The sequence below is a fragment of the Mustelus asterias genome, chromosome 5, assembly GCF_964213995.1.
Source record: "Mustelus asterias chromosome 5, sMusAst1.hap1.1, whole genome shotgun sequence".
Taxonomy (NCBI): domain Eukaryota; kingdom Metazoa; phylum Chordata; class Chondrichthyes; order Carcharhiniformes; family Triakidae; genus Mustelus; species Mustelus asterias.
This window is the reverse complement of record NC_135805.1, coordinates 85,556,362-86,115,346: the sequence shown is the minus strand read 5'-3', so window position 1 is coordinate 86,115,346 and position 558,985 is coordinate 85,556,362. Positions and strand designations below refer to the sequence as shown.

The following is a 558,985-nucleotide window of genomic DNA, read 5'->3' as shown; positions in this document are numbered from 1 at the left end:
CTCAACTAAATTTGATGAAGTTTTAAAATTACTGAATTCATATTTTAATCTGAGAAGCAATAACATTTTGGAGAGTGAAATGTGTCCAGTGGCCAGGAGAACTGGTTAACACTTAAATTAACTATAAAGGTAGTTTGAAAGCTGTGACTATGGTAACCTGAAGTCAGAACTTCTAAGGGACAGAATTGTTGTTAGAGTGGCTGATGATGTCCTTTCAGATATACTTCAGGTCCAGGCAGATCTGACTCCAGAAAAGGCCATTCAAATGGTCAAGACATTTGAAGTCTGCTAATAGCACCAATACATTTTATGTGATAAAAGCAAACCATGGTACAGAGGAACCCCAACTTCCCAGCTAGTAAAGTAGCAAAGGTACAGGGAGATTCCAGGACAAGGAAAACAAAAACAAGGAATACCCAAACTGACCATACAAGGGTGGGAGATCATGTCAGTCCCGAAAAGCCAAACAACCCCCATAAGTGAGATCAATTTCCAGACATTTCAGTAAACAGCCCCCTCGCCAACTCCAAATTGGACACGGGAGTCAGTGTTACAGCCCTCTTGAACAAGGCACCATGGCTGAGAGGTCTCTGGAAGTCATCCATAACCAGTCTTTTTCTGAGCCTGTGTTGCCCTTAATCTTCTTAAAATGGTTGAAGAAATCAAAACAACCTCTGTTGTCAATCACACAGAACTGCAAATTCCCAAGAGGCTTACTGGTAAGGGTGTTCTCAACAGGGACTTCAGCTCTGAATTGTCATCACATAAGGCCAGCTTGTCAAATGTCTTTGCAGGCGGCTGAAACTCCTCTTTGGTCAGATTGACCAGACAGTCCAAAAGTTACTACAGTTCCTCGGGTGGAAGAAAAATGAGGATAACTAGCAACGTAGAAACATTGAAAATAGGAAGTGGAGTAAGCCATTCAGTCCATCAAGTCTGCTCTGCCATTTAGTATGATTATGGCAGATCCTCTATCTCAGCACCATATTCTCTCCCCACGCCTCTTGATGCCTTCAGTGTCTAGAAATCTATCCATTTCCTTCTTATCATGGGAAGGGGACAAGTAGTGTTAAAAAGACCAGCCTTAAGGCTTTGTGCCTTAACCCGGGGAGCATTTGCAATAAAGTGGATGAATTAATCAGGCAAATAGATATAAATAGGAATGACATAGATGGGATTATGAGACATGGCTGCAGGATGACCAGGAATGGGAACTGAATATCCAGGTGGTATTCAGTTTTTAGGGACAGCCAAAAAGGAATAGGTGGTGGAGTTGCACTATTGGTTAAAGAGGAACTTACTCTCGTGAGGAAAGATATTGAGTGGAATTTTACTGGCTTGCCCCACCCAGCAATGGGTGGAGCGAGCTGGTAAAATCTTGCGAGAGCCGAGAAATCAGGATCAAGCCTGCGATCTTACGAAAACCGGATTTCTGGCGAGGTAAGTCTCTTGCTGGAAATGAGCGAGATCTGAATAAATTATTTAAATTTATTATAATCCTTATTACCATGCGTTAAGTGAGGCTGGAGCTGAATTGTGCGGGCTCACTTGCCTTTATGGCCTCGCCAGGAGGGGTTCTCTCTGGTGAGGAAAACACCTGCTCCTCATGAATGGGGAACAGTTGTGTTGGCCTTGCCAGTGGAACTGGAGACCATTGAGGCCCCCCAGGAAGGCCAGGGACAATGGGGGGTGCCAGCCTATGGATGGGGCCTATAGGGCGAGGCCTGAAGGGATAGCCCGATCGGGGGAGGAAGAGGCCGGTGCACACTCTGCCTGTGATTGGATTGGGAAGGGAGGGAGGTCAGCCATCTGCCGCTCTGCAGGCAATGGCATCGGGGAGGGAGGGGGGCCCACTGCTGCTCTGCAGCCCGATTGATAGGGGAGGGGGCACGATCGGTCTGGGTGGTGGGGGGCAGTGGGCGGCCCCGCGATTGAGGGTGGGAGGGAGTTTGTTCAGGCTGCCTACAACCTGAACCTAACAGATCTCTCTCTCTCTGTCTATCAGATTGCTGCTGTTGGAATTGTGCATATGCAGAATCAGAGGTCTGTGCATGCGCGATAGCTCCCTCTGTAGGCCGACTGGCGAATTAAGCCCAGCCCACTGCCTACAGCAGCTAGAAATGGTCTAACCCATATTTTCAATGTTTAAATCCGTAAGATTTGGAGTAAAAACTCACCCGAAAAACAAATCAGGAACTCCCATTTCCATGCTAGTTGGACACTTAGAATCATTCTCATAAAATTCCACCCCTGGGTGCGATTTTCCCACCTGCTAAGCTGGTCAAGTAGTGTAGCAGGGTGGGAAATGTAAGCAGGTGGCCAAAACCAGAATCGCGCTGGCATCCGGCTGGCTGCAATCTTTCCAGGGTTCTTATTGACATTATTAGCCTTGCACCAGGGAATGGCTCAAGGCTGATTTTAATATTCATGACTTAATTTAAATCTGTTTAGCGAGCTCTGGACGGTATTGTCCGAGCTCAGGTTTCCGACCTCGCCGATGGAGGTCCACACTAGTGAGGATCGCAGCTGGCTCCCAGCAACGGGGATGAGGCATGCTGGCCTCACTGGTGGGACCGGAGGCCATTGAGGCCCACTGGGAGGTCAGGGGCATGGGGATAGTACGCCTTGGGCAGTGCCAGCTTGGCAATGCCAGCCTGGCATCCTGGCACTGCCTACCTGGCACATTGGCTGTGCCAACTGGACACCAGGCAATGCTAAGGGGTGGGGCCTGAAGGGGCAGGGTCTCATGGGGATGGGCCCAGATGGGGCAGAACCAGGCAGGGAAGAGGTCATAGGGGTGGGGAGGGAAGGGGGGGAACTCTGCATTCGAGAGCGGGGGGGTGGGGGCTGGTGGTGGGACTGGAAATCAGGAGACTGGCAATGTCCCATTGGGAGTCAGGGTTGGTGATCAGGAGGCTGGTGATTGGGGGATGTCAACCCATCTCCCAGTAGATTGAGATGCCCAATGCCCCCTCTGAGCACTCTGCTGGCAATCTCTCCAGCGGGATTAGCCCCTCCACCCCCTTCACTGGCATGATTCACCTGACGGCCAGAGTGCTGTAATTTATCAAAACTCAGCTCACCCAAAAAAACAGGCAAGAAAACCTCCCATTTTCCCACCCACTGGACTCCATTATTTTGGGAAAATCACCCCCCATTCTCTGAGCCTCTTCTTGTGTAACAATGATGTGGAATCTATATGGGTAGAGCTGAGGAACACTAAGGGGCAAAAAACATTAGTAGGGGTTGTATAAGGACCCCAAACTGTAGTGGTGGTGTTGGAAGTTAAACAGGAAATTACAGATAAATATGATAAAGGAACACCTATAATTATGGGTGACCCTAATCTGCAAATAGACTGGTTAAATCAAATTAGTAGCCATAACTCCTGGAGTGTATACGGGATGGTTTTCTGGACCAACAAATTGAGGAACCAACTAGATAACAGGCCATCCAAGACTGGATGTTGTGCAATGAAAAAAATAATTCGCAATCTAGTTATGTGAGGCCTCTTGGGAAGAGTAACCATAATATGATAGAATTTTTTATCAAGACGGAGAGTGATGTAGTTGATTCTGAGACAAAGGTCCTGAATCTAAGTAAAGGAGACTATGATGGTATGAAGCACGAGTTGGCTATGATGGATTGGAAACGTTACTTAACGGGATGACGGTGGACAGGCAATGACTAACATTCAAAGAGCACGAGGGGGAACTGTAGCAATTGTTTATTCCTGTCTGGTGCAAAAGTAAAATGAGAAAGCTGGCCAAATCATGACTTACAAGGGAAAATCGAGATAGTATTAGATCCAAGGAAGAGGCATACAAATTGACCAGAAATAACAAGAGATCCGAAGATGGGGAGCAGTTTAGAATTTAGCAATATGTGAAGAGAAAAAGATTGGTGAATACAAATATATGTCTCTTATAGTCAAAAACAGGGGAATTTATAATGGAGAACAAAGAAAAGGCTGACCAACTAAATACATACTTCTGTTCTGTCTTCACAAAGGAGGACAAATATACCAGCAATGTTGGGGAACATGTGGTTTAGTGAGAGGGAGGAAATGATGGAAATCAATATTAGTACAGAAATGGTGTTGAGGAAATTGATGCGATTGAAGGCTGAGTAATCTACATCCCAGGGTACTTAAGGAAGTGACCCTAGGAATAGTGGAAGCATTGGTGGTCATCTTCCAAGATTCCATAGGCCCTGGAACAGTTCCTACAGATTGGAGGGTAGTTAATATAACGCCACTATTTAAAAAGGGAGGTAAAGAGAAAACAGGGAATTATGGACCAGTCAGCCTGATATCAGTAGTGGGGAAAATGCCAGAAAGATTTTATAGCAGAGCACTTGGAAAACAGTGGCAAGATTCAATGGAGTTTGCATGGATTTAAGGCAAATCTACTTGAATTTTTCGAGGATGTAATTAGTAGAGTTGATGTGGGGAACCAGTGGATGTAATTTATTTGGACTTTCAGAAGGCTTTCAACAAAGTCCCACATAAGAGATCAGCCTGTAAAATTAAAGTGTATAGGATTGGAGAAGCATATTGAGATGGATAGAAAACTGTTTGACAGGAAGCAAAGAATAAGCAGGTCTTTTTCTGAATGGCAGGCAGTGATTAGTGGGGTAATGTGAGGATTGGTGCTAGGACTCCAGCTATTCACAATGTATATTAATGATTTGGATGAGGGAAGTCTACGCAATATCTCCAAATTTACAGATAACACAAAGCTAGGTAGATAGGAATTGAATGCACTTTCTCCCTTTTAAAGTTGGCAACACAAGTCTGTTCATAATTTACAAGTCCTTGTCTCAACAATCTTTGCTACCTTATCTGAGCCTCTTCTTGTCTAACAATGACCCTTTGAAGACAAGGTGCCACTAGCATATTCCAAGTTAATTTTCCATTTGACTTATACATGGTTAAATGAAGATAGTTTGATTTTATCAAATGCTTAACAGGCTTTGTTGGTGTTGTATGTGTATATCAATGGAAAATTAATGAGCACACCTTTTCTATCATGATTATCTTTTTCATAGGCACCATTGTGCACAAGTGTTGTTACCTTAACCAGTTTACATTACCGTTCATTTATCCACTTTAAGTTTAATCTCAGACCATTGTTCAACATTCCAAGCACAATTTATTTTCTTTTTATTAAAGGGAAATTTCCATTTCCTTTGTTTTCCTTCTGTAGGAAGGAAGACATTCTTATCGGTGGAACTTAAAATTCAATCACAGAACATTTAACTATGGTAAGTAATCTACCATCTCATTGCATTCTGAAATGGATCACACAAATTAAAATTGACAGGTACTTTTGTAAGAAAACCATTCGCAGATAAAGATTAGCTCAGTTGTTGAACTTATTTTGTATTTCTACTGCTTTGGGGAAAAATCTGCTCCAATCAAAAATCATTCATAACTTATATGAACTTCCTGGGCAATCTTTAACAAGGGACTTCAATCATACCTACAAAGCTGCCACCTCAAGATATGGGGATATATAATCTCCATAGCTTTGCTACTTAAAGTAAATCTCTGGATCTAATGCCTTGATCAAATACAGCTCTATAGGCTGTTTTCAGTCCTTCTAAAGTTACATCCATCCATTACTATGTAATAATCTTATTATGTATTTTTTCTTCTTCTTTTGATGTGTTTTCCCATCTGTTTAGGTTGCTACTTAGAATGCAAACTTATGTTTAACACTCAGTATTAGGACAAACAAATGAACATCGATTTTATGATGTTACCTATATTTTTCCCCAAACACTTAATCTAAAGTAAGTTTTAAAGTTTATTTATTAGTCACAAGTAGGCTTACATTAACACTGCAATGAAGTTACTGTGAAAATCCCCTAGACGCCTCACTCCGGCACCTGTTCAGGTACACTGAGGGAGAAATTATCCTGGCCAATGGACCTAACCAGCATATTTTTGGACTACGGGAGGAAACCAGAGCACCCAGAGGAAACCCACGCAGACACGGGGGGAATGTCCAAACTCCACACAAAAAATTACCCAAGCTGGGAATCGAACCTGGGTCCCTGGCACTGTGAGGCAGCAGTGCTAACCACTGTGCCACCGTGCCGCCTATTCTAAGTAAAGCGCCTCTAATGCATGAAAATAGATTTCTCTACTTGCCGCACCAGCTATTTTTAGAGGCCCTAGATGTGATGGTTGGTCTGCAAAATAAAGAGCAGCTTTGTTCTGTGGACTTGCACGCACACGGGAATGAGTTGAGGCTGTTTCACATCGGCCCCGAAATGAAAGCAGTGGAAAAAAAACAGTTGTTCCCAAAGCTCAAACTCTGTAAGGACATAGATAAGGACAGTAAAACAGCACCTCGAAACTACTATGCAGCACAAGGTAACATGCTTGTCTATTGAGGGTACAGGTTACAAATTTCCAATAGGGTTGCAAATTTAAAATGGACTATAAAGTGTTTTAAGCGTACAAATAAAGCTCATTAATTGGGGCAGGGAGGAGATCTCATTAATTAGAGAATACTGCAATTCCTCTGTATTTAAAAGGCAAATAGACCTCCCACCTTTAAATTCAGATCAGAACTGGCATGAAAGAAACAAAACCTTTGCCATGCACAGCAACAATGAAGTTTAGCCTATGAGTGCTATAATCATCCTCAATTGAGGAAGGAGATGAACAAAAGCTTTGGGGAAATCTGATTACCACCTACTTCAGTTAAAGAACTCTACAGTGACAGGATGAATAACGTCATATCCTGGTCTTGCTGAAAGCAGGTCACACATGGGGATCAAAATAACCTGCATCCATCAAAAGCATTTCACAGACTTCTTAATTACAATTATAGAATATGACAAATCATTAGCTGTAGCTAAACCTGTCTTTCATTCCAGAAACTTTTATCATAGTGTAAACTCATTATGTGTAATATCTAATTATTGATGTTAGAAATAGAGGAGACACAAACAAAGATGGTGACACAATTTTTCTTTCTTTTGCATTTTGTATAAATAGGATCTGTGCCTGTTGTGTACATTTTGTGGTCGCCTCTCACTGGGGGAGTTTTATGCTGTTTGATATTTATAAGGAGGCCATAGACACATGCAAGAAAAACTAATTTTACTCTTCTCCCATGTATTTGTGTTTGTGGTGATGTCCACTACACTCCCCTTCCGACAGCTGTAACACTGGATTCAAGCCCACACAACCAAACTTCCTCAAGGAATTTGAGGTGTTTTGTGCATCTTCAGATTGTTCATAGATAATGATGGAAGGATCATGATAGGAAAGAATGAAATGAGGAATCAGCACAGAGGCCTCTCTATTTTCCAGTGGGACTCAGGAAAAAATGCAGCCAGTGCTGCATGATATCAGTCACAAGCAGCTTACCTGAGTCCGGATTAACCATTGTATTCCTTAGGCTGTTCAGGCTGGGTGTATCCTCAAGAGTGCTAGAAATAGAGTAACATGCATGGGGAAGGATACCAGAGGTCCACAGAATGATAGTCAAAGAGTGGAAATTCTTTGGGCCCTTTTCTGCTGATGTATGTGCATCTGAGCAGAACTACCATCCATCCTTGCCCAAGAATAAACACTCCACCTCAAATGGGACAGGGTTATTTTCATAGCAGGGATAAACTGTTGGTAGCTGTAAGGACACATTGAAAATGGCCACCTCAAGGTCACGAAGGAGAAGCAAAATCTTCCAACGGCCCAAATGGAGCCAAAGAATAAAGTTTACAAACACATTGGTTCCTGTTAGATCTATTCCAACTAGCAGAAGAAATCCCCACTGGGATCAGTCACTTTACTCTCATAATGGTTTGGGACTTTCATGTAGCCTCCAAAAGACTTCATCAGGTTTCAAGTGACATTGGTGCTCCCCAACTGACATTGAATTCCATTAAAGCCTTTCAGGCATGTAAATGGAGACGTTGTTGAGAAACCCTCAGAAATTTCCCCAAAATATCGCTTGAAATGAAAAGCTGAGGGTAGGGCAGAGTGGATGGTAGCAGCTTGGGATCTACAAACAAATCAAAAATATCACTTAATGGTGGCCTTTTTCTTCAAGCAGCTGGGTTTCGAAGTTGAGGAAGTTGTGTTGCATTTGTAATGAGCCTTGGGCAGACCACCACACGACAGCTTTGAGCATCTTACCTCAGGTAGGACCTATGGGTCACACATTCACTAGAATGATGTTGGGGTTTAGAGGATTGAATTGTGCGACAGATCGCATAAGCTTGTAATCCCTTCTAATCAAGGTATTAAAAATGTTAAAAGGCCTTGACAGGGTCGATAGAGAGAAACTACTTCCTCTGATTTTTAAAAATTCTTTGATGGGGTTGGGCATCACTGGCCAGGCCAGCATTTGTTGCCCATCCCTAATTGTCCTTGAACTGAATGGCTTGCTAGGCCATTTCAGAGGGCAGCAAAGAGTCAACTGTATTGCTGTGGATCTGGAGTCACGTGGGCCAGAGCAGGTAAGGATTGCAGATTTTCTTCCCTAAAGGGGTATCAGTGAAGCAGATAAGCTTTTAAGACAATCAATAATAGTTTCATAGTCATTACCGAGACTAACTTTCAATTCCAGAATTTATTCATTGAATTGAAATTACACCAGTTGCCCGGTGGGATTTGAACTTGTGTCCCCAGAGCATTATTCTAGGGCTGTGGTCTGGTGACATTGCTATCACATCACCATCTCCTCTAATCAAGGATCGGGATGATATTAAAATAAAATCCAAGCCATTTAGGAGGGAATTCAGGAAACACAAATAGGAAACTGGAATTCCCTCCCCCAAAATACTGTGAACACTTGGAGTTTTCAAGACCGAGATTTTTGCTAGTTATGGATATCAAGAGATATGGAACTCAGGCAGTGAAATGGAATTGAGGTGATGATCAGCCATGAATATTTGAACAATGGACAGGCCTATCCATGTTCCTATGAATTTTTCTTACGTGCTGCTCCTCTCAAAGTAAAGGGACATGGGATGAAATTGGTCAACACCAATAGTGCACAATTGACTGATAGCAAATTTGTAGTCAGTGGAAAGGATAGTCGGGCATGGTGTAAAACAAACTGCAGATTCATTACCTTGTACCATTGGCATTGACAATAAGGACATAAGAAAGGATGGGACAACAAAAGTGTTGTTCAACCTTTGGAGCTTATACCCACAAGCACATCATCATTTACACCAGCATGAGTGGAGGGAACTGATGCTAGCTACATCAGCTAGATAGATACATCTAAAATTCTGTGAACAAACAACATCACATCAATGCTATTGTGGTAGCATCAATGCAACGTAAAAGTTAGGTTTCATTACCAACCGAGGAGGCCTGAGAAGCTGAAAGTGGAACCAATGAAGCAGAGCTAACAGGCTGGGAATATCAGCACTGTGTTAAATATTCTAACAGGTCATGCGACAAAAAGTTATAGAACATAGAACATAGAACAGCACAGCACAGAACAGGCCCTTCGGCCCACGATGTTGTGCCGAGCTTTATCTGAAACCAAGATCAAGCTATCCCACTCCCTATCATCCTGGTGTGCTCCATGTGCCTATCCAATAACCGCTTAAATGTTTCTAAAGTGTCTGACTCCACTATCACTGCAGGCAGTCCATTCCACACCCCAACCACTCTCTGCGTAAAGAACCTACCTCTGATATCCTTCCTATATCTCCCACCACGAACCTGATAGTTATGCCCCCTTGTAATAGCTCCATCCACCCGAGGAAATAGTCTTTGAACGTTCACTCTATCTATCCCCTTCATCATTTTATAAACCTCTATTAAGTCTCCCCTCAGCCTCCTCCGCTCTAGAGAGAACAGCCCTAGCTCCCTCAACCTTTCCTCATAAGGCCTACCCTCCAAACCAGGCAGCATCCTGGTAAATCTCCTCTGCACTCTTTCCAGCGCTTCCACATCCTTCTTATAGTGAGGTGACCAGAACTGCACACAATATTCCAAATGTGGTCTCACCAAGGTCCTGTACAGTTGCAGCATAACCCCACGGCTCTTAAACTCAAACCCCCTGTTAATAAAAGCTAACACACTATAGGCCTTCTTCACAGCTCTATCCACTTGAGTGGCAACTTTTAGAGATCTGTGGATATGGACCCCAAGATCTCTCTGTTCCTCCACAGTCTTCAGAACCCTACCTTTGACCCTGTAATCCACATTTAAATTAGTCCTACCAAAATGAATCACCTCACATTTATCAGGGTTAAACTCCATTTGCCATTTTTCAGCCCAGCTTTGCATCCTATCTATGTCTCTTTGCAGCCTACAACAGCCTTCCACCTCATCCACTACTCCACCAATCTTGGTGTCATCAGCAAATTTACTGATCCACCCTTCAGCCCCCTCCTCTAAGTCATTAATAAAAATCACAAAGAGCAGAGGACCAAGCACTGATCCCTGCGGCACTCCGCTAGCAACCTGCCTCCAATCCGAAAATTTTCCATCCACCACCACCCTCTGTCTTCGATCAGACAGCCAGTTACCTATCCAATCAGCCAACTTTCCCTCTATCCCACACCTCCTCACTTTCATCATAAGCCGACCATGGGGGACCTTATCAAACGCCTTACTAAAATCCATGTATATGACATCAACTGCCCTACCTTCATCAACACACTTAGTTACCTCCTCAAAAAATTCTATCAAATTTGTGAGGCACGACTTGCCCTTCACGAATCCGTGCTGACTATCCCGGATTAATCCACATCTTTCTAAATGGTCGTAAATCCCATCTCTAAGGACCTTTTCCATCAATTTACCAACCACCGAAGTAAGACTAACCGGTCTATAATTACCAGGGTCATTTCTATTCCCTTTCTTAAACAGAGGAACAACATTCGCCATTCTCCAGTCCTCTGGCACCATCCCTGTGGACAGCGAGGACCCAAAGATCAAAGCCAAAGGCTCGGCAATCTCATCCCTTGCCTCCCAAAGAATCCTAGGATACATTTCATCAGGCCCAGGGGACTTATCGACCTTCAGTTTATTCAAAACTGCCAGGACATCCTCCCTCCGAACATCTATTTCCTCCAGCCTATTAGCCTGTAACACCTTCCCTTCCTCAAAAACATGGCCCCTCTCCTTGGTGAACACTGAAGAAAAGTATTCATTCATCACCTCGCCTATCTCTACTGACTCCATACACAAGTTCCCACTACTGTCCTTGACCGGCCCTAACCTCACCCTGGTCATTCTTTTATTCCTCACATAAGAGTAAAAAGCCTTGGGGTTTTCCTTGATCCGACCCGCCAAGGACTTCTCGTGTCCCCTCCTAGCTCTCCTAAGCCCCTTTTTCAGCTCATTCCTTGCTAACTTGTAACCCTCAATCGAGCCATCTGAACCTTGTTTCCTCATCCCTACATAAGCTTCCCTCTTCCTTTTCACAAGACATTCCACCTCTTTCGTGAACCATGGTTCCCTCACTCGGCCATTTCCTCCCTGCCTGACAGGGACATACCTATCAAGGACACCCAGTATTTGTTCCTTGAAAAAGTTCCACTTTTCATTAGTTCCTTTCTCTGACAGTTTCTGTTCCCAACTTATGCCCCCTAATTCTTGCCTAATCGCATCATAATTACCTCTCCCCCAATTGTAAACCTTGCCCTGCCGTACGGCCCTATCCCTCTCCATTGCAATAACAAAAGACACCGAATTGTGGTCACTATCTCCAACGTGCTCTCCCACAACCAAATCTAACACTGATGATGATGATTATGATTCCCTCCAACTTCATTTCATAGTACCATGTTAAATAAAATCTCAAAGATATTTGATGGAGTGCACTTTGTATAACTAGCATATAATTTAACACAAACTCGTCTCCCATTTCATTCATATAGGTTACCAAGTAATATTAATAGTCCCGGATATAGGTTAAGAGCAAATCTTATCTCAGGTGGTTATAAGAGGGATCCTGTTAGTGCATACAGAAAACTATGCTCAGATGGTGGTTGGCTCACAGACAAGGCTATAACATTTTAGTTCCAATTCTACAACCTTCACTTGCTGTAAGTGTGACTTCCATGGCAGGATAACAGGGTTGCAGAACCATTTCTATCAGCTTTTCTAAAATTTGTTTTGGTCTCAGATGAAATGCAAAAATCTTTTCATTTGATTCATTTGGGCTAGTATAGGCAGCATGGCAAAAAGGTAACTTGTCCTTTGCTTTGGATACAGAGAGAGGATTTGGCAAGATTGATAGGCCATTCAGCCCATCAAGTATGCTGCAGCATTCAATATGATCATGGCTGATCATTCAGTTCAATGCTTCCCCCCCTACACACACACACATACGATTTCCATATCCCTTTACATCATTGGCATTTAGAAATCTGTCAACCTCTACATTAAACATACTCAATGACTAAACTTGCACAACCCTTTGGAGTAGAGAATTCCAAAGGTTCTGAACAGAAGAAAAATTCTCCTCAACTTGATCCTAAGAGCCTTCCCTTATTTTGAAATTGTGTTCCCTGGTTCTAGACTACCCACCCGGGGGAAACATCTTACCTGCATCTACCCTGTCTATCTCTTTAAATGTTTTGTAGGGTACAATGAGGTCACCCTTTGAAAGTCAAAAATATTATTACTGCCTTTACTTTACCAAAAACAATTCAAACTCTGATTTTCTTATTTTCAATTTATATCCATTGCGATTAGATTAAGCAATATATAATTATAACCCAAGAAAAAAGTGTGTTTTTTCAAAAATCTGATTGAAATGGAGCTCCCTCTTGTGGAAAGCAAGCAATTGACAGTGTTATGATATAATTGGGACCAATGATCAGGACTGGGGGTTGATATTTGTTGGGGATTAACCTTCTCAAATTCTCCCAGCTTCTGAGATTTGTACTAATGTTTTGAGATTGAATCCTGCAATTCCAGCCATTTATACTTAGATCCATTGCTTTTAGTGATTGGATAAGAGACTTATCTTAAATTAAAGTTCATGGAATTCAAGGAAAATTATTGACCTAATTAGGGGTTTGGTTTTGTGGCATGAGAGAACGGATGTGGTTAATGCGTGTGTACCTAATGTGGAAGCAAGTGGCTGGTGGTCACCAATAAGAATCTGTGCTGGGGCCTCAACTAATCACTGTATTTATCAATGAAGTTGATAAAGCAACAGAGAACCATATATCCAAGTTTATTAATGACATGAAGGTCAATGGGCATAGTATATAGTGTGGATGGTAGCAAAATTACAAAGAGACATTGATAGATTAAATGAGTGGGCAATCCGGAGCAGACAGATTTTAAACAAGAACCAAGGAGGCTGGAACAGCTGAGCAGGTCTGGCAGCATCTGTAAGGAGATAAAACAGAGTTAACATTTTGAGTTCTTATGACTCTTCATCAGAACTAAAGGATGGATTTCAATTCAGGTTAAGTGTGAGAATATTTAGTTTGGATCAGTACAGGATAGACCTGTGTATTATATTAAATGGTGAGAAGCTTAGAACATGGAGATCCAGAGAAGTTTGGGATTCCAGGTACACAGTGTAATACTAATGTACGAACAAATCAAAAAAAAAGAAATTTGTTTTTATAATTAGAAGGGAGGATGTTTGTCTGTAGACATACAAGGTCCTGGTTTATTCGCAACTGGAGTATTCTTTTTAAAATAATTTTGAACACTTAGAAAGAAGGTACTGGCCTTGGAAAGGAGGGCTGCACAGATTGAACAGAATGTTATCAATCCCCTCTGGTGTTCTAGAGTTTCAGGACACCATCTTCCAGATTGCAGCAGAGTTATCCATGCATCCTCATTATTCCTTCAGATAATGTTGTTATGTAGGGAAGACTAAAAATAAGACCTCATCAGTCAGGGAGGATATTTTGCATTGATTGAAATGACGAGATTATTTTGATCTGATAACAATTGGACATTATCTGAATGGACAGCTTTTTGATGCAGACTATGAAGTTGGCGTGAGGGGCCTGCATGGCTATAGAGCTACCATCTAAAATGCTCTGTTCTCTGAGGAACCCCTCCGCTGAGAAAGTGATGAACATACAATTGCAGAATCCCTACAGAACAGAAGGAGGCCATTCGGCCCATCGAGTCTGTACCAACCAAAATCCCCCCCCCAAGCCCTATTCCCATAACCCCACACATTTACCCTGATAATCCCTCTGACACTAGGGTCAATTTAGCATGGTTAATCCACCTAACTCACATATCTTTGGAATGTGGGAGGAAACCGGAGCACCTGGAGGAAACCCACGCAGACATGGGGAGAAAAAGCAAACTCCACACAGACTGTGGCCTGTGGCCAGAATTGAACCTGGGACCCTGGTGCTGTGAGGTAGCAATGCTAACCACTGTGCCATTGTGCCCGCCCACAGTGCCCCCACCAAATGTCTGATTTAATATACACCAGTGGTAATTACTTGGAAGGGTTCAATACAAATAGTGAATTTCACACTCAAAGTAAAAATTTGTCTCTGGTTCAGGTTTCAAGAAATTCCCTCTCCGAGCTTATCTTGTTCTTGAGACCCAGTTCCTGTTCTTTCGATCCTACTTCCACTATTTTTTTCTTTTGGTCCCCTTGTTAGCCAATATTAAAATTTGTTTTCTCTCTTTTAAATCTTCCATCATTGCCCTTCTCCTAAAAAAATCCCCTTGACCTCATCACCATCCTTGCAAACTATCACTTCATTTCCAACCTCCCTTTCTTCTTAATGTTCATGTTGTCACCTCCCAAATCAGTTCTTATCTTTCCCAGAGCTCTGTGTTTGAACGCAGGTGGCACGGTGGCACAGTGGTTAGCACTGCTGCCTCACAGTGCCAAAGATGCGGGTTCGATTCCCGGCTTGGGTCACTGTCTGTGTCTGTGTAGGTATCCTTGGGGTGCTCCGGTTTCTTCCCACAGTCCAAAGATGTGTAGGTTAGGTGGATTGGCCATGCTAAAATTCCCCTTAGTGTCAGGGGAACTAGCTAGGGTAAATGCGTGGGTTATGGGAATAGGGCCTGGGTGGGATTGTGGTCAGTGCAGACTCAATGGGCCGAATGGTCTTCTTCTGCACTGTAAGATTCTATGATTCTAATCTCTCCAAGCAGTATTGAAACAGCTCTTATTAAAGTCACATATGACATCCTATGTAACTAAGACACCATATGGGGACTCCATAGTTAAAGGGACGGATAGGAGATTCTGCGGGAACGAGAGAGACTCGCGGTTGGTGTGTTGCCTCCCAGGAGCCAGAGTCCACGATGTCTCGGATCGTGTTTTCGAAATCCTTAAGGGGGAGGGGGACCAGCCCCAAGTTGTGGTTCACATAGGCACTCAAGACATAGGTAGGAAAAGGGATGGGGATGTAAGGCAGAAATTCAGGGAGTTAGGGTGGAAGCTTAGGGTTAGAACAAACAAAGTTGTTATCTCTGGTTTGTTACCCATGCCACGTGATAGTGAGGAGAGGAATAGGGAGAGAGAGCAGTTGAACACGTGGTTACAGGGATGGTGCAGGAGGGAGGGTTTCAGATACCTGGACAATTGGGGCTCTTTCTGGGGTAGGTGGGACCTCTACAAACAGGATGGTCTGCACTTGAACCAGAGGGGTACCAATATCTTGGGGGGGAAATTTGCTAATGCTCTTCGGGAGGGTTTAAACTAATTCAGCAGGGGAGTGGGTACCTGAATTGTAGCTCCGGTGTACAGGAGGTTGAGAGTAGTGAGGTCATGGATGAGGTTTCAGAGTCGCAGGAGTGTACTGGCAGGCAGGCGGTTTGAAGTGTGTATACTTCAATGCCAGAAGCATCCAGAATAAGGTGGGTGAGCTTGCAGCATGGGTTGGTACCTGGGATTTCGATGTTGTGGCCATTTCGGAGACATGGATAGAGCAGGGACAGGAATGGTTGTTGCAGGTTCCGGGGTTTAGATGTTTCAGTAAGTGCAGGGGAGGTGGGAAAAGAGGGGGAGGTGTGGCATTGTTAGTCAAGGACAGTATTACGGTGGCAGAAAGGACATTCGATGAGGACTCGTCTACGAAGGTAGTTTGGGCTGAGGTTAGAAACAGGAAAGGAGAGGTCACCCTGTTGGGAGTTTTTTATAGACCTCTGAAAAGTTCCAGAGATGTAGAGGAAAAGATTGCAAAGATGATTCTGGATAGGAGCGAAAGTAACAGGGTACTTGTACTGGGGGACTTTAACTTTACAAATATTGACTGGAAAAGCTATAGTTCGAGTACTTTAGAGGGGTCGGTTTTTGTCCAATGTGTGCAGGAAGGCTTCCTGACGCAGTATGTAGATAGACCAACAAGAGGCAAGGCCACATTGGATTTGGTACTGGGTAATGAACCAGGCCAGGTGTTAGATTTGAAGGTAAGTGAGCACTTTGGTGACAGTGACCACAATTCGATTACATTTACTTTAGCAATGGAAAAGGATAGGTATATACCAAAGGGCAAGAGTTATAGCTGGGGGAAAGGAAATTATGATGCGATTAGGCGAGATTTAGCTGGCATAGATCGGGGAAGGAAACTGCAGGGGATGGGCACAATTGTAATGTGTTCAAGGAACTTGTTCGAGGAACAGCTACTACGCGTCCTTGATAAATATGTACCTGTTAGGCATGGAGGAAGCAGACATGTGAGGGAACCGTGGTTTACTAAGGAGGTTGAACCTCTTGTGAAGGGGAAGAAGGAGACTTATGTTAAGATGAGACGTGAAGGCTCAGTTAGGGCACTTGAGAGTCACAAGTTAGCCAGGAAGGACTTAAAGAAAGAGTTAAGAAGAGCCAGGAGGGACATGAGAAGTCTTTGGCAGGTAGGATCAAGGAAAACCCTAAAGGTTTCTATAGGTATGTCAGGAGTAAAAGAATGACTAGGGTAAGATTAGGGCCAGTCAAGGACAGTAGTGGGAAGTTGTGCGTGAAGTTTGAAGAGATAGGAGAGGCACTAAATGAATATTTTTCGTTGGTATTCACACTGGAGAGGGACAGTGTTGTCGAGGGGAGTACTGAGATGCAGGCTGTTGGACTGGATGGGATTGATGTTCATAAGGAGGAGGTGTTAGCAATTCTGGAAAAGGTAAAAATAGATAAGTCCCCTGGGCCGGATGGGATTTATCCTAGGATTCTCTGGGAGGCTAGGGAGGAGATTGCAGAGCCTTTGGCTTTGATCTTTGTGTCGTCATTGTCTACAGGAACAGTGCCAGAAGACTGGAGGATAGCAAATGTTGTCCCCTTGTTCAAGAAGGGCAGTAGGGACAACCCTGGTAATTATAGACCGGTGAGCCTTACTTCTGTTGTGGGCAAAGTATTGGAAAGGATTATAAGAGATAGGATTTATAATCACCTGGAAAGGAATAATTTCATTAGGGATAGTCAGCACGGTTTTGTGAAGGGTAGGTCGTGCCTCACAAACCTTATTGAGTTCTTTGAGAAGGTGACCAAAGAGGTGGATGAGGGTAAAGCGGTTGATGTGGTGTATATGGATTTCAGCAAAGCGTTTGATATGGTTCCCCATGGTAAGCTTTTGCAGAAAATACGGACACATGGGATTGAGGGTGATTTAGTGGTTTGGATCAGGAATTGGCTAGCTGTAAGAAAACAAAGGGTGGTGGTTGATGGGAAATATTCATCCTGGAGTTCAGTTACTAGTGGTGTACCGCAAGGATCTGTTTTGGAGCCATTGCTGTTTGTCATTTTTATTAATGACCTGGATGAGGGCGTGGAAGGATGGATTAGTAAATTTGCGGATGGTGGAGTTGTAGACAGTGCGGAGGGAAGTGGCAGGTTACAGAGGGACATTGATAAGCTGCAGAGCCGGGCTGAGAGGTGGCAAATGGAGTTTAATGCGGAAAAGTGTGAGGTGATTCACTTTGGAAGGAGTAACAGGAATACAGAGTACTGGGCTAATGGTAAGATACTTGGTAGTGTGGATGAACAGAGGGATCTGGGTGTCCATGTGCATGGATCCCTGAAAGTTGGCACCCAGGTTGATAGGGTTGTTAAGAAGGCGTACGGTGTGTTAGCTTTTATTGGTAGAGGGATTGAGTTTCGGAGCCAGGAGGTCATGCTGCAACTGTACAAAACTCTGGTGTGGCCGCATTTGGAGTATTGCGTACAGTTCTGGTCGACGTATTATAGGAAAGATGTGGAAGTGTTGGAAAGGGTGCAGAGGAGATTTACCAGGATGTTGCCTGGTATGGTGGGAAAATCGTATGAGGAAAGGCTGAGGGGCTTGAGGTTGTTTTCGTTAGAGAGAAGAAGGTTAAGAGGTGACTTAATAGAGGCATACAAGATGATCAGAGGATTAGATAGGGTGGATAGTGAGAGCCTTTTTCCTCGGATGGTGTTGGCTAGCACGAGGGGACATAGCTTTAAATTGAGGGGTGAGAGATATAGGACAGATGTTAGAGGTAGGTTCTTTACTCAGAGAGTAGTAAGGGCGTGGAATGCCCTGCCTGCAGCAGTAGTGGACTTGTCAACATTAAGAGCATTCAAATGGTTATTGGATAAACATATGGATGATATTGGAATAGTGTAGATTAGAGGGGCTTTAGATTGGTTCCACTGGTCGGCGCAACATCGAGGGCCGAAGGGCCTGTACTGCGCTGTAATGTTCTATGTTCTATGTGACCAAGTTAAATGTCCCTCCTTGTCCTTCTCTACCAGTCTACAGTCATTGACACGATTGACCACAGCAGCATCCAGCTGAGGGGGGACTGTTCTCACTTGGTTCCATTCTTATCTATCAAAGAAATGGGTGCAATAGTTTCTCTTCCTGCTCCCACACTGTTATCTTTGTTGACCCCAAGGTCGATCCTTGGCCCCCTGCTATTTCTCATCTACATTCTGCTCCTCAGTAACATCACCCAAACGCACAGCATTAGTTTCCACATGTAAACTGCCGACACCCAGCCCTACCTCACCACCACCTCCACTGTTGCTAAATTGTCAGATTGCTTCTGAGACATCCAGTACTGGATGAGCAGAAATATCCTCCAATTAAATATTGAAAAGACTGAAGACGTTGTTTTTGGTCCATGCTCCAAACTCTGTTCCCCAGCCACTGACTCCAGCCTTCTCCCTGGCAGCAGTCTAAAGCCTAAACCAGTCTGTTCTTAATCTTTTCAATCTTGGTATCACACGTGAAATTGAGATGAGCTTTGTAACTCACATTCATGCCATCACCAAGACTGCCTTTTTCCAGCTTCTAAACGATGACTTATCCCCTACCTCAGCTCATCAGTTGCTGAACCCCTCATTCATGCTTTTATTACCTCTAGACTTGACTATTTCAACTCAGTCCTGGCTCGTCCCCCACATTCGACCCTCTCTAAACCTGAGCTTATTCAAAACATGCTGCCTGTGTCTTAAGACCATAAGATATAGGAGCAGAATTAGGCCCATCGAGTCTGCTCCCCATTCATTCATGGCTGATAAGTTTCTCAAAGCCATTCTCCCACCTTTTCCCATGTAACCCTTGATCCTATCAAAAACCTATCTATCTCTCTCTTAATTCACAGTGAATCCCATTTCCCTATCACCCCTGTGCTCACGTACCTATATTGTCTCCAGTCAAGCAACGTCTTGATGTAAAAATTCTCAACTTTGTTTTCAAGTCTCTCTATGGCCTTGCCCTCCCTATCTTTGTAATTAACTCCAGTCCCACAATCCTCCACAACATTATTATTGTTATCACACTAATTACCATCCCCTCCTACGTGTTGATTCCATTAATGGCACAGAAGAGAAAGTCACTGTTTCTCCTTTCAGTCAGAGGCTGATTTGTGATAAGTGAGATTTAATTTTAATAGGAATTCTTTTGATTTGATTTATTATTGTCACATGTATTAGTATACAGTGAAAAGTATTGTTTTCTTGCACACTATACAGAAAAAGCACATCGTTCATAGAGAAGGAAAGGAGAGAGTGCAGGATGCAGTGTTGCAGTCACAGCTAGGGTGCAGAGAAAGATCAACTTAATATAAGAATCTGATGGCGGCAGGGAAGAGCTGTTTTTGAGTCGGTTGGTACGTAACCTCAGACTTTTCTTGATATGAAATAGAATTATGGACTATATACTGTATATCTGTATTGTCTAGTATGGAAACTAAATTGGATACCCCTAAGAATGAATGTGGGGAATGTGATGCCCGATTAACCCAAGCCGACTGTCATGCAGGCAGCATGCTAACTTTGCACTGCCTGCTCATTTGAATGATTGCTGCATGCAGCAACCTCTAACTACACTACATTAGCAGGGGACATGCAAATCCTAAAGAAAGGGGAGGTGCAATGCGGCTGGAGGCAGAGCTGCCAGTGGAAGAAGTGAATCTGATTTGGGAAACAGTGAAGAATAGCACATAGGCAGTGAGAGTAAGACTCACGGTTTGCAAACACTGCACTGAGACCTTGGTGGAAGAGGTAGGAAGCAGGAGTGATGTTCTTGTATCCACAGAGGGAGAAACACATGCTCAAAAGACAGTGGGAGCAGATAGCCACAGGGATGCCACTGCCCAAAGGATCTCACAGCAGTCCAGAAATCTCTCCTCCAACAGATCACTAGCATTGCTGAGGTGCCCTCCCAGGGCACGACAGAGGCTCCAAGGAGCACAAACTTGCTGTCCTCTCTCAGGGTGACTGCATTTGTGTTCCCCACCTTGCCACTCTTCAAGTACCCTTGCTGCTCCCTGTAAGCCAGAAGATTGTTGTCATCCAGGCTGAGGTGATGCAGTCTGAAGTAGAACCCCGAGTCTCAAAGTTGCTTGAATTTGTCCTGCAAGATCATCCCAGTCTCCTCCATTGTAAACCAGTAATCTTCTGCCAGCAGTCACTAGGGTAGCACTGCACTGGAGCACTGGGACAGACAGAAAACAAACAGAAGGCAGACACCAAGGAAATGCATTGGGGTGATCTGTTTATCTATGTTTTCTAGATGACGTGATTTCATTTCTAAACTTGGAATGTTTATTTTGGACAGGCTTTTATTTTTGCATTGTGGCTAAAATGACGATATGATAGTCTCTGAGGAGGGAAGGCAAGGTGTGGGAGTGTTAGTGAATAGAGATTGGGGCTGTGTTTACTGATATTTCACTCAAGGTAGGTTTTCACATGAGCCTGGGCAGAAAAGGGCTGTCTAGGTTGCTGCTTCACTCCCTCTTCCTCCAGTCTTCTTCCCCCTTCTCCCTTTCTCACTTCTATCTATCAGATTGTCGTGTTCTGCATGGCCTCTGTTCATTCTTGCTGCATTAAAGCGAAAGACCTATTCGTGCACCCATTCCTGACAGCAAGTGACTTTAGTAGAGGCCATTTAAAGTCCTACACTGCCTGCCATACTACTCCCTCGAGACTTTTGCAACTTGAAAGAACACAGGAAAATGTCAAACACTTTCCCAATCGCAGCAAGGACCAGAAAAACAAACAGTAACTAATCTGTAATTAGTTTTTGATTTCTTTTATTCCACTGTTCTTTTTGCTGCTTAATGTGCAAGGTTAACAGAGAGCGTTGGCTAGAGTCTTGTGCTGCAAAATGGCAACACTAGTGTCACAACCTGCCTGCTCTGCGTATGTCCAGTGCATGCATTAACACCATCACCAATATGGCATCATGGATGATTTGCATCCGCTATGTACACAAGCACATGGGGGTAGCATTTTAGTCCCCAAATGCACATGTAGCTGGCTAACAACGGGCACTACCAAGCACAATTTCATGCCCTATATATTTTGTAATTCACTCAGGGCAATGATATTACATTGTGGAAGTAAATTTTAGCACCAAGTACAATTTCACAGCTGACGGAGCAAATGTAAGTGGAATGGATGCATTTGCAACCAAAATATAACTTTTTCAGAGTTTTCATTAGACTGTTACCTTCCTATTTTAATGACACATGTATGCCGTAATTTACAATGTGACTCGTATCGATCATGTAGCTTAGATGAACTGAATGCTTTTGAAAGAAACAGGATAAAAGTAAATAATAGAAATCGATGATTCATAAAATATTAGCTCAGTGCCCCTGTGCTTGCAAATGGCACCAGGGACATATTGTTGCTTAAATTAGCAATCTCTATCAGCAACACTTTACTTAGCAGAGTTTGTTGTAAGTTTTATACTTGTTAAAAGCTTATAATTAACATTGTATTCCAAGAGAACCCACTAATCATTTCATTTTTGAATTTCTTTGTTGTCCTGCTGCTCCTCAACAAAATGCTGCACAAATACGGGTTGGCCGTAAGATGTTGCATCACAAAACGATTTCTTTTTGTGTACATTTTATGTACACCAGGCATTACAGGGACACATTTCTATCTGAGTATAATTTAAAGATTTTGTTATCAAAAGTGTTGTAGGTGTTCGGGAGAAATTTGGTGCAGTGTGTGTAATAAAATTGGACATGAGCAGTTTGCTAGACCTCACTTACATGTAGCTCAGAGTTGCCGTGGTTTAAGCACCTTCCAATTATTTTTTTTCACCTTTTAAGTGTAAATTTGTTCTCACTTTTGGAATTATTTTTAATTTCCCTAATGTTTTTCTTGTGTTCCTCTTCTCCTGTCCATCGCACATTTTTCTGTTATCTACTGTTTTGCTTTCTGCATTGTTGCTGTTACAGCAGTTTTAAAAAATGCTAACACATATATTCCCTTGAACAGCATGGAATCAGAAAAAGTGAACATAGATTATGTACATGCACATACACAGTATATATGAACTTATAAAATGTAGATATTTGCTTTCAATGATGTATATTCAATGATCCAATATACAATTCTTAAGATAGGTTTTCAATAATGCATTCAAAACACTCAGAATGATTAATGGTGACTGATTTTATCTTGAACAGTTGAATGGCAGGGATTACCTCATTTGGTTTACAAAAGAATTATTGAATTCATATGGAAATCTAACATCTGTTTGTAAACTCGTGAACTCATTCTAATGCTCAGTTTATGTTGCAGTTCTGCTGCTGGTGGTAGCCATGACTTCAGTGACAGGAAGGCTGCTTCCGGAGGAGCGGAGAGCTATTTCAAGGGCTACTTGTTCTCAGTTATTCCAGATACAGCAGTGCTGCTGGTGATGCATATACAGGTGGCCCAAAAGCGCAGGCTCCTAGGACTCCATTAGTGCAAGGATCTAAGGAGCCCATGCTCAAATACCCCAGCCGAATAGGAGGCCATCAGGGACCCTCCGAACAGTCTCTCGTCTATCAATTTAAATTTAAATTAATTCCCAGAGTTAGTGACTGGAATGAGAAGGTGTGAGCGGCAACTGCCCCCCCCCCACTCCCTCCCAACCACTCAACCCCCATCGACACCCACACTCTCAGAAACTACAGAGAAGGAAGCAGAGATTTATGTCCTAGAGTGTAACGATAGGCTGTATCTGATACCCATGTTTTCTTAATGCAGCCTTATATAGGTCATCACGTTTTCTTGCCACTGGCAAGCTAAATGTTCAACATTTGGCATGGTTGGGCATATTCCCAACAGGAAGTGAGATCTGGCAGTCTGAAAGAAGTCATCATTTGCAACTTTTGAACACTCACCCAAGGATAAGATTTTACATATAGAGTTGTTTCCCTCACTGGTTTTACATCAATGTATACTTACATCATATCAGAACAACATACAATACATTGGCTCCCCAAAATTACACTGTTAAACTTGGTTCCCTTATATCAATGGTAGAATCGTAAGTAATTGGGCAGATTCCACAGCACCAGGAGCCTTGCATTTTTTTTGTTTATATATCCAATTCAATCCAATCAAAATCCAATTCAAAGTCGCAACAAGTGAGATATTCCAGATCCAAGCTGACAGGACAGGCTCACCACTTCCTGTCTTGGACTTGATCTACATGATCCAAGCTGATTGGAGCAGGCATTGCACCTCCGCCAAGGTTTGATCTCATTTGCATCAAAAGGCCTAGATGCCGCTTTAAAAAGTTGCTTTTTAATGAAGCCTCAGTGTAACCTCATGATTTCAACCAAGTGCAGGACAGCAAAACTACACTTGATCTTAGCCAAAGGCCGAGGAGTCTTACATATTATATAACTGCAATAAAGGCAATTTGCGTCTACCTTGAATTATAGTACATTTCATAGTTTACATTTGTTTAGTCATCAGCACTTTTATGTCTACCTAAGTGAATATATTGCATATTATGCTTTCACAAATAATAACATTTCTGTTGTCACAGGCCAACATTCTATTACTGGGAATAGAGGGATACAAAAGAATGGTCTAGTGGGCACATGAGCGGCGCAGGCTTGGAGGGCCGAAGGGCCTGTTCCTGTGCTGTATTGTTCTTTGTTCTTCGTTCTTATTACATATATTGATCCAGAACAATGGTACACATCACAGATATCATGTATTGCAATTTATATTGCTCCAATACACTAATACATTACAGAATAATTTGCATATATTACATCATAATACTAGTATATTGCTCTATAATGGTTTAGCTTTCCTCATATCAGGATATTACAATATATATTACGTTACAAGTTTCAATGCAATCCCCTCTCATTCTTCTAAATTCCAGTGAATACAGGCCCAGTCAACCCAATCTCTCCTCATCCAACAATCCTGCCATCCCAGGGATCAGTCTGGTGAACCTTTGCTGCAACCGCTCTATGACAAGCATATCTTTTCTCAGATAAGGAGAGCAAAGCTGCACACAATACTCCAGGTATGGTTGCACCAAGCCCCCGTGCAGCTGCAGTAAAGACATTGTTAGTACTGTCCTCTTGCAATGAAGGCCAACATGCCAATTGCCTTCCTAACTGCTTGCTGTACCTGCGTGCTTTCTTTCAGTGGCTGCTGTACTAGGACAAGCAGGTCCCTCTGTTTGTCAACATTTCCTAATCTATCAACATTTAAATAATACTCTGCCATTGTGTTTCTCATCCAACATTATCATCCATTTATCCACGTTATATTGCATTTGCTGTGTATTTGTCCACTCAGTCAACTTGTCTATATCACCTTGACGCCACATGATGTGGATATCCCCGCAAGTGCTGTTAGATCACAGAATCACAGAATTGTCACAGCGCAGAAGGAGGCCATTTGACCCATCAGGTCTGCATCAGCTCTCCAAATAACATCATGACTTAGTGCCATTCCCCTGCCTTTTCCCCGTAACCATGCACATTGTTTCTATTCAAATGATTATCCTGAAGGCTTCGATTGAACCTGCCCCCACCACACTTCCAGGCAGTGCATTCCACTACTGAACCACTCATTGCGTGATAAAGTTTTTTTCACATCACATTTGCTTATTTGCAAATCGCTTTAAAACTGTGCCCTCTCATTTTGAATCTTTAATGAGAGGGAATGGATTTTCCCAGCACTCTCATGATTTTGAACATCTCTATCAAATTTTCTCTTAACCTCCCTTTCTCCAAGGAAAACAGTCCCAACCTTCCAATCTATCCTTATAACTGAAGTTTCTCATCCCTGGAACCATTCTCATAAACCTCTTCTGCACTCTCTCCAATGCATTCACATCCTTCCTATAGTGAGGCATCCAGAACTGTACACAATACTCCAGCTGAAATTTAAGTAGTGACTTTGATAAGTTCAGCATAACCTCCTTGCTCGTGTACTCTATTCCCCTATTAATAATGCCCAGAATACTCTACGCTTTATTAACTACTCCCTCCACCTGTCTTGTCAACTTCAATGATCTATGCACATATACACAGAGGCCCCTCTGCCCTCACACCCTTTTAAGAATTTTACCCCTTATTTTATGTTTTCTCTTGCTACCAACATGCCTCACCTCACACGTCTCTACACTGAACTTTATCCACCACCTATCTGCCCACTCTGCCAACTTGTCTATGCCCTGTTGAAGTTCTACACTTCATAATTTACAATTCTTCCAGTCTTGTGCCATCCGCAAACTTTGAAATTGTCCCCTGCACATTGAGATGTAGATTATTATTGGGAAAAGCAAGGGTCCCAATAGCGACCCCTGGGAAAATCACTACCAACCTTCCTCCAGCCCGAAAAATATCCATCGACCATTAATCTCAGCTTCCTATTATTCAGCCAATTTTGTATCCACGTTTCTACTGTCCCTCTTATTCCACGATAAGAAGTCCAGATAGGTAGGAAGGATTTCAATGCAGCAATGATAAAGAAAGAGTGTATTCTTTTCAAGCCAGCGACATATTCATGTAAATTAAGTTTATCATATAATAAAATTAATATTTAAACAGCAAGATTGAGATAAAAATGATTAATTGTGCCTGTAAGATGACATTTATAGTGCTAGAAATATCTCTATGTTTTCCATTGGAGGCCTGCACCATTCAAATCTGGATCCTTGGGGTTGATCTGACCATCGTGTCCAATCAGCCAATGGGTGGGGCGAGCTGGTAAGATCACGCAAGGGCTGAGAAATCAGGTTCACGCCTGATTTATCGCCTCTCATTATCTTAGCAACACTGGATATCCAGTGAGGTCAGCCTCACGCCCATTTCCAACGTGAGGCTCAATAAACTATTTAAATCACATTTACATATATTTATCATGTGATTAGCGAGCCTGGGTCTCAATACTTCGGGCTCCCTGGCCTCTGCGGCCTCGCTGGGAGAGGTTCTCTGGCAAGAATCACAGCTGGTCCCCAACAACGGGGGCCAGTCGTGATGGCCCTGCCAGTAGAACCGAAGGCTATTGGGGCCCCCATGGAAGGTTGGGGGAAAGGGGAATGCCCCTTGGGAAGTGCCAACCTGGAACTGCCCACCAACCCCCAGGGCAGTGCCAAGGGGATGGGGGCTTAAGGGAGGTGGGGCCTAATGGGGGCAGGGCCAGACTGGGGCGGTCCGATCGTTGGTGGTGGGGTGTGGGGAGGGGACTGTCTGCACACTCTGCAGATCTGCAATTGGTGGTGGGAGGGAGGGGGCTGGCTGTCACTCTGCAGATCAGTGGGCGGGAGGGTGGGGTGATCAGTCCGGGCAGGGGGGAAGGGGTCGCGGGCATCAATCAGTCCAGGTGGGAGGGAGTTGCGATACGCTGCAGGTCCCCTGTGGTGGCGGGGTGAGAGGCCTGCTTTAGGCGTGGAGGCTGGCTGAGAGCAGCACAGGCTGAATGACAGTTCTCTCTGTTCTCAGATTAGAGGGACCTTTGCATGCGCAATTGCGCCCTCTGCTGCTCTCAGCCAGCATTTGGGTGATTTAAGCCCTGCCCACTTCCCCTACAGGCGAGAAACAGTTTTGGCTGTTTCTTCATGCACTGAGTGCGTAAAATCGCAGATTTAGACTGGGCCAAAAAATGGATCAGAAACTCTCCCATTTTCACGCTCGTCGTGGACTTTGAATTTTTTTCATAAGGTCTCCCCCCCCCCCCACTCCCCCTTGAATTTATTCAGAGTCCCAGGTTTATGACTAGACAGTTGAACGGCAGCTCCCAGCAGTTAAACAGAAGGTGAGTTATGAGAGGTAATTTTCCAACTTCAAGCTTCTGGTGAGGAACTTTGGCCACTGGAAGTACATATCAGAAACTCAGGCAATTGTGACATTCTGACTAATGCTTTCTATTGCCAAATCAATAGAACTCAAGTCTAAAACCATTCTATCAGAGCAGTTTGGGTTCTGGTTTGGCCGTAGCTTGAATGCACCATTCCATACTGATCACTGAGGCACAGGGATAATGTCTGAGCCTTGTAGAGAATGGCCATTGGACTCATTCCTAACATCACTGATGAAAGACTGAGCTTAGTGAAGTTTAGTGAAGCATAAATTCTTCAGCTCTGAATAGAGGCAAATTAAATGGAGATCTGTCGAGATACAGAAGATATCAAGAGATTAACAAAGTTAACCTCAGCAGTATCTCAACTTAGTCTATGACTTACAGTACAAGAAAAAAACCAGAGATGATTAATACCCAGGATGTTCTTCTGAGAAAGGCTGTGGAAGCAAACATTCTTGAACCATCAAGGGCCAGTTAATTGCTGAAAAGGAAGAATTGTAGATTTCCCTGGATGGCCAAATCTGCATTTATTTCAGAAGTAATTTTGATCTGTGCCTACAATTCAGAGTTTTGTATAATTGATAGCAAGGCTGGACATTCACAAAACTTGCAGATTTTAAATTCTGTCCTTTCCCGTGCATGACAAATCATTAAGCACTGAGGATTAAAGTCATTATTTTAGGAACAATGACCACTTTTCTATCTTTGAAATGAAATGTGATGTACACCATATACCAGTTGATCTCTCACTGACAGAAGTCAGCAAACACAATAAGTGAGTCAAACACAGATGCAACTTGAGAGAAAACCGTAAGTGGGGAAGGACGCAGGCAGGAACAATTAGTGTGGGGTTTCTATATTGTGACGTATACTTAATTCTTCTACCATTTGAATTGGAAAACTGAAGGATTCAGGTAAATGGCGGCAAGGTTTACATGAACCCGTACCATTATTCAAGTTTAGAGGGAGATTCTCAATAAAGGTCCTCAATTTTAAACATGTTTGTTTAAGCAAAATATTTGTATTGACAATTGTGGGAATATTTATCAAAGAAAAAATATCCAAATTGGTTTAGTTTTAGTTTCAGGTAATAGCCGAATTTGTGTCAATGTCGACTCCTGATTTTTGTCCAAAAAATAATTCATTTTTCGTCTATCTCGTGTATAAAACGACCTTTGGCTTTTAGCCAAATATCCAAATCTATTGTACTCATCACTCGCTTGCCGCTGAAACTCACCTTGGTGTAAACTTACTCATTGATAGAATTTAGCACACCACTGAAGGCGGCTGTTCAACTCTTCGGGCGGAATCTTGCGACCTCCTAGCACCCATTCTGCGGTGGGAAAATGTTGTAAAATCAGGTGTGATGCGACCAGCAGCAATGATGCCCGTTTTTTGCTCCCATTCCCATTTTAACAAGAAAAAAACATCAACGCAATCAGGACGCTGCCCAAATTGGGCAAAACGTCAGTTTCCATTTTTTTGCATTCAGCACAATTTAATTAGTGAGTTTCACTCCCAATCGTCTCAGCTTACCTCCCTTAACCACCTCATTCGCTGCAGCTGGATTGGGCAGGAAAACACTTCAAGCATAAAACTTGGATTCAGGCATTGGATCAGCGAGGGTGAGCATGGAGGGAGTCTCTGCTTTCAAACTGCCCCATTGCTGCTCAAGGGGAGTTGTTTCGTGGTAGCCATGTTGTGTTTCAGGTCCGGGGTGCCTGCGAGTGTGTGTGTGTGTGTGTGTGTGTGTGTGTGGGGGGGGGGGGGGGGGGGGGGTGGGGGGGAGCTGTTGCTCACAGGGTCTGACTTCGGACTCTCAGCATGGACCCGGGTCTGAGCGCTGACTCTGGGTCCTAGTGCTGGCAGCAGCAAGCACTGTTGCTGGTGGGGGATGAGCTGGAAACCCTCTGAAGTGACAGTTCTGCAGCCTCAGAACTTGTCAAGCAGCACTATCTGTGGCCACGACTGCATGGGTTCTGGGTGTGTGATTATGAGTAGGGGGGACAATGTTGTCATTCTGGGGGACTGTGGGGGATATGGGGAGTGTGTGTTGCTGGGAGTCTGTGGGAGGGGGATGTGGGGAGTATGTGCTGCTGGGGGTCTATGGGGCATATGTGAGGAGTGTTTATTGCTAGGGCACTTGGGAGGGAATATGAGGAGTGTGTGTTACTGGGGGCTGTGAGGGAGTGTACGGGGAGTGTATGTTGCTGGAGGTCTGTGGGGGGTATAGGGAGTGTGTGTACTGTGTTGCCGCATTGGGTTCCACCGCCCCTGCCCTCCACCATGCAGTCCTGCAATCTCCTGCAACATTGTCACACCAGAGTGGTAGCCTGGGTACACTGTGTTAGCGAATTTCTGTGGCAGGCAGGTGCCATTGTGATGATGCCCTGGTGCAAACTAATGTGACTCCTACCTGAGCTCTGCATGCACGCTGGCACCTGGGCCCACATCTAGGCGAGGGTAAGGGAGTACTAAACACCCATGCAGGGCCCTGACAGGTGAGATAGGAGGGGGAGAGGAAATCTCTCTGGGTTCTGGGGATGCCATCCTAGATGCTGTAAGTCGCTGCCAATGCATGCCACCCACTGTAGCCAGTGAAATATTTGAGTGCCTTGATTTTCACAGTGACAGTGCGCTGAGGGGCCTCCCCCACTGACATCAACGTGCAGGGTCCCTCCGGAAACCGTTGGGGTGAGTACATTCCTGCTGGAGGCTAATCAGAGACAAATTAATCACAGGTGTGGGGTGAAATAACATTTACTGATGCCAATAAAAGTGCTTTCAAAATAAATGATGTATAAAAGCATGTGCATGTGAGACATTAAAGTGTCTAAATATTCTATCTAACTAGTGTTGTTCTTCCGTGCCATCTAAGTGCCACTATAATTTCTTAACTTTACGTGGCCAACCACTATGTCTCGGCGTCTCTCAAGGATGTACATCGGAGGTGGAGGTGGCCAGCTGCCTACTGCACTCTGTGGTCTGTGATGCCTTTGGCGATCGTCCTCTGGAAGGCCTGGACCTTGAGGGCCCTGGCCAGCTTCCAGGTATCTGGGATGTTCCCATGACACCATCTTCATCTCGCTGCCCTGAGATGCCCTGGTGTCAGGGAGGGGGGAGTCAGAAGGTGTAGCCACAGCCACAGTCTCCTGGCTGGAAGGCCTCGAGCCCTTTCTCCCCCTTTGGGGTGCCTGTGGGCCCCTGGGTCACTCCATGGGGCGGCGGTGCTTCTGCAGTGAGCTCCAGAAGCTCCGACGTCACCTGGCCCTGCCAGTCCTGGAGGACCACCTACTTTCTTGCCATGGTGGCTGAGCCCTCTGCGATGACTCTCTGAGTTGGGGGGCCACCTGCCAATGGCTGTAGCAAGTGCCCTCTAAGTCTGGGCCATGCTCTGCAACTCCTCAGCCATGACCCTCTGTAACTGGGCCATGTTCTCAAAGGCTGCTGCCACAGCCCACTGTATCTTGGCACCGTCCCGCTAGGTCTCCTGCAAGCTCTGCAGCCTCTCAGCCATGACCCTCAGTGAATGGGCCACGTTCTCAGGGGCTGCAGCCATGTCTCAGTGCTGTCCCACTGGGTCTCCTGCAAGCTCTCGAGCCTCTCAGCCATTGGCCGCAGAATCTCAAGAAGCCTGTTGAGTCCCTCAGCTGTGGCCTGCTGTGACTCAGCCATCGCTTGGAGCCTGCCACTCATAATGAGAATTCCCTGTCCCAGGTTTTCCACCACGGATGCCACCCTTGCAGTGTTGGCCTGGGAAGCACAGAAGGCAGGCAATAGCTGGTCCACCTAAAAGCTTTGGGACTCCTCCCAACAGCCTCACAGTTGGTCCAGTGTGGCCGTCAGCCCCTCCTGCATTCCCTGGCTCTGTTGCTGCATCTCCAGCAGCTGAGGGAGAAGTGATCTCAGAGGCCCAGCATGTAGTCTGGGGCCAGCTGAGTCCTCGCCTCCGGCAGGCCCCCGCATGCCAGAGGCCTCGGACATTCCCTCCTCCACCCAATGTACATCAGCAGCTGTGTCGTGTGCGCCAGAGAGTGACCCAGATGCCTCGCCACTAACTTGATTAGGTGTATTGGCCATGCTAAATTCTCTCTTGGTATATCTGACCAGGTGCCGGAGTGTGGTGACCAGGGGATTTTCACAGTAACTTTATTGCAGTGTGAATGTAAGCCTACTGGTGATGAATAAATAAACTTTAACTTTAACTTTTAAGATTGGACATTTAAACTCGCCCGAAAAACAGATCAGGAACTCTCCTGTTTTCAGGCTCTAAAAAAAATCTTTGGGACTCCTCCGAGTCAAATTCCGCCCCTTGTGTCTGTGCATGTCAACACATAGGGCCCAATTGTACCATCAAGTTGAGCCCATTTTCGGGTGTGAAAACTTGATAAAGCCGGGCGTGAGGCGAGTAGCGCGATCTGCGCCCGCCTCTGCGCCGGTTCCCCCTTTACCAAGACCCGAAAATGGATGCAATCAGGACCATTGAATTAATGGGCTGCACGCCCAACTTTATCAGCATTTCGCCCTTTACCACCGCGTTCGCCAATCAGGAATCGGCGTGAAACAGACATGCTTCATAAAAGTCCGATTCGGGCGCTCCATCAGTGAGGGTTAGTGAGGAGGTAAATGCATAGCATCTGACGGCTCTCTGCTGCTCACGAGTGTCCTTTCGTTGCGGCCATTTTCTTTCTCAGGTTGGTGAGGGCTCTGCAAGTGTGTGGGGTGGGGGGGGGGCGGTGGGGGGGTTGTTGCTCTGCAGGGTCTCCGATGTCCGACTTGTAGCATGGACCCAGGTCTCAGCACTGACCTCGGGTCTTGTGGTACTGCTGGGTCCCAGAGCACTCAGCTCACTCCCAGCTGAAGGATGTGCACAAAGCCCTTGCAGATTGCACTGCTGCAGCCTCTCAACTTTATTAGGAGCTGTGATTGTGGGGAGCATGTGGCTGGGGGAATTGTGAGGGGGCTGTGATTGTGGGGAGCATGTGGCTGGGGGAATTGTGAGGGGGCTGTGATTGTGGGGAGCATGTGGCTGGGGGAATTGGGGAGCTGTGATTGTGGGGAGCATGTGGCTGGGGGAATTGGAGGGGCTGTGATTGTGGGGAGCATGTGGCTGGGGGAATTGGGGAGCTGTGATTGTGGGGAGCATGTGGCTGGGGGAATTGGGGGGGGCTGTGATTGTGGGGAGCATGTGGCTGGGGGAATTGGGGGGTATGTGACTGTTGATGTGTTAGGGGCAAGCAGCGTTCCTTAACCTCTACATGTGTTCCTCTCCATCTCCTTCCCCCCCCACACCTTCAGAGTGATGAGATGGCTTTTGCGATGCAACCGATTGATCTTGCTGTCCTTTTGGTTGCTGCTGGAGCTGAGGAGGAGGAGCTGGAGGAAGAATTTCGAGCACAGGAAGCCCAGGCCTTAACACTTGCAGGAGTAGAGGGACAGGCCACCAGAGGTAGGAGGTGGCTACCATTCACCCGGGCGTAGAGGGGGGGGGGGGGGAGTGCACCCATTCTTGGTGGCTGTCATATTGACGGCCGCTCTCCACTTTTATGCGACTGGCTCCTTCTAGACCCCCAGCGAAGATGTCTGTGGCATCTCCCAATCAGCCGTGCACACCTGTGTCAAGCAGGTCACAGAAGCCCTGTATGCCCGGGATGGGCAGTACATCAAATTTAACCTGGACCAGGCCTATCAGGAAGCCCGGGCTGCAGGGTTCGCAGCCATTGCGGGGATGCCTAACGTCCATGGGACCATCGACTGCACCCACATCGCTCGCAAGGCCCCCCCTGCAGAATCCACGGAGATTCATCAGCAGAAAGAGGTTCCACTCCCTAAAGGTTCAACTGATGTGCGACCATAACATGAACATTATGCATGTCTGCACAAGACACCCAGGCAGTGTGCATAACAGTTGCATTGTCAGGAGCTCGGACATCCCAGAGGCATTTAAGGAGGAGCCCAGGCTGCGGGCGTGGCTTGTGGGTGATATGGGTCACCAGCTCCGGACATGGCTGATGACGCCTGTGCGGAGGCCTGTGTCTGAGGCAGAGACCCGTTATAATGAGGCCCATGTAGCCACCCGCGCGATAGTGGAGAGGTGCACTGGGCTCCTCAAAATGTGATTCCGGTGCCTGGACTGCTCTGACGGGTCCCTACAATACAGCCCAGTGATCTCCTCCCGCATTGTCGTCGTGAGCCGTGCCTTGCACAACCTGGCTCTGCAGAGAGCTGATCTATTGGAGGAGGAGGAGGAGGACGTGGAGGCTGACCAGCCGGCCATCACTAGGGAGGATGACCAGCAGGAGGAGGAGGAAGAGGAGGAGGAGGAAGAAGAGGAAGAGCACGCCAAGGAACACCACCCAGGCGCTGGAGCGCTGGCAGCTCAAATGAGGCATGCGAGGGTGGTAAGGGAGGCCCTGATCACTAGGCGGTTCTGTCGCTAGGGGTTTGTGTCTATGGGTTCCATCCCCCCTCCCCCCCAAAGTGCTTTCTATCTCCTGCAACATTGTCACACCAGAGTGGTGGGCCTGCGTACTCTGTGTTAGCGAGTTTTTTGGCAGGCAGGAGGGTGATGATGACTCGCTAAACTCCATTATGATGATGCTCTGGTGCAAACTAGTCTGGCTCCTATCTGAGCTCCACTTGCACGCTGGCAGCTGGACCCACAGCTGTGTAGTGGATAAGGGATCCAAAACCCCCATACAGGGTCCTGGGGTGGGTGGGGTGGGGGATGGAAGGGAATCGCTTGTGGGGTCTGGGGAACCAATGGCTACCTTTTCTCAGTGACATCGTTCCGGTGATCATCAATGGAATAGGATTCCTATTCGGAAGAAATTAATCACAGGTGGGTGGTGCAAAAACATTTAATTGCAATAAAGGTGTTTAAATAAGACGTTCTAACATAAAAAACTTGTGAACAGAAAACGTTAAAGTGCTTAAAGATCTATCTAACTCGTGCAGCCCTTCACCCGTGCCATCTCAGTGCAACTACATCTTCCTAGCCTTACATGGCCTACCACTACGTCTCAGTGACTCCCCAGAGTGTACGTCGGAGATGGAGGAGGGCCAGCTGCCTACCTCACCCCGTTGCCTTTTGATGCATGTGGCGGGCGTCCTCTGGAGGCCTTGGACCTTGAAGGTTCTGGCCTGCTTCCAGGTGTCTGGGATGTTTCCATGACACCCTCTTCACCCCACAGCCCTTGAGATGCCCCGGCGTCAGGAAGGGGGCAGCCAGGAGGTGCAGTCACAGCCACAGTCTCCTGGCTGGAAGGCCCCGGCATGGCCTCAAGCCCTTCCTCCTCCCTTGGGATTCCTGTGGGCCCCTGGGTCACTCCATGGGATGGCGGTGCTTCTGCAGTGAGCTCTAGAATCTCTGGCGTCACCTGGCACTGCCAGTCTTGGAGGACCACCAGCGTGCTACAGATGGTGGTCGAGCCCTCTGCGATGGCCACTTGAGTCAGGGGCCACCTGTCAATGGCCACAGCAAGTGCCCTCTGAGACTGGGCCACACCCTGCAACCCCTCAGCTGTGGCCCACTGAGACTGGGCCATCTTCTCAAGGGTTGCTGCTGTAGCCCGCTGTGTCTCAGCGCTGTCCCGCTGGGTCTCCTGCAAGCTCTCGAGCCTCTCAGCCATGGGCCGCAGAACCTTGAGAATCCTGTTCAGTCCCTCTGCTGTGGCCCGCTGTGACTCAGCCGTGGCCCTCTGGGACTCAGCTGTGGCCTGCTGTGACTCGCCATCACTTGGAGCCTGCCACTCATAGTGAGGATCTCCTGTCCCAGGCTTTCCATTGCAATCGTCACCCTTGCAGTGTTGGCCTGGGAACCTCACATGACAGGCAATAGCTGATCTGCCTGAAAGCTTTGGGATCCTCCCAACAGCCTCGCAGTTGGTCCAGTGTGGCCGTCAGCCCTTCCTGCATTCCCTGGCTCTGTTGCTGCATCTCCAGCAGCAGAGGGAGAAGTGATCTCAGAGGCCCAGCATGCAGCCTGGGGCCAGCTGAGTCCTTACCTCCTGCAAGCTTCTGCAGAGGCCTCGGACATTCCCTTCTCCACCCGATGTACATTATCAGATGTGTTGTGCTCACCAGAGTGACCCAGAAGCCTCAACACTAACTGGGCCCACCAACATGTCAGTATCTGGGATGGTGAGTTGTGCGGTGAAAGCTGACGCCAAAACGGTGCCATCCTTGGAGGTCCCTTCAGCCGTATCCTCCGAGGACACATCCGAGCTGTCCTGAACAGGATAGGCGGAAGCTGCAGCAGGGGCCTATAGTCCAGAAGGCCCCGGGGCATCTGGCTCTGTCCCTGCAACACAGGACACAAGGTTAAGTGCAAGGGAGGGAGAAGAATCCAGGTTGCCAAACACGTGATTCACATTTCTCCATCGAGCATAGAACAAAGCACCAAGAAAATTACGTCACAGGAACAGGCCCTTCAGCCCTCCACGCTTGTAACGACCAGGCTGCCCATCTGATTTGTAACCCACTACACCTCTATTATACCTCTATTCCCATATACCTCTATTCCCATCCCATTCACATAGCTGTAAAGATGCCCATTAAAGGTCACTATTATATCTGCATCCGCAAGCTCCCCCGGCAATGAGTTTCACTACCCTCTCTGTGCAAATAAACATGCCTCGTACATCTCCTTTAAATCTTGCCCCTCGCACCCGAAACTCGTGCCTCGAGAAGTTGCCTCAAAGTGAGTGGAGAATTGACAGGTGCTCACGTCGTGACGGCAGCCCGACCATGCTGTCGCTGACAACCCGCATCTCCCCTTCTCTTGAGAGCTCGCTCTCCAGTGCCTGCTCCTCAAAAGGGGTGAGGACTCGGAGGCCTTCGCCCTCTCACAGGTGTCATGGTCGGTCTTCTCTTGTGGAGACAGAAGGAGCCATGAAAGAAATGATGGTGTGACTCCTGCAGCGTATCAGGTGATGGCCCTTAGAGGGGAAGCGCAGCGGGGTTCTTGGGCGGGGAAAGGAAGGAGGTGCTTGAGGGTCAGGGGCTGGAAGCATGCAGAGTGCTGGGGATGGAAGGATCTCGGGGAGCTTTGGGGGAAGATGCAAGATGGGGTTTAGCACTCATCCTTGCTGCCAGATGAGGTCATTGACTTTTTTCTGGCATTGCTTCCCGGTTTGGGGGGCCATTGCCCTGGCACTGACCAAGGCAGCGACTGCCTCCCAGGCTGCATTGCCATCAGCCCCCCTGGATCTGCGTCCTTGGGGGGGAAGAGGGAGTCCCGCCTCACCTCTGCTGCAACCAGCAGCCTCCTGAAGTTGCCATCAGAAAATCGGGGGGCCAATCGTGCGCACATTCTGTGCAGAATGCCTGCCTGCCTGTCCATTGTTGGGGTTTTTATGGAGCTGCCCCTCATTAGGGCAGATCAGCTGCAGGCAGTTTGGCAGAGCATTCCAGCAAGTTCCATCAGTTTACTTGTTAGCATTGAGTGGAAGACAAGTGAGCATTTGCAGGTGTGCTGATGGGGGGGGGGGGTGCGTGGATGAGTGTCTCAATGATTGGGGACAGGGGAGAGAGGGGGAGGTATTACACAGCCATTGGAGTCCGGAGGAGATGGGGGCCTTGTGCGGGAGCATTACGTTAAAAAAGTCTTCTCATCTGGGTCATGGTCAGACCATACTTTTCTGCTGATGATGTTGCTGAAGTAAGATCACAAAACTGTGATATTGCAATGATTTCTAACCAACCTTTTGGGTGTCTCTCTCTAAATGCGCCCGTCAAGGATAGTATGATGAAAAAGTGGAATGACTGGATGATTGGAGGAGAGAAGACATATAACAAGGGAAGTAGCATACAAGCTCGGACATTAGCAAACCTGTGTGAATGAGTTGTAGAGGCATGAGATGAAATCAGAATGGACTCATTCAGAAATGTGGGATATCCAATAGCTTGTGGGATATGCAATGAGTTTGATGGCACAGAAGATGATTATTTGTGGAATGATATGGCCAATGACAATGTGATTGCTGCTGAAGATAATCTTGATGTTCCATATGATAAGGCCATTGAAGAAGCAGATTGGAGTATGTTATTTGGTTCTGGATATGAGGAGAGGGTGATGTTTAGGGATTTTAAGGCACATTCAGCATTGTCTACTGCTAAGTAGTATTATTCTCTGCACTGTGATAAAGAATTTACTGAAATTGGAGGTTGTTAATTATTTACAAATAAAATTTCAATTAAAAAAAAACACCTTTTGCACTTTTTTTAGGAGCAGGGTTGGCAAAAACAGTCTCCAACCTGGCGATAGTGAGAGAATGGGAGAGGGTGGATTCAACCCCTCAAGACTATTAGTCAAGTAAAAGTTGACCCCTGCTTTTTGGTTAAATATTTACTAGGGATTTGAATTTTACATGAGTACATATGGTATTTCTCGATCTTCATCACAAGAACCTCCTCAATGAGTGGACAGGAAAAGTAAGAAGCTACTCTCCCAATCTACATGGATAGGCTTATTTATTTACGAGGGAAATAAATGTAAGTTATTTATCTCTTACAGGAAGATAAGTACTGTTTAAATATTTATTTTCTAGGACAGGGTTAAAAAAAAGTTTGTTCTTCTCTCTGAGGGGGGATTACTTACAAACGCCTTTTGATTTTTTTTCAATGGACCTTGTCCATTCTATTGTACAAGGCAAACATAGTGAATATGCTCTACTGTGATTTTCAGAAGGTATTTGTTCTTATTCCACATGTGAAGCTAATAAGGATGATTAGTAAAATGGGAATAATATGAAACAAATTGATGAGAATTATTTTAGCAATAGAAATGAAGATGAGTAAAAGCAAGTTCTGACCAGGTGATAGTGATAAGCAGTGAAGTTCATAGGGTCAGGTACCCAGTTCCTTTTGTTCATATAACCTGTAAATGATACGAAGCAGTTTGTTTCCTATATTGTAACATTTATTAATAATGGGTTTTTATTGGATCCAAAATGAGGTCATAGAATCCCTGCAGTGCAGAAGGAAGCCCTTCAGCCCATCGAGTCTGCACAGACCACAATCCCACCCAGGCCCTATTCCTGTAACCCCACATATTTACCCTGCTAATCTCCCTGATTCTAGGGTCAATTTCACATGGCTAATCAACCTAACCCATACATCTTTGGACTGTGGGAGCAAACCGGAGCACCCGGAGGAAACCCACGCAGACACAGGGAGAATGTGCAAACTCCACACAGACAGTGACCCAAGGCCAGAATCAAACCCGGGTCCCTGACGCTGTGAGGCAGCAGTGCTAACCACTGTGCCACTCTTGTGCCAAAGATCCAGCTTAGACTAAACCATGCCTTAGACTATGTGCTTAACTTGTCTCCCATTTCCTTGCCACATGATAATAGGAATAACAAAAAAAGTTTATATTTCAAAAAATACTTCTGAATTTCAGCTTGGCTCAGTTGAGTCAGCAGGTTGTGGATTTAAGACCTGGGCCAGAATTCTCCGACCTTGCCCATGGCTGGGATTCTTCGGTCATGCTGCAGTAACTGGAGATTTGGTTGAGCGCCAAAGTTTCCATTCTCGCTGGCAGCGGTAGCGGGCCAAGCGAGATCGGAGAATTCTGGCCCTGCTTCAGGATCTCAGCACGTAACCGTCAACATTTAGAAGAGTATTTCATTGTTGGAGGTGCCATCATTTTAAATGAGATGTTGTATCAAGGCCACTGCTGTCTGTTCAGATTCATGTAAAAGATCCAATGGCACAATTTGAAGAACAGCAGGTAGTTCACCCCAGTGTCTTGGCTAAATTTCTACCTGAAGACAGACCTTAAAAGTGATTAACTAGTCATCAGTCTCAACTGTTGCTTGTGGGACCTTGCCTTATGCTAAATTGGCTGCCAGTTTGTCTACATAGCAGCAGTGACTACACTTCAAAGGTCATTCATCGGCTATGAAGCCAGTCTAATTCTCAATTTGAAGCACATTAGTTACCCATAGAGGCTCAAAGAAGTGGGTCTGCATACTTGAGAAAAGCGTTAACTTAGGGACGATTTGATCAGCCTTTATTAAATAATGAAGGAATTAGATGTGTCCTTGCAGACCAATTACTTTAACTGAATAGGTTATGGAGGAGCAAGGTCATGCTTACAAGTTATACAAGCACAGAACTGGGATTGATTTTAGGCATATCTTTTCCCAGAGTATAGTGGGATTGGAAACAATTTGCTGATTCATGCAGGGAGTGTTGATTCTGTATTCAATAATGAAAGAGAGCTGAACTTATTCCTGGTTGGATGGAGATCACCATTACAAGAGGTAGGTGATACAAATGAAAGGCAAGGGGATCCCATGAACTCATCTTTAATACATAACTGAATAACTGAAACTTTAATACATTTTTCAGATGTTTTCCTATATTTGGTCTGGTTTTTTGGTCCTCCCATGAGATTACAGAGCTCAGGATGAGTCGGCAGTCTGTATTATGGCTCCTCAACCATCATAACACTAAGGGACGGAGTGAATGGACCAATAGATCTTATTTTGTCCATTGCTTTTGTCTGTTCATATACAAGGGGTTTGGAGTGTCCTGAAGATATGAAAAATGTTGTTAAGTTGCTACTTTTCTGAAATGTTTGCAGCAAAAGTAAAACTTTAAAAACTTTTAGCTGTATTCAATTTCAAGAAACATGAGTTTAACATAAACTTATTACACAAAAATATATACAAGATTATTTAAATATAAATTTGAATCAACTCCCTAATCTGCATTCACCATCTTCTGTCCATAACTAGACAGTTATTTTGATATGCATCAGTTTATATTTGAACATATGTTTTCATGATGTGGATGTTGATGGCAAACCTACATTTATTGTCCAACCTTTGTTGTCTTGAGTTCAAGGATGAACTCATGGGCTCCTTGACCTTCTTCAGTCCTTGTGGTGATGGTACTGTCATAGGGGTATTAGGTAAGGAATTCCAGGATTTTGATACAGTGGCAATGAAAAATGGTGGTGTATATCCACAGCATGATGATGTGTGACATGGGGAGAACAAGAAATGATGTTCTCTTAACGTTACTGTTCTGTCCTTAATGTTAAGGATTGCAGAATGAGCGATGTTGCTGACGTAAACTTGGTAAGTTGCTGTAGTGCATCCTGTAGATATACTTGCAGCCATAATGCACCAATGGTGGAGAAGGGTCTAATGAATGCAATGGCAGAACACTGATCAAACACATCTTTTTGTTCTGAATGATGCTGCTTTTTCAGTGTCATTGCGGCTCTACACATCCAGGCAGCTGATGAGTATTTCATTTCTTGTTGTGAATGATAATAATGGTTGAGGAATTAATAGGAGAGCAACTTGTGACAGAATGTTCCATGCCTTCCCAACTCTTGTAGCTACGGTGTTAATATGATAGGCCCAATGGAAACTTTTACTCAATGGTAATTTACAGAATGTTACTGGTGACAGTAATGTTAAAGCTGTTAAGGATCAAAGGGAACTAGTTGTGTCTTCTTATGTCTTTTGGGTTCCATAAATTAGAAATAAATACCCTTTAGACTCAAAAATGCTAGCGTTTCATTGAGTGTATTTCTTGCATCTCCATGTGGCTGATAGACTGATAGATTATTGCGTGGCACATGACTCCAGTACAACACTGAATGTGGTATCCCATGATATATATTCATATAACACCTAGTTCCTAGCTCATACAGATAATATAACAATATGGTAGACCTTTTCTTTTTGGAGATGGCCATTGACTGGCATTGCATGATTGCTGCTCGCAAATTGTTAGCTAAAGTCTCCAAACCCTGCTGTATTTTTCTATTATATTTATTTGTGTCCTTAACAACTAAAAATTCCTGTTCAGAGTTCAAATGGCACCGGCTGGTAAGTAGACTTGTCCTTGTCTGTTTAATTCCTGTGTTATTTTATGTGCCGAGTTGCTGGAATTGTGGGATGGAAATGGTGTAAAACCCTTGAATAAAGCACCTGGAACCTAAGTGAAAAACTCTGTATCTTTACCAATCTAATTGAAGGATTATGAAATGCACAATGCCAGGTTTGAATAAGGAAAGTTAGGTTTTGTGCTGCTATTTTAATCCTGTCATTTTAATCTTCACCTTTCAACCACTTGCGCTTCTACTGGTCTTCTGCCATCTGTGTGCATTGTGTCCTGTAATAGTGAGATTTGGACAGCAGGGCAAATTTTCAGCTGATCACAACAATACCAATCTTAATGATATTGTCAGTCTGTTACGTCTCTGTCCGCTGTAAGTTTAATGGAGACAAGATATTTTCATGCTTCACTCGAGAGCTAAAGTATTGATATGTGGAAATGTATTTCTGTTTTTGTTTAGCATTGTGATACCTGACACTCAGACCTCTCCAGCGAGGAACTATCATACATGAGCCAATTAAAGGCTGATTGTATCATCGCGTAATTTTAAAACTATGAGCAATTTAGTAAAACATAATCTGATGGGTGAAGATGATTATGGATACAGATTCATAAATGTATTGATTTCCTGGTATTGATAAATGATGTGCCCAAATCTGGACCTGAGTCCTTTGTCCAATTGCCATCTTTTACCTATTACCTGATTGCTAGAAAATAGAATGCTAAAGCAAGTTTCAAAGAATTAATCTTTAAAACTATACTGCGCTTTTGCAGTTTATTGTTGTCAGTTTGATCAGAACAGCTTCTTCACACCAGGTTGTTCACATTATACATGAGTCATTTCTTGACTCAAGGTTGTTCATGTCCTTAAAATGCAGTGAATTAAAGTGAGGAGCTTGAAATGGATAAAACTGTAAAAGACAAATATTTTGCCTTTTCATCACCCAGACTTTTATTCGAGTGCTATATGACTTGTTGGCAATACCCAGTGACATTTCACAGTAACATAGAATATCCTTTGTACGTATGTTTTCCCAGAACAGATAGGCTATATTATGACTATATCTCATTATTCTGTGATTGTATTGAAACAGCATAAACAAAACAAGACAATGTATATTTGATTAAATAGAATTATTGATTTAAGTTTAAATTTTGAAAATATTTTAAATGTTGAGCTTCCATCCTTGCTTGAGAATACTTAAGAGATATTGAATCATTGGTATCATTCTGTGTCCTACAATAAAGTGAACAACTTGCCTTAATGAGCTATCATGAGCAAACAATGACAAACTTTCAAAAGGTTTTAAGAAAAATAAAAATACCAACATGGAATTCAATGCATGCTATGCTATTCTGGTGCTAACATTTATCAAAGAAAACTAACAAACTTAAGAAATCTATGTTATTAAAGTACACAATTCCAACTCATCTCGCTATCTCACGGATAAACCCCAAATTGTACAACAAGTTGGTTCCAAGGTTCTATCCCCAGTCTGTGTTGAATTGGCTCTTCTCAACTTGTGGTGTGGTAAAGGGTCATATGATTGGCATCAGTCTCCTTGCATTAGAGTGTGGAAAATCAGCTAGTGTTCTCATTCCTGATTTCTATCGTAGGTTCTTATTGGGAGCATGCAGATAAAGTTCAAGATCAGACTCAATGTTGACAGTGCCTGTAGTCAAGCCTCACACATAAAGAATGGTCAATTGTTTGAAATATTGAAGGGCAATCATTATGCATGAAAGCACAGACGACTGAGAGAATCAATACTGCAGCAGAGTTTGTAATGAGATGGAACTAAAGATGGAAAGGATTTACAAATGTCCCTTTGCTCTATAGATACTTGCCCCTCCAATTCTCAATCCTACTGTGTCTTGTAGACTGGGCATGCTGCATCAGGACCTTGCCCATATGACAGCTATTCAAGTGTGAGTAGAGACAATGAGTGTTGGAAAATCTTTGACGGTGGGAGACGTTACAGATGTCAAATCCTATCCTCACTCTATACCCACATATGTATGTTTTCCAGGATAATTCACTTTGATAGCAATCAGTATTGGTAATCAGTGAACCCTACTGATTTTTTCCTTTCTAGCCCAGGGGTACTGATGCCAATTGTAGCTTTCCCATTCGATAATTCTGTTAATGTAGCACCGTGAACAATCCTAGAACCTACCAAGACAAATGCTCATTTTGATTTGAATTTAACAATCTCTCCTACCAAGTTTATGTTATGTGTGTAGGGCTGGTAGAAAGATTCACAATTGTTTAGGTATCTTTACTAAATAAAAGATTAAAATATAACCTGAGTAAATCAAGTGTAATATTTGTCTGCTTCTTTTGGAAAGTTGGCTTGCAGTGCTTAAGTACAGAGTATAGCTGTAGGTCAGCTGAGTGAAGGTGCCCCACATAACCAGCGCATGTGATATTCTGGTGGTTATGATGCTGTTATTTTATTCACAAATGACTGCAGAAATGATCAAGTAACAAAACTGGATGATTTGCGTAACACTCTTAAATTATTCATTCAGAAACTAAATATAAATCAATATAACAAAAACATTTTAATAAATAATACGATTATTTGAATGAAGGCTTTAATGCACAAAGATTAGACTTCTAATGGGTAGCTGTCTTTGGGTGAAATGTAGCAGTGCAGTCACATGAACAAATGGACTAAGCATTAGAAGCATAGATAACGGGAGAAATATTATCTTTGGATCAAGATTATCTCTTTAGGCATTATGTTTGGAGCAGGAATTATATATAAGGGAATAACTGATAAGAGATTTGTCATTTTTTAATTAAAGAGTGTACAATTTCTTTTTGACAAAATAGAGTGATTTTTATCAGGATCATACTTTAATCAAGAGAGTGCTGTAGTTTTCAGATACATTATTGAAACAGTGAACAGTTTTTAATTGTAAGCATAAGAGCTTAACTGTCATATTTATGGTTGTGCATAATTCTAACTCTAACGTTGGAACTTTTTTTTACATAGTAGAAACTGCAGATGCAGATCATCTACCGGTGATGATTATTTGTTTTTAAAAATTGCCATGTGTATAAATCCCACAAGTGACCTCTGCCATAAAATAATTTACATTTAGGAACAGCATTTTAGCAGAGGCCTCAGGGATTTAGCTCTTTTTCCGAACTCCCAGATCAGTGCAAAATCTGTTCAGAGAAAGTAACGGATAATGCAATTTTCTTCAAACACACAAAGCATGTTTAATTCATATAGGCACACAAGCAAATACTAATGAAGTAGAAAAGGATGATGCATAAATAGAGAAAGACAAATATGCATAGATTTAAAACACAGTACATAAACATAAAGACACTAATACTAGAAATCTGAAATAAAGTGCTAGAAATGTTCATCAGCGTGAACAACATCTGAAAGAGAAAGACAGTTCATTGTTTCCAGTGGGACCTTTTCATTAGAAGTGTGAGCCTATCTTTTGTTTTCAGATGTGTCAAACTGGCTGTATTTCTAGGATTTTCTCATTTTATTTTTAAAATGAAAATGAAGAAGAAAACAGAAATGAATGAAAGGAGGGCAAAGAGATAGCATGATGCATGATGAAAAATATGGTGCAAAACATGGAGCTATGAAAAACAGGTTTCCATTTAAGACTTTTTTTGTGATAGAATATGCTTGAAATTACATTATTTCAAATCTTCACATTCTACTTACATATTTATAATTCTATTTTTAATGTGAAGTGCAAAATAATTAAAGCACTGGCTAAATCATTATGTTGCCACTGTTATACCGTATTTTGCTTTACTAATCTAAATTAAATTAATTGCACAACTAAAATGACTCCACTGCCCATTTTTTATCAACTTTACCAAAAATGAAGCACACTCAAATATGTAAGTACTCAAAAAAGAACTATTAGTTTGCATGTTTTATAGGAGCAATCCTGTGAAGTTAAATATTTGCAGTAAAGGTGAAAGGATTGGGAATAATATTTTTAATGAAACTAACTTCCTGACTACGGCAATGGAATATTATAAACTTTTAAATTCTGAAGATTTTTGAAACAGTTCATTGCTTAGCTAACAGTGAAATACCAAGCCAACATTACCAATTGTAACCTATATTAAAAGTCAAAGCCTATTATGAAACTTTAAAGCTTATTTGGTATAGTACAGAAATGTATTTACTGTTCTGATGAGTTCCTGGAGAGCCAACAGCTTATCTTATTTTGCTATATTGTAGAAATTGCATTCAAACAATGAGGATAATTTTATGGCTCATTGGATAGTCGAGGTGAGTGTCGGTGGGGGGGAGGGGCGGGGGGGAGGGGTTGTGGTGGAGCCATAAAATGCAATGAGTTGTTCAAAAGCCCAATGACCTTGCCAGGACCAGAAAATCCTGTTGTCAGTGGGAGAGGCTGGAAAATTGTGCCCAATATATGCATAGTTTACTTAACTGCTGACATTTAGGCATCATTTGAATTTATTCACGAGATAAGCCATGGTTCACTTGGTACCACTGTTGCCTTTAAGTCAGAATGTTTTGAGATTTGAGTCCAGCTCCAGGACTGAGCACAAAAGCAAGGATGACACTCTAGTGCAGTACTGAGGGAATGTGGCACTGTCCAAGGTGCTGTATTTTGAATATACTCACCTGATGAAGGGGCTGCACTCCAAAAGCTCATGCTACCAAATAAACCTGTTGGACTTTAACCTGCTGTTGTGAGACTTCTTATGACTGTATTTTGAATGAGATATTAAGCCAATGTCCTGTCAGCAATATCAGTTGGACGTAAAACATCCATGGCATTACTCTGAAGAAGAGCAGGGGTGTTATGTCCTGGCCAATATTTATCTCTCAAGCAACATCACAAACATACATTATCTGATCATTATCATATTACTTTTTGTGAGAGCTTGCTGTGTGCAAATTGGTTGCTGTGTTTCCGATATTACAACAGTGACTGCACCTCAAAATTACTTTATTGGTTGTAAAGCGCTTTGCAACATTCGGCGCTTACAAAAAGCATTATATAAAAGCGAGTCTTCTTTCCTTCCTTTTTGTTCAGATACGTTTCATTTTACTATTTTGGGTTATTTAATTGCAAGTCATCTAAATGCAACTTTCAGTTTTTCAATTCAGGACTAAACACAACTCAGGCTGGCTTAACAAACATGACTGAGCCAATGAATTCAGACTGTAAAGGGCACAGCAAAAACCTAGAATTATGGAATTAACTTTCTATGTGCCTGAGCATTGGAAATGGCAGCTAAATCTATTGCATATTTCATGAAACTGTGCAATTGTTTTTGTGATTTGTTAAGGTAACAGTATTCAATATTTTTTCTGTTACTGTTGAAAAACATAAACAAGTATTGAAAAGACTTGAGCATATTAGAGCAAGTGATTTAAAGGTGTGGTTCCAGTGCAAAATAAGTACAGTATTCTAAAATGTTTTAGAGTCCATTAGAAACTGCTTCTCTACAAACATAAAGCTTCATGAAACGTAATGGTGGAAATCTCATCATATCCAGTACTCTGTTATAATTAGATTTCAAGTTTGTGATTGTTAGTTGATTGTATTTTTCCCAATCCCTGGTGATTCCAGATATTGGTTGAGGATAATATAAAGTGCTTAAATCTACAGATAAATTAAAGCCATTGCAGGGGTTAATATTCTAACGTCACTGCCAATAGTCTCCTAGTGAGGTGGATATTTTAGTAAAAATAATTCCAAGTGAAGTCAAAAGATGGAGGATTTATTGACAACTAGATCACACCATAATTTAGCAAAATTGAAGAACATTCTATATATTACTAAAGGAACCAGTTCTAGTTTGAATAATTCAGTTCATACATTTTATTTGGAAAGCTTATGCAGTGAATTACTTTGCATATGTTATATGTTTCTGTTGGATTTATTTGAAATAACTTTGACTTATTGTTACAAAATGTTGCCATTTTTGAAGCTTTGACCAGAAGGCATGTATGCATCTATTTAGCAAATTGTTCCCTGGACTGAAAATAAACGACTTTTTTTTAACGAAACTACTAACTCAGGATAAAAATGATGTTTGCTTCCAGCTATGTTACCACAAATAGTGGCATTTTAAAAAAAAATATTTATCTACTAGTTTAGGGTCTATTTCTAGAATTTGCCTTTTCAGGAAAGCTAATAAACTGCTCTCATTGAAATGCCAACCAAATCTTGTGGTTCAACATGGCCAAATTGATAGTTCTTGTTGGAATTTAAAGTGTGGTAACATTTTGTTAACAGGCAGAAAGAAGTAAGCCCCTTGATGCACTTTAACTCTTATCTTTAAATGGTTTTAATAGGGGCAAGCACTAAATGTTATGATTTAGATTTTATACCAGAGAGGGTACATGCTTTTGAACCTTGAGCTGATAATGATGTGGCTTGAAAAAATCCATGTATATGCCAATGAGATCATGTGCGTATTTGTGTCCACAGTTTAATATAAGGATGCTTACAAACTTCACTGCTTCGTATATTGATCACAATGTGGCACAAATTAGTTGCAGGACTAAACTGGAAATATTTGAAATGACCAAAGACCGCCCGTTGCGGTGCCCAGGACTAATATAGGCAGCTTCTTAACAAACCAGCGAGAATGACTTATCCAAGCGATATGTTAACATTGAACGTCACTGTGCCTATGATTTGGTGCAATGGAATGTCTTCAGAGTTTGGATTTCAATGTTGTCCCACTGGCCAAACACTGAACAAAGTTGATCTGTACTTCCGATGATTTATGTAAGGAATTTAAATCTATTTTCAACGAGTTCACATTTTAGGATGAATTAATTGAGCTTGCAATGAAAACAACTTTACATTTAACTACAATGCAAATAGTTTTGCCGTTTTTGAGAACGTTGTCAATATCGAAAATCTAGAGGGTCAATTTGAAGATGCGGGCACCACATTACCTGACACCATTTGAGGGAAAGTCAAACTGTTTGGCAGACTTTACAACTGTTACTCTGAATTATTCCGTCGAGGGTTTTTTTTTAAATTTCCTAAATTTACAATGATTTCATATATAATTTTTAAAATTCAGTAGTCTGAGATTGTTGGTCAAATTTCAAACGTGTTATCGGTGCTTCATTTCCCAGTTGCATAAAAACTGCTTTTAGATGTAGCTACAAGAGATTGGCGTTAAATGAATGGAACCGTCCAAGAACAAGAGAGCGCTACATGTTATGACATTAAACTGATAGAAAAATAACAGGATTTGTTATCTTACGACGCGGGGGAACGATTTTGAGGGGTCCATCCCATCCAGTATTTCAGGGGTTATGTCCGATCGCATTTACGGCGAAACACGATTTATCAGAAATTGTCTTCCCAAAAATGAAATGCCTTTCGCTGTAAAATTATTTTAGGGATGATGCAGATGATAGGCTTTTTTGTCCTTTAATCGTATTATTTCTATGCAACGGGTGCGTTAATGAAAGATAAAGCTAAATCTCGCCGGATGATGAGGCTGATCGAGATCAAACTAATGAGGGCACTGGAATTTAAAAACCTGTAGTTTGATCAGTACTTGCAATGCAGTGTAACGATTGGAATACGGGAACTGCTTAAGTATTCAACCAACGAATTTATAAAATTCAGACAACATATTATACTTAAAGAACAAGACTTTCCTAAATTGTGATCTATGAATGGAACACATATTCTTCGCGGCGGGACGGTCTAAAGCTGTATATCTGAGCGGTGAATGGTATACACGAAGGCAGCACTTTAGATATGCTTAACCCCAGTGACTGCACCTGTCTACTGTCACATAAACTCTTAGAATTCAACATCATTGTAACAATTCATATTGTAAATGTGGACTGAGAGATTCTCCTGTCAGACTGATCTCAGCAGGATGGCGGGTTTCATTTCCTGGTTTACAAAAAAAAAATTGTAGAGATGTATTTACCAACATTGGAGGTGGTTTTGGTCGTTTGTGTTCAGAGTCGCTAAACAATCCCCAAATGTTTCAAGGTTGGTGAAGTGAGCCCTGTAAACGCAAGAGAACCTCAGAACATACTTGTTATTAAAAAAGCTTTTAAAAGATGCCGCGGATTTTTCTCTCCTTAAAATCGTCTTGCAATGAAGCCGCATCTTTGGCTGAACTGAATCGGGAATGTTTATCTGATATTAAATCTGCAACATGCAGCAGGGGAGGTGTTTGTTTTAAAATGGCCCTCTGTAAAATACTAATCAAAATTGGAACCCTCCTTTCTTTGATCCTGATAGGGGCAATAAAAGCAAAAAAAAACCCCAAAAAGATACAATTATTATCGGACGTTTAATCTCCATTCAGTCAGAACGATATTGAAATTACTGTTTTGCAACATAGTTTAAAACTACGATATCACGCTGGAGTCCCTGCGAATAATCAGCACCTTCTGACATGTCAGCAAAAATATAAGCTAATGTGCCTCACAATAACCATCACAAAATATATAATTGTGAGGCCATCAACGCCCAGGTATGCCCCCATACGAGAAGAGGATTATTAAAATGTCTGTGTTGGTGAACTCTATCTTCTGCAGATAACATAATCATGCCCATCACATGATTTTTAGTGAATTATTTATTGACCCACCAAACTTGTTATTGTTCCTTCAGTCTTGCGCTGATTCATCTGCGGCAGGTGAAGATGGAGGTCCCGGGGCGTGGAGGCTGGGAGGGAGGGAGGGGGAAGAGACTTCTGGATGGTTTTTTTTTTGCATAAAAAATGTTTCATCGCAATCTTCTAAAAACAACAAAGATTAGAAATTTGCGCAGCGAGATTCGGTTCGAGGCGAGGCTGGATGGACACTGCACACAATCTCTCTACGTGGTTCTGATAGCTGGTCGGGTGGACAACACTTAGTTACAAATCGTGTCATTTATTTTTTTAAAAAAAACGTATTCCCATCTCCGCTTAGATCACACAAAAAAAACTCAAATCTTGTAGCCCAAACCACCTCAGTTGTACATTGGGAACTCGATGCTGAATATGTTTTAATCAGATGCTCTCTCTCTCTCTCTCCTGTGAACTCCCACCCATACAACAGGCATTTACAGGAGATTTCATATTTCCCAAATACCGTTTCCTTTCCTCCGTGAGTGTCACTTCGTGGCAAGATAACGGGGTCCATTATCTCGGAGTTTGCTGGCTATTTCGCACAGGGAATAAAATTAGATTTAGTGGGCAGCACACGTCTCAATGAAATGTAACTGACAAGCATAAAGCGCTCACAAAAGAGGCAATTACCTTAGTCAACGGCACAGGGTTAGAGCATGAATGAATTTATTTGTAAGACAGTAACAATTTCCAATTCAAATGGCGCCAGCATCTTAAATAGCAACAGCAGCTCGTCCGTCAACTTGGTGTTCCCTTACACAAAAAGGATATTGTGAGAGGGGAGAAAAGGTACGGTCCCCCCCCCCCCCCCCGCACCACCACCCCAACCCCCTACTTCTATCCTCACCCCCCCCCCCCTCCTCAAAGCAGATGTATTGAGAGCTCCTGCCCGCGAAGCAGGTGCATTATGTTTCCTATACGAGGGGAGGGGGGAGGGCTATGAATAAGCTCCGCGGGGCTAACACATCCAACTAAGAACAGGGCATGCAGATTCCTTTCTGAGCTAAGAATTGCAGCGTGTCTGCATTCTCCCCAGGATTGTTTGTGCTGCAGGCTCCTCTGGACGCTAAGCGGCCCCTCTCTTGGCATTCACCGCGTGCCTTAATTGTATAACATTAAATCAAGGTCCGCTGTGAACACGGAGAGCTGGGGGCCCATCTCCATCTATAGCGAGGGGGAAATACCGAACAGGTAAAGGGGGAAGGGGAAAAAAAAGCATTGCAATGTCTTCATTTCTCTGGGTTACCTCCTGTGCGATCTCCGCCACAACATGTCTGCCTTTGGACCATCAAGAATACACACACAATACGCTCTGATCAATGGCGGTGCCTAAAGGGGGGGAAAGAGAGTCTGGCAGAAAGAATCCACGATTAATGGAGAAAACTGGCTGTTCAGTCCTTGGCCACTCCGCACGGTGAGCCGATGCCAGAGGGAAAGGGCCAAGTTACCGTGCTGGATTTGCGCAGTCTGCCCCGGCTCCCAAACGGCCCATTGCTCCTCATAGCTTTGTGTCAACTCCTGCACACGCTCAATGTTAATGACCCAAATAAAGCTCTTTCTCACTCTCTCTCTCTCTCAACCCCCTCCCACCACCCCACTCACACACACACAATAATGCGCACATCAAACTTACTGCTTTTCATGTGGCCGGGGCCCTGCGAATCGCACTTTTCACTTTTATAGGGGTTGGGGAGAGGTCACAAAGCACTTCCACATCCAGCGAGTTCCCCCAACATACAAAGCTTTTGTGCACTAAGTATCCAAAGCCGCGAGCATCAGGGATATAAGCAGATGACTGCAGAGCAATCTATCGGGGGGGAGAGACACACACACACACACACATACAGTCCAGCAATACCACCCACAAGCGTCAATGCAATTCCTCCTACACAAAAAAAACAGGCGAGCGGCGGCTTTTAACCAGAGAACACAATCAAAGCAGCAACATAAAGAGGGAGAGAGAAAGCCCCACAAACACACGATGGTCTAGAGATGCAGCAGAGAGCTGGCGTTGTCTGTATCAGCAATGCAGGGCAGCTCTGGAAGAAAGGGATGCGAGCCTCCTCAATTTATCATTAGCCGCTCTAATCGTGGTTAGTGTCCTAGCCCATCCAGTCATTCTGTATGCACTTGATCCACTTTCTTTAAGGATTATTCAGCAAACTTCCCATCTGCTGATTCGGGTTCAACACAAGCCGATTACATGATGGGACCCACACGTCATCTGCCCCATGTGCCCTCGGCTCTCAGAGATGTATTGGGGGATGTCCTTGAATTAAAGAGATCTAATACGAGGACATCACTAACCACCCTTAGATAGAGAGAGAGAAAAAAAAACGCATTGCCCATAGTGCGAGAGAAAAATGATTTTCTAAAGCTCTTATTAAGCAAACATTTAACCAAATAGAGTGAAGCATTACCAGCGTGCTCTGCGCAGGCGTGCATTTTAGATATTTATTACCAGATGATAAAACTGATGGATCCGATGATTTCTTTTTCTTCTCACTTAGGTGGATTGTCCCAACGTCGCAGATTTATTCGGGTGTGATGGCTGTGATTTACTAGTATGCATTATACTGTTACATTATAGCCAGTCATTGTCCAGCCCGGTGCTACTGGGGCTGAAATACAAACAGTTTATACCAAACATACACCCTCTTCACTGGCTCTTTTTTAAAAAAAAACTTAGATTAAAAACACGGATTTATTTTTTTCAAGACGGTGGTTTAGTCGGTACAGACATCACGTTAAAAAAATGAAGGGATGTTTCTGTAAGGTTTGCTTCTTATAAACATCCTCCCAGCCTGTGAACAGGCACAATGGAGTGAAGTTTATCATATTGATTTTGAACTTGTCCATTCTAACCTGTGCCTATGTTTTTGACGCGGCCAGTAATGCCTGTCACATCGAGAATTGGTGTCAAAGGGAGGGTAGGACCAGGAGCAATTCAATGATTAACAAATGTAACTGTAAATTTCACTGGATTGTATAAAGGGAACCGTCTCACTGACTGATCTTGTCCTGAGTCACCTCAGTTACTGCTCAGTCTTGTTTCGGGAACTGCAAAGGAAAAGCTTGGCCAGATTTGCTCCAGCATTCTGCATTGAAGTGGAACATCTGGAATGCCCCGGGACCGAGGGAAAGAAGAATGCCCATCGTTTTATGCCGTGCAAACACATCTCCCTGCCATTTACCACCCAGTGAAAGAAAGGGAGCAAACTGAATCGCCATCTTCTTCGATGTTGCAGTATTTTCTGCACCTGAACCAGGAGGGCAGAGATTTGTCAGCTGGACCAGGTTGGAGGTTGGGATGCCTCCACTCTGTCACATCACGCGGGCCAGGCAGTGAGCTGATTTGGAGAACACTTCTTGGGTGATTTATACCGTCCCCGAAAACCAATCTTTTTTGTGGTGGGGGGTGGTGGTGTTCAGGTACAAACAGCTCGGGGATAAGGGCTAGCAATCGCCCTCTGATATTGTACGAGCAGAACACGTCCCTGCTCTAACCTCTGCCCCATGTGCAAGGAGACAGTCAGAGCCCCTCACACCCAGCTTTCATTAGCACATTGAGAAATTACATTTCAAAACTCTTCAAATCGGATTCATCAGAAGCTCTCGGTTCCATATGGCTCCCGCATCTGTGCCGACCTCCTCCTTTACAATCAGACACTCTCTCCTTGCCCTTTTTCTTTCTCTCTCTCCCCCACCCTCCCTCGAGTTAATCTGGGAGAATCCATTAGGTAAACAGGGACCGTTCTGTGGTCCTTGTCGCGCCCTCTCAGCTCTTTGTTGATTCTTGCTTTAGGTCCCTACACTTTCGTTTTTAAAGATTTTTTTTGTGCGTGTATGAGGGTTTTACATTGTCTGACATGTCAGCCCGAGGTCAGGGAAGGTTTTCTGTGACCGACACAGTTCTTTGAGGGAATAATGAATGTCGTCTGCCTTACGCGTGGCTTCTATAAACACATTTGACATACGTTGGGCACCAGATGGCTTGCTTTCTGGATTTAAAGCTGTATCATCTCTTTGTGATGACCTACATGTCCACTGCTCTTTAATAACTTAGTTAAAGTAGCTTAGTAAATTCCACAAAATGCCCTTTCTTATCTCTTTAGTTTTGAAGTTATTTCTGTGGATCTTTTTCGGTTCACAATCCACTCCCCAGAAGTGTGGTGGAAAGTACATATTAGTGGTCGATGCTGGGTGCAGTAATGTTGCTCCTTCCATGCTCTGTTCGTAGCTCGGGCTGTTACCTCGGCTGGTACCAAACACTTATCACCCAGTACAGTTCTGATGAAGGCCCCACTCCGAACATTAACCCATCTTTCTCGTTCTGGCCTGCCTGCAAATGGATTTCAAACAGCCTTGGGGTTGATTTCGCTTCTCCGACATTTGCAGGATTCCCTTTTCTCTCTGAACCCACTATAGAGGTCTGCGTCCCTCTCAATAAACCGTTCAATGGAGGCAAGTGTCTTTACAAAGACGGATGCAGCTGCCATATCTGAAAAGACAAAAGCACGCAGAGTCAATATAAATAGGATGTGTAGATTTAACATGTACTCCATGTTAAATCTATTGCCAGTCTTGAAACTCGGAATTTAAACGTATGACATGTGAAATCTTGTAGCGGGCACTTCCAGGCTTTAAACAAAAATCCGCAAACGTTTAATAACAATTGCAGAGTAAACAGAATGCACAAACAGGGTAAATGCATCATGAGGGAGCCAACATCAACGGGACACAAGCTCTTGCCACACTGTTCATTTCTATACATAAATACATATTGGCTAGAATATCTTCACTTTACAAATAGCGAACGCAATTCCAGCAGAGTTCAAAAACCTGGTCACAACAGAACTCTATTTTTTTATTTGTTGAGATAAGACATTGAGCAATTAGGAGCCTTTCATTCTATAGTGAGTGCTGTGTCTGTTCAGGAGTCCGGAAGCAACTGCTAGGTCATTACTGTCATCAAACATTACACTGTCAGTCATATGTGGCTTGGAAGCTGGAAGTTCCTGTAACTAATAAATAGGTTCGTTTTCAATATCAAAGACTAAAAATCCTACATTGGAAGCGTGTTCAAACGGTTTCAAAAATGTGAGCTAAGACAAAAAAAACTTCAATGAAAATATCATATCTTTGAAAATTCGTTCCAAAATACCTTTACCATTAATGAAAATCAAAGCCGCCTCAAACTGTGGCCCTTAAACTCCCTCCCTAAAGGAACCGTGGATGTACCTACACCATATGGACCGCAGCGGTTTAATAAGGTGGCGTATCACCGAACTCCTGAAGGGCAACTAGGGATAGGCAATAAATGCTGGCTTTGCCAGCGGTGCCAATTAACAAATATATATATATCTATAAAATGATGACCTCACGGGGCTAACAGTGTCAATATGGTAACAGTTAAACTTCATCGCACTGTTAGCAACATTGTTCAGTGTTACCACCCACTCCGATCGCACAACATTTCAAATAAGTTATGTTTTCAAGTTTTTTTTGCGATGTAGTTTCCTTTGATGTTAAACATTTCTGCTCAAACAAATGCCGTTCAGAGGGGACTTTTAACAGTTTTCAATCTTTCAGATGTTTGTCAAAAGATCTTTTTACTGTATTGTAAATTCTGTCTCCATCTTTTAATTCTTTAGGGAGTACCTGTCAGCTGTCACCAGGACGCCTGGTGTTTTCCCTTTGGGAATAACGAAGGCAAAATGGGAGGAATGGAGACTGGGGAAATACCATAACGATTTTCTTCTCAAGGGCAATTAGGGATGGGCAATAAATATTGGCCTAGCCAGCAACTCCATAGATGAATTAAAAAATATATATTTAAAAACGAGAGAAGTTTGCTCAGATTGGTTAAGTTTTCCTTAGGAAAAGATAATTTCAAGAGTAATGGAACTCACATTAAGATCTAATTTAATTTGAGATTTAAAAACTACAGTTTTGTCCTGTGTCTCTCAAATAGCTACCCCCCATCCCGTTGCCATACCATAATAATGCTAATTAAATTATAATGCAGTAAGATCTTCATGGCGGCAAATCAAGCATCAACATTTCTAATCAAGTAACATTAACAAAAATAGCTAGTTATTGCATTTGTAATGGCTAAGGTATTAAAAGGGAGATTTGGTGCTGGGGAATGTATCAGGAGCATTACCACTTCAGGCACTTATTACTGCAGCACCTGTTCCAACTGAGCCATAAGCAAGGTAACTTCCCAGGGGTTTGGAGGGTATTGCTTAAAATAAAAGGTATATTCGACCTTTAGTGACATATCCAGACGAGATTTAATGTCCTTGCACTTGATTCAACTGAATGGATGGCCTTTGGCGCCTGCTTTTTTTTAACTAATCAGAGCTGAAAATTTAATGAAGTGGATCCCAGCTCAGGTATGGGAATCAGATTCTTGAATGCTAGACCGTTAAGATGAGACATGTGGAATGAATGATGTAAAAAGAGGAACATAAATAAGAGAAGGGGTAAAGTAGAAATAGGAGATCGGGACATGAAGGAAGATGAGGAGAATTGAGGCAAACACTATGATAAACAGAGCAGAAGTAATGGTTATAAAAGCCTTTATTTTAAATTGCACTTTTCCAAGTGCATGAGAATTATTTTAACTTAAACTGACAGGATCAGATCAGTCACCCATTATATACTCTGTCCAATTGGGTTCCCATTCATTTTGATGTTAGGTCAGGTGGGGTGTAAAACAGTCGGCTGATGTGAGCTGATTGAGCCAGAGAATTAGATTAAAATTAACCTTAATGTGTCCATAAAATAATGTTAGTAGAACAGTAATAAAAATACTCTTGACACTTGAGTAACAGAGATTATTACTGGCATTTTTTTTTCCAACTCTAAATTCCTTGTAGTGAAATCTATTTGAGAACGCTGGCCAGTCCAAGGAGTACACAATTCCCTGGATGCTGCTGATGGTTAAATTACACGAGGACTGCATTTTTGCTGCCATCTGTGGCATCCAAACTTTGATAATTAACAGGAATTTCCAGCTTCCAAGCAATATATTCATGACAATTTAATGGTTGATGGCCTTTAGATTTAGTCATGCAGGCATTTTCTTTTAGGGGACCAACTCATTTAAAAAATAATGTAACACAACTAAAATGTTGTTATCTTATATATTTCTCCTTCTTCCTCCAGCCTCAATGCATCCATTCAAAATTAGCCACGCAAGGGAGTTCCCAATGTTTGCTATTTTCAGTGAAATTGTAAATACAACAAAAATATTTTTAAAATTCCTACAGGAAACCTTCATGGAATCATAGAATCCCTACAGTGCAGAAGGAGGCCATTCAGCCCATTGAGTTTGCACCGATAGCAATCCCACCCAGGCCCATCCCCACTACCCCACATATTTACCCCGCCAATCCGTCCAATCTATGCATTCCTGGACACTAAGGGGCAATTTAGCATGGCCAATCAACTTAACCCACACATCTTTGGATTGTGGGAGGAAACCAGAGCACTCAGACGAAACCCACGCAGACACAGGGAGAACATGCAAACTCCACACAGACAGTGACCCAAGTTAGGAATTGAACCCAGGTCCCTGGAGCTGGAAGGCAGCAGTGCTAGCCACTGTGCCACCGTTCCGCCGCAAATGTGTTTAATGTGTTTTATGTGTTCAATTTGAATGAGAAAGTTTGTCTTTTTTTTTGCCTGAGCGTAGTCTTGTAATATTCAACAGATCAATTTTATATCAATCTGGTTTTGTTTATTCCTTGTAACCTAACATCTAATATAGTGGAATGTATGTGCTCTCATATTCCATACTTGAAGTGTGCCATATTGTAAAAATGATCTATAAATGTCCAACGTTTGCAGCTGAAGCAGGAGTTAGTACTTTTGTAGATGAAAATAAGGCCTCTCGTGACTGTTTCAGAAACCTTCCTGAAATTGAGCCAACTGTATCCAAGATAATCTTGCCTCCATTTGACCTAACCCACACACCTTAAAGTGACTGCAGGAGATCAGCACCAGGAAGGTTAAGATTTAAGAAAAGTATTTGCCTGAATGTGGAGCTGAGCCAAAAGGTCCTGCTCTTCCCAGATCTACCACAGTCCCAAAGACCATTGTCAGCCCTTGTTCAGCCCCTTACCATCACCTTCCTCTTCTGGATCACTTTAACTCTCTGTCAATCACCTCCTCCCTTTCCAAGGCTCCCTTCTTTTTGATTGCCTCTCTCTTTCCTGATTGCCACACTCTCAGTTAACCCACGTCTACTCTAATCCATATGGTATTTCCTAATGGCGACTGCCAGTCATGCAGGTGCCCTAAGTTTATATTTACTTTGCTGGCAAACTCTCATGTTATAGAATCTTATCATAGAATCTACAGTGCAGAAAGAGGCCTTTTGGCCCATTGAGCCTGCACCGACAACAATCCCACCCAGGTCCTGTCCTTTCCACGTAACCCCACATATTTACCCTCCTAATCCCCTTGTCTTTAAGGGGCAATTTATCATGGCCAATCAACCTAACGTGCACACCTTTGGAGTTGTTTGATCTTAGGATGGTTCCAGCACAGAAGGAGGCCATTCAACCCATCTTGTCCAAGAACTGCACAACATTATGCCTCCCAGCCCTTTCCACTATTGCCCTACAACAGTTCAGTCTGAGACTACATGAACAGAATGTCCAAACAGGGGGCAGTTAGATGGGCTGAATATCTGTGATCTAAGGGGAAAGGTTTAACGAGACCAAATGGAAGGAAAGGAGATGGAGTGGAATAGTGTCTGAATTGTGAACAGTGGTCTGCATGTTCTGTTCATAATCCATATGTCAACTTATTTTAAGGTTAAAAAATTATCAATTGTGAAGTATAAATGTTCAAAATGCACTACTTTACCCTGAAGAGTGCTGGCATGAAGGTACATCTGAAAAAAGAGGGCACAATTCTAAAATTGCTAAATGCTGCACTGACAATGTTTAATAAAACCCTTTCCCTCACTAAACCTATTTGGTTGAAAGTACTTAACTTTGTTCACAGTGTTATACGTTGAATGACTGAGGTTTTCAAATAGTTGCTTGGTAGGACAGAACCTGAGTAATGCTGAAAAAAGGAATGTCATCGAAGCTTTTCATCTTGTACTCATCAGGACAATCACCAATGTTAGGGAAAACAACTTTATACTGTCTGAGAAGAGAGTGCTGATTGGTTTGGAAGTGGACTCTGATGGAGAATGCACCAGTTGTTGGTGATTTACAGTTCACTGCCAAGCATTGTTTGAAATTTAAACCAGGCAGTTTGACTGGTCAAGGCATTGCCCTGTGGAATGAACCAGCAAATGGCTATCACTTACTTTGATTAGCTGAAATAGGTGCAATATGTGTACGTGTTCTTTCTGTCTGCAAAGAACAGGGTCCTGTGTATTAATATCTGTAGCTTCCAGTACATGCAAATGCACCACACTGTGAGCCTGACTGACCATCCTAAATTGCTTAACTCTTAGCACATGTGGTCCAATCACGGATTCACATCTAATGTTGGACACTGTATTTTGCATTTTGCAAGCATGAGTTGGGTATGGTCTGTATTTTGCCCATTGTGAACAGCAGAAGGGGTATGCTGTTTGATGTGATCTGTCAGTCTTTCTGGTGTATGGCCTACGTACCTAGCATAACACTGGAACTGAAATTTATATACCACATTATTCATTAGTGTGATACGCAGAATGTTTTTGGGCTGAGCTCGGAGCAATCAGCCAATCAGTTCTTGACCCAATTTGTGAATCAATGCTTGACCCAATCAGGTAATCAGCACTCAACCTGCCGGGTTAATCAGTGATCGAGCTGATTGGTCAATCAGTATCTAGCCCATCGAGCTATCAATGCTGGGCTCAATCGGTCAATCAGTGCTCGGCCTGTCTGGTCAACCACTGCATGGTCAGTTTGGTCAATCAGTGCTCGATGTGATTGTTAAATCAGTGCTCATCCCAATTAGACAATCAATATTCAACCCAATTAATCAACCATTACTCGGCCCAATTAGTGATTTAGTGCTTGGTCCAATCAGTCAGTCAGTACTTGGCCCAATTATTTCATCAGTTGTCACCCCAATTAGTTAATCTTTGCTTGCCCCAATTAGTTTTACATTGTTCTGCCCAATTAGTCTATCAGTATTTGGCCCAATTATTCAATAAGTGCTACACCCAATTGGTCTGTCACTGTTCAGCCATCTAAGTCAATCAGAGCCCAGTGAATTAGTCAATCAGTCTCTGCCCAATTAAAAAAGTAGAAGTCTATTTATTAGTGTCACAAATAGGCTTACATTAGCACTGCAATGAAGTTACTGGGGAAACCCTCTCGTTGCCGCACTCTGGCGCCTATTCGGGTACACTGAGGGAGAATTTAGCATGGCCAATACACCTAACCAGCATGTCATTCAGACTGTGGGAGGAAACTGGAGCACCCGGAGGAAACCCACGCAGACATAGGTAGAACATTCAGATTCCACATAGACAGTCACCCAAGCCAGGAATTGAACCCAGGTCCCTGGCACTGTGAGGTAGCAGTGCTAACCGCTGTGCCACCTTGCTGCCCCAATCAGTATCAGCCCATTCAGTCAATCAGTATCAGCCCAATCAGTTAATCAGTATCATCCCAATCAGTCAATCAGTATCATCCCAATCAGTCAATCAGTATCATCCCAATCAGTCAATCAGTATCAGCCCAATCAGTCAATCAGTATCATCCTAATCAGTCAATCAGTATCATCCCAATCAGTCAATCAGTATCATCCCAATCAGTCAATCAGTATCATCCCAATCAGTCAATCAGTATCATCCCAATCAGTCAAACAGTATCAGCCCAATCAGTCAATCAGTATCATCCCAATCAGTCAATCAGTATCATCCCAATCAGTCAATCAGTATCATCCCAATCAGTCAAACAGTATCAGCCCAATCAGTCAATCAGTATCATCCTAAACAGTCAATCAGTATCATCCCAATCAGTCAATCAGTATCATCCCAATCAGTCAATCAGTATCATCCCAATCAGTCAAACAGTATCAGCCCAATCAGTCAATCAGTATCATCCTAATCAGTCAATCAGTATCATCCTAATCAGTCAATCAGTATCAGCCCAATCAGTCAATCAGTATCATCCCAATCAGTCAATCAGTATCATCCTAATCAGTCAATCAGTATCATCCTAATCAGTCAATCAGTATCATCCCAATCAGTCAATCAGTATCAGCCCAATCAGTTAGTCAGTATCATCCCAATCAGTCAATCAGTATCATCCCAATCAGTCAATCAGTATCAGCTCAATCAGTCAATCAGTATCATCCTAATCAGTCAATCAGTATCATCCCAATCAGTCAATCAGTATCATCCCAATCAGTCAATCAGTATCATCCCAATCAGTCAATCAGTATCATCCCAATCAGTCAAACAGTATCAGCCCAATCAGTCAATCAGTATCATCCTAATCAGTCAATCAGTATCATCCCAATCAGTCAATCAGTATCATCCCAATCAGGCAATCAGTATCATCCCAATCAGTCAATCAGTATCATCCCAATCAGTCAAACAGTATCAGCCCAATCAGTCAATCAGTATCATCCTAATCAGTCAATCAGTATCATCCTAATCAGTCAATCAGTATCAGCCCAATCAGTCAATCAGTATCATCCCAATCAGTCAATCAGTATCATCCTAATCAGTCAATCAGTATCATCCTAATCAGTCAATCAGTATCAGCCCAATCAGTCAATCAGTATCATCCTAATCAGTCAATCAGTATCAGCCCAATCAGTCAATCAGTATCAGCCCAATCAGTCAATCAGTATCAGCCCAATCTGTCAATCAGTATCAGCCCAATCAGTCAATCAGTATCAGCCCAATCAGTCAATCAGTATCAGCCCAATCAGTCAATCAGTATCAGCCCAATCAGTCAATCAGTATCAGCCCAATCAGTATCAGCCCAATCAGTCAATCAGTATCATCCTAATCAGTCAATCAGTATCATCCCAATCAGTCAATCAGTATCATCCCAATCTGTCAATCAGTATCAGCCCAATCAGTCAATCAGTATCAGCCCAATCAGTCAATCAGTATCATCCTAATCAGTCAATCAGTATCATCCCAATCTGTCAATCAGTATCAGCCTAATCAGTCAATCAGTATAATCCTAATCAGTCAATCAGTATCATCCCAATCAGTCAATCAGTATCATCCCAATCTGTCAATCAGTATCAGCCCAATCAGTCAATCAGTATCAGCCCAATCAGTCAATCAGTATCAGCCCAATCAGTCAATCAGTATCATCCTAATCAGTCAATCAGTATCATCCCAATCAGTCAATCAGTATCAGCCCAATCAGTCAATCAGTATCAGCCCAATCAGTCAATCAGTATCAGCCCAATCAGTCAATCAGTATCAGCCCAATCAGTCAATCAGTATCAGCCCAATCAGTCAATCAGTATCAGCCCAATCAGTCAATCAGTATCAGCCAAATCAGTCAATCAGTATCAGCCCAATCAGTATCAGCCCAATCAGTCAATCAGTATCATCCCAGTCAGTATCAGCCCAATCAGTATCACCCTAATCAGTCAATCAGTATCTGCCCAATCAGTCAATCAGTATCGGCCCAGTTGGTCACTCTGTGCTCAGTCTGGTTAGTCACTCAGTGCTCAGTCCCGTTACTCACTCAGTGCTCAGCCTGGTTAGTCACTCAATGCTCAGTCTGGTTAGTCACTCAATGCTCAGTCTGGTTAGTCACTCAGTGCTCAGTCCGGTTCGTCACTCAGTGCTCAGTCCGATTAGTCACTCTGTGCTCAGTCCGATTAGTGACTCTGTGCTCAGTCTGGTTAGTCACTCTGTGCTCAGTCCGATTAGTGACTCTGTGCTCAGTCTGGTTAGTCACTCTGTGCTCAGTCCGGTTAGTCACTCTGTGCTCAATCCGATTAGTCACTCTGTGCTCAGTCTGGTTAGTCACTCTGTGCTCAATCCGATTAGTCACTCTGTGCTCAATCCGATTAGTCACTCAGTGCTCAGTCCGGTTAGTCACTCTGTGCTCAGTCTGGTTAATCACTCTGTGCTCAGTCCGATTAGTCACTCAGTGCTCAGTCTGGTTAGTCACTCTGTGCTCAGTCCGATTAGTCACTCAGTGCTCAGTCTGGTTAGTCACTCTGTGCTCAGTCCGATTAGTCACTCTGTGCTCAGTCTGGTTAGTCACTCTGTGCTCAATCCGATTACTCACTCTGTGCTCAGTCCGGTTAGTCACTCTGTGCTCAATCCGATTAGTCACTCTGTGCTCAGTCTGGTTAGTCACTCTGTGCTCAGTCTGGTTAGTCACTCTGTGCTCAATCCGATTAGTCACTCTGTGCTCAGTCCGATTAGTCACTCTGTGCTCAGTCCGATTAGTCACTCTGTGCTCAATCCGATTAGTCACTCTGTGCTCAGTCCGATTAGTCACTCTGTGCTCAGTCCGATTAGTCACTCTGTGCTCAGTCCGATTAGTCACTCAGTGCTCAGTCCGATTAGTCACTCAGTGCTCAGTCCGATTAGTCACTCTGTGCTCAGTCCGATTAGTCACTCTGTGCTCAGTCCGATTAGTCACTCAGTGCTCAGTCCGATTAGTCACTCAGTGCTCAGTCTGGTTACTCACTCTGTGCTCAGTCCGGTTAGTCACTCTGTGCTCAATCCGATTAGTCACTCTGTGCTCAGTCTGGTTAGTCACTCTGTGCTCAGTCTGGTTAGTCACTCTGTGCTCAGTCCGATTAGTCACTCTGTGCTCAGTCCGGTTAGTCACTCTGTGCTCAGTCCGATTAGTCACTCTGTGCTCAGTCTGGTTAGTCACTCTGTGCTCAGTCTGGTTAGTCACTCTGTGCTCAGTCTGGTTAGTCACTCTGTGCTCAGTCTGGTTAGTCACTCTGTGCTCAGTCTGGTTAGTCACTCAGTGCTCAGTCTGGTTACTCACTCTGTGCTCAGTCTGGTTAGTCACTCTGTGCTCAGTCTGGTTAGTCACTCTGTGCTCAGTCTGGTTACTCACTCTGTGCTCAGTCCGGTTAGTCACTCTGTGCTCAATCCGATTAGTCACTCTGTGCTCAATCCGATTAGTCACTCTGTGCTCAGTCCGGTTAGTCACTCTGTGCTCAGTCCGATTAGTCACTCTGTGCTCAGTCTGGTTAGTCACTCTGTGCTCAGTCTGGTTAGTCACTCAGTGCTCAGTCTGGTTAGTCACTCAGTGCTCAGTCTGGTTAGTCACTCTGTGCTCAGTCCGATTAGTCACTCTGTGCTCAGTCCGATTAGTCACTCTGGGCTCAGTCCGGTTAGTCACTCTGTGCTCAGTCCGATTAGTCACTCTGGGCTCAGTCCGATTAGTCACTCAGTGCTCAGTCTGGTTAGTCACTCTGTGCTCAGTCCGGTTAGTCACTCTGTGCTCAGTCTGGTTAGTCACTCTGTGCTCAGTCCGATTAGTCACTCTGTGCTCAGTCCGGTTAGTCACTCTGTGCTCAGTCCGATTAGTCACTCTGTGCTCAGTCTGGTTAGTCACTCAGTGCTCAGTCCGATTAGTCACTCTGTGCTCAGTCTGGTTAGTCACTCTGTGCTCAGTCCGATTAGTCACTCTGTGCTCAGTCCGATTAGTCACTCTGTGCTCAGTCTGGTTACTCACTCAGTGCTCAGTCTGGTTACTCACTCTGTGCTCAGTCCGATTAGTCACTCTGTGCTCAGTCTGGTTAGTCACTCTGTGCTCAGTCTGGTTAGTCACTCTGTGCTCAGTCTGGTTAGTCACTCAGTGCTCAGTCCGATTAGTCACTCTGTGCTCAGTCTGGTTACTCACTCTGTGCTCAGTCCGATTAGTCACTCTGTGCTCAGTCTGGTTAGTCACTCTGTGCTCAGTCCGATTAGTCACTCTGTGCTCAGTCTGGTTAGTCACTCTGTGCTCAGTCTGGTTAGTCACTCTGTGCTCAGTCTGGTTAGTCACTCAGTGCTCAGTCCGATTAGTCACTCTGTGCTCAGTCTGGTTACTCACTCTGTGCTCAGTCCGATTAGTCACTCTGTGCTCAGTCTGGTTAGTCACTCTGTGCTCAGTCCGATTAGTCACTCTGTGCTCAATCCGATTAGTCACTCTGTGCTCAATCCGATTAGTCACTCTGTGCTCAGTCTGGTTAGTCACTCTGTGCTCAGTCTGGTTAGTCACTCTGTGCTCAGTCCGATTAGTGACTCTGTGCTCAGTCCGATTAGTCACTCAGTGCTCAGTCTGGTTACTCACTCTGTGCTCAGTCCGGTTAGTCACTCAGTGCTCAGTCTGGTTAGTCACTCTGTGCTCAGTCTGGTTAGTCACTCTGTGCTCAGTCTGGTTAGTCACTCTGTGCTCAGTCTGGTTACTCACTCTGTGCTCAGTCCGATTAGTCACTCAGTGCTCAGTCCGATTAGTCACTCAGTGCTCAGTCCGATTAGTCACTCTGTGCTCAGTCTGGTTAGTCACTCTGTGCTCAGTCCGATTAGTCACTCAGTGCTCAGTCTGGTTAGTCACTCTGTGCTCAGTCCGATTAGTCACTCAGTGCTCAGTCTGGTTAGTCACTCAGTGCTCAGTCTGGTTAGTCACTCTGTGCTCAGTCCGATTAGTCACTCAGTGCTCAGTCTGGTTAGTCACTCTGTGCTCAGTCTGGTTAGTCACTCTGTGCTCAGTCTGGTTAGTCACTCTGTGCTCAGTCTGGTTAGTCACTCTGTGCTCAGTCCGATTAGTCACTCTGTGCTCAGTCCGATTAGTCACTCAGTGCTCAGTCTGGTTAGTCACTCTGTGCTCAGTCTGGTTAGTCACTCTGTGCTCAGTCCGATTAGTCACTCTGTGCTCAGTCTGGTTAGTCACTCTGTGCTCAGTCCGGTTAGTCACTCTGTGCTCAGTCCGATTAGTCACTCTGTGCTCAGTCTGGTTAGTCACTCTGTGCTCAGTCCGGTTAGTCACTCTGTGCTCAGTCCGATTAGTCACTCTGTGCTCAGTCCGATTAGTCACTCTGGGCTCAGTCCGATTAGTCACTCTGTGCTCAGTCTGGTTAGTCACTCTGTGCTCAGTCTGGTTAGTCACTCTGTGCTCAATCCGATTAGTCACTCTGTGCTCAGTCCGATTAGTCACTCTGTGCTCAGTCCGATTAGTCACTCTGTGCTCAGTCTGGTTAGTCACTCTGGGCTCAGTCCGATTAGTCACTCAGTGCTCAGTCTGGTTAGTCACTCTGTGCTCAGTCTGGTTAGTCACTCTGTGCTCAGTCTGGTTAGTCACTCTGTGCTCAGTCTGGTTAGTCACTCAGTGCTCAGTCTGGTTAGTCACTCTGTGCTCAGTCCGATTAGTCACTCTGTGCTCAGTCCGATTAGTCACTCTGTGCTCAGTCTGGTTAGTCACTCTGTGCTCAATCCGATTAGTCACTCTGTGCTCAGTCCGATTAGTCACTCTGTGCTCAGTCCGATTAGTCACTCAGTGCTCAGTCTGGTTAGTCACTCTGTGCTCAGTCTGGTTAGTCACTCTGTGCTCAGTCCGATTAGTCACTCTGTGCTCAGTCCGATTAGTCACTCTGTGCTCAGTCCGATTAGTCACTCTGTGCTCAGTCCGATTAGTCACTCTGGGCTCAGTCCGATTAGTCACTCTGTGCTCAGTCTGGTTAGTCACTCTGTGCTCAGTCTGGTTAGTCACTCTGTGCTCAATCCGATTAGTCACTCTGTGCTCAGTCCGATTAGTCACTCTGTGCTCAGTCCGATTAGTCACTCTGTGCTCAGTCCGATTAGTCACTCTGTGCTCAGTCCGATTAGTCACTCTGTGCTCAGTCTGGTTAGTCACTCTGTGCTCAGTCTGGTTAGTCACTCAGTGCTCAGTCTGGTTAGTCACTCTGTGCTCAGTCTGGTTAGTCACTCTGTGCTCAGTCTGGTTAGTCACTCTGTGCTCAGTCTGGTTAGTCACTCTGTGCTCAGTCCGATTAGTCACTCTGTGCTCAGTCCGATTAGTCACTCTGTGCTCAGTCCGATTAGTCACTCTGTGCTCAGTCCGATTAGTCACTCTGTGCTCAGTCTGGTTAGTCACTCTGTGCTCAGTCTGGTTAGTCACTCAGTGCTCAGTCTGGTTAGTCACTCTGTGCTCAGTCTGGTTAGTCACTCTGTGCTCAGTCTGGTTAGTCACTCAGTGCTCAGTCTGGTTAGTCACTCTGTGCTCAGTCCGATTAGTCACTCTGTGCTCAGTCCGATTAGTCACTCTGTGCTCAGTCCGATTAGTCACTCTGTGCTCAGTCCGATTAGTCACTCTGTGCTCAGTCTGGTTAGTCACTCTGTGCTCAGTCTGGTTAGTCACTCTGTGCTCAGTCCGGTTAGTCACTCTGTGCTCAGTCCGGTTAGTCACTCTGTGCTCAGTCCGATTAGTCACTCTGTGCTCAGTCTGGTTAGTCACTCTGTGCTCAGTCCGGTTAGTCACTCAGTGCTCAGTCCGATTAGTCACTCTGTGCTCAGTCCGGTTAGTCACTCTGTGCTCAGTCCGGTTAGTCACTCTGTGCTCAGTCCGATTAGTCACTCTGTGCTCAGTCTGGTTAGTCACTCTGTGCTCAGTCTGGTTAGTCACTCTGTGCTCAGTCCGATTAGTCACTCTGTGCTCAGTCCGGTTAGTCACTCTGTGCTCAGTCCGATTAGTCACTCTGTGCTCAGTCTGGTTAGTCACTCTGTGCTCAGTCCGGTTAGTCACTCAGTGCTCAGTCCGATTAGTCACTCTGTGCTCAGTCCGGTTAGTCACTCTGTGCTCAGTCCGGTTAGTCACTCTGTGCTCAGTCCGATTAGTCACTCTGTGCTCAGTCCGGTTAGTCACTCTGTGCTCAGTCCGATTAGTCACTCAGTGCTCAGTCTGGTTAGTCACTCTGTGCTCAGTCTGGTTAGTCACTCTGTGCTCAGTCTGGTTAGTCACTCTGTGCTCAGTCCGATTAGTCACTCTGTGCTCAGTCCGATTAGTCACTCTGTGCTCAGTCTGGTTAGTCACTCTGTGCTCAGTCCGGTTAGTCACTCAGTGCTCAGTCCGATTAGTCACTCTGTGCTCAGTCCGATTAGTCACTCAGTGCTCAGTCTGGTTAGTCACTCAGTGCTCAGTCCGATTAGTCACTCTGTGCTCAGTCCGGTTAGTCACTCAGTGCTCAGTCTGGTTAGTCACTCTGTGCTCAGTCCGGTTAGTCACTCAGTGCTCAGTCTGGTTAGTCACTCTGTGCTCAGTCCGGTTAGTCACTCAGTGCTCAGTCCGATTAGTCACTCAGTGCTCAGTCTGGTTAGTCACTCTGTGCTCAGTCTGGTTAGTCACTCAGTGCTCAGTCCGATTAGTCACTCAGTGCTCAGTCCGGTTAGTCACTCTGTGCTCAGTCTGGTTAGTCACTCTGTGCTCAGTCTGGTTAGTCACTCTGTGCTCAGTCTGGTTAGTCACTCTGTGCTCAGTCTGGTTAGTCACTCTGTGCTCAGTCTGGTTAGTCACTCTGTGCTCAGTCTGGTTAGTCACTCTGTGCTCAGTCTGGTTAGTCACTCTGTGCTCAGTCTGGTTAGTCACTCTGTGCTCAGTCCGGTTAGTCACTCAGTGCTCAGTCTGGTTAGTCACTCTGTGCTCAGTCCGATTAGTCACTCAGTGCTCAGTCTGGTTAGTCACTCTGTGCTCAGTCCGGTTAGTCACTCAGTGCTCAGTCCGATTAGTCACTCAGTGCTCAGTCTGGTTAGTCACTCTGTGCTCAGTCCGGTTAGTCACTCTGTGCTCAGTCCGATTAGTCACTCAGTGCTCAATCCGATTAGTCACTCTGTGCTCAGTCTGGTTAGTCACTCTGTGCTCAGTCTGGTTAGTCACTCTGTGCTCAGTCTGGTTAGTCACTCAGTGCTCAGTCTGGTTAGTCACTCAGTGCTCAGTCTGGTTACTCACTCAGTGCTCAGTCCGGTTAGTCACTCAGTGCTCAGTCTGGTTAGTCACTCTGTGCTCAGTCTGGTTAGTCACTCAGTGCTCAGTCTGGTTAGTCACTCAGTGCTCAGTCTGGTTAGTCACTCAGTGCTCAGTCTGGTTAGTCACTCAGTGCTCAGTCCGATTAGTCACTCAGTGCTCAGTCTGGTTAGTCACTCAGTGCTCAGTCCGATTAGTCACTCAGTGCTCAGTCTGGTTAGTCACTCTGTGCTCAGTCCGGTTAGTCACTCAGTGCTCAGTCCGGTTAGTCACTCAGTGCTCAGTCTGGTTAGTCACTCAGTGCTCAGTCCGATTAGTCACTCTGTGCTCAGTCTGGTTAGTCACTCTGTGCTCAGTCCGGTTAGTCACTCTGTGCTCAGTCCGGTTAGTCACTCTGTGCTCAGTCTGGTTAGTCACTCTGTGCTCAGTCCGGTTAGTCACTCTGTGCTCAGTCCGATTAGTCACTCTGTGCTCAGTCCGGTTAGTCACTCTGTGCTCAGTCCGGTTAGTCACTCTGTGCTCAGTCCGGTTAGTCACTCTGTGCTCAGTCTGGTTAGTCACTCTGTGCTCAGTCCGGTTAGTCACTCTGTGCTCAGTCCGATTAGTCACTCAGTGCTCAGCCTGGTTGGTCACTCAGTGCTCAGTCTGGTTAGTCACTCTGTGCTCAGTCCGATTAGTCACTCAGTGCTCAGTCCGATTAGTCACTCAGTGCTCAGTCTGGTTAGTCACTCTGTGCTCAGTCCGGTTAGTCACTCTGTGCTCAGTCCGATTAGTCACTCTGTGCTCAGTCTGGTTAGTCACTCTGTGCTCAGTCCGGTTAGTCACTCTGTGCTCAGTCCGATTAGTCACTCTGTGCTCAGTCTGGTTAGTCACTCTGTGCTCAGTCCGGTTAGTCACTCTGTGCTCAGTCCGATTAGTCACTCTGTGCTCAGTCTGGTTAGTCACTCTGTGCTCAGTCCGATTAGTCACTCTGTGCTCAGTCTGGTTAGTCACTCTGTGCTCAGTCCGATTAGTCACTCAGTGCTCAGTCCGATTAGTCACTCTGTGCTCAGTCCGGTTAGTCACTCTGTGCTCAGTCCGATTAGTCACTCTGTGCTCAGTCTGGTTAGTCACTCTGTGCTCAGTCCGATTAGTCACTCTGTGCTCAGTCTGGTTAGTCACTCAGTGCTCAGTCTGGTTAGTCACTCTGTGCTCAGTCCGATTAGTCACTCAGTGCTCAGTCTGGTTAGTCACTCAGTGCTCAGTCTGGTTACTCACTCAGTGCTCAGTCCGATTAGTCACTCAGTGCTCAGTCTGGTTAGTCACTCAGTGCTCAGCCTGGTTAGTCACTCTGTGCTCAGTCCGATTAGTCACTCTGTGCTCAGTCTGGTTACTCACTCTGTGCTCAGTCTGGTTAGTCACTCTGTGCTCAGTCCGATTAGTCACTCTGTGCTCAGTCCGGTTAGTCACTCTGTGCTCAGTCTGGTTAGTCACTCAGTGCTCAGTCTGGTTAGTCACTCAGTGCTCAGTCCGATTAGTCACTCAGTGCTCAGTCTGGTTAGTCACTCAGTGCTCAGTCCGATTAGTCACTCAGTGCTCAGTCTGGTTAGTCACTCTGTGCTCAGTCCGGTTAGTCACTCTGTGCTCAGTCCGATTAGTCACTCTGTGCTCAGTCTGGTTAGTCACTCTGTGCTCAGTCCGATTAGTCACTCTGTGCTCAGTCTGGTTACTCACTCTGTGCTCAGTCTGGTTAGTCACTCTGTGCTCAGTCCGATTAGTCACTCTGTGCTCAGTCTGGTTAGTCACTCAGTGCTCAGTCTGGTTAGTCACTCAGTGCTCAGTCTGGTTAGTCACTCTGTGCTCAGTCCGATTAGTCACTCTGTGCTCAGTCTGGTTAGTCACTCAGTGCTCAGTCTGGTTAGTCACTCAGTGCTCAGTCCGATTAGTCACTCTGTGCTCAGTCCGATTAGTCACTCTGTGCTCAGTCTGGTTAGTCACTCTGTGCTCAGTCCGATTAGTCACTCAGTGCTCAGTCTGGTTAGTCACTCAGTGCTCAGTCCGATTAGTCACTCAGTGCTCAGTCTGGTTAGTCACTCTGTGCTCAGTCTGGTTAGTCACTCAGTGCTCAGCCTGGTTAGTCACTCTGTGCTCAGTCCGATTAGTCACTCTGTGCTCAGTCTGGTTACTCACTCTGTGCTCAGTCTGGTTAGTCACTCTGTGCTCAGTCCGATTAGTCACTCTGTGCTCAGTCCGGTTAGTCACTCTGTGCTCAGTCTGGTTAGTCACTCAGTGCTCAGTCTGGTTAGTCACTCTGTGCTCAGTCCGATTAGTCACTCAGTGCTCAGTCTGGTTAGTCACTCAGTGCTCAGTCCGATTAGTCACTCAGTGCTCAGTCTGGTTAGTCACTCTGTGCTCAGTCTGGTTAGTCACTCAGTGCTCAGCCTGGTTAGTCACTCTGTGCTCAGTCCGATTAGTCACTCAGTGCTCAGTCCGGTTAGTCACTCAGTGCTCAGTCTGGTTAGTCACTCTGTGCTCAGTCCGATTAGTCACTCTGTGCTCAGTCCGATTAGTCACTCTGTGCTCAGTCTGGTTAGTCACTCAGTGCTCAGTCTGGTTAGTCACTCAGTGCTCAGTCTGGTTAGTCACTCTGTGCTCAGTCCGATTAGTCACTCAGTGCTCAGTCTGGTTAGTCACTCAGTGCTCAGTCTGGTTAGTCACTCTGTGCTCAGTCCGGTTAGTCACTCAGTGCTCAGTCTGGTTAGTCACTCTGTGCTCAGTCCGATTAGTCACTCTGTGCTCAGTCCGGTTAGTCACTCTGTGCTCAGTCCGGTTAGTCACTCTGTGCTCAGTCTGGTTAGTCACTCTGTGCTCAGTCCGGTTAGTCACTCAGTGCTCAGTCCGATTAGTCACTCTGTGCTCAATCCGATTAGTCACTCTGTGCTCAGTCTGGTTAGTCACTCAGTGCTCAGTCCGGTTAGTCACTCTGTGCTCAGTCTGGTTAGTCACTCAGTGCTCAGTCTGGTTAGTCACTCAGTGCTCAGTCCGATTAGTCACTCTGTGCTCAGTCTGGTTAGTCACTCTGTGCTCAGTCCGATTAGTCACTCTGTGCTCAGTCTGGTTAGTCACTCTGTGCTCAGTCCGATTAGTCACTCTGTGCTCAGTCCGATTAGTCACTCAGTGCTCAGTCCGGTTAGTCACTCAGTGCTCAGTCCGATTAGTCACTCAGTGCTCAGTCCGATTAGTCACTCAGTGCTCAGTCCGATTAGTCACTCAGTGCTCAGTCTGGTTAGTCACTCAGTGCTCAGTCTGGTTAGTCACTCAGTGCTCAGTCTGGTTAGTCACTCAGTGCTCAGTCCGATTAGTCACTCAGTGCTCAGTCCGATTAGTCACTCAGTGCTCAGTCTGGTTAGTCACTCTGTGCTCAGTCCGGTTAGTCACTCAGTGCTCAGTCCGATTAGTCACTCAGTGCTCAGTCCGGTTAGTCACTCAGTGCTCAATCCGGTTAGTCACTCTGTGCTCAGTCCGGTTAGTCACTCAGTGCTCAGTCCGATTAGTCACTCAGTGCTCAGTCTGGTTAGTCACTCAGTGCTCAGTCCGATTAGTCACTCTGTGCTCAGTCTGGTTAGTCACTCAGTGCTCAGTCCGGTTAGTCACTCAGTGCTCAATCCGGTTAGTCACTCAGTGCTCAGTCCGGTTAGTCACTCTGTGCTCAGTCTGGTTAGTCACTCTGTGCTCAGTCCGATTAGTCACTCAGTGCTCAGTCTGGTTACTCACTCAGTGCTCAGTCCGATTAGTCACTCAGTGCTCAGTCCGATTAGTCACTCAGTGCTCAGTCTGGTTAGTCACTCAGTGCTCAGTCTGGTTAGTCACTCAGTGCTCAGTCTGGTTAGTCACTCAGTGCTCAGTCTGGTTAGTCACTCTGTGCTCAGTCTGGTTAGTCACTCAGTGCTCAGTCTGGTTAGTCACTCAGTGCTCAGTCTGGTTAGTCACTCTGTGCTCAGTCTGGTTACTCACTCAGTGCTCAGTCCGATTAGTCACTCAGTGCTCAGTCTGGTTAGTCACTCAGTGCTCAGTCCGATTAGTCACTCAGTGCTCAGTCCGATTAGTCACTCAGTGCTCAGTCCGATTAGTCACTCAGTGCTCAGTCTGGTTAGTCACTCAGTGCTCAGTCCGATTAGTCACTCAGTGCTCAGTCCGGTTAGTCACTCTGTGCTCAGTCCGATTAGTCACTCAGTGCTCAGTCCGATTAGTCACTCAGTGCTCAGTCCGGTTAGTCACTCTGTGCTCAGTCTGGTTAGTCACTCAGTGCTCAGTCTGGTTACTCACTCAGTGCTCAGTCCGATTAGTCACTCTGTGCTCAGTCCGATTAGTCACTCAGTGCTCAGTCTGGTTAGTCACTCTGTGCTCAGTCTGGTTAGTCACTCTGTGCTCAGTCTGGTTAGTCACTCAGTGCTCAGTCTGGTTACTCACTCAGTGCTCAGTCCGATTAGTCACTCAGTGCTCAGTCCGATTAGTCACTCAGTGCTCAGTCTGGTTAGTCACTCTGTGCTCAGTCTGGTTAGTCACTCAGTGCTCAGTCTGGTTAGTCACTCTGTGCTCAGTCTGGTTACTCACTCAGTGCTCAGTCCGATTAGTCACTCAGTGCTCAGTCTGGTTAGTCACTCTGTGCTCAGTCTGGTTAGTCACTCAGTGCTCAGTCCGATTAGTCACTCAGTGCTCAGTCCGATTAGTCACTCAGTGCTCAGTCTGGTTAGTCACTCTGTGCTCAGTCCGATTAGTCACTCTGTGCTCAGTCTGGTTACTCACTCAGTGCTCAGTCCGATTAGTCACTCTGTGCTCAGTCCGATTAGTCACTCAGTGCTCAGCCTGGTTAGTCACTCAATGCTCAGTCCGATTAGTCACTCTGTGCTCAGTCCGATTAGTCACTCAGTGCTCAGTCCGATTAGTCACTCTGTGCTCAGTCTGGTTAGTCACTCAGTGCTCAGTCTGGTTACTCACTCAGTGCTCAGTCCGATTAGTCACTCTGTGCTCAGTCCGATTAGTCACTCAGTGCTCAGTCTGGTTAGTCACTCTGTGCTCAGTCCGATTAGTCACTCTGTGCTCAGTCTGGTTAGTCACTCTGTGCTCAGTCCGATTAGTCACTCTGTGCTCAGTCCGATTAGTCACTCAGTGCTCAGTCTGGTTAGTCACTCAGTGCTCAGTCTGGTTAGTCACTCAGTGCTCAGTCTGGTTACTCACTCAGTGCTCAGTCCGATTAGTCACTCAGTGCTCAGCCTGGTTAGTCACTCAATGCTCAGTCCGATTAGTCACTCAGTGCTCAGTCCGATTAGTCACTCAGTGCTCAGTCTGGTTAGTCACTCAGTGCTCAGTCTGGTTACTCACTCAGTGCTCAGCCTGGTTAGTCACTCAGTGCTCAGTCTGGTTAGTCACTCTGTGCTCAGTCTGGTTAGTCACTCAGTGCTCAGTCTGGTTACTCACTCAGTGCTCAGCCTGGTTAGTCACTCAGTGCTCAGTCTGGTTACTCACTCAGTGCTCAGTCTGGTTAGTCACTCAGTGCTCAGTCCGATTAGTCACTCTGTGCTCAGTCTGGTTAGTCACTCTGTGCTCAGTCTGGTTAGTCACTCAGTGCTCAGTCCGGTTAGTCACTCAGTGCTCAGTCCGGTTAGTCACTCTGTGCTCAGTCTGGTTAGTCACTCAGTGCTCAGTCTGGTTAGTCACTCTGTGCTCAGTCTGGTTAGTCACTCAGTGCTCAGTCCGGTTAGTCACTCAGTGCTCAGTCCGGTTAGTCACTCTGTGCTCAGTCTGGTTAGTCACTCAGTGCTCAGTCTGGTTAGTCACTCTGTGCTCAGTCTGGTTACTCACTCAGTGCTCAGTCCGATTAGTCACTCAGTGCTCAGCCTGGTTAGTCACTCAATGCTCAGTCCGATTAGTCACTCAGTGCTCAGTCCGATTAGTCACTCAGTGCTCAGTCTGGTTAGTCACTCAGTGCTCAGTCTGGTTACTCACTCAGTGCTCAGCCTGGTTAGTCACTCAGTGCTCAGTCTGGTTACTCACTCAGTGCTCAGCCTGGTTAGTCACTCTGTGCTCAGTCCGATTAGTCACTCTGTGCTCAGTCTGGTTAGCCACTCTGTGCTCAGTCTGGTTAGTCACTCTGTGCTCAGTCTGGTTAGTCACTCTGTGCTCAATCCGATTAGTCACTCTGTGCTCAGTCCGATTAGTCACTCTGTGCTCAGTCCGATTAGTCACTCTGTGCTCAGTCCGATTAGTCACTCAGTGCTCAGTCCGGTTAGTCACTCTGTGCTCAGTCTGGTTAGTCACTCTGTGCTCAGTCTGGTTAGTCACTCAGTGCTCAGTCTGGTTACTCACTCAGTGCTCAGTCTGGTTACTCACTCAGTGCTCAGTCTGGTTAGTCACTCTGTGCTCAGTCCGATTAGTCACTCTGTGCTCAGTCCGATTAGTCACTCAGTGCTCAGTCCGGTTAGTCACTCTGTGCTCAGTCTGGTTAGTCACTCTGTGCTCAGTCTGGTTAGTCACTCTGTGCTCAGTCCGGTTAGTCACTCTGTGCTCAGTCTGGTTAGTCACTCAGTGTTCAGTCCGATTAGTCACTCTGTGCTCAGTCCGATTAGTCACTCAGTGCTCAGTCCGGTTAGTCACTCTGTGCTCAGTCTGGTTAGTCACTCAGTGCTCAGTCTGGTTACTCACTCAGTGCTCAGTCTGGTTACTCACTCAGTGCTCAGTCTGGTTACTCACTCAGTGCTCAGTCCGATTAGTCACTCTGTGCTCAGTCTGGTTAGTCACTCAGTGCTCAGTCCGATTAGTCACTCAGTGCTCAGTCTGGTTAGTCACTCTGTGCTCAGTCTGGTTAGTCACTCAGTGCTCAGTCCGGTTAGTCACTCAGTGCTCAGTCCGATTAGTCACTCAGTGCTCAGCCTGGTTAGTCACTCAATGCTCAGTCCGATTAGTCACTCTGTGCTCAGTCTGGTTAGTCACTCTGTGCTCAGTCCGATTAGTCACTCAGTGCTCAGTCCGGTTAGTCACTCAGTGCTCAGTCCGATTAGTCACTCAGTGCTCAGTCTGGTTAGTCACTCAGTGCTCAGCCTGGTTAGTCACTTAGTGCTCAGTCTGGTTAGTCACTCAGTGCTCAGTCTGGTTAGTCACTCTGTGCTCAGTCTGGTTAGTCACTCAGTGCTCAGTCTGGTTAGTCACTCAGTGCTCAGTCTGGTTGGTCACTCTGTGCTCAGTCTGGTTAGTCACTCAGTGCTCAGTCTGGTTAGTCACTCAGTGCTCAGTCTGGTTAGTCACTCAGTGCTCAGTCCGGTTAGTCACTCAGTGCTCAGTCTGGTTAGTCACTCAGTGCTCAGTCTGGTTACTCACTCAGTGCTCAGTCTGGTTACTCACTCAGTGCTCAGCCTGGTTAGTCACTCTGTGCTCAGTCTGGTTAGTCACTCAGTGCTCAGTCTGGTTAGTCACTCAGTGCTCAGCCTGGTTAGTCACTCAGTGCTCAGTCTGGTTAGTCACTCAGTGCTCAGTCTGGTTACTCACTCAGTGCTCAGTCTGGTTAGTCACTCAGTGCTCAGCCTGGTTAGTCACTCAGTGTTCAGCTTGATCAGTCAATCAGTGCTCGTGCTGAGCAGTCACTGAGTAATTCACCCAATTGGTCAATCAGCATCATCCCAATTAGTCAATTAATGCACAGTCCAATTAGTGCTCCGCCCCTACGCAAACGGAAAATGCTGGAAAATCTCAGCAGGTCTAACAGCGTCTGTGGAGAGAGAACAGAGCTAACGTTTCAAGTCTAGATGACCCTTCTCTCCACAGATGTTGTCAGACCTTCTGAGATTTTCCACTATTTTCTGTTTTTGTTTCAGCATCCGCAGTATTTTCCTTTTATCTTAGCGCTCCTCCCCGTTTGGTCAACCAGAGCCCAACTCAATTAGTCAATCATTGCTCAGCAAGATCCAAAGTGTCAAAATTGACCCACTGACTTCAGAATTGTCGGAAAATTGGATATTATTTTAATTAACTAGTGATACATTCAGATCTTGCCAATTTGATCTTTTATCTATTTTATCTTCTTCAGTTCCACTGTCACTTTTGCCTTTTAAAATCCAAGCATCTTCTCTCATCACCCATTTAATCTCCTGAGGGAAATTTGACAAAAGTAGTCCCTGATTCCCAAAGGTTATTATGCAAATCTAGAATGTTCATTTATCGCCACAATTCAACCTTAGCCTGTTGTCCCCCAGATAAATATTCCCCAGCCCTAACAGCACAAGAACCATTGTGTTCCGTGGAGTGTTGGATTATCTACGCCTATCCCTATAAACACCTATTCCTTTCCTAACCAGATATTATTGAGTTTCTTCCTTAAGTATTTAATCATCACAGCTTTACCAATGCAGAGGATGAATTCTGTAAACAAATTCCCAGTGTACATCACACTAAAAACTAAGCATGTTTTTTATTGTTGCAAGGAATTGCGATCAGAAGAAACCATGACCATTTCTTCCCATTAAAAAAATCAAACCGTACAGCAGATCATTCAAAAATGTTAAGACCTTCACTGCAGAAATCAAATTATCAAACTGCAATTTAAAAAAATGCATATTCATTATCTTAAGCTTCCAGAAATTTTATTTTTGAATTGTCTTGTATTAACTAGAAAGAAGTGCTTAACATACATGTTTTTAGATTGCATCTTTGTTTTAAATACAACTCCTAATTAGAAAGAAGGACTTTCATTTATATAGTGCCGTTCGCAATCATCAGAATTCCCAAAGTACTTTACAGCCAATGAAGTCTGTAAATTGGATAAGTAATTGATTTGGATTAAGAACAGGATAATGATACGCATAACTGATCACAATAGATTGTGCCTATTTAAGAAAAAGTTCAATTAGAGTGGATTATTTCATCTGGTGAGCCTTATTTTTTGTTTTACAAGTGAACATAGCAGACCTTGCAATTAAATAAATGTGAAAAAAAGGTCAGGATTTTTCCCAGTGAGGGGGAAATAGAAATCAGGATTGTCTCCGTGTTGCGACCCCGCACCCAGAGAGAAACAGTCACTCACTGGAATTTCATGAAGGTGTCCCTTAATTGGCATGGAAAGAGATTAAATAGTTAAGTGGTCAGCAATTGCTGTTTAAAAAATCCATCCGGAAAACCAGATTCCCAATGCAGCATCTGAACAGAGGGCATCTCAGCTTGCTCCAAGAAGAAAAAAAATCAATTCGGAAGAATCGCAACTGAAGAATCAACTTTAAGGACCAGCAAAGGCCAGAATTCAACACTTCTGTGATTCTAAAGCGTAGTACTAATATGGAGAAGTCTGCAGTTAGTCGATCCAAGGAGACATCGTTTAAAATGTTTTCAACGCTGAGAGCAAGTGCCATTTCAGCAGCAGTTCGCCAAAACTGGCAAGTGTGGGTAAACCCATTCTCTTCAAATAAACAACGGCGCCATCTTGAATTTCAGCAGTTTCTTAAACCTAAACATCAACATTAAATTTTTTTAACCATGGATGAAAATTTCACTCTTCCAGGTCAATTTGAACATATCTAAGCCCAGATCAAGCACATAATTGGGGACTTTTTAAGAGAAAAAAAAATCACATGATTACTTTAGGTCTGGATAAAAAGACAGAAGTTCAACAAGTTAGCACACTGCTTTATTTGGCAAACATGATAGCGGATGGTGCCAGCCTGGCCCCCTGGCACTGCCCAAGGGCAAATTAGCAATGCCCAAGGGCACCATGGCACTGCTCACCAGACATTAGGCAGTGCCGGGGGGGGGGGGGGGGTTGGGGCCAGAGGGGGCAGGGCCTATTGGGATGGGGCCTATGGGTGGGAGATCGGTGGGGGGGGGTGGGGTCCAGCTGCCACTTTGCAGTCAAAAGCAGTGGCAGGGGGAGGGGAGGGGTTGATTGGGGCTGGCCATTGGAGTGGGAGGTGGGGGAGGCATGGTTTGGTCCTGCTGGGGGGGGGGGAGGCGGGGAGATTGGGACTGCCAGGTGGGGGGGTGTCAAAGAGATTGGGGCTGGTGGTGGGGGGGGTGTTGATGAGATTGGGGCTGGCGGGGTGTTGGCATCGTGGGGACATCAGGGAGGCCAGCAATCAGAGGATGGGGGGCAGGATCGGTGGGACAGCGATACGGGGATGGCCAGTGATCGAGCTGGCCAGCACACGGGAGGCTGGCAATGCGGGGCGACTGTGCATGTGCCTTCTCTCTCCCACCCCCACCAATCTCCCGCTCATAGTCCCCGCCCCCACTAGGCTCCTACTCCTTCAGCAATCCTCACTCCTTCCCTTCCTCCTTCATCCTCCCTCACTATCTCTTCCTCCCACCCCCAGACATCTTCACTCCTGCGAACTCTCCTCCCAAATCCTTCTTTCCTCGTGACACCTATCTCTACCCTTACTCCTTCACCCCTCCAAACTCTCTCTCTCACTCCTTGCTTTATCGGACACCTTCTCCCCAACAACTGCACCCTTCCTCCCTGATCCCCCTCCTCCCCCTGGACACTTTCAATCCTCTGAACTCCCAGCCCTCCCTACCATCCCACCACCCCCCCCCTCCACCAACATATTTTTCATTCGCCCCACTCCCAGCTTCACCCTCCCAACATCTTCACCCTCCCAACTTCACCTGCTGACATCTTCATCCCCTTCCTTATTTCCTCTCCCACCTAACCTTCTCCCCCCCACTCTTTGCCGCATCCCTACCAGCCCATGGCAAAGACCCAAAAGTTCTGAAGCAATTTTGACATCAGCAAAGCTGAAGCTGTTGCTTGGACACCTCCCACCGTCCAAGAGGCGCCATGGATATGAGTGTCCACCTATCATTCCAGGCAATGTCTTCCCAGTATCCTCTACTCTTCTCTCTGGACGGCCGTGATGTGAGCATGGTCCTAAAAGTAAGTCCTGACTTTTACCCACCACAATGATCCAGTTTTTTCTGGTCTGGCATGTCTTCCTGCTGACATAGCAGAGAATCAGGACTGGGGGAAGAATCCGGTCAGCGTTCATCTACATCCCATTTAGTGGGATGCAAATTAGTTTCATACCAGCCCCCAGTGGGGTTCCCAATCTGCCATGGCGGACATCAGCAGAAGGTTCCATGGGAAATTCACACTGACTTGAAACCGATTCACATGCTGAATTCTCCCATCCCCTCCACCGCCTATTGAACCTGCTGGTGGAGGCATGGGAGAATCCCACAGGGACACTCCAGGCCAAGGGAAGCAATACCCTAACTGACCAGTAGAGTGACCATGCCAACACTATGGAGCCAATTGCCCCCACAGACAAAATCAATGTCCTGCAATTTCAGCTCAATGCATTCAGTGTAACTGGATTGGACACTTTTGCAAACTGTGCAAAGCCAAAATGTCTAAGTACACAGAAGACCCAAAGATGATTCATGAGGTCGACACAGCATGTCAAGAAGTAGCCATGCTCTTTGGGTGAGGTCAATGATCCTGGATTTTCGCATTGGAATGCAGACATTTTACTTAACAGCCATTTCACAAATGTTAAATTGGGTATGGCTGCCAGTGCTACAGTCTTATCAGACAAAGAGCCATGACTGAGAGACCCTTGGCTTCAAACACGGACACACCACTCAATGGGCCCGGAGGAATCTGACTTCTGGTCATAGGCATGATTCTGGCACCACCAAGGTTTGGCAGCAAACGAATCCTCAAACTGATGTGTGTCATCCATAACCAAGTCTTTTTCTCTCTTGAGCAGAGATGTCTGTGTAGCCCTGAATCTACTCAACATGCAAAAGATGGCACGGTGATACAGTGGTTAGCACCACTCCCTCACAGCTCCAGAGACCTGGATTCGATTCCCAGCTTGGGTCACTGTCTGTGCGGAGTTTGCACATTCTCCCCATTCTGCGTGGGTTTCCTCCGGGTGCTCCGGTTTCCTCCCACAGTCCAAAGATGTGTGGGTTAGGTGCATTGGCCATGCTATATTGTCCCTTAGTATCCCGAGAGATTAGTGGGGTACATATGTGGGGTTATGGGGATAGGACCCAGGTGGGATTGTTGTCAGTGCAGACTTGATGGGCTGAATGGCCTCCTTCTGCACTGTAGGATTTCTATGGTTCTAAGATAACCACTCTCATAAATTATAGAAAACTGTAAGTTCCTCACTAGGACTTCAGTTCTGAACTGTCTTCTCTCTTTGCAGATCAGGTTTATCCATGTTTATTACAGGTGCCCTCATTGGTCAGACCAGCCAACCACTCAGATGGTTACCATGCTGCTTCCAGTGGAAGATATATAAGAGTGCAACCTAAATATCAGAAGGGCCTCAACCTCTGGCTCCAATGATTATTGATGAGGTCAACACTGCAGGCACAGAGCAAACACTGCAATTCCCAGCTACAGACAATACTAAAATCAAGGAGTAGCCATCTGTTGCCAACAGCACACCACATAACCAAACACAGCTGCGTCCTCATAGCAGCAATGGTCATCTTCCAACACAGAGGACAACATGTTGATCCACACGATAAAGAGGAAAAAGGAAAAGATGCTATGGGGAGAGCATAGCATTCACCCACCCCAGAAAAAACTGGATAAATCAGTGGCTTATGGGGGAGGTGATGGCCTAATGGTATTATCATTAGACTATTAATGCAGAAACTCAGCTAATGGTCTGGGAACCTAGTTTCAAATCTCACCATGGCAGGTGGTGGAATTTGAATTCAATAAAAAATAAATCTGGAATTAAGAATCTACTGATGACCATGAAACCATTGTCGATTGTCAGTAAAACCCTTCTGGTTCATTAATGTCCTTTACGGAAAGAAATCTGCCATCCTTACCTGGTCTGGCCTACATGTGACTCCAGAGCCACAGCAATGTGGTTGACTCTCAACTGCCCTCCAAGGGCAAATAGGGACGGGCAATAAATGCTGGCCAGCCAGCGATGCTAATGTCCCATGAATGAATTTTCAAAAAGCTGCTTATCACCACAATTGCCGAATCGGCAAAAAGTGGTTCAATACCAAGGATTTGAAAATGACGATAACAAGATACCCTAGATACCAGAGCAACTTCCAACAGAGTTTACCAGCAGCGACAGAGCCTACCACTCCTCTGACAGGAGCGCAAACAAGATATTTAAGGGTTATAAGGCTTATCCTGAACCTATGAACTCAGAGAACTGGAATTTTCCAGTTCTTTTTTTAAGAGTGTTGGCTCAGACGGGAAAAGTGGTGTGTAGGCAGTTGGCTGTGCTGTTGGGCTTTTCCCACCAAAATTTTGAACACTTTGTGTTGAAGGCGGATCGCACACTGTCACGCTGGGAGCCTATTCAGCCGAGAGTGTTGGCCTTCCAAAGGATGCCCAGATCTAACAGAACTAAAAATAAAAACATAGATTCCCTGACAGACATGGAGAGTGCCCCAATACCCCCCCTCCCCCCCATAGAACAGGGAAACCCCCACCCCCCTCAGAGCCAGGGAGCCCCCACCCCAACTTAAAGATACAGGACTTCCCTCACGGACACAGGATTCACCACCCATGAACCTCCTAGTGCCAGGGGGCAGTGCCTGGGTACTGCTGAGCATGTCCTTCTCCCCTCTAGGGGCTGTACTTACCTGTGTGCCCCTGGTGGGCTGTTTTGCTAGGTCCACATTGGTCCAGATCTGTTGTCAACCTTGCCAATGTGATGTCACGTCAGCAAGGGGGGAGGAGAGGTTGAGAAAGAATGTGGGGGGTTGTTAGAGCGGGGAAGCCCGCTAATGTATTTAAATGTGGTTTCTGACCTTCCTGGACATGAATTGTGTTACGTCAATGGTGGGATGTGGGGATGATCACATTATAAGATCTTGATGGCGCGAATCTCGTTTTTCAGCTCTTGTGAGATTTTGTGCTCCCATCACCTTTTACTCCCGCGGCAAATGGGGAAGCAAAATCCTGACCAGAGACTTGAGGAGGGAAGATTGGGTTGTAACGATCATCTAAATATGTGGAGTAAACTAGAATAACTTGAAATATATTGGGTAAAGACATTGCTGGGGAGATGCAGTACAAGGATCTGGCACTTATAGGGTTAACATTGGAGTGAGTATAGTACCGCTCACACAGTGATGTGGGGGAGCATATGATCCACACTCAAAGTCAGTCTAGTGATGGACAGAGCCGTGTGCACAAGCAAGCAGGGAAACAGCTCCTAGCTTGAACATTTTATTTTTTATTTGTCAATATTTCTTGTAGCTAATAGATACAGAGTTAACCTTCTCAAGACTATGAAATCTTAATTAAGATCTATTGAATGGTATCTAATCCCCCCACAACAGCTCTTTAGACCTAGCTGAAACGTTGGTACCCTTGCATGCTGCCAGGTGCCTGCATCCAGGTACTGGTGTGGGGATCTGGAGGAAGATTGGAAATTCCCAGAGGCCTCCTTTACTTGGCCTTAATATAGGCCCTAAACAAGCCAAATCAGATACTCGCCACATGGGGGCATAAAATCTGGGACGTTGGTCACCCTTTTGAAACGAGCAAGATGGGTAAAGCCTATATTTTCAGGCCATGTTCACCTTCATTTCCATCCCTGGTGGGGCCCATAGGTAATGAAAATCCTGCAGAGGTGGCATTAAGAACCTGACAGCCATAAAGGACAATTTGCTGGATTATGCTTCAAATAGCTCTGTGCCCAAAAAAAGTGGGTGCGAATCCTGCCCTAATTTTACATCTGAATCCAGTTCCAGTTTAATTTCGGTCAGGTTTTTCAAGAGGTTGCACCTGATTGTACCTGAAGAGGGTGCACCAGGGTAAACTGCACATAAATGAGAGCCAGAGAATGCAGCATTTCCCATTCTAGTGCCAGCTTCAACTCAGGGACAAACTGTTCCCAAAAACTTTGATGTGGAACTGCAGCTTCCAGACTAAGCAGTCATCGAGATGAATTTGTCTTAAGCGGACACACTGCTCTTATCACAGAAGGTTTTTATTTTTGATTTGATGAGTAAAACATAGGTTATCAGTTTCAGAAGTAGTTGGTAGGATGCTGTAATTCTTTTCCCTTAATTGATGGATGCTGTGTTTGATACAACCTCCTCCTTTTTTGACAAGACAGCTTATTTGAAGACAAATGAAGCATCCGCTGCAAGCCCACTTCCCCCTTGACGCTGAGAAAGATAATGACGTGCTCCATCAAGTGCTTCACATCCTCCTTCCTCCATTTTCCAAACAATAGCACCATCCAACATTGCAAAGAGAATTGCCACACTCAACCTTAATTTCTCTTGTTCCCAATCAGTTTTTACACTCATGCTGTCTCCCTACTTATCTCACCGAAAAATACACAAGTACAACAGTGTTCAAGCTTCAACAATGATTTCCTAAAAACACAGTAGGAGGTGTGTCTAATATTTATTGCTGTGGGGCTTCACCCTATCAGACTTTTCCCATGGTTGTGTTGTGGGTGAATGCCTACCTACCTACCTACCTACCTACCTACCTATCTACCTATGATTGCTCCCACTAAGTGAATCTCCACTGAGAGGAGACTGGAGGGGAAGCTCCAGAACATGATGCTGGTATGGAGATGGAACACAAATGCCACATGGTCATTCTACAAGTGTGAACCTTCCACACATGTGGTGGCAGTTCACATTGGTCCAGACCTGTTGTAAATCTCACCAATGTGACATCACGTCAGCAATGGGCGGGTGGGGGGGAGGTTAAGAGGGAATGTGGGGGGATGATACAGCGGAGAAGCCCGTTAATGTATTGAAATGAGTTTCCTGGCCTTCCTGGGTGCGAACTGTGTTACGTCAATGGTCTATTTTCTGGCTCTTGTTACCCTAAGTGTACAACCGGGGCTGCCACGTCCGTTTTAACCTAACTTGGACTCTCTATGTCATTTTACTCTGATCTGTGAACACACAGACCAACGGCTTCAGTGACATAATGGAAGCCCGTTCCCATTTCATGCCTCATTTGTACAAGCTCATGTCCAGTGATGTGATTATAATGAAGCCCACGGCCTAGATGGCAGCTGTTTTAGCTGTCACTGGGGCCTCCCTGGGGGCTGGGGGTGGGTGACTGCATTGCGGATGGCCTGAGAGTTGCCACTCTATCCAAGAATATCTGCAGAAACAGGGGTGTGTGCGGTGAAAACTGAGAAAGCTACTGCTTATAATTTTCAAGCAGACTTTAATGTAAACAGCCAGTGTTGTCCGAAGATCAGCTATGTACTTTCTAAGATAAAAGGTAAACAGAAATAGCTGTAATTTGCATATTGCTCCACGGCCTGTTAATCTATGCATGAAGTATAATGCAAATCATGATTACCTTTCATGTTTGAAACTCAGCCTTGTGCAGCTCTTCAGCATCGTTTTAATGTACAAGCTGCATGGCATCTTTAAAACTATAATATCAACAGTAAATCCTGGTACAATCTTTTCCTAACACATGATTAGGATGTCACTTTTGACATGCTGTGGTGTCTTCGTGTTATTGTTTTTTCCCCCCATTATTCTGTGTTCTGGTTTCCATCTGAAGATAGATTTTGTGTATTTGTGACTTGGAACTGAACTTCTTAGGTCAGCAGCACTCCTAAGGGATCATGTCTAGAGACCCACGCACAGACCACTGGACTGAAATTCCCAACTTGTGTTCTGGCACTCTACTTGGGAGAATAGATTTGTAAAATCTGCCCCTCCTAGGTAGACATAGATGATGCCAGCTGCTCTACCTGGCATTACTCACATGTACTCTGGGCTATAGCATGCTTGTGTGGCTTAGCATGGCTCCAATCTGACGTGGGAGAGCATAAAACATTGGGGCTGGAGGTTGGAATGAGAGCTAGAAATAAAGAGTGTTTGATAATGTTCGAGATGCGGCAAATTGCTTTGAGAGAGAAAAATAAATCTTCGATTCGATTTCCAACCAGAAGAAAAATTGCTTGTTCAATTCGAAAATTAGGATGTGTCTTTAAAACACAGAAATTTGTACTGATGATTGAGAGAAAGACTAACTATTCACAAAGTGGACTACAAACCTCCTGTTTGTGAACACTTCCCTTTCAGTCTTCAGTCAAAAGGAGTCAGTAAATGCTGGATTCTGGGACTTGGAGTGCATCAAAATGACTGGCATTGTGATAATGGTGGACGTAAGGAAATGTTCAGCCATGTGGCATAGAGTGGGTACATTCTGCAAGGCTGCTTCTTGGTTCAGTTTTTCCATTCAGCAGAAGGCCAAGGTACACAATGAAGGTGGGCAATGTAGCAGAATGTAAGGCAAGGCTCCAGTGAGTGGTAGTGTCCTGTGCAAAGTTAGGTCTTGAAGGCATTTATAATTATATGGCATTTTTGCACTTTTTGTTTTTTGAATGTATTTCAGCTTTCTCCATGGCTATATATCCATTTCAATCATAATTTAAGAAAGCAGCCGAAACTAATTTGAAAGATTGATACATTGTAAGGATGTACAATTTACGTTTGGAGAGAACTGAATGATTGAACTGACTGGTTTGGTGCAGGATTCTCCTTTCCCTTTGATAGCTTTTTAGACGTTTATAATTAAGCAACCGAATATATCGAACTCAAAGTGCGGCAACAGGTGACTACTGGTGTGTAGGCCTTTCTGTAATTCGCTATGCTATTTCAAATCCTAGTGTGCAGCGAGTGTTCTGGAGTAGCCGGTGATCCAATAATGTTAGGTGGCATGAATATTAATGCTGCTCTTTCAGCAGATAGATTTATTTGTGAGTGGATGAAGTTGGAAGGATGTTGGATGTTAATGCAGGGGAGCAGGGATTGTTCAGCTTTGGCTGCAGGAATCTTTTGGGCACTCTGTGTTTCTTCACCATTCTCTTCATTATCAATGTTTTCTCCCCAACAATGCTAAAAGTCTTCCTTCAATGATGGTTGCTTATGTTCTCCCATTGCACAGCACAGTCATGCAGCATACAACAAACCAATATGGAACAGTATTTCTGGGATGTATTGCAGGACAGCACCAAAACTATCCAGATATCTCAATCACTGCTTGAGGATGTTGATGGTCTGCTCAACGAGGGCCCCAGTTTTCCCATGGATCTGATTGTAGTACAGTTCTGCAACTGAGTTTGGGTTCCTGAGAGGAGGCAAGTGTTCATGTCATGTGGAGCCTGCAGAACAGTGTGTGTATAATCAATGACACTTCCAGATCTGGTGGAGTCCTGTGAACTGTGCATGTGCACTCGGCAGGTCTGGAAGAGTGCACAAAACCCATTCCTGGCTGTGGTTGGCCTTAGAGTGCATGTTCACACTGGCTAACTGGCCAATTAACCAGCATCCACCGTGAAATGCACTCTGTGAAAGGCACAGCAGTGCCAGGAAGGGTGGGAGAAGGGCAGGCGCCAAGAAAAGGGAGAGTATGAGCTGGCATTTCCAATATATTCCCACAGGAGGAAGCCGCTGGGGAGCTGCTGATCCATGAAAGTAAATAGCAATGTTCAAAATATGCCACAAATGTCCAGGCAGCACAATCAAGCACAGACCTCAGTCCCCAGGCACATTTGTTAATTTTATTTCAGCCCTGACAGTTCATCTCGCCTTGAGTCGAGGCTGCAGCTAAAACCTAAAAGCCATCTGGTCAATCGGCCCACCCGCCAACCAGAAAAGAAGACGGGCCATGTAAAATTGCATTCAATTATCCCCTTAATGGGATAATTTGCCTGCTTGGTTTTCAGTCCTCCGACTCTCATTTTCCCCCTCCATATGAAATATTGCCCAAGTGTGCAATGATGGCTTCTTCTGCAATTTCATGCACTTCTGGGTCAGGTGCCACACCCAATCAACATAAAATTCTGGCCTGTGGGTCCATGGGGAAGTGATGAATGTGTTTGCTGCATTTATCAGCCACCTATTTAATGCAAGCATAAATTGTAAATGGACTAAGATTGCCAACATGCCCTTGGCAGGCACCAGACACAACCAAGTTCAGAGCTGCAGTGACCTTGACTGCAACAAGCTAGTTGTGGCCGGATGCAACACAACTCAGTTGTTATCTTCTTAGAGAAGTACAGCCTCCTTATGCGCTGCCCCTCAGAGAAATGCAGCTGTGGAAAGCTCTGGGTCTGCGAGGGTACAGATTCCTACAAATCTGCTTCCTGTTCCTACAGCTGTAGCTTGATCTGTTTGCCTCTTTCTGTTTCTCCTCCATTTCCCCCTCCTGGGTTTTCTAGAAGGACCCCATAAAAGAATCGACTACAAGGATCTGGTTCAAACCTCTGCACAGAATGGCTGAGCAAATTTATTTCAGCAATCACCAATCTAATTTTAAAATGTTTTTTCTGTGGGGAGGTGCAAATTTTCTGATAGTGTTTAATTTTGCTTGTGGTTTTTAACCTAAGCTATATTGCCTGATAGAATGTTATGTATTTCCATTTTCCAAACTAACAGAGCACAGGCTTCTGTGGATTCCAGTGGCATATTTCAGTGACAAAGGTTTTCCTTTTGACCCCTGGACAAGGCTACAAAGAAACTCAATGTTATGCACATAAGGGTGCACCTCAGTTCTTAGAGAGCAATAGCTTCTTAACGTTGGTAAAATCCTAAAACAAGACGATATAAAAATAAGGGATGATGGCATGGCAGATTTTCCAATTAATGTTTCACTTTGGTCTTCACAATAGAGGAAGAAAATACAATACCAGAGTTATTGGGACACATCAGTGAAAGAGACTAACCTACCGAGATGAAATTGAAAAGAAAAATTGTAACTATAAATGAGATTGAAGCCAAACAATTCTACAGGTCTGAATAATTTCATAGGTGACAAAATTGGGGATGCATTGGTTACAATCTTTCAAATTTTGTTTGGTTTGGAAACAGTATTGAAGGATTGGAGAACAACATATTCAGAAGAGGAAGCAAGGACAAGCTAACTAACCACAGGCCACTGCATTTGACATCAGTGGTGGTAAAATTGCTAGAATCCATCATTAGTGACAGAATACATAAACACTTGGAATGATATCACCAGATTAAGTAGAGTCAGCATGGTTTTGTGAAAGGTAAGACATGTCTAATTAACCTAAAAGAGTTCTTTGATAAAGCAATTGAAAAGGTTAGACCGCATCTGGAGTACTGCGCACAGTTTTGGTCCCCTTACTTGAGGAAGGATGTAAAATGCATTAGAGGCAGTTCAGAGAAGGTTCCGTAGGACTTAGAACATAGAACAGTACAGCACAGAACAGGCCCTTCGGCCCATGATGTTGTGCCGAGCTTTATCTGAAACCAAGATCAAGCTATCCCATTCCCTATCATCCTGGTGTGCTCCATGTGCCTATCCAATAACCGCTTAAATGTTCCTAAAGTGTCTGACTCCACTATCACTGCAGGCAGTCCATTCCACACCCCAACCACTCTCTGCGTAAAGACTTGTCTTATGAAGAGAGATTGAGCAGATTAGGCTTATACTCACTGGAGTTTAGAAGAATGACAGGAGATCTAATTGGGGTATATAAAATGTTAAAGGGGATTAACAGGGTAGACGGAGAGCGGATGTTCCCCTTGTTGGACTTTCTAGAACAAGAGGCCACAGTTTCAGGCTGAGGGGGTGACAGATTTAAAACAGAAATGAGGAGGAATAAATTCACTCAAAGGGTTGTGAATCTGTGGAATTCTCTATCCAGAGTGCAGTGGACGTCGGAACACTAAACAAATTTAAGGAGGAGTTGGATAGGTTTTTAATTAGTAGCAGGATGAAGGGTTCCATAGGACTTGTCTTATGAAGAGAGATTGAGCAGATTAGGCTTATACTCACTGGAGTTATTGTAACTATAAATGAGATTGAAGCCAAACAATTCTACAGGTCTGAATAATTTCATAGGGTTCTGGAGAGCAGGCAGGAAGGTGGAGATGAGGCCAAGATGAGTTCAACCATGATTTTATTGAATGCCGGAATAGGGTCGAGGGGCTGAATTGCCTACTCCCTCTCCTAGTTCTTATGTTTCTATTTTCTTATGTAGAGGAAGATCAATGGTTTTGTAGAAACACATTTTCATAAGGCATTTGATGCAGGCCACTGGAATTGGAGATAGTTTCATGGTGTTGTTTGGAAAGGCCAGGAATTAGGATAAAATGGGCACTCTCATATAGAATTATAGGAAGTCAGAATTCCCTGGGGTCAGTGCAGGGACCCCAGCTTTCAATGATAAACTAGTTATTTAGATATGGGGGAAAAAAAGGACATATCCAAGTTTGCAGATTATACTAAATAGAGGGTATAGTTAATTGCCAAAGAAAGAGCAGAACATTACAAAGATTAAATGGATGGGAGGAACAATGACAGATGTAGATTAACATAACAAGTTGTATCACTGTATTCTTAGGATATAAAAATGGTCGATGGGAACATTGTTCAAATGGCGAAGGGTTTTAGGCGTTCAGCTATGTAAGTTATTCAAAGTTAGTATAGAATGTGTTAAAATAATGTTATTTGAGATTATAAGAACATAAGGAGCAGGAGTAGGCCATCTGGCCCCTCGAGCCTGCTCCGCCATTCAATAAGATCATGGCTGATCTTTTCGTGGACTCAGCTCCACTTACCCCCCGCCCCCCCCCCCCCCCCCCGCTCACCATAACCCTTAATTCCTTCACTGTTCAAAAATCTATCTATCTTTGCCTCAAAAATATTCAATGAGGTAGCCTCAACTGCAGCGCTGGGCAGGGAATTCCATAGATTCACGATCCTTTGGGTGAAGAAGTTCCTCCTCAACTCAGTCCTAAATCTGTTTCCGCTTATTTTGAGGCCATGCCCCCCAGTTCTAGTTTGGCTCCCTAGTTCTAGTTGCACCCACCAGTGGAAACAACCTCCCTGCTTCTATCTTATCTATTCCCTTCATAATTTTATATGTTTCTATAAGATCCCCCCTCATTCTTCTAAATTCCAATGAGTATAACCCAAGTCTACTCAGTCTCTCCTCATAAGCCAACCCACTCAAGTCCAGAATCAAACTAGTGAATCCCCTAAACTGAGCATGATGAGAGCTTTAGAATATAAACGTTCTTATTTTGAATAAGGTTGTCAATTTTGGCCTCATACTTTAGGAAGGATACACCATTGTGGAAGGAAGTACTGGAAAATTTCCCTGGACATAAAGCAGAGTTACAGTGAGATAAGCTTGGATAATATTCCTAGATGTTCGGAATCAATGAATGAACTTGATAGGATAGATGGAAGTTTATTGTTCCATCTAGTAAAAATTTAGTTAAAAGATATGCAATCCTAGAAATCAAGATTAAATATTTAGAGGTGATTTCAAGAAAACCTCTTCAAATGAAAGGTATGGGAATGGGAAACAGTTCCCTGAAGGTGTGAGATGCAAAGTTAATTAAAGTGTTTAAAACCTATAAATACATTAGATTTGAAAATGAGAGCATTAAAAGATATGGAAAAAGACAGGGAATTAGGATTAAAGTATGAAGCCATATGGCTAACAAAGATGCCAGAGAAAGCTTGATGAGCCAACATTGTCTACCTCTGATCCTGTGTTATTCTGAAGACAAGAACACTGGAATAAAATAAGAAAAAGTCACTGATTGTAAAGGAGGGACTGAAGGTTTTTTCTAGATAGTAGGGCTATGGTCAGATGGATCTTCTCATGCATATCTGCTTTGTCCTCTTGTGGTTGAATGATCTCACACATGTAAGATTCCCTACAGTGTGTTCTTAATCTTAGAGGCAAGGAACATGAAGTAGAAACCAGATCTTCAACCACAGAAAGTGACAATCAGATGCTCTATAAACCTGAGACATTCTTTCACACCTTACAATATCCAATTACAGAGCAGTATTATTAGGAAACTTCCACTCTCTTGAAGAAAATAAGTGAAAAAGGTTAATTTAAAGGAAAGGAAACAACATTAAAAACAGGCTGTCTGCTTTAGAAATCAATCTGCTTAAGAAGTCCTATAGGAGCAGGGGTAGGCATTGTTGATACGATATGCTAGAACACTGCCATGTCACCACAAGGATCTGGGTTCAAACCAACATACACAGATGGTCTGAATGTCTGTTAAGGTTTCCAAGCAAAATTAGTTCAGCATCTCTCAATTTAATTTCTTGTAGATACAGATTGACAAAACTGTAACTAACTAGCAATACAATCAAATCTCAAATGAATAGAAAGCAAAAATAGAATGATCTCCTGGTCACCTGAGGGGCTGCTTTACAGTGGGTTGTTTGGGGTTGTGTGACACAAACTAGTTATATCTGACCTATGCCATATCTCCTGGATACCTGAATCTGTTGTGGATACATACAGAATGGGGGAAGTGTTCCATTTTGTCTCAACTCACCTTTGCTTAGCAAACATTTGCCACAAAATCTGATTTATTTTATGTTTAAGTTTTAATGTGTTATATGCCAGACATTTGGCCAAACTTCTGACTGCCATTATCTATTTTTCAGCTTGCTGCTATTTGGCAGAAAGTCAAAACATGTTTACTGTAACAGCTGTAAAGGACATTGTGTGGAATAAGACTGTGGACAACTTTGGACACAGGGAAATGTACAATCTGGCTGAAAAATGTTCACTTCAAAAGTATTTTTTAGCTATCCATATTCAGAATACAATGGGTTTACAAAGAAAATAAATTTATGAAGAAAACACCTAAGTTCCAAATTGCACTGCTCAGTGCATTGTACTGCCAATTGTGCTGAAAATACAGCTTCTTTTTGAACAAATAAATATAGATAACAGCCTGTTAGCTTAAATCTGGCACTCAAACTCACTTCCCATGGCTGGGATTAATCAATTCTCAGTTGGATCGCTAGATGGAGTGCCATATGAACGATGAAATGTACACCTGCCCTCCCCAATTGTGTATAGTTTCTAAACATGACAATAAAAAGTGCATTTGATGTATAATCATAACTAGTCCATTTCTTATTTAATTCAACACATACCAGTGAACACATTTTTATGCTTGCAGGATGATTTAATGCTTTCATATTGCTAGATTCCCACTGTAAAAGATAACTATTATTTGTCACACTAGAAGCATATGCAAGGGACGTCCAAAGCAGAACAAATCATTTGTAACTTATCAAATCATGTTATAATTATTGGCTACTATAAAACATCATGAATTATGTAATGAACCTTATTACATGTAGGTTTACCACTGGCTGTTTATTCCTTGCAATAAAAATGCACAGGACTTTGTAAAGGTATAATCACTCTCAACATCTACTAATCGGAAATGTCTTACGAAGTCCAACAAAATATCAATAGGAAAAGAATCTGGAACATAAAATCACATTTAATTTTAACATGCAGTATAAATAGAACAAAGAACAATACAGCACAGGAACAGGCCCTTCGGCCCACCAAGCCTGTGCTGATTTTTATTCCTCTGTTTGCCTCCTGCTCATTTGTCTATCAAGATATCGGATCTGAAACAATGACGAGACAGAGTACAGGAAAGAGATAGAGAATCTGGTGAACAGGTGTGACGACAATAATCCCATCCTCAATGTCAATAAAATGAAGGAGATAGTCATCGACTTTAGAAAGCGTAGTGGAGGGCATGCCCCTGTCTACATCCATAGGGACCAAGTAGAAATGGTCGACAGCTTCAAGTTTTTAGGTGTCTAGATCTCCAACATCCTTTCCTAGTCCCTCTTTGTGGACGCTATAGTTAAGAAAGCCCACTAATGCTTCTACTTTCTCAGGAGAATAAGGAAACTTGGCATGTCAGCTACATCTCTCACCAACTTCTACAGATGCACCATAGAAAACATTCTTTCTGGTTGTATCACAGCTTGGTATGGCTCCTGCTCAGTCCAAGACTGCAACAAACTACAAAGGGTCGTGAACGAAGCCCAGTTCATCACTTAAACCAGCATCCCATCCATTGACTCTGTCTACACTTCCCACTGCCTCGGAAAAGCAACCAGCATGATCAAGTTTAAAGTTTTTAAAGTTTATTTATTAGTGTCACAGGTAGGCTAACATTCACACTGCAATTAAGTTACTGTGAAAATCCCCTATCGCCATACTCTGCCACCTGTTCGGGTACAATGAGAGAGAATTTAGCACGGCCAATGCACCTGACCAACACATCTTTCAGACTGTGGGAGGAAACTGGAGTACCTGGAGGAAACCCATGCAGATATTCTCTCTTCCACCTTCTTCTGTCGAGTAAAGGATACAAAAGTCTGAGGTCACGTACCAACTGACTCAACACCAGCTTCTTCCCTGCTGCCATTAGACTTTTGAATGGATCTACCTTGCATTAAGTTGATCTTTCTCTACACCCTAGCTATAACTGTAGCACTACATTTTGCAGTCTCTCCTTTCCCCATGTACAGTATGCTTTGTCTATACAGTGCACAAAAAACAATACTTTTCACTGTATACTAATACATGTGACAATAATAAATCAAATCAAATCAGTACAGCACAGGAACAGGCCCTCTGCCCCACCAAGTCTGTGCCGACACAAATCCCTCTCTAATCTAATATTTTCTTGCCTCTACATGGTTCATATCCCTCTATTCCCTGCCTATTCATGTATCTATCCAGATGCCTCTTGGATGTCCTTATAGCATCTGCTTCCACCACCTCCTCCAGCAGCGTGTTCCAGGCCTTCACCACACCCTGTGTGAAAAACTTGCCCCTTTTAAATTCCCCCCCTCACTCTCAATCTATGCCCCCGAGTAATTGACCCTTTGACCCTGGGAAAAAGACTCTGATTATCCACTCTATCAAGCTTGTCATAATCTTGTAAACCTCTATCAGGTCCTCCCTCATCCTCCGACGTTTCAATGAAAACAATCCAAGTTTGTTCAATCTTTCTTCTTAGTTCATATCCTCCAAACCAGACAACATCCTGGTTAATCTTTTCTTCATCCTTTCCAATGCATCAACATCCTTCCGGTTGTGTGATGACCAGAATTGTACACAATACTCCAAATGCAGCCTAACCAAAGTCTTATACAGCTGCAACATGATTTTCCAATTCCTACACTCAATGTCCCAACCGATGAAGGCCAGCATACCATACGCCTTCTTGACCGCCTTGTTCACCTGAGTTCCTTCAGGGAACTGTGGATCTGCACAGCTAGATCCCTCTATATGCTAATGTTTCTGAGGGCTCTATCATTTACTGTGTATTTTCCTTCTGCAGTAGACCTTCCAAATCACATCAGAACTAACTGTCCGGATGCTATTTCCTCTGTTCTTCCTTCATGTGGTAAACTTTCTCTCCTCATTCCTCTTGACCTGTATGGTAGAGCCCTTAGAATGTGGGACACAATCAATCCTAGGGTTAAGTAAGGCGTGAATGAGGGTTTCAGCAACAGATAAGCTGAAGCAGGAATAATGTTGGAAGACATTACACAGCTGGAAATAACCAGTCTAACTGTTGGGGTGAATATGAGGTCAGAGTTCATCTTGGGTGAAGTATGACACCAAGATTTTGAATGGACTTGTTTAATCTCAGATTGTTGCCAGCGAGAGGTAGCTAGGGAAATGGATTTTGGCGTGGGGATAGAAGGCAATGGTTTTGACCTTTAATTGGAGGAAATTTCTGCTAATCCAGTACTGGATGTCAGATAAAGGGTTTAATAAATTAGCAACAGTAGAGGGGTCAGGGAAGGTGGTGGTGAGGTAGGGCTGTGTGTTGTTAGCGTCCATGTGAAAACGAATGCTGTACTTTTGGATAATGTCACCAAGGGTCGGCATGTAGATGAGAAATACAATGGGGCCAAGGATAGATCCTTGTGGGAGACCACAGGTAAGGGTACGGGAGCAGGAAGGGAAGCCACCTCAAGTGATTGTCTGGCTACGATTAGAAAGATAAGAATGGAATGAGGTAAGAGCAATTGCACCCAGGCGGACAACAGTGGAGAGGCATTGGAGGAAGGTGGTGTGGTACCATGTCACAGGTTGCAGACAGGCCAAGAGGAATAAGGAGAGAAAGTTTATCACATGAAGGAAGAACAGAGGAAATAGCATCTAGACTGTTGATTCTACTGCACAGTAATTCTATGGGAAGGGTTCCCTTCTTCTCTAACAATGACCATTTTCTTTGCATGGCAAAGTTTTCAGACTTTCCTCAATGAAGGGTCACAATTATACCAGCTCTCTCTCTCTCCCACATACATCAGACACACACAGACCCACAGACACACACTCACCTGTCTCTCTCTCTCTCTTTTTCACAGACACCCATCCCTCCCACCCATCTCTCTCCCTCACACACACACAGCCATCCACCTCTTTCACACACATCCGTCTCTCTCTTTCTCAGAGACACCTACCCCTCTCCCTCACATACACCCACACACCTCTTGCACACACAAACTCACCCATCTCTCTCTCTCACACACACACACTCACTCCCTCTCTCACACACACACACACAGCTGTCTTTCTCTCACACATAGACACTCACCTCCCTCTCTCTCACACACACACACACTAACCCGTCCCTCTCTCACACACACATTAACCCGCCTCTCTCACACATACACCCACCCATCTTTCTCACACATACACTAACCCGCCTCTCTCTCTCGCTCTCTCTCTCATTCTCACTCACACATACACTCACCCTCCCCTCTCTGACACTCACACACACACCTCTCACTCACACACACACACCTCTCTTACACACACACACTCACCCTCCCCTCTCTCACACACACACGCCCTCCTCTTTCTCTCACACATACACTCGCCTCTCTCACACACACTCTCATACACACACACCTCATTCAGACACACTCACCCTCTCCTCTCTCTCTCACACACACACTCACATACCCTCCCCTCTCTCACGCACTCTCTCCTCTCTCGCACACCCTCCCCTCTCTCACACACACATTCACTCATCTCTCTCACACAAGTGCCTCTCCAAGGCCTAACCCCACACTACTCTCTCTCTGAGGGCCAAAAACCAACCCCCGACCCCCACTCCCACCCTCGTTCTCTCAAACAGACTTCTCTGTGATCTCTCACTACTTCTGACTGCTTCTTTTTTCCACCGGCTCCATTCTCCGGATTAATCCTCGCTGTTGGCCATGGGCTTTTCAGCGCAGCAACAGCAAGATGCAATAAATCAAATGGACCAGAGATAAGCATCTTTGAGCCCTGGATGCTGACAGGCTCCTATCAACATCCAGAGTTCCAAGACCTTGGTCTGATTGGTTTATTTGATTGCTGCAGTTATTTTTGAAATTGGTGAGTTGCTTCTTTCAAACTGACGTTCTCCGCTGACATGGCGGCCGCCAGTTCCGTGGACCCCCTGGTGACCCTTTATGGACCCCCAAGGGTCCCCAGACCCCTGTTTAGGAACTCCTACTCTACCATGTAACCACTGTGATTGTGTCCATTAATTGGGGCCAGTTGCAGAACATTTACTTGATTTATGTAGGTTTGTACCAAGGAGCCATGTTTCAATTCCTGTGCCTCACTCACAGAAAATATAACTGCTGATAGGTGAAAGGCTTTTGTATTCAGAAAATGTCTTGTAGATAGAAACAGGCAAATGGAAGTGTTTGATGTAAATTGAGATATAGAATGGCTATGTTTTAGGCCATTGGCAAATTTGATCATTGGGCATCTGGATTAAAGTAAATAGCATTCTTGATTGGGTAAACTGATTACTTTTAGTGGCGCATTGACCCTTACTGATTTGTCAATCAAAACATTTGCCTATGAAGGATATTTTAGTCCCAAGGTGGAATTTTGGTACATATTTTGGGGATGAAAGTTACATTGGACAGCATAAAAAAACCTATGGAAAATCAGCAGCCCAATTCTCTTTTGACTATTTTGTGTTACAGCCTAAGACAGGTGTCATCCGTCATTGTTTCTGAAGCTAATGAGGTTGCAGTTGAACAATGGAAAGTTCAATTGGGCAGGGTGTATACATATCAGATGGCTGATTTACTACCGTCCACTTTATGCTGCTGGTTGAAGCTGAATTTTAGCCCCAATATTCCAGCTTTTAAATATTTAACTTCCGTTTTGAGCAGGGTACGGCAAAACTAATTTAAACTAAGAGACACAGTGAAATAAACAAAAAGCCAACCATATTTATTTTAAATTGCTGTTGGCTCAGTATATATTAAAATAACTTCTGCATTTACTGAACAGTTGTCAATGCATTTCCAAGTAATTCATTTTGTGATGTGCTGTAAGCTGTGTCTGAGGGATGGGAGAAGGCACCACATAAACATAACTCTTTCTCTTATACTTGCATTTCCATCTTGATGACAATGACACAAGATTTCCAGGTAGAAGGATTGGCACTCAGTGCCACTATCACTTCCCTCTATGTCCATTGAATGAACTATGTGATACGTTTCCTGCCACCAACACACTGCACTCAAGTCTTTCCTCTGCTTATTTCATCAAGAAAGTCTTCCTGCTGGGATTCAGCAAATTCATGGCATTTCCTTCTCTGCCTCCGGGCATGCCTCTGTTTTGCTGTTTCTGCCAAGTTTCCTTGTTAGTTATTGGAGTGCTTTATAAGAAGATACAATCAATTGAGTGAGGCAAGCATTGCCCCTTACCTGTTACTCCCCTGAGTCATCCTGCAGTCTTTAGTCAGAATGGGCTTTTTAAAGTCTCCACTCCAATTACCCTAACTGACCACATTGGGCGATTCAGATTTTATGCCAATTCCTCCTCCAATTGATTGGCAGTGAGAAAGCCGAGGGTAACCTAGTGTAAATACCTCTCTAACTAATGGCAGGCGCAGTTCATTTTCCATTGGGAAATAAAATGTTGCAACTCATCATGCGGAAATTCTAGGCTAGCAAGAATAAATGAAAGGAACGCCAAATTGGGCAATAGCATCTTCTTTGGGAGGTCACGACCAAATGACAGCATTAAAAATAAATTGAAAGTTGAATTTGATCGCTAAATATCCATGGAGATTTAACTGATGTTACAAAGTTGTGTTATATGCATTAGTGCCATACACTAACTAACACAACACTTCACATTATAGTTCAAAAGGAACAAAAAATGGTAAAAACTGTGGGCAGATATTTTTAATGACAATTTGCATAAGCATTTTTGAGAGAGACAAAATAAATTGTTTTGCAATAAAGTATTGCATGTTCAGAAAACCCATTCAATTAAATCAATTATTCCATTTACCATGGTCATTTCCAGTTTTAAACTACATAATTCCTAGGGAAAAGAGCCCTGTATTTGGAACTGCATAGCTTTTATTTTGTAATAAAACAGCATAAGATCATAAGCAAACTTGAGCACTATTTTTGTAGTTTGTTCTCCAGTTTCCTATTAACATTTTAATTAGCTGCTATTAAGCTTTAATATTTTTAACAACTCTTCTTACTGGATTAATTTCTATGTGCTTTTTGGCAATAAAACAATTTGTTATTAATTGTCTCAGCCTGTCCACCATTCTTCTAATTTGATTAAATAATTATAAAAAGAAAGACTGAGAAATCAAAGGAGATAATTACCACCTACTGAAAAAGCTCAGATATAAACAAAACCCATAGATTTCAACTGTACATGGAGCTACATTGTCATTCAGTATGACCTTGTGTTTAGAGACACTTTATTCCCACCTGGCTAACTTAAAAAAATAATTACAAAATAGATAATATTGCTGAAAAAAGAGACATGCTGTCAAAGCTTTTCATCTTGGACTCATCAGGACATTTGCAAGAATGCCAAATTTCAAAGGGGAAAACAATTTATAATGCATGAGAAAAGAGGTGCTGATTGGTTGGCAGGTTGACCCTGATTGGTCAAGATGTTGCCATTGTAAATGCACCTGGGAGATATTGTCCACATGCTTTTGTGTATTTTATAAAGGTTCATATTGCTTTGCTAGCAGAGGATAGGTTCCTGCATTTGAATATACGTAGCTCCTAGCAAGCATAATTGAACTACATTGTGAACTCAACTGACAATTGTAAATTGGTTGGAATCACATCTGACATTAGGCATTATGTTTTGCAAGCTTGAATTGGTTGTGTACAGTCAGTACTCTGCCCATTGCAAACAACTAAAGGGAAATGTTGTTTGATATGATCCACACTGCCAATAATTTATAGACATACAAGCCATACAAGCCCATATTGGAACAATAGCTCCTGGTGCACCTGCCATAGTAACGTCTCGATCACTTTCCAACCAATCAGCACCCATTTTCTCATGCTGCATAAATTTTGTTCCTTTAAAAATTTGGTATTCTTGCAGCTGAGCTGATGAGTGCAAGATGAAAAGCTTTGACCTTTTTTTTAGCAATACAACAAGTTCCAAGTTTTTTTTTTCAGTTTATTTATTAGTGTCACAAGTAGGCTTACATTAACAATGCAATGAAGTTATTGTGAAAATCCCCTAGTCGCCACACTCCAGCACCTCTTCAGGTACACTGAGGGAGAATTTAGCATGGCCAATGCAACTAACCAACATGACATATGGACTTTGGGAGGAAACCAGAGTCTCTGAAGGAAACCCATGCAGACACGGGGAGAACATGCAGACTCCACACAGACAGTGACCCACGCCAGAATCGAACCTGCATCCCTGACGTTGTGAGACAGCAGTGCTAACCACTGTGCCACTTGCCTACTATCAAGCAATTATACAAAAGACAATGCTTTACTTTATCTTTAACAATAAAATAATTTGAAACTTTATAAGTAATATAACTGAATTAAAAATTGTGATCACACATTCTGAATCAAATTATAAAAGCAAATTACTGCAGATGCTGGAATCTGAAACTAAAAGAGGAAATGCTGGAAAATCTCAGCGGTCTGGCAGCATCTGTGAAGAGAGAAAAGAGCTGACGTTTCGAGTCCAGATGACACTTGTCAAAGCAGTAATAGTAAAATTTGACAAAGGTCACCTGGACTCGAAACGTCAGCTCTTTTCTCTCTTCACAGATGCTGCCAGACCTGCAGAGATTTTCCAGCGTTTTCTCTTCTGAATCAAATTATCTTTGGGACACCAATCAAAAAAACCAAAAAGCAGAATTCGGCAAATGTTGGAAATCTGAAATTAAATCAGAAAATGCTGAAAATACTCAGCAAATCTGGCAACATCTATGGAAAGAAACAGAGTTAGCATTTCAGGTTAATGATCTTTCATCAGAACTGGGAAAAAATAGAAATATAATAGGTTTAGAGCAAGGGCTGGGTGGGACAAAGACAAAAGGTGATTTGTGATAGAGTGAAAATCAGGAAAGATTAAATGAAAGAAGAGTTCTTCCAGGGCCGAAGGGAATGGTGACTAGACAAGAAAAAGTAACAAAACAAAAGATATCCCTAGAGCATGTTTCTGCTGCTGATTGCAAGCAAGTTGACATTTCTGTCCTTGGCCTACTGCACAATTCCAGTGAAGTTCAATTCAAGCTTGAGGAACACTACTTTGTCTTTCAGTTCGGCACTTTGCAGCCTCCCAGACTCAACACTTGTGTTTGACAATTTCAGACCACAATCTGCCTCATTTACTTATTTTTCTTTGTATGCTTTGGTTTTTGCTCGCTGTCAGTTGCATCTCAACATCCTGGAATTATTATTGACCAGAAACTGAACTGAACCAGCCATATAAATACTGTGGTTGCTCAAGCAGAAGAGGCTAGGAATCCTGCAGTGAGAAATTGCCTCCTGACTCCCCATAGCCTGTTCATCATTTACAAGGTACAAGTCAGGAGTGTGATGGAATACTTTCCGTTTGCTTGGAATAGTGTAGCTCCAACAACACTGAAGAAGCTCAAAGCCATCCAGGACAAAGCATCCTGCTTGGTTGCTACCCCTTCGACAAACATTTGATCCCTCCACAACTGTGTAGTGGCAGCAGTGTGTACCACCTACCAGATGCACTGCAGGAACTTATCAAAGTTCCTTAGGCAGACCTTCCAAACCCGCAACCACTTACATCTAGAAGGAAAAGGGCAGCAGACATATGGGAACACCATCACCTGGAAGTTCCTCTCCAAGTCACTCACCTCCTGACTTGGAAATATATAACATGTCATTGATGAAGACGAACATCTCGCCAAGGCCATCCCCACACCCCCACTTCTTGCCTTCAAACAACCGCACAACCTCAAACAGACCATTGTCCGCAGCAAACTACCCAGCCTTCAGGAGAACAGTGACCAAGACACCACACAACCCTGCCACAGCAACCTCTGCAAGACGTGCCGGATCATCGACACAGATGCCATCATCTCACGTGAGAACACCATCCACCAGGTACACGGTACATACTCTTGCAACTCGGCCAACGTTGTCTACCTGATACGCTGCAAGAAAGGATGTCCCGAGGCATGGTACATTGGGGAAACTATGCAGACGCTGCGACAACGGATGAATGAACACCGCTCGACAATCACCAGGCAAGACTGTTCTCTTCCTGTTGGGGAGCACTTCAGCGGTCACGGGCATTCGGCCTCTGATATTCGGGTAAGCGTTCTCCAAGGCGGCCTTCGCGACACACGACAGCGCAGAGTCGCGGAGCAGAAACTGATAGCCAGGTTCCGCACACACAAGGACGGCCTCAACCGGGATATTGGGTTTATGTCACACTATTTCACATAAATATTTCTGCTTTTTTCCTCCTGAGTCTTTATCATGCGATCCTAGAATCAGAATTTATGTCACACTATTTGTAACTCCCACAGTTGCGTGGACCTGCAGAGTTTCACTGGCTGTCTTGTCTGGAGACAATACACATCTTTTTAGCCTGTCTTGATGCTCTCTCCACTCCCATTGTTTTGTTTCTTAAAGACTGGATTAGTTGTAAGTATTCGCATTCCAACCATTATTCATGTAAATTGAGTCTGTGTCTTATAAGTTCTGTTTGTGAACAGAATTCCCACTCACCTGAAGAAGGGGCTCAGAGCCTCGAAAGCTTGTGTGGCTTTTGCTACCAAATAAACCTGTTGGACTTTAACCTGGTGTTGTTAAACTTCTTACTATTGGAAATATATTGCCATTCCTTCACTGTCGTTGGGTCAAAATTCTGGAACTCCCTTCCTAACAGTGCTGTGGGTGTACCTACACTACATGAACTGCAGCAGTTTAGGAAGGTAGCTCACCACCAATTTCTCAAGGGCAATTAGGGATGGCCTAGTCAGCAATGCCCATATCTTGTAAATGAATGAGAAAAAATGCCTGCTCGAGGCAAATCTTTTGTTTCTTTGTATTTTTCTTCCTGATAAATCGCCATGCTCTTTGGCTCTGGAAAACATCTGACCTGAAACATTGGCTGGATTTTCCCATACCAGCTACGACGGGAATCATTGTGGGCGGGATGGAAAATTTGATGGACTAACCAGAGGTTTCAGGCTGAAATTCCGGTCCTGCAGTTGGCAGGACTGGAAAATCCCAGCAACTAACTCTGTTTCTTTCCACAGATTACGCTATAACCTGCTGAATATTTCTACTTTTTTTTTGTTTTTATCTTTGGGACACTGTTGACATCAAAGGCAGTAAAGAGCAATTGCAAGTTTTGGTGCTTCCTGCCTTCAAAGCCAAATGTTCACAATGTAAGTTTTGACAACTTCAAGATAGATTGTGCAAAGGTACAACATAAATGAGCCTTTGATAATCCAGCAATTATTAAAGAGGTATATTGTTATATTATTCATAAAGAAATAGGAACAAATTGTTAGGCAAATGTGCCTCCAGGTGGGGAAATGTACTGCTGCATTGCAGTACTGAGCAACAATCTATCAGTCCACCACCCACCTTGAGAACTGCAAGAAATACACTCAATGAAGCTCCAGTAATTTGAGTCTAAAAGTGTGATTATTTCAAACTTATGGCAACCAGAAGACATAACATGATGGCACTGGATATCTGTGAATAACACACACACATTTTAAATGGATTTAAATTTGAAGAAAAATCAAACCAAATTAGTATCAGAGAGAGGGAGAAGGACAAAATGGCTGTGGTGGCAGCGATGAATGCACAGTTATAGCCATTAACAAATTGGGAAACTGATGAGGCATTTTAGAAGTTTGAAGGGAAATGCAGACGGACATTCAATAACTTTTGAAAAGTTTCCCCATGTTGTGGAACTAATAGTTGTGTGATTAATGAATAAGCATGCTCAGTGAAGTCCTGCTGATTAAACCTGCTCTCTGAATCTTTCGGTATAATACAAGTGCAATACTGTCTCAAAATAAATTCAAAGTTTCTTTTTTTTGATGTTCCAGAAATATTGTTAATTGTCAGTCTGTAACTTCATTGCACTGTTAATGTAAGCCTTACTTGTGGCTAATAAATAAACTTTAACTTAACAGAAAATGAAAATATAACAGGTTGTGATCCATTTCTTTAATGCTGCAAATATTGATCTTCTGACATGCTGGCAATGCTGTGATTAATTGATTCTATTGGTTTGAAATGCTTTGCTTCTCGAAGAGAACAGATTATAAGAAAATGATATCAAACATTACTGTGGTGCTTGAGATTATAGATCCTGAGACAGCCAGGGTAGCATCTTCTTTAATTACAATGAAGAAGTACAACAAGAGCACTTAAAGCAGTTTCACCAGAAAGATCTGTGCTCACCTTTTACACAAATCGGAATAGAATCTTTCGAGAAGTGTGACATTTAATTTTCAAAATGCTTGAAGAGTTCTTCAAAATGTCATCTTGAAAACACCAGGTCCCTTTTCTAACTCAGAGGGTGCAATCTTACGAAAAAAATTTGAAGTGCCGAACGAGCAAGGAAACTGGAGAAATCGCACAGTATTTTTTGGCGATCTGTGAGTCGCAATCTTATGGCCCTAATGGGAGGAGAGGGGGGATCGGAGCTTGATCTTGCTGGGGAAGCCGGCTGCTGAGCTCTAGGGGAGCCAGTGCGCAGGCGCCCCGATCTCCCAGTGTATGGGGAGATCTCCTGCCTACCACCCCACCCGCCCCACTGACATCGGGCTCTCCCACCGCCGATTACCCATTTGCAGAGTTCCCCCCTTCATCTGCCAATTTCCGTGTCTGCAGAGCCACCTCCCCCCCGCCAATTGCCCCTCCTCTGTCTGCATAGCTCCTGCCTTCCCCCTGCCAATTGCCCCACCCTCAAAGTTCTGCCCCCCCCCCCATTGATTGCCCCCATCTGCAGAGTTGCCTCCCTCCCACTCTTATCACCACCCCTACGGAGTTTCCTCCTTCCCTAATTGCCACCCTGGCAGAGTGCATAGTTCCCTCGCTCCCACACCTGTGGAGCTCCCCTTCCCCCCCTCCCCCATCATAGCTCCATCCCCACTCTGGTTCCGCCCCCACTCAGGCCCCTGGCACAGTTACGATGCCTGGTGGGCAGTGCCAGGGTGCTAGTGGGCAATGCCAGGGTGTCAGGTGGGCACTGCCAGGCCCTGCACCTGACCACCCGGGGCTTCAATGGCCTCCAATCCCCCCCGGCGAGGTCATCATGTCTGGTTTCCTGCCGGTGGAGGCCATCTGTGATTCTCATCGGTGAGAACCTTGCTGGTGAGCAGGTAAGGGTAAGTGAGCCGGGACGATAGCATCCGGAACTTGCTAATAACATATAAATTACATCATTAATATTTAAATCGGCTTTGCGCCCTTTCTAGCAAAACAGGGTCGGTATGATCGGGGGAACGCAAGAAACCGGGCGCATTTCTCATTTTTCACCTCTCACCCGTAGGTACCACCTCACCAAAAGTCAGATGGGCCCAGGTCTTAAGATCGCACCCAGAGTATTTATTCAGCTTCATAATCAGATGAACTCTTCAACGATAGTCTGTATTAAAACAGAAGTTAACTCCTTAAGGTAAGAAAAATGAGGATGGAGTAATTAAACATTGTAATTAAACATTCAATTACTAGGGGGCATAGGTTTAAGGTGCCAGGGGCAAGTTTTAAAAGAGATGTACAAGGCAGATTTTTTACACAGAGTGGTGGGTGCCTGGAACTTGTTGCCGGGGGAGGTAGTGGAAGCAGATACGATAGTGACTTTTAAGGGGCGTCTTGACAAGTACATGAATGAGATGGGAATAGAGGGATATGGTCCCCGGAAGCGTAGGGGGTTTTAGTTAAGTCAGGTAGCATGGTCGGTGCAGGCTTGGAGGGCTAAAGGGCCTGTTCCTGTGCTGTAATTTTCTTTGTTCTTTGAAGTATATTTTTATTTTGCTGCAGAATGTAAGACTTTCTTACAGATCATTGGTACAGGTTCTAGTTGGAAAATGGACATGGTGTGCGCTGGAAGTTCCAGTGTATGAGTTGGGAAAGGGTGTGGTGTAATTTTCACTTTGGGGAACAGGGTAAAATGGGATTCAGCTGCTGTTTCGGTGGTAGGTGGCAGCCTTCTGCCTGATCAGATGATGGTTTGTACCATAATGGCTAATTCTGTGTTGAACATTGCCTGGTGTGGTTCAGGAGCCCCACACTGGCATGGCAATCTCTGCTGCGTTAGCTGCAGAAGAAGACAGTGTGCTAAGAAGGTGCTTGATTCACTTCTGTTTTCTCTGGGTCCTCTTCTCAGTAAGAAGTCTCATAACACCAGGTTAAAGTCCAACAGGTTTATTTGGCAGCACAAGCTTTTGGAGTGTCGCTCCTTCTTCAGGCGAGTGAAGAGTTGTGTTCACAAACAGGGCGTACATAGACAGAGACTCAATTTATCTTGCAAATTGAGTCTGTGTCTATGTATGCCCTGTTTGTGAACACAACTCTTCACTCACCTGAAGAAGGAGTGACACTCCGAAAGCTTGTGCTACCAAATAAACCTGTTAGACTTTAACCTGGTGTCGTGAGACTTCTTACTGTGCTTACCCCAGTCCAACGCCGGCATCTCCACATCATGGCCCTCTTCTCAGCCAGCTGAGCTTCTTTCAGTTCACCCTTCCAATGCTCTTTCCCGACAGTCAGCCTCAGCTATTAATGGACTTCAGTGGAATCAATGATGATCAGAAGAGACATATAAACAGTGTCTGAACTGATATTGTCCATTTTACACTCTGCTAAAGTCAAAATTTCCCTCCCCCCGATGCCCAAATCCTTTTCCTTACCATGAGCATGAAGTCAGAAAATCGCCACTCTGTTGCCTTGAGAGAAAATTTGCATTTTTCTCCCGAAAGCTCCTCGGGATTCATTCAGCTCCAAGTTTTACTTTATTCCTGGCTTTAATTCTTTGCAGTTTATTAAAGTTTTTCAATTCTATTTTATATCTTACTTGGAAGATTCATCATTCCATCGACTTGACCTATTATTGAATTATTTGTTCTGTCTTTGACAAACCAATTTTTTAAAAAATACAATGCCTAAAAATAATAGATTGACATAAATGGACTACACTTTTTAAAGCAATGGAAGAACTCTGATAACTTACATGAAAATGGACAGAGAAGATTATTGTCTGATCCAATTATATAAACCTGAAATGAATCACATGGTAACATGGAATTTAAGAGGATAAAATACATAATTTACCAAATCCCTCTTTCATATCTTTAAATATTGGGGTCAGCAAAGTGAATTAATAAAATATGAGATACCTCTCAGAATGACTCTCTCCTGGCCTTGGTTTAATTAAAATGTAATGAGGATTACGAAAGGCTAAAAAAGCTGCTGCTTGGAAGTTTTCAGGGGGTGGGGGTAGGGCCGGTGGGGGAGAATCGCGTCGCTGTTTAATGTTCCAAAGCCATGGAATGTGATTGCATCCTTCTGACTGTCATTCCTGTTCCACACAGAGCAATGTTCTGATCCTGAATACCACTACCCTCCGTCTCGATTCTTACCAATGCCACTCACATAGCTGATCACAGCTACCACGACCCTCTCCACTCCAATCCCATTTAGCATTGTTTTTCTCCCAGTCCCTCTTAATGATTCATCTGAGGGCTGCAACTGTGGCCCAAGTTTTCTTCAGTGGCTGGGTGCCTGAATGATGACAATTATCTGGCAGAACTCACCAGCTCAATAACAATGAGGTCTCAGGCCCATTTTATGTTCACCTTGAGCCTATCCATTCAGGTGCAGGGGTCAGGTTCTATGCCACTGTGCACAATTATTGGGCACACTCGAATTTCTAAACCAAGTCATATATGCTACTTACCAGGCGAAATCTGGTAAAAATATGCCAGGAAGCCACGCCAACCCACCAAGTTTCACGGCATCACTGCAATTAACCATGGAACTGGTGGGTTGGAGTGGCTTCCTGACACATTTTTATCAAATTTCACCTCCCTCCACCCAAACTCTGAATAACCTCACACTTCTCCACGTTATACTTCACCTCGGACCTTGCCTATATCTTTTGCAGCCTCTTTGTGTCTTTTACACAGCTTACATTCCCACCTATCTTGGATACATAGCTCTTGGTGTCTTGTCATTAATCTAGATACTAAATAGCCAAGCCCCAGCACCGATCTTTGTAGCACTCCATTTGTTCCAGTCAACTGGAAAATGCTACATTTATTCCTATTTTGTGCTTCCTGTCTGTCAACCAATTCTCCAGGCATGCTAATATATAACCTCCAACTCCATGAACCCTTGTCTTGGATATTAACCTTTAATGTGACACCTTACCGAATGCCTTTTGGAAATCTGACTATATAACATTTGCTGGCTCCCCTTTATCTATCCCACTAGTTACATCTTAAAAAATAAAATTATCAAACTCGATTTCCCCATGTTGACTCTGTCTGATTATACTATGCTGTTCTTAGTGCATTATTAAGACTTCCTCAATAATAATTTGCAGCTTTGTGTGACTATCTTGTATTGTGAGGCCCTTTGTTCTTCCTACAATGTGGAAACATTCTATCTGTATCTACTCTTTCAAAATTTCTCATAATGTTAAAGATCTTCCATTTGGGCAGCCTCTTAGAATTCTCTTTTCAGGAGAAAAGAGCGGTCTATTCATCCTTTCTTGATAGGCATACCTCTGCATTTCTGTAAATCTTTTCACTCCCTCTCAAGTGCCTCTATGTCCTTATTATAACATGGTGACCAGAATTATATACATTACTCCAATTTGGTCTAATCAAACTTCAATGAAAGTTTAGAATAGCTTCTTTGCTTTTCAATTATTTCTGTCTAGAAACAAAGTCCACTAGTTTGTTTGCTTCTTAATGGCCTGGCTAACCGATTTTGGTGATTTCTGTATATTTGAAGTTTTAGATCCCTTTGCTCCTCTATCCCATTTAAGATTTTTGAAGAAATATGCAACCTCCTTGTAGTACTTCATACTGATCTATGTTGAAATTAATTTTCCAACTATATGCCCATTCTGTAAGTTTTTACTGTCTTCTTGTAATTTGTTACAGTGCCCCTCTATTATCACCCCCAATTTGGAATAAATTTTAACTTTAGAAATTACGTTTGATTCCAAATCTAAGTTATTAATATAAATTATGAACAGCCCTGGTCTTAGCGCTTATCCTTGTGGAACATTACTACCCCTCTGCCTCTCTTAACAACTCCCCCTTACTTCGGCTTTCTGTCTTGAAGTGAGCTGGCCATCCATTCTGCTACTTGTCCCTTGACCCTGCATTTTCTGACTTTATTCATCAGTCCATTTTGCAGTACCTTATCAAAGGCATTTTGGAAATTTGGATAAATTCCATATTATCCTTGTCTACCCCTTCAAAACATTCAATGAGGTTGGTGAAGCATGATTTTCCCTTTAAAATCCACGCTGACTATCCCATTGGTTTCTTGATGTGGGCCATGATTTTCTGGACCCATTCACCGCAGGTGCAAATCCCATTACAACAGCTAACTTGCGCGAAAGTATCGTAAAGGGATTTGCACCGGGGAGATCTCAGAATGAGGTCGTCCCTGTGCCCCCGTCAGTGATGTAATCAGGTTCATGCCCAGAAATGAATTTAAATAGGTTTGAATTTGCCTAAATAGCATATCGCTGTAACTCCCTGGGATGCTGGATTTTCCCCCGCACCGGCATGTTGTCATACCAGTGGGAATCACTATTGGTTATGGTGGGAGGTGCCAATGGTGAGGCAGGGAGGGGAATAGTGGTGGGGGGTAGGCCTGGTATGCCTGAATTGCGGGGAGAGTTTTTAAAAATTCATACATAGGACATGGACGTCGCTGGCTGACCAGCATTTATTGCCATCCCGAGTTGCCCTTGAACTGAGTGGCTTGCTGGGCCATTTCAGAGGTCAGTTGAGAGTCAACTACATTACTGTGGCTCTGGAATCACAGGTAGACCAGACCATGTAAGGGTGGCAGATTTCCTTCCCTAAAGGACATTAGTGAACCAGATGGGTTTTTCCAACAATCGACAATGGTTTCATGGTCATCAGTAGATTATTAATTCCACATGAGGGCTATGCCTGCATTGCGGGTGGAGGGTGTTATACCTGCATTGCTGGGGAAGTATCCAATGCATTCCGGGGGCGGGGGGAGCGGTGGCTTTGATGCCCCGATGCCAACAATGATGGGAGGAGTCTTTAACTTTATTTCAAAGGGTATCATGATCTATGTGAAGTCAGGTTTGCTGGTGTCTTTAGGCCCCGCCCCCTGAAGAATGACGCCACCCCCCACATTTTTTTTGGCAAAGTGTCAGACGATCTGGCGAGAATACTTGGCTGTTTCTCTGGAGAGAAAAACACCAGTTTTCTGTGGGAATCTGACACTTTGCCATTTTCTTCTGGAAAATTATGCCTGTGAATTCTAAGTTGCTTTTGTGTTTTCTTGGTTGAGGCAGAAAGAATGTTACAAATTACTCTTAGCTACCAAGAAATATAATTTAATCACATACAAGAATATAGTTCATATGAAACCTACACTGAGCCTAAAGTTAAATAACGGGATCTATATAGTTCTTTCATTCTATTGTGATAAAGGAGGAATGTTCCCTCCCTTTAAAAACACTGTTGATTCAAATAATAGGGAAGGTTAGTGTTACCTGTTCCAGTTTAATCACTTGCTGCTTGCACTTATTTTTAATAGGTCCAAATGTTAAAATAATTTGAAATGATTGAACCAAAAATTAATAAAGATAAGATGTATTATTTAAAGAATATTGGAATTACCATAGAGTTATGTCTTGTTTACTTCTTTATCTCTCACCCTTTTCTCTAACAATTTACTTCACTCCCCTTTGCTGAATGTGTTGATTCTTTGCTGAGATAGGTTCCACAGGTGCTCAGTGCGGGCCTTGGCTGAGAGTCAGTAAGCCAGTGAACCACAGGGGAATGCAGTGATTCACTGAATCAAATGTAAAAATCCTGGGCTGAAATGCAATCTTATTTCCCTGAAATTCCAATCAGGCTCTTGACAGAGCCTTGATAGATCAACCAGGGAGCACTAAAAATAAAGAGTGAAAATCCAGTTCTTTGGTATTGTGCTCAGTGTTTTAAATTAAGATCCACAAATGGATCTTCTACCTGCTTTCCGACATGAAAGAGTTGATAAGTTTCATCAGGAATCTTGCCCTTTGAGCTCTTCTTGGTCCTCAATGGAAATCATGCCAGAGGTGATATATGATGCTGCTGTGGCCTCTAAATGGATGCAAAGCTGAACCTTTCCCAGGGAATGATGATCACACCTGGAAAGAACATATTTCTTCCTGATCCGATCAGGCCTCACCTTCACAATCAGACCAACATGGTGTCAGTCTGACATTCCACCGGTTTTCAAAATGGCCACCTTTGATATCTCCCTGCAAGCATGATATGCCCATTTTGAGCATTGTGAGACCTTGTCACTGAGATCTCGGGTGAGGCCTATAGCCTAGGGCTAGGGTCAGTAGAACTTTCCCACATTACAGCATGAAAACAAACAGCTCCACAGTGTTTGTCTTTAGTCTCAGTTCAAGGATAGTACGCTCATCTCTGGGGATGAGTTCTGGGTTTAATCTAGGCAGACACTACAGTGTGGTACTGAAGGAGAGCTGTACTGTTGGAGGTGTCACCTTCTCGATGTAATGTTAATCAAAGGGCTATATTTGCCCTCTCAGGCAAATATAAAAGATCACATGGGACTTTTCATCCTTTATTTATTCTTCAACCAACCTCAGTAAAATAGATAAGGTGGCCATCTATCTCATCCTGTTTGTGAGAGCTTGCCCTGTGCAAATTGGCTGCTGTGTTTTCCAGCATTCCAACAGTGACTACGATTTAAAATTATTTAATGAAGAACTTTGGCTTGTCCTGAGGTTGTGAGAGGCACTATAAAAGTACAAGTCCTTTGCTTTCATTACTTTTCAACCATTGCATGTGTTGATTGCACTTTGGGTGAATAAATCCTCCTAGATGGTTCAGAATAGCGGCAGCTTTTGTCTCTATAACCATCACTAGCATGACAGACCAAATGGTCTCTTTCTGCGCTGTAAACATTCGATGATTCTATGTCCCTTATCATTTGAAGAAATAAGTTCAGTTCCATACTTAGTATTGTTTTCTCCAGGTTAAATTCAGTGAGTTCGCCTTTAAAATTTAATGCTTTAAGTCCTAAACACATTTTTGCTGTTTTTCTCTGATCTCTATCCAATACCTATGGTTAAAACTCATACACAGACTATGGAGGGTACAATGCTGTTTTGCCGCCACTGGCAAATGTGGACCTTTTTCATCCATTGGGAAAATATTGATCCTTGGAAAATAATCAAGTACAACAAGCCACAGACTGTATACTGTGGATTGGGTTGCAGTAGAGATTGCTCCTAAGTTAAATGACATGCCCTCTGCAGACGAGAGCTAAGACTCAACGCTACAAACCCCTTGTTAGACAACTTGCCAATATAAGTGCAGCATTTATTTACTGCAGGCATAATTTTCAGAAGTACGAAATAATTCCTATCATTTTTGTTACTTGCACAGACATGTGTGTTACATTTTATTCATTGTAGTCCATCTCCTGTCAGCTGACAGAGAAGTACCTTTGGTGGATACTACACAAAGCTCCAGGCTGAGGGGAGTATGCCAAAATATTTAATACAGAAATGGTCAGAACCAATAAAATGTGCATGCATTGTGATTTTTGGTTGACTATCTGCAAAATCAAGTCAACAAAATAGCTGACCAGATTGAAGCATTTTATTGCACATCATGTTAGATTTATCTTTATCAGCAGATCTGCCAGGTTTCTGCCTTCAGGTATCTTCCGTAGACTACAGCAAGTTGTATTTTAATAGCAAGACAGATGCTTCTGACCCTCAGCACTCCTGAACCCCAAAGCTTTTGTTCTTACAATAATAATGTAAAATTTTGTTTAAATCAGACTGAGCCTCAGAATTTTGATTCATATTGTGTCTAAGAATCAATAGTACAATTCCAAATTAATAAATCTGGACTATAGCTTCAATTATTATGAGAGTTTTACTTCCATTAGTCTTGTTTTAATGGTTCTTGGTGTTAGATGTGACACAATCTGTTATTGGGCAATGAGAGGCTTTATTATGCATCATTGCTGCATGTTCAATTGTAGCTGGGAGCTAGACAGAGTTCTGCTCTTGAGAATATTGCTGGACAGCCGTTCTAACAAATGCACAAAGGCTAGCCAGCAAATCAAAAGGAGTTAATAGATGAGAGAGTTGCCCTGACACATCAATTAGGTAATTCAACTAATTGATCTCTTACCATATTGTTTCTCCCAGACAAAATAACAGTAAAAATTGATCCCTGTAACCGTCCCTCTGGCCAGAATTTTATGGAGGCAACAGGGGTCTTGATCGCCAGCAAGAGCCTTTTCTTTGCCCCTTTGGGGAAGGTGTAGTACTAAGTGGGCCTTCCCCTTCTCAAGGCCAGGTCACTTGATTAGTGACTGAATGCCTTTAAGCGAAGGGCCCCCTCTGGGGGTATGCAGGTAATCTTGCATGGGTTTGCTTGCTCTGCACTCTGCATGGTCAGTCCCCCATCTGCAGCTTGTTTAATTCCAGCAGCAGCAGGATGAGACCCTTAAGTGGCCTTCCACATAGATTTAATTGGAAAGAAGGTGAGAAGGTATTGGGGTTCCCATCTACCAGCCTCCCACCCTATTAAATGCCCACCCCCCTCAATGGAACTTGCCACAGAAGATTCCAGCCTTTATTTCTCTGTCATTCTTCAATTATTTTTCACGACCTCATCTTGCTTTGGGGGCCAGGTTTGGTGGGAGTGGGAAGGCTGTGAAAATGGCACAGAAACGCATCAGGTGGCACGCCTGACATTGCAAGCCACATGTCATTCTGCCAACAGCGTGAAAGATGACAGATGAGCCACCCACGTGGAGCCCAACTGAGCCACTTGAATGGCTAATTAAGGTTCCCTTCCTGTCTCTTTGGCATTTTGCCAATGAGGGACCTGCTGCCATATGAGGAGACTATCCAAACCTGGTGACCGCCCAGTGGACTTGGGAAGGTGGGGGCTCTTTTTCGGGCACTCTTTGACACACAGCATGGTCCCCAGGTAGCAATGGCTGCCACTGTGGCTCCCCCAGGGTCAGGTTGCCAGCCTAGCTACCCCTAACCTCACTTACCCTTTTTTGAAGGCCGGTGATGTGCCCTCATCCTGCAGCTGCAGCCTTAGCACAGGCTACCAATAGCGCTGGTGCAGTTGAGGCTGCTGAGTTGCTGACCCTCTGATTGGGCCAGCTGCTCTTGGGGTGGGCTGGCATCCTTATCAAAGATGGTAGCCCCAGTGGCAGCCAATTATTTGGATGCCACCAGCAAAATTTGGCCACAGGTCCCACTGTTCGCCAAATCAAATTTCTGCTGCCTCAGAAAAATTCCAACCATAACGGAAAAGATTTTGGGGTGAAATTTATTTTGGATGGTGACAGAAAACGGATAATATTGAATCGCAGCTCATTTTACACTGCCTGATTTTACTTGCCAAGATCTTCTTGTATAGAGAGGCTCCCATACTCTCCTATACAGAGAGAGGCTTCCCTCCCGGACTCTCCTGTACACTGGGAGCCTGTCCTCTCAGACCTTACTGTACAGTGACGGGTTCCCCTCCCAGAGCCCAGCAGAATTTTAATTGTGCTGCCAATTCGCTTTTATCACAGACTCGACTTGGCAAATGTTATTGAAGGAAATGTAGAGGGGGGGGGGGGGATGCTTGGCAAAGAGTAGGAATATTTTGATATCTTTGGTTTGTTATGCTGTGCTTTTCTTTGTTGAGGTCTTTTTCTTTTTTTTAATGATTTGGATTTGTCATGAGTGCATTGATTTTAAAGTGTGTAAATGATATTAAATTGTAGGAGGGGCATGACAAACTGAGGAGGAAAGGAAGAAATTAAATGAAGATTGCAATGTAGAGCATTACTTGGCTCTTCTATTTGTATTGGGGTGAGCCAAGAAATACCAGAGTTTTGCCGGATATAAATTTTGTTGAAATTTTAGTGCAGACTGAAGAAGAATTTGCGCCAAGTGGCAGTAAAATGAAAATTATGGCATTAGGAGAGAATAATGTAACCTGGAGTGTTCTTACTTCCAGCAGTCCTTTAGAATACTCACCACTGTTTATTGGACACAAGCTGTAAGGTTACTTGGTAAAAGGGACTGTACTAAACTGTAGTTGCTTCTGGAGACTTTTGACTAGATTTGGGATCTCACTGCAGATATTGGGAGGGAAAATGTCTCTGTTATACTCAGAAAGCCTTCCCCTACATTCTGCACTACTCTCGGAAAAAGCTCCAGTTCATTAATGGAAATTAATAAGCGAGGAGCTGAAGGCAACACAATGGGCTTCCCAATCTCACTTTATATAAAATATATATGCTGGATGAGGAGAATTAACAGGAAACCATAAAGGAAACCAGATTAATCAGGTAGTGCCAAAGGAGAACCAGCTCATTTCGGCGTGACTAATCCTGTAGGAATTCTGGCCTCCGAATACTCTCCAAGACTTTTTCAAGAACCTCAGTCTTAAGTAGTTGTGCTACTCAGTCCTAAAACTTTGGACCTCTCTTGTTTTGCTGCAGCTAGATGTGCAATCAGTGGCCACAGCCCATAGCTGTGGCAGACAGAACCACAGCTCTTAATTTCTAAACCGCAGGCTCAATTCAGGGAGATAAGGGCACTTTTAACAGAATATTAAATCTGGTGTGCATTCCACTATAACATAATTAACCAGTGTCCTCTTTGCCAGGCTATCCCACTTAATACAATTGAACAATGCACCTCCACAGATGATGAAGAGGGCCATTAGATTATTCAGGATTTCTGGATTCCCAGGATTAAGGAGGCTATTGCCTGCACGCACATGACAGAGTGTCATCAAAAATAGATCCCCCATATTCATATGAACAATAATGGCTTTCATTCCTTAAATGTACAGCTCATTCGCAACAACAGGTACAGATTCCTGCATTTGAATTCACAAATTTCTGGAAACTACAAGTGCTTTTATATTTTGTCAATCCAGCATCCCAATTCTGCTTTAATAGCAGAACTAAAGAGCAAGACAGCTGTCAGATGATTTGGGATACCCATTACTGCCATGCCTCATGACAACCCTTAATATGCTTAAAGGAAGGTTCCAGTGTCTGGATAGGTCCGGGCCTCCCTTGCACATCATGTGCTTCACAACTTTGCAATCAAAGAGAGGAATAATGGTAGGAATGCTGGAAATGCTCGGCAGGTCTGGCAGCACCTGTAAGTATTTGATGGCTTCTTCCCTGCTCAAATGCAGCAGCAGGAATCCCTGGAACACAATGTCAAGGATCACTATGGAATATCAGCAGAATTTTAATAACTAGATCATTGAGATTGACAACGGGGCAAAGGAGAAAATGGGTTATCTCAAACAGAATAGTTATAACATTAGTTATATATGTTCATGTGCCACAACTTTCCTTGTCCCGCCGCATTTGAGAGCACATTTGAGAGCACATTTCCACTCCATCTGACGAAGGAGCAGTGCTCCGAAAGCTAATGGTATTTGCTACCAAATAAACCTGTTGGACTTTAACCTGGTGTTGTGAGACTTCTTACCGCCGCATTTGACCAGGGAAGAAACCATCAAATGCAGTAACATGTTCACTTCAGCCCCATAGAAATTAGAAACCCCCTTTTCCTCTCTTAGGCAGCGGCCATTTTACTCCCCCCCTCTATGAGCCTTTGGAGCAACTGCAAGCGGTCCTTTCAAAAGAGAGGATGTGCCATTGGTTCTCCTTTAATCGAATTCGCTGTCCTCGCAGTGGGAATCTCGTTCTTATTGGACATGCATTATTGAAATTACCTGACCCCAGGATTTCTGATGAAGTTTGTTTTGTACAATTTTGGGAGGACTTTTTTCTACCCTGCAGACATCTGCTGCCACATTGAGGACCCAGGGTTTCTCCATCACGGATAATAGATAAGATCCTAAAGAGGCAATTGACATTCATTGAGAAATACTGAATATAAAAGCAAAGATGTTAGGTTTCTTATAGACATCGGTTGCAGTACGAGATGCAGCTCTGGGGACTCCATTATAGGATGGAAAGAATATATTAATGCACTAGAATGATACCAAGAATGAAAGGTTATAGATATGCAGAAGTGTTGACAAACTGACAAGTAAAGGCTGTAGAGATTTTCAATTTATAAAAGGGTTTGGGAGAGTATATTTCCAGACTAGTCAATTGGCAAGCGGGGGATGTAGACTCACAAGAATGAAGGGGGAAACTAAAAATGTCTGTGGGATATTAGAACATAAATGCTTTTCTACAAGTGATATAAACTTTAGCGTCTTTTAGAAGGGGACCGAATAACTATTTGAAAATGGATAAATGACAAGAGATGTAGGATTAAAGTAGATGTTTCCTGCTGTAAAACCAGCACTGGTACTGTGAATGCTCTCCTGTGTGGGAATTTCCCGAAGATTTGAATCCCACCACTTATCCCCAACAATTTCTCTCTCTTGCTTTCTGTAAAATTGGCCTTTACTGAGTTCACCTTCAAGATTGCAGACACCTTCACCGATTAACTGAAATGTAATCTTTTACTTTTTTAGAAGCCAGGGTTTACGGCAAAATGGCAGCTATCGTGTCTTGGTTGGAGGAAGAAAACAGGCCTGAGCAGAGAAGCTGAGTGGATGGATCATTTGAGAAGAGCTGCAATATGCACTAGTGCGAGGCAGGCTGGACCCTGTGCTGGACGGGAGTGGCTGCTCAGGCTGGACCTACTGCCTGGTCTGAGAGGAAGTGTGGATCTGGGCCTCATTGATTGGGAAACACCTGTATTGCAGGTAAGTGGCCTCTTTGTGGCGGTTGTGATTCAGAGCATTTTGGTTGAACAGCATTTTCATGTGTGATACCAATACAAAATACACAGAGACGGAAACTGAAACTGAGGACAAGGACTGATGGGACTGGAACAAGATGTGACCTGATGCCCGGATGCGGGGGGGGAGGCCTGTCACCCAGAGCTGGGAGGAGGTAAGAAATGAAGCTGAGGCTGAGAGGGAGAGCGGGGTGGAACTGTTCTGATGCTGATATCTTTGTATTTAAAGAACAATGGAAATAAACTGAGGAAAGAGATAAATTTGACATGAAAACAAGGATGCTCACCCTATAACCATCTGATTCCATTTACTTTCTTTTTTGTCAGTTGAATTGTGTATTGAATTAATCATTCAGGGGAGTGGCAGTGTTAAGCAGCCACAGACTCACAACATTGCAGAGGCACATCAGGTGATTTCAAAGGTCTGACTTTGGTGTTTGTAAAAACAAAGCAGAGAAGTGGCAGGATCAGCAATTAGGAAATCTCTTGATGTGCTGGTGCTGATGCTTAGCAAGCTTAGGTGTCTACCCTAAACTGATACTTTCAGGGCTCCAGCAGCTTCACCACTTAGTTGCTGAAAGCTGAAGGCTAATGTTGGAATGCCGAGGAGGTCAGTGCAAAGCCAGCAAGAAAAATGCGATGCATGTGGGCAGTGTAACTGACCTGAGCAGGGTTTATAAATCAGGAGCGAGGGAGCCAATCAGTCTGGGCTTCAGGGAAGAAGGAAATTGCAGTGTCTACACCTTTCAAGGTAGAAGAGAAGGAATAGGTAGTCCAAAAGAATACAGTTATAATCTCGATAGCTGGTTCTATTGCATTACAACTCTTCAACACAGAAAATAGGAAAAGCTTGGATGAAGGGGGATGCTAAATAGTTTAGGTGGTTAGTACAACTGCTTCACAGTGCCAGGAACCAGGGTTTGATTCCGACCTTGGGTGACTGCCTGTGTGGAGTTTGAACATTCTCGCCATTTCCGCATGGGTTTCCTCCGGGTGCTCTGGTAGATGTGTTAGGTGGATTAGCTATGGTAAATGCGCGGGGTTATGGGGTTACGGCGGGCCTGAGTGAGATGCTCTTCCAGAGAGTTGATTCAGACTCAATTGGTTGAATGGCCTTGTTCTGCACTTTGGGATCCGATTATATTCTTTGGTAAAGGAGGGGATGAAGTGGACAGCTACAGAGATTTAGGGAGGAATTTCAGAGTGCACGATCAAAATGGCTAAAGAACAGTTGCAAATCCTGGGGCCCAGGGAATGGGAATAGTACAAAAGGCTGGTCAGAGGACTAAGAGCTTGGGGAGTGGGGTTATTAAGATGGAGGTTTTACAGAATTAAGGATGAACAAAGGGACTTAAACACAAGGATGGGAATTTTAAATTTTTGGAGTTGAGGACCATGAACCAATAGCGATCAGCAAAGACAGGGTGATGAATGAGCTGGATTTGGTGCAAAGTTATTCAGCTAAATTTTGGATGAGCTGAAGTTCTGTGGGAGGGAAGGATGGCAGGCTGGCCAGTTGGTGTAATTGAATTAGAGATGGCAAACTCATGGATGAGGATTTCAGCAGCAGATAATGAAGAGGAAGGCAGGTGATATTATAAGCTTTACGAACAGTCATGTTTAGCCCCAAATGTCCAGAAGAGGGGTCAATTTGATGGAGTTTGTGATGGGAATCAAAGTCAATGGCTTCAGTATTACCAAAGTTTAGTTAGAGGAGATTGCAATACATTTTCAGGCAAGCACTCTGAGGTAGTGCAGGGATTGAGTGGATAGTAGTGAGGTAAAGCATGTAAGTCTGCACTCCATGCAAAATTTATAATATATTACTAGCAGATCTCCTGTGGCAATGGTCACGGTAAATCTGAGGGCGCACTGTTTTATGCTATGAAATTTGCAGTAATGATCAGGATCATTAATTTATGATGAGTAAACAGTTGAATTGCATTTTTATTACAGAGTACTGTAGGAATGTTTTTGTTTTTGCTTTTACATACATTTGCATGAACATTATAAGCCTTCATAAAATTTACATTTGTTTAACTATGTGGTTAATTTTATCTTTTTTTTAAAGTTCATGTATACATGGAAAAAAGGTGGAAATGATTTTCTAGTTAGGTGAACAGGTAGGTTGCAAAAATTTAAGGTAGCAATTCTGGAATGGAATAATGATAGTGAAGGCTGAATAGGTTGGTATTTTAGGAAAGATTGTCCTGTAGGAATGTTGTGTCAGGTACAACCATAGAATCCATACAGTGCAGAAGGCGGCTATTCAGCCTATTGAGTCTGTACCAACTCTCCGAATGAACATCTTGCCCTGCCCCCCTATCCCCGTAACATCATGCATTTACCATGGCTAATCCACCTAACCTACACATCTTTGGATATTAAGGGGTAATTTAGCATGGTTAATCCACCTAGCCTCCACATTTTTGGACTGTAGGAGGAAACTGGAGCAACGACGCATGGGGAGAATGTACAGACTCCACACAGTCAACCAAGACTGGAATTGAACCTGGGTCCTTGGCGCTGTGAGGCAGCAGTGCTAACCACTGTGCCACCCTGGGAGAATTGAGATTGAGATTATGGGCATTGGGAAGAGACTATCAAAGTCTCATAACAGCTGGAAGAAATGGCAATACAGGTGAATGGGGAATTGGGCTACAGAAACACTTGAAGCGTGACATGACAATGTGGAGGATTGGTGGTTAACATATGGGCTAATTTTGTGGTTGTTTCACATCCAGTTCAAATAAAATGTCTAGGGATAGAGTACCATTTAAGTATTAGCAGGTAGTCTTTGAAATACTGGGACTCTAGCCCAACATGGGGCCTTGACTGTGGCTCTTTGGAAATACCTGGTTTCATTTAAGTCCAACATATGATATGATTGTTTGTTAATGCAGCTTGTAAATATTATACATTCATTCATTTTGACTACGATTGTGTTCCAATAAATGAGGACGGAGGAATTATTCTCCAGGGATGGACTTGGCAGGGTTTAATACGGTTTTGAGCGAGGTGGGTGTGGCAGTTGTGCAACGGGAGGGGAGTGGTCGGAAAATGGTACTAGAGTTCAATTAGTCAGGATTGGCAAATAGCAAAGTGGAGGTGAGTTGGCATTTCTGTTGCATTAAGAAGTTTCGGAGTTCTTTTTACCTTAAGGCTGGCACAGTGGTTAGCACTCACAACGCCAGGGACCCGGGTTCAATTCCAGCCTTGGGTGACTGTGTGGAGTTTGCACATTCTCCCCATATCGGCGTGGGTTTCCTCCAGGTGCTCCGGTTTCTTCCCACAATCCAAAGATGTGTAGGTTAGGTTGATTGGCCATGTTAAATTTTCCCTTAGTGTCAGGGGGATTAGCAGGGTAAATAGGTGGGGATAGGGCCTGGGTGGGATTGTTGCCTCCCAGAGGAGCTCAGGCCTTTCACCTGGAGCAGGACCAGTCTCCTACTTGGGAGTCCATCTTTGCCTGGCTGAGGAATCCTGGCTGGCGAACTGGCAGGAGTTGGAGACCAAAGTCACTGCGTGTCTGTGTCGCTGTACAGGACTGCTCCGAGTGCTGCCTTAGTTCTCATCATAAACCAGCTGATTGCCTCCAGGCTGGTCACTTTGAACCCTCCCCCTGACTTTGTCACATTCAGAGAACCTCGTCCAGTTTTCCTGGGACGACAGACTGCATTGGGTCCCTGTTAGGGAGGACGATCAGGCACTGGTGTGCCTTCGCACCCAACTGGTGATCTTCTGCCTACAGGGATACCTTTATGTCGAGCCTTCTCCACGATGTATTTCTACCATTAGGTGCACGGCCTGAACTATGAGGTGCAGCTCCTGTACATAAATCTGGAGGGTCTTCAGAACTCCTTGCAGACGTTGACCGTCTTTTACCAGGACCTTCTCAAAGTCTGGAACACGGTCGCCTCGCACCGCAGTTCTCTCCCCATCTGGAGTAGCGGTTATCATTCAAGAGCCGCTGCTCAGGAATCCGCTCCTCCGCCCATATAACTTCCGGTGGCTGGCGGAGAGGAGGGCCGTGGATGCCAGGGTCACTAGGATCGGGGACATGCTGAGTGGCGGAGGAGAGGGCTGGATGACACCTCATGAGCTCGCTGAGCGGGCAGGGGTGGGCATCCTATGTGTGGCCAATGCCATCCAAGACCTTAGAACAGTCGTGCTCAGACCCAAGGGCACACGTGGTCTCGAGGAGGCGCAGCTGTGCGGTGGGATCCTGCCCGAGCGTATCCCTTCTCGGACAGAATTTTACATTGGCCCCAAGCCTAGAGCCTCCCCTTCCAGGGTCAGCTGCCCCACAGCTTGAAACGCCCTCTGTGCCCTTTGTCACTGCACGGGGGCATTTCCTGCACTGCTTCCTCGCCCACTGTCTGGATAGACCTTGACGAGCCCTGTTGCCACCTGGCGGTGGAGGTCCCTCTACAGAGGAATCCTCTCCCACTATCTTGGTGACCTCAGGTGGAGGGTGGTGCATACAGCAGTTCCGTACAATAAAAAATTAAATTGGTTCATGGACTCTCAAGCGACCTGTCCTTTTTGCAACCTTGTGAAGTCCGTGGATCACGTCTATGTTCAATGTTATAGGCTGCAGCCCCTTTTTAGTTTCCTTAAAAACGTTTTGTTGATGTTTTGTTTGTACTTCAGTCCCATTCTCCTGATCTACAGACACCCAATGTGGAGGGGGGCAGGGAAGGAGGAGGACCTCCTCTTGAACCTGCTCCTGGTAAAGCTTGCCATAAACAGGTCCAAGGGGGACATCTGACCCAACTGTCTGTCCCTCTACTGTGGCTACATTTGCGGCTGGGTGTCCCTGGAGAGGGAACATGCGGTGTCCGAGGGCACCGTTAATGCCTTCTGTGCCCATTGGGCACTGCAGGGACTGGGGTGCATTATTGATCTCTTTAATCACATTTTGATTTGATGTTTTAAGTTTCCTTTCCACTTGTCTTTTGCTTCGGGTGGTTCCCTTCCTTTTGGGAGCTGCCCATTTTAATTTGTCCCCTTGTTAATTTGATTTAATTTATTTGGTTGGCCAAAAACATTTGGTGGCATTTTTGTTGGGACAAGTTTGATGGGCTGAATGGCCTCCTTTTGCACTGTCGGGATTCTATTCTAAAAAAAAACTCTTTTGTTAATAAACAAAACATACTTTCTGGAAAAAAAATACAATATATAAAATTAATCTTATGCAGCTACATGGCAGGAAGGGCAAAGCGTGACATGTGTAAAGATTACGCAAGGCCTCACTCTGGGCAGGGCTGTGTTGAACTTTCTCACATGATATTCTTGCCGGAGATGAGAATCTGGCAGCGGTTCCTACTCGACAGAGTAGGACTTGTAATGGCTTTCCGAGTTCAAATGCTATCGAAGGAGCAAGCCTGTCCCGGGAGGACCGAGGCTGTGAAAGTTTCAGGTACTCTATCTAACTTGATTAGATTGCACGAGTCCCAAGTGTGTTCTTTTAAAAGAAAAAAAACGAGAGAGACACTATACAGCCCTGCTCCGGGCCTGAGCGGAGAAAGGCAGAACGGCGACAATGTGTGAGTAGAAGTAGTCGGTGCAGAGGAGGAGCTCCCTCCCCAGTCCTGCAGCCTGTGTGTGTGTGTCTGTGCTGGGCTATAGGAGCACCAGCTGCTGCCGGCCCGCTTTTGGAACGTCTCCCGGAGCTCGCGCTCTCTCTTTCCGCAGGAGGTTCCAACCCAACCCACTCGTGCGCAGCCGCCGAGCATGAAGCTTCCGCAGCTGGATGTTGCTGCTGCTGTATGGGAGGGGGTGGCCTCCAGCTCCCAACGTGACCCACTGCATCCCTCCCTCACCCACACCATTCATCACCATTTCACTGAGGAGCACGATCAGTTATGTCATCCAATTCGATCTTTTAGGTGGAAAAACATGTTTGGATTTTGTTTTGTCTGATTGCTAAATCCCATACCATTTAAATATATATATATATATATATATAATCTATTTTGGGTAGGAGACTGCACGGTTTTTTAAAAAAGAGAATTCAATTAAAATGTTGCGAGACGTATTAAAGGTATCCATAAAATTCAAGGAGCATATTTGATTTTTCCCTCTTTCTTGTAGCTTGCATTTTCCAGTTACACCTTTTGCCCCCAAATACTTTAGACTTTTGTGCGGCCTCAGAGCTGCCTACTTGCCCTTAGACAATGCAATGCCCCCTCTGTATGCATCATTTTATTGGGTTGGGAATAGTGCTAACGTTTTCAATATGTTTTGTATTTATATTTATATTCAAAATTTACTATGATAACAGTAGTAGAATTGAAAAGGATAGCAATATCATGATTTTGTTTCCGTAAACCTTCTCACTAGTTTGTTGTCCTTCCCTGATTCTGTGCTACTTTGCCCTGTTGACCATGAATCAGACCCAAACAGACATGTATGTCCATTCACGAAGTCTTTCCTATTGCATTAAGAACAATGCATATGTAAGTTTTCTACAGGAATTCGGTTAACGCAACAGCTCTTCTGGCGATTCATACAAGTCTTCTCCAAAAACATTGTGCCTTTTGTAAAGTTTTTCTTTCCATTATAAACATGTTTTCTCATTTTTGTTGTGGATCACATTGAAAGGCACAATGGACTTGAAATTTGAATTTCTCTGAGCTGAATTGTTCCCAGCTGGTTGCTAATCAGTACTATTCACTGGTTTCTATCTTTATCCTTAAACTATTGGATAGTATCTGTTCAGTTTTAATTTGCGATCTATACAATAATGTGGAGATACTGTCAAATCACTTTTTTGATAACGTTTCCTCTTGCATCTTGAATGATAAAAGTATGTTTGGAGCTTACCCAATATGTACTTTATAACTTATTCAGGCCTGCTTTACAATGTGCAATTAATTCCTCGTATTTACATTTCATTCTCTTTTTCAAAAACTAACTATCTTTGGCGTAATACTATAATCCATTTCTCCACTTAGATTTTTAATGTTAACACTTCAGAACCTTTAGCACAAAAATGACCAAAAAAACTTTGATGCAGTACTGAGGTTGTGCTGCATTATCAGTGGCACCATCTTTCAGGTGAGACATTAAACCAAAGGCCTATTGGCTCTCTTAGGCAAACATAAAATATCCCAAGGCAGTATTTTGAAAAAGGGCAGGGGAATTACACTCAGTGTCCTGGCCAATGTTTATCCCCTAATCAAAGACACAAAAACAGATTATCTGGTTGATTTGATCTAGGTTGATAGGGTTGTTAAGAAGGCGTACGGTGTGTTAGCTTTTATTGGTAGAGGGATTGAGTTTTGGAGCCAGGAGGTCATGTTGCAGCTGTACAAAACTCTGGTGCGGCCGCACTTGGAGTATTGCGTACAGTTCTGGTTGCCGCATTATAGGAAGGATGTGGAAGCATTGGAAAGGGTGCAGAGGAGATTTACTAGGATGTCGCCTGGTATGGTGGGAAGGTCTTATGAGGAAAGGCTGAGGGACTTGGGGTTGTTTTCGTTAGAGAGAAGAAGGTTAAGAGGTGAATTAATAGAGGCATACAAGATGATCAGAGGATTAGATAGGGTGGATAGTGAGAGCCTTTTTCCTCGGATGGTGATGGCTAGCACGAGGGGACATAGCTTTAAATTGAGGGGTGATAGATATAGGACAGATGTCAGAGGTAGGTTCTTAGAGAGTAGTAAGGGCGTGGAATGCCCTGCTTGCAGCAGCAGTGGACCCGCCAACATTAAGGGCATTTAAATGGTCATTGGATAAACATATGGATGATATTGGAATAGTGTAGATTAGAGGGGCAACATCGAGGGCCGAAGGGCCTGTACTGCGCTGTAATGTTCTATGTTCTATGTTCTATTATTGACACATGTATTGGGATACAGTGAAAAGTATTGTTTCTTCACACTCTGCAGACAAAACATACTGTTCATAGAGTACATAGGGGAGAAGGAAAGGAGAGAGTCTTAGGTAGGTGTGAAGAAAGATCAGCATAATATAAGGTAGGTCCATTCAAAAGTCTGACGGCAGTAGCGAAGAAACTGTTCTTAAGTCGTTCTGCTACATGACCTCAGACTTTTGTATCTTTTTCCCGAAGGAAGAAAGTGGAAGAGACTATGTCCAGGGTGTGTGAGGTCCTTGATTATGCTGGCTGCTTTTCCGAGGCAACAGAAAGGATAGACAGAGTCAATGGATGGGAAGCTTGTTTGTATTGAGGTATAGTGAAAAGTATTGTTTCTTGTGCACGATACAGACAAAACATATTGTTCATAGAGTACATCGGGGAGAAGGAGAGGGTGCAGAATGTAATATTACAGTCATAGCTAGGGTGTGGAGAAAGATCAGCTTAATATAAGGCAGGTCCATTCAGAAGTCTGACGGCAGCTGTCAATGGATATGATATTGCTGTTTGTGGAAGCTGGCTGTTTGCGAATTGGTTGTCACATTTCTTGTATTACAATAGTGGCTACATGTCAAAGATACTTCACTGACTGTAAAGCTCAATGGATCATTCTGAGGTTGTGAAAGTTGCTATATAAACACAAGCTTTTCATTAACAGTGCCAGGATTTATTTCTACTTTAGTAGAATACTTATAGGAAATACATATTTAAAGTAGGCTTCTAATAACCACTGGCAGAGGGCAGGCGTATTTGGGTTTTCTGTTGGTTAAAAATCATAAATTGTTGAATCGAAAGAAGTATTCAAATTAACAATGCTAATCGATTTCTCAGGCATATGGTGCATTTGTCATAATTTAAAGTGTTGCATATGCCAAGTTGTTGTCACATTTGCATTTGATTGGTTTAATCAGCAATGATGAAGATGCTGAAACAAGTACAATGCTAACAGTTGGGAACTGTCAATCCACATAAAACCAATCAACACCACCATAACAAAAAGAAGCAACCAATTGCCTCAACCATTTTTGTCCCCTTGCCGCCTCGGCTCGGGGACTGCACAGCTTTTTAAAGGGAATATAATTAAAAGAACTTGACCCTACAAAAACAGTTACTGGGTATTTTGGATAGAAATACCTTTCTATCAACATCACCAGATCAAAATGGTGTTATTCATTAAGAGTGACTAAGGAAGAGGCTGTGGTGTTGTGGGCAGACATTTTGGTGTGATGAAGTGGGAGAGCGGTGTACATCTCCGGTGCAAAAACTTAGGAAGGTTTTAAAGAGATTTTCCCAGAAATGGTGAAATAGGTGTCAATGGATTCCCACAAAATACTGTGTTTCATCACTTCTGGTAGAACCTACAACATATGTAATTGATATATACTTCAAAAACCTAGTCAGTACTACAGCCACAGAGAAAACCAAGAGATGCGAATTTTTAAACTAAAAAGAATGGGGAGAATTTTGAACTAAAAAGCATAAGCAGTGTGATGAACGGTTTACACCTCAATTAGGTAAACTCTATCTTGCTGCACTGAGCAATGGTCTGGTACTGAATGGGATCTCTGGGTGTATGTGTATCATTAACAAATGATTGGTTTGGGTCTAAAGGCAATGCAGTGCTGCAGTGTTTTTAGAATGAATTCTGTTACTCTTTACATTTAAACTATGAAGATTTGTTTATTAATACTTGACTTCAAAACAATTTTTTCCTCCTCTTCTTGGTTCTCTGTGCTTTGCGCCATTGCTCATACACAAGAGGATGAAACGTTCATCACCCCTCCTCTTTCCACCTCCCCCAAACTCCTTTTTCAATGGTGTTCTGCGACTACTGGGAAAATATTTAATAATAATGTGGTGTTTCTTTGAATGGTCTAGCCGAGATCCAGAAACTGACATGAGAATTTTCAAACCTGGGTCTGGAATATTTTCCTCTATTTTGTCCTCATGAGTATTTAAGTTAATGGGGAAAAGGTAGCTCCAGTTGAAGAGCTGGAACTAGCATGGGTGCTCTGGACTAAGTGGCTATCTTCTATGCTGTAATTTCTATAATACCAGTGGATGCTTGTATTTGTCCCATTGCTATTCCTGTCATGTTTCCAATCAGTGAGGGCACGTTGTTCGTTGGTAGTCCACTGCTGGAGGGAAAAAGTAATTTAATAAATAGTTGATGTGGTAACTCTTGTGTGATCTTCAGATCCTTTGCTGGTATTGGCTTTCTCCTTTCGCTGTTATTAAGCCATCAGTATTACACTCAGCATATGGCCAATATTGTAGAAAAAATAGTCCATTTAATTTTTAATATAAAGATTATTTTTAATGTACCCAGATTCAGCGTCAAATTTTTATAGCTTGGCTCTTGCAGCTCAGGATGCCACCTGTACCGTTTGACTGCATTTGAGCTTTAGAAAGGTTAATCACCATTTTGTCATACTAATTGATCTCCCATGGTATTTCAGAGAATATGGTCACCCCTATCTTTCTTTGCTAGAGTTTCTGCTTCTCTTTGTGTTGTGTTTTCCTGCTGTCTTTCTGTTTCTATCTCTTTCTCTATCACTTCTTCTGCTTCTGGTTTAACTTTATCATAATTTGTTTCACTTTTTCTTCCAGGTGGGAGGTAATAGTGGAGATAGAAACCATTAGCGACTGTAGGCTTCATTTGGGATGTGAGTTACTGGGGAGATGTGTCCCTCAAAGGCTTCCACCCACCCCCGCCTCCTCCTCCATCATTTGCATTTCTTTCCACTCTCCTGGTCACATGCATCCATCCTCTTGTTCCTAACAGGTATTTGCCTTCCCACAAATTTTGAAAACAAGTCAAATTCTTTCAGGGAAACAGCTAGGAAGCAAAAGGAAAGATCAGCAGGCATTTGGTCACTTGCTCTCTCTTATCCACTATCTATAATGTTTTCTATCATGCATTTTGCTATCATTCAACTCAGCCCTAAACCTGCCATTTCCATGGCAATTGTTACCCATAAGATTAGGTAGCAAGAAATAGCTTGCCTTAGAATTTACAATTGTCTTCATATTTTTTTGGGTAGCTTTGTTAATATTATCTGGAATATTTCAGTGTTGAAAGTGCATTTACCAAAATAGTTTTACATTAAAGTTTGAATGATCCTCTGCGGCAGGAATAATGAATGTATAATGTACTTTCTTGTGGCAGTATTTAGCTGAATATATTTTGGTCTCCAATAATGAATATGCAATGGGCTGTCTGTTCTCTGGAAGGGGTGGCATGATATTAAATTTTAAAACTATTTCTTGAAAATTGTAATGTTATCAGATTTAATGTATTTTATTCACTTTAATTGTGAATGTTTTGAAATAATTCTTGTCCCTATTTGACCCCAATTAACTCATGGAAATTGCAGCCAATTATTACAAGTTGATATGTCAACTTTTGAATGTGAAGATGACGTTTCATGCAAAATCTGTCAAGTATAGTGGGTGCAAAAAGAAATGTCAGTGAAGAATTTGCTGCAATTTTACCTTGAACTAAAATAACGTTGCAAATAAGGAGAGGTTTGTGGTATAGGAAGAATGGAACAATAAGAATTTCAAAGTAAGTTGCCCTACTTTGAAGGAAAATACCTTTAATTTCCTTAAATATTTTTTTATATAGCTATTGAAAAAGATTACCTGAACTATTATCCATTCACTAAAATAATTGCTGAATAGAATGTTAACAGGTTGACAAGTCTTGGGCGGGTGTGAGGTGCGGGGGGGTGGGTGGTGGGGAGAGGGTGGTTTGCGGGGGAGGTGGTAGGAGGAAGGAGCCTGCAGTGTTGGAGGTTCATCGTTTATTTTCTCGCATTTAACACTACAACTACAAATGTGAGTGGCTTGTATACTATTGGATGGACTTTACTGGAGGTACAGTGGAAGTTGTGTGCGTAACCAGAGTTTCCACCACCCAACCACCAAAAATATGTTTGCGGTGCAGGAGCTGCTCCAAGGAAATTCCTGGTCATTATCTTCTAACTATTGACAACTTATCCAGTTTCTCCTTCGTATTGTTATTGAAGGTGGAACCTGCTATAGAGTAACTCTTCGTCAGTATGACAGGTCAAGAGTCTCTTACAAGTTGTCACACCGCCAGTATAATGTAGATTTTTTATTTAGGGATATTTGAATGATCGGTTGCCTCTTGTAGTGGTCTTGTAATACTTCCAGTTGGTGGGGATTATATTCCCAATGAACCAAAAGCTAGAGTCTTCTGGTTTTCTGCCCCATGCCAAGTGGTCCTGGATTGCTAGTACTCACTGCAACTTTATTTCTCTCTTAGCCACTCTGGAAGAGGATGTTATCACCAAATTACACTCAAGCTGGACTCAGTTCAAATCAAGTAACTAGATTAATTGATTGTAATTTAAATAACATGTGCATAGGAACAGGAGTAGCCTCTTGCGCCTGCTCCACCATTTAATTAAATCGTGTTTGTACTATGCCATAACTCCATTTGCCCATCTTTTCCCCCGAATCTTTGATGCCCTGGCCTAGCAAATATTTATTGATCTTAGTCTTGAAACTATCAGTTGATCCAGCATCCACATCCTTGAATTCCAGATCTTTGCAACCCTTTGTATGAAAACAGCTTCCTGATTTCACTCATAGTGAATAGCCTTAAATAAAACTGGTAAAAGGCATGAAATTCTCTTGGGATTCTCATGCTTGCCTGCCATGACTCTGGCAAGCAATTGATGAGACCTCCAGGGAAATATTGTAAACGGTCATTTATGTTGTTTCAGTGGAGGAAGTCACTATTCTCTCCTCTTGACAGCATCAAATAGTGAGTGTGTCTTTTTACCAACACTCATGTTTGGTTCAGTTTTACTTAATAGCACCCTGACACCAACCTTTCATGTTTGAGTCTTCCTCTATTTGTTAGGCTTACTTTTCTCATTAATCTTTAAACTTTTTGAATTGTAGCTTAATGCTTTCATTTTTGACATTCCAAAATCTGCATCTCCACACAATGTTCGCATGAGCCAAGCTATGTTTTCCTGATTTCATTAATGCCTTCCTATATGAAAGCTGAAGACAAAAGCCCATCTTGAATCTTAGTATTAATTTCATGCTGAATACAATAAATTTGTAGGCATACAGAAAACTAGTCACCCCAGTGATAGTTGCACTGTACTGATGCTAGAAGCTAAAGGTATGTTTTCATTTGTACATGCAAAATAATGTGGTTATGATGTTTGCTAAGGAAAGCCACATTACGTGAATAATACCAACAATGCATTTAAATGATACTTTTAACACTCAAATATCCCAAAGAGCATACCTACTGTTACTAACACACATGCAAGAAACTTGCGCTGTTTGTCCAATTGTAGCTTTAATGATTTTGTTACGTTCTTCGTAGAGATTGATAACTGGAAGTTCAAATCTCTTTAACTGTTATTAGCTGAAAGAATGATTTGGATAAGATTTCCTGTTTTAACACTTTAACTGCAACAAATTGCTGAAAAACCGCTATTGGCTGAACACTTTTTTCACAGATTTTCACCGTAACTTCATTACAGTGTGAATGTAAGCTTACTTGTGACACAATTAAACTTAAAAACTATTTTCTTTTTGTAAGCAACTTGTACTTCCCCTTTTTTTCTTCTCACCCATTGCCTGAAATTTGCAAACCTTTCGCAAAAAATCTACAGTTGCGACAGCTTCCAGTGGGTTCTAATTGGTATTGCCATTTCACTGAGTAATAACTGAGTAACCGTCTCCTGGTGCTATCCTCAGCTTTTGGACAGTTTCTTGAATCCACCATTGGTGCTGCTGGAGCTTGCCAGAGTGCTGCTGCAGCACCTTCAATTTCAAGCAGACTTGTAAACTCAATGTGGCTTGCCAAACCTGGATGTTCAAATGACTGATATTTGTCCATCAGCAGCAAATCAGAGAGAAACCAGCCTGTGACTGAACTGCAGTAAAGAATGGGAAGGTTAGTATTGAAGATAAGGTTTCGGGCCCCAGGTGAGGTAGCCGGAGCGGCTGTGTCTCTACCGCACACTCCGGCAGTGCATTCCAGGTCCAAACCACTTGCTTTATAAAGAGATTTTTCCTCCAATTGTCTCTAGTTAATCTTAAAGTTCTTGACCTTCTGCCAGTGGGAACAATTTCTTTCCATTCACTCTCTCTGGACCCCTTACAATTTTGAACATATCTTAACAAATCTCCTTTCAACCTTCTGTTCTCCAAGGAGAACAGCCCCAGCTTCGTCAGTCTATCCACGTAATTGAAGTCTCTCATCCTCAGAATCATTTTCCTGTATCTTTCCTAAAACCTTCACATCCTTCCTGTTAAAACTGTGTTTTACGAAGGTTGATAACTTGCTTTTGTACTCTGCGTCCTATGTATAAAACGTAGGATTAAGTATAATTTATTAACCCAATAGCTCAGCCTGCCCTGCCACCTTAAATGATTTACTCAGCTGTATGCCCAAGTTAGTCTCCATAAATAAGGACATCTATGATGGAGCAACATTGGAATCCTTTGAAATCCATAGTTGAGTCAAACAGAGTTGTATTCTGGCACCAACACTGTTTTGGCATGTTCTTCTCTTTGCTGCATATGCCTACAGGTCATTTACAGAGGATGTCTACTTTTATACCAGAACTTGATGCAAAACTGTTTAGCTTTGCTCACCTGAGATCTAAGATAAAGCTATGTCAAGTTCTCATCAGAGAGATGCTGTACACTGATAATGTGATACTAACATTCCAGGCTGAGGATCACCTTTAATGGCTAATGGACAGACCCTCCCGTACCTGTGAGGAGTTTGGTTTGACCATCAGCATCAGGAACACAAATGTCATGGTTCAAGATGTTCACATACAACCATTTATCAGCATTGACAATGTGATGCTAGAAGTTGTTGATAGCTTCACATATCTAGGTTTCACAATCACCAGCAATCTCTCACTTGATGCTGAAATCAACACACACATCATGTCCAAGCTGTGTAACAGAGTGTGGAACATCAGTGACCTGACTGAGAACACCAAACTGTGAGTTCACCAAGCCTGCATCCTCTGCACACTTCCCTACAGTGGTGAGATCTGGACAACTTGTGCTAAGCAGGAGAACAGGCTGAATAGTTTCCACCTTTGCTGTCTCAGAATGCTGTAAACATTCAGCAGGTCATCACCAAAAAACAGACGAGTTAACATTTCAGTTGCAGACACTTCATGAGCAGTGGAATAAATTGCAAGAATCATAGAATCCCTACAGTGCAGGAGGAGGGCATTTGGCACATTAAGCACAGCATTTAAAAACAAAAGCAGACACTAATTTATTGCTGCTTGCCTTTTAGAGTATGGTTCTTTAATCAAAAGAAAACACCTGAATAATTTAGCCTTGGTATCTCGTGGCAGGACAAGGTCATCAAATAAGAGGTCCTGTAGTGTATAAATCGCATCAGCATATACCCATTGCTGAACCAATGAAGTCTGTGCTGGCTCAGCCATGTTTATCAGATGGATAAAGGCTGAATGCCAAAGTCCTGTATGTTAAACTAGCCACTGGGTGCCCATACCTCATCTACAAAGATAACTGCAAGTGAGACATGAAGATAGTGGTCATTCCTCGTAGTGATTGGGAGACAGTCACTGACAGCTATGACCTCTGGAGGTTGACTGTTGGAAGGGACATTGGAGGCGGCAAGCAGAAACTTAAAAACCCCAGCTGGCTGAGAAGAAGACCCAAAGAAAAGAGGCCAGTGAATGGTGCACCTTTTCAGCCCACAGTCTTCCTCTGCAACAAGTGTGGCAGAGACTGCCATGTTGGAGTGAAGCTCCTGAACCACACGAGATGATGTTTGACCACAGAATTGACCACCACGACACAAACCATTGTATCAATGGTTTGCCACCACTATTGCATTTGTATAGTGCCTGTCCCATTCTCGGGACATACCAAAGTGTCTGACAGCCAATCACAAAGTATGGTTTCTGTTGATATCTCGGCAAACACTCAGGCCACATTGTGCATAGCAAGATCCCACAAACAGATGACTGATCAGTTATTATGTTTTTGATAGTATTGCTTGTTGACTAGGACACAGGCCTTTTGGCTAAGATCAAGTGTAGTGTCGACATGCTGTACTTGGTTGAAGTCATTAGGTTACATTTTAGCTTCATTTGAAGCAATTTTTAAAAGCGGCATCTCGGCCTTTTGGCTAAGATGCAAATGAGATCAAGCCTTGGAGGAGGTGCAATGCCTACTCCAATCAGCTTGGATCATGTAGACCAAGCCCAAGACAGGAGGTGAGAGCCCTGTCTTAGCTTGGATCGGGAATGTCTCACTTGTTGAGACTCTAAATTGGACTTGATTTGATTGAAGTGGGTTGGAAAAAAAAAGAACATTCTACTGTTTAAATTGTGATATTGTATCAACTTTTTTTTAAAAAAAAGCTTCATTTGAAAGATGGCACCTGCAGTGATGCATCTTCTGAGTATTGCAACATAATGTCCATCTAGATTATGTACTATAACTCTGGAGTGAATGCTAGAAATTTGAAAATGAAATTCACAAAATCCAGTAAACATTGAGCAGATCATCATCCTCTGTGGAAATAATAAAAGAGTTAACATTTCAGTTGCAGACACTTCATGAGAAGTGGAACAAATTGCAAGAGCACAGCATTTAAAAATAAACCCCCCTCCCCACACACATACACACACACTAATTTATTGCTACTTGCCTTTTAGAGTAAAGTCCTTCAATCAAAAGAAAACACCTGAATAATTTACACAGTTGTCCTCATGACTGCTCTCCAATCACCTTTCCCACCCCACCTGGCCCTCAACTTAACTTTTTTTATTCGAACATTTTTCATGCTGCTCTCTGTTAATTTCCCCAAGTGTTGATGCTCCTTCAGTCAGCACAACGAGCTCCATGGGACAGGCTCTATTTCTCCCCGAGGACTGCACAATTCCACTCTGTGACGAATAGCGTTTGAGGAATTGGGGAATCTGGTGTCATATTGGGAAACTTGGCAACGAGTCTTACACTTGCACTTCTGTACAGGAATTAGAGAGTTTGCAGGTACAGGACAAAGAGAGGGAAAGTGGGTAATTTGCTCTGCTCATTTCCCGGGACATACTTTAAGTGCAAAGAAGAGGGAAAAAGATGGAATGTTGTAATGTTTGTCCTCTTTGTCTGTACCCTTTCATGGAATTATAATTATATGGTAATGGGTCTGATGGACATCATGACCCTTCACGCCTCCTTTTCCCTGTCTTTATGTTTTTCGATGGAGCTGGGGTGGAAAATTAGCTGTGTTTAATTTTTAAAAGAATATTTTTATTAGAAGTTTTCCAACCACCACAAAACGCAACAAATCTACAAAATCTAATATAGTACAGAATGACCATCCTTCCACACACGCATACAGAAATGACCAATGAATATTCATACAAATGATTCCAATTATCAATCATTGCAATCATAGTTGGCGTCTGCTCTTGTATGGATAAAGAGGGAATACAAAGAGTGGGGGATCTCGGGATAACAGGACAACAGGATACAATCATAAGCACATGGCTCCATGGTGCACACCCTCCTTTAAAGGATAACGGAGACAGAACTATTCAATATGCACGATACCTTATGGCAGTGGTTCCCAAACTTTTTTCACTGGGCCGCACTTTTGGAATAAAAATTTGCTCGCGCCACACCGAATTTTTTATTGATGATAAATACATTCAAAAACAAAAAAAATACAACTCCTAGCAGTGCTTGATTCCTAACATAGAACACAACTACTTTATAATATGATCATGGGACATCGGCCTCAGCATCACTTGATGCTCTTGCTCTCACTTTGGAAAAATATCTATCCATGTGTCAATGTATCTTTGATTGTCCTTGAATCTTCCCGCCACACTTGCCATCCTCTCTCGCCGCACCAGTGTGGTGCGCCGCACCCTTTGGGAACCACTGTCTTATGGGGTAATATACAGCCAACCAGGGCCTAACTCAACATCCTAGGACTTCCAATCAATGAAAAGATAACCCAGAAAAAGGGGAGTCTGCAGTGAAACCGCCATCGATACAGGATGTAGTATGTCAGGGCCTGCAACCAACAGGACATGAGATTTCCAGGGGGACCAAATCTCAGAGCAATCCAGAAGCCCCCAAAAGGGAATGTCTTGGGGAGGACAACCTACTCCCTCATCCCACATACCCTCCACCTGACTCGGATAAACACAGCAACTACTGCCCTAACCCGCTCAACGACACTGTAAAATAAGGGCCAACAAGCCAAGAATGGGGAGGCGATGGCCTATTGGTACTATCGCTAGAATTAATCCAGAAACTCAGCTAATGTTCTGGGGACACGAGTTCGAATCCCGCCATGGCAGATGATGGAATTTGAATTCAGGAAAAAAAATCTGGAATTAAGAATCTACTGATGACCATTGTCAATTGTCGGAAAAACTCATCTGGTTTACTAATGTCCTTTAGGGAAGGAAATCTGTCGTCCTTACCTGGTCTGGCCTACATATGACTCCAGAGTCACAGCAATGTGGTTGACTCTCAACTGCTGTCGGGCAACTAGGGATGGCAATAAATGCTGGCCAGCCAGCGACGCTCATGACCCACGAATGAATGAATAAATAAATAAAATACTCACATCAGTCCTTTGCATTGATTGCCCTTTCTCTAAGTACCCCAAAAGCACCATTTAGGCCCCGCTAACAAGAAGATTCAACCCATTCCGCTCCCCCCCCCCCCCCCCCATCAAAGAGTCCCAACAACTGGATAATATGCCCCACCATTCCTTCCATGAGTCAAGCAATCAAACTATCACTACCTGCGTAGCCAAATCAAAATGTATCAACCTAACAAGGATGGATATGCAAGGATAAATGAGCTATGCCCGGGAATGTACCAGAATATAATTTCCCCCACTCCAACAACACCAGACACCAACAACAAAAAAAGGACCCAGTTTTTTCCAGGATACATGTTCTATCTGTACTTTCTCAGGAAACAAATGAAGGTTCCCTAATCCCAAAACAACAAGAATACAAAAGAAGAATGCAATCCCTATAGTTCTAATGGGGGATTCTTTTTTTCACCTACAACGAGGACTTAATAGGCCATACGAACCATCTCTGTGGCAAACCACCCATCTGCCACCCTGCTGCGGTGCTACTCATCTAAGAGATAAAGTGAAGGCTACAAAAAGCTGTACTACCTCAGTGTAAATGCAAAGATTACCGTACTGATTCCAAACACACAATGTGGGAAATAAGCTTATTTTGTATGGATCTGCAGAAATGCAGATGTTGTATTTCTGTGGATAGGTAATTGTTAAACAGTTTGAGGTTCATCCATCTGTAAAGCACAATAGAAGTCATGAAGTTGGCCCCAGTTTAATTTCTGATCTGTGTTGTGTCTGTGGTGTAAAGAAAGCTTGCCTATTCTGCTAGTTGCATGCTGGCATCAATTTAGATTCATGTCATTGTAACCTGGCAGTGGACTTGTGTGCCCAATCCTATCTTTCTATACCTTTTTTTGGTATGATACCTATAGCCTATGGCAGCCAATGGGTTTCATCAGCTAACTGCTGTCCCCGAAGGGGAGATCGGTAAAATGGGGAAATGTTTCTTTCCTTCTGGAGTGCTATTCATGCAGTTTTAAATTAAAATAATTTTTGTCCGGAAATAAGGGGAATGTGAGCAAGCATAAGGGGATGCTGTTCCATGTGCCTCTGATCTTCTGACTAACTGGTACAACTGGTCAGAAATTCAGAAATCCACCCCCAGCATCTCCTCACACCCCGCCAGTAAAAAAAAACTTTATGTATAACTGAGTCATTGGATTGATAACCATGCTCAAGTTTGAAGTATCTCCTTTTGGCAAAGCAAGTGTCTGACTAATCAGTAATCAGCATGCTGCAAAGGGCTCTGCAGTACTGCTGATTGCACCATCGGTTGGGGGAAGGGAGGGAGACAGCATTGATCATTGTTCATCTGAATTCGCTTAAATACGTAAGGGGGAAGCACAGGATACTGTAACTATTAACCTCTTCATGCCTATTTCTGGGCTTGATTTTTTTACTTTGCACAGCGATTATATTGTTTTTAATTCCTGCAACGTATAAATTTTAGCACAGTAGGTCCCATGGTAGTGAATGGAAGGGGATAAGTCAGTGTTTCAGAGCACACTATTCATCGAAGTACCTGTGCAGATAATTTTTTTGCTTTTCAACTGCAGCATTAGAATCACCATCAGGATTTAGTGACACCTGTTCCCTTTTGACACGGATTATCAGAATGCGTAGCTATCCATTTTTTAAAGAAAGAAAACATCAGGAAATAATTATTTCAAAGCCATAAATTCGACGGGAGGTGCCATTTTTCATGGTTCGCATCTTCTGTGACTTGTACTTGGTCGTTTTCTTGTTGCTATGTGATTGACACGATGATAGAAAAGGGGGTATGTTGTGCACCTCGTTAAATATTCTATGTTCAGGAAACTTGATACACGTCAGCTGTTATGTGTAGTAAAATCTGCATGAAGGACTGTCTACGTCATCGCACAGAGAACTGTACTAAAGGCTTGAATCAGTCCCTAGAGTCCTTCAATGCTGCTTAGCATTCAGTTCACATTGTGCTTTGTGCAGTGGCATGAAACGCAACAGAACAAAGATATACCCACAGGATTGCGGTAGGCTGATTACAGCAACTGTTCTCCAGGGTTTGCCTTGGCAACAGAAAGGTTGCTGGGATACAGCGCTATTTGAGGAGTAGGATAGATACCCAGCAGGATTACTCCTTGTCAGTGGGAATGCTTTAGGTCTAGATTACAGATAACTTCACTTTCATGTGGCGTTAAACATTCAAAGGCTTGGGTTTTCTGGGAATTTATAATCATATTGCTTCCAGGATCAAGCAGGAGTACTACCAGATTTCTTTTATCTCAGACAGAGTATCAGTCAAGTAATTATCTTCGTTGGAGGGATGCGACCTGTTATGAGCCTGTCTTTTTGCCGCAGTGCGCCTGGCTTATTACAATGAGTCTCCAAGTGGTGGTTGCACAGAAACACTGATTCCTGTAGAATTGCTTTTTTATTTGGGACGCAGATTAGCAAAGAATATTTACACTTGAGAACTATAGTGATACAAATACTGTTATATGTACATTCATTACAACAGTAGTGTGGTGCATAATCACAATCTGATTTCAATCACAGGTTGAGAAATGTGAACTTGAATATTTGTCTGGTTATTAATGATTAAAAGACTGTTAAATTAGGCTGTAACAATATAAGCTAATCGAATGTGCCTATTTCCCCATACGTACAAAAGAGAAACAAAATTCAGGGCTGTAGGGAAATGTTGAAGTTCCAGTCACTTAATGTAAAATGCATAAGATGTATATTTCTATGTGCGTTGCAATCTTTTAAAATAGGACCTTCATTTGAGCAGAATGCAAATAAATAAAATCAGGAATATTGTCCTTTGTATATGTCTTCATATTTATATGATTTGTATTTTTCTTTAAAAACTCATTGTCTGTATTTAAGTCATCTATACCACACGCTTACCCTTGACTAAAAGGGAACATATATTGGGTGATCTAGGTCACGGCCATTTCCAGTACTTCTCTTCATCTGGTTTATGATGGATGTAGTACCAGTGGACCAATGTGACTCAACCTGTGATCTTTTTGTTTTCCTTTCCTTATCTAAGCCGAGACATCTCACCTCTTTTTGGCGTTAATGCAAATAACTAACCGTGTGTTGAATCATTGGCTCCTTCCACTGTTAGTAAGGCACCTAATTAAACCAGCAGTATGTCAAGCCACCTTGCTGCACTTTCAAATGCATTTTCAACAAAAGCAAAACAAAGTTACTTTATAATTTAAAAAAACAGAACTCTGTGTACATTTTGACCAGTTTCTCCAAGTATCTTGGTCTTTAATTTCACTGGCTTGGATCTTTCGGCCCTGGCGCGGTGGGTCCCGGATGTGGCGAGCCAGCCAAAAGTTCATTGACTTCTGCAGGGCTGGAAGATCAGCTGGCTTACAGCACCAGAAAAACCCAGCCCCCTGTTTTCTAACTACAGGTAGGATTTTAAAAGCTTGATATTTTTCTTTTTATTATAAATGATTATTTCAGGTAATAATGTACACCGTAGGAAATATGGTTTAAAATATACATTTTGTTTTCCGTGATTTCTTGCCAGCCACAGTACACTGTTCATCCACCTGCTATTAGACAAAAATAGAAAATAAATGTAAGAACAGAAGTAGGTCATTTAGTGCCTTGAGTCTCTTCCCATGATTGGTGAGATCATAGCTAGTCAAGACCCACCTCTCCACATCTGCCTTTGCCCCATTTTCCTTCGTATCTTTGGCTAACAAAAAAATCTATCAATCTCAACTTTAACAATAATAATTGACTGAACATAAATTGCTATTTGCAAAATAAAGTTCAAAACTTCTAACATCCTTTGTGTGAAGTGTAAAACTCTGCCCAAAGTCACTGTTTTGTGGATGAAGATTTAGATTACACACAAAGTGAACCATGTTCAATTTGAGGCACTTAAATTATTTTTGCTTTAGCAATATATAAATTTGATACTTTCCGGTGTCAATATCAAACATTAAAAACTTTGAATGAATAACCTTTGACTGAGGGGGAAGGTTGGTGCACTCGGGCTGTTCATATGGTTAATACAGATGCCGCGCGTATCAACCCAAAGCATAGTTGTAAAATCTTCACCATGTTTTGGGCAATGGTCCAGCAAGGATAAATAAAGTTACCTGGAAAAAAATACCTAACAGAAGAGGTGCCACAAAGCAACTTCCTGGATACAGCTCTGATGAGGAGAAGCAAGCATGGGCGGAATGGTGACACATTGATTAGCACTGCTGCCTCTCAGCGCCAGGGACCTGGGTTCGATTCCCACTCGGGTCACTATCTGTGTGGAGTCTTCACATTCTCCCTGTGTCTGCGTTTATTTATTAGTCACAAGTAAGGCTTACATTAACACTGCAATGAAGTTACTGTGAAATTCCCCTAGTCACCACAGTCTGGCGCCTGTTCAGGTCAATGCACCTAACGTGCATATCTTTCAGAATGTGGGAGGAAACCGGAGCACCCAGAGGAAACCCACGTAGACACGGGGAGAACGTTCAAACCCCACACAGACAGTGACCCAAGCCAGGAATCGAACCCGGGTCTCTGGCGCTGTGAAGCAGCAGTGCTAACCACTGTGCTACCGTGTTTCCTCCAGGTGCTCCGGTTTCCTCCCACAGTCCGAAAGACGTGCTGGTTAGGTGCATTGGACATGCTAAATTCTCCCTCAGTGTACCCAAATAGGTGCCGGAGTATGACGACTTGGGGATTTCACAGTGGCTTCATTGCAGTGTTAATGTAAGCCTACTTGTGACACTAATAAATAAACTTTAAACAGATTGGGCCATGAAAGCTTATACTGTAAGATGGGATTGAGTTTATCACGTTAACTTTGTCCATGCAATAGAATGTTAAAAAAGGACTGCGCTTCAACATGATTTTTGTTGAATGTCCATTTCTAAAATAGACATAACCTTGAAGAACAAGGTTGTCCATTAACTGTGGCACTGCAAAGGTGAAGAGTGATTTGGGAGATCAGAGTCTAGTTTATTTTTGGGAGACTGCCTCAGTGGCACCTACACATCTCTTGATAGGTGTACTGTGGAATGAAATGTGGGGGACATGTGTTGAGTGGTGATCAAATTCATTATTTTGTTTACATGCATACATTAAAGGTTTTAAGTTTTTGCCTATGCCTGATTATCAAGGTCATAACCAAAGGATTGTGGGATTAAAATAAATTGTGTAATATTTATAATTTGAGACAAGATACGCGATAAATGTACCATGATTGGGGGCGGGGGAATAGGTGATGTTGGGATTTATGGTTTTGATGAGTGGGGTTTAGCTTGTGTGAACTTGTTGATCGAGATTGATTGCTGTGATGAGCTCTCAGCCAATGTAGAAAGGGAACTGGATGGAACTTGGTATTTTTATCAATTCTTAAATTCCACACCTTAATCTAATGATTGTCATGCATGTGCCAGCAGGTCCAAAGCCACCAACATTTCAAAAGGTATTCCACAGGATGTGAATCCCAATAATGAGATTAGCAGTTGTAGACAGACCAAAAAAAGAAACAGAAAGTGCTGGAAAATCTCTGCAGTTTTGACAGCATTTGTGGAGAGAGAATAGTGCTAATGTTTCGAATCTGGAAGACCCTTCGTCAGAGCTGCCTGAGTAATCCTGGGGAGATTTGAAACATGAGGGGTGGAACTTCATTTGGAATCCACTTGGGATATGTCGGAGATGGAGACAGTTGCTGAGGAAGGAAATATGGTTGTGAAAGCGAGTTTTGGTAAACATCTTGTCAAACACCAGGAGGGAAAGGGAAAGCAATGAAGGTGGATAGGCTGAAAGAGACAAATGGAAAACCTGTCAGAGAGAAGAGCAATACTACTTCAGGTTAGGCATTACTGGAAGAGTGAGTTAAACATTAAGATAAAAGCAAATTACTGCTGATATTGGAATCTAAAATGGAAAATGCTGGAAAATCTCAACAGGTCGAGTGGCATCTGTGGAGAGAGAACAGAGCTAACGTTTTGAGTCTGCATGACCCTTCATCAGAGCTGTGACATTTTTGCTACATCCTTGGTCCAGGGTGGGATGAAATGTCTGGGCTGAAATAAAATTTTAAAAGTTGGTTGTATCTAAGGTAAGTGCTTGAATGGGCTGCCTAGAGACTGTTGCATTTTTCCATTGAGATTTATTTTGTACAGGCCTACAGGGGAGGTCCCATAGGGTTGGAGAATAGCCAATGTTGCTCCCTTGTCAAAGAAGGGTAGCAAGAATAGTCCAGGTAATTACAGGCCTTACGTCAGTGGTAGGGAAATTATTGGAGAGGATTCTTTGAGACAGGATGTACTCCCACTTGGAAATGAGTGGCCGTATTAGCGAGAGGCAACATGGTTTTGTGAAGGGGAGGTCGTGTCTCACTAACTTGATTGAGTTTTTCGAAGAAATGACAAAGATGATTGATGAGGGTAGGGCAGTGGATGTTGTCTACATGGACTTCAGTAAGGACTTTGACAAGGTTCCCTCATGGCAGACTGGTGCAGAAGGTGAAGTCGCATGGTATCAGAGGTGAGCTGGCAAGGTGGATACAGAACTGGCTCGGTCATAGAAGACAGAGGGTAGCAGTGGGAGGGTGTGTTTCTGAATGGAGGGCTAAGACAAGTGGCATTCCTCGGGGATCAGTGCTGGGACCTTTGCTGTTTGTAATATATATATAAATGATTTGGAGCAAAATGTAACTGGTTTGATTAGTAGGTTTGCGGACAACACAGCGGTTGGTGGATTTGTAGAAAGCACTGAGGGTCATCAGAGGAAGAAGTCTCACAATGCCAGGTTAAAGTCCAACAGGTTTATTTGGTAGCAAAAGCCACTAGCTTTCGGAGCGCTGCTCCTTCGTCGGGTAAGAAAGCTCCGAAAGCTAGTGGCTTTTGCTACCAATTAAACCTGTTGGACTTTAACCTGGTGTTGTGAGACTTCTTACTGTGTTTACCCCAGTCCAACGCTGGCATCTCCACATCATGATCACCAGAGGATACAGCAGGACATAGATTGGTTGGAGACTTGGACGGAGAGATGGCAGATTAAGTTTAATCCGGACAAATGTGAGGTAATGCATTTTGGAAGATCTCAATACAGAGAGGAAATATTCAGTAAATGGCACAACCCTTAAGAGTATTGATAGGCAGAGGGATCTGGATGTACAGGTATACAGGTTACTGAAGGTAGCAACGCAGGTGGAGAAGGAGTCAAGAAGGCATATGGCATGCTTGCCTTCATCGGCCAGGGCATTGAGTTTAAAAATTGGTAAGTCACGTTGCAGCTTTATAGAACCTTAGTTAGGCTGCACTTGGAATATAGTGTTCAATTCTGGTCGCCACACTACCAGAAGGATGTGGAAGCTTTGGAGAGGGTACAGAAAAGATTTACCAGGATGGTGCCTGGTATGGAGGCCACTAGCTATGAGGAGAGGTTGGAGAAACTTGGTTTGTTCTCACTGGAATGACAGAGGTTGAGGGACGACCTGATAGAAGTCTACAAGATTATGAGGGGCATAGACAGAGTGGATAGTCAGAAGCTTTTTCCCAGGGTGGAAAAGTCAATGTACTAGGGGACATAAGTTTAAGGTGCGAGGGGCAAGGTTTAAAGGAGATGTACGAGGCAAATCCTTTACACAGAGGGTGGTGGGTGCCTGGTGGGGAGGTAGTGGAAGCAGGGATACAATGGTGACTTTTAAAGGGCGTCTTGACAAATACATGAATAGGATGGGAATGGAGGGATTTGGTCTCCGGAAGGGTAGGGGGTTTTAGTTCAGTCGGGCAGCATGGTCGGTGCAGGCTTGGAGGGCCGAAGGTCCTGTTCCTGTGCTATAATTTTCTTTGTTCTTTGTCTGCAGCTTCCTGAGACAGCTCCTCAGCGGCTGTCCCTTCGAGGGAGCTCTTTAGACGTGCCACTTCGCACCCTCCCTTTTCTTGGCCCCTACCCTCCTCCTGCCCACCCCAACAGTGTTTAGCCTTTACCAGCACGTGTTTCACACTGGCTGCCCATTAACTGGCCAACCAGGGTGAAATCATGTTTCAAAGCCCAATGGGTGAACAATTGTGCTATGGATGTCATGCTGATCAAAGTCCTCCTTTAAATTCTGATGATGGCTGCGGGAGTGGGGCAGTTGTGTGTGGATAGATTCACTAATCTCTCTCATCAATGGGACTATTGAAAAATCCACTCATTCTGTCTGCCTCTAGGTCTCTGGAACTGATGTCAGCAGATGAATTTCTCTTGAAGGCACTGCAAAGCCTCATAAAGGTTATTAGGGTAAGGTAACTAATCTCTTTTGGGAACAGTTATCTTCCGCAAGAGACCTGCTTGCTCCATTAGCAGCAACAGCAGCAGGTGTAAAGTAGGAGATTTTCATCAAGTCTTCTAGAGCTTCCTGTTCTGCACCATTGGAGCAGCGTGATGCACCTCCAATGTTCTGGCCGGTGAGCAGCACTGAAGCCCAAACATTCAAATATCCTTCTCTCTGTAATTTGGACAATGGAAGAGTTCCACTCTATTACATGTGCACCCAAAAAGATACAAGGAAGAGTGAAAAGAACTCTAGGTTCAGAAGAAACAACTCTTATGCTTCATTCAATTATGCTCTTGCCTAACCTGTTGACCAAAGTCTGCAAAGCTGGCATTCCTGTGGGTGGAAGTTATTCTAAGCCTTAGCTTGCATTATCAGGTTGTGTCCAGGGTCCAAGCATGTGATTCAAACAGGAACAAGGATTTCTCCAGGTCTTCTTACCAGCATTTGACCCTCGATCAGAATCACCAAAAGCAGATTGACCTGTCATTTATCTCATTGTTATTTGCGGGATTTTGCTAGTACTGATTAGCTTGTGCATTTACCTCCATAATAGCCTGTACCTTGAAAAAAGAAATGAATTGTGTAAGTGAAAGAGATTTGACATCTTTGAAATTATTAGGTGTTTATCTGGAACCAAAGGGCAGGTTCTTTTGCTTGAGGATTGCGTGCGAATGATTAATCTAAATAAAGCTAAAATGTCAAGGCAAGTCATGTAAAAATGTTTTAATTGCAGCTCTTTTTGGATAATTTTCTCTTGCTTGTGCACTGTCTTCCTTGAGTCAAAACACAATTAATAGTAGGTGGATTTATATTTACTTCTTAAATTTGGGAGCCTACTTTATTCCAGATTTTTCTTCTTTCCAAATTAAAAATATATAAGAAACTTAAATCATTGTTTTCACATACCCCCAAATGTTATTTGATTTTTGATTATTTAAATATGAGTTTAATTAGGACATGTTATTACATTTTCCAGTTATAGGAAAGGCATGAAATTTGTAGTAAACTGTCAAATCTTGTTTTATTCTCAAATTTTCTGTTTATTTTTGTCATTTTATTCATTCACGGGATGAATACCATGGCGGCGAGACCAGGTATTTATTATCTTATCCTAATTTCCCTTGAGAAGGCGGTAGTCGAGCAACCTTCTTGAACCATTGGTAGTCCATGCAGCGAAAGTGTACCCACAGTGCTGTTAGGTAAGATTTTGAACCAACAATTGTGTGTTCTGGTAAAGGATGGTGTGTGATTTGAGGGAGCAGAGAGCTTTCAAATAGTACTTTCCTATGCGTCTGCTGCCTTTGTTCTTCTAGATGGTAGAGGTCACAGGTTTGGGAGGTGCTGTCAAAGAATCTTTGGTAAATTGCTGCAGTTAATCTTTAGATGGTATATTCTGTACTCAGTGCACTGGTGATTGGGGAAGTTAGGGTTTAAGGTAGTAAATTGAGTGCCAACCAAGCAATCAAAGGTGGTATTGAGCTTTTTGATGTTATTGGCGCTGCACTTATTCAGCAAAGTGGAGGGTGTTCCATCACACTCTTGACTTGTGCCTTTTAGTGATGGACAGGCTTTGAGGAGTCAGGAGGTAAGTTATTCGCCGCACGATTCCCAGTCTCTAAACCACCCTTGTAGCCACAGTATTTATATGGGTGATCCAGTTTTCAGTTAATGGTGACCCCCATCCAAAATGTTGAGAGCGGGGCATTCAGTGATGGTAATGTCATTGAATATCAAGGGTGATGGTTAGATTCTCACTCATTGGCTGGCACTTGTATGGCATGAGTACAACCTGTCGTTTATCAGCCAAAACCTAAATGTTGTCTAAGCTCTGCTGAATGCAGGTATGGAATAGTTCATTATCTAAGGCATTTTAAATTAAAATAAACACTGTGTAATCATCAGGGAACTTCTCCACTTCTGATCTTAAGATGGAGGAAAGGCCATTGATGAAGCAGTTGAAGATGACTGGGCCTAGGACACTACCCTGAGGAAATCCTATTGAGTTGATTGGTCTTACTCCATCAACATCATTTGTTCTAGTTTTGACTCAAACCAGTGGAGAGTTTTCCCCTGATTCCCATTGGCTTCAACTTTGCTCGGGCTCCTTGATGCCATACTTGGTCAAATGCTGCCTTGTTGTCAAGGACAGTCACCTCATTTCTCAAATTTAGCTCTTTTGTTAATGTTTGGACCAAGGTTGTAATGAGGTCAGGAGCTGAGTGACTCTGGTGGAAACCAAACTGAGCATCAGTGAACAGGTTGTTGCTGAGTAAGCGTCAGAATAGTACTGTTGATGACACCTTCTGCCATTTTACTGATGATTGAGTGTAGACTGATGGATGGTAATTAGCTGAATTGGATTTGTACCACTTTTTGTGGACTGGACAATTTTCCACCTTCTCGGGTAGATGCTGGTGTTATAGCTGTACTGGAACAGATGAAATGGGGTGCAGTGTGTTCTGGAAAATAGATCTTTAGCTCTGCAGTTAGCATTTTGTCAGGATCCATAGGCTTCGCTATTCCCAGTATGCTCAGTCATGTTTTGCTATCACGTGGAGTGAATCAAATTAGCTGAAGACTTGCATCTGTGACTCTCAGGAGGAGGTCGAGATGGATCATCTACAATGCTTGGCACTTTTGACTGAAAATTATTTTGAATGCTTCAGTGTCTTGTCGTTTGCACTCGCATGGTCTCTGCCATCAATGAGTATAGGAATGTTCATAGAACATCCTCCTCCCATTAGTTGCTTCATTGTTTAATTGTTCATAATTCAATGCGGCAAGACTCCAGAGCTTTGATCTGATCTGGTTGGTTTAGGATTGTTTAGCTTTGTTAAAGATTGCTGTTTCTGCAGTTTAGCATTGTAGTATTGTGTTGCGATTTCACCAGGTTGACACCTCATTTGCAGGTATTCCTGGAGCTGCTGCTAGTAAGCTTATCTACACTCCTCATTGAACCACTGTTGGCTTGAGGGTTATGATAAAGTGAGGGATGTGCCCAGCCATAAGGTTACAGATTGGTAGAATACAATTCTGTTAAAGCCAATGGGCCACAATGTTCCGTTTTGAGCTCTTAGATCTGTTGTGAATCAATGTCCTTCAGCACAGTAATAGTGTCACATTGCATGATGGAGGATATTTTTAGTGTGAAGACAGGACTTAATTTGTGCGGTGGTCACTCCTACCAAAACTGTCATGGACAGATGCATCCATGAGGGGTCGGTTGGTGAGGTTGAGCCCAAGCTGGGTTTCCCTTGTGTTGATTGTCCCACTACTTGTCGCAAGCCCAATCTGGCAAACATATTCTTCAGGACTTGACTGACCATGATGCTACTGAGCCATTTTGGTGATGACCATTATAGTTCCCCCACCCACGATACATTATTCTGTGCTCATGTTACCTTCATGCTTCTTCCAAATGGTGCTCAAGATAGAGGAGTACTGATTCATTAGCTGATGGTGGGCATAGGTGGCAATCAACAGGCGGTTTCCTTGCCGATGTTTGACCTGATGCCATGAAACTTCTTGGAATCCAAAGTCAATATTGAGTACCTCCAGGGCTACTCCTTCCAAACTGTGTACCACCGTGTCACCACCTCTGGTGGGTCTGCCCTCCTTTGGGCCAGGGATGGTAATAGAGGAGACTGGGCGTTGGCTGATGATACTGAAAAGATCATTTTCATTCCTCTTTAGATATAGAAATTGTTCCGGGGGACTAGGGGATAAGTGAGTTTAATACCCTGCAACAGAGGTCAGAATATATATTTGTTGAGTGCTCATTGTGAGATTTTTCTGAAGGTTACCTTTTGATGTTTGGGGGCTGTTTCTTGATTTTCGGCAGCCCCTTTTTCATTCTCACTCGCTTCTTTATTAGACGATGCAGTCATGTAGTAACATTGCTGTCTGTATTTGTATCGATATATTTAAATGGTTTTACTCTTTTGATTAGATATCACAAATACTGACGATTAAATACACATTTCTCTATCTTTTAACTTGAAATCTATAAATGAAATGCTTCTGTAAGTTATTCTAAATAAATCTCCCATACTCCATTTCCAAAATGAAAATCTAACCATTTGGCACAAAGTAATTTATTGGGAATGCGTCGCACATGTACAGCCCTTTTTAAAAATTGATTGCAAGCAATTAGTGCACTCCAGCATTCTTTGGCTTTGTCCTGCTAACTTAAAAAGTTTCTTCTCCCTTAATAGTCCTTCTGTTTAAGATGAAATGCCGATGAACAAGTCAAGATACTGACTTCCAAAAGTCCAACAATGCAACAAGGGGAATACACACAAATTAATTCTGCAGCACCAAGTTGACCATCAGATAGCAAATGGTTTAATTCCCATAGTTCACATTACAGTGATTATTTTCCCAGCTAATGCACCTCCTCGCGTGATCATCCACCCTTCAAAGTGACATAGGTTGGATGGACCAAAGAAACATTAATTGTTGTTCTTTGAACCCATATTAAAAATTAAAGGACTGATGTTTTATTCTCAAGTAGAATTGGTAAAGGGAAATCAATATTCAATGAAATTAAAAACAAAAGTAACTAAAATAGACATAGCTCCAGAAGATCGTAAAGTTAACACTTGTCTGTAAATATGAAAATCTGCATTTTTAAAAATACTTTGTAAAATGTTATTCTTTTATATACTCCATGTAGGTTTCAGCCTAACTGTGCATATTCACCGGTGACAGAAGATTCATTGAAGCTTCGCTTTCCTCTCCTCCTCTCACACACACACATATTGTAATCAGCCGCTCTCCCACCACCATCCATATACATGTCCCTTCCTCCACTCACTCAGAAGCCAAGACATAGGGTCCACTGTGGTTCTCCACTTCCAGCAAGGCCAAAACCTTTGTCTGCACCCCTGATTGGCATTTGCTTTGCTCAAGCCTGTGAGGTATAGTGATGATTCCTCTGGGCCTACTCTGGCTTTGTGACTGGCAAAGACTCCCTCCTCTTTATTCATTTTCTGTTTGTGTTTCTCCTAGAGGATGTCCAGCCATCGGTGATTGCAAAGACTTGTGCATGACAGCATTGGGATCAGCCTGAGTAGCTCCTCCAATCACAGGTTCCCTCCCTTCCACCCTTGCAGCGCCTCTGATGATAGCTTTTGAGAAATAGGAGGGAGGGAGGAGCTGGAGCAGCCAGCATGGGAAGGACAGAACATGTGGTTGGAGGAGCAGGTCCTCACAGATTCTGTGTCTCCCACATACAAGAGTTGCCCCCAGGTATTTTCAACTCTAGTAAGCAGGTAGCTATAGACCAGTCAGTTTAACCAGTTTAGATGCCAAGTCTTGTACAATTAGAGATCAAACTATTGATCCTGTAGAAATGAATGGGATAATCAGGGATGGTCTGTATAATTTGTTCAAAAGCATGCTATTTATCAAATGTGAATATTTTGTAGAAGTATCTATGGATGAAGAGCATGCAGCAGGTGGAGTGTACGTGGATTTTCATGAGGCATTCAAAAGGCTGTGGCACAGGAGAGCTGTAAAATTCAAGAAATTTGATATGACAGAAAATGCAAATAGAAATTTGGTTAACAGATAGGAAACAAAAAATAAGGTGGTGCTCGTAGATGTTGCTTGGTTTGGACAACAGTTGGAACGAGAGGTTAGAGTTGGATCCACTTGTTTTCTCTCTTGTATACTTATATATTTTGATCTTCAACTGAAAGATTAACTCTTTCTTTCTGCACAGATGCTGCCAGACCTGCTGAGTATTTCCAACATTCTGTTTTTATTAAAATAAAAACACATGTTAGCTTTAGCTGGCATATTGTGTTCAATTCTGGACGCTACATTTTAGGAAGGATGTAAAGACTTTGGATAGAGCTTCAGAGAGATGCTCTGTCCATCCAGGATTGAGGGCTTCCGTTATGAGGAGAAAATTAGGTTGTACTTAGAGCAGAGAGAGGTAGTCAAAATTCTTGATGGTTTAACTCAGGAAAACTCTTCAAGTGGCTGAATGGTCTGTGACAAGAGAGAAAGGCAAAACAAAAACAGAAGATGCTGGAGAGAGAATAGAGCCAGTATTTCAAGTCTGGATGATCCTTCGTCAGGGCTGAGTCATTCCAGACTTGAAACATTGGCTCTGCTCTCTCTCCAAAGATGCTGTCAGAAATGCTGAGTTTCTCCAGCATTTTCTGTTTTCGTAACCAGAGAGCACAGATTTAAGGTGATGGGCAAAAGAACTGGAAGCAATTGAGAATTGTAGAGTGATTACAGCACAGAAGGAGCCCATTCGTCTTGTGTCTGTGCTGGCTTTCTGTGCCACTTCCCTGCCTTTTCCCCATAGCCTTACAGAGCTCCAGGGAGTTGTCCTAATTGGGTAACTCTTTCAAAGGTGTAGGAGCAGGGGTGATAGGCCAAAAGGCCTGCTTCTGTGAGCAATTATTATATGGTTCTAGTTTTGAGTATGTTGTGCTGTTTTGGGCATTTGTTTATAGAGAGAACATCAAAGCCAATGTATAGCATAGTTTCATCAGAAAGAAAGAATGGATAATTATGAAGAAAGACTGAAGATACTTACTGGTCGTGCTTCCAGAACCAAAAAAACGGAAAATGATTTAGAACCATGGAATGTATACCAAAGAGAAAGGTCATTCAGCAATTGTATTTGTTTTGGCTCTAATCCCACTGCGTGAACAGAGAAAGATGATTTCCTCTGGTCGAGAATGGAGCGGGATTCATTAATTTAAATTTTTTCATGAGGCGAAAGAGGCGAGAGGTTAGGAGAATTTTCCTATGCAGAGAGCTGTAATGGCAGGCAATACTTTCCCAGAGAGACTAGTAAGGCAGGGCCTGTTGCATCTGGTAAGGGAAGCTTGATAAAACTTAGAAGGAGATGATGATACAGGGCTATGAACTGAAAGTAGGGCAGTGGAATTCATTTTGATTGCTCCAACAAAGAGATGGCAGGGACATGAAGACCTCTTTCTGTACTGTATGTCCCATGATTGGGAATGTGATTTGAAGATTATAATCAAAAGTATAGATGGATGATCCATTGAGAATAAAACTTAGCTTTTGACGTAGCATGATACAGTCTGGAGCAAATTAGCCTCTAAATATTTATCCTATTCCCTTTTGAATGTTACTATTGAATCTGCTTGTTTGAACAGGATGGGATAGATAGTGAGTGATCAACGTTTTGCAGCCCTGGTGAAGTTGAATTTTATCCTAATTACTTTAAGAAACTCTAACACAGGGATCTTAGAAACGGCATCTGTGGAAAACAGCAGACCCCGTGGGCAGCACAATGGTTAGCACTGCTGCTTCACAGCGCCAAGGACCCAGGTTCAATTCCAGCCTTGGGTGACTGTGTGGAGTTTGCACATTCTCCCCGTGTCTGCGTGGCTTTCCTTGAGGTACTCGGGTTTCCTCCCACACTCCAAAGATGTGCAGGTTAGATTGATTGACTATGCAAAATTGCCCCTTAGTGTGTTAGGAGGATTAGCGGGGTAAATACGTGTGGTTATGGGGCTAGGGCATGGATGGGATTGTTGTGTGTGCAGGCTTGATGGGCCAAATGGCCTCCTTCTGCACTTTAGCGATTCTATTCTAAATATTGAAGGTTGTAAGAGTTGGCAGGTAATTTAAAGTTTGCCTATTTGTCTTTGATGTGCGGAGGGGGTCAGAAATATCTGTCAGGAAACAAAGTATGTGAGTATAATCCCGACAGGACATCTTAGAACAAATGGAGTTGATGGCTTGGATTAGGTTTCCTTTGTTCACTATTTCTTTTTGGAAAATTGTCTTCAGTGAAAAATTCTGGAATCAATCTAGATTCTTTGAAAGAGAAAATGTCGTTTAATTCAGAGTTACTCCAATTTCTGGATTTGAACACACTACAATGTAAAAGCCCGTATTTAACACTTTTAGGCAAACAGAGTTGAGGCAAAATGTTTTCTTTTCTGATTTTGGTTTGACTTGCTTTCGAAAGAACATGATTTTAGGAACTGCCGCAAACCCTTAATTGTTCATTGCGCCATGAAATGACATTTAAACCAAACGGGGTGGGGAAACTTCATTTGTATCTTCAAGTAATTTGAACTGACACCCTTGTATGAAGTTGTAGTTTGGCTGCAGGTTCTCTGCATTTGTTGGTACAGTGGCTGCCCACTATAGTGTACAGGCTGCTGTTTTGAGCTGCTCCTGCAGTTTGTACACTGGTGCCAACTGCCTCTAATAAATGCCAGCAGCAAAAAAAATTATAAAAGGCAATTTAGGACCAAATTTCCTGCTTAATTGGGTGTGGATTTGACAGGCATGCGTAAATTTTGTTTTAAACTGCTTAACAGGTACTGGTTTTACAGGTGAGAAGTATGTATCTTTATTTCTAAAGTAACAGGGTCGCTAAATAATTAATTCACCAGAATATTGATGACCTTTTATGGCTTGTTGGGAGATGCATAATGAAGCAAGCTGACGTTAAAACCAGCTGTAATTATACTGTAGGTAGGTCCTGATATGCGGATAATTACCATTCTGTGTGCAAGGAGTTCAGGAAGATGCATGGGCTCTTTTATGAAATAAACATGAGAGGTTTGCCACTCTGAAATTACCCAGGATTCTTTGAGGATAGAGACAGGAGCGGGTATTAAGGAGTCTGCCCACTGGTTGGCCACCAAAGTCCTCCAAGCTGCAGGTGGTGCTTGTGTCACGTGTGGACAGATCCAGTGAGATAGGGGGAGAGAAAGAGAGATAGGAGTGAGTTATTTGCACTGAGTGATCTCTAGTGCGTCTGAACTCTTTTTTTTCTTTAATAAACTTTTAGTGGCATGTTCTTGCACAGCAGATCGGTATGAAAAATAATTGAAGCGTGTGAGGAAGTTGGCAGCTGCAGAGTTGAATCCTGCCAGAATCCGGTGGCAGCTCGGTTGATCTTGTTTATTTCCGAAACGATCCAGGAAGGTACCTTTTGGGAGCTGGATTAGACAGACTGGCACTGGCTGGAGCGATGCCAGAGATGCTTGGGAAGGGTGCCATGCTGAGAGAGTGCAAAGAAAAGCAGGCAATACTTGGCACAGCTGAATTGAAACGGCCTCCTTTGTTTGCTTGCTGTTTTGTATTTCTCCTCCTCCACTCCCCCCACCCCCCCACCCCCACCTCCACAACCCCTCGCGAAGGAGTGAAATGCCATGGGGCAAAATTACAGCTACAGGACTTAAATTTTGAACTTTTGTTTTCACAGGCTCGGGGAATGAATGGTTAGCCTGACCACTTAATTCTGACATTACCGTCCGTTTTTAGCTGTTTAATGTAGGAGAATGTGCGATCTTTTGATATACTGATTGATTAGTTTTTATTATTGGCTGCATTGCTTTCATGGAGGCAGGTCAGACAGCTTGGATGGATTTCAGAGCGGCTGCATGGAAAGATGGCGAAGGATTATAACAGTCAGGGTAAAGAAGGAATTTCTTCTGTTTGGAATGGCATCTGAGCTCAGATATGTACTAGCAACAATTGAAGCGACAATGCCCAACAGTCGTGAACATTTATCCACATCAAAAATTCTACATTGCGTTTTGATTTTCCTTTGTCAAGGAACGCGGATAGTTGTGGAATCGACAATGTGCTCAGTATTTTCTCCATAGGAATTTGACTTCATTTGCTTAAGAAAAGCTTGTGACAGTGTTTTTAAAAACACGTTTTTATCGCATTGGGGCTGTGATTACTAGGTTGGAGATGTGGCTTCCCTTTTCATCGGAGCTTTAAAAAAAATCTTATAGGCCTGTACTCAAATTTATAAATGATAATAAAAGTGCTTTCCTTCAGTCTTTATTATTCTCATCCCCTCACCATTTTCAAGCATTATTTGCACTTTGCTACAGGTGATCTTGATTTGAGGCTGGTCAAAAACCACTTTCTGACCTTGAATTTAATGAAGTAAATGGCTGGGGGATAAAAGGGACTCAGCACCTTTCAATTGAAATCTATAATAAATTTAACAAAATCTTTTGAAATTTGAAGATGATTCTTGACTGTGTGGAAAGGCTTTGTAAATAGCAGTCATCTGGATCTTTATATCACGTGCGGTGAATTCTGGAAATGTTAAGATTTTATTGAGAGCTAACCCTTTCTAAATTTGATCATTTTCAAAATTAGTCCTTCGTCTGTGCAGATTGGTAGCTTCTCAGAGCACTGTTGATTGGTGTAGTTGAATGTTTTAACTGGCTACAGAAGCCAATGGCTTTGGAAGTATTTCAGAATGACCATTTATGATGTGATTTAAGTGGTTCATCTTTGAAAGTTGCCTCAGTTTCGCCTGCTTGCCATGTGTCCCGTTTTGTAAACTTATGTCAACAAGGTGATGTCATAGAAATGTTGATGTGATCACTGAGCATCAGTTTCTGCTTTTGAGAGTAAGATAAACAGGAGCAAATACTGGCAGCTTGATAAAAGGGGTCAGGTGGGACTTAGCCTCCACTTCATGATCCTTTCTGTAAAACTTTTTTTAAATACGTAGTCTTTTGGCACTGAAATGAATGTGGAATTATAATGCTTTATTAATCTAAGTGAAAATAATTTAACACGATCTTGGGGCCTTGCAGCGTAGAAGTTATAGTTCCATTGCCATGTCTAATTTAACAGATCATTGAGTGGATGGTCCTTGAATACTAATTCTTTCCTTCAGTTTGATGCGGTTCTGGTGGCAAAGTGCATGCATAGCTTTTAAATCTGATGATTTACTTTGACTTAACACCATGACAAGTTAAACACTATTTGTGGTGATTGGGGCAAAGTATTATGGGATTTGAGTTGCCATGTTGTAGAGGTGATATAATGAATGGTCTTTTATATTGCAGAAGAACATTCAGGCATCTCTATAGGTATTCTTACTAATCTGAAATTTCTTCATTAATCAAATGCTCTTTGGAAAAGAAATTCAAAATAGTTGTATTTCAGTGGCCTGAATTTCTCTTCCATTAAATACACCAGCGCATGTAGAATTGAGAATTTTTCATTTGATGCACCTGCTACTTACAGATAATTAGTAGCTCCTGTTTTATGTGCCATGATGGATATTAGCATTATGAAAGGCATCCCTTTTTTGTGCTGTATGAATAGTGTATTAGGCATTGTTAAAAATGTTCAGCAGATAAATGTTCGGTGCAGGACAAGTACTGTCTGAGTTTCTGTTTGCAGTTTCCCTCACTATTCGTAGTTCCATTATTTGGTTGCTGACAGCCCGATTGAAGATGGCACAGTTCACAGAATCACAGAATTGTTGCAGTGCAGAAGGAGGCCATTTGGCCCATCGTGCCTGTACCAGTTCTCTAACGAGCATCATGACTTAAAGTGTCATCTCCAAAATGTTGAAGATCCACCACAAGCAATGGCTTCTGCAGATACTTCAGCAGTCATTACTGTCCCAATGGCAGTGTGAACATTATTGTTGAAAGCAGAGGTTAGGATTCCCTGACCATAAAGCATTCTGTGTTTCCTCACTAAAATGATCCATTTTCATGTGTACCGAAAACTTCCAACTGTGATGCGCATCATTATTGATCTTCATCCAGCTCCCAACCAGTGTCCAAACTGCAAATTAATTTGCAGAAATTACGGGTGGCATGGTGGCCCAGTGGTTAGTATGGCTGCCTTACAGTGCCAGGGACCCGAGTTCAATTCTGGCCTCAGGTCACTGTCTGTGTGGAGTTTGCACTTTCTCCCTGTATCTGTGTGGGTTTCCTCTGGGTGCTCCGGTTTCCTCCCACACTCCAAAGATGTGTGGGTTAGGTTGATTGGCTATGCAAAATTGTCCCTTAATATCAGGGGGACTAGCAGAATAAATACACGGGGATATGGCCTGGGTATAGTTTTTTTGTTATAGTTTTTATTTATTGGTGTCACAAGTAGGCTTAGATTGACACTGCAATGAAGTCACTGTGAAAATCCCCTCGAAGCCACACTCCGGCACCTGTTCGAGTGCACTGAGGGTGAATTTAGCAAGGCCAGTACATCTAACCAGCACATCTTTGTTGTCGGTGCAGGCCCGATGGGCCGAATGGCCTCCTTCTGCACTGTTGGGATTCTATGGTTATTGCCATTTTGACCGATTGTATAACAATTTGCATGCTAGCTATGTTATTACTGGGATAGTAATCCAGAGGCATTGACTGATGATTCAAACAGGAGTTCAAATTCCACCACGGCAGCCGGGAATTTAAATTCAGCTAATCAAACAAAACATGGAATAAAAAGCTAGTATCATTAATAGTGACTGTGAAACACCTGTAAAACCCATTTGTTTCACTGATGTTCTTTGGAAAAGGAAATTTGCCATCCTTAACCAGTCTGGCCTAAATGTGATTCCAGCCCCATAGCAATGTGGTAGATTCTTAACTGTCTTCTTGAGATGTCCTAGCATGATCCTCAATTGTATTCATCAAGGTGGTTTGCCTACACTTTCTCGAAGACCAATGGGATGGGCAAAAGATGCTGTCCTTGTTGGCGATGCCCATGTCCCATGAATGAATAAAAACTTTATTATGACATGACTTCATATAATCTGGGGCCTTTCTGGTCATTAGAAGAGAAAATCAGTGAACCAATAAAGTGGTTTTATGCTCACCCAGATGCTGCTTCCCCGTCACTTATCACATCATAGTGAAAATATAGTTAGGAATTTTGTCAACTACTGCATTTATATTGCAGAGCTATTTCCAGAGAGTGCAATAATTGTAATTGTAAATAGGAGCAGGACTAAAGTGCAGTAATTGTAATTGTAAATAGGAGCAGGACTAAATGGTGACATGGTGGTACAGTGGTTAGCACTGCTGCCTTAGAGCGACAAGGACCTGGATTCGATTCCATCCTTGGGAGGATGGAGTTGGCACATTTTCCATGTGTTTGCGTAGTTTTCCTCTGGGTGCTCCAGTTTCCTCCCACAGTCCAAAGATGTGCAGGTTAGATAGATTGGTCATGCTCAATTGTCCCTTGCTGTCCCAGGATGTGTAGGTTAAGGGCATTAGTGGGGTTAAAGGATAGGGCCTGGTCAGATGCTCTGTTGGAGAGTTGGTGCAGACTCGATGGGCTGAATGGCCTCCTTCTGCCCTGTAGGGATTCTATGATTTAGCCCCTTGAGTCTGCTCTGACATTCAGTACAATCATGGTTCAATCTCCCTGCCTGTTCCCAGAGAGATCAAAAATCTACCAATCTCAGTCATGAATATATTCATTGATGGAGCATCCTTCTGGGGTGGACAATCCAAAGATTCACAACATTCTGAGTGAAGAAATTTCTCCTAATCTCAGTCTTAAATGATTGACCCCGTATCCTAAGACTCTGTTTCCATGTTCTGGATTCCCAGTAAGAAGCCTCACAACACCAGGTTTATTTTGTAGCACAAGCTTTCGGAGTGTTGCTCCTTCTTAAGGCTCCTTCTTCTTCCTCACCTGAAGAAGGAGCGACACTCCGAAAGCTTGTGCTACCAAATAAACCTGTTGGACTTTAACCTGGAGTTGTGAGACTTCTTACTGTGCTTACCCCAGTCCAACGCCGGCATCGCCACATCCTAGATTCCCCAGCCAGGGGAAGCAACATCTCCATTCCCCCCATTTTGAGCTGAATGAGGTGGTGACTTGAGAATGGCACAATAACATCAACTTTAACTATGTAGCACCTTTATTGTAAAAAATAATCTCAGAATTTGTGAGGAAAATGGATCCTGAACCAAACAAGGAAATTTTAGGGAGGGTGACTAAAAGCTTAGTCAAAGAGGTGGAAATGCAGAAATGTTTTGAGGGGACTTCAGCTTGAGTTCTGCTACTTCCTCCAGAACTAATTCCTTGTCTGTAGTTATCTCTGGCAATTGCTCCACAGTGTTTTCTGGTGCACTCACATTCAGTTGTAAATTAACTGCAGAATATTTATTTAGTATCTCTGCCATACAATTACCCTTGAGCAGCCTCATCCAATTTTAGCTATTTTAAAATTATTTTATAGCTTTTTAAAAAAAAAACTCCTGTTCTCTGTTCCACTGCTCCCACATAATCAATTTTATTACCCCCTCATTTGGGGTGGGGCTGGGAAAGTATCACCTGTTTGGATAGGCTAGTTCACAAATCCGCTCCCTGAAAGAAGACCTTTTTTATCTCCAAGTTCTCCATATCCATGTAAAACCAAGTCCCTAATCATATTCCTCATTTCTAAGGAGTAATGGCAGATCATAACTCAGGACTTCCTTTAGAAACATTCTGCAGCTTTCCTGCAATGTGTAGGCAAAAACTGAACGCAATACCACATAATGTGACTTCTCAAAGGCCAGACACTTTACCATCATCAACTTGCACATTAGAGCTTCTGGATGTCTTAATGCCATTGTGGATTGGCCAAACTGTGTGTCCCAGAGTGTATTTCAGATAACTTGTGTATAATAAAAGTGGAATCTTGTTTTGTCAAAATGCAAAGGCAGGGTAAAAGTGTTTAGACAGCTGAATGAGTTTAATAGGGAGGGTTATGTCAATAATTATTCTGGGAATGAACAAAACTTTTTCTCAAATTTGTTTGTCAGCGGTATATGTGAATGTAACTGTGTGTATGAAAGTAAAATTTAATTGAAACTGGTGCCTGGTTTCTCAGCAGGGGTGGGATATGGAATGCGACCAGAATCTAATTATTAACTTCCACAGGAGCAGTGAATCTAGGCCAGGCATTGCTAATGGAAGATAGTTATTTTTTTTAAAAGGAATGTTTTTTGCCAAGTTACTTATATCTGCTGGTAAATTTGATGTTTTCAGAATTAGCAGGGAAATATATTGATACCGGCAGTCCAATGACACAGTAGAATATTTCAGGACCAGGGTGTTTTATTAAAGCAATATCTGGTCATTCAGCTTAATGTACTATTTTTATCCATAGCTGACTTTGGTAAGATTACTGTAAGTATTGTGCCTCTTTTGTTAGATTTTTTAAAAAAATTGAAGGATCGAGTTTCTTAGCCATATCTAACTTGGATTTTAAATAATGTGCAGTTTTTAAGACTTCTCTATTATTTTCAGGGAGGATACATTGGGAATAGGATCGGATTGGAGTATTTGGGGAAGTTGTGGTGGCAAGAGAAGCAACCCTTAGTGTGTAGTGGACAGGTGTTCGGAAACATACTTTCTCTGTGGATGCCCACAGGTATTTTTGACTTGGTTGATGTGACCACACAATTGTACTTGTCCTGCCTTTTGATTGGCTAATAAAGCAGCCTATTGAGGAGCACTCCATTCCAAAGTGTGAGGTTAACAAGATCACGGATTAGAATTTCCACGGTCATCTCCAGCAAGAGCTTCAGTAGAAGATTGGTGGAAGTCTAAAGGAAGTGACACTAATGGCTATTTATGCAGTTTCTCCAGGGTTTCTGTCAGTCTTTGTGCTGAAATTACAGTTGACGATTGGCTGGTTAAGCTGGACGCTTTTGATCAATTTATTTTAATGCATGGGGGAAAAAGTATTCTGCCCGGTGAAGTAGAGAGGCTAAGCAATATGGAAATGTCGCACCATTAATTTTAGTAAGAAGAAACCAAGTTGTGGGAGCAAGAACTATAGTGCAGGAAGCTACAAAAAGTTGAGAAGAGTGGGAGACAGAACAGACCAAATCTAGAAGATGAAGCTAAGTTTGAGTTTAAAAAGCCAATAAATTGTTGGAGAATTATTTAATGAGGAAGCTACATAGTTCCACAATTTCCAGGCCTTGAGAGAGGTTGAGTTCAAGTTGGAGTCATATTAAGTAAGCATTCAGGAATGTGTGTGCAAGATGGTATGTTTAGGACTTAGGAAGGACAAGAGGTAATGTTTCCAGAGAAGCTATGACCTTTATTATATTAAGACAGAGAAGAGGAAAACTGTAGTATACTGAAGAATTTTGGAAGTTAGATATGAATAAAGGAACGCATATGAGATTACTCTTTTTTGTTTTCAATCCAGGAGATGAGTATTGATGTCCTACATGGACTTGGGCCGGAATTTTACCGGGGCGGGCGAGGCTCGCAAAACGGAAATCTCCGTTCTACCTCGGGCGGGATTTTATGATCTTGCCCAAGCGAGGTCGTAAAATCCTTGGATTTTTGAGAAAGTTAGCTGTTTATGAGGGGAAAAAAAATGTTGACAATGGAATAAATGTGGTTTCCTAGTTGCAATCCGAAGCGATAGCAACCTGGAGTCTCTAACTGGATGTGAGGCAGACCAGAGGGTTATGTGTTTTCAATGTGATGAGCACTGATCCCATCATAATTTACACAGTCAGCCTCATTTGGTTGGGCTCCAAATATCAGAAGCAACCGTTGATTGGGATTGTCAATTTTGGAGTGACTACTGGAACACAAGAAATAGAAGCATGAGTAGTCCATCAGGTCCTTCGAGCCTGCCCCGCCATTCAATACAATCGTGGCTGATCTAGTAAATGACCGGAAGATTTCAAGTCCTTCAGCAGCTTCGAGGGGCAGATGGCATCAGTATTACTTTATGCTGAAACAAAGGTCTGAGATTACAGAATGGTTGCTGGGTCTGCAGAAGAGTAGGTGATGGAATTGTGAAATTGCTGTAATGTGAAGTTAGTTAAAAAGAAGCAATATTTTTTGATATGGAGTGTTGCAGGACCCCAACGAGTGCCACCTAGAGGTAATTGACAGGCTGGTGAGCACCAACTTCACAAATCATTGCAGGAAAAATGTTAAATGATCCGACCAGGTCAATCGTGGTAATGGACGCCACCAGTACCAAGAATGCATGGTACTCAGCTCACTTTACATCACATTTTGTTATGGTACTTTTATTGGTTTTGTTAATTCTAGTTAGACTATCTTGCAACACACCAACTAATCAAACAAGGCATCAAAAGCATGGTTTTGATGTGTCGGTGTGTTCAACAAGTACATCAAGGCTTGATTGGACCTCCTAAGACAGTGCTCAGTTTATGTCCTGGGATACTGTATCAGTGCTTTGAGCCATGGTGGCAGAAGAGCGCTTTGACTTCCAGGAACGATGCTGAGACAAAGGATCAAAAACAGAAAACACTGTAAAATCTCAGCAGGTCTGACAGCATCTTTGGAGAGAGAACAGAGCAACGTTTCGAGTCAGAAGATGTTGATTTGACAGGCTGCCTTAGAATTAGTCTTCTGGCCACACGTAAAGAAAACAATAATTTACTTGAATTATATTGTACTTCAGGTAGAAAACAATCTGTATACTGTTAGAATGTATTCCTTTCCTGTTGAGGTAGTTGGTAACATCGGCACATGAATGTAATCAGTGTCTCTTTGGATCTGATGGGCTCTTGCTATTTTGCAAATTTACAGTGCCCTGACACACTGGTACCAATTGCCTTGATGAAAGAAGTTGCAATTGCCGCTCTTGCAAATAATGCATTCATAATTTACCTAAAACATTGTTGCTGTTTGACAAATGCTAATAATGTTCCCGGTAACTCCGAAATGAGCTCAAAGCATAAAAGTTTAAGGTTCTTGTGACCTTAGCACTCACCTGGGAAGGAGGTTGGCATTAATAAACCATGTTAAATGTTAATTGTATGTTAATTGTGTTTTAATTGTATGCAGGTGGTGGGCATTAACTGAAGATTCATTTGCACCCTTAAAAATAGACAGCCTGAAACGGTGGTTGTTGGGTTAGAAGTACATGCTTGTAATGTGTAACTATAAGTAAATGCTTATAATAGTGTGTGAAGATTGGCTCCAGTTCTGCCCTTCACCAACTGGCTTTATGGAATTCAACACTATAACAGGGTAAGGATGGAAGCTAAGAAAAAACTGTCCAGACAGAAAACTACAATTCCAGTATCCATTGTGGAAAATGGCAGAAAGCAAGTGTAACCTGTTTGCGTGGTAGGTCATGTTTGACCAATCTATTAGAGTTTTTCGAGGAGGTTACCAGGAAAGTGGATGAAGGGAAGGCGGTGGATGTTGTCTACCTGGATTTCAGCAAGGCCTTTGACAAGGTCCCTCATGGGAGGTTAGTTAGGAAGGTTCAGTCGCTAGGTATACATGGGGAGGTAGTAAATTGGGTTAGACACTGGCTCAATGGAAGAAGCCAGAGAGTGGTTATGGAGGATTGCTTCTCTGAGTGGAGGCCTGTGACTAGTGGTGTGCCGCAGGGATCGGAGTTGGGTCCATTGTTGTTTGTCATCTATGTCAATGATCTGGATGATAATGTGATAAATTGGATCAGCAAGTTTGCTGATGATACAAAGATTGGAGGTGTGGTGGACAGTGTGAAAGGTTTTCAAAGCTTGCAGAGGGATTTGGACCAACTAGAAAAATGGGCTGAAAAATGGCAAATGGAATTTAACGCAGACAAGTGTGAGATATTGCACATTGGAAGGACAAACCAAAGTAGAACGTACAGGGTAAATGGTAGGACTCTGAAGAGTGCAGTTGAACAGAGGGATCTGGGAATACAGGTACAGAATTCCCTAAACGTGACGTCACAGGTGGATAGGGTCATAAAGAGTGCCTTTGGTACATTGGCCTTTATAAATCGGAGTATCGAGTATAAAAGTTGGAGTGTTATGGTAAGGTTATATAAGGCATTGGTGAGGCCAAATTTGGAGTATTGTGTACAGTTTTGGTCACCTAGTTACAGGAAGGATGTAAATAAGGTTGAAAGAGTGCAGAGAAGGTTCACAAGGATGTTGCCGGGACTTGAGAAGCTGAGTTACAGAGAGAGATTGAATAGGTTGGGACTTTATTCCCTGGAGCGTAGAAGATTGAGGGGAGATTTGATAGAGGTGTATCAGATTTTGATGGGTATAGAGAGAGTGAATGCAAGCAGGCTTTTTCCGCTGAGGCTAGGGGAGAAAAAAACCAGAGGGCATGAATTAAGGGTGAAAGGAGAAAAGTTTAAAGGGAATATTAGCGGGGGCTTCTTCGCGCAGAGAGTGGTGGGAGTGTGGAATGAGCTGCCAGATAAAGTGGTAAATGCTTTTAACATTTAAGAAAAACTTGGACGGGTTCATGGATGAGAGGGGTGTGGAGGGATATGGTCCAAGTGCAGGTCAGTGGGACTAGGCAAAAAATGGTTCGGCACAGATAAGAAGAGCCAAAAGGCCTGTTTCTGAGCTGTAATTTTCTATGGTTCTATGTCTGATTCTGTTCTGATATTCTCAGAGTCTGAACCATCTGAATAGTGTAGAATGAAGTAGTTTAGTGGATATTGGTTACATGCCTACCAAAGGATATGGCTTTGGTGTTGTCGCTTCCTACTTCTGATTCTACTTAGTGTTTTGTGAGCTGAATCTTGAGTCAATTGGACAGTGATGAATGTTTGGATCTATTCATTATCAATAGATGAAATTTACAAGAAAGATGATATGTGAATTGCTTAAAAGGCATGATCAGCTTTCGATAGGTTTTGGAAATAGATGGTTATTTCATAGAATGGAACCAATGGACCTAACAGACATTATAAAAAATTGACAGTATTTAATTTGGGGATCCCTGTATCAGTGCTAGCATTTAAATTGCTGGATTGTGCTAAGGTGTCTCGTATGACTAGGGCGACATGGTGGCACAGTGGTTAGCACTGCTGCCTCACAGCTCCAGGGACTGAGATCCAATTCTTTGGGTGACTGTCTGTGTGGAGTTTGCACGTTTTCCTCGTGTTTGCATGGGTTTCCTCCGGATGCTCCAGTTTCCTCCCACAGCCCAAAGATGTGCAGGTTCGGTGAATTGGCCATGCTAAATTGCCCCCTTGTGTCTCAAGATGTCTAGGTTAGATGGATTAGCAGTGGGAAATGTGTGAGCTTACGGGGATAGGGCGGGGGAGGGAGCCTGGCTAAGTTACTCTGTCAAAGTGTCGGTGCAGACTCGATGGGTCGAATGGCCTCTTCTGTACAGTAGGGACTCTATGAATGGGCTATTGGTCTAATTGTTCAAATTGGTTGATTCCAGGAAAAGCTGTTAGATTACGTCAGGTGACTTGAAAAATATTTGTGGGAAAATGATCATTTCCATCAGCCTTTGTGTCACCATTTGGCTCACAAGGATAGAGGACTGTCAGATTTTGAAATGATTTGATTTTGATTCATTATTGTCACATGTATTAGGATACAATGAAAAGTATTGTTTCTTGTGCGCTATACAGACAAAGCATAGACAGGGGCATGTCCTGCACTACGCTTCCTGTAGTTGATGACTATTTCCTTCATTTTGCTGATATTGAGGTCAGAATATTTGCCATGGGTGTTGGTACAATGGAATGATTAATACAGGCAGAATGAGGATGAAAGCACTTTTAGCAGATCTGATTATTACAGCAGAAGACAGAATTGGTACAGGACTAAAGGGTGAATGATTCCTCAGGATGCCCAAGGAACAGTCAACAGGTGCTTCAGGTGTGATGCAAAGTAACATTGTGTGGTGAACTGTCCAAAGTGGAGAAGAAGGGTCCTCAAAATGACATATTGGTGAAGAGGAATCTGAGGATGAAAATAATGATGAATCTGAACAAATGATTGGGGGGTCTCTGTTTTTGTCCTGTGATGTACATGTTAATTGTGGACTCTTTCAGTTGTGCTATGCTAGCTGCTGCTTACAATTCCAAACTTGACATGGAGCACGATAAGGCAATTATTTTTGGAAAATAAGTGAATCTGCAGTTTTCCCAGTCGGGCCATTATTGTATCCCCTTAACAAAAGCTGATATTTCTCAAGAGTATTAGACAAGTTTTAATGATGTCTGGCGATGAGAATTGGAGAGAAAAAAAATTGTCTGGAGGTTACACAGGCAATTTGCTCACCCTATATGTCCAAGGTTAAAACATGCTGGTGTGGTTGGTGAAGAGAGTCTAATAGAAGAAATTAGTGAGATGTGTGAAACCTGGAATAAGTATTCTCGGATACTGCCACATCCTAATGTAAGCCTTCCATTTACCGCAATAGTTGCCATAGGACTAAAGATATGGGACAAAGGCAATATCTTCATTCCGCATTTTGTAGACCCTGGTGATAATAATACTTGAGGAATGGCTAGAGACCAGACTAACACCATCAACAAAGTTTCTGACTGATAATTGAAGTGAATTTGCCAGTGACTAGTTCTGAAATGTGTGTGAAAACATAAAAATCATAATCATGAATATCACACCTGAAAGTTTCTTCAGCAATAAACTCTGAGAAAAGAATCATGTGGTGATTGATGAAATGCTGCATAAAATTTTAGCTGATCAACCATACTGCGTGTTGACAACCGCCCTGGCATGGGTGGTTCATGCACAAAATTCACTCCAGATGGTTGGAGGATATAGTCCCTATCAATTGCTCTATGGGCAAAATCCCAAATTGCCATCTGTGCTATGCATTAATCCTCCTGCTCTAAAAGGTACTATAATTCTATTTCTTTTTCCTATGCATTTGAATGCTTTACATACAGGAGATGGGCTTTCATCCAGGCTCAGGTCTGGAAGAAAATTGGGAGAGCACGGAGGCATCGTATAAGATCATCTGAAACAGAATTTAATTCAGCAGATCTGATGTATTACACAAGAGAGAATCAGGGACTGGAAAGATCCTGGTTAGGATAATAGGTTGTGACGGTAAGAGAGTACTTATCAAACGTGGCAATCAAATGGTTGAGATTCATTCCATGTGATTGATCAGAGTTAAAATCTCAGACTCTGAACAGTCCATAGTAGTAAATGAGTCACTCCTGTGTCAGCCTTCCATCTCATGAACCAATGGTTTGCGCCATGGTGGCCACCTTTTGTATTAAGCAAGGCTTGGTGTGGCTCAGGAGCCTCGCTTCAGCATAGCAATCTCAGTCACACTTGCTGCAGAGGAAGACAGTGGGCTGAGAAGGTCCACGACTCGCTGGCCTCTGTTTCCTCTGGCTCTCTTCTCGGTCAGCTGGGCCATTTGTTTCTGCTCGCCTCTTCCAAACAGTCAGTCTCCAGAGGTCATGTTCATCAGTGACTGTCTCCCATCTTCATAACTCACTTGCAGGTGTCTTTGTAGCAGAGGTATGGACCCAGGAGGTGTCCAGTTCACTGCAGAGACTGCCTTTGGATATACTGCTGTAATCTACCTTCTGAATGTATCCGAGTCAGTGCAGATGTCCTTTGGATTAATGATGTCTGGATGCTGATGGAATTAGCTTGCTCTAGGTAGTCTTGAATTAGTGACTGTTGGGGCACGCTGTACCCCAAATGCTCATGTGTTTGGTGATGAAAGTCCTAAGGAGGAGTCTGGATATGCATGAGTTTAGATTTTAAGCAGAACTCAAAAATCCTATTTACAGTCTGTACTTCCCATCCTGGTTAACCATAGTAGGTCCTCATAGATGAATTATGTGATAGCCGTGTGGCCATCTCCTTGGGGATATGCATCCCTGATGAAGTGCTCCTGGCTTTGTACTGCTCATCCTCTCAACTCCATGAGGGTACAACAAATTCCCAAAGGAATGGCCTTGCTGTCAGGTGGAAACTGTTTCCAGTCAGAGACAATTCCCATGAAAGGTATGTGGTGGGGAAAATAAAAGGGGAAAAAAAAATAACGGTAAAGTGCAAAATAGGTACAAAACTTGGACCGAGAAATGACAATACCAAATCCAGAAAGGCTAAAACACATCCCCCTGCTGAGCTGAGCTAGACTTTGTGGTCAGTGGTGAAGGGAGAGGAATGGCCTTCCCTGGTTCCTTTGCTGCGATGGATTCTAGCTCTTTTTCCTGCAGCAGGGCCCATCGTTGGGACAAACAGTGAGGGCTCCCGGTGTGGCACATTGCCAACCAAGCCTCGCTTCTTGAATTCAGTCTTCACCTTGATGGCAAGTGAACTTTTTAAATTATAATTTGAAATATTTTACAACAGTTTAGGACATTTAAAAAATAATCTTATAAATCTTTGAATACTTTAAACATTTTTATAATTTTAAAAAGTTTAGTAGCTTTTAAACCCTGAGACAGAGGGAGAAAGGGAGGAACACTGAGGGAGGGAGACAGATATAGAGAGAAAAGGGCTGAGGAAAGTTCTGTGACAATTCTCTGTGGCCCTTGGCTCTGCCAAAAATTCTCATCTGTTGGGGTCTGCAATGTCACCTGGCTACCCTTCACCCTCCACGCCTGGTTCCCCTTCCCCTTGACTCCTCTTCTCCACTGTTCAAGTACAATAGACCAGAAAATGCACAGGACTTTGTGTCCTCCTTCATGGACATCATTTATTTCTACTTTATTTATTTCAACTTTAATGAGGCTTACATATTCCATGATTGAGTCTTCAAAGTCTCTTAGCTGTTGGAAACTGCACAACTGCTGCTTATTCACGGCAAATGGAACGATATTGGTAATATACTCTACGCAGAACATAAAGACTCGAAGAACTAATAATTCTTATGGCCACAAGGATCCAAGGGGACTCGTTTCTTTCTTGTGCCTCTGTTATTGTTGGATTAGCACTACTTCCATGGCTGTTACCTGCATTGTCCCCATAAGTTACATTACGGTAGAGTTAGGTAGTATGGCCATCTCTCTCAATGTGTGCTAGACCACATGAGACCAACCAACAGCACAAGTACCCAAGGCAAGGTCTGAGGGAAGACCCTGAATGCACAAACAACTGTCATCACTGAATCAGTCAATTTTATGTGGTTTTAATACCAATTAATTGGATTGAGTTCAAAGGTAGATGGTCAGCTTAGTGGCAAGTTTCTTTTCCAACAGGCTCCACTTCCGGCATAGCTAAGAATAGCCTGATGGAGAATCTCCACTATAATTCTGCCATGTTGGCCATCAGGGACTATTTGAGCTGCGGCAGATGCAATGTCAGCTGCTGTAACAATTTATGCTGTACAGTTTTTTTTATTGGCCTAGTTTCTAATGTTCTATATCCATTCCGTGGTTAACATGGTTGATAAATTTTATTTCAAATCAACCAAGTTTAGAAGTTTTATCAAATGGATCTGATCCTTTTTCTGGGTAGCTTGTGGTTAGATGGTGACGTGTATTAATAGTGCTTGAAACAGAATTTCCAATTAATTTTAACATCATATTTTTTTTGCTAATGCCCCTGTGAATCGCCTTGAGAAGTTTTATTACATTAATGGTGTTGTAAAAATACCAAGTTGTTGTTGATTGTAGAGGGATAGGAACTGGAAATCACAAATACTCAACTGCTATGTAGTTTCCAGTGAGGCTAGTAGTTCTAATAATATTGCATTGTCTGAATTTAGAATGCACTATTATATTGTATGGCATTGATCTGAATAGTTTAGTAACGCGTTACTGTTCAGAAATGAGGACCAATGCATTATGGTGTTGCTATTGGACAATTTGTGCCCTTCTCAGACAGATCAATGCCATTGTTGTATTTCCTAATATCCTGCTTTCTGTTTTAAGTTGACATGTTTTTTTTGCTGTGTAGTGGAGTTGGGATTTGGCAGGTGACCTTCTGTCTTCCATATTAATCTTGGTATAAGGTCACTTTTTCTCTAATAGAACCAGGTGCCAACAGTAGCAGCCATCCATTTACTGCCTTATCTTAGTGTAATCCTTGTCTCCCTTCCATGACCAAGTAATTTGGAAAGAGGACCAAAGGAAAAGGCTAGTGCATTTCAATAAAAGGGATTTTTTTCAGAGGCATCCTGTGTTAATTTAACTAAGAATAGGATCATTAGCATATTGCTACATTTAATGCAGTATTTTGCTCCTCCCACACAGTGCTCTGTATAAATGACAATTTAGCACAGGGAGAGGACAAAATGAAGCAAATCATGTGCATTGCAGCAAAATGTGAATTGCAAAATGCATCCTTTCCCCCACATGTAAAGTTTGTTATCCCTAATGTGGATGGATGGCCCATATCTTCCTGATTGAAGAATGTGTAGTTTATCATGGTCACTGGTCATCTGAGAAAACTTCTCTCTTAACAGAACAATAAACCTTGGATTTAAATTTAAATTTATAATCTAATTGATGATTCAGATGATTTTTTAAACCTGTTTTTAGAAAGATCACAAAAGATGATAAGATTACTCGCAATTGTTCATGTTGTTTTATGATTTAAAAAGAAGACACAACCTTATACTCATCAATAGGCTTTTAACTATTGGGAAAATCTAGTAAGAATTTTTACGATATTTGCAGAACAGTCCAGGATGTTTTCATGTATGCCACCTGGTTAATGGTTGAGTTTTTAAATTGAAAAAGTCTGAATTATGATGTCCAGGGATGGGTTTCTGCAGTGTAATATACTTTTCATCTTTGGTTTTGCTTCTTTATCCTGTCTAAAAGGGATAGAGAAGATTTGACCCACTGTATTTCAGCCTATGCATGTTGATGAAGCTCTGTGTAAACGAGCTTCCTCAACTAGGACAGATGGAATTAATTTATACTTTACCATGATGAGATTTTAATGAACACCATTCGCGTCGGTGGGGGTGGAGAAACTCTCAACGCTAACCTAGAAGTAAGCAATTTGGAGACATGTGATTGTGTCTTTAATATTTAAAATACGTACAAACCATAAATAAAAGATGTCTGAGTGTAAGTACATATATAAATTCTTGATGTGACTATACCATTACTTTGAACACAGACATCTATTTTTTAATAAACAGGGGCCTCAGAGGAAATCTAAGCTCTGGTGAGAAATCCAAACATATATTGACTACATTTTCATTAGAAATTAAAAAGAAACTCAGCCATGATTATATCACAGTTGGCTTTTTAGTTGTGAAAACTCGCAGTAGCATCTTGTGCCCTACTCAACTAAAATAAAGTAATTGAATTTTCCAAATTCTGCAGCTTCCATTGTTATCATTCCTTTTCCTTGTGTTCTTCAAGACTTGGCATTAAGTTTTCAGAGAACATTTTATTTTTTTGTTCAAATTCTCAAGCATTGTTGCCAGCCTTTTACAAAAATAGTGAGAGGTGTTTTAAAAAAAAATCTAGCATTACATTTGCCTGACCTTAAGAAGATCAATGCATGTAGTGTTGCTGGGGTGTTTCCATAATAACAGCATGCGAACAATCACCCCTCCCCCACTACATCTCCTCTTATTGGTTAACTTAAATCTGCAGCATCCTGATGTGAATGATTTTCTTTGATCTAATGCAGACGCTACAGCAATAATTTAAAACCATATTCTGGCCTGATTATTTTTAATCTTCAGTTTTAAAAATCTTCAAATTAAAATTTCTCCTAAATCACTCCTGTAGTTGCAGTTGGAAAGCTCAAGTGTATATAAATTATATATTGAATGTATAACAGTAGATCTGTGTATTCTTGAAGAACCCTTAAAAAAAAGCCCTTTGCATTGGCTGTGTCGTGTTGCTCCTTTTGAATTGCTGACATTTACTGTACAACTGCCATGGTCACTGCCAGTTTCTGCCTTGCAAGACTGGCACTGACTGTTGTTGGCACAAGTCAGATTATCCATCATGGTAATGACAATAGAATAGGTTGACATATTTGAATTAAATTGTTTTTCAGCAGGTTCTGCCTTGCAGCATTATGATGGTACTTTACTTGTGCCAATTGGTTCATTGTGCTGTCACTTGTGGATAAGGTATTGAAAATAATAATGCTATTTTGGGGCTATATGGAGTGATTAATGTTTGGTTTCTCTGTTACAAATGAGGTCAACAATCTGTCCCATCATTCCTAATTCGACAACTGCTCCTGTGTTGTGTAAAATCAAGGCAATGAAATCTCTCCAGAGTAATATTGTCAGGCTTAGGACAAAATCAAACTACATACAAATGCTGGAAATCAGGAATAACTCTATCCTGTTTAGCTTCAACCAGAAACTTGTAAATTTCACCCAGTTCTATTCCCTTTGGTAGTCAGTTACTCGTGCAGAACATAACAATGTCCTGTAGAATTCTCAATGCATTTCAAGCTAGTGCATCATCAAAGTGATTTGAAAATCCTTGTACCTCCTTACAAACTCCTTGATACCTTCTTTAATTCTACTTCTGCCAGATATTTTAGCCCTACATCCCAGTAGGAACTCTCTTCTTATTTTGCATTTTCTTTCCTCACAACCCCTCTGCCAGATTGCTACATTTTGACTGGGGCAGCCTTTACCCCCACACCTTACCTAAATAATCCTGGAGCTCACTTTATAAACCCTTTAGCCTTACTGCTATCTCTTCATGCATCTGTATCTGTGCTTTATATACTGATGTATAATGTGTAATTAATTATATTATCACTTCCATACCATTGCCACACTTTGAATCTTAATATACTGCATTTTATTTACCTTCCATATAAGGATTGACAGAATATGTTTCGGTCTAGTCTGTATAAATGGGTTAAAAATCTTTTATCAGTAAAACAAATTTGGAAGAGTATTGCTATAGCTCCCAGTTGACAATCATAGAATGGTTGGAGTGCAGAAGGAGGGCATTCGGGTCATGTCTGTGTGGCTCTCTGCAAAGCAGCCAGCTCATCCTACTTCCCAGCCAATTTTCTGTACTTTTGCATTTATTTTCTTCAGGTGCCTTTCCACTTCCCGAATACCACGGTTGAATCCATCACAGGAATACAACCTAACCACGTAACCAAAGCCCCTCATTATCGTATAATCTCCTCTGCATCCTTTCTAATGCCTTTGCATCCTTTTCTAAAGTTTAGTGCCTAGATTTGGACACAAAATCCAACTGAGGCTGAGCAAGTATCTTGATAAAGAATTCCCATAATTTCCTTGCTTTTACACTCTATGCCCAGTATCCCATATGCACATATATCCCTAGGTTCCTGCACCCCCTTTAAAATTGCAATTTATATTGCCTCATTTCACTCCTCCCTGTCAGAATGTCCCAATTCACACTTCTCTGCATTAAATTTAATCAGTTCTCATGGGGTAACCTAGAACTAAGGGATGCAGTTTAAAGATAAGTGGTCTTGCATTTAAAATGGAGATGACTTGTTTCTTCTTGCGGGTCCTTGGGCTTTGCCGTTCTCTTCCATAGAGAGCAGTGGAGGTTGGGCCAATGAAGGCTGAACGAAACAGATCTTTGATTCACAAGGAAATTGAGGGTCATGAGGGGTCAGGCAGGAAAATGGAGTTAAGGCCACATTCCAATCAGTTGTGATCTTATTGAATGGTGGAGCAGGCTTAGTGGACCAAATTGCCTACTCTTGCTTCTGTTTCTTAAGGTCTGGCATGTCAGCCCATCCCATTGACCTTTCTACGTCTTCTTGAAGTCTTTTCATTTTGTGTCATGTTCAAAATTTGAAATTGGGCCCTGTACACACAAGTCTTAGTCATTAATACCAAAAAAAATCAAACATCTTGGTGTTGACCCTTAGGGAATTCTGTATTTCATCGTCCAGTCCAAAAAAGCAAATGTTCATCACTATTCTCTGTTTCCTGTCACTTGGTGTCCATGTTGCCACTGTCCCTTTTATTCCATAAGCTTCAACTTTGCTGGCAACATTACTGTGTGGCACTTTATCAAATGTTTTGGAAATCCATGTATACTGCATTATCTTTATTAACCCTCTCCGTTGCCTCATCAAAATACTCAATCAAACTACTTAATTTACCCATGCTGCTCATCCTTAATTAATCCATACTTATATGAGCAACTGTCCCTGATTATTGTGTTTAAAAGCTTTCTCGCCACCCAAGTTAAACTGGTTTTGGCCTGCAGTTGTTGTGTTTATCCTTTTTTTTAACATGCTTTTTGGTGTGTAGCATATTCAATGTTCCAGTTCTCATACGCCAGCCATGTATCTATGGCCTGTGCCCCTATCCTCCAATTCATTCTTTCTGGTCATGATGAACTTATCAATTTTGAAGTACAGACAGCCTTTCGAATTATCAAATTTTAACCCATTCAGTGTCTTGACTGCCTCCTCTTTCATCACGACTTGGGCAAGATCTTCTCAGTAAAGATGGATGCAAAAAGCTCATTTAGTATATGAACCATACCCTCTGCCTCCTTTAGGTCTGTAATCAGACCCACAAATTCTGCTTATTTATAGACCAAGAGAAGACTTTTGCATCCCTGTTGTGTCATCTGCCAGTCACTTCTCATGCTCGCTCTCTTTGTCTCTCTCATTTTCATCTTCACTTCCTCTCTGATCCTTCTATACTCAACCTGATTTTCATTTGTATTATCAGCTTGACATTTATCATATGCCCTTATTTTTTTGGTTCATCTTACTAGCTCTCTCTTTCATCATCTAGGGAACTCTGGCTTTGGCTGTCCTACTTTTCCCCCCTCATGGGAATGTATCCTGATTGTATATGAACCATCTCCTTTTCAAAATGCAGCTCATTGTTCTGCCATTGATTTGCCTTCTAATTTTTGATGCTGATTTACTTGGGACAGATCCATTCTCATCTCATTGAAATTAACTATCAAATTGAGGCTCGGGTTTCGTGGAGTTGTGGAGACGCCACGGCGAGTGCAAAATGGTGGCCGGATCCTGGATTAGGTCCGATCCCTGCATCCGACGGAAACCATTTTTGCCTAGTGGCAGTGTGGGGGAATGGGAACAGGATATGCTTCCTGACTCTAGGCTGGTCAGAAAGGTGTGTCCTTGGACATCTCTTCCTCCTGATGCCCAGGGATGAGACACCCTGGGGAATGATAGGTGGTGGCAGGCAAGCGCCACTGGGACCTGTGTGAGACACAAAAGAAGGTCGTTATAATTGGCCCTTGAAATTCTGAAAGCATGCTGAAATACACATTGGCAATTGTGGTGCCCTTATCATGCATTGCAGTCTTCACACTCGCTCTTGGACCCAACATACCCTTCTGTCTAGTGCACACAGGATCACCTCCACCATTAACAACCTGTTCCAAAGTGCCACTAACACCAGCTTTGGCGCCTGCTACGGGTGATCCTCAGTCTCTGACAATGAGCTGCGATGACACCCTCGCTACCTTCAGTGGCTGTCTCCTTAACGTTTAGAATCGCCCATAGTCTCAGGGACTCACCCCATTTGGGGCCATTTCTCACACATTGTGGGCACTTTTGTCCTGCAAGTATAACATGAGTGATGTGAGCTCATTATATATGCTGCCAGGGACAAAGCTCTTGAAAATGGCAGTACTTCAGTGACTATTCACATTTCAACCCTTAACTGCGTGAACATGGACCTGCATGAGCCTTGGAGAGAGAACCATCCATGGTATCAGAGGTATGTGCTATGTCTGACAGCATAGGTGCAGTAATCAGATGTAACCCATCACAGGGTACTCCTGTTTCTGTCAAATAATTCACCATACCTGAGCACAGCAGATTGTGGAGCCTCTTCTGGCATTAGATCCAAAGTCTTGCATGGTTCCCTGCTTCCCTCATGGTCAAATCAATCTCTTGCCATGCCTGCTTGATAATAGTAGGCTGGTAACTCTCTGAGCCTCCACTACCAGGATCTAGAGGTCCTGGCCACTAAAGCAGTGTGCTATCCCTCCTTCATTGCCAACTTAAAATACCTCATTTTATGATATTCTTACGTTCTGGCATGACAATGAAAAAAACATATAGGCATGTAATCCTTCCAGCGTCAATATGTGCCACACATAACGTATGTCTGCATACATGCAGATAGTTCTGCAATGCCTGATGTTGGGATGGATGGGTGTTGTGGATGGAAGAACTACATGAATACAGGGTGATCGGGCATTTGTTCCTGTCATGCCAAGGTGGCATGTTGTTTCTCCCGATTGAGCATAAACTACCCGGGTATTACTGAAAAAAGAGACATGCTCTCAAAGCTTTTCATATTGTACCCTTCAGGACCAACTCATGAAAGCCACTTTTCAAAGGATGCAACAATTTATATTGCATAAGTAAAGGGTGCTGATAAGTGAATTCTGGTTGCAATGGAGAATGCATTAGGAAATGATTATCCCCTCCCTGGGCTTTAATTCAAAGAAAGCACAATGCCTGGACATGTGCCTTTTGCCTGCACAGGATAGGTATGGATATATGTCGCAGTATAAGTGTATGGGAGTCGCATTGCAGGCCTGCCTGATAATCTTAAATTGGTTGTTAGTGTAATTTCTGGACACGCCAGGATTGGTCAGTAAGTGCTGCCCAATTGCGGAATCGCATCTAATGTTAGACATTATGTTCTGAGTGTTGCAAGCCCGGGTTGGTTAAGTACGGTCAATACTTTGTTTCTTGTGAACAGTCAAAGGTACATTTAGTTTGATATCCACCAGCCATTGGGATGTACAGCCCATGCACCTGGCATCGCAACAGCATTGAAATTCCTATGCCACGTTACTTATCTGTGTGGTAGGAAGAATATCTTTTTGGCTTGATCCTGTTAGTGGAAAATGTCACAGTAATGGAAAACCTATTTCTGATATATAGGCGATATGTTTGCTATATTTGAATCTGCAGCTGAATGTAAGAATTCCCTGACAGGTTAATGCTTTCCATTCAGCACTCAAATTCACTTTTGAAATGGAGTCATGAAATCTCTTTCCTTGACGTGATATTTGAGAAATTGCTAATGTGTACCACAAGCCGACCTTCAGTGGTCAGTGTACACGTTGCAATTCCGACAGCTCCTTGCACTATAAGAGAGCCTTTTTGGCAATTTTGTAATTAGGGCCTGAGCCATTTGCTCACTGCACAATAGAGTGTATTGGGTTTATCCAGCGCGATAATGGCTAACCTTATCAGATCATTGCACACTGCGTATTGCGCATACCCACGACCGGGCCCAAGGCCATCACTATTGGACCTGAACATTGCCTCCATTACCTTGAAGGGTAAGGTATCTCAAATTTGAGCACGGCTGTAATAACACATGTAGCATTTTTCATTAACTGCCCAATACGTAGGCCGTGCATCCCAACTACCAGCAAATTGCATCAAGCAGCAAGTTTCTTTGGCTTGTGTACTGACCATATTCCTCCAGCCCATGCTTGTAGAACTCAGAACATAATATCGGATGTGATTCCACAATTGGGCAACACTAACTGAACAATCTCCAAATGCTAAGAATTAAGATTATCCGTCAGGTTCACAATGTAGCTCACTTGCGCTTGCCAGAAGTCACAGATTCATATATACCGACGTATCCTCTGCAGGTATTGTGCCTTTCTTGAGTTCAACTAAAGTGTAGGGATAATAGTTTGCTGGTGGCTACACTTTGACCAGTTAGAGTCAACCTGCCAACTAATCCATATCCTTTTGCTGCGCAGTTCAAATTGTTGCTCCCTTTGAAATTTGGCATTCTTACAACCTGAAGAGTGCAAGATTAAAAGCTTCAATCAGCATGTCTGTTTTTTCAGCAATACTCGAGTTCTGCACCAACGCGCAACAAACTACCCTGCTGGCCTGTTCCCTTTGCATCACACTTGTCTGCCATAACTGTGATGGTCATGGGCAGGGTTCAAAGTGGTGGGAGAATTCTTCCCCGCAAGCCCCTTGAAAATCCCTGAAACATTCAGTCACTGGGGTGACCAGTGACAGAAAAGTCACCCTCTTACATGGGAGAGGCAGAATCTGTGAGGAGCTCCTCATTCTGTCTGTTCAAAGACGGAATCTGTGTTTGGAGGGGCAGCAAGGACATGAGACCCAGAAGTGAATTTTATTTCCCAAACAATTGCTGAAAACCAGCTTCTCAAAAATTTTCCAGGGAGAAGCCCAGCGTACTGAGGGAGGATCAGAAATGGGCCCATCCACCATTGCAGTAATTCTATCTCCGACAGTAGCTGCCAACCCTTTCACAGATCTTGTGGGTGGCTTTGAAAGGAGCTTTGTGGGTTAGTAGTTTTACATTTTGCACATTCGGTGCTGGACTGGCGATGTTTACAGTAAGTGATTGATTGCACCAGCTTTGCAAAGTGACCCAACCATCACCAGCCTTGTGCGTCTACAGCAATACCAGTGCAACTCTGACTTTCCAGTTAGTGTGGCTAGCATCATCAATCTTGAGCCACTTTTAAAATAAATCCTCATTATTTTACAGGTGCCTGTTTAATGGGAAAAAATGCACAGGAAAAAACAACACAGGAAGTTGATCGCTTTATTTTAATTACATTCGAATCATGCAACGTTTTGATACCTTGGATCAAGTTTTGTAATGGTAGATTTTGGGGTGGCACAGTGGTTAGCACTGCTGCCTCACAACGCCAAGGACCTGGGTTTGATTCCGGCCTCGGGTTACTGTCTGTGTGGAGTTTGCACATTCTCTCCGTGTCTGCATGGGTTTCCTCCCAGTGCTAGGAAACTAAGTTTTTAGATAAGAGAACAGAAAGCCTCAGAATCTTAAGTGGCATTTAGATTTGAGTAAATGAAATCCAACACAAAATTTAGATGTATATGGTGCCTTTAACATAATGAAACATTTCAAGGCATTTCACAGGAACTTTAAAACAGAGTTTGATCAAATGATGAGCAGCTTGGTGAAAACGGTAGTTTTTAATGAGTTGTAAAGAAGGAAAGTCAAGTAAAAAGGCAGAGATGTAGGGAGGATAATCCAGAATTTAGAAGCTTACTTAATTTTTCAGCAATGTGCCTTAAACCTAACCTCAGATGACCTCTTCCCAAACTAGTTTGAATGTTCTACTTCTCACATCATCCATCCTTCAAGGACCCACAAATTTGCTGTGAAACTGTGGGAAAGCTTGTGCTGCAGGCTTGCACCAGTCGGGGTATTACTTGACGGTTCAAATTTCTTTCACAAATGGTCCTTAGAATCAGCAGTGAGAGGAGACGGCCATGCCATTCGTTTTGGCTATCATTGTTGAGAAATGGCCCCGAGAAGACGGTGGTGGAACTTCTGCTTGAATCACTGCAGTTCTCGTCTCGCAAGCGTTGCCGCAATGCTATTAGATGGAGAGTTCTAGGATTCAAGCCATCATTGGTGAAGGAAAGCAATATATGTCTGAATCAGTATGGAGGGCAATTGACATTATATTGCTGCGTTTGTCCTCCTTCGTGGTAGAAGTTGCATAACATGGAGCTGCTGTTGAAGTAAGATTGGTAAGTTGCTGCACTGCATCCTGTAGGTAGTATTTGACTGTAATTCTGTTATGTTAGTGGTGTGTATCAAGGTCAGTGGCAGCAGCATCAATCGGGTGAATTGCTTTGGTCTGAATAATGTTTCTATTTGTTGTGGTTTTCAACCATCCAAGTGGGTGGAAAGTATTCTGGCACATTGCTAACTGGAGCCTTGGAGGGGCTTAAAAAGGCCAGTAGGTAAGCTACTCATTGCAGAGTATTCGATTCCCCTGTTTTTGTGGGTCAAACTTCTGGTGGCCCCCAGGGTGTTTTTTATTAAATTCAGTCACAGGATGTCGCTATTGCTGGTTAACCCAGGATTTTATTACTTATCCATAATTGCCCTTGAGAAGGTGATGGTGAACTGTAGCAGTCCACGTGGTTGAGGTCCACTGATTTAGTGCTGTCCATAAAGTATTACAGGTTTTTGATCTTGTGGCAGTGAAGGAACAATGATATTTCCAAATTAGGATGCTGTGTGGCTTGGAGGGGAGCTTTGGGGCTTTGATGTCCCCAATCCTTACTGTTTGCTCAATTGAACATCAGAGGAAGGTGGTTGGGTCTTTTTGATGTTGGATGTGATGACTGTCCGTCACCTGTATGACATGAATGTTGGCTACCCAAGCCTGAATGTTGCCAAATCCTGCATGAGCTGTTTTATTGTTAGAGGAGTTGTGACTTGAGTCATGGTGTAGAATTGTGAACAAATGGCCCAACTCCTGACCTTGCATCAGAAGGAAAGTAATTGAAGAAATGATTCCAGATTGTTTGGTCAAGGGTACAATGCTGAAGAACATTTTTTATAATTTCATGGGATGTGTCAATGCTGGCAAGGCCAGTGTCTTGCTCATCTCAAATTGACCTTGAGAAAATGATGAGGAGCCACCTTCTTGACCTGCTACAGTCTGTCTGGTGCAGGTACACCCACAATGCTGCTCAGAAGGAAATTACAGGATATTGATTCCATGACTGTGAAGGAATGGTGATATAATTCCAAGTCAGAATGGTGTGTGGTTTGGAGGGAATCTTGCCAATTGTGATATTCCTAAGTATCATCTTCCCCCCTCCCTTTTTAGGTGGTAGACGTTGCAGATTTGGAAGCTACTGTCAATGGAGCCTTGGTGAGTTGCTGCGGCTATACCCTTGTATATGTATACACTGCTGCCACTCTGCATTGGGGAATGTTTAAGGTGGTGGATTTGGTGCTGATCAAGCAGGCTGTTTTGTCCTGGATGGTGTGGAGCTGAATGCTGTCACACTCATCCAGACAAGTGGAGTATTTCATCACACTTCTGACTTGTGCTTTGTAGGTGATGGGCAGGTTATGGGAGTCAGGAGGTGAGTAACTGGCCACAGGATTCCTAAGCTCTGATATCCTCTTATAGCCAAAATATTTATATGACGAATCCAATTCCGTTTCTGGTCAATGGTAACCCCAGGATGTTGACAGTGGGGGATTCTGTGATGGTAATGCCATTGAATTTCAAGGGTCAATGGTTAGATTCTCTTTTTTGGAGGTGGTCATTTCCTGCCATTTGTGTGGTGACGCAAAGGTTACATGCACTTATCAGCCCAAGCTGATACATTTTCCAGGTCTTGCTACATATGGAAATAGACTGCTTTAGTTTCTGTGGAGTCACGAATGGTGATCAATGTTGTGCAGTCATCAGCAAATGTCCCCAATTCTGACCTTTTGATGGAGAGATTGTCATTGATGAAGAAGGTTGGGCCTAAGACACTACCCTGAGGAACTCCGGCAGTGATGTCCTGGGATTGGGATGATTGGCCTCCAACAACCACAACTCCAACAGTGAAGTCGCTCGGAGGTATTGGTGATTGACCTCTAATGACCATGACCATCTTTCCTGGTTTCTTGGCCACTATCTGATTTCATTTGACCCCCACTAATGTCCAGTTTGCTGAGGCTCTTTTGTGCCATACTCCATTCAACGTGGTCTTAAAGTTCAGGACCGTTCCTTTCATCTAACACACGGCTCTTATGCCATTATTCAGTGTTGTATAAGGCTTTTTTGTTGTTGGTAGAAGAGAAAATATCTCCTGTTGAAATGCAGGTTGCCTTGAAGTGATGCCTGATCCTTTTCAACCTACAGTTGAACAAGCATTCTTTCTTCATTTGGCCATAAAGCAGGCATTGAGCATCATGTCACAGGGTTCATAGCAGTTATCCTGGCAAAACAGTTTCAGCGATTTCAAGTTTCTGAATCCCTTTTTTTTTTCTGGAGAAACCGTTCTCGAAAAGTTAAATAGCCTGTATTGAATTAATTATCATTTGGTCTTGCATTTGTGCATCTTTGTGTCTATCGGATGTGTTCCTGCTACAATTGATCAGCTTTGTAAAAATATCAAAAATGTGTGTGCCCAGTGTATTTTCAGGGGGTGAAATTCATGCTAATATTTACTCAGTCATGTAGTTGGCCTTTCTATTATAGCATATGGCTTTAAGAAGCGCAGGGGTTGTAAGCTGCAGCTGGCTCATAGTTCTGATTTGGGCAGTCTGGGAATTGGCACATCTGAATGTGCAATTCTGTTAACTCTACAGGCTGATCGCTTGTAACAAGATGTATGTAAACCTGCAATCATTGAATCATTGTTGGTTTCTTTGGGAATTGGGGGTGGGGTAGGAATGGGGTGATGGTTTTCATTGAGTGGAGTGTCGATCTGAGGGAGTCTTCCCTCTCCCGAGGATAAATGACTGTCAAAATGGTGTCAACAGTCAAATTATAGGTGCTGATGGAGCTTTGAATAAATTATTGCTGATACACCATTATTAACTGTGGAGAAATGAATGCTGATGCTTCAGCACACTGTAACAGCTGTCTACCTATTACAAAATGGAGGAGTTTTACAGTGTAAATTTTTTTTTAGATTTGTTTGAATCAAATTTTCTGAACACAATGCTAGATTGTCAATGCACGCGCCACAATATGTATCCTTTGGAACTCACAGTTCAGGATGGTGACTTGCATTAGACCTGAATTAAAATTTGATTAATACGGTGAACGAATCAAGTAGAATTTCTAGAGCTGTAATTGGGAGGCTTCGTTAGTTGGAAGAAACTTAAAACAGGAAGGATGGGTCTGCATTTGAACAGATGGGGAGGTAAGCTGCTTGAGCAAAACATTAAAAACAGTAATGGGAATGAATTAAGCTATATTTGGAGGGGGTAGTGATTCCAATGTGGATGAGCAAAGATATTGTACTCGGGTAATCGTGGATGATTTCCGTAATGGAGGTAAAACGGAGAGACCAGAAGGAAGGGATGAAAGTAGAAATAATTTCATGGGGATAATTGCTGATTGCTTTTAAATGTAAAACGTTAAGTAGACTACTATGCTTGATGCTGTATTAGATTTAGCATTTAGCACACTGCCTGAAGTCAGTTGTAACCTTAAAGTGGGTGAAAGCTTGGCTTCTAATGATCACTGTTGGATTTGGAATCATATTAATTTTAGTCTAACCCTTTAATACGTAGGCAGGAGACTTCAAAGGAGGATTAAGTGGAAAGCAAAATCAGAAAATGGGAGAGAATTTTGTTTTTTTAAAAAAAAAAATGACATATGCTTTATTGTTGTTGAATTCTCCAGGGGTCAGTGTTAGGATCCTTGCTTTTCCAGATATATATATAAATGACCTGGACCTTGGTATACAGGGCACAGTTTCAAAGTGTGCAGGTGATACGAAACTTGGAAGCATTGTGATGTGTGAGGAGACTAGTGTAGAACCTCAAAGGGGCATGATAGAATAGCGGATAGGTGGCAGACGAAGTTCAATATGGAAAAATGTGAAGTAGGTAGGAAGAATGTGGAGAGAAAATATCAAATGAGGTATAATTCTAAAATTGGTGCAGGAGCAGAGGGGGCTAAACCGAGGGACCTAAATATATATGTGGGTAGGAGAGTGCTTCAATTCCAGTTGATGTTATAACTGGATGAGAAGATCCCAGAATAGAACCCAGGGCTCAAAAGACTGTATAAAACGTGGAGGAACAGATTCACAGGCCTGCGTTAACAACAAGAAAATCGATATATTAAACATGAAAAGTTTGATTATTATACAATACTTCCTTTACCCCTTGCCTTAACACCGGTTTTAAGGTTAACATGGATTACAAAGTACATCTTGGGCTACTGGCCTCATTAACTCAATCCCTTTAAGCACCAAGATTGGCTGTGATCAAATACCCATACTCCACTCTGCATCCGAGTCAGTGTGGGGGATTTCTTCTCCGAATCGACCCAGATGATTGTCACATGAGGGTTTTCAAACTCCACTCTCATTAACGCATTTTAAAATCTTCTCTCATAAAATTAATAATAATGCTTTCCCTTGCCTAAGCCATTTGCATTCCAAAATCCAGGCCAGGTTTTCTAAAAGACACTTTAAAGCTTCCACTCTATTTTTAACACCGGAATTTGCACTGACCACTTTTAGGATTTCATTGTCTTTTACTGCTTTCCAAACTGCTCACAATTTCTTTAACTCTCTATTCCCAGACTGTATTAAAATGACGTCAGACGCTTCATTTACCCCCAAAGCCTGTTGTCCCACTTTAAATCTAGTTACAGCAAATGTCCTTTGAACTCAGAACACTTTTTGTGTACTCTTAAATTCTTCCAAACAATACCTTGGTCTCTGTTCTCTTAACTTCAGTCATTTCAAGAAATATTTTCTGTCCTAATTCCCTGGTTATCTGGATTGTATTTTGTTCCTTAGGAAGCCTGCATATTTGCAACTCAAGATCTATCATGGAATCCCTACAGTGCAAAAGGAGGCAATTTAGCCCATTGTGTGTGGACCGATTCTCTGACAGAGCATCTTACCTAGGCTCACCCCCTGTCCTATCCCAGTAACCCCACATATTTATCCTGCTAATCCCCTTAACCTACAACTCCTTTGTCCTGTTCAGCTTCTCCTGGCAGAGTTGAGAGCTGTGCTGTCTCCAACCGCTCTGGCTTCCATTTAAAACTAAGAACAAAGGAAAAACCTTCCCTCTGGAAAGTGGCCCCTTGTTGCTAAGCAATGACTTACTTCTATTTACTCTTCTTGCCATAACCCTCTCTAAGCACAATAGAATCACAGTTGGAATTGAGACCAATCCCCATACATAGATTTGAATCTAACTATAGGTTTTGCCCATTAAATTAAACCCACTTAAAACTATACCTCATTTCTAATGTTTGCCAATACAAATATAAATCCCTTAAAACGATCTTTGTTTTCATAACAAGAGAGGGAGATCTTTTTGGGCATGAATTTGGATAGGAACTTGGTATCTGTGGGAACCGAGAGCAGATATGCCTTCCATAATTAGCATAGGGGTCTCTTCAATTGTAGGGGTTTGGAGTTGGTCAGTGTTTTGAAAGGGCCCAGTATCATTTGATATTTCCTTGCTCGAGAGGCAGCTAAATATCACTTGTTCTGTCTGCCACTGATTTCATGTTCTTTGCCACCAATGGGAATTTTCCCAACACTTGTGTAGGAGATCTGAGGGATGGGGTGTGGTTTGGAGGTGGTTGGGGGAAGAAAAATGGTCAAGCTAACTCCCCTACGTGTGTGTTCCTGCCTCCTTTGTACTTTTATTGGAGATGGCTTCAGAGTGGTGATAGCAACCTGTCTAGGCACGGAGGGAAACCAATTACGTTAATTGAGGAAGTTGTGATCTTCCCAAAGGTGCAACTGTTGTGTTATTATAATAGAATACCTTGGACTTATTTACAGTGCAAGACACCAGGCACCAATCACTCAAGGGATTTGGTAAATATGCTAACGGTTCATTTATTAAGACTAAACAGATGAAAACAGTTAATACGTGGGTATAAAACCTGAAGACACAGTAAATGTGTGTGCTCTGCTCAAAGCAAAAGTAAAATAAATCCTGAATCACATGACATATTTTCTCTTCTAGTCCAAAGATGTACAGGTTAGGTGGATTGGCCGAGGTAAAAATTGCCCCTTAATATTGCAATATTTGTAGGTTAAATGAATTAGCCATGGTAAATGTGTGGGGTTATTGGGATAGGGTCGGGGAGAAGGTCTGGGTAAAATACTCTTGTCAGAGAGAGTCGGTGCAGACTTGATGAGCCAAATGGCCTCGTACTCCACTGTCGGGATCCTATGATGGTCATGCTGATATCCCTCAAAGATATCTTACTACAGCAATCTGCCCTGCCAGCTGCAATAACTTGTACATATAAGTGTTCCTGCACTCCTTTTATGATTTGAACCCTTTATTTTATTGCTTTTCCTTGTTCTTGCTACCAAAATGTATTGCTTCAAAATTCAACATGTGCACTTATTCCACCAGTCTGTTTATGTCCTCTTGAAGTCTATCGCTCTTCTCCTCACAGTTCACAATACTATCAAATTTTGTATCATTTTCAAATTGTGCAGGAAATTTCAAAGTCATTCATGTATATCAAGAAATGCATTGGTCCCCATACCAACCCCTCTGGAATCCCACCACCTTCCATACTCCTGTTAAGAAGTCCATGACCTTTCCCTCTAATTCAATGGGTCTAAGTTTTGCTGGCAAGCTTATTCTGAGACATTTTGTCAAATGCCTTTTAGAAGTCTACAAACATCATTCAAATCCTATGAGCCTTATCAACCCCCTCGGTTACATCATCAAAAAACTCAATAAAACCAGATAAACACAAATTGCCTTTAACAAATCCATGCTGTCTTTCCCTGATTAATTTGCACTTGTCCAAATGACTGCTAATTTGTCCTGGATTATCATCCCATCACCATCGTTAAACTGACTAGGCTATAGTTGCTGGGTTTTTTTAAATCATTGCACCCTTTTTTGGACAAAGGTGTAACATTTGCAATTCTCCTGTTCTTCGACACCACTCATGAATATGAGGCAGGTTGGATTCATAGCCAGTCCTGGTGTAATCTCCATCTTTTATTATCCTGGGATACATCTCTGACAGTCCTGTGATTTAACAACTTTTAAGAACAGCCAGCTTTTCTAATACTTCCTCTCTATCAATTTTTAGCTCACCTGGTATGTCAACTCCCTTTCTTTTACTATGTCTTGGACAGTATTGTACATTGGTGTCAATAACATACTATACAGTCGTAGCAAGACTTCCCTACTTTGTACACTATACCCCTTGTGATAAAGGCTAGCATTCCACTTCCTGATTACCTGCTTGCTTTAGCTACTTTATTTTTCCTTTTTTATACACATTTTTACTTTCTTAACTTTATCGCTAGTTTTTCTCCCTTTTTATTACCTTTGCTAATTTCAAAATTTTTTCAAATCTTCTGCCCTACCACTAATCTTTGCAGCATTGTACATCTTTTTCCTTCAATTTGATACCTTCATTAGCCATGGATGGTGTAATCTTCTCCTAGAATCCTTCTTCCTCAGTGGAATATATCTTTGTTGAGAATTATGAACTAACTCCTCAAATGTCTGCCACTACTTCTCTAATGTGTTACCTTTTTAAACCTATTTTTCTTATTCCTCTTTCGCCAATTCTGTCTCCCAACCATTTTAATTGCCTTTATTTAAATTTATGACTCTAGTTTCAGATTCTCATTTCTCATCCTCAAACTGTACATTCTTCATAATATGACCACTTGTTTCCAATTTGGCTCCAGGATGTATTCTTAGAAACTGTCCTGAATACGCTCTGAGCTTATCCTTCAAGCTTCCTTTGCCAATTTGATTTGTCCTGTTGTATGAAGAAAAAAATCCCCTGTGATTATTACAAGACCTTTCAAGTAAACTCTCATTTTGTCTTGATTTATACTTCTTCCTGCAGTGTAGCTACTGATCAGGGTGCCTACAAATTCCCTCCCACTCCCAGTGATGTTTGCTATTTCTTATCTCCACCCAAACTGATTCTACACCCTGATCCTCTGAGCCGAAATCATTTCTCACTTATGTACTGATCTTATCATTACCCATCCCTTTTTCCTTTCTTCTTGCCCTTCTGAAATGCCAAATATTTGGCCTTGATCACTTTGCAAACAAGTCTCAAATGACTAACATATTCATTTCTATCTATCTGTGCTATGAATTTAAACCCCTTCTTCCTGCTCTATCTCTCCAGCCCCCCTCAGTCATTTGCTCTATCCTTGCTGACATGTGGCACTGGGGGTAATCTGGAGATTGAACACTTTTGAGGTGCTACTCTCTCATTTTTTTCCTAGCTCTCCAAAATGTTACCTGCAAGACGTCCTCCCTCTCTTTATCTTTTTTATTGGTTCTGATATAGAACATGATCTCTGGCTATTAATCCTCTCCTCATTGTGATCTGTAGCAACTCAGTGATATAATTGACCTGGACACCAGGGAGGCAAGATACTGACCTGGAATCACCTCTAAGCCCACAGAAATGCTTGTTTCCTTCTTCAACTATAGAATCCCCTTTCATGAAGGCTTTTTTAGGTCTTTCTCCCCCACCCCAATACAACTGAGCTAGCAGTGGTGCAATAGATTTGGCTCTGGCTGGACTCCATAGAGTTATCCCACATAGAACAGGATGTGCATTGAATGGCACTGAAGTGCTCTTCCGTGACTTTAGTTATTAGACTATTTACTCAAATTGTGAGAAATAAAAGTTAAAGTTTAAAAAGCTTTAAAATCCAATTTAATCAATCAAGCTCCTTCTTTTAGTTCCTTACTTCAATAATTATCTTACATACTGTGCGGAATTCCCTCTGGTTCTGCTACCCCCTCCCCTTCATACTGACTTCAGTCTCCTAGGAGCTCATGCTCCCTCTGGGCTCTGGTCACTCTGCTGTTCTTCCCCGAACCCCTTGTCTTTGGCTCTTCAATTTGATGAAATTATCAATATATTTCTACAACTGAGTTTTCAAAACTGCTCTAGCTTCGCGAGAGAAGAGATAAAACTGCTGTTGTATTCATCAACCAACCAATTGCCCACTGCTGTCCTGTGATGTTGCCCATTGAATATTGTTCTTTTTGTTCTCTACTGTTTTGGCCTTCTCTCACCTTGTCTCGCCTCTGCTCTCCCTCTTGGTTATAGATTCCCCACCTCTCGTCTCTGCTCCTGTTCATGATGTTGGTTTGAGGCCTTGGCTTGCCTCTTCTTTATAAACACCCTCCCCTCCCTTGACTTCTGGTGCCGTTCTGCTGGCCTCTGCTGCTAGCCTGGAGCCTCGGGTTGTCCCTTCTTTCTAGGCTTGCATCTGCTGCTGCCAGACATTGGCAAGGAGAAGCTGAAGAGAGAATGCATACTTCGTTACAAAATCTTTCATGGCTTGGGCTAGCAAATATGATTTTAAAGTTGTAATAAGCAAAACAATTTTACTCCCACTGAAATAATTCCAGTTTAAATAACGATATAGCTGTTCAGTGCTTTTTCCCTCCTTGGTAATGTTCAAATATGAATTGTTTTCAAATATTTTTGTACCTACCATTCAGTGTAAAAACTACCCTCAGTAAAAATATTTATTGATGTTAGAAAGAATCCTGACAAACATGTTGAGTATGTCCCTTATTTAGGCTTTTGTTATTTTCAATCATTTTGTTGCTTTCTCTTGTCGGAGGGCAATCCAATGAAATGGTTATGGGCTAATGGCTTTTATTCATTAGAAGCTTAGAGTAATGACTCCCCTGCCATGTTGTAAATTTGATTTACAATTGTAAGGAGTCTCGTTATTTTCAGATCCTGCCTAGCTGAGCAGTTTTATCGTGGAAGTCTTGTACAGAGTTGTACCGTTGATGACTGTAAGGTATTCAGTTGAGATATCGAACCCGGTGACAACACAACATAAGCAAAAGGTGTAGCATTTCTAAACTCTTCCTAAACTGGAACATTCATTGTAAAATGAACTCAGAATACTATTAATCAATTTGTTTCAGCTTGCCTTTGAATAAATACTCCACAAAATATGATAAAAGTTGCATGTTGTGAAATACAATAATTGGCGACCACTAGTTAGCTAAGAAACAACAACGGGTTTATTATTTCTAACTGTATACAGAGCACTATAATCAATATCCCCATTCTCAGCTCGAGGATCAATCTGACTGCAAAAGCCCGCCTTCTGCCCCGAGGTCCCCACATCATTCCCCATTGAGCGATCGAGTCACATGCCTTTCCGATGCACACCTCTTTAAAGGGGCTAGCTACTACATCCCTCCTCCTTAAGTCCCTTATTACACAGTACATTGGCTTATACAATTTTCAAAACATTAGCAATCATGAACATTCTTAACACCGTTTATCCAGATAACAGTGGGTCTCTATTAGTCAAGTACTTAATTTGCTGTGTTGTCATGGGTAAAGAGTCCAGAAAGTTTTTAAAGCCATTACAATCTCTTGAGGTGTTAGAGGGCTGGCGTGCTTTCTGGTAACGGAAGGCGACTTAAGATGTCTGCATTGGCTGTGAGAGCCCCTGGCCGATGTTTGAAGATATATTCGTAGGCTGATGAGTACCGTGTCTATCGTTATATTCTAGCAGATGCAATTGGTGGAATCACTTTGTCTTCATTAAAGCCCTAAAAGTGTCTTGTGATCTGTGATGACAAAATGTTTTCTGTATATGTATGGATGAAACTCCTTAATGCTGTAGATAACAACTAAGCCTTTTTCTATCTGGGAGTATCCTCTTTCTGTGTCTGGTAGGGTTCTTGGTATATATCCAATGGGTGCCTCAGACCTGCCATCTATTGCCCAATCCCATATGGCGATGCATCTTCTTAGACAGGTTGAGATGCATTAATAAGCATGTTGACTGAAGTGCCTGCTTAGCTTTGTTGAAAGCCTCTTCTTGTGGTGTCTTCCAACACCATCTCTGGCACTTCTTTAACAGAGTAAGAGTTTTAACAACACCAGGTTATTTGGTAGCAAATGTCATTAGCTTTCGGAGCGCTCCTCCTCCGCCGGGCTGCTGATTGGGTGTGGTCTACCTTGTCTGTTATGAACAGTGGAAGCGACATGCTATTTGATATGATTGCCAGTCTTCGGAACATATGGCCTACATACCTGGCATTGAAATTTGTATTCCACATTACTCATTTGAGCGATAGGCAGAACATCTTATTCTATAAATGCCAAATACCGCTTGTGTTGCTACTGCATAGAGGCAGATTGAATCCACTAGCTTCACCTGTTGCTCAACAAAATGGTGTTGGCCATTCACTGCTTCAATCCTCAGCCTTAGTCAAATTGCCTAGTTTAAATTTTCAAACTACGCATGGCAGTTAACTATCAGTCACTAACTGGTGCATTCTCCATGGCAACACCTTTACAAATCAGTCAACTTTCCAACCAATTGACATTCTATTCTCCATACAGTAGGAAGTTGTTGTTGTTGTTCCCCTGACATTTATATTCTTGGTAAGAAGTTTAACAACACCAGGTTAAAGTCCAACAGGTTTATTTGGTAGCAAAAGCCACACAAGCTTTCGGACCTGGTGTTGTTAAACTTCTTACTGTGTTTACCCCAGTCCAACGCCGGCATCTCCACATCATTTATATTCTTGACATTGTCCTGATGAGTGCAAGACGAAAAGTTTTGACAAGATGTCTATTTTCTGCAATACTCTAAAATTCTCTTTATGAAAGGAATATTACCCTTTATAATAGTAAAGCATCAATCTTGACAAAAGTTAGAAATACATTAGGTAATTTTTTAGTTGCTTAAAAAATAAAATTTTCTTTTTTACTCTTGGAATATAATTCCCCTTTTGTCCCAAAAAATGTTGTTGTTGTTTTTCTAATTTGATTCTAGTTTCTCTTGTACCAAAAAAATGCTGCAGGAAAGGTTTTCTCGATTATTGTACTTGTGCAAGTATATTTTACTCACTTTAAATGTGTAGTTTTTGAAAATTAAATATTTAATTAAATAATAATTATTAAAATTTAAATAAAGGAAGTAATTGACAACTAATTACTATGGCAATTAATGGGATGTTTTAATGTTGAAGTAAGGTGCCAAATAACCATGAAAAGTTAAAAGGGAATGTATTGTCGACCGTCTAGCACATTATCCATTAATCCTTGGGATCTGTGTTTGAAAACCACCCACACTAAGCCTGAGTCTCTTTCTGCTGGCCCTAGTGCCATTTTTAGGTTTATGTTGCCTGGATCTGTGGGCAACAAACAGACAACCAGGAGCCGCAGAAAAACTGAAGTCAGGGCGGGAAATTCTCCACTGTTTGGAGTCATACCTGACACAAAGGAAAATTATTGTGGTGGTTGGAGGTTAATCACCTCAGTCTTGGGACATCGCTGCCTGAGTTCCTCAGGATAGTGTACCCAGCCCTATAATCTTCAGCTGCTTTATCAGTGATTTTTCCCTCCGTCATAAAGTCAGAAGTGGGGATTGTTGTGTATTCAGCTACTCCACAGACTGACATCAGGGGAATATGGGTATTTATTCGCAGGTCTCATTTGCTCCACTCTCCAACTCCTACTACCTTCCCAGAGTGGTTCCCAGCAGATCTCCAGACACCCAGGGTCACATGACCCATTCCCTTAAAAGGGCTATGCCCCCAACATACATAACAGGGATGTTTGCATAAGATTCCACAATGCTCAGCACCATCCCATGTCCATATGCAGCAAGACCTGGATAACTTTCAGGCTTGGGCTGGTAAGAGACAAGTAACACTCATGCCACACAAGTGCTAGGCAATTACCATCTCCAACAAGGGAGAATCTAACCATCTCCCCATGTAATTCAATGGCATTACCATCGCTGAGTCCTCCACTATCAACAACATCCTGGTGGTTGACCAGAAACTAAACTGGACTAGCCATATGAATACTATGGCTATGGCTACAAAAGCAGGTCAGAAGCTGGGAATTCTGCGGCGAGCAGCTTGCCTCCTGACTCCCCAAAGCCTGTCCACCATCTACAAGGCACAAGTCAGGAGGGTGATAGAATACTCTACACTTGTTTGGGCTGCACTCATCCAGGCAACACTCAGGAATCTCAACACCACCCAGGGCAAAGTGGTCCATTTGGTTAGCACCTCATTCACTATCTTAAACATTCACTCCCTCCCCCCACGAACACACAAGTGGTAGCAGTGTGTACTATCTACAAGATGCACTGTAGCAACTATCACCGAGAAGAAAGAGAGCAGCAGACACATGGGAATGCCAGCATCTGCAAGTTCCCTTCCAAGCCACATAACATCTTGATTTAGAAGTATATCGCCGTTCCTTCACTGTCACTAAGTTAAAATCCTGGAACTCTGCAGTACAGAAGGAGCTGAGTGTCCTGGTACATGAATCACAAAAGGTTGGTATGTAGGTACAACCAAGTGATTAGGAAGGCAGGTGGAATGTTGACCTTTATTACAAGAGGAATCAAGTATAAGCGTCGGGAAGTATTGTTAGCTTTATGGGGTCTTAGTTCGATTGCATCTGGAGTACTGTGCCCTCCTCACTTAAGGATATAATTCCATAGAAGCAGTTCAGAGAAGGTGTACTTGAATGATTACTAGGATGTAAGGATTATCTTATGAGGAAAGATTGCACAGGTTGGACTTGCACCCATTGGAGTTTAGAAGAATGAGTGGTGACCTGACTGAAACATGGGATTCTGATGGGACTTGACAGGGGGGATGCTGGGAGAATGTTTTCCATTTATGGGGGAGTCTAAACAGAGTGCACAATTTCAAAATAAGGGGTCTCCCATTTAAGGATAAGGAGTAATTTCTTCTCTGAGCGAGCAGTGGTGGCCAGTTATTGAATATGTTTAAAGCTGAATTTGATTCGATTTTTGATTGACAAGGGAGTCCAGGATTATTGGGGACAGGCGGGAAAATGGAGTTAAGGCCATAGTCAAATCAGCCATGATCTTATCGAATGACACAGCAGGCTCGAGGGGTCAAATTGCCTCCTCTGTTCTTAGTTCTTGCAGTTTTTTCTTTCCACTGTCTTAAGAAATAGTGTCAATTTCATTTGAATTTCTCAATCCTGTGAACATGCATCGTTTATGACCTTTACCCTTTGTAAGAAGCACCTCCACTTGCATTAGCTCAGATGAGGTTGTTGGTGAACTTGTCGTGGCTCTCAAAGACTTCCAAAATTGAAATCTGGGAGGATCTTTGTTGAGGAAAGGAAATACATGTGGGTATTTGGCCAAATTCTCATTCCTTTCATTTCCGGAATGGTAACGTATGGTTTGTTAAAGGAGTCGATTTTAAAGGAACTGACGTAACCAAATTGGAAACCTCATTATATGGTTATACATTTTGTGGTTCCCAGAAGTTCAAAATAATCACACTTTTGGCTACAGCTGCTGGAGCTACTATCAAATGTAATTCTCAGATTTCCCATGTACAATGATACAGTGTCGCCTGGTACACGGGCTGCATTGGAATAATGTGACATTCTGGATATGTAGGTATATGTATACATGCGCATAACAATATACTTTCTAACTTTTCAAACAATATAACAATTACATTTTAATTTCTCATATTAAAACATCAGTCATTCAACAAGGCTATCTTGGCGCTTGCAGTTTAATCTGTTATTTCACATTTTATGTCAAATCAAAGGTGCAGAAACAGAATAGCACACTGAGTTAATGATGGTAGTACTCCGTTATTGTGAGTGGTGCGATTAAAGAAATGAACATTTGTCACACTGAAAAACTGGTCTGTAAAGGATGTATGTAAAGAAATGGAAAGTTGAAGGCCCAGCACAGAGATGTACGCAGTTCCATTTTGGTACTGAGCTTGGATTTGGATATAAGCTGAATCACCTGATGTCAGCTTTTCCTTCCAAATCTCTCAACTAACCTCCTGCTGTCCATCTGTTGGAAGCATTGCTATGAATGATAACAGTCATGGACTTGATGGAATGAAGTGATAACTTGGCAGTCTGCTGAACAGAAATCTGGTTTCACTGTGCAATCATGGATGGAATGATACTTTAAAATATGGAATTCTAGCAAAAAATAACATTGTGATATTTGTGGTGGAAAATGCACTGTCACTACATATGAGTGAAGGCAAAGTGCCCAGGAAATGGCTACAAATCTGCACTTTACACATTGCCTCAAACATTTGTGTAACCTGTTAATGTATAGTGCCTATCGTGAGTTGGACATGCCATTCTCTGTTTAATCTCCATGATATTGTGCTGCAAGCCCTCTTGGAAGTCATCTTTGATTCATAGGATAGAATTATAGAATCCCTACGTGCAGAAGGAGGCCATTCGGCCCATTGAGCCTGCACCAATGACAATCCCACCAGGCCCTATCGCCGTAACACCATGTATTTACCCTGCTAGTCCCCCTGACACTAAGGGGCAATTTAGCTTGGCCAATCTTGAGGAAACCCATGCAGACTGGGGAGAATGTGCAAACTCCACACAGTGACCCGAGGCTGGAATTGAACCCGGGTCTCTGGTGCTGTGAGGCAGCGGTGCTAACCACTGTGTCACCGTGCCACCCACCGGTAAACCGGACAATAAATTAAACAGTTTGAAAGATTTTGGAAGGCCTGAAGTGCAAGTTAGAATAGGTGGTGATGCCAAATTAAGTACAGGAAGAGAAATCGGGAGGAAAGAGATTTTGAGAGAAGGAACAGATGGGGAAAAAGTTACAGTAAAATTATTTTAACAGGTGTGCACTGGGAATGAGTAATAATGCCTGTCAACATTACTCCAGAGAGACAAGACAAGGTGTTGCTCTGACTTCTTGAGGGGAGAGGGGAAGCAGCTGAATAGTCGCAGGGCATCATCACTGTAAAACCAGCACAACTGAAAACTAAGCTGACACCACAACCTTCACACTGGGCTTTTTAAAAGAAAAAAATTGAGCCGTCAGTTTCACTGACCGTTGCTCCGAGCGCTAACTGCTGCTCTCGACCTTTGGGCAGCTTTGAGAGTTTCCGGCTGGCTTCTAAACATCAGGACCAAACAGAGCATCACCACCACCTAACTGAAAATCAACCCCAACACTGGGGTCTCTGAAATCTTCCATTTGACTCTTCATTTCAGACTTTCAGGCCAGCTTTTTAAAGCAAAAATTGAGCTGTCGGAAATGCCAGTTGGTACAGTGCTGGATAACACAAACTTTACTCCAGGTGCTGGATCTCTGAAATGTAAAAATTTACTGGGGATACGTCAGGCAGCATTTACGGGGATAGAAATGGATTTAATGGCCGAGATTCTTTGGTCTTGTATGCCCCCACCACCACTGCCAGCGAGAGTGGAGAATTTGGCACAAATCTCCATTCACAGCAGCGGGACCAGAGAGTCCCAGCCACGAGGTTGGAAAATTCTGGCCAATGTTTCAGGTTGATAACCTTCGGTCTCTGCTGGCTTAATATTAACTTTTTTTTACTTTGGAGGGAAACATATTAAAAGAACTTCCAACAGCAATTAAACATGAAGGAATATTACTCCACACTCACAATGCTTAATTTTTAGTGCTAGCAAGTTTGACTGTAATTACTTGGGGAAATAGGCCATTCGGCCCAAACAGTCCATGTTGGAAAGGTCCTGACTGGGAACTAAATCCAGATCACGGCAGTGAAACTGTCAAATAAAAGCCACTGGACCACACATGAAAGGAGGGCATGCACTCCTTCAAGCCAGAATTGAACCAGTGACCTAATTAACACATTGCTTTGTTGTTAAAAGGGTACATCAACATGGAGATGGCTTGAATTAACCATCTCCGGTGAATTCACTCTGTATCTATGGTGCAAGAACAGGAATTCACGCCATTCAATAACGGTGAGTCAGACAGTGAGATGTGATTTTCAGAAAGCTAAATGACAGAGCAGTGCATCTCTGATAACAACTTGATGATTTCCACATTTAATTGCGCCTTTGCCCTTGCTTGAAGTTACTGTTGTATTTGCGCATAAGTAACAGTGGATGCCATTGATCTCACTGTTACTTTTACAGCAGTTTTTGATCCACACTAATTCTGGCCAGACTATATCCTGAAGTTGAGATGGGGTGGGGTGAGATTGGTTAACCCAGAGCACTTTGTTGGCCAATATTGTTAACTGGTTGGCTTTTAAATAATGATAGGAGCAATCATTGATTCTTTATCGCTATAAACACCCAATAAAACTAATTCCTGATGAAGAATCAGTACCTTTGATAGCACTGGTGTTGGGCTGCACAGTTATGGGAGACAATTCTTTTGGATAAATATAATGTAAGATGATCACACAGAGGCAATATATGCAGTTAGTTTCAAAGGCAGCTGTTTTGCTGCTATCATCCTGCCAGATTTTGGAATTACCTTCCTAACTCCTGCACCTTTCCACCTCTTCAAAGACTCTCCTTAAACCCACCTCCTTAACTAAGCTTGTGGTTACCCCATCTGGCCTTTTGTTTTGTCTAGGCATCAATTTTTGATTATGTCTCCATGAAATACTGGATACATGTTTCTATGTTAAAGGCATTTTATAAATGCAAAGTGGTTTTGTGGAATCATTGCCCAGTTCAGGTTAATCATCATGCCAGGACCATTCTTTTCCGCAGCTTTTAGGGGAAGGTTCTGTACATTTCTAAAGTTGAATGTTATTATATGCAAATCAACTAGTTTGTGAAAAACTCTAAATGATCATTTGACTGCACTTATTACATGGAATCTACAGTGAGTTCCTTTGGGACCAGTTTGGGCTGGTAGCGGAGTGAGGGGTGGCTTTGAGTTCAGGAAGTGGTCTCGCAAACCACTTTGTCCTTGTTGTCAGCTTATCTACCTGTTATGGCTGCATTTATCTGAGTGAGTCGGGAATATTCCATCAGTACTCGAGCTTTGCAGATGATAAAAAGTCTGACTGCCCCATTCGGCAGCAATAGTGGACAATACAGGAATAATGCCTGCCAGTTTGGTGTCTGCCTGTAGAGAGCTAAGCTTTTATTGAGGTCAGATGATGTAACTATGATACTCAACCCCATGTTTGCTTCTGTCCATCTTTAAGCTATTAGTTCCTGTACCTACCCGACAAACATGGCAATAGGAAAACATAAAAGGTTTGTTATCCTGGGAAAGGTACATTTTAAAGAATAATTCAGAACAATGGACTCAAACATGAAAGAGGCAATGGTATACTTGAGCAGAGAGGTGGGAGCTGTGTTTGGGGAGTGGCCATGTAAGATTTCCTGGAGTGAGCTCTGTGCTGGGACAGAACTGTGTGTGAGGAAAGTGCGAAGTTTAACAACACCAGGTTAAAGTCCAACAGGTTTATTTGGTTGCAAAAGCCACAAGCTTTCGGAGCCTTAAGCCCCTTCCTCACCTGAAGAAGGGGCTTAAGGCTCCGAAAGCTTGTGGCTTTTGCTACCAAATAAACCTGTTGGACTTTAACCTGGTGTTGTTAAACTTCTTACTGTGTTTACCCCAGTCCAACGCCGGCATCTCCACATTGTGAGGAAAATGACCAGCCTTCAGCCAACCCAGAAAGGTGTCTGTTTTTCCAGAAAACAGGGTTTTGTTTTAAAGCTTTTGAATTTCAATTGCAGAGTGGCAGAGAGAGAGAAGACCTGGGGCATACCTCCTCTCAGTAATAGTGGGGTTGCCTTGTGGTAAAATTTACTGGGATTTGTTTTATAGATGAAGTGTCTGTAAGGTTTGTTGCCTAAAGAGGTGTTGTGAGTCTAACTAAGTAGGAAGTTGTTATTTCAGGGTTTGGGGGTGGGGGTGGAGAATGTTCTATAAGATTAATATTAACCGTGTAAACAAAATCATGTGCTAATTTTTCCCATCTTGCCTGCCCACGGGAACCGTAGATGGCAGAACACAGACCATGATCCATTAACCTCAGGCGGGATTTTGCAGTTTCAGGGCAAGTGCGGCTGGAAAATCCCACCCCTTGTGTTTACGTTTTATTTTCTTTTGTTCGTGTTTTTAATATTTTAACACCTCCAAGTGTTAGTGGAGTTTGTGGCTCCTGATGTCAGCGCATGTACCTTCTTGTGATGAAATACAAAAAGAAGTGCGCTGTGATAGCTTGCCTAGTTTCCCCTTTGGGATTTGGTTTGCACGGCACTCATCACCTGCCAGATCATAGCCCAGTTTTATAATAAAAGGGGAGGCCATTGATGAAACAGTTGAATATGGTTGGACTGAAAAGTCTATCCTGAGGAATTCCAGTATAGTGTGTCTTGGACTGCACTGATTGGCCTCCGAAACCATGGTCCCCTGTCTGTGTATCTATCACGAAAACATTTCCCCTTCTCTGCCTTGGATCGCAGTATTGCTCGGTCCCTTTGTGCTCTGCATGTGAAATTTGAGTCAGCCAGGTTAGTGTGTTGTTTGTTTTAATTGTGATTTACTGCAACTACTCGCCCCAATTTGACATAACAAGTTAAAAACCTTTTTTTATTAAATGTTGTATACCATTTCCTTGCCAAGAGTGTGAATCGGTCACTGTCCTCAGTGGTCATGTAATAAGCAGTATGGACAAAGACCTAGGAGCGAAAAACTATGAGGGTGCATAAAAGCAACATAGTTTGAATGCTGTCTCCCGTACCCCCTCCCTCTCCTCTCCTACCCCACTCAAAACTTTTCCTCTGGGATTGCTGTATTTTATCACAAGGTGTATCAGCTGAATTCTAGAAGTCAGCGTTGTTTCCCTCTGGCAAAATTCCTTGGCACTGATGGAAAAATGGCAATTTGGGAACTTGTAGGATTTTTTTTCAGTTCTGCTATTAGTGAGGTGGAAATGTTTGTACAGTACTTTGTGCAGCTGGTGGGTGAATGTGGCCTTCAGGTAATTCAACCCATCAGAATGTGGGTTTTGAAGCATTTTTGAGCACACTTCCTGCAGAATTGTAGCTGTTGTGCTTTTTGTTTTATTGAATTGTTAATATTTGTGACCAGGAATTAGTTAGTAAAGCCTTCAAAACCATGGAGACAATTTGCTATTCCTGATTTTTTTTTTTAACCATGACATTGCAGCCTTGCAAAATGTAAGACTGTATAAGCTACCTTCTACCAGTCCCTGACTCGATTATAACTCGAAATGAAGTAATTTTTGTGTTTTATCTGCCTGTGTCAGCACATAATAAATCAAATCTAGATACAAAGAGCGCATGTTGGAGATGATGGGCTGTAGATGGTCTTGCGTCGCTGTGTGATTATGGTAGTACATATGACCCACTGTCTTGTAATTATTCTAATCTGCTTGGCAGCTCAGACCTTGCATTTTTCGCTTACGCTCTTGAAACATGGTTGTAGACAGATTAGAGTAATCTACCTAGAACATGCTGTATTAAGCTGCAAGATGGTGTAAAGGTTATGGGCATTCTTGTGTTTTCTATTTAAAAAAATGAATCCAGAACAATTAATTACTGTACCAGTGTGAAGAAATAAGTCGAATACCAGGGCTTGTGCTTCCTAACATTTTTCTAACAAGCCCATCAATTTTCAGTAAAGTAGCAATTTCCCGCAATTTGGAAGATATTTGCCTTTTGCAGTTGCTATGATCATGAAATTAGTGCATGGTAATCAACTTTTAGGCATTTTTAATAAAAAGATTTCAATGTCGGATGTGTATGCTTGGAATAAACAGCTTGTACAATTCAACATAAATGTTTCGGTTTGCTGCCTCAGCAATTATCAAGTATATTTAGTTCTTTATATATTATAAAGTGGTCATTATAATTTATCGAATTACACAATATTACATATAAGGAGAAATACTAATACACAGCTGCAGGGCCCCATTTTCAGACCTTTCTGACTGTCAGGCTATGTCCTGCACTGATTCTGATGTAGCTTTTACTTGTGTGTATTCAGTCCGCTTTGATGACGGTTCCATAAGACACGTGAAGATCCCTGGGAAGAAATGGAGTGTGGAATATGTACATTTTCAAAGCAGTTCAAGCTTTCTGTTGAGTTGTTCTCTTTGCCAAAGGCAAATTTGGCAAGTCTCTTATTTAGCAATTACAGAAAAAACCCACCTGCTTTTTGTGTTCACAGAATTGTTACAGCACAGAAGGAAGCCATTTGGCCCACCATGTCTGCACCGGCTCTCTGAACATTATGACTCAGTGCCATTCCCCTGCCTTTTCCCCAAACCCCTGCGCAATTTTTCTATTCAAGTAATCATCTAATGTCCTCTTAAATGCCTCAATTCAAACTACCTCCACCACACTTCCAGGTAGTGCATTCCATTCTTAAACCGCTCAATATGTGAAAAAGTTTCACATTTCACTTTAAATCTGCGCTGTCTCATTTTCGCTCCTTTTACAAGTGGGAACAGTTTCTCCCTATCTACTCTGTCCAGCCACCACGCCCACCACCCCCCCCCCCCCCAATAATTTTCAACACCTTTATCAAATCTCCTCTTAGCCTTAGAACGATCCCAACCTCCCCAATCTATCCTCATAACTGAAGTGTCTCATCTCTGGAACTATTCTTATAAACATCTTCTACACTCTCTCCAGTGCGTTCACATTCTTCCTATTGTGTGGTGCACAGAACTGTACACAATATTCCAGTTGAGGTCTAACTAGCCTCTTATATAGGTTCAGCATAACCTCCTTGCTCTTATATTCTATGCCCCTATTAATAAAGCCGCTCTTAATACAGCCCAGAGTAATTTATGTTTTATTAGCTGCTCTCTCCACCTGTCCTGTCATCTTCATTATATATTCATGTATACACCCAAGTCCCTCTGCTCTTGCACCCCTTTAAGAATTGTATCCCTTACTTTATATTGTCTCTTCATATTCTTCCTATCGAAATGCATCACCTCACACTTTTCTGCATTAAGCTTCGTCTACATCCTATCTGCCCAGTCCACCAACTTGTCTGTGTCCTTTTGAAGTTCTACACTGTCCTCCTCACAATTTGCAATGCTTCCAAATATTGTGTCATCCACAAACTTTGAAATTGCCCCTACATATCAAGATCTAGATCATTAATATATCTCTATTCTCCATTGGATCTTTATAATACATTTCATAAAGAAAGAAAAATCAAGTTTGTTGATTCCTCGTGTATTGGATGCATCAGCATTCACTGAGATACACACATCCTTAAGCAAATCAAAACAGTCAAGCTGCGATTTCAGGTTAAAGCCTTCCCATATCCAAACCATCCAATTGCTCCATACATCAAACCATTGCAATGTTTACTGACACTAATAAACTGTGTGACCCCTGGAACTTTAGGAAGTGCAGTGGTGTGGTGACATTGAGTAGCTTTGTCCTGCAGCCATTGAAAAGGAGATGGCTGCACTCGCTTGTGTAATAAACACACTGGAGGTATATGTGAGCTGATGACTGTGAAAGCCAGATTAATTAATAGAGCCACTTCATCAAGCTGTTTTTCTCTTTCCTCTTCTTGTCACTCCTGTGCCTGAGCAGGTAGATGTTCTTGGGAGCCTGAAAGCGGAAGGGGAAAGTTGAAGTGAGGAAGTCGGAAGCAAGTTGTCCCTGGTTATATAATGGGCAGCTTGCCCATCATTCCAAAGAGCAGGATGAAGGTGAGCTGGGAGCTTAGAAGAGGCAGAAGCCAGGAACATATCATCATCATCACCATTGTTGGAGCTTTTTGAGGAAATAACAGAAAGGGTCAATTGAAAGTAATGGTGTTGATGTGGTGCACATGGACTTTCAGAAGACATTTGATACAGTAGCACACAACAGACTTGTGGGAAGTGTTATAGCTCATGGAATTAAAGGGACAGTAGCAACATGATACAAAATTAGCTGATCGGAAGCAGTGGGTAATGGTCAATGGATATTTTTCGAGCTGGAGGAAGGTTTGTAGCGGTGTTCCCCAGGGGTTGGTACTGGGACCCTGGCTTTTCCTGATGTGTATTGATGATCTAGGTCTCTGTATGCAGGAAACAATTCCAAAGTTTACAGATGACACAAAGCTTGGAAGTATTTTAAACTGAGGAGGACAGTGTAGAACTTCAAAAGGACATAGACAAGTTGATGAAGTGGGAAAATAGGTGGCAGATGAAGCTCAATGCAGAGAAGTGTGAGGTGGTGCATTTTGGTAGGAAGAACCTGGAGAGGCAATATAAAATAGCGGCTGTAGGAGCAGAGAGAACTGAGTGTGTATGTGCGTAGAGCATTGAAGGTGGTAGGTCAGGTGGAGAGAGCAGTTAATAAAAAATATAGTATTCTGGGCTTTATTAATAAGTGTTTAGAGTACAAAAGCAAGGAGGATATGCTGAATTTATACAAGGCACCATTTAGACCTCGGCTGGAATAATGTGTACAGGTCTGGGCACCACACTATAGGAAGGATGTGAATGCATTGGAGGAGTGCAGAACACTTATTAATGCTGCCAGGCTCTATCATTCTTCTCACTTCCTCCATAGCTATGGCAGGTACATCATCCAAGCACAGTGTTAGACAGCCACTGACACTCCGTCTGCTCTCCTATAGATCGTTCTAAGAAAGCTGGCTGCAACAGAGCTCATGTTATCTGGCATCAGAGAACAATTACATAATTGTTATGGCAAACAAGTAAACCATTTGGCCTATCATTTCTGCACCAGCACTCCAATAGTGAGCTTGAGTCCTGAGTGCCAGCAGGGAGGGGGGTTGCTGGTTGAGTGATGGGGGTGTGGCGTAGTGAGCACTATGCTATGTTGATGGTGTGGAGGGTTGAAGATGCCTTGTGAAGATGCAGTGCTGCCCTTGACCACCTATGTGAAATTGGTGACCTTATGGAATTGCTGTGTGATCTCCCTGTGGTACCATGGTGTAGTCGCTCACAAAATTGTCTTACAATATACGTCATAGTCGGGGGTGGGGAATAAATCCCTGGATTAATCCAGATTCCATCAAGATGTTTATTTGCCACTGTGTTAGTATATACATCCTCTCCTGCTTTGAAATTAACCTATAGGCACAATTCTAAATGTGTTAAACGAAGCAAAATGAGATTCTATGCTGCTGCATGCTAAGAAGGAAGCTCTGCTACAACTCCACTCATTTTTGGGAAAGATGTTAAGGTCCTCGAGATGGGTGCAGAGGCAATTTCCCAAAATGATTACAGGCACTGTGGAGGGAATTTAGTTACAAGTTTAATTTGGGAAGGCTGGGGTTGTTCTCCTTGAAGTAAAGGAGATTGAGGGGGAAATTTGATAGAAGTATCCAATCAAGATTATGACTGGATTAGATCAGGTAGACTAGGAAAGGCTCTTCCCATTAGCTGATGGTACAAAGACTAGGGCAGATATATTTAAGATGTGGGCAAGAGATGTAGGAGAAAGATGAGAAGGACTTTTATTTTTGAAGTGAGTGGTGATGATCTGGTACTTGCTGCCCACCAGGATGGTGGAAGCAGAAATAATCAATGGTTTCAAAAGGAAATTGGATGGGCACTTGGAGGAAATAAGCTGACAGGGCTACAGAAAATGGGTGGGAGAGTGGAACTGAACAGATTGCTCCTTGGGGAGCTAACATGGACTCAATGGGCTGAACATCCTCCTTCTTCACTATAAATCACAAATATATAGTTAACTTTCATGGGGAAGATCATAGAAATCATAGAAACCCTACAGTGCAGAAGGAGGCCATTCGGCCCATCGAGTCTGCACCGACCACAATCCCACCCAGGCCCTACCCGCTAATCCCTTTTTTTTTTTTACCCGCTAATTTACCCGCTAATCCCTCTAACCTACGCATCCCAGGACTCTAAGGGGCAATTTTTAACCTGGCCAATCAATCTAACCCGCACATCTTTGGACTGTGGGAGGAAACCGGAGCACCCGGAGGAAACCCACGCAGACACGAGGAGAATGCGCAAACTCCACACAGACAGTGACCCGAGCCGGGAATCGAACCCGGGACCCTGGAGCTGTGAAGCAGCAGTGCTAACCACTGTGTTACCGTACCGTGCCGCAACAGATCTTGACTGTTCGCTGTTCTTGCAAAAGGTTTGTGGACACTTGTTAATTTTAGATAGATACTTTGAACTGTTTGCGAAGTGCCAAATCATTTTCAAACTTTTTGATTTTTTTACTGAGGCTTCAGCATTGATTTCACAGCACAGCGCTTCTTGGGTCATCTGCTGCTTTTCTGATCTGACTTCTCTTGTCCAATCATGTAAAACAACAATTGGAAGGGAGACCATTGCCTGAAGTGGGAAGTTTGAGTCGGGAAATTTCCTAACTTAACAAACCCGACTAATTTTAAAGGTTAGACCCAGTTTCTGATCTGGAGAGGCAGGATAGAGTCGGGCATGCTGACCCGGGAAGCAGATCCTAGGCAGCTGCGAGTGCCAAGACTGGCTGGTTAAAGGCCTGCTTTGGTTCTCTGGGACTTTACCCCAGTTGTTTTAGAAGCTGTTAGGCTCTTTCGCCCTCATCCCTCAATGCCACTTATTTCCTCCACCACGTACCACCAATGTCTGCATGCCATCTTCATGGGATGGTAAGTGGGGATGCAAGAATGGGGATGAGGGGGTGAAGGCTGGAGAGCCCAGGTCCCAGAGAATTAAAGTGGGCCTTCTAACCAACCCATCTCAGCACATGCCCACTCCTTGGATCTGCTCATACCAACTCATGCTCTCTACTTGTCCTATTCCTTCTCATGCTTTTGCATACCACCTCCATATCTACTCATGGGCAGATCTCATGATAATGAAAAAAATAAATTTCCAGCCATCTAATACAGCTTTCACTTATACACACTTGAAAGTAAAAATAACTGATGAAACCCATTCAACCCTTTTTAAACCACCTCAAGTGGTTAATTCTTATACAAAGAAACCTATATACAGACTTCACATCCAAGGCAACTAATCCTTTAATTGCCTCTTTAGACAGCCAATCAAATTGTGAACTCAGACCCCCATGTTGTGATAATTGTAGCTTTTGAAACACAGCCAGGCATAGATAATGACAGCCCTTGGGAATTGTCCACAAAGACATCAATTGAAACTGCATGGACAGATGAAAGTTTTTAAAAACCTACACTAGATGGCCTGTCAATGAAAGCAGCTCAGTAGAATTTATTTTTAACACTCTCACTGAAGGCTTAAACCCTTTTTTTAATGTTTAAGAGGTGGGGTTTAAAATAAACTTCAGATCGTGATACTTAACAGACCATATTCACCTTGTAAGAGAGTTTATGTCTACTGCATAAAGTCATGACACCTACGCTGTGAATTAATGCCCTTGGACCAGCCAAAATGCTGTCTGTTTGAACTAAGCACTAACTTCAAGTGGCCCTGCTGAGTTCAGATTTCTCTCCTGTGTGAATGACACCTCACCTCTTCCCTGCTGACAAAAATTAGATCTGTTGGAAATGGGGGCAGAATTTCTGCATCAGGGTCCTTGCTGCCATTTTTAAAGAGTTGTAAAATCTTTGCAACTCTGCGAAAATCCAGCCCCGACAGAAGGTAAAAAAAAGATGAGGTTCTGCCATTTTATATTTTATTTAAATTATATTAATTGCTTTTAGGACCCAGATTTTTCTGCAATGCCTTATGCCAACATACAGATGTGTATATTGTCATCCGCAGTCTGGCACAGGGCACTCGATTTAGTGGGTAACAGCCATGACCATTCTTGAAAATTCCAGATTTTTCCTTTGCTTTAAAGAGGCATTGTTTGCATATTAATGAGATTTCCTCAAACACGCTTCCTAAATTCTTTACTGCAATCTTCCTACGTTTACTGGAGGAGAACATCTTGTATTATTCGAGAAGCAGAATCCAGACCTTATTAATGGAATGCAGAATGGAACGTTGTGGTTCACCTTATGAAGACCTGAAGTCAGAATGCGAGGGGGAGGGGAAATGATAATTCAGATAGGTGACGATGCCTCTCAAATCAGATTAATGTACTACTAGTGGCATTTTCAAGCAGTTTCCAGCCATTGAATAACTTGAATGGTTCATAAATTGTGCATATGATACTCTGGAAATGTCGTCACTCACAACAAATTGTAGACAGAACAGATAGACTTGAATAGCTGACACCATACACCAAGCTAAAATAATCTCTTCAATAAAGCGTATTGTTTTGGTCATAAACATTAATTTTGCACTTGAAAATAAAATATTATAGTTAAATATTTTTCCACTGGCGCAAATAATATCTGAGTAATATGTCTTTAACTGTGACAAAATGGTAAAGCACAAAGAAAATGCTGCTCGCATAACTGAGACATGAAAACTCATTACCTGTCCCTCTGTCTTTCTGTTCCCTTTTAGACCGCAAACCATTTTTAGCTTTGTCAACATACAAGAATATGCCGCCATTATAATTGCCAATTCTGCATTGATATTAGTTAGTGTCAATGCACTAGTCTGGTACAAATATTTCATCTCCAAGGAGCTTGGTGATCGATAAGTGTTACTGCGACTATGAGCTGTTCACAAAATGATTTTCTGATTCGCGCAATCAAAGCAGATGACCGATACAAAGTCATTAATTTTATGGAATGAATAGCGAAAACAAAAATGTATTTATTTGGAGAAAGCTCTGCTAAGGGGCTGGAAGAAACTGGAAAAGTGAAAAGGCAGGGGATTTTTTTGCATACAAATTGTAGTGGCAGACAAACACGATGCTACATATTTCATATTGTTGCAGTAAAAATATGAACTGTAATGCTGGTCAAGATGAAAGGCAGATTGAACCGAAACAAGAGGGGAGGCAACCCCTTGACCCAGAAGACTGATGGTGCACACAGGAAACCAGGTTGAAGGAGACGACGTTTTGGAACAGAAGGCAAGAGAGGCCCGAATGTATTAGCCCGAGCTGAGCATTAGGGCTGATCATCTATCACTGTCAGATGGGAGAGGCAGCAGAGCGTTCCTGCTCATCTGCTCCCTGGCTGCCTGACTGAGGTGCAGGCAGCCTGCAGGCACAAAATTTGCATACATTTAGGGTGGAGGGGGAAAGGAAAAGAAAGATATCACAGATTGCAGACTGCTTAATGCTCCGAGCTCTAGACACCTTCACAAGTAATGTCAGCTGCTGCTGTATGGCTTGGAAAACAGGAAACATTAATCCTTTTGAGTGCTGTGTCTCTTTACACCTTTACTGGATATGGATATGATGATGCATTCTGTTGAGCAATATCATAAAACTGCAATATAGATGTCGTCCTCCTTAACTACCTGTCAAATGGATCATCATCTGAGCTGGGAGTTACAGCGGGTTTCTGATGGAGATTCACCTCCCATCCTACCTCCAATGCCCTTGCAAGCAGAGATGCTATGCATTGGTGATGTCGGCAGCTACCAGTCTGTTGCAGCTTGCGAAGCTGTTGATTCTAAAAAGAGACTGAGATTTCAAATGCGGCTATTGCCAGCTGTTAGGTCATTTGGACTTTACTATACAAACCCTCTGGAGTTGAAATTAATGGTGTGTGGAGCCTTGTCAGCTGTAACACACATGATGACCTTGCCAGTATACCTCAGCAATGTTAGAGGCAGTGCGAATCACTGCTGCTCGACATAATATCACCCCGGCCTTCTGGACCTTATCTGGTTTTGTGCAAATCAGAACAGAAATTTATAAGCAGTGGAATAATAGGCATCTAGGATTTTGGATGACCATGAAAACAATGGGCATTTGATCCCTGAGATTGGTTTCTGACTAAAATTACTCGTGGATACTTTATTTGACTATTCACTGTATTAGTTTTGCACTTATGATTTTTATTACTCTTCTGGTCAGTTTTCTGGTTGGGACTGACTGATCCTTTGAAATGCTGACAGGCATTGTGGCCTTTAGCCTATGTTTTCCTCAATTGTCGGACAAGAAGATGAACCATTCGCTGTCATTTCAGCACTGCTTCTCCCTTGGGGCGGCACGATGGCACAGTGGTTAGCGCTGCTGCCTCACAGTTGCCAGGGACCCGGGTTCAATTGGGTGGCTGTCTGTGTGGAGTGGCTGTCTGTGTGGCTGTCTGTGTGGAGTTTGCACATTCTACTCCTGTCTACGTGGGTTTCCTCTGGGTGCTCTGGTTTTTTCCCACACGCCAAAATGTGTGGGTGAGGTTGTTTGGCTGTGGTAAGTTGGTATCAGGGTCATTAGCAGGGTAACTACATGGGATGGGGCCTGGGTGGGATTGGTGTTGGTGCAGGCTTGATGGGCTGAATGGCCTCCTTCTGCACTGTAGGGATTCTATGATTCTGTTATTCTCCTTGCTACTGTTTGGGCTTATTAAATAGATTTTTTTCTCCTTCAACAGTTCTGCATTTCCTGTGAATGTGACCTTTTCCCTCCTGTACAAAACCTACACCATTGGGCCTGCAGTTGCATGTTCTGCAGTTGCAGCAATTCCCTTACTGAAAACCCCACTGTCTGACTGCCACATTTTCACACGGTGAAATATCAAATACTAAACCAACCAAAGCTTTTGGAGCTTTTTTGTTGCATTGATTTAACTTTGTGGAACATAATGAAGAACTATAAAAAAGCTTGGGTAACATTAGTACAGTACATTGGCAGATTGGCCATCACCCAATTGTCATAATGGTGAAAATCAGACAGCAACTTTCGGCATATACGCACGTGCAGTTAAACACACAAATCGGGAAGTTGTTGTCCGAGTTGCTCTGTTCCTCCAGAGGCTTTGCTGGAGCACCTCGCTGATACAACCAACATACAAACACATTGGTGGTCAGACATCTGAACTGGATGAACTGAATTTTTTCCATCTAAATACTGGTAAGATCTAAGTCCCTGTCACAAGCTCTGCCCCCTAGCCACTGAATCCTTCTGTCTTCATGGCAACTGTCTGAAGCTGAAACAATCTGTGCCATATTTGACCTGAGATGAGCTTCTGGCCACTCATTTGCACCAACACCAAGACTACTTGTTCCCATCTACATAACGTTGCCTGTCTCATCACTTGCCTCAGCTGATCTACAGCTTACGCTCTGAGCCATGCCTTTGTTACCTCGAGACATGAAGATTCCACTGTACTCCCGGCTCATCGCCCACGTTTTACCATCTGTAAATTTGAGGTAATTCAAAACTTGTGTCCTAAGTTGCATCCATCACCAACGTATTTTTAAATTAATTTTGTGGCATCCACAGATTATGGAAAGATGCACTTATTCGTATTCGTATGGTGCGCTCACGATCTACTTGATCAATACCCATTGATCAATACCTCAATTTTAAAATTCTCATCCTTGTTGTCAAATCCCTCTCTGGCCCAGTCTCTCCCTATCTTTGTAAAACTCTTCTTACCCCACAACTCTCCGAGATATCTATTCTTGTCTAATTGTGGCTCCATGCATATCCACGATTTTAATTGCTCCAAAATTGATGGCTGTGCCTTAAGCTGTCTAAGCCCTAAGCTCTGGAGTTCCCTCCCTCAACCTTTAAATATGCTCCTTTAAAACCTATTGTTTTGATCAAGCATTTGATCATCTGTCCTAATATCTCCCTATGTAGCACGTGTGGTGCCTTTAAATGCTTTATCATGTTAAAGGTGCAATATAAATGCAAATTGTTGTTGGAAAAGCGTGAGGTTGCTGTGCCTACCTGCTAAACATGTCAGAAAAAGTTGGGGCTGATCCATTCCAATGTAAGCAAATTTTAATTACATGTTGGGTCTTAATTACAACCAAATCACCACTTTGGCCCTCGAAATTAACTTTTCTATATTTTTACTTTTTTATTCTTTCACATGATGTGGGCGTTACTGGCAAGGCCAGCATTTGTTCAGCTGCCTTCTCAAACCACTGCAGTCCATGTGGTGTAAGTGCACCATGGTGCTATAACGGAAGGAGAGCTAGGATTTTAACTGAGGGAATGTGAAGGATCAGAGCCTCATGCCTTCAGATTTTAATTATTGTTAGAGATTTTTAAAAGTTAATTTTTAAGAACATTTTCTTCAATCGCTCTTTCTCTCCTAATCTCCTCTTTCCTTATTTCATTTTCTCTAACGGCTTTGCCACTGAATTAAATATTCTAACTGATTCGTCCGGGTTTGGACTGTGTACCTCAGTAAGGATTCTTCAATTTCATTTAAGCTGATACAGTTGCTTGCACTGTTTAAACAGATCCTAAATCCCCTCGGGCACCTGCACTGTTCCACATTTCCGGTAAACTGAAGTTCCAGTGCAAAAACCTTCAGGAATTCTGTGGGCAAATGTAATGAAGGACTAGAAATGTTCATTCATCAGCGACTGAACCTACTGGTGAAGAAAGGAAGATGTAAATGGTTTTTATGCGCAATATCTCTTGATATAATTCTGTAAACAAAGCCTCCATTTTCTTTGCTGCCTGCAGAATGTCTTACCAATCTTTTTAAATTGTTTCTTTATTCAACATTAACATATATTTAATAAAAACCAGTATTGATAGGAAACACAGATCAAATGTGTACCATGCTTGCCTCCATAATGGTAAAGCACTTCAGAACATTGTACATAAAATCTCATCTGATTACTACTGATAACTGGCATCTCGGTGTATCACATGTTAGTTTACAGTTTCCATTTTTATCCTGAAATTTGAATTGGATCACATTTAAGTCTCCTGGAAGGGAGTTGTTATCACCATAGCATTATTCAAACTCCAGACAGCTACATTGATCAGAGAAGGTGTCATTGAAATAGTTATCAAACACTGAAATTGTGAGGAAACCCTTTGAGCATTGGGAACAAACCACCTTTAATCTCTTTGTGGAAGTTGAGGCAATTAGTTAAAGATGCCCCTTTTTAGCTAATGGACCAAATGGACATTTTAAAAACAGCAACAAAACATTTATATAGCATCTTTTAACATAATGGAACACCTCAATATATTTCCAAGATGCATTCTAAAACAAACTGCAACACCAAGCCACATAAGCCACACAAAGAGCTATTGGATCAGATAACCAAAAGCCTCGTTGAAGAGGTAGCTTTTAAGAAGTGTCTTAGAGGAGGAAAGTGAGGAACAAAAGAGGTACAGGGAGAGAATTCCAGAGCTTGGGTCCCAAGACAACAGAAGGCACAAACAGCAATGGAAGAATAATTGTAATTGGGAATACGCAAGAGGCCAGAATTAGAGGAATACAGACATCGCAGAGGGTTATGGGGTTGGATGAAGTGACAGAAATTGAGAGGAACAAAGCCATGGATGGATTTGAAAACAAGGACACTAATGTTAAAATCAAGACATTACTTGACTGGGAGCCAATATAGGATGGCAAGCATAGGGGAGATTGGGGAACAAGCCTTGCTGCGAGTTAATTCACGGGTAACAGAATGCAAGTTTATGGAGCGTAAAATGTGGGAGACCAGCCAGGAATGTGTTGGACTTGTTGAGTCTAGAGGCATTGAAGGAAAGGTTGAGGGTTTTAGCAGCAGATAAGTAGAGATGATTGAAGTTAAGTGATGTTAGAGAGGTGGAAATGGACATGGTGATGGCATGAATGAGTTTGGATGCTCATCTCGGGATCAGATATGATGCAAAGGTTGTGAACAGATTGGCTTATTCTCAGACTGTTGCCAGGGAGAGTGATGGACTCGGTGACAAGGGAACAGAGTTTGAGTGTGTTACAATTCCCCTGGAGACCATTAACCTTTATTTGAACACCCAGTTATCAAATGAAAAATTATGCCACAGGTTTTTAAATAAAAATGAATTTTACAATATAAAAACAAAGCTGATACTACTTTACACTGTCTTGGGTCATTATATATTCTTTACTTCAAAAAAATAATTAAAACACAATGACAGATTCACAAATACCCTAAACTCAACCTTCCCTTTTCCACTATGACTTGGCCCCCAGAAAGTCTTTGGTTACTTATCAGGTTCTTGAAGGTTACCCACTTTGTGTGGAACACATTGCAAACCTTTCCATAGCTGCTTTGTGAAGTCTGGAGACTTTTCAATTTCTGTGCATAGATTTTCTGATTATTTGTATTAATTTTTATTACCATACTGAAGCTCTAGTGTACTCATGTATTCACCGGACATGATATCACAGGTTCCTAACATGGGGAACCGGCAGCAGTGTAAGAGAACACACACCTGTACATAAAGCTCCATTGTTTTAAAACCTTGATTCTCCCTAGTGTCATTTTCTAATAGGCAACAAGAAACATTTTTGGTTTCTATTTGCTCTAGTCTCCTGGTCCACAGCTACCTTACTGCTCCGGTCAGATTTCTCTATCTGATACCAAGATGATCTGCTTGTTTTCACTGAAGTTACTGTAGGCTTCTTCCTTCAGCTCCAAGCTAGGCAAATCTTCCAGCCTCCTTTTTTCCCCCATGAATATCTTCTCCAAACAGAGCTCCAGCTCCCATCTGCATTCTGTCTTCTGAACAATAAAGTTAGTGTTTGCTCTGCTTAAGTTGCAGGCATAGCTAGCATTAATATATTTTGTTCCCTAGGACCTCTATCCCCAAATTGAACTGCTGACTACCTGCTTCTATGAGTAAACAAATAGAAAAACTCAAAACACAAAAGAGTACTTGCACGGCAACATGGCATACCACGGATGTTCCAGCTGAAATGTAATTCTTCTTACCTTCAAAACAACCCCTTTGATTTTATGATCATTATGACTAATTGATATCTTTAATGGATATAATTCCACCAAGAAATTCTGTTATTTATAAAGAATCTTTTTTTTCTGGGTTAAATAATTTAAATCCTTTATGAGGGTAACTGTAGATCTCCTGCCTCTATCAGAATCTCCAAAGATGCATCATCCCTTGTTTTGAGTTTTCACTCTCCAAATTCTGACCGCATTAAATAAACACTTTGAACCATATTTCCCAAGTCTGTTTGAATTGCACTTATTGCACGAGGGGTCATAGGTTCAAGGTGAAGGGGGGGAGGTTTAACACAGATATCAGAAGGACATATTTTACAGAGGGTGGTGGGGGCCTGGAATGCGCTGCCAGGCAAGGTGGTGGAGGCGGACACACTGGGAGCGTTTAAGACTTATCTAGATAGCCACATGAACGGAGTGGAAATGGAGGGATACAAAAGAATGGTCTAGTTTGGACCAGGGAGTGGCACGGGCTTGGAGGGCCGAAGGGCCTGTTCCTAAACTGTATTGTTCTTTGTTCTTTGTTCTTATTTAATCGTTGTTTATTTGTTTCTCAACCAGATGTTTCTATTTATCTTGTACTTAGCTTTTAAGTTGGGGATTAAGTTATATTCCTTCAGCTAAAAGTTATACCTCTAAAACACATGACTTATGGAATCTGATATTCACAACAATAGGGACTGAAAACAATAGCTTGAGCCTTCCAAATTAGGAAATTTCTTCTCGTCCAGTACGAGATGTCGGATAAACAGTCTGATAATTCAGCAATAGTGGAGGAGTTGAAAGAGGTGATGGTGAGGGAGAGCTGGGGGGTCATCAGTGCACATGTGAAAGCTAACATCCTGATGATATTGCTGAAGGGTCAGCATGTAGATGAAATAGGAGGGAGCCAAAGGAGAGATCATTCAGGAACACCAGAAGTCACACTTCTAAAGACACACTCCCACCCTAATGGTTGGTTCCCTCTCCCTCTCTCAATGGGTGCTTTTGTGACTGAAAAGCTTATCCCTACACATTTACCCGCTAATCCCTCGAACGTACTCATCTCAGGACACTAAGGGGCAATTTTTAGCATGGCCAATCAACCTAACCCGCACATCTTTGGACTGTGGGAGGAAACCGGAGCACCCGGAGTAAACCCACGCAGACATGAGGAGAATGTGCAAACTCCACACAGACAGTGACCCAAGCCGGGAATCGAACCCAGGTCCCTGGAGCTGTGAAGCAGCAGTGCTAACCACTGTGCTACCATGCCGGATATATGCAGGAAGTCTCAATGGCCTGTTCAGGATGGCAGAAAAGTGGCAAATGGAGTTCAACCTGGAGAAATGTGAGATGCTGCATTTGGGTCAGTTGAACAAGGCAAGGCAATACACAGAAAATGACATGATTTTGAGAAGTGCAGAGAAAATGAGGGATCTGGGAATGAGTGTCCACAAGGCATATGGAATCCTTTCTTTTTTAACCAAGTCATAAGGGCAGGGAGGTTATGCTGGAACTATATAGGACATCAGGCCACAAGTACTGTGTGCAGTTCTGGTCACCTCATTACAGGAAGGATGTAATTACAGTAGAGAGGGTACAGAGGAGACTTACAGGGATATTGCTAGAACTGGAAAATTGCAGCTGTGGGAAAAGGCTGGGGTTGTTCTCCGTGGAACAGAGGGGTCTAAGAGGAGATTTGATTGAGATGTCCAAAGTTGTGGGGGGCCTAGATAGAGTAGATGGGTAGGGCTTACTTACTCTAGCAGGAAGGTCAGTAACTTGGGGCATCCACTTAAAGTGACTGGTAGATGGATTAGAGGAAATAATTTTTCACTAAGAGGGTTCTAGGGGTCTGGAACTCTGCCTGAAAAGATAGTCGAGGCAGAAACCCTCAGCTCATTTAAGAGGTGTCTGGATATGCATCTGAAATCCCATAAACTGCAGGGCTATGGACCAAATGCTGGAAAGTGGGATTAGGCTGGGTGGCTTGTTTCTTCAACTAGTGCAGGCATGATGGGCCAATTGGCCTCTGTGCCGTACAGTTTCTATGATCACAGTGGTCTTTCCTGATCCAATATTCTGAGCGTCCTTTGATAAATTTACATGCCGGTCCATCTAGCTGCAGTGACATGGATGTGTCGCTCAACCTTGTAAACCAAAGTCATAGTCAGCATTTGTCCTATTTATTTTCAGTCTGCAGGACCTCTGGATAGAGTTGTTAGTTGAAACAAGGATGAAAGACACACTGGAGCATCATGAACATGATGCTAGTTTGATTGTATAATGAGGATCTTTCAGGTCTTGTATACCCAATTAATGGGTTCATGAGGCATGAATGGATTGGATATCAAGATCATTGGCTGATCAAAATATCTCACCTGTATACTTCAGACCCCATGGCTCTAACATCGCATAAACCATAGGGTGTGAAAACATCTCCTTGATATGATTCATGGTCTTCCACACAAGAAATGATCATTCAAAAGGTAGACAATTTGAGAAACAAGGTGACGGCTGTCCTAAATTAGATGACACGTACATGCTTGCTCACTACGGTGTCGCAGGCAAAAATGATCAAAATCCCTTTCAGAAAGTAGTTAAATTGTTACACAGCTTGGTGTAGCTTCAAATTAAATGGAAAAAACACATTTCCAAACTACAGGAAATTTTATATTCTGCAAAGGACAGACCCTAAATTCCTCTTGCGCATTAAGTGAGGCATGGTATATCTGGCCATTCACAGAGCAATAACTCCCTTTTGCCTGAACCTTAACTTTGAGGAACACACATTATTGTATCCATGTGACTGTGTTCCATTTTCCTCATTAGCCAGTCTTTTGGCATTTTTGAATGACTGCCACTTTGTGCTCAGCAGTTGGCAGTTTTAGCATCAGTTTTATGGCTGTTGGGAATTGAAGGGAGACTGTCCAAATCCATTTCCAACCCTGTTTTGGAGTTGCTTTTTCATTTACTACGCCAGCAGATCTCCAGATCTTCGAGGGGGTATTAACCATGTAACCAGAAATGTTTAAGGTATGAGGTGAAATAAGTTTTGATGCTTAAAGGAAGTGATCTTGACTTAGATGTGGGAACAATATTAAAATTTACTGATGGTATCAAATTGGATACCATATGAATGTATAGAAAATTGTGACAAGGATGTGCAGGGGCAAATGGAAAGGCCCATGTGACATGCAGATGAAAGATGCAGACTGATGTAGAAAATGCGGATTAATTTTGGAAGTATGGAAAGGAATTACAACTTTAATTGTGAGATTTTAAATGGAGTATAAGGGTAGAATGACCTCATGTCAGGGGGAAAAAAATCATTGGTGCAAAAATCATTAAATATAGATCCTGACGATAGAATTGAACATGTACAAGAGCAATATGTATGGTTTCAGATGCTCTTAAAGGGAGGATATTAACGCAATGGAGAAGGTAGAAGGTCGATTCACTTGGATATTACCAGCTGTGAAGAATTGCCTGTCTGACATTTTTTTCACTGGAAGAAAGTGAATGTTACCTGATGACTTGAGAGGTCTCCAAGACTCTGAAAGATTTGAATCAGGTGAATATTGATGAATTATTTCCTTGGGTAATTGAGACAATAAGTGCACCAAATTTAGAATGATCACAAAAAATTATTTCCGCAGTATTAACTGCTGGCTTCAATTTGATGTCATCTGTCAATTTTGCCATTTTAATTCCAAATGCAGAGTCCAAATTATTTATATGAATGGGAGCAACAGTGATTCTAGCATTGATCCCTGTGGAACAGCACTTTCCACCAGTCTGAGTAAATATCTTTAACTCCCACTTTCTGTTTTATAGCCAGTTTGCTATCCATTCTACTAGTTGTCTCCTGACTCCACATACCTGAGCGGGTAAGTTCCCTCTATCCATCAACCCCCGATCTTGCTCCAGGAAGTTGAAATCGAGTCCAGTTTTGATGAACCAAATAGCCTGTTTCTGTGTTGCAACATTCCATAATTTCACATCTGGCACAGAGGGAGAGAAGAAGAATTTCATCCAGTCATTTGGAGCTGGATCGAATGCAGGTCCCAGTCTGCCAAGCCACTGCATCTCAGTTCCAGTTCAATGTTGCTATTTAAAATTTAGTAGCACAGCGTTGTGTTTAATTACATAAAACAAATGAATTCCCTTTGTACAGAAAAGAGCATTATTGAAAGAATTGGAACTGTGGCATCATCTCCTCCTGACATTTTTGTAGGTAATACAAGTTGCATCAATTTTAGGAAGCAGAAGGAATTGCTTGGCTGTTGTTGTTTGGGTGCATCACTTGACTAAATCGATTTGTATCACAAATTCAGAACAGTACGCTTTATCTTTAGCTAATTGGTATAGTAACTGATATGATCACAATCTCATTCAGTCCTGAGACTCTAATCTGAACAAGTTTTCACTAATTATTTTCAACACCCTCAGGCATTTATTCATGTAGTATTTCTTTGTATTTAATCTCAAACCATAATCTCTAATATTCTGGAATGAGCTTGGTGGTAACACAACTTGTTCAGTGAGGAGTTGTTATGCACCTATCAATATAACTTGAGATGCCGCTGTACTGTCCTGATTGTTTTCTTAAGAAGAAAGCATTTACTTGGATTTTCTGCACAGATTGCTTACTGTCAGTTGTGTCCTTTGTTCTTTTCATGAGTCGCTGCATCCACGATTGAACGAAACGGAATTGAAAGATCTTTTCATTTTAACCTTCAGTGCTCTGCACTGGCTCATTACTATGGCCCACTGCTAGTTGGATTTGCATTGTTTTTAGACAGTAAGTGATTTGATTATCCTGTTGGATGTGGCTTATGTTTTCAGAAGTTAGCAGTCACTTTGTGCAGTGGAAAATGCACTCTTTAAAAAAAGCTAGAGGCACAAACAGTATCATTATCTAATTGTTTTGTCCTGGTAAGCATTTTATATGTGTGGCTATTAATTAGTTGCAATAATTATTGTGAAATAATTCTCCGATACAAGAAGAGTTTTACAATCAAGCTCCCAGCTTGACAGCCATTTATCTATAAGTGGTTTACCACATTATTATATATATATATATATATATATATATATATATATATATATATATATATATATTTATATTTTAAAAAATATAGTAGCAATCAGAGAATTTTAAATTCTTCTTTGACCTACTTTTCCCGAGGAGAGGAAATGTGATGTCAAGTTCACTCCTGGATATAGATAAAAAATTATTGCATGCTGATGATACTTCTGACTCCAAATAAGTAACAAACAGAATAATGATCAAAAATGTAAATTTTTAATTTGAAGAAGATATCCTTTTTAAAGTAAAATAATCAGCTTGTTTTGGGGGAAAAAATATTTTTAGTAAATTCTGAACATATTTTTTTAATTGTCCTTTATAAATGGTAAACTGATTAGAAATCAAGCATGGAGTCTTGATAGTACCATGTCCGTTTAGCTTTGGGACCTGGATTTAAGTCCAGCAAAGCTTAAATGGAAGTGTCTGTTTTCTGCCGTCTGCAGATCTGATTTTTATATTGATAAGTTCCAGAGTGAGTCATTCATTTTATTACTATTGTCATCACCAGTTTTTAGATTGACTCCTAGGCCATGTTTCATTTGTTGGTGGTTGGTATTTTATGTCCAGAAATAAATCTTGACATTTAATAAACTGATCCATGAGTACTTTCATGGGAATGAAGGCCGTCATTTTAACAGGCAGAGAATTGGAGGCCAAACAACGAACAGACCTGCCTCATTTGTACAGGGCACCTGTCATTATATTCCAGAGGGGGATTCGCAAGCTTTGTGAAAAAGGTTAATGTTCTGGATGACTCTAAACTTCTATCTAGATTGGCAAAAGAGACTGCTGGGGGAAAAAATAGTGGAAAATAGAGATTGAAATGAGAGCAGAGACAAAATCTAAAAGAAGGTGGTTGGAAACATACTGCACTTGTAATAATGCCCAAAATTACCAATGAAGCTGAAGATATAAAATATCTATGTTATCTTTATATCTATATTTATTAATCTTAGTTTATGATGATGTAACTGCCCCAGTGTAGGGATCTTCAAGGGGGACTACTGCACATTCAACTTGAAGTAATGCATGTGATGCCAAAAGTGGACAAAGGGAAAAATTTGGTCTTTTGGTAAATTCTGGAGATTGGATTCTGGACTAAAAGCTACTTATTTTGTGGTAATAGAATTATACTTTACCAGACAGATTTCCATCAAGAAGAATGTCTTCCATGGCCTGATCGCGTACTTGAGATATGCTTGCTTTCTCTACCTTCTAATCAACTGCTTTTAGCAGCGTTTTATGAGAGTTTCCTTCTTGCTCTCTACATACCTCCAACTGCTCTAGCTTCCAGTTAATTAAGAACAAAGGAAACCCTCTGTCCCTCTCTCTTGGAAAGGCCTCCTGTTGCTAAGTAACACCATTTTGGTTTATTTATTTTTCACACTGTAACCCCCTCTCAGCACAATCGAAACACAGTTGGAATTTAACCAACCTCCATACATACAAATCTCTTTGTCCAGCATGAATCTAACTATAGGTCTCTTCCAGACACCGAAACATTAAATTAAACCTACCTAAAACTACCTTATTTCTAATGTTTTACCAATACAAATAAAAACCCCTTAAAACTACTTTTGTTTTCCTAACAAATATAAGGAGGTTGCAAAGGTATGTAGATAGGTCAAGTGATTGGACAAAGATCTGGCAACTGGAGTATATATAATGTGTATAAATGTGATTGGCCATTTTGGCAGGAAAAATAAAAAAGAAGCATATTATCTAAATGGTGGGAAATTGCAGACTTCTGAGGTGCAGAGACAGCTCTGGCTGTCCGAGTGCTTGAATTACAAAAGGCTAGTATGCAGGTACAGCAAATAATTAGGAAAGCTAATAAAAGGTTATTGTTTATTGTGAGGGGAATTGAAAATAAAAATTGGGAGGTTGTGCTTCCGTTGTACAGGGTACTGGTGAGACCTCATTTGGAGTATTGTGCATAGTATTGGTGTCCATATTTAATGGAAGATGTAAATGCATTAGAAGCAGTATAGAGAAGATTTACCTGACTAGTACCAGGAATGGATGGGTTATCAAATGAGGAAAGGCTGGGCAGGTTAAGCTTGAATCCGCTGGAGTTTAGAAGAGAGGCAACTTGATTGAAACCTTTAAGATCCTGAGGGGTCTTGACAGGGTGGATGTGGAAAGAATGTTTCCTCTTGTCGGAGAATCTAGAATTGGGGGATGTCATTGTTTACAAATAAGGGGTCACCCATTTCAGACCGAGATGAGGAGAATTTTTTCTCTTGAGGGTCTGGAAACCGAATCTTTGAATTTTTTAAGGCAAGACTAGGTAGATTCTTGATAGGTAAGGGGTTGAAAGCTTCTCGGAGGTGGGTGGGAATTTGGCGTTGAGGTTTCAACCAGATCAGTCACGATCTCTTTTTTTAATATATATTCTTATTGAAGATTTTCCCCATTTTACAAACAATGCAACAAGCCCTCAAGGATTGGTACGGTACAGCATAATCAGTTTTCCACAAATGCATATGGAAAAAGACCAGAGAGCACCTGATGCAGTTGGTTTGGATTATTCATTACAAATGGCGCCTTCAGAGATACAAACAATAAAAGGATGAGACCCCCCTCAGGACCCCCTAAAATATTCCACATCCACCCCCAGGCCTTCCACTCCATCAATACGTCAAATACTACCCCTCTTCCCCCAGAACTACCTCTCCACCTCCACTGGACCCCTGATTGCCCTCCCCACATTCCATCCAATTCCACAACTACCTTCACTGACTACAACCCCCCCCCGCCCCCACCACTGACTATTCCCGAGTTGACCACCCAATTCTCTCCCCGCCCCCCCCCACAGCTTACCTTTTTCCCTACTTCTCAAAGCGATTGGGCCTTTAAACTTACCTGCTTTATGGCAGCTAGTGCCATAAAGGAGGGAGTGTGCCGTCTTTGCCCTCGGCTCTCGTGCATTCATTGCACTGCACTCTTCTCATTTAGAAACATAGAAACATAGAAAACTACAGCACAAAACAGGCCCTTCGGCCCCACAAGTTGTGCCGAACATATCCCTACCTTCTAGACCTACCTATAACCCTCCATCCTATTAAGCTCCATGTACTCATCCAGCAGTCTCTTAAAAGACCCTATTGAGTTTGCCTCCACCACCACTGACGGCAGCCGATTCCACTCGCCCACCACCCTCTGTGTGAAAAACTTCCGCCTAACATTTCCCCTGTACCTACCCCCCAGCACCTTAAACCTGTGTCTTCTCGTAGCAGCCATTTCCACCCTGGGAAAAAGCCTCTGAGAGTCCACCCGATCTATGCCTCTCAACATCTTGTACACCTCTATTAGGTCTCCTTTCATCCTACGTCTCTCCAAGGAGAAAAGACCGAGCTCCCTCAGCCTATCCTCATAAGGCATGCCACTCAATCCAGGCAACATCCTTGTAAATCTCCTCTGCACCCTTTCAATCTTTTCCACATCCTTCCTGTAATGAGGCAACCAGAACTGAGCACAGTACTCCAAGTGGGGTCTGACGAGGGTCTTATGTAGCTGCATCATTATTCCCGGACGCCTAAACTCAATCCCTCGATTGATAAAGGCCAGCACACCATACGCCTTCTTAACCACCTCCTCCACCTGCGGGGCCAATTTTAGAGTCCTATGGACCTGGACCCCAAGGTCCTTCTGATCCTCTACCGTACTAAGAGTCTTTCCCTTTATATTGTACTCCTTCATCCCATTTGACCTGCCAAAATGGACCACTACGCATTTATCTGGGTTGAAGTCCATCTGCCACTTCTCTGCCCAGTCTTGCATCCTATCTATGTCCCTCTGTAACTTCTGTCATCCCTCCAGACTATCCGCAACCCCACCAACCTTCGTGTCGTCGGCAAATTTACCTACCCATCCCTCCACTTCCTCATCCAGATGATTTATGAAAATGACAAACAGCAAGGGTCCCAGAACAGATCCCTGGGGTACACCACTGGTGACCGACCTCCAATTAGAAAAAGACCCATCTATACACACTCTCTGCCTCCTTTGGGCAAACACAGTAAGAAGTTTAACAACACCAGGTTAAAGTCCAACCTGGTGTTGTTAAACTTCTTACTGTGTTTACCCCCGTCCAACGCCGGCATCTCCACATCCTTTGGGCAAGCCAGTTCTTGGCCTGAGTTGGAAGGTAAGGCGAGAAAGGTGTGACTACATTTCAGGATAAATAATTAAGAGCAGAGTAGCAATTCCACTCTGCCATTCCATGAAAGGTTTGGACCATAGTTATTTTAGGATCACATGAATTGTTAAATAACTGGTGAGGCCTTTTTTAATGGTTGGAAATGATTATTCCTCTACCTTTTGCTATTTATGTTTGGTACTGTGACATAAGTGCACTTCCCTATCCAAATACTTCTGGTCCAGTGTTGTAATTGGTCACAATCTGTTTGACCTGAGTTTTTGTATCAATTTACTGCAGCCCCCCATGAAGTTTGTGCATTAATACTTCAGTCTGACATTAGACATCCAGCTGAGCATTAGAATACAGACAATAGCTCCCATAAAGGATTAATTTTACTGTTCTCACAATAGTTTTCCACATGTATTGTCTTCCTTAGCATGTGCAAGTAGGACTTCAAAGATTAACTGATTTAATTCTCCTTAACATTTTTGTGTGATGGGCAATCAAATGAAGAAAGCTACTTCCTGACCAGGTTTTCCAGGATGAATCATTGTGTAAACATACTGGAGCAGCAGCTTGTGAAAGGTTATTGACAGACATTTCAGAATTCAGAAGGCATATTTCAAAGAAAATGAAGAGCTCTAACTAAAACTGGGATACTGTACTCTGCAGTGGCTAGGTTCAGCTCTTCATTTGTGTCTTTATGTAAACATGAGGAAATACTGGAGGGACTGACATCCCTAAAGGATGGATAAATCACCAGGGTTGGATGGATTGTATCCCAGGGAGGAAATAACGGAGGTTCATTTTCCAGTCCTCACTAGATACAGGCGAGGCCCCAGAGGATTGAAGGTTTGCGATCATTGAACTATTATTTTTTTTAAATGTGAGAGAGCGGTCAGTCTAACTTCAGTCTAACTTCATTGGTGGGCAAATTATTAGAATTAATTCTGAGAGACAGGATAAACTGTCACTTAGAAAGAACAGATTAATCAGGGATATCTGGGATCGTCAGCATGGTTTTGTTAGGGGAGGATCATGTCTTACTAATTTAATTGCATTTTTTGAGGAAGCAACAAGAAGGATTGAGGGTGGTGCAGTGAATGTTGTGTTCTTAGCTTTTAGTAAGGCCTTTTGACAAGGTCCCACTTGGCAGACTGGTCAGAAAAGTAAAAGCCCATGGAGTACATGGGAAGGTGATGAGTTGGATTTAAAATTGGCTCAGTGACAGGAAACAAAGGGTATGTTTTGCGAACAGAAAATGGTTTCTGGTGGTGTTTCACAGGGCTCAATATTGGAAACATTTCCGTTTGTGATATGTGTTAATGATTATGGTTTTAAATATGGGTGGCATGATTGGGGAAGTTGCAGATGACACAAAAATTGGCCATGCAGTTGATAGTGAAGAGGATAGCTGTTTGCCTCCAGTGACTTGGTTGAGTGGGTGGGAAAATGGAAGATGCAATTCAATCGAGGTGAGTGTGAGATAATGCATTTATAGACAATAAATGGGAGGATATTGAGGTGGTTGAGGAAGTGAGAGACCTTGGCGTGCATGTCACAGGTCCTTGAATGCTAGGTTTTGAGAGTCAGCCACATTGCTGTAGCTCTGGAGTCTCATATCAGCCAGACCAGGTAAGGACATTAGTGAACTAGATGGGTTTTTCTGACAATTGACAATGGTTTCACAGTCATTGAATTATTGAATTCAAATTCCACCATCTGCCTGCCGGGATTTGAACCCAAGTCCCCACAACATTAGCTGAGTTTCTGGATGAATAGTCCAGCAATAATGCCACTAGGTCATCGCGGGTTAGGTTAATTGGTTATGCTGAATTGCCTGTTCATGTCCAGAGGTGTGTAGGTTAGATGGATTGGCCAGGGTAAATGTGTGGAGTTAAAGGGGCGGTGTTGGTGGGGCGGGGGAGGATGGGGTGCTGGGTTAGATAATCTGTCAGAGAGTGAGTGCAGACTTGATGAGACGAATAGCCACTTTTGCACTGTAGGATTCTATGAACTGTAGTATTAATTGGAAATTCCACCTATGCTTGTGCATATGTAAAGTACAAGCTGAAAAAGGGTTATTTTAGTTTGAGGTGCAAAATATGCAATGTATGTCTCTGTAAACAATAGTTTGTGAGCCAATAAGCTCTGGGCTCCTGTTTTGCACTTGCTGGTTATCCAGGTTTTAACTGTGCCCTCCGTACAGGCTAGTTGCTGACTTGGCATCTTAACACTGGGCATTTTTTTGTTGTTGTTGCCTATTTTCTGCATTCTACAAGTGCACTCGGATTTTGTGCTGGTGCTAAATTTCTATAATCTGTTTAGTAGAATTTATTCCAATCACGGGTTGCCTTTGGAGCTAGAGGAGGACAAAACGTAGTGAAGAAAAGAGAATGGGAGTAGCAGGGAAAAGAGGGGGGAGGTGGGCTCTGTACAGGAGGCCATCCTCTCTGTGAGTCTTCAGGGAGAACTTCTCGTACCTCAGCTTCACTGTGGAACAATGCATGAGCATTTTGCCCAGCAACTATAGCACCCACTGGAGTTTCATGTCAAGCATCTGTGGCCATTGGCCTTTTATGCCACAGTGTGGTTCTAGGTTGCAACAGGCAGTTTCCTGTGTAGCACAGTGTCAGGGAGGTGACAGAGACTCTCCATGTCAGCAGGATCACGTGCATCATGTTTCCTATGGACAGCCTGAAGTAGGATGAGAATGCATTAAGTTTAACTCATTGTCAGCTTCAAGGTACCATAGAGTGTGTCCACATACTCTTGTCTGAAAAGGAAGGAATGCCACCACTGGAATATGCAGCACATTTGTGATCACGGATAATACATAGTGGAAGTCTGTGCCTCATTTCCTGGTGAGTGTTGTTACAATCCGAACGGATACTACCGGACAAGTCAGATCTCAGGATGGAACCCGGCTTACATAGAACATAGAACATAGAACAGTACAGCACAGAACAGGCCCTTCGGCCCACGATGTTGTGCTGAGCTTTATCTGAAACCAAGATCAAGCTATCCCACTCCCTATCATCCTGGTGTGCTCCATGTGCCTATCCAATAACCGCTTAAATGTTCCTAAAGTGTTTGACTCCACCATCACTGCAGGCAGTCCATTCCACACCCCAACCACTCTCTGCGTAAAGAACCTACCTCTGATATCCTTCCTGTATCTCCCACCACAAACCCTATAGTTATGCCCCCTTGTAATAGCTCCATCCACCCGAGGAAATAGTCTTTGAACGTTCACTCTATCTATCCCCTTCATCATTTTATAAACCTCTATTAAGTCTCCCCTCAGCCTCCTCTGCTCCAGAGAGAACAGCCCTAGCTCCCTCAACCTTTCCTCATAAGACCTACCCTCCAAACCAGGCAGCATCCTGGTAAATCTCCTCTGCACTCTTTCCAGCGCTTCCACATCCTTATAGTGAGGTGACCAGAACTGCACACAATATTCCAAATGTGGTCTCACCAAGGTCCTGTACAGTTGCAGCATAACCCCACGGCTCTTAAACTCCAACCCCCTGTTAATAAAAGCTAACACACTATAGGCCTTCTTCACAGCTTTATCCACTTGAGTGGCAACCTTTAGAGATCTGTGGATATGGACCCCAAGATCTCTCTGTTCCTCCACAGTCTTCAGAACCCTACCTTTGACCCTGTAATCCACATTTAAATTAGTCCTACCAAAATGAATCACCTCACATTTATCAGGGTTAAACTCCATTTGCCATTTTTCAGCCCAGCTTTGCATCCTACCTATGTCTCTTTGCAGCCTACAACAGCCCTCCACCTCATCCACTACTCCTCCAATCTTGGTGTCATCAGCAAATTTACTGATCCACCCTTCAGCCCCCTCCTCTAAGTCATTAATAAAAATCACAAAGAGCAGAGGACCAAGCACTGATCCCTGCGGCACTCCGCTAGCAACCTGCCTCCAATCCGAAAATTTTCCATCCACCACCACCCTCTGTCTTCGATCAGACAGCCAGTTACCTTTCCAATCGGCCAACTTTCCCTCTATCCCACACCTCCTCACTTTCATCATAAGCCGACCATGGGGGACCTTATCAAACGCCTTACTAAAATCCATGTGTATGACATCAACTGCCCTACCTTCATCAACACACTTAGTTACCTCCTCAAAAAATTCAATCAAATTTGTGAGGCACGACTTGTCCTTCACGAATCCGTGCTGACTATCCCGGATTAATCCGCATCTTTCTAAATGGTCGTAAATCCCATCCCTAAGGACCTTTTCCATCAATTTACCAACCACCGAAGTAAGACTAACCGGTCTATAATTACCAGGCTTGATAGATTCTAACTTTTATTTTTGCTTAAGAGACGTGATGAACTGAGTGACAGAACCGCCAATGAACTTTTAACAAAACATTTGTTAAACATGACGAGATTAACTATAATACACTACTCCCACACGCTAGCTATGCCTTTATACAGATTTGTAAGGATAGCACTAGTTACGAAATCTATCTTGTACTTTAATGTTCTCAGTAAGTACTCTATCCATGTAAACTGACGGGTAAACTGTGGCAGACATGCCACACTCTAAACCCGAGTCACAGATGCCAAGCTTCCACACAATCTCTGATACTCTGCCATGCCAACAAAACACCATTGATTCACAGGCTGTACTAAGGTGTCACAAAACCTTTAGTCACTTCAGATATCTGGCTTCTCACTCAGCCACCTTTTTAAATCTGGTTCCTGTAGCTGTCTCTTTAACTCCAGCCTTTTCTCGTGTTTTTACTTTAACTTCACCAAACAGAACCTTCTGTAACAGAAGTGTGTCTTCCTGAGATGTACTTCTGTAATAGAAGCAGGAGTAGGCCACTTAGCTCTTCAAGCCTGCTCCGCCATTCATTATGATCATAGCTGATCATCAAATTCAATATCATGATCCTGCTCTCCGCCCCCCCCCGCCGCCCCCCTTGATCCCTTTAGCCCCAAGAGCTATATCTAATTCCTTCTTGAAATCACACAATGTTTTGGCCTCAATTACTTTTTGTGGTAGTGAAATCCACAGATTCACCACTCTCTGGGTTAAGGAATTTCTCCACAGCTCAGTCCTAAAATGTTTGCCCCTTGTCCTCAAACTGTGACCCCTATTTCTGGACTCCCCCACGATTGGGAACATTCTTCCTGATTCTACCTGTCTAACCCTGTTAGAATTTTATAAGTTTCTATGAGATCCCCTCTCACACTTCTAAACCCCAATGAATATAATCCTAACCGACTTAGTCTCTCCTCACATGACAGTCCTGCCATCCCAGGAATCAGCCCGATAAATCTTCGCTACACTCCTTCTATAGCAAGAATATCCTTCCTCAGATAAGGACACCAAAACTGCATACAATACTCCAGGTGTGGCCTCACCGACACCCTATACATTACAGTAAAACATCCCGATTCCTGTACTCAAATCCTTTCGCTATGAAGGCCAACATACCATTTGCCTTCTTTACTGCCTGCTGTACCTGCTCACTTACTTTCAGCGACTGCTACAAGAGGACACCAAGGTTTCGCTGAGTATCCACCTCTCTCACTTTACACCCATTCACATAATAATCTGCCTTCCTATTTTTGCTACCGACGTGGATAACCTCACATTTATCCACATTATACTGCATCTGCCATATGTATACTTACTCACTCAGCCTGTCCAAATCACGCTGAAGCATCTCTGCATCCTCCTCACAGATCTCCCTCCCACTTAATAACCCAGGCTCTGTGGTAAAGAATTCCATAGATTGAAGTAATTCCTCCTCACCTCTGTTTTAAATGGACAATCCCTTACTCTGAGATTATGTTCTTGAGTCCTAGACTTCCCCACAAGGGGAAACGATCTCTCAGCATCTACCCTGTCAATCCCCCTGGGAATTCTATGTATCTGAATAAGGTCACCTCTCATTCTCTTAAACTCCAATGCGTACAGGCCCAACCTACTTAACCTCTTAAGAAAAATCCCTCCATACCTGGGACCAACTAATGAACGTTCTCTGGACTGTCTCTAATGCCAGTATATCTTTCCTCAGGTGAGGGGACCATTCAGTGTCCCAGGTGTGGTTTAATTAGTGCATTGTATATTTTTAGCAAGACTTCTTGGGTCACTCTTTCAGACAAGATGGTAAGTGTAAGCCACACCTGTCCCCCCCCCCCACCAGGGTCCTGGCAATCATTCCCATCATCCTCTAACCAACAAAATTGAAAACAAATTAAATTGCATTAATTACATTGCTATTTGTGAGACTTTGCTATGTTTCCTATAAAACAATATAGCAACACTTTGAAAATAATTCACTGGCTGTGGAGCACTTTGAAATCCTGAGCATCTTGTGAAACAAGTTGATTCGTTTAGAATGTGGTGGTCAGGCGTGAATTGAGAGGTACAATTATCAAAGCCGCAAAAACACAAGAGTCCAAAGGATTAATTCAATTTAAATTAGTAAACTTTTATCTAAAAAACTTACTCCTGCAATTATTTCACTGTCGCTGATGTTGCCAAAAGGAAAATTTCAAACAAGCGAGCTTCATCTTTCCTCAGTTGAAAGTTCCCTCCCACTCGTTCAGTTCTGAACATGTAAAGATCTGAACAGCTGACGATTGAGCAGGGAGCGGACTGGCAGAGTCACTTCAAATGCAGGCTTTTGTAACTTGCATGTTGTTATCCTGCTCCCAAGGGTCTGGTAGAAATTGGAAACTGTTCAAAACATCCTTTTTAAAGTGGGCCAGCACCACTTCTAGTAACTGAGCTTTGAGTGTATTTATAATTCCTTTTCATGTATTATTTTCATGTAAAGACAGTCAATATGAGTCAATAGTAAAATGCAATTTAAATTCCTTCAAATGTAAAAACAAAAAAAAGCGAGTGAGCAACACTGAAATGATTGGAAGAACTTTGCACAGCTTTTCAGACCACACTGGTTGATGTTTGCAGGCACAAAAGTGTTATGAAATTTCAAATTAATTTGCAAGTACTTGAGTTTCATCCGATTAGATAGTTTCTGATTTGGATTGCCTTATTTATATGGAGAAGTTTGCAACATGAGTTCCACTCCTTCATCCAATGGGTAGTGGTGGTTGGGGGGGTGGGTGGTTAACCTAAATACGCCCGGGAAGCCGGTTGCAGAGCACTCGGGCACTATTCGCAAGGCACCTCGATCTGCCAATGAACCGGGCGACCTCCTCCCAACTTCCCCATGGACATTGGAAACCACCCCCCCCCTTCATCAGTAACGTTGTTACCCCCACACTGAGACGGATTGCCAGCGTCAGAGCATCAGAATCCTTCCAATGAGTTTGCTGGCTCAAAGGAACTCAAAGGAGGAAAGAAGGTATGAGAAGTTTAGGGAGGGAACTGTAGAACTTGGGGATTGTGCTTGAAGGCACAACCAGCAATAGTGAAGTCAAAACTGAAGTCAATTGGAAACGGAGAGAAAATTCTCCGCTGGTCGGGGTCATAACTAGCTAAGGAAATAGGCTGTGGTTGTTGGAGGTCAGTGATCTCAGTCCCAGGAGTTCCTCAGGGTAGTGTCCCTGACCCAACCATCTTCAGCTGCTTCATCAGTGACCTTGCCTCCATCATAAAGTCAGAAGTCATAATGTTCAGCACCATTCGTGATGACTCCGATACTGAAGCAGTCTGTGTCCATATATATTTATTCATTCATGGGACATGGGGCTTGCTGGCTGGCTAGCATTTGTTGCCCATCCCTAGTTGCCCATGGCTAGTCCATTTCAGAGGGTAGCTGAGAGTCAACCACATTGCTGTTGCTTTGGAGTCACATGTAGGCCAGACCAGGTAAGGACGGCAGATTTCCTTCCCTAAAGGACATTAATGAACCAGATGGGTTTTTCTGACAATCGACAATGGATTTATGGTCATCTGTAGATTCTTAATTTCAGATTTATTTTTACATTGAATTCAAATTCCACCATCTGCCGTGGTGGGATTCAAACCAGGTCCCCAGAATATTAGCTGAATTTCTGGATTAATAATCTAGTGATAATACCACTAGGCCATTGCCTCCACAGCAACACCTGGACAACATTTGTGGCAAGTAACATTTGCACCACCCAAGTGTCAGACAATGACCATTGCCAACAAGAGAGAATTTAATAATCACCTTTAATGTTCAATAGCGTTACCATCGATGCCTCCCCTTCTATAAACATTGTGGGGGTCACCATTGACAAGAAGCTGCTCTGGACTAGCCATATAAATAATGTAGCTCCAAGAACAAGTCAGAGGCTGGCAGTTCTGTGGCAAGTTTTCCCCCCTGTCTACAAGGCACAAGTTAGGAGTCTGATGGAATACTCTCCGCTTGCCTGAATGATTACAACTCCAACAACACTCAAGAAGCTCAACACCATCCAGGACAAAAGCAGCTCATTTGATTGGAACCCATCCAGCACCTTCAATATTGTCTTTCTTCACCACCTGTATAGTGGCAGCAATCTGTACTGTCTGCAAGATGCACTGCAGCAACTCACCAAGGTTCCTTCAATAGAACCTTCCAAATCCGTGACCTCGACAAACTCAAAGGACAAGATCAACAAAGCCATGGGAACACCACCGCTTGCAAACCACTCACCATCCTGACTTGTAAATATTGCTATTACTGTGCTGTCAATCCCTCCCTAACAGCACTGTGGGTGTACCTAAACCACATGGATGGCAGCAGTTTAAGAAGGCAGCTCACCACTACCTTCTTGAGGGCAATTGGGAATGGGCAATAAATTCTGGCCCAGCCAGTGACGCCTACACCCTATAAAAAAAATAAAAATGAGTCTTTTTAAAATTGGGGATGTGAAAGAGGTTAGAATTGGAGGAGATTAAAGAGATCGGGAAAGTCATGGAGGAATTTGAAAACAAAGGTTAGAGTTTAACCAGGAGCGAATGTAAGCCAATGGACAGAGAGCTGATAGGTAAACAGAACTTCGTGCCAGTCAGGATATGGGCAGCAGAGTTTTGGAAGACCACAGGTTTCTAAAGCATGGAAAGATGGGAGGCTAGTCAGGATTGCATTGAAATCGTCAGGTATAGAACTAACAAAGAAATGGATGAGGGTTTAGCAGCACATGAGCTGAGGCGGGGGCAGAGTTGGGGGGGGTGATATGGAGGTGGAAGTAAGTATGGATATGTGGTCAGAAGCTCATTTCAGGGTCAAATATGACACCAAGGTTACAAACTACCAGAGGGGAGTTAGTGGTCAGGGACTGGTATTTGTGCAATGACCAGAGACAATAGCTGGAACTTTACCACCATTCACGCTGGTGGGGTTTTCCCATCCCACTGCAGTGAACGGAGATTTGGCTAGCAGCCAAATTTTCTGACCTCGCTGCAGTGGGAGCGTGGTGTGAACGGCAAGTAAGATCGCGCCCAATGACTTTAACCGTCCCAATATCTAATGGGAGGAAATTTCTTTTGGTTACTGGATCTTGAGCAAGCAGTTAGAAGAATGAAGCAAGCAGGGGAAGAATGAAGAGCATTAGTGGTGTGGTGGACTTGGATGTTTTCGGGATACATGTGGAAAGTAATGCTGTGAATTACTCACACATTTGCCTCTCTTTAGTCCACTGCATATTGTTATTCTGACTGACTACCTAAAAATTACTTTCATAGTACCCACTGCAGAGGTGGTTCCTTTTCATATGGTTCAAAATATTTGTTTATAGGAGCGGTGGATAAATATGAAAAGATTAGTAATTGTTTTCCTTTGGGGTTGGTTTTGTTGTTTGCACATTGCTGCCATGATCCCCTGTCTTCTTGGAGAAAGGACCCTGTTAATTTTCAACTTCTGAGCCTGATTTTTACTATTGTTAATTGCTGGAGCTGGTAGACACAAGAACAGACATTGATACTAATTCAGGAACTTAAAAGCTTGGAATACTATTGCTAAACATTTTTATTACCATTGTTTTTAAGTCCCATAACAGTCATGTGAGAGTGTTTGAGCCTCGTACTGTGCTCTTTTGGAAGATTGTTTTATTGTAACTTCACATTTACAGTATAAAGAAGTTCAGTTAAATCCACACAACATTTTCCCTTGGTACAGTAAATTAAAACACCTCTCCCAGAAAGTTGTTGGCTTGACATTTCTGTAATTAAATTAGGCAGCGTGTACTTCTGTGCCCTTGCTTTTAAAGTGTTGCTTCTTATATTTTTCAGCAAGACATCACGTCAATGGAAATAGGACAGTCGGTCCATTCCCTGAAGGACTACAGATGGTGATGTTTGGTAAGTTATTCTTGAATGCAAATTCAAGCTACTATAGATTTCAATTAGAGAACTCTTTCATAGAGTTCAAGACAAAGGGGTCACTTCTCAGGTTTGGTATCGTCCCTTCTTCAGACAGTGCTTGTATCACAGAATTCCTGCATCTCCCCTGAAAGGGCTATTTTCAGAAACCATGTGCTCATTGCAGAAATATATTAACAAAAGTGTGAGCCCAATATTTGTGGGGAATAAAACAAATTTGATGACGAGAATGAATAAAAACATAATTCACATCATTACTGTATTTAATGTAAGGCTGTTGAAGAGTAGAAGTTGTGGAAAAATCTAATTCACTGACCTGATGGAAAAATTAAAAATCAGAAATTTATTTGCTGTGATTCCAGAACTAGCATGGGACTAAAAGGGCAGTTTGAATAACGGCTTATAGTTAATTTCTTTGCATTTTTGAGCTGGTAAAGAAAAAGAATTCCTCATCTCTGTCTTCTCGTTTACCACCCAATTAGCAGCAGAGGACGCAGGACGCACTGGCATCAGGCCCGAATCGGGCCCAATTTAAAAGGCAAGTGGCAGCCATTACTGAGGATGTTGTTCGAGCACAAACTGGAATCAGTGCATGGGAAGTGGCCAGTAGATGGGCAGGGAAGGTCTTGTGCTACAAATGGGCAGTAAGTCCATTAATCTCTCAAAAGGGAAAAGACAGATTAACATCTTGGTATGGATCTAGTTAGCTCTGCCAGTAACAAAAGCTTCCATTGATGTAACATCTTTTAATATAGAGAATGATCCTAAACAGGGGCATGAGGAAAATTAAACACAAAGGCAAAGAAGGAGAGATAAAGCGGATGCCACAAAAAGGGTCTGCATTGTAAATGTTAGTCTGCCCTTTCTTTTTCAGCCCCTAATATACTTGCCAGCATGTTACCTGAATGTTCTGTATTTATTTTAGTCTGTATTGAATCCTATCTCTGCAGTGTACCATGGCAATTTGCTGTTGCTAGGAACTCTGCAACATTTCTGCTGTCAACACCGTGGGGGCCTTTTCACATTCTTCCATCCTCAGTGCTGCCTTTTGCCTCTGTCATGCCCTTGCTGACTGCTCCCTGCTATGTTGCTGCCTCTTCCTCCATGTTGTGGTTCTGACGGCATGTCAAACTCGTCTCATAAAGGGGAAATCCAAATCTGACTCCTGCACGAGCTGACAGCAAGCTTGTTCATAACTGTATTTAGGAGTTTGGGTGTGTTCCCTTTCCTGAGAATGCTGGTCTTGTCTCGGAGAAACTGGCATGTTGACCCAGGGGTGGGGACATGGTTTAAGCGATTGCTCGCCCATGAGCCTGCCCTTTATGATTATCCAAAATGGGCAGCACGGTGGCACAGTGGTTAGCACTGCTTCCTCATAGCGCCAGGGACCAGGGTTCGATTCCTGGCATCGGTCATTGTCTCTGTGGAGTCTGCACGTTCTCCCCGTGTTTGCATGGGTTTCCTCAGGGTGCTCTGGTTTCCTCTCACAGTCTGAAAGACGTGCTGGTTAGGTGTATCGGCCATGCTAAATTCTCCCTCAGTGTACCCGAACAGGCACCAGAGTGTGGCGACTAGGGGATTTTCACAGTAACTTCATTGCAGTGTTAATGTAAGCCTACTTGTGACACTAATAAATAACCTGAAAACTTAAAAATCTTGCCCAAGGAATAAATTACTTTAGAGTATTAGAAGTACATCCCCAACATATCATTACAGAGTGGTAGCAGCCAGGCGTCTAGCAGTAGTTGTCAACAACTCGTGTTTCGAAGAAGATTACATTTTTCTTAAGTGCACCTATCTCATAATTTGTTGTATTTTTGCTGCTGTACTGCTGTAGACTATCATATGTCTAACTTGAACTACACTTTGGAGGTAATTTCATTTGCATGAGCTTTAAACCAGAGTCCTGTCAAGAGACACACACCTAAAGGTGTGCAATAAAAAGTGAGGGTGTGAGGTAGATTTACATCCATAGTGAAACATGGGTTCATAGCATATTGACACTCCATGTTACACCATGTCAAAATTCAGGCCCAGTACTCTGAACTTGGTTACCTGTCCACACCTATGTTTAGCTATATTTGCATTTATTGTGAGAAGCTCGAGATTGTGAAAGCTAAATGGCTGATAATAGACCTGGCCGGCCATTATTTTCTCTTCTATCATTCTCAGGTGGAACAGAGATTCCAGGAAGCAGAGTAGTGAACCACATCCAAAATGTTACTTCATTCTTTGTCATCTTGAGGTTCTTTGCTTCAGGCTTCCAAAATATTATGAACAGGACATAAGGCATATCGAAAAGTAATGGGTCAGCACACACACTGATGTTTCGTATAAGTATAGATGACTATAGCACCGAAGGAAGTCAAATAAAATTAAGGAGCAGAATTTTGCTGGTGGGTGTGTAGGCAAGGGAATGTAAAATTCTTGGGATGGCCTTCCCATTGAACCTTTGCCCGCCCCAACCTCTCTCCAATGTGACGCAAGGAAGGGTGAAGCATTGGCTGGACCCCTGCTCTTATCCCAATTGAGGCCCTTAAGTGGCCAATTAATGATCCCTGAGGACCGATTTCTGCCCAGTCTCAATTTTCTAGCTGCAGAAGGTGTTTAGGGGCAGAGGGGAAGCCCAAAAAGTGACCCTGCTTAAGCCCTGGGTGGGAAGGGGAGGGGGCACTTCCATCAACAGCCTGCTTTAACAAGGGTGCCCCCCCACCCCCCAAAGGTTTCGCCTTCTAGATGCTAACCCTGGCCTTTCCAATACCCCTCTGTCCAACTCCCTGGGCCTCATCTCCCTTCTTCACCCTCAGACTCCCAAAACTTATTTGGCCGAACTCCTGGGACCCTGAGCAAAGCTTGTAGTCCCAGTCCTGTCCACTGCAGCTTCTGGCACTGCTGGGATTAGAGAGCTGCCGGTCGATCAGATTGCCTGAGTGAGGGGCAGAAGTTCTGCGTCCTGCCAATTGATGCTCGGTGGAGTGTGAAATGGCTGCAGGGCAGGCAGTATCAGCGGCAAAGTGTTTACCACTGATTGCTCCGATGGTTGGAAGAGAAAGTCCACCATCTGAAAAATTCTGGGCAAGGTTTTTAAATTGGCTTGGGATTTGATGTTGAGGAAAGAAATAAGAAAGATGGCAATTTCAGAGATACAACGTGAGACGTTGGATAGTTACGCAAAAGTCACCCCAGATCTAACTAATTGATATTAAATGTATTGAAAGTGATGCACCAGGTACTAGCATACACTGCTGCATTGTAGGAGGATTCGACTACCGATCTGAATCCATTGAATGCCCACCACTAGTGTTTTGCTAGGATAAAGCAAAATTAGTTGTAGGCCTAATATATTTACAGCTGAGTAGGTAGGAGAGTTAAGTGGCTGACCTCTGGAAGTTGAATAATGTATTGAAGGGCATAATGTTAGAGGCCGTTATTGTGCACATTGTAGCGTCGGGTGGATGGAGCTATTACAAGGGGGCATAACTATAGGGTTCGTGGTGGGAGATACAGGACGGATATCAGAGGTAGGTTCTTTACGCAGAGAGTGGTTGGGGTGTGGAATGGACTGCCTGCAGTGATAGTGGAGTCAGACACTATAGAAACATTTAAGCGGTTATTGGATAGGCACATGGAGCACACCAGGATGATAGGGAGTGGGATAGCTTGATCTTGGTTTCAGATAAAGCTCGGCACAACATCGTGGGCCGAAGGGCCTGTTCTGTGCTGTACTGTTCTATGTTCTATGTTCTCTATGTAGCGGTGAGTCCCACAGCAACATCTGAATGGGAACAGTTTGTCTGCTGGCTTCCACTTCCATGGTTAGGGAATGTTTTGAGATGAGAAAGGAAGGCAACGGAGAGGGAAGAGAAAAACCTTCCAAAGTCGGACAAAATGGTCTCGTTAAATCTTGAGGCTGCAGCATTGCAGAGGCTATTCTGAGGCGAATGTATTTGCACAATGTCTGCTTCCATTGGATTTAAAATTCACTAACCTTTTGTATCTAATCCCTTAAGCTAGTCTATAATTTTGTGATTTTCCGTGCTATGTCTATTTATACAGGTAAAAATGTAGGTAGAATATTTATTATAATCGTCGATATAAATCATCTTATTGAATAAGCCAGTGTTTTTGTTCAGGATTCTGTTCGGGAACAAAAGTGTGGTTATTAATCATTTCTGACGTGACATGAAGCTCATTGTTTAGGAAAACAATCATTGAGAAATTAAATTGATGACTCTCTTTCTGCAGTGCAAATCTGATTTAAGGCTTACTTTCGATACAAGGAATGTTCGAGCTGATACATTCCATTTTGTTTGATAAAATGTTGAACTTTTCAAGGTTAGCAGTGCAATGGAGATGTTAAATTGAAAGAGATGAATATTTTTTAACCCTCAGCAGAGTAATTTTGAATGAGGAGATGGGACATCAGGCTGGACGGAAGGGTAATTACCACCTTTAGCTTTAACTTGACCACGTCAGATTTGCACTGCTCACAGTCTCGGGTTGTCAACACCCCAGGATTGTCCTGGAGATTAACTTCTTGGATGCTGCTCTGGGTAACCCATCAGACAAAATCCTGGGGGCATCAAATAAAACTTTTTATCATTTTCCTTTGAACACTGGTTTATTAGTTAGAAAACTGCTGGGGAGTTTTTTTGGGAGGGGGATGTGGATGTTTGACTGGGTGGGGTAGTTGAAGGAGGGGGTCCATGTGATGAAGCCTCAAGAACATGTCCAAAAAGATTTGGCAAACCTTAGCTGACCTCACTTTCTACTCTCGGATCACCCTCAATGATACAGAAATCCCTATCCTCCTTTTAATCCAAATTGCTGATCCCTTTATTGTGGTTGTTTGCACTGGAAGTTTGCGGGAATTTTGAAATGGTCAGAAAGTGTTGAAATTTGAGTTTCTGAGAACACATCAGTTGATGAATGTAGGGTGGGTGGCTGCCAATGAAAATGCCCTTAAAGTGGCAAAAATGCCGAATAAAATGAGAGTTGGATGCGGCAATGCCACAGGTATGTTTTTGAAAATCTCTGGTCGTAATGGATTGTTCTTGTTTATTCTTGTCCCCATGTCGTGAGAAAAATGCAAAAATAAAGGTTGTCATCATTGTAGTGTGAGTGGAGCCTTTCAGTTCACACACAGGCTTTTGAGAGGCCTATCAATATCTTCAGCACTATGATGGTTTATTCATACATACCTTTGTAGCAATTTCAGAATTTTGAACGAGCTAACCAAATTTCCAATAACTGCTTTAAAAAAAAAGCCATAATCCAGCTCGAAGGTTAAGTTTGATTTTTTTTTTTAACTGAAGTAAATCCTTTATGAAGTGATCTAAGATTTTTAAAAATGATTGCCGACTTGCTGAGTAAAAATAGGTCATCACCAGCTTCATCACAAAGAATTGTGTAAAGGATCTGAGTCTTTCCACATTAATATGTGGAACAGATTAGCTCTGAATCATGTCATAATATTCTAGAATTGTCTTTGCAAATACTACATAATCCTAAGGTCTGCCAAAGCTATTGTAGATGGATATTAAAATGTTGCCTTCATGAATAAATTACCAATAAAAATTAGACATAATTTAAATGTTCAGTTCCAAGGATTAAACTACTCCACAGTGATATTTATTTTCTAAAGACAAGATTCCTTTCTGTTGATATACAAACTTATCACAACTTTTATATATTTGGTGGGTGAATTTGGTTGTGAAGACATTTTTCTTGCATTGTTACACCCTGTATTTTAGTTTTTCTTTAAAGCTCTAAACACACAATATTGGAGACCTTCCTGAAACAGGTAATCTAATATTTGGCTAGGAAGAGTTTTGCGTGTGTCCTGGTGCACTGGAACCATTTCTAAAATTAATATGGATTGACATTGTTAAATTAATCCACCTTCACTCCCAGCAAATGGGTGTGGTAGTTTGGCCAAGCGGTCTAAGGCACTGGATTAAGGCTCTCATGTCTGTGGGAGCCAGGTTTCAAACCCCACCACTGCGAAATGTGCTTTATACTCTAGAAAGAGATAAATTTTAATGGCATCAATGGTATGGGGAGAAAGTGAGAATATGACACTGAGGTAGAGGATCAACCGTGATCAAAAAAGGGGAGATGGTGGTGTAGTGGTAATGTCATTAATAATCCAGAGATCCAGGCTAATACTCCGAGGACATGGGTTCAAATACCACCAAGGCAGCTGGTGGAATTTAAAATCATTAAATAAATCTGGAATGGGAAAAGAAAGCTAACAACTGCTTTGAGGCGGCACGATGGCACAGTGGTTAGCACTGCTGCCTCACAGCACCAGGGACCCAGGTTCAATTCTGGCCTTGGGTGACAACCTGTGTGGAGTTTGCACCTTCTGTTTGTGTCTGTGTGGGTTTCCTCCGGGTGCTCCAATTTCCTCCCACAGTTCAACGATGTACAGATTACGTTGACTGGCTGTGCTAAATTGGGTAAGAAGTCTCACAACACCAGGTTAAAGTCCAACAGGTTTATTTGGTAGCAAAAGCCACTAGCTTTCGGAGCGCTGCTCCTTCATCATGTGAGTGGGAGTTCTGTTCAGAAACAGGGCATATAAAGACACAAATTCAATTTACAAAATAATGGTTGGAATGCGAGTCTTTACAGGTAATCAAGTCTTAAAGGTACAGACAATGTGAGTGGAGCGAGCGTTAAGCACAGGTTAAAGAGATGTGCATTGTCTCCAGACAGGACAGTTAATGAGATTTTGCAAGCCCAGGCAAGTCATGGGGGTTACAGATAGTGTGACATGAAACCAAGATCCCGGTTGAGGCCGTCCTCGTGTGCGGAACTTGGCTATCAGTCTCTGCTCAGCAACTCTGCGTTGTCGTGTGTCGTGAAGGCCGCCTTGGAGAACGCTTACCCAAAGATCAGAGGCCGAATGCCTGTGACCGCTGAAGTGCTCCCCAACAGGAAGAGAACACTCTTGCCTGGTGATTGTCGAGCGGTGTTCATTCATCCGTTGTCTGTCGTAGCGTCTGCATGGTCTCCCCAATGTACCATGCCTCGGGACATCCTTTCCTGCAGCGTATCAGGTAGACAACCTTGGCCGAGTTGCAAGAGTATGTACCGTGTACCTGGTGGATGGTGTTCTCACGTGAGATGATGGCATCCGTGTCAATGATCCGGCACGTCTTGCAGAGGTTGCTGTGGCAGGGTTGGGTGGTGTCGTGGTCACTGTTCTCCTGAAGGCTGGGTAGTTTGCTGCGAACAATGGTCTGTTTGAGGTTGTGCGGTTGTTTGAAGGCAAGAAGTGGGGGTGTGGGGATGGCCTTGGCGAGATGTTCATCTTCATCAATGACATGTTGAAGGCTCCAGAGAAGATGTTGTAGCTTCTCTGCTCCGGGGAAGTACTGGATGACGAAGGGTCCGCCATGTCCCATGTTTGTCTTCTGAGGAGGTTGTTGCGGTTTTTCGCTGTGGCGCGTCGGAACTGTCGATCGATGAGTCGAGCGCCATATCCTGTTCTTATGAGGGCATCTTTCAGCGTCTGGAGGTGTCTGTTGCGAACCTCCTCATCTGAGTAGATCCTGTGTATATGGAGGGCTTGTCCATAGGGGATGGATTCTTTAACGTGTTTAGGGTGGAAGCTGGAGAAGTGGAGCATCGTGAGGTTATCCGTGCGCTTGTGGTACAGTGAAGTGCTGAAATGATCGTCCTTGATGGAGATGCGTGTGTCCAAGAATGCAACCAATTCCGGAGAGTAGTCCATGGTGAGTCTGATGGTGGGATGGAACTTGTTGATGTCATCATATAGTTGTTTCAGTGATTGTTCACCTTGAGTCCAAAGGAAGAAAATATCATCGATGTATCTAGTGTATAGCATCAGTTGAAGGTCCTGTGCGTTGAAGAGGTCTGGTTCGAACCTGTGCATGAAGATGTTGGCATATTGAGGTGCGAATTAGAACATAGAACATTACAGCGCAGTACAGGCCCTTCGGCGCTCGATGTTGCGCCGACCTGTGAAACCAATCTAAAGCCCATCTAACCTACACTATTCCAATATCATCCATATGTTTATCCAATGACCATTTAAATGTCCTTAATGTTAGCGAGTCCACTACTGTTGCAGGCAGGGCATTCCACGCCCTTACTACTCTCTGAATAAAGAACCTACCTCTAACATCTGTCCTATACCTATCTATCACCCCTCAATTTAAAGCTATGTCCCCTTGTGCTAGCCATCACCATCTGAGGAAAAAGGCTCTCACTGTCCACCCTATCTAATCCTCTGATCATCTTGCATGCCTCTAATTTGGTCCCCATGGCTGTTCTGTGTGTCTGGATTAACAACTGGTTGTTGAAGGTGAAGACATTGTGGTCCAGGATGAAGCGCATGAATTGTAAAATTGCATGTGGAGACTGACAGTTGTCGGTATTGAGTACTGAGGCAGTTGCAGCAATGCCATCATCGTGGGGGATGCTGGTGTAGAGTGCCGAGACATCCATTGTGAAGAGGAGTGCTTCTGGTTCAACTGCTCCTTGTGTGCCGAGTTTCTGTAGGAAGTCCGTAGTGTCACGACAAAAGCAGGGGGTTCTTTGTACAGTGGGTTTCAGGATGCCCTTGACGTAGCCGGAGAGGTTCTCGCACAGGGTTCCATTGTCTGATAAGATGGGGTGGCCGGGTGTGTTTGCCTTGTGTATCTTTGGGAGGCAGTAGAGATCTTCAATGCGGTAGTACGTGGGATGAGAGCCAGCATAATCAAGGACCCCACACATCATGGCATTCTCTCTTCCACCACCTTCCATTGGGAAAAAAGTATAAAAGTCTGAGCTCACATACCAACTGACTCAATAAAAGCTTCTTCCCTGCTGCTGTCAAACTTTTGGATGGACCTACCTCATATTAAATTAATCTTACTCTGACCCTAGCTATGACTATAGCACTATATTCTGCACCCTCTCCTTTCCTTTATGTACGGTACGCTTTGTCTGTATAATGCTCAAGAAACAGTACTTTTCACTGTATACTAATACATGTGATAATAAATCAAATCCTATCTTCTTCAAAACTCTGGGGGGTGACATCGTAACAATGGGACTGGCTACTAATTGAAGTGGATCAAGAACAATCATCAACCTCCCCGGATACCACTTCATTGGACAGAAGAACTTGACTGGACTTCTTGTTGATATCATTCTTCTTCTTTATTATATGTGTGTGGGCAAGATGGCAATATGTGGCCATTTATGTACTTGCTTAAGATAGTGCTATGTTGATTTATGATTTTCAGTGAAGGAGTAAGTGAGGTAAGTGGTGCAAACTGTGAGGAATATGAGGGCCCTGCTGATCCTGAGGTTGAGTTATCCATACTGATGCCACTGCCTTCCTGCAAGTTGAAATCTTAACTAGCTCTTAGCAGACCAGAGGGACACCCAACCTTCTTAAATTCTGCAATTGGGCTTCCATGATGCCAATAGGGTCCAACTGCAGTTCTAACTAAAGGCCTACATATGGCAGCCATTGTGCCTTCTCCACCAGACTAACCTGGTGGTGAGAGAAGCTGGAGCCAGAGTAGGGTCAGAAAGATGCTTTGTTTATTTTTCCAGTTTTCTTTTGGGTGAGGAGCAGCAACCACCTATTAGAATTTCCAGCACTCCATGCTGTAATGGATCCAGTAGTTTGCTATCCACCTCTGATCCTGCCCAAGTGACTATCACTCAGTGGTAGAACTGAGGCTATGGTATAATCGTTGAATCCCTACAGTGCAGAAGGAGGCCATTTGGCCTATCGAGTCTGCCCTGACAACAATCCCACACAGACCCTATCCCACAACCCCACGTATTGGCATGTGGCCAATACCAGGAGTTTACTCAACATAGACCCTGTAACAGTTTCACGTACAAGACTGGGACATCAGCACAGTGATTGCTACAGCCTGAATAAGAGGGACCAGTGAACCAAGTGAGTATCTGAGGATCAGAATTGCATGCTGATTTGGTGTCTATTACCTCAGTCTGGAAGATTTTAACAAAAGATGTTGTAACCGCTCTTTGAAACTTGATTTGGAACCTGCACAAAGCAAGTCATAACCAGAGCAAAGCACCAAGAAAACCTGACCTGGCCACTGGGCAATTAAAATAAATATCGGGATAATTGTATTAGGATCAAGCAAGAGCTACTGTCAGAGCGGAAAGGGGGAGTCTTCAACTCGCAATGTAGGAAGGAATTAGGAGGGCTTAAACGGGTCATTAAAAGTCCTTGGCAAACAGGATTAAGGAAAATCCTAAGGCAGTTTATATGTATGTAAAGAGCAAGAGGGTAGCCTGGAGAAGGATTGGTCCACTCCAGGATAGTGCAGGGAATCAATGCATGGAAGCAGAGGAAATGGGCGAGATACTAAATGAATACTTTGTCTCAGTATTCACCAAAAAGAGGGACTTCATACATGAGGAGCCTAGATAAGGTGTGTAGATTTTCTGGGTCATGTCGATATCGAAAAGAAGGAGAGGTATTGGGCATCTTAAAAAGCATTAAAGTAGATAAGTCCCCAAGGCCTGATGGGATCTAGCCCAGAATATGGAGGGAGGCAAAGGCAGAAATTGCTGGGGCCTTGACAGAAATCTTTGTATCCTCATTGGCTACAAGTGAAGTTCCAGAGGACTGGAGGATAACCAAGGTTGTTCCGTTGTTTAAGACGGGCAGCAGGTATAATCCAGGAAATTATAGGCTGGTGAGCCTTACGTCAGTGGTAGGGAAATTATTGGAAAAGATTCTTGGGGACATGATTTACCCACATTTGGAAACAAATGGACTTATTAGTGATGGGCAAAGTGGTTTTGTGAAAGAGAGGTCGTGCCTCACTAACTTGATCAAGTTTTTTGAGGAAGTGACAAAGATGATAGATGAGGGAAAGGCAGTGGATGCTGTATACATGGACTTCAGTAAAGCCTTTGACAAGGTACCTCATGGTAGACTGGTGCGAAAGGTGAAGTCACATGGGATCAGAGGCGAGCTGGCAAGATGGATACAGAACTAGCTTGGCCATAGAAGACAGAGGGTAGCAGTAGAGGGGTGCTTTTCTGAATGAAGGCTGTGACTCGCAGTGTTCCACAGGGATCAGTTCTGGGATCTTTGTTGTTCGTAGTATATATAAATGATTTGGAGGAAATGTAGCTGGTCTGATTAGTAAGTTCGCAGATTACACAAAAATTGGTGAAGTTGCGGATAGTGAAGAGGATTGTCAGAGGATACAGCAAGATATAGACCAGTTGGAGACTTGGGTGGAGAAATGGCAGATGGAGTTTAATCCGGACAAGTGTGAGATAATGCATTTAGGAAGGTCCAATGCATGTAGGAATTATACAGTAAATGGTAGAACCCTTAGAAGTATTGACAGGCAGAGAGATCTGGGCGTACATGTCCACTAATCACTGAGAGTAGCAACACAGGTGAATAAGGTAGTCAAGAAGGCATATGGCAAGCTTGCCTTCATTGGTCGGAGCATTAAGTATAAAAATTGGCGGGTCATGCTGCAGCTGTACAAAACCTTAGTTAGACCTCATTTAGAATATTGTGTACAATTCTGGTCGCCGCACTACCAGAAGGATGTGGATGCTTTGGAGAGGGTTCAGACGAGGTTTATCAGGGTGTTGCCTGGTCTGGAGGGTATTAGCCACGAGGAGAGGTTGGATAAACTCGGTTTGTTCTCACTGGAACAATGGAGGTTGAGGGGTGACCTGATAGAGATTGAAAGATTCTGAGTGGCATGGACAGAGTGGATAGTCAGATGCTCTTTCCGAGGGTAGAAAAATCAAGTACTAGGGGACATAGGTTTAAGGTGTGTGGGGAAAAGTTTAGAGGCGATGTGCGAGGCATGTTTTTTTACACAGAGGGTGGTGGATATCTGGAACGTGCTGCCGGGGAGGTAGTGGGAGCAGGTACAAAAGCAGCATTTAAGGGGCAACTAGACAAATACATGAATAGGATGGGAATGGAAGGATATGAACTCCATAAGTGCATACAGTTTTAGTTTAGGCAGGCATCATGATCGGTGCAGGCGTGGAGGGCCGAAGGGCTTGTTCCTGTGCTGCACTTTTCTTTGTTCTTTACCCAAAGCATATGTGAAGCTATCTCTGCGGCTGACCTGCACTGGTTGCTATGTGCCTCATTTTAATGTAGCTAGAACACCATAAATGACAGGGTGAGTGCTCTGAGCACTTCACCATTACTTATTGGGTGTCAGAGGGTGGAGGTCTGGTGAGTGGCAACACTGAGCCAGCTAATAGTTTGGATCAGACTGGGCAATGGTGTTTTGGATGGTCTCTCTGATCTGTGGAGTACAGGCATATGTTTTTGATTACTGGTCAGACTGTAGTCATACCCTGCTACTTGCTTTACATTTGCTTATTAGTACTACATCTAAATAGCCAACAGAATGGGCATGTTGCTTCTGAGCAAGGTGATCCAACTACTCTTTTAACAGTCTAACACATGACTAACTGATGTCAGTGAAAAATCATTAGCTACATCATATATTAGTATGACCATTCTGTTAACACTTTATTCTACAGTGGGGTTGGGGGGCAGTGAAACTGAGCTCAGATTGGCAGCTCGGGTGGTGTGATGGGTGGGGGTGGGGTGGCGCACAGAGACAGTAAAGGACAGAACCTGAAACAGAAAGATACCACAAACAGGGTTAGTTATCTTCTGCGATATTAAAGCAAAAATCTTTTTAAAATTCCAATTCAATCAAATCAAGTCCAATTCAGAGTCTCAACAAGTTGAGACATTCCCGATCCAAGCTGACAAGACAGGGTCTGCAACCCCTGTCTTAGGCCTGATCTACATGAGCCAAGCTGATTGGAGTAGGCGCAGGTCTTCCTCCTCCAAGGCTTGATCTCATTTGCATCTTAGCCAAAAGGCCGAGATGCCGCTTTTAAAAATTGCTTCATATGAAAATGAAGCTTAAATGTAACCTAATGACCTCAACCAAGTGCAGCATCCTCATACTACACTTGATCTTAGCCAAAAGGCCGAGATATTAAAACAAAATACTGCGGATGCTGGAAATCTTAAAATAAAAACAGAACATGCTGGAAGGTAGAAATGTGATGGATTTTATCCTGTGGAAGAGAGAGGGTGGAGCAAAACAGCAGTTTGGGGATGGGCGGGAGCTCAGGGGAGATTTGCCAAAGATGTCCTGGACACAAGACAAAGGTAGTGTTAATGATAGTGTTAAAGACGAAGGACGGTGCTAATAGTGACCTAAAGCATAAAATCCATTACATTTCTACTTCTCTTCAGCTCTGAAGAAGTCATATGGACATGAAACGTTAACTCTGTGTTTCTTTTTACACTGATGCTGCAAGCCTTCCTGAGTTTTTCTATTAGTTACCTTCAGAAAAACTTTGGTTGGGTTTAGTTGTCCTTTACTTACAGCATGTTGATGCTTGAAGTGTCATTTTATATTTTGGTTTAATTTGTGCCTGAATTTTCAGATCAACCAAGTATTGCAGAAATCCGCGGTGCAGTACCAATTTGTTCTTTATTGAAGCAGAATGACTGCGTTTTTCCTTTTAAGCGATAACCCTTCTCTTTAGCAGTGCAAGTATCCATTAATGCTGCCATTTAACTGCACAGCACTGTCAGCCTTATTTCTTCCCAGTGCAGAAAACTTTATTGCTAGGAAATGTGCAAGTTGCATTTCATGTACTGAAGTGTATTAACCAATATTGATTTCTAAATGTGCAGTTTTTGTACGGACAGTGCAATAGTTACTCTGGTCACATCAAGCTTCCACACAATAATCTGCAGTCAACTTTTATTTTGTAGCAGTTTCATTCAATTGAATGACTTGGTAGGCCTCTTTCGAAAGCAGCACGGCACCAATCGTGTGTTTCTGTGTGTCTGGAGTCATGTAGGCCAGACTGGGTAAGGACAGTAAATTTCCCCCCTTGAAGGACATTAGTGAACCAGGTGGGTTTTCACAATAATCTGATGTTTTCATGATCATCATTACTGATGTTAGTTTTTTATTCCATGTTTATTAAGTAATTGAACTTAAATTCCACAGCTGCCATGGCGGGACTTGAACTCATGTTTCCAGTGCATTAGCTTAGTCCTCTGGATTACTAGTTCAGTAACATTACCACTATGCAACCATTCCCTTCACTAGCAAGGGAATTAGGAATGGACAATGAATGGACTTTGCCACACCCCATGATTGAACAGAAAGTCAGTGGGTAAATCTGGCCATACTTTCACTTTTTTGTTTACACACCGGTTTTTTAATGTTTAAATATTCTACATCCACCAGTTGTCAGGTAAAATTTGTTAGCTATTGGTTGTTGTTTTATTCACCTTTTATAAAATATTAAAAGATGTGCCCTCCAGTAATCTCTCCTTTCAAAGCTTTAAAGCTATTCTGCTTGAGCCTTTGTGCACAGCATTTCTAGTCTGGCATCTGTTTTTCTTAGATTGAGAATTAGATTGCCTTTGTGTTCGGGAATGGCAGCATCATCAGCTGGAAACACCAATTTTTTAAGCTGTTCCATGGTATAGCAAACCATAATCATTCTGTAAATGAAATTTGAGGATACAGAGTGATGAGTGAAAGACTGTAGAATTATGAGGGAATAAGATCTGAGAAAGATGACAGAATATCAAAGCACTTTGTAATGCCCCCATAAAATCAGGTGTTAGATTACAGCCTTGAAGCCACTTGAGGATTTATTTTTAAAAAAAAATGATATCTACTGTGAGCTTTCTGGGATTGTTTTGGGATCTGTTTTTGCACCATCAGCAGCTTTGATTGCGGATGCTGACAGCCTGTCTGCTGCTCTTGATGATGGTTTCACTGAAGGATTAACAGTTGCAGTTCCATTACCACGAACCAATTACCATAACATTATTGTGAGATTAATAGATAACGGGAGTGATTGCATGGTATTAATCTGGTTCAGGTGGTTTGATGACATCAAAGAATATAAAATTGTAAACCACTCCCCCGTATCCATTATATCTCGCTGTGGAGTCAGTCAAAAACCATTTTATGATGTTTATGCTCCTTAGTCTTTTTATTTCGGAGAATTGAGATCTGACAGCTGTGCTTATTCTAGAATATTTCATGCAATTGTGTAGTGATATCCATGTTGAAGAGTTAATGTTGGATTGATTTCATAGCCAAGTGTATTAAATGATGTCCCATTTTTAGAAATATATGACTATTACCATATTGGATTATCCTCCAGTTCTCTTGTGTGCATTCTGTTTCTTGATAACATTATCCAGAAATATGGAGTTAGCTTCTCTAAAAGTCCCAGTTTTATGCCTTCTTTTCTACTCTATTTGGTGAGCAGCAGGAGAGAGAAAGTAGGGATAATGGGCAGGTTCTTTAACCCCCCCCCAGGCCTGTCCCGTCATTCCATGAGATCCAGTCTGATCTGCAGCCTAACTCCATATAGTCACCATGTACTGTAATTGGCTGGATGTGATCAGTGGTGTCCCCCAATGATGTGGGTGATGGGATAGGAAGCCACATATCCAAAGTTGTCCATGATACAAAGATAAGCAGTATTGTAAGCATTGTAAATGGAAGCATAAAATTACTAAGAGCTATTGATAAAGTGAATGGGGAAAAATGGCAAATGGATTTCAGTGTGGACAAATGTGAGGTCATTCACTTCATAAGGATGGAAATGGGTCGAATTCACATTTCACTGTATAAAACCCCAATTAGACCACACCTAGTACATTGTGAGCAGCTCTGAGCATCACAGCTTAGGAAGGATATGCTGGCCTTGGGAATGCAGCATAGATTTACTAGAAGGATACATGCACTCCAAGGGTTCAGTTCTAAGAGTAAAAGCAAAATACTGCAGATGCAGTCTGACCTTTCAGGAGTGAAGCTAAGAAATACTTTTAAATGCAAAGGATAGTACACGTTAGGAACTCTTCCACAAACAGCAGTTGATACTCAATCAATTCTAATTTTTAAATCTGATAGACTTTTGTTATCCAAAGATACTTGGGATATGGAGTTAGGCCACAAATTGGCCTTATTCCAGCTTAAATATTGCATTGTACCTGTGTGCATATTCTGGCTTTGATTCCCTGACGATGTTTGCAGGGGTTAGGCAACAGTGCCTTTGGCAGGTTGGGTTTGTACTTGGGTGCTCCCATGACACATTGTTCAGAAAGTATGACAGAAATTTGGTGGGGAATACTTAACCCTCAGAAAGAGGCACCCAGTGTTTCCAGTGCCCCTTAGTCATGTTTCCTGTCATCAGCACAATACATGTGTATTTGTACTTAACCTAGCAGAATCTAGGTGGAGATGCTAATTTATCAAAAGTAAAATTCTGATCGCTGTGTTTATAAACTAAGTCTTTGGGGGGAACTGGTACTTGAAGACCAGTATAAAGTATATTGGTGAAGCATGTTTTGGTTCTAGCAAAAGGCAAAAGGGAATGTTCTGTTTTATAGTTTAAAGTATAAATTTCCTACAAAGTGTTTAGTCAAAAGTGCTTTTACAGTAGAAGTCTAAAACGTGAAATATTGTTACATCATCCTTTCCACTATTAAATGAAATTTTGAATTTTTTTTTGAAAAGGTAATGGTCCCTATGGAGATTGTAACAAGTCCCTGCCCCAAACTTCATTCCTAAGCCATTGACTCCATCACTCTCCATGGAAACTGTCTGATACAGAACCAGACTGTTTGCAAGCTCTGTGTCATATTTGACTCTTGAGATGAACTTTCAGCCACATATCTGTACCTTGTTAAGATCATGTCGTATGTCAGTAAAGCATACTGGGAGATAGACATTACTTTTAAAAAAGCAATATGAAATGTGTTGCCGTCACAAAATGGACTCCAGAAAGTGAGGTTACAGCTTTTGTGGTTTCGGGGCAGACAGCGATTGATATGAGTACTTCTTTCTGGGAAGTTATTTAAAATGCACAAAGCCTTCCCAGCTGGCCCTCAATATTTCACTAAAAGAGCTATTAAAGAATGCCATTGGTTACGAGACATCCTTGCCCCATGAAGATGGAACTTCAAAGAAAGTAATTTGGTGAGGATGATCACAGCTGAAATGTTGGTGGGCTGACAATATACCCCCATTGTGTGTCACCAGTAGAACCAGAGGAGACAGTCTCAGAATAAGGGACAACCTATTTAGGGCTGAGATGATGAGGAATTTCTCCACTCAAGGGAATGGGGAATAATTGGAATTCTTTACTCCAGAGGCTGTGGAGGCTCAGACAGATTTCTAGATATTCAAGATGTCAAGGCATGTGAGGGTAAGGCTGACAAATGGCATTGAGTTAGTTCAGCTATGGCTGAATGGCAGAGCAAGCTCGAGAGGTTGAACGGTTTACTCTTATTTCCTACATTGTTAAGTGAGTGACCGGAGTTGGGTTTGGGTGGAGAGGTCAATCAATGGTTAACATATTGCTTCCAAGTTCTGGGGCAAGATGCTGCTCAGATCGTCAAGGTTGTTTGCCTGGAAAGCAAGGGCCAGATGATCTGCATAGGCAAACTTCCTAGAGGTGGTGGTAGGAATATCACTCATTTAGATGTTGCTAAAACAGAACATTGGGGAAGTCCATCATTCTGGTTACTTATAGAGCTTGTTTGGTCTCTGAATGAAATCCTGTATCTTTGATAAGTATTGAAGAAAGGCTGGCACGGGAGAAGATTTTCAACACAAGACCATGTCTCCAGATATATGCTGATGAAAGATCAATGTGTGCAACACCTGTCCTGATCATGTGTTGGTATTCAATCTGACTGTGGCTGGTAAGTGAGAGTACTTGGCCAACACCGTCCCTATAGGAGTAAAAACAGGTTACTCCTTATGGAGGTAGGATTCCAGCAGTGGAAGAGACACTCTGATTGGGATTTTCCAGCCACACTCGCCTCGAAACCAGAAAATCTTGCCCGAGGTCAACGAACCTTGCCATGGTCCATCCCTCACCCGCTCCGATTACCGTGGTGGCGGAATGGGAAAACTCCCCCCTTTGTTTGTAAGAGGTACAAGGCAAGGATAGGGGCTGATAACTAGCTGGGTCAGCAGCAGGTTTCCCAGCTTGAGGGTGGCTAGATTTAAGCCACCCTGATGAAATAATGCCAGTAAATAAAGAAGCCAACCAGTCACATCTTTTAGTGCTTTAGGATTTTGGGATAAATGCCATCGATTCCTGTTGCTTTCCTTGCTTTATAGAAGGTCAGGCCTTTGTCAGTGTCAGTTCTGCTGTAGGGAAAAGAAAGTAGGGATATGGGAGATGATGAAATGGTTTTGGAGCATTCCTTCAGAATGTCACGAACAGCTTCCTGAGTTGAGATGACCTTGGAGTTGAGAAGCAGCCGAGAAACAATTTGCTGATACCTTGGGAGGTTGATGTTGAGCAGGTTCATTAGCTCCGTGGTTTCTGAGCAGATTCCAAGCCTTTCTAGCTGAATGAGTGAAATTGAGACTCCTCTACAGTCTCTCGCCACCATTGTCATCTGGCCAGATCCAGAGATTCCAAGAACTCGGTAACAATTTCTGGATCCCAGAAACTTGGTACTGCTGGAAGAGTTCATCTGTTTCAGGTAGCCAGCAAGATGTGAAGCACTTGAGAAAACCATGTGGAATGTTTTTGGCTGCACTTTTCATGGCCTGGTCAAACTTACTGTAGCTCTCAGAGACAGGATTGAGGCTAGTGATCTGCTGTTCAACGTCTGCTGTCAATCCATCCCAGAAGGTCTTATGGAAGTTTCAGCAGGGGATCAGGTTTGGACATGATCAGAAGTACCTGTTTTCCTCTGTGGATAAGGCTGATTGACATTAATTGTGTGGGAAGTGAGGAAGGATTTGCAATGATGTATGAAGAGGATCGTCATCACCCATCCTTGAAGACAAAGCGGAGGTCTGGAAAGCAGTTATTCCTGAATCTGTGAGTGGAAGGTGCCTGGATGCTTTGCATCATGGAGGAGATGGCAATCGTCGACAGAGGCCAGACCACTAGTTGTTCACTGGCTCCACGATCAGAATTATATCCCTATGATGTGTGGTGGCTGTTGAAATCATCAACATTGACCTCAGGATGTGTGGCAATGGGTAACTATTGAAAGGAGCTATGTAATCTTTGGTGGTTTGTACACAGTAATTTAATGTGTGCCCAACTTTTACCTTGGCTATGAAGACATTGTTGACATTTGACTTCCAATGAATGGACAAGTCAATCAGGTTGTACCTGAAATAGGTAACAGAGTCATACTTTGCATGATGCATTACTGCAATTAGCCTAAAGCCATTGATGCAGAGTTTGGAAGCTCTGAATGTGTGTCTCATGGAGAAATGGAACATCAACCTGATGGTCTTTGGCAATTCTTCTCAGGTAGTCATACTTTGCTCATACCTTCCACATTTAACTGGTAAATATGAAGAGTTCTCCCTGTACTACAAGATGACGAATAACTGAGCTGCATACGTCAAAGTTAAAAATGGGTGAACCATGTGAAGGCTGTCATCTCCCGCCAGTTGTCTACACTCAACAGGATCTGCTGCAAAGGCATCACATTTCCACAAATAGAATTTCAGGGGCAACCCAGCATGACTGTGGTCAACTGGATCAGACTGTTCACCACATTGTGAATTAATGTAAAGTTAAAGTTTATTTATTAGTCACAAGTGAGGCTTACATTAACACTGCAGTGAAGTTACTGTGAAATTAATGTAGCCTATAAAATTTTACCATAGTGTACAAGGCAACCCACTTAGTACACAGTGCTGTGACTTAGCTGTCCAACTTGGACTTAGACTTGTAAAGCTGAAGGATGTCATACACAAGAAGGCAAAGAGAAGCTTTCAGCATCTTTACCTCTTTTCTCCTTTACGACACTCCATAAAACCTAACTCTTGGACCAACCAACTCCCCCCCCCTCCACCCACGCGTGCACACACACACGCACACACGCACTCTCCCTCTCTCCGTTTTGTGCCCCCTCCCTTTCTCTCTGTCTTGTGCCGTTGTGCTGTCCCTCTCTCTCTCGTATCTCCTCCCTCCAGCACATTATTTTATTCTCTCCCCACACTCTTCCTCCCCTTGCTGACCCTGCGCTCTGCCCATTGTCCGTCCATGAGTTCTCGCCTCTGTGTATTTCTCTTCACCTGCCCTTGGGCTTTCAGTCCCACCCATCCCCACCCTCCTGTCCTTGGTCTATGAGCCATCTTGGTCACTCTCCCTCACTTCCAGTCTTGCTCGCTCTCTATTCCCTCTGGTCTCACTTGCACACACTCTCTTGCTCACCTGCGCTCATCCTTGCTTGTGTGCTCTCTCTCTCTCTCTCTCTCTCTCTCCCCTTCTTTCTTTTTCTCTTCCTCTCTCTTTCTCCTGCCACTTCTCCATCTCCCCCCAGTATCTGCCTTCATGTGGTTTGGTGTCATTTTTTAAATATAGTGCCTCTATGAAGTGCCGTGTAAAGGGAAATCTCCAATGGAACCACCACTGTCTCCTGCAATACACAACTCTGTATTTAACAGCAAGATTGGGCAAGAGCAGAAATGAGGAGTTACCAACAGTAAAGTTTGAGCAAACGTACATTTCTCAGAAGATGGTCTTTAACTGTAGTTCCACTTGTCTGCTGCTGCCTAATAACCACCAACGCAACTTTCATGTTGGTGTTCATTTTGAGCGGGCCACAGGTGGCCAGGGGTTGGAAATACACCACAGACTTTAAAGGGGTATTTAAATATAATTTGCATGTGGCAGGCTGCAATTAGCAGACACAGCTGCCAACCCACATAACCCATAGAGGAAAAATGTAATCGTCATTTTTACAAGCTGAGAATTGGCAATATGCCTCCTTGATCTATTTACCTCTTCTGGCTGCCACAAGACTGTCTGAAAATGGGTGGTAAATGAGAGGAAAGTTCAGTTCTGCTACTGTTTGGATTAAGCTGCTACACAGCAGAACTAGTGTCCTATTTCATTGAAGCGTTCAAAATAAATTGATCTTGATTTAATGAGCAGAGAGAAATTGGTTCTCAACAGGGGGAGGGGGATTTCTCCCGTTCCGCTCACCATGGGAATTGTAGCGGGTGGGCGGGAGGGAGGGTGGACCATGCAACGGTCCATTGACTTCTGGTGGGATTCTCCGGTTTTGAAGTGAGCGTGGCCGGAAAACCCTACCCAGGATTAGAATTAATGCCACTTCGCAAAAAGCACTGAAACAGGTTGAAAAAACAAAGAGAATTCTGCAAATACTCAGGTCAGGCAACATCTTTGAAGAGATCTGAGACGTTAACTCTGTTTCTTTGCCCACAGGTACTGACGGATCTGCTGAGTATTTCCCGCATTTTCTGTTTTTATTTCAGATTTCCAGCATCCACAAAATTTACTTTTGTATTTGTGGCCTAAACAGGTTGAGCTAGATAATGGTGACTTTCTCAGTCCAATCTTCTGTTGTTATGTTATAATTTCCTATTTGTATAAGATGTCTAATAGAATGTGTTGCGTATGCGGTGTCTGTCTCTTTAAGACAGTACAACAGAAGAGAGCCAACTGACTTGAGGCACCAATAGAAACTGAGAGTGAGTGATCGCACTTACATTAACCTGGAGTCCTCTCTAAGGCAGAATCATCCAGAAACCATGTTGTAAGCATGTAAAGACTGGAGCTCTGCTGCAGGGCAGCCTGGAGTTGCAAACCTCCTGCAGCTAAGTTTCTCTTATCAATAAATCTCTTATGTTCCCAACAAGTCTGACATCTCTTGACGACACCGTAACAGGCACAATGTAACATAATGGTTTGGTTTTTATTTTGAAAAATAACCTCATTGGTTTTCTTGCAGCTGTCTAGTTGGTTAGGCTGTTTGCCCCATTTTGACCTGCTACGGAGTTTTCTATTCCCGAAAATGGAAAAGGAGTTCCAGAACAATCTTTTCAAGTACTCCCAGATTGGGTATGGTAAAGCATCCGAAACTCTTCAGAACCTCAAAAGCTCACACCCCAATCACAATATGACATTTCCTTTTCCCCACATCAGCCACCTTCAATACCTTCTCTCAATGGGATTAGCAATTAATAACACAACAGAAGCAGCTTTCTCCAGTGGACCTTTGTTTTGAAGGAACATACAAGTTTGAGACTTCTCAGATAAGATAGAATGGTGTTTGTCTGGTATAGTTCGGGCTGAATCCAAGCTGAGGCTCAACGTGTGAAATAATGATGTGTTAACCCACTGCATCACCCAGTTTTTGACCACAAGTCCACAATAGTGATGCAATTGGAAATCATGCTTTTTAAAAAGGCAAGTGGCTGCATTTTGAAAAGCAAAAACTTGAAAGAAGTACATAAAATTCAACAATTCCATAATGTCCTGATGAGCTGTTTTTGTCTTTGACTTTGATCTTGACTTATGAGAGTGTGTGTGTGTGTGTGTGTGTGTATTATATCCAGATTCAGTTAACTCATACTACCACTATGATTTTTGTTTTATTTAGGCATGGGCTGTTTCTGGGGTGCTGAGAGAAAATTTTGGGTTCAAAAAGGCGTCTATTCCACTCAGGTTGGGTACGCTGGTGGATTTACTCCAAACGCAACCTATAAGGAGGTCTGTTCAGGTATGTTTGAATTTTCCTTTGCTTTCAGGTGCTGACACAACTGGGAGTATTGAAATCAAGTTGTTATGATGATACTGTACATTTATGAAATATATTTGTCATGTCATAAGGGGTATGTTTAGAATTCCAATCTGATTTGCAGAGTGCCGATTTGTTTTGGAAAACCTTTAAATTAGTATTTGGGAGCTTAAGATAAGTACTCATTTTAGACATGGAGGCTGGAATTCGCCCAAGAAAATTCCAAGTGTCGAATTCACGTGAAATTGGGAGTAATTCACGCTGTTTATTTCAGTGGGAGTTCGGAGAAGAATCTCCCACTCTTTATGCACTGCAAAGATCACTAGCGTAAATATCATTATAATATCAGGGGGCGGGGCCTATTTCCACCCAAGAGGCCGGCAACATAGCGCTGAGTGGGCCACTGCACATGCGCCGACCTGTCAGTGCGAAGATCAGCGCATGCGCAGTGGCCCCTGTCTGCTGGCCTCCTGATTGCTGGCCAGCTCAATCGCTGGCTGGCCCTGTGATCCCTGCAACGCCGGCCCTCCGAACCCAGCCCCCAGCCGGCCCCGATCGCTGGCCTCCCTTCTTCCCCCACCAATCCCGTCCGCAGAGTGGGAGCAGGACCCACCATCCCCACTGATCATCCTCCCAGAGACCCTGCCCCCCAATAGGCCCAGATGCCTCCTGGCATTGGCACTTTGCCCCTTGGGCAGTGCCAGGGGGCCCAGGCTGGCATTGCTAAGGTGCCCAGGGGAAACCCGCCTGCTGCCCGACCCTCTGGGAAGGCCCAGATTGCCCCCTCTTCACTCAGTGGGATTGGGCCGCTAGTTCTCCGTTAGTGGGGAGCTACTGTAATCCCAGCTGGAGTGAACCATTCTGGCTGGGGTGGGGGGGAGGGGGGGGAGCAGGGGGGAGATGCTAACAGGCCTGAAGACTTCAGCCCCAGGCCCGCTAATTAAATTTAAATAATATTTAAATAACCATATAAATGGTCTTGGCGCCTCTCTGTCAATTTTCCAGCGTGGATGTGATGACGCTAGAAATCTGGCGTTGGGAGACACTATTGCGGCAGGAATGCATGCACGAACCCCACGAATCAGCCGACATGAGAATCTCCCAGCCCGCTGCGCTAAAAAACTATTGCAGCAGGATGGGAGAATTGCAGCCGGAGTGTTTATTTAAGCAAAGCTAATGCATTTGTGTTTATTTGGGTTCCCCTTGGAGGTTCAGAGTAGAATTTTGTTTAGGTTGATTGACAGGGACAGAGTCATGTGTTTAATGGAAGGTGCTAAGCTTTCAGGAAAGAAATACTGTTTTTAGTTTCATTTTTTAAAACTAGCAGAGTTGCTGCCTGGACTGCCAGAAGAAAGCAGTGACTCTCTCTCTCTCCCTCTGAAAAGACCTCTCTGAGAGCTCCAGGCTGGTGACCTAAATCACAGTACATATCTCTGTGTTGTGCTAACTAATTTTAAAGAGGGGGTTTAAGTCTATAAGAGGAATATTGATTGAATTGGAACTCATAGCGATAGGTTAGCAGTTAAGACTTGTATCCTGTCATGTTTAAGTATTGTTCAATAGGTTAGGCTAATTCATTTGTTATAGTTAAACTGTGTTGTTAAAGCTTGTTTTGATAAAAGCTTCCTAGATTGTCAGTAGAATCTCATCCTCACACAAAAAATGGTTGGGGTCTAGTCTGGCTTTAGAATGTACCCTGGGGTTTCTGATCTGGTATCCTAACTGTTCTAAAGCAAAATTTCACTCAGAGTTCACAGCTTAAATGTTACATAGATGTTTGGATACCTATCAATGATGACAAGCCAGGAATTCTATCAAGGAGTTCAGATGTTGTCTTGAACTATGAGGGCAAAACAAGGATGAGTGTACAATTTTGAAATTGCTCTTGAGTAAGTACCTTTGCAATTTATGTACTGTTATTTGTGTGTGCCAATAGATAATGCACCGCATGTGGTTTACTGCATGTCCATACTTAAAGAATCATGGTTTCACTGCAATCACTACAACCAAAGATTCATAATTTGCACGGTATTGGAGAGAGAAAACACAACATATCCCAATATGTTAAAAAGGGAAAAAAAAAGGCTTTAAATTCAGATTGCATTTTTCACAACTTCTGGAAGATTCAAAGTGCTTTGCCAGTAATAAAGTACTTTTGAAGTGTAGTCACTATTATAATGGAAATGTTCCAAATAATTTGTGCACAGTAGGATCTGATATACAACAATGTGTTAATGGCCAGACAATGTATTTTTAGGCAATGGTTCAGTGATAATTATTGTCCAGGCACTAAGAATGACTTCCCTGCTCTAATTTGGAATAATGCAGTGGAATCCTTTACATCGGACTGAGAGAACACACAGGACTTCAGTTTAACACCTCATCTGAAAGACGATACCTCAGCCAATATAGCACTCTCACAGTGCTGCACTGAAGTGTCAGCTGGGACTCTGTGGTTAAGTGTCTGGATCAGGACTACTTTCTAGCTTGGAGTTGAAAGTACTACCAATTGACCTAAGACAATGCTAATGTTTTGTTTTTGTTTAAAAATATGAGTCAGACTTTTCCGGTCATTCACGCCAGTGGGATCTTCCGGTCCCGCTGGCAGCTCCCCGTACCCACAAGTTTCCCAGCGGCAAGGTGTCCATTCAGTGAGAAACCCCATTCCTTGTTGACAATGGCAGGACCTGAAGATCCTGCCACTGGCCAATAGTGGGCTGCCTTGTGCAGAAAATCCCGCCCATGGATTATTTTCTAATTTAAATATTTTACTCTTTACTTCTCCCTGTATCACACACCTATTGATGGCTGTGAAGGTGGGTTAGTGATTTGCTCTCAGGCTTACATTTGTGGGCAAGAATGCTTCCAGTTTTTTTGCCTTCTTCGTAAAGAAGACTTGTATCATGTCATTTGTTTACTTAGTGTGTTTGGCTACATAGCTGTCCAGGAGCTTGAATTTTTTGCAGTGTTATTGCAACTCCAGCAGCTTTTCTCCCTCTACAATTGTGCCATTTAAGGATTTGCAACAAAATTTATAATTTTCCCACGATGAAATAAACTGATGAGAAAAGTTACTTATCCCCAATCATTGATAAGGACTGTCATTAATTTGGAAGCAAATATTAAAATAATATAAGGAATCTTTCCTTTGATATTTGATTTATTATTGTTACATGTATTGGTATACAGTGAAAAGTATTGTTTCTTGCGCGCTACAGACAAAGTATACCGTTCGTAGAGAAGGAAACGCGAGAGTGCAGAATGTAGTGTTACAGTCACAGCTAGCGTGTAGAGAAAGATCAATTTAGCGCAAGGTAGGTCCATTCAAAAGTCTGACAGCAGCTGGGAAGAAGCTGTTCTTGAGTTGGTTGATCCGTGACCTCAGGTTTTTGTATCTTTTTCCCGACAGAAGAAGATGGAAGAGAGTGCTGGGGTCCTTGATTATACTGGCTGCTTTTCCAAGGCAGCCGGAAGTGTAGACAGAGTCAATGGATGGGAGGCTGGTTTGGGTGATGGACTGGGCTTCGTTCCTTTGACTATGACCCTTTGTCTTGGACAGAGCAGGAGCCATACCCAGCTGTGATGCAACCAGAAAGAATGCTTTCTATGGTGCATCTGTAAAAGTTCGTGAGAGTCGTAGCAGACATCCCAAATTTCCTTAGCCTCCTGAGAAAGTAGAGGCGTTGGTGGGCCTTCTTAACTATAGTGTCGGCGTGGAGGGACAAGAACAGTTTGTTGGTGATCTGGACACCTAGAAACTTGAAGCTCTCGACCGTTTCCACTTCAGCCCCTTTGATGTGGACAGAGGCATGTCCTCCATTACGTTTCCTGAAGTCAATATAAAACACATAGGGCCCTATTTTACTATTTTGATTCTAAGTGCTGGGCTGACTTGAAACTGGGAGTGTTTCAGATCCGACTTTTAGACCCGTTCTCAGGCACCCCCATACGCACTCTGCCTGAAAAAATATCAGCAATTCCGAATCACACTGCAAAAGCCGGTTGGCGGGGCTTAATGTGCCTGAAATCCTGCAGCCGCGATCGGCACCTCCAACTGCGCATGCGTAGAAAAATAAATGATAGAATGCGGCTCCGCTGCCACATTGCTCCTGGGCCAGATAATGCCTCCCCCTGGCCCCCACCCCCGCAACCTTACTGACCCCCTTATCCCCCCACCCGCTCCGCCACCCAGACCGATCGTGGCCCCTCTCCCCCTCCCCCCTCACTGATCACAGGCAGAGTGGCAGTGGACCCCCTCCCCCACTGATCTCAAGCAGACCCCCCCCCTGCAACCCCCCCCCCCCACTGATCTCAAACAGAGCCCCCACCCTTCAAACCCTCCCCCCAACTGATCTCAAGCAGAGCCCCCCCTCCAACCACTGATCTCAAGCAGAGAGCCGTCAGACGCTCGGCATTCTCATCCTCACTAACTGGAGCGCCCGAATCGGACTTTTGTGGAGCATGTCTGTTTCGTGCCGAATCTGGATGGTTTCCTCTCTGTCTGAAAGACGTGCCGGTTTGGTGTATTGATCCGAACAGGTGCTGGAGTGTGGCGACTAAGGAAATTTCACAGTAATTTCATTGCAGCGTAATGTAAGCCTTATTTGTGACTAATAAAGGAACTTTAAACTTTACTTTAACTTTGAAATTGAAGCTGTTCAAATAGCAAGTCTCTTAAAATGAAAGCCTGCAACAAATTGAGAGGGTGTCTGAAATGTGAATATTGAATATATTTGAACAACATAAATGATAAACGAATCAGTATTTCCTGGAATGAACTGCAGGATAACCTTAAATAGCTACAGAATCAAATATTGTGACCGGTAATCAAAAATAAAAGTTGTTCGAAGGACTGGCTAATAGTTTTATTTTAGATATCTCAGTGGTCAGATTTTGTATTTAAGCTCAGTTAACAAAGGCTTTTTCTAACTCAGGTGCTTATATTCTAATAAATGCAGAGCATTTATATCACAAAGAGAACTGGATGGTGAATGTGCCAGAATGCAAATTTTTCACCTCTTTAGTTTGAATCCACTCCGGAGACTACTTTAGGAAAATTGAGTTTATACAGTTTCAGTCCGATCCTTAGTGGGTAAGAATGTAGAACTGTGCAAGTTGGCAAAGGCTTATCCAATCCCATTCAGAGACCACGTGGAGGACTAGTTTGTTAATGGAAATGGTAGTGTCCTGCTGAGAGTAGAGGTTTGTACGTCAATCGTGCTATACAGGCAGTGGGAGTGCTTGATGCCAACAGTGAGTGAAATAATGTTCTGTTCTTCAACACTCATATTTTTCACCTTGATGAGCACAGAAGTTATTAAAAAGAGATAGAAATTATTGCGCTGCATGATGTTATCAATAGTGAAGATTCATTTTCACAGGTACTTTGCCTGTTCTTCTTTGGTGTGATTGTCCCTCCATGTAAGTTTGTTTATTGCTGTTTTCTTTGCCATTTAATTATCCATGCTTTGTGGAGTATAAAGTAAATTAGTCACTCTCTGTACACTAATTTACCCTCTTTGGCAAATAATGAGAAAGCATAGGCGATCCTCTTTGGATCGGATGAAGACTGCTCCCCACAAGCCAGCTATCCTTCAACTAATATCACTAAAACAGATTCTTCGGTCATCTATTCATTCACTTTTGTGGAAGCTAACCATGATGCACAGACTGCCTGCTGTGTTTCTCTCCGATGACACTTTGAATGTACTCCATTGTCTGTAAGGCACCTTGGGATGTCCTGAGATTGTGAAAAGCTCTATAGAAATGCAAGCTTGTTTTTTCTTTGGCCATTTAGTCAGTTAGGCCGATCGTTAACCGCAAATCTGGTGAAACACAGTCGTCCTGGGATTTTCCATATTTCAACCAAACCAGTGCCGTGTCACATTTGAGGTGGACTTTTAATAAATATCACCAATTCTCTCAATATTATTCATGCATCCTATTTGATGTCAGCTGATTAGAATTAGGCCACTATAAGGATTAATTATTATCCACTGTGATGTAATTTACTTTAGCTAGTCTTGAGCAATGTGTAATATTTTAAATCTATGATTGCATCATATTATCAAGTTGACTTGAAGGTACAGTAATAAAAATGATAAATGAAAATCAAACTTCATTGAATTGATTTTATGTTTGACCTGGCACAAAACATGCCTTCCAAATGTATACACTGGTTAATAGCCTTCAACAATAAAGTTGACTAGATGAGTATTGTTCTTTATCTGTGACCTCTTTGTAGCTGTATAATTCAATTCATGCAGCTCAAGGTTTTCTGCAGCACTATTCGGTTATTTGTCATTGCGCTGATGCTGTTTCTACAGCAACCTTTTTTTTTGCTGCTGCTGCCGACTATGTTGCATTTCCAAGCTGTTTGCTCCTTGTCATGTTGAACATCTTTGTCAGTCTGCTGCAAACATCTCCCAATTTTTGCATCAATGCCACACGACTGCAGCCTGCGCTTCAGGATATGCCTGAAGTACTTCCTCTGGCTGCTTTGCGAATGCTTCCCATGTTTCAGCTCACTGTGCATACGAAAAATGCTTTTATTATTCAGTTGGTGTCCTGGGCTGCACTATAACAGCATCAAGGCAATTTCTCTCCTCTCCCACTCACCTTGGAAAACCTTTCGTCATCTGCCCAAACAATGGGTCGCCTGTCATTTGATCTGCATGATGGCTGTAAATTGGCACCAATGATACTTGTATAGCTCTTTGACGTGATGGTCTAAATTAAGAACATTGGGACCCAGAGGATGAAAGTGCTGTATGGGAGCCAAAACATTCCAGAAAGTGAAAACACAATGTACAGGGATATCTCACAGGATAAAATTCTCTTGTTTAGCTTAAAAGTGCTATTGGTTTTACCGGAAGAGTTTGGGTGTTGAAGTGATCAAAATTAATAGTTTGATTTACTTATCGCTCCTCATTTGTTAACAATGATGAAGGGATGTGGCATTTTCCATACTATTGTATGCAGCAAGAACCAAATCTGTTTGATAAACTATGTCAACATTTTTTGTCTTGATGTTGCCCTTTTAATTGTTCTCATGCAACCGCAGTGATAGCATTCTCAGCTTTCCTGAATTTCTTGTGTTTCCAGCATTCACTATGGTTATGATGCTGGAACATCAATGAGCTGGGAAAGAAATTCAGATGGTTAATTGGGCCCAGCCAAGTCACCCCAACTGAACAGCACTTCTGCAATTAATATTTTGCGATGCAAATGATGGAACTACGCAATTTATCAAACCAAGTAATGCTCATCATTTGTGATATAGCAACACTTGGGTGTAAGAAATACCAATATATTGCTATCAATTGCAAAAGAGGCATTAAATTAAACAGAAAACAAGTTAAATAATTTTAATTTTTAAAAAAACTGCCTTTATCCTTCAGTTGACATCCTAGGCCACACTATGGTATGGCAGCCTCAGGGTAATTATCTTGTCTTCCACCTGCCTGTTGTAGGTGAGCCAGTGTTGGTGGTCTCTGATCTTAGTGCCCAGCCAAATGATGATAATTACTTTGACACCAAGACCTTTTTTTTTGGTCAGGAGCACAGGCGTGGTATAGACAATTTATTACCCAGCTGAAGATTTGCTGTCATTAGTGCAAAGATGAACATTTACTATCCTCTCTCCTGGTGACACGAGGTGATTCTTTTTCATTTATTCATTCGCAGGATGTGGGCGTCACAGGCTAGGCCAGCATTTATTGGCCATCCTCAATTGTCCTTGAGGAGATTAAGATGAGCTGCTTTCTTGGACTGTTGAAGTCTATGTAGTGTAGGTACACTTGGAGTGCTGTTAGAGAGGGTTCTGTGATTTTGACCCAGTGACAGTGAAGGAACAGCAATATAATTCCAAGTTAGGATGGTGAGTGATTTGGAGGGGAACTTGCGTTCCCGTGTATCTGCTCCCCAACTCTGCCTTGGTGAGTTGCTGCAGTGCATTTTGTAGATGGTACACATTGCTACCACTTTGCATCAGTGATAGAGAGAGTGAATGTTAAGGTGGTGGATAAGGTGCCAGTCAAGCAGGCTGCCTTGTCCTGGATGGTGTTGAGCTTCTTGAGTGTTGTTGGATTCAGGCAAGTATTCCGTCACACTCTTGATTTTTGCCTTGTAGATGGTGGACAGGCTTTGGGGAGGTAAGTCACTTTTCACAGAATTGCCAGCCTCTGATCTGCTCTTGTAGCCACAGTATTTATATGGCTAGTCCAATACAGCTTCTTGTCAATGCTAACCCCAGAATATTAATAGAGGGGGGGATGCATTGATGGTAATGCTATTGAATGTTGGGATGTTGGTTAGATTCTCTCTTGTTGGAAGTGAGTTACTTGCTGCAGAATTCTAGTCAGTATGTGGGAAAGATTGAGGGGAAAATTGGAGTCGTAATGACCATTAGGCCCCGGGGGGTGGGCGGGTATTCCCATGACCGGTTCACATCTGGGTGAATCTGTTGTAAACCTGTTGGGGCATAGTTGTGACTTTAGCTGCCTCCAAAGTCTTCACGTTGGTGGTCCAGTGCAGCATTCCCAAATTTAGATGGATAACTCCCCTATTTTCTCTCCAGATGTTTAATTGCTTGAACTTTGGGTTCCTGATGCTGGAATATGCCATTCCTTAAAATCAGTAGGCGGGATCTTGAGCCCACTTTCTCTGTCTGCGGGATCGGTGACGGGTCTTAAGATCCAGCAAAGCCTGGAGATCGCGATATCCAATTTTTTTACCACCCTCAGCTGCGACGTAATCAGTATCACGCCCATAATGGGTGTGAATCTGATTTTAATACATTTGAATATTATTAACCCCCCCTCCCCCAACCATATATTCCTCTCAGGAGGGTTTTTGTACTTTGCCGACATCATTATGGGCGTGATACTGATTATGTCACCAGCGAGGGATGGTAAAATATTGAATATCGCGATCTCCGGGCATTGGTGGATCTTAAGACCTGTCACCAATCCCGCGGACAGAGAAAGTGGGCTCAAGATCCCGCCTACTGATTTTAAGGAATGGCATATTCCAGCATCAGGAACCCAACGTTCAAGCAACTAAACATCTGGAGAGAAAATAGGGGAGTTATCCATCTAAATTTGGGAATGCTGCACTGGACCACCACCCTGAAGACTTTGGAGGCAGCTAAAGTCACAACTATGCCCCAACACGTTTACAACAGGTTCACCCAGATGTGAACCGGTCATGGGAATACCCCCCAGCTCTCCACCCCCCGGGGCCTAATGGTAAGTATAGCCCCAGGGAGAATGAGACATGGCCAGGCAGTGCCCCGTTAATGCCCCCAGCACAGGTTGGCACTGCCAGGTTCAACCTGGAAGTGCCAACATGTGCCAGGGCGGACCCTAATGGGAGCCTCATGGGGGAAGGAGGGAGACTCATTTATTTGTGGCGGTGGGTGTAGGGGGGAGCGGATATGGGAGCTGGAGATGCCGGTGATGGCTGTTTGGGTGGGAGATTGGGGAAGGGGTCTGATGCCAGTTTTGATTGGGGGAGAAAATATGCCAGCACCCGATTGTGGGGTGGGGGGGAATGCCGGCTATGATTGCAAGAGAGGAGCCCCTGAGACCTCCATTGTGGAGTAGGGGGTTGAGTTTTCGTTGCTCTGATCCTTTACAAAAGTTGCCCTGATCTCAGTGCAGCTGGGCTTTGACAGCTTGTTCAGGCCCCGCCCCTCTACATAATGGTGTGAAATACATCCAACTGTTTTTTTTTGACAGTGTCAGGAGATCTGGAGAGAAAATGAGAAAACTAGCCTGTTTCTCCGGAGAGAAACACGCCGGTTCTCAGTCAGACTCTGACAATTTGCCAAGTTCTGGTATGATCCCCCCCAATGTTTTTCTACATTAAAAGTGCAATATCAATGCACTAATCATGTGATTTTGTTTCAAACTAAAAATTAAGTGATTTTTGCCACATTGATGCCAGAATGTAATGCTGGCAGGGAACTTACTTCATTATTGGTCTGTAAGGAGGAAACATTGAAACAGGCTGTGAAAAACTGAACTAATAATAAAAATATGTTGAAATATAAGATCCTGTCCATCCAAGTGATTAATTAAAAGATTTACGTCAAATATATTAGCAGGGAGCTGAAATAAACTGGTGCACTCACTGTTCACTCTTGCTAAAAATCAACCAAAGGAAAAGCACAAACATTTCTCAAAAAAATCTGCTTCATGAGAAAAGGAACTACTGTTAAACCCTGAAATGTTTTTCAAAATCTTTTTAAGTAGTGATTTCACAAATTAAAAATTCAGCAGTTTTATGAAAATTTACAAATCATGCCCCATCCATCTTTAAAAGCCATCAACAACCTTCCCCACAGATAGGTTCTTTCTTCCTGCGACTCCATTCCTTGAGCACTGATATTTGAGTTAGGGCCTAGGTTTACAATGCTTTCCACATTTCTGTACATGTACAACTTAGAATACCACATCTTTTACTGTTGCTCAGAAGCATCACATGCTCCATCTCTTGTATTTGTAGTGTTTACATTCAATATGAAATGATGTCCAAGTTCATTCCCTTCTCACAACTCTATTCCCAAATATACAAGATGTGGAGATGCCAGCGTTGGACTGGGGTGGGCACAGTAAGAAGTGTCACAACACCAGGTTAAAGTCAGGTGATGAAGGAGCAGCGCTCCGAAAGCTCATGCGACCAAATAAACCTGGTGTTCTAATACTTTCTACTGTTCCCAAATATACAAGTTATTGTCTTTGTCTTCACAATAACAAGTCAATGTACTTTAAAGTCATTTATTATCTGAAGCGTATTGGGATCTCTCTTCGATTGTAATCATATTGGAGATTGGAGAGTGGCAAATGTTGTGCCTTTGTTTAAAAAGGACTGCAGGGAAAAGCCTGGGAACTACAGCCACGTCTGTGGTGGGTAAATTGTTGGAAGGTATTTTGAGAGACAGGATCTACAGGCATTTAGATATGCAAGGACTGATTAGGGACAGTCAACATGGCTTTGTGAGTGGAAAATCATGCCTCACAAATTTAATAGAGTTTTTTGAAGGGGTAACCAAGAAGGTAGATGAGGGCAGTGCAGTTGATGTTGTCTGCATGGACTTTAGCAAGGCCTTTGACAAGGTACCGCATGATAGGTTGTTGCATAAAGTTAAATCTCATGGGATACAGGGTGAGGTATCTAAATGGATACAAAATTGGCTTCTTGACAGAAGCCAGAGGGTGGTTGTAGAGAGTTGTTTTTCAAACTGGACGCCTGTGACCAGCGGTGTGCCTCAGGGATCAGTGCTGGGCCCACTGTTATTTGTCATTTATATTAATAATTTGGATGAGAATATAGGGGGCATGGTTAGTAAGTTTGCAGATGACACCAAGATTGGTGGCATAGTGGACCGTGAAGAAAGTTATCTCGGATTGCAACGGGATCTTGATCAATTGGGCCAGTGGGCTGACGAATGGCAGATGGAGTTTAATTTAGACAAATGCGAGGTGATGCATTTTGGTAGATTGAACCAGGGCAGGACTTGCTCAGTTAATGGTAGTGCATTGGGGAGAGTTACAGAACAAAGAGATCTAGGGGTACATGTACATAGCTCCTTGAAAGTGGAGTCATAGGTGGACAGAGTGTTGAAGAAGGCATTCAGCATGCTTGATTTCATCGGTCAGAACGTTGAATACAGGAGTTGGGACGTCTTGTTGAAGTTGTACAAGACATTGGTAAGGCCACACTTGGAATACTGTGTGCAATTCTGGTCACCCTATTATAGAAAGGATATTATTAAACTAGAAAGAGTGCAGAAAAGATTTACTAGGATGCTACCGGGACTTGATGGATTGAGTTATAAGGAGAGGCTAGATAGACTGGGACTTATCTCTCTGGACCATACAAGGCTGAGGGGTGATCTTATCGAGGTCTATAAAATAATGAGGGGCATAGACAAGGTAGATAGTCAATATCTTTTCCCAAAGGTAGGGGAGTCGAAAACTAGAGGGCAGAGGTTTAAGGTGAGAGGGGAGAGATACAAAAGTGTCTAAAGGGGAAATTTTTTCACACAGAGGGTGGTGAGTGTCTGGAACAAGCTGCCAAAGGTAGTAGTAGAGGCAGGTACAATTTTATCTTTTAAAAAACATTTAGATAGTTACATGGGTACGATGGGTATAGAGGGATATGGGCCAAATGCGGGCAATTGGGATTAGCTTAGGGGTTTTAAAAAAGAGGGTGGCATGGACAAGTTGGGCCGAAGGGCCTGTTTCCATGCTGTAAACCTCTATGACTCTATATGTTATGTAAATGCATATCTTTCTTTGTGTGTTCAGCACCACAAGCAGATTAGGTGCACAGATTTACTTAGGTAACTGTGTTGTGTTCACAAAACATTTATTTGTGTCACGTTAGTGTGTGGGGGGGCACAACTTTATGTATACTACAGTAGGTGAGCTGTCTGCTGTTTACTAATGTGCTTCAGTTTTAACATGCTTAAAATGAGTGACGCCCTGGGACGTACACTAGTTTTGCTACATTTAAAATGCTTTTGCCTGGTGCTGAGCAGGATAAACCCCCGGGTGTTGTGACTCCGGTACTATCATGAAAGAGAGGCCAGAATGTTGTGAGTCAGGATTAAATAGTTAAAATCAAACAAGAAACTGTCTTGCATACAAAGACGGGACAGTTGGGTGAGGTTTTCTGCAAATCTTGTGGAAGTAATTTGTTTTCCTTTTAAACAGTTACCCGGTTACAAAATTGGTACATATTCACACCACTAGGAAGTTGGGGTAATATGATCTTACCCAGTTTGACCTTTTTATTGAATTGACACCAGTGAAGTTGCTCCTTGTGTTTTAAACACTGATATTTGCTCGGTAGGAAATTACAAAAATAGGAAAGACATTGGGCACTGGATCAACATATCGAATTTTGTGTTAAACATTTTTGATTATTAATGATGCACAGCTCATACTTCTGCATTGTCCCACATTTTGCGGTTTGTCACACATCATTGCCTTTTCCAGAACTGACTGATTCAGGTCAGATTAACAGACATTTCATCTTATTGGAACACAGGGCGATAAACAAATCTTAAAAAGGGAGGTGGGGTGGGGGGGAGAAAGGGTTCTCTCTCTCATTTTTTTTAAAGTTGCTCGTTTTGAGTGTTAGTCCTTAGCTTAGAGCATCAGTACAGTGGAAAGGACATTAATTTCACACAATTATCAATTAAATTCCATTGATTACTGACACTCGCATTTGCTGACTGGCCTTTGTGATATTGATTTATAGCAGCTAACCCTGGGTGGAAACCGTGACACCAGGTGCCGTCTCTTCTGTTGGTGCGTTGGTGCTCTAGCCTGCAGTCAGTACATCCCAGGGCTCAAAATAAACGTGGAACGGAGAGGGCATGCACTTGGTGTACAGGGTTACCATAACTAGGGTAAAGTTAGCTCTTCCAAAGCCTAAGGGGGCTACTTAATTTTCCAGCAGTTGATGGGGGGTGGGAGTCAGCAGGAACATGGGATCACAGACTTTCTGATGCCTCTGTTTAAGCTTAGCTGGCTGAAGTCACAGACAGAAAAATGTAGGCCTTTGGGCATTGATGACAGGAAACCCCATAAGAAGGACTTCCAAGCTTCAGGAAAGAGGTGGACTCTGCATAATTTTTTTGGCTGTTGGATTTCCCCCATGACCCATTCCTCCCCTTCACCCGCAGCCTCCTCATGATGTGGGGATAGAGACACTTCGATTGCTTCACCATCGGCTCCTTTCACTTTCAGCGGCATCAAGTCATTATTGCCTTTTTGAGTTCTTTACCCTATGGCCCAGGTATGACCCACAGCATTACAACCTCCTCCATGGATAGAGCCAGGAGGCTGGTGCTGAATCCACCCCAGCTGGAATGGGGATTGAACCTTCTATTGTTGGTGCTAATCTGATCCACATCAGCCATTCAACCAACGAAGGCAAATGCTCCACTAAGGAGTCCAAGTTGCTGTGGCAACATATGGGCTCCAATTTTTTGACTTCAAATGGAAGAGTCTGTCCCACTCCTATTGCCTGCCATCGCCGTATCCTGGAAGGATGTACAAGTTGGTTGACCGTATTATGAACGCACATTCCTTGGCCATCAAGTTCTGGGGTGGGACTCAAACCCAGAACTTCTGGCTCAGAGACAGTGATGCTACCCACTCCACCGCAAGACCTTCTTCAACAATCTTACTTCATTACAAAATAATGTAACATATAGCTACTGTGCTTTCTGGAGACTCTGTGCTGTATTACAGGGCTAGACACAATTTATTAAGGCACAACGTGGAACTTGAGAGTGCCTATTGTTTGCTCAGTAATGCTTCTTGTACCATAGTTGTGCAGATCTCATTATATTTGTTGTCTCACTCTGTCTGTGAAAGGCTTATTGATATCATTAGCCCTTTGTGCAGAGAAAAGTCCCAATCACTAAGCAACCATCCTGATATATTGCTTGGAGTCATGAGGCCCGTATGGCAGGTTATTACAGATTTTCTTTGCCCACATCCTGTGAATGAAGAAATGCTAACAAGACCAGAATTTACTGCTGATCCTGAAGTGCCCTTGAGAAGGTGGTGATGAGTTCCTTTCTTGAATCACTACAGTCTGTGTGGTGCAGGCACACCCAGGGTGTTGTTAGGAAGGGTTCAAGGATTTAGACCTAGCGACAATGAAGGAACAACAATATAGTTTCAAATCAGGGTAGTGCGTTTGTTGGAGGGAAACGTGCAGGCTGTGATGTTCTCATGCTTCTGCTGCCCTTTGTTCTTCGAGGTAGCAGAGGAAGTGCTTCTGGAAGGTGCTGTTGAAGGAGCTTTGACATGTTTTTGCAGTGCATCCTGTAGCTGGTAGACATGGTTATCACTGTGCACCAGTGATGGAGGGAGTGAATGATTAAGTGGTGGATAGAGTGCCAATCAAGAGGGCTACTTTGCCCTGGAAGGTGTCGAGCTTCTTTAGTGATGTTGCAGCCCCACTCATCCACACAAATGGAGAGTATTACATTACACTCCTGACTTGTGCCTTGTAGATGGTGGACAGGCTTTGGGGGGTTAGGAGGTGAGTTACTTGCAAATGAATTCCTAGCCTCTGACCTACTCTTGTAACCACTATTTATATGGTTAGTCCAGATCTGTTTCTGGTAAATGTTTACCCCTCAAAATATTGATAGTGGAGAGTTCAGTGATGGTAATGCATTGAATGTCAAATGGGGACGGCGATGGTAATGCCAATGAATATCAAAGGAGAAATGTTTAGATTCTCTCTTGTTGGAGATAGTAATTTCTTGGCACTTGGATGATGGGGATTAGTCACTACTTATCAACCCAAGCCTGAATACTGTTCACAGCTTGCTGCATGCTGGCACAGATTGTTCAGTTTCTGAGGAGTCATGAATGGAGTCAATTTTGAGGATTCCCAGGGTCACTGCCTTCTGACTGTACATCACTGTGCTGCTATCACCTCTGGTGGATTTGTCCTGCCAGTAAACATCCTCACTTTTGAGTTCAGGATGTTTGGAAGGTCATTGTTGAAGCAGTTAAAGTTGGTTGGGCCTAGGAAACTACCCTGAGGAATATCTATAATGATGCCCTGGGGCTGAGGTGATTGGTCTCCAACAACAACACCTTCCTTTGTTCTAGGTATGACTAGCGAGTGGAAAGTTTGCCCCTTATTGCCCATTGATCAATTTTGTTAGAGCTCCTTGATGCTATTCTTGGTCGGAGACTGCCTTGATGTCAAGGGCACTCGCTCTCTCCTCATTTCTGGAGTTCTGCTTTTTTGACCAAGGCTGTAGTGAGGTTTGGAGCCAAACAGTCTTGGCAGAAACAAACTGAACATTGATGAGCAAATTATTGGTAAGTGCCACTGAATGGCACTGTCAATGACATCTTCCATCATTTTGCTGCTTACGGAGAGTTGACAGATGGGGTGTTAATTAACTGGATTGGATTTGTCCTCTCTTTTGTGGACAATTTTCCACATTGCTGGATGGATGCCAGTGTTGTATCTGTACTGGAACATTTTGGCTAGGGGCACAACAAGTTTGCAGCACAAGTCTTCAAAACTATTGCCAGATGTCATCGAGGTCCATAGCCATTGTTGTATCTGGTGCCATTTCTTGATATCATGTGGACTGAGTTGAATTGGCTGAAGGCTGGTATTTGTGATGCTGTGGACCTCGGGATGAGGCTGAGATGGATCATACACTCAGAACCTCTGGATGGAGATGTTTTAAAAAAGCTACAGCCTTATATTTACACTGAGGATGGGGATATTTGTGGCATCTCCACCTCTGGTTCGTTGTTTAACATCTGGATGTGGCAACTGCAATGATTTGATCTGACTAACTGGCTATGGGGCCACTTAGCTCTGTCTTTCACATGCTGCTTCCACTGTTTGGCATGCAAGTAGTCCTCTGTTTTTTCATCAGTTTGGCCCCTCATTTTTATGTATGGCTGAGCCTACTCCTGGCATGCTGTCCTGTACTCTGCATTGAATCAGGGTTGATCCCCTGGCTTGATGGTAGTGGTAGAGTGAGGGGATATTTTGGGCCATAAGGTTACAGAGTGTGGTTGAGTTCAATTCTGCTGCTGATGATGGTCCACAGCACTTCATGGATGTCCAGTCTTGAGTTGCTAAATCTGTTTGAAATCTATCCAATTTAGTTTGGTGCTAGTGCTGCACAACATGATGGCGGATAACCTCAATGTGAAGACGGGACTTCGCTTCCACAAGGACTGTGCGGTAGTCACTCCTAGCAATTCATTTATTGTCAGATTCATTTCAACAGGTAGATTGATGAGAATGAGATCAAGTATGGTTTTTCCTGACATTGGTTCTCTCACCAATGTGGGATATGACTTCAAGGGGTCCTCAGAGTTAGTTTTGAGGATTTCCAAGGTCACTGCTGTTGGCTGAGAGATATGATTTTTATGAGTATGATTATGTTAGGCGATAGCTCAAATTGTCTGTGGGTATCTCTTCCAATCTTGCTATACATCCTTGGATGTTAGTAAGGATGATTTTTGCAGCATCTACTGGCTGGATGTGATGAATATGTCATGACAGCTTCCTGATTATTGAGCATTGTAATGCAGGATAAACTGGTTGGCATTATACACTAATTGCACATACAATTAGTATTGCTGAAAAGAGAGACATTGCTGAGGCTTTCCATCTTGCACTCATCAGGATAAATACAAAAATTCCAAATTTCAAACAGTCACAACAATTTATACTACAGGAGAAAAGGCATTGATTGGTTGTACTTTGTGGATCCGGCATTCCCCCGCTCTACCCAAATTAAATAATACTCTGCAGTTGAATCAGCTTTTGTTTACTGATATTTTCATCTTGAATTTATAGGACCAGGTTACTCAAACTCTGGACTTGCCTGATTCTGGGATCCATGAGTCTCCTTCTGCTTCCTCATTGGCAGCTCCCACCCACAGCAATTTTGGCTCCCCTGGGACTGATGCATCTGCCAGTCAATTGGATTGCAGTGAAGGGCAGATGTCCCACAGGCTGCCCACTTAGCCCATCCATAGTGCATTATGGCTGTGAGGAGCACCAGCGTGGAGCGTGTCAGCTCCATGCTAACCCAGGTCAGCTCCACCTTGACCCAGCTTCTAGGGAAGGGTCAGTTGTCGTCCTCCGCGGCCATCGCCACCCTTACATCCCAGAAATTAGTAAGTGAGTTAACAAGACCTGCTGGAGTTTGAGTAATGTGGTCCTACAAATTCAAGATGGAAATATCAGTAAACAAAAGCTGACTCAAATGCAGAGTATTATTTAATTTGAATCATTTATTTCTCCGGCCTGTAATCAGGGAAGCTTGCAATATTGTATTGGGCTGAACTTGGTGAATGAATATGACTTTAAATGGTTGTTAAACTGCCTGTGCACCATAACTGGCAGCCACCAAAACATAATTACTTCTGATATCTTGATCTCTAATAGAGTGTTCATCATTTATCGCTCCCCCAGTAACAGGAAGTCCTAATTGAGAACTCACATAAAACGGCAGTCAACAACTTGGTTCCTTTTATACATGTTCTTTTTCAATGGTTCCCAAGACAACACATTGCCAGAATGCCGTTAGCTTTTGCACTGACAATAACTTCACTCCCTTCTGGCAGGTGTTGCCTGCTTCTGTGTTCTGTTGCACCTAAAGCTGAAAGGAGGATATGCTTTAGTATTAAAATAGACGCTGTATAACTGACAGGAAAGTACTGGTGGTATTGTAGATTTATATCTATCCTCTAAGATTGTACAAGATATGTGTCATCAATTATAATTAAAATAAAAAGATGTTTTTCTTCTCGGTAAAATAAGCATCATTGTGCACCTAGATTGCTTTCCCAAAGGTTGTAAAGGCTGAGTGGAGGATTTCATTGTAATGTGTTATCTTTGTTCAGATTTAGGCGTTTATCCATAAGACAGAGGGGCAACACTATTGTGCAAGATCCAACATGGTAATCAAAATTCAAATGGAAAATTGGAGGATTGTTTGGGAAAATATATTACATGCCTAAACCATTTTAATCTGCATTTATGTACAATAAGGTTATCTAATTATGCAGCCAATAAGATGGTGTTTAACACAGTACATTCCAAAATCCGTTTTAATATATGTTCAGCAATATACTTCATCTATTATTTTTAATGATGGAACAACCTTGCTGTTGTGATGACACCGGAGGAATAATTTGCAGCTTGATTGCATTTGAAGATATTAGAATGAAAGTTAAACATAAAAGCTGCATTTTTAAAAATGCAATATAGATAGTTCTTTAAATGTCAGTGACTAAATGTAATAGTCAAAACTTTCTAAGAACATTGTCATTTGTCTTATTAGAAATACTGTAGATCAGGCAGAACCTGATCTAATATCGTAAAACATTGAAGAACAGTAGACCATTTAGTCTATCAACACATTCCTCACATAGCCCATTTACAATTCATGCTTTCACTAATTCTAACCTATTCTGTTAATCTGCAGAGATTGTGTTTTACAGTAATTAAATTAACTCTGAGGATGTAGACGTTTTTTTACCAATATTTTGGGGCCATTGTACAATTTCTCTGGGAAAAAGAAAAAGTATTGGGTTTACCTATGACATGAGAAAACAAGTAGTTACATTGAGAGTTCAGTAGGACATAAGCTTGTTGCAGCTGATGCTGCAGATAGGTATTCTCCATAGGGTAAGATTTGCAATCTTGCATTCCCAGTTGGCAATTGTATGCATCTGGCACACAGATGAAGTGATAAAATTAAAGCAGTATAGCACTGATTGTCCAACATCCTTCATTCGGAGCTCCCTGGAAATGTTGTACGCTGAATGTAATCTTATCCTCCATTCTATCATTTGTATTGCAGGGAAAAATTAAAATATGAAAGACTGGATTTGTTGTAGATTGGACCTGAAGAGGGATGAGAACATTGAAGGAAAAGGTGCTTTCCCAGTTAATTTTAACACTAAGAAAGTTATCAGAAATCAAAAGCCCTAATCTTAATTGAGCTGCCTGGTGAGAACAGGGCACCCCATTTAGCCTCATCCAATTTTCTGCTCTATTTAAGTCAATGATGCTTTAAGTTGGGCATTCAAATGTAATCAAACCATTTTTGCGAGGTGAGGCTTTTGATTTGGGCTTTTGACTTTGAAATCTTTTTTGGGCATTTTCATTGACTAGTCGCCTTTTAGCATTATGTACACAGTTGGACAGAGGTAGGTGGTGAATGAAAAGGTCCATGGAGCCAATCTTTAGCACTGCTGTCTCACAGCACCAGGGACCTGAGTTCAATTCGGCCTTGGGTGACTGTGTGGAGTTTGCACATTATCCCCGTGTCTATGTGGATTTCCTCTGGGTGCTCCAGTTTCTACCCACAGTCCAAAACTGTGCATGTTAGCTGGATTTGCCATGCTAAATTGCCCCTTAGTATCTCAAGATGTGTAGGTTAGGGGGATTAGCTGAGCAAATATGTGGGGTTACAGGGATAGGCCTGGGTTGGACGCTCTGTCGGAGAGTCAGTTTGATGGTGCCGAATGGACTCCTGCACTGCAGGAATTCTATTCTACGATTACAAGTTTTCCCCTCTATAACTGCAACATGCAATGGTTACTTCATTCCAGGGATTTTGACTCCACTATTTAGTCCTGCAAATATGGCTGTTGTATTTTCTATATATCAAGAAAAACTATAACCACTGTAAAAATACATTGTCATTGGTTCTGTTCACTTTATGACCAAGACAATTTTTTTATTTAACTTGACCTTGATAATAGTGCTTTCTTTAATTTAGTCTTGTTGCATAAGGACTTAAAAGCAGCTGCATTCAGATTCCTGTTCCCAACATAATGTTGTGAGGAAAATTAGTTGGTTTCTGAATAGATAGCTTGAGCTATAGAACTCAAATACAAACAGTCCTGGTTCAGGGATAGCACAACGTTATGGAAGCCAAGATCGCTAGAGAAAGAAGGGAAGAAAAGATTAAAAGAATCAAATTCGAATTACAATTCTGTTTATTCAATCTATTGGTAGCTTGGAACCAAAACTGTGGATAATAAGTCAAGGAAAATCTTGTGAGGGCACCTGATATAACCTGTAGCTGAAATGAAATCAAAAAAAATTCTTTGTTCAACCATGGCAGCCTCTGGACCCTTTACTACTTCCCTGAATGGAGGCCCAAGCATTCTCCATCAATCATCACTATCACCTATCTGGCTGAACATGTTATTACACTGAGCTTCTTCTTTGACTGATCTATGTTCCTTTATGTAAATGTTGTTGCTTGGAGCCTTTTCCTGTAAGTTTGCTCTTTCACTCTGTTGTTCTGTCCCCAATCTGTTCTGATGACGCCACCTTCCACATTAGTATTTCTGATATGCCCTTTTTTTCCCTCCACCATAGTTGGCAGGGCCCTTGACCCTGTCCATGCCATTTTCATCATTTCCCCTGTCACCCCTTCCCCTCTCTCCCGGAACATAATAAAGTTCCCCTTGTTTTCACTTTCCACCCATAGCAGTTTCCACATTCAATAGTTAATCCACTATTTCTGCCACCTTCAGTGTGATACTGCCATGATAGCCAGCTTCCCCTTCCCTTCCCACTCAACATTTGGGGGATGCGGTGGCACAGTGGTGTTGCTTGACTAGTAATCCGGAGACCCTGGGTAATGCTCTTGGGACTGGGGTTCGAATCCTAACACAAAAACTCAATAAAATATCTGGTCTTGAAACCACTGTCGATTGTTGTAAAAATGCATCTAGATCTCTAATGTCCCTCAGGGAAGGAAATCTGCACAACCAGGTAAGGACAGCAGATTTCCTACTAGCAGATTTCCTTCCCTTAAAGACGTCTAGCCTACATGTGACTCCAGACCCACAACAATGTGGTTGTCTCTTAAATGCCCTCTGAAATGGTCTAGCAAGTCATTGAGTTGTATTCAACTGCTACAAATAGAAAAAAATGAATGAAACCAGATGGACCATCCTGGGCATGGGGGAAAATCAACGGCACATCCAGTCCTGTCAACCAGCAAAGTCCTCCTTGCTAACATCTGGGGACCTGTGCCAACTTGAGAGAGCTGTCTCACGGATAAGTTAACCAACAGCCTGATGTAGTCATACTCACAGAATCATACCTAACAGGTAATTTTCCAGATACCAATTACACCATTCCTGGGTATGTCCTGTGTCACCAGCAGGACAGATCCAGCAGAGGTTGCGGCACAGTGATATATATATTCAGAAGGGGTTGACCTGGGAGTCCTGAACTTCGATTCTAGACCCCTTGAATTCTCATGGCACTAGTTTAAACATGGGCAAGGAAACCTTCTGCTGATTGCCATGTACGCTGATGAATCTGTACCCTCATGTTGAACACTACTGGAGGAAGCAGTGAGGGTACAAGGGAGCAGAATGTACTCTGGGTAGGGGACTTCAAGGTCCATCAACAAAAGTAGTTTGGTAGTACCACCTAAAGGACATAGCTGCTAGACTGGGACTGTGCCAGGTGCTGAGGGAACCACCAAGAGGGGAAAACGTACTTGACTTCATCCTCACCAATCTGCCTGCCACAGATGCATATGTCTATGACAGTATTATTAAGTGTGACCACTGTAAGTCTTTGTAAAGACGAAATCCCGTCTTCACACTGATGATTCCCTCCATTGTGTTGTGTGGTGCTATCACCATGCTTAATAGAATAGACTTCAAACAGATCTAGAGACTGAAGACTGGGCATCCATGAAGCCCTGTGAGCCATCAACAACCACAGAATTGTACTCAAACACAATCTGTAACCTCATGGCGTGGCATATCCCCCCTCTAATGTTACCACGAGGCCAGCGGATCGACCCTGGTTCAATGAAGAATGCAGGAGGGCATGACAGGAGCAACAACAGCATACCAAAAATTGAGGTGTCAACCTGGTGAAGTTGCAACAGAGGACCACTTGCGTGCTAAACAGAACAAGTAGAAAGTGATAGACAGAACTAAGCGATCCCACAACCTACAGATCAGACCTAAGCTCTGCAGCCCTGCCACATCCTGTCATGAATGGTGGTGGGCAATTAAACAGCTCATTTGCTCCACAAATATCTTCATCCTCAATGATGGAGGAGTCCAACACATCAGTGCAAATGATAAGGCTGAAGCATTTGCAACAATCTTCAGCCAGATATGCCAAGTGGATGATCCATCTTGGCCTTCTCCATACATAACAGGAAAAGCAAGAGTCCCTGGGGAACTCCACTACACTACAAACCTTCCTCTAGCCCAATAAATATCCATTGACCATTACCCACTGCTTCCTATCATTCAGCCAATTTTGTATCCATATTGCTCCTTTCATTCCATGAGCTATCAGTTTTCTTACAAGTCTGTTGTGCGGCACTGTATCAAATGCCTTTGTAATGCCGATGCACACTGCAGCATAAGCTTTACTCTCATTGACCCTTTCTGTTTTCTTCTCAAAAAAAATCCAGCAATTTCCCCTTTAGAAATCAATGCTGCCTCTTCCTAAGCAAGCTACATTTTTCCATGTGACTATTAATTTTACCCTGAATAATCATTTCTTGATGCTTCCCCATCACTGCTGTTAAACTGACTGGTCTGTAATTGCTGGGCTTACCTTTACAACATGTTTTAAACAAGGGTGTAACATTTACAATTCTCCCGTACTCTGACACCTCCCCTGAGTCTAAGGAAGACTGAAAGATTGCAGTCAGTGTCCCTGCAATTTCTACTCTCACTTCCTTCAGTATCATTGGATGTATCTCACTTGGTCCCAGTGCCTTTGTCAGCTTTTAAGTACCGACAGTCTATCCAATATGTAATCCTTATCCATTTTGAATATTTCTTGTGACAGAGTTTCCTCCTCTGTCACTTGCCTCAGAAATGACCTGCCTCAGAAATGACCTATCTTCCAGGTTACTAGTGATTACTAAAGGGAGCTGTGGACGGCTTTGTGGCTGGTCTTCGTGCACCTGCTGGTGGTCAGCTTGGTCTTCATCTGAGGTCCAAAGTATAACCGTGTAAGTAGCATCCATGCTGCTTTACACTTTGAAGGTCTGGTCTAAGCTCCTGAATCTCCAAATTGTAGATAACACGTTCAAAATATACTAAGTACCATCTCAGTACAAGTGCAATGGCGGGGGTGGAGAAGGCAGTTCAGTACTTATTCACGCATATTCCTGTCATGATGTCAAAATCCTCGATTGCAACCTTGCGTTTCACTGGTGAGTTCAGAAAGTCTGAGAAACCAGGACAGTGAGGAGGATGGGAGCTTATTGGCACACAGCCTATTGTGCTTGAGTGACCTGTGAAAGTCAGAGGTTTGGAGTCCATTTTCTCGATGCCCTCATTCTCCCATATTAAAATTCCCCCTATGAATCCATATGTTCCAGAAAGGTTACTTTAATCTCTGGGAAGTTCATTCTACCTAAGGTTTTAAGTTAGTGACACAAAAAGGGCAAAGCAAGAGGAAAGATCAGGTCAGTTTGTAGAATGGCTGGATGGGTGGACTACATCAAAAGTTGGATGGAGGGAGGAATGTCAGTGGTGCACAGAATTGCATTATACAGAGAGACCTTCCCAGGGCCCCTCATAGCTAACTGTGGATGACAGAGGGTTTTAAGCATTGTGCTATTAGTTTCTAACTGTATCTTATTAGCTCTGTGTATTAACTTGTTGGTATTTTCTGTAAACATGATGGTCTGCTAATGCGGCAATTGTCGCCTTCTAGGGTCCAGAATATATGGTAGGCATCCCATGCGATCTCCAGTACAACAAATTACAGTTAAGTGGTAATTATAAGCCAGTCATAGCATGCAAAAAAAGTGCTGGTTTCAATTATGAATTCAGAGTAATATACAGCACAAAAGGAGGCCATTTGGCCCATGGTGAGTGCTCCAGCTCTTTGGAAAAGTTATCCAATTAGTGCCACTCCCCTGCTCTTTCCTCAAAGGCTTGAAAAGGAATTTTCCAGTATTTGTGCAATTCCTTTTTGAAAGTTACTGTTGAATCTGTTTCCATCACTCTTGCAGGGAGAGCACCTTTTGCATATGAGAACGAGAAACTTTATTTTTATGGGTTGATAGAAGTGTTGGGAGAAGTTGCTGTAAGACATTATCTTTTAGTTTCGTTTATTTTTTTTGTGTCACAAGTAGGCTTACATTAACACTGCAAAGAAGTTACTGTGGAAATCCCCTAGTCGCCACACTCCGGAGCCTGTTCGGGTACACTGAAGGAGAATTTAGCATAGCCAATCCACCTAACCAGCACGTCTTTCAGACTGTGGGAGGAAACCGGAGCACCCGGAGGAAACCCATGCAGACACAGGGAAAATGTGGAAACTCCGCACAGTCAGTGACCCAAACCAAGAAATGAACATGGGTCCCTGGCGCTGAGGCAGCAGTGCTAACCACTGAGCCGCTGTGCTGCCCCACATGAAGATGGAGAGCTTTAAGAATACTTCTGCATTTGCTGATGGCCCGGGGATGGATTTGAGCAGACAACTTTCCAGTCAACAACTTTCAATTCTAAATGATGATAGCCAAAATTCCCCAAAACAATTAATTTGGAAATTAAATATTGACCATAGGGAATGCATGCCCACAGACACCTACACACACAAAAAAAAATACTTGGTTTAATTTGTTTGAAGCTAATTTTGCTGGACTGGTTCCATAATTTCTACACTGTTTATGGCTGAATTTCCATAACATTTACACATTTTTCAGTGATCTACAATTTCATCACCTAAATGTATTTATTCAATTATATTAATTACTAAACTACTTTTTCTGTTGCAATATAACTACCTCAGTGAATCATTTCCAGTGGAACTCTCTAACAAGAGGTGTGTAATCAGAAAATGACTCGCACTCTACTTGACTCGAAAAGTACTCCATATTCTCCCTAACATCAGGCGGACTAAAACTATTAATGTCAGCAATTAAAATCTACATCCCTGATCCAAGTGTGACCTGCGGCCTTGTGTCCTTCACTGGGGCGCTCAGCTGTCAGTTATGGAGAAAATTAAACCCTTTACATGGATTAATCTGATTAAGTAGAGCTTTAATACATTGTGTTTCTTTCAGATATTAATTGTTGTTTCAGCAGGGCTGTCTGTGCATATAAGCAAAATGTAGCAAAATGCTTAATTGAGCGCTGCTTGTGAGGAGACGTGACACGTGGTCATTTCACCGAAAGTGCTTTATCAACGGGGGAACTGTACTACCACATTCAGCTGCAAAAAGAAATTAAGTGCTAAAAAATCACTGAGAGATCCACCCTTTAGAAAATCCTAAAGGCAATTCCTAATTAATGTTTCTCTGTTGCTGCAACCTTGTAATTTTATGATAATTTTGTCTCTGTACTTTTGTAGGAAAAATGGTGGAGTATGTCACAATTTCTGTCCTATTTTTCTATTTTAAATGGAAATGCTGCTGCCCTGGAAAAAGGAACCAATCAACTAATAAAATCATGTGTCTGGAGAGGGAGAGGCTGCTGTACGGGCCTTTGATTGGACCACCCCTAAATCTGGATCACACTGTGAGGATAAGTCACGTTTTAAAAATAGCCGATGTTAATTCCTCTTAAATGTGAGGAGAATCTGAGCTGATTGTTCTTGCATTTTCTTTTCTCAAGGACATTGTGTGTCTGCTTGTTTCCCTATTAGGCTTCAAGCCTAATTTTTCAGGATTTGATCTTGTAACTGTGGTCTCATTACAAGTGAGTTGCTTGCTTTGAATCTGCACAGTCATGTGGCAGATAGGACTTTAAAAAGGCTACTAGTGTTGAGGATTCTTAACGTAGATACAGTTCGGACTAGTTTCACTTTGAATGCCTGCCCATTTCTTTTGACTAATTTGTGTTGAAATAGCCTTAATGGCATCATCAGAAACTGGTTTGGAAAAGACTCTGAGCTAGAAAGTGTGAGAGAACTGAATTAATAATATCAATACATTGATTAAGCTGACGTGCTTCGGAGATTTCAACAATTCATTGTGTGCAGGTTGACTTAGTCTCTTAAAAGTGTTGGGCTCAGAGATTCCTCCAATCCAATTTATGATGATGTCATTGGCACACGCCATGTCAACAAAAATATCCAGCAATGGATAAGATTTACTTTTAATGAGCCAACCTTTTCTGTCGTGAATTTAAAACAATATCCTCCTGGTAAAAGTCCCTCTTCAAGTATTGATTGTCTTGCAGCTCTATTCTCTCTCCCTTATTGAGCACTGTTAACTCTTCCACTGATTCCAACCTTTTATCCTCTCACTTACAGCTGGCTTCCCTATTCCTTTTTCTTGCTGACCACAGCCGTTCATCCAGTTTCTCTGCTTGGTTCACGATACAGCAGCCGTGAACATGGGAGGCATACGTTTTCATTCTTCTCCCAGCTGTGCTGAACTGATCCTATCCGTTCCTTTCCACTCTAAAACCTTTTACGCATTTCGAACATTGATCCTATTCAGCCACAGATTTGTTTCTTGCAGAATCTCCTTATTTTCTGCCTCACCTTCTTTTTGTCTGTCAGCCTTGTCTCTCTCCCTTTTCACAAGACTCTGCAGTCCCTGCCCCCTCACACGGCCTGCGCTTTCCTCTACTAAAAGACCCACCACAATCCTAACAAGCTGCTCTGCAGCAACTTGAATCTGGGAACAGCATTGATTTATTTTAATTATTTGTTTGTGGGACGTGGGCATTGCTGGCTGGGCAGCATTTATTGCCCATCCCTAATTGCGCTTGAACTGAATGACTTGCAGGGCTTTTTCTGTTGGCAGTTAAGAGTCAACCACATGAAAGGTGGCGAACCCCATCAGCATCCACTTCGTCATCCCTCCTGCTGTGTCAGCCTCCCAAATAAGGAACAAAGTAGACAATCCCCTAAATCTCTATCTAGGCCCAATCCCGCAACAAAACATGGTGGCAATGAGTAAAAGATCCAGCAGACGTTTAAAAGCAGGTACTTGTCTGGCAAGAAAAGAGATCTTGAAGGAAGGACAAAAGAAAAAAAAACTCAACGAGACATCACAGAGCACCACAGGAACAACAGATGCAAGCAAAGACACAGACTTGTAGACCAAACAACAGCGAGCACAGGCCTGAACTAGCAAGCAGCAGCACAGAAGCTGAAGCAATTCCAGGGCTCAGCAGAAGATGCAATCTGCACTAACTGTCCCAGAACCATTTCAGAGTTTAGAAGACTTGTAAAAGGCCCAGAATTAGGAGAAGTCTCACAAAGTACAAAACTGCCTTCACAAACAAGATTAAAAAGACCAAGTCTGTACAAGACTTCAGGCAGTACGATCTATTGCTGACAACGTGATAGCAAGGCAGGGGTATGTTGTGACTTGGAACTTCTTTTAAAGAAGTCCTGCAAGCTATCAACTCTTACTTTAGCATCTATCAGAATTTAATAATATAGAAAGCTAAATGTAATAAAAGAAAGCAAAGATCAGATGAAAGCAATCTCCATAGGCTGACAAGGAACTGCAATTATGGAATCTTGAAGGATGAGCTGATTTGCAACAGAATCATGTTGGGAGTCCTAGCTGAGCCATTATCGAATTTATTTCAGACGACACAGGCTTTAACACAAGTTAAAGCATTGCAGATTGCACGGCAAACACAACTCAGAAAACATAATTGGGCATTTGTTTGCAAGGAGGGAGAAGTTCCTTGGAGAACATCGTGTGAGACCATTCCGTTTGCAGGCCATAAGAGAGAGAGTGCACCAAAGCCTAAGCTCATCAAACATGGGGAAATATAAGCCAACTTCCATTTTGAAATGTCTTCGACCTGGAAACCGCACAAGCAACAAGAATGTCCAACAAGGCATGCAGAGTGCCTCAACTTTGGAAAAATAGGCCATTTCAAAACTGTCGGTCACTCAAAAACGCTAATGATCTGTAAAAAGGTGGAGAAAAGTTTAAAGCAAAGCTACATACAAGATGTGGAAGAGCCAGACGCAAAATAATTCACCTTCCTGGGGGAGATAAATTATATTGAAAGCAAGTATTGGACTATTAAATTTGAAATGGATGGCAACCCAAAGCGTAAAACTAGATACAGAGAAGCAGGGGTTTCTGTTTTATCAGATAAAGTCAAATGGCTGAAATAGGTTACTTTGCAACCCATGGCCATTAAATTACAAGGTCCTGGTGAAAGTGAAAGGCAACTCTTGGTAAAGCTGAAATATAAAGACAAAGAAATCCTCAAACCTCTCTGTCATTCAAAATCAAGAATGCTCTCTACTAAGCAGAAGGCAAAAATAAAACAGAAATTAATCGATAAAGAGGATGAAGTTGCTGATGAGAACTGCAGCATTTAAAAATGAATTTCCAAGCTTGTTTACAGGCCTGAGCCTGAGTATCATAGTCATCCTAGGAGCTGATGCTAAACCAACTTGCCTCTTCACACCATGGAAAGACCCTCACCAGGGACCTAGGTTTGATTCCTGGCTTGGGTCACTGTCTTGTGCGAAGTCTGCACATTCTCCCTGTGTCTGCATGTGTTTCCTCTGGGTGCTCCGGTTTCCTCCCACAGTCCAAAAGATGTGCTGCTTAGGTGGATTGGCCATGCTAAATTCTCCCTCAGTCTACCCGAACAGGTGCTGGAGTGTGGCAACTAGGGGATTTTCACAATAACTTAAGCGTTAATATAAGCCTGCTTGTGACACTAATATTCAAACAAACAAACACCCACTCTTGAACAAAATCGAGGGTGAAATTGAAAAGCTGCAGTGGCAAGAGGTTATCTCACCAGTCACCATGCCAACAAAATGGTATTCACAAACGGTTACAGTCCCAAAGCCAAATGGCTCTATAGGAAACTGTGTGGATTTAACTTAACGAAACAAAACAGTGAAATGTGAGATCCACCCAAAGGACTCAGCGGATGAGAGCCTTCCCAATCAGCCAAGAGTACCCTATTCAGCAAATTAGATGCAAACAGTAGATTTTGGCCATTGTCTGTGGATAAAGAATCCAGATTTCTGACCGTATTTATAACAGTTGTTATAAATACAGTTGTTTTTTTTTCAATAGATTTTCCTATGGCACAGAGTCTTCCCCAGAAATTTTCCAGAGAACAATGTCTCGCATTCTAGGAGATGTGGAAGGAGTGATATGCCATATTGTCAACATCCTTCTATGTGGCTCCACAAGAGATGAGATGATTGCAGAGTCAGGACAGTTCTGGGAGTCTTAAAGGATGCAAGCCTTGTGCTGAGTTGTCAAGTCTATGATCAGGTTTCTAGCTCACATTGTGCAAGTCACTGGAATCCCAGTTGATCCACGAAAAATGAAAATAATTGAAGAATGTTTGCAACCCAGGAACATAGCCGAGCTTCAAAGATTCCTTGGGATGGTCACCCAACTAGGCAAGTTCCTTCCAAATTTAGCAGAGGTCAATGAACCCTTGGAACAGCTGTTGAGACCCAGCCTGGAGTGGTGCTGGAGTGTGGACCAACAAAATGCTTTCGAAAGGATTTAACAGCTTTCAATCTCTTTTGAAATCTTGACACATTACGACCCAAAATTACCGACCATAGTAGCAGCAGATACATCATATATAGGTCTGGAGACAGTTTTATTTCAAGTGCAGAGAGCCATCAAGAGTAGACCAGTCAACGTTAAGTCACTAACAGAAATGGAGCAACCAATGTGCCATGATAGAAAAAGAAGCATTGGCAGAAATGTGGGCACGCAAAAAATATTCGGACTATGTTATGGGATTGTATTTCAAAATCAAAACCGATCAAAAGCCACTAATCACCCTTCTGAACATTGTGAAGTATTGACCAGAATCCAGTGGTTCGGACCTAAGATTGATGAGATATGACTCCCATTACAGCGTATGTGAAAGGGACATGGCAAACAAGGGCAGAAACACTGTCACAATTGCCATCAGAAGGAACCAGACAAGTGGATTTATACTTCATCGAGGAGTTTGAAGCATATGCATTCTTAGTTGCTCAACGCTTTCTAGCTACTGCAAAAAGACTGTAGGAAATAAAGCAAGCCCAGTGCCAAGCTGAAGATATCTCCAAGTCTGAGAAAATTGTCTGGAAGAAATGCCAGACTATATCCCCATAATCCAATATTATGGCAGTGCAAGAACCTCACTGTCAATGATGATCTACTAGTCTTCAATGAGGGAATGGTCATACCAAGAGCACTTCAGCTTGATAGTGCAGTCTTTGGAGCCTAAGGTCATTTAGGAATAGTAAGATGTTGTGTGAGAACCCAGCAATCAGTCTGATGGCCAGACACTACTTGCTGCATAGAATAACTTATTTCTAACTCTCTCTTACTTGTGCCATAAACAGCCAAGAACAAAAAGAACCACTTTTACCTCTTAACTTTTCCATCAAGGCCACGGTAGTGCCTGGCAATTGACCTATTTGAATTTAGTGGAAAACCTTCTTTTTGCCATTGATGACTACTCATGGCAGATTGAAGTAAACATTTATCACATCAGAAGTAGTCATCTAATCTCTCGAGAACTCGTGCAACACACTCCATCCAAGAGATCATAGTTTCTGAAAATAGGCTGTAACTTGCTCATGAGGTATTCCACAATTTTGCAAATGAATATCCCTTCATTCATGTAACCAGTTCACCTTACTTTCCTCCAGCAAGTGGAGAAGCTGAGTGAGGGGTACGAATTGTCAAAGATTTATTGAAGGAAAATAAGACCTTAATCTGGTTCTTTCAAGTTACCGACTGCAGAATTGTTTTTCGCCATCAGAGTTACTAATGGGTAGGAGAAGGAGAACACAGCTTCCTTCTCTAGAATAAAAACTCAAAGAATGACCACGAGAAGGTAAAGCAGTGTGAGGAAGAAGAGAGAAGCAACCATCCCCAGGGAGAGAGCATAGGTCCAAGACCAAAAATGGAAGGCATAATCATTGAAAAATCTTGACAGTCGAGATTGTACAGGATTGAGATAGACCAGGGTGATACTGCAGTGTCTTAATATCCTTGGAGAGAAAGCCAATAGCAACCTGGGCTTATTCTTGAGATCCTCATGACAAAGAAGAAAGATTTACTGGAGGCTTTAGAGCCCCCCAGAAAAATAAAACTCACACCAACAGAAAGAAGACTGCTGGAGATCCTCGATCTCAAAAGGAAATCAGAACGTGATCAGGAAGATTGGTCAACGCACCTCAGGGACTAACCCTGTGAACTCTGAGACTTTGCAGAGAGATGTAAGAATATGTAAACATAATAGGGATAAAAAATTTTGGGGCGGGGGTTGACAGGGGAGATGTAGAGTAAAGAATTAACTTCAGAAGCGTGCATGATGCTAATATGACTTCAGATCACTTGGATTGAGACGTAAGTGAGATTTAGAAGCAGGAGAAGTTTCACCCTCGTGCAGAGGTCCAAATGTGTAAATATTTACTGGAAATAAAAAATATGTAGTTTTGAGAAACTACAGATTTGAGCAGCATACTTTGGGAGAATAGACAATCCCCAAATCCCCCATCTAGATCTGGGCCACACAACACAACAGTTTTTTCTGTAATGTAATGTATGTCTTGAAATAAAATTATAAATAAGGGATATAAAATGAAATGACACCGATATTTGTATTGCAAGATCGTGTGTCATTTATAATTCTTTTCCCATATATTCTTAAGTGAGTCATGTATTAGGACATGATTTGCATTGTCCTTGTTTTAAAGTCTGTCACTGTGATTCCATTCTATTTCTATACAAATCTTGTGTGGGAGGAGTGCAGCAGAATATGATTAATATCTGTACAAGTAACCTGGACATCTCCAGTCCCATGAGACAAGTTACCTGGTCAGTTGCCACAAGTGGATATATAAATCATCTTTTCCTGCTGCTGTATAGTATTCTGTTCAGTGTACCTTTTTTTAAGTTGTTTCTTAAAAGAAAATATGTATATACACACAAATCCAATGCTCAATCCCAGGAATGGGAAAACTGCAGAACGTGTAACTGGAGTGATGTTATGAAGAAGGTTTGCAGCATGTCCAAGAGTGGCCATATGAATAAGTTGTTTTTACTTGGCTGGATTTGATGCTTTCAGATAGCTGGTTAAAAGCACTTTGGACCAGGAAGTTTGTCACATGCGTTGGCTAGTGACGACATAAACAGGCAAATGGATTGCAGGGAGTTCAGTTATTTAATAGAAAAACTCATTGAAGAGGAAACTCCACACAAAATGTCTATTCACTTGTGACTAACACTTTGAAAGCATAAAATGCAGGAACTGCGGAAAACTGAAAGATGCCATAAGTTTGCAGACTTTCTCTTTTAGGATTAAATGACAATTCACTAGAAATGGACATTTCTTCCAGACATTACTGTCGAATTCAAGTACTGGAATGGTAACCATGGTGATGAGTAATTTGATTAATTACTCAAAAGGGAAAGGGAAATCACCCTGGTGTCAGTAAATGGTCTGCCTGCTGTCCAGATAGAGAATTGTGTTCAGCTTGGAAATCTAGGCTTTTACTACATTTCTTCCATTTCCAAATATCCCCTTCATGTTAAAGCGGTGGAAAAATTCTTCGATATGTTGTGAGGAAGCTACCAATTCGATCAGACTTTTCAGGAGGGCATCATGTTTACTTTAATCATGGCATGGTCGTCTGCTACGACAACAACAGCATATCTGCACTGCATGCAGCATTTCAAGCCAGTGAGACACAATATAGAAATGCCGCATTGATTCTTGCCTTTTGATTGCTGTCTGTTTGGGTAGATATCAGTAGAGGCAGAGAATTTCATACTTGCCAGTTTCTCAAAACCACTACTTCCAGGTACGTTCATCTTGAAAAATGATAAAAGACTAATCTGATAGGGGGATGCAATTTACAAATGCCCCAGCGCAAACAATGATAAATCCTCATCTGGTCAAGAGCTGGATGTCAAATTTGTTGTTCTTACCTGTTGTCTTTCAGGCGGCCCTCATGACTTTGCCATATGTGTAAGCTAATGGTACAGTAAGAGCAACTTGGAGATGATGGACGTGACGTGCTAAGCTAATTGTAAATGGTTGATGAAATAATAGGATATCAATTACCTTGAATTCAAAGCCAAGCCCCAAATACCCAGGGCAGCAGTTATCGGTGACAAAGACCAGGAAAAGCTAAATGGTCAAACTCCAAATAGAGTAGAGGGGCAGAGAGATTTAAGGGTTCAGGTACATAAATCTTTGAAAGTCTGAGGGAAACTATCCTTTTTAAAAGAAATGCATATGGACCCCAGGGTTTTATAATTGGAGGCACTGAATTCAAATCAAAGAGTTAATGCTGAACCTGTACACATTATTGGCACCTTTAGAATTTTGTGTGCAGTTTTAGATGCCCGACTTGAGAAAGGATGTCAAGGCCATAGAAAGGGCAGAGAAAATATGGTATAATATTGAGGGACTTTAGTTTTGAGGAAACACGAGAAAAATTGGGGATCTTTTGACTGGAACTAAGACGGTTAAAAAGACTTGAGGTTCTCAGAGCTACGTGGGGGCGTGATGAGGTCAATAGGTTAAACATGTTGGTTCTTGTTGGTAAGTCAGTAACTACAAGGCATAAATTTAGAATGATCACTAAAAAGATGAAGGGTGACTCTATGATTGCTAGGGTATGGAATGTCTGAAGAGAAACAGTAGTGCCAGCAAAATTCTTAACAGTTTTTCAAAAAGATGTTTAAATATTTGAAAAAGAATCTTTTTTAAGTGTGTGGAGAAGGACCAGGGGAATGCCGCAAAGTCAATTGACCTTTCAGAGAGCTCGTGGGCAGGATTGCCTGTTCCTCTGCTGTGAAATGTTATAATTGTTTATGATTTGAAGGTGTTTGGGAGGCACTATGGTATAATTTGTGGAGAGAGGAGAATAATGTTTACACCCTAATGCCCTGAGACCTATCTAGCTAATCCACAGTAAACAAAGCACAAATACCACAGGGTAAAAAAGACAAAAACATAGTTTGTGGCAATAAACAGTGAAGCTGCTATGCACCTGTAGGTGGAAAAGGTTTGTAGCAATACAACAAACGGCAAATGCATTCTAAGAACAAGTACTGGGGGATTAGTATAAATGTATAAATAATCAGCATTTTATGGAGTGGTGCTGGCTGGAAAATTGAGAGCAACCCTGCCTCAGCCAGTCCTGGGAGCCCTAGCACGATTTCACATGCATCAGGCAAGATGGCGCCGGAGCGAGCTGTGCCCAGCAAACCTTCTAATTCTATCTTTTACTCTCGTCTTATGCTTCTAAAATTTCATTCTAACTCTTTTGAACTACTGTAACACTACATTCTGCACTCTCTCGTTTCCTTCTCTATGAATGGTATGCTTTGCTTGTATAGCACGCAAGAAACAATACTTTTCACTGTATGTTAATACATGTGACAAATCAAATCAATTAAGTGCCTGGGGTCAGGATTTCTGTCCCTTTAAGAAAATAGATCCCACTTCCTATAGCTTCTGGTCAACTGGAGAGCCAGCAACTGCTCAGTGCCAACAGCGCCACTGGGAGCAGTGGCCACTGCCGGAAGCTGGCTCAGAGCAGCATCATGGATACCTCTCTGGAACCCACTTAAATGGTATCTGGATCAGCAGGGCCGGTGAGGCAGGTCCCAGCTGAGGTTGGGGAGGAGGAGAACAGTTGGGGGGAGTAGGTGGGTGGGAGAAGAAGGTGGAAGTGGGGTAAGAAAAGGGCATTTGCATAGGGATGGCTCTTGCCCAATCCCCCATCACCCCCACCCAGCAGCCTGCAAGAAGGTCGTTGTTGATGAAATGTTAACTGAAATTGTGATTTTATTTGACTGGGATTGTAGTTGCATTGCTATAACTTTGCATGCTCTCTCAAGTACAGGAAATGTCCTATTGTCTCTGACTGACTGGCAGTTACATGTGATCTGAAATGGCTGATCAACACCCTATCGTAGTTACTACTTTATTAATGTAACAATAACACCCACTAGAATTCTATCAAGTGGGGGATGATACTACAGAAAGCTATCTTTCCAGGTGGAAGGATGTGTAATCCAATAATAATTTATTCTTTTTTTTAACCTTAGAAGGTAAATGTGGAGGTTAGAGATCATTGTGAATTATTTTGTGCAGATCTGAAACTTTTTTCATTCAATCACACAATATTACAGTTAAAGTTACAGCTGCCTCACATTTTCCTTGCCACAGGATGTTTGCAAACCCCCAGGAGGAGTTTACATTTGCATTGCATAGAGCACAGTGTCACAGCATTAACAGGAGGTGATTAATGTTTTCCTAGTAACTTCTTCATGCTTCATTCACTTTTTCACAATAAGTGGTATAAGATTTTTATACTTGCAGAATTTCCTCATGTGCTTTGTCATGTGCCATGGGACCAGTTGGATACAGCCATCTTGAACCAATCCCTTGGTCTAAATGAACAGGAGAATATTCCACTTTCTCTATATGCAAGTTGTGTACTTTGCACAGAATAACAGTTTGTTGCTTGCTGCAAAATATCTTGGATCAATATGCAATTAATTCATCCTTCAAAGTCTCTATGCGCCCAGCCTGTTCAGAAAAGATAACTTTTTACCTGATGCCTCTTGGGAAACAGAGAGTAACCACTCAAAACATGGCTAGTGACCGCAGTCCAGAATCCACATGGTTCTCTGAGAGGTGCGACATTAATTCTGCAGGATGCACTCAGTTATAGAGTGCAGCCTTAGAATACTTAAAAAGAGGAGTTGCCCTAGATAGATCTGGTAAAGTCTTTTGTAAAAACAGAAGAGAACCTGCTGCGTATTGTACTTCCTGGTGTTTTAAGAGAGGTGTACATTCAAAAATCAAAGGCGCAAAATGGGCTGAGATGTACAGTGTGCAAAAGAGAAACTGCAGATACCCTTATCAAGGAATGGTTGTTTGAAATTGGCCACATGTGTCAGGGATGATCAAACTGAAAATCACTTGCCTGAACAACAGCACGAAAAGTGACAGGCTGTGCTTCTGATTATTAGTTAAATATTTTTTTACATTTTTGGTGCGCATAAAAAGTTGTTTACTCCAAATGACTCGATATAAAAATACATTAGCACCAGTCTAAGTAATAAAGGTAAAAGGAAAATATATTTCCTGTATTTAATTATAACAAGTTTATTTTTTAAAGTTTTGTAGACTGCTTGATAATGAAATGGGTGGAATGTTTTTGCTTAGTCTCTGCACTGTGTTGAAAACTTATTGAGTTTATGCTGGTGCGTGATTGTGAAAATCTCATCTAGAATTGGGAGCACACAGCAGTGGAAGCTGGATCGTTGAATATATCCAAGGCTGAGTTGGACAAATTTGACAAGCGAGTCAAAGATGATCAGAGACAGTTGGAAAAGTGATGTTAAGGGGTGTGATTTTATTGAATGGCAGAGTGGGCCAAATGACCTACTGGTGCTTCTATTCTTATGAAATGTTGGGTTGATAAGTGGTAGGTATGGAAAAAGTGTAGTCTTTTGCCCAGGACTTTCAGTGGCATCTCCTTCACCAAATTCTCTCATCTCTGGCATTGTGGTTGGGAAGGGTGTTGTATCTACCATTGAAAAGGTGCTTCATTAGATTAGCCATATCAATATGGGTACATGAGCAGAGTAACGAGGGCTTTGTGACAGCTCACTTCCTACCTGCTGCCCTGCATCACCTCTCCAACATCTACACCACTCAAGTCAGCGGTGTGATGGAATTCTCCCTGCTTGGCTTGGGTGCGATATACGTTATCGTCATCTGTACCACTGGACTTGATTGATTGTGGTCCACCAGCAGCACACTTTAGCTGCATTAAGCACTTTTTGACAGGCTGTACTGTAGTAACTTGCCAAACTTATTTAACAGCATCTGCCCTTTCTTAAACCACCGAGGAGGGGCAGCCCCTTTTGGAAACATCATCACTTTGAAATTCCCTTCCAAGTCACAGGCGATCCTGATTTGGACATCAATCCCTTTTCCTTCATCATTGGATCAAAATTCAGGAATAATTTCCCGTCATGGGAGCATTGTCCCCACAAACGCTGCAATGAATCAAGGAAAATTCCCACCAACAGCTTCCCAAGGCAACTTGAGATGCGCAATAAGTGTAGTCTTGCCAAGTTGCCAGATTCTCGTCTTCCTGGCTTACACAGATCACTGCACCGAAGTACCCACAATGTGCAGTACCCAGGCTTTGTGCCTGGAGATGAAAGCATCATTGCAAAATCTAGTGTGAAGCAATGCATTGCAAACACACCACATCTAAATGGCCATGTAACCTGCCTTCAAATTCCGACAATAAGAATACATACATTTCCAGGCCGAAGAACAACTTGTTAAGTCCTTGTCGTTTCAATTAAATGGAATCACTTTTTTTATATATTATACTGTTTAAAAATTGTACGAAGCTTCAGATTTTGCCATTTACATTACGCAGCTCTGGTTTGATTTTTAAGAAATAAAACAGTGAAATGATTATTAGGGGCACCAACACTGCTTAATGAGCTCTTTCCTCTGCACCTGTTTCTCACTGCTCTTCCAAAAAAAACATAAGCACCTTGTTTTAAAAAAAATCTTCAAAATAGCAACAGCATTTGTTCAATCTGATCACACCACCAAACGTAACTGTCCCATGCAACTTAGACTTCACCTGCTGATTGTCAAATAACACGTGCATCCTGAGAATTCTAATGTCATCTTTTGAAATGAAAGTTCTGCCAGATTTCCCTCATCAGATTCATCTCCGACTCGATATGAAATGTTAAAGCCTCTAATTTTAGTTCTGCTTCCCCACAAACAGCTTGTGTTTTTTTCTTAAAGAAATTACATATTAGATGGTAGGTTCTATATTTGAAATGTTTTTTTATGCATCAATATTTGTTTCAGTAGAATCTGGATTTGTTACTTTGGCTGCAGTTGCCATAGTAATTGTAAAGCGGTATGTAAAATTAGTTTAGCACTGCAAACGCTGTAAAGTTAAACTAATGTAAGTACTGTATAACTTCTGAAGATATACTGGACACAGTTTTAGAACCTGTTCACTGGGAATTGTTACCATCATCATTATACTCATGCAGTTCGATACTCCCACAGATGACAACTTAATTCAACTTCATGCTTTTACCTTTGTTTTCTTTTTGAGCTTTGTGTCACATAGCATTCCATTTCCCGATTCATTTTACATGATCTACATTGTTATTGTAACCTTTGCAATTCAATAAAACTGGTGCCTCTTCCAAATAATTAAGATTCCATTTCTGCCTATCTTCAGTAAGGGGTATGTGAGAGTGAGCTGTTTCCTCAGACTGTAGAAGAAAGGAACCTGCAAATTATGCACATAAGGAGGAAGAACATCAACCTTGAATTGTAGTGTGGAGAATTTTCTATCAATATATGGCTTTGTTCTACAATACTGAGTTGGAGTAAAGCTTAACTACACTTTACTCTAAACTGACTGGAGTTCTGCAGCATGCAGCTCACCTCCTGACTCCTCCAAGCTTGTCCACCACCTTTAAGGCACAAGTCAGGAGTGTAATGGAGTACTCACCACTTGCCGAGATGAGTGCAGCTTCTACAGCACTTGAAGCTTGACACAATCCAGGAGACTGCAGTCCACTTGATTGGTACTCAGTCCATCACCCTAAACATTTACTCCCTCCACCACCACGCACAGTGGCAGCAGTGTGGACCATTTGCAAGATGCACTGCAGCAAGGCTTCTTTGACGGCACTTGCGAAACCGTGATCTCTACCACCTGGGAGGACAAGGACAAGACACATGGGAACATCACTACCTACAAATTCCCCTCCAAGCCACTCACCACCCTGGCTTGGAAATGTATCGCTGTTACTTCACTGTCACTGGATCAAAATCCTGGAATTATCTCGCTAACTGCACTGTGGGTGTACCTATACCATACAGACTGCAACAGTTCACAAAGGTGGCTCACTTCCAATTTCTCAAGGGCAATTAGCAATGAGCCACAAATACTGGCCTTGTCTGTGATGCTCACCTTTCATGAACAAGTAAGAAAAACGAATTCCATTCATCTAATTTTCAACCTTCCCTCCACTCTTTGTGCTTCTTCTTACACCATAGGGAGAGATTTAATTGGGCTACCTTCCCCAATTAACATTGATGGGCTCATTAGTTCTCCAAAAGAAGGTAGTTATTGGGCAGCTCCACAAACCAGGTACATTTCCTACCTCTGTTCCCTGGTAGAGCCCCCCCCCCCCCCCCCCCACCCCCCCCCCCCCCCCCCCCCCCACCCCCCCCCCTCGCCCCCGGGCAGGATCTGGAGAAAGAAACCAAGTTAGCAGAAGAAAATTTTCCAGGCAAAGGTTTGGATGCCTGTGGAGAGTTTAAACCCCCTAAAAGTGACATTGGGTTGTGATTCCTTCATCATCCTGCCTCTTCTGAGTTTTGCCTGAGTGGATTTGAAGGCGATCGGAAACCCCCATGCGGCTGCCTGGTGAGGCATTTGAATTATAATGAGTAATTGAGTTGTGTTTTAACAAAGGGTTCTGCATTTAACAGGATCTATTTCCCCAGCTGTCAGTAACTTTCCAGGGTCACCACGTTGAGTGCAAAGCTGGCAATGCAGTAGCACTGAAAGGCTGGGAAGGCTTTGGTCAGTGAGACTGAGACTGTTGAATGCACCCTCTGAGGAGTGCTATGATTGCTTGGAAGAAGTCAGCTCACCTGCCTTGCGCTTTTCTCGCCTTCAGTTGCACTTCCCTGCTACCAGCTGTCATCATGGTATGAGAGCTGCTTTCAGCTCTACTTTGCAGCTCTGACAAATCCCAAGAGGAGCAGCAACACCAGCACCTAAAATATCATCAGCTCTCAGCAGCATCACCAACTCCAAGGAGTGGAGACCCCCAACATCAGACAACCCTCTTGCTAAATGTGAACACTAATGCCTCAAGAGGCTCAAGCTTTCATGGCAGGTCATTGATGATGGTTGCAGCCTCCTGGCACAAGTCCTCATTCCCAATCGACCAGGCAGGTACACATTGCCAGTGGCTGTGTGGGTGCCGGTGAGTGGAGGGCTACCCCATGGGTCTCGGTCTCTCCTTGAGGGTGTGCCCTTGCAATTAGAGAAAGCAAAGAGTGACATGATTTAATGATGGCTTATGTGGGTAGCCTGGAAGGACAACATTTATGAAGAGTGACGGTGAGTGTTGGCTGTTCAGGAGGGGAATGTGAGAAGGTGCTTGAAGAGAGAGGAATGAGAGTTGCAAGGTGTCTTGCTCTAAGGAGTGCTGGGCAGGAGAATTTGGAGTTTGACACATGAAAACGCTGCACCACTCATCTTTCCTGGCCACTTAAGGCCCTGGATCCTCTTGGCGCTCTGTCTGCAGATTAGAAGGAGCACAATCCTGCTGCTGACTTCTTTGACCGCACCTGCTTGGTTGGAGAGGTTTCCTCATCCTTGGAAGAGCCCACCTCACTTCAGCCCCTGAGATCCAACAGTAGGACCTCCAGGTAAATGTAAGAGATGTGGGTGGCAGTCTTTCCAAGTCTCCTCTTCATTCTTATGGTTGCTGCGACCTCAAAAATCTATGTCGCGTTGCCCCAATCTAACCCAAGCTGTTCTGTTTTTAATTAGAAATCCCTCCTTTGACAGAATCAACATGTCATCCCACTCTCCCTGAGGTGGCACGCTCATGTTAAATGGCAAAGCGTGCACAGTCCCCAGCAGGGGACTAAAGGTATGAAAATTCTGCCCAACGTTTCAGGTCAGCAGGCACCTTCAGAACTGGTCGACTTGAAATGTTAACTCTCCGACGCTGCCTGACCTGCTGAATATTGCTAGTACTTTGTTCTGTTCTTATTTCAGATTTCCAGCATCCGCCGTATTTTGCTTTTGATTTGTAAAGCTGGCCTGTTCTTACTATGAAGAAGCTTCACACTGTAGGGGGTTGCTAGAGTCACTTACTATCTTTCACCCTTCTTGAGAGAGAGAGAAAGACAGCAGGGAAACTACAATCTTGTCGGGCAACAAATTGAGAAGGATTGGAGAGTAAAGTGGCACAGTGCGTATGTACACGGCTCGCCTGTAAAGGTCAGAAAATGAAAAAGTTATGAAGTAATATCTGAAGCTGAAGGATCTGTCTACTGGATTGATATTTCAGATGTCTGAAAATTAAAAGTAATTGACAGGTATGACATAACATTTAATTCAGCAGTGCAGTGTCCTAGAATGAAAGAAATGATCTTCTGTCTACTAGGAGACCTCTGTCCACATTGTAAACCGAATGCCTCGGCACTGACACTCTGTCCAAGTGTTCATTCACTTGTGAAAAGCAATCATTTTCACTAGCACCTGTAACCTTCGTGAATTATAAATTAATCAGAATCATGAAGGGCTGCTATAAGTCAGTGTCACTGGAGATATACCTTTTACCTACCTGTTTTAAGTACGGATAATTAGTTTTGAATGCATCAAAAAAATTAATTTTGCTGCCCTGTTACCCAGCTGCAAATATATGTTTCATTCGGGGACAAACTAAATATCTTTAATTCCAATTTTCAATTGAATGCACACACACCATGTATAAACAGCTAAATTCATGAAAGCTGAGTTGTTAAACCAACATATTTTAAAATGGGCAAGTTAAACTGGCATTCCAATGTACCATTCTTCAGTACAACTGTCAGAGTGGATTCAAGCAACTGGAGGAGTGTGTGATTTGACAATGCAAGTCCCCTATATAGTTCACACTACATATATAGAGATAACTTCAAAGGACATCAGTTAAAAGCTGCAGGGAATAAATCTTATTATGCATGAATTCAAAACAATTGACCTTTTGAGCTGCTCGAAGCTTTATGGTTTTGCCTACTCCACGTGCTCATTTTGTGCATTCTTTTGCGGTTTTAAAATTTTTACAATTTACTTTTGACCCCAAAACTCTGGATTTCCAGTTGATAAATTGCAGACGTGGTTATACTTATTGTAGAAGATTGTTTGGCCATGTTTTGTGCATCTTACAAAGTTGCAAACATGGGCGCATTTTGGTAATGTGCATCACTTCATCATAAATGTATTTTTTGTGAGAGTTTTCTGAGGTTAAACTGTAAGTTGGGGGTCAGAACGCAGCACTAAAATGACGAGCAATGAGCCCTGAGAGAAAGGAGCGAATGATATGGAGGTGGAGCTTTCCCAGACATCAGAGCACCCGTGGCTATTTTTGTTAAAACTGCAGATTTAATAGTTTTCCCAATGTCGACAGAGCTGTTCATTACAATCTATGTCATTTACATTTATCCTTTTTTCTCTAGAATCCATTTAAAGCATGGTTTTCTAGGTACTTTTCCACATATACTATGTGTACACTTGTCTACAAAACCTTAATGTTGTCACATTTTATGCATTTTTATTTCAATCTTATTCAATTATATTTTTCTGTTGTCTCACCAATGAAAATGGGAACAGCCTTTGCAAATTTGTCACATTGAACTTACTGGTTGGCTGTCCCATGATTTGAGGATGATCTCTGCTTAGGGTCATGAGTTTCTGCCACGGGTCTTCATGCGAATGAACAGGCTGATTCTTGACCCCTCAGATCAATGGGCACATTGGGCAGGATGTTTCATGAGGTAGTGGTTTCAGGAGTGCTGAATTTGCTTCCTTCTCTTTCCTTAATGCCGCTCTGCTTCATCATTCAGACGTTGGGACTCAAAGCATTATGGAGCTTGGTGGACACATTGGTCGTTATTCTGAATGATTGGTAGCAAGCGCCTCCCAGTCATTTAGGTCAATGCTGCTTCACTTCAAAGAAAGCTCCAGAGTGCCTTTGACGTATTTTCTTTGTCCTCCCCTGGTATATTGGCCACTTGAGAGTTGAGTAAACAGGACTGGTGGTGAGATGTTTTTCAGCCATCTGGACAGTGCCCCGTTCATCGAGGTTGATTTTGCAGGAGTTTTGCTTGAATGCTTGTTGAGCTGACTTCAAGAAGGACAGTTTGACAGTCCTCCTATTGGATATGGAGGATACAAACGAGGCATTGTTGATGCGGTTTCTCTAGTGCTCTAATATGTTATAATGTGATACATATATGCAGAAATGGGTCTTTTTCTGGTTGGCAGGATGTGACGAGTGGAGTCCTACAGGGGTCTGCACAGGGGCCTTGACGTTTTATAATTTATATCAATGACTTAGATGAGGGGAGTGAAGGCATGATAGCTAAATTTGGAGGTGACAAAGATAGCTAGGAAAATATGTTGTTAAGACTACGTAGGTTGCAAGAGGTTGCAGATGGCGAGATAGGTTGAGTGAGTGGGCAAAAATCTGGCAGATGGAGTATAATGTGGGAAAATGTGAAGTTGTTCACTTTAGCAGGAAGGATAAAAAGCCAGAATATTATTTAAATGGAGAATGGCTGCAGAATTCTGAGATGCAGAGGAATAAGTGTTCTTATGCATGAGTCACAAAATGTTAGGATGCAGGTAAGCAAGTAATTAGGAATGCTAATGGATGCTATCCTTTACAAAAGGAATTGAAAAATTAAGGATGTTATGCTTCAGTTGTGCAAGGCATTGGTGAAACCACAGCTTGGATACCTTGTGTAGTTTAGGTCTCTTTATTTAATGAAGAATGTAAATGTATTGGAGGCAGTGCAGAGGAGGTTTACTGAATTGACGTCTGAATGAACGAGTTGTCTTATGATAAAATGTTGGACAGACTGGGCTTGTTTCCACAGGAGTTTAGAAGAGCGATTGAAGTATGTAGGACCCTGAATGGTCTTGACACAGTGCACGTGGAAATGAGGCTAGGACTAGAGGGAACTGTTTTAAAATTTGAGATTACTGTTTTAGGACAGAGATGAGGAAATTGTTTTTCTCAAAGCGTTGTGCAACTTTGGAACTCTGCCTCAGAAGTAGGTGGAGGTGGGGGTCATTGAATATTTTTATGGTGAAGTTTGATAGATTGTGAGGCAAGCAAATCAAAGATTATTGGAGTAGATGAGAATGTGAAATTTGAAACACAAGTGGATCAGCAATGATCTTATTGAACGATGATCAGGCTCGTGGGGCCAAATGGCCTACTCTGTTCCTATTTTGCATGTTTGATACACTGTCCAGGATTCACTGCTGTACAGGAGCATGCTGCTTTGTACACAAGGACTTTGTTGACTTGTGGAGGTCTTTGTCAAACATTTGCTGTAGTTTGTAGGAGGTGGAACCGGCACAGCTGATCTAGTGTTGGACCTCCTTGTCAATGGTGCCCATTTGAGAGAGGTGGCTGCTAAGTTTTGGGAAATGCTCAACATAAATTCAAGTCTGTCCTTCAACATATATGGGAGTTGGAATATTTGGCACACCAGGTGTGGGTTGATATGTGTTTGGTTTTGCAATGTTCAAGGACAGGCTGAGTTTCCCGTGTGCAGGGTTGAGCTTAAACCCGCTCACCAGTGGTGCCACTGAAGGGATTCAAAATTGGATCTCCCAATTTGTCGTCATGCATTGCATGAAAGCTCATATACTCAAAATAGGTTTGATTCCAGAGTTGCAGTGAGTGTTGCTATATAATTATAAATAATAATATAGAATCATCATAGGGTGGAATTCTCCCAAGCCCCTGTTGGCGGATTCAATGGTGGGCAGAGGGGAAGAATTCAGTGAATTATTTTCTTCCTGCCATACAGTAGCTTTCTGTGAGTGAGCAGTCTATAGATTGTGCTCACACTCTCCTGCAGCCAGTCCGAATGAATGACAGATGGATGGTCTCAATATTGCCCACCAGATGAATTGGAAGGGAACGCGCCTGTGCATAATTAATGAGGTTCCAAGCACTGAATCTGCCATGGGATCCCGATATTCTGGCCAGTGGGAAAGGTGATGCTGGAGTCGCTCACCACTACACTTAGTCCCAAAATGGGAGAATCCCACCCTTAAAGCATGTATTGTCATCGAGTACTGAACCGACAAGTCAGTTGAATAAAATGTGTATTTTCAAACATGATTTATCTGCCTTTCTTTTCCTTTCAAAATAGGGAACAATACTTTTCATATTGCCACTGAGGGTTACAAAGCAAAAACATATATATTAGTTTTGTGATACAGTACCTCGTCATTGCAAACTTGTGTTCTGTACAAATGTAAAATATATTAAAAATGCCACACCTACAATGTAGTAACTAATCTGTTAGCATTTAATTTCCTCCTTATTTGGTCATTGATTTAAGGTGACTAAGATACACAGTCAAGACTCCAGTCACAGAAGCGGGAGCTAAGTTTATAAAAAAAAAGGTTTGAGCAGCTGGCAAAGGAGGTAGGGGATAGAGTCAGTCGAGGCCAAAACCTGGTGAAACAGCAGGCTATAAATCCTGCTGCCAGGGAAATGGAAACACTGGGACACTGAAGCACACAACCTGGAGACGGGGAAAGCAACAAGGACTAAAAAAAAAAGTTGTTCATTTTAGGGAATCTGACCTGGATTTCCTTCTTGCAGATATACAGAGTAGGAGGTATGTACTATTTAAGGTTAAGGGTAGCTAATCAGTGAAGCACTCAGATGTTCTTCATGGAAAGAGGTTGCAGTGGCAGTGATTATCATCCCCTCAATTCCTACAATTCCTTTGGAATTTCAGAAGAAGTTCAGTGATCTCACCAGAGCAGCCAAGGTGTTTCCCGATCCCCCACTAACTGTCCCTTGCTCTTATTATATGTGTATGTGTGGCACACCTTTAGTTATCACCATCATATTCATCTATACCTCTGATTCCTTATCCCATCCTGTCTCACCTGCTAGAAAGTTACAGCAAGAGTGCAGGGCAGTGGAATAAGATTTGGATTGTTTTAATAAAGATATGGGACAGGCCTGTTAGGCCTCCTTTTACACTATAAACATCCAAGGTTCACGTTTCTGCCCATCGTATCATGATTTTCATTGTCTCCATTTCATCAGAGGGGAATTCAGTATAAAAAGGTGAGAGATGCAAGTCTACAAGTTTAGTTCTTTGACTGTTTAGTAGGATGCACTTTCCCTTTAATCTGAGTCTTCATACAGACCTTTCACTGCACCAATTTGAATTTCTTTACTTCCCAATAACCTCATACTCTCTGCATGAGATAGCTAATTAGTGTCAGATTATGAGCGGTTTTGTGGCGTGGCTTTGTGCCCATTAACAGCTGGTTTCAGACCATCTAATCTCATTCAATGATGACGTTTACAGTTGGCAGACAGAGAAGACTTTCCTGCCACTAGTCTGGGCTAGATGTCAGCCCAAGTCCCAGAGGTGAAAAATAGTGTTCTGATCCTCTGTGCCACCCACTTTGCCAGCTTCTTCTTCTGCTGGAAATGTCCACAAAATAAAATATTTGGTTATATACAATGAAGTAATCCAAAAACACAAGATGAAGGTGTAAATTACACATCTTCTCCTCCAAATTTAAACTCTGACTCTTTTTGTGCTAAGGTTTCTTTTCAGGTCACATCTCGGCACTAACAGAGACATCGTTGGAATCTGCAGGGCATGTATTTTCTTTTCAAGTTTCTTTTCAATGATCACAAAATTACACAAAACTGTTGAGGAATCACAACCAGTTTAAAGCAGCTTATTGTGAAGTGACTGTTCAAATACAACATGTAATTAGAATTTTAAAAGTATACATATGTCAAACCCATGACAAGTGAGAAGATCTCCTGGTCTTGGATTGGACAGTTGGAACAGCCTGGCTCTGCTGCCTGCTGTAACAATCTCCTAATCTTCAGGCTGATCAGGCTGTTACACCAAGGTTAGCATGGATCCATCAAAGCTGCCTCCTTCCTATGTCTATGATTTTCTCTTCTTGGGAATCCCTTTATATACTTGAGCTTTGGGAACTGGTGGGTTTCTCATGACAAACTTTTGTTCAATAACATATTCCCATTCAATTGTCCAGTTACCAGGGAATAACAGTCCTGGTCTAGGTTTCAACCTTCAAGATCATCTTTGCTTATTTCTTGTATTGACCTCTTGTTGTCTTCTTCCAGTTAGATATGCAAGCATGAGATTCCATTTTATCAGGCTCAGGAATTCCTACAGAATGAACTGTGCCTAGTGTTATGTCTAACTCAGAGGACAGGCCTTGCTGACTGTGCTGTCCCCTTGTGATGTGGAGATGCCGGCGTTGGACTGGGGTGAACACAGTAAGAAGTCTCACAACACCAGGTTAAAGTCCAACAGGTTTATTTGGTAGCAAATACCATTAGCTTTCGGAGCACTGCTCCTTCGTCAGATGGAGTGGAAATGTGGAAATTTCCACTCCATCTGACGAAGGAGCAGTGCTCCGAAAGCTTATGGTATTTTCTAACAAATAAACCTGTTGGACTTTAACCTGGTGTTGTGAGACTTCTTACGCTGTCCCCTTGTGCCAGCTCTGGCAGACTATCAGAATCTTTCTTAATAGGAGAGAGCGAAAGAGAGTTATTTCTATAATAAATTGATTTAGTTAAATAGCCATATCTTACAGCATGGTCACTGATTGAGAGTTTGTCAATATGCCTAGTAAACTATTAGAGGATTCATTATTTTTATCCTTTATGCTTTTGTTCCATTTGTTTGAATTTTTGGAGGGACTCAGTCATTGAGCTGCTAGATTGAGCACATCATTGCAGGTGCCCAAGGAAGAAGAACGATCTCTTCATCCCCACCATTAAGGAACTGCACTTTGAACAGTTTACTCGATCCAGCAACTTGGAAGGGTTTGTATTAGAATGGAATGTCCAAAAGTTGATTATATTTCAGCCACAAATGAATTAAAAGATTACACTTAAATAGTTTATTTTCCTGTATTTTACCATCTTAATCTACCTCAGCTTTTTTCACTGAATTCTGCAATACGGAGAGTATAATCTCCTGGGGTTACAATATTTTCATTTTGCACCGCTGAATTGCAATTAAGGTTTTGAAAAGAAATGTATTAGAAAATCTCTCTCTCTCTTATAATTTTGCTATGTTTACATCTGAACATTCTGAATCATGTTGGCACAAAAAATCTGATGCATTTGCACATTAACTATGGGTGGAATTCTCCCATTTGGAGACTAACTCTGATGGTGGGGCGAGAGCGTGAAGTGTTTCCCGCTGTGGATGCTGGCAGGAAAACATGCTAAATCTTCCAGCTTGACCTCATTAATTATGCCCCCGGGTGTTTATACTGTATTTAGTGGCGGGGCAGCCTGAATGGTGTAGAGTCCGCCGTTGTGTCCGGGTGTCATGGTGAAAAGTTGTCTAACATCACGGACCCTCTCTTGAAGAAAGAAGGTGGACCAACTGAAAATGAAGGTAGATCTCCAGGAGCATTCTCAGGCTGTAAGATGGACCTCCTCTAGGACACCGAATCTCAAAGATCCACACTAATTAGGTACGTTGACCCGAACAGGCACCGGAGTGTGGCGACTAGTCAAATTTCACAGTAACTTCATTGCAGTGTTAATGTCAGCCTTACTTGCGACTAATAAATAAAATAAATTGCTATGGTGTCCAGGGTTGCAGGCGGCCTTCATCCGAAACTCTGGAGGAAGCTGCAGGCAATGATTTAATTTATTATTATCACATGTACAGGGATACAATGAAAAGTATTATTTCTTGCCAGCAATACAGGCAAAACATACCGTTCATAGAGTACTTGGGGAAAAGGATCGGATGCAGAATATCGTGCTGCAGTAACAGGTAGGGTGTAGAGAAACATCAGCTATATATATGAGAGGACCATTCAAAAGTCTGATGACTATGGGGAAGCAGCTGTTCTTGAATCTGTTATCTGTGTTTTCAGACTTTTGTATCATTTTCCCAATGGAGGAAAGTGGAACAGAGTATATCCAGTCCTTGATTATGCTGGCTGCTTTCCTGAGGCAGCGGGAAGTGTAGATGGAGTCAATGGATGGGAGGCTGGTTTGCGCGATGGACTGGGCTACATTCACAACCCTTTGTTGTTTCTTGTGGTCTAGGTCAGTGCAGGAGCCATACCAAGCTGTGATACATCCGGATAGGATGCTTTCTATGGTGCATCTGTCAAAATTGGTGAAAGTCGTAGTGGACGTGCTGTATTTCCTTCGCCTTCTGAGAAAATAGAGGTGCTGGTGGGATTTCTTAACTATAGCGCTGGTATGGAGGGTCCAGGATAGATTCGTGATCTGGGCACCTAGAAACATGAAGATCTCGACCATTTCCATTTCAGCACCATTGATGTAGACAGGGGCATGTCCTCCACTATGCGTCCTGAAATTGATGACGCTCTTTCATTTTACTGGCATTGTGGGAGAGATTATTGTTGTCGCACCATTTCACCAAATTCTTATCTCTGTCCTCTTCATTTGAATCCTGATATCTGCACACCCTGCTGTTCCAAATATGTTTCATGCTGGCGTGTTTTCCCACCAACCTCACTGAGAATCTGGCATGGTGGAGGGTCAGGCCTTCATTTGCATCTCATTAATGGGATGCAAGTGAGGTTCATGCCAGCCTCTGGTGGATTTTCTGACCACCATGATGGGCATCAGCAAAAGATTCCACTGTAAATTTAAGCCTGTGTGGAAACGATCTCTTGTCCGCCTGCCATAGTCTCTCCCCGCCAAGCCAGCCATAGAATCTGCTGGTAGGGGCTTAAGAGAATTCCACCCTATGTGTATTAGGTTTCTGGAGTTATTTTTACAACCTCTTAAGTATCCCTCTGGCATACTGGAACTGAAGGTTTTTGCTTCTTTGCAGATGCAGTGGTACCTGGCTAATGTAGTGTCAGTAGTTGGCATTCCGTGTTTGCCAATGGATGCAGTGCTGCCAGGTGAAGTTGGTAGTTGGCTGTTGGCCATGGTAACCCTGTCAGTCCACATTAGCAGTAGAAACATTGCCACCAAATGCATTTGGCACTTTACATTTAGCAAATCGAAGCAGCTGACACTGTGCATTGCACTGTGGAAGCAAGGCCAGACAATGCACTTAGCATGTTTGTTGGCAGCGGCAGCATTATCACTGCATTTGACAGTAAGAGCATTGTCACCAGATACATTGAACACATAGATGATGGTAGAAGCAGCATTGTTGCCAGATGCAGTTGGCACTTGGTTGTTGGCAGAGGTAGTACTGTGACTCTGCATTCATTATAGAACCAGTTGCGCTCAAAGTTTGGCAGTGGAAATAGTGCCACTAGATGCAGTTGGTATTCAGTGGCTAACAGGGGCATTTGGCACACAAGATAAAAGTCAACATACTCACACATTATGGATATTCTCTTTGTCCTTACCAGTGTACACTTAACAATTTCTAATCATTGTTCCTATTTGCACTCTTATGTAACTTAAAAGGTTTATCTGTGGGGAAGAAATTTCAAGCAATCTTTTAAAGAAAAGTCGGCCAACCGCATTTATTTTCTTCAGTGCAAGTATGGTAGCATGGCTTTCAGATAAACTTAATTACCCAAATTTCTTCCATTTCTACCATTGTTCATAAACTTGGGCACTTTATTATGAGCAGCTACCCATTTCTGCTGTTCAGGGGCAAGCGCCTCATATGGCTAAACAATCTTTTGCATTAATAAATGTCACATTTGGATGAGAGGATCAGTGAACCCCCACTGGCAGGCAAATCAGGGTTTGCCAGGGTCAGGAAGTGAAGGTAGCCAGCGTGATCTCTAGTCAGAGGTAGCACGGCATGATAGGGGTGAAACTCAACTTTGGCCAATAAGACTGATGCTGGTGGATTGTCATCTTTAATGCTGTCCTGCTCACCTTTCAGAATCGCAGAATCACTTTCATTGACTTTAGAAGTATAAGAAGACACGAAAGAAAACTTAATTAATTTAATCATGCTATGTTGCAATATGTATATTTTTGAATTTTTATTTTGTTTGAAAAATTATTGTAGACATTAGAAATCTTTAGTAATTGAGAAAAAAAGTGGATGGAAGTGTTTTAGGTGATTCCATTGGTTCACCTTTTCTATTTTTATTGCTAAATTCCCCTGAGTATCTTTTTTAAGAGAACGGCCATTCCTGAAGTCTTTGGTTGTGTTTCATTAATAGTTGTCCAACAACTTTCCTGACAATGCTGCTTCTTTCCTGATCAGTACTTTCTCTACCTCTCTAGGTTTGATTTGCAATAGTTCTACTTTGAGCCAATCAACAAGATTTTTTGTTTTAAGTTATTCCTTTCCCAGAGTTATAAAGCCAATACGCAGATGGGGTAAGCCCCTAATCCATTTCCGTGCTTACTTCGGGTTGGAGGGATATGGGCCAAATGCGGGCATTTGGGACTAGCTGGGAGGGCACCATGGTCGGCATGGACTGGTTGGGCCAAAAAGCTTGTGTCCGTGCTGTGCTGCTCTATGACTGTATATTGAACACAATTCATGGTCTCCGCCAAAGAGACATACTAGTCCAAGCTGACAAGAACAGCCATTACACCTGACCTCACACTTGTTCCTACACTTGATCTTAGCCGAAAGGCCGAGAAGCAACAGAAATATATTAGAGAAAATGACAGCTACAGGGCATGAATGCTGCACAAAGAATGTATGCAGATTCATGCCTTTTAAGGTACTCAGAGCAGATATAGGAGCATCCCAAAATCTAAAAATTCTTGAAAGGCCACAGTTTGAGCACACTCAATAAAAAAAGGCCTCAGTTTTGTTGATCTCAAGTGAGATTTTGAGATTTTATAGGTTATATTAATATAGATAGTAATTGTTTCAACTACTTAGCCAGACAGTAATGAAATGGCCCAGATTCAGCACCAGAGTTGAAAGAATTAAAGGAAGGCCTGAAAAAAATTTTTTACACAGAGGATGGTCAGCAAGTGAAATATTCTGGCACAAATCATAGTTGGAGCAGAGCCCACACATTCTTTTAAAGTGGAATTAGATAGTTGCTTGGAAAAGAGGAATATGGGGAGCAAGTTAGTGAGAATTAAACTGGATGGCTCTTGGGCAAAATATTAATGCAGACCCTGATGGGTTGAATTAATTTTTTGTGCCGTATCCTTCTGTGATTCTTGGATGATGCACAGGAGCTCAAATCCAAGCATGTAAAATAAAGGGATCCTGTGAAAATGTTTTGACAAAATTTGTTGAATGAAGAAAGAATACTGACATAATACAGTTATGTATATACCCTTCCCCCCATTGCAGCATCTTTTAGTTCTTCTGTGCTTCCTTCTAGTAGGTCACCCTAATGAGAACAGTGATTTGCTTTAAGCAGCTCTTTCTTATTTACTGCTGTGCTTTGAATTCAGAATTTTAATATTGGTTTGTTAAATGTTGAAACTGTTGACTATAAAAAAAATATTTTGGGGGTTCTGCAATGGAGGGAGGACTCTGCTTTGTGCTTTGTTGTGTGAGCTTGCTTGTGAGATCAAAATTAGGATGTGTCAAAAGCCTGATTCAAAGGGACTGTTACAGGAAGCCAATGACAGTGAAGTTCCAATTGCTTTGCTATTCATGGGATAATGAACTTGTTCTAAGGTTTTTTTAAATCTCTGTAATGGTGGTAAAGGCATGTTTTTCTTTGAAACATTCTGCCTTTAACTGCTTCTATTTATTAATCCTCCTGAATGTTTTTTGGCTTTGGGCTTTAGGTGTGACATGAACAGAAATTCAGTCACTGAGAATTATTCTTTAACATGGAAAATAAGCCATTCAGGAATACACTACTATACACTCTATATAATCCCCACGTATAAGCATATGCTGCAGTGGTTGCTTCCACTATGAAGTGCAATGCTGTGTGTTTTTTTCACTGCTTCACAGCATGGCGTCTAATGTCACGCACTATTGCTGTAGCGAGATGGATGACTTTACGAACAGACAGCTTCACAGCTGACACCACCATAAGGCTTCTCACTTCCTGCTGTGATACCCTCATTTCTATGAATCGCAGATGATGGAAACTAAACATCTTCTTAATCCGTTTTTCTGATTCTTACAACTATTTTCACATTGTTCAGATTAGTAAAACAGCATTTTTATGTCCTTTAAAAGCTGTGATGGCTATTTTCGTTGTTGATGTACAACCAGCTGATTTTAGCATATCCCGTTTCCCCTTGCAAACCTCAACTAAGGCAAAGTATGTAACAAAATAAGAAATACAGTCAAATTCACTAACATGGAAATCATGAAACAAGTTTTGGTCGAAGGAGATATTTTTTCTTATCCCCCGAATCGACATGCTCTGACCTTAGTCCATTACATTGTACCTATTTTCTTTAATGGTGCTAAGTCGGTTGGGGTTTTTATTTAATATCCATCATGGATATTGCTGCTCTTTATATCTTATCAGTAGGTTTTGCCCCTCCCTCCTCATTCCAGGCCTATTCTAAATTATACAGATCAGGATTGTTGTTTATTTTTCTGCATTAATTTTGTTTATTTTTTTTGATCACATCCAGTGATCCATTTATTCTAATTGTTCCCTCTCCTGAGTGAGCCTATGAATGCAGAGATTACTGGTTGGTTGAGTTTGATGTATGAATTTGGCCTGCAGTTGACTTAACTGTTGTTGGTATTAGGATACTTGGGTTCTGATATGTCAAATTACTGTGTGGGACAATTAAATCATCTTTAGAGTCTGCAATAATATATTTTAAATGGCAGGAGTATATTAGGTTAATTTTCCCAAATGCTTGTTTAAAAAAAAAAGCATGAAAATATCACTGATTGTAAGTTGCAGTGTCTGAAACATAAATTTGTTGGGGGCTGGAATTCTCAGCGAGCAGTAAGGGGGGAACCATATCTGGAAATGAGTTTACCTAGCCTCCATCTTAGTGTGCAGAATATGTTGATAAACCTAGGCAGTGGAATTATTGTTTATTTGAAATTCATGGCAGAAATTGACTCTCGCCCCACAATATCTTGTAGGAAAAGGCAAATATGATAGGGAGATGTAAAGGGTTAACATCAAAAGCACAGTGGTTAGCACTACTGCCTCGCAACACCGGGGGCCTGGGGTCACTGTCTATGTGGAGTTTTCACGTTCTGTCCATGTGGGTTTCCTCCGGGTGCTCTGGTTTCCTCCCACAGTCAAAAGATGTGCAGGTTAGGTGGATTGGCCATGCTAACTTGCCCCTTAATGTCCCAAGGTGTTTAGGTTAGGGGGATTAGTGGGGTAAATATGTGGGGTTATGTGGTTAGGGTGGGGAAGAGGGCCTAGGTAAGATACTCTGTCAGAGAGTTGGTGCAGACTCGATGGGCCGAATGGCCTCCTTCTGCCCTGTAGGCATTCTACGATTCTATGATTCTGTGAAAAGCATACGTGATGCTGATGTACTAATAATGTTAAATCAGATGACTGAGAAGTAATTCACATCTGAAAAGAGGAATAGCTCCAACCTCAAGTCGAGAAATAGATGTTACTTGCTGTAAATAAAGGGTAACATAAAACGGTTATGAGAATCTCTGGACTCGAGCAGCATATTTTGGGAATAGACAATCCCCAAACCCCTGTTTAGACACCAACCACAAAGTTAAAAAATTGTGACAATGGGTAAAAGACCCATTGTGTATTAAAGAGAAGATACAGGGCTGGCAAGAAAAGAGATCCTTGAAGGAAGGACAAAAGAAAAAAAATTAAGACACACCAAGATGTCGGGACATTGTGGAAGAGCAGATATAAACTGAGACACAGACGCGGGGATTGGACAACAGTGAGCACAGGCAAGAGTAGCAATTGGTAGCATAGAAGCAGAAACAATTCCATGGCTCAGTAGAAGCATGCAATCCATTCTACCATTCCCAGAACCATAGAAAACTCTCAATAGGCCTGGAATTAAGACAACTGGAGAAAAAGTTTCACAAGGCACAGAACTGCTTCAGGATTACAGTTTTTTAAAAAAGCTCAGAAAGACCCGGTCAGTACATTACTTTATGTAGTAGGATCTATTGATGATGACTTGATAATGAGGCAGGGGGTTGATGAGACTTCAGCTTCTTATGAAGAAGCCTTGGAAGTTTTTGACTCTTATTTCAGGGTCCATCGGAATTTAGTAATGGAGGGCTAAATTTAATAAAAGAAAGCAAAAACCAGACAAAAGCTTGCATTAGTTCATCAGCAATCTCTGACATGGAACCTTAAAGGATGAGCTGATTTATGACAGAATCGTGGTCGGGGGCCGTAGATGCAGCATTATCAGATCTCTTGCAGTCAAAGGAAGATTTAATACAAGTGAAAGCACTGTAGATTGCAAGATAAACGGAACTCGGGAAACAAAATCAGGCGTTTACTTGCAGAGAAGGAATGGTCCCATGGAGAAGATCCATTCCATTTGTAGCCCACCAAAGCCTAAGCCCGCTAAAATGGGGAAAAGCATGCCAGCTGCCATTTTGAAATGTTTTCGCTGTGGAGGGAACAAACCACACAACCAAGAAGGATGTCTGGCAGAGTGCCACACTTGGAGCAATAGGTTATTTCAAAAGAGTTAGTCATAGAGAATCATAGGGTCATAGAGTGAATCATAGAGTCCCTACAGTGCAGAAAGGAGGTCATTCAGCCCATTGAGCCTGCACCAACAACAGTCCCACCCTGGCCCTTTCCCCGTAACCCCATGTATTTACCCTGCTAACCCCTTTCACTAAGGGGCAATTTATCATAGCCAATCCACCTAACCTGCACATCTTTAGACTGTGGGAGGAAACCAGAGCACCCGGAGGAATTCCATGCAAACAAGGGGGAGAACGTGCAAACTCCACAGTCACCCGAGACTGCAATTAAATTCAGGTCCATGGCACTGTGAGACAGCAGTGCTAACCACCAGCAGTGCTAGTCGCTTGAAATTAATGATAATCTGTAAAAAGATGAAGAAAAGTTTAAAACAGCCACATATAAGAAGTGAAAGAACCAGAGCAAAAGAACTAACCTTCCGAGGGGAGAAAAATTATACTGAAAGCAAGTATCGGAGTATTGCACACAAAGTGGATGGATACCTCATAAAATTTACAACCAGATGCAGGAGCAGGGGTTTCTGTTTTATCAGATGAAGTCAAATGGCTCAAACAGATTTTATTGCAACCTTCATCTATTAAATGACAAGATCCTGGTAAAAGGAAAAGGCCAACTCATGTCAAAGCTGAAATATAAAGAACAATTTTCCTCTTTACACCATGGAAGTACCTCACCCACTCTTGAACAAAGTCAAGGATGAAATTGAAAAGTTGCAGTGGCAAGGGGTTATAACAAAGAACAAAGAACAGTACAGCACAGGAAACAGGCCCTTCGGCCCTCCAAGCCTGTGCCGCTCCTTGGTCCAACTAGACCAATCGTTTGTATCCCTCCAGTCCCAGGCTGCTCATGTGACTATCCAGGTAAGTCTTAAACGATGTCAGCGTGCCTGCCTCCACCACCCTACCTGGCAGCACATTCCAGGCCCCCACCACTCTCTGTGTAAAAAACATCCCTCTAATATCTGAGTTATACTTCGCCCCTCTCACCTTGAGCCCGTGACCCCTCGTGAACGTCACTTCTGATCTGGGAAAAAGCTTCCCACCGTTCACCCTATCTATCCCCTTCATGATCTTGTACACCTCTATTAGATCTCCCCTCATTCTCCGTCTTTCCAGGGAGAACAACCCCAGTTTACCCAATCTCTCCTCATAGCTAAGACCCTCCATACCAGGCAACATCCTGGTAAATCTTCTCTGCACTCTCTCTAACGCCTCCAAGTCCTTCTGGTAGTGCGGCGACCAGAACTGGACGCAGTACTCCAAATGTGGCCTAACCAGCGTTCTTTACAGCTGCATCATCAGACTCCAGCTTTTATACTCTATACCCCATCCTATAAAGGCAAGCATACCATATGCCTTCTTCACCACCTTCTCCACCTGTGTTGCCACCTTCAAGGATTTGTGGACTTGCACACCTAGGTCCCTCTGTGTTTCTATACTCCTGATGACTCTGCCATTTATTGTATAACTCCTCCCTACATTATTTCTTCCAAAATGCATCACTTCGCATTTATCCGGATTAAACTCCATCTGCCACGTCTCCGCACAATTTTCCAGCCTATCTATATCCTGCTGTATTGCCCGACAATGCTCTTCGCTATCCGCAAGTCCAGCCATCTTCGTGTCATCCGCAAACTTGCTGATTACACTAGTTATCTCACTGATCACCATGCCAACAAAATGGTGTTCATGGAATGGTTGCAGTCGCAAAGCCAAATGGCTCTATAGGAATCTACATGGATTTAACTTAACTCGACAAAACAGTGGCACTTGAGATCCACCCAAAGGCCTCAGTGGCCCAATCTAGCCAAGAGTACTCTATTTTGAAAATTATATGCAAACAGTGGATTTTGGCTATTGCCTCGAGACAAAGAATCCAGGTTGCTGACCACATTTATAACACCAATCAGTTGTTTTTTTCAATAGATTTTCCTTTGGTACAGAGTCTGCCCCTGAAATTTTCCAGAGAACAATGGCCGGTATTTTACGACCTCGCCCGGGCAAGGCTTGTAAAGTCCTGCCCGAGGCCAACGGAGAATTCCGTTGTGGGCGAGACGGTAAAATTCCGGCCAATGTCTCACATTCTAGGAGACGTGGAAGGAGTGATGTGCCATATTGTCAACAACCTTCTAAGAGTCTCCACAAGAGATGAGATGATTGCAGAGTTGGAGTAATCCTGAGAGGCCTACAAAATATAAGCCTTGCATTGAATGAATAATATGAGTTTGACAAACCTATATGATCAACTTTCTAGGTCATATAGTGCAAGCCACTGGAATCACAGCTGATCCACAAAAAATGAAAGTAACTGGAGAATTTTCATAACTCCGGAACATACCCGAGCTTCAATGATTCCTTGGGATAGTCAACCAACTAGGCAAGTTCCTACCAAACTTAGCAGAGGTTAATGAACCCTTGAAACAGCTGTTGAGACAAGGTCAACTGTGTGCTGGAGTGTGGACCAGCAAAATGCTTTGGAAAGGATTAAACAACTTTTAATCTCTTCTGAAATCTTGGCACATTAGGACCCAGAATTACTGACCAAAGTAGCAGCAGATGCATCACCTGGGGAGCAGTTTTATATTTAAGTGCAGAGAGACGACAAGCATAGGCCAGTCGACAATGCCTTTTAAGTTGCTAACAGAACAGAGCAATGATACACCACCATTAGTAGCAACGTGGGCATATGAATAATGTTCAGACTGTAACAGGATTGTGTTTGAAAATCAAAATAGACCATGAACCATTAGTTATCCTTCTAGACATGAAAGAAATTGTGAAGGTGCCACCCAGAATCCAGTGCTTCAGTTCAAGATTAATGAGATACATCTCCCATCACAGAGTGTGTGCAAGAGCAAACAACGGCAGTCATGTTGTCATGATTACCATCAGAAGGAACCACTGAAGACCAATGGAAAATAAAAACGTAGGAAATAGAAGCAGGAGTAGGCCATTTGGCCCTTTGAGCCTGTTCTGCTGTTCCGTATGATCATGGCTGATCCTCTGTCTCAACGCTATATTCCCATGCTGTCCTCATACCCCTTTACACCTTTTAGGGTGGGATTTTCTGCCCGTCGCCCCAAAACCGGAAAATCCCGCGTGAGGTCAACGGACCTTTGCATGGTCCACCCCCCCTCCCCCCGCCTAACCACCCCACCCATACGATTCTCCTGGTGGGCAGGACGAGAAAATTCCGCCCTTCGAGTCTAGAAATCTATTTATATCCTTCTTAAATATATACAGTGACTTGGCCTCCAAAGCCTTCTGTGGTAAAGAATTCCACAGGTTCACCACCCTCTGACTGAAGAGGTTTCTCCTCATCTTGGTTCTCAATGATCTATCTTGTATTCTGAGACTTTGACCCCTTGTTCTAGAGCCTCCAGCCTGAGGAAACAACATTCTTGCATCTAGTCTGCCCAGCCCTGTCAGGAATTTATATGTTTCAATTAAATCCTGGTGAATTCAGGCCCAGTCAACCCAATCTCTGCTCATATGACGATATTGCCATCCCAGAAATCAATAAATCTTCACTGCACTCCCTCTATGGCAAGTATATCCTTTCTTCGATAAGGAGACCAAAACTGCACACACACTACTCCAGGTGTGGTCTGACCAAGATTATGTACAACTGCAGTAAGACATGCTTGCTCCTATATGTAATGTAGTAACATGAGAAGCATACATGATGCTGATGTAATAAAGATGTGAGATGACATGATTAAGACATAAGCAAGATCGGGAAGGAGGAGAAGCTTCGACCTCGTGCAGAGGTCCAAATGTGTAAATATTTGCGATAAGCAAAGAGTAATAGTTTTATGAAACTACAGACTTGAGCAGGAATAGACAATCCCAAAATCCCCTGTCTCGACCTTGACCACACAAGAAAACTAGCCTGGCTTATTTAAGAATACATTCTTGGCCTTGGTTTTGTCCTTAATAATGTCAAACTCAGCATTACGAATACAGGATTTTGTTTTACATTCAGCCAGTACTCAAATGCACTTTCTTCCCCTTTCTATCAGCAGCGGTCACTGTTTTAAACGTTACCTGACCAGAATGTAACCAGACCATTATATAATATGTAAATGAGCAGCGGCTAACATTATAAATGAGTTACTACATTGGCAATTATTACTGCCAGTAATTACTGCCACTAGTAAAGTGATATCTGATCAAAGCAAAATCCACTACTATCTCATTGTATAATAACTGCAAAGTTATTTGTATAATAACTGCAGTTGCTATTTGTTTGCTTACTTTCAGTGCTAAAAGCTGTCGAAAAAGTGAAATTATGTGAGTTGTATCTTAGATGCAATTATGAAATGGAAGGATAGCAATTGTTTTCACCCCATCATATTAGTGTGCAAAATTACTGCAGTATCAACAAAAGTCAAAGAACTTTGCACTGTAGCCTATATAAATTGTAATATGTACAATCCTATATACCACTAATGATTTTAACTAGAAGATTTATTTGTTGAAATATGTTTACTAACATCCTACGCTTTACCATTGTGCCCTCATTGCAAATGGTATTAATGATGAATTGTTTTTTAAAATTTTTTTCAATCTGACCCAAGCACACTAATTTTCACCAGACACTCAGTGAATCAAACTAATTTTCACTTTATATTTTTTGCGCAGTTTCAGCAAATTACTGCAGATGCTGCAATCTGAAACAAAAACGTTAAATGCTGGAAAGTCTCAGCAGGTCTGACAGCATCTGTGAAGAGAGAATAGAGCCAATGTTTCAAGTCCGGATGACCCTTCGTCAGAGCTGAAGACAATAGAAAATAGGGTGATATTTCTACTGTTAGGGTGTGGGTTGGGGCGGGGGGATTGACAAAGATGTCATAAACAAAAAGACAATGTAAATGGTGGTGATCATAACTAAGAATGGTGCTGATAGCGGCTATTAAGAGATCAGAACGTGTAAATGGCAGAGCCAAGGTAAGCAGAGTGTCAAAGGACAACCTGAGATATGTAACAGATAGCCCTAGTCGAGTAGGAGCGGGGGAGGTGTGTTGGGAGGAAGAGATGGAAAGCGAGATTTTAAAAGGTGGGAAAATAAAACGATGGAAGAAATGAAAATTTAAAAAATACATATTTGTGTATATGAAGTGAAATAAAATGAATGGAAATGGGGTAAAGGAAGAGGGGAGAATTTATGCTCTGAAGTTTTTGAACTCCATGTTCAATCTGGAAGGGTGTACAGTGCCTAATCGGAAGATGAAGTGCAGTTCCTCCATTTTGCGTTGGGCTACACTGAAATATTGCAACATGTCAAGGATGGACATGTGGACATGAGAGCAAGATGGTGTGTTGAAATGGCAAGCGACAGGAAAGACTGGGACCTGCTTGCAGATGGACCGAAGGTGTTCTGCAAAGCAGTCACCCAGTCTGCGTTTGGTCTCTCCGATGTAGAGTAGATCACATTGGGAGCAGCGAATGCAATAGACCAGATAAAGGAATCATATAATTGAATCCCTTCAGTGCATAAGGAGGTTATTCGGTCCATTAAGCCTGCACCGACAACAATCCCACCCAAGTACTATCCCGGTAACCCCACATATTTACCATTGTACCCTCTGACACAAATGGACAATTTGGCATGATCAATTAACCGAACATGTACACCTTTGGACTGTGGGAGGAAAGTGGAGCACCCAGAGGATACCCATGAAAACATGGGGAGAAAGTGCAAACTCCACACACACATTGGCCCGAGGCTGGAATTGAACCCGAATCTCTGGCACACTGTGAGACAGCAGTGCTAACCACTGTGCCACCATGCAGGGCTGCTTGACCTGAAATGAGTGTACAGGCCCTTGGATGGTGAGCAGGGAGGAGGTAAAGGGGCAGGTGTTGCACCCTTCTTAGCCATGATCACCTTCATTTACATTCCCTTTGTCTTTTTGTCTATAACATCTTTGTCAATCCACTCCCCACCCCCACACACCCTAACAGTCTTGTTTTCTATTGTCTTCAGCTCTGACGAAGGGTCATCCAGACTCAAAACATTGGCTCTATTCTCTCTCCACAGATGCTGTCAGACCTGATGAGATTTTCCAGCATTTTCTGTTTTTGATTCAATAGCGGGAGTTTGGCAAACCTTCAGCTGTTCGTGAAATAGTTATTGTTCTAAACATGGAGCTTATGAAATGAAAATCCAACACAACTGCTGTGGTGCTCCATCATTGACCCCAGCAGACCTTCCAGCTCTAAGGGAAGTTCCTTTCAGCAATTCCTTTTTCAATGATGTGTGCATCTACCACTCAGTTCATATCTAAAGTGCCTGAGACAAGAGGCTAGTTGGAGATGGGGCTACCCCAAGTAGCTCTCATTGTGAGGGAGCTGAATTAGAAAGCATTGTTTTTTAAATCCATGCACTTTTTTTAAAGAACCCTGAGTGCCTTGACCCCCCCACCCTCCTCCATTAATGATCTGTTTTGAGGACAGGGGAAGCAGGAACTGTACATGTATGAAATAATTGCATTGGGCCCCATTCCTTTAACAGTAGTAACTTTATTTGAGTTAGATAGAATCTCTAGCACAAATGAGGCCAAACCAGAAACTGTAACAATAGACTACAACCAGTGGAGACTGGAAAGTCTAACTCCAATATGGACCTGCAATATCAGAGAAAATCTTCTGCATAAGAACAGTTGATTTTTTTTTTCTCAAATGCCCTATATTTGTGTTGTGAAGTATTTGTTGCACTGTTTTAGGGCTTGGCACATTTACTGCGACCTCTGATCCCAAATTAGCCCTGGACCTCAATACTAGCTATGCCATGACCAACAACCCTCGGGATGGATTTGAAAGCAACAGTCATTACAAAATAAAGTGATGGCACTGACTTAAAATGCTTTTGACTTCCCATACTCACTAAACGTAAATATTGTCAATATTGTAACGGCCGGTGAGTCCTTGAACACTTGGCATGCAGCCTCGTAGGATCTCCGTTTATGTGCCTCTCCTTTGTGCCCCACATTGCCCTATCCTCAAACCCTGGCCATCTTCTCCCTAGTAAATGCTTTTCATATTGTCCAAGCCCTACCTTGTAATCCACTTCACCGTTAATATCTCTCTCTTGACCTATTCTCTGCAATTTATCCACTGAGTTCCTATCCTGCTGCTATTCCAGCCCCTTGGTTCTCGTGCTTCGATCTGTGTTTTTTTAATGCTCTAGTCTAGGCATCATCACCCTGAGCATTTACATTCCCATATTCGGGAGCTTAGTCCACCTGCTGCAATGCCGAGGTATCTCCCCTATTCTGCTCTTCATGCCTCTCCATCCAATTTTCACAAATAATTTTTCCAGGTTGTCTCTGATTTCACCAGAACTACAAAGCCCCCAGGAGTCCCTCCCTGCATATTAGCCTACAGACTGGCACTGGCTTAGAATTGGTTGGCAATATGTCGTCTATTTGTAAAGTTTTGCTGTTTTTAAAAAAAAAACAACATTGTTAATTTCAGGTATAAGTTCCCTTGAATTTGATTTATTGTTGAGCATTTTTGGATCATTTCAATATTTTCTAATCTCGCCATTTTCCCTCTTCACTTGGGAGCTCTCAAACAACTGTTTGGCTGTGCCTAGCCAAATATTGGATGATATCCCGGGTTGAGAGCATCTGGTGCCCAACAAAGCCTTGCGTCTTTAAAAACTACTGTTATTTTCAATCCAGAATCTCTGGAATTGGATTTCTGATTTCCTAACTGTCTTGGAATCAGATATTTTCATTTACTTATATTTTGTGGATTCATCATAGCCATTTATGCAATTAAGATTTTTAACCAATTTACATTTTTTTGATGTTGTTGGTGCAAGTGTCATGCTCTTTGAATCATGAGTACTAGCAGACAATGCACTCTCAGTATGCAATGTGGTGCCAATTTGCGCATACGCAAAGAAACAGAAACATTCGGCCTAAGTCCATTCTTCATGCTATAGTATCTTTATTGTATATAAATGTCCCTCACACTTATCCCAGTGATATTTTACTGTGGCTTGTCAAATACTTAATAGCAATGTTGAAGGTGCATGTAAACACTGATGTGCAATTGGCAATGGGGCATACAGCACTACCATATGTACATGCACCAATTTAGAAAGTTCATGATGAGTTGAATTAGTGACAGCCAGAAACAGGTCTTTTGAATGGTTTTCTTGCAAAGAAAAGATTAATCCTATTTAAAAGTAGACCTGACATATTTTCTGCACTTAATGGAATCTTGCAGGAGCATGGGTCCACAGCTGCTGGCAGCCATTCAGTATCTTAGTGAAGAACTCATTCCTTGTGTATAGGTCAAGACTGTAATTGTTGGTAGGCAATTCTATAATGCATGCAAGCCATCACAACCAAGCCTGATTTTAAAAAACATGTTATACATGCATGTATGTGTTATATATATATATATCTATGTATGTGTGTGCTTTTATATATATAATGTTTTACATATTTCCTTTGAATGTAGTAATGCTGGCAGCAAAGTTGTATTTACTGTCCATCTTTATTTACCCTCATTATGGGTACGGCTGTATTAATTGCTTATTCATGGTTACTTTGCGCAGGTGGTGGCAAGTCTCTCCCTTGAACTTCTACAGTACTTGTGGTGATAGTGCTCTTACAATTGGGCGGCACGGTAGCACAGTGGTTAGCACTGCTGCTTCACAGCTCCAGGGTCCCGGGTTCGATTCCCGGCTCGGGTCACTGTCTGTGTGGAGTTTGCACATTCTCCTCGTGTCTGCGTGGGTTTCCTCCGGGTGCTCCGGTTTCCTCCCACAGTCCAAAGATGTGCGGGTTAGGTTGATTGGCCAGGTTAAAAAAATTGCCCCTTAGAGTCCTGGGATGTGTAGGTTAGAGGGATTAGCGGGTAAAATATGCGGGGGTAGGGCCTGGGTGGGATTGTGGTCGGTGCAGACTCGATGGGCCGAATGGCCTCCTTCTGCACTGTAGGGTTTCTATAATTTCTATGACAATGGTGTCAGGTATGGCATTGATTCAAGGGCGAGGAAGGAATGTGATATACAGACACGCCCCTTGTCCGTTTTTTGAATGATTAAGTGGGCTCCTTCTGCACTGTAGGGATTCTACTTAAGTAACCTTGGTGAATTGTTGCTGTAAATTGTACATATTTTAGTCACAGTACACCAGTGATATGGGGTGAGTATTGATACTGGTGACAGAGATCAAACAAGTAAACTGCTTTGTTCTGATAGTGTTGAGCTTCTTGATTGTCATTGTGCTTGCACCCATTCAGGTGAATGGATATTATTCCTTCACACTCTTGACTCGAGTCTGTAGACAATAGAGAAGAATTAAGGATAGAAAAAAATGAGCTTTTTGTCACAGAGTACTGAACCTCTGTTAACGTGACTGATCCAGTTAAATGTCTGGTCAATTTTAATCGCCATAATGATGTTGGGGAAGGAGTGGGAAATTGAAGGTCAAGGGGAGCTGGCAAAGTTTTTTGTCCTGTTGGAGATAGTTATTTCTTAGCATCTAAATGTTGCCTGTCATTTGTCAACTCAAAGCCTGGATGCTATCCAGATCCTGCTGTGAACTGGCATGTGCTTCTTCGTGATTACAATAGTTATGAATGGATTTGAACAATGTAGAATCGCCATTGACCTTATGGTGGAGGGAAGGTCATTAATAAAGAAGCTGGATATATTTTGGTAAGGACACTGCTCTGAGGTTCCCCATAGGCAATGTCTTAGGGCCATGATCATTGATCTCTGACAACGACAACCACCTTATTTTGTGCCAGGTACATCTCCAGTTACTGGATTGTTTCTCCATTAACCACAATTAAGTTCTGTTTTTACAGGATTACTTGATGGCATACTCAGTTAAATGCTGCCTTAATGTAGAGGGCAGTCACGCTCACCTTTCCACTAATAATCAGCTTGCATCCATAGCCAAATGAAGGAATCTAACCTGAGCATGGTGAGCAGATGATTGCTGAGTAAATGTCAATTTTTGCTAGCATTAATGAATCCTATTATCATATTGACAATTGAGAGAAGTCTGTTAGGGTGGTAGTTATATTTATCTCTTAGAATTGAACTGTTTCTTCTGGACCAGAATGTGATTGGGCAGTCATTCACATCAGGAGCGGATAGCTCTGGTGTACGGGTCTTCAGCACTCCAGCTGGGATGTTATCAGTGTGTATAACTTTTTATCGTGTCCAGTTTACTGAATTATTTCTTACCATCTTGTGGAATGGACCAAATTGGATACTGTGGTAAAAGGACATTAAGTGGAGGCTGAGTAGGTACGTTTGGCTGAAGGTGTTTTCAGAGATTTTAGTTTTGTCTTTTACACTCGTGCTGGACTCCAGCATGGTGAGGATGGACATATTCGTGGGACCTCTTCCTCCTATCTGTTACCTGATTACGCAAAAGATGTGATTGGCTCCTCAGAGATTTACTCTGATCTGTTAGTAATTCTAACATCACTTGAGATCCATCCATGCCTTTTCCAATAATGGTTGCTGGTTACATGTCTGAAGCAAACCCCCTGGTTGATTTTGGGTTTTTTTTGCATTTTCTAGCCTGGAGCACAGTTCCAATTCTTGTGATTTCCCCATTGCCACATCCCACCCACTGCACACATCGAACTGTCTTAATATAGGCCAGATCATTCAGTGCAGACTAGGGAATGAGCTGGAACCGCCTGTTTTGCATAGCTCAGTATCACCTGGCTGTGCACTGACCCACTAAATCATGCATTCCATTTGTAATGTGCCAGTTTGCAAGGATTAAACAAAACCTTTAATCTATTGTTAAATAACTCTGCATTAAAGATGTATTTTATTGACAGCTAACTACTGTGCTATTGAAATGGTTAAAACTTCACTTAAGGTTAATAATAAATGCAATTTATTTTAAAAAACATGCACAAGTTCATTTATTTAGGATGCAAATGGCATCTGTTTGTCATAGAATTCTAACAACACCAGGTTAAAGTCCAACAGGTTTATTTGGTAGCAAATGCCATTAGCTTTCGGAGCGCTGCTCCTTCATCAGATGGATGTTGGACTTTAACCTGGTGTTGTTAAAACTCTTACTGTGTTTACCCCAGTCCAACGCCGGCATCTCCACATCATGTCATAGAATTGTCAGATACCTGACAAGCCAAGGGCAGCAATGTCAATTAGCTTAGATTTTCTGGTTGATCATTTGTGCACAAGACTAAGGGTACTTGGGTAATGTTATGAGAATACGCATAAAGCCCAGGTGTGCTTCAGACAAAGTAAAAATAGTGCACGGCATGCAGTACGGCAGCAACCGCGGATAGTTTATTAATAGGTTTAAATAATTGACTATTGGCCACAGGAAGTTTGAATAGTCAATTTCAATAAATCCCATGACTACCTGAGAGCCGTAAAGGCTTCTGCATAAATGTAGAAAATAAAGTGTATGACACATATATGTAAATAATGTTTTTTGTGACCTGTGTATCTGATTGGAATAAATCCTGAATTAATTCAATCAAACTCACGCTAAAACCCGATTTTAAAATCACAATTTAATTTGTGATACTATTGCATTTTTACACTAAAGGACCAAGTGTTCTATTGTCTCTTACATTTTTCTTCCAAAGAAACTGAGTAATGCTATTTCCACTGCACTGCCCTCATTTTTAGCATTGCAATAAGAAGGGATCCTTATTCATTGGATGACATGGTGGTTGGTACACTGTACAGCACTACAAAGATGGTGAGCCCTGGAATACATGTTGTATTCTAAATGCCAATAATGATGCTGTGGAGAGGCACCAAACTCAAAGGCAGATGCTTTGCCACCAAATGAAAGTCGCTGGTATTTAAAGAAAGGTGCTGACAGTGGGCTGAAGGCAAGTCTCACTGTCTCAGCAATGGATAGTTCATGGTGCAAAGGAACTGTGATAAGGGTAAGGGGAGAAAAATAGCGATTTTTAAAAAGGGATTTGTTTAGAGGAAAATGTGGTCATCAGCACTAGAGATAAACCCAAGAGGCATTTCCTCCATTTAAAGTATTTTATTTTCCCACTGTTCTTAAATTGGTGGAAATTTTATTTTTTATTTGCATTGAGTAATTTGCCATTGCAATACATTTTCAAGACAAGCATTGACTGTTTCATAAGCTTGAAAAAAGATGCATTTAATTATTGTTTACAGAACCCTATTTACAGAATGCCATCAGCTGTTGATCTCACCCTATTTCATCATTTCAAGGAGTTAAAAATAATGGGATCCAAGAGGCAATGTTGCTTGTTCTGCAGAAGCAACTTAAAATTAAAAACATTTGAGGTATCCATTACAAATATGAAGGAAGGTCGGGACACTTAATGGAGGTGTAATCAATTGGCAACTGGATTTTAGAAATTTAAATTAAGGTTTGGTTGGATCAATGAAAATGGTTACGTGTTTACCACGGAGGCAGCATATAGATATTTTCTGGGGTATTCTGATGCAGCTCAGTGTTTGAGTCCAGCTCATTCTTGCAGATAAAAATTAACAGATGTGTTGTTTCCAAACTGAGCTGGAGCTTTCCACGTGGAAGGTGCTGAATTCAGATTGGAATTGCTTACCATTCACGTGCTTCAAGCCGTCTGCAGGCAGGGAATTTAGGATAAATGCAGCAGACAAAACACTAAAGCCTTGTTTTTCTTCAAACAGTCCCGGAGAGGCAGTAAAATCTGCCCGTGATGAATACCCTACATTGACTGAAACTGAGATAGATGAAAAAACTTTGAAGCCAAATGCTATACATTTTACAGTGTACTCTTTTATAACAACTGCATTAACAATTGAGTTCTAAATAACCTTATCTAAAACCTTTTTCTAAATAACCTTCTGAATACTAAGTTCTTAAATGATGTTGTGTCTTTAATATATTTTATATATTTTATTTTAATATATTTTATTATTGCTGGACTGTGTTGCATATACTGAGTGTCAAGTTCCATAACATTAAACTTTGCCAAAATGTGTTTACATATTGGCTCACTATTATCCAACAATTGAAATTATGCAGTTTTTGTAATGGATTTTGTGCAGATTTTCTCCTGCTCCTGATTACTTTCAGGTAAAGAACACCGTTGTTCCTGCAACCTTGTTTATGAATGTAAATTCTCTTACAGCAGTCAATCTGCCTCAAATGAAATCATAAGAACTCCTTTAAATAGATAGTTTATTGTCATAAAGCATGGTTAGAGTCCTTGGGTTCTGAATGGCAGAACAACAGTGTAGGTGGGCTGTAAAGAAATAAAAACTATTCTCTCAAATTTAGTTGTATTGCCATTTTCTTTATTTCTCATTCTCTACTTTTCTCCTCTTTCATGAAGGTTCTTTTTGGGAATAGAGTTTCACAGGTGATGAAAGGCATCTCGTGTCTAACCCAAGTTTCCATTAAATGTGAGATTCTATATATTGGTAGTTTGTTCAACTTTGGCTGGACCCACAGTTCAAGAGCTAATTCATAGCATCCTAAAAGCTGCCCCTGCTGAGAGTTTTGCTACCTGGGGGCAAATCTTAAAAAGAAACTGGAGCTTTATCAGCCCCAGTCCTTAAGTGGCCGATTTTCACTTTGGACAAAGACTGGGCAGCGCAGTGGCACAGTGATTAGCACTGCTGCCTCACAGTGCCAGGGACTCGGGTTCAATTCCAGCCTTGGGTCGCTGTCTGTGTGGAGTTTGCACATTCTCCCCATGTCTGCGTGGGTTTACTCCGGGTGCTCCGGTTTTCTTCCACAGTCCAAAAATGTGTGGGTCAGATTGATTGGCCACGATAAATGAATCCTGGTGTCAGGGGGATTAGCAGGGTAAATATGAAGGGTTACGGGAATAGGGCCTGGGTGGGATTGTGGTTGGTGCAGGCTGAATGGCCTCCTTCTGCACTGTAGGGATTCTATGAATGGGGAATGTGGTTCTGCCCTCCGCCTTGCCCTCGGCAAAACAAGAGTGATGTTTTGATGGCCATACTTCTACATTTGACTAGCATATCTCTCAGATGACATGAAAGATTTCATGACACTCCTTCAAAGAAAAGCAGGGGAGTTATCTCGGTGTCCTGACTAATATTTATCCTTCAATCAACATCACTAAAAACAGATTATCTGACTATTATCATATTGCTCTTTGAGGGAACTTGCTGTCTGCAAGTTGACTGCTGCACCTCCAACACTGTTACAGTGACTACACTTAAACAGTACTTCATTGGCTGGAAAGTGCTTTGGGAAGTCCGGCGGTTGCAAAGGTTGCTCCGTTAATACAAGCCTTTCTTCTTTCATTCACTTGGGCTGCCCAGTCAAAGGAGTGTATTGGTTCAGGCCCATGATTTCTGCAGCACTGCCGCCCCCAATCCCATCTGACAAAGGTTGTGAAATCAGCCCCTATCACCCTGTACGACATTAGGTGGTGTGTTTATTCGCCAAGCCATCAGGAGAACTCTGTTGCTACTTAAGTAAACATACTTTACAAAAATGAAATTGGGAATAAATAATGCAGTGATTTGCTGCTACGTTTCCTGTCAAGATGCTTTGCAATTTTAATTAGATGGAAGCCTGGGAACTATTGCACAATGTAACCTTTAAAGAACAGTCTGTAACTGCATCACTCAACATCACCAGATAAGCTATCACTCTGAAATCAAATGTTCAGGCACTAGGGAAAAATGGAGGAATGTGCTCTTTTTTGCTTCTACTTTTGTGGTATAAATAAATTATGCAGTACACTGGACTATCGAAGAGAAACTCGTGCTGACCTTGTAACAATCTGCTTGCTAATGCAGTTGTATTGCTGGTTGATTATTTTATGGGATCCCATACTATGTTCTGCTCTAAGGCCAAAAGGTGCAAACTAGACGCAGAGATGAGCAGAAGGAGCGTTAACCTCTGCTTTCGAGCTCAATTCTCAGAGTTATCTTTGTGACTTTTAATAAAGATTTCTAAAGTCAATACTGAGGAGCCAGGGTGCTTCTGTTTTTGTGTTTACTACAACTGAGTCCTGGCTGTGATCACAAGCTATCCATCATACAATCTTTTTTTATCCTGTGGACTGTGGCATGGTTGATTGCTTTACCACCTGAGTGCTTTACGACAAATGATCATCTGAAAGAATACAAATCATTCAAGACAACAGCATACAGACAATGCGTGAACACAACAGCTGCCTTTTTTCTGACAGACGTAGTAAGGCCATAACCAGGCTTTTGATTGCTTTGCATTGTCTGCATTGTTACTTCGTTTGATGGAATTATTTAAAATCAAATTAAATTGATGACTGGTCATTTGCTGAAGCTGGGATCACTAAAGAAATGGTGGCTAGTATTCCATGTGCAGAGCTAAAATTAACATTATTTTGCATTCTTTTGAATGTAAATTTGATACTTTTAAACTTAACCAGAAACTGAAGAGTCTAGTTTGACTTAATTGTCCTATTTAACGCTAGATAATATGTGGTGTCGAAGAACAGATCATTTTAAGTGGTTTATTGCAAAACAGTTTTACGATAAATCTAACATTTTATGGAAGATTGTGACCTGATATCACAAACCCAATATTTGTTATAAAGTTATAATCCCAAAGTCTATAAGGTCTAATGCTATTCCTAATCACTCTAATTGGCAGAAACTTCAATGTCATACCTGTCAATCTCAAAACTAATGTATTGCATGTTTTGTCTGGCTTGCTGTACCTTCTAAGCCAGTGCATGGTGGGATCGCAGGATCCATGTTTTCTCATTAGTTGACTGCGACAGAAATGAAGAACAGTTGCAATGTTAATCACCTCTTATGTCTGCTTGTATACTGATTGATCTTGAGAGGTACCAGGACCAAAATGCAACATTAGTAAAAGGCAGCAGAGAGCTTCAATAAAAAAGCTGACAGTGCCAAAAGAACATGAAGCTGAAAAAACAAACCTTAAGTATGGGCTTTCTGATGCTGCAAAACAAGGAGATAGGCTGAAAGTCCAGTGGGACACAACTTGGTTTTAAATTGAACTGCACTTTTCTGTACCCACTGTTCCATTACTTGTACTACTGGGGAAACCGCAATGATGAGTTTAAATCTTACTGAAAGGGCATGAAAGTTCAAAGGATCAAAGTCAAGACCTCAAAAGTTTGGTTTTTGAACCTTCATTGTAAATTTTCCAACATGTGAGTGTCTACTATAGTTCTGTCTTTCCAGCTGAATTAATTCTGCCGGAGGGGTTAGACACTTTAATCATGAAAAGATAAGGACTTCAACTATGTCATCTGCCATGCTTTAAGATGTAAACCCAGTTGCAATATACTCACTTGTGAACTGAAAGCTCCTTAAAACATGCACCTGCATTAATCCCAACCAGAAGAATATCCCACCCAAAAAGGGGTGTGAAGATTTATACATTTGTTTGGCTTTTCCAAAGGACTTTGAATTGTGCTACACATTGACTTGTCAAACATTTTTACTTTAGGGTAGACTGGCATTTATTCAAGTTTGTTAGCAACAAGCAGGCAACATCTGCATAGAGGAGAACACGTGGACTAAAGTGCCTGTGATCGTGCTTCCTTCGAATATGGAGAATTAATTGCTATTTATTGCTGTTGAACATTCAGTTTAAAAATCTACCTCTTCTCGACATTGTTGAAACTTATGGAATTGTTTTATATGTATGAAAACATGAAAAATGTACAAATAATAAACTCTGGAACATTTTAAGAGGCAACTTTTGTTTGCTTATGAAAACTTGTATTTATTTATTAAACTGTTTAGGTAGACAAACTCACGTGTAGTGCAGTACGTTTCCTGCTTCTGTGCTCCTGGCACATTGCAGATGCACAATGCAGTAAACTGCACTCACAGGCTCTGATTTTAACCTTCAGCTTTAAGAAGCAGGAAATTTGCACTTAAATATTTTAAGGCGTGTGTGTGTGTGCGTATACACGTGTGTGTTCACCTCGGAGTTCTTACAAAAACTGCTGCAGGATTATAGGTACTGAATACTCCAATGTTCTATGTTGACTGTGGGTTAGTGAGTACGGTTAGAAGTACAACATTGACCAGTTTGCGTGGTTAGTGAACAGTCAGATCAAGTTGAGCTGCTTTGCTAACTAGTGATACAGGGATGCTGTTAGAGGTGAAGATAAGTATAATAATCTGGCCCTTGACTGAATATTTTTTTACACAGAATGCAAAACTTCTGGCTTCAATGTGATTGCACACACACTGACAGACCAAAGGTTCGACTCTAATCTCTGCTGAGTTGTTTCATGAGATGTTTGCTTAATTGATGTTTATTGCAGTGAATAAGGAAAAGCTCCCTGCCTTGCAGGACGTTAGGGGGACTAAAATATCTCCATTATTGTACATTGGTGTATAGGGCTTTTAGTTACTGTCACTCTTTGACTCAATGACTACTTCTTGGATTTTCTTAATTTTTTGTTGAATTGGTGTTTAAGCTTCTGCTGAGATCATTTAGAGAAGGAACATTGGTCACTTGAGAATCCTTAGCCTCCCTTCTGAAGGCTAAACAAGGGGCAACACAGATAGTAGTATGGATGATAAGGTTTGTAGGCAATCTATTTCTGATCAAGGTAGACACTGTTAGAAGGATTGCTTCTCAGCAAAAAAGAAACAGTATTTCCCTAACAATTAATTTCTATGGAGCGGTGCTGGGGAATTCTGCTTTCCTTAAACATATGCCCTGTTAAAGGTAAACGATTGTGAAACATCATGGAATACAACGTTAAACTGAAATAATTTTATCACAGCGTAATAGCCATGAAGGTACACCTCCCTGCATTTTCTTAATTCACAGCCTGCTGTTGTTGTAGAGTTGCAAGCTGCAGCCCACGTCCACTCTTCACAGCTGCAGTAAAGATTCAATCTGGTGTCTTCCCAGGACCTGGAACTGTGGTGGGAATACTGCCAAATGGCAACTTTACTGAGAACTGAGCGAATGTGAATAGAAAGTTCCACTTGCACTGAAGCTCCGACTTTAAATTTGTTGAAAATGAATCATGTAAAAGGTGTAAAGCACTTATTGGATCATTAGCTGTTGGTAAAATCTCCCGCCTCCTGATAAGCAGTTTGAAGTTGGCCTGCATTTAGGTGATATTGATTCAGGATGTTGGAAACTATTAGAAAATTCCATTTGTAATTTTAGAATTCTGTAACCGTTTCCAACATCCTGAATCAATATCACCGACTTTGCAGCTGCCTCCTTACCTACTTTGCATCGTAGCATAGGTATTGGTTTAAGACTGTGATATTCGTAAAGAAACTGTCTTGTATTGAAGGTTCGAAGTCCAGATAAGGGAATAGAATTAAGTGATCAATGCACGGAGCCTGGAACTGTTTTGTATATGGTAACTACCACGGGCATGATTTATTTTGGGGAGATGCATTTCAATCTTGATCTCTATGCCTAATCTCTCCTTGTGTAAATTAATGTACTGTTTGGAATATTTTGGAATTAAAGTAAAGTTAAAGTTTATTTATGAGTCACAAGTAAAGCTTGTATTAATACTGCAATGAAGTTGTGTGAAATTCCCCTAGTTGCCACAGTCCAGCGCCTATTTGGGCCAATACATCTAATCAGCACGTCTTTCTGAATGTGGGAGGAAACCAGGGCACCCGGAGAAAACCCATGCAGACACGGGGAGAATGTGCAAACTCTACACAGACAGTGACCCAAGCCGAGAATCGAACCTGAGTCCCTGGCGCTGTGAAGCAGCAGTGCTAACCACTGTGTTACCATGAAATGGGTCTTAACGGGGATTATAAAAAATTAAAAATACAAAATTTAGATTTAATTTTTGAAATAAGGAAAAGAACTATTATTTATTCCTCTAAGACCCTGATGTCTCAACTGCCACTGAAATGCCAACATTCTAATCTCTTTATTTGGTTCTGTTCTCATCTGTTGTTTTTTCGAAAGCTAACTAGCTCCGTCTTTTAGCCTAATTATGTTAATCCACTGAGAAAGGGAGTGGTTTCTATGAGAAATAGATACTGAGTAAACAATGGATTATCTTGTTGGCAACCCTCCCGTATACAGGTACCAGCACAAAGAATGAGCAGGTTGTGTTGAATGCTGAAAATTATTGGGGAGACATTTTGGTTGATTACTAAATTCTCAACACTTTTCCATCTAATTGTAAACGCTATCTACATTTCTTTACAACCACCTTGAGCTGAATTGCCTATGGGAGCAATTCTCAACATGTTTACCCTGGGTCCATAAAATGATGAATTCCATGAACTTATTTGAAACATTACAAACTGTTTGGTTTAAACAAAATCACGAATTGTTATTTCGCAAGACCCGTTATGGTGCGCAAACTATCATTCATCTGCTGTGCTGCTGTCATTTGAGTTTGCAGTAAAAATAACAAAGCAATAGCTCTCGGCTTATCAGCAGCCTCCTGAATTAGCATTGTGTTGTCTTTCTGTAGGAATGAGTGGCCACGCAGAAGTAGTGAGAGTTGTGTACCATCCAGACAAAATCTGCTTTGAAAAACTGCTCAAGGTCTTCTGGGAGAGCCATGACCCAACACAAGGTACAGTAATGAATAGACCAGTTCCTCATTATATTCCTAATTACTGCTGTGGTAATTAGTGTTTCAGTAACATGTTTCAAATGAACCTTGAAACCACATGTGGTCCAAACACCGTGGAAAAAGAAATGGACAGGCGGAGTCTTTTTTTAAAAAAACATTTGAGACAATTGAAGCAGAAAAAATATTGTGACTGCTCAACTCGGGGCTGTTAGTGTTGCATTGAAGAGATTTGGTTTCCTTGGCTGAACGAGAAATATTGATGTTGTTCATGTACAAGTCTGCAGCACAGTTTATTTCACCTTCCCAACTTGTGAGGAGTGATGAGCATTGTAGACTTTTTTGGTTAATAATACTCAGCACTTTTGACTGTCGACAAAGGCCATAAATATATTTTGTAGTTTTGGTCCCTGATATCATACACTTTTTCTGACCCCAGTGGATTAATACCATATAAATTATGGGAATGTGAGTGTTGGTGAGGGGTTAATCTGCACAGTTTAATCAGTCGAATATTGGGTTTCCTTTACAGTTTTTGTATAATGCTCAGATTTTCCATCATATTAAAGAAATGATTTGCAAAACTGAAATATTAAAAGGTAGAATTATGGAAATGAATCAAATCATTAATCATTTTGTTATTCATAGAGCTTTTTAAAAACACCTCTCCTTAGCATGCTTATCCTCTAGAGCTTGGCTCACCATATGCTAAACATACAACTTGTGGTGCTAAGAGACAGGAAGATTTCTTCACCTGCACTGTTCAAAAGGTTTAGCCACAGTGTATGGACATTGCTGGTACATTCTTTCAAACTGCTGGTTCACCTCTGGACCTTACTTGGGCTTATCTTGTTTCTACTATTTAATTCTGAACTCGAATGACAACTGTATGTGAGTGCTACGTTTCCTTTGGCTGCTTGTGCCTGTAGACATGGGTTAGCCTGGCAGGTCTGCTATTGGTCTGGAGGAGCATGGGGAGCAACCAAGTAGGCAGGAGAGAGCAGGAACAGCAGAGCGAAGAGGGTACTTTGTGTTGTGAGATGTGTGTTATTCAGTAGGTTTCACGAAGAGATTCTGCGTCTTGTATGGTTTAACAGTAAATGTTTATTAATTACTGGTAACTATATGGATATATACAGTATAGGGTCTAAGATAGGAGCTGTCTCCATACTTGCCTCTGCACACATCTCTGTCCAGTACAAGACTGTCCTCCTATACTTGAGTCATGTGCTCCTTTACATCATACTGTGGGTGGTGCAGTACTCAGTCCTATGTTAGTCCTTTTGATACCAGACCCTTGTAGTACAATCTTCAAGGAACTCTTCGCCTATCTGAATTTAGCGAAAGAGCAATGTGTGAGGTGCTTTGCCTCACAAAAGAAGCTGTCACTGAGCTATATTACTTGCTGTAGCCACAGATCTAGCTTTGAGTCAAGATATGAGCAACACTGCTGTGGCTGTCAAGTTCATTATGATGGTCATCTCTTGTGTAACTGACTCTGTGCAAGCTGCAGCAGGAATTTCTGTTGAGGTGACACCAGTGACAACACCAGGTTGTATATATGTAGCACCTTTCAGTACATAATATTCCAAGGCATGTCAGAAGAGTGTTTTCAATCAAAATGTAACACCGGGCGTGAGATAGATGTGAGATATTTGGTCAAAAGCTTGGTTTTAAAGCAAACTTGCTGATGGATGTAGTTCCGTGCGAATGAAGATTTAGGAGGTGTGTAGAATTGGTTGTGGGCAGAAAAACACTTTGACAGTATTGGATCATGATGAGAAACAGAAGTAGTGGAGAAGTGTACTTCAACCTAGGGGCATGAATCTCTGGCCAGGACCAAATTGAAGCTGAGAAACCACACCAGTCTCCAAGCTTTGACAATAATTTGTCAAGACTCCATACCAACTCCACAATACTGACATCAACTTTGACCCCCCACACAATCTCTGACTTTAACTCTGGACTCCATTCTCTAAGAGACAGAAATCTTCCTGTCTCTTAGCACCACAAGTTGTATGTTTAGCACATGGTGAGCCAAGCTCGAGAGCATAAGCTTGCTAAGGAGAGGTGTTTTTAAAAAGCTCTACAAATAACAAAATGATTTATGATTCGATTCATTTCCATAATTCTGCCTTTTAATATTTCAATTTTGCAAATCATTTCTTTAATATGGGGAGCAACCAAGAAGACAGGAGAGATCAGGAACAGCAGAGCAAAGAGGGTACCCATTCATACCTGTTTACTACCGGGAAATGTGTATCCTAATAATTGGAGTTTGACATAAACGGCTTTATTTTTATGTGGAGATTACACACTGACTTGCAAAGTGTAATATAGCTCCAAACATTATGGGGAGGATATTCTGGCCTCTCTGCGGTGTGTTTCTCGCGGTGGGAGGTGGCACGCCATTTGCCAGCCATGGGGTCTTCTGGTCTTGCCACTGGGATTTCCCATTGATTACAACAACAACCCCCCCCCCCCCCCCCCGGCGCCTCCAGGAGAACTGCAGCAGGGGGGGGGGGTGCCACCAGTGAGACCAGAAGATTCTGCCAGTGTGAACATCAGGATAATTCTGGCCTTTATGGCATTATTTAGGAAATAGAAATTGACTATCTCCAGGTAGTGCAGGTTAAAATCTGCACATCATCCAATCTCGGAGTTTCAGGTCAAAAGACTTCCATATAACCTGATAAGCATTTTTTTTGATAAAGGAGCATTTTGCTCTTTTAATTTGTGATGAGCTGAGTTTGCAGATAGAGATCCGTCCAATTGCTTATTGTTATTTTTTCATATCTATGCCAATAGGAAAAAATGCTGAGATTCACTTGCCCTCCTTGGGTATTCTCTGTATTGCAATTGGTCCAGGTCAGTTGGCTCAAGAAGTGCTTTTTATAATTCGATCGGGAGTTAGTTGAAACCAAGCAGAACAACAATGGTAGTCAGGAATAATTGGCAATTCAGAGCCCAGAATATCGACATGATTGTTATATATACTCAGATATTATGTCATTATTTGTACTGTGTGTACTTTTTCATTTATATACTTTTGAATTGGGTTTTTGCACTTTGTGCTGAATCGAGCATTTTTCTAAAGCTTTTGGCAATCTGTGTTGCCTTTGAGAACTTAGTTACTGAGCAGGAAAGAGGTAGCACCAAATTCCTTCTAATACGATGCAATAATTTACCCCTGCTTCATTAGTGTGAATCTCCCACTTGTCACGTCTGCTCTCTCTGTGATCTAATATTTAAAGTTTTTTTATTAGAGTGGGATTTTCCGGCTGCACTAGTTCCAAGACGGGAAAATTCTATCCTTAGTGTCACAAGTAGGCTTACATTCACACTGCAATGAAATTACTGTGAAAATCCCCGAGTCACCACACTCCAGTGCCTGTCTGGGTACACTAAGGGAGAATTTAGCATGTCCAGTGCACCTAACCAGCATGTCTTTTGGACCTTGGGCGGAAACTGGAGCACCCGGAGGAAACCCACACAAACACACAGGGAGAATGTGCAGACTCTGCACAGACAGTCACCCAAGCTGAGAATCGAAACCAGGTCCTTGGCGCTTTGAGGCAGCAGTGCTAACCACTGTGCCCCCACTGTGTAACATTGCTAATTTATTGCCATTTGTAAACCATTTTGCGCTGCCTTCAGGAAGCAAAGTTTGTCTTAGGAAATGCCCGAATAATTCCAAGTGGCAGAAAGAAGAGATTCTCATTTTGTTACTCTGAGTTGGATTTGATGTCAGAGGTGAAATAAAATTGTGTCAGTCTGTGCAGAAACCAGCCCTTTTCCCATGTGGATCTCACTACCACAGGAGTGGTTGAGGCAAATGACAGCTGGGTAAATATATGAGGGAGAATGGAATAGGAGGATACTGTCAGGCCTTTATCCTTGATTTCTCGACTTGCTCAAACCTAATTGAGGCTGTTTCCACTTGCACTATCATTTATGTTGCACGTATTCATAGTTTCATTGAGTAATATTGGTACATTTAAAATATTTTTAAAATCCTTCAATGCTAATTGAAATGAAGAGGAAGGTGCTGTTGCACAAAGAATGTGTAACAACAACAGCTTTCCTGTTTTTAGCATCAAAGGATTATTGCTAAAATATAGATTGCTAAGTGTGATTCTATGTGTATGCAAATTGTAGAAAGACAGAGGTGAGGTTCTGTTGTTATTGTTCTCAGTCCCCAGATCACTAGTAAGTGTTGTCAGGAAAGACTGCTTTCAGGTGTGACAATGCAGAGGTGTTATGTTCTATCATAATTTTTTTTCCCGATATATTTGTGTTGAAGATTTTTCCCCATTTTACAAACAACGCAAGAAACCCACAAGGATTGTTGTAGTGCAGCATAATCATTTTCCCACAAATACATGCAGAAAAAGACAGGGGAGCACCAATGCAGTTGGTTCAGATTATTCATTACAAACGGTGCCTCCAAAGATACAAACAATAAAAGGATGGTTCAGAGATTGGGGGATAACAGGATGAAGCCATGAGTCCGTGGCCCTCATTCACAGGATACTAGAGATAGATAAGTCAGACATCGTGGAGCCCAGCTTCTCGCAGGATCCAAAGCAAAATACTTGCTTAGGTTCTGCAGGCAACAGGATTTTTATTTCCCCACTGGGGAAACCTTGGCACCAAGAAGAGTTGTCAAAGTAGGGATAAAGTTAAACGGAGTATCTTGGAGTATCACAAGGCGATCGGGAAGCAAATCAAACATTGCCCCGTTTAGTTCGAGACGCCCCCGCCCTCCAGAAGAGTTGCTTGAAACAAAGCAATGTGAACTCTCTTCCATTTAAGAAAAGACACACTCCTCCCTCCTTTGATAGGGTAAGTGCCATACAGCCTACACAGTGCACCCACCAACAAAATGCAGACCCACCGCCAATCATAAGCAAAGAATATTTTCCCGTAATGGCAATTTCAGGACAACCTCTCAAGCTCTTCAAGGATACTAAACCATCAGCGTTTAATTTTGACATGGGGCTAAAGGCAAAGTGGATAGACTCCCACACCTACCCTGCCTCCTTCGCACAACAAAGATATGTTAAGATCAACCTGTGTCTTAAGTTTACAGTAATGCAGACGGGGTTATATCTAGGCTACATCTCGCCCACTCCATCAAAGGAGCACGCGAAGGGATGCATTCCATTTAAACAAATGTATTCCCCACACACTCCAGGATTTTCAAAGTAGCTACTGCCATTACATATTCAGCCAAGGAGAATATAGGACATTGACACAGGTATAGAAAGGCTGATCAGCCAACGATTCTAGTGCCATGCTTAGTTGTGCACCATACTTCCCCATCTCCAGATAAATATTGCACAGCCTGAGTGCTATGCAAACTACCCAGCACACCCCCCAACACACTCAAGCTCTTTAAGGATATTAAACCATTAGGGTTCAATTTTGACACAGGATCAGAACCAATGCAGGTAGTTTCCCTTGTCACATTTCACCCCTGGCATAATGAGATCAAATCTGTGTCGTAGGCTTTAGAATAATGAAAGGAACACATTGAGGGCTGAATTTCATTATAAACAAGTGGATGACCCTGGTTTCCAAAGGATAACAGGTGAAATTCACCTCATTGTTCACATACTAGATCACCCCTGCCAAAATGATAAATCCAGTCTCATCGAAACCTCTGCGACCAAAACTATGGAAACGCATGAATCCCAACCGGGGATCAGGCCTCAAACAAGATACGATGTACCCTTTCAAGATTAATACATCCAGCTTTCATGCCAAAATTAAGAAGATGTGATGGCTAGTTCTCAAAAAATTTAGGAGAAGTTCGCCCTTGGCTCCTTCTGGAAAGCCGGCCACGTTGTCACTCCTCCAATGACCCCGGCTCTCCAGATATCTAACATACCATTTAACTGAATTCCAAGGATTGAAAGCGGTCTTCAACTGAGGAAGCTGCATTCTCATCAATAAGGATCCTCACCTCCCCCTGGCATCAAGCTTCTTATCGGTACTCTGCAGTTCAGCAACACGAGCACTGAAATTCTGTGCCAAAAAGCCGAGTTTGTCGTCTATAACCTGGTAGTCATCATCTAAAACACCTTCGACTTCGTCAGGTCAAGATCCTGCTCACTGACAAAATCGCCATCTTGAGGGCTCGGTTCCATCCCAGTCAGCTCGGACTGCTTCCTTCCATTGAGGATTTCCACGACTTTACTCGGCATTTTGTCCCAAAACTTAACCAGAAATCTTCCACAGACACAGTACAGAGTTTTCACTCCAAGATTAGGTATTTATGGACTATGCATCAGGATAAATTAAAGGATTAAAAGATGAGTCGTGCCAGAGCTCACGGAAACAAGCCGTTCCTGCGCTCAGATCATGTGACCATCATGTTTTCATAAATTCTGTTCTTTATCATTTTTATTTCTAAGATTGTCTCACCACCTTTAGTTGTGTTTAGTTGCCTTTTCAACTGTGAAGGAACAGCTGACATACCAGCAGTGTTTGTTTGCTATCACCATTTTACCAGTGAGACCAAAACTGGCAATGGTGCTGTCATTGAGTTTTAAATATACGTCAGTAAACCTTCAATTCATCCTTTGTCTTTGTGTCTGTTTGTATACCCATGTGTCTCTGAATGCCAACTCTTGTAAGCTCTCATTATAGTTCACCTCCATCATTCACTTGCTTTTATCAAATGTTCCTTCCTGAAGCTAGGTCAAGTGAAAACTGCTTGTTCTGTTCAAGATACGGTAGCACAGTGGTTAGCACTGCTGCTTCACAGCTCCAGGGTCCCGGGTTTGATTCCCAGCTCGGGTCACTGTCTGTGTGGAGTTTGCACATTCTCCTCGTGTCTGCGTGGGTTTCCTCCGGGTGCTCCGGTTTCCTCCCACAGTCCAAAGATGTGCGGGTTAGGTTGATTGGCCAGGTTAAAAAAAAAATGGCCCTTAGAGTCCTGAGATGCGTAGGTTAGCGGGTAAAATATGTGGGGGTAGGGCCTGGGTGGGATTGTGGTCGGTGTAGACTCGATGGGCCGAATGGCCTCCTTCTGCACTGTAGGGTTTCTATGATTTCTATGATTATTTATTTACTGGATGTGGGAGTCGCTGGCTAGGTCAGAATTTATTGCCTATCCACAATTACCTTTGAGAAGATGATAGTGAGCTGCCTTCTTGAAGCACTGCAGTCCATGTGCTGTAAGGGAGGGAGCTCCAGCGGCATTGAAGGGGCAGCGATATATTTCCAAGTCAGGATGGTGAATGACTTGGAGGGGAGCTTCCAGGTGGCATTCCCAGATATCTGCTGCTCTTATCCTTCTAGATTGGTAGCGGTCGTGGGTTTAGAAGGTGATTCCTAAGGAGTCCTGGTGAGTTCCTTCAGTGCATTTTGTAGATTTAACACACTGCTGGCATTGTTCACCAGTGATGGAGAGAGTGAATGTTTGTGGAAGGGGTAACAATCAAGAGGGCTGCTTCCTCCTGGATGGTGTCAAGCTTCCTGAGTGTTGTTGGAGCTGCACTTATCCAGGCAAGTGGAGAGTATTCCAGTGCACTCATGACTTGTGCCTTGTAAATGTTGGACAGACTTTAGGAGAGTTGGGATGTGAGTTACTTGTCACAGGATTCCTGGACATTGATCTGCTTTTGTAGCCACAGTATTACTATGGCTGGTCCAATTCAGTTTCTGGTCAATATTATTCCCCAGGATGTTGGTAGTGGGAGATTCTGCAGTGGTAATGCCACTGAATGGTGATTGTTAGATTCTCTCTTGCTGGACATTGCCTGACACTAGTGTGGCATGAAAGTTACTTGTCATATATCAGCTCAAGCCTGGTTTCTGTCCAGGTTTTGTTGCGGATGGGCATGGACTGCTTCAGTATCTGAGGAGTCGCAAATGGTGCTGAACATTGTGCAATCATCAGCAAACATCCCCACTTCTGACCTTATGATGGAAGGGAGGTCATTGATGGTAGGGCCTAGGACATTACCCTGAGGAACTTCTGCAGTGATGTCCTGGAGCTGAGATGATTGACCTCCAACCACCACAACCATCTTCCTTTGTGCCCATATGACTCCAACCAGCAGAAGGTTTTCCCTTGATTCCCATTGACTTCAGTTTTGCTAGACTCCCTGATGTCACTCTCGATCAAATGCTGCCTTGATGTCAAGGGCAATCACTCTCATCTCATCTCTGGAGTTCAGCTCCTTTGTCCATGTTTGAACCAAGGCTACAATGAGGTCGGGATCTGAGTGATACTAACAGAACCCAAACTGAGCGTTTTTGAGCAGGTTATTGCTGAGTAAGTGCCTCTTGAGGGGGCTGTTGATGACTCCTTCCATCACTTTGCATGTGTTTTATAAGCCTCAGTGTGGAGCTTCCAGAATTGAAAGGCGTTGATTTTATTTATTTTTATTATTTGCAAGATTGAAGTGAATACCTGATTTCTTTCAAAAATAAGTGCATTCAAAACAATGCACTAGTATACTTCACATTCCCCTCTATGTTCCTCATAGTCCAGCATTTATTTTTCCTCCTCCAATTTTTTATTTAGTTCCCTTTTGAAAGCTACCATCTTGTATCCACCAATCTTTCAAGGAATGAATTTGCGATCGCAAGGGCTCACTGCATTATTTAAAAAGTCTTCTCTTCTCCCTTTTGATTCTTTTGCTAATTATGTTCAATCTCTCCCCAATGGTTACCTTATTCTTATCTTGGACAGATTGGGTGGACCAGTGGATCTTTTCTTGTCCATCATTGTTTGCATGTTCATGTACCCCTTGTGATTTTGAACACCTCTATTAAATCTGACCTCTAAGATGAACAATTTCAGTTTCTCCAGTCTCTTCACATAACTGAAGTCCCTCACCCATGGTATTATTTCATTATATGTTAAGTTTCAATTCATTGCAGATTTGTTTATCTTGAAGGCCGAAGTGAGACTTTGATGCATGAACGCTCATGTATTGGTTCCTTTCAGTTAGCCTTCACGTGCAACTTCTGCAGTCAGCTTGCTGCACAATATTTTGCAGAGTGGAGTTTAATTTATGTGTAGCACATGCTGTGTTTTATTGCAGTGAGATACACAGTGCATCAAGGCATTGTGTAGGACAGTATACAATTCCTTCATTTTTATTGGCAAAATTACAGATAATCTAAATTTTATATGTGTTGGAAACATTTTTCAGTGAAAAATGTTTGACAGTGTAAATAAAGAATAATTAAAATAAAGTTGATCCTTTCTTACACTTTCAACTGTTTAGCCATTTACATTTGACAGCAGGTAAGTTAGTCTCATTGCTGCTGTCCTCCCATCCTGTTTGATTGTACCTTGAGTGAGATAAGCAGAGAGCAGACCAAGGTTCAGACTTGTGTCACCCATGCTGGAAAAGTGAATATTTTGGATCCAATGGAACAATTACGTTTACACGAAAGCAAAATACTGCAGATGTTGGATACCTGTTAAATTATCCCGCCAGATTTTTTCTGGGAGGCAGTGGTTCTGCCCACCAGCTGAAATGCCAAGGCCACGCCTGCCTCTGCAGGCCCGGGAGGCCACAACCTTTATTTACAGCCATCAGCAGTTAACTGTCTGAGGCCATATTCTTTGCCTCAAGAAGGAGGATGTCCTGCCAGCCAATCAAATGGTCGGTAACTTTGGTCCCGGCAGTGCCATCAGGAGCGGTGGCCACTGCTGGGACTGCAGGCAGACCCTAACTAAAAATATGAGGGAAGTCAGAACCCAAGGTGTGTCAGGCCAGTCACGCAGGTCCAAGAGAGGAAGGAGAACTGGGGTTGGGGAGAAGGGCGTGGAAAGAAGATGAGGGTGACCTTTCTATTGGGGGTGTGTCCATTGAACACAGGGTGCTAGTACAGGAGCTCTCCCCCTCAGGTTCCAGGATTTACCAGGTAAAATACCAGCAGTGACAGATGAAAGTCCCCAGGACCATCTATTGGCCACTGAAGGACCTCAATTGGCCCAAGGCAGGGCTTCTGACACCTACCGTACTGTTGGCAAAATTCCAGCGGTAATGATGGGGGGGCATGTTGGCCCTGACATTCCATCCTGATTTTACGTCCCCTCAGCTGCCAGCCCATTCTTGGAGAGGGGGAGTGTAAAATTCCAGCTACCATTTTGTCACTGTAAAGTAGATTTGTGTAGACTAACTCTAGGCAAAATTAGTGAAATTGAATCCTGACAAGGCAAGAGTGCATGTTGGGTTGCATCGCGTTTCTACTGCTACAGTGTGACTGCAAAGCTGGACTGTCGAGGAAATTATTAAACTGTTTAATGTTGGCAAAGAATCAAATGCCCTGTTAGCACTTCGCTAATATTAGGATTAACTGAGATTTTGACACCAGTGAACATGGATTCAAGTACACATGTGCCAAGCAGCACTTTGCCTGGCCAGGGCATGACTCGAGGTTGGCAGTATAACTGATTCAAATGGCACAAAGCAGATACCAGGTTCAAACTGGCACCTGTTGTGCCACCAGTATTGTAAAACTGTGTCCTCAAACGATAGCTTTGACTGAGCTATCATGTATTTGCATTCCTCATGACAATTTAAACCTTGAATTGTCTTGGGGAAATGTGGGAATGATTCAAATTTGGAACCTTTAAAAATACGCTGGCTTGAATATAATTCTCTGGATAACCTTGAAAGGACAATGTAAAATTCAAAATTTGTCTTTTAGTTAACAACAAGATAGGTGAATTTTATTTTTTGTTCCTAGTTGATTTTTTTGCAGGTTGTGAATTATTTTGTTGTATGTCTTTGACGTGATTACAGGGGATACAATTTTTTTTTACAGGTCATTAGTTATGGTAGAATAATGAGCACCCCCTCTCCCCAGTTCTTATTAAAAGAGGAATTTCCTTTATACCGCAATAGATTTCTCTAACTAGATATCACAAATTTACATTCTGTGTTGGTAAGCACTAAGAGCCATGTTTTCCATTAATATTTCATAATTAGCCAAACTGCTTTAATCAAATACTGTTGACAACAGGCACGCCTCTTCATTGCTGATCCTTTCCATCCACTGGGCATCTATTATGAACTGGAAAAGACTTATCGTAAGACTTATTATACGTACGCTACATATTGAGGACAGTAAATGTATCAACCTTCTCCTTTTTGATGTGCAGGTATGCGGCAAGGCAATGATGTTGGCACACAGTACCGCTCGGTCATTTACCCATACACACAGGAGCAGATGGCTGCAGCTCTGAAATCCAAAGAGGCCTATCAGGAGGTATTGTGCATACATGTTTAGAGGGAGATTATTTTCTTTAACTGTTTCGCAGCCAGACCTGTGCCACAATCGTGTTTTTAAGCAACAAAAGGGTTTCGATGCTCTTGCAATCGTCTGGCTGCATAGGTATAGTTATTAATCCAGAGCTAAAATTTGCAGCCACCCTTCTGATTTGTTTAATTGATATTGGTTAGGTTTATAATCAGACACGTTAGTGTCCATTGCTAATAGTTCTACTCATAATTAGTTCTCGCCATTTTGTTTTAGAAAGTATTTTTTCAATCGTAAACGGCAAGTGTTTGAGAAACATGTAAATTGGCCTACATTTTCCAAAAAGGGTTTAGAAATCTTAATTCCTTATTCTTTCCTGCCTCCATGTTGTTGTCTTTTGAACAGAAAAATGAGACTGCAAGCAGCTATTGTACTTTCTACATCAATATGGTACCAAGAGGAGAAACCTGTATTAACAATTTACATTGTACAAAATAACCTCAACTATTCTCTCAGCTGTAGCACCAGAAAACAATGTTTAACTATTTGGGTTGCAAAGGCCATTGTCTGGATCATGGTGCTCTAACAGGTCAAATTGTTTGACCTGAATTGAATGAAATTCTGTTTTAAAATGTACTTTATTTAAACATGAATGAAATTCTGCAACCTGACTCTCTCCCTACACCCCCCCCACACCCCCCCCTCCCCCACCCCATCGCTCTCTTTTTTAGAAAGCAGTCAATGCACATGTTTGTGCAGAGCTGTAACTGAAAACAGTAAAACAGGAGTAGAAATGATGGCCTAGTGATTATGTTGTTGGAAGAGTAATCCAGAGGTCAAAATAATAGAATTACGGAAATGGGGGTTACAGCACAGAAAGAGGCCATTTGGCCCATTGTGTCTGTGCCAGCTCTCTGCAACAGCAGCTCTGCTCCTCTCCTCTGCTCTTGCCCCATGGTCTTCAACATTTTTTTCTCTTCAGCTAATTATCAATTTTCCTTTGAAAGCCGCGGTTGAATTTGCTGCCCCAACACTCTAGGACAGTGCCCTCTAGATCCTAACCATTTGCTGTGTCACAAACCTTTTCTTCCTGTTTCCTGTTATTCTTGTGTCAGTCAATTTAAATCTGTGTGCTCTAGGTCTTGGCCCTTCCACCAATCAGCAGAGTTTCTCTCCATCCATTCTGTCCAGATGAACACCTCACCAAATCTTCATCAACCTTTTCCAAAGAGAACAGTCACAACTTTGCCAATCTTTTCCCATAACTTAGTCTCTCATTCCTGGAACCATTTCTGTAAATTTTTCTGCACCCACTCCAGTGCCATTTACATTCTTCCTAAATTGTGGTGCCCAGAAAATTGGACACTATGGACCCGATTTTACCATCAGGTTGTGCCCATTTTAGGCGTGAAAAATTGGTAAAGTCAGGCGTGAGGCGAGTAGTGCGATCCGCGCCGGTTCCCCCTTTACCAAGGCCTGAAAATGGCTGTGATCAGGATGGATACTTAAATGCATTTGCATGCATTTAAATGGACTTAATGGGCTGCACGCCCATTAAGGGGGAAGCGGGTGGGGGATCGCAGTAAGTGGGAGGGTGGTCCGCTGCCACTCTGCCCGAGATCGGTGAGGGGGAAGGGGGGTCTGCTGCCACTCTGCCTGAGATCAGTGAGGGGGATGGGGGGTCTGCTGCCACTCTGCCTGTGATTAGTGAGGGGGAAGGGGGGTCCGCTGCCACTCTGCAGATCAGTGGGGGAAGGGAGGGAGGGGCCGTGATCGGTCTGGGTGGTGGGTGGGTGGGGGGATAAGGGGGTCAGTAATATTGTGGGGGTGAGGCAATATCTGTGGCGGCCAGCGGGAGGCATTATCCGGCCTGGGAGCGATGTGGCAGGGAAGCCGCATTATATCTTTTTTTCTGCGCATGCGTAGCTGGAGGCGCCGATCAGAGTTGCAGGATTTCAGGTGTGTTAAGCCCCGCCCACAGGCTTCTACAGCATGATTCGGAATCACTGATATTTTTTTCAGGCAGAGTGCGTATGGGAGCACCTGAGAACGGGACTAAAAGTCGGATCGGAAACACGCCCAGCACTTAGGATCAAAATGGTAAAATAGGGCCCTTTACTCCAGTTGAAGATTAACCAGTGTTTTATAAAGCTTCATTATACCTTCCTTGCTTAAGTATACTCTATGTTTTTATTTATAAAGTCCAGGATGCTGTATGTATGAGGAGAGATTGATTAGGTTAAGATTATTCTCGCTGGAGTTCAGACAAATGAGGGGGGGATCTCATAGAAACTTCTAAAATTCTAACAGGATTAGACAGGGTAGATGCACGGAGGATGTTCCTGATGGTGGGGGAGTCCAGAACCAGGGGTCACAGGGGTCACAGATTCGGGGTAGACCATTTAGGATGGAGATGAGGAGACATTTCTTCACCCAAAGAGTGGTGAGCCTATGGAATTCATTACCACAGGAAGTAGTTGATGCCAAAACATTGAATGTATTCAAGAGGCGGCTGGATATAGCACTTGGGGCGAATCTTGGGATCAAACGTTATGGGGAGAAAGCAGAACTAGGCTACTGAGTTGGACGATCAGCCATGATAGTGATGAATGGTGGAGCAGGCTTGAAGGGCCAAATGGCCTCCCCCTGCTCCTATCTTCTATGTTTCTTTGCCACCTTCAATGTCACCTTCAATGATTTGTGCACATATACCACTCCCCTGTCTCTGCTCCTTCACCCACTTTGAATTGTACATTTCATTGTATAATGCCTTTTCTCACTTTTACCTAATTGTATCACTTCATATTTCTCTGCATTAAATTTAATCTGCAATGTGTCTGCTCATTCCACCAGTTCTCTTGAAGTTCCTATCTTCCTCATCATTCACAATATTTCCAAGTTGTGTGTCATCTGCAAATTCTGAAGTGGTGTCCGACACTCCAAACTGTAGGTCATTTAAATAGATCAGGAAAAGCAGGGGGCTAATACTGACCCCTGGGGAAGCAGTGATCTCAATACCAACCCCTGGGGAAGCAGTGATCTCAATACCGACCCCTGGGGAAGCAGTGATCTCAATACTGACCCCTGGGGAAGCAGTGATCTCAATACCTACCCCTGGGGAAGCAGTGATCTCAATACTGACCCCTGGGGAAGCAGTGATCTCAATACTGACCCCTGGGGAAGCAGTGATCTCAATACTGACCCCTGGGGAAGCAGTGATCTCAATACCGACCCCTGGGGAAGCAGTGGTTCCAGTACCGACCCCTGGGGAAGCAGTGATCTCAATACTGACCCCTGGGGAAGCAGTGATCTCAATACCGACCCCTGGGGAAGCAGTGGTTCCAGTACCTACCCCTGGGGAAGCAGTGGTTCCAGTACCGACCCCTGGGGAAGCAGTGATCTCAATACCGACCCCTGGGGAAGCAGTGGTTCCAGTACCGACCCCTGGGGAAGCAGTGATCTCAATACCTACCCCTGGGGAAGCAGTGATCTCAATACCTACCCCTGGGGAAGCAGTGGTTCCAGTACCGATCCCTGGGGGAGCAGTGATCTCAATACCGACCCCTGGGGAAGCAGTGGTTCCAGTACCGACCCCTGGGGAAGCAGTGATCTCAATACCTACCCCTGGGGAAGCAGTGGTTCCAATACCAACCCCTGGGAAAGCAGTCGTTCCAATACCGATCCCTGGGGAAACAGTGATCTCAATACCGACCCCTGGGGAAGCAGTGGTTCCAGTACCGACCCCTGGGGAAACCCCGTTATATATTGTCCTCCAGTCCAAAAAACAATCATAGAAAATGCTGGAAAATCTCAGCAGGTCTGGCAGCATCTGTGGAGAGAGAATAGAGCCAATGATTTGAGTTCACCATTACACTCATGTTGTTTCTCAAGAATGATGGACACAATTCTTTGCAGATATATTCTTTCTGCATATAAACCCCACAATAGTCATATGTTGAAGTTTTGTTATATACCTGGACATATCACAAACAGGTTATCTACCATATAACCCAGAGAAGGCGAGTTCAGATCCCGCCATGGTAGTTTAAAGATTTGAATTCAGTTGAAACTGATCTCAGTAAATCTGGCTATATCATTAAAAATCTGACTGGTTCATTTAATTCCCTTTGGGGAATGGTGACTCCAAGCCCACCCCAACTGACCTCTGAAATGGCCTGATAAGCAACTCTGTTGTATTAAAAACACGATAGGCGATAAAGGCCATTCCGTTTTTTAAAAATACCTACAGCTGATTTTAAAAATAATATTTGAAAATGTTAACTGGCAGCTTTTACTGTTTACCAATGGCACAGCATGTGATACTGCAGGTGGCCTGTGTCAGATACCGATACCAACCTTTCAATCTCGAGGTTTCACTTATTTTATTAGACTTCTCTTAAGTTATATATTACCTACACAAAAATATTGGGAAGCTCTTTGGGGGTAATCAGTGAGTGGTTAAAATTAATGACCGACCTGAACCAGTATATACTGATTTCAGTTGCTACCGCGTAAAGCCGGCACATCAGCAGGCGAGGTAGTTTGAAAATAATATCTCCAGATTCAGAGTTGTATTATGCTGTTACCGTTATTGTTATAAGTCTCGTAAGAGTATTGGCACATCCCCCGCTGCCACTGTCTGTTATATGTAGCTGACACTGCATGAAATGTACTGCAGTGAAGAGCGTGTTATGGTACATAACCCTTTGAGTGCTGCTGAAAGAATCTTTGCAGCAAAGCCAACCGAATAAAAAATTGCAGTGCTTTTGTAATTTAGGTTAAGAGGTTTACGTCAGAAGTCATGCTTACAGGTTCTGAAGTTTCAATTGTGAAATACTGTGCGTGCAAAGCAGATTTGTAATATCTCAGACTAACTTCGGAAGCTGAGATTGATGGGAGACCCTTCCACAAAGGTGCACAAACTTCAGTCCCTGCCAGTGTTGGTCAGGGGTTCTGTCCTACTCTTTGAACAAGGGTAGTGAAATCTGTGGCTTTGCTCCACAAGTGGAATATGAAGAACAGCTAAAATGGTGATTGTGGCTCTCTGAGACACGCCATTGCCCGTATACATTCCTGGTGGCATCACAACTATTCACACTACATTATCTGAAGCCGTTCAATGGATTATTAACCATGACTTTTTAACAGCTTTTTTTGCAGAATTATAAAAAATATAAAAAAGCGAAAACTGTTTTTAAAAGAAAGCTAAGGTGCAATGCCTTGGACAACAACTGCGATTGAATAAGAACAAGTCTACCTTCTTATATCTGGGCATTGGGATGAGAAGCCCTATTAAAGGCCTCAAATGCATATTAACCTGTCTTGGTTCCACCACACAAGGTCTTTCTGTAGCGCAGGTGGACATTCGTCATTACTGTTTTTTTAACATTATACTTTGCTGTAATTCTTTTTGACTCTCTCGGAGGTTTATGTAAAATCCACGTGCCAAGAAGTTCATATTTTGAAGGCTAGAAGTCATTAATTAGAAGCAAAACTTCTTTTCTGGGATTTTTAGGCCAATGCAAAAGGTTCAAGTAACAACCAAAGAATGTTCAGGACTTGTGGAAGTAAAATTTGCAGAATTTTACTTGTGTTAGCCTTTGGGCCTGTGTGATTATTCCACGCAATTCACTTGGAAGCACTGGTGATATATGAGTGAACAGTAAGAAATTCAGAACTTGGACATTATAAAACATTGCATCTTGACCACAACAGAGAAATGGACTTGTGGAACACTTAGGGGTGTTGTGATACTGAACTGACAGTTCTACAGTGTCACCCAAATGTTTAAGACGCTGTAGCATACATCACTTTCTTGTGCGAGCTTTAATGCAGTTTGCAACATTATAGTACTGTGTGAATATTGAACAAATAGGTTAGGATTGTATTGTGAACCAGGATACTGGAGACAAGAGACCAGCAGGGTCATGCATCAGTAACCAATGCACGTGTTATTGCATAAGAATCACATGTTTTGTAATATTGTTATGGGATGATGTAGCTGTTTTATTGTAATCTATAGTTAAATAGGTTCAAATTTCATGATAGAATTATTGATAAACAATTGTACGCAACTGTAATTAATTGCTTTAAAGTCATAATGAATTTTTATATTGGAGGAATTAGTTGTTTTCACATTAAGTGAAAATTTATGAAGAATTGTTTGAATTAAAATGTACATTTTTCAGTGCACAAACCCAAATACTTACGACCTACCAGACAGAATGGTGAATGGAAAACTGTACTAAAGCTCCCTCTGGTGGCTTGATTTCTGCCATTTTTTCCGGCCTCCTCCGGTGCTTGTGTGACATCTGTGAGGTGCACTACAGATCTATTACCACGGCAACAGACTCTGTTTTGCCCTTTGATTTTCTGAGGAAAGCAAGTGAGGTCAGGGGTCAGGTGCATATTGTCACGCAGCTGTTTGGAAATCAGCTGTTGGCCTTGGCTATAGCAAGGAGATGTTGGAGGCGACGAGGTTAAGCAGCTCTGAATAACTGCCAGCTGTGTGCATCACGGCTGTATAACCAAGGGACCCTAAGGCCAATGTCATTAGCTTTGTCCTCAGATTTGAGGGGGGAACGGGATGGACGAGGACAATGCTTTATTCCAATAATGTTTAGTTCAGTTTCTGTAGTCAGTTCCATCTGCTGCATCGTGTGCATTGTGTTTCTGCTGTAAGCAATAATTCTGGTGTGTACACAAAACTGAACTGCATGAATGCTATCTTGAGAGAAAATGCATCTTTAAAACCGTAGGTTAAAATTCCTTCCGACAGTTTTCCTTTTCTTCTGGGCTGTGCTAATAAAGCTGTTCCCCCTTTTTGTACATTAAACCTGTTTGTACAAAATAACCTATTTAAACAAGGGGGAAAATCAATTAATTGAAATATATAATGGGCAGATAAGATTAAAACAAAGCTAAAAGGTCCATGAAGATGTGCATGTTGGACTGGTTGTGCCTAGTCTGCCAGCTGATCTTTTGGTCAGGTGACTAAATCATATTTCTGCATTTGTTTAACCATATTATGGTTATATAGTTCATGAAATGTTGACGGAAATTAACTGGTAGATATTGGAGTGTTTTGCAATTAAAGTACAGACAATGTCACAATGCAGCCACCATTTTGAATGTAATATGCAGCAGGTTTCTCAGACGGACACCAATCCATGCGACATGCTCATTGCCTCCTTGCTTTTGTGTACCTGTGTATAATATAGTATGTTCCTATTGGCTTCAATTGATATTAAAGAAGGATTCTTAGGGTATATTGTTCAGCAAGTTTCAAAGCTGCTAAGTGAATCAAGAGCTGAATGTTTTTTGTATAGCAGATTATAAAGTTGGAAGTCGCACTTTATTTTACTTCTGTACTTCAGCTGGGAAGAAAGCTTTCAGTAAAGACTTTGTGAATGGGTTAATTTTTAAAATGTTAATTTTTAAAACCCACACCTGATTCTGGTGTTATAGTCCATTTGATTGAAATGGCTTGAATTATCAAGCTAGCAACGGAAAATCGCAGGGTTTCTGGACTGTGCTGTTTTCTAAACTCTTTCATCGTAGCTTTCAATTTTACTTTGTGATCTTCTTTCCAGACTTTGTTGGGAATGGCTGAGTAACTAATCTGCATCTGAGAACAGGAGTCCTGAATGATATTTAAATGCAACATTTGAAATCTCTTATTTTTTTGACTTTCCAGGCTCCCAATGTATAGCTCCAATTGTTTTTTTTCACACACTTTTCTTTTCAGTCTGTTTTGTAGCAGATTTCTTTTAAATGAGCTGGAAATTTCCTCCAAACTACTGCTGCTTTGGCAAAAGAGGAGGAAGCCACTCTGAGGAAATTCTAAACTTATCTGCTTATATCTTAGAAATCATCACTCTACACATTCTTGTCCGCATAATTTCTGTTTTGATTTCTTACATTTTGTTTCCACCTATTCCTATTGTAAATTCCTGTGTACAGACTTCTTATGGGTTTCCCCATGAGAGCCCAAAATTGCTTTGTTAAAAAAAAATTGCCATTTTTTTCTCAATAACCGAAATTGACCAAAATAAGGGCTTAAAAACTGACAGCATGCATATTTTGCATGAATAAATTTATCAATTAAAATATATTTTTGTCCTTTAGTTCTAAACTTGGTTTAGAGTTGTTATCATTCCCAAATTTGTGATTACTTGAGTTGAATTTGGATAGTATGGTCTCAGCGTGTTCATTTTACCTAATTCCCCAGTGTTCAGTTACATTGAGTCTCTGTTTAACGTTGCTTTGCTTTAATGAGAACCAGTTAATGGGGCCCGTAATCTCAATGAGTGCAGTAAAATTCACTTTAATGTCACATCCCATGTGACTTGATTGGTGCCATTTTGGAGTGGCTTCTCCCGCTATCTAACTCTCCACCTTGTGATCGCTTCCCATGCCCCCGATCCTCTAATCTCTTCCCCCTCCCTCATCCGCTGACCTACGGCCTCTCCCTGTGCCTGACCCACTCTCCTGGTGAATTGCCCTCCCTGACTCACGCTATTACCTGAACCTGTGTTCCTGTTCATGATCCAGGCCCGATTGACCTGATCCCGGAACTCCGGGGTTGTGAAATTGCAAGTCCTGATGGTGCAGAAGTGTGGAGCTGGGGCTGTTACAATCCAGCCTTTGTGTAAAAGCTCTCAAAGTCGAAGCGTCGGCTCCTGCCGTGCCCTTGCTGCACAGTGAGGGTTCAGGAGAGGGAAATGGTGAGTGGGAACATTGAAAAAAAATTATTGTAACAGCCCCAGCTCCTGTATCATCACGGCTCGTACATTCACAACTGTGGAGCTTTAGTCTCAAATTGGAACTGGATGGTGAATGGGAAGGCAATGTTATAATTCAGGTCAGAAACTCCAAGATGTTTTATGAAGTCTACCTGGATCAGAGGTTTTGCAATTTGAATTTGGCTAGGGTAAGCATGAGATGTTTCACTTCAGGTATGATTCAAATGACCCACTAGAGAGCTTTTATCAAACAAAGTTTATTTAAGAATATAGTTAACATGTATGGAAAGAAAATTAGCAATAAATTTTACCAATTACAAACAAGAAAAAAACACAACCATGATATTGTATAACCTTAACAGCTAAATACCGTTCCAACCAAACAAATCCCATAAACAAAATCCTTGCGCAGGTTTAGCACAGAAAATATGAATGCTCACGTGATGCTGGAATTTAGTCCTTTGGTTGGATGCTGCAGATCTCTTGATACAAACACAGACAATCTTGAAGCTAGAACAGCTTCCCGAAACACCAGGGAGAGAGAGAGAGAGAGGCTCTAGATACTAGTTAGCAAATCACCAACAGCTAAATTTTCACTCCAGGAAGGCCAGGAGACCTGCCTCAGTGAGCCAGCAGAATTTGCAATCCCAGGGAGAGAGAGAGATACACTGCTTTCCAGTCTGATGTCCAACCACCTAAAACAAAACAGCAGCCAAACTGAAAATAAAATAACTCCTGTTAGCTGACCTGTCAATCATTTTTCCCCCTCACAATGCAGGGTCATTAAAAAGTACCTGAGGTCCAGAGTAAAAATAAACAAAAACCCCATTTAAGCCATTGAAGCAGCAATAAAAGAACTTTTACCCAGACAACATGGCAACAATAAAAAACCAAAGCTGCTTATAACTGCAGAGAACATGACTAAAATAAACACATTTCTTAAAGGCACATTAGCATCACAGCAGCTTCACAAAAGGAAAGTGGTAAGAAGGTGTGTCGGGGAACAGGTGGTTCAGCTGGTCATGTACAAGGAAAGGCTACCAGTCAGAGGGTCTGGAGGTAGGGAGAGATCACGAGTCAGAGGGTTTGGGGATGGGAAAAGGCTGCCAGTCAGAGGGTTTGGAGATGAGGAGAGACTGCTAGTCCAAGGGTTTGGAGATGGGGAGCGACTGCTAGTCAGCGGGTTTGGAGATGGGGAAAGCTGCCAGTCTGAAGGTTTGGCGATGGGGAGAGATCACTAGTCAGAGGGTTTGTAGATGGGGAGAGATCACTAGTCAGAGGGTTTGGCGATGGGGAGAGATCACTAGTCAGAGGGTTTGTAGATGGGGAGAGATCACTAGTCAGAGGGTTTGGCGATGGGGAGAGATCACTAGTCAGAGGGTTTGTAGATGGGGAGAGATCACTAGTCAGAGGGTTTGAAGGGAGAGGGGATGGATTTTCAGCCCTCAGGAGGATCAGAAATGGGAAGTTCGAGAAGCAGTGATGAGCAGGAGGTACTATGTTTTCCTTCTGTGTTTTTTAATTTATTTTATTTTGAAAGCTATTTCATTTATCAGTATAGGAACTTAGCAATGCAAAGTATCTTAACCTAGTGTGCAGTGTTTTAGATTTTTTTGCTCTGATGAGGAAGGGTTCTATAAAATTTTAATGCCATTTTTAACATTGAATCCTGTGGGAGCTTTTGTTTCATTTAAAGTCCCAATTTTCAGGAGCCACAACTGATGTTTTATCTTTCTTCAGCTTCCAGTATTTTCTTTCTCGAAGAAATTGTGAAAAACAGGACAAATTTCTAAAATTTAATTGAGATTTCTTTAAAGTGACTCTGTCAATGTGAAAGAGTAGAACCACAGTACTAATTATTATCCTGTTGTAACTTTTGTGTTCTATGTAAATGCATTAAGAAAATGAGAGACAGTGGGTAAAAGTGAGAGTCTGTTCTTGTTCATGCTAATGTTGAATTTAAAAAAAAGGTTGAGTCTTGAAGACAACTAATTTCCTGACTGTTGGCTAGAAAAGGTTACTGCTAATCATGTACATCTGTGCGATAGAGACTCTAGCTTCTAAAGTATATCTAACAAGGGAGAAGGGGAGGCGGAGAGGAAGACGCAAATAAAGAGCAAGGTGGATAGGCTGTTTATTTCCTCATTTAAGATGTCCCAGTGAAATAGCACTTGCTTCTGAGTCAGTGCGTCAATGATCAAACCCCGCTCTGGAAATTGAGTACAATCTGGGCTGAAACTGTAGTGCAGTACTGAGAGTATACTGCACCATTGGAGATGTTTGATTGAAATGAGATGTTAAACCCTCTCAAGTGCAACAAAAATAAAAGGAGGAAATAAGTTCTTCAGGTGCCCTGGCCAATACTTATCGTTCCTTCAGCCTCACTAAAACAAATTGCATGCCATTTTGTTATTGCTTTTGCAAATTGCAGCATATCTCTACGTTACGATAGAGACAACACTGCAGAAGAATTTCCTTGGGTGTGAAGCACTTTGGGACATCCTAAGAATGTAAAAGGTGCTTTATATATGCAAGTGCTTCCAACTTTCTCTTTCTCCAACTTTAATTCTGGTCTGATTCTTTTTGAAAAAAGTCTTTGAAAGTTTGAAAACTTGAGGAAGGAGGCTAGGACAATAGAATGGGTGTTGAGAAAAACACCAGGCAGCTGAGAAGGTGGAACACAGAGTAGAGCGTTGAACGAGATGGCTTTGGGAGTGAAAGGTTGGAGAATGTAGTTTGAGTGGGAAGGGTTTTGAGAATGGGCAGATTGAGAGAAACAGAGTGAATGTGTGGTGAGGGAGAGGATTGAAAGAGAAAAAAAAGATAGTTGAGAGAGAGAGATGGAACATTGGGAAGAGGGAAGGGTTTTGAGAAAAACTAGGATTTGAGATAAGTATCAGAAAAAGGATGGGCATTGAGAAAGTTTATTTATTTGTCTCAAGTAAGGCTTACACTGCGATGAAGTTACTGTGAAATTCCCTTAGTCGCCACAGTCCGGCACCTGTTCGGGTCAATGCACCTAACCAGCACATCTTTCAGAATGTGGGAGGAAACCGGAGCAGCGGAGGAAACCCACGCAGATATGGGAAGAACGTGCAGATTCCACACAGACAGTGACCCAAGCCGGGAATTGAACCCGGGTCCCTGGTGCTGTGAAGCAGCAATGCTAACCACTGTGGCGTCCAAGGTTGGGAAGGAGAGACTAAGCAAGACACAACTAGAGAAAAATGGGTAACTTTTTTTCTCATTCTAATTTGATTTATTTTAGAAAAATAAACTTGATAGCACCTTTTGAACAAAGAGATTATGCAGTGAGAGTGAGAAAAGAAGATAAACAAGACAGAAATTTGTGGTCTTGGCAAGAAAGATGGAATTTGAGGGAGTAGATAGAGGTTAAAGATAAAGTGGGTGGCAGCAGAGCAAAGGTGATTGGAGAACACAGTCATTGGGCAAGCAAGAGGTTGATGGAAGGGGGAAGGGATAGTGGAAGGTTGACTGAAACAGGTGTGATGGAAGAAAGAGGGTGAGGGAGGAAGTGCGATTGTGGGATTGGTGTTACCGAGGCTGATATTTTTTCCAAGAAACCCTCCACCACCACAAATGTAGCCTGTAACCATTGGTAGCTGCTTCCCCTTTTACATCAGAAGTTACAGACACCACTTATTAAATGTAATTCAAAATAAAATTTAAAAAGTGTGAAAGAACGTGATTAGAACAGATGCGAGCACAAATAACTGATGAGAGAAGCAGAAAAGATATGAACATAGAAAGCCACAGCACAAACAGGCCCTTCGGCCCACAAGTTGCGCCGATCACATCCCCACCTCTAGGCCTATCTATAGCCCTCAATCCCATTAAATCCCATGTACTCATCCAGAAGTCTCTTAAAAGACCCCAACGAGTTTGCCTCCACCACCACCGACGTCAGCCGATTCCACTCACCCACCACCCTCTGAGTGAAAAACTTACCCCTGACATCTCCTCTGTACCTACCCCCCAGCACCTTAAACCTGTGTCCTCTCGTAGCAACCATTTCAGCCCTTGGAAATAGCCTCTGAGAGTCTACCCTATCCAGACCTCTCAACATCTTGTAAACCTCTATCAGGTCACCTCTCATCCTTCGTCTCTCCAGGGAGAAGAGACCAAGCTCCCTCAACCTATCCTCATAAGGCATGCCCCCCAATCCAGGCAACATCCTTGTAAATCTCCTCTGCACCCTTTCAATGGCTTCAACATCTTTCCTGTAATGAGGTGACCAGAACTGCGCGCAGTACTCCAAGTGGGGTCTAACCAGGGTCCTATAAAGCTGCAGCATTATCTCCCGACTCCTAAACTCAATCCCTCGATTAATGAAGGCCAGTACGCCGTACGCCTTCTTGACCGCATCCTCCACCTGCGAGGCCGATTTAAGAGTCCTATGGACCCGGACCCCAAGGTCCTTCTGATCCTCTACACTGCTAAGAATGGTACCCTTCATATTATACTGCTGCTTCATCCCATTGGATCTGCCAAAATGGATCACCACACACTTATCCGGGTTGAAGTCCATCTGCCACTTCTCCGCCCAGTCTTGCATTCTATCTATGTCTCGCTGCAACTTCTGACATCCCTCCAAACTATCCGCAACACCACCTACCTTGGTGTCGTCAGCAAACTTACCAACCCATCCCTCCACTTCCTCATCCAGGTCATTTATGAAAATGACAAACAGCAAGGGTCCCAGAACAGATCCCTGGGGCACTCCACTGGTCACTGACCTCCATGCAGAGAAAGACCCCTCCACAGCCACTCTCTGCCTTCTGCAGGCAAGCCAGTTCTGGATCCACAAGGCAACAGCCCCTTGGATCCCATGCCCTCTCACTTTCTCAAGAAGTCTTGCATGGGGGACCTTATCGAACGCCTTGCTGAAGTCCATATAGACCACATCCACCGCTCTTCCTTCGTCAATGTGTTTGGTCACATTTTCAAAGAACTCAACCAGGCTCGTAAGGCACGACCTGCCCTTGACAAAGCCGTGCTGACTACTTTTGATCATACTAAACTTCTCTAGATGATCATAAATCCTGTCTCTCAGGATCCTCTCCATCAACTTACCAACCACTGAGGTTAGACTCACCGGTCGGTAATTTCCCGGGCTGTCCCTGTTCCCTTTCTTGAATATAGGGACCACATCTGCAATCCTCCAATCCTCCGGAACCTCTCCCGTCTCCATCGACGATGCAAAGATCATCGCCAAAGGCTCCGCAATCTCCTCCCTCGCCTCCCACAGTAACCTGGGGTACATCCCATCCGGTCCCGGCGACTTACCAACCTTGATGCCATTCAATAGTTCCAACACATCCTCTTTCTTTATGTCCACATGCTCGATCCTTTCTGTCCACCGCAAACCAGCAGTACAACCACCCAGATCCCTTTCCACCGTGAATACCGAGGTAAAGTATTCATTAAGCAGCTCCGCCATTTCTAACGGTTCCGCACAAACTTTTCCCCCTTCACCTTTTAAGGGTCCTATGCCTTCACATCTCATCCTTTTACTCTTGACATATTTGTAGAAAGCCTTGGGATTCTCCTTAATCTTACCTGCCACGGCCTTCTCATGACCCCTTCTCGCTCTCCTAATTTCCTTCTTAAGCTCCTTCCTACATCCCGTATACTCCTCTAAATCCTTAACACCTCCTAGCTCTCTGAACCTTCTGTACGCCTCTCTTTTCTTATTCACCAGGTTCATCACAACCTTCGTGCACCACGGTTCCCGTACCCTACCAACACCCCCCTGTCTCATCGGAACGTTGTCATGCAGAGCTCCAGACAAACATTCCTTGAAAATCCTCCACTTTCCTTCGGTACTTTTCCCCAAGAATGCCTCCTTCCAATTTACCCGTCTAATTTCCTCCCTGATGACACTGTATTTCCCTTTACTCCAGAGAAACACTTTCCTAGCCTGCCTGATCCTATCTCTTTCCAATGCTATCGTGAAGGAGATAGAATTATGATCGCTATCCCCAAGATGCTCACCCACCGAGAGATCCTCCACCTGTCCAGGTTCATTAGCCAGCACCAGATCAAGTACAGCCTCTCCTCTAGTAGGCTTATCCACATACTGTGTCAGGAAACTCTCCTGGACACACCTAACAAACTCCTCTCCATCCAAACCCCTAGCCCTAGGGATATTCCAATCTATGTTTGGGAAATTAAAATCTCCCATCATGACAACTCTGTTATTCCTACATCTCTCCAGGATCTGTTTCCCCATCTGCTCCTCAACATCTCTGTTACTATTGGGCGGCCTATAGAAAACACCCAGCAACGTTACCGACCCCTTCCTGTTCCTAACCTCCACCCACAGAGACTCCGTAGTCAATCCCTCCACGGCGTCCACCTTCTCTACAGCCGTGACACTATCCCTGATCAACAGTGCCACTCCCCCCCCTCTCTTGCCTCCCTCCCTGTCCTTCCTGAAACATCTAAAACCCGGCACCTGAAGCACCCAGTCCTGTCCCTGAGACATGCAAGTCTCCGTAATGGCCACCACATCACAATTCGAAGCAGCAATCCACGCTCTTAAGCTCCTTCCTACATCCCGTATATATGAAGTAGAAGGAGAGAGACGAGTGAGAAAAACACAATAACACAAAGACATCAGAGCAGGTAAAAGAATCACTATATTCACTGGTTTTCTGTATGATACCACATGAGGATGACTACTGTACAATATAAATATTGGCGATGCAGTAAGATTACAAGTACTTCTCTTGCATAGATATAAACAAGAGCTGGAAATCATTTTCGGCTTTGTGTATGTTTATTACCTGCAAAAGGATTGTGTTCAAATCACTGATGCATTGCCTGCTATAGCTTGTATAAAGTGTGGCAGGGATTGATTTTTTTGTCCAAAATAGATGACTTACTCTGTGTCATTTATTATCCGTTAAATATCACATGATTGGTAACATTTAACTTACCTAATCTCCTCTCGAAACTGCTTAAAAGATGTGTCATCAACTATTTTCTGCAGCTATATTTGTTCAAATAGCCTACCCCATAATCTTAAACATATTATACCAAAGGTTATATTCTACCTAAAAACATCAACAAGCAGCTTTTGAGACAAATCATCCTATTGTTTCAAATTACTTTCACATTTTACCTTGTGATCTTTTTATTTATGTTTGCTCAGGAATGACAATACATTATAGTCCACATTTTTGTGCGTAAATCCTGAGTATTCTTTTAAATGTAGCCTCTAAATTATGTTCCAAGTTCAAAAATGTGTTTAAAAGTTAAACACTTGCTGCCCATTGCATTACAACAACCTCCACAGGACCATCTGTGCAGTGCTATTGTTATAATTCAGTCTAACTTTCTAGCAGTACTCCAATGGGCTTGCACATTGAGTGTCAACAGGTACCAGAGCATTCCCCCCACACCCTGGGTTCAGGAAACATTCAGCTTCGTTTACATAATTTTATCTTCTGAGACTTTAACTGACTCGATCCCTCTTAGAGCTGAGTGATTGCGTAATAGTTGTTGGACTCGGAGACATGCCTCCTCTTCACCTATTGACACCCATTAACAGGTTTTATGTCCAAAAGATCAGTATTAACATGGCAAGCACAGATGGTGTCTTGATTCCTAGCCCTCCATCACTTCAGCAGCATGTATTTAAACATTAATCCAGACCAATTGCCCAGAAAGTACATTGTTTTTTGGCTGTCTGACCTTTGAATTTCAACCTTGGGTGTCTTGGGAAGCACCTACCTGGGCACCATTACACATACACCTTCTGAACCAATATGTCTCTATTCAAAATAAAAAGGAACCAAGATTTTACATCAGGGGATCTATTGAACAGAGGTTGAATTCTGATTTAGAGGATTAGACTATCTCTCTTCCCTGGTGAGATGCCCTCTGCAGAAACCAGTGATGGTGATGTGATTAAATAATTGCTTGCTAATTTTCAGAGGGCTTTGATTTGTGGTTCCCAATGATATGGAAAAGAATAATCCCATGTTCCATATTTATCATCCATTCCACAAGCCATTTTGCAACAGAGGTTATGTACACTGGATTCCTTAGGATATATGGCACAGAAGCAGGCCATTCAGCCCAACCAGTTCATGCCAATGTTCGTGCTCCAGTCGAGTCTCCTTCCATCTTTTCTCATCTAAACTCCTACATCCTTGCGTGTTTGTCTAGCTCCCTCTTGAATGCATCTATACTACTGACTTCAACCACTCCTTTTGGAAGGGAGTTTCACTACTCTGTGGATAAAGAAGTTTCTTCTGAATTTGCCATTGAATTCCTTGGTGACCAGCTTGTATTGATGGCCCCAAGTTGTCTGCTTTTTCACAAGAGGAAACATTCTCCCTTTATCTTCTCTGTCAAAACCTTTCATAATTTTAAAGGCCTCTATTAGATCACCCTCAGTCTTTTTGCAAGAGGAAAGAGACCTAGCCTGTCGATCCTTTCCCGATAGGTCTACTCATGCATTTCTGGTATCCTTCTTGTTAATCTTCTGTGCTCTCTTTACAGTGCTTCTCTATCCTTTTTATAATATGCGGATCAAAACTGCATGCAGTTCTCTAACTGTGGTCCAATCAAGGTTTGATACAGGTTTAGCATAACCTCCCTACTTTTCAATTCTATCGGACTAGAATTAAAACGCAGTGCTTGGTTTGTTTTTTATGGCCTTGCTAACTTGTGATGGGACTTTTGGTGATTGATAAATTCCGAGATTCCTCTATGCCACCCAGACTTGACCTTGAACCTTCAAGTAATGTGATCTTCCTATTGTTATAAACAATTTTAAGTTGAATATGTGTAGTGTGTTAAGACAGATAAAAATGGTTTCTGTTTCATTTAAGTTTTGTTTATTATAATAATTCTTCAGAGGCAGAAATCCCTTTATTTACAAACTCTAACATCAGTAGACAGAGTGCTGGTTGGCAGTCTATCTTCAGGGGTGGCAGAGGGACTGACACTCCCGGTTAAGTACAAGGCAAAGGCTCCCTGATTGACCCATCAATTGGATCCTTAATCAGGGACATCCTTTGGTGGGATCCTTAATCAGGGAATTCGTACTCAAAATAGGCCAACCTCAACGGCCTGATTGAAGTCATTACATTTATGAACCTTGCTGCCTGAGTGTCTGGATAAGACTGTGACTAAAAGGTTTCAGGTCTTTTGGATTTGTTTGTGTATATACATTTTAATGAACTCTTACAACCCCTGAATTAGAGATGGGTTAAAGGGGGTTGAAAGTTCAGTGATTCTGGAAACAAAACATAAAGTAGAAAAATGTTACTGTTGTCTAGCGATGGTGATCCAGTGGCACAGACAGAAAAGACAGGAGTTGAGAGTGTGTGCCAGAGAGAGAAGACATGAATTTTAAGTTCTTGAAGAAGAACTACAAGACTAGTGGGACAGTAGTTAACCGAGTAATCAGTTATGGGACTCGGTAACATGATTGGCTTAACAGAGGTGCTACTGGAAGACAGTTTAGGAAACTCATTTGTTTCCTCTGCAGTTGAAGAAGCAGTGAGTTTAGAGTGTGGGTTTTTGGCTATTTCGGAGAGAGATACAATGTGGGTGAGAAGCATCAAGTGAATGCTCAGGAATTCATTGGAAGAAAATAGTTTGCAACTGTGCCAATTCCAAACGAGAAGCCTTTTTGTCAAGCTATTGGTAGCTGTTCACTGGTTACTGAGCCTGTAAAGACATTACTGGAGTAAAATAATAGTGTGAGTGGAGTTTGTATTGAGATTTTTTTCACAACCTTTTAGTCTGATGTAATATAGTTCACTTTTCTTGTTTTAATAAATATTTTATTCTTTGTATGAAAAATACATCAATAGACTCCTGTAAATTTGTTCAGTATCTTTTTTCCATGTTTTCTAAAAAAGAGTTAGGATCTATCGAGCCAGGTTTCTGGGATCTGACTTGACCAGTATTAACATCAACTGGGATTATAACATATCAAAAGTGGCTAGCACGGCTGCCTCACAGCGCCAGGGATCCAGGTTCAATTCTGACCTCGGGTCACTATCTATGTGGAGTTTACGCGTTCTCCCTGTGTCTGCGTGGGTTTCCTCCAGATGCTCCGGTTTCCTTCCACACTCCAAAGACGTGCAGGTTAGGTTGATTGAGCATGCTAAATTGCCCCATAGTGTCAGGGAGACTAGGAGGATAAATACATGGGGTTACAGGGATAGGGTCTGGGTAAGATTGTTGTCGATGCAGGCTTGATGGGCCGAATGGCCTCCTTCTGCACTGTAGAGATTCAATGAAATGTATTACCTCATATTTGCCAATTATTTGCCCATTATGCAAGTTTATGCATGTCTTCCTATAATTTGTTGCAATCCTCCCCAGTATTGACTACCTCCCTCCCTCTCCCCTACACCGCTCCAAATTTGGTGTCACCTACAAATTAGATATGGTATTATTGATTCCAAAGTCCAACTTGTGAACAGCAGTGATCCCACCACTTGGATCCTTGTGGAACATCACTGCTGCCACTTTGAATAGCTACCTTTTCTTCCCACTCTCTGCTTCCTGCCTTGAAGTCAGCTAGCAATCCATTCTGGCACTTGCCCCCAACTCCAAATTCCCTGAACATAATAATTCTATTAGGAGCCTGGATTTTCAAAAGACCTTTAATAAGTTACATGGATTGCATTGCCATATCATTGTCTCATCTCTCTGTCCCCTCGGAAAAATATAACTTGCTGAACTGTTTTTGACTGTGCATCTCCTTAGACTTGTCTCACATCATAAGTTCTAAATCTCTGTATCCTTTCAGGGACAGCTATGTAAATTATTCTATTATTTTTATGATTTTACTCGAAACTCATCCCCTGTCTCTACCTTTCCTCTCTGCCAACTCAGCAATCAAACCAAAGACATGCACATCTCGTCTGCAATCAAACTGAAAGAGTCTGGACATCTAGTCCATTGAGCTGACCTCATCCGGACTTGTACAGCCTCGTACACTAGCAGCTGTATCTCCCTCGTCATGCAATCTCCTGGGGAAGGCAAAAGACTGTGGTCAATTTAGGAAAACAGTAGGGAAAAAATTCTCCTGATGTCCTAAAACAGTTAAGCAAGTTCCAATTGATTCAAACTGCAAGAAAAATGTGCCAAGGCATGTGATCAGCTCGAGTAGTCAATAGTTATTAGAGGATTCCAGCATGGCTTTCGGGACAGATGTTTGCTCCACTGACTCTCAAAAAAGGCTTTTGGCTAAGATTTGATTGTGTGCGATTGATGGTCAGATATTATGCTGGTTAGGGAGCCGGTTGCAAGCTCATAGCCTACCTATGGGTGGTTCTCTATGGGAGTTGATTTATGTGGAAGCAGGGTATGACTGGAGTCTCCACAGGATTCTATTTGGAGGGTGGCTCTGCATCACCTTTGTAAATTAATTGTGTGAGGACATTAGCAAGAATCAGTTAGATGACACAAAAGTATGCATGCATATTGGGAATTTAGGTAAAATTGATAGTAGGGTGCAAGCTCCTTTGGATAGCATACAGATCTGGGCTTAGGTGTGGCAAATATGACTAAATGGAGTATTATGTATTTAGGTCTGGAAAGGTGCAGACGTTTGCGAGAATAAAGAGTAAAAGATTGGGGACTATTAGAGAATAGATGGAAGTCACCGTTGTATCTAGCTGTCTGCTGCTCCTACTGCAAGTACTGTTTTGGGCACATCTCAGAGACTTGCCTAACAATATCAGTCAGAATCTCCGACCTCTGCTTGGCCATGGTTGGGATCCATGATGTGGAGATGCCAGTGTTGGACTGGGGTAAACACAGTAAGAAGTCTCACAACACCAGGTTAAAGTCCAACAGGTTTATTTGGTAGCAAAAGCCACTAGCTTTCGGAGCGCTGCCCCTTCATCGGGTATTGTGAGACTTCTTACTTTGGTTGGGGTGGGCACAGTAAGAAGTCTCACAACACCTGGTTAAAATCCAACAGGTTTATTTGGGATCACGAGTTTCGGAGCGCTGCCCCTTCATCAGGTGAGTGGGGAGGTAGGTTAGGGAGTGGAGACGTGAAACCTACCTCTCCACTCACCTGATTTAGGAGCAGCGCTCTGAAATCTCATAATTCGAAATAAACCTGTTGGACTTTAACCTGGTGTTGTGAGACTTCTTATTGTGCCCACCCCAGTCCAATGCCGACATCTCCACATCATAGGGAGGCGCTTGTTGTCATGTTCCCTCAGCTCTCCTCTGGCCACAGTTTCCTCCACCTCCTGAGGAAAGAGGCTGCTTTATAATTATTTATTTTTAATTCCCTGGGCTTCTGTGGTCAGGCCCTCATTGCAGAGCTGGCTCATGTCCTTAACTGTTCAAAGCCACTTTCCAGCAAGAGTCACTGAATATTATTTTTTTGGACAGGAACTATGTCCTACTTTGTTTAGCCCAAAGACAATGAAATCATTTGTATAACTATATAACAGTATCCTGACTGAGATTAGTAGCTAACTCAGTAAAGAACAGACCTTGGGCAGCACGGTGGCGCAGTGATTAGCACTGCTGCCTCTCAACGCCAGGGACCCAGGTTCAATTCCGGCCTCAGGTCACTATCTGTGTGGAGTTTGCACATTCTCCCTGTGTCTGTGTGGATTTCCTCCGGGTGCTCCGGTTTGCTCCCACAGTCCAAAGATGTGCGGGTTAGGTTGATTGGCCGTGATAAATTAACCGGAGTGTCAGGGGGATTAACAGGGTAAATGTGTGGGGTTACGGGAATAGGGCCTGGGTGGGATTGTGGTCGGTACAGACTCAATGGGCCGAATGGCTTCCTGTACTGTAGGGATTCTATGATCCTATGAAGGAAATTTCTTAATCCTTAATGTGATATTGGATTATGGTGAAAAATTTTCATTGTAATGATTTTCCACTTCAATAACAGTGATTTTAACAATGAAAAGTAAATCCTATGCCATGGTAGAACTAAGTACTAAAGGGCCCCGCAAATCACTATTGCATATTCTTTTGAAATCCTGTAATAGCTGCGATATTTTCTCACACACATGACTGTTTGGGGTAACTTGTCTCTCAGGAGATTGATCTTTACTAGGTAATTCAGATGAAGCAATTAACGCTAATAGGAATGATAAGACGTGCTCTGATATTTTGGGACTATTTGGAATGATCTTGTGGTAATCAGTAGAATGTGATGAAGTGAGTGGATATGTATCACTATGCAGAACTACACCTCACTGCAACAGCAGCAGAGGAGCAGCTGCTTCCAAGGCTCACGGTAAGCATACACGCTGGAAGCCTCATTGTGAAATCATGGGCAAGACGTCCACTGCAGCCCAACAGCTACAAACACAACAAGAGCTTTCATTGATTGCCTTCAGATTTAATGTAGCTCCAAGCAGAAAAGAAAGATCCCCAGTAAATGTGTTTATTTAAAAGTTTGTTGAGGATGTGGCTGATGTAATTTCAAGAGATGGTAGCAGAGCAGACTGCAGCTGATATTCTCAAAATGTTGCAACACTTAGAGTTGCCTTGCCCAGGAGAGAAGGTTAAACTCGCTCCCAATGACTTGAATGTTGCCATTGATGATGATGAAGATGATAGCTTGCATTTCTGTACATGCATTTTAGATTTCAGTGGATGCCAGGAACCAAATTGTTGGTGAAGGCCGCAGAGAAGATGGTTGGGTGAGATTTTCTTTGTGCATGAGCCACCCTGCAGTGTTTGCTCTATCTGATGCAATACTCTGCATTAACTACATGGCTTTACATTGCAAAATGCATTTTTAAACAATCAGTTTCCAAGAGACTTGATGCAGTTTCATTATATATTCCAGGGCAAGCTAACGTGGAGAAATGTTTTCCCACAATTCAGGCTAACAACAAAGGGCTGGTCGCACAGATAAGATCTGTTTGCGGCAGCTATATAATTGCATTCCAGGAAGAAGAAAATAGAGAACTGAATTCAGGATGTAAACGCCCCCCCTGGTTCGTGCCAGCATATTTCACCGTGCTCAAACTTTCTAACAAATGCTTGCACCCGTGGGAGGAAAAGGATGAGGCATATTAAAATATATTGCAAATCATGTGGAGGATTTGCATTGTGTGGGCAAGAGGAAAATTAAGCTCTCAATTTTTACAGGATTTAAATGAGCTTTGCAACCTCCTCAGGAAGTTTTCACCTCGGAGAACTAGGTGCAGCCTGTTCCCAAAACCCCTCCCTCATATCGGTACAGCAGATTTATGCAACATACAGCACACAGCAATGTGTGTTTCTTTTAATTTGAACTTAGCTTTTGTAAAAGTTAGGATAAAGATTACAAAAAAAATATTGCAGCATGTACAAATCAGTGTGCCCTGTCCCTTTGTAAATATGATGTGGAGATGCCGGCGTTGGACTGCGGTGGGCACAGTAAGAAGTCTCAACACCAGGTTAAAGTCCAATAAGTTTATTTGGAATCATGAGTTTTCGGAGCACTGCTTATTTAACAGGTGACTTACCTGATGAAAGAGCAGCGCTCCAAAAGCTCGTGATTCCAAATAAACCTGTTGGACTTTAACCTGTGTAAATAAGGTGAACAGTCTTTTCAGCACCTTTAATTTCTAAGTTACGTGTGACCAATGGCAAAATAATACAAATAAACACACTCGCAAATCATTTTATTTCATTTTTATATTTAACATTTTTTGGCATGACGCTGAAAAAGAAAATGTGTTTCACCAAAATTTCCAGATTCTTTTTCAAATGGCACAATGGTGTCAGGACATGAAATCTCTTGTTCAAAGCTTTCATCTTGAATTTATTAAACTCCACAGCTCTCAGTTTTCTAATCTCTGCATCACAAGTAGTGATTACACAAAACGACATTATGGGTTGAATTGGGGGACGAACTGGGAGTTGCGAAGGCTGCTAAAATGACATGGGGTCATATCTGACGTCTCGTCTGCCCACCGTGACATTGTGCCAGTGGTGGGAAAGAGTGGCCACCAGCCTGGAGCCCAAACTAGCCACTATAGTGGACAATTAAAGGGATTTTTCCACCTCTGTTAGCATTTTGCCCGTTCCAGCACTGCATTGGGAGACCACAAGCCAAGCCCCGGTAGCACCCACTCGACTAGGGGGCCTTCCTTTTCAGGCACTCTTTGGGCCTTGGAGAGGCTGCCACCTATCCTTGGCTACGGTCACCGCGAGCTGAGGCTGCTGGCCTTTGAGTTGGAAGCACTTATTGACTGCTACTCAAAAAAGGCAGCCCGAGGTCCTACTGAAGGGAGGTCACTCTGCTTCTGGCCCTGGCAGAGGGACATCTCACCCCTCTGCAAAATAGGCTAGAAAAAAAAAGGTGGATGATCAAATTTAAAAATGATTTGATCTGATTTGAAAACGAGGAGCAGGAGAACAAGAATGGTTGGGTATTTTTCAAAAACCTTTTGATGACCATAGTTTGGGTTATAGATCTTGAAATGCAACATATAATGTCATCTATTTCAAAAGATTATGATTAAAAACGCAACACCGAGTTGACTACATTTGTGTTATTTGTGTTCTACTACTTGACAATTGGATGATTTATTTTTAGTGATAGTTTATTGTATGGTAATATTTCTGTGAAGTTTTCATAACATAAGATAACATAGTGTAACTTGTGCGGATACCACAAGTGCCAGTGCTACAAACCACTTCTCTGGTATCTATTCTATTCTTCAAAGGATTCCAATTGAAGTGAGAAAATATGACAATGAACTTGATTGCATTATGACTAACGGATATTGGAAATCTTAAACAATAACCTATCATTTAGCAGATTTGTGGAGAAGGGGCACAACAAATCTGGTACTGGGCAATCAAGCCATTGTGCATCACATATACTTCAATTTGTGGCCTCGAATTTGAGGATGCAAAGATAAAGGTACGAGATTATGAGTGGTTTAATGGGATCAAGTGTGGCTGAGATGGAATTAAAGGGGCTGCTGGCAAGATTGACAATAACATCAATCATTTCAATAAAACATGTATTGAAAATATCATTTGATAAAATATACTATCACAAATGACAGCTAATTGAGAGAAAGCATATTTGAAATTCAGAAATGAAATGTTCTATTTAAATCTAACTTCAGTTAAGGTCACCTAAATAAGAGTTAAATTCTTTCCACTTTAATATTAAACAAAGCTCCTTAATCCAGGCTGGAAGCGTTGATATCTGACATAGAGCAAAATCCTTCCATAGAAGCCTTTTTAAGAAAATTTGAGAATGCATCAACATCCCATCCTTCCAGCTTTCACAAGCCTACTCTCTGATTCCCAACACTCTCCCTGGCCAATCATCAAACATGAATACTGATATTATTGTCAATTTTGCCAGCAGCCCCTTTGATTCTATCTCAGCCACACTTGGTCCCACTAAACCATTCATAATCTCATACCTTTATCTTTGCATCCTCATGTTTGAGGCTACAAATTGAAGTATGCATGATGCATAATGGCTTGGTTGTCCAGTACCAGATTTGTTGTGCCCCTTCTCCACAATTCTGTTAAATGATACAGGATCATGTTGGAAGCCTTAGACTGCAATTCTCAATGACGGAAGACATTTCTGACCCCATTTCCTGCCCTTTCTTATTTTCACTATCAATTGGAAGCAAAATGTGAGTGTTGCTTCCATCTCAATTTTTAAGACTGCCATCATGACTACGTCAGTTGCTACATTGGCCTTGTTCTTCTCACTCCCACACTCTGATGCATCCCAACCCTGATCTCTACACACCCTAGCTTTTTCCATTTTTTGTTTGCTAGCCCTGAACATGTTCAAGTCTTCTAGGAGATCCATGTCTTGATTCCTTGCACCCTCTCCCACTCGATTACATTTCTTTTTTTGCTACTACAGTCCCTTAATTTCAGGATGCTCCAGACAGGTTAGGAGTTGCTCTGTCAGACATTCATTTACACCTTGATTGTCGGAGTTCACTGAGAGCAATGAAAATGATTCTGATGTTGTGTAGACTTGCTTCAGGCCTTTTCATAGCAGCAATACATGGAGGATGCAAACAGTCGATATTGATGATCATAGTTTGTTTAGCATGTTGACTCTCTTGTTTAGTTTGGTAACTGCTGCAGCTCAGGATGAGACGAGCGTGGGTTCCTTGGAATCTTGTGGTGCATTCTCAAATTTTCTTAAAGCCCTCTGTGAAAGGGTTTTGCTCTGTGTCAAAAATCAGCACTTTTTTGCCTGGATCAAAGAACTTAATATAAAAGCGAGCAGAATTCAATTATTTAGGTGACTTTAGCTGAGCTTACAGTTAAATATATTTGAGCATTTTATTTCTGGATTCAGAATGTGCTTTGTTTCAGTGGTAAACTGGATGGGATTATTGAATTAATCCAAAGTGCTGGAGTGGTCAGTGGGACCGTTTACTATGAAGCTGAGCCTTTGAAAGGCATTTAGATTGATTCCAACTTGACTAAAGTTAAACTTCATTAGTGTTTGACGAAAATGACAATCTGTACTTGTTAAATCCTAGCCTTTTTCTTGTTACTTTGTGAAAATATCATTATGTCATATACTTTTTGATGAAGAAATGCTAAAATGCCATTTCCCTCACTTCTACATCTGTGCTATGCTGAGTTTTGTTAAAAAAATCTTGTCATAATTTGTTGTTGCCCAGTTCGATACTGTTAGGAGTGGATACAGTGCCAGCAATAGCTCCAGAAAACACTTCATTTGAGGAACAGGTGAGAACAGATTGGTTTGAGGCTGTCATCAGCCAAAGCTATTATTTAGATGCTGCAAAGTTTACTTTCACCATCGTTGCCATGGCAGGAAAATGAAGTCAGAATTTTTATAAATATGTTACAAACTATTGTACTAATCTACAATTTAGTTTTGGTGAGTCAGTGCGATGTAGTTTGCGTGCTGTACTAATTTTTGATAGCTAAATATTAATGCACAGGTGGAACATTTTTTTCTCCAAATGCTTGATTGTTTATCAATCTTTTTGCATTTGCCTTCGGAAATGCAGATTCCTAGAAGCCACAACTTTGCAAAGAAAAAGAACAATAGCTTAAATGACCCTCTTCTTGACCAGCGACTTTAAAAAAACATGCTTCTAATGGTCTGACAAAATTTGGTTAACGTGGCAATTGTGTATTTAATGCACATATTTACGTGCATTAAAATCACTTTTTTTACAACTGATTTGATTTATTATTGATAGCACCAGTGTTAATACACATGGTGTAAATAGACTTTGGTGTGTCGCATGGGGAAATTTCCATTCTATGGTGCTTTAATGTACATATGTGAATAACTCAGCCAGTTCACTGATACAGTGCTGCAATCTTATCATTGGATCAATGACGTTGACTGCATAGTTACATTCTGTTTTCACTCTTGACTTTTCCATCCTCTCCTTTTTTACTCTCAACTCTTGTTAGGTTATAGTCACTCATGAGAAAAGGGATATCTTCCCTATTTAAAGAGCCCCATACAATTTTTTAAAAATTCATTCATAGGATGTGGGTTGGGCCAGCATTTATTATCCATTAAATGCCCTTGAACTGGGTGGCTTGCTAGGCCATTTGCGAGTCAACCACATGTAGGCCAGATCAGGTAAGAATGGCAGATTTACTCCCCAAAAGGGCATTAATGGGCCAGATACAACATTGGACAATGGTTTCTTGGTCATTATTAGACTTTTGATTCCAGATTTTTATTGAATTTAATTCAATTTTCACCATCTGCTATGATGGGTTTTGAATCCAGGTCCCCTTGGTCTCATGACTATATCACTACGCCATTGCCTACCACGTTAAAGAGCAGCTCTTGGAAGAACAAATTAGAAAGCTGAGGAATACCATTATTGAAGTATTAAAAGAAACTTGCATATATATGGCACCTTTCACTACGTGTGGAGATGCCGGCGTTGGACTGGGGTAAGCACAGTAAGAAGTCTCACAACACCAGGTTAAAGTCCAACAGGTTTATTGGGTAGCAAATACCATAAGCTTTCGGAGCACAGCTCCTTCGTCAGATGGAGTGGATATCTGCTCTCAAACAGTACAAACAGACACAGAAATCAAATTACAGAATACTGATTAGAATGCAAATCTCTACAGCCAGCCAGGTCTTAAATGTACAGACAATGTGGGTGGAGGGAGCATTCAACACAGGTTAAAGAGATGTGTATTGTCTCCAGACAGAACAGCTAGTGAAATTCTTCAAGTCCAGGAGGCAAGCTGTGTGGGGGTTACTGATAATGTGACATAAATCCAACATCCCGGTTTAGGCCGTCCTCATGTGTGCGGAACTTGGCTATCAGTTTCTGCTCAGCGACTCTGCGCTGTCGTGTGTCGTGAAGGCCGCCTTGGAGAACGCTTACCTGAAGATCCAAGGCTGAATGCCCGTGACTGCTGAAGTGCTCCCCCACAGGAAGAGAACAGTCTTGCCTGGTGATTGTCGAGCGGTGTTCATTCATCCGTTGTCGTAGCGTCTGCATGGTTTCCCCAATGTACCATGCCTCGGGACATCCTTTCTATCTTCAGGTAAGCGTTCTCCAAGGCGGCCTTCATGACACACGACAGCGCAGAGTCGCTGAGCAGAAACTGATAGCCAAGTTCCGCACACATGAGGACGGCCTAAACCGGGATGTTGGATTTATCTCACATTATCAGTAACCCCCACAGCTTGCCTCCTGGACTTGCAGAATTTCACTAGCTGTTCTGTCTGGAGACAATACACATCTCTTTAACCTGTGTTGAATGCTCCCTCCACCCACATTGTCTGTACATTTAAGACCTGGCTGGCTGTAGAGATTTGCATTCTAATCAGTATTCTGTAATTTGGTTTCTGTGTCTGTTTGCACTGTTTGAGAACAGATATCCACTCCATCTGACGAAGGAGCTGTGCTCCAAAAGCTTATGGTATTTGCTACCAAATAAACCTGTTGGACTTTAACCTGGTGTTGTGAGACTTCTTACTGACCTTTCACAACCACAGGGCATCCCGAAGCATCTCTGGACAATGATTTACCTTTGAATTGTAGTCACTAATGTCATTTAGGAGGGCCAGTGAATGAGCCATCATGTGCAGCAGCATAAACATGTGGAAGGAGGCAACTATGGCCTCCATATCCTGACCCTAGTATCCCTTGCAGTTTTGGAAGAAATTTAATGACCTCCCGAGGTCAGCAAACGTAAAACTTTCAGATGAATATTTGGCGAAAACTGAATCACCAAAAAACAAAACGTACTTCCTAGAATAATGGTTGACATTGCCCTTTAGAATAGCACATGGTACCGTTTCTCTAGTTACAAAATCTATGTAATTTGGCAATATTTATGTTTTATATCCTGCAATGAATGCTAGCAACTGTGAAGTCTCACACTCCAGGTCTTTGCTTCTGGACATCTCTCCTTGCTGCCATCTAGTCCACAAATCCTGACTGTTTGTGACTGCAGGGCTTGGATACAGTTGCATATAATTAACACCATGAATTCCTCATGTCCTGCGGGAGAAGACAGCAAGTAATGCCAGGCAACTGAAAATAGTATAATGCCAACATCTGGAATTTGCCACCACATAAATGCCACAATTGGCTTCACCCTGGCCCAGCAGTTGGTGAATAGGATCTGGGAGCCACTGTACCTTCAGTTGGTTTTTGAGGACATAGTTTGTATTTGCTGGACCATTAAATACTTTTTTTCCAGAATAAAGTTACCTAAAATTGCTGTGCATCTCACGGTCTGCTGCACAGCTAACTTTTCTTTTCAAAATCCAGATGGGCCTAATGGCTCAGTGCTTCTCATAGGCTGCCAAGTAGAGTACATTTTTCATACTCGATATTTCTATGTATTTTCAATCTTCCCACAAGCTACTATGTTCTTTATAAGAAATCCACAAAGTGGTTGATTTTGAGCAAATGCTGGTCAAACACACCAAAGAGACTTCCCTCTTTCTGGCAACATTGGTAATTATTCACCATTCTGTCATTCTTTGATTTAATTTGATTTATTATTGTCACATGTATTAACATACAGTGAAAAGTATTGTTTCTTGTGCACTATACAGACAAAACATACCGTTCATAGAGAAGGAAACGAGAGAGTGCTGAATGTAGTGTTACAGTCATAGCTAGGGTGTAGAGAAAGATCAACTAAATGCAAGATAAGTCCATTCAAAAGTCTGACAGCAGCAGGGAAGAAGCTGTTCTTGAGTCGATTGGTATGTGGCCTCAGACTTTTTGTATCTTTTTCCCGACGGAAGAAGGTGGAAGAGAGAATGTCCGGGATGCGTGGGGTCCTTATTTATGCTGGCTGCTTTGCCGAGGCAGCAGGAAGTGTAGATAGAGTCAATGGATGGAAGGCTGGTTTGTGTGATGGATTGGGCTACATTCACGACCTTTTGTAGTTCCTTGCAGTCTTGGGCAGAGCAGGAGCCATACCAAGCTATTATACAACCAGAAAGAATGCTTTTTATGGTGCATCTGTAAAAGTTGGTGAGAGTTGTAGCTGACATGCCAAATTTCCTTAGTCTTTTGAGTGTCGGCATGGGGGGACCAGGACAGGTTGTTCAGTCTCTCACTTGCACTCAGCAGCCCAGAGACACTCACTTGAGGGATATAGATAATGTAGAAGAACAATTGATACATACTGAGACTCATAACACATGGAAACCAGAGGATTGAAATATACAAGTGGAGCCTGATGTAGCTGTGTGATGCCAAAGGATATATCATTACCTGGCTGCAGAGCAAACAAATGATGATTTACTTGTTCCTGTCTGATACAAACACATTCTAGCAGCACATTAGAGACAGAAAGATTCTGCATGGCCTCCTCTAAGATGTGCAACAAATGACTGAAATATTGGTAGTTTCTACTGACCGGCAATGCTCCGATCCAACGTCTTTGATGCATTCAGCTTGTCACTGGGCAGTCTGGAGAAAATGGCAGATGTTAGAATACCTACAAACCTTTCCCCGCTTTGTGAGAAATGCCAACAGATTCGTCAACTCAATATTGGGGCATTGAATGAAGGATTGTAGACTATCTGACTCAAATTTAGCTGCCCTCAGAAATTTGTCACCATCTTCTGCCTACTCATATTCCATGATAACGTGCATGACATGACGTATAGTATAGATTCTATACCAATGGAATGGAAAACTGGGGTCAAACAAGGTGTGTCTTCTCCATTTTTCTGGCGGTGATGCTACTTCCCAATTTCCAGCAAATTACCCATTGTCTTGGCGATGATCTACAGAACAGAAGGGAGACTGTTTAACCTCCACCATCTTCAATCCAAAACTACAATCCAGTCTAATTTCAGCCATTGAACCTCGATAGACAGATGAAGCTTGTGTGTAAACCCACTCAGAAACTGGGCTGCAGGTCATTGTAGACTCTGTCTCTGAAGGATATGAGAATATGGGCGGCACGGTAGCACAGTGGTTAGCACTGCTGCTTCACAGCTCCAGGGTCCCGGGTTCGATTCCCAGCTCGGGTCACTGTCTGTGTGGAGTTTGCACATTCTCCTCGTGTCTGCGTGGGTTTCCTCCGGGTGCTCCGGTTTCCTCCCACAGTCCAAAGATGTGTGGGTTAGGTTGATTGGCCAGGTTAAAAAATTGCCCCTTAGAGTCCTGGGATGTGTAGGTTAGAGGGATTAGCGGGTAAAATATGTGGGGGTAGGGCCTGGGTGGGATTGTGGTCGGTGCAGACTCGATGGGCCGAATGGCCTCCTTCTGCACTGTAGGGTTTCTATGATTTCTATGATTTCTAATATGGGTCCTCTTTTAACCAGTTCTCACAGCACAACATTCTCCTCGCTCTTTTGGTTAAGACCAACACTGAGGAATAGAAAATGTAGACAACTTTCCATTTCTTGGGAGCCTCCCCTTAATGAAGACACACACATGACGAAATTCATCATTACTTCCAATGTGCCCGCTCTGCCTTTAGTGACTGAAGAAATTTGCAGACCAGGATCTGAAACCTAAGAATAAGGTTATGGTTTATTGGGAAGCAGTGATTTCCACACTCGTATAAACCTCAGACACTTGGACAACCTACAGTCGGCACTTCAAAGCACTGGAGAAGTCTCACCAATGGTGGCTTCGCAAGACCATCCAAATTCAGTGGCAAGAAAGATAAGTGTAAGAAAGCGGCGTCTTCTCCCAAACCAACTTTTTTTTCAATCCTTTCAGTTTTTCAGGGGCTGTAGATGTCACATGGCTTGACCAGTATTTATTGCCCATCCCTGATTTTCTTTGAGAAGGTGGCAATGAGCTGCCTTCTTGAACCACTGCAGTCCATGTGATGTAGATGCACCCACAATGCTGTCAAGGAGGGAGTTCCAGGATTTTGATCCAGTGATGGTGAAGAACGGCGATGTAGTTCCAAGTCAGAATGGTGTGTGGTTTGGAGAGGAACCTCCAGGTGGTGGTGTCCGCAAGTATCTGCTGCCCTTGTCCTTCTCAACAGTAGTGGTTGTGGGTTTGGAAGGTGCTATTGAAGGAGCCTTGGCAAGTTGCTATTGTGCATCTTGTAGATGGTACACACTGCTGCCACAACAGGCAATGGTGGAGGGCAACACTTGCCCAGCATTGAGGCACTAATCATTCAAAACCAGTTCCTCTGAGTGGATCATGTCACCATGACACCAGATTTCCATAGCAACTGCTCTAATTGTAACTTATCGATATGCAGGCAGCTTTTTACAAGATGACATGAAAGAGGGAATATAGATATGGGTATTTTCTGAATAGCAGTTATTTCAGCTGTTGACGATAGCCAAGTTCCGCACACATGAGGACGGCCTCGACCGGGATCTTGGGTTCATGTCACACTATCTGTAACCCTCACGACTTGCCGGGGCTTGCAAAATCTCACTAACTGTCCTGGAGACATCCCTTTAACCTGTGCTTAACCCTCACTCCACTCATATTGTCTATACCTTTAAGACTTGATTACCTGTAAAGACTCGCATTCCAACCATTATCTTGTAAATTGAGTTTGTGTCTTTATATGCCCTGTTTGTGAACACGACTCCCACTCACCTGATGAAGGAGCAGTGCTCTGAAAGCTTGTGGCTTGTGCTACCAAATAAACCTGTTGGACTTTAACCTAGCATTGTGAGACTTCTTACTGTGTTTACCCCAGTCCAACGCCGGCATCTCCACACCATGACGATTAGGCTGCTAGTGTTGCCAGATTGCAGTCCCTGGAGGACAGCGGGAACACTTCAGGGATGTCTGCAAAGCATCCCTGAAGAGGTCAAACATTTCTGCCAACTCGTGGGAGACCCTGACTGACTGACCAAAATTGAAAAGGCTTAGCCGGGAAAGCACCAAACTCATTGAGAAACTTCTTCGAGAATGTGCGGAGCTAAAGGCGAAGCATTAAAGGGAGCACGCAGACCTCCGAGCAACCCATCTACCCAACTCTTCAAACACCATCTGCTCCTTGTGTGACAGAATCTGCACTTTCTGCATTGGACTCATCAACCATCTTGACTTTGACAGTGAAAGCAAATCATCCTCAATGCCGAGGAACAGCCTGAGAGAAGAATGTGGCGTTCGTGGGTTTGATTCAGTGGGCGGATTTTCCGACCTTGCTCGGGCGAGATCGTAAAATCCCGCCCGAGGCCAACAGGGATTTCCGTTCCGCGAGCCTCGCCCGCCCCGGAATCGGGGCAAGCGAGACGGTAAAATTCCGGCCGGTGTGTCCAGGCAGTAACTACAGATGTGCACTTTTCCAGTGGCAAAGAGACATTGGGGGGCGATTCTCCCAAAACATTCTAAGTGCCGTTTTCACACGAAAACTGGAGTAAATCATGCTGGGTTTTGTTCAGCGGGAGTTTCAAAATGAATCTCCCTCACTTTGTGCACTAGTTCACTGGCGTGATTCATGCTGAAAATCAGTGGGCGGGGCCTATTCCCGCTGGAGAGGCCGGCAGCAAAGCGCTGAGTGGGCCACTGTGCATTCGCCATTCTTTTAGGTGGGATTCTGACTTCGAGGCGTTCAGTCATCATCCCACAGATGGTAGTTTTGCACCATTGATTCCTCAGCCAAGCACATACATCAAATGTCTGAACCTGTGGTTCCTGTCGTACTGATTACTATTGCAACAACACTTTTATCATCAGTAGAGTAAAACTAAGCTGTCTCATGACGGTCTAAACCCAGCTCACATTCCTTATTAGCGGGTGAACAATCTAAAGCTTGGTGAATTCTGCCAGGAGGCACATTCACCATTCTGTCAGCGCCGAGATCCGCTCATGCACAGTGACCCCTGTCTGCCGGCCTCCCGATCACTGACCAGCTCGACCAGTGGCCAACCCCACAACCCCTGCATCGCCAGACTTGCGACACCCCCCCCCCCCCCCCCCAAACAACCCCGATTGCTGCTTCCCTCCTCCCTCCACTGATCTTCAGAGTGGCAGCGGGACCCCCCCCCCACCCCAACCGATGGTCCTGCCTCTGAGGCGCCACCCCTAAAGGCCCAGTCCCCTTGGCACTGTCTGATGCCTGGTGGGCAGTGCCAAGGTGCCCCCTGGGCATTGGAACTTTGCCCCTTGCTGAATTCTGCCAGGAGGCACAGGCTGGCATGGCCAAGGTGCCAATGCCCGGCAGCATCACCCTTACCCCCAGACCTACTGGGGGCCTCCATGACCCCCCCTTCACTAGTACTACTCTAAACCCGCTGGAGTGAACCACACCTAGCGGGGGGATGGGGAGAGGCTAGCGGGTCCGGAGACTCCAGTCCCGGGCTAGCTAATCATATTTAAATATTAAAATCTCCCCCTGCGTACCTAATGCAGCTCCGCACCTATTTCCAGAAATCTGGCGCTGGGAGAGGTGCTCGGGGCTGGACACCCAGCGTGGATCGCGCTAATCCGGCCCCGCTGAAACCTCCTGGCCTGCTGCGCTAATAAATTAGTGCAGCAGGATGGGAGAATCTCCCCCGTTGTTTATTGGGAAAATGTGAAGGGTTGTTCAGAGGGAGTCATTAATAGGGGTTTAAGGAAACTTAAAACAATCACAAACTTGAGAATTGGCTACATGTTCTCCTTGGGAAGGGATTGGTGGTGGGTGGGTTTGGGTTAAGCTTCTGCGAACCATGAAAGGGGGGGGGGGGTTGTGTTAATAGGCTGGCTGATTTCAGAGAACCTGTGGGGAAGCTTTGATTCAGCCAAATAAAGAAAAATAGAATTAATTGGCGGCTGCAGAGCCATCAGGTGGTGAATGTGCAGATATTCAGATCAATTCACAGAAATTAAATTGCAAAGTTTGACAATGTATATAAGCTAATGCACTTGTGCATTACACCTCATGACACATTTTTGAATGGGAAATGTCCCAGTAAGAGTGCTACCTACAAGGTTAATCGCTACTGCGAGTACATGGTGCCATTTTAAAATTGTGTTTTCCCATTGACATATCCTGCCATACGAGCTGTTGATGGATTCCACTCAGCTGGGGCTCCCTCAGCTTCCTTAACATATAATAGATATAATCTAGCAGATTTCCCATGCTGTTGCTCTTAGTGTGTCAGAAGGTACTTTGTTTATAACAACAGAAGCTGCTGCCTATGTTATGTATTATGTATTAATAGGATCATTGATTTACCATGACTAAATAAGCAAGATTCCTTTATCTTTGCGTTTTCTGGGATTTTTAGCAGTGTTGGAGGAATTATGTTTTGTGACTGTTATTCTGTGAAAATGGTCAATGATGGCCATTTTCTTATTCTCCGTCGGCACAGTCAGATCTCCCATGGCATTGCTCGCTCTGAGTGAGAAGATATGTTGCTTTATTACACCTAGGTCATTATGAACACAGTTTGGTGGGAAATGAGTTACTGAAACTTTGACACGAGCTACATTTTAAACACTAGGCTTTTAGTACATTGAAAGAGATAGGTGATAAAGGCAGATACATACAAAATGATATGGGAGAGAGTGCACAGAATATAGTTAATTTCTGAATAGAAGCTATTTCAGCGGTTAACAAATAGGTCGGCAGTGTTGTCAGATCGCACACATGGGTAACCATTACTTTGGACAAGTATTGGGAGAGAGTCTGATTGCCCCCGTGGGGCTGAATGCCCAGAATGTGTCGGTGCCCTCGGGAGAAGACAGTGAGAGAAGAGATTCTGAAAGGATGTTATTCAGGGGTCGACGTATGGCTTGGTGGTGAAGCTAGTCTTTTCCATTGTTTGGTAGCAACCTCTTTGGTTGTGCCGAATTATGGTTGCTTATATTCAATCACTTTCTAATGCGCTGGATTGCAGCAGCCCACATGCACATAATCTCTGAAGTATTAATGTAGAATCAGTAAAAGAAGTGAGGCGTGATGTTGTTGTGACTGGAGGTTTTGCTGGGTCACAGTTAATTTAAAAGATCAGTTTATCAGCTGCAGCACATTTGATTTATGCAGAATTGAATTTGCATTCATTGTTGATAACTGCATTGGCCCCCTCCCTTTAAAGAGAACATTTATTCCGAGAAGAGCTTTTATGAAGGGCATTGAATTCTGAATGTGGAAAAAAAAATCAGGCTTGTTTCAGAGGGACATCTGCCAAAGGTGTTGTCATTTCTTTTTAAAAATATTTCCACATGACATTTTCTCTTTAGTCAAAGCTTAACAGATTTGGCAGGAATCTTTATAGATGTCTCAATATTTTTGCATTAATTTGTCTTGAAAATGTTAACCAAAATGTTATATCTCAAGGCAGTCATCACTATTAATGTCTCCATAATTTAAATGTGTTTAATCTTTTTGTTTCCATTCTGATATTGCCTTCACTTTAATATGTGAACGGAGCAAGTCAATTTGAAAGCAATCATTTCTGACTGAAGTCTCCCCTTAATTTCTTAGAAAGATTATTCTGACTTTGGGGCCTTTCTCCCAGCCGTTTAGCAGGCCTCCCGTTGGATGCCACGGGTCTCCGAGGGTTTCTGGCTGCCGGATTTCTGGCGCTGTCAGCTCCACACCAGAAATTGACACAGAGTTGAATAGATTATGGTAATAAGGATTTTAATATAATTAATGGGCCCGGCACTGAAGTCTCTGGGCCCACTAGCGCCCCCCTCCCCCCTGCTAGGAGTGGTTCACTCCAGTGGGATTTACAACAGCTCCCCACTAACAGGGAGCTGGCGGCTCAACCCCGCTGGAGGCCCTCCAGGAGGTCGGGGGTAAGGGCGGGTGCCCCCTGGGTATTGCCAGCTTGGCAGTGCCAGCCTGGCCCCCAGCACTGCCCAAGGGGCAAAATGGCATTGCTCATGGGGCACATTGGAACTGCCCACCGGGCAGTGCCAAGGGGGTGGGGCCAAAGGGGAGGGCGGTGCCTAAAAGGGGGGGGGGGGGTGGGCCTCTGGTGGGAGATCGGTGGGGGGTTCCGCTGCCACTCTGCACTCGGCGATGACAAAGGGAGGGAAGCCAGCGATCGGGGCTGGACATCGGGGTGGGGCGCGGGGGGTTTGGCCTGTGGGGAGTGGGGGGGGTTGGTCAGGACTGAGGAGAGTGGGGGAGGGATTGAGAGATCGGGACTGTGGGGGGAGGGCTGGTCGGGACACGTCTGAGAGCCCAGCGATCTGAGATTGGGCCGGGGGGGGGGGGGGGGGGGGAGTGTCGCACGGGTAATGGTGCGGTGTCGCAGGGCTGGCCAGCAGTCAAGTGGGTCAGTGACCGGGAGGCCAGCAATGTGGGGCTACTGTGCATGCACCAATCCCAGCGCTGGCAGTGGCCCACTCAGCGCTATGCTGTTGGCCTCTCCAACGGGAATTGGCCCCGCACCCTGATTTTTAATGAGATTCACGTTAGTGCATTCTGTAGCGCACAGAGTGTAGGAGATTCATTTTGAAAACCCTGCTTGAAAAAAACCAGCGAGATTTACTCCAATTTTTATGTGAATTCGGCTTAGAATTTTTTTGGGAGAACCCCACCCTCTATTCTTTAAAAAAAACAGGGTTGGGTAACTGCCATGTTGGTCAAACTGTTTGGTTAATGTATTGCATCCAATAAGTTAATAAACTTGGGGCCTGGTGTTCTTTTATCAAATTGTGGTTTTACTTATCCAAAATGGCATTATATTTTAGTGCGAGTTGTCATTGTAAGGACCCTTAGGATAGCGGCTTCTAGATGTGTGTAATCTTTATCAGCGATGTCACATTGATGTGAAGGGAGTTGACCATGTACATGCTTGGCCAACTTTGCTCTTAGAAATTGCAGCTTGCTATAGGTTTTACTGAAAGATAATTTTTGAATTAAGATAGTATCTATCCCATATATTATAGCCCTTATTCCTTTACATACCAACTTGAGCTGAGAAGACCAATATCTAAAATGGTGCAAATAAGTGATTTTAAAAAGTTGACAAAATCATTTTGGCCGTGGCTTTAACTGTAAGCAGGCTCTCACCTGCCCAGTTTTGCATCCCTTTGTATCAGCCATTCTTTGCTGACTGGAAATGTTACTTTCTCTCCAGTTAACGCGATTATAATTTCATAGCCTCACATTTAGTCGGTGGGATATTTCAGTTAGTCAACATTCTTTGTCATACAAACCTGTGAAGCCTCTGAAGCTATACTTCCAATGTTTTTTAAAGTTTATTTATTAGTCACAAGTAGGCTTACATTAACACTGCAATGAAGTTACTGTGAAAATCCCCTAGTCGCTACACTCCGGCGCCTGTTCGGGTACACAGAGGGAGAATTTAGCATGGCCAATCCACCGAACCAGCATGTCTCTCAGACTGTGGGGGGAAACCGGAGTGTCCGGAAGAAATCCACGCAGACACATGGAGAATGTGCAGACTCTATAAAGACAGCGACCCAAGCCGGGAATCGAACCCAGGTCCCTGGCACTGTGAGGCAGCAGTGCTAACCACTGTATCACCATGTGATTACCGTGTGCTGGTCTGTTACATTTGTCCTTGTGTCTTGGCGATTGGATGTTTCACAATGCAGCGAGCCTCAAGTGTTTTGTTACGTACTTGAAATACCTTGTGTGTCGCCCTGCCAGAGCACACCTGTATCTCAATGCAATGTATCAGGAACCTGTAGGAGGCAGCCAAGTTATCAGATCCTATGATTGATCAATCTTATCTGTTCACAAGAATGGAGATAGCAAGGAGGACAGAAAGAACAGACTGGCACATTGCAACAGGATTTTTAAGACACGTGGTTTTTTTAAAGCTTTGCTAAATCTTAGCTTTTTAAATCTCATTGTATATTAACACCCAATAGTTACAAATAAAACATGGTCACTTTTGTAAGTAATCACGAAAGCAATATCATTGCAATGCAGACATCCGCCACTGATACCATTGCATTCTTCTGTGGACAGCCAACTAAAACTGCTCTGTTCATTCAAGTAGCATGAATGCCAATGGTTCTCAAATGCCATCAATAATGAAAATGAAATTACACTTCATACTGCTCCATTCTTAGCTACTCCAAACAGACTAAGTGGCACTTCCATTATTTGCATGATGTCATTCTCACAGGCTGAAAATAAGACTCAGACTAAAGAAATCAATATGTGGAGCTTTCCAGAGAGCTTCAATTACATTCAACTAATAGCCTCTTAAAGTATGATATCACTACACATCAGAGAGGAGGAAGGGGGGTCACCTAGTTTCGACAGAAGAGACGAGACTCTATTCTTATTTGATAAATCAAATATTAATGCGCAAAACATCAATAACTGTGATGTTTCAGATATACACAAAACTAATGGAGGGGTTTCCTGGTTGGAATTGGAGCTGCCATACAGCTAAACATGTCTCCAAAAATGAAATATCCCCCTTCCCACTCACCAGCACTTTAACAGAGCTTTTATTTTTTATGTGGAAGAGGTACCTGCCTAAGTCAACGCGGAAGCCCCCATAATATATGCAAATCAGGGGTCCTGTGATTCTGTCATTGTCACTCTGTTTAGTGAAATCTAGGCCCCTATAATCCAGTTCCCCACCCCCCCCCCCCCCCCCCTCACCCCAATCCAACCTAACTAGCCCCCACAACACTACTCACCACCTTGATTCGATCTTACCACCCAACGCACCCGGGATATTCTCTCTTCCACCTTCTTCTATCGGGAAAAAGATACAGAAGTCTGAGGTCATGTACCAACTGACTCGAGAACAGCTTCTTCCCTGCTGCTGTCAGATTTTGGATGACGGCAGCATGAATGGACTTATCTTGTAGTATGTTGATCTTTCTCTACATCCTAGCTATGACTGAAACACTACATTCTGCACTCTCTTGTTTCTTTCTCTATGAACAGTATGCTTTGTCTGTATAGTGCGCAAGAAATAATACTTTTCACTGTATGCTAATACATGTGACAAATCAAATCAACTCCCTCAGATGCACCTACTGCCCCCCCCCCCCCCCGCCCCACCCTGATGCCATAACTCCCGCAGACATGACCTGACCTGATCTCAGCACCAGACCAGAAAGCCACCCTATGATCCCTTGAAACCTGAACCCCCCAATCCCCCGCCCCACGACCTGACCGGTCTCGACCTCAATACCTTCCTCATCTGCTACCTTACCCACTCTACACCCTTGCTGTATCCATCCAACCCCCTTACCCACCCTATCTACCCCCTTATCCACCCTACCCCCTTACCCATCGTAATCCCTTGCCTTAATCACTCTAACCCCTTGCCTTAACCACTCTAATCCCTTGCCTTACCCATCCTAACCCCTTATCCACCCTAACCCCTTGCCTGACCCACCCTAATCGAATGACCTCCTTCTGTACTGTAGGGATTCAATGATTCTATGAACTTCACTTTTATTGGCCTCTAATAGAAGCATTTTTTATGAAACACTTTTTAAAGCTTTTTACATGCATCCTATTGTCATTGTAAGGTTACCTGCTTCTATACAGAGTGTATTGTGGGTGAATTGGCATGTAAGTGCTACTGTATGGTATGGAGGGTATGAGGGGCTGTAGGAGAGGTGGGTGGAGGGCCATAGCTTGTCGTGGTGGGTGTGAGGGCCATGGGGGTAGATGGAAGGCCATGGCTGGCCATGGGGGCATAGGTAATAGCTTTTGATCTTATTTTTCAAAAGGTTTCCTCACCCAGGCCGTGGTTCACAGCACCTCTGAGATGCTATGAAAGCTGGTCCAACCCCATGAAAGTTCCTGAGGACTAGAACATGCCTATCTCTACAATGGAGCCAGCCAGGTCAGGAGTACGGGGTGCGTGACCCGAACCAGCCCTAACCCTTAAAAAGACCCTGGTAAAAATTGGGGTCGCTGGGACTGTGTTCTAGAACGCCGGAACTAGGTCCCAGCCACCATTTTCACACCTCCATGGAGTCTCCCCGACGACGTGAAATTCCAACCCAAAGACTACATGCTCTTGGCTGCCCACTGTACAATGTCAAAGGAGACCAACTGGTCTCCATTACTTAAATGAAGATCAGGCACGCGGCATCTACCCAAGCTACAGACTATTGTTGACATAAAAGTATGACAAAATAGGAAGTAAAATTTGGTAAATGGGAAGTGTGTACAGATTATTAAGGTGCAGATACAAAGGATGAATAATGTTTTATTTTTCAAATCACTTTTCCATAAATTGCCGGATTGCCGGGGAGGTGGGGCAATGATTGATCAGTTTTATAAAATGCAATTCTCCCCTGATTTTAAGATAAGAGACATTGATAAGCATTATTTGAAGGGTTCCCTGAGATAACACAACAGTGCTGCAATGGCACGTGAGATGGATCAATATCTGAAAGAGAAAGAAAGGTGAAACTTTTCAACACTATAATTGTTCTGACGAGAGGTCAATCCAAAATATTATCCTGTACCTATACCTCACACGCCGATCGACCTGCTTTGCGAGCTCAGCATTTTTAGTTCATGTATCACATTTCCTGCACTTCCATTTTTATTGTTATCCTTGCTTTTTCAAATGCATTTTTAATAACTTGCGGATTAAACCAAAATAGATGCAATGGAAATGAATATGGCCGCAAAGGCAGTGGAAAAATTTATGAAATATACAGAACAAAAATCTGAGTAAAGTTAAGCTGAGAGATAGTGGATGAAATCCATTTTCAACTGTCTCTTGCAGCCTCTGTATTGTATGGCTGCAATGAAGGCTTAATAACGAAATAAAATGCAACAAACGGAACTGGTAATAGTGTTGCTTTTCCACCAAATCCTTCAAAGGATTAAATTGATTCTGTTTATTGTGAATGTGTTAAATTCATGCAGCATTTTCATAGGTTTTTGTAAGCTTATGTTAGGGAAACCTGACAAGATGCATCTGCGCTTTGAAATGCTGCAAAGAATCACACCTTGGAGCCCAACAGGTTTGGTAATATCCTAACCAGCTTGTCCCTCTCCCGTTTGTCTTATGCATCTGTGGTCATTCTAAATAGGGATGCACTACCTGCAGCTACAAGACTCTGAGTTGTAAGCTACCAGTTGGCAAAAAAAAAGAGAGAACTGCCAGCCATCTGCCAGGTAAATCTGTGTACAGATTTTTATTTATATTTCCAACATAGCCTTTTGCATATCAAGTGATTTGTTCAAAGCAAGGAAGTACAGAGCTATTTTTCTTAGTAGTCTCAGGTTTGAGGAACTAATTCGCCCACTTGTATGCACAAAAATAAAACTAGACATACGGCATCGGCCCGACATCCAGAAATTTTAAAAAGTGCAAATTTCAAGACGGGCACAATGCATGAAGAAGGGATTCATTAATATTGAAGTAAACGAATGTGCATTTAATTCACCTGTCTTTGGCAAGAAAATCAGAGGGCGGAAGAAGAAAGTAGCATTTATGTATTGTCTTTCATGTTCTCAAGACAACCCAAAGTGCTTTATAGTCAATAAATTACGTTTGATGTTTACTCTTTATTAAGTAGACAAATATAGCAGCAAAATTATACACAGCAAGATTCCAAAATGATGACTGAGGCTCAATTTAATGGCAGGTCGTGAAGCCAGCAACAGTAGTACTGTACTGCTTGTTCGACAACTTTCAAGAATGGGAATTCTCCCAAGGAGTTCATGCTGATATGAAGTGGTAAATAATCATTCACTTCTGTAATTTTAAGTTGAATCGGTGGTACAGAAACCAGGATCTGAACTGATCCCAGCAGTATTTCATATTTAAAAAAATGTTTGGGATGTATAAACGGCAGTCTTGTGTGTCATTCCCATTCTGATCTTATTGTGGACCGACAGTTCGGTAAGATCTCTCTGATATTGCAGAGCAACGATCTGCCTCGTTCTTTTGCCTGTGAGGCACCTATGTGAAATTCGTTTGGCATGTCTTGATCTCACTCAGTGAGTGTAGATCCACAGAACAAAATTGCAAATAATTTGGTAATGCACCACATTGAAAGACTCTGAAATGGCTTTTGTTAAAACTGAAATGTAACAATGGTATAACATGGCTACCCAGCATTACATTGTGATTAAAGCACATTGCTGGGGTTAGAATAATGGAAGCTTTACTTTTCTTGCCCGTGGAGTGCTTAATTTAGCTAACAGTAACACAAAAGGAAAATTACTAGTTCTTAGCACTAGCATCACTTATTGTGAACATAAAAAAACACAATCAGCTAACAAAAAGCACTAATGAGTGAACGAAGATATGAGCAACAAAAAGAATATAAGGAATGAAAATAGAAACATTGAAAGACAAAGAAAATGTTACCAAAGAAACAATTGAAGACACATAATTAGGAAAGATGTGAAATGTTAATAACCTCAGAGGAGCTTTACATAGCATTGACTTTTCCGACTTAGTTAAATTTACACCCACACAACCTACATTCTGTGCGCATCGTAGATGATAAAAGGAAGTTACTGGTCTTGGTGGATGCTTTGATGAAAAAGGCCTTAAAAGTACCTTGTGCATTTTTAGTGACAGTCTAGCTGAGTTTTCTGTCACTGTGTTTATATAGGATAGATAAATAGATCAACATTTCAATGTTTTTATGCCATTTAAGGTATATTTTAATGGGACTGGATTGCACAGCATTATTTTTTTCAGAACCAAAGACATTGCTCATATTTTTGTAAAGATGTATAACATTTATTTGAAGAAATTAACAGAATTATTGTACTTAAATACGTAATATACCATGCTGCATGAAGCACTGATTTGATTTGATTTATTATTGTCATGTGTATTGAGATACAGTGAAAAGTATTGTTTCTTGCACACTATACCAGACAAAACTTACTGTTCATAGAGTACATAGGGGAGAAGAAAATGAGAGGGTGCTGACTATAGTGTAACAGTCATAGTTAGAGTGTAGAGAAAGATCAGCTTAAAATATGGTAGGTCTATTCGGAAGTTTGATGGCAGCAGGGAAGAAGCTGTTACGTGATCTCGGGCTTTTGTATCTTTTCCCTGGTGGAAGAAGGTGGAAGAAAGTATGCCCAGGATGTGTGGGGTCCAAGAATATGCTGGCTGTTTTTCTGAGGCAACAGGAAGTGCAAACGCAGTCAATGGATGGGAGGCAGGGGCGTAGCCAGGTTCTAAAGTTAGGGGGACCGAGCACATAAAAAAGGCGCCACGACATAAAAAATGACCGCCCCCCTCATTACTATTCTGCCAATCCCCGCCCGCCCTGTCCAGGCCCCACCCCGCGCTGACGTCACCATAGTCTGGCGTCATCACGTCGCACGCAAACCAACCGTTCTTTTCTCAGTAATTTATTTTCTTTGCTTTAAAAAAACATTTATTTTTGACCAAGAAACCTTCTCTTTTCTCAAAACAGAAAAATAAAATAAACACCAAAAAAATTAAATACATTTATATTTTCTCGGGATTTTTCAAACACCCCGTTGAAAAGGCGCCACTTTTGAAGAATGTGCTCAGGGGGAGCGGTCGCTCCCCCTGAACCCCCTCTAGCTACGCCATGCTGGTTTGCGTGGTGGACTGGGCTACATTCTCAACCCTTTTTAGTTTCTTGCGGTCTTGGTAAGAAGTCTCAAAACACCAGCTTTCAGAGCGCTGCTCCTTCATCAGGTGATGAACACTCACCTAAGGAAGGCCCCCTGAAAGCTCATGATATCAAATAAACCTGTTGGACTTTAACTTGGTGTTTTGAGACTTCTTACTGTGCCTATCCCGGTCCAACGCTGGCATATCCACATCTGTTTGAGAGCAGATTTCCACTCCATCTGACGAAGGAGCAGCGCTCCAAAAACTAATGGTATTTGCTACCAAATAAACCTGTTGGACTTTAACCTGGTGTTGTTAAAACTCTTACTGTGTTTACCCCAGTCCAACGCCGGCATCTCCACATCATATCCACATCATCGCAATCTTGGTCAGAGCTAGAGCCATACCAATCTGTGATACATCCAGAAAGGATGCTTTCTATGTTGCATCTGTAAAAATTGATGAGAGTAGTGGACATGCCAAAAACGACTTTGTTCTGTCACGGAACTTCAATGATTCTGTTTTTCTTCATTCAACCACATGGTGTTTCTGAACAAGACCACCAAATCGCACTCAATTGTAAACAATTTAGTTCTGTAGTTCTACAGCACTACAGTTGGAGTTGAGATGAAGCTACAATTTTCTAGCTGGTATCAGTACCCATTTCTGGAAACTTTGAAATGAAATGATATTCACAAATTACTTGCATGGGACGTTTTCAGATCTGACATAATCCAACCCTCTGGTCAGATTGTTAATGCATTTGCCTTAAGGTAAATGACATTTAAAGTGAATCCGAGTTATTTTTCATCAAATTATCTCCTATGAAAATGTTGTAAATCTGATGTAGTGGTTATTTACTAGGAGGTGCCACAAAATAATACAATAAAACTTGTGTTATATTTAGTTGGTTATTTCCTAAAATATGAAAAGTAAGAATTTTAAGAAATTCTTGCATAATCAGAACTTGTGATAAAGACATGTCTTCTAAATGTTGATATCATATCTAATGTTATGGGTATGTGAACCATCTAACTCGGAAATCTGTGATTTATTTTTTCAACCATTCGTTTGGCTTCTCATGTCAGGAACAATGTCATTTTCTATGTTAACATCTTTAACTATTGGTATCATTTTATAGCTTGCTAATTTTCAGCAAGAAGCATTTCCCCCTCAACAGTTTTACTTCCAGTTTCATCTTGATTATTTAAAGTGTTGAGATCCACTTCAATCTAGTGATTTGTAACAAGTACTAGCTGTAAGTTTTGGATCAAGTGTAGAACAGCCTGTGCCTCAGATGTCTCAGCCGTAGAACCTCGCAGCACAGAAGGAGGCCGTTTGGCTGACCGTTCCAATGCTGGAGCAATCCAAAACTAATCTCACTGCCCTGTTCTCTTCCTTCAAATTTTTATCCAATATCCCTTTTCAGGATGCAATCATGTCTGTTTTAACTGTGGCAAATATATATACAACAAAAGATGGAGCAGGAACTGAAATAAGTAGACTGGACCATCTTAATAGAAAGAGAAGTTAGTAATGTAAAAAGAAAATGGGACGCCTTCAAACCTATTATGAGGCAAAAAGAATCATAATACGTCCCATGGGTCAAAAAAGAGCAAGTGGCAAATCAAAACGAAGTGGCTCACTGCAGAACACAGAAACAAATTAGACTCGAACAATGCTGCCTTTATAAATTTAGAAGATAGTTAATTCACAGGGAAACAGTGATAGATACTAACTAGGCTCATCCTGTCAAATTGTCCCAATGGCTTATTTAGTAGGATTGCCTTAGCATGAGTTTCTCCCGTAAAAACAAGTCCCAATTTTCCTGAGTTTGAGACTCCACTGGTGTGTGTTTCGAAACATGGAATTGCCAGTAGTTCAACACCAAATTGTTGTCTACAAATTGTCACGGTCGAGACGTGACGGAAAATATATACTTCAAAGTAACAGTGGCTATGTGGATGGTGAGTCTGCTCCAGCCCATTTGGAACAAAGGCAAGCCTTTGCAGTGCTTAATCTCCCATAATGGTGTTAATGGCCAAAGCATTAGTAGTCCTAACACAATGGTTTTGACGAGAACTTCAGTTTACCAACCCAAAACCAGTGTCTCCTGGAACAAAAGAATCCTGACTCCAATTAAACTCCTAGATTCCAGCCTTAGTAATATACATCCTGTGTCCAACATTGAAGAGGTATGCCATATGACCTCCCCCAAGCTGCACTACAATATTGTCTGGATGAACTGAACTAAAGTAGTTCTTGTTTAACCTCCAATATGAACAGAACTCCAAGCAACAGCCTGTGCTATCATCAAGCTGATGGCAGTTAAATGCTGGAACCTTGGTACTTGTGCCTCCAGAATAACTCGTTCTATGTGTCTTCTCCTGTGTGTGTATGTCTGTGTCACCCCGAGTCTACTCTGCAAGTTGTTAATACAGGATTGGAACATTTCCAAATTTAGGGGTTGTGGAAAAGATGCCACCATTCATAAAGGAGGAAATCCGAATTAAAAATGCCCCTTTCTGTTTACTGATAGGAAGAGTGAGGACATTAGGACAGTTTAAACTGACCCCCCCCCCCCCCTCCCGCCCCGTCCTCCCCCCAACCCTCTTTCTATCCAAGACAAAATCATATTCAGATATGGTGACAAATTAATAAGGGAAGATAGCTGGAAATGCATTGATGAGGTTTTTAATCAAGATAGTTAGTGATGTGCTCTTTTGCATATAACTAAGGTAAGTTGATTGATAATAAGCGAAACAGCAAGATTAATCACAGTTAAGGTTTTAGCAGCTGAACTGAAAGGGCTCATTTTCTGAGCATTCCCTCAACAAACCTGAACAGGGTGAGGTTTTTAACATTGCTTCTAAAGTTACCGTAGATGGTGTTGCATAAGTTAACCTTTGAAGCCTCACATTTCCACATAAAAGGAGTTGATTTATACATCGAGTATAAAAGTGAACTCCCAGTATGGGTGGATGTCATCTTTGTCGTCCACCACTTGGCATGTTCTATCGCACCTTCACAGCACAGCCTGTATTGCTGCTTGGTCCCTTGTGCCCAGTTATTGTCTTCTTGAAAACAGGTCTGACCCACAGTGCTGCAATCTCGGGCACGTGCAAGGAGGCAGGTCCCGAATCCGCTGAATGGGGATTGAATCCCATACTGTTTGCACCAGTGTGATATACACCTGGCAGTCCAGCCAACTTTTCACATACATGTTTTCGCATCTTGGAGCTATGGATAGTGACAGTAGTGGCTCCAATTTCATTCTAGCACACGGCTAACTGGGAATCTCTTCCACGCTTATCATCTGCCATTGACATATATTGGAATGATTTACAGGTTAACACTCAACTTGTTGGCCGCTTTTTGAATGCACTTTCCTTGGCCATCAAAGACTATTTCCTCGGGTGGATGGAGCTATTACAAGGGGGCATAGCTATAGGGTTCATGGTGGGAGATATAGGAAGGATATCAGAGGTAGGTTCTTTATGCAGAGAGTGGTTGGGGTGTGGAATGGACTGCCTGCAGTGATCGTGGAGTCAGACACTTTAGGAGCATTTAAGCGGTTATTGGATAGGCACATGGAGCACACCAGGATGATAGGGAGTGGGATAGCTTGATCTTGGTTTCAGATAAAGCTCGGCACAACATCGTGGGCCGAAGGGCCTGTTCTGTGCTGTACTGTTCTATGGAGCGTGACTTGAACTCGGATGCTACCCACTGCACCACAAGACCTTGCCTATAGATACATGAAACATTCAGTTGTGTGGGCTGAAAAATTGAGGCTGATTGCTCAGATGAGTATAGCATGACATGGCTGAAGGTGGTGGGGGGGTCCACTAATATGGTGAGTATATACAAAAATAAGATTCTAGGATCAAAAAGATGGGGTTGCCTTGTACGCCAGATTGATTTATATGATACACTGCAGTTAAATTGTTTTTCCTGTTTCTAAATAGGCTAAGATACTAGCTACAAGATGGCCTCATACATAGTATCAAGATTGCTGACCCTGTTTTAACCCATACTGAAAGCTGGATTTTCCCTCTGATGGTGGGAGACGGAGGTTGGAACTGATTCCAGAACCTAAACCAACCCCGTTGGTGAAACAGGCACTTGCCTGTGATTTTACCTGGGACAATCGATTAATAGCCAGCGGACAGATTTGCCATCTGATTAAGTCTAGCAAGGCAGTTCTTTGAAGGTGAACGTCCAATCAAAGGCTTTGCAGCTTGAAATGAGTAGCAGGCTACAATGGAAGGTAAGCACAACAGAGGGTGCTTCACCCTCTCCAACGTTTTAAATCGTTACCTATTGTGTGTGCATGGGAGTTATGAATTAGTTACCTTTTTCAAAAGCCATTTTTACACATCCTATTGTGACTATAGGGTTTATTGGTTCTGTACAGTGTATAGGAATGGCATGAAAGTGTCACATCTTGGCATATGGGAATGCAAGTGAATGGGGTTGTGTGAGGAGCATGGGAAGGATGGGACATGGGGTATGTGTGGGGGGCGTGAGGACTGTGGGCTGGTGGATTTTCTATTTTATTTTAACTGGGATGAAGTCCCACAGCACTGAGGTGGGCCTTTTAAACAACCCGCCCTGGCACCTGGCAGCCCCTGTGGCTGCCTTTGACCTTTTTCCTACTCGGCTGACCTGACTCCAACCTACCCCTGCAATGAAAATCCCGTTCTTCTGGGCATTTTCTCCTGAGGCGAGCAAGCTGAGCTGGGAATTTTCCCAATTCTTGCAACCCGAATCATGGATGGAAATCCAGGCCATTATTCTGAAACATATCTGCGAACACAATAACTTTATTTTAAAGCACTGCTTCTCCTTGAGCTCATGGCAACAGCCAGTTGTTGAAATCATTTAATTAAAACTAACACAAAAATGAAAAAGCTGAGTCGCTTAAATATTTGTACATGACACTGTTGCTAGGAGTTGGAGCAGGGAGGAGAATAACTACCAACCAAATGATTAGTGGTTACCTTGGCGAGAAAGCCACTGAAATAGTGAGCATGATAAAGTCATTGATAGCTTATTGTGAAGGTTTATATCAACACATAAAGCAACAAGAACCACATGCAAATAGCTTAAACCAAAGGGTAACATTTTTGCATTCTTCAAGTATGAAGTTCTCATGGGGGGCAGCATGGTAGCACAGTGGTTAGCACTGCTGCCTCACAGAGCCAGGGACCCGGGTTCAATTCCAGCCTCAGGTCACTGTCTGTGTGGAGTTTGCACATTCTGCCCGTGTCTGCGTGGGTTTCCTCCGGGTGCTCCGGTTTCCTCCCACAGTCCAAAGATGTGTGGGTTAGGTTAATTGGCCATACTAAATTGACCCTAGTGTCAGGGGGATTAGCAGGGTAAATATGTGGGGTTACGGGAATAGGGAGTGTGGTCGGTGCAGACTCGATGGGCCGAATGACCTCCTTCTGCACTGTTGGGATTCTATGATAATGATGACCGGCAGTTCTTTTGGAAGCTGCCTTACTGGCCAGTAACCAATTTGTCTCATTTAGTAAAGACTTATTTTACAAAAATCTACTAAAGACAGAAACACCCAGTAGGCCATGCAGCATCTGTGAATAGAGAAATAGAGTTAATGCTTCAGGTTGATGACCTTTCATCAGAACAAGCAAGGCATGTAGCAGAATTAATTTGAACATCACATTTCAAAACAAGATCAGAAAGAATGTACCTTCCACTTTTAAAAAGGTTTATAAATGCTGTGGCTTCTGGAAATGATCTTTCAGCCGGCCCATTATTTTAATTAATGTTAAATTTAGGTTTAATGAGGATGTTGAACAAAAATAGCCTTAAGTGGCCAGCATGCAACTTGCCCCAACACAATCTTTTGTCACTAAATGCTCATGTATATTAACAAAATTTGAATGACATATATACCTTTATTTGAACAACATTGCGAATTGGCATTAATTTTAGCATGATATGGTGTTGTACAGCTTGGACAACGTCTCAACAACTTCTATTAAATATTCAGAGTAGCTAGCATGCTACTGATGTCTGCATAATTTGGTGTGACACATTAGTGCATGCTTCACTAAGCATAATTGCAATAGTGACCTTATTCATTTCTAATGGAGATATTTCATCTTTCAAAAAAACTGTTAATGACCGTTTATGCTAAACAAATGGTTGATTAGAAAAGTAACATCAAATAATATTTTTACATACCAGTGTAACAACAATCATACTTAGTATCTTTCATAAACCAAGAGTGTATATGAAATCCTTGCTTACCAACTGCAGATAACAAATTTGAATTGATACCAGCTGAGTCGATGTATTGCTTGTTGTAACTCACCAAATCTTTTTCACTCCCTTTTCTTTCCTGTTTCTTCCTTCCTTCAACAAGAAATGTGTTGATAAAGAATCCAGAATTTCCCACTTTATATCAAGTGACATTACTGAGTATCCTGGGATAAGATGCAAATGCTATAATTCCCAGAGGGCACTGATTTAAGGTAGGATTTGAGGGAATATTAAGAAAAATGTTTCCCCGGAGGGTGGTGGGTGTCTGGAATTCACAACAGATTGGTGGTGGAGCCCCTCAACTCATTTAAAAGGTACCTGAAGTTGTGTAAGGTTACAGTCCAGGTGCTGTAAGGTGGGATTAGGATGGGTGGCTAGTTTTTTCAGGTAGTGCAAACATAATGGGCTGCATGGCCTCTTGAACCCAAAGAGAAAATGCTGGATAATCTCAGCAGGTCTGGCAGCATCTGTAAGGAGAGAAAAGAGCTGACGTTTCGAGTCCAGATAACCCTTTGTCAAAGTCTCTGCACGGCCTCTTTCTGAGTCGGAATCTTTCTATGATTTCTGTATTCTGATTTTATTCAAATTACATCTGCATGAAAGGAAGCAAGAACACTTATTATAAATGTAGGTTCTTTCAACCTTAACCAAAAATGACACCAGTCTATATTAGTGCCTTTAATAAAACACCCAAGGTGCTTCACAGAATTATTATGAAAACAAGAGATGACAGTGAACCATATGAGGAGATATTGGGTCAGTTTACTAAATGCTTAGTCAAAGTGCTAGATTTTAAAGAGCGTCTTAAAGGTAAAAAGGTCTAAGGAGGGAATTCCTGAGCTTGGGGCTTAGACACTAAAGGTAGAGCCACCAATGATGGAAAGATTAAAGTCTGAGAGGCTCAAGAGACCAGAATGTGAGAAATGCAGATATCTCCGAGGGATGTGGGGATGGAGGCGATTACAGAAATATGGAGAGGCAAAGCCGTGGTGGGACTTAAAAGCAAGGGGTAATAATGTTAAAATCAAGGAATTGCTTGACCAAGGCCAGTGTAAGTTAATGAGCACAGGGGTGATAGGTCAACAGGACCTAGTGGGCAAGCAAGTCAACAGCAAGCATTCTGGGGGAGAGAAAATTAACTCAGATGCCTTCCAGCTCTCGTGAGATGATTACTGAGAGAAAATGTGGGAGCTAAAGACAAGCTTTTACACTCCTTAAGGAAATCTCTTTCATAGGCCAGTATCCTAGCATACAAATTGCAAAAGCCAAGGCTGGAAATGTGAAATTGTTAAACTGCACATTGGAAATATACTTGATATCTTCTGTTAAATTTTCATCTTGACAGCATGGGTGGGAATCTGCCAAGCAGATTTACCAGTACAGAAGAGAATGGAATGAAAATTGGGTTGATCCTCTAATGAGGAGCCAGTTCTATCTGCCAGAATACCATCTGTGTGGTGAAGACAAAGATTTACCTGTTGTTGTTGAATAAGCATAAATTGGCGGGGCTGGTTAGCTCAGTTGGCTAGGTGGCTAACGTCTGGTTCAAAATAACACCAACAGCATAGGTTCAATTCCCATTCTGACTGGGGACAGCATAATGGCACAGTGCGAGGACCCAGGTTCGATTCCCAGCTTGGGTCACTCTCTGTGCAGAGTCTGTACATTCTTTCCGTGTCTGCGTGGGTTTCCTCTGAGTGCTCCCGTTTCCTCCCGAAAGATGTGCTGGTGCATTGGTCATGTTAAATTCTCCTTCAGTGTACAGGCGCCAGAGTGTGGTGATTAGGGGATTTTCACAGTAACTTCATTGCAGTGTTAATGTAAGCCTACTTGTGACACCAATAAATTAAAATTTAAGGTAGACTTGGGACCTGCCTCTTTGCCCAGCCCCTGAGAGTGGAAGGCAATGGCAAACCATCACTGACAAAATCTGCCAAGGAAATGGCTCAGGATGAGGCATCAGCAGCCAAGGAGCTGCCTTTAGGCAGAGCACACATGGTGTGAATTGGAAATATGAGTTAAAATCTGTAATAATGAAATATGAAACAGGCTCCTAGGTAAATCGGGCTTGAATCAGGCTGGCCAGAGTGTTCTGATTCACATGTCACCGTTGGCTCTATTTTAACCAATAGCTCAAGGCATGTTCCAAATAGTAGACAGATTAAATTTTGTTTAGCAAAATGTGGTCTCAATAAAAATCAATCCCAGGTGTAAACCCAGTTTAAAAAATAAAATCATTCACGGAATTTGGATGTTGCTCACAAGCGAGGCCAGAATTTATTGCTCATCCCTAATTGCCCTTGAGAAGGTGGTAGTGAGCCACCTTCTAGACCTACTGTAATCCATGCACCCACAGTGCTATTAGGGAGCAAGCGGCAGGATTTTTAACCAGCAATAATGAAGGAATAGCAATATGTTTCCAAGTCAGAATGGTGTGTGACTTGGAAGGGATCTTCATGGTGATACTATTCCCATGTGTTTGCTGCCCTAGTTCTTCTAGAGTTTGGGAGATACTGTCAAACCTTAGCGAGTTGTTGCAGTGCATCGTTAAGTTGGTACACGCAGCAGACAATGTGTGCTGCTGGTGCAGGGAGCAAATGTCTAAGGTGGTTGATGGGGTGCTGATGGAGCTTTGTTCTGGATGTTGAGCAAACCTGCATTCATAGAAACCCTACAGTGCAGGAGGAGGCCATTCGGCCCATTGTGTCTGCACCAACAACAATCCCACCCAGGCCCTAGTCCTGTAACTCTACATATTTACCCTGCTATTCCGTCTAATCTTTGCATCCTGGGACACTAAGGGACAATTTATCATGGCCAAGCAACCTAACCTGCACATCTTTGGACTGTGGGAAGAAACCGGAGCAGCCGGAGGAAACCCACGTAAATACGGGGAGAACATGCAAACTCCACACAGACAGTGACCCAAGCTGGGAATCGAACCCAGGTTTCTGGAGCTGTGAGGCAGCAGTGCTAACCACTGTACCACCATGCTGCCCAGACAAGTAATCCCAATCCCTTTTGACTCATTTCAAACTTGTTTCCAGACAGTCTTACAAGGGCACAAACTGGCCCACTTCATTCCACCAATTGTGAAATCTGCAAGAACCAGGAAAAAAGTAAATTATTTGAAATACATAACTTGTTATGGATATGAATAGGTCTGGTTGCAATGGGTATAGATTGTGGACATGCCTTTTTTTGATCCCCCTTGTGGTGTTGATACATTTTTATACCCTACCTACATCAGGAGAAAATTTCCTCCTCCCTGCACCAAGGTGTGCTGGTGCATTGGTCCACCTGTTTCTCAGAGGAAAGCAGAGTCTCAGCTTCCATTGCACTGTCCCATGATAGCCTGGGTTATGCGTTTGCCAATTGGATGTAAGTAAGCCAGTGTTATTTGTAGAAGCAGGCTCATTGTTGGAGATATAATGAGGAAGGATGTTCTCAACCATCTGCCTCATTTTTATGGAGCTTCAATTGTTGGACATTTCAGTGTATGAGCCTCAGAGAATCTGCACAAGTCCTTGGGGCAGTTTGAATACTGCTAAGGCAAGTTTGTTTCCTCACCTGTTGCTCCTCCACTTACAATACCCTGAAGGTCTTGGGGGGGCTTGTGGCTACAGCTCTTCAGGAGCTAACCAGGTGACCTAATGTCAACATCCCACTGGAGGTAAGTTTTACATTTTCCCTATAATGCACAGGCAGATGGCCCATTCTAGATTATAATCTTAATTCTTTACACAGAAAATAAGGAACACTTTGGCCAAAGTGGTTAGGGCAGAAACTGTTGCACCGTTATAGGGAAAAGTGGATAAATATTTGAAGTGAAGGAAGAGACAGGGCTATGCATGGAGAATGGGACAGTGGAATTAGTTTTGATTTGCTCAGCAAAGAGATGACAACTAAATAATAGGTCGAATGGCCTCATTCAGTGTCGTAAAGCAGAGTGGTTCCATGGCAGATAGTGTGTTCCATACACACTAGAGCAGCAGCAGTAGGTTGGCTGTGGAGAGCATTGTGCAGCTAGCAATGTAATTCCATGTTACCACTTCTGTGTGTCTCCAAAGAGGTCCCAAAGCCACATATGTACCTGCAATATCAATGCACCATTCGGGACAGATGATTTATAATCACGGAAAGCGATTTTTTGAAAATAATTTATTAGTGAAAATCCAGCATTTTCCTGTATTCAAGGCACTGGATAAAACTGCCAACTAAGGCACTAAGTCACTCTGTATACAGTAAACGGAGTAATTCATGGGATTTGTTCTGAGAGATTGTGCCATGACAAATTACTTGTCCTACCTGTAATAAAGACTGGACTCAGTTCAAACACAAGCCCTTGGCTAGTTATTAGGTCAGATGACCATTGTTTCTTATTATATGAGAACAAATCAACTTTGTTTCTATTTTATTTGGATCAAATATAGGAAGACGTGGTTAGTTTTAGAAATTCTCTCCGACTAAGGCAAGGACTGCTTACTAGGCCATCACAATACTGGCCTTCCTCAGTCATTTCTTTTTAAATAACCTCTACCGTAATGGAGGAGAATTCAGTGGTGCATGAAGTGTGGAGAATTGTGTTCTATAATATTCTGCATTATGTTTGTGTCAGGTAGTATTTTAGAAGAAAAATGGATGGAAAACATTTGCTTTTCAGAAACTTGATAAATCTGTTGATCTATTGAGAGACCAAGAAAAAAAACAAAGTTTAAAGAAGCACAGTGCAGTAAAATTTAAAATGACCATCAAACTCTACTGTCTCTCCAAAATATTAATTTTAAGGCCCTGTTCATAAAGCATCTCTTATTACACAACTTCAATTTCAAGAATGAGCAATATTGCTATTTAGAAATGACACAAACAATTTCAATGAAATGCTAAACAGAATTACCTGATCGCTCCTTATATTTGTTCATTAAATAAGCTGGCAGGAATTTGTATTCAGCATGAAGCAGACTCAAGGACATATAGTAAAAGGGAATTGTGATGGAGAGAGTGAGCTAAGGGACCAGAGAAGTATTCTCTAGAAATTCTTTTGTAGCTTTGCGAAACTTCTGATTTCTATTGAAACCAAATCATCAAAGTAACTCTTTGTGGTTTTGACATGATAGATTTAGTCTGCTTAATGAAACCTCCTGTACATTTAAATATTTTTAAGTAGCAACATATTTTTAACTCTGAACCAATTCCCTTAAGTCTGACATTAACCTTTCACAGGCACTTTAGTGCAACACATCACTTTTCTTCTTACCTCCCGATCTAGCAGAGTGGTGGATGATGACATTGCAGTGCTGCAAATTATAAATTGGATGAGAACAGTACCTAACTTGTAAGTTCGTATATTTTCAAACTGGGCACGTTAAACAGCTTTAAGCTGCAGTATGTGTCAAGTTTGCTGATTTCAGTCAGGTCAGTGGTAACAGTGTTGCTGTTGACCTCAGCACCCAAGTTAGGGAGGGGAAAATCAGTCAGCAGGTTTCTATTCCTGATGGTTACAAGAACATAAGAACATTAGATCTAGGAGCAGGAGTAGGCCATTGGGCCCCTCGAGCCTGCTTCGCCATTCAATAAGATCATGGCTGATCTTTTTGTGGACTCAGCTCCACTCACCATAATCCTTAATTCCTTTACTGTTCAAAAATCTATCTTTGCCTTGAAAACATTCAACCAGGTAGCCTCAATTGCTTCACTGGACAGGGAATTCCACAGATTCGCAACTCTTTGGGTGAAGGTGTACCTCCTCAACTCAGTCCTAAATCTGCTCCACCTTATTTTGAGGCCATGCCCCCTAGTTCTAGTTTCACCCACCAGTGGAAACAACCTCCCTGCTTCTATCTTATCTATTCCCTTCATAATTTTATGTGTCTAAATGATCCCCCCTCATTTTTCTGAATTCCAATGAGCATAGTCCCCCCCGCACCGCCCCCCCCCCCCGCCCCACCCCCACTAGTTATTTAACCAACCCCGACTTAAAATAAACAACTGGGGGTATTGAGCTGCACTTGTTGATTGAATAACTAGCTAATGTTCATGTCAAGATTCATTGGTGAATAATTACCACTTGGACGTAGAATTGGAAAGCATTTGGCTTGGTGCCACTGGACTCCAGAAAGCGCAAGTATCTTCAGGAGGATTGGGACATATTATTGAACCCTAACATTCATCAACTATTGTAATAATTGTTAAGTCCAACTAATGATAACTCTTTCTTGTGGAGACACTGGATATTAATTTAATATAGTTAAGCATGAAAGTAATTATCAGTTATTTGAAATAATTTATTCACCATTTATTAATGCTAACTCAAAATCTTGCTGCTGAAATTATTTAATTGGGATACACACATCACTTTCATATACAACATACCGATCATGGGCAGTAAAGAGAACACATAAATTCTGTCCATGACACTATACTAGTGCTGCTAATATATCTTTCTTTTTCCCCCTGACCATGGCTGTTCTGTTGCACACACCGCTACTCTGAGCCCTTTTGCAGACCAGAATAGTGTTTCTATTGTCATAACCTTCCAATCCACCAGCCTTCATATTCAATGAATCATCTTCTGTTGTTGCCACCACTCTTGTGTGATACCACCACCAAACACATCTTCCTCTTCCCCACAGAATTGCGAAGGGAGCATCACCTCCTCAATAGCCTTGTCCATTCCTCAATCATCTCCAACACCCCCCTCTTTCCTGTGGGGCCTTTACATGCTAGCACAGGAGATACAACACCTGCCCTTTTACCCCCTTCCTTCCTTATCCACTGTCTAAGGCTCCAAACACTCCTTCCAGGTGAACAGCGATTTACTTGTATTTCTTTCAAATTAGTATGATCCATTTGCTGCTCACGATCAAATTCCCTTCAGACTGGGGAGACTGAAAGCAGATTGGGTGATCACTTTGTGGAGCATCTCCATTTAGAGTGACATCAAATTTGCAGTTATTTGTTATTTTAATTCTTCATTGCACTGCCACTGTGACTTCCCTGTCCTCATACACTGTTCCAATAAAATACTAACTCAATGAACAGCATCTAATTTTTCAACAAGGAACTAGACATCCTTTTGGACTAAACATTGTGCTCACCTGTATTAGAGCATAACCTCTGCAACCATTTTGTTGCTTTTCATTGCTGGTTTGTTTTTTTCTTTCCTTTGTTTTCAAATACAGCTATTCATGATGCTGCCATCGAGACTTCATTTGACATATTTCAACATCAGGTGACGGATTGCTGGTGATTGTGGAGCCTAGATATGTGATGCTATCAACAACTTTCAGCATCACATTATCAATGCTGATAGATGGCAGTATGGCAACATCCTGATGCTGATTGTCAAACCGAACTCCTTTCAGGTGTGAGAGAGTCTGTCCATTTGCTGCTGAAGCTGTTCATCAGTATTCAATGTTGGGGCTGCATCTTTATCGTAGTCATGATGTGGAGATGCCGGCGTTGGACTGGGGTGAACACAGTAAGAAGTCTCACAACACCAGGTTAAAGTCCAACAGGTTTATTTGGTAGCAAATACCATAAGCTTTCGGAGCACTGCTCCTTCGTCAGATGGAGTGGAAATGTGCTCTCAAACAGTGCAAACAGACACAAAATCAAGTTGCAGAATACTGATTAGAATGCGAATCCCTACAACCAGCCAGGTCTTAAAGGTACAGACAATGTGGGTGGAGGGAGCATTCAACACAGGTTGAAGAGATGTGTATTGTCTCCAGACAGAACAGCTAGTGAGATTCTGCAAGCCCAGGAGGCAAGCTGTGGGGGTTACTAATAATGTGACATAAATCCAACATCCCGGTTTAGGCCATCCTCATGTGTGCGGAACTTGGCTATCAGTTTCTGCTCAGTGACTCTGCGCTGTTGTGTGTCGTGAAGGCCGCCTTGGAGAACGCTTACCTGAAGATCCAAGGCTGAATGCCCGTGACTGCTGAAGTGCTCCCCCACAGGAAGAAAACAGTCTTGCCTGGTGATTGTCGAGCGGTGTTCGTTCATCCGTTGTCGTAGCGTCTGCATGGTTTCCCCAATGTACCATGCCTCGGGACATCCTTTCCTGTTGTCTGGAGACAATACACATCTCTTTAACCTGTGTTTAATGCTCCCTCCACCCACATTGTCTGTACCTTTAAGACCTGGCTGGTTGTAGGGATTCGCATTCTAATCAGTATTCTGTAATTTGATTTTGTGTCTGTTTGCACTGTTTGAGAGCACATTTCCACTCCATCTGACGAAGGAGCAGCGCTCCGAAAGCTAATGGTGTTTGCTACCAAATAAACCTGTTGGACTTTAACCTGGTGTTGTGAGACTTCTTACTGTCTTTATCGTAGGGCATCTCTCCGATAGGACTTGGCACACCTTTGTCTTGGATCTCAGATGAGCAAAGCTTTGTTAATTTGATATATATATAGATCTCCATGTAGGTCACCTGAAGGCATTTGACAGCAGCAAAGAGAAGTACTTCCAACCTTTCTGTTTTTTATCTTCAACACCTCAGTTGGATATCAGAATTACATACACAGCCAATGACATCGAGTCTATCATCTAAACTGAATTTTGCTGCTCATTCAAAACAAAGGTAATACTATTAGGCCTTACTTTTTAAACTTGCATATCCAATTTCAGCAGCAAGCTCTCTAAATCAGCACTTCAGAGCACTGTGAAGGTGCCTGGCTCTCTAAGCGTACATTTTAACCCTTATCTCAGAAGAGCATCTCTTATTAGCGAACATATTTTTATTACATTTCCCATCTTTGTTGTTTTTCTTTGAGACTGACCCTCTATGGTGTGAATCCATGGCCATTAGGATTCGAGTTGAGTTAGCTCAAGGTGATATCACTTGCTATATTCATAGCTAACATAGTAAGGCTTTCTTTTATGCCCAGTCTGTGATGGCTTTGAACCTGTATCCCAGACGTTTGGTATGCTAATTATATACTGGGATTCATTTCAATGACTTTTGACTGTAAATTGAAATAATAATCCTGACCTTGTGCATATTGCTGGTTAGCTACATTTGGAGGTTATAGCCTGCACCCTAACTTGTAAACAGAGAGGTTTAGAGAATGGAAAGAAGGATGATTGCTCTGAGCTGTTAAGAGAGATGCATTGAATATGTTTTACTGGAAGAACAAAGTTTAATAAGACACATGAATGAGGATTTTAAAATGCTGCAAGGAATAGATAAGGTAAATACAGATTATTTAACTGGGACTATGAGCACAGAACTATAGGATATGTGTATAAAATTAACAAGCCTCAGGCAACACTTAAGATTAGAAGGATTTTTTCTCACAAAGTAGTGGATATTTGAATTAGGCTCCAAGCTAAAGTGGTTACTGCTGTATTAGCATCTTTAAAAAAGATAGTCGGATAAATAACTGGCTCAGGATGTGATTGAGAACCATACTGGTAAGTAGAGCTGAAAATAATCAATTGCTGAGTGGAACACGATCATTGCTGAGTTGCTTAACCCATGGAAGCATCATGGAAAGAGAATAAGTGGGCTTGGATATGCAAAGTAATATTGGAGAGCTCCTGCGGCATTTTAACTGATTGACACTTGGGGGGAGAAGGTGAACAATGACTCCCAGTTATATAGCCTATTTAATGTAAAAGAAGTTCAAAAGCATTTCACACAATAAGCTATGGAAAACAGATGCTTCAAGCCAGGATAGGAGACATGAAAGTGATCACTAACGGCTAGCCAAAGAGAGAGGTTATGAAAGGGTTTCGAAAGGAGGAGAAAGGCTGGAGAGATTTAAGAAGAGTTTTCTAGAGGAAGTAAAATGAACTTGAATGGCTGCCACTGATGGCTAGCTAAACCGAAGCTGGACTCAAAGAAATGGAAAGTTCAGTATCAAGAACATCTTCACTCTCTTCCTTGTATCGCTCTCCACCCACATCCTACTTTTTCCTCGCACCCCTACTTCCATCTGTGTCAGCCCCTGGGAAGAAACCTCTCTCTTAAATCACTTACAGCTGCATTTTCAGATCCTGACTATCTAGCATTGAGTTTCCATTCATCACAACATTTCTGTAGCCACCTCACTTCCAGCTTTGATCTCCCTTTCAAATCAATTTCTCTCATAGTTATAAGTTTTACTGCACAGAAAGAGGCCCTTTGGCCTGTCATGTCTGTGCTGTAAGAAGTCTCACAACACCAGGTTAAAGTCCAACAGGTTTATTTGGTAGCAAATACCATAAGCTTTCGGAGCGCTGCCCCTTCATCAGATGGAGTGGATATCTGTTCTCCAACAGTGCAAACAGACACAGAAACCAAATTACAGAATACTGATTAGAATGCAAATCTCTACAGCCAGCCAGGTCTTAAAGGTACAGATAATGTGGGTGGAGGGAACATTAAACACAGGTTAAAGAGATGTGTATTGTCTCCAGACAGAACAGCTAGTAAGATTCTGCAAGATCAGGGGGAAAGCTGTGGGGGTTACTGATAATGTGACATAAATCCAACATCCCGGTTTAGGCCGTCCTCATGTGTGCGGAACTTGGCTATCAGTTTCTGCTCAGTGACTCTGCGATGTCGTGTGTCGTGAAGGCCGCCTTGGAGAACGCTTACCTGAAAATCCAAGGCTGAATGCCTTGGAATCAGCATTCAGCCTTGGATCTTCAGGTAAGCGTTCTCCAAGGCGGCCTTCACGACACACGACAGCGCAGAGTCGCTGAGCAGAAACTGATAGCCAAGTTCCGCACACATGAGGACGGCCTAAACCGGGATGTTGGATTTATGTCACATTATCAGTAACCCCCACAGCTTTCCCCCTGATCTTGCAGAATCTTACTAGCTGTTCTGTCTGGAGACAATACACATCTCTTTAACCTGTGTTTAATGTTCCCTCCACCCACATTATCTGTACCTTTAAGACCTGGCTGGCTGTAGAGATTTGCATTCTAATTAGTATTCTGTAACTTGATTTCTGTGTCTCTGTGCACTGTTGGAGAACAGATATCCACTCCATCTGACGAAGGGGCAGAGCTCCGAAAGCTTATGGTATTTGCTACCAAATAAACCTGTTGGACTTTAACCTGGTGTTGTGAGACTTCTTACTGTGCTTACCCCAGTCCAACGCCGGCATCTCCACATCATGTCTGTGCTGGCCATCAAGCTCCTCTCTCTCTCTCTCTCTTACACCCTGCCCATTCTCACACAGCCCTCATCTAAGCTCCCTTTAGTTCAAAAGAGACAGACTGGAGTGGGTATGGCAGACAACTGGTTTAGTCATTCACTACCAGACCTGGCTGGAATACATGAAGCATTATGACATCTTGCTGTCACCTGCCAATACAGTTGACTTTTCCAGGATCACCCTGGCTTGCAAAGATAAGCCTGGCTTCTCTACTCAACTGCAAACCATTTTCTTAAACCCCTCTCCCTTCCACCCTCACCTCCAACAACAAGTGCAGGGAACTCATGGACCTCTTTGTCAGTAAGATTGACACCATCCAATCAGCTGCCTCTGCCACGTTCCTCCCTTTCCCTAGCCTAATAGGCCACACTTGCCCTAAGGCTGTCCTCTGTTCAAGCCCTGAACTTGCTTTTTCCTTCAGTTTCTCTTATAATTGGATGCAAATGGATTTCACGCTGCCCTCTGCAAGAATGGCGATCCACCATGGCGGACGGGAGAGGAAGATCCTGCAGTTCTTTTATGCTAATTTTTTTCTGTTCCACCGCATTGCCTCCTCACCCTGCTGGCTGCTATTAAATCCACTGTGGGGGCAATGGAGCAGTCTGCCCATGGTCTTTGGTGGCCATTCCAAGTACTATTCCCTAGCCACCAACTTCATCCCTTTTCCTAGCAACTGCTTGGAGGCTGAACCAGTCTGTTCAGAACTTTTGTGTCATAATTGACATGGGAAGAGCTCCGACCATACACCTGCACCATCACGAAGACCAACTATTTCCACCTCTATAATATCGCCCGACCTCACCCCTCCTTCAGCTCATCTGCTGCCCAAAACCCAATTACCTCAAGAATTTGCTATTCTAACACTCTCCTGGTCACCTTCCCACATTACATCCTCCATCAATCTGAGATCATCCAAACCTCTGCTGCCCATGTCCTAATTCACACCAAATCCAGTTCACCTCATCACCCCTGTGCTCCCTGATCTATGATGTGGAGATGCTGGCGTTGGATTGGGGTAGGCACAGTAAGAATTTGGTAGCACAAACTTTCGGAGTGTCGCTCCTTGACTCATCTGAAGAAGGAGCGACACTCCGAAAGCTTGTGCTACCAAATAAACCTGTTGGACTTTAACCTGGTGTTGTGAGAGTTTCGGGCGGCACGGTAGCGCAGTGGTTAGCACTGCTGCTTCACAGCTCCAGGGTCCCGGGTTCGATTCCCGGCTCGGGTCACTGTCTGTGTGGAGTTTGCACGTTCTCCTCGTGTCTGCGTGAGTTTCCTCCGGGTGCTCCGGTTTCCTCCCACAGTCCAAAGATGTGCGGGTTAGGTTGATTGGCCAGGTTAAAAATTGCCCCTTAGAATCCTAAAATGCGTAGGTTAGAGGGATTAGCGGGTAAATATGTGGGGGTAGGGCCTGGGTGGGATTGTGGTCGGTGCAGACTCGATGGGCTGAATGGCCTCCTTCTGCACTGGAGGGATTGTATGATTCTTACTGTGCTTCGCTGATCAAGACACTGGCTTCTGGTTAAGCAACCCTTTGATTTTGAAATTCTCATGCTTGTTTTCAGGTCCCTCCATGGCCTCGCCCCTCCCTACCTCTGTAATATCCTCCAGCCCTTCAAACCTCCAAGTTATCTGCGCTCCCCTCATTCTGGCCTCTTGCACTTCACTAATCTTAATTGCACCTCCATTGGTAGCCACACCTACAGCTGCCTAGGCCCTAATCCCTACAATTCTGTCCCTCAACCTCTCCATGTCTCTTTTCATACTCTTTGACTAAGCTTTAAACTTGCTGCCTGAATATCTCCTCACGCGCCTTGGTGTCAAATCATTATGTTCCTGTGACATTTCACTACGTTAAAGGTGCTATATAAATGTAAGTTGTTGCTGTCACAGTCATCAATATAGGGCCAGATGGTATTGTGCAGATAGATTGGTGTCAGGCTGTTGACAGATTCAAAGGACAAGGGTTTCAGGTTTAGGAGACTATGAACCAGTGCAGCACAGTAAGGACAGTGGTGATGGGTGAGCGGGACCTAGTGTGGGGCAGGATGCATGTGACACAATTTTAGAGGCAGGACAATTGGAGATCAGTGCAGGAGGTGTTGAAATAATTGACCTGGAACTAATGAGGGCACATTAGAGGGCTTCAATTGCACAGAGGCTGACAGAGGGATGGAGTGGAAATATGCAATTTTCATGAAGGAAAGGACCTGGGAGGTCACACTGGAAATATAGGTAAATTTTAAAAATGAGTTAAGACAAGCGGAACCTTCTTGTTCTTTCAGACCCCGTAAACATTTTCTCAGCAACTGCTAGCAGATTAGTGCCTGAAACCCCCCTCATCTCTCACCTCTCCACCATCAGGATTGCCCTCCCCAATTTAACTTTTGACTTCCAGATCAAATCTGTGGAGGAGCCATTGGATGTCCCTGCTTTGTTGAGTGCCTTGCAGGATACCTTGCAGGAATTATGTAGGCGAGAGATTCCCATTGAAATGGTTTGGGCCTCTTGCTGGCATCATCAGGCGGAAGGTGTGAAATGCCCCAGCATCCACCCACCCCATCAAAAATCACATCGTGAAATTTAGCTTTAAAATATACATTTGAACTGATTTTTATTTATAGATGTTTTCACATAAAGGCAACAAAGCTAAAGGTTGGAATTATTAATGTGTTTTCAGTACTTCTGCATCTTGAAAAGCTTTTGTTCTGATTTCATGGATTCAAAATTTAATGCAGCGTATCATTGCTATTACTGCAATGATACAAATCTGGAATATACGTGGCTCTGGACCACCTGCTGCACTAACATCACTTTTGTAGTTGCCTGTAACTACTGTTGAGATGACCTCACCCTTTTCCATGTTAAATTTAATTCTTTTTAAATATAAATGTATTGAGTAATTAAAATATGTGTAATAGTTTTCCTTAAGAGAAACATTATTCAGATAATGATGGATAATGGAGTGACTTCAATTGTTATTTATAGTGCTCCGCAATTGTCATAGTTGGTACCTAATTCATTTCAAAACAAAAAACGATGACAACATTGTTGGCTATGAAATAGCCTACCTTGTAAAAAAATCGAGGTACAGATAAAGAACTGATGTAATTAAAAGATACCAGGCTTAAATATTCTCCCTGTGCTATAGATTTGACTCATTGGGAACATTGTGAACCTTCTTTAGATACCAGTGTTATCTATTCCTAAACACATTATTAAAATCACTGCAGAACTTTTTTTTATTCATTCATGAGATGCGGAAATTGTTGGCAACATGAGCATTTATTGTCCATCCTAATTGCACTTGAGAAGATGGTGTTGTGCCATCTTTTTGAACCACTGCTGTCCATGCATTGTCGGCATGCCATTATCCCTGGCACACACAATTGTTAGTGGTTTGCATTACTGTTCTAATTAGCACAGAGGAATAAAATCCTGCGCATTGAAGAGTGTTTGTGTAATTCGGCACTCCGTGATCTACAGGGCTTTAGGGAGGGAGCTCCAGGATTTGATTGAAAAACTGAAGGAACAGTGATATAATTTCCAAGTCAGGATAGTATGTGGCTTGGAGGGAAACTTGAAGGTGGTGACATTCCCATGTGCCCTTTGTTCTTCTAGGCGGAAGAGATTATGGGTTTAGAAGGTGCTGCTAACAAAATAACAGGTTTATTAAAGTTGTTTAAATGATGTTGTAGAGTGCTTCATGGGACACCAGGTCACTCGAATGTGTCTTTTACAGCATGACCTCAAAGGAGGCATGTGCTCAAATGGGCTGATTTGTTGTCCTGCTATTATGTGCCTGAAGGAATTAATTTATTCCATCTGAGCACAAATGCTGTTGCGTTAGATGACACTGTGGGACTGCACACAATAGTTCTTTAAAGCCCTGTGGATCACTGAGTGCCCAATTACGCAAACACTCTTCAATTGGTGGGATTTTATTCCTCTGTGCTAACCTGAGCAGCAGTGCAAACTACAAACCATTGTGTGGGCCAAGGATGATGGTGTTCAAATAAACTTTGGAATGTTGTCTTTGTGACTATGTAATTTATTTGGGCTATTCTGCAGTTTGCTCAAAAGTGATAAAATTATTCTCAAATACAGCAGCACGTTGACACAGTGGTTAGCACTGCTGTCTCACAGCACCCAGGGACCTGGGTTCAATTCCACTTGGGTCACTGTCTGTGTGGAGTTTGCATGTTCTCCCCATGTCTGCGTGGGTTTCCTCCGGGGGCTCCGGTTTCCTCCCACACTCCAAAGATGTGCGGGTTAGGTTGGTTGGCCATGCTAAAATTGCCCTTTGGTGTCAGGGGACAAATAGGGTAAAAACGTGGGACTATGGGGATAGGGGCTGGGAGGGATTGTGATCGGTGCAGACTCGATGGGCCAAATAGCCTCCTTCTGCACTGTAGTGATTCTATGGATTCTGTGTATGGGATTATGGGGATAGGGCCTGGGTGGGATTGTGGTCAGTGCAGATTTGATGGGCTGAATGGCCTCCTTCTGCACTGTAGGATTCTATGATCTACTTGTAATGATTGAGCACATTTGATGTCAGATCACTTCACAGGAGCATTATTGAACAACATTTTTTCACAAAAGGGGATATGAAGACAGATGTCCTTAATCAAAAGTGGGTTTTGAGGAATGTCTTAAAGGAAAGAGACATGGAGAGGCAGCAATATTTAGCCATAATTAAGCAGGAATTCTAGAGCCAAGGGCCTCAGCAAGTGAAGACATGATTGCCCATATTTAAACTCCGGATGAACTAGAATTGAAGGAATGCAGATATCTCCGAAAGCTGTCAGGCTGGAGGAGATTGCAGAGATAGGGAGTGGTGAGGCCATGGAGTGATTTGAAAATAAGAACGAGAATTTTAAAATTGAGGCACTGTCTAACTGGGATCAATAGAGCTCAATGGGCACAGGGATGATAGGTTAATGGAATTTAGTACAAGTTAGGATATGAGCAGTAGTATTTTCAATGTGCTTTTGTTTATGGAGGGTGGAAGATGCAAGGCTGGCCAGGGATGTATCAGAATCGTCAAGTCTAGAGCTAATAAAGGAATGGTTGAGGGTTTCAGAAGCAGATGAGCTGAGACAGGGATGAAGTCAGGTGGACACCAAAGACAATAGCTTTGGTCTTCCAATATCTTGTTAAAGGAAATTTCTGCTCATCTGGAACTGGATGTCAGATAAGTAGTCTGACGATTTAGAGACAGTGGGGGAATCGAGAGAGGTGATGTTGAGGTAGAGCTGATTGTTATCAATGTACACGTGAAAACTAGTGATTTTCCAATAGTGTCACTGAGAAGCAACAAGTAAATACAAAATATATGTGATGATGATGTTATATCTGGTTTGACCTCTTGTGATCAAAGTCTTAAATAACCTTGGAGCATTAGCGTGAATAAGCTCCAACCTCTAAAACACTTGACATGAAAAACCAGGTGAGTATTTGAACCATACGGTCATTATCCAGTGAGTTCTGAGTGAACTAATGGTAAGGATAAAACATCCAATGTGTAGTGCTGGTTTTCGGTCTGTTGTTTCTGTCCCCTTACTAAACACTGGCAACAAGGTGGCACAGTGGTTAGCACTGCTGCCTCATGGCGCCAGGGACCCGGATTCAATTCCAGCCTCGGGTGACTGTCTGTGGGGAGTCTGCACATTCTCCCCGTGTCTGCGTGGGTTTCCTCCAGTTTTTTCCCACAGTCCAAAGATGTGTGGGTTAGGTTGATTGGCCATGCTAAATTGCCCTTTAGTGTCAGGGGGACTAGCAGGGTAAGTATGTGGGGTTACCGGGATAGGGCCTGGGTGGGATTGTTGTTGGTGCAGACTCGATGGGCCGAATGGCCTCATTTTGCACTGTAGGGATTCTATGATCCTACGAAGGTGAATGGTGATTTGGTTGATGGGTGTAAAACTGTGAAGGGACTGGAATGTGTCCATGTAGACGAGCAATTTAAATTGGATCGATTTGCATGAAACAGGGTACATAAGTTATGTAGGCATAGATGGTAGGAGGTTTTTCTTTTCGTAGTGGCATTGACCTATGGAGCAGGTTTTAAATTTGTGCAGTTAGTCTTAAAATTCTGCAGAAAATACTTCCTGACCTTAAAATGTAATCAAAAAAACTGATGGAAATTTATTCAGCCCCAGATCTACAATGATACAAAAATGACTTGAAACATGAGGCAGAAAAAGACTGTTTGGTCCATCAGTTTTGATGGCTGGAGCATCCTGACTGTCTTTTGTCCTCCACAAACTATAGCCCCCCATTCACTCGTTGCACAGAGGAATGTTGGCCGAGATTCTCCCATCCTGCTGCACTAACGTTTTAGTGCAGCGGGCCGGAAGGTTCTTGCCTTGGCCGATTCGCAGGGTTCGCGCATGCACTCCCGCTGTGATAGCGTCTCCCAGAGCCGGACTTCCAGTGGCGGCAGCTCCGTGCCAGACATCGGTGGGGAGGCGCTAAGACCATTTAGGTGGTCATTTAATTATAATTTAAATTTTATTCGCGGGTTAGGGAATGAAGTTTCATGTCCCACTAGCATCTTCTTCCCCCACCCCCCCGCCAGAGTGGTTCACTCCAGCGGGGTTTACAGTAGATTCTCACTAACAGGAAGAGAGTGGCTGGAGTGGAGGGTGGCCATCGGGGCCCCGCACAGTGGCGGTGGGGGGGATGGGTGCCCCTGGGCATTGCACCCTGGCAGTGCCAATGCCCAGGGGGCACCTTGGCACAGCCCATCAGGCATAGGAGTGCCAAGGGGTGGGGCCTAATGGGGTGGGCCAAGGAGGTGAGGCCTGATGGGGCGGTGCCTAGTGAGCCAATTGGTTGGGGGGGGGGGGGGTCCCGCGGCCATTTTGCATGCAGGATTGGTGGAGGAAGGAGGGAGGCCTGCTTGGGGAGTTGGGACTGTGGGGGGCGGGGGGGGGCGGTGGTCAGGACTGCAGGGGTGGGGAGGGGATGGAGAATTGGGCAGGCCAGGAGGGGAGGTTCAGGGCTGGTCTGGGCATGGTTCGAGGGACCAGCGATTGGGTCATGGGGGACGGGTGGCCGGCGATGCAGGGGTTGCGGGGCTGCACAGCGATCGAGCTGGCCAGCAATGGGGAGGCCGGCAGTGCGGGGCCACTGGTGCATGCGCCGATCTCGGCACTGACAGATCGGCGCATGCGCAGTGGTCTGCTCAGCGCTATGCTGCCAGCCTCTCCAGCGGGGATAGGCCACGCCCATAGCTTTTTAATGATATTCACACTAGTGACCTCTGCAGTGCACGGAGTGCGGGAGATTCTTCTCTGAACTCCCACCGAAAAAAACCAGCGTGAATTACTCAATTTTTCATGCGAATTTGATACTTAGAATTTTTTTGGAGGAATTCTGGCCGTCATGTTTTATAATCCAAATAATCATCTCAATCTAAATATTATTCTATAATTCTCAATTTCATTCCGTATCTACCTCCATTTTGAGAAGGTTAATTTGGCACTAATGGTGTTGGAATAGTCAAGTCTAGAGCTAGCAAAGGATTTTCATTTAATTGTGTGGAATTTTAATATTTTTTCGTGTTATCACTCACATGTGTTAACTTAAAGGGGCTGACTTGTGCTCGGTCTGTGCAGGAATTTCAGGATTGGTCAGGGTCGCACTGCCACGCACTTTAGAGGGAACGTGAATTGACAACTCAGCTAATCACTGCACTGTTGCTGGGATTCTGGTATGCTGCAGTAAATCTTTGGTTCACTCTCTTGAGAAGCAAACAGTTTAGATTAGTACAGAGTTATGTTTTATTCATTTAGTGCAGCGTTTTTACTTTGGCTGTCAGAAATGTCTGGAAAATTATTGAGCAATGCAGTTAAGGACAGTTCCAGTTTTAACCCCCTAACAGTTTTGAGTTGGCTGATCTCAGCAAGAGTTGTGGCACTTCCCAATCCTCCTAGTCTCTGCTGGGAAGTGTGCATATGTGTGCGACTCACAAGTACAATGGACACTTACGCAAGGTACCATATGGCTGCTGGCATCTATGGTACCGCACCTCAGTACTGAAGGAGATGGGAAAATTGGCAAAAAGAAAATTCCTGCCCGTGGTTGTCAAACAGCCCAATGACCAAAAACAGTACTTGCATTCACCTGACAGGATTAGGTTTAGGAATGAAAGAGAAAAAAAAAAGTTATTATTGTTAAGAAGTAATTCCAGTCAAACATACACATCTACAGATGTGTGAAGAGAAAAACCTGTCGTGAGCAAGCACTTGGCAGTAAACTAATCTTATTACCATCTGCCTGTCAATAGAACAATTTACAGACACCTGTCAGTAGCATCTGCTTAGTCAACCACTTCAATGAGGTGATGTCACATTTCCCAGACATGGTTCAGTACAGCTTGGGCATTTTATCAGTTTACATGACAGAAACTATCACGTGTTATTTGCCCAGATACGTTATTAGATTAAGTTTTATTCTCTGTACAGAATTGATTAGAAATTTAGCTCCAATACACAATTTCTGGTTTTATATTTCTGACTTCTTCACCAGTGTTTCTCAACTTGAAATTGATGGTGGGGAATGTGAGAAAGGTCTGGCCCCAATTATTAACTTTGCATCTGATCACTATAGTGAGAAGAAGCTTAATAAAGACAGCAAGAAATCACTGAATTTAAGGTTATGTTTATATTTTATAATAAAATACTATCACTAATCATATCCTTTCAAATATTAGTGACAAAATGTGAAACCTTAAGACACACTTTGATAGAATGTCAAACAGAAAAATTCAAAGCGACAATCTTACCCACATTTTCACACACTGGAAGCCTTCACTATAATTTTCTATTATGTGTTTTAATGAATATACAGATTACTTTGAGGTCCCATATGTCAATGCAGTTTACAGTTTTTAGTTTTTCAAATTAAAATGTGCTTTATTACTCTCTTTACTCGCTTATTCCTCCCAATCTCTTATTTTCTTTTATTTTCCAAGGAGTTTGCATCTCTCTTTTATGTGCATTTAACTCAGTCCCATTTTTATCGCTCTTTCTTTCCAGAACTGAAGTTTCTGTCTCTTTCTAATTATCCCCAGTGCTTTATTAGTTATCCCCAATGGAGCTTCTTTGTATAATTTCACAAATTACTTTTCTCCTTTATTCAATATTATTGTTGACAATATTCTCATGCAGGAAAAACAAGTTGCTTTTACTAAGTGTGTACACCAGGACATTTAGTGCTAATAAGGGGCCCGATTTTACCATTTTGACTCTAAGTGCTGAATCTGGGCTTGATTTAGATCCGACTTGTAAACCGTGTTCTCCAGCGCCCCCATACGCACTCAACCTGGAAAAAAAAGCAGCGATTCTGAATCGTGCTGCAGGAGCCTATGGGCGAGGCTTATCGCCCCCAAAACCCTGCTGCAGTAAAAAAAATTGAAAAATGTTCCCCTGCCGCATCACTCCTGGGCCGCAAAAAGTGACCCGGGAGCGATGGCCCCCACAGACATTGCCCCATTCCCACAACATAACTGTCCCCTTTATCCACCCACCACCCACTTGCTACCCAGACCGCTCGTGACCTCCTGCCCCACTTCCCCCCCCACCGATCACCCACAGAGTGGCAGCGGACCCCCCTGTCCCCCCACATCACTCCCCCCCCCCCCCCCCACCAGAGATCTATCTGGCCTCCCTCCTCCTCTCCCCCCCTCACCAGAGAATGATCGAACCTCCCTCCCCCTCCCACGCTCCCCACCAGAGATCTATCTGGCCCTCCTCCTCCCCCCCACCCCACCAGAGAACGATCGGGACTCTTTTCCCCCCCCCTCCCCCCTACCAGAGGTACATGCGGCACACCTCCCTCCTCCCCTCCTGCCCCACCCCCTGCACAGAAAGCGATCTGGCCCGCTTCCCCCCCACCCCCGCCACCACCACTGATCTGAGTTCGAGAGCCGCCGGAAGCTCTGAGCTTACTTCTTCAGAAGCTGGAGCGCCCGAAACAGATTCTTGTTTCGCGCCAAATCTGGATGGGCGAACGCGATGGTAAAGGCGGAAATGCAGGTAAGTTTGGGCATCCAGCCCATTAAGTCAATTTAAATGCATGCAATGCATTTAAATTGCCTTCGCGCCCATTGCGGGTGCAGTCCCAATCGGAGCCATTTTCGGCCCTTGGGAAAGGGGGAATCAGCACGGGCGCGGATCGCGCTATTCGCCTCACGCCCGACTTTACCAAGTTTTCATGCCCGAAAACGGGCGCAATGCAATGGTAAAATCGGGCCCAAGGTATCCTGAATGTTAAGAATCTTGCAAGTGTGGCAACGGGAGATGTCGGGGTCCAGATACAGAGAAAAGGGCTATGAAAAAACAAATAGAATTCTTAACTTTCTATAGGGACATTGAATATAAAAGTGAGGAGGTAGTATTGAATTGGTACAAGATGTTGGATATGCCACAGTTCAATACTTCATGAATTCTCAGCACTCCATTATAGAAGGATATTGGAAGCATGGAAAGGACATAATGAAGATTGATTGAATTCATACTGGAAATGTAAGTGCAGGCATGAAAAGAAAGCAAAACTTTTTTTTCCTTCACGAAATAAAGAAGGAATTCAATAAAACTTTTAAAGATTATAAATAGTTTTGAGTAGTTAAACAGAGATAATTTTGGAAAATGTTTGGAAAATCAGTAACAAGGGCGCATAGATACCAGCTCATCACCAGAAGGATGAATTATAAATTCAGAGGAACTTTTTGCATATATATATATATGCACAGAATACCACAAATGGTATCGCAAAGAGATGATAACGCAGCTCTAAACGTAAGTGTTGAAAAAGAAGAATATAATAGAATACAGGGAAATGGGATTAACGTTGCTAACTCTAATTGAGAAACTAGGACATGCATCAATATTGTTTTTGCCGCCTTCTGTTTTCCAATTTCTGTCATCCTAATAAAAATGTCACACACCAGCTCAATCGTACATCTTAAATAAACAGACCATAGTGCAGAGGTTCCTCTCTGGATCATGACCACCCCCCAACCACAGCAGGATGGTCAGTTGGGGTCGTGAGCTCTGAGGCAGCAATGGAAGCTGTGGAGTGGAGACTCAGATTAGACTGTCCTGGTCGGCAGCAAGGCCCCTTTAAATGAACACAGCTTTTTTTGCCTGTGGGCAAGGTCTAATCCAATGAGCTCTGAGATCCAAAAACTGGCAGCATCAGAGCCTGCAAATGGTTGTTTTTTGTGTCAGTATCCCTGATGCTTTAAACTCTACCCCTCAACAACTCCACCCACCTCCCCTTCCTCCCACCCCCAATTATCACCCTGTGGTCACACCAGGTGTGAAGTATTAAAAACGGGATCACAGTCAAAAAATGTTTGAGAAGCACCGCCTTAGTGTAACCTGAATGATAAGACTTTCGCAATGACTGTGTAGACAAAAGCCATGTCTTCTCAGGTTCCTGCTTCGAAGGAAAGGATTGCTGTTAACAAATATTTAATAAATGATGTTTTTTCTGGCGTTGCAATATTTATTTGTCTACTACTTCTATTGGCAGACTAAAATCTAACAAAAAGCTTTGTTTCACTAAACTGCTTAATTTTAGGATTGAAAGATGGAAATTTTACTTAAATGCATTTTCCAAAAGAGCGCATGCTTGACAGATGTAGTTTATTATAGAAATCATAGTAACCTTGAAAAGTACAGTGCCACCACTGACGCTAAAGTCAGAGTTCCTTCATCAGTGAATGTCTTGTCGGGACAAGTGACAAATTCAATTCCACAATTCAGGCTGTTCTAACTTTGGAGAATGTTGCATTTGTTTCAGAGAATTTCCAAGTTTGGACAATTCTGAGACAACAGAATGTGTGCACGCATGCCTGTGTTTGGGGGTAATGTCATTATCCGGCTTTGAATTCACATCCAGATAAATGGAAAGGAAAGAAAACAGCACAAGTAGGTGATATGCAATGTTGTTATTTTTGTGTTGATTGGTCACGGCTTCACACTAAGTGCCTGTCTTTATGGTGATTTAATGGGTATACTCATGCACCTGTTTTTGTTTGCAGTAGAGTGTGGGTGTGCATCCAGCTGCCGGATTTTGTTGATTTTCAAATATTCAAATTTGAATCTCGAGTTAATATTTATCTGAATAGTCGTGCCTGTTTTTTGGCTTGCAAAGAAACAAGAAATACCCAACAAAACACAAATTGTGAAAGGGTTCAGAATTCAAAACATTTCCAATAAAAATAGGTTCTGCATTCATCATGAAGAAAAGCATTTTGCGCATTATCATGAGATTGGCTTTCTAAAAGTAGAAAATTTTACATGAAAATAAGAAGATGCAGTAGTCAAGACCATGCCTCGTTGGTCATGACCTAATATTTTAAATTAATTCTTCAAGTTGATAGCTTGTTATAAGGCCTGACTATAATGGTTCCTAGAATTCCACTTTCTACACGTTGTCTTAATTGTTTTACATCACTTGAGTATTTTATTTCAAAAAGCATTATTATTTATAATTTTTGCTCAAGGGACTAGTGAGATTGAGTACGTGAAATAAATTAGTATTAGTTAAGAAAAAAGTACTGGAGAAATTAATGGGACTGAAAGTGAATAAATCCGTTGAAACTGATGAACTCTCACCCAGGATGTTGAAAGAGGTGGCTGTATAGGTAGTGGATGCATTGGTGGTTATCTTCCAAAACTCTATAGATTTGAGAATGGTTCGTGCATATTGAAAGGTAGCAAATGTATCGCCACTATTTAAGAAAGGCCGGAGAGAGAAAATGGGGAACTACAAACTCTTTATAATGAGGTTGGTTATCTAAGAGTAGAAAATGAGAAGATGGAGTAGTCAAAACCATGTTGTGTTGATCATGACCTAATATTTTCAATTAATTCTCAAAGTTGATAGCTTGTTATAAAGCTTGGGACTATAATGATTATAATCTCTACAGCCGCCTCTTTCAACATCCTGGGATGTAATGGGACTTTCAGCCCCATTAATTTCTCCAGGGAAACTACAGACCCTTTAGTCTGAGGAAAAGTGTGAGAATCTATTATAAAGGATGTGATAACTGGACACTTCGAAAATAATGATAAGATTGGGCAAAGTCATGGATTAATGAAAGGGAAATCATGTTTGACACATCTGTTATGAGTTCTTGAGGAGGTAACGAGCAGACTAGATAAGGGAGAACCAGTGGATGTGGTGTATTTGGATAATCAGAAGGCTTTTGGTAAGGTTCTACAAAAGAGGTTGGTAAGCAAAATTATAGTATATGGTATGGGAGTAATATATTGACATGGAGTGAGGATTGGTTAATGGTCAGAAATGAGAGGAATAAATAGGTCATTCTCAGGTTGGCAGGCTGTGACTACTGGGTTAACGCAAGACTCAGTGCTTGGGCCCCAGCTATTCATAATCCATATCAGTGATTTGGTTATGGGGACCAAATTTAATATTTATAAGTGTGTTGATGACACAAAATGTAAGTGGGAGTGAGAGTTGTGAGGAAGATGTAAAGCCGCTTCAAGGGGATTTAAACAGGCTAAGTGAGTGGGCAAGGATATGGCTGATGTAATATAATGTGGAAACACATGAAGTTATCCACTTTGGTGAGAAAAACTGAAATGTAGAGCATTTATTAAATGATGAGTGATTAGGAAGTATTGATGTCCAAAGTGACCTGGGTGTCCTTGTTCAAAAGTCACTTAAAGTTAGCACTCAGGTGCAATAAGTAATTAGAAAGGCAAATGGTATGTTCGTCTTTATTGAAAGAGGACTTGAGTACAGGAGTAAAGAAGTCTTGTTGCAGTTGTATAGAGCCTTGGTGAGACGGCACCTGGAGTATTGTGTGCTATTTTGGGCTCCATATCCAAGGACGGATATACTTGTTATTGAAGGAGCGCAATAAAGGTTCATCAGTCTGATTCCTGGGATAGCAGGATTGTCCTAGGAAGAGCGATGGAGGAATTGAGGGCTGTATTCTCTAGAATTTAGAGGGTAGATGTAGGAAGGATGGTTCCCTTAGTTGGCGGATACAGAACCAGAGGACGCTGTCTCAGAATTAGAGGTGGGCCATTTAGACTGAGATGAAGAGGAATTTCTTCACTCAGGTGGTGGTGAATCTTTGGAATTCTCCACCTCTAGCGGGCTGTGGAGACCCAGTCATTGAGTATGTTCAAGACAGAGATAGTTACATTTCTCGATATCAAAGATATATCAAGGGACCCACGGATAGTGTGTTAATTACGCTGAAGTATAAGATCAGCCATGGTGAATGGCAGAGCAGGTTTGAGTGGCCGAATGATCAACTCCTATTTCCTATGTTCGTAATGCTAACTATAAGAACGCTTAAAATCCAATCAATCAGTCAAGTGTGATCACCAAGACGTTGGCTCAGAATTGGCAGACAAGTGGCAGATTGAATCTCCTGGAATTTTGCATGTGGGATCTTGGGCTTCATAAATAGAGGCATTAAATACAAAAGCAGGAAAATTATAAAACTGTATTTAGGCCCCAGCTGGAGTGTTGCATTAATTTCTGCTTGCTACATTTTAGGATCAAATGTGAAGATCCTTGAGAGGGGTGCAGATGAGATTTACCAGAATGTTTCCAGGCAATGGGGAGTTTTAGTTACAAGATTCATTTGGAAAGGCTGCGGAAGATTGAGGAGAGATTTGATAGAGGTATTCAAGATCTGACCGGCTTGATAACTGAGGGAAAATCTCTTCCCATTCGCTGATAGTACAAGATAATGGGACACAGATTTAAGATTTGGGCAAGTGATGCAGGGGGAATGAGAGGAGGAACTTCTTTATGCAAAGAGTGGTAGTAACCTGGAACTCGCTGCCCATAAGGATGGTGGAAGCAGAAACAACCCAAGATTTGAAAAGGAAATTGGATGGACACTTGAAGGAAATAAACTGGCATGTCTACAGGGGTCGAGCAGGAGAGTAAGATTGACTTGGTTGCTCCTCTGGGAGTCAGCATGGACTCAATTGGCTGAATGGTCTCCTTCTTAACTGTAAATGATCATTCCGTGAAAGAATATAAAAATAAAATCCTTTATTTAAATGTAACTGTGAACTATATCATGAGGTTGGGACTAATTTGTTTCCATCCGACCGGTTTCTTCGCTCTTGGTTCCTGAGTTTGAAAGGTTTGATCCAAATGAATCACTGCTTGCTCTTTAATGGCAATTTTCAGATATAGTAATGAAGCTTACTGTTACCTAATTAGCACATTTTCAATTCCATTTTCTGCTAAAGGTCTGAATACTTGTACTCGCCTTACTCACTTAATCCAACACAGCAGTTTATAATCCCTTTTGAAACAGTAGTACTGGTAACATCTTGCGTGAGTTTTGCCTGTCTGTGATTTTATTGCCTGTTCCTGTGAAGTATCCACTAAAACAATTGTTGGTCAGTTTATTTACAGTAAGTGTATATCCAACTGCATACAAAGAGTTTTGGTTACAATTAGTGTTGAATTTGCAATTGTCAAGTGGGCCATCAAATCTTTTCAAAATCCGTTGTTGGACTAGTAATTAATTATTTGGAAGATAAAATTGTTGCCTGAATGGTTCAGTAATTACATGATGTACTGAGCTATGTACATGGGATGATCTTGAGATCAATTCCTATTGTGGGAGTTGGTACAAAATTGCTACAATTGGCTTCTGTGTCCCTAAGCTTTAAGGAAGTAAAGTCACCATAATCGCCACCCTTGATGGCTGCCTGTCTGCCTGCAGCAGAACCTGGACGTCAGCTGAGAAAGGGCTAAGTTATAATTAGTTATAACGTAAGCAGCTGAGACAAGAACCTGACATGATGGAAGGTAAACACTTTCTCTCTCTACAGTTGCAGCCTGACCTTCTGAGTATTTCCAGCATTTTCTGTTTTTATTTCTGATTTCCAGCATTTGCAGTTTTTGATATAAGCTATCAACATGGGTTGCTGCTGAGGAAACTGCCCCGTGCCTCAGTGTAAAACAGGTGATTAGTGAAGTGGCTGCTCATTTTACACTGCATCTGCTTTCCTTTCTCACCATCCTCCATTTTGCACTGTCGTTGTGAGGCCAATTTGACCCAAACAGCAGAAAAGTGGAGGGGACTGGGTGGTGGGGTTGGAGAAGAGAAGTATATATGGCAGCTATTGCTGTTCTGTTCCTTTGTCGCAAAGCAGGTTGAAACCCAGTACAAGGCAGTAACATGAATTGAGAACTTGGTTCAACACCTAAAATAAATTTCAAACTGGCTTTTATGCATCTTGAATGCAAATATATTTTCCTATCATCTTATTACAAAGAATATCATTTGGAGAGTTTGTCATCTGGATGTCATTTTTAATTGAATTTATTTGTCATTTCTTTTCCTTCCAGTACCTAATCTGTTTTTATCACCCATGAAAAGCAAATTGGTGGAATAGATCTGTTCTACAAAAGATGTTTGTAATCTATTCTTTGAGCAAAGAGCTGTGAAAGCTCATTTGGAATTTCATTTGTATAACCTTGTAAAATTCTTCCATAGGCCGTTCTCATACTTTGACCCGTGAAAGTTCTACATAGTCAATATTATGAGTGGCAGCTAAAATGGCAGCACAGTCTTGGCCTCTGTTCTTACAATTTCAACATTACTACTTGTGACCCTTTCATAACAACAACTTATGTTTATGTAGTGCTTAACATAATGAAACATCCCTAGGAACTTCACAGGAGCATTGTAAAATGAAGTATGACACTGTGCTCAGGCTCCTTGATGCTACACTCGACAAATGCTGTCTTGATGTCAAGGGCAGTCACTTTCACATCACGTCTGGAGTTCAGCTCTTTTGTCCAGGTTTGGACTAAGGTTGTAATGAGGTCAGTAACTGAGTGACCCTGGAGGAATCCACACTGAACATCCGTGGTATCTTCATTCTGTGCCAGTCTGTTGTTCCCTCAGTGTTTGAAGCAACATGTCAAGTAGAAGGTGGCAATTGGATGACAGGGCTATCCACGATCACCTGGCTCATTACTCTGGTGTGCAACCCAACCACAAGTGGGAAGCATGAACATAATGAGAGCCATAGTGCTCGAAGAATATCATTGAGCGACCATTGTGGTGTTTTAAAAAGCAAGTCCACTATCTGGACTGTTCTGGAGGAGCCCTGCAGTGCTCTTCAAAGAGCGTCTCTCAATTTTTCATGGTCTTCTGCATCCTGTCCATTTGTGCCTGGTAACTGATCACCTGCTGATTCCACATTTGTGCCACCCTCTACAGTACACGCGCTGCTAGAATGTGAGCCAGGCTGTGAGTATGAGATGCTTGCAGCCACTCATTAGCATGCTTAACACTAGCTGAATATTGAAATCATGGAAATGAGCAGGCAGCGAAACATTTGTGTGCTGTCTTGAGTTGAATTGAATTGATTTATTGTTATATGTATTGGGATACAGTGAGAAGTATTGTTTCTTGCACTACACAGACAAAACATACCATTCATAGAGTACATAGGGGAGAAGGAAAGGAGAAGGTGCAAAGTATAGTGTTGCAGTTACTGATAGGGTGAGGAGGACGATCAGCTTAATATATGTTAGGATCATTCAATGTCTGATGCCAGCAGGGAAGAAGCTGTTCTTGAATCTGTTGGTTCGTGTTCTCAGACTTTTGTATCTTTTTCCTGATGGAAGAGATCATGTCTGGGGTGCATGGGGTCCTTAATTATGCTGGCTGCTTTTCCGAGGTAGCCGGAAGTGGAGACCGAGACAATGGATGGGAGGCTGGTTTGCATGATGTACTGGGCTACGTTCATAACCATTTGTAGTTTCTTGTTGTCTTGATCAGAGCAGGAACCATATCAAGCTCTGATGCCTCTGGAAAGGATGCTTTCTATGGTGCATTTGTAAAAATTGATGAGAGTCATAGTAGACATGCCGAATTTCTTTAGCCTTCTAAGTGGAGGCGTTGTTGGGCTTTCTTAACTATAGCGGTCTGCATCACAACAAAGAGGTGCGAGTTTATTGTACATCGCGATTCCCCACATCCAGGTCAGGCCACATCTGACTTTCTCCGCTGCCCCACAGGGTCTGTGAAGACTCGGAGTGAGACGAAATCGAGGAAATAGTGAAAATTCACATCAAATCCATCAATATCTGAAAGAAAAGGATTGGTTGATATGTTAAGCATAACATTGTCAGAATTAGTTCGATCAGATTGAAGAAACCGCTTTATATGACAGAAATAAAAGGACAGGATGAAAGCAACAAGTAATTTATTGAAATATGCTTACTATTTTTTTGTTTGTAATCTCAGCAGTTAGGAACTTTGCAGGTTCAAAATTAATGAGTGTGCCTGATAGTTTGAACAGAGTCTCAGCAAAAATAACTAATACTGTGGTAGTAAATGTTTTCAAAAAGTTCCTGATTAGATATTTGGGTTAAGAACCAGACTCGGCATTATCGGATTAAGTGTAATGTGAGCTGATCAAATGCTACATGAAACTTGATGGTTCCTCCATTGCTCTGATCTGAGGGGTTTTTAAGCTCAAGTTTAATAATGAGGTGCATGAATATTCTGGAGTTTCACTTGATAAACTTTGGAGATCAAAGAAAATGGTTTTGCTGTATTGCTTTAGGAGACTGTGGTATCTGGCCCCTTCAGGGAACAATCTCCTGAAATTATCACATGAATCAGGCTAAACAATTGGGAACCGAGTTGGGGCTTCACTCCAACTTATTTGGGATTGTCCCAGCCGTTAGATGTCTGGTCTGGAAGCATTGAATCTGCATCAACCTGTAAATAATTCTTGTTCATTAATAAATGTCTGTAGTTTGTTCTTAACTGGTGGAGCAAATTTACAACCGAGACTAAATGGGTGAAGTTGAGCAATGACTGGGATAGATTATATGTTGTCTTTTAAAGGAGTGGACTTGATAACGGGGATGATTTCTTAAGAATGAAGAAACAGAATTAGTAATTGGGTGGGATTTTACGGCCTTGCTCTTCCAGAAACTGTAAACTCCTGCCCGAGGTCAATGGATCTTCCTATGCTCTGCCCCTCACCTGCTCCGATTCCCATGGCGGGTGGGGCCATTAAGTCCATCAAACCTGTTTTGGCAGTTGTGACATCTCTGTTGTCTGCTCTTTTTTTGCATTGGTTAACATGCTTAATTTCCAAACAAGTATATATCTCCCTACGAGCACTTCAGTTTATTTTAATTGACTTAACTTAATCCAGTTCTCATTCCTTGTTGCTGTTTTATATTGGAGAAATCATTAAAATATGAGGCTAAGTGAACAGAGATAATAACTATGAGTTATAAAGATGGTTTCTTGTGATTTTCTATGTCAAAATTGCTCTAACAAGCTCTGACCATTACATATCTTTGCAGGAGTTGAACAGGAATGGGTATGGTCAAATTACAACAGAGATCCGTGAGGATCAAGTGTTCTACTTCGCTGAAGATTACCATCAACAATACTTGGATAAGAACCCAGGCGGTTATTGTGGATTGGGTGGCACTGGAGTATCTTGCCCAATTGGTATTCGGAAGTAAGACACGGCACTGATATTAGGGCGAAAAGTGTCTGAATTTGCCTTAATTGACCTGTTTCACTGATCATAGACAAGACTGTTGTTTTTTACAGTGCCAGAATACTGGAAGGAGTGGATTGGTGGCCAGTTGTGCACACCTTTTCTTAAACAGTTGGAAAAGTGGAAACCTATCCCAATATGTTGTAAACAGTTGAATAAAACTCTGCACTCAATTTGATTCTGGAAGTCCCGATAAGCACTAAGTTGCAGCAAAAGATGTAATAATTTTTAAATGTTTGCTCTTATAACATTCTCACCTAAAATATGTTGTAAATGCCAATTGTTGAGAATAAGGCACAAAAAATATATTTTCACGTGTATGTGTTTCTATATATATATATATATATATACATATATATTTCCTGACTGTTTTATTCCCATAGTCAGTGCCATTGGTACAAAGTGAATTGCATTATTCTGAAAAAAAAGGAAAATAAATGAAAGCAATTGCAATTTTAATGGGGACAATTCTTTCTGTGTGTTATTTGTAGCAAAGTCAAAAAATACAAAAATAAAGAGCATGTTTTCAATTTTTTAATTTATCACAGGTAGAGAAAGAAACAGGAAAAAATTCTCACTTTTTGCATATGAATTATGTTACCAATAACTTGTATACCATAAAATATCACAGGAGGTTTTGTGAAGGGGAGGTCGTGTCTCACTAACTTGATCAAGTTTTTCGAGGAAGTGACGAAGATGATTGATGAGGGTAGGGCAGTGGACATTGTCTACATGGACTTCAGTAAGGCCTTTGACAAGGTCCCTCATGGCAGACTGGTGCAGAAGGTGAAGTCGCATGGGATCAGAGGTGAGCTGGCAAGGTGGATATAAAACTGGCTCGGTCAAAGAAGACAGAGGGTAGCAGTGGAAGGGTGCGTTTCTGAATGGAGGGCTGTGACAAGTGGCGTTCCTCAGGGACCTTTGCTGTTTGTAGTATATATAAATGATTTGGAGGAAAATGTAACTGGATTGATTAGTAAGTTTACGGACGACACAAAGGTTGGTGGATTTGCAGATAGCGATGAGGACCATCAGAGGATACAGCAGGATATAGATCAGTTGGGTACTTAGGCGGAGAGATGGCAGATGGAGTTTAATCTGGACAAATGTGAGTAATGCATTTTGGAAGGTCTAATACAAATAGGAAATATACAGTAAATGGCAGAACCCTTAAGAACAAAGAACAATACAGCACAGGAACAGGCCCTTCGGCCCTCCAAGCCCGTGCTGCTCGCTGGTCCAAACTAGACCATTCTTTTGTATCCCTCCATTCCCACTCCGTTCATATGGCTGTCTAGATGAGTCTTAAACGTTCTCAATGTGTCCGCCTCCACCACCTGGCCTGGCAGCGCATTCCAGGTCCCCACCACCCTCTGTGTAAAATATGTCCTTCTGATATCTGTGTTAAACCTCCCCCCCTTCATAGAACATAGAAAAACTACAGCACAAACAGGCCCTTCGGCCCACAAGTTGTGCCGAACACATCCCTACCTTCTAGACCTACCTATATCTTGAACCTATGACCTTGAACCTATGACCCCTCATGAACGTCACCACCGACCTGGGGAAAAGCTTCCCACCGTTCACCATATCTATGCCTTTCATAATTTTATACACCTCTATTAAGTCTCCCCTCATCCTCCGTCTTTCCAGGGAGAACAACCCCAGTTTACCCAATCTCTCCTCATAACTAAGCCCCTCCATACCAGGCAACATCCTGGTAAACCTCCTCTGTACTCTCTCCAAAGCCTCCACGTCCTTCTGGTAGTGTGGTGACCAGAACTGGACGCAGTATTCCAAATGCGGCCGAACCAACGTTCTATACATCTGCAACATCAGACCCCAACTTTTATACTCTATGCCCCGTCCTATAAAGGCAAGCATGCCATATGCCTTCTTCACCACCTTCTCTACCTGTGACGTCACCTTCAAGGATCTGTGGACTTGCACACCCAGGTCCCACACCCAAGAGTATTGATAGGCAAAGGGATCTGGGTGTACAAGTACACAAGTCACTGAAAGTGGCAATGCAGGTGGAGAAGGTAGTCAAGAAGGCATATGGCATGCTTGCCTTCATTGGCTGGGGCATTGAGTTTAAAAATTGGCAGCTTTATAGAACCTTAGGCCGCACTTGGAATATAGTGTTCAATTCTGGTTGCCACACTACCAGAAGATTGTGGAGTTTTTGGAGAGGGTACAGAAAAGATTTACCAGGATGTAGCCTGGTATGGAGGGCATCAGCTATGAGGAGAGGTTGGAGAAACTTGGTTGTTCTCACTGGAATGACGGAAGTTGAGGGGAGACCTGATAGAAGTCTACAAGATTATGGGAGGCATGGACAGAGTGGATAGTCAGAAGCTTTTCCCAGGGTGGAAGAGTCAATTACTAGGGGCACAGGTTTAAGGTGTGAGGAGCAAGGTTTAAAGGAGATGTACGAGGCGAGGGTGGTGGGTGCCTGGAACCCGTTGCCGGGGAAAGTAGTGAAAGCAGATACGATAGTGACTTTTAAGGGGCATCTTGACAAATACATGAATAGGATGGGAATAGAGGGATATGGTCCCCGGAAGGATAGAGGGTTTTAGTTAAGTCGGGTGGCATGGTTGGTGCAGGCTTGGAGGGTCAAAGAGTCTGTTCCTGTGCTGTAATTTTCTTTGTTCTTTGAGATTAAAAATAAATTTCCCCCAGCGGAATAATTTGAAATATCCTAAATAATATAAGGTAATTTAAACATCTGTCAGCCCTGACAATGATTAAAGTTTTTGCAAGATTTTTATGGTAAAGAAATGTCATCAGGACAGGAGCCAGTCAACTCCACAAAATAAGAAAGTCTCACCAGCACTGCCTCCATACTAACCCTACCGACATTGAAGCAAAATAAAGCGGCACCAGTCAGAAGAGCAATAACATCTCTGCATGCTTTGAGTGCCACCAAATTGCATTATTGCTGAAAAAAAGAGACACGTAGAACCTTTTTTTGTCTTGCACTCATCAGGACACATCACAAGGATACCAATCCATACTAGAGGAAAACAACAATTTATACTGTATGAGAAGAATGTACTGATTGGTTGGCAAGTAGACTCTCATTGGTGAAGACATTGCTATGGCGAGTGTACCATATGACTGACAGTTAACAGCTAAGCATTGTTCGAAATTTAAACCAGGCAGTTCGACCTTGTTTCATTAAGGTTTTGCCCTGAGGAATGAAATAGTGGATGGCTGACACTTATTTTGTTGAGTTGAAGTGGCACGGTAGCACGGTGGTTAGCACTGCTGCCTCACAGTGCCAGGGACCCGGGTTCAATTCCAGCTTTGGGTCACTGTCTGTGTGGAGTTTGCACATTCTCCCCGTGTCTGCGTGGGTTTCCTCCAGGTGCTACAGTTTCCTCCCACAATCCAAAGATGTGCGGGTTAGGTTGATTGGTCATGCTAAACTGACCCTAGTGTCAGGGGATTAGCAGGGTAAATATGTGGGGATGCAGGAATAGGGCCTAGGTGGTATTGTGGTCGGTGCAGACTCGATGGGCCGAATGGCCTCCTTCTGCACTGTAGGGATTCTATGATTCTATTCTATGAGCCTGATGATGACATTTTGTGTAGTATATCTAAAGTTGATACATGTAGCTGAAGAATTCTCTTTCACTGCCGTGTGGCTCTGATAGACTTGAATTTTATATTCAAGTGACTTCCTTCAGTTTTCTCCTACAATAACTCCCAATTGTTGTTGTATTCTAACAGCCCCAGTAAACGTTTGCCATTTCTACAATGAACAGCTCTCTGGATGTGGTTATTAATTGCCATCCCAGCTAATGGGACATTCTTTTTAGTATTATTTTGTGTTTGTGTAGAGGCATCCCAGGCTATAAAGCAGCATTGCAAAGATGCTCATTTCCAATTTGTGACCTCAACCTTCATTGATGCAGACTAGCAACTTCATTATTTCTGGCAATTACACAAACACAAAATAATTAGATCCAATTCCAGAGCTCATCGTGATAGTTTGAAAAGTTTTAACTAAATCTTTCAAATAAAAAACAATCAACAAGCAAATTATAGTTGTTTTAGATTCTGAGCTAAAGTGAGATACTGAACTGGATTTCTGCAATGACTGAAAGGGGTCGCGGATTAGCCAAATGGTGCCGGAGCCCCAATTCTGTAAGTCATGCCCTCAAACCCGCCACCCACCATCCTCACCAGTGGGGGTGGATATGGGGCCTGTTGTACTTTGGACGCATGCGGTTCACTGAGATGACTGCTTGTTTAAAAGTGCAGCTGCCTTCAGTCAAGTGCAATTATAGTACTCCAGGAATCTGAGATATGATTTGTGAGCTTTACACTTTTCAGGCACAAGTTCTAAACTTGGATGTACAGGCACCATATGAACACATCAGAACTTTCCAGCATGTCTATATGTCTGCACATAGTACCCGAGAAGCGGCCATGACTCATTCATCCTGAGGAAATCCCAACTTACTCAGTTGTTTTAAGTACTGACACTGGTTCATGATTGGCTTCTGGGGTAAAAGATAAACCCCTTAAGAAGGTGGCTGATGACGCCCTTTAGGCAGCAGCAAACAAAGCCCAAATGGCACTTTAATAACAACCATGTATTGACCTGCAGGACAATAGAACATTCTCAAATGAGCTTCAGGTGCCTTGATCACTCACAAGGAGCTCTACAGTATTCCCCAATAAGCAGAGGGGCTACAAGTAGATGGGGTGTAAACTAGGTCTATAGTTACATCATCTGAGGAGGATGATGATGAGGAAGATGATGAGCAGGAGGAGGAGGTCCCCGTCTAGTCTCATGACACACAAGAGGAGGAAGGAAGGGGAAGGCCCATGGCTGATTCCTTGCAGGAGGAGATTCTTGCCAGAAACCTGCTAACCCAGAATAGATTCACCTAGGCTCACAACTAACATCAGCCAGTGTCAGGTGAGGAGATTCCACATAATAAATCTTTAACATGAAAGCCACACTTCCTCAGGGAAATGTCCATCTCCAACAAGGGAGAAAGCTAACATCGCAGAACTAAAGCCATTGACATAAATATGGCTGAAAATATGATCTCATGACCTTTGGCCTCAAAATAGGTCTCAACACACCTTAAGAAGTCCTTCGTAACCTGGACCCTTCACATATCTGGTAGTGGCTGCTAATGAGCCAGTAGATATAGCACCCTGTGCATACTCAAACCATACCCATTATGCTGAGGATGCTAGTAAGAAATTAGACTTCACACGCAATACCTACAGACATGATTGTTCATGCTAAGATTACTACAGCTAATGCACATTGCACAGGTTGAGGCCACAATGGTGGCAGACGAACTCTTTTAATTCACTTCCACAGCATCCATGCACCTTCAGGGTCCAGTTTCAAAAGTGGGTCATGTCTACAACTTGTAATGCTGCACAAACCTCCATTCCATCACAAACTAGAGCCTCTACCACTTGGGGAAAAAAACTTCGAATGTAGCAGGAAGAGGACACAAACATGCTTCTCTGGAGCACAGTTGGCATCTTGACCTGTGGAACACTCGCATGCGGATGACTGCCCAGCAACCCAGCACACATGCTTACAAAGACCTGATGAACTCCATCTGATCATGGAATCTGATCATTGACCCCACCTCCCCTTAAAGTCAATCATTGATGGACAAGAAATGCTGCAAGGATCATCTCAATCTTCAATCAGCAGTGTACTACTACCTTATCAGAAGGCTTGGAGAAGGAAACTGTCTTCCACTGCTTGACATACATGGTCACACCCTTTCTCCTGATGGTGTCAATGCAAGATAGACCTTTCTGGTAAGGGCTGCCAACATTCTGTAAATGTTCTCTTTGAAATTTTCATTGTACAAAAGCAGACAGACATTTTTGACTCTAGTGATATGTATTCACAAAATGCTGAATAGTGGACCACTGTTACTGTCACTCCCAGATGGTATGCTCTGCTCCTAACCAATAACTACCTTACTAGCTTCCTCCCTTTGAGTTGCACCGTTGTGCCAATCAAGCTTTAAGGGTCTTAGACAAAGGTTAATTGAATGGGTGCATCCAAAGAGAGAGGTGGCATGAGGGAAAGTGGATGGGCAAAGGATCATGGCAAATGTGGTATGTATCAGTCAACCCCCTAAGGCATAACAATAACCTGAGTCAGTATGGAATATCTGATGGTACCAAGATGTTGCCATCTCCATGGCTGTGTCTAGTTACACATTTCCATCCTTAAAGTGGTTGCATGTGCTGTTTCATTATAATGTGAATTGGAGGCATCAATGACTATCTGTTTCCGTGTTAGCAACCAGTTGGACAACTATTCCTGTTTGCACCCACCTGACTGCTTAATGACATCTGCTCCAACAGCAGCATCACCATCCAGATCCTGCCCAGAAGGAAAATGCAGAAAAATGGGGGAAAATAAGAATACCAGTCCGAACTGTTTTTTATTCCCCCTCTGGGTGGACCACTTTTCAGTTACCATCGAGGCGTCTAACCCCATGCTGAAATTCTATCTCCGCTTTTTCATTGTCCGACGTTGGTGGACCTGACCGTATCTTATGAAATTTGTCTGCTATTTAAACAGACCTACATTTAAAATAAACAGTTCAATGCCTGCGATAAAATAGCAAAGCCAATTCAATCTTCACAAGATAATATGAAGCATTGCCAATTCTAGACTCGAATGTTTGTCACTTTATTTGATTTTGAATCTTATTTGATTTTGAATCTCACTCGATGTTGATAGCGTGTCGCCCTTCAGTTTGCAAGTTCTTGTTTACCAGGGATCCAAATGGTGTCAAATTGTGATGGTTGATTGGTGCAGTGCAGCAGCCGGTCACCAGCCTGATCTGGCAGCAAAGAGAGTGCCAGAATTCTGAGGACCCCACCCAGCCCAACAAATGCACTCTTAGCCAAGCAAGAGTCCAGCTGCTCCTTGCTGTTCTTTGGAGCGCTGGCTGACTGGGATGCTTGGAGAAGGGTAGGGAAGATCCTTGGAGGGGGAGCGAAGCTACAGCAAGGTTAGACTGGACCTGTAATATTTTTTCGGAACCAGGAGGAACATTGCAGGAACTTGCTCTTTTTATCCTTTCATGAGATGTGGATGTGGCTGTTGCTGGGAAGGCCCCATCTCCAAATACTCTTAAAGTGAATGGCTTGCTATGTTATTTCAGAGGACAGTTAAGGGTCAATCACATTGTTGTGGATCTGGAGTCACATATAGGCCTGACTTGGTATTAAATCGACACATTAAATGGCAGAGCAGGCTCGAGGGGCTAAATTGCCTACTGCTGCTCCTGGTTCGTATGATTTCCTTCCCTAAAGGGACATCAGTGAACCAGATGGGTTTTTACAACAATCAATGATAGTTTCATGGTCACCATTACTGAGACTAGAAAATTTCAGTTGCAAATTTTATTAATTGAATCTAAATTCCACCAGCCATAGTGAGAGAACCCATATCCCATTAGTCTGAGTCTCTGGATTACTAGTCCAGTGATATTACCACTATGTCACCCTGCAATTACACTGCAAATAGCTGATTAATTCTTCAAAGTAGCTCACAGTAATAGACTTTGCAGCATGACTGACAAAAACATTAATTTTAAATTAATTATTTGAACCGACCTCCACAAAGCACTATCAGCAGCACAGTAATATTATCAGCCAAGACATTGTGGTATCCTTCCCAAAATGTCTTGCAATATCATTTTTGATATAAAGTTCACAGCAAACTTCACTCATTGTTAGTTACTATACCTGTACTGGGGAAACTTCTAATGATTGCTTTCAATAGAACATCTGAATACACAGGTCACTGGAATACTGCTACTGAAAAGAGAACTTAATACCAGAATCAAAAATAGAACTCATATCTTGAATTTTGCACCTTTACTGAGAATTTATTTTCAAAAGCTTGCTTCTTAATTAATAGTGTTAGTATGAAAATGTCTAACAGAAAAGCTGTCAGGTACCAGATTGCTGTACATCATCTGTGCTGTGATTCTACTGGGGAATACTCAAATAAATAAAATTAAGGTCATTTCAAGCAATCTACCTTTCTCCGTTTTCTGTGGTGAAGAGTGGTCCTGAACAGAATGCCCATGGTTTTCTTGCAAATTAAATTACTGTATAACGATATAAATTCAGTTTAGATATGCAAGGCTCAATTTTCTTCTTTGAATTGCACTGAATTCCATGTCAACAACCTAGATGTGCTCTTAACAGAACATCGGGCACGATGTTTCCGGAAATGTCCATTTAAGAATCTGCCTCCGGGAGCCTTGTCCGACTGGGAACAGCGAGCAGCCTGAGGAAGCTGCAGAGTCAATCAGTCCACCCAGAGTGTAGAGTTGTTGGCAGTCTGACTGTGAATGACATGTGATGCTGAGGTGACAGGAGAAGGAGAGGGTAACATAAGATGGAGACACCTACTTCTGATGGGACCAGTAGTCATTTGCCATGCTTTACAGAACTAGGGGGTCATAGTTTGAGGATAAGGGATAAACATTTTAGGACTGAGGTGAGGAGAAATTTCTTCACCCAGAGGGTGGTGAATGTGTAGAATTCACTATCACAGAATGTAGTTGAAGCCAAACCATTGTCTGATTTCAAGAAGAAATTAGATACAGTTCTAGAGGCTAAAGGGATCAAGGGATATGGGGGGAAGGGAGGGGGGATGAAGATATTGGATTCAATGATCAGCCATGATCAAAATGAATTGCAGAGCAGGCTCAAAGGGCCAAATGGCCTACTCCTGCTTCTAATTTCTGTGTTCCTACACCATCACTATATTCTAATTAGATTACTCTGTTGTTGATCAGTGTTGGGTTCCACAAACATGGAACAGAAATCCAACACTGCATGTATAATTATTTAAAATCTTTATCCTCATTACAATTTTCTATTTTTAAACTAGTCTTTTCTACAGAACAAAGACATTTGTCTGGCAGTTATCCCCAGCAGTCTTCAGAACGAAAGAATTCTCTCAGCTTTGGGAATATCACACCTCGTTATGCCTGAAGAGCTACAACAGACAACCTGGGATTCATCAGACCAATTTTAGAGGGAGCTACCGGTAGGTCATTTGCTTTTGATAAGCCAATCATGCTAGAGGAGTCAGTGGGTCTACTGAGACAATGGCTTTCTAAAATGCCAGACCCTCAATATAATGGGGAACCCCTTTCAATCCATAATGGCTAAGACATTATCAGGCCTGAAAACAAAGCCAATTCTAGATGTTGTATAAACAGCCCTCTTTAAAGTCACTGTGGAGAAGGAAGGTCACGTGACCCAAGACTCTGGCCTTTTGAACAGTTCAATAATACCTTTCTGAGTTGCACATCTAGATTGCTGTTTTAACATCCGACTGGCAAGCCAGAAAAGTAGCCAGCCTTGTCCAGAAGGGACACTAACTCATCCAAACTGACTGTACCTACAATCGACAGAACGTATTCAATCTCTCTGTACCTATTTCATCTTGCAACATCAATACCAGCTGAAAAGCAAATCTTACAACACAGGGCTCCAGCCAGCCAGATTCTAAATGCCTACACAAAATAATTCCTCACTGGGAGTCTGGAACTCATGTTAATAGCAGATAATAATGAAGTGAACAAATATTTTGCTTCTGTTTTCACTATAAAGGATACAAAAAACATTCTATTAATAGCTGTAAATCAGTAGTTGGAAGGGAAAGGAGAACTTGGTGAAATTACAATCACTAGGGAGATGGTACTGGGCAAACTGATGGAGCTGTGGGCTGATAAATCTCTAGGTCCTGATGGACTTTATGATCCCAGTTGGTATTAAAAGTGGATGGGAAGATCCCAGAATGGAATCCTGGCTCATAATAGTTACTTTTTTTTAGAAAACATGGAAGAACAGAGCACTAATTCATTTTTAACAAGAAAAAATATTTATTGAATACAAAAGGTTTAATAATGCCTTTACTCTCACTTATCTTCACAAATATAGACAGATTTTAAAGTTAACACGGGTAGCAAAGTATATCTTATGCTATAATGGTCTCAATAACACAAAGTCCTTTTAAACACACAGGCCAGCTGTGGTCAGACACACTCCACTCTGAAGCCGAGTGAATTATGTGGATTTATCCTCAAAATCCCTCCCAGATGATTCTTATACCACAATCCTACTTCCTCACTGAACCCTGACTTCCACATGAGGGATTTCAAATTATGCTATCAAAAAGACACATTTAAAATCTTCTTTTAAACAATACTTTCCTCTGCTGCTTCCATCAAGGTTTCGCTTCCAGGTTTTTCACCTCCCTTTTAGGATTCTTCTGTCTTGACTGTTGCACAAACTCTTCACAATCCCTTTAATGATTGATTCCCAGATTGTAGTAAGATGGCACCAAACTTTTGATTTACCTCTGAAGTCTGCTTTTCCACTACAAATCTGGTTATTGCAGCTGTCTCTTCAATTCAGAATACTTTGGGTCAACTTCTTCCAAAAAATGACTAAATGTCATCTCCAATGGAAAAGCAGTGAGAATTCTGCTGAGTGAGTCAGTGCAATCCAGATCGCAATTCATCCGCACATTGTCACTTTTTGGAGCATGGGGAGATTTCCACCAGGAAAGAGATGTAGGTGTTCTGAAGACACTAGCAAGACCATCTCCTCCAAGATTGGAGCACCAATTTTAAAGGGCACTCCAATCTCAAAGTAAACTTGAAGGTTACCCTGTGTGCTCCCTCACGGACATCGTGACCCACCACAGACATGGGGAACACTCCAGAGGGGCAACTTCCCCCCATCACTAAATCTCCATCCCCATATCATGCAGGGTGACCCAGCACCCCCCCACCCCCCAACCATCCTCACTGGCATCAGGGCATCGCCTCTCCTCCAATCGCCGGCATGGCCCCCCAAGTGAGTGATATCCCACTACGGGGTCACTGAAGGCCTCGCCCCTTGCTGGTGCCAGCCTGTTAGTGCCAGCCCAGCACTGCCAGGTTGGATTTGCCAAGAGGAAGTGTCCTGTCATGTCCCTGACCACCCGGGGTCTCCAGGCATAGCCATCATTGCTTGGTCTCTGTTTGTGGAGACCAGTAATGATTTCCCCCGATGCAACATGAAGCCAGTGGGTCATGAATGCTGGGAGTCGGGTGAATTTGGCTAACACCCAGAAATGCATGTATAAATAGAGTTAAATATGCTAATTTGGTTTAAGATTTAATTGAGATTGAAATATGCTAATCAGTTCACGCCCAATACGTTATTGGCCAGGGGCGGGAAGAATCCCAAAAGAGGTTCTCCATGGCACAAATTATGTTTGGCCCTGCTCGTGTAATTTTCCAGCCACAACCCTGGGGGTGCGGGGCCGGATCACTTCTCCTACCTTTTTGTCCCTTGAATTCTCCTGAACAGGATCTTGTTAACTTCTTGCTTTCTGTTCCCTTAACTTCAGTCTTCTGAAGACATTCTTTCTGTCCCAATTCCCTCGTTATCTAGACTTTATCTCGTTCTGTCTTTGTCCTGTCCAGCTTTTCTATCTTGTTCACTCCCTGTCTTCCTATCCCCAACTGTGAATATCCAGCTAAAACTAAACTCAAAAAACCTTCCTACCTTAAAGGTACCCCCGATTGCTAAGCAGCAACTTTATAATTCTGCCAGTTTGTTTACTTTTCATGCCAAAACCCTCTCTAAGCACAGTTTTAACTGAGCAAACCCCACACATACAAACGCCTTTGTCTAGCATGAATTTAACTAAAGGTTTACCCTTCCTTATATAGAAACACTATTTAAACCAACTTAAAATTATACCTTATTTCTAATATTTACCAATACAAATATATATCCCTTAAAACTACCTTTGTTAGCCTGACAACTTCGTGATAGGGTTTTTAAAAGAGGTTGCTAATAAGGTAGGAGATTTTGGTGTTGATTTTCCAAAATTCTCTCAATTCAGGAAAGGTCCCATCGGACTGGAAAGTAGCATATATAGCCCTCTATTCAGTAAGGGGAGATGGAAAACAGGACTACAGGCCAGTTAGCTTGACGTCTATCATGGGGAACGTGTTAGAATCAATTAAGGAGACTGTAACTGGGCACTTAGAAAAATTCAGGGTCATTGGGAAGAGTCAATATGGTTTCTGGAAATCATGTTTAATTAATAGGTCTGTGCTGGGGCTTCAACTTTTTACAATTTACATCAATGACTTGGATGAAGGGAGCAAAGGCCTAGTAACTAAATTTGCAGTTGACACAAAGATAGGCCACAAGACGGAGCAGAAGGAGGCCATTTGGCCCATTGAGTCTGCTCTGCCATTCAATGAGATCATGACTTATCTCATATGATAATCCTCAATTCCACCTTATTCCCATAACCCTTGATTCCTTTACTGATTAAGAATCTGTCTATCTCAGCCTTGAAAATTGAAAAGTATGTTGTGAAGATGACATAAGGGGGTTGCTGGCGGACGGTTGAGTGAGTGGGCTAACATCTGGCAGATGGAGTATTCTGTGGCAAAATGTGAAATTGTTCACTTTGGTAGGAAGAATAAAAATGCAGAATGTTATTTAAATGGAAAACGACTGCAGAATTCCGACATGCAGAGAACACCAGAAATAGAAGTAGGTCTCCAGGCCTTTCAAGCCTGCTCTGCTATCAATAAGATCTATGTTGGCCTCAGCTCCTTTTCTGTGCCATTTCCCTAGAGCCCTCTATTTCTTGATCTATCAAATATTTATCCACCTCCACTTTTAATACTTCTAATGATCCATTCTCTAGAGAGATCCAGGTGTTCTAGCACATGAATCACAAAAAGTTAGTATGCACGTACGCAAGTAATTAAGAAGGTTAATGGAATGCTGTCCTTTGTTACAAGGGGAATTGAACATAAAAGTAATGATGTTACCCTTCAGTTATAGGATGTTTCCTCTTCTGGGTTTTTTTTTGTCTAATTTTCGGGAGGTTTTTTGTAATTAACGGAAACCGGAAGGCCGCATCGCGAAGCCTGCCGGTAGCTGTAGTTTTTTTTTTTCTCTCACTTACCTTATAAGTACTCGCCTCGGGGTATCGGCCTCAGTGTTCCTCTGGGAGCGGACCTGCGGGGTGGAGACTGTGAGCGGTGAGAGAGAGAGCGCGGACTGTGAGTAAATTCTGGGTTTTTTTTTTGTCTAATTTTCGGGAGGTTTTTTGTAATTAACGGAAACCGGAAGGCCGCATCGCGAAGCCTGCCGGTAGCTGTAGTTTTTTTTTTCTCTCACTTACCTTATAAGTACTCGCCTCGGGGTATCGGCCTCAGTGTTCCTCTGGGAGCGGACCTGCGGGGTGGAGACTGTGAGCGGTGAGAGAGAGAGCGCGGACTGTGAGTAAATTCTGGGTTTTTTTTTTTGTCTAATTTTCGGGAGGTTTTTTGTAATTAACGGAAACCGGAAGGCCGCATCGCGAAGCCTGCCGGTAGCTGTAGTTTTTTTTTTCTCTCACTTACCTTATAAGTACTCGCCTCGGGGTATCGGCCTCAGTGTTCCTCTGGGAGCGGACCTGCGGGGTGGAGACTGTGAGCGGTGAGAGAGAGAGCGCGGACTGTGAGTAAATTCTGGGTTTTTTTTTGTCTAATTTTCGGGAGGTTTTTTGTAATTAACGGAAACCGGAAGGCCGCATCGCGAAGCCTGCCGGTAGCTGTAGTTTTTTTTTTCTCTCGGGCCCCTAGCCCTATAAATTGGTGCAGAGGAGATACCCGATCCTCTACACTGGTAGAGGATCCCACCCTTCCATCCTCCTCTAACCTAATTATAAGTGTGGGGAAGTTTTTTGTTTTCTTTTTTTCTTGCTGGTAATGGCTTCAGGGATGGCAGTTCAGGCAGTATGCTGCATCTCCTGTGGGATGTATGTGGTGAGGAAATCCAGTAGTGTTTCAGGAGATTTTAGTTGTAAGAAGTGCATTAGATTGCAGCTTCTGGAGGAGCGTGTAAAGGAGATGGAGGGGGAGTTAGAGGAACTCCGCATAATTCGGGAGGCGGAGGTGGAAGTTGATAGGAGTTATAGAGAAATAGTAACTCCTAGAAATGAGGCTTGGGTCAATGCCAGGAGGAGGGGTAAGAAGCAATCGGGAAGACAATCCCCTGGGGCGGTTCCCCTCCATAATAGGTTTTCGGTGCTGGAGGCTACAGTTGAGGAGGAATCAACTGAGCATAGAGAGCAGATCTCTGGGGGTGAGCCGAGTGAGAAAGCTCAGGTGGTTAGGGGTTGTAAAAGACTGGGCCTTGTGATTGGGGACTCCACAATTAAGGGGACAGATAGGAGGGTCGGAACTAAAGGTAGGGACTCAGGGTTGGTGTGTTGCCTACCAGGGGCTGGGGTCCGGGATGTGTCTGACAGGGTATTCAGGACTCTTAGGGGGGAGGGAGATAAACCACAAGTTATTGTACATGTGGGGACACACGACATAGGGAGGATAGGGGAAGGGGATATTAGGCAGGGATTTATGGAGTTGGGGTGGAAACTAAAGGCCAAGACTGACAGAGTGGTTATCTCTGGACTCTTGCCTGTACCACGGGATAGTTTAGAGAGGAATAGGGAGAGGGAAGGTTTGAATTCATGGCTGAGGGGATGGTGCAGGAGGGAGGGGTTCAGGTACTTAAGCAATTGGGGCTCGTACTGGGGAAGGTGTGACCTCTATGAGAAGGATGGTCTACACCTTAATCAGAAGGGGACCAATATCCTGGGGGGTAAATTTGCTAAGGCCATGCAGGGAGGTTTAAACTGATTCGGGGGGGGGGAGGGATCCTGAGTAGTGGGGCTGAAAGTGAGGGATGCATGGATGGGGACTGCAATGCACGGCATTGCAGAGGTGGGGTGGAGCAGGGTTTGAAATGTGTATACTTCAATGCCAGGAGTATTCGCAATAAAGTGGGTGAACTTGCAGCGTGGATCAGTACCTGGGACTTCGATGTTGTGGCTATTTCAGAGACATGGATAGAGCAGGGGCAGGAATGGATGCTGCAGGTCCCGGGGTTCAAATGTTTTAGTCGAAGTAGGGAAGGAGGTAGAAGAGGGGGAGGGGTAGCATTATTGGTCAGAGATTGTATCACAGTGTCAGAGAGGAGGTTTGATGAGGACTTATCTGTTGAGGTAGTATGGGCGGAGATTAGAAATAGGAGAGGAGAGGTCACCCTGTTGGGAGTCTTTTATAGACCTCCTAAAAGTTCTAGAGAGGTTGAGGAAAGGATTGCGGAGTCAATCCTGCTTAGGAGTGAAAGTAATAGGGCAATTGTTATGGGGGGTTTTAACTTGACTAATATTGACTGGAATTGTTATAGCTCTAGCTCGTTAGAGGGGTCAGTTTTTGTTCAAAGCGTGCAGGAAGGTTTTTTGACTCAGTATGTAGACAGGCCAACTAGAGGTGAGGCTATATTGGATCTGGTGCTGGGAAATGAGCCAGACCAGGTGCTAGACTTGGAAGTTGGTGTGCATTTTGGTGATAGTGACCACAATTCGGTTACGTTCACCTTAGTGATGGAAAGGGATAGGCATGAACCTCGGGCCAGTGGTTTTAGCTGGGGGAAGGGTAATTATGAGGCTATTAGGAGAGAATTAGGAAACATAGGTTGGACTAGGAGATTACAGGGACTGGGAACGTCCGACATGTGGAGTTTTTTCAAGGAGCAGCTACTGCGAGTCTGTGATAGGTATGTCCCTGTCAGGCAAGGAGGAATTGGTAGGGCTAGGGAACCGTGGTGCACCAAAAAAGTTTCTTTGTTGGTTAAAAAGAAAAAGGAGGCTTATGTTCGGATGAGACGTGAGCACTCGGGTAGTGCACTAGAAAGCTTTAGATTGGCTAAGAGGGAGTTGAAGAGCGAGCTTAGAAGGGCTAAAAGGGGACATGAGAAGACTTTGGCGGATAGGGTTAAAGAGAATCCTAAGGCGTTCTATAGGTATGTCAAGAACAGAAGGTTGGTTAGGGCAAGTTTAGGGCCAGTTATAGATGGCAGAGGGAAGTTATGTGTGGAACCGGAGGAGATTGGTGAAGCATTGAACCAATATTTCTCTTTGGTGTTCACGCAAGGGGACATGAATATAGCTGAGGAGGACACTGGGTTGCAGGGGAGTAGAATAGACAGTATTACAGTTGATAAGGAGGATGTGCAGGATATTCTGGAGGGTCTGAAAATAGATAAATCCCCTGGTCCGGATGGGATTTATCCAAGGATTCTCTGGGAGGCAAGAGAAGTGATTGCAGAGCCTCTGGCTCTGATCTTCAGGTCGTCGTTGGCCTCTGGTATAGTACCAGAAGATTGGAGGTTAGCGAATGTTGTCCCATTGTTTAAGAAGGGGAACAGAGACTTCCCCGGGAATTATAGACCGGTGAGTCTCACTTCTGTTGTCGGCAAGATGTTGGAAAAAATTATAAGGGATAGGATTTATAGTTATTTGGAGAGTAATGAATTGATAGGTGATAGTCAGCATGGTTTTGTGGCAGGTAGGTCGTGCCTTACTAACCTTATTGAGTTTTTTGAGAAAGTGACCAAGGAGGTGGATGGGGGCAAGGCAGTGGACGTGGTATATATGGATTTTAGTAAGGCGTTTGATAAGGTTCACCATGGTAGGCTTCTGCAGAAAATGCAGATGTATGGGATTGGGGGTGATCTAGGAAATTGGATCAGGAATTGGCTAGCGGATAGGAAACAGAGGGTGGTGGTTGATAGTAAATATTCATCATGGAGTGCGGTTACAAGTGGTGTACCTCAGGGATCTGTTTTGGGGCCACTGCTGTTTGTAATATTTATTAATGATCTGGATGAGGGTATAGTTGGGTGGATTAGCAAATTTGCTGATGACACCAAAGTCGGTGGTGTGGTAGACAGTGAGGAAGGGTGTCGTAGTTTGCAGGAAGACTTAGACAGGTTGCAAAGTTGGGCCGAGAGGTGGCGGATGGAGTTTAATGCGGAGAAGTGTGAGGTAATTCACTTTGGTAGGAATAACAGATGTGTTGAGTATAGGGCTAACGGGAGGACTTTGAATAGTGTGGAGGAGCAGAGGGATCTAGGTGTATGTGTGCATAGATCCCTGAAAGTTGGGAATCAAGTAGATAAGGTTGTTAAGAAGGCATATGGTGTCTTGGCGTTTATTGGTAGGGGGATTGAATTTAGGAGTCGTAGCGTTATGTTGCAACTGTACACAACTCTGGTGCGGCCGCACTTGGAGTACTGTGTGCAGTTCTGGTCCCCACATTACAGGAAGGATGTGGAGGCTTTGGAGAGGGTGCAGAGGAGGTTTACCAGGATGTTGCCTGGTATGGAGGGGAGATCCTATGAGGAGAGGCTGAGGGATTTGGGATTGTTTTCGCTGGAAAGGCGGCGGCTAAGAGGGGATCTTATTGAAACATATAAGATGATTAGAGGTTTAGATAGGGTGGATAGTGATAGCCTTTTTCCTCTGATGGAGAAATCCAGCACGAGGGGGCATGGCTTTAAATTGAGGGGGGGTAGTTATAGAACCGATGTCAGGGGTAGGTTCTTTACCCAGAGGGTGGTGAGGGATTGGAATGCCCTGCCAGCATCAGTTGTAAATGCGCCTAGTTTGGGGGCGTTTAAGAGATCCGTAGATAGGTTCATGGACGAAAAGAAATTGGTTTAGGTTGGAGGGTCACAGTTTTTTTTTTTTTAAACTGGTCGGTGCAACATCGTGGGCCGAAGGGCCTGTTCTGCGCTGTAATGTTCTATGTTCTATGTTCTTGTGACTGAGTCCAGAACTAGGGGTCACTGTTTTAGGATAAAGATTAGAAAACAATTTTCCCTGAGGGTTGGGCAACTTTGGAACTCCCTGCCTCAGAAGGCAGTTGAGGCATGATCATGGAGTATTTTTAAGGTGGATGTTGATAGATTCTTTTTAGGTGAGGAAATTAAAGATTATTTGAGGTAAATGGAAATTTGAAACACAAACCAATCAGTCGCAGTCTTGTTGTGATGTTAGTGTGCCTTTAAGAGATTTTTTTAAAATCATGTTCTCTGCAGTTTAAGCAGACCTTTTCAGTTTATTTTTCATTGTTGCCGAGTTGTCTGGAGGAGTCCTTTTATTGCTACTTCAATGGTTTAAATGAGGTTTTGTTTATTTTTATTATGGGCCTCAGGTACTTTCTGGGGTTGTTTTAATGACCCTGCATTGTTAGGAGGAAGACTGGTTGGCAGGTCATGTGTTTTGGACAGTTTTCTTTCCTTCCTAGTGAACTTAAGGTTTCATTTTCTGTTTGGCTGCTGGCGGCACGGTGACACGGTGGTTAGCAGTGCTGCCTCACAGCTCCAGGGACCCGGGTTCAATTCCGGCTTCGGGTCACTGTTTCTGTGGAGTTTGCATATTCTCCCTGTGTCTGCATGGGTTTCCTCCAGGTGCTCCGGTTTCTTCCCACAGTCTGAAAGATGTGCTGCTTGGGTGGATTGGCCATGCTAAATTGACCCTTAGTGTCAGGGGGACTAGCTAGGGTGAATGCATGGGGTTATGAAGATAGGGCCTGGGTGGGATTGTGGTCAGTGCAGATCGATGGGCCAAATGACGACCTTCTGCATTGTAGGGATTCTATGAATCAGTTTAGTTTAGAAGGGAGTGGACATCAGACTGAAAGCAGTGTTTCTCTCCTTTTCCCTGGTGTTCTGGGAAGCTATTCAGACTTAGAATCACAGAATCCTACAGTGCAGAAGGAGGCCACCTGGCCCATCGAGTCTGCACCAACCACAATCCCACCCAGGCCCCATCCCCACAACCCCACACATCCACCCTTGCCAGTCCCCCTAACACTAAGGGGCAATTTAGCATGGCCAATCCACTTAACCTGCACATCTTTGGACTGTGGGAGGAAACCGGAGCACCCGGAGGAAACCCATGCAGACACGGGGAGAACGTGCAAACTCCACACAGACAGTGTGACAGGCAGACTTCAAACTGTTCTGAGTGTATATCCAGAGGGCTGCTAGAAGTTGCAAGGCTGAGAAGTCAGAGTTTCAATTCTCCAACCAAAGGACTCAGTTCCAGTATCGCGTGAGCATTAGTCTTTGCTGTGTTCAATCTGTAGAAAGGATTTTGACTATGGGAAGTTATGTTTGAACATTTTAAATGCATTTGTTGCATATCATCGTGGTTGTTTGTTATTTGTTTGTAATCGGTAAACATTATTACTAATTTTCTTTCTGTACATGTTAACTGTATTATTAAATAAACTTTGTTTGATAAAAGCTCCCTAGTGGGCCATTTGAATCATACCTGAAGTGATACATATCATGCTTACCCGAGCCAAATTCAAAGTGCAAATGTATTCCAGGTGGGCTTCATGAAACACTTTGGAGTTTCTGACCTGAATTATAACATTATTGAGTGATGGGGCAGGCTTGAGGAGCTATTTTGTCGCTACAGATGTAATAAATTCAAATCACCTTCTGCTTACGGACAATGGTAAGAGGAAAAGTTTGAAGTGATTCCCCCTCCGGGCTGTAACAATCAGACAAGCCAGGATATGTCCTGATTGCACTTTCTACTGTAAGCTAATGGTTGTGAGGGAGGGATGGGTGGGCAGTGGGGGCAGTGTTAAGGGCTGACTTTTTACTTCATCTCAAACATGTTTTTGCAGCTTGTCTAGAATTTCAGAACTGGGGAAGTCTGGGATTGCCTTTAAAACAGGCAAACTCAAACGACTTGAGATTTGAACAAGTCTAACATGGTGTAAATCGGGCTTTAAAAACCTGAAGGTTGGACAGCCTAGGTACTTAACGTGATGTGAAAAAATTCACCTTTCTTCCTCACTGGCTCACCTTCCTATGAGGTTGGAGCATTCTACCACAGTTCAATGTGATTGCAGGGAGTTCCAGCCAGTACTGTGTCTTGCATCTATCTGCTGGCTGAACTTCTGACTCTGTGAGTAGCATCTATACTATTCCCACAGCCCAAGTCATATTTAGCATTCCTGATCCTCGAGCCATTTATTAAAATGTTTGATCATCTTGCACAATTTATCAAAAGAATCTCATGCTGATTTAAGTAATATTGGGTGAAATCTGGTTGCAGCAGTGTGTGTCCTGATACTGGGACCAGATTTGAGCGGGTTTTCCACTGAGTCTGGATGACTGCTCACAGGAAATCGCTTGATGACCAGCTAATTAACTAGGCACAGTCGAGGGGCTCAGACAATCACAGAGCAGGAGGTGGACAGGAAGTTGCTGACCCCGTGCAGATGACATGCATCTGGGCACAGCTGCAAGAAAGCTGCTGCGCAAGAACACACAAGAACTAGCAGCAGGAATAGGCCACCAGGCCCTTCAAGCCTGTCCCGGCGTTCAATACAATCATAGCTCATTTATGCTGGTTTCAGCTCCTTTTCTGTGCCATTTCCTCGTAGTCCTCTATTCCTCGATCTATCAAATATTTATCCACCTCCGCTTTAAATATTTACAATGATCCAGCCTCCACTATGGGGCAGAGAATTCCAGAGATTCATCACCCTCTGTGAGAAGAAATTTCTACATACCTCAGTTTTGAATAACCAGCCCTTTATCTTGTAGCTATGTCCCCTTGTTCAAGACTCTCCCACTAATGAAAACATCTCACCATCGACCCTATCAAGCCCCCTCAGGATCTTAAATGTTTGAATAAGGTCACCCCTCATTCTTCTAAAATCTGAGCAATACGGACCCAGATTGTTTAGTCTCTCCTGATAGGACAACCCTCTCATCCCAGGAATTAGCCCGGTGCATTGGCTGCTGATGCAGAGACAGCTGGATGATCATCTGACAGAGACTATGCTCAGCTTTGAGCAAGTCCATTCATGTTCTGAGTTCTATCATGGCTCTGCCATGTGAACACATGGCTTCCTCCATGGTGAAGTTGGTGACAGCCATGGAGAGCCAGGTCGAGCAGAACATTCCATGGTTGCCGAATCTGTGCTTAGAGTTGCATTCCATCACTCCGGACATGGGCACTGTACATCATTCACTAGACAGGAGAGTGACAAGGCAGTTTGACCTCTCCACATGCCCTTCTCCTGGAGTCAGGGAGCTGCCATACACATCAATAGGGGAGTGAAGCATCAGCAAGACATTATCTCAGGGAATTCCAAGGGTGAGTTGCTGCTTCTCCTCCTCTCTGCTAGTAACCCAAATGCCTCCAGTGGGTAAGGCTGATCAGAGTGAAACTCAATGATGGCTGATGTGGAGGATATTGATGAGGTGGAGATGCTGGCATTTACTGGGGTGGGCACAGTAAAAAGTCTCACAACACCAGCTTAAAGTCCAACAGGCTTAAAGTCCTGGCTTGAAACAATTCACACCTTTTTCACCTGTGATTATCCCTCTCTCCACTCGCACTGTCTGTACGTGTAAAGACTTGATTACCTGTAAAGACTCGCATTCCAACCATTCTTCACATTCCAATCTATAATTATCCTGCAATTGTGTCTTTGCCTATATATGCCTATATATGCCATGTTTGTGAACTAACCTCCACTCACCTGATGAAGGAGCAGTGCTCTGAAAGCTCGTGATACCAAATAAACCTGTTGGACTTTAACCTGCTGTTGTGAGACTTCTTACTGTGGAAATATTGGCACTCCGTTTATTATTGAGTCTCGGTGGCAGTGGCAAATCTGAGCTGCTTGACACATGGTGGTTGCTATGTCTGTTTGTTAGTTCAGCTGATCTTCAATCCCCACCTTTCTGCCAGTCAGGGATCTGGGTAAATGGTTTTGCTGTAATGACCAATGCCACCTCGGCAGTGGAATCGGTCGGCAGATGTTCATTTCCACGTTATGACTTGCCTGTGGCCAGAGCGCTCAGCAAAAACAATAGTCACTCAGAGGAAGGAGTAGATGTCAGTAAATTCTCTGACAGACAACTGATAGTGAGGAAAGCCACGATACAGTTGACTATTTGTCGTGAAAAGTGTTGTCAGTTTTTGATGGATTTTTTTTTTAAAGTGTCACGGGTTTCCCAAAAGCGTTACCAAAAGGCTATTATTGGGCAGCCGTTAACAAGAAGAACTTAAACTTAAATAGCACCTTTCACATGGTGAAAACAAGCAGGAAAATCCGGTAAGCTCATGGATTATGAACATTTGGCTTACTTGGATCGCTAACTCAGTGGGCTGGCTAAACATTCTGCTCGGTGCTGTCACTAAGGACCTAAAATGTTCAGCAAACCCAGCAGGCAAACAGTAACAGGTATATTTGTCCTGCAGTGCTGCCATCTTCCTTTAGCATGATGAACACATAGTTGTAAAAAAAAATAATGTCATTTAACACTCAAACTTCTAACAAGGAACAATGTAGGAGACAGGAAAATGTCTCAGCACTTTGGGACTGCTCTGCAGTAACATGAATGCTTGGTTTAGTGGGGGAAAATAAAGGAAATATGTCTTATTGTTGACAACTATTTGCTTTTTATCTCATATGTTATCCATCTTTGGACAAGGCCTCACAAACCCCCCTCCTAATGTCAGTAATGCTGGGAGAAGGTAACCTGCCCAACCGAAGGTTTTGAATTAGTTCTTATGGCGGAGATGCATTGCCTTGATGGAAGCATGGGAGGCCTGGAATTACCACTGAAGGATTCACAGACAGGGGCTGAATTTTACAGGCCCCTGGTGGGCATGTAAAGCAGGGTGGCTGCCCACCCCACCACCTTCTCATTCACCCCCATATTATGGGGATGAGGATAGGAGGCACTTAAAAGTCAACCACATTGGGGAGGGTTGTGGAGCCATACGTAGGCCAGACCAGGCAAAGAATGTCAGGTTTCCTTCCCTAAAGGGCCAGATAGGTTTTTACGATCATCATTAGATTTTTAATGGCAGATTTTTAAAATTTGCATTTGAATTCAAATTCCACCATGGCAGGATTCAAACCCAGAGCACCTAGTCTTGTGGATTACTAGTCCAGCATCAATACCACTATGCCACTGCCTTCCCACTCAATGCAATTAAAAATAAAATAATGTTATTGTTTTGCTGCAAGGAAAATGATGAAAAATAGCAATTGACAGTTGCAGAGTTATCTTTATTAGTTCAAAAAGAAACTGAAATCTGTTGAAAAAGGAAAATTGTGTTAGCCGATCTTAATGAAAATGGTTTGGGGGCCTGGTCAGCCAGTTTACCAGGAGGCAAAGTGCCCACAGCACTCAACTGCCACTAATCAACTCTGTGTCAGTGAAAAAACAGCACACTAACCCACTGCACTGAAGTTTCTCTTGACTTCAGCTTGATACTCTGAATAATTATTTTTCTAGCAGCTCTTCAAAAGATTTCTAATGTTCACAATATCTTCTTGAAAAAAAGAACAGAAGCTGCACAGGTCAGTCCTCAATGTCAATCATTTGAAAGCTGAAACCAACACTTCTTATTGCTTATTTTCAAACTATATTATCAGTCAGTCTGGTTGAGAAATGAAGTTGGGTCATTCATGTAAAATGAAAGTCTTTGAGCTACTGTCTCAAAAATTTCCAAAGTAACTAAGGAAATTATGTCAACCTGCAGACATTTTCATCGCACGTTGAACTTTTTGTCTAATTCCAGACATGTCAAACTATTTGTTTTATTTTTGGCTTTATTTTTCTCTACATTCTTTAAGATATTGAATGAACAAATAGATAAAATGCTTTTTTGGTACAAAACTACCAATCACAATTACGCCATTCACCATAATACTTTATTTATCTAGATTAACCTCTTTAAATGCAATAGAATAAGGAGGTCTGTGTTATTGTTAGTTGCTGTATGAGTCACATACGGTTCTGTAAAATTAAAGAAATGATTGAGCTACCATGGCAACACACAATCTAAGACACTTATATTCAACGCTTTATAGCAGCGGACCTGATTTTGGACAATTTGCAAGACTCAAGGCAATTCTGCAGTTAAGCAACAATGGTGTGTGACAATTTTTATGGTATCTAACAGTAGGGACAACATATACACATTCATATCTAAACAATTTTTCCCTTTGAAGCTATGAAGAAGATTAGGTCCTGGGTTAATGAAGAAATTGGTGTCAACAAAAGAACTAGGAGCAGGAATAGGCCATCTGGCCCCTTGAGCATGCTCTGCCATTCAATAAGATCATGGCTGATCCTCTTGTGGACTCAGTTCCACTTACCCACCCGCTTACCATAACCCTTAGTTCCTTTACTGTTCAAAAATCTATCTATCTTTGCCTTAAAAACATTCAACGAGGTAGCCTCAACTGCTTCACTAGGCACAGAATTTCACAGATTCACAACCTGAGCCAATAACTGTTTCCGGATCCAGAATCTGCCCCATGGAAGAAATAGTCACTCTTTCGGATTCTCACGCAGGAATTCCCTTAATTGGTATGGAGGAAGGTTCCCTCGCCAATGAAAGTGCCAGATGTCTCAGCTAGTAAACTGATCAGAGGCCTTCCAGCTTTAGAGGAGCAGTAGCCTACAAAGCATGGTGAGTAGATGAAAGGACGCTTCAACATTGAGACTCCCTCTCACCAATTTTCCAGGGGTTTAGGTGAAATCCAGTTTCACCAGGCCACCAGTATAGGAGTGGGGTGGGATATGGGGAAAATCCCTCTGCAGTGTGGCCTTTGGCTGCACCCGCACCCAAGCAGGCAGAGAGAGTCTGTCGGCCTGCCTGGAGTATTGGTTCCCTGGCCTGCCGCTACGTCCCTCCTCCAGGCAGTTGTCCCACATCGAGTTAGGAACCTGAAGGCTGATGGGAAAATCCCAGTCAGCCTCCTTTAAGTGTGCTTAACGAGTATCTTAATGAGACTAACTGACTATCCACTACCTGAGGATGGGTAACCCTGCTAGCCCTGAATTTATCTTGCCAGAAGTGGCCAATGCCAGGAATGGGGTCGGGAAACAAACGTGAGCTGGCATTGGTCAGACCCCTGTTTGCCTCTTGTTGTGATCCCTGTGGGAAATTGTAAACTAAATTTAACAAATGACCCTAAATGAAAAAATTACCAACAATATTCCACTTTTTGATGCCTTTACTTTCACACCAGTCAGAGCCAATAAAAATTACACATGAATTAAGAGGCAAATGATACTTCAAATGGAAAGGTAAATTCACTTTAAATAGTCGAGACAACAAAGATACTTCTTACTCAATCACGGGCATTTACATCAATCTCTGCAAAAATGTGACACCAGGTAGCTACACTGTTCCATAGTATGTGGCTCTTTATTCATACTTGGTAAGTTAGGAGTCATACAGCTTTTATCTCTGAGTTTCATAGCTTGATTATCATCAACAAAGCAAGAACCCTCTCTCATATAAGTCACAACTGTCCTGATCATGTAGCTTTTCAGAATTCCTCTGCAACTGACCAACCAATAACATCCAGTTCACAGTTTAGCCACTTTAGGGAAATATGCAGCTCTTTAGCATCTCTGATTTATTCACATAGCTTTCCAGGTTTTTGACCTTTTTAGCCAGCTAACACACTACCTCCAAGAGTTCCTCTCTCTGTTTTCTGCTGAAGAGAAAAGCTGACTTTTTCCTGAGATTGATTTGCTTCTTTTCTGCTAAGAATTCTGTGTTTCTCTTTCTGTGTCTGTCTGTTTTGTGTCTACATCAGTGCGCAGATCACATTCACTCTCTGCTTTTAGCTCTCCTTTGTGTCTACCAACCATACAGCCTTTTTGTATCTTCATTCCCTTTCTGTTGGTACCGCTTCCAGGTCATGTGTCACCAGGTCACAAGGACCTGTATTTCTTATTACGCAAGAAAGGTGCAGTTTAAGCCTTTACAATTGATGCAAACTCTTCAAACACTCTTACAAAAATGATTACTGATGCCATGGGCATTTTAAAGAAATTGCAAATTTTACTCACTGTACATCTTCCAAGACAAAGTTCATCGTACTCCACCATTCCACCTTCAGTGGGGTCTGAAAATTCAGCTCAAGGTTATATATTAGTAGCTGACAATGCTAATGTTTGCTATTAATGACTTCAATTAATTCCATGGGAAGAGAATTAATTTGATCACTTTCAATAAAAAAACATTGTGAGGACATTGGAAAACGATTCTGTGCCATCTCCTACAAGACTACATTCAGCTAACAGGTTTGTGGAAGCAGCACAAGGGAATTTCACACCCGGACACTCACAGAGGTGGGAGCAACATAGGGCCAGGTTCATGGCCTTCCCTGAGCATTTTTCTCAGCGACGTGCCGTTCGCTGGTGGCGGGATCCTCTGGTCCCGCCATTGTCGATGGAAATCTCCATCGAAGCCACCCCTCGCCACCGGGAAATCCACGGCAGGAGATGCACAGCCAGCAGGACCAGAGAATCCGGCCACAATGTTTTTCTATAGCATCAATGGCTCTTGAGCTGGATGCTTCAAAATCTTCTTGGACTATTTCTAGTTAATAATGTTAAAAGGGAAGCAGGATTTTCTATTCACAAATTGTCAACTATTTTTACATAATAACAAAACGCAGAGGAGGGTGGGGGGGGTGGTTAATGTCTCATCTATACTTCTATACGATGTACATGAACAAAACTGGCCATGCTCCCAGATTGAATTTGTGAGATTCCTCAAATTGTTCTGCTTGGGGAAGACTCTTCACATTACATTCATTTCATACGTACACAAACACTCATTGACATATTTTAAAAGCTTTTATGTATCAAAGACTATTTAATTCACTAAGAAATTGACCAGCACACACAAATGAGACTATTAAATTGTTCAATATTATTCTTCAAAGTAATTTTCGGTGATTTCAAAACACTGGTGGAGCAACGGATTCTTATTAAAAATGCTTATTTTTTGTGATAAGCCTATTTTCAGCTATGCTAATAAAATTACAGCAACAGCAAAAACATCAAAGAACTCCTCATAATGGGCAAAAAGGGAAACAATTACACTCCATTACACTGCCTAATTGTGCTAGCTCACATTTGTGATTATGTAGATGAATTTTCACAGAAACTTGAACCGTAACCAGTACAGTTTCAAGCAGTTTTTGGACTCAGTTTCCTGATCATGCTCCAAAGAAATGGTCTACCAGATTCACTTCCATGATTGCTCTGTTTGCTGAGGCAAAATGTGACAATCCTGGGTGGGAACTTAAATAAATATTAAAAGTGCATTCTAATGATTGCCAATATTGTAAAGATAGGTATCTAGCTTTGGGTCTATTTGAAAATGAAGTTCCTTCATTGTAATTTTGTGTTCCTTTCTTGATTGTTTTCCTCCTATCCCTTGGCAGACTGTAACCTCTCCAGTCCTGAATGCTTGGGACTAAGTCATTTCTGGTTATGGAATTTTCAGGATTATAGAATGATGTTGAAATGCCTAACCACAAGTGTGTGACCTGGAAAATACCATAGGTATACATATTTACCCGAAACAAAGCAGTGATGAAACATTAATGAAGCAGTAAAAAAATGGTTTTACTTATCCAAAAGCTGGACCTTCAATGTTTACATATCCAAATACTGGATTGATGACGCCGAGGGAAGCACTAAAGCATTAAAAACCTCGGAAAGCTAATAAGGTGCTTAGAGGTACAAAGCCAATTTTAGTCAGGAATGGATATGACAATGGCAGAGGGACAATGGAGTTTTGGGGGTTTGGGGGTGCTTTTGCAAGCTGAGCGACAAATCCTGCTTTACTCGTCTTGGTTGTGAGAGACTTGGACATTTCTAACTTATGTATGTTGGGGCATAGCCCCTTTAAAGGAATGGGTCATGTGACCTGGGGTATGGGAAGAGCTGGCCAGAAACCATCCTGAGAGAGCAGGAGTGTGGAGTGTGGAGCGAGTAGACTGAATAAAAATGTGTTCCCTGAGGCCTGCCTGTGGAGTGAGTTCTTAGTACCCCTCAGTACTAAAGAATTTAACATAACTGTTGGGGTTGCAAGGTGGCAGCCCACTGGCAGACATTTGATGGGAAAGATACATGCTCCCTGGTTCAAGCTCAAGAGCAGTTGAATCCCATTAACTCTGACCTGATACTGTTGCCTGGACCTTGGTCTCTCACCAGGGAGAAGGAGAAATGCAATAATGTACTAGGAGGAAAACAATGATATTGTACACTTGGAGGCCTCTCAATGCAGCACAAACATTTATCCATCAAATTTCCAGTCATTTACTACGGATAGTTGGGAACCTGTCTCGGGGGCAGGGAATTCATATGGTGTTCGTGGAAGTGGAAATGACTAGGGTTGGGAAGCATTTTCCGATCAGGGCCAGGGTGATCTCCTGGACTCGTTTCGATCGCCTCAGGGGGTCGGAGAGGAATTTCCCAGATTTTTTTTTTTCCCCATATTGGCCCTGGGGTTTTCACTCTGGGTTTTCGCCTCTCCCTGGAGATCACATGGTCTGGAATGGGGGGGTGGGGGTGAGTTAATAGGTTGTGATGAACAAAGCATCGTAGCTGTGAGGGACAGCTCGGTGGATAGGATATTGGTATGTAGATAGGCTGGAAAATTGGGTGGGGATCCTGGATTCAGGATTCAATCCTGGACCGGGGAGCGGCGCGGGCTTGGAGGGCCGAAGGGCCTGTTCCTGTGCTGTATTGTTCTTTGTTCTTTGTTGTTCATTGTGCCGTCTTAAAGTTTCCTGAGTTGCTCCAATAACAAACTCATCAGTTGACAAGACCACATGCTTCACTTCCATGGAGTGGTAATCAGAATCAGATTGCCACTCCGACCCTAGGTTTTTTACTTTGAAATCCGGCAACTCCTTTCTCATGTACCCGACATTCAGATTCAAACCAGATGAGAACAGTGCAATGCAGCAGGTTCCAGAGGCCTCAGCTACATCGATGGTAAGGAAGACACATCCCTTTTTTATGGCACTAGCTGCCGTAAAGCAGGTAAGTTTAAAGGTCTGACCACTTTGAATCTCAAAGCTCTGCAATCACCCACCTTTTAGATAATTTTCGTTATTATTGTTCCTGCCATTACACCATGCACTATTACACATTTTCCCACATTATACTCCTTTTACCAGATCTTTTCCCACCCACTTAACCACTTAAACTGCTTCTACATTCTAGTTTCCTAAACTTAGGTCATCCCTCTCTAATGTGTAATATCATCATTAATTAATAGAACCACCCCTCCACCTTTTCCTAACTTCCTGTCCTTTCTAAGCGTCATGTACCCTCAATATTCAGATCCCAATCAATGTCATCCTGTAGCCATGTCTCTATAATGGCTGTCAGGTCGTACTTATTAAGCACAGTCCCACAGACTACAATCTAGACAATCATTCCTCCATGGCTGCAGATTTCATGATAGGCTGTTCTTCCATCCCACTTAAATGTCAATTTCCATTCAGCTTAATCTACTCTATATGATATTAAGAAGCGGATGAGCACCCTGAACACAATGAAAGCTAAGCTGACAACATCCAGCCAGTCACAATGAAGACTGTTCTAAAAAGTGTGTAGTTCGGTAGGTCTCACAAAGTGGTTCAGAGTAGTCCTGTGTAATTTAACATTAGTTTAAAGTTTATTTATTAGTGTCACAAATAGGCTTACATTAACACTGCAATGAAGTTACTGTGAAAATCCCTGAGTCGCCTCACGCCGGAGCCTGTTCGGGTACACTGAGGGAGAATTTAGCATAGCCAATGCACCTAACCAGCACGTCTTTCGGGAGGAAACTGGAGCACTCAGAAGAAAGCCACGATAACTCCACACAGACAGTGACCCAAGCCGAGAATCGAACCCAGGTCCATGGTGCTGTGAGGGAGCAGTGCTAACCACTGTGCTGCCAAGCCGTCCCAGGAAGTGTTTGTTAACTGCTCATAACCATTACACAGATACAGCATAAGGTCTAATCTGGGAGCTGTCTCCATCTTGTTTCTACACACACCCCTGGCCAGTACAAGACTGCCCTCTAGACTCAGGTCATTCATGTGTTCCTTTACACCAGTGTGGGTGGTACTGTAACCAGTCCCACGTTAAACCTTTCTATGCCAGAACTTTGAACTATCCTGTGCACCAAGAGACCCATTTTATGAAATCATTCACTGGACACAGATCTTCTCCACTATCAATATCTGGCATGATGGTTCCTGACAAGTAGAAATAATGGAAGCATCAAATTCCTTTTTTCTCAATGGTGAAAGAAAAATAAAGAACTTGCATTTATTATCTAGGACAAGGACACTTATGTTACACTCCTATTTATTGACTACAGCTCAGCCTTCAACACTATTATTTCCACGAAACTCATTTCCAAACTCCGTGGTCTGGGCCTCGGCACCTCCCTCTGCGACTGGATCCTGAACTTCCTAACTCACAGACCACAATCAGTAAGGATAGGCACTAACACCTCCTCCACGATCATCCTCAACACCGGTCCCCCATAAGGCTGTGTTCTCAACCCCCTACTATACTCCTTGTACACCTATGACTGGGCGGCCAAATTCCCCTCCAATTCAATTTTCAAGTTTGTTGATCTCAAACAATGATGAGACAGAGTACAGGAATAAGATAGAGAATCTGGTGAACTGGTGTGGCAACAATAATCTCTCCCTCAATGTCAACAAAACGAGGGAGATTGTCATCGACTTCAGGAAGCGCAAAGGAGAACATGCCCCTGTCTATATCAATGGGGACGAAGTAGAAAGGGTTGAGAGCTTCAATGTTTTAGCTGTCCAGATCACCAACAACCTGTCCTGGCCCCCCATGCCGACACTATAGTTAAGAAAGCCCACCAACGCCTCTACTTTCTCAGAAGACTAAGGAAATTTGGCATGTCAGTTACGACTCTCACCAACTTTTACAGATGCTCAATAGAAAGCATTCTTTCTGGTTGTATCACAGCTTGGTATGGCTCCTGCTCTGCCCAAGGCCGCAAGGAACTACAAAAGGTCGTAAATGTAGCCCAATCCATCACGCAAACCAGCCTCCCATCCATTGACAATGTTTACACTTCCCGCTGCCTTTGCAAAGCAGCCAGCATAATTAAGGACCCCACGCACCGCGGGCATTCTCTCTTCCATCTTCTTCCTTCGGGAAAAAGATACAAAAGTCTGAGTTTATGTACCAACCAACTCAAGAACAGCTTCCTCCCTGCTGCTGTCAGACTTTTGAATGGATTTACCTTGCATTAAGTTGATCTTTCTCTACATCCTAGCTATGACTGTAACACTACATTCTGTACTCGCTCATTTCCTTCTTGATGAATGGTATGCTTTGTCCGTATAGCACGCAAGAAACAATACTTTTCACTGTATGTTAATACATGTGACAATGATAAATCAAATCAAATTATATGGTACGTTCCAGGATCTCAGGACATCCCAAAACACTTTGGACAATTTAAGTACTTTTGAAGTGTAGTCACTGTTGTAAAGTATGAAATAGTTGTCAATTTGAACACAAGTATATGATCTTTAGAGGTTTCCAGTTTTAAGAAGACTGGTGTTCAGCCAATAAGGGATTGGTAAAATATTAAGCTCAATGATTAAGTAGAATCTTATACATTTTACCTGTTTTGTAGTTAATGTTACCTTTCCATCTATTCCCTTAAGCCTTGTGTAGGATTTTATCTTCAGCCAGTTCAGGGCATGATTTCGAAACCCGTCATGGCAGGTGGTGGAGTTTGAATTCAATAAAAAATATCTGGAATTAAGAATCTACTGATGACCATGAAACCATTGTCAGTTGTCAGAAAAACCCATCTGGTTCACTAATGTTCTTTAGGGAAGGAAATCTGCCTTCCTTGATTGCTCTGGTCTATTTGTGACTCCAGAGCCACAGCAATGTGGTTGACTTTCAACTGCCTTCCAAAGGTAACTAGGGAAGAGCCATCCAGCGATGCCCACATCCCACGAATGAATTAAAAAAAACATTAAATTGCAGAAGCCGAGAAATGTTGATTTCAGTGCAGTCAATAATTAATTAATCTAAGTTCTGCATCAAGTATTTATCACTGGATTTTGGGGAAGCATCAGTCTAAAATTACAATGACTTTATTTATTACACAACCCTTAGATGATTAAATCAATGATTATAACTTCATCTAATGCAAAATAAGAATTATGCCTTCATGGCATGAGATGTGTATCCAAAGCAATGAAACATTTTATTAGTTATCCTTTTGATTTTGCACTTAATCGTTTGTCAGGGCCAATAAAGGAGCAGAGATATTTGCTGCATGCTTCAGGTGATAATAAGTAATTCTCTCTGAATAGGAATGCTGCATTGCAGGGGTATTTACAATACAAAATAGTCAATTGGTGTATGCTTGGAGTTGTGTCCTGGGACATGCTGAGTCAGAACGATCACCCACAAATTAAAACTATCCTTTCAACCACTGAACACTTAAAGAAAGTGGAATCTATAATGATGCACAGAAAAAGTAAATATTTTATTATCTTCTGTCCCTAGTGCAAACCAGACGAGTTCAAAAACATAATTAAGACTGTCACATAAATGTCTTAACACCGGCTTGAGAAGGTGAAAGATTGTTGGCTGTTTCTTGGCATCATACTTGGCACACCTTCATATCATTTCTGAAATGATGGTGATGTGCTAACAACATTTTAGATTATTTTGCTATAGTTTGGCATTAAAACACATCTCCTATTAACTAACATATGTCTGCTTCTGCACACAAGATCAGTAAATACAATATATGCCTGGCAATAGTAATAAATGACTTGTTAACTTCTACTGTTATTGTGCGAAACTTTCAGGTGGATTTGCTGTAATTCTTGTAATCTGCACTTATTGGCATTGACTTTCCATTGAACAAGGGTGTGGGGAACATCTGTAGAATCACAGAATCCCCACAGAGCAGAAGGAGGCCATTCAGCCCATCGAACCTGCACCGACAACAATCCCACTCAGGCCCTATCCCCATAACCCCAAGTATTTATCCTGCTAATTCCCCTGACATTCAATTTAGCATGGCCAATCAACCTAGCCCACACATCTTTGGACTGTGGGAGGAAACCAGAACACCCGGAGGAAACCCACGCAGACAGGGGGAGAATGTGCAAACTCCACACAAATGGTCACTCGAGGCCGGAATTCAACCCGGATCCCTGACGCTGTGAGGCATCAGTGCTAACCACTGTGCCACTGTGCCGTCCATGTACACTGTGTACACCAGTACCTTCAAGACTCAAAATAAAACTAACTATAGAAAAATACTGGAACGCCTGTGGCATTTCAAAAATAAAGTCACAGCATCAGCGCTATGTAAAAATAGGAACAGAACATAACCTTTCCTTTCTAAAAATATTGGAACAAACACAGTATATTTAGTTCTTTTTGAAAAGCACAGGCTTTTAAAATGTAGAACAGAGGAGCAATCATCAAAAAGGAGGTTTAAAAAAAGAATAATTTCAAAATGCAAAAAGAGTACTTGCCAATGAATTCAAAAAATCTACTGATTCACATCATTATTTCTTTGTGTTCAGGTCTATCACTGAGGCATCCATTGGGGTGTTGGATAATATCGACATGGAACCTACCTTCCTTCAGCCTGGAGCTAGGCCTGGTTGTTTGATACTGAGCTGGCCTTGAGCCCAGGGTGCTGCTCCAATATACTTGGTTTCTGGCTGCAGCCATCAATCTGTTGCAAATGAGGCCCAGTCCTTGAAATAAGCCTGATCTCCCAGCAGGGGGATTGGGCCATAAGGGAATCAACCATCTGACTATCATTCTTGGCAAAATTCACCACTCAGAATGTTACTGCATTCAAAAGTGGCCCATCAGATCTGTGCCGATGTGTCTCTCTATATGACCCACTCCAGCTAATCCAATTTATTGCCATTGCCCTTCAGAACATTAATTCCCTTTGAATAGAATTTTTGGACTCTACTTCAAGAGCTTCCGTTTGATTTCTTTTTACAATCTTGGCTTTAATTTTTTGTGATGTCCCTTTTTGGTATAGTCTCACTAACCAGTAGAAACAATCTATCACCACTTATGACCCTTGTTGCACCTTGAACTCCACTCACTCTGTCTGAGACACTTTGCTTTACCCTTATCCTTTACTTTCCACTCTGCAACCGTCTCTATCCATTTGGCCATGTTCTCATACTCTTTGTCGTAACTCTGTGCTAATTCCTAACTATTGACCAATCATTCAAGTGAACAGCGCACTCCATCTATGATTTTATTTGTGTTTGAATTTCCAATTGCCAATAGGTGATTCTTTATCTTTGTGTTTGAACACAATGCTGATTGCCACTTGGCAACAGAGCTACAAGCAGAGTCAGCGCTTGGGAGATGAGCCAAATGGTGAATCATTCTTTTGTCAAGCAGCCAAATGGCATAAAACCGAAGTAGTCTCATAGGACAAGAGGCAGAGTTTCTGACAAACTTATTTATTCGCTCTTGTTAACCAAAAAGGCCTGTGGCATTATGTTCAAAAATCCAAAAGTGCTGATGCTGCTGCTGATAGACTGAGTAGTGTTTTGCTTTGCAAAGATCCTGCTGTTCTGTTCCATTAAAAATTGCTTTGAATGGTCTCAAGAATGGGATCCTCACAATAGCGTTTTTACATCGATATTCCTGCTTTTTGTCTCATGTCTATTCTGATGCTTGATATTTTCCTTAATGCACCATCATCACCAATTGCTGCACAATACAGAATTGCTTTAAGTAAGAGAGATGTGATACAGGACTGAAATTGTCAAGGAACTAAATGCAAGCATTAGACCTAACATTAGATTATGATTCAACTCGTAAAATCAAACCTGTTGAATGTAATTACAACCATAAGTCCTTAAAATTTATTCTCTGGGTTAAAACTGCTTCTGATGCCTTTACTAATACCTCTGGTTCTAAGATATTAAATACATGGACTTGCCTAAAACTGCACAGAGTTTATGGCTGCGTGCACAGCAGGTACTTTTCCAGGAACACCATTCTTCACAATTAGGCCTTTTCTTGACTAAGTGAGGAATGGTATAGGCATCAAAGGTACTCAGCCAAGGCATCGGAAAAGAAGGGAACCTTGGAAATTGAATGGCTAATAAGGGGATGAATTTTATGTCGTTGATTCAAGTGAAATTGGCAGATATATTGTGATGATCTCTGAAGGCTATCCTATTTTCCGTTTTGATTTATCATTTGACTGCTATGAAAATGGTATTGGCTTGTAGAGCTGTTTTAGTGTGAAAACTCGTCGAGTAGAAAAGTGCTTTGTCAGCATTGCCAATGAGGTTGTTCCTGCAAATTGCAAGCAATTAAACTGTGAAATGAAAATTCACACTGGTTTCTGAGTAGCGAATCCAACTGAATGAAACCAATAGATGTAAATAATTGCAAAGAATGAAACAGATGTGAAGCCACAAGATATGTCTTTGTGATTTTTTATACTGAGAGTTCGAGTTCATGAATAGTTGATTAATTCATACAGTGGACCCTAAGTGGATTCAATAAATGAAGTGAGATCAAATAAGCACAGTAACCAGAAGATGGTGTAGCTAATAGGGGCGTGCAGTGGGGGTAGCTTTTTAAAAATTCTTTTATGGGATGTGGGTGTCGCTGGCTAGCATTTATTGCTCAACCCTAGTTGCCTCTGAGATGGTGGTGGTGAGTTGTCCTCTTGAATTGCTGCCTCCATATGGCATAGGTACCCTGTTAGGGAGGGAGTTCCAGGATTTTTACAGGTGACAGTAAGAGAATGGCTATATATTTTTAAGTCAGGATGGTGAATGGGTGGGGTGGGTACAGGGTAATAGAGAGAGGACTGCCAGTCCATGAATGAATTTGACCATGAGTCCTTGAATGAGAAATTAGTCAGAGGCTAATCTGTACAGTTCTTATTAAAACCAGAGGGAATGGCTACCCTGTCCATGTAGTGTGTTGGAAATTCACGAGGTGTATAAATGAGAATCCCATCACACTTGTGTCAAATTGATGCTAGCTGATACCTCTGGTAAGGGGATGGCTTTCCTTGTTGTTTGCAGGTTAAAATCAATGACCACAGGACCCTTTTGGTTTCTGACAGAGTTAAAATTGCCCCTGTAGTTATAAATTGCATGATAAGTTTGGTAGCATGTTGACTTGGTATGTTGGAGCACTAAGATACCACTGATATGTATGATAAGGGCTGAAGCTAGGAATTTCTGGCCTCCATGACAACCATTCCCTAATATCAGAATTCCACAAAGTTCATTATTAATCTGGCTTTTACTATCCAGTTGGTTCATTGAAGTCACCCCAGAAAAATACATTTTCCTCACTTGATTTGGATCAGGTTGTTGTGAATTGGGTAGCCACTCAATTTCTAAGGTTCCCTTCTTTTCCGATGCCTTGGCTGAGTACCTTTGATGCCTATACCATTCCTCGCTTTGCCAAGAAAAGGCCTAACTGTGAAGAATGATGTTCCTAGAAAAATAACTGCCGTGCACGCGGCCATAAACTCTGTGCAGTTTTAGGCAAGCCCATGTGAGGGATACTCAATAATCTCGTAGGGAGAGGCTCACCTCTGTACGTTACCATGCACACAGGCTCAAGATGGGGTGAGGACCATATGGAGACATCCACAATGATGTGTTCATGGGGAGGGCGGAAATGCCCAAAACACTCACAATGGGCTCAGGGTTACAGGGGAGAGTGACCAGAGGGAGGTCTACATGCACAACATGGGCTTGCACAATGATTGGAGGGACCTGGATGGTGACAGTGGAAGGGTTGCAGCTGGTCTGGAAGTCGAAGTTCAGCAGCCTTGTGTTAAGAACCTGAATCAATGACAGAGTTTAAAAATGGAATTGAGTGGGAGTCATCCATGGCTGGGATTAGAGTCGCTTTCAGGGGACAACCTCATAATCATTAAAATGTCAACATGGAGATGAAGGCTAGGCGGATAGAACTCATGAAGACTTCATCAAAATTTTAGAGTTGGAACATTTCATGGTGAGGTTTTTACCTGAGACTACACAAGGTATTAGGATTACATTAGAGGTGGTCTCATTGGGCATTTAACCATCAGTGATATGTGAACAGGGAAGAGGCAGCCAACCATTAAGGAGTACAGCTGCTGCATATACGCAAGAAGCTCTATCAAACCCTGCAAACTGCAGTGTCCATTTGACATAGGCCATAGGGCACAAAACATCCAATCTTTCCACAAGTGCAAGGCAGGGGTAATCTCAAGTCAACATGTGATTGTCTTTAGTGAGGCTCAAAATGATATGTCTGTGCTCAACCCTCTTCCGTCCTATATGGGATTGAGATATCAATTTGTTGGGGTAGATTCTTAGATACTTATGATCTATGAAAGAGTGCCTCAGCTACAAGGGTGGAATAGAAAAAGGTATCTATAAGGGCAATTTTAACTCTGGCAGATACTGGATAAGCGAGTAGCTAGCTAAGATCAGTCAAGGAGTCTTACCAGTCGAAGTCCCCTTCTCGGTTTGCAGTTTTTGATGTTATCCTACCAATGACAAGGAACTCCACCCCAACCCCAGGGTAATTTCATAATGTTGTTAAATGAGGCTCTGATGAAATCATCAGTGCACAATTTTTTTTTAACCAGCAGCATGAGGGAGAAAGCGGACGTGTTTATTCTACCAGGTGAAGCTAACAGGAAGGAGAGCTACATACGCCCTCCCCACTGCTCAAAGAAAGTTGAGGCCCGAGCTTACCTCTCATGCTCTCAGTCAGTTGCCCATCCAACAGCTGTAGCAAGAGACAGCTGGCTGGTGTGTGAGAGCAAGATGATAGGCATCCACCAGCGGAGTCACACTCTGCTAACAGGAAGACCAGTTGGGATTAGAACAGGTCTAAAGAGATGAGATCTTTGAACTTTTTGCTTTCGCTGTGGAGCCAGAAGGAGCAGGAGAATTGTACTGTGCCCCATGAGGAACCTGCCTTCCCTGCCCTTCGCTCCCTCCACTTCCTGATTGTTAGGCCCTCTCAGAATACCCAACCTGCACAGCCAAGGTCAGCCCTCAACCTCCAATGATTACAGGGTGGAGGGAGGTGGGAGGCGGGGGGAATGCTATGGTACCTCAGCTCACACTTGCCTGATTGTTGCCTAAAGTTAAATTAGAGCTGTATGGTCTTCCTATTTTTCAGTGCCGCTTCCAGTAAAAATAATGAAAAATAAGTTAGTGAAGAAATATAGCTCATGGACTTTTGAAGGTCTATTCCGAGCAAGTAGTGCAAAATTGACATCTAGGTATTGCAGGACCCTCTGCCTGCTCTAAAGGTTCTCGTTTCTGGATATCAATAACACACAATTTGAATGAAGTTCTACTTAAAGTGATAAACCTTTATTAAACCACTGATGGGATATACCCCAGAATACTGAGAGAGGCTAGGGAGGAAATTGCTGGGGCCTTGAGAGAAATCTTTGTATCCTCACTGGCTACAGAGGAGGTAAACACAGTAAGAAGTTTAACAACACCAGGTTAAAGTCCAACAGGTTTATTTGGTAGCAAAAGCCACACAAGCTTTCGGAGCTCCAAGCCCCTTCTTCAGGTCAGAGGAGGTCCCAGAGAATTGGAGAATAGCCAATGTAGCAAGAATAATCCAAGTAATTACAGGCCGGTGAGCCTTACATCAGTGGTAGGGAAATTATCAGAGAGGACTCTTCGAGACAGGATTTATTCCCACTTGGAAATAAGTGGACGTATTAGTGAGAGGCAACATGGTTTTGTGAAGGGGAGGTTGTGTCTCACGAACTTGATCGAGTTTTTCGAGGAAGTGACGAAGATGATTGATGAGGGTAGGGTAGTGGATGTTGTCTACATGGACTTCAGTAAGGCCTTTGACAAGGTCCCTCATGGCAGACTGGTGCAGAAGTGAAGTCGCATGGGATCAGAGGTGAGCTGGAAAAGTGGATACAAAACTGGCTTGGTCAAAGAAGACAGAGGGTAGCAGTGGAAGGGTGCATTTCTCAATGGAGGGCTGTGACAAGTGGCGTTCCTCAGGGATCAGTGCTGTTTGTAATATATATATAAATGATTTTGAGGAAAATGTAACTGGTTTGATTAGTAAGTTTGCGGACGACACAAAGGTTGGTGGATTTGCGGATAGCGATGAGGACCATCAGAGGATACAGCAGGATATAGATCAGTTGGAGACTTGGGCGGAGAGATGGCAGATGAAGATTAATCCAGACAAATGTGAGGTAATGCATTTTGGAAGGTCTAAACAGATATGAAATATACAGTAAATGGCAGAGCCCTTAAGAATATTGATAGGCAGAGGGATCTGGATATACAGGTACACAGGTCACTGAAAATGGCAATGCAGGTGGAGAAGGTAGTCAAGAAGGCACACAGCATGCTTGTCTTCATCGGCCGGGGCATTGAGTTTGAAAATTGGCAAGTCATGTTGCAGCTTTATAGAACCTTAGTTAGGCCGCGCTTGGAATATAGTGTTCAATTCTGGTCGCCACACTACCAGAAGGATGTGGAGGCTTTGGAGAGGGTACAGAAAAGATTTACCAGGATGTTGCCTGATATGGAGGGCATTAGCTATGAGGAGAGGTTGGAGAAACTTGGTTTGTTCTCACTGGAATGACGGAGGTTCAGGGGTGACCTGGTAGAAGTCTACAAGATTATGAGAGGCATGGACAGAGTGGATAGTCAGAAGCTTTTTCCCAGGGTAGAAGAGTCAATTATTAGAGGGCACAGGTTTAAGGTGTGAGGGGCAAGGTTTAAAGGAGATGTACGAGGCAGATTTTTTACACAGAGAATAGTGGGTGCCTGGAACTCATTGCCGGGGGAGGTAGTGGAAGCGGATACAGTAGTGACTTTTAAGGGGCGTCTTGACAAGTACACGAATAGGATGGGAATAGAGGAATATGGTCCCCGGAAGGGTAGGGGGTTTTAGTTAAGTCGGACAGCATAGTCGGTGCAGGCTTGGAGGGCCAAAGGGCCTGTTCCTGTGCTACAATTTACTTTGTTTTTTTGTTCTTTGTTCACTAAGCAATAGTACATAATCACAATAATACTGGTTGCTTAGCTTCTTGCAAGTCGGAGTCCACCTCAGTGGTCAATCTGAAGACGTGTCCTCCATGCATGACTTCTGAGTGACTGACCAAACCACTCTAAAGCACTGAAGCAAAGATATTGTGGATGTTTTCTTTGGACCGTCCCTTTGTTATGGCCCTATGCCATATAAGATAAAGGATGCTTTTAGTCCATTTAATTGGTTTTTAATTGCATCAATATTCATCTCCATGATTTCTCCAGATATCTCTCAGTCTTTGAAGGTCACACTTGAGGTACTATTGCTGGCTTGGCTCTGCTTTGTTACCTCTAATAATCAATCCCCAGGTTATTTCAGGCAGACATCTTTATTACCTCTGATGTGCACAAAAGATGTCTATCCTTCTCACTGTTCAAGACCAGTTCTCCTACACAGTTCAATTCACTTTGCAGACCTTGCTAATTCTAACAAGGTTGTGTCTTAACTAAATTAACCAGCCTGCTTTGCAGTACAGTTCTCCAGATGTCTTTGGCCTTGGTTCTTCTTTCATCTCGATGTTTTATGATACAACCAAGAGGCAGACCCCACCCACACACAGGGCCACCAAGCAACAGGTCCATACTCATTAATATAAAAGGAAGAAAATAATTACATGGTTGAAAAGTAATTAATACATTAAAAGAAAGTAAATAATACATTGGTTTACAGCATAGAGGTGGGAACAGAATTGCAATTCAGAACAGTTTGCCAGTTGCACAAAGGAAGGGCAAGATTTAGAAATACCAGGACATCTGATGCTTATTCTTTCAAAATAATTTATATATAGAATCAGAATGACAGAGCACAAATCCATTATATACCTCGCAACTATTTAAATGCTTTCTAATAATAAAACAATGCTAGACATACTTTGAGTTATAAATATTTCATATATCACCAGAATAATTTAATATAAATACCAGACTAAGTGTGCAGCAATTTGTGCCCCCCCCCCCCCCCCACCAAATCTTGCAAATATTGTAAATATTCAATTGTAGATTGTCTGATTGAAATGTGGAAATGTGTCATGGAATCAATTACAAAGATGAGTCACATTCGTGATAAACTGGTAATATAATTAACTATGGATTGATTGCAGTGAATGAAATAGAACATCTAAACAGTTCAAGACCATTATTTCGAATAAACAGTGCCAACCATTTTTAGAAAGAGCCTTGTTTCAACCTTGAAAACCTTAGTGAATTTAACCTTTAATTATTGTAATGGAATAAAATAGACATCCAGGAGGGGGCTGGAGGATATCTTGACTGATTTGAATGAATTACAATCATTGTTGAGTCAACAGATTCATTGCCAGTCAATTCAAAAGTTTACAGATAAAGGAAATAGTTTTTTTTAACCTTCTTCTGGGCTCAGTTATTTGATCAATGATTTACTTGTGTCAATAAAATCTTCAATAAGAGGCTTATTGACTCTTATTTCAAAAAGGGGAACATACAGCCTTAGATTTCTCGTCACTTCTTTCTGACTGATCTTCTCTATTGGTCCCTCTCACTGGGCATTTCAAACTCAAGCCTTTCCCATGGAGCCTATTGCCCTTTCTTCATGCAGCGTCATCTCTGTGGATGAAAGCTTTCTCTCTCTGCGCAAGGTGTAGCATGTTTATGCAGGACTGGATTCAGATTCTGCTGCAATGTACCCGACTCCCTGCCACCTTATCTTCCCATTGGATTTTTCCATCTCTGTTACTCACTGATTCTGCTCTCTACTGTTGTGCCTAAGTATATTTTGTTGAGGTAGATCTGCATGGCCTTTGCCTCATGTTGGTACTTAGGGTGATTGATATTGCAACATCATCTATTGATACCAGTTTCTTTATTAGATAACGGAGAAGAATTTGGATCTGAATATCAGTCACCATACACTTGATACTTTGATCTTGGCAAATGGAGCCAGATTGAAAGAAACTTGCTCCGTACTCTCTTCCTGTATTTTAGTCTTTAAATTACAAATAAGTATCACGGGAATAAGGTCAGCCAAGTGAATCAAGTATCACAAGGGGAACATTTAGAGGACAAGTTGCATCATAAGGTTTAGGTTAGGACAAGGAACAATCCAAAGCAAGTATCATTAACCGAGTATCAAGAGAGAGAAAGCCTTCATCCACAGAGATGACGCTGCATGAAGAAAGGGCAATAGGCTCCATGGGAAAGGCTTGAGTTTGCAATGCCCAGTGAGAGGGACCAATAGAGAAGATCAGTCAGAAAGAAGTGACGAGAAATCTAAGGCTGTATGTTCCCCTTTTTGAAATAAGAGTCAATAAGCCTCTTATTGAAGATTTTATTGACACAAGTAAATCATTGATCAAATAACTGAGCCCAGAAGAAGGTTAAAAAAAACTATTTTCTTTATCTGTAAACTTTTGAATTGACTGGCAATGAATCTGTTGACTCAACAATGATTGTAATTCATTCAAATCAGTCAAGATACCCTCCAGCCCCCTCCTGGATGTCTATTTTATTCCATTACAATAGGGAAAGCCAATTTCAATGGGGTAAGAATGGATCTGACCCAAATAAATTGGAATCAAAGGTTGTGGCAGACAAAATAGTCATTGAAGAATGGGCTACCTTTAAAGAAGAGTTAAAGCAGGCTTTATCTTCACATTGTGGAAATGTAGGGCAAACAAATCTAGAGCTCATTGGGTGACAAAAGATGACAATAGGGATTAAGATGAAGAAGAAAAAGTGTGCTCATGACAGATATCAGGTGGATAATACGATGGAGAACCAGGCTGAATATAGAAGATTTAGAAGGGAATTGAAAAAAAAGCAAACAAGAGAAGCAAAGAGAGTGTACGATAAGAGGCTGGCAGCTAGCATAAAATTGAAACAAAAGTCTACTAAAGCCATATAACTAGTAAAAAGGTGGTAAAAGGAGGAGGAGGGCCAAAAATGGACACAGAAGAGGATTTATACATGGAGGCAGGGGGCAGAACTGAGTTATTAAATTAATACTTTACATCTGTCTTTACCAAGAAAGAAGAACCTGTGCAGGTCAAGGTGTCATGGTGAGAGAGGAGGTAATTCAGGCACTTGAAGGGTTTAAAACTGATAAAGAGAAAGATAAGAGAGCGGAATTGGATGAGATGCATTCAAGGATACTGAGAGGAGTGAGAGTGGAAATTGCAGAGACACAGGCCATAATTTTTCAGTCTTCCATAGACTCAGTGTTAGTGCCAGAGAACTGGAGAAATGCTAGTTATGCCTGTTTGGGCAAGGTGAGAAGGGGTGTACTGAGTTCCCTTTATTCACCCTCCTTGATTGATCACAAATATTCCTATTCTCAAAGATGGGGGAGCCCAACACATTAGTGTAAAAGATAAGGCGGAAGTGTTTGCAACAATCTTCAGTCAAGTGGATGGTGCATCTTGGCCTCCTCCACAAGTCCGCAGCATCACAGATACAAGTCTTCAGCTAACTCGATTCACTCCACATGATATCAAGAAACCATAGAACCATAGAAATGTTACAGCACAGAAAGAGGCCTGGTCCATTGCCTTGCAGGTTACAGCACTAATAAGTATAGATCCAGGTACCTTTTAAATGAGTTGAATGTTACAACCTCAACCATCAGTTCACCATTCTATGGGTGAAAACCATAAGGACAGCATCGTGGCATAGTGGTTAGCATTGCTGCCTCACAGCGCCAGGGACCTGGGTTCAATTCCAGCCTTGGGTCACTGTCTGTGTGGAGTATGCACGTTCTCCCCGTATCTGCGTGGGTTTCCTCCAGGTACTCCAGTTTCCTCCCAGACTACAAAGATCTGCAGGTTAGGTGGATTGGCCATGGTTAAAAAAATAATATCCCTTAGTGTCCCAGATTTGTAGGTTAGATGGATTAGTCATGGTAGGTGTATGGGGTTACAGGGATAGGGCAGGGGGAGAGGGCCTGAGTAAAATACTTTATCAGAGAGTCGGTGCAGACTTGATGGGCCAAATGGCCTTCTTCTGCACTGTAGGGATTCTATGAAAAGGTTTTCCTCATGTTCCCTCTCATCCTTCTACCAATCACATTGGCCAGAAGCCTATCACCTCGCTCACAACAGAATCAGTGTGAGTGAGGGTCCGACCACAGAAATCTCCGTTGACCTCGGGCAGGAATTTCTGGTCTCGCCCGAGCGAGGCCATAAAATCCCATCTATTCACTCTCTGCCTCCTGGTAATTGTCCCCTCAGCAGGTCTTTCCTGTCTCCCCTATCTCGGCCCATCATAATTTTGAACACCTCAATTAGGTAATGCTTCATCTTCCTCTGCTCTAGGGAAAACAATCCTAGCCTAACAAGTCTTTTCTCAGAACTGCAATTTTCAAGCCCTGGCAATATTCTTGTTAATCTCCTCTTCACTTTCTCCAGAGCAATTATGTCCTTCCTGTAATGTAGTGACCAGAACTGTACACAAAACTCCAGCTATGGCCTAACTAGCATTTTGTACAGTTCCAACATTACATCCCTGTTTTTGCATTCTATACTTTGTCCAGTAAAGGAAAGCATTCCCTATACTTTCTTTACCAACTTAACTACCTGTTCTGTCACCTTCAGGGACTGGGGCATGCACTCCAAGTTCTCTCACTTTCTTTACCCCTCTTGATATCATTTCATTCATTGAGTGTTCCCCAGCTTTGTTTGCCCTCCCAGATGCATTACCCTGCACTTCTCTGGATTGAATTCCATCTGCCTTTTCTCTGCCAACCAATCTATTAATATCATTCTGCAGACAACTGCTATCCTCTTCACTATCAGCTACACTGTAAACTTTAGTGGCACTGCATTTTTTTCAATCATGCTTCCTACGCTTAAATCCAAATTATTTATATATACAACAAACAGCAAAGGACCCAACATGAGCCCTGTGGAATGCCACTGGAAACCGCTCTACATTTGCAAAAGAGCATCCACTACTTCCTCCCCGACTTCCTCCCGCAGCTTGAGATACAATCATAGAATTCCTACAGTGCAGAAGAGGCCATTCGGCCCATCAAGTCTGCACTGACTCTCTGACAGAGTATCTTACTCAGGCTCTCTTTCCCCACCCTTTCCCTGTAACCCCACACATTTACCATGGTTAATCCATCTAACCTACACATCCTGGGACACTAAGGGGCAATTTAGCATGGCCAATCCACCTAATTGTGGATTCACAAGAGGTCTGCCCGTGGCAGCCATTGTTTCAATATCCAGTTCATTGCATTTTAATATCTCTTCCTCAGGTAGTTACGAGTTTCAATGGGTGTCTGGATTATATGAAATGTCTCCCTCTCTTGAGATACACTTGAGGGTGATTTGTTGGTTTCTCACCTTCAATTGAAATGTGGCCTCGTATTTTTAAGCAGTTTGTTCTGTCTCTGCTCAAATTGCATAATTTCCAGTCTGATGAAAGTTGAAAAAAAATCATTTTTTCAAAAACAAAGAGGCATAGTCGCATAACGCTTTGCTCAAAAAAAGGTGTATTGATAAATCCTGCACCGACAGACCAGTCAGCTTAACCATAATCGGTGCGGAAGCTTCTAGAAATGACAAAATAGTCACTTTGACAAATGTGGGTTAATTAAGGAAAGTCACCATTGATTTATGAAGGGCAGCTTGCTGGAGTTCTGTTGAGTCTGTGTATGGTCTGCTTCATTTATGCAAAGACTTCATTTTAAGATATTTCTGCCTATGCCATTACATTTAAATGCTAAGCTTAAAAAACTTAACTTGACCACACTTTAAAACTCAGAAGGCATGCTGGGTTAGTTAAAATTGACTGCATTACAGTGCTGTAAACAGCAGCTTTTCATAGCCACAGCTGCGAGGATTGTTTTGGTAGACCGCGACAGCATGTGCCAAACAATTTCAACAACACAGACAACGAATCACATATATTGTAGTTTCAGCTCTATGTTGTCAGTTTGGGTCAAGTCTGTTTTCGAGATCCTGTTCAAGCTCATCTCAATACATGTTTTCAGTACAGGACTAGCAGAAAAAGCCAGTATCTTTCTCTCTCTCTTTCAGTTTTTCTCTTTCTGTTCGCTTTTTGTAATGATTTAATTTTAAGTTCTGTTAATAAAAGAAATTCATCATATCAGTGCTGTCTGTCTATTCAAAGGAATGAATGGACCCTACAAGTTCTTTGATGAGGTAACAGAGAGGATTCATGCTGTTGATGTGGTGTATATGGACTTTCAAAAGGCCTTTGCTATAGTTCATGGAATAAATGGGATAGTGGCAACATGGTTATGAAATTGGCTGAGTGATAGGAAACAGAGAGTGGTTGTTAATCAATATTTTCAAATTGGAGGAGAGTGTATAGTGTCGGTCCCCAGGGGTTGATGTGGGTTCTCCTCTCTCTCTCTGATATATACTGATGACCTACAGGGCACAGTTTCAAAATTTACAGATGATTCAAAACTTGAAAAGACTGTGAGTGTGGAACTTGAAAAGGACATAGAACAAAGAACAAAGAACAGTACAGCACAGGAAACAGGCCCTTCGGCCCTCCAAGCCTGTGCTGCTCATTGGTCCAACTAGACCATTCGTTTGTATCCCTCCATTCCCAGACTGCTCATGTGACTATCCAGGTTAGACATATTCAGATTGAAGGAATGGATGATGTGACAGATAAATTTCATGCGGAGAAGTGTGAAGTCATTAATTTTGGGAGGAAATTACAGCGAGGCAGAGCAAAATAAAGGGTACAATCTGAAGTGGGACCTAGGTGTATAGGTGTATAAATAATTGAAGGTGGCAGGACAGGCTCAGAATGTGGCAAATAAAGCAGAGAGTATCCTTGGCTTCATTAGTAAGGGGACAGATTGCAAAAGCAAGGAAGTTACCTCAATCCAGTTCTGGGCATCACATTGGAAAGAGTTTTAAAAAATCACAAGAATGGTTACAGGGATAAGAAACTCCAGTGACATAGAAATTGGAGAAATTGGAACTGTTGCCTTTGGAGAAGAGAAGGTTGACAGGAGGTTTGATAGATTGTAAGGCATCTGGACAGCTTAAATAGGGAGAGGGAGTTCCCATTGGTGGAGCAATTGAGAAAAGAGGGCATAGATTTAAGGCAATTGGCAAAAGAAAGCAATGGAGATGTGAGGGAAAGTTTTCACGCAGTGGGTGGTTAGAATCTAATATGTATTGTTTGGGAGTATGGTGGAAATAGGTTCAATCGAGGTAGTCAACAGGGAATTGGATTGTTATCCGAAAATGAAGAATGTGTAGGGATTAGGAAAAGCATCAGGTGAGTTGCTCCTTGAGAGTGCGAGCACAGACATGATGAGCTGAATGCTCTCTTTCTGTGCTATAACCATTCTGTCTGATAGTTATGATTCGATGAAGAAAAGGTTAAAAGCTTATGAAGAAAATAGTTTGAGTTTTCTTGAATATAAACACAGGAGACTGCAGCCTTTTATGTGGAACTTGTAAGAATTTACAAATTGGCTCGTGTTAGAGATTTTAATCTGGCCAATTGATTTTTCTCAATGTCAGCTGTCCTATTTCATTCCATTGGAAAAGTGTGTGACTCTTCTGTTGTTTAGTAATTTAAACATTGTCAGTGACTAATAGTTGGTGTAAAATACTGCAATATTCGCCACTGTTTGAGAAAGATAAGCAAAGTTTACAATGAAAAGCTATCTTTTTAAGGAGGATGAATTGGAGCTCTAACTTTAATTTAGGACAGTAATCAGGTGGACCAGGTTTGAGGTAAACGTCAACCCTTCCTGACCTCACATCACTTACTAATATCTTCAACATCCTTAGGCACATAATTTAGGTGATCACGCAGCCTAATAGCTATATTGGCATCTGCTGGGACAACTAAGCAAAAAACCCTCTTGAATTTTGCAGTCCGACCAACATCCATGCAGATTGAGCATAAACCTTCCCATTGCTAAATTAGTATGGTTTGCATTCATTTTGCACCCAATAAACAGGCACAACGCACGCCAGTTTCTATTTCTTTGTGTTATTACATCCTCCCCATACTAATATTTCTCACCTAGTCTTGCAGCAAAAGAACTATAGCATAATTTCAATTCTTGTACGTATTTTTAATGTTGACAGGAATTGTCACTTTCATGCTGTATTGACAGAGAAAAATATCAAATCCTTGACAGGATTTTGCATGTTGTTTTCCATATGCACATTTCAAATTGTTCACAAGATGAGCAACCACATCAACCAAGCTGGAAACAAATGATAGATTCAAAAATATAGGAGCCCCTAAGGTGAATTTTATTAGCATCCGGTCCTGCCAACTGTCATTATTTTGTGGTTAATATGGAAAGTTTCATGGGACTATATTGGTAGCCAACAAGTGTAGGAATTACAATATGTGATTAATCCATGACTGTTGATTGCAATATAGGCAGCATGTTAATTCATGTTGCCTGCTCATACAAACTGATGAATTCAGAGGAAGAAAAGGCCATTTGGCCCCTTGAAACTGCTCCACCTTTCAATAAGATCATGGCTGATTTGATTGTAGCTTCAGCACAGTTTACTGCCTACCCCCTATATCCTTTGACTTTCTTGTTAGTCAAGAAGCTACCTGCAAATGCCTTAAAAGTATTCAGTGACCCTGCCTCCACCATTCTCTTGAGAAGAGAGTTCCACAGGCTCGTGACTATCTGAGGGAAAACATTACTTTCATCTCCATCTTAGTTGGGCGATTTCTTGTTTGTAAATGATATCATATAGTTCTAGTTTCTCCAGTAAAGGAAAAATTCTCACTACAGTGCAGAAGGAGGCCATTTGGCACATCGAGCCTGCACCGAAACAATCCCAGCCAGGCCCTATCCCTGTAACCCCTCATATTTACCCTGCTAGTTCCCCTGACACTGAGGGGCAATTTGCCATGGCCAATCCATCTAACCCGGACATCTTTGTAGTGTGGGAGGAATCTAGGGCACCCGAAGGAAACCCACACAAACACGGGGAGAACATGCAAACTCCACACAGTCACCCGAGGCTGAAATTGAACCCAGGTCCCTGGTGCTCTGAGGCAGCAGTGCTAACCATTGTGCCACCGTGCCGCCCCAAAGCGAAACCTTCGCCTCTGGATGGGCTCGAACCACCAACCTTTTGGTTTCCAGCCAAACGTCCTAACCAATTGCACCACAGAGACAGTAAGATCTCATTCTTCTTAAACTCTAATGGATACATGCCCAGCCTGTTCATCCCTTCTTCAAAAGAGAACCCCCTCATCCCAGGAATCAGTCCAGTGAACCTTTTCTGAATTGCTTCTGATGTAATTGTGTCCTTTCTTAAATAAGGTGACCAAAACTGTACACAGTACTCTGGATGATGTCTCACCAGTGTCCTGTACAACTATATCCAAACATCCTTCCTTTTATATTCCATTGCCCTTGCTGTAAACACCAGCATTCCATATGCCTTCCTAATCTCTTGCTGTACCTGCATACTAATCTTTTGTGATTCATGTACCAGGACACTGCCTGAGAAGGTGCTGGAGGCAGAGACCTTCATAACATTTAGGTGTGTACTTGCAATGCCAAGGCAGACAAGGCTATGGACCAAATGCTGGAAAATAGGATTAGAATAGTTAGGTCATTTGTCTTTGACCAATGCAGACATGATGGGCTGACAGGCCTTTGTTCTGGCTGAGCACCTCTATGACTCCATGGCCAGAATTTTACCGTCCTGCCTGCTTTGGGAATCGGAGCGGGCGAGGGGCAGACAATGGAAAGGTCCGTTGACCTCAGGTGGGATTTTACGGTTTCAGGACAAGCAAGGCTGTAAAATCCCACCCTATGACTCTCTCCTGCTTTACACTTTAATGAGCTCTGGGTACAGTTGCCAACAATCTTGTTGTTTGTTGGTTGGACACAGCAGCAGGGGTTCAATATAATGACTTCATGCTTGCCTGTACTGTTTAAAGGAGAGGTGCATCGTGGCTGAAGCAGGTGATGAGAATTTGAATTGAAGAGAATCTGACCTGGGAGAGATTGAAGAATGGGCCCCAAGGTTTTTGAGCCCTGGCTTGGCGTTATTGGTGGAAGATGTGGAAAGGAGGTTAATTGTTTTGTATTCGCTGGGATCAAGCATAAGGACCTGGAGGTTGCTGCAAGAAGCTCAATGAGGCATTCTTTTGCTGCAGACCTCATGGGATACTGAGGATGTTGATGAAGACTATCTCAGCAGTTAGAGCAGAGATCTGAGTAACCAGTATTTACCACTGCTCAAACCACACAGTTGCATCAAGTCGGTGTGGTAGGAAAGGGAAGATCAAAGATGAGTAGATGCAAAGCACTTCCTACTCCACTAGCTCCTCGGAATCCTCCAAAGGAGATCCACACTCTGCACTTAGGTCCTCCCGCAGGTCTAAACCTTGCTACAGTTCCCTTCTCTGTTGTACAGCTACATATCTGAGACCAATAGGCTTCTGCTACTGCTGCATCTGACTATCTTGCTCCTCGTCTGGGGTCAAATCGAAAACAGTGTGTGCAGCACCCATCCTGGTCTGACAATCCAATCTCTGAAGTGAATTCTCAGCAAAGTTACTGCGAACAAAGTCCTCCCCACTAACAGTGAGAAAGGAACTGTGAGCCATTCCCTCAACTGCTGTTGCATTCTTGCTTTCTCTGTTGAGTTTCAGGAAGCCTGAGAAACTCAAAGAGCATGTTAAACTGAAAATTCATTTTTTTTCAATATTGCTGTAATTGAGTGAGGAACACATGATAATAGATAATCTGCTCCTCCTGATATAAACACTAAATTTAACTCAAAATGAGCTATTTTGTAAATTTATCGAAGAGCTAACTGTAAAAGAGGATGCTACTGCAATAAGTTGTTTCACTACCCTCACCATCCAAAGATTGAAGGGTTCATAATTCCAAATTCTCCTCAGGTTTAGTTCTCTTTCACATGTTAAAGCAGCTAATGTAGAGCGATGGGCACTTGCCCATTTTACAGCTTGGGTGTGTTAGTAAATGACCAGAAATCATGCAGCTAGGTTGTGTTATGATGATTTTTTGCAAAAGGATCTTTGAGGTTGTAAATGTGTGAAAGTTTTAATTATATATCTCAGCTAGAAACTAGGGCTGAAAAATCCTTAGGGTTCTACCTACTGCACCACCATTACTTTAACTGAACCTACAGTAGCTAGACTCTCAGGCAGAGCACACATCAAAAAATAATGAGAACCTGGAAAAAAGGTACTATAATAAAAATGGATGAATTAATCTCCATATAGGTTGGACAAATCAAATTGACAAAAGAAGCCTTGAGGACATGTTCATAGAGTGTATTTGGAACAGTTTCTTACAATAATATGTTGTGGAACCAATTAAGTAAAGGCTAATTTAAATATGCTATTGGAAAATGAGACAGGATTAAATAGTAATTTCACAATAAAAGATCTATAACATTTTAGAATTTCAGCTTTTGTTTGAGAATGAGGAATGTGGACCTGAAACTAATGTCCTAAACGCAAAGGCAATCACAAGGATATGAAGTCAGAATTGACAAAAGTAGAGCGGGAAAATAGGTTAAAAGGTAAGAAAGTAGATAAGCAATGACAAACATTTAAGGAGATATTTCATAACTGTCAACAAAGATATATTCCATTGAGAAAGACTCTATGAGAAGGATGAACCATCTGTAGACAACTAAGGAAGTTAAAGATGGTATCCAACAGAAAGAAAAGGTGTACAATCCGAGAAGATTACTGGCACACCAGACGATTGGGAACATCTTTGAAACCAGCAAAGGATGATTTTTAAAAATAAAATGAAAGCTTAAAAAATTAGATGATGAGAGTAAACCAGGAAGAAATATAACAAACTGTAAGAGCTTCTTACAGTATAAAATGAAGAGTGTGGTTAAAGGCAACATTTGTCCTGAGGAATCAAGAATGGGAAACAAGGAAATGGCAGATTTTGAACAAATATTTTGCATCTGTCTTCCTGGTAAAAGAGACTAAAACATTCCCAAAATAGAACAATATCAGAGGGCAAAACAGATACAGGATCTTAAAACAATAACTGTCGCTAGAGTAAATGTATGAGGAAAACCAATGGCTGACAAGTCCCCTGGACCTGATGCCTACAGCTTTGGATCTCAAATGAAGTAGCTGCAGAAATGATGGCTGCATTGGTTGTAATCTTCCAAAATTCCCAAGACTCTGCCTGGAAAGGTCCCAGCAGATTGGAAAACTGAAAACATAGTGCCTCTAGTCAAAAAAGGAGGGAGACAGAAAGCAGCAAACTATAGGCCAGTTAGCCTAACACCTGTTGTTAGGAAAATGCCAGACATTTAGAAAATCATAATACAATTAAGCAGAGGCAATTTGGTTTCATGAAAGGAAATGTGTTTGACAAATTTATCCAGAGTTCTTTGAGGATGTGAAAAACATGGTGGATAATGGGGAACCAGTGGATGTAGGCCGTAATTCTCTGACCTTGCCTGCAGCTGGGATTCTCCAGTCCCACTGCTGTGAACGGAGATCTGGCTGAGTGCCAAATTCTCCATTCTTGCTGGCAGCGGCAGCAGGGCCTGTGAGACCGGATAATTATGGCCATAGTGTATTTGGATTTTCAAAAGGCATTCAATAATGTGCCACATTAAAGGTGACCTCACAAGGTAAGAGTTTATGGTGTTGGGGGTAATGTATCAACATGCATAGGGCATTGGTTAACTAATTGAAGACAAAGTCGTGATAAATAGGTCACTCTCATGTTGCAAATTGAAACTAGTGGAGTGCTGCAGGGATCAGTGCTGGGACCTCAACTATTTACAATCTATATTAATGGCTTGGATGAAGAGATAGATTGTATGTAGCCATATTTCATGCTGATACAAAAATAGGTAGGAAAGCAAATTGTTAGGAGGGCACAATGGATCAGGTCTTTCCAGAGTTGGGCCGACTTCAGAGGTCTTTAAAAACAGTGGGCAGGGCCCAGATTCCTCCATTTGTGGCAGATCCTATTTTTGCTGGCAGGGAGAAAGTGGTAGAGCAGGAATCAGACCCCTGGGAACTGTAGTATCTTGCAAAAACTGGTGACCACCAAGTAGATTAAGCCCAAACTTATTTGAAATTAGTACTGAGTTCAAGCAGACTCCATTTTCACTGTTCCCATAGTGTGGGAGTCACAGATTAATGGAGGGGGTGTAAAGAACCCTTGAAGGGTATATACAGTCTGTTTAATTGATATGATATGAAGTTTTTTTTAAGTCTTCAGTTTTTAACAATTTTAACAGACTGCTACTGTCAGTTAGAGTTAAAAAATTAACACTAATTGCTGGAGTGCATTGATTGACACGCCATCTGGTGGATCTTAAAAAAGAAATCACCATCTGTTTTTGCAGTTTCAACAAACTTGATTGTTGACATTTCCAATGGACTGTTGCTACAGCTGAACCCATTATGGATGCCTGGCTGAGTTTCACAAGTTCGAAACCACATATTTAATCAGGGGAGCTGAGTTCATATTCTGATTGACAGTTCTAAGAGGCTATTAAACGATTAGCTGTCTTTGTTGTGGTTCATTAAAAGAGGTTTGTTTGTTTATAACGGATTAACCACTTGGGTGGATGTAAAATCCTTGAGTGGGTTTCATGAAAGTTTTTCTGTATCAAGTGTGTATGAATGAAAGTTTGTTGATTGATAGTTCTGTTTTCAGCTCCACATAGCCCCTGAGGTCTTCCCATTGTGGATACGAGGTGAGTGGCTATGGGAGTAATATGAGGGTAGGAAATTACATGGAGGGGGCATGGGCATGGGCATGAGGGGGCATAGCATGTAAGAGCTATAGGGCCTAATAACCTTATATAAAACTGAAAGTCTCAAGGAACTGATTCCGGCCTTCTACCAATTCACCTTTCCACTTGTCTCCGGTCTGCCTGAAGCGTCAGGAGGCCAGACTTGACCACGCTCTCAAAACCCCGCACCTCTTGCCTTGGAACAAAATCATGCATGTGGAGATTGTTTCCTTGGAGATGGGATTGCCATGTTGGGAGATTTCCATCTGACAAATATCTGGCCCAAAGATGCAGCAAAGGGAAATAGAAAGATGTAAGTGAATGGACAAAATATTGGCAGACATAGTATAATGTGGGAAAATGTGAGGTTGCCCACTTTGACAGGATTATTAGAAAAGCAGAGTATTATTTAATGGAGGGAGACTGCAGAATATCGTAGTATTGAGGGATTTGCGTGTGCTTGTACATTATCACAAAAAGTCAGCATGCAGTCACAGTAAGCAATTCTGAAGGCAAACAGAAAGTTAGTCTTTGTTGCAAGGTGGGGTGGAGTATTATAGTCAGGAAAACTCACCACAGCTATGTAAGGCATTGGTGAGACCACACCTGGAGTAATGTATCTCCTTATTTAGGGAGGGATATACTTGCATTGGAAACATTTCATTGAAGACTCACTATGTTGATTCCTGGCGTGAAATGTCAGAGTGCACAGGCAGATTGGGAGCCTTGTGTAGATCATCAGTGCAGATGAGAGTGGGCGTTGCTGGGACCTTGGCCCAATCTCTCAAAGGACATGACCAAGGATTGTAGTGTTAGTGAGCTCCACATGACCAAGGCTGTTTATGAAGATGGAGGAGGCATTGTATTGCAGCTTAAAAAGGTGAAAAATGAAGGCTGGATTCAGGTGCTGGCAACAGGCAAATACATGAGTGTTGTAGCTCTTTCTGTACTTGCAGTGATTGACAGACGTTAACTAGCCAAAGAGGACATAGGGTTGATCCTGAGGGTTCTCAAAAGGATAGTCCTGGTGAATCTATGCCATCAAGACTGTCATGAGCGACACTGAGGAGGTTCTGCAGGTGTGCATCATTTGGCTGAAGACTGTGCCTGTTGGGTGCTGCTGTTAGTTGTGGATTGGAGGCTGAATCCTCAAAGAAGAGAAGCTGGAATTTCTATCTGATGGTAAAGAACTTTGATGGTCATTACAGCTGGCATTTGTACCATATATGCTAAGTGAACTGCCCAGGCAGTATATGGCGAAATGGTGGCATAATGGTTATATCATGAGACCAGTAATCCCCAGGCCTAGGCTAATGGTCTGGGTAGTTCAATTTCCGCATGGGCACTGGCAGAATTTAATAAAGTAAATCAGGAATTAGAAGTTAGTCTCAGTAATGGTGACTATGAAACTATCATTGACTGTTGTAAAAATCCATTGGGTTTACTAAAGGCCTTTAGGGAAATAAATCTGTTATCCTAACCTAATCTGGCCTGTATCTGACGCAAGAACCACAGTAATATAGCTGACTCTTAACTGCCCTCTGAAATGGTCTAACAAGCCACTCAGTTCAAAGGCAGTTAGGGATCGTCAGCCAATGCCGGCCTTAGCAGTGATACACATATCCCAAGAAAGAATAAATTAAAACGTGGGATCTTGGTTGTATCTGCTATTTAATGTGTAATTTATTGTTTAAATTGAATGAAATTTACCTCTTAGTTCACATTTAATTGTGTTTTTTTGTTGTTTTTTTATTCATTAGTTGGACATGGCGTCACTGGTTAGTCAGCATTTATTGCCCATCCCTAATTGCCCTTGTGAAGGTGGTGGTGAGCTGCCTTCTTGAATCACTGCAGTCCATGTGCTGTGGGTTGACCCACAATGCCGTTAGGGAGGGAATTGACCCAGCGACTGCGAAGGAACAGCGATATATTTCCAAATCAGGATGGTGAGTGGTTTGGAGGAAAACTTGCAGGTGGTGTTCCCATGTATCTGCTGCTCTTGACCTTGCAGATGGAAGTGGTCATGGGTTTGGAAGGTGCTATCTAAGGATCTTTGGTAAATTGCTGCAGTGCATCTTGTAGATAGTATACATTGCCGCTACTGAGCATCGGTGGCAGAGAGATTGAATGTTTGTAGATGTGGTGCCAATCAAGCGGGCTGTTTTGTCCTGGATGGTGTCAAGCTTCTTGAGTGTTGTTGGAGATGCACTCATCCAGGCAAGTGGGGAGTATTCCATCACACTCCTGACTTATGCCTTGTAGATGGTGATGAGGGAGTCAGGAGGTGAGTTACTCGCCACGGTATTCCTAGCCTCTGACCTGCTTTTGTAGCCACTGTGTTTATGTGGTGAGTCCAGTTGAGTTTCTGGTCAATCGTGACCCCAAGGATGTTGACGGTGGGGGATTCAGTGATGGTCACACCATTGAATGTCAAGGGGCGGTGGTTAGAGCGTCTCTTATTGATGATGGTCATTGCCTGGCATTTGTGTGTTATTTGCCACTTGTCAGCCCAAGCCTGGATATTGTCCAATCCTGTTGTATTTGAACATGGAACTGCTTCAGTATCTGAGGAGTCACGAATGGTGCTGAACATTGTACAATCACTGGTGAACATCCCCACATCTGACCTTGATTTGATTTTGATTGTCAAAATAATAAAGTTATAAAAAGTGGAATCTCGTCTGTAGATTTTTGTTAGCGTCATTTCGTGGATTTGCTTCTTTAAATTTTGTGATTTCCATGCGGAGGTGGGGGTGGGGGGAGGTGGGGATGATAGGGGTTGTTGTTGGAGGGTGGGGGAAGGTGGGGATGATAGGGGTTGTTGTTGGAGGGTGGAGGGAGGTGTAGTTGGTAGGGGTTGTTGTTGGAGGGTGGGAGTGGGGGGAGGGGATGATAGGGGTTGTTGTTGGAGGGTGGGGGAAAGGTGGGGATGGTATGGGTAGCTGTTGGAGGGTGAGGGTGGAGGAGGTGGGGATGGTAGGGGTTGTTGTTAGAGGATGGAGGGATGGAGGAAGATCATAACAATGGGGAGGAATTTCTTCTCTCAGAGGATTGTTAATCTTTGGAATTTTCTCCCGCGAGCAATGGAAGTTGGTTCACTGATTATGTTCATGGCTGTGTTAGGTAGTCTTTTGATCAACAAAGGTGTCAGGGGTTATGGGGTAAGGTTTTGTTAAGTCCACATTTAGATCAGCCATGATCTACTGAATGGTGCTGCAGGTGGGAGGGGCCAATTGGCCATCTTCTACTCCAATTTCCTTCCTTCTTCTGGTTTTAGAAAATGGGGTTTCCTCCAAACCTCTGCCAAAGTGACAGTGATGGAGTGGGAGAAGCCTGGGAGAAATTTCCAGCATGTTCTCGCCTCGCAGGCTGAGCAATGAACAAAAAGTAACATTGTGTGAGGAAGTGACATGGGTAAATGGGTAAATGTGGAAGAGGTGGACAGACTGTTAACAGTTTGTGTTCTGCAGACTTGCTCTGTATGCCTGGTACATGGTGCTACTGGATAATTTTACCTTTGCTGCTTTCATATGGTTGTTTTGATATTTGCATTCAGGTTATCTGTCTGAGAGGAACACAGCACTATCTCTGTCTGCCACCTCTTGTTGAGTTGCAGTACTGCTGTCCTCGGGAGATGGTGTCTTTGCAGTGCTAAACACAGGGGCAATCCAGCCCCATTTTAAGCTGAATCTCCTATGACTATTGAATTTCTACACCTTTTGCTCCTTCCTGTATAGCAGAGCCAACCATGGTGCAAAGAATTTGGCTGTTATCCCCTGAGAGGCCATTCCCCTCAACAATATCCAAAACAGTGTATCTGTTTTGCAGGGGAATAGCCACAGGAGATTACTGCACTGCCAGTCTAGTCTTCTTTCTCTGCCTGGTGGTCACCCATTCTCTTCCTGCCTGTGGAGTATGACTACCTGTCTATATGTGCTATCCACTATACCCTCCGCCTCCCAGATGTTCCAGTGTCCTGCACACATGCTGGTCCTGGGAAGTGGAAAGATTCCTGGTCTCCCACATAGAGCAAGAAGAGCAGGCCCAGCTTGGAGCTCTCCGGCCACGTCTTATCCCTTTAAGTTAAATGAATTCTTTTAATATCAAACAATAGCAAATGGGGCCTTTCTTCTCCTCAGGCACTGAGCCTCGTGTTCCCTTTATCTTCCGCTCCCAGAAGAGTGTCCCTTGCAGGTTGGTGCTCTCCACTCCCTGATGGTCATTTCATTGAGAATGATTTTCAGCCAAGAGTATGGGGAATCTTCTTTCTTTTCAGTGAGAGGGTGGAATACCCACTTTGTGTTAATTAAATCAGGAAAAATGCATACTTAGGTACAACTGTGAATGCCTGCTCACAGAGATTAAGCTGTAACACAGGGTGGTAGTCAGTTTATTAGGTTTAGCTCAAAGACTTTAAAATGATAAAACAGAGGATAACATTCAGCTGCATTAGGACATATGAGGTCAGATAATCACAAACTTGGTTAAAGAGGTAGGTTTTAAGGATTGTTTTAAAGGAAGAACGTTAGGTAAGAGGTGGAACTGTTTAGGGAGGGAATTCCAGAGTTTGGAGCCTAGGCAAACGAAGGCAAGGCTACCAACAGTGAAACAATTAACATTGAGAATGTAGGAATTAAAACACATGTTTATATTCCTTAAGGATTTCTCTTTGAAACCAAGGTTGCAAACTGTATGGTTTAGTCTCAGACAGTTGCTACGGTGAGAAATAGAGTTGGTAAGTAGAGAACAGAGTTTGGAGTGGGGACCGAAAACAATGGCTTCAATCTTCCCAACATTAACTCGGAGCAAATTTCTGCTCATCCAGTACTGGATGTCAGATAAGACGTCTGATAATTTTGCAACAGTGGAGGAGTTAGAAGAGGTAGTGGTCAGGTAAAGCTGGATGCTGCCAGTGTACATGTGAAAACTAACGCTGTATTTCCAGATGATGGCGTTGAGGATCAGCAAGTAAATGGGAAATAGGAATGGATCGTTGGGGGACATGAGAGGCGATGTCATGGAAGCAGGAAGAGAAGCCATTGAAGGTTCTTTCTGGCTGATAAGCTTTCAACTAGAACAATATCAGAGTGCTATTTTTGTTCGTTTCATGGAGAGGCACAAGAGAAAGTAGCATTCGGATTATGTAGTGTCCTCTGTGACCTCATGACATCCCAAAGTGCTTTATAGTCAGAGAAGCACTTTTGAATAGTAATCACTGTTGTAACATAGCAAATATTGTGTTCAGTTTCGGTTATAGGAAGGCTCTGATGAAGGGTCACCCAGACTCGAAACGTTGGCTCTATTCTCTCTCCACAGATGCTCTCAGACCTGCAGTGATTTTCCAGCATTTTCTGTTTTTGTTTCAGATTCCAGCATCCGCAGTATTTTGCTTTTATCTTAAGGACATAATTGCTCTGGAGAGAGTGCAAAGGAGGTTTACAAGGATGTTGCTAGGGCTGGAAAAAAGTGTAGCTGTGAGAAAAGTTTGGATAGACTGGGATTACTTTCCTTGCAACAAAGAAGGCTGAGGGGTGACTTGATAGAGGTGTTCAAAATGATGAGGGAAAGAGGTAGAGTGGACAGGATAAAATAGTTTCCCTCGGTGGAGAATTCTGGAACCAGAGGGCATAGATTCGTGGCAATTGGCTCAGTTGATGGATGTAATGAAGAGTTTCTGGTGTTGTTCTTAACACTTTTCTTGGATATATCTGGCAATGAAGATGGTGTCAAATGTTCTTCTGGAAAGTTGAAACCACATTGTATCTCTAGGAGAATTTTGTCAACCAGAGGAAGTAGACAATTCAGGAGAATGCATGTCAGAATTTACTCTGCTGTAGACAAGAGGGAAATACCTTGATAGTTTTCACAATGTGATCTATCTTTCTTCTTGAAGATAATTACAATTATAACATTCCTGAAGTTGGGGGGATGGAGGGTGTGAGGGGAGCACTGGTGGGAGTTACTTTTCCTCCTAAATCCATAGGATGAGTGCATGGAGTCTTGTTGTGACCAAATTTCCACTGGCTTTGAAGACCTCAGCTGGAATACCATTGGGACCGCAGACATTGTTGTTTCTCATCCATTGGATTGCTTATTGCAGATCTCCCACTGCTGGAGATTCACCCATCGATTCTGCCAGGGAGTACTAGGGGGTGGTCTGGAGAGTATCAGCTGTCGCTGTGGATTCACGGTTGAGGACTTGTTGGAATTGTTTTAACCAGCACTGATGAATGGCATTGTCATAGAGAGACATCCTCCCCTGAGCGAAGGGGATTTTGTCCATTTGACCTTGGTCTATAGATGGACTTGGTGGCTTCAAAAGCTTCGCATGGCATGATGGTCAGCAAATTGCTGGATCTCTCAGACTTTCTCTTCCCTCCGCATGTCTGTTATCTTCCAGATGTGTTTCTGCGCATCAGCCTTGATCTGTTGGAATGCTGTCTTACTGACATGTGACCTTTAGTTGTTCTGCCAGGTGTCGAAGGCTGCTTATTTGTGTTCTAGGAGTTCACACATTTCAGTATTGTTTTCATCAAACCAATCGTGATGATGAGGTTGCTTGAGAGCGATGGTCTGGGCATTGGAGTCTAGGACAGTTGACTTTATTCAATTCCCATTGGTCTGAAATTGAGTTTGAAGATTTTTCAGATCGGTTATGAATTTCACTTTGCAGCAGTTCCTAACCACCCTGTGACAGGAAAGCAGGAGTGTGGTTTGGGTGAGGTGTTCCTACCTAAAGCTGGGTTGAGCAGCGCAACGAAAAATCTGCCTCGTTGCATTATAGCAGAAAGCTACTTAAGCAAATACTGAAGAAAGCCTATTAAAGTCAAGCTTAATTTGAAGATTAATTGTAGACTGACAAGTAGAAATTGATCTTTGCATAACAGTAAAACAGTTGGAATCTTGATTCAGTTCCATGCTTTCTGTGAGGTTCTCGTTCTAAACTCTTGAAGTGAAATCATTTGACTTCAAAATTCCAACTGAGGTGAAAAAACCTCTGCTCTCTTAATGTAACAATATGTTAAAAGCATTTGCAGAGATTTCCTCAAAAAGAAACAACACACAGGAGGAATTCTTCTGTTGGAAACCAAGGGCGATATCTTACCAAAAGATAGCAGAGCGTTGGTTTCGGCGTGAAAAACGGAGTGTTTCCCACTGACAGCACCAGCGTGTTTCACGTTGCTCCTGCAATGTGCTTCTTCTAATTCGCCCGCCCCACTGCAACTTAACTGCTACAGGCACTGGGGAGCTCCATATAAATGGCTCCCAGCACATGTTCCACAATGACTACAGGGGATGGCAGGCAAGAAGGCAGCATCGCACTTTTCAGAGGGATCCCTCACCATGATGCTGCATGGAATGGAGCAGAGGCGGGACACACTCTATTCCCCACTCCTGGAAATGGCCGTCCAACAGAGTCACCACCCCTGCCCGGGATGCAGTCACAGCCTTGGTCAGTGCAAGCGCACTCCAGAAGAGGACAGAACAGCAGTGTCCGAAGAAGATGAATGATTTTCTTCGCTCAGCCAGGGTAAGTGAACCACCCCCAGTCTCCCACTGGACCCCCTCGCACACCCCTCGCACCCCCAACCCTTTCTCCCATTCAGCCATCTTGGCCTTTGCCAACACCAGGCAGCAGGTTCCCCCCTCCCTCCCAATTACCATGTTCCCCCCAGTAGCTGCTATGCTCCTCACACTCAATTTCCATCACACCATCTTAAATGCCAACACACCTGCCTACACTCTTCCTTTCTGTATCATTGCAGGACAAGCTCAACCACAACAGGCATCAGTGGGTGCAGCCAGATGGAGTCATGCCCGGGCTGAGAACCCTCACACGGTTTGAGGAGCGAGCCCTCGAGCTGGCCGGGGAGGAGGAAGAGTGTGTCTGCCCTGCTGGTGAAGTGGGGGCAGCAGAGAAATAGGAGAATCCTCAACACATCTGCTGTCATTCCTCAAGTCTCAAGTGAATAATGAATGTTCACTCTGTATCCCCTGTAACGCACTGATCCCATGTCCCTTCTCTTGCAGGCCAACCAGTGGAATAGGCCGGATCATCCTCATGCACCCTGGACCCACCAGACTCCAGTAGCTCAGAGGAGGACTTCCCCGAGTCCACTGTTGAAGAGGTGTCACAGCTGTCACCTGCACCCAGCACCAGCGCAGATACTCACACCTTGGGGGATCCAATAAGTAGGTAGGCTTCTGGGTCATTCACTGGTGAGCCCCTCACAGCTGAAGAACCACAGCAGCTGAAGGCAGGGATATCTCAGGGAACTGGCACTCAGAGGGATGCCGGAACCCAGGACTCTGCTGGAGCTGCAAAGGCAGAGTTACAAGTATCAAGAATGGATGACAGCAGCTCTCCTCAGAGTGCAAAGCCAATTGCAGGAGTCCCATCATCTTCTATCTGGGGGGATGGTGCACCGAGGCCAACGCTGCGAGGGGGGTGACCGCAGTGGAGGTCTTGGTGCAGGACATGCACTCCATGCCAGAAGATGTCCGCACCATGGTTCAGGGCTCCAACTGCATGGTGCAGGCACTGGTGGGAATCCACGAGTGTCAGCGCCAGAGAATGGTGGGGCTTCTGGATCTCACTCCAGCTGCCCCTCCGTCCCATGGCGGAGCCCAGGTACTCCCGGCAGGAGTATAGCCTGGGGTCCTCCAGTCAGCGGACTCTGGGCATCACTAGCCCATTTGACAACCTCTTCCCTGTGAGCGACACACCTCCAGCCCCTGACATCGAGGAGGGAAGCAGTTACACATTTGTGCTGCCAAAAGCAGGCCTGTCCCTCAAGGTCCTGCCCGTTCCCCCCCCCCCCCCCCCCCCCCCCCCCCAATAGAATGCCCATCAAGGTCATCTCAGGCAAGGTCATCTCACACTGGCGCCAGCTGAATATCTGGTGGGAGAGGGTGGGGGGTGGGGGTGGTGGAATGACACCCTGGAGGGAGTGCTTGCTGATGACATGTTAATGTATTAAAATGAGCTTTCTGCAGTCCCGCAGTGTGTTTTAAGCCACCCTGCCGGTGAGGAGCTGGTAAGATTTGAACTCGGAAACTCGCCAGCGTGAATTGCGGTCTCTGGACTTTGGGCACGCGCCGCCATTTCCGCAGATGGAGAGTGCGAGCTGAAACTTGCCCCCGAATATACAATCCAGGCTGATCCTACCGGTCTGTCATCTGAGTGGATTCCACATTTTGGTCCCGACATGTGCTTTTTAAATACATTAATCTGGCATCATGAGGTCCCCTCAGTTTTGTCAAGTGTACACAGATTAACTTGAGTGGTTAGCATAAAATTGACACTCTGACTTAAATGTTAAGACATGTCAACAGACTGATAGCACTGTCTGCTTAATTTCAGAAGGGGTTTGCTAATATCACAGTTGTTTTATAGTGACCTAAGCTAAAGTAATCAGCCTGCTCTAGTGGAGCTGCAGAATGGGGTTAAATTATCAGAGTATACTGCTGAAGGTTTACTGATGTGATTCTTCTTATAAGAGGCTTGGAATGGATTGGTCATGTGACCAGGATGTCGTCAGAGGGCTTACCCAGGATTGTGATGTAACAGGAGAAGAAACTACCTCTACAAACATAAGCAGGGTGCAGAAGATTATGTTACATCGTTGGATTTTTACTCTTTGTATTTTTATGATCTCAGCAGTTCAGATTAGTCCGATAGTCCCTCTTTCTCTGTGACTCCAGCTCCACCTTCCCCACATCCAGGGATTTCACAGAACTGCTTGTTATTGTATCTAAAGCCAAATACTGTGGATGCTGGAAATCTGAAATAAAAACAGAAAATAATGGAAATATTCAGCAGGAATGTGAGTCAGTTGGTGTTTCCCATTTTCCGCTCTATCACATCCCTTCTCTTTTGTTCTTTATTCCGTGAATCCCGCCAGGGCACTCTGCAGTGCTCAGAGTGCGGGAGATTCACTTTGAAAATCACGCTAAAAAAACCAGCAGGAGTTACTCCAGTTTTAAGCGAATTCAGCACTTAGAATCTTTTTAGGAGAATCATCCTCACTAATTCCATTTTAATCTCTTCATAGATGCTGCCAGACCTGCAGAGTATTTCCAGCATTTTCAATTTTATCCCTTGTTACTGTATTTCAGATACTGCTTATATCACATGACCATGAAAAGAAGCAAGAAAGACGTGTCACTAATCAATGGTTCAGGTTAGAAATTGACAAACTGACTTATTGAACAGTAAATGGATGAGTGAAGAAACACAGTGACACATTGTAGACTTACAATATTTGCACACTTAACTATCCCTAACGTTATAATTCAGGTCAGAAACTCCAAAGTGTTTCATGAAGTCCACCTGGATCATAAGTTTTGCAATTTGAATTTGACGAGGATAAGCATGAGATGTTTCACTTCAGGTACAATTCAAATGACCCACTAGGGAGCTTTTATCAAACAAAGTTTATTTAAGAATGCAGTTAATATATAGCAATTACTTTTACCAATTATAAACAAGAAAAAAAAACCAACCATGATATTGTATAACCCTTGACAAATACATGAAATGTTCCAACCCAACAAACCTCCTCAAAACATACCCTTGCCACTGGTTTAGCACAGAAAATACGAATGCTCATATGATGCTGAAACTTAGTCCTTTGGTTGGAGAATTGAAACTCTGACTTCCCAGCAGCCCTCGAGGTAGAGATAATGCCACTGCTGGCCTCTAGCTTTCCGCCAGCGAACCACTGTAAGAGACAGAATTCTCACTCCAGGAAGGCAAGAAGACCTGCTTCCAGCTCGCCAGCAGAATTTACAATACCAGGGAGAGAGAGAGAGAGAGACACTGCTTTTCAGTCTGATGTTCAAATACCTTCGAAACTAAAAAAGCAGCCTGCAGCCCAAAACTGAAAATGAAAGAACTCCTGTCACCTGACCTGTCAATCATTCCTGCTCCTAACAATGCAAAAATTCATAAAATTCCAGACACTGCATGAAGCCCAGAGTAAAAGTAAACTAAACCCCATTTAAACCATTGAAGCAGCAATTAAAGAACTTCTAAGCAGACAGCTTGGCAACAATGAAATACAAAGCTGCTTATAACTGCAGAGAACATGATTAAAAATATGTTTCTTAAAGACACACTAGCATCACAAATCAGAACATAGGAAAATAATAATCACAGAATTCTACTCTAAATTGAAATACAGACTGAACCAGTCACAACGACCCTGAATGTTAACCTTTGCAATTTTTCCTGAATATCCATGGCATATAACTGCCTTGTCTAGTCATTTATAATGACTTCAGTCAGAAGAGCTGTGAACCAAATATACACACAGAAATATCTGATGGGGTACAATAGTAAGTGGTTAAATTACTGGAATAGTAATCCAGAGGCCTGAATTAATGATCATAGAATCCCTACAGTACAGAAAGAGGCCATTTGGCCTATTGAGTCTGTACCAACCACAATCCCACCTCCTATTCCCGTAACCCCACACATTTACTCTGCTAATCCCCCTGACACTAGGGTCAATTTAGCATGGCCAATCAACCTAACCCGCACATCTTTTGGACCCGGAGGAAACCCACGCAGACGCAGGGTGAACGTGCAGACTCCACACAGACAGTGACCCAAGCCAGGAATCAAACCCAGGTCCCTGGTACTGTGAAGCAACAGTGCTAACCACTGTGCCACCTGGAGACATGAAGTCAAATCCTACGAAGGCATTGGGAGTGGTGGGCAGTGCTGGTACTGCAACAGACCCTGGAACAGCAGCCTCAAGACATGGAATGCAAGTAAAGGTGTTCAGGGATTGCCAGGGCCAATCAGACATACCCTGGACAGACAAGACGGCAATCGCAAGAGCATGCGGAGCTGCTCCAGTTAGGGTGCCACTGGCTGCTGTGGTGGGTGAGTCCCCATGGATCACAGGGTGCCCACACTGGAGAGAACCCCACCATACCTGAGCCCATTAGGAGGCCACCAGATCTTAATGGTGGTGAATTGCCTACCTGTCGCGGGGAGAGTGGCCCTTAATTAACCACTGATGGGCCTCAATTGGCGTGAGCATGACACCTGCCACCTACCCCGGCACTGATAAATCAGCAGCGGCAGGAAGGCAACGGGTAAGGCACCTCCACCCAATCTTACACTTCCTCCTTCCCCTAGCTCATTCTCGGGGGTAGAGGGTGGGGGGGAGGGGGGGGGGCGGTGGTGGATTCCAGCCAGTATGTGCCAGTTCTGTGCTTCTGCACCTCATTACTCCCAATGATCTTAAACTTGCTGATAGTTTTGACAGTGTAGATTCAGAGGGATTATTTGCTTTGTGTATAAGTTCTGAACAGGGCGGAACAACCTTACAGGAAGTACTTTTACACACAACTCTTTGACAGTCTTGCTTCCACCTTGTGAGACGATGGTTTGTGTGTCTTGGTGGTCAGTTCTGCATTGAACGTTGCATAATAACATAAGAACATAAGAAATAGGAGCAGGAGTAGGCCATATAGCCCCTCAAGCCTGCTCTGCCATTCAATAAGATCATGGCTGATCTGATAGTGGGTTCAGTTCCACTTACCCGCCCGCTCCCCATAACCCTTAATTCCCTTAATGGTTAAAAATCTATCTATCTGTGACTTAAACACATTTAACGAGGTAGCCTCTACTGCTTCATTGGGCAGAGAATTCCAAAGGTTCACTACCCTCTGGGAGAAGAAGTTCCTCCTCAACTCCGTTCTAAATTGACTCCCCCGTATTTTGAGGCTATGCCCCCTCGTTCTTGTTTCCATTGTAAGTGGAAATAACCTCGCTGCTTCTACCCTGTCTAGCCCCTTCATTATCTTATATGTCTCTATAAGATCTCCCCTCAACCTTCTAAACTCCAATGAGTACAGGCCCAGTCTACTCAATCTCTCCTCATAAGCTAACCCCCTCATCTCCGGAATCAACCTGGTGAACCTTCTCTGTATCCCCTCCAAAGCTAATATATCCGTTCTTAAATAAGGGGATCAAAATTGTACACAGTATTCTAGGTGTGGCCTCACCAGTACCCTGTACAGTTGCAGCATGACCTCCCTGCTTTTATACTCCAACCCTCTCGCGATAAAGGCCAACATTCCATTTGCCTTCTTGATCACCTGCTGCACCTGCAAACTGAGTTTTCGTGATTCATGCACAAGGACCCCCAGGTCCCTCTGCACAGTAGCATGTTGTAATTTTTCACCACTTAAATAATAGTCCATTTTACTATTATTCCTTCCAAAGTGGATTACCTCACATTTACCAACGTTATACTCCATCTGCCAGATCCTTGCCCACTCACTTAGCCGATCCAAATCTCTCTGCAGACTCTCTGTGTCCTCCACGCAATTTGCTTTCCCACTCATCTTTGTGTCATCCGCAAACTTTGTTACCCTACACTCGGTCCCCTCCTCCAGATCGTCTATGTATATGGTAAATAGTTGAGGCCCCAGCACCGATCCCTGCGGCACGCCACTAGTCACTGATTGCCAACCGGAAAAGCACCCATTTATTCCGACTCTCTGCTTTCTGTTAGATAGCCAATCCTCAATCCACGCTAACACTTTACCCCCAACTCCGTGTACCTTTATCTTATGCAGCAACCTTTTGTGAGGCACCTTATCGAATGCCTTCTGGAAATCTAAATACACCACATCCACCGGTTCCCCTCTGTCAACTGCATTTATTATATCCTCAAAAAATTCCAGTAAATTAGTCAAACATGACTTTCCCTTCATGAATCCATGCTGCGTCTGCTTGATTGAACAATTCTTTTCCAGGTGTCCTGCTATTTCTTCCTTAATTTCTTGCCTGTGTGACACATGGAAATCTGACATTCTCTGCTCCAAAAGACTAGTTGATTGAAATTTTCCACACAGATCATTCGGCTTCTGTTCAGTAAGTTTATAAAAGGATATGGATCAAAGGCCGGCAAGTGGATTTAAGATGCAGGTCAGCCATGGTCTAACTGAATGTCAGAACAGGCTTGAGGGGCTGAACATCCTATTCCTGTTCCTATATTCCTATGTTCCAATGGAGCATATACTGGAAATATAGCAAAATAATGATAAACAAGAATTTAGAAATATCAGAGAATGACAATATGCCTCCAGCCCCTCGTTGCTTTGTTCCTTCCATTCTGTCTTACAGCTCACTGGTTTTAAATTGCTTTTGCTATTACTTTCAAAAAGACTGGACGCAGAAATGACACACATTATGGGAAGATGATGACTGTGGGAAAAGAATAGCTCTTCAATTAATTCCGGCACAAAAATCTTCCTGGTGTCTTAAGATGACATATTTTATGCCGCTGGTGGGATCTTTGTCTGCCAGTCGCGCTGCTGTCAATGTTCTTGACATTTTCTCCATTTCCCACATGTACACCACACGGCCTTTCTCAATGATATTTCCAATTTAGTGCAAATTAGAGGCCGGTCTATCCTGTAGGAATGTGCCCACCAGGAAAGTAAACACATTTTGCAGTTAGCAGATTTGCATCCCATCAGTCTGAGGTGAATGCAGCCTGCGCAGTGAACCTGACAGCTTCTCCCAAAAGTAAATCTTTTAATAGTCAAGCCCTCTGGTGGCTTTTAAATAAAGATGGGGGTGAAAACGGATAAAACAGGTACTCTTCCCTCTCTCTCTCTGCAGATCCTGTTGACAATCTATAGATATTCCAGAACGTAAAATCAAATGATTCATGCTATAAGAAATCAATTTTAAAAATCAAATTGTAGGCCACGGATTTAATCTTCAATGCATGCTTGTTTTATAATTTACAAATTGACAAAAGCAGATAAATAAATTACTTTTAAATTAATCTCTTAAAGGGCGGCACGGATGCACAGTGGTTAGCACTGCTGCCTCACAGTGCTGGGGACTGTGAGATGTCAAATACTGTGTATAATGGCCAATCAATTCCGGCCTTGAGTCACTGTCTGTGTGGAGTTTGCACTTTCTCCCCGTGTCTGCGTGGGTTTCCTCTGGGTGCTCCGGTTTCCTCCCACAGTTGAAAGATGTGCAGGTTAGGTTGATTGGCCATGATAAATTGCCCCTTAGTGTCAGGGGATTATCAGAGTAAATGTGTGGGGTTGCGGGAATCATAGAAACCCTACAGTACAGAAAGAGGCCATTCGGCCCATCGAGTCTGCACCGACCACAATCCCACCCAGGCCCTACCCCCATATCCCTACATACTTTACCCACTAATCCCTCTAATCTACGCATCCCAGGACACTAAGGGGCAATTTTAGCATGGCCAGTCAACCTAACCCGCACATCTTTGGACTGTGGGAGGAAACCGGAGCACCCGGAGGAAACCCACGCAGACACGAGGAGAATGTGCAAACTCCACACAGACAGTGACCCAAGCCGGGAATGGAACCCAGGTCCCTGGAGCTGTGAAGCAGCAGTGCTAACCACTGTGCTACCGTGCCGGGAATAGGGCCTGGATGGGATGTGGTTGGTACAGACTTGATAGGCCGAATGGCCTCCTTCTGTACTATAAGGATTCTATGATTCATTGTTTGGTGTTCTAATTGTGCTTTAATAGATTAATTTAAAAAGTCATTGGGCCGAGTTTTGTGTATCTCTGCAGTAGGCAGGATCCTGTTCCGGGGGCCGGAGCATTGCTGACTCCCACCCCTGCCTTTGGAAGATGTCAAATACTGTGTATAATGGCCAATAAATTATAGCCTGGTGGGGAGCCAGCCAACAGCTTCGGGAGATGGCAGGCACTGGCCCAATGGCTAATGAAGGCAGTATGTCCGGGCACAGAAGGGGCAGGCCATGACCCAGAAGGAGGTCACGACTACTCATTTAAAGGGACCCCTGGAACAGGATGGTGGCAGCAGTACCAGGAAACATTGTGTGGGGACAGCAAAACTTTACATTGGAGATTTTGAATATGGTTTCACCATTGTAGTAGGTGAGTGATGATTTATAAATGTGTGTGATTGTTCTTTAAGCTGGGAAGCAATCAGAGCCTTTGCATGGGAAGAACTGGCATTGGAATGCAGCTAACCCATGATGTCAAATACTGTAGGGAGATATTGAATATCACAGAGTCATTGAGTCGTACAGCGCAGAAAAGGTCCCTCGGCCCATTGAGTCATATCCAACAATAACTATTACTAAGCTCATCCCATTTCCCACCACCCTCTGAGTGAAAAATCTTTTCTCATGTCCCCTCTGAATCTCCTGCCCCTCACCCTAAAACTATGGCCCCTTGTGATTGACCCCTCATCCAAGTGGAACAACTGCCTCCAATCCACCCTGTCCGTACCCCTCATAATATACACCTCAATCATGTCCCTCCCTCTGCTCTAAAGTAAACAATCCAAGCCTATCCAGTCTCTCCTTATGGCTCAAATGCTCCATCCCAGGCAACATCCTAGTGAATCTCCTCTGTGCTCAGTGTAATGCAGTCACATCCTTTCTATAGTGAGATGACCAGAACTGCACAAAGTACTCCAGCCTAACCAACATTCTGTACAGCTCCAACAGGCTGCTAACTCTCTGTGTCTCTCCACAGATGGCCAAGCGAAGGGAACCATGAGACAGGGAGGGCAACTGAGTAAGGTATTTGGCGATGACCCCCTGCGAGCCCTCCTCCAGGCTGTGAATGATAGGCAGGAGGTCCTCATTCCTGTTGATGGGAGGAGGATATCTCTCAGCCTGAACAAAGCAGGATGGATGGAGGTCACAAAAGAGGTGACTGGGGTCATTTGGTGAACTTGCCGCAAATGACTCAATGGCTTTCTGAGATCTGCAAGGGTGAGTCTGTCATCATTCAAGAGGTGGACAAATACGGAAGATTGTGTTCTTGGTCCATTATGGGATTGTCTTGTTTTTTAACCAAGTGTGTATGGTGACGTGGGAAAAACATTGGATTCAAAAAAAGGGTCAAGATAAAGCAGAAAGTTCAATCTGAAGCTGTTGAACTCAATGTTGAGTCCAGAAGGCAGTAAAGTGCCTAATTGGAATTTGAGGTGTTGCCTCTCCAGTTTGCATTGGGTTTCATTGAGGCACTGCAACAGGCCCAAGGATGGACATGTGATCATAAGAGCAAGGCAGTGAGTTACAATGGCAAGCGACAGGAAGGCCAGGGTCATGGTTGTGGACTGGGCCCAGGTGTTCTGCAAAGCAGTCACCCTGTCTGAACTTAGTCTCCCCAACTTAGTAGTATTGGGAACAGTGAATACAGTAGACCAAACTGAAGGAGGTGCTAGTGAAATGCTGCTTCACTTGAAGGGAGTGTTTGAGACCTTGGACGGTGAGGAGGGAGGAGGTAAAGGGGCAGGTGTTCTCCTTCTGCGATTGCAGGGGAAAGGGCTGAGAGAGGTGAATGAGGAGTTGGGAGAGATGGAGGAGTGGACCAGGGTGTCATAGAGGGAACAGTCCATGCAGAAGGTTGATGGGGAGGTGATGGGAAAATATGTTTGGTTGTGGCATCATGCTGGCGTTGATGCAAATGAGGATGATCCTTTCAATGTGGAAGCTGGTGGGGTGAAAAGTGAGGACAAAAGAGATACAATCATGGTTTAGTGAGGGAGGGGTGAGGGCAGAAGTTTGGGAGATGGGTCAGACATGGTTGAGCATTCTGTCAACATCAGTGTGGGGGTACCTTCGGTTCAGGAAAAAAGAAGACATGTCAGAAGTGCCATTTTGGAAGGTAGCATCATTGGACCAGAGAAGCTGGGCAAAGTGAATGGAATCCTCACAGGAAACGGGGTCTGAAGAGCTGTGGTCGAATCAGTCGTGGGATTCTGGAGGCTTGTAATGAATATTGATGCTGCTGATAGACTACATATTGGCCATACGTTGGAAGGTATGATTGTAACACAGCATCATCATCAATATAAAACCCTGCTTAATTGCAGGAGAAGATGGTGCACAATGCCAGGGAAAGAAGCAGGAGCGGAGGTGGTTTTCCACAGCTGGTCATATTGACTCCCAGTGAGAAGGAGTTGTTACAATTGGCAGCCAATGATTGGAGCTGGGCCATTGGTCCAAGATGAGATAGGGTGTAGGCCCTGGGGTGAAAAGATTGCAATAGAAAATGTTTATAATTTCAACAGGTGTGTGTTAAGAGGGTTGGGAGGGGAGAGTGCATGAGGCTTGACAAACTGTCAGGAATAAAGGATTTTGAGTTTGAAAGTTTTCCTGCATTGGGAGGAAGGTGTGAATCTATGTTGAATGGTGTAAGGTTGAAATACTGAGTCACCTCTCTCAATGGTTAGAAAGCATGTCTCGAAGCACTCACCTTGATGGTTGAACATGCTCTTAACTTTCTTTCCCTTTGTATCCTGCAAAGGTACAACATTGGCAGCTGCTGGCACTCGCCCTGAGGGACCGACAATAATCTCGGAGGAGGAACAGGATTCCTTGGAGGATGCAGTCTCACATACTTGCTCTCATCCAACAAAGATACCATGCACCCTTGGGCATGTGTGTCTTGGCTGTCTGACTGCTGTGGTTCCGCCTCCTCTTCCTCATCAGAGGAATGGGCTATCTCCCTTGACTTCTCCTCTGAAAGGAGGTTGTTCAGGTTGTTCAGCGCGCAGCAGGCAACTACCGTGAGGGAGAGTCTGACTGGTGCATATCTGAGCGGTCCACCTGATCCATCCAGGCATCTAAATTTCATCTTGAGCAGACTCACTGATGGCCTGGTCGAAGCATGGCTTTCATTATAACGGTGCTCAGGTTCCGTCCAGCACCTTGGACTGGAGTCATTAGCCATTTCTTCAAGGGGTAACCTCTATCTCCAAGTAGCCATCCATGCAATGCGTTCGTGCCTATAAAATCCGCTGAGACTTGTGAGTCTGAAGGTATATGCATTGTGGTTGCTTCCCAGATACCTTACACACACCTGCATGATTCATTGATCATGGTTGCACACAATCTGCACAAGTGATATCTTTAGTGGTGTGTAAAAGCTCCTGGCTGCTCTGCTGGTGCTCTGATTAATGACCCCTTGCACTCTTGGAACACTAGCCTAGGCAGCAAAGCCTGTGGTGATCTGTAATGGAGGAGACACATTGGTGGGCATGGCCTAAACATAACATCATTCTTTGTGTCTTTATTCTTTCATGTGGGTGTCGCTCACAAGGCCAGCATTTATTGCCCATCCCTAATTGCCCTTGCACTGAATGGCTTGCTCGGGCAGTTAAGTGTCAACCACATTGCTGTGGGTCTGGAGTCACATGTAGGCTAAACCAGGTAGGGATGGCAGATTTCCTTCCCAAAGGACATTAGTGAACCAGATGGGTTTTTGTAATGATTAATGATATTTTCACGGTCATCAGTAGAATAGCTATGCCAGATTTTTATTCAATTCAAGTTTCACTATCTGACCTGGTGGGATTCGAACCTGGGTCTCTGGATTACTAGTCTAGTGACAATACCACCACACTACCCCTATATCCAATCATGAGTACTTTTATGCAGCAATATGCTGCAGGCTGGATTATCACACTTAATTCTCCATGTTGGCCTGAAAAGTTTGACGCAACTGTGATTTTTAATGCCACAGGTAGTGAGTGGCCAGTCAACAATTGGAAGTGATCTCATGGGCAAGCGTGTCACAAAGGGATGTGACAGTCTCTCATTAAAGGCAAAGGCTGTGGAGTCACCTCCCCTTCGCCATCTAAAGATCAGGCATTTGCACCATGTAAACCTTGGCGAGGTATGGCTTTCCCCGACTTCTGAGTACCAGCTGCTGTCTCCCTTTCACAGCCCCCTGCTCCTCGAAAACTGACGTCACTCCTGCCCCTGCACAGCTGCCCCTTCTCATTCTCCTCCTGTCCCTATCCTCATTGCAACATGTACGTTCCAAAGAATAAACGATGCTCATAGGGGGCCACCATTTCTCACCACAAATGATGCTGTGCTGAAAGATGACCAGGTTATTATTGGACACTCCCCTGAGGGATAGCTCTGATGATGAACAGTAAAGCTTGACTAAAGAGGTAACTGCCAGCAGCCTCTTTTCTGAACTCAGGCCCAGGCCCAGGGCCCCCCCCCCCAGCCTTTATATTTTTGTCCTTTCATGAGACCCTGAAAAAAAATGAAGCTTCTCCCTGGGGTGTGTTTCACACGCACCCACGTAATTGTAGCGTCAGGAACATATTATAGCAGTCACTTTGACTGCTAACCTGCCTAAACGGTCTTTAATGATTAATTTCAAAATGGTGTGTGCTCTGCTGATTTTGGAACCTTCCCACCCACGCCGCAGACCAGCGTGGTGATCAGGTTGGTGGCCTGATATTAGACTTCTATGGCAGTCCCACTTTCTCAACAAAATGTTTAGCCCATTATAACTTTTATTCTCTTCTTCCAAACAACTACATAGTTGTTAGTGAAGTTATCTCGTAAAAGCGAATAAATGGTCTATGAAAAACCGAACTGTAAAAAATAACATTTGTATTTCTTTCTTATTGTATGAATTGCTGATATTAGTTGCGTTGGTTTTCAAATCCCAGAACATGTATTCCTGTCCCTGCTTGCAAAGTTTTGACTCTAACACTAATTTGTCGCCAAGTTATTTTTTGGTTATATTTTTCATGAAGAGCCATCGTGTTAATCTTTCAACCTCACATGTTTCCGGTTGGATGACTTCCTTACCCACTGCATATGCATCATTACAAACTGTTGGGTTTAATGGTGTCAGTCACTCTGGAACATTTACATTGATGGTATTTCACTCTCAAAGCAAGCTCTGGATGTAACAACAGTGCCCCCTTCTGATCTGAACCAGAAACTCATGTTTTTTGCTCATGAACTCTCAACCAAGGCAGAATGAACACTTGGTTAGAAGTCACCAGATACAAATTGTTAAACAGATTTATTTCAATACATGTCACAGACTGTGGTCACAATTCGCTTGTTCCACTTGGCTGTACCTTGCTTTCTGTGCATAATAATGAACTTCTGGGACCGCTTTTCCTATCTCGCTGCGTCTGGCGCAGATCACACTGATCCCAGAAACTAGCGTGCGCGTTTAAAAATCGGTTCCGCGCCCAGTGCCAAAAGATTTGCAATTGTCCCGGTCCCTTTCTACTGGTGCAAACTAGATCATGCCCAGAAGAGGTGCAAAGCCGATTAGCATATGATTGACTGGATCTCAATCTCATTAGCGAGTTTGGCACATGATTGTTCCCCTCCCCCCTCCCGGAATGTTCCACCTCTCTGATGGGACATCACACGGGTGCAAATCACTTGGTCTCCACCAGAGGGAGTGGGAGAACATGCTGCCGATGGGGGAGGGGCATCCCGATGGGGGGGGAGGGACATCCCAATGGGGGGGAGGGAGGGGGAAGGGGAGGGAGGGGGGGTCTCCCAGTGCACTTGAGTTTGGGGCGCCCTTGTGAAGCAGCGCCCGAGCATTCTGCAGTCGGGTTCACCGGCGTGTTTAGATCCTGTCCCCCTCAGTACTCACCACTCTCCCAAAAGGTGACTGAGTGTGGGAGAATTGCAGTCCGGAGTGCGGCTGATGAGCCGATACGGATCATTTCAGTTTTCTCATTGTTGATGTGGTGTGGATGTGGTTTATTTAGGCTTTCAGAAGGCTTTCAACAGGGTCTCACATAACAGACTACTAAGTAAAGTTATAGCGCATGGGATTGCAAGTAATGTCTTGAGATGGATGGAAAGCTGGTTCGCAGGTAGGAAGCAAAGAGTTGGCATGAATGGGTCTTTTTCTGATTGACAGTCAGTGGCTAGTGGGGTTCTGCAGGGACCTGTGCTAGGACCCCAAGTGTTCACATTATATAATAATAATTTGGAAGAGGGAACTGAATATATTATCTCCAAATTTGCAGATGACACAAATTTGGGTGGGAGGGTGAGCTGTGAGGAGGATGCAGAGATGCTTCAGCGTGATTTGGACAGGCTGAGTGTGTGGGCATCTGCATGGCAGATGCAGTATAATGTGGATAAATGTGAGGTTATCCACTTTGGTAGCAATAATAGGAAGACAGATTATTACTTGAATCGGTGTAAATTGAGAGAGATGGATACTCAGCAAGACTTTGGTGTCCTCGTGCATCAGTCGCTGAAAGTAAGCACGCTGGTACAGCAGGCAGTAAAGAAGGCAAATGGCATGTTGGCCTTCATAGCGAGAGGATTTGAGTGTAGGGATAGGGATGTTTTGCTGCAATTGTATAGGGTGTTGGCGTGAGGCCACACCAGGAGTATTGTGTGCAGTTTTGGTGTCCTTATCTGAGGAAAGATGTCCTTGCCATAGAGGGAGTACAGTGAGGGTTTACCAGGCTGATTCCTGGGATGGCGGGTCTATCATATGAGGAGAGACTAAGTTGGTTAGGATTATATTCACTGGAATTTAGAAGAGTGAGAGGGGATCTCATAGAAACTTATAAAATTCTAACAGGGTTAGACAGGGTAGATTCAGAAAGAATGTTCTCAATGGAGTTCAAAACTAGGGGTCATAGTTGGAAGACAAGAGGTAAATTTTTTGGAACTGAGGTGAGGAGAAATTTCTTCACCCAGAGGATGGTGAATGTGTGGAATTCACTACCACAGAATGTAGTTGAGGCCAAAACTTCGTTTGATTTCAAGAAGAAATTAGATATAGCTTTTGGGGTTAAAGGGATCAAGGAATATGGTAAGAAGTTTAACAACACCAGGTTAAAGTCCAACAGGTTTATTTGGTAGCAAAAGCCACACAAGCTTTCGAGGCTCTGAGCCCCTTCTTCAGGTGAGTGGGAATTCTGTTCACAAACAGAACTTATAAAGACACAGACTCAATTTACATGAATAATGGTTGGAATGCAAATACTTACAACTAATCCAGTCTTTAAGAAACAAAACAATGGGACTGGAGAGAGCATCAAGACAGGCTAAAAAGATGTGTATTGTCTCCAGACAAGACAGCCAGTGAAACTCTGCAGGTCCACGCAACTGTGGGAGTTACAAATAGTGTGACATAAACCCAATATCCCGGTTGAGGCCGTCCTTGTGTGTGCGGAACTTGGCTATCAGTTTCTGCTCAGCGACTCTGCGCTGTCGTGTGTCGCGAAGGCCGCCTTGGAGAACGCTTACCCGAATATCAGAGGCCGAATGCCCGTGACCGCTGAAGTGCTCCCCAACAGGAAGAGAACAGTCTTGCCTGGTGATTGTCGAGCGGTGTTCATTCATCCGTTGTCGCAGCGTCTGCATAGTTTCCCCAATGTACCATGCCTCGGGACATCCTTTCTTGCAGCGTATCAGGTAGACAACGTTGGCCGAGTTGCAAGAGTATGTACCGTGTACCTGGTGGATGGTGTTCTCACGTGAGATGATGGCATCTGTGTCGATGATCCGGCACGTCTTGCAGAGGTTGCTGTGGCAGGGTTGTGTGGTGTCTTGGTCACTGTTCTCCTGAAGGCTGGGTAGTTTGCTGCGGACAATGGTCTGTTTGAGGTTGTGCGGTTGTTTGAAGGCAAGAAGTGGGGGTGTGGGGATGGCCTTGGTGAGATGTTCGTCTTCAGCAATGACATGTTGAAGGCTCCGGAGGAGATGCCGTAGCTTCTCCGCTCCGGGGAAGTACTGGACAACGAAGGGTACTCTGTCCACTGTGTCCCGTGTTTGTCTTCTGAGGAGGTCGGTGCGGTTTTTCGCTGTGGCGCGTCGGAACTGTTGATCAATGAGTCTAGCGCCATATCCTGTTCTTATGAGGGCATCTTTCAGCGTCTGGAGGTGTCTGTTGCGATCCTCCTCATCCGAGCAGATCCTGTGTATACGGAGGGCTTGTCCGTAGGGGATGGCTTCTTTAACGTGTTTAGGGTGGAAGCTGGAGAAGTGGAGCATCGTGAGGTTATCCGTGGGCTTGCGGTACAGTGAGGTGCTGAGGTGACCGTCCTTAATGGAGATGCGTGTGTCCAAGAATGCAACCGATTCCGGAGAGTAGTCTATGGTGAGCCTGATGGTGGGATGGAACTTGTTGATGTCATCATAGAGTTGTTTCAGTGATTGTTCACCATGAGTCCAAAGGAAGAAAATGTCATCGATGTATCTAGTGTATAGCATCGGTTGAAGGTCCCGTGCGGTGAAGAAGTCTTGTTCGAACCTGTGCATGAAGATGTTGGCATATTGAGGTGCAAATTTGGTCCCCATGGCTGTTCCGTGTGTCTGGATGAAGAACTGGTTGTTGAAGGTGAAGATATTGTGGTCCAGGATGAAGCAGATGAGATGTAAAATTGCATCTGGAAACTGGCAGTTGTTGGCGCTGAGCACTGAGGCCGTTGCAGCAATGCCATCGTCATGGGGGATGCTGGTGTAGAGTGCTGAGACATCCATTGTGACGAGGAGCGCTCCTGGTTCAACTGCTCCATGTGTGCCGAGTTTCTGTAGGAAGTCCGTCGTGTCGCGACAAAAGCTGGGGGTTCTTTGTACAATGGGTTTCAGGATGCCCTCGACATAGCCGGAGAGGTTCTCGCACAGGGTCCCATTGCCCGATACGATGGGACGGCCGGGTGTGTTTGCCTTGTGTATCTTCGGGAGGCAGTAGAACCTGTGCGAGAACCTCTCCGGCTATGTCGAGGGCATCCTGAAACCCATTGTACAAAGAACCCCCAGCTTTTGTCGCGACACGACGGACTTCCTACAGAAACTCGGCACACATGGAGCAGTTGAACCAGGAGCGCTCCTCGTCACAATGGATGTCTCAGCACTCTACACCAGCATCCCCCATGACGATGGCATTGCTGCAACGGCCTCAGTGCTCAGCGCCAACAACTGCCAGTTTCCAGATGCAATTTTACATCTCATCCGCTTCATCCTGGACCACAATATCTTCACCTTCAACAACCAGTTCTTCATCCAGACACACGGAACAGCCATGGGGACCAAATTTGCACCTCAATATGCCAACATCTTCATGCACAGGTTCGAACAAGACTTCTTCACCGCACGGGACCTTCAACCGATGCTATACACTAGATACATCGATGACATTTTCTTCCTTTGGACTCATGGTGAACAATCACTGAAACAACTATATGATGACATCAACGAGTTCCATCCCACCATCAGGCTCACCATAGACTACTCTCCGGAATCGGTTGCATTCTTGGACACGCGCATCTCCATTAAGGACGGTCACCTCAGCACCTCACTGTACCGCAAGCCCACGGATAACCTCACGATGCTCCACTTCTCCAGCTTCCACCCTAAACACGTTAAAGAAGCCATCCCCTACGGACAAGCCCTCCGTATACACAGGATCTGCTCGGATGAGGAGGATCGCAACAGACACCTCCAGACGCTGAAAGATGCCCTCATAAGAACAGGATATGGCGCTAGACTCATTGATCAACAGTTCCGACGCGCCACAGCGAAAAACCGCACCGACCTCCTCAGAAGACAAACACGGGACACAGTGGACAGAGTACCCTTCGTTGTCCAGTACTTCCCCGGAGCGGAGAAGCTACGGCATCTCCTCCGGAGCTTTCAACATGTCATTGCTGAAGACGAACATCTCGCCAAGGCCATCCCCACACCCCCACTTCTTGCCTTCAAACAACCGCACAACCTCAAACAGACCATTGTCCGCAGCAAACTACCCAGCCTTCAGGAGAACAGTGACCAAGACACCACACAACCCTGCCACAGCAACCTCTGCAAGACGTGCCGGATCATCGACACAGATGCCATCATCTCACGTGAGAACACCATCCACCAGGTACACGGTACATACTCTTGCAACTCGGCCAACGTTGTCTACCTGATACGCTGCAAGAAAGGATGTCCCGAGGCATGGTACATTGGGGAAACTATGCAGACGCTGCGACAACGGATGAATGAACACCGCTCGACAATCACCAGGCAAGACTGTTCTCTTCCTGTTGGGGAGCACTTCAGCGGTCACGGGCATTCGGCCTCTGATATTCGGGTAAGCGTTCTCCAAGGCGGCCTTCGCGACACACGACAGCACAGAGTCGCTGAGCAGAAACTGATAGCCAAGTTCCGCACACACAAGGACGGCCTCAACCGGGATATTGGGTTTATGTCACACTATTTGTAACTCCCACAGTTGCGTGGACCTGCAGAGTTTCACTGGCTGTCTTGTCTGGAGACAATACACATCTTTTTAGCCTGTCTTGATGCTCTCTCCACTCCCATTGTTTTGTTTCTTAAAGACTGGATTAGTTGTAAGTATTCGCATTCCAACCATTATTCATGTAAATTGAGTCTGTGTCTTTATAAGTTCTGTTTGTGAACAGAATTCCCACTCACCTGAAGAAGGGGCTCAGAGCCTCGAAAGCTTGTGTGGCTTTTGCTACCAAATAAACCTGTTGGACTTTAACCTGGTGTTGTTAAACTTCTTACTGTGTTTACCCCAGTCCAACGCCGGCATCTCCACATCAAGGAATATGGGCAGGGGGAGGGGGAAATCAGGATATTGAATTCGATAATCAGCCATGATCAAAATGAATGGCAAGGCAGGCTCGAAGGGCGGAATGGCCTACTCCTGATTCTAGTTTCTATGTTTCTATGACACATTTTTTTGGGGGGGAAAATTCCGCCCTCTATCTTTCTGTCACACTGCTGGATTGTCCCAGCCCTATTTTTAGAACTCTCTTATTTTCATTACAGCAACTGTGAGAAACTGACTCCAAGCATTGTGGCTTTCAACTCAAAATATAACATTTTACTTTCTGCAGCCTTGTGAATATAACACCTCAAGTTTAGAGCAGCTCAGTGGTAATTCTTTTAACATACATCACACAAAGCTTCCCCATGGTTACATAGGCTGAATTTTTAAATGTTGGGGGTTTGCCCGCTGTTATTTCGCACTCAAATTAACATTGATTGGCAGTGGGTGGGACTTCCATCCCCATTTGTAAAGAAATCCTGCCTTAGAGAGCTGTCATCCAATTAGGTTGGCCATAAGTTCTCCAGTCCATCCAGGCACAGCGCTGTAGTGGCTGGAAGAGGCACTGCAGTGTTGTGCCTGGGACTAAGTGCAGGAAGCAGTGTGAGGCAAGTGGCAGGGGTCCCGCGGATGGGAGGGTAGGAATGCCCTGGATGGCTGGGTCACAGTGGGACGGGATTTTGTGGATAATCGGGGGATAGGCTGTGGGGGTGAGGGAGGTCTGGAGACACCCTCCTACCCGCCTGAGATCCAGGCCAGTGAACTTTTCTGTTTCTCACCTTGAGATATCTGATGCCCGTCTGTTTGAAAATTGAGACTGGGCAGGAAACAGCCTTTAAGTGTCCAAAGCCCTGCCTGCCTCATTCTAAAATTGTGTCAGGCTCAGGGTGGATCCCAGAGGGAATCCCATCCATTCAATTCCACAAATCTCCCCCACCCACCACCTCAAAATCTGCTGGGTGGGAAGGGGCACAAAAAAATTCCGGTCACAGTCAAAATTCCTGAAATACCATGTGCACATTGGAATTCAGGTACCACTGCCCGCTCTTTGCATCCTTGATCCAAAAAAATGGAAAGTCATGTACAGCAACCTCCTGAATTCCTATCACCAATAAACAAGAACCGCAGAAGTGTCCCGTTTCACAGGTGGAAAAGGGTTGTGAATAAATGTGTAAAGCTGTGGGCCCTTCACTGTGAAGTAAGTATGATGACAGGGGGCATGCCTCACTCCTCTTCCCCATGGAGCTGTGGCCATATAGTGTGGCCAGACACAGGGTGGCCTGATAAGCTGGCATTGCTCTTTCTCCAGATTGGAGTGGCTCAGCTGTGTCACCCAGCAACAGGCTAAAGATAAATCCCAATGAGCTTAATGTGTTTTAATATCTTGTCAACAGATCTTTGGGCCTTAAGGCCTGCTGATTATTGCTATCCTGCAGCAGCCAGAAGCTCCTGAGGCTGGTGGTCACAGTTGATGACTCTGAGGCCTGGAGCAGGCCTGTGTTGGGGTGGGGGGGGGGGGTTGGGGGGAGGGGGTGGGGAGGCGGACTGCCCTGCACCGTATTAATGGTCTGGGACAGGAGCATTTGGCACAACTAGGCCAGTAAATTGCAGCCTCTTTGAGGAGAAATGGGGGTGGGCAGTAAGACAAACCCTAAGGTGCAACAGCTACCCATTCAGAATAAACAAATCCAGTTCTGCATACAGAATAAATAGCACAGACTGGAGTTTAAAATGTCCTTGAGCTTCTTTATTCATACATTGTTTGAAAGAAAAACCTTCAATGTAACAGTTCATTAATCACAAGTTTATGTAACAGAAGTAGCTGTTTTGTGACACAAAGGCAGATCTATCTGTGTGGGTCTTATTCTTTCCCTGCTCAGTGCTGAAGCTTTGCTGTCCATACTTTATTTGTTTCTAACTTTGGATTTCCACTCTGTGCCTTAGGTCACCTGTGCCTAGAGCTTTCTGTGTCCTTCGGTTGCCATGAGTTTGATCCTAGAAAGGTTAGTTTTCTTCCATTCTGGACAACACTGAGATACATAAAGGTCATGGGTAAAATTGAATTTCTCCTGGACCCTAATCTCTTGTTTCCTGGGATTGATACATCTGATACACAGACTAATGTCATTTTTGCCAAATACAAGAACATGTGCTGGTTGTAGCATATGCTGTGCCACCTCCTTCTAGAAATAGGAACATACCAAACAACCTGTGGCCCTTCTAAATGGCCTACAAGACAAACATTTCCATTGTATCATCTCACTCGCTCCTGAAAAAAGGACAGAGTAACACAGAAGTGTTTTACTTTCCATTCAGTTCAAGTCAAAGTAAGATAAGGTCAGGGACAAAATGGGCAGCCAGTGTGGTCAATTTCCCACCAGCTCGATGTGATATTGCTCTCTTCCCCTGCCTATGGGTTGTCAGAGGCTTTAAAAACCCTCCTCCCATCTGGGATCCTGAGGCCTGGTGTAAAAGTAATGGCCATGGAAGGAACATTCAGCCAGATCAAGAATCCTCCTACTGCCTCATACTATTCTCCAAGCAAAGAACAGAAAGAAAGAAATTCACTTGCTGAAATTTTGCAAGAAGCTTATTTGATCACCAGGTGGCAGTACAGCAGTCAAGCAACTGACATTCCCTTTGTTAACCAGTTTATCAGCCAAGATTCCCCAGCAGTAATCAGTATTTGAGAAATATTTGTTGAAGTCAGTACTATTAATTTCAAAAGATTAGACATTCAAAATGTAATACTGCATTAACACCAAGAAAATATTGTGTGGATTGTAAGCCCAAGTGTGCCTTTCACCCGAATGTATAATAAAAACAGAGAATGTAAGATTTATTGAAATAACCAATAGGTGTGGGTAATTGATCTGTGCTGTAGGTGATTGAAACATAGAAACATAGAAGATAGGAACAGGAGGAGGCCATTTGGCCCTTCAAGCCTGCTCTGCCATTCATCACGATCACGGCTGATTGTCCAACTCAATAACCTAATTCTGCCTTCTCCCCATAACCTTTGATCTCATTCGCTATATCCAGCCACCTCTTGAATACATTCAATCTTTTGGCATCAGCTACTTCCTGTGGTAATTAATTCCACAGGCTCACCACTCTTTGGGTGAAGAAATGTCTGCTCACCTCCGTCCTAAATGGTGTACCCAAAATCCTCAGATTGTGACCCCTGGTTCTGGACATCGGGAACATCCTCCCTGCATCTACCCTGTCTAGTCCTGTTAGAATTTTATAAGTGACACTCATGCAATTCTTGAGTCAGCTTCATGAGTCAGAAATGTCTAAAATATAAACTGGACAGTCAAAATTGTATTTTAAAACAGAGTTTTTTTTCCCCCCTATACTGTCAGGCAATTTCCCACCAGGAATCCCCCCCACAGAAAGGGAGCTCTCCAGGGCTAAATATAGGACTTTGATGGTGCTGCACTGGTGACAGCGGAAAAGCTGGAGGGTGGATTTTAAACAGCCGGTGCAAATCTCCACCAAAAAAGAAAAGGAGTTAAAGTAAAATAATCCTAGATGTTCCTCTTACTTTAACAAGAATGTTTAGGAGCAGGAACAGTGTTCCCTTTTCAGGAACCCATCTTGTTTAGCTATGCTCTTACCAATCCTTTCCCAGCACAATGATTGTTTTCTGAATCTACATATGCCGTCTGGTTTGGCGATTATTCCAAAGAATCTGTTCAACAATAACAAGAACTTGCATTTACGGAACGCCTTTAATGTAGAAAAATATCCCAATTCACGGAGGTGTAATTGGACAAAAATGGACTCTGAGTCAATGAAGGAGATAATAGACTCTAATTTGCCGTCTATGTAACAGATCTGCTGATACTTAGACACGCCTTTGTTCATTTAATCTCAGCAATATTTTGTGCTGAAAATATGAGCTGACACTTTATTAGTGAGGGAAACCAGGCATAAAACCATAGAAACTAGAAGCGGGAGTGGGCCATTCGGCCCTTTGAGCCTGCTCTGTCATTCATTTTGATCATGGCTGGTCATCGAATTCAGTATCCTGATTCCCCCTTCCTCCCATATCCATCTGAGACTTCAGTGAACAGGGCAAACAACTGCCTTTCACCTCAACTAATCAGCTTGGAAAAACTGAAAATTCCTCCAGTGTGGGAAGAGACTGGACAAAGGATGAGAGAATGAAGTAAAGATAGGAGAAAATGAGTTCCATGAGGAAGGAACAGGATCTGCCAGGACAGTCCTGGTTGTGGATTTTGGGAAGAAAATAGAAGTTGACCTTGCAGATTTGTGAGACAATGAGGTTGGTCACTGCGGAGAGAAGATCTCCGGAGGAGATGAGGTCAGTGGCATCCTGGAAACAATGACTTGATATTCGGTGGTGGGGTCATGGTCCAGGTAGGAAGAAGAGATGGCCCTCAATCTCTGGTCAGTGTACCAGACAACAAGTCAGGGTTCGGTTTGAAGGAGGACTTATGTTACAGATATAGGAAAGGACAAGACCTTGAAGAGTTTTATATCAGAAGATGGGAATTTTAAATTGGAGGCATTGGGTAACCAAGACCTGTGGGTACAAAGATGAGGTTGGTAAATGAACAGGATTTGGTGCTAATTAGAATACAGTCAGCAGCGTATTGGATGATCTGAGTATGGAAGGAGTCTGTTGGAATAAAAGAAACTAAAGGTACCAAAAGAATGGGTGAGGCAAGGCAGAATCAGGAGATATACTATGGATATGGGTATATGTGGTCTTGGTGATGGAGAAGATATGGGGTCAGAATCTCAGCTCAGGTCAAATAGAACACCAATGTTGAGATAATAGCAAGTGGGGTAGAGGAGGCAGGGTGAGGAAGTTGTAGGGGAAGTATGGGTTGACATCAGTAGATGACGGCTTCAGTCTTCCCAGTGTTTAACCAAAGTATAAAAGCAAAATAATGCAGATATTGGAGATCTGAAATAACATCAGAAGATGCTGGAAATGCTCAACAAGTCTGGCAGCATCGGTGGAGTGAGAGAAACTGGGTCAGAACTGGTCACTGACCTGAAATGTTGGCCGTAATTCTCTGATGTCATATGCCCTGCCACCACTGCCAGTGAGAATGGAAAGTTTGGCGCTCAGCCAAATCTCCATTCACAGCAGCGGGACTGGAGAATCCCAGCCGTGGACGGGGTTGGAGAATGCTGGTTGTTATCTTTATTTCTTTCTCTCTCTCTACAGATGCTGCACGGCCTTCTGAGTACTTCCAGCATTTTCTGCTTTTATTTAATCAGAGTAAATTGCTGCTCATCCCAGGTTGGAAGTCAGGCAAGCAATGTGAATGTATCAAAGCAGTAGAAGAGTTGGGTGAGATGGTGGAGAGGTAGAGCTAGTGGTTATCAGTGTACACATGAATGGTGACACAAAGACTCAACTGTTCCCTCGAGCGAAAATCATTCATTTTTTTCTTACTCCATAACTTTGTAATTTTTAACAAGGTAAACTTTCGTCTTCACCATGTGGGCAGTAATCTAGTGGTGTGGATTACCTGCCTGATATAGCAGCCATCTGGTTTACAATCCACTGAAAATGCCCTCACAGTGAGACGAACATTAACCCCATGTTGGCAAGGATTTAAAACTTTGCTGCAGCGAATAATTAGCTCAATTTGTTTCATGGTAAGCAGAGCATTTTGGCAACTGTAGCCTAATGGAACAGTGTTCCTTCCACCTGCTTAGCTGCAGAGAAGTGCACAAATCTCCCTGCTGAATGTCACAGCAGTGCTCTTTTTTTTAATATTCTACAACTCTAATTTTATAGAATCATAGAAACCCTACAGTACAGAAAGAGGCCATTCGGCCCATCGAGTCTGCACCGACCACAATCCCACCCAGGCCCTACCCCCATATTCCTACATATTTACCCACTGATCCCTCTAACCTACGCATCTCAGGACAATTTTAGCATGGCCAATCAACCTAACCCGCACATCTTTGGACTGTGGGAGGAAACTGGAGCACCTGGAGGAAACCCACACAGACACGAGGAGAATGTGCAAACTCCACACAGACAGTGACCCAAGCCGGGAATCGAACCCAGGTCCCTGGAGCTGTGAAGCAACAGTGCTAACCACTGTGCTACCGTGCCGCCCATGGGTCATGGGCAGCAGAAGCACAGATCCCTGCTCATGCGATGCATTGCACGGAGCTGGTATTGCATTCTTTGGTGCAACAAAATTGTGACAGTAGTGATGCTGCTAACTTACTACACATCAGTGCTGACCTACGACTGCATTCTGTTGGGGATTTTATATATGGACTTGACTGAAATGATGTCAAGTTATTTAACTCAGGATCAACATAGTTTTGCTGGAACACAGAGGAGTTTGAACACTGGGTGGAATTTTCCCAGGCCGCCCCACCACCAGCAGGTTCGAATGTGGGCATGGGGGAGAAAATGGTGGGAAGCCGTTTGGTTTTACGCTGGTGTGAATTTACAGTGGGATGTTCCACTGGTGCCCACCATGTCGGGTCGGTAAAATTTGCCAGAGGCTGTTGCGAACCTCATTTGCATCCCATTGTGTGTCTGTGACGCCATGCTAGATTCTCCGCGATGCTGGTGGAAAACACATTTGGAACAAGGTAATGTGTAGATGTCGGAATTCACCTGGACAATGTCTGGGGCTGCCTCTGCTGTTCAGGATGGAGGCCACCCGCAACCCTAGGCCCCGGAACACCACAGCATTGGGTGAGGGGAGCATCTGCAGGCAGACCTTCCAGGCTAGGTGTCCTGAAGTGTCCACACTGGGAAATACTCCACTTCCCAGTCCCTACCACAGGGCTTAGTTACAAAATGGGAGAAATCCATCCTACAAGTTTGAATTGGATCCAGGCTCAAGTTTTAATGGTAAAAGGCAGTAATATAACCCATTGAACCATCCAGCCCACCTATGGCTGATTGGTGGGTCACCTCCTCTTTTACAGTCAACACACGGAACATAAGGGTTTTGGAAAACTTGATGCCTTCTGTGGATCCTGTAAAATGTTCAATGTGTAACAATGAGCCCTGTGATATGAATAGGAAATGTGCTTTGAGTGGTATATTGTACAATTAACAGAGTTGTACCCAATTCTAAAGTGTTGGATTTGACCTGTGCTCCAACAGCATATAAATATATCACCAGAAGTAATCGTTGGCTTCAGTAAATCCAGAGGAAAATCCTGTTCCTGCGTTTCACATTGCACAGCTGTGCAGAAAAGAAAACCGCTGCAACTGTGGGTTTCTGGCCCAAGCATGTCTTACTTTGCACTTTGCTAGCTGTTGGAACGAGAGGCAGTTATTCCCTTACTGTCACAATTGGCATCAAGGTCATTTCTCCTTACTTGAGCTTGAAGCAAACACTTGCACAATAAAAGTTTAATAATAGTTGGCACATTTGTCCCCCTTATCCCTAGACAGCCTGTCCCTCAAGTGCCTGCAGCCGTTTCCTCAGGCCAAGTCTATGGGTATAGAGACTCGGCTTCCTTCAAAGTGTGGGAACCTCGACTGTCAGGTCATCCAGCTGTCCCACCAAACTGCTTTCTCATATTTGTCACAAGTGTCTAACTGGATCTATAATAAAACCATAATGAACAATAAACCAGACTGGGTCTCAGGGGTAAGCTGAGAGAATACAAATATTGTGCTCACCTGCCTGTCCCTTTCCTATTCACACAAATCCTCTAATACATTGTGAATGGAATTCCCTCTCTCAGCATAGAAATAACTTCCGTAAGGAAAATATCACAACAATTATTTACTTATTCCTTTGGAAATAATATTGGCACACAGGAAAGACATGGTCTTTTGAAGCCCAAAAGCAGCATTTATATACCCCATTAATAAATAAAATCTGGCAGGTTATTCATTTCAGCCGAGAAAAAATATTAACCTCTTAAGGCAACTTTTTCTCTTGCCTCTCCTAGCTGTAATATTTTTTATATTTTCCTCACTGCAGTTATAAACCGAAAGCATGGATTTGGAATATGTCAGTTTACTTTCATTTGATTCTTTTATATTGAGCAGAATTTAATGACCCTCCCTTTCTTTCTCCTTTGGAGGTGAATTTGGGAGACTGCTTGATTGTGTGGGAGAGTGTGGGGTGGAGATCCACCGCCCTCCCGCTTCTCCCTGAACAAACCCTGAGTGAGCAGGGTAGAGAATATTCTTCCCACCTGGAGGAGAACTGAGGATTTAAGTCGCCATCTAAGGGCCACTTGAGGGCCTTATCCCCCTGCTGGTAATCAACCAGTGGTGAGCGATTAACTTGCTATCCAAGAATATTGGTGAGCAAACGCCATTGGGTTTTTCTGTGGCCCAGTGGCAGGGTGTGTCCCTTATTCTCATGCTCTCTGCGCCCGATCGATGGACCTCACGTTGGGAAGGAGGGGGCCATTGGGATGCCAACTCCTCTTGCTTTGGACCCTCCTCCTTTCCAGATACTACCCCTTCCCCACCCCCTCCACCCTGCATTACCCTGCCTGCTACGCCCATCCTGCCCACACTCATCTTCCTTCAGGGATCCATCAGCCATCCCTCCAGAAGATCTGTGTTGTGGTACAGACAGTGGCCACTTAGAAACATAGAAACATCACGATCATGGAAACATTACGATCATGGCTGATCATCCAACCCAATAGCCTAATCCTGCTTTTTCCTCATAACCTTTGATCCATTCACCCCAAGTGCTATATCCAGCCACCTCTTGAATAAATTCAATGTTTTGGCATCAACTACTTCCTGTGGTAATGAATTCCACAGGCTCACCACTCTTTGGGTGAAGAAATGTCTCCTCATCTCCGTCCTAAATGGTCTACGCTGAATTCTCGGACTGTGACCCCTGTTTCTGGATTCCTCCACCATCAGGAACATCCTCCCTGCATCTACCTGGCCTAGTCCTGTTAGAATTTTACAAGTCTCTATGAGATCCCCCCTCATTCTTCTGAACTCTTGCGAAAACAATCCTAAGCTAGTCAATCCCTCCTCATAGATCAGTCCCGCCATCCCCAAAATCAGCCTGGTAAACTTCTCCTGATGTCGCTGCCAGTACTGGAGAGAAGTTGTCCTCTGACTGGCTAGTAGCTCTCAGGGAATGGACTCGTGTTATGTTCAGGGCTTAATTTGAGGGGAGACCCGTGCTGCCCAGATAAATGCCTGATTGCTTTGGAATAGCTGGGGCTCCTGAGCAAAAGTGGAGTGGAGTTTACATCTGTTTTCCAGGTGGTAGGCGGGCTCTCATCTGCAACACTAAATTGTGTTCTTGTCTGTGATTAGGGCAAATGTTCCTGTGCCTGTTCTAGGAGTGCCTGTTTATTTTCTCATTTTTATTTTTGTAACGCACAGACACTTTGTTTAAATGAGTGACTCCTGTAAAATTTTTACGCAGCCACACACATGTGATCATTTAAAGGGGCCAACATATACATGTCCCTTGCAGGAATGTTTAGGTTGCTACGGGGCCACGTGATTCAGAGGGAACGCTTCCAGTTTTGGGCCATACATGTGGCATATGCATTAGAGCCCTTCCCCTGACAGGTTTGAGGGTCAGCGAAAATGGTAGCAAAACATCTGTTGGGACTTGGAAATTACAGAATAGAAAAAGACAGCAATCTTCCAATCAGATGTTGATCAGCACACCTCTGCTGCAGATAAAAGCTTTGTGTTTGTGGGTGAGGCTGAGGAATGGGCTAGAATTCTAACAGAGGTGTAAAGCCCCTTCTGTGCATGTGCCAGGTATTTGACTATCTAGAGGTTATCAAACGATTAGACACAACGTCCCTAGGGGCAAGGGCAATTGGGCATGGGCCACAAATGCCACTCTTACTATAATAATGCCCCCTATCGTGTGAGTGAATATAAAAGTGTAACTGACTGTACTAATTATCAACAGTGGAAGGTTAGAGGGATAGGCAGGAGACTGGGCTGAGATCTGCAGCCTAGGCCCTTTTTGGTAATATCCACTGTCCACAAACAGCAACCAGAAGGTCTCTATCCCTCAGAACTTTACCGTTCGCACAGAACAAGGGGGATACAACTTGTTCACTTCCATCCGATTTCCTCTGATCTAAATGGGCCTGGACACAGAGTCTAGCACCCACTTCTTCTGAACATCCAAAGAACAAAGAAAATTATAGCACAGGAACAGGCCCTTCGGCCCTCCGAGCCTGCACCGACCAGGCTGCCTGACTGAACTAAAACCCCCTATCCTTCTGGGGACCATATCCCTCTATTCCCAACTTATTCATGTATTTGTCACTAAAAGTCACTATCGTATTTGCTTCCATTACCCCCCCCGGCAGTGAGTTCCAGGCACCCACCACCCTCTGTATAAAAAACTTGCTTCGTACATCTCCTTTAAATCTTGCCCCTTGCACCTTAAACCTGTGCCCCTAGTAATTGACTCTTCCATCCAGGGAAAAAGCTTCTGACTATCCACTCTGTCCATGCCCCTCATAATCTTGTAGACTTCTATGAGGTTGTCTCTCAACTTCCATCGTTCCAGTGAGAACAAAGTCTTTCGCATAAGTACCCAAAAACAGTCGCAAGAGCAAATTCAGGTGGAAAGCCTCATTATATGCCCTCCCTCACCCCATCCCCCTCCCCGGCCTCAACTAAATGAGAAAACAGAGAGTGCAAACCAAACAGAGATCCAGTTCTGTGGTTTCTGCATCATTCGTTCCCTCTGCCCTGCACCCAGGAATTGAGCATTCCCAGGTTGCAAAGCAAAGTTGGCCCTGGTTGCTGAAGGGGAATAGGTTATAACCTGTGCGGGTAACCCACATTTTCAGGCGGTGAAACTGGTTGCTGGGTAAGTACTTAATGTTAAAGAGCTGTTTCTATGTCAGCGTGCGACAGGTACACTTCAACATTGCTCACAATGAGTGACCATACACTTGTAACAAAGCAACAAATTAAATAAAAATCAAGGTCGTTCATTTCAGGAGAAGCAGCAAAACATTTGTATTGTAATTGTCCCTGATTACTCATATGGAACAATATTTTATTGCTGATCAGTATGCAGACAGGAGAAATCTAATTAATGTAAATTAATGTACTTTTGCATTGACTGGACACCGATTGGCTTTTCACTGGACTGGGGCTGGAAAGGAAAGCTTCCATTGCCAGGTGAAAGCAGGTCAGTTGTTATCGAGAGGGCACTGCCTCGGTGCTGTCCTATAGCCAGTGGCTGAGATTGAGTGTACCTCTCAGATTTCCCCAGCTTCCCGTCTAGTTGGCTCTGGAGGATATAATGCTGCTATGTGCCTCATTTTTCTCCTCCAACATGGCTGATTCCTTTCAGAAGGGATGACCGGATGCATAGGATGTCAGATCCTGTGTCCCACCCTGTTCAGATAGGAGAATCGGAGAGGTGGAGGTAGCAAGTTTGCTGAGGCAATAATGGAATGCGTCACCTTTGTTCTGGAATAAGCAGCAACTTGCTAACACTCTTAAATAAACTTTTGAGTCTGTCAGATACCCAGCTGACATAAACCACGCGTGCCTTACCAGTGACTACTGGCTGTTCAAACGTAGGAGGCATCATAAGAACATAAGAACTAGGAGCAGGACTAGGCCGTTGGGCCCCTCGAGCCTGCTCCGCTATTCAATAAGATCATGGCTGATCTTTTCATGGACTCAGGTCCACTTACCCGACCGCTCACCATAACCCTTAATTCCTTTACTGTTCAAAAATCTATCTGTCTTTGCCTTAAAAACATTCAAAGAGGTAGCCTCAACTGCTTCACTGGGCAGGGAATTCCACAGATTCACAACCCTTTGGGTGAAGAAGTTCCTCCTCGATTCAGTTCTTAATCTGCTCCCCCTCATTTTGAGGCTATGCCCCCTAGTTCTAGTTTCACCTGCCAGTGGAAACAACCTCCCTGCTTCTATCTTATCTATTCCCTTCATAATCTTATATGTTTCTATAAGATCCCCCCCTCATTCTTCTGAATTCCAATGAGTATAGTCCCAGTCTACTCAGTCTCTCCTCATAAGCCAACTCTCTCAATTCCGGCATCAACCTAGTGAATCTCCTTTGCACCTCCTCCAGTGCCAATGTATCCTTTCTCAAGTAAGGAGACCAAAACTGTACACAGTACTCCAGGTGTGGCCTCACCAGCATCTTATACAGCTGCAACATAACCTCACTGTTTTAAAACTCCATCCCTCTAGCAATGAAGGACAAAACTCTATTTGCTTTCTTAATTATCTGCTGCACCCTCAAACCTACTTTTTGTGATTCATGCACAAGGACACCCAGGTCCCTCTGCACAGCAGCATGCTGCAATTCTTTACTATTTAAATAATAGTCTATTTTGCTGTTATTCCTGCCAATATAGATGACCTAACATTTACCAACATTGTACTTCATCTGCCAGACCCTTGCCCACTCACTTAGGCTATCTATATCCCTTTGCAGATGTTCAGTGTTCTCTGCACACTTTGCTCTGCTTATCTTAGTGTCATCTGCAAACTTGGACACACTACACTTGGTCCCCAACTCCAAATCATCTATGTAAATTGTAAACAATTGCAGTCCCAACACTGATGCCTGAGGCACACCACTAGTCACTGATCACCAACGCGAAAAACACCCATTTACTCCCACTCTTTGCTTTCTGTCAGTTAACCAATCCTCTATCCATGCTAATACATTCCCCGTAACACCGTGCATCTTTATCTTACGCAGCAGCCTTTTGTGCAGCACCTTTCCAGCAGGGATTGTTGGCATTCTCTTTTCCAACCACAGGGAAGGTTTGGGGAGAGGGGTGGGGGATGGTGGATGAAGGTGAAGTCAATTATAGTACCTCAAATGTCACACTGATTGAGATCAATTAGTTCAGCAAAAGAATGAACCTGAGAGCTTTGTGATCTGTATGTTTCACTCACTTTTGTTGAGACATTGGGAAAACATTTATAACTAAAAGGACCATCGTAAAATCATCAATGGGACCCTTTAGCTCACTTTTTTATACTTTCCTGAGAAAACCTGTTGATCTATTTAGATTTATTTTTCGAGTGTCTGATCAAAGGAACACAACATTTAATCGTTTCATCATTTTCATCTTTATCCACTCCAGATATAAAAATCTGAAGACGTGATCTAAAATACACATTTGAGATATTATCAAACCATTACAAAAGAGTCATTTATAAATTTGTGTCCCAGGCAATGAGATTTATTTCAGAATGACATTTTACATGCTATATATAGATTTAAAAAATCAGATCTGGCACTTACCAGTGTCCATTCTGACGTTTGCTTTAAGTGGCCGTCTCAGCATGGTCTTCTGAATTGAATCAGTGTCACAGAGTGTTAGTTTTAATCAAACTTCTCATTAAAGCATTCAAACTGACAGATTTGTGATTGATTGTTTAGATGCTGCATTCCTTGCTGGATTCTTTTTTTTCCCTTAACTTCTGTTACATTTTATCAGCTTATTTTATTTAATTACCTCTATGTCCTTGCCTCACTTTTCACAATTCTGTGTACTTAACTTTCTTTGCGCCACTGCTTATTCCACAGCAGCCCTTGAATGGAGGAGGTTTATAAAGCAGGGCCAAGTCAATTGAGCTGAGAGGCAGAGGGATAATTGAAGTCAGTTACACACGTCAGAAACCAGCTGCAGGTCCTTGGAATCTATTATCTGGGTTTCTACAATGGCTCCATTACATTCAGAGCACAATTGTGAGAGACTGATAATCTTGATAGAGGAGAAGAAAGGGCCATGCTTTAATTATGAGCAAAGGAGTGTCTACATCAGGGGGGGACCTTCATGATGCTGTCACATGGGTTTGTTGTTTAAAGGCAAGTTGCCATCATAGATTGGCATGCAAGAGCAGACATGGTGATTATAGAGATTGAGATGGACAGCGTCTTCAAGATATTTGTAGAAACCAAGTCAGAAACTGTCACATAGGGTGGCAAGAGAATGTCAGCCATCCACATTTTATCTAATAACAATATTTCTGGATAAATAATTTCAATAAAATCTTACTTTATAAGCTATCAATAACTTCCTTTATGTTATTAAAAAAAACACAGCATACACCTGTTTCAGCTCTGAGCTGAAGTTTGAATGCACGTTTGAAGCCTAACATTTAACAGATATGTCATTGTGGTCACAGTTTAGACTGTTCTGTAATGACATCTAAATTTACACCAAGTTCTAAATTTTACAAAATGCTCCCCATTACGCATGCTTTTGCTCAACACTCCGTCAAATAATACAAGGGTTAGGGATTTGTTTGCACCCATAGGCCTGTGTGAACTGGATGCAAAGAACAAAGAAAAGTAAAGTAAAAGTAAAAAGTTAAAGGTGGCACGGTGGCAAAGTGGTTAGCACTGCTGCCTCACAGCGCCAGGGACCTGGGTTCGATTCCCAGCTCAGGTCACTGTCTGTGTGGGGTTTGCATGTTCTCACTGTGTCTGCGTGGGTTTTCTCCAGGTGCTCCAATTTCCTCCCATAGTTTGAAAGACGTGCTGATTAGGTGCATTGACCCGAACAGGCGTCGGACTGTGGCGACAAGGGGAATTTCACAGTAACTTCATTGCAGTGTTAATGTAAGCCTTATTTGTGACTAATAAATAAACTTTACTTTTTATTTTCTAAACCAAATCCACGGAGACAATATGACAGCACATCAAAGAAGCCAGAGGAGGGAAAGGTAGCATAGTGAGGGAATGTTTTTAGCAGCCTATTTTTTAACAGTTCTATCTGTACAATATAAATGAAAAACAAATGTGACACTACACTCCTGAAGTAGATTCAGGCACCATTTATATATACGACAATCATAGATTTATAGAATCCCTACAGTGCAGAAGGAGGCCATTCAGCTCTTTGAGCCTGCACTGATAACAATCCCACCTAGGCCTCACAGCGCCAGGGACCTGGGTGCAATTCCAGACTTGGGTAACTTTATGTGTGGAGTTTGTGCGCTCTGCCTGTGTCTGCATAGATTTCCTCTGGGTGCTCTGGTTTCCTTCCATATGCACTAACACTGTTGGGGGATGTCAGTGTCTCAAACCCACTGCCCATTCAGGTTAGTCTGTGTTGGCTCAACTTCGCACTACCAGAAAAGTCTGGAACAATACTTGAATAGAATGTGCTTTAGGAGCAGCTTTTTAAATGGCACCTTTGTGTTATTTTATAGCCATCCTGTCTCCGCATGAAATCAACTGACTGACGTATAAAGTATTATCGAAAGCCTGGATTTTTGAGAAACAGAAAGCCTCTTTGTCATTGTGAAGATGGCAGAGGCCAAAATCTGGAAGTGAGCTCCCAGAACACAGCAGTTCCCATTTTCACAGGGGGATGAATGGAGGTGAGTCAGGTTTTGCGCATGTGCATTTTGTGGAGGCAGCTGCCCATATAAAGCAGCAACTGCATTCAGTCAGCTGATATTTATTCCCAGGAGTGGAAAACACGACTTGTGCAGATTAGACCTGGGGTAAGACCTGGCAGGGACGGAACTAAATTTTGTGGAAGCCTTTGGAGAAGTGGGTATCCTCTTGGAGAGGTGCTACCCAATGTTGCCACTATCCAGCGAATGCGAACTCTGCACCTTCGATAAACCAGTCAAAGCTTTTGGAGTTTTAAATCGGCCTTTTATTATACTATACGGAGGAGGTCTGCCTTCCACCAGGTGGCATACAGACTTCCTGATTGATACATGACATGCACCATTATATCTTTGCTTATCTTACAAGTAATTTACACATACCAATCACAAGTATACATTTGTTCTGAAGTCATTGATATTCAATTATATTCATTTGACATAAATGAATCAGAACTATTAGTTCTGATTCATTTAATAGTTCTGATTCATTTATGTCAAATGAATATAGTTAACCAGTAATGGCCTCTATATGCTTGTCTAACTATATGGTCACACATTCTACATGGTTATACCATCCAAACATCCACTCCTGTTGTGGCTTGTGGTTATCAGAGTTCTCACCTTCTGTTCCTTGGTCAGTTTGTTTGTGCAGTCCAACTGTAAGTGTGAGAACCTATTCATAGCAGCTTCCCAGGAAACTCCATGCTGTACTCAATTAATAGGGGAACTCTGTTGCATTCAATGACTTTAGTGCATTTAACCCTTTCAAGAGGTATGGTATACCTTTGGATAAGGTCCTAGAAGACTTTTCAGGCAGGAGAGGTGTCCCTTGAAAGAGGCTAAGCTGTCCTTTGGAGTTATTAAAAGTGGACCTGAATTTGCATAAGAAGTACATAGCCTTCTTGAAAGTTCCAATTAGTTTATCAAAAGAAACTGTCAAACGCAACTGTCTAGCTGTAAAGGCATTTGAAACTCCTTCCCTTTAAATCTTTGAAAAAAACTGTGTGGAGAGTTAAAAAAAATCATTACTTGCTATTTCTTTCTATCTGTTGACATAAACCTCAGAGTTATTATTTCCAGATTAGTGCTGCATGATTGATTCCATAATCTTCCATTATCACAGTGGGGTGCCTGCCATTTCACTATTTGATTGACAGCTGCAATTATGTTCTAGATGCTTTGAAATGGTATTGTGAATTCAATGTTTATTGTTATAAAGGACTAATTATTTGAATGAAATGTCTGTTTTCCTTAGGGAGTATGTAGTTGAAGGAGTGTAAATCTAATGAGTGGATTTTTATGAATGAAAGTGTTTTTTTTAGTCACTTATTATTTTGTTTAATTGCATCTCAGCATAGGTCCTTATACCTGCCCATGATGGATACTGGATGAGTTGACATAGAGGTTGTGAAGGTCAAGTGGCAATGGGTATGGGGCATAGTTTGATATGAGTTGGCACTAAATTGGCATAGGAGCTATTCGGGCCAGGGAGGATGAGTAGGTAGGTAAGAGGTGTCATGTGGGTGGATAGATAGGAATGGAGAGTATGAGGGGCTATGAAAGCGGATAGAGGGGCATGGATGAGGCATGGGGAGTGAGAGGATGTGAGGGTGAGGGCTGGAGGGCTGTTTTATGTTTTATTTATTTTCTGAACAAATTCCACACATTGCAACCCCCACTTGCCCACCCCCCCCCCCCCCTCCCCCCCCTCCTCCTCCCCCACCAAATTCCAGTCCGGACTGAAAACCTGTCCTGCTGGTACACTTTCTCTTGGGTTGGTTTGCAGATCTGGGAAATGTCCTGACCCTGTGCTCCAGACGTGGAAGTGAAAACGCAGGCCAATGTTTCCTTTCCAGTTTGTTGTAAATCTAGAAAATTATTCTGAAGCTGGTTGTTAAAGCAACAATTATGCTTTCCTGACACAGCCATTTTTGACTTTACGATGACTCTTGAACCTTACACATGTTCATGTCATTCACTATTCAGTCAGTGCTGTAGCCATGATGGCTGCAAAAGTGCTGTGCCATCTCTAATAATAATAACAGTAATAGAAATGTTCTGGATATTTCTTCTAACACCTTTAATATTATTAATTAGCCACTTAACATCACCTTTATCCAAAGTGAGTTACATCAGAAACTCTGCTGTACCTCCCTTATACATTAGACATATTCAACACAAGAAATTAAAAGTTACTTGTTAAAAGTTAGGTATTCAGGGTTGAGTTTCATGATTCGGAGACTCTTCTGGGTCACTGTTTAACCAGGAACACATTGGGCGAGATTTTCTGGCCTCTCAGCAGCGTGTTTCCCGCCAGTGGGAGGTGGCGCAATGTTTGCCAGCGGCAGGATTCTCTGGTCCCAGTGCTGTCTCTGGGAATCCCCATGAATGTTGGAGAATCTCGCCAGCATGAACAGCCAGAGAATTCCTGCTATTGCATCATCTGAAGAGTGACCCTGGAAAATGCAGATCCTAGTACCTTAACATTGATCAATTTTTGCGAGTGATTTAAACAGGCATTAAGCTCCTCATTAAGATATTCAAAGGGTTGTAAAGCCTGTTTAAAGTGGGTGCTCTGAATATTGGGTAGGATTCTCCCAAAGAAATTCTAAGTGCTGAATTCACGTGAAATTGGAATAAATCCCATTGTTTTTCCCAGCGGGACTTTCAAAGTGAATCTCCCACACTTTGTGCACTGCAGAGTGCACCAGCCTGAATCTTATTAAAAATCCAGGGGCGGGGCCTATCCCTGCTGGAGAGGCCGGCAGCATAGCACTGAGGGGGCCACTGCGCTTGCGCCAATCTGTCAGCGCCGAGATCGGCACATGAGAAGTAGCCCCTCCCGATCGCTGGCCAGCACAGCAACCCCCATCGCTGCCCCACCAATCCCCCCATGGCCCAATCGTTGGCCCCCCCGGACCCCACCTGGCCGGCCTCCATCTCCCTCCCCGCCCCTGCAGTCCCGATCTCCCGATCCCACCCACCACCACCAGCAGCCCCGAGCCCCCTCCCCCCCTGCAGTCCCGCCCCGCAGCCCCGAACCCACCATCCCCCCCTCCCCCGCAGCCCTGACCACCCCCGGCAAGCTGACCCCACCCTCCCCCCACACCCCAGTATCTGGCCTCGATTGCCTCCCTCCCTCTGTCACTGCCAAATGCAGAGTGGCAGTGGGACCCCCACCGATCTCCCCCCCACCCCACAGAGCCCCTGCCCCTATAGGCCCTGCCCCGTCAGCATTTAAGTAATTTATGCAGCTCCGTACTGATCTCTGGCGCGGAGCTGACAGTGTCGGAAATCTGGCGGCCGGAGATGCGCGGAGGCCGTGGCGCCCAGTGGGAAGTCTGCTACACGGCCTCTGCTTGAGTCTAAAGCAGCACAGCGGGCTGGGAGAATCGCTCCCCGTATTGTTTGAGGCTTTGGGGAGCAGGACAGAGCCCTGTGAATTCACTCCTTATTGCCCCTGTTTTTCATCTGCAGAACAGGCGCACCAATCTCGACTTTATTCGATAACTTTCCATTATTAATTTCAATGTGCGGCATCTATTTAAAAGGATGTTGCCATAAACAGAAGTAAATACATTACAACGATCTGTGATACAATCTGCTACAGTGACGTACATCACTATCACTTTATGTTTTATATTTTTACACTTTGACAAATTTAGAATGAAAACAATAATGTTAAAAACAAAAGTCAAAACTCCCAGGAGGTGGAATTGGTTGACATGTACAGTGTGAAATGGGCCCATGTTGATTTTTCACCATGCCACTTATTTATTTTCAATTGACTTGGAAAATATTGCCAGGATTTTTAACTTCAAACCAAGTGAAAGCAGCAATGAGGTTAGGAAACAATCCTTAAGAGCTTGAACTGTTTTTCTGTGAATTTCAGTGGAAAGAAGATCAGACATGGTGATAAATCAGCCAATGATTCATTACCGTGTCTCATGCTGCTGGCATAGACTAATTTCATCCCCCGAATGCTGGTTAATGTGCTCGTGTTACAGTGGCAATTTCATCTTGCTGCCAGAAACTAACACTCTCCAAATACGTGCAGAGTTTGCAACACATAATCAACGGAAAACAGCAATTTACTAGCTTCCAGTTCAGTTTGTAAAGACCTTCTTAAAGTTTTAATCAAGCTAAACTCTGACATGGTATTAAACATATACAAATATCGTCCTTCCTGGATCAAACTGAGCAGAGGCTTGGATTATATTATTTTTACTAGAGACCAGAGTAACGTCGCTTGGCAGAAAATGAGTCCCTGGTTTTAAAGAAAGGCGTTGGGGAAGAGTGAGTAAGATTTGTGGGAGCTGTTGCTGCCTGGCAGGGGTTGTGTCTAGGGGCAGACAGGGGCAGTGGGATGTGTGGAAATCAACAAAATCAGGGCCTGAAATTCTGTGCCCTGATCAGCGAACATGTTAAATGATTACATTGTTTAGATTGTTAATAAGAATACAAATCATTAGCACAAACACAGAATTGCAATTAAATGGAATACCTTCCTATTAAAATTTGCTTGATTTTCGTAAAAAGAATTTCAGAGCTAAAGATACTATTATCTTTCATTTATAAAACAGTTTCTGTTTTTAGGGAGACAATACTGAAATATCTGTATATCCTTATAACTTGGAGTGACCTGTGTTGAAGAACCATTGAATGTGATTCTGAAGTATTAATCAATGGGTACTTAATTTAAAGGTGCAAATTTTTGTTGTGATTATACTGCACAGGTTAACACTTATGAACTCTTGAACATCATATGTGAATTAGGACAAATTTGATTCGGATTATTTTACCGCATAGTGGCAAATAAAAAAATAATGTTTAAGGGGCAAGTGATCTTTGATACGTTGGCATCTGGTATTATCATAGAATCATAAAGTTCCTACAGTGCAGAAGAAGCCTTTCAGCACATTGAGTCTGCATTGACCCTCTGAAAGAGCACCCAATCCACTGCCCTAACCCTGTAACTCTGCACATTAATCATGGCCAATCCACCTAATCTGCATATACTGGACACTGAGGGGCAATTTTAGCATGGCCAATCCACCTAATCTGCACATCTTTGGACTGTGGGAGGGAACTGGAGCGCCCAAAGGAAACCCACGCAGACATGGGGAGAATGTGCAGACTCCACATGGACAGTGACCCAAGGCTGGAATTGGACTCAGATCCCTGGTGCTGTGAGGCAGCAGTGCTAACCATTGTGCCACCATGCCACCCCACTTTAATTCCGCTTTGAATCCAACAGTCACCTTTAAAATCACTGACTGCTGTTATCTGCCGAATGTAAATTCCTAGTCAAGCTGCTCCCCTGGCCCCTTGTTCGTTGCTATTTCAACTACTTGAAATCTCAAATTTCCTGGATCAGCTCAGTTGTATCTTTATTCATAAATGTTGGTGCAGATTTGGGCAAGAGTAGGGAGCACACTATTAATCAGAATGGAACTTCACAGAAAAGGTTATGAATAAAGGGACAGTTACAGGGGAATATCATTATGGAAAAAAAACAATTCTGCTAAGATGCACTTTCCTGAACTCATGGCAATTGCTACAACAGAACAAGGTACACCTAATCAAAATGGACGGGTGGGAGTTCTCTTTGGGTATTTCACATAGTCAGGGTCAATTGGATGTGGAGAGCGATTCATAAAGGGTGTGATTCTCCTAAAAAATTCTAAGTGTCGAATTCACGTGAAAACTGGAGTAAATCCCACAGGATTTTCAGTGGGATTTTCAAAATGAATCATAGAATCATACAGCGCAGAAGAGGCCCTTCGGCCCATTGAGTCCGCACCGATACATTAGAAACACCTGGACTGCCACCTAATCCCATACTTTTTAAAGGATGTGAGGCAACCTGCCTCAACCACCCTCCCAGGCAGCGCATTCCAGACCGTCACCAGCCTCGAGGCAAAAAAGCTTTTCCTCACATCCCCCCTAAACCTGCCCCTCACCTTGAACCTATGTCCCCTCATGACTGACCCTTCAACTAAGGGGAACAGCTGCTCCTTATCCACTTTGTCCATGTCTCTTATAATCTTGTATAACTCAATCAGGTCACCCCTCAGTCTTTCTGCTCCAACGAAAACAACACAAGTCTATCCAACCTCTTTTCATAACTTAAATGTTCCATCCCTGGCAGCATCCTGGTGAATCTCTGCACCACCTCCAGTTCACATCCTTCCTATAATCTGGCGACCGGAACTGCACACAGTACTCTAGCTGTGGCTTCACTAAAGTTCTATATGAATCTCGCACACTCTATGCAACACAGAGGCCTAGCATGAATCTTGCTAAAAATTAGTGAGCTATTCCTGCTGGAGAAGCCAGCAACATAGTGCTGAGCGGGCCACTGTGCATGTGCCGATCTGTCAGTGCCGAGATCAGCGCATGCACAATAGCCCTGCACTGCTGGCTTCCCAATCATTGGCCAACCCGATCGTTGGCCAGCACTGCAACCCCACATCACTGGCCGTGTGACCCACCAGTGGCCTGATCGCTGGCTCCCTGGATGTCATCCTGACCATTCCCCCCTTCCCCCATGCCCTGCCTCGATCTCCACCCCCATCCCTCGCCTATTCGATTTCTCCCCCCCCGCAAGCAGTCCCAATACCCCTGCCCCATTTCCAATCACCCCTCTCCCCCGCAGTCCTGACCCCCTCCTCCCCCCCGCAGGCGGGCTGGGAGAATCACCCCCATAATGTTTTGGTCTGTACCTCAGGAAATATATTCCCTCATATTAATACCAATTCCTATACCAGTACAAAATGTAGCTAACCATGTATTGGATTAGGACACATTTTCAAACCTAAAGTTACACCAAAGGTTGCTTCCCCTAATATTCAAACACCTATATTTACTGACCCAGTTAATCTTACCGAGAAATGCCAGATAAAATGTATCAATGCCTCCCCTTAGGAAGAGAGGAGGTGACTGAACTATAAGCATCTGCTGCAAGCTTTTCTACACACAGGTCAAAGACTAGTATGGCTCCTTCCAAAGAACTAAACATAACTAAGGCATTAGGCTTCTATGTCATTGAGGTCATGGGGATAACTGCCAGACAAGCTAGTATACAATTTATTTGTCCCAGTACTGGTGACCAGAAACATTAACATAGTCCCTCTCTCATTAATGCTGCCAGAATAGCTAAGTATTTCTAATGTTTTCTATTTATTTCTTCCAATGTCCAAGGCAGCACGGTGGCACATTGGTTAGCACTGCTCTCTCACAGCACCAGGGACCTGGGTTTAATTCCCCCCTTGGGTCACTGTCTGTGTGGAGTCTGCACGTTCTCCCCATGTCTGCATGGGTTTCCTCCAGGTGCGTCAGTTTCCTCCCACAGTCCAAAAGACGTGCTGCTTAGGTGAATTGGCCATGCTAAATTTTCCCTCAGTGTACCCGAACAGGCTATGGAGCATGGCAACCAGGGGATTTTCACAGTAACTTCATTGCAGTGTTAATGTAAACCTACTTGTGACTAATAATTAAACTTAAGTATTTAGTTTTTGCACAATTTATTAATGTCTAGAATTCATGACTGATGCCAATTTTCTGGAAAACACATTTATCTTGTGTAAGGAAAATGAGAGTTCTTAATATTCTTTGCCATATCATTGTCATATTGTCATACACAAGGTAATGTGTGTGAAAATGGCTCCGACTGGTTTAATTAAACTGGAGAAAGGTAGGCTACAAAAGTCAAAACATCAATAAATGGAGGTGTGAAGGAAAGTGGTTGAAATGGCAATGAACGGGAGGTGGGGGTGGGCGGGGGCGGGTGGGCGCGCACGGCGGCGTGGCAGGGAAGCGGTTTCACTAGGAATTTACATTCGGTAGATGAGAGCGGTGATTTTAAAATTCACCCAACAGTGAACTTTAAAATCACTGCTTTCATCTGCCTAACATAAATCAAAGGAAACGTATACAATTGGCAGATCGTAAATGTGTGAGGCAAAATAGTAGCAAAAAATTTACTTTATAACTATAGTAGCCAGAAAGTAACAAAATAAGGTTGATCAATTCTAGGAAGAGGAGCTTCTAAAAGAATGTAGAAATAATAGAGTGGAAGATCAAAGGGAAAAACATACCTAACATGAGACTCAAAACTGTTGTGTGTGGCTATGAGATCTTGAACAAGACTTTGCATTGAAGCCAGATCTGTGCACACCGGTTTTGCTGCCGCCGTCAGAGAGGAGGAACCTGCGTAAGATTCCCTTCCAGCAGCAGGGCATTGTGTGGTAACATCACTAGAATTTCCTACAGATTAAAACACGATTGCCATCAAAATGTGGATTAGCCCTGAGTTCATTTAATCCAATACTTCATAGGAAATGTTTGTAAGGTACTGTTAACTGTGTCAAGGTGTTTTAAGTGTTATTTTCTTTTTTCTTTATTTTAATAATTGTTTGACTTTAACATGTATAATCATCACAAGCAGTTGGAGAGTTCTTTCATAGGATGTGGGTCTCGCCCACCTCTAATGGCTCTTGAACTGAAAGGCTTGCTAGACCATTTCAGTATCAGCCTGTGGGCCTGGACTCATATGTAGGCCAGACCGGGGAAGGATGGCAGGTTTCCTTCCCTGGAGGTCATTAATGAATTAGATGGTTTTTACAACAATTAGTGACGGTTTCATGGTCTTTTAATTCCAGATTTTTATTGAATTCAAAATTTCAACATTGCCAAGGTGAGACTTAAACCCTCATCCCCAGAGCATTGCCCTGAGTCTCTGGATTACTAGTCCAGTGACAATACCACTATGCCACCGATTCCTCATAATATACAAATTGCAAATTGTGTGGCAGCATGTTTCAAATTTCCCTTTAGGGTTTAGGCAGCCTGATACTTACCATCTACCGTATCATAACAGTAGTCCTCAGTAAAGGAGACACCGATCAGAAAGGAGATGGAAGATTTATCACTTGGCAGGCTTCTCAAGGACCCATGTTTTAAATGGAGCCCATGTATTCATAGGACACCACATTAACTGCAATGCATATGTTAAGGGATATCAATCTATAGTAATACAGATTGTTACATCAGTGGCATTACCCAGCAAGCAACCATGATTTTTAAAAAATTCTGTAGCAGGCCATATGTTGGTATCATTAGGACCGGGCTCAGAGAATGGCTGTCGCGACACCCTTTGCAACTATGACTGACAAAGTCCCCAGAGGTAGAATACAAATACAATAAGACTTTAGCCAGCCCCAGGAGCACACCATAAAGATACTGAAGCAATGAAATTCATTCACAACAAAAACAGAAAATGCTGAAAAATCTTAGCAGGTCTGACAGCATCTGTGGAGAGAGAACAGAGCTAACACTTCGAGTCTGGATGACTCTTTGTCAGAGTTTTGTCAGCTTTTGTCAGTGACTGCCAATGCCTGTCTACTCCCTGACATTTTTCAGTCATTTGTGGGACTTGGGGAGAATATGTAGACATCTAGAGTGGATGTCACTTTCCTTGAACCCTTCTCATACCACTTCCCCTGTGTTGGGAATCCGAGCTGGACATGTGTCAAATTGTATGAGAATGGTCAGCAGAGACATGTTCTTCTTTCAGACAAGGCAATGACCAATCTATAAGTTCAGTTGCTGAACCCTCAGGGAGGTAAGCTGCAACACATTGCTTAAAAACACTGTGCTTCTTGAAATATATGAAATCGTGTCACTTTGATTGTTTTCTTGTAAGTTTTTTTTTAAAGCACTGCTTGAGTAGGAAGAACTGCCTCTTTAAATTGAGATCCATATCCCCGCCCCTAAAGGCAGCTGTTTCCTCTGTTACTTCCTTTCATTTATTAGGTATAAAAACATTTGTAGAAAGATTAGTAAATCTCAAGAGATTGCATGGGAAATCAAATGGGGCCAAAAAATCATTTTCCATTGAAAACATTTCTAACACCCTTCATAGTGCAACATTATTGGTTGTCAGGTTTGTTCATGTGACAATTTTTACACATGGGACTTATTAATCGAGAAAACAAATATTAAACTCTCCCAAAACCAACTCCATAATTTCACTGGTCATTTCTATCAGAATTATATCTGCCTGCACAGGCATGGTGGGTCGAAGATCATTTCCAGGCTGGAAAGGCCACATATTTTTCTTCAAAACTCATTTCTGGCACTAGCCAACTGCTGACTTCTCCTGCTCACTCTTGGAACTTTGGAAGATGATCAATGGAAGCCTCTGAGTAATGGCATAAACAGCAATTATGATGCATCTTCAGGGATTCAGCCAATTAATAAGAACAGGAGTGTGCATTTAAGTCCTTGAGCCTATTCCACCATCCCACTATTCCAGCATTCTTTGAAATCATGCCTGGTCCTGGTATCTTCCACCACAGTTATAGTGGGAGATCCGGAGATCTCAGACAACATTCTATCCCTAGGCCTCAATCTTGTGGCTTTTTCCTGCACTGACACGTGAATGCCTCCCTTGGATCCCGTCAATCAAAACAGGACTTATTGCTCGAAGTGTGGCCTGACCGGAGCACTGTACAAGTTGACCATGACTCCAGGGGCTGCCCTTCTTGCTTTGTCCCTTAGTTTATTTGGTTTAATTTAATTTGTTTAGCCAAAAAGAATGGCTTCCAAGGAATTCATGATGAAGATTCACCCTGTTCCAGAACCTGGAGGACCTTGGGATAAAAGCCATCACCATCTCAAGAATCTCATAATATTTTACAGCAGCAACACTCATGTGACAAGTAAGAGCTATTTTTTGGTTTAGGGCATATATAGGGTTGAACAATATGATACAGCCAAATTAAGTATATTTTTAAAATTGTTGTAATAAACCACTGGAATATTTCATGAAAGGAGTCTATGTTTAGAATTCTCCCAAGCCCCCACTGGTGGGCTGAATGGTGGGCAAAGGGGGTAGAATTCGAAGGGAGACCGCAATAGCAGCTTTACGCCAGCGTGAATTTCCTATGGGATCTTCCGCTGGTGCCCATTATAGCAGATCAGGAAACCTGCTGGAGGATGGCATGAAATTTATTTGCATTTCACTATGAGGATGCAGATGAAGGTTTGACTACACACACTCGATTCTCCGTGGTGCCAGCAGGAAAACATGCCAGTGCGGAACGCGTCTGGAACAATGTGACATGCAGATGTTGGACTCACCTGAACAATACCTGGGACTGCCTCCAGAATTCAGGATGGAGGTTGTCAGCGACCCTGGACCCTGGAATACCACAGCAGTGGATCAGAGGAACATCTGCAGGTGGACCTTGCAGATTTGGTGTCCTGGAGGGGGTCCATCTTCCAGTCTCAGAATATTCCTGGAAATCCATCTTCATTTTCAGGAGGTCCAGCCTTTTTCTTCAATAGTGGGTCAGGGGTGTTGGGTGACTTTTCAATCTGGTGAATTGAATTTCGATAGGACAGCTGACTGCACTCTATAAAGCCTACCCCACCACGGAATACAACGCAAAACACCCAGTTGCATAATTAGTGAGGTCAGGGCCAGAAGATTGTGCGTGTTTTCCTGCCGGCCTCTGCAGTGAGATAAATGTCCCTGCCCACTGTCCTGGAACTTAATCCCCAGGTGGGAGAATTCTGCCCTTTGTGTTTGATTCTTTGCTATTACAATCAGGAAAAGGTATTGTGCTGTTAGTAAAGCTCAGAGTTAAATGTTATGGCTAGCACTGAAGAGCTAAGATTTAATTAGATCATAATGAAGTTGGCTCAAGGAGGCACGTCCAAATGTTTGTAAGCTATGCATTTCTGACTACGTATGTCTATCTCTCAACAGACAACAGCTGTTGCCACTACACTTTTTCCCTGTTTTATGTGATCAGGCATTCTGAAATCTTCTGGGCTATCTACTTATTGCAAAGTTGCTAAACACACAACATGAATGTCTCCTCCCCTGATTGCTCCACTTGCTCCAAGATAGTGAGCTCCCTCTTTTCAAGTGAGGGGGTGTGTGTGTGCAGACGCTTCTTTCTACGGTGCCAGCTAGCTGTCTAGTACTGTGTCCCACCTTCTGCAAGAAGGAAATGTTTTAGAGAGTGTTTTGTCAGGTGTTTGGAGAACATGGACAGTCTTGGTGGAGAACCTGATAGTTTGTGTGTGACGGTGTCAGCTGTGGCTCAGTTAGTAACACACAGGCCTCTGAGTCAGAAAGTTTTGTTCAAGTTCCATTCCAGGACTAAATTGATACTCCAGTACATCACTGAGGAAGCGCGACACTGCTCAAGATGCCGTCCTTCAGATGAAATGTTAAACTGAGGGCCCATTGACCCTTGCAAGTGGACGTAAAATATGCAAGGGGCAGAATTTTCTGATAGTTTTTCAAGGTGTTGCTTTCAGTGAAGAAACGGGAAAGAATCATCGACCAGAAAAATCATCAGCTACTTCAAAAAGCAACTTTCACGAGTTTCACACCGCGCTCATAGTAGCTTGCTTCTGATTGGTTCAGCCCGGCATCACTTGATCTCAGCCATTGGAGGGAGCAGCTTTGAAATTCCTCCCCAGCATTCCTCAGCAATTGTTCCAATTCCAATCGGGGAGACAGCTCCATGATTCTCCAATGGAGCCCTGATGCTGGATGGGGTTGAGCAGAGGCGTGCCATACTGTAACCTCGCATGAGCTGATGGCTGGCCAGCCAGCAAGGTCACCAACCCTGCCTGTCATGCTGATATAATCTTGGTCATGGGCACCATCCCATCCCCTCCCCCAGGCCAACACACAGACCTTTCAGCTGTGGAAGCTATCGGCTGAAAACCTGTGAGATTCTGTCCACCTGCACAATGGCTACAGACCCACACCAGCCCCCGAACCTCAGGGGAGGCAGTAGCAGCAGAGATGTGTCAGTCAGGGACTCGTTGCCCACAGATCACCCTGTTCAGGGGCAGATTGTGCTCAGGTTTCTGTCAGGCAGGGTCAGACGTTCGTAGGAGATTTGAGGAGCATTGCTTTGTCCTCACTGCAAGTCATCATCATTCTCCTACATCATCTGGTTGCTGGATTTCTGCACCCTGCCCAGGAAAGGAGCGATCACCAGGAAGACCTGCTGGCAGTACACAGTAAGAAGGTCTCAGACCCAATGGAGGGACATATTTGCCCACCCTAATGCTGGTCCTCCGCAATGCGATAGGTTATCAGGGTGTCCCTAGCCCTGTGCCTTATTCAGGCCATAGCCATTGCCCAAGGTCCTTTGTCTGCCTCCTCTGGGGGTTGCCCTTGCTGTTCTCCTCAACTTCACCCACATCTGAGGAGATGTGGTGGTCCTCCATCTCCTCCTCATCCAGCTCCTTGCCCTGTTGCAGTGCCAGGTTATGGAGTACACAGTACATTATGATGATGCATGAGACCCTCTGGGGGCTGTATTAGGGGGTCCCCCTGACCAGCCCAGGCATCACAACAACATCTTTAGCAGACCGATCGTGTGCTCTCCAGTACATGCATAGCAGCATGAACCTCATTGTAACGTGTCTCACCATGTGTTGTGGCATTATCAGCCACCTCCCAATGGGGTAGACTTTGCTCCAAGATGCCATCCCTCCAGCTGATGCTCTCCCTCAAAGATGGCTGGGATCTGAGAGCATTTGAGAATGTAGCTGTCATGGACGTTCCCCTGGAAACGGGCACACACCTGCATAGTTACAGACAATCTGTCTATTGAAGGATGTGGAATCCCTTGCGGTTTATGAAGGGTGCCCCATGCTGCCATGGGAAACGCAGGGCCATGTGGGCTCAGGATATCCTGAACTTGGGGCAAGCCAGCAATGTGGGCAAAGCCCATGGCCCTGGTGTCCTGATTAGCCTGCTCCTGGTCATAGTTGATGTAGTTGTGAAACCTCGCAAATAGTGAATCGGTCACCTCCCTCATGCGTTTATATGTGGCGGATGGGAAGGTGCCGCACAGGTCCTCGCTGTAGCCCTGAAATGAGCTGCTGGCATGAAAGTTCAGTGATCTTCAGGGCCACACTCAATGGGTGACCTCCCAGTCCATGTGATGCCAATTCCTGCATCCCCTAGCATAGGTGGTCCACCAGCCCTCGAGGCAGATATGGTTGTCTTCGACAGTGGATCTCCATCACTTGAACGTATGTAGCTCTCGTCCGGTAAACCTGTGCCCGGTAGTGTCTCCTCTGAGTCACCTCAATGTGTCACTCTGCCCCTGGTAACTCTGGGTGCCCTGCCATCCCCTCCACTGCAGGACATGGTCCTGCCTCCAGTAACTCTGGGTGCCCTGCCACCTCCTCCACTACAGGGCATTGGTCCTGCCCATATACAGGCACATGTTGACCTCTTCTCTCCAGTTCTACTGTGATCAAATGCATAGCCAATTCCACTGGCTCCATCATCCTCACACTCTAAGAACTGTAAATATAGAAACATAGAAACTAGAAGCAGGAGTAGGCCATTCAGCCCTTCGAGTCTGCTCCACCATTCTTTTTGATCAGGGCTGATCATCGAATTCACTATCCTAATTCCCCCATTCCCCCCCATATTCCTTGGATAAAGGAGGACACAGATGTGTCCTATCTAGACATGGGACATCCACTTATGCACATTCCCCTATGTGAGTGCTTTTCCAATGACTTTCATTCCCTTACTCTCTCACACAATGGCCAAATCCCCTCACAAGCCTTTCCCAACTCCACGTGACAAATGAACATCTACAACGGATAGCATTAGTGGCCCGCAGAACCTCCCAAGGATGAGGACTGCTCCCTGGAGGAGGATGCTCCCCCCTCTCGCCCACACCATTATCTTCAGTGCAGCATGGGAAACATTTGAACCCTACTTGCCCTCTCCTTCAGTTAATTTTTAATCAGGCTTCCCCTTGTTTTGTGTGGTGAGAAAACCCCTCTTTCACTCTGCAACGTGCATTGGCAGTGTTTTTTTAGACTCCTGATTGTTATACCTGTAATAAATGTACAGCCAATGACTTGCACAGCTAGAGCTGGCTGCATGCCTGGATGAGTAGAATCAGCAGGTAGCTGCCTGTGTGCACGATAACTGGCATGTTGAGTATACAGCCCACCCCCTCTGCACTCAACTCTGATCTCTAAGCCATGAACTGTAACTGGCATAACTTTCACAGTCACAAAGTTGTCAGCCCTTTGGTAACACAAAACATACACCTCCTGGGAAGAAAGGCTTCCTCCATTGCTGTGCCATTCTCTGATTCTACCATCCATGGCTCTGGTAACGATTAGTTGACACAAGAATAATTGTGTAAATGCAAAGCAAATTTTATATTTCTGGTGAAAATGACAAATTTACATCAATCATTCAGCTTGATATAAACTGGAAAGAACATCCCAAGGTACTAAAGGAGGTGGCCATGGAAATAATGGATCAGTTGGTTGTCTTCTTCCAAAATTCCGTAGATTCTGGAACAGTCCTGGCAGATAGGAGGGTGGCAAATGTAACCCACTAACTAAAGGAAGGAGGGAGGGATAAAACAAGGAATTACAGACTGGTTAGCCTAACATCAGTAATAGGGAAAATGCTAGAGTCTATTATAAAGGATGTGATAACAGGACATTTAGAAAATATCAACGAGAAGAAAATATCAAGAAGATTAGACAAAGTCAACATGGATTTATGAAAAGGAAATTGCATTTGACAAACCGACTGGAGTTTTCTGAGGATGTAATAGCAGAATAGACAAGGATGAACCAGTGGATGTGGTGTATTGATGTGGAGAAAACTTTTGATAGAATTCCACACAAGAGGTTAGTGTGCAAAATTAAAGTGCATGGGACTGGGGATAATACATTGGTATGGACTGAGAATTGATTAGGAGGCAGGAAACAAAGAGCAGGAATAAATGGGTCTTTTTTGAAGTGGCAGGCAGTCATCAAATTATTTAATTTACTTAGGAACCCATCCTTTTCCTCCAGAAAAGTTAAAATGATAGCTTATGTATACTATCGTGGAATAATAATTGAGAGGTTCCAGGGACTGGTATGCTGCATAGTAAACAGGTGACTGCACAGAGACGCACAATTTAGTCAGGGAGGAATGTCTGTAAAGTTAATATTTTGAACCACATTTTAAACATGCTGTCTGCCAGGAACATGGTGGTTAGACTGGGTGGGCAAGTTTTAAATTGATAGTTCATCAGCTGATAAACTGAAACAAAGACAGAGGATGCCAGAAAACCTCAGCAGCTCTGGCAGCATCTGATGAAGAGTCAAATGACTCAAAACAATAACTCTGATTTCTCTCCTCATAGATGCTGCAAGACAAGAACAAAGAACAATACAGCACAGGAACAGGCCCTTCGGCCCTCCAAGCCAGTGCCACTCCCTGGTCCAAACTCGACCATTCTTTTGTATCCCTCCATTCCCACTCCGATCATGTGGCTATCTAGATAAGTCTTAAACGTTCCCAGTGTGTCCGCCTCCACCACCTTGCCTGGCAGCGCATTCCAGGCCCCCACCACCCTCTGTGTAAAATATGTCCTTCTGATATCTGTGTTAAACCTCCCCCCCTTCACCTTGAACCTATGACCCCTCATGAACGTCACCTCCGACCTGGGGAAAAGCTTCCCACCGTTCACCCTATCTATGCCTTTCATATTTTTATACACCTCTATTAAGTCTCCCCTCATCCTCCGTCTTTCCAGGGAGAACAACCCCAGTTTACCCAATCTCTCCTCATAATTAAGCCCCTCCATACCAGGCAACATCCTGGTAAACCTCCTCTGCACTCTCTCCAAAGCCTCCACGTCCTTCTGGTAGTGTGGCGACCAGAACTGGACGCAGTATTCCAAATGCGGCCGAACCAACGTTCTATACATCTGCAACATCAGACCCCAACTTTTATACTCTATGCCCCGTCCTATAAAGGCAAGCATGCCATATGCCTTCTTAACCACCTTCTCCACCTGTGACGTCACCTTCAAGGATCTGTGGACTTGCACGCCCAGGTCCCTCTGCGTATCTACACCCTTCATGGTTCTGCCATTTATCGTATAGCTCCTCCTTACATTGTTTCTACCAAAATGCATCACTTCGCATTTATCAGGATTGAACTCCATCTGCCATTTCTTTGCCCAAATTTCCAGCCTATCTATATCCTTCTTAGCTTCTGACAATGCTCCTCACTATCTGCAAGTCCTGCCAGTTTTGTGTTGTCCGCAAACTTACTGATCACCCCAGTTACTCCTTCTTCCAGATCATTTATATAAATCACAAACAGCAGAGGTCCCAATACAGAGCCCTGCGGAACACCACTAGTCACAGGCCTCCAGCCGGAAAAAGACCCTTCCACTACCACCCTCTGTCTTCTGTGACCAAGCCAGTTCTCCACCCATCTAGCCACCTCCCCCTTTATCCCATGAGATCCAACCTTTTTCACCAGCCTACCATGAGGGACTTTGTCAAATGCTTTACTAAAGTCCATATAGACGACATCCACGGCCCTTCCCTCGTCAACCATTTTGGTCACTTCTTCAAAAAACTCCACCAGGTTAGTGAGGCATGACCTCCCTCTCACAAAACCATGCTGACTATCATTAATGAATTTATTCCTTTCTAAATGCGCATACATCCTATCTCTAAGAATCTTCTCCAACAACTTCCCCACCACGGACGTCAAGCGGGACCACATTAGCTATCCTCCAATCCTCTGGGACCTCACCTGCGTCCAGTGACGAGACAAAGATTTGCGTCAGAGGCCCAGCGATTTCATCTCTCGTCTCCCTGAGCAGCCTTGGATAGATTCCATCAGGCCCTGGGGATTTGTCAGTCTTTATATTCTCTAACAAACCTAACACTTCCTCCTTTGTAAAGGAGATTTTCTCCAACGGTTCAACACTCCCCTCCGAGACACTCCCAGTCAACACATCCCTCTCCTTTGTGAATACCGACGCAAAGTATTCATTTAGGATCTCCCCTACTTCTTTGGGCTTCAAGCATAATTGCCCACTTTTGTCCCTGAGAGGTCCGATTTTTTCCCTGACAACCCTTTTGTTCCTAACGTATGAATAAAATGCCTTGGGATTCTCCTTAATCCTGTCTGCCAAGGACATTTCGTGACCCCTTTTTGCCCTTCTAATTCCCCGTTTGAGTTCTTTCCTACTTTCTTTGTACTCCTCCAGAGCTCCCTCTGTTTTTAGCTGCCTGGACCTAACATACGCCTCTCTTTTCTTTTTGACCAGTCCCTCAATTTCCCTGGTTATCCACGGTTCTCGAATCCTACCCTTCCTATCCTTTTTTACAGGCACATGCCTGTCCTGTAGCCCTAACAACTGTTCCTTAAAAGACTCCCACATGCCAGATGTGGATTTACCCTCAAACAGCCTCTCCCAATCAAGAGCTGCCAATTTCTGCCTAATCCCACTAAAGTTAGCCTTCCCCCAATCCAACACCTTACCCTTGGGACACCACTCATCCTTTTCCATCACTATCCTAAAGCTAACAGAATTGTGGTCACTATTTGCCACATGTTCCCCAACCAAAACTTTGAAAACCTGACCGGGCTCATTCCCCAGTATTAGGTCCAGTATAGCCCCCTCTCTCGTCGGGCTATCTACATATTGTTCCAAAGAACCCTCCTGTACGCATTTTACAAATTCCTCCCCATCCAGAGTCCCTGCCCTCAGCGATTTCCAGTCTATACCAGGGAAATTGAAGTCTCCCACTACAACAACTCTACTTTTCCTGCACCTATCCAGTATCTCCTGACATATCCGTTCTTCCACTTCCCTTGGGCTGTTGGGGGGCCTGTAGTATACCCCCAACATAGTAACTGCGCCCTTCCTGTTTCTAAGCTCCACCCAGAGTGACTCGTTACACGACCCCTCTGAATTGTCCTCCCTCTGCACCGCTGTAATATGCTCTCCAACTAATAGTGCTACTCCCCCACCTCTTTTGGCCCCTCCTCTGTCTCGCCTAAAACACTTGTACCCCGGAATATTCAGCTGCCAGTCCTGTCCCTCTTTCAACCAAGTCTCTGTCACCGCAACCACATCCAAATTCCTCGTGAGCATTAAGGCCCTAAGTTCATCTGTCTTACCTGCTACGCTCCTTGCATTGAAGTATAAGCACTCCAGACCTCCAGGCCCAGTGAGGTCATCCTCCCCCAGAGTGCTCTTCTTCTTTATCAGCCTTGTCGCAGCCCCAAGCTCATCCCAGCCTCTACACTTGTAGACCTAATATTTTGATCCCCACCCCCCTGCCATACTAGTTTAAACCCTCTCGAACTGCACTCGCAAAACTCCCAGCCAGGATATTCGTGCCCTTCCAACTTAGTTGTGACCCGTCCTTCTTGTACAGGTGCCATCCTCTCCTGAAAACTTCCCATTGATCTAGGAAAATGAAGCCCTCCCTCCTGGACCAGTCCTTTAGCCAAGCATTCAATTGTACTAACTCCCTATTCTTAGCCTCACTGGCACGAGGCATTGGGAGCAGTTGACCTGCTGAGTTTCCCAGTATCCTCTGCCCTTGTTTCAGTTTCCAACAACTTCCACACTATTTTGCTTATTTTAACTGATAAGCTGATCTTTCTTCCGGGTTTCCCAATCAGTCGAGGATTATGAATGGGATACCTGATTTACCAATGAGTCATAGAATCCAAGGGCTTTAATGAACTCCCCCATGGCACGTCTGGTGGTGGAGTGCCATTTAATCAGGTGACCGTGAAGGGATAGCTTTCCTCCTCCATCCCGATTAACAGAATGATGGGAAGGCTGGAGAATGACCTTCCCACCTTACCACCAACTGAGGCCCTTAAGTAAGCAATTGAGGCTCACCAAAGGGCCTCATCCAAGGCCTTGCCATGTGGGGAGAATAACAAGCAAACCTGTGCTTGGCATGGAATCTGGTGATGATACGAGACCTCAGGTGGGTGTAGTACCAGCGGCAGCCACTGTCACCCCAGTGGCACTGCTGTTCAATTGAGCTATCATCCTCTGATTGGACGGTAGCTCTCGGCAGGCAGGACTTCTACTTCCGGGGTCCTTGATTTCAGAACAGGGCCTGCTGTTGTCCGTCCACTTAAGTATCTTGAGTGTCACTTCATTTGGTGTAACTTTCTTTCATAGAGGTGAGAAGGGAATCTCACCAGCTTTCGAGCCAGTGGGTGAGACCCCTGTCACCACCAGTAAATACCACCCATAGTCATTATTACAGCACAGAAAAAGGCCATTGAGCTCATCTGGTTCCCTACAGAGAAATTCAGTTAGTCCCATTCCTCCGTTCCGTCACCATAGCCCTACACGTTTATTTCACTCAAATATCCATCCAATTTCCTTTCAAAAATCATTGAAAAATTAACAATACTGAATTAAAGAAACCATGCATTGCTCAGAAAGACACAACTGGATCTGGATTCCTGAGGCTGTGGTGCCACAGGAATGGAAATGAGACCTGGGAATGCAGCTCCACGGTTCTCTCACTCTTACCTGGAGGTCCTGCTGTGGGATCTGGGGGATTGATGTGAGGTGAGATTGCCCAAGGATGAAAGGAAAAGGAAACCTCTCCAAACCTCCCTGCCTTGTCTCGAGAGTGTTGGCTATGAGGAGAGGTTGAATAAACTAGGATTATTCTTACGGAAAAGACAGAGGCTGAGGGGATAAAGGTCTGCAAAATTGTGAGAGGCATAGACAGGATGGATAGTCAGAGATTTTTTTCTAAGGGTTAAAGTGTCAGTTACAAGGGGGCACAGGTTCAAGGTGAGGGGGGAAGTTTAAGGGAGATGTGCAAGGGAAGTTTTTCATGCAGGGAGTGGAGGGTGCCTGGAATGCGCTGCCAGAGGAGGTGGTGGAAGCAGGCACATTAGCAACATTTAAGGGGCATCTGGATGGGTACATGAATAGGGAGGAAATAGAGGGATACTGACTGAGTAAGGGCAGAAGGTTTTTTTTTAGTTTAGTTAGGGCATCATGATCGGCACAGGCTTGGAGAGCTTTGTTCAAAGCAGATGTGAATGGATGTGGTCAAGGAAATCTGCAGCACGATTGTGCTTCCTCTGACCTAGAGGCAGGGCACCAAGACGATCCATGATCTCTGGAGGCCAAGAACGATGAGTGGTGTAACCATGTCAGGTGTCGAATCCCACACTCTGACTTTACCAGCATCCTCCTGCACAGCATGGCTCAGAACAACACACCCTCCTGAAACATCACATCCCCACTGAACAGCCAACACACACTCACCCTCTCTCACACATGCCTCAAAGTCACCCACCTCCTCTCTACACAAGCCACTTCTAACTTTCTTTCCCCTCTGCTTTGTCTCCTTGCAGGAAAAAAAACACACAACTTCAGAGAGAGGCAGAGGCCCTGACAACCAATTTCCTTCCATATAGGACATTAGTGGACTAAGTGGGTTATTATGGCAATCAATGGTAGCTTCATGGTCATTAGAATCATAGAATTCCTGTAGTGCAGAAGGAGGCCATTCGGCCCTTCGAGTCTGCACCGACCACAATCCCACCCAGGCCCTACTCCTGCAACCCCACATATTTACCCTGCTAATCCCCTGACACTGGGGACGAATTTAGTATGGCCAGTCAACCTAACCCGCACATCTTTAGACTGTGGGAGGAAACCGGAGCACCCGAAGGAAACCCACGCAGACACAGGGAGAATGTGCAAACTCCACACACACGCTATTACTGAGACTAGCTTTCACATCCTGATTTTATTAATTGAATTTATTTTTTAAATTTTTATTTATTAGTGCCACAAGTAGGCTTACATTAACACTGCAATGAAGTTACTGTGAAAATCCCCTAGTCGCCACACTCTTGTTCGGATACACTGAGGGAGAATTTAGCATGGCCAATGCACCTAACCAGCACGTCTTTCAGATCATCGACACAGATGCCATCATCTCACGTGAGAACACCATCCACCAGGTACACGGTACATACTCTTGCAACTCGGCCAACGTTGTCTACCTGATACGCTGCAAGAAAGGATGTCCCGAGGCATGGTACATTGGGGAAACTATGCAGACGCTGCGACAACGGATGAATGAACACCGCTCGACAATCATCAGGCAAGACTGTTCTCTTCCTGTTGGGGAGCACTTCAGCGGTCACAGGCATTCGGCCTCTGATATTTGGGTAAGCGTTCTCCAAGGCGGCCTTTGCGACACACGACAGCGCAGAGTCGCTGAGCAGAAACTGATAGCCAAATTCCGCACACACGCAGACAGCCTCAACCGGGTTATTGGGTTCATGTCACACTATTTGTAACGCCCACAGTTGCGTGGACCTGCAGAGTTTCACTGGCTGTCTTGTCTGGAGACAATACACATCTTTTTAGCCTGTCTTGATGCTCTCTCCACTCCCATTGTTTTGTTTCTTAAAGACTTGATTAGTTGTAAGTATTCGCATTCCAACCATTATTCATGTAAATTGAGTCTGTGTCTTTATAAACTCTGTTTGTGAACAGAATTCCCACTCACCTGAAGAAGGGGCTTAGAGCTTCGAAAGCTTGTGTGGCTTTTGCTACCAAATAAACCTGTTGGACTTTAACCTGGTGTTGTTAAACTCCCTGGGCTTTAGCCCAGGCTTCTGGATTACTAGTCCAATGACATTACCACTAAACCACCATCTTCCCTGGTCTCCTGCTGTTGGTGTTTCTGATCCACTTGTTCTTCATCAGAGTGCACAGAAGAACTGAATAATCTGCTCTCGTACCATGGTGAAGGCTGGCAGTAAAAAGCACAGCTGAGTGGCAGGCAAGGAAGCTGGGAAAATTCCCTCTTTGATGTTTTCTTCAACTTGAACTGAACATTAACAGTTCAGTTCAGGGGGCTTCTGAATCAGACATTGCCACCCAGAAGAAAGAGTTGTAGCGGGATAATGGGCAGAACAACAAATGGAAAGAGGGGATGAAAAAAATGTCTATCAAATTTAAAATGAGAGCTTAGGATCTGTACAATAGGCTGGACAGCAACTTGCAAATTGACGTGCTGTGTTGTTACCTACATTTTCTGCATTTTCTGTTTGCATTACAATTTCCTTCATTTGACAATATTTCTTTTTTACCTTTAGAACTGGAGCACTTCTGAGTAAGTTGGGAAATTTGTTCATTGTTAAGTGTTTACTACCTCCAGAGCAGCTCAATTCTTGAGTCCTGTTTGTGTGTAATCTGAAACCTGCATTTCCTATTGAGCCAGTGTTCATTGAAGCAAAATACGAAAGGAAATTGTGGTTAAAAATAATCCTCATCAGTTAATTTCTCTTTCCCATGCTCCTACTTGCAGATTACTTAAATGTTTTGGGAAGGGGAGATGAAAGACAAAACGTGTTGTGTGCCCTGTTCGGATCCCAGATGTTCCCTTTATGGAAGCAAAAAGGGGAGACTTCCTTCCTTCTCCAGAACAATGCTCACCTGTTGTTGTTTACTTAATATTATCTACTTTAACAGCCTGTTTTCACACGAGACTTACACAAACAATGAAAGAAACGAAAGAATGATTTGCATTTACAAAGTGCCTTTCATGACCTCAGGACATCCCATAGCAATTTATAGCCAATTAAGGTCCCCTTATTTAAGAAAGGATATATTAGGTTTGGAAGGGATACAGAGAAGGTTCACCAGGTTGATTCCGGAGATGAGGGGGTTAGCTTATGAGGAGAGATTGAGTAGATTGGGCCTGTACTCATTGGAGTTTAGAAGGTTGAGGGGAGATCTTATAGAGACATATAAGATAATGAAGGGGCTAGACAGGGTAGAAGCAACGAGGTTATTTCCACTTACAATGGAAACAAGAACTAGCGGGCATAGCCTCAAAATACGGGGGAGTCAATTTAGAACAGAGTTGAGGAGGAACTTCTTCTCCCAGAGGGTAGTGAATCTTTGGAATTCTCTGCCTAATGAAGCAGTAGAGGCTACCTCGTTAAATGTGTTTAAGTCACAGTTAGATAGATTTTTAACCATTAAGGGAATTAAGGGTTATGGGGAGCGGGCGGGTAAGTGGAACTGAACCCACTATCAGATCAGCTATGATCTTATTGAATGGCGGAGCAGGCTTGAGGGGCTAGATGGCCTACTCCTGCTCCTATTTCTTATGTTCTTATGTTCTTAATTACTTATAAAGTTGTAGCACTGTGCAAATAGAGTGTCCTAAAATATTTAACAAAGTAAGTGTATGGAAATACGTGTCCATGCTCAAAGTTATAAAGACCTGCTCTTATTCTCTTTCCCATACAATTTATACACATATTGTGAGGGTTTGAACTACCAGCAGATGGAGCTTGAGGCCTCTGCCAGAGCTTGAGCTGCTGATGTTGGAAACAGTTGGATTACATATTCAAACATGTTCTCTATGAATGATTCACCAATTCAGATTTTACTCCTTCTTTAAGTTCAGTTCCTTTCATCTGGCTGCTTTAATCGTCTTACGTGGTTTTTCAAACTGGTTCACCAAAGCTGCACAATTATTGATCAGCTCAGCATTTAACTCCAACAAATCTCTTATGAAATCGGCCTTTATGACTTTTTTCCTCCCAGTCTGTATCTTAAACTGGGAGCTAAAGTTTCCCCTTAAGAATCATCGCCCAACTGTTGAGTTACTTTCCTTCTCTTAATTTGATTTTTCATGTCATCATTTAGCATAATTAAATAAGAAAATAAATTTATGTCTGAACAGCATTAACATCAGATCGCATATAATTTCAAAGAATTCAATAATCCAAAATCAAGAATGTGCATAATACAGTTGTCTTGTATGGTGTTTTGATAAAGTATTACTTTGATACAGTAGCATAATTTGTTGTACTGATATTTTGCAATTTTTTCCTTTGGTTAATATTGTACATTCATTCTATTTTCACACACAAGCCACATACAAACCCAAAAATATCTTAAATATGGAGAGTTGGCTGGTACTTTTCCATTGACATGTGATATCACTATTAAGCTGCTAACCTTGGTTCAGTGGTAGCACCCTCACCTATAAATCAGAATGTCACGGGTTTAAGCTTCAATCTAGTCATGAGATTGACATTTCATTGCAATGCTAAGGAAGTTCTGCATAGTCAGTCATGTCACTTTTAAGACGAGACATTAAACTAAGACCCTGTCTGCCCACTTTGGGTGACATAAGCATATTTGAATGCAGGAGTTCTCATGATCTTGGCTAAGGTTTATCCCTGAACCAACATCACTAAAACAGGTGAACTGGTCATTTATTTCTGCTTGTTTATTTATTGATGATTCATAGAATCCCGACAGTGCAGAAGGAGGCCATTCAGCCCATCGAGCCTGCACCGACAACAATCCCACCCAGACCCCATCCCCGTAACCCCATGTAGTTACCCTGCTAATCTTGTGGTGAAGAAGGCATATGGTATGCTTGCCTTTATAGGACGGGGTATAGAGTATAAAAGCTGGAGTCTGATGTTGCAGCTGTATAGAACGCTGGTTAGGCCACATTTGGAGTACTGCATCCAGTTCTGGTCGCCGCACTACCAGAAGGACGTGGAGGCTTTAGAGAGAGTGCAGAGAAGGTTTACCAGGATGTTGCCTGGTATGGAGGGTCTTAGCTATGAGGACGGATTGGGTAAACTGGGCTTGTTCTCCCTGGAAAGACGGAGAATGAGGGGAGACCTAATAGAGGTGTTCAAAATTATGAAGGGTATAGATAGGATGAACAGTGGGAAGCTTTTTCTCAGGTCAGAGGTGACGATCACGAGGGGTCACGGGCTCAAGGTGAGAGGAGCGAGGTATAACTCAGATATCAGAGGGACATTTTTTACACAGAGAGTGGTGGGGGCCTGGAATGCGCTGCCAAGTAGGGTGGTGGAGGCAGACACGCCGGCATCGTTTAAGACTTACCTGGATAGTCACATGAGCAGTCTGGGAATGGAGGGATACAAACAAATGGTCTAGTTGGACCAATGAGCGGCACAGGCTCGGAGGGCCGAAGGACCTGTTTCCTGTGCTGTACTGTTCTTTGTTCTTTTTTTGTTCTAATCCCCCTAATACTAAGGGGCAATTTTAACATAGCCAATCAACCTAACCTGCACAGCTTTGGATTGTGGCAGCTTGCTGTGTAGAAATTTGGTTGCTCCACAAATCCAGACTCCTAACTAGCAACGAAAACCCATGCTCAGCACCCGGATTCGTGCACTCTGGCCTGATTGGCTGAACAGGTCACATGACCCTCCAAGAGCTTGCCCCATAAGGGGCACGCTACCACATGTGGGTTCCTTCAGCTATCCGTCACCTAACTCCATGGACCAGGGGACACTTCACTGAGTATACAAGGCGAGATGACTGTCACTATTCATTATAATGGAAGAGAAATTACTGAAGTCCTTTATATAATCCACAATCAGAAGTCCTCCCAACTGAGTTACAGAGCTTGCACTGACTTGAATTTGATTTGCAAAATAGATGAGTTAGTTAATCAAGATAAATCTGCCAAGTTCACAAGAAAATTCCCTAAAGTGTTCACTGGACCGGGGAAGCTGTCAATAGCATACCACATCACCTTGAAATCAACTGCTAAACCAGAGTATTTATTTATCTCACAGAAAGTTCATACTGACTCTTACAAAAGGTCAGGAAGGAGATAGATGTCATGCTACACAAGGGATGATATCATCTGTCACCCAGCGCACTTTTTGGTGCTTCAGTATGTTTCCCGTACCTGAACCATAGAATCATAGAATCCCTACAGTGCAGAAAGAGGCCATTCAGCCCATCACATCTGCACCGACTCTCTGAAAGAGCATCACACGCAGGCCCTCCCATCCACCCTATCCCTGTAAGGCCGCACATTTACCATAGCTAATTCACTGAACCTGCACATCCCTGGACACTAAAGAGAAATTTAGCATGGCCAATCTACCAAACCTAATGATTCTTTGCATCAACCTCACACAATTGAAAGAAGAATTCATCCCAAAGTCAACAAGAGTTTGGTGAAGCTTGCCGGGACCTCAGACTTCATAAAAATTAAATACCAGCAGTAGCTTTTGGCAGCTTCCATTGGATGAAATAAATCTCTTAATTAAATTTATCATTCCTTTTGAGAGATATTGGGTGGGATTTTCTGGGGCGTACCCACCCCGAAACTAGAAATTCCAGCCCAAGGTCAACAGACCTTTAAATGGTCCGTCAAATTGTCTGTTGTCTGTGATGATTCCCACGGTAGGTAGAATCAGAAAATGTTAATTGGCTTCTGTTTGGAATCATCTCAGCAGCAAAGCACTATGACACACAGCTTAGATACCTTATTGGTGTCATCTGTCATATGGATAACATTCTCATCCATGGCTGCATCATGATGGAATACAATATCAGAGTATGGGCAGTATAATAACAACTGCAGCCTGCGGGTCACACACTAAATCACAAGTGTGAGTTTTCCAAACCCACCATAAACTTCCTAAGCCACATCGTCAACACCTCGGGAGTCAAGGCAAATGCCCAAAAGATGGTGGTCATCAAAACCATTCTGTCACACCTTAATGTGATCAAACTCTAATGTGTTATGGGACTGGTTAACCAGTTGGGCATATTTTTCATCAATGAGCCCCTGAAACAACTTTTAAAACAGGACCAGGCTTCGTATGGGGAAACACACCAACAACGGCCCTTTGATACAATCGAGCACATGCTCATGTCTACCCAATTCTTGTTTCACTACAGCCTAGAACTCCCCATTATTATTTCAGCTGACACCTCCTCCAGTGGTTCAGGAGCAGTTTGTTGTACCTGTGAATTCTCACATACTTTCAACCTGTTTACTTACTCCAAGGTTTTACCCCGGTGCCCTTATTTGCAAGGTGGACAAAGGACAAACACAAGTAAAGATTCAACAAGTTTATTAATAATAACACTATTAACCCCTAAATTACCCACATAAAACAAGAGGATACCCCAGATTCAAGTATACTACCCGTAAAGATGGTTTGGTTAAACTGCAGGCCCGATTCTCTGAGTCCCTCTGGTCTGTCGTCACGAAGGTGAGTCTCGATGGCCGCTTCTTCCTTCCTTCCTTCTCTGGTCAGTCTTCCGAATGGTCACGGCTGCCTCCCCTGTCAAGTCTTCGCTGCTGTGTGCCTCTGAGTGTGTCCCTTTATCCCCAGCCTGCTTGCCTTTCCAGAAACTTCTCTGGCTTCTGGCCAATGAGGTCCCAGGAGGGGGTTCCGATACCCAGTGGGTTTCTTGATGTCTGCCTGACAGGAGACCAGGGTCCGCCCCCCAGGTGTCCATCTCCATGTTGTTGAACTTGTTATCAGGTAAAGTTTCTACAGGGTCTCTTGGTGACAGAAAGTCTGGCCCGATCTGGGCTTCTAACAATAGACCGATGCATTTCAATGAAGTGCCATGATCTCCTGCTAAGTCTCAAGTAGAGACCTTTGATGGGTGGTTGATGGGTCAGGCCCAGACACATTTGTGTATTTGTACAATTGGCCTACCTGAGGTGTGACTGTGTTTGATTTCAAAATGCTCAATTCTTTAATTTAGGATATCCAATTTTATCAGCCTTAAAACTAGGCCCTGTTTATATCACCACAAGTTTTATTTCAAATCCAGCCAATGGCTCCCAATGAACGATCAACTACACCTCTTTCCCATCTCGCCCACGGGAGCATCTTTGGATGGAACAGTTTGTCTTTCAGAGTTGGACCTTTCTCATCGACTATTATTTCTGATGGATTGAAATCAAGTGATTACACGGCCCTAACTCAATGTCAGTTATCGCTGTACTTTAAGAGATTTTTGCCACACATTGCATCCTGGATATGGCCATTTCAGATAATGGCCACGGTTTGCTAATTCCTGCTTCCAACATTTCACTGAGTTGTAAAGTTTTGTACATGTCACCAGCTCATCTAGATACACACAGGCCAAAGGCGAGACCGAATGGGCATCAGTATGTTCAAGGCTGAAGTCGGTAAATATACCTCTTGAGGCTGGTATGAGTCAAAATACAGTCAGGCTTTATTCTCACAAGCTTGAGGGAGAACCTGACCCCTTGAAAGCGGAAGCCAAAGTTCTCTCTGAACACAAGAAGTGTGGACCTTTATACATCAGGGTTCCCAATACAAGTCATGAAGCAAAGTCCAGTTAACAGTCCTTGATCATAAATTATAGTTCCTTTAACAGCTTCTGATAGTCAAGGTGCCACCTCTGGTCCCCTGCTCTTCCCGCAGCTTTTCCTTTGAAGTGACAGTGTACGATTGCAGCTGTCCCAGTGGGAGTCCTCCTTCAAACGGCCATTCTCGCAGTCTACCATTTGGTAGCTGCTTCCTTTGTTTAAATCATACACAAGCCTACGGAAAAAGTAAGACTTACAACCCTACATCTACATTTAACTGTCTGTTTTATCAGAATGATATAAACAAGCAAGGAAACCATGAACAAATGGCTTATACTACTAAAAGTTAAAGATGAAACCAAGAACAAATGGCTTGTGCTACTAAAAGTTAAAGATGAAAGACATGAACAAATGGCTTATACTACTACCAGGAGCAATATAAACAAAGGGGAGACTAGCCATAAGGAAGGGTTATGTTTATGATACATTCCAGGTACAAAGTTCAACCTTTTAGGCACAAAATACATTGAGTACAAAAAAAAACATTAACCCTTTCCCTTCTTCAAAGGCCCTGTTAAAGAAAAATGACAACATTGACTTGCCTTGCTTAGTTATCAGTCCACACTTTTACACAACGGTCTGACTTCTTCGGAGCTGCTAATGGCTAGGAGGTCATGTATTTGTCTCCTGAGTCTCCCACATACTCTTCAACCAGATATCACAGAGACTGACTTGGATAAGGTCTGGCAGAAGGAGGATCACTGTCAGGCAAACCAGGCTGACACCTTCAACCATTGCCATAAGGTGCAGGAACTGCCAGCACCCAATCTTGCAATGTTTGACTTGACCTGGGGCTAGAACCAACTTGACCGAGCTTTGAATCTCTTGGTTCATCATTCCTTGTACTTAGTCAACACTAAGGTATGGCGAGTAGGAGTAGGTTAAAAATGTAAAAACTTTATGGGTAGAATAATACACAAATCTTGATGTTCCTCTGGTTCAACCAAAGATGTGTGGAGTTAGGTGGATTGGCCATACTAAATTGCCCCCTAGTGTCAGGGGGACGAGCTAGGGTAAATTCATGGGGTTATGGGGATAGGGCCTGGGTGGGATTGTAGTTGATGTAGACTTGATGGGCCAAATGGCCTCCCTCTGCACCATAGGATTCTATGATTCTATAACTTGTCATTTAATTTTTGCCAGCTTGGGTGCTTTGGCACACAGTGTGTAACATTTGACAATTATAACATGTCGAAGATGTCATGTGCTATCATGGTGCAAACTTTTAAAAAGTCTCGTTTCAGTACTTCAGTCTGAGGAACACAAAGCCACACCCCGGCATGATTTCAGTGCAAATTGAAAATGGAGACAATGCCTTTTTAAAAAATTATATGTCGATGTTTTCTATCCTTAATCTGTCAATTAGGAAAAATGAGAAAAAGTATAATGTCTGGGACAAGTCATGGGAAATCGATATTTAGCATTCAGAACCTATTTCAATAGTATTACAAAATTAATTAAATATTTTTAACTGAAGCACTTAGAGAAATTGACTCTTTTACATTCTGCTCTTACATCTTCCATTTCTTTCTGTACATGAAACTGGTGCAAGTGAATTGCTTTTAAATTTAATTTTAACATTTTTATGAAGGCTGGTCATGCTACTGATCTAATGTGTGGACTTACCAATATTTCAGAACCTATACCACCAAAACTGTAAAGATAAAAGACATAAATAATGCTTAGTTGAAAATATTACTTAGCACCTTCTCTTTTGGACATGTTTATTGGCAAGATTGGATTAGAGACTGGATAATATCGCTCATGAAATTTTAAATTATATAACCATGACAATTTTATATGAACCACATTACTTGTGATATCCTTGCAAATATTTATTTGCAAGTACAATATTTTTGCAAACTGCTCTAAGAATTATAGCTTCCCTTGCTCTTCATATCAGTCCTGAGTTGCTACTTTACAATTACATTCATGCCTTGCCTATGTGCTCTTTTTAAGCATTTCTTTCAGTTCTCCTGCTGGTTCCCCAGTGTAGTGAGCGTGCACTTCATATTCTCCCAAGGTATAACATTTTCAATCTAATTGCTAAGGCATTACATAACAATTTGGGGTACTTGCATTAAAGAAATGTTATCATTTACACCAATTAAGAGGTTAAGTAGCTGCTTGGAAAATGTCCAAACTCCATTCCAGTACAAAGAGTGGCAAGATCATAAGTTTTCTCAATAGTGATTGTTACTCTCAAGCAGATGGATTGGGTTTAGACATCCCACTAAAATGAGGGGTTGCTCTATAGACATGTTTGAAGGACAATTGACTCCCAGTGGGTCATTAGGTTTATCCAGGTCCCACTTAAGTGACTTCTGCTCTATTATCTCCCTATCTATTGTATCTACATCCATATAGTGGCACGCCAGGTGTGTGTCCTTAGGAAAAGGGAAATAATATTTCTTAGGGCAAAAATAATGGTTAGTTTCTCAAAAATGGAATAAAATCTATCACCATCCTTTCATTTTCGCTTTCCTTCTTGGTTCAAAGCTCTCAGGAAGTAATAAAAACACTTCATCACTGTGGTGAACCATAGATGGTTACCACTATGGGTACTGAACCATAGATGGTTATCACTATGGGTACTTGTACATATGTTACTCTTGTTACTGTTGGGGTTAGGGTTGGGGTGTCCCACCTGTTAGCATTGTTCTGTGGTACACTCTGTTTGGCTCCACCTTCCTATAGGAGTATAAAGGTCACTGCACTTCCTAGTGACACTTAGTCTGGGATTGTATTGTTAAGCAGTATGCTCTATTCTTGTTGCGAATAAAAGCCTTTATTCCCGGGTACGATCAGCCTCCCGAGTGGATTAAGCACGCATCAATCACATAATTTAGAGGCTTATCATAGCTCTTACAAACTTTTAACCAGTTCTCTGACTCACTGTGAGCAATGTCACAGGCAGTCTACTTAAAATATAAAAATGGTTGACCATATATGGAAACTGAGATTGATGCATTATTCATGTCATTTGGAGATATGTTTGGCTGTTTCGAATATCATAAAATCCTAGAATCACGCAGGTCAGAAGAGGCCCTTGGGCCCATTGAGTCTGCACCAACATATTCGAATCAGCTGAACTTCCACCTATTCCCATCTGTCAGCATGTGGCCCATAGCCCTGAATGTTATGATGTGTCAAGTGCTCGTCCAGGTACTTTTTAAAGGGTGTGAGGCAGCCCACCTCTACCACCCTCTCAGACAGCACATTCCAGACTGTCACCACCCCCTGGGTAAAAAGGTTTTCCCTCACATCTCCCCTAAACCTCCTGTCCCTCACCTTGAACTTGCATCCCCTCGTGACTGACCCTTCAAGGGTAACAGCTGCTCCTTATCCACTCTGTCTGTGTCCCTCATAATCTTGAACACCTCGATCAGATCACCCCTCAGTCTTCTCTGCTCCATCGAAAACAACCCAAGTTTATCCAACCACGCTTCATAACTTAAATGTTCCATCCCAGGCAGCATCCTGGTGAATCTCCTTTGCACCCCCTCCAGTGCAATCACATCCTTCCTATGATGTGGTGACCAGAACTGCACACAGTACTCCAGCTGTGGCCTCAGCAAAGTTCCAAACAGCTCCAACATGACTTCCCTGCTTTTGTAATCTATGTGTCGATTAATAAAGGCAAGTGTCCTAAATGCCTTTTTCATCACCCTATTAACATGCCCTTCCACCTTCAGAGATCTGTGGACAAATATGCCAAGGTCCCTTTGTTCCACAGAACTTCCTAATGTCCTACCATTCGTTGAATACTTGTTCCTTCCAAAGTGTATCACCTCACACTTTTCAGGGTTAAGTTTCACCTGCCACTTATCTGCCCATTTGACCATTCCATCTACACCTTCTTGTAGCCCAAGACACTCACTGTTAACCACCCGGCCAATCTTTGTGTCATCTGCAAACTTACTAATCCTCCCCCCCACCCTCCACATAGCCATCTCTGTCATTTATATAAACGACAATAATAGGGGGCCCAACACAGATCCCTTTGGTTAGCTACTGGACACTGGCTTCCAAGCACTAAAGCCTTCTTCTGTCAACATCTTCTGTCTCCCATAACTGAGCCAATTTTGAATCCACTTTATCAACTTACCCTATATCCCATGTGCATTTACCTTCTTTACAATCTCCCATGTTTATTCTTTATGTTATTCTCAACTTCATATCACTCTTTTCTGAATATGCAATAGGTTCTATCTGCTTCAAGTTGAACAATACCCCAGTGTCTTCCATATTTGATCATTCGCATAGGAGCGAAAGTGTGGCTCAGTTGATGGTATCCTCACCTCTCAGTCAGACGGTTGTGGGTTCAAGTCCCATTCCAGAGATTTGAGCACAAAGGGGAACCGATTCTCCCAAAAAAATTTGAAGTGTCGGATTCACATAAAAACTGGAATAAATCCCACTGTTATTTTCAGCAGAAGTTTCAAAATGAATCTTCCACACTCTGTGCACTGCTGAGTACACTTGCATGAATCACGCTAAAAATCAATGGGCGGAGCCTATTCGCACTGGATAGGCCGGCAGCATAGCGCTGAGCGGGTCACTGTCAGCACCGAGATCGACACACACGCAGTAGCCCGCACTGCCGGCCTCTCGATTGCTGACCAGCTCGATCGCTAGCCAGCATTGTGACCACTGCATCACTGGCTATGCAACACCCCACCCCCCCCACAGCCCGATTGCTGACCCCCAGATGTGTCTGGGCCAGCCTGCCTCTCCACCCCCCCCAGCCCTGGCCTGCCTCAATCTCCCCCTTCCACCTCGCAGCCCAGATCTCCCAATCCCCCCCTGCAGCTCCCACCCCATCCCTCTGCAGCCCCCACTCCCCCTCAGCAGGCTGACAGCTCCCCCCCCACCGCCCCCCACCCCCCCCCCCCCCCCGCCCCAACCCTGATGGCCAATCCCGATCGTTGGCCTCCCTCTGTCACTTAGCCCAAATGCAGAGTTGGAGCTGAAACCCCCCCACCCCCACAGATCATCCCAGATGCCCCAACTGCCACTAGGCCCCGTCCCCTCGGCCCTGACCGATGCCCGGTGGGCAGTGCCAAGGTGCCCCCTGGGCATTGGCGCTTTGCCCCTCAGGCAGAACCGGGGTCCCAGGCTGGCACTGCCAGGCTGACAATGCCGACCTTCTCCGACCTTCTGTGGGGCCTCAGTTGCCCCCCTTCACTCCAGCGATGTCGGGCCATCAGCTCCCTGCAAGTGGGGAGCAACAATAAACCCCGCTGGAGTGAGCCACTCCTGGCAGGGGGTGGGGGGAGGAAATGCTAGCGGGCCTGGAGACTTCAGTCTCGGGACCACTAATCAAATGTAAAATAGATTTAAACAACCATTAGCATAAATTATGCAGCTCCATGCTGATTTCTCCGACCTCTGCTTGAGTCTCTCATCCCGTTGCTCTACAAAAGCAGCACAGCGAGCCGGGAGAATCGCCCCACTCTCCCAGGCTTACAGAATTACAGAATTGCCATGGCATGGAAGATGACCATTTGGCCCATTGTGTCTGCACCGGCTCTTCAAATGAGCTTCATGATTTAGTGCCATTCCTCTGCCCCGTTTCCTACACTAATGCAGTATGGAGGGTTTGTGGAGTTGTCCGAAATACGTCCTTCAGAGGAGATGTTAACCTGTTTGCTCTCTCAGGTAAAGATACAATATCCCACAGCACTATTTTGAAGAAGATCAGGGGAATTATCACTGGTCAATAATTATCCCTTCATCAATATTACCAAAGAAACAGAGTATGTAGTCATTACCACATTGCTGTTTGTGCTAGTCTTTTGTGTGCTAACTGGATCCTAAGTTACAACAGCGATTAAAGTTCAAAAGTACCTCATTGTCTGTAAAGCACTTTGGGACATCCCAAGTCAGAGCTGCTTGATAAATACAAACCTTTCTTGTTTGCTTATGAAATTAATGGTCTCCTCATCACATCTTTAAGCAAGGGATTCATTCGAAGGAAGCTAACTGCAACATATTTATTTAGGAAAGATTTTTATTAATTAAACAGGATAATTAAGGATTGTAAGTTCACTTACACTTTGAGGAAAATGTGCAGTTAGTTGCTTTCGCTGCCTGGGCTATGGTAGTTAGTGAGTAATGAGGTGTACAAACGGAATCATTTAGAGGAACAATTAATAGATTAGCATTTTAAAGATGATAAATTGGGCCCATTAATCTCTCTGCTGCTGAACTGTGAATTGTGTGCATGTGGTATAAACTGTACACATAAATGGATGCGACTATTCACATGACCAGAGAAACAAAATGAAAGTATTTTGAATTTTAAACTAAGGCTTTCAACAGCATTCGACTTGCATGAAATAGTCTAGAGTCCAGTAATATTTATAGTGTGGTAAAGTAAACACTTTTTGTCCCGGGACTATCTGCCTCACTTGTACGTGACTATTATGATGAAAATGAGTGAGTAATTTTCTCAAAAATTAGCTAAAAGCAATGGGGGTGATTTGGTTTGATTTATTATTGTCACATGTATTAGCATACAGTGAAAACTATTGTTTCTTGCACGCTATACAGACAAAGCATACTATTCATAGAGTACATAGGGGAGAAGGAAAGGAGAGGGTGCAGAATATAATGTTACAGTCACAGCTAGGGTGTAGAGAAAGATCAGCTTAATTTATGGTAGGTCCACTCAAAAATCTGATGGCAGTCGGGAAGAAGCTGTCCTTGAGTCGGTGGGTAAGTGATTTCAGACTTATGTATCTTTTCCCGACGGAAGAAGGTGGAAGAGAATTTGACATTTTGCCGGTGGAGGTCTATTTGATTCTCCTCCTTCTCTCTGCCCCCTGCCCCTGCCATATTGTCAGCCCTCCCACCTTCCAGTCTGTCAACAATAGGCACAGTAAGAAGTCTCACAACACCAGGTGAAAGTCCAACAGGTTTATTTGGAATCATGAGCTTTGAAACGCCGGCATCTCCACATCACCAATAGGCCAACTATGTCAACATTTAAGAACAGATTAGATGGGTGGTTGAAAGAAAGGGATAAAAGAACATGGAAAGCACGTTGGATGATGACTCCTCCTCATTTGGAGGACTGGTTGGACCGAATTATTTTCCTGTGGGATCTGAAGAAAATTCATTGACCTTAAACGTTAATTCTATTTCTCTCCACAGATGCTGCCTGACCTGCTGAGTATTTCCAGCAGATTCTATTTTTAATTCTGTTCCTGCCTTGTATTCTCTATGTAATAATACTAAAATATAATTGCCGCTTATTTGAGTCAAGTAAAATTAAACAATTGCATGCCATTTACTTAGATTCTTTTAAACATAATATATTACACGATATAAGCAATATACTTAATGTGGTTCTATAAAAGATGCATTATCTTAAAATTAGGCTGTTCAAATATTCCAGCATGATTATTAATGTACTTGTCAAATATTCCTCTATTTCATTAAACAATGGGGTGATTTTGAACCCGCACCCTCCGTCTACAGGAATAGTGGCGCAAGCTCAAAATCCACAAAGAATGATTCGCGCTAGCGAGTTTCCGAGTTCCAATCTTCCCAGCCCCTCTCTGGCGGTGAGGCGTGGAACACACAGCGGGACCGCAGGAAGCTCATTTTAATACATTAGCGTGTCATTAGCAAGCACTCTCCCCGGGACCTCCCCTTCACTGGATATTCAGCGGGCGCCGGTGTGACATCACACCAGCCCCATTTACATAAGCACGAACCTGGTGCCTTCACCTCTGAGGGGGATTTTGGAGGTAAGCGTTCAGGCTGCCAGCACCCTCCACAGTGTGTACTGCTCAGGGGGCACCAGAGAGGACTCGGGGGTACAGATAGGTTCAACCCGGGGCAAGGGGCGGGGATCCCAGAATCGCCATTTCAGGGATTGGGAGGGGTCAGCTGCAGGTCTTACCCTCCCTTCATGTCGAGGCGCCCCTTTCTTTAAAGGGGATGTGAAGGCCGGTATGCAGGCAACGCTTCCCATATCCTCCATCCTAGGTTCCAGTACATATCACAGCTGAGGGAGTGCCCTTCCTTCGTGGAGGCTGGCCAGAAGGTGGGAGGGCTTGAAAACAAGAAGCTCAGTACTGGAGGTGATTGTGAGTTACCCAGGTGGGGTCCCATGACCGGACTGTGGGAGCAGAGTGGGGAATTCAGGAATTCATGTGGTCTGAAGGGCCTGGCACTCGGGTGAGGATGACTGCAGTGTGATTGGAACCCACATTCAGGCAGCTGTGTGAGGACAAAGGGGAGAAGCTGCCTGGCAGTCGGTCATCGTACCTGCAGATGTCAGAGATGCAGTGCTGAAGAAGGCTGTGTCTGTCCTGGAAGTTGATAGACTTGATCCTGTAAAAGCTGACATCACATGGAATGGAGGGACACCCACTGCCCGTGGCACTTAAAGCCAAAGCCGCTCTGAATTTCTATGCAAATGGTTCAATCCAGGGCAGCACAGGCAACCTGTGTGACATCGCCCAGTCAACCACACACACACATACATGCATCCAGGAGCTTACAGATGCCCTTCATGCAAGGGCTCACATGTACAACAACTTGGAGCAGCAGCAGGCGGCCAGATGCCTGGGCCTCAGGCTTCACCACCTTAGCAGGCTTACCCCAGGTGCAAGATTTGATTGACTGCACCCACGTGGCCCTGTGCACTTCATGGAGCCAGGCAGCCACATTCATGAACCACAAGGGATTTTACTTCCTCAATGTGCAGCTCGTCTGTAACCACACAATGCGCTTCATGCAGGTGTGTGCCCGTTTCCCTAGGAGCACCATGGCAACTACATCACAGGCACTCTCGGACCCCAGCCATCTTTGAGGGACAGTGGCGACTGGAGGAATGGCTTCTTGGGGACAAGGGGTCCCCACTCAGGAGGTCGCTGACGATGCCAGTGCAAAAGCCACAAAGGCCAGCGGAGACACGTTACAATGCATGTGTTGGTCGAGCAGATGACTGGTCTGCTGAAGATGCATTTTTTTTGCCTGAAGCAGTCATGGGATGCCCCACAATACAGCCCCCAGAGTGTCTCCCACATCGATGTAGTCCATTGTGCTCTCCACAACTTAGTGCTGCAGAGGGGAGACCACCTGGACCTGGAGGAGATGGAGGAGTGCCACATTGCCTCGGATGAGGAGAATGTTGAGGAGGGCGGTGAGGGTGACCACACGGAGCAGGAGGTGGAAGAAACCCGGGCTGTGGTCAGGGCCCGACTGGACCGATGCGCTAGGGATGGTCTCATAGCAGCTCGCTTTGCAGAGGAGCAAGAATAGGATTGACTAGCTCTCCCACCATGGGGGCTAACATCTACCTGTCACGCTGGTCAGCCTGCAATAGAAGGGACATGGCATCAGTCGATTACAGAGGGGACACTGATTACTCACTTGAGACTTGAGGAATGACAGCATATGTGTTGAGGATTCTCATGTTTCTCTGCTGCCTCCACTTCACCAGCAGCGCAGACACACTCTTCCTCCTCCCCGGCCAGCTCGAGGGCTCGCTCTTCAAACCGTGTGAGGGTTCTCAACTTGGGCACGACTCCAGTTGGTGCACCTGCTCTTGCCACGTTATGATTGAGTTTGTCTTGTAATGACACAGAAAGGAAGGGCACAGTAAGAAGTCTCACAACACCAGGTTAAAATCCAACAAGTTTATTTGGAATCACAAGCTTTCTGAGCGCTGCTCCTTCATGAGCTGGAGTGTGAGGAACATAGCAGTTACTGGGGGAGCATGGTGATTGTGGGAGGGAGGGGGGAATCTGGTGCCTGGTGTTGGCAGAGGCCAAGGTGACTGAGTGGGAGAAAGGGTTGGGCGTGGGAGGGGTGTGCGAGGGGGTCCAGTGGGAGACTGGGGGTGGTTCACTCACCTTGGCTGAGCGAAGAAAATTGTTCATCTTCTTCTGACACTGCTGCCCTGTCCTAAACTGGAGTGTGTTCGCACTGACCAAGGCTGCCACAGCATCCCAAGCAGGGGTGTTCACCCTGCTGGAAAGCTGTCTCCAGGAGTAGGGGTAGAGGGGGGGTCTCACCTCTGCTCCACTCCATCCAACATCCTGGTGAAGGCCCCCTCCAAGAAGCTCAATGCTGCCTTCTTGTTCCCGTGGTGATGCTTGCTGATGGGGTGCCCTACAATCTCTAACAAAGTGGCCTATACTCCCACAATGATAGCATATTCCCTGGGGCGGCTGCTGCCTTGGACCTTCCTGCTGTGGGTCCAAACTTCTCACTGCAGGAGGGGTATGAGGGTGGATAACTCCTGTGGTAGCCTCTTCTAATTCTGTCACTCCCTTCATTCCACCACACAGGATCTGGGTGTTGCTCTCCGGGGTTAGGGTACGTGGGGTTGGGATATGCAATGTTTGGGTATGCAGGGTTGCGGTATGCAATGTTTGGGTATGCAGGGTTGCGGTATGCAATGTTTGGGTATGCAGGGTTGGGGTATGCAATGTTTGGGTATGCAGGGTTGGGGTATGCAATGTTTGGGTATGCAGGGTTGCGGTATGCAATGTTTGGGTATGCAGGGTTGGGGTATGCAATGTTTGGGTATGCAGGGTTGCGGTATGCAATGTTTGGGTATGCAGGGTTGGGGTATGCAAGATTTGGGTACACAGGGTTTGGATATGCAGGGTTTGGGGATGCTCAGTTGGGATATAAAGGGTTTGGGGATGCACGGTTATGACATGTGGGGTTTGGTGCCATATTTCCTGCATTCACGGGATTGATCTTGCCTCCCTTGCTCTGTTTAGGGTGCTCTAACTCCTGGACCTCTTTCTCCCAGGCTCAGCCCATCCTTCTAAGTACTCAAGACTCAGTGCGGGCATCATCGGCTGGGTCAAAATTCTCACACGCCTTTTTTGCCACCTTGGTAGCATGCGAAACAAATGTTCGGGTCCAGTTGGCCTTTTGTGACACTGTTAGCTTGGTTCTGTCCATGCCGCCAAAGACTGCAGTGAACCGTGTCCACAGACGCCTGGCAAATATGCTCTTTTCCTTTGCCTGCATTTATTCAATCCTTCCACAGGGGCCACCTACTGTAACTTGCTGTGGACAGGATTGTTTCCTTCATATCCACCAAAGTGCCTCCCCCTACATTCTGGCGACTGGGTAAATTGGAATGGACAACTGGACTCAGACATGATAAAATTAATTTCATCTCTTTGGGGCCGTCCAGCCTGTGCAGGACCCTATGGTGATACATGTGATCAAAGAACACAACAGGGTATGTCGACGGCTCAAATACAGGGATTTTCGTAGCAATCTCTGAAAGCTGGGTGATGGAGAAGGGGGTGGTGTACGTGATGGGGGCATTGTTCTAGCTGCTGGTGGTCAGAGGGTTCATCAGGGCAGGAGCAGGAAGAGGAGGCTGCTGAACTGTGGGGACTGGAGGTTCAGGTTGCTTTGGGGTGGGAGGTTGCAGTGGGACAGGAGGCTGTATTGAGATGGAATCGGGTGGTGGAGGTACAATGGGTCGGGCTCTCGTGGGCGTGGAGGGGGTTCAGGTTGTTCCAAAAAGGGAAGTGGGGGTCCCCATTCACTATTCAAGGTGGCATACCTGTGGCATCCTCGTCTACATCCTCTCAGTCTATGAAATGGGTGCTATCCCCCAGGGCACCCACAGTGCCGAAGGCCCACATCATGCCCTTTTGGACAGACAGTAACGATTTACGTCTGTTGATCTCGCTCTGGCAGTTTGAGTGATCAGCAGAGCGGGCTTTATTTCCTTTACCTGCTTAGTGCCGGATCTTGACCACCACTTGCAGGTCTTTACACTGTTCTGCAAACACAGCCACATTTCTCTGGGCAGCATCCTGATCTCTGATCGCCTGCTCCTGATGGTAGGCCTTCTCAAGCTGGATCTGAAACTGCCCCATGTGCA

At 43.0% G+C, this 558,985-nt stretch overlaps 1 protein-coding gene and 1 non-coding gene across 3 annotated transcripts; one reads left to right on the top strand and one right to left on the bottom strand.

The window, feature by feature from the left end:
• Positions 1 to 123,277: 123,277 nt before the first annotated feature.
• Positions 123,278 to 423,173, top strand: msraa (methionine sulfoxide reductase Aa). Of its 2 annotated transcripts, none has more exons than XM_078212951.1 (6): positions 123,278 to 123,428; positions 231,641 to 231,709; positions 254,193 to 254,312; positions 329,687 to 329,791; positions 340,926 to 341,032; positions 422,503 to 423,173. In XM_078212951.1, exons 1-6 carry the CDS (start codon positions 123,293 to 123,295, stop codon positions 422,665 to 422,667), a joined length of 702 nt encoding a protein of 233 aa, XP_078069077.1. In that variant the 5' UTR covers positions 123,278 to 123,292; the 3' UTR covers positions 422,668 to 423,173. The 2 variants fall into 2 exon arrangements, with proteins under 2 accessions (XP_078069077.1, XP_078069078.1); XM_078212952.1 differs by lacking the exon at positions 123,278 to 123,428 and adding an exon at positions 153,775 to 153,793.
• A 48,480-nt stretch (positions 423,174 to 471,653) lies between these two features.
• trnas-gga (transfer RNA serine (anticodon GGA)) lies at positions 471,654 to 471,727 on the bottom strand. The gene has a single exon. It is a non-coding gene; the product is annotated as a tRNA-Ser (tRNA).
• Positions 471,728 to 558,985: the final 87,258 nt, after the last annotated feature.

Excerpts from the sequence above, each read along its gene's own strand:
- msraa (XM_078212951.1), top strand. The coding sequence starts at position 123,293 with ATGATATTCTTGCCGGAGATGAGAATCTGGCAGCGGTTCCTACTCGAC. Across the intron at positions 254,313-329,686 it reads CTATAAGGAGGTCTGTTCAG|GAATGAGTGGCCACGCAGAA; the intron begins GTATGTTTGAAT and ends GTCTTTCTGTAG. Across the intron at positions 329,792-340,925 it reads GAGCCATGACCCAACACAAG|GTATGCGGCAAGGCAATGAT; the intron begins GTACAGTAATGA and ends TTTGATGTGCAG.